Source organism: Pagrus pagrus (genome assembly GCF_965226575.1).
Source record: "Pagrus pagrus genome assembly, chromosome: 5".
Taxonomy (NCBI): Eukaryota; Metazoa; Chordata; class Actinopteri; order Spariformes; family Sparidae; genus Pagrus; species Pagrus pagrus.
Genome location: NC_140189.1, coordinates 29,742,506 through 30,319,221, shown reverse-complemented (window position 1 = coordinate 30,319,221; position 576,716 = coordinate 29,742,506). Strand labels below are relative to the sequence as shown.

Below are 576,716 nucleotides of genomic sequence, written 5' to 3'. Positions count from 1 at the left end.
AATTTACATCATTAATAAAGGGTCTCAATGTACAAGTTGGATGTTTTAGCCTTTAGATACTGGGAAAGTGTTCTTCAGTAATCTCATGAATGCTGGAGTCATACTTAAATTACTCCCTGTTATGTGAGACAAAGAGGTCATGACTGTATCTCCATACACCCATATTTGCCAAACAGGTCTCAGTCATTCTCTAGCGAACTTTGCAATTTTAATAAAGGGTCTCAAAGGTACAAGTTGGGTGTTTTAGCCTTTAGATACCGAGAAAGTGGTCTTCAATAATCTGATGAATGCTGGAGTCATGACTGTATCACCATACACCCATATTGGGCCAAACAGGTCTCAGTCATTCTCTAGCCAACTTTGCATTATTAATAAAGTTTCTCAACGTACAAGTTGGGTGTTTTAGCCTTTAGATACTGAGAAAGTGGTCTTTGCTAATCTCACGAATGCTGGAGTCATACTGAAGTTACTCCCTGTTGTGTGAAACATAGGTCTCATGACTGTACCTCCATACACCTATATTTTGCCAAACAGGTCTCAGTCATTCTCTAGCCAACTTTGCATCATTAATATAGGGTCTCAACGTACAAGTTGGGTGTTTTAGACTTTAGATACCGAGAAAGTGGTCTTCAATAATCTCATGAATGCTGGAGTCATACTAAAGCTACTTCCTGTTGTGTGAAACAAAGATGTCATGACTCTATCTCCATACACCCATATTTGGCCAAACAGGTCTCAGTCATTCTGTAGCCAACTTTGCATTTTTAATAAAGGGTCTCAAAGGTACAAGTTGGATGTCTTAGCCTTTAGATACCGAGAAAGTGGTCTTCAATAATCTCATGAATGCTGGAGTCATACTTCAATTCCTGTTGTATGAGACAAAGGGGTCATGACCGTATCTCCATACACCCATATTTGGCCAAACAGGTCTCAGTCATTCTGTAGCCAACTTTGCATTTTTAATAAAGGGTCTCAAAGGTACAAGTTGGGTGTTTTAGCCTTTAGATACTGAGAAAGTGGTCTTTAATAATCTCATGAATGCTGGAGTCATGACTGTATCTCCATACACCCATATCTGGCCAAACAGGTCTCAGTCATTCTCTAGCCAAATTTACATCATTAATAAAGGGTCTCAATGTACAAGCTGGATGTTTTAGCCTTTAGATACTGGGAAAGTGTTCTTCAGTAATCTCATGAATGCTGGAGTCATACTTAAATTACTCCCTGTTATGTGAGACAAAGAGGTCATGACTGTATCTCCATACACCCATATTTGCCAAACAGGTCTCAGTCATTCTCTAGCCAACTTTGCAATTTTAATAAAGGGTCTCAAAGGTACAAGTTGGGTGTTTTAGCCTTTAGATACCGAGAAAGTGGTCTTCAATAATCTCATGAATGCTGGAGTCATACTTAAGTTATTTCCTGTTGTGTGAAACAAAGCTGTCATGACTGTGTCTCCATACACCCATATTTGGCCAAACAGGTCTCAGTCATTTGTAGCCAACTTTGCATTTTTAAAAAAGGGTCTCAAAGGTACAAGTTGGGTGTTTTAGCCTTTAGATACTGGGAAAGTGGTCTTCAGTAATCTCATGAATGCTGGAATCATACTTAAGTTACTCCCTGTTGTGTGAAACAAAGGTGTCATGACTGTACCTCCATACACCCATCTTTGGCCAAACAGGTCTCAGTCATTCTGTAGCCAACTTTGCATTTTTAATAAAGGGTCTCAAAGGTACAAGTTGGGTGTTTTACCCTTTAGATACCAAGAAAGTCGTCTTCAATAATCTCACTGGACCCTCTTCAGTTTGCCTACTAGCCAAAACTAGGAGTCGAGGATGCCATCATCTGCCTGCTCCACCCTGACTTCTCCAGTGCGTTCAACACCATCGGCCTGCCCTGCTGGGAAGTAAGCTGACGGCGATGCAGGTGGACTCTCCCCTGGTTTCCTGGATTACAGACTGATGGGTCGACCACAATATGTCAGACTGCAGGTGTGTGTGTCTGATACTGTGCTCAGCAGCACTGGGGCACCACAGGGAATTGTTCTTTCCCCGTTTCTGTTAACCCTGTATACCTCGGACTTTCAGTTCCTCTCTGAGACCTGCCAACTGCAGAAGTTTTCGGACGACTCTGCAATCGTTGGCTGTGTCAGTGAGAAGGAGGAGGAGTACAGGGGAGTTACAAATAACTGGACTGGGCCAAGAACACTGAGGCTGTGTACAAGAAGGGCCAGAGTCATCTTTTTTGGGGTTGTATACTGGGGCAGCATGCTGAGGGCAGCAGACAGCAACAGCATCAGCAGGATCATCAGGAAGGCTGGCTCTGTCCTGGGGGTCCAACTGGACTCTTTGCTGGTGGTGTCTGAGAGGAGGATGCTGTGCAAACTGCATAGTATCCCGGACAACAGTACTCACCCTCTCCACCAGGTGCTAACCTCACACAGAAGCACCTTCAGCGACAGACTTATTCCCCCCTCATTCTTTCATTGTATCCATTAAAAGAAAACCTGCAACTGCAATTCACAGGACATGGTCCTTGGGGGGCCTAGATAATGTGTATAAACTTTGATGGATGTAGCCCCAACGATTCGCCTAACAAGCCAATCTAGCACCAACACCTACATATGGTCTAAGGGTGTACAGGTCTAAGGGCCTGGATCTTTCTTGGTTCAACCAGAGAAACTTTTTTTCCTCTCAAGCTAGAAGGCTGAAAATTTTGTCAGTGATTCTGCACTCAAGTTATCTGTTGACAACGTTGGTGTAGAGAGAGAAATGGGGGCTTCCAGTGCTTATTGTCTAGGTGCTGGATGTGATTTTCCCCAGCCTCACCTGCTGCCTCCTGTCTGTCAGGCAGTTTGTGATCCACTCACAGGTGAAGGCTGGAACTGTGAGCTGGGTCAGTTTGCTGCGGACTTTTGGACTTTTGGAATGATGGTGTTGAACGCTGAGCTGAAGTCCACCAACAGGATCCTTGCATAGGTCCCTGGGGAGTCGAGGTGTTGGAGGATGTAGTGCAGTCCCATGTTGACTGCATGCTCCACTGACCTGTTTGCAGTCGGCAAACTGCGGGGGGTCAAACAGGGGTCCTGTGATGTCCTTCAGGAGAGTCAACACCAGTCTCTCAAATGTTTTCATGACTACAGACGTCAGGGCGATGGGTCTGTAGTCATTCAGTCCTGAGATGGAGGGTTTCTTTGGGACCGGGATTATTGTTGAGTGTCTGAAGCAGGAGGGGACTTCACACATCTCCAGTGATCCGTTTGAAGATGGGGGACAGCTGGTCAGCGCAGACTTTCAGACAGGAGGGTGAGACGCAGTCTGGACCTGGGGCCTTCCTGGTCTTCTGTCTCCTGAAGAGCTGGCACACATCCCCTTCACAGATCCTCATTGATGGTGGGGGGTGAGTAGAGCAGGGAGTGCTGATGGTGGGGGGTGAGTGGGGAGGGGTGAGGGTGGAGCAGGGGGTGGTGATGGTTGTCTGGTGTCAGAGCGGGTGAATAGAATAGAATAGAATAGAATAGAATAGAATATCCTTTATTCATCCCACAGTGGGGAAATTCCACTTATTGCAGCAGCAAGATGATAGAAGAATAATAAATATACATGAATAAATAATATCACAGAGTTCCTCCCAGACAGTCATCTCGAAACAGTCCCTCAGAGCCTCTTCAGTCCTCTCAGAACATCTTCTGACTGTGCGGGTCACAGCTGGTTGTCTGTGCACTAAGGGTTTATACATAGGCAGGAGATGAACCAGGCTGTGGTCTGATCTCCCCAGGGGAGGGAGAGGTGATGATGAATATGCCTCCTTGGTGTTGGCATAAAATAAGTCCAGTGTTTTATTGTCTCTGGTGTGGCAGGTGACATACTGGGTAAATTTGGGCAGAGTGGAGGAAGGAAAGGCATGGTTGAAGTCCTCAGAGATGAGGAGGAGGGCCTGTGGGTGCTGTGTCTGCAGCCTGCTCACAGCTGAGTGCAGGACATCACAGGCTGCATCACCATTAGCAGAGGGGGGAATGTACACTGCTACCACCAGAACATGTGAAAATTCCCTGGGCAGATAGTACGGTCTCATGTTAACAGTTCACAGCTCAATGTCCTTACAACACAGCTGCTCTTTGACAGTGATGTGCCCGGGGTTACACCATCTATCGTTAACAATCACAGCCAGCCCCCCTCCTTTCTTCTTACCGCTCTCCCGTGTCCTGTCTGCGCGCCGCAAATTAAATCCCTCCAGAGAAACAGTCGTGTCCAGTGTTAGTGAGTTCAGCCATGTCACCGTAAACACTATGATGCTGCACTCACGATATTCCCTCAGGTGCCGGGTCAGCGCCGTTAACTCATCCATCTTGTTGGGAAGAGATCTCACATTCCCCATAACGATGGTCAGAAGGACAGGTCAGAAGCGACTCTTCCTACGGCATTGAATTCCAGCACGGGTCCCCCGTCTCCTCTTCTTCAACTCACGGGGAACATCGGGTCTATCCTTGGGCAGCACCGCTGTGTTGCATAGGGCTAACAGCTGATCCCGACTGTAAACAATAGGGCCATGGCAGGGCATGGGGCCCTCCGGTCACGGAAAGTGTAAAAAACAAAAAAAAGACCAGAGCAAACACAGCAACTTTGGTATCCAGAAATTAAGATTAGTCGCTAAAAACTGCTAAAAAAAGTGAAAGAAACTCAAATTGAGCAGGAGCTGCTGCAACTGCTGGCACTTAGGGGTGGCACGGTGATGGGTGTGAATGATTTCTCAAACCTGCAGTAGAACTCATTCAGCTCGAAACCTGAACAGGCTGAAAACCTGTTTGTAATGCCTCTTTGCTCCTCTGACCTCCTTTGTCAGTGTGTTTCTGGCCTGGTTGTACAGGACTCTGTCCCCACTTCTGTAGGCCTCCTCCTTGACCTGGCGAAGCTGCTTGAGTTTTGAAGTGAACCAGGGTTTATTGTTTTTGTATGTGCAGAAGGCTTTAGTCTGTACACACGTGTCCTCACAAAAGATAGTGTACGATGTCACAGTGTCAGTGAGTTCATCCAGGTCGGAAGCTGCAGCCTCAAAAACATTCCAATCTATGCAGTCAAAGCAGGCCTGTAGTTCCAGCTTTGCATCGGTGGTCCATCTCCTGACAGTCTTTACTACAATCGTAGCAGATTTTAACTTCTGCCTGTAAGTTGGTAGAAGATGAACCATGCAGTGATCAGAGCGCCCCAAGGCTGCATGGGGGACAGAGCGATAGGCGTTCTTTAATGTTGAATAGCAGTGGTCTAGAGTGTTTGTGTCCCTGGTGGGACACATGCTGTCTATATTTAGGCAGGTCATGGCTGAGGTTTGCTCTGTTGAAATCCAACAGAACGATGAGCAGGGAGTCTGGATGTTTCTGCTCCATGTCCATTATCTGGTCAGCCAGGTGTTATAAAGCGTCACTAACACAGGCCTGAAGTGTCATGCAGACTGACCTCTCGCGGCCTTCAGGAAACCCGTGGCAATGTCTCTCAGCAGGGTTACCTGTAAAGTCCGATCAGTTGTTAATCTGCCTGCTATTTCTTTCCTTTTTCATGGATTCTGTTTAACTGCTGCTATTTCAAGATTATGTGATACAGACACATGTGTAACTCTCCTGCTTACTGTTGTCTTGTATTTTATTCTAGGTATGACCACTTCATTCAGGATCAGAGGAGCCTTGATGACTGCCAGAAAGTCCTGTGTGTGGCAAAGAAAGACATGCTGGGCATTCATGGGAGGCTGCTTGAAATTTTTTTATTTATGTTATTTATGTATATTCACACAAGGACAGTAAGGATGTGGACTCAGGAGGCTGCTGGGGCACTGCAGGACTGCTTTGAGACAATAGACTGGGATGTACTCTGTGAGCCACATGGGGAGGACATCGATGACATGGCGGACTGCATCACATAATACATCAGGTTCTGTGAGCACACCACCACACCAACCGGACTGTTCACTGCTTCCCCAACAACAAGCCATTGGTTACAAGTGACCTGAAAGCACTCCTCAGCAAGAAGAAGAGGGCCTTCAGGTCTGGTGACGGAGAGGAGCTGAGGAGAGTGCAGCATGAACTCAGGGAGATGCTGAGGGGTGTAAAGACAGCTACAGGAGGAAGCTGGAGGCCAAACTCCAGCAGAACAATGTGAGGGATGTGTGGACTGGGATGAAACAGATCACTGGATATAAAGTGAAGGGCAACCAACCATCAGGCTGTCTGGAGAGAGCCCCCCACTCACCCACACTGTTTACACCCCTCCCCCTCTCCTCCCTGCCGCAGGACCTGATGGTATCAGCCCCAGGATCCTGAAGACCTGTGCTAGCCAGCTGTCTCCTGTTCTCCAACATCTCTACAACCTGAGCCTGAGTCTGGAGAGAGTCCCAGTGCTGTGGAAGATGTCCTGCCTTGTTCCTGTCCCTAAAAAGTCAACTCCATCGGACCTCAATGACTACCGACCAGTTGTCCTCACATCTCATGTGATGAAGGTGCTGGAGAGGCTGGTCTTGGCCCACATGAGACCGCGGGTGAAGGAGCTGCGAGACCCTCTACAGTTTGCTTACCAGCCCAATCTGGGAGTTGATGACGCTGTCATCTACCTGCTGCAACGAGCCCATTCGCACCTGGATAGTGGTGGCAGCACTGTGAGAATCACATTCTTTGATGTCTCCAGCGCTTTCAACACTATTCAGCCACTGCTGCTGGGTGAGAAGCTGCGGGTGCTGGGAGTCGACACCTCCATTGTCTCCTGGATTACTGACTACCTGACAGGCAGGCGACAGTTTGTCTGTCTGGGCAGTGTCCTGTCTGATGCGGTGGTCAGTGATGCAGGAGCTCCACAGCGGACTGTGCTGTCCCCTTTCCATTTCACCTTATACACCACAGATTTTCAAGGGAAGGGAAGGGGAGTACAGAGCAGTGGTGGATGACTTTGTAGAGTGGGCTGGACGCAATCACCTGAGGCTGAATGTCAACAAGACCAGAGAGATGGTGATTGACTTCAGGAGGAAGAGGACTACTTCACAGCCACTGTGTGTTCTGGGCGAGGATGTGGTGGAGGTTGAGGACTACAAGTACCTGGGTGTCGTCATGATTCCTGCCACAAGCTATCACAATGTACAATAACTCACATCTGTCTGTCAGAGTCAACTCACAACTCTCTGCTCTGTACATGCGACATCTATTGCACGTCTGTCCGTCCTGGGAGAGGGATCCCTCCTCTGTGGCTCTCCCTGAGGTTTCTTCCGCATTTTTTCCCTGTTAAAAGGGCCTTTTTTGGGGCAAGTTTTTCCTCACTCGAATCGAGGGTCGAAGGACAGAGGGTGTCGTCTCTGTACAGATTGTAAAGCCCTCTGAGGCAAACTGTGATTTGTGAATTTGGGCTATACAAATAAAATTTGATTTGATTTGATTTGATATAGTCCTGTTTTTGCATACCTGCTCACTGCCACATTGTTTTTCCACTCTCACTCTTTTCCTGTTTCTATAGTTTTTATAGTTTATATTCTGTATATTTGATATTTTGTTATATTCTGTATATATTAGGATTTATTTTATATTTTCTTTTCTTTTCTTTTATTCTATTTAAACTACCTGCACTTTTACATTTATACTTCTGCTGCTGTAACAGTTGTGGTTAACTGTTGTGGTTGTGGTTAATGACTCCTCTGTGTGTGACAGTCCAGCCTCAGATTAGGCAAAATCAGTCGTCTTCTTCTTCTGTGTTGTAAACTTTCTCTCTTTTTCTCACCGCAGCGTCCACCCTCTGCTGTGTGAAGTCAAGTGATGATACTGCTCTAAGTGACCATCATCGTCCAGGAGAAGGCAAAACTCATGTGTATTTCAAAATGTCTAACACAGGCTGACAATTACAGTCAGTGTGTGGCTGATGGGTCTGGCATTAGTGCCTTAGTTTGTCATAACAAAGCTGACTCCAGCCCATCACTTAACAGCAACATGGTGGACTCATAATTTATCGGTCATAGGGCCGGATCTACTAAGATCCCAAGTAAGGGGTACTATATTGCGTGCGCAGTCCAACAGATTGCACGTTTGGTTAGCGTGCGTTTTGCGGGTGATCAACTAAGGAGAATTGCGTAAATGACAACAGGTGCAGAAAGCAGTATGCAAATGAGGGTTTTGCGTGTTTTTTGCGTGTCTTAATGGTTTCCGCCGTGGAGAGTTTGAAGGAGCAGGCAGCCCGTAAGCGCAAAATGAATGAAATGAAAAAAATAATATCACTAGAAAAAACGCTATATGGGAGAGTATTTGTGAACAAGTCAATGCGTTGGTAAAACCAGGAGAACAACAGGGAAAGTTAAAAGAAGATGGCAAGACGTAAGGCAGAGAACAAAAGAAAAAATAGCCTTTAATAAAACCTTAGCAAAACTGGGGGCAGCCCACATCTAGTACCAGGGCGGCTGTGGCCCAGGAGGTAGAGCGGCCGTCCACCAACCGGAAGGTCGGTGGTTCGATCCCCGGTCCCTGCAGTCCACATGTCGAAGTATCCTTGTGCCAGATACTGAACCCCAATAGCTATCGGTGTATGAATGCGTGTGACTGGATATGCTGATGAGCAGGTGGCACCTTGTACAGTAGCCTCAGCCACCAGTGTGTGAATGTCTGGGTGAATGTCGACTCGAGTGTAAAGCGCTTTAAGTGGTCGTAAAGACAAGAAAGGTGCTATATAAATTAGTTCATTTACCATTTACATCTGTGCGCACCTACGCAGGAAGATCGTGCTGTATCCTCTTTGGCATGGGCGATCGGGGGGACACTCAGGTCACACCAGGCTGCTGCGTCAGCGATGTGTCTTGTCTTACGATGGTCATAAATGCCGCGGTGAGAGGGGGTGAAGAGGGCACACAGGTAGTGGTGAGGTCCCTCCATCCAAGTGGACCACCAGCGGGCCGGGACGTTCCCACAGCGGAGCAGCAGGGCACTGAACGGATGAAGAGTATGACCGTGCGTAAAAGAAAAAAAGAAAATCCCCACCTAAAGCAGGGGTGTCAATAAGAGGGAAGTAACTGCTGCAGTACGCAGTCACCTCTGTCATTCCAGTAATATTAACGTGAGGAAAAAAGTCATTCTTCTCCTCTCCACAATAACAGCAGCCATTCGTGCGCAATGTGCAACTGCTTAGCACCTTCCTTTCAAACGTACTAAATACAGACGCAGTCACCACCACCTAAATCATCGTCAGGTTTAGTAAATCACATTGCGTGTGCTAAATGAACACATTTGCATTTTCTCCTCCCTGTATTTTGCACACTTTGGTAAAAACGCCCCAAATTGGATATTCATTATGCCAAACGTGCAGAATTGACAGCGCGCACTATTTTGCACATTTGACAGACACAATCCTTAGTGCACCCCGTTAGTTGATCAGCTGGCAACATTTTTTGGGGGGGTGATATCAAGTTTGCACACGTTTTTACACATGCAAACGTTTAGTAGATCCGGTCCATGATGTTTGTGACCTGTGTGAACAAGGACATGTTTGAACACAGTTGTTTGCTAAAATACTGTGAGCAACAAGCGTTTTATTTGATTTTTTAAAATTTGATCATAACCTTCAACACTATCCGGCCTGCCCTGCTGGGGAGTAAGCTGACGTCGATGCAGGTGGACCCTCCCCTGGTTTTCTGGATTACAGGTACGGGTCGACCACAATATGTCAGACTGCAGGTCTGTGTGTCTGATACTGTGTTCAGCAGCACTGGGGCACCACAGGGAACTGTTCTTTCCCCGTTTCTGTTCACCCTGTATACCTCGGACCTCAGTTCCTCTCTGAGACCTGCAACCTGCAGAAGTTTCCGGACGACTCTGCAATCGTTGGCTGTGTCAGTGAGGAGAAGGAGGAGGAGTACAGGGGAGTTGTGGACTCCTTCGTCGAATGGTGTGAGACCAATCATCTGCATCTCAACACCACCAAGACAAAGGAGCTAGTGGTGGATTTCCGCAGGAGGAAATCTGCCCCCACAGCCATCTCCATCAACGGTGTGACTGTGGAGGTTCTCCAGGATTACAAATACCTTGAAGTACAGCTGGACAACAAACTGGACTGGGCCAAGAACACTGAGGCTGTGTACAAGAAGGGCCAGAGCCAACTCTATTTCCTGAGGAGGCTCAGGCCCATCATGCTGAGGATGTTCTACCAGTCGGTGGTAGCCAGTGCCATCTTTTTTGGGCTTGTGTGCTGGGGCAGCAGGCTGAGGGCAGCAGACGCCAACAAGATCAGCAGGATCATCAGGAAGGCTGGCTCCGTCCTGGGGGTCCAACTGGACTCTTTGGTGGTGGTGTCTGAGAGGAGGATGCTGTGCAAACTGCATAGTATCCTGGACAACAGTACTCACCCTCTCCACCAGGTGCTAACCCCACACAGAAGCAACTTCAGCAACAGACTTAGATAGATATGGATATGGGAACTGTCTAATGTGTTTGTTAAAAGTATTGATCCAGCAAATGATAATGACGAGGAATAAGTAGCCATTACGTAACCCTTGTAACAGGATTAATGAGTTCAAATACCTGTAATCATAATAGATAATTAAATTATGCACAGAATGTTTATAGCTGAGAAGATGACGTTTGTGGTATGTATTGTTTGCAATTTGGTTTTGTTTTGTTTTTAACACTTGTACCACAGCAGGTGCCTTTGTTAATGAGGCACAAGTCTACATATTTGATATAATTGTGTGTATACATACAAGTGTATATGTATATATAAGAAAATGTCAATAAATATATTGTTAAAGAAAGATATGTTGGGTCTATACTGCGATGTTGGATATGACCAATATCTCATGTCTCGTCTCATCATGTCTGTATAATCCACTTGTGATAAAGGAATTAATATAGAGTTGTTGGGTTTATACTGCAATATTGGATCTGACCAATATCTCTGTATGGACCCACCAACTCTGTATTAGTCCCTTATAATTTTGTAGTCGTGCTTCTGCTAAAGTGTCATCCTCCTCCCACCGAAGGCTTTTTGTGAAAGTGCTTAAGGGACTTTTGCATGCAAACATTAACACACTTAACATGCTGATAGAATTTAGGGAGTGCTGCCTTTAAAGTCTGCATGATTAAAATCCCCTGCTATGATATTCACGGCATCAGGATACATGCTCTGCTTATTGGTAATGCTTGTAGACCCTGTCTGTGAATGTTCTCATTCATCCAGGTCATAGTTATCTTAAGGAAATTAAATCGAATGCAACTGGACTTGGTTATATGTCTTTGAAGACGTTTCACCTCTCATCCAAGAGGCTTCATCAGTTCATGTTCCCTTGACTAGGCAAGGGAACATGAACTGACTGTAATAGACGCAATGCAACTCCAATGCATTTTAAATGAGTGGATCCTGTGGGCCCAAGATTCATATTGTTAGGGTCTAATAAAGATAAACTGGGTGATACTGAGAGATTGGCCTCCAGAGTCTTGATCAAGTGCCCCCTGGTGCCCAAAAATGCAACTACCATGAATAACTGCATACCTGGATACTGGCACTGCGATATTGGCTTACTGGCAAAATGGGCCCAATACACATGAATGGATGGCAGGCCCAACATAGTAAACGTAGTAAATTCAACTTTTAGGTAAAGCTAGGCAAAAAAGGCCAACTTCTCATGATAAAATCCTAAACACCCTTAGACCATCTGTAGGTGTTGGTGCTGTATTGGTTTGTTAAGTGAATCCTTGGGGCTACATCCACCAAAATGTATACACATTATGTACACCCCCTCCCTCGCGGACCATGTCCTGTCAATTTCAGCTTTCTATGTACCAGGGGGGAAATGCTAGAGGCCTCACGAATCAGCCAGTGCATTTTTAGATTAAGGGAAGAAGTTGCAGCAGCTGTTTTTTTGTTAATGTATGTACTGAGAGTATGGTCTCCAATGACCTTTGACCTTGACTGAAGCCTTCCCAGACCAGTTGCTCTTTTGACCTCATTTGGCCACCAAAGCAGATGGAGACCTGGACCTTGAACGAGGAGATCCCTGAGATGTGTAAAATCATGTTATCCAGGAAGCATGTTAATTGCTACTAATAGACTGGAAGTATCTTTAGAAATAACTTAGGGCCTCCAACTTCTAGAACCTGGTTTGGACATGTGATATAAGTGCTTCCTGACAGGTTCAGCTCATTTGGAGTGTGATGGAATTTTGCATTCTTTGTAGTAACATCTAGAAAATCTTACACTCTTATATAGTTTGATCTTGTACTTTCTGTAGTTAGTCTGTAGCCTGAACTGTGTACTGCTGGAATGCCCAAAAGGATGGTCTGGTCAACTCTGCTGTTACTGTTATGTGCCTAAAACTGTTGAAAAAATTCAAATGGAGTGACCCCTCATGGGCAGATGAAAAGACTGAGAGGGTTCAAACCACCACAGGACTGGCCCACGTGGAGTGCAAAATCACTGACACAACTTTCAGATTTCTAGCTTGAGAGGAAAAAAAAATTCTCTGGTTGGACCAAGAAAGATCCAGGCCCTTAGACTTATACACCCTTAGACCATCTGTAGGTGTTGGTGCTGGATTGTCTTGTTAAGTGAATCCTTGGGGCTACATCCACCAAAGTTTATACACATTATCTCGGCCCACCAAGGACCATGCCCTGTGAATTGCAATTGCAGATTTTTTTTCAATATATACAATGAAAGGATGATCTCCAATGACCTTTGACACTGACTGAGGCCTTCCAAGACCAGTTGCTCTTTTGACCTCATTTGGTCACCAAAGCAGATGGAGGCCTGAAACTTGAACTAGGAGAAATAACTTAGAAATTAAAGCTGCAAGGGATGAACGGGCCCTCGCACCCCTTGCCAGTCGGGGCCTGTGGCGGCCGCCACGCCACATAAATTTCATGATAATCAAACGATGTTCATTTCACGATGCTTACTTCCTGTTGCCAGTAGGTGGCGCATCGACTACGGTCCTTAACTGTCATGCATCTGTCCTCAGGCTGAGACTCTCATCAAACATGGGAAATTTCATGTAAATCAGATGATGTTTGTCACACAAGGTTTACTTTCTCTGGCCAGTAGGGGGCGTAATGACTGTGACTCTTGATTGCCATGTCAATGTGTTTGGGCCGGGTCTCTTATCAACCATGTGAAATTTCATCTAAATCAGATGATGTTTGTCACACAAGGATAACTTTCTCTGGCCAGTAGGGGGCGCAATAACGGTGACTCTTGATTGCCATGTAGATGTGTTTGGGCCGGGTCTCTTATCAACCATGTGAAATTTCATGTAAGTCGGATGATGTTTGTTTCACAAGGCTTACTTCCTGTGGCCAGTAGGTGGCGCAATAACTGTGGAGTTATAGCAACTTGATGTTTTGTGGTGAGACAAATTCGCCACGCCGCCATGGCCAAACCATTTGACTGAGGATAAAACTTTGAGCAACTTTTCATCACAAAGGTCTTTAGATGTTACTAACCAAATATGAAGTTAATCTGATAAAATCTCTAGGAGGAGTTTGTTAAAGTACACCTGGAAATTGCCCTAAAATGGCCACTAAATTCAAAATGGCCGACTTCCTGTTGGATTTACGGTATTGCACCAAGAGGGTTTTTTGTAGATCTCGATTGGATACACATGTGTACCAAATTTCAGAACTGTAGGTGAAAAGTACAGCGAGGGCTGCTTTGTTGAAAAGTTCTAGGGGGCGCTATTGAGCTTTTTTCCCACACCCATATGCATATTGACATATAGATGGATTCAGGGCCGGGCTCTTGTCAAACATGTGAAGTTTGGAGCTGATCGGACAAATTATGTCTGAGTTATGACAACTTCCTGTCTCATGGCGAAGGATCAAAGCACGCCTTGCTGCCACAACCACGCCCTTTGATGAAAACTCACTATATTCACAACATTGCTTCATCAAGGTGCTACGGCTCGTCTGACCGACTTTGAAGAGAATCTGATGAACTGTCTCTGAAAACTGCATCATGGCGTAAAATATGACATTTCCTGTTGCTAGCAGGGGGCGCTGTGACGTTAACTGAATATTGGCATGTAAATGTCTTCAGGGCGGGACTCTAATCATACATATGAAGTTTCGGGCAGATTCGATCATGTACAGCCGAGTTATAACAACTTCCTGTTTCATGGCGAAACATCAAAATTCGCCGCCATGCCACACCACGCCCACACCCCGTGACGAAAACTCAAGGTTTTTAGCAATTTTTGATCTCAAGGGTCTTATGAAGGAACGGACCAAAGTTGAAGTTGATCTGATAAATTCTCTAGGAGGAGTTCATTTAAGTATGACACTTGCAACTTGCCCAAATTCAAAATGGCCGACTTCCTGTTGGGCCCAGGATTCATATTGTTAGAGTCTAATAAAGATGAACTGGGTGATACTGAGAGATTGGCCTCCAGGCGTCCAGAGTCTTGATCAGTGCCCCCTGGTGGCCCAAAATGCAACTACCATGAATCACTGCATACCTGGATACTGGCACTGCGATATTGGCTTACTGGCAAAATGGCCCCAATACACATGAATGGGTGGCAGGCCCAACATTGCAAATGTTGTGAAAAACACCCAACTTTTAGGTAAAGCTAGGCAAAAAAGGCCAACTTCTCATGAGAAGATCCTAACCCTAACCCTAGCCTCAGCCTTAAGCCAGCCTCATGAAACATTGTCCCTCTCACTAAAATATTCGCCAAAAATACAAATTTCACCCGAATCCAATGCGGACTGCTGTGTCTCGTTCAGCCAGTATAGGACCACGTCTGGGAGAAATTTCGAGTCAATCGGTCCAAAGACCTGGAAGCTATTGAAAAAATCGGCCGACGTTTTCATGAAAAAGGCCATTTTTTCTTTAAAATATTCGCCAAAAATACAAATTTCACCCGAATCCAATGGGGACTGCTGTGTCTCGTTCAGCCAGTATAGGACCACGTCTGGGAGAAATTTCGAGTCAATCGGTCCAAAGACCTGGAAGCTATTGAAAAAATCGGCCGACGTTTTCATGAAAAAGGCCATTTTTTCTTTAAAATATTCGCCAAAAATACAAATTTCACCCGAATCCAATGGGGACTGCTGTGTCTCGTTCAGCCAGTATAGGACCACGTCTGGGAGAAATTTCGAGTCAATCGGTCCAAAGACCTGGAAGCTATTGAAAAAATCGGCCGACGTTTTCATGAAAAAGGCAATTTTTTTCTTTAAAATATTCACCAAAAATACAAATTCCACCGGAATCCAACCAAAACCGGCGAGCCTCATTCCACCAGTGAGGAGGACATGCGTGTGCAATTTCGAGTCAATCGGTCAAAAGACGACCGTAACCCTAACCCTAGCCCCATAACCCTAACCCTAGCCCCATAACCCTAACCCTAACCCTAACCCTAGCCTCAGCCTTAAGCCAGCCTCATGAAACATTGTCCCTCTCACTAAAATATTCGCCAAAAATACAAATTTCACCCGAATCCAATGCGGACTGCTGTGTCTCGTTCAGCCAGTATAGGACCACGTCTGGGAGAAATTTCGAGTCAATCGGTCCAAAGACCTGGAAGCTATTGAAAAAATCGGCCGACGTTTTCATGAAAAAGGCCATTTTTTTCTTTAAAATATTCACCAAAAATACAAATTCCACCGGAATCCAACCAAAACCGGCGAGCCTCATTCCACCAGTGAGGAGGACATGCGTGTGCAATTTCGAGTCAATCGGTCAAAAGACGACCGTAACCCTAACCCTAGCCCCATAACCCTAACCCTAGCCCCATAACCCTAACCTGTACCCTAACCCTAGCCTCAGCCTTAAGCCAGCCTCATGAAACATTGTCCCTCTCACTAAAATATTCGCCAAAAATACAAATTTCACCCGAATCCAATGCGGACTGCTGTGTCTCGTTCAGCCAGTATAGGACCACGTCTGGGAGAAATTTCGAGTCAATCGGTCCAAAGACCTGGAAGCTATTGAAAAAATCGGCCGACGTTTTCATGAAAAAGGCCATTTTTTCTTTAAAATATTCGCCAAAAATACAAATTTCACCCGAATCCAATGGGGACTGCTGTGTCTCGTTCAGCCAGTATAGGACCACGTCTGGGAGAAATTTCGAGTCAATCGGTCCAAAGACCTGGAAGCTATTGAAAAAATCGGCCGACGTTTTCATGAAAAAGGCCATTTTTTTCTTTAAAATATTCACCAAAAATACAAATTCCACCGGAATCCAACCAAAACCGGCGAGCCTCATTCCACCAGTGAGGAGGACATGCGTGTGCAATTTCGAGTCAATCGGTCAAAAGACGACCGTAACCCTAACCCTAGCCCCATAACCCTAACCCTAGCCCCATAACCCTAACCCTAACCCTAGCCTCAGCCTTAAGCCAGCCTCATGAAACATTGTCCCTCTCACTAAAATATTCGCCAAAAATACAAATTTCACCCGAATCCAATGCGGACTGCTGTGTCTCGTTCAGCCAGTATAGGACCACGTCTGGGAGAAATTTCGAGTCAATCGGTCCAAAGACCTGGAAGCTATTGAAAAATTCGGCCGACGTTTTCATGAAAAAGGCCATTTTTTTCTTTAAAATATTCACCAAAAATACAAATTCCACCGGAATCCAACCAAAACCGGCGAGCCTCATTCCACCAGTGAGGAGGACATGCGTGTGCAATTTCGAGTCAATCGGTCAAAAGACGACCGTAACCCTAACCCTAGCCCCATAACCCTAACCCTAGCCCCATAACCCTAACCCTAACCCTAGCCTCAGCCTTAAGCCAGCCTCATGAAACATTGTCCCTCTCACTAAAATATTCGCCAAAAATACAAATTTCACCCGAATCCAATGCGGACTGCTGTGTCTCGTTCAGCCAGTATAGGACCACGTCTGGGAGAAATTTCGAGTCAATCGGTCCAAAGACCTGGAAGCTATTGAAAAATTCGGCCGACGTTTTCATGAAAAAGGCCATTTTTTTCTTTAAAATATTCACCAAAAATACAAATTCCACCGGAATCCAACCAAAACCGGCGAGCCTCATTCCACCAGTGAGGAGGACATGCGTGTGCAATTTCGAGTCAATCGGTCAAAAGACGACCGTAACCCTAACCCTAGCCCCATAACCCTAACCCTAGCCCCATAACCCTAACCCTAACCCTAACCCTAGCCTCAGCCTTAAGCCAGCCTCATGAAACATTGTCCCTCTCACTAAAATATTCGCCAAAAATACAAATTTCACCCGAATCCAATGCGGACTGCTGTGTCTCGTTCAGCCAGTATAGGACCACGTCTGGGAGAAATTTCGAGTCAATCGGTCCAAAGACCTGGAAGCTATTGAAAAAATCGGCCGACGTTTTCATGAAAAAGGCCATTTTTTTCTTTAAAATATTCACCAAAAATACAAATTCCACCGGAATCCAACCAAAACCGGCGAGCCTCATTCCACCAGTGAGGAGGACATGCGTGTGCAATTTCGAGTCAATCGGTCAAAAGACGACCGTAACCCTAACCCTAGCCCCATAACCCTAACCCTAGCCCCATAACCCTAACCCTAACCCTAGCCTCAGCCTTAAGCCAGCCTCATGAAACATTGTCCCTCTCACTAAAATATTCGCCAAAAATACAAATTTCACCCGAATCCAATGCGGACTGCTGTGTCTCGTTCAGCCAGTATAGGACCACGTCTGGGAGAAATTTCGAGTCAATCGGTCCAAAGACCTGGAAGCTATTGAAAAATTCGGCCGACGTTTTCATGAAAAAGGCCATTTTTTTCTTTAAAATATTCACCAAAAATACAAATTCCACCGGAATCCAACCAAAACCGGCGAGCCTCATTCCACCAGTGAGGAGGACATGCGTGTGCAATTTCGAGTCAATCGGTCAAAAGACGACCGTAACCCTAACCCTAGCCCCATAACCCTAACCCTAGCCCCATAACCCTAACCCTAACCCTAGCCTCAGCCTTAAGCCAGCCTCATGAAACATTGTCCCTCTCACTAAAATATTCGCCAAAAATACAAATTTCACCCGAATCCAATGCGGACTGCTGTGTCTCGTTCAGCCAGTATAGGACCACGTCTGGGAGAAATTTCGAGTCAATCGGTCCAAAGACCTGGAAGCTATTGAAAAATTCGGCCGACGTTTTCATGAAAAAGGCCATTTTTTTCTTTAAAATATTCACCAAAAATACAAATTCCACCGGAATCCAACCAAAACCGGCGAGCCTCATTCCACCAGTGAGGAGGACATGCGTGTGCAATTTCGAGTCAATCGGTCAAAAGACGACCGTAACCCTAACCCTAGCCCCATAACCCTAACCCTAGCCCCATAACCCTAACCCTAACCCTAACCCTAGCCTCAGCCTTAAGCCAGCCTCATGAAACATTGTCCCTCTCACTAAAATATTCGCCAAAAATACAAATTTCACCCGAATCCAATGCGGACTGCTGTGTCTCGTTCAGCCAGTATAGGACCACGTCTGGGAGAAATTTCGAGTCAATCGGTCCAAAGACCTGGAAGCTATTGAAAAAATCGGCCGACGTTTTCATGAAAAAGGCCATTTTTTTCTTTAAAATATTCACCAAAAATACAAATTCCACCGGAATCCAACCAAAACCGGCGAGCCTCATTCCACCAGTGAGGAGGACATGCGTGTGCAATTTCGAGTCAATCGGTCAAAAGACGACCGTAACCCTAACCCTAGCCCCATAACCCTAACCCTAGCCCCATAACCCTAACCCTAACCCTAACCCTAGCCTCAGCCTTAAGCCAGCCTCATGAAACATTGTCCCTCTCACTAAAATATTCGCCAAAAATACAAATTTCACCCGAATCCAATGCGGACTGCTGTGTCTCGTTCAGCCAGTATAGGACCACGTCTGGGAGAAATTTCGAGTCAATCGGTCCAAAGACCTGGAAGCTATTGAAAAAATCGGCCGACGTTTTCATGAAAAAGGCCATTTTTTTCTTTAAAATATTCACCAAAAATACAAATTCCACCGGAATCCAACCAAAACCGGCGAGCCTCATTCCACCAGTGAGGAGGACATGCGTGTGCAATTTCGAGTCAATCGGTCAAAAGACGACCGTAACCCTAACCCTAGCCCCATAACCCTAACCCTAACCCTTACCCTAGCCTCAGCCTTAAGCCAGCCTCATGAAACATTGTCCCTCTCACTAAAATATTCGCCAAAAATACAAATTTCACCCGAATCCAATGCGGACTGCTGTGTCTCGTTCAGCCAGTATAGGACCACGTCTGGGAGAAATTTCGAGTCAATCGGTCCAAAGACCTGGAAGCTATTGAAAAAATCGGCCGACGTTTTCATGAAAAAGGCCATTTTTTTCTTTAAAATATTCACCAAAAATACAAATTCCACCGGAATCCAACCAAAACCGGCGAGCCTCATTCCACCAGTGAGGAGGACATGAGTGTGCAATTTCGAGTCAATCGGTCAAAAGACGACCGTAACCCTAACCCTAGCCCCATAACCCTAACCCTAGCCCCATAACCCTAACCCTAACCCTAACCCTAGCCTCAGCCTTAAGCCAGCCTCATGAAACATTGTCCCTCTCACTAAAATATTCGCCAAAAATACAAATTTCACCCGAATCCAATGCGGACTGCTGTGTCTCGTTCAGCCAGTATAGGACCACGTCTGGGAGAAATTTCGAGTCAATCGGTCCAAAGACCTGGAAGCTATTGAAAAAATCGGCCGACGTTTTCATGAAAAAGGCCATTTTTTCTTTAAAATATTCGCCAAAAATACAAATTTCACCCGAATCCAATGGGGACTGCTGTGTCTCGTTCAGCCAGTATAGGACCACGTCTGGGAGAAATTTCGAGTCAATCGGTCCAAAGACCTGGAAGCTATTGAAAAAATCGGCCGACGTTTTCATGAAAAAGGCCATTTTTTCTTTAAAATATTCGCCAAAAATACAAATTTCACCCGAATCCAATGGGGACTGCTGTGTCTCGTTCAGCCAGTATAGGACCACGTCTGGGAGAAATTTCGAGTCAATCGGTCCAAAGACCTGGAAGCTATTGAAAAAATCGGCCGACGTTTTCATGAAAAAGGCCATTTTTTCTTTAAAATATTCGCCAAAAATACAAATTTCACCCGAATCCAATGGGGACTGCTGTGTCTCGTTCAGCCAGTATAGGACCACGTCTGGGAGAAATTTCGAGTCAATCGGTCCAAAGACCTGGAAGCTATTGAAAAAATCGGCCGACGTTTTCATGAAAAAGGCCATTTTTTTCTTTAAAATATTCACCAAAAATACAAATTCCACCGGAATCCAACCAAAACCGGCGAGCCTCATTCCACCAGTGAGGAGGACATGCGTGTGCAATTTCGAGTCAATCGGTCACAAGACGACCGTAACCCTAACCCTAGCCCCATAACCCTAACCCTAGCCCCATAACCCTAACCCTAACCCTAACCCTAGCCTCAGCCTTAAGCCAGCCTCATGAAACATTGTCCCTCTCACTAAAATATTCGCCAAAAATACAAATTTCACCGGAATCCAATGCGGACTGCTGTGTCTCGTTCAGCCAGTATAGGACCACGTCTGGGAGAAATTTCGAGTCAATCGGTCCAAAGACCTGGAAGCTATTGAAAAAATCGGCCGACGTTTTCATGAAAAAGGCCATTTTTTCTTTAAAATATTCGCCAAAAATACAAATTTCACCCGAATCCAATGGGGACTGCTGTGTCTCGTTCAGCCAGTATAGGACCACGTCTAGGAGAAATTTCGAGTCAATCGGTCCAAAGACCTGGAAGCTATTGAAAAAATCGGCCGACGTTTTCATGAAAAAGGCCATTTTTTCTTTAAAATATTCGCCAAAAATACAAATTTCACCCGAATCCAATGGGGACTGCTGTGTCTCGTTCAGCCAGTATAGGACCACGTCTGGGAGAAATTTCGAGTCAATCGGTCCAAAGACCTGGAAGCTATTGAAAAAATCGGCCGACGTTTTCATGAAAAAGGCCATTTTTTTCTTTAAAATATTCACCAAAAATACAAATTCCACCGGAATCCAACCAAAACCGGCGAGCCTCATTCCACCAGTATGGAGGACATGCGTGTGCAATTTCGAGTCAATCGGTCAAAAGACGACCGTAACCCTAACCCTAGCCCCATAACCCTAACCCTAGCCCCATAACCCTAACCCTAACCCTAACCCTAGCCTCAGCCTTAAGCCAGCCTCATGAAACATTGTCCCTCTCACTAAAATATTCGCCAAAAATACAAATTTCACCCGAATCCAATGCGGACTGCTGTGTCTCGTTCAGCCAGTATAGGACCACGTCTGGGAGAAATTTCGAGTCAATCGGTCCAAAGACCTGGAAGCTATTGAAAAAATCGGCCGACGTTTTCATGAAAAAGGCCATTTTTTTCTTTAAAATATTCACCAAAAATACAAATTCCACCGGAATCCAACCAAGACCGGCGAGCCTCATTCCACCAGTGAGGAGGACATGCGTGTGCAATTTCGAGTCAATCGGTCAAAAGACGACCGTAACCCTAACCCTAGCCCCATAACCCTAACCCTAGCCCCATAACCCTAACCCTAACCCTAACCCTAGCCTCAGCCTTAAGCCAGCCTCATGAAGCATTGTCCCTCTCACTAAAATATTCGCCAAAAATACAAATTTCACCCGAATCCAATGCGGACTGCTGTGTCTCGTTCAGCCAGTATAGGACCACGTCTGGGAGAAATTTCGAGTCAATCGGTCCAAAGACCTGGAAGCTATTGAAAAAATCGGCCGACGTTTTCATGAAAAAGGCCATTTTTTCTTTGAAATATTCGCCAAAAATACAAATTTCACCCGAATCCAATGGGGACTGCTGTGTCTCGTTCAGCCAGTATAGGACCAGGTCTGGGAGAAATTTCGAGTCAATCGGTCCAAAGACCTGGAAGCTATTGAAAAAATCGGCCGACGTTTTCATGAAAAAGGCCATTTTTTTCTTTAAAATATTCACCAAAAATACAAATTCCACCGGAATCCAACCAAAACCGGCGAGCCTCATTCCACCAGTGAGGAGGACATGCGTGTGCAATTTCGAGTCAATCGGTCAAAAGACGACCGTAACCCTAACCCTAGCCCCATAACCCTAACCCTAGCCCCATAACCCTAACCCTAGCCTCAGCCTTAAGCCAGCCTCATGAAACATTGTCCCTCTCACTAAAATATTCGCCAAAAATACAAATTTCACCCGAATCCAATGCGGACTGCTGTGTCTCGTTCAGCCAGTATAGGACCACGTCTGGGAGAAAATTCGAGTCAATCGGTCCAAAGACCTGGAAGCTATTGAAAAAATCGGCAGACGTTTTCATGAAAAAGGCCATTTTTTTCTTTAAAATATTCACCAAAAATACAAATTCCACCGGAATCCAACCAAAACCGGCGAGCCTCATTCCACCAGTGAGGAGGACATGCGTGTGCAATTTCGAGTCAATCGGTCAAAAGATGACCGTAACCCTAACCCTAGCCCCATAACCCTAACCCTAGCCCCATAACCCTAACCCTAACCCTAACCCTAGCCTCAGCCTTAAGCCAGCCTCATGAAACATTGTCCCTCTCACTAAAATATTCGCCAAAAATACAAATTTCACCCGAATCCAATGGGGACTGCTGTGTCTCGTTCAGCCAGTATAGGACCACGTCTGGGAGAAATTTCGAGTCAATCGGTCCAAAGACCTGGAAGCTATTGAAAAAATCGGCCGACGTTTTCATGAAAAAGGCCATTTTTTCTTTAAATTATTCGCCAAAAATACAAATTTCACCCGAATCCAATGGGGACTGCTGTGTCTCGTTCAGCCAGTATAGGACCACGTCTGGGAGAAATTTCGAGTCAATCGGTCCAAAGACCTGGAAGCTATTGAAAAAATCGGCCGACGTTTTCATGAAAAAGGCCATTTTTTCTTTAAAATATTCGCCAAAAATACAAATTTCACCCGAATCCAATGGGGACTGCTGTGTCTCGTTCAGCCAGTATAGGACCACGTCTGGGAGAAATTTCGAGTCAATCGGTCCAAAGACCTGGAAGCTATTGAAAAAATCGGCCGACGTTTTCATGAAAAAGGCCATTTTTTTCTTTAAAATATTCACCAAAAATACAAATTCCACCGGAATCCAACCAAAACCGGCGAGCCTCATTCCACCAGTGAGGAGGACATGCGTGTGCAATTTCGAGTCAATCGGTCAAAAGACGACCGTAACCCTAACCCTAGCCCCATAACCCTAACCCTAGCCCCATAACCCTAACCCTAACCCTAACCCTAGCCTCAGCCTTAAGCCAGCCTCATGAAACATTGTCCCTCTCACTAAAATATTCGCCAAAAATACAAATTTCACCCGAATCCAATGGGGACTGCTGTGTCTCGTTCAGCCAGTATAGGACCACGTCTGGGAGAAATTTCGAGTCAATCGGTCCAAAGACCTGGAAGCTATTGAAAAAATCGGCCGACGTTTTCATGAAAAAGGCCATTTTTTCTTTAAAATATTCGCCAAAAATACAAATTTCACCCGAATCCAATGGGGACTGCTGTGTCTCGTTCAGCCAGTATAGGACCACGTCTGGGAGAAATTTCGAGTCAATCGGTCCAAAGACCTGGAAGCTATTGAAAAAATCGGCCGACGTTTTCATGAAAAAGGCCATTTTTTTCTTTAAAATATTCACCAAAAATACAAATTCCACCGGAATCCAACCAAAACCGGCGAGCCTCATTCCACCAGTGAGGAGGACATGCGTGTGCAATTTCGAGTCAATCGGTCAAAAGACGACCGTAACCCTAACCCTAGCCCCATAACCCTAACCCTAGCCCCATAACCCTAACCCTAGCCTCAGCCTTAAGCCAGCCTCATGAAACATTGTCCCTCTCACTAAAATATTCGCCAAAAATACAAATTTCACCCGAATCCAATGCGGACTGCTGTGTCTCGTTCAGCCAGTATAGGACCACGTCTGGGAGAAAATTCGAGTCAATCGGTCCAAAGACCTGGAAGCTATTGAAAAAATCGGCAGACGTTTTCATGAAAAAGGCCATTTTTTTCTTTAAAATATTCACCAAAAATACAAATTCCACCGGAATCCAACCAAAACCGGCGAGCCTCATTCCACCAGTGAGGAGGACATGCGTGTGCAATTTCGAGTCAATCGGTCAAAAGATGACCGTAACCCTAACCCTAGCCCCATAACCCTAACCCTAGCCCCATAACCCTAACCCTAACCCTAACCCTAGCCTCAGCCTTAAGCCAGCCTCATGAAACATTGTCCCTCTCACTAAAATATTCGCCAAAAATACAAATTTCACCCGAATCCAATGGGGACTGCTGTGTCTCGTTCAGCCAGTATAGGACCACGTCTGGGAGAAATTTCGAGTCAATCGGTCCAAAGACCTGGAAGCTATTGAAAAAATCGGCCGACGTTTTCATGAAAAAGGCCATTTTTTCTTTAAATTATTCGCCAAAAATACAAATTTCACCCGAATCCAATGGGGACTGCTGTGTCTCGTTCAGCCAGTATAGGACCACGTCTGGGAGAAATTTCGAGTCAATCGGTCCAAAGACCTGGAAGCTATTGAAAAAATCGGCCGACGTTTTCATGAAAAAGGCCATTTTTTCTTTAAAATATTCGCCAAAAATACAAATTTCACCCGAATCCAATGGGGACTGCTGTGTCTCGTTCAGCCAGTATAGGACCACGTCTGGGAGAAATTTCGAGTCAATCGGTCCAAAGACCTGGAAGCTATTGAAAAAATCGGCCGACGTTTTCATGAAAAAGGCCATTTTTTTCTTTAAAATATTCACCAAAAATACAAATTCCACCGGAATCCAACCAAAACCGGCGAGCCTCATTCCACCAGTGAGGAGGACATGCGTGTGCAATTTCGAGTCAATCGGTCAAAAGACGACCGTAACCCTAACCCTAGCCCCATAACCCTAACCCTAGCCCCATAACCCTAACCCTAACCCTAACCCTAGCCTCAGCCTTAAGCCAGCCTCATGAAACATTGTCCCTCTCACTAAAATATTCGCCAAAAATACAAATTTCACCCGAATCCAATGGGGACTGCTGTGTCTCGTTCAGCCAGTATAGGACCACGTCTGGGAGAAATTTCGAGTCAATCGGTCCAAAGACCTGGAAGCTATTGAAAAAATCGGCCGACGTTTTCATGAAAAAGGCCATTTTTTCTTTAAAATATTCGCCAAAAATACAAATTTCACCCGAATCCAATGGGGACTGCTGTGTCTCGTTCAGCCAGTATAGGACCACGTCTGGGAGAAATTTCGAGTCAATCGGTCCAAAGACCTGGAAGCTATTGAAAAAATCGGCCGACGTTTTCATGAAAAAGGCCATTTTTTTCTTTAAAATATTCACCAAAAATACAAATTCCACCGGAATCCAACCAAAACCGGCGAGCCTCATTCCACCAGTGAGGAGGACATGCGTGTGCAATTTCGAGTCAATCGGTCAAAAGACGACCGTAACCCTAACCCTAGCCCCATAACCCTAACCCTAGCCCCATAACCCTAACCCTAACCCTAACCCTAGCCTCAGCCTTAAGCCAGCCTCATGAAACATTGTCCCTCTCACTAAAATATTCGCCAAGAATACAAATTTCACCCGAATCCAATGCGGACTGCTGTGTCTCGTTCAGCCAGTATAGGACCACGTCTGGGAGAAATTTCGAGTCAATCGGTCCAAAGACCTGGAAGCTATTGAAAAAATCGGCCGACGTTTTCATGAAAAAGGCCATTTTTTTCTTTAAAATATTCACGAAAAATACAAATTCCACCGGAATCCAACCAAAACCGGCGAGCCTCATTCCACCAGTGAGGAGGACATGCGTGTGCAATTTCGAGTCAATCGGTCAAAAGATGACCGTAACCCTAACCCTAGCCCCATAACCCTAACCCTAGCCCCATAACCCTAACCCTAACCCTAACCCTAACCCTAGCCTCAGCCTTAAGCCAGCCTCATGAAACATTGTCCCTCTCACTAAAATATTCGCCAAAAATACAAATTTCACCCGAATCCAATGCGGACTGCTGTGTCTCGTTCAGCCAGTATAGGACCACGTCTGGGAGAAATTTCGAGTCAATCGGTCCAAAGACCTGGAAGCTATTGAAAAAATCGGCCGACGTTTTCATGAAAAAGGCCATTTTTTTCTTTAAAATATTCACCAAAAATACAAATTCCACCGGAATCCAACCAAAACCGGCGAGCCTCATTCCACCAGTGAGGAGGACATGCGTGTGCAATTTCGAGTCAATCGGTCAAAAGACGACCGTAACCCTAACCCTAGCCCCATAACCCTAACCCTAGCCCCATAACCCTAACCCTAACCTTAACCCTAGCCTCAGCCTTAAGCCAGCCTCATGAAACACTGTCCCTCTCACTAAAATATTCGCCAAAAATACAAATTTCACCCGAATCCAATGGGGACTGCTGTGTCTCGTTCAGCCAGTATAGGACCACGTCTGGGAGAAATTTCGAGTCAATCGGTCCAAAGACCTGGAAGCTATTGAAAAAATCGGCCGACGTTTTCATGAAAAAGGCCATTTTTTCTTTAAAATATTCGCCAAAAATACAAATTTCACCCGAATCCAATGGGGACTGCTGTGTCTCGTTCAGCCAGTATAGGACCACGTCTGGGAGAAATTTCGAGTCAATCGGTCCAAAGACCTGGAAGCTATTGAAAAAATCGGCCGACGTTTTCATGAAAAAGGCCATTTTTTCTTTAAAATATTCGCCAAAAATACAAATTTCACCCGAATCCAATGGGGACTGCTGTGTCTCGTTCAGCCAGTATAGGACCACGTCTGGGAGAAATTTCGAGTCAATCGGTCCAAAGACCTGGAAGCTATTGAAAAAATCGGCCGACGTTTTCATGAAAAAGGCCATTTTTTTCTTTAAAATATTCACCAAAAATACAAATTCCACCGGAATCCAACCAAAACCGGCGAGCCTCATTCCACCAGTGAGGAGGACATGCGTGTGCAATTTCGAGTCAATCGGTCAAAAGACGACCGTAACCCTAACCCTAGCCCCATAACCCTAACCCTAGCCCCATAACCCTAACCCTAACCCTAACCCTAGCCTCAGCCTTAAGCCAGCCTCATGAAACATTGTCCCTCTCACTAAAATATTCGCCAAAAATACAAATTTCACCCGAATCCAATGGGGACTGCTGTGTCTCGTTCAGCCAGTATAGGACCACGTCTGGGAGAAATTTCGAGTCAATCGGTCCAAAGACCTGGAAGCTATTGAAAAAATCGGCCGACGTTTTCATGAAAAAGGCCATTTTTTCTTTAAAATATTCGCCAAAAATACAAATTTCACCCGAATCCAATGGGGACTGCTGTGTCTCGTTCAGCCAGTATAGGACCACGTCTGGGAGAAATTTCGAGTCAATCGGTCCAAAGACCTGGAAGCTATTGAAAAAATCGGCCGACGTTTTCATGAAAAAGGCCATTTTTTTCTTTAAAATATTCACCAAAAATACAAATTCCACCGGAATCCAACCAAAACCGGCGAGCCTCATTCCACCAGTGAGGAGGACATGCGTGTGCAATTTCGAGTCAATCGGTCAAAAGACGACCGTAACCCTAACCCTAGCCCCATAACCCTAACCCTAGCCCCATAACCCTAACCCTAACCCTAACCCTAGCCTCAGCCTTAAGCCAGCCTCATGAAACATTGTCCCTCTCACTAAAATATTCGCCAAGAATACAAATTTCACCCGAATCCAATGCGGACTGCTGTGTCTCGTTCAGCCAGTATAGGACCACGTCTGGGAGAAATTTCGAGTCAATCGGTCCAAAGACCTGGAAGCTATTGAAAAAATCGGCCGACGTTTTCATGAAAAAGGCCATTTTTTTCTTTAAAATATTCACCAAAAATACAAATTCCACCGGAATCCAACCAAAACCGGCGAGCCTCATTCCACCAGTGAGGAGGACATGCGTGTGCAATTTCGAGTCAATCGGTCAAAAGATGACCGTAACCCTAACCCTAGCCCCATAACCCTAACCCTAGCCCCATAACCCTAACCCTAACCCTAACCCTAACCCTAGCCTCAGCCTTAAGCCAGCCTCATGAAACATTGTCCCTCTCACTAAAATATTCGCCAAAAATACAAATTTCACCCGAATCCAATGCGGACTGCTGTGTCTCGTTCAGCCAGTATAGGACCACGTCTGGGAGAAATTTCGAGTCAATCGGTCCAAAGACCTGGAAGCTATTGAAAAAATCGGCCGACGTTTTCATGAAAAAGGCCATTTTTTTCTTTAAAATATTCACCAAAAATACAAATTCCACCGGAATCCAACCAAAACCGGCGAGCCTCATTCCACCAGTGAGGAGGACATGCGTGTGCAATTTCGAGTCAATCGGTCAAAAGACGACCGTAACCCTAACCCTAGCCCCATAACCCTAACCCTAGCCCCATAACCCTAACCCTAACCTTAACCCTAGCCTCAGCCTTAAGCCAGCCTCATGAAACACTGTCCCTCTCACTAAAATATTCGCCAAAAATACAAATTTCACCCGAATCCAATGGGGACTGCTGTGTCTCGTTCAGCCAGTATAGGACCACGTCTGGGAGAAATTTCGAGTCAATCGGTCCAAAGACCTGGAAGCTATTGAAAAAATCGGCCGACGTTTTCATGAAAAAGGCCATTTTTTCTTTAAAATATTCGCCAAAAATACAAATTTCACCCGAATCCAACCAAAACCGGCGAGCCTCATTCCACCAGTGAGGAGGACATGCGTGTGCAATTTCGAGTCAATCGGTCAAAAGACGACCGTAACCCTAACCCTAGCCCCATAACCCTAACCCTAGCCTTAGCCTTAAGCCAGCCTCATGAAACACTGTCCCTCTCACTAAAATATTCGCCAAAAATACAAATTTCACCCGAATCCAATGGGGACTGCTGTGTCTCGTTCAGCCAGTATAGGACCACGTCTGGGAGAAATTTCGAGTCAATCGGTCCAAAGACCTGGAAGCTATTGAAAAAATCGGCCGACGTTTTCATGAAAAAGGCCATTTTTTCTTTAAAATATTCGCCAAAAATACAAATTTCACCCGAATCCAATGGGGACTGCTGTGTCTCGTTCAGCCAGTATAGGACCACGTCTGGGAGAAATTTCGAGTCAATCGGTCCAAAGACCTGGAAGCTATTGAAAAAATCGGCCGACGTTTTCATGAAAAAGGTCATTTTTTTCTTTAAAATATTCACCAAAAATACAAATTCCACCGGAATCCAACCAAAACCGGCGAGCCTCATTCCAGCAGTGAGGAGGACATGCGTGTGCAATTTCGAGTCAATCGGTCAAAAGACGACCGTAACCCTAACCCTAGCCCCATAACCCTAACCCTAGCCCCATAACCCTAACCCTAACCTTAACCCTAGCCTCAGCCTTAAGCCAGCCTCATGAAACACTGTCCCTCTCACTAAAATATTCGCCAAAAATACAAATTTCACCCGAATCCAATGGGGACTGCTGTGTCTCGTTCAGCCAGTATAGGACCACGTCTGGGAGAAATTTCGAGTCAATCGGTCCAAAGACCTGGAAGCTATTGAAAAAATCGGCCGACGTTTTCATGAAAAAGGCCATTTTTTCTTTAAAATATTCGCCAAAAATACAAATTTCACCCGAATCCAATGGGGACTGCTGTGTCTCGTTCAGCCAGTATAGGACCACGTCTGGGAGAAATTTCGAGTCAATCGGTCCAAAGACCTGGAAGCTATTGAAAAAATCGGCCGACGTTTTCATGAAAAAGGCCATTTTTTCTTTAAAATATTCGCCAAAAATACAAATTTCACCCGAATCCAATGGGGACTGCTGTGTCTCGTTCAGCCAGTATAGGACCACGTCTGGGAGAAATTTCGAGTCAATCGGTCCAAAGACCTGGAAGCTATTGAAAAAATCGGCCGACGTTTTCATGAAAAAGGCCATTTTTTTCTTTAAAATATTCACCAAAAATACAAATTCCACCGGAATCCAACCAAAACCAGCGAGCCTCATTCCACCAGTGAGGAGGACATGCGTGTGCAATTTCGAGTCAATCGGTCAAAAGACGACCGTAACCCTAACCCTAGCCCCATAACCCTAACCCTAGCCCTAACCCTAACCCTAACCTTAACCCTAGCCTCAGCCTTAAGCCAGCCTCATGAAACACTGTCCCTCTCACTAAAATATTCGCCAAAAATACAAATTTCACCCGAATCCAATGGGGACTGCTGTGTCTCGTTCAGCCAGTATAGGACCACGTCTGGGAGAAATTTCGAGTCAATCGGTCCAAAGACCTGGAAGCTATTGAAAAAATCGGCCGACGTTTTCATGAAAAAGGCCATTTTTTCTTTAAAATATTCGCCAAAAATACAAATTTCACCCGAATCCAACCAAAACCGGCGAGCCTCATTCCACCAGTGAGGAGGACATGCGTGTGCAATTTCGAGTCAATCGGTCAAAAGACGACCGTAACCCTAACCCTAGCCCCATAACCCTAACCCTAGCCTCAGCCTTAAGCCAGCCTCATGAAACACTGTCCCTCTCACTAAAATATTCGCCAAAAATACAAATTTCACCCGAATCCAATGGGGACTGCTGTGTCTCGTTCAGCCAGTATAGGACCACGTCTGGGAGAAATTTCGAGTCAATCGGTCCAAAGACCTGGAAGCTATTGAAAAAATCGGCCGACGTTTTCATGAAAAAGGCCATTTTTTCTTTAAAATATTCGCCAAAAATACAAATTTCACCCGAATCCAATGGGGACTGCTGTGTCTCGTTCAGCCAGTATAGGACCACGTCTGGGAGAAATTTCGAGTCAATCGGTCCAAAGACCTGGAAGCTATTGAAAAAATCGGCCGACGTTTTCATGAAAAAGGTCATTTTTTTCTTTAAAATATTCACCAAAAATACAAATTCCACCGGAATCCAACCAAAACCGGCGAGCCTCATTCCAGCAGTGAGGAGGACATGCGTGTGCAATTTCGAGTCAATCGGTCAAAAGACGACCGTAACCCTAACCCTAGCCCCATAACCCTAACCCTAGCCCCATAACCCTAACCCTAACCTTAACCCTAGCCTCAGCCTTAAGCCAGCCTCATGAAACACTGTCCCTCTCACTAAAATATTCGCCAAAAATACAAATTTCACCCGAATCCAATGGGGACTGCTGTGTCTCGTTCAGCCAGTATAGGACCACGTCTGGGAGAAATTTCGAGTCAATCAGTCCAAAGACCTGGAAGCTATTGAAAAAATCGGCCGACGTTTTCATGAAAAAGGCCATTTTTTCTTTAAAATATTCGCCAAAAATACAAATTTCACCCGAATCCAACCAAAACCGGCGAGCCTCATTCCACCAGTGAGGAGGACATGCGTGTGCAATTTCGAGTCAATCGGTCAAAAGACGACCGTAACCCTAACCCTAGCCCCATAACCCTAACCCTAGCCCCATAACCCTAACCCTAGCCTCAGCCTTAAGCCAGCCTCATGAAACACTGTCCCTCTCACTAAAATATTCGCCAAAAATACAAATTTCACCCGAATCCAATGGGGACTGCTGTGTCTCGTTCAGCCAGTATAGGACCACGTCTGGGAGAAATTTCGAGTCAATCGGTCCAAAGACCTGGAAGCTATTGAAAAAATCGGCCGACGTTTTCATGAAAAAGGCCATTTTTTCTTTAAAATATTCGCCAAAAATACAAATTTCACCCGAATCCAATGGGGACTGCTGTGTCTCGTTCAGCCAGTATAGGACCACGTCTGGGAGAAATTTCGAGTCAATCGGTCCAAAGACCTGGAAGCTATTGAAAAAATCGGCCGACGTTTTCATGAAAAAGGCCATTTTTTTCTTTAAAATATTCACCAAAAATACAAATTCCACCGGAATCCAACCAAAACCAGCGAGCCTCATTCCACCAGTGAGGAGGACATGCGTGTGCAATTTCGAGTCAATCGGTCAAAAGACGACCGTAACCCTAACCCTAGCCCCATAACCCTAACCCTAACCCTAACCCTAGCCTCAGCCTTAAGCCAGCCTCATGAAACATTGTCCCTCTCACTAAAATATTCGCCAAAAATACAAATTTCACCCGAATCCAATGGGGACTGCTGTGTCTCGTTCAGCCAGTATAGGACCACGTCTGGGAGAAATTTCGAGTCAATCGGTCCAAAGACCTGGAAGCTATTGAAAAAATCGGCCGACGTTTTCATGAAAAAGGCCATTTTTTCTTTAAAATATTCGCCAAAAATACAAATTTCACCCGAATCCAATGGGGACTGCTGTGTCTCGTTCAGCCAGTATAGGACCACGTCTGGGAGAAATTTCGAGTCAATCGGTCCAAAGACCTGGAAGCTATTGAAAAAATCGGCCGACGTTTTCATGAAAAAGGTCATTTTTTTCTTTAAAATATTCACCAAAAATACAAATTCCACCGGAATCCAACCAAAACCGGCGAGCCTCATTCCAGCAGTGAGGAGGACATGCGTGTGCAATTTCGAGTCAATCGGTCAAAAGACGACCGTAACCCTAACCCTAGCCCCATAACCCTAACCCTAGCCCCATAACCCTAACCCTAACCTTAACCCTAGCCTCAGCCTTAAGCCAGCCTCATGAAACACTGTCCCTCTCACTAAAATATTCGCCAAAAATACAAATTTCACCCGAATCCAATGGGGACTGCTGTGTCTCGTTCAGCCAGTATAGGACCACGTCTGGGAGAAATTTCGAGTCAATCGGTCCAAAGACCTGGAAGCTATTGAAAAAATCGGCCGACGTTTTCATGAAAAAGGCCATTTTTTCTTTAAAATATTCGCCAAAAATACAAATTTCACCCGAATCCAACCAAAACCGGCGAGCCTCATTCCACCAGTGAGGAGGACATGCGTGTGCAATTTCGAGTCAATCGGTCAAAAGACGACCGTAACCCTAACCCTAGCCCCATAACCCTAACCCTAGCCCCATAACCCTAACCCTAGCCTCAGCCTTAAGCCAGCCTCATGAAACACTGTCCCTCTCACTAAAATATTCGCCAAAAATACAAATTTCACCCGAATCCAATGGGGACTGCTGTGTCTCGTTCAGCCAGTATAGGACCACGTCTGGGAGAAATTTCGAGTCAATCGGTCCAAAGACCTGGAAGCTATTGAAAAAATCGGCCGACGTTTTCATGAAAAAGGCCATTTTTTCTTTAAAATATTCGCCAAAAATACAAATTTCACCCGAATCCAATGGGGACTGCTGTGTCTCGTTCAGCCAGTATAGGACCACGTCTGGGAGAAATTTCGAGTCAATCGGTCCAAAGACCTGGAAGCTATTGAAAAAATTGGCCGATGTTTTCATGAAAAAGGCAATTTTTTTCTTTAAAATATTCACCAAAAATACAAATTCCACCAGAATCCAACCAAAACCGGCGAGCCTCATTCCACCAGTTAGGAGGACATGCGTGTGCAATTTCGAGTCAATCGGTCAAAAGACGACCGTAACCCTAACCCTAGCCCCATAACCCTAACCCTAACCCTAACCCTAGCCTCAGCCTTAAGCCAGCCTCATGAAACATTGTCCCTCTCACTAAAATATTCGCCAAAAATACAAATTTCACCCGAATCCAATGGGGACTGCTGTGTCTCGTTCAGCCAGTATAGGACCACGTCTGGGAGAAATTTCGAGTCAATCGGTCCAAAGACCTGGAAGCTATTGAAAAAATCGGCCGACGTTTTCATGAAAAAGGCCATTTTTTCTTTAAAATATTCGCCAAAAATACAAATTTCACCCGAATCCAATGGGGACTGCTGTGTCTCGTTCAGCCAGTATAGGACCACGTCTGGGAGAAATTTCGAGTCAATCGGTCCAAAGACCTGGAAGCTATTGAAAAAATCGGCCGACGTTTTCATGAAAAAGGCCATTTTTTCTTTAAAATATTCGCCAAAAATACAAATTTCACCCGAATCCAATGGGGACTGCTGTGTCTCGTTCAGCCAGTATAGGACCACGTCTGGGAGAAATTTCGAGTCAATCGGTCCAAAGACCTGGAAGCTATTGAAAAAATCGGCCGACGTTTTCATGAAAAAGGCCATTTTTTCTTTAAAATATTCGCCAAAAATACAAATTTCACCCGAATCCAATGGGGACTGCTGTGTCTCGTTCAGCCAGTATAGGACCACGTCTGGGAGAAATTTCGAGTCAATCGGTCCAAAGACCTGGAAGCTATTGAAAAAATCGGCCGACGTTTTCATGAAAAAGGCCATTTTTTTCTTTAAAATATTCACCAAAAATACAAATTCCACCGGAATCCAACCAAAACCGGCGAGCCTCATTCCACCAGTGAGGAGGACATGCGTGTGCAATTTCGAGTCAATCGGTCAAAAGACAACCGTAACCCTAACCCTATCCCCATAACCCTAACCCTAACCCTAACCCTAGCCTCAGCCTTAAGCCAGCCTCATGAAACATTGTCCCTCTCACTAAAATATTCGCCAAAAATACAAATTTCACCGAATCCAATGGGGACTGCTGTGTCTCGTTCAGCCAGTATAGGACCACGTCTGGGAGAAATTTCGAGTCAATCGGTCCAAAGACCTGGAAGCTATTGAAAAAATCGGCCGACGTTTTCATGAAAAAGGCCATTTTTTCTTTAAAATATTCGCCAAAAATACAAATTTCACCCGAATCCAACCAAAACCGGCGAGCCTCATTCCACCAGTGAGGAGGACATGCGTGTGCAATTTCGAGTCAATCGGTCAAAAGACGACCGTAACCCTAACCCTAGCCCCATAACCCTAACCCTAGCCCCATAACCCTAACCCTAGCCTCAGCCTTAAGCCAGCCTCATGAAACACTGTCCCTCTCACTAAAATATTCGCCAAAAATACAAATTTCACCCGAATCCAATGGGGACTGCTGTGTCTCGTTCAGCCAGTATAGGACCACGTCTGGGAGAAATTTCGAGTCAATCGGTCCAAAGACCTGGAAGCTATTGAAAAAATCGGCCGACGTTTTCATGAAAAAGGCCATTTTTTCTTTAAAATATTCGCCAAAAATACAAATTTCACCGGAATCCAATGGGGACTGCTGTGTCTCGTTCAGCCAGTATAGGACCACGTCTGGGAGAAATTTCGAGTCAATCGGTCCAAAGACCTGGAAGCTATTGAAAAAATCGGCCGACGTTTTCATGAAAAAGGTCATTTTTTTCTTTAAAATATTCACCAAAAATACAAATTCCACCGGAATCCAACCAAAACCGGCGAGCCTCATTCCAGCAGTGAGGAGGACATGCGTGTGCAATTTCGAGTCAATCGGTCAAAAGACGACCGTAACCCTAACCCTAGCCCCATAACCCTAACCCTAACCTTAACCCTAGCCTCAGCCTTAAGCCAGCCTCATGAAACACTGTCCCTCTCACTAAAATATTCGCCAAAAATACAAATTTCACCCGAATCCAATGGGGACTGCTGTGTCTCGTTCAGCCAGTATAGGACCACGTCTGGGAGAAATTTCGAGTCAATCGGTCCAAAGACCTGGAAGCTATTGAAAAAATCGGCCGACGTTTTCATGAAAAAGGCCATTTTTTCTTTAAAATATTCGCCAAAAATACAAATTTCACCCGAATCCAATGGGGACTGCTGTGTCTCGTTCAGCCAGTATAGGACCACGTCTGGGAGAAATTTCGAGTCAATCGGTCCAAAGACCTGGAAGCTATTGAAAAAATCGGCCGACGTTTTCATGAAAAAGGCCATTTTTTCTTTAAAATATTCGCCAAAAATACAAATTTCACCCGAATCCAATGGGGACTGCTGTGTCTCGTTCAGCCAGTATAGGACCACGTCTGGGAGAAATTTCGAGTCAATCGGTCCAAAGACCTGGAAGCTATTGAAAAAATCGGCCGACGTTTTCATGAAAAAGGTCATTTTTTTCTTTAAAATATTCACCAAAAATACAAATTCCACCGGAATCCAACCAAAACCGGCGAGCCTCATTCCAGCAGTGAGGAGGACATGCGTGTGCAATTTCGAGTCAATCGGTCAAAAGACGACCGTAACCCTAACCCTAGCCCCATAACCCTAACCCTAGCCCCATAACCCTAACCCTAACCTTAACCCTAGCCTCAGCCTTAAGCCAGCCTCATGAAACACTGTCCCTCTCACTAAAATATTCGCCAAAAATACAAATTTCACCTGAATCCAATGGGGACTGCTGTGTCTCGTTCAGCCAGTATAGGACCACGTCTGGGAGAAATTTCGAGTCAATCGGTCCAAAGACCTGGAAGCTATTGAAAAAATCGGCCGACGTTTTCATGAAAAAGGCCATTTTTTCTTTAAAATATTCGCCAAAAATACAAATTTCACCCGAATCCAACCAAAACCGGCGAGCCTCATTCCACCAGTGAGGAGGACATGCGTGTGCAATTTCGAGTCAATCGGTCAAAAGACGACCGTAACCCTAACCCTAGCCCCATAACCCTAACCCTAGCCCCATAACCCTAACCCTAGCCTCAGCCTTAAGCCAGCCTCATGAAACACTGTCCCTCTCACTAAAATATTCGCCAAAAATACAAATTTCACCCGAATCCAATGGGGACTGCTGTGTCTCGTTCAGCCAGTATAGGACCACGTCTGGGAGAAATTTCGAGTCAATCGGTCCAAAGACCTGGAAGCTATTGAAAAAATCGGCCGACGTTTTCATGAAAAAGGTCATTTTTTTCTTTAAAATATTCACCAAAAATACAAATTCCACCGGAATCCAACCAAAACCGGCGAGCCTCATTCCAGCAGTGAGGAGGACATGCGTGTGCAATTTCGAGTCAATCGGTCAAAAGACGACCGTAACCCTAACCCTAGCCCCATAACCCTAACCCTAGCCCCATAACCCTAACCCTAACCTTAACCCTAGCCTCAGCCTTAAGCCAGCCTCATGAAACACTGTCCCTCTCACTAAAATATTCGCCAAAAATACAAATTTCACCCGAATCCAATGGGGACTGCTGTGTCTCGTTCAGCCAGTATAGGACCACGTCTGGGAGAAATTTCGAGTCAATCGGTCCAAAGACCTGGAAGCTATTGAAAAAATCGGCCGACGTTTTCATGAAAAAGGTCATTTTTTCTTTAAAATATTCGCCAAAAATACAAATTTCACCCGAATCCAACCAAAACCGGCGAGCCTCATTCCACCAGTGAGGAGGACATGCGTGTGCAATTTCGAGTCAATCGGTCAAAAGACGACCGTAACCCTAACCCTAGCCCCATAACCCTAACCCTAGCCTCAGCCTTAAGCCAGCCTCATGAAACACTGTCCCTCTCACTAAAATATTCGCCAAAAATACAAATTTCACCCGAATCCAATGGGGACTGCTGTGTCTCGTTCAGCCAGTATAGGACCACGTCTGGGAGAAATTTCGAGTCAATCGGTCCAAAGACCTGGAAGCTATTGAAAAAATCGGCCGACGTTTTCATGAAAAAGGCCATTTTTTCTTTAAAATATTCGCCAAAAATACAAATTTCACCCGAATCCAATGGGGACTGCTGTGTCTCGTTCAGCCAGTATAGGACCACGTCTGGGAGAAATTTCGAGTCAATCGGTCCAAAGACCTGGAAGCTATTGAAAAAATCGGCCGACGTTTTCATGAAAAAGGTCATTTTTTTCTTTAAAATATTCACCAAAAATACAAATTCCACCGGAATCCAACCAAAACCGGCGAGCCTCATTCCAGCAGTGAGGAGGACATGCGTGTGCAATTTCGAGTCAATCGGTCAAAAGACGACCGTAACCCTAACCCTAGCCCCATAACCCTAACCCTAGCCCCATAACCCTAACCCTAACCTTAACCCTAGCCTCAGCCTTAAGCCAGCCTCATGAAACACTGTCCCTCTCACTAAAATATTCGCCAAAAATACAAATTTCACCCGAATCCAATGGGGACTGCTGTGTCTCGTTCAGCCAGTATAGGACCACGTCTGGGAGAAATTTCGAGTCAATCAGTCCAAAGACCTGGAAGCTATTGAAAAAATCGGCCGACGTTTTCATGAAAAAGGCCATTTTTTCTTTAAAATATTCGCCAAAAATACAAATTTCACCCGAATCCAACCAAAACCGGCGAGCCTCATTCCACCAGTGAGGAGGACATGCGTGTGCAATTTCGAGTCAATCGGTCAAAAGACGACCGTAACCCTAACCCTAGCCCCATAACCCTAACCCTAGCCCCATAACCCTAACCCTAGCCTCAGCCTTAAGCCAGCCTCATGAAACACTGTCCCTCTCACTAAAATATTCGCCAAAAATACAAATTTCACCCGAATCCAATGGGGACTGCTGTGTCTCGTTCAGCCAGTATAGGACCACGTCTGGGAGAAATTTCGAGTCAATCGGTCCAAAGACCTGGAAGCTATTGAAAAAATCGGCCGACGTTTTCATGAAAAAGGCCATTTTTTCTTTAAAATATTCGCCAAAAATACAAATTTCACCCGAATCCAATGGGGACTGCTGTGTCTCGTTCAGCCAGTATAGGACCACGTCTGGGAGAAATTTCGAGTCAATCGGTCCAAAGACCTGGAAGCTATTGAAAAAATCGGCCGACGTTTTCATTAAAAAGGTCATTTTTTTCTTTAAAATATTCACCAAAAATACAAATTCCACCGGAATCCAACCAAAACCGGCGAGCCTCATTCCAGCAGTGAGGAGGACATGCGTGTGCAATTTCGAGTCAATCGGTCAAAAGACGACCGTAACCCTAACCCTAGCCCCATAACCCTAACCCTAGCCCCATAACCCTAACCCTAACCTTAACCCTAGCCTCAGCCTTAAGCCAGCCTCATGAAACACTGTCCCTCTCACTAAAATATTCGCCAAAAATACAAATTTCACCCGAATCCAATGGGGACTGCTGTGTCTCGTTCAGCCAGTATAGGACCACGTCTGGGAGAAATTTCGAGTCAATCGGTCCAAAGACCTGGAAGCTATTGAAAAAATCGGCCGACGTTTTCATGAAAAAGGCCATTTTTTCTTTAAAATATTCGCCAAAAATACAAATTTCACCCGAATCCAACCAAAACCGGCGAGCCTCATTCCACCAGTGAGGAGGACATGCGTGTGCAATTTCGAGTCAATCGGTCAAAAGACGACCGTAACCCTAACCCTAGCCCCATAACCCTAACCCTAGCCCCATAACCCTAACCCTAGCCTCAGCCTTAAGCCAGCCTCATGAAACACTGTCCCTCTCACTAAAATATTCGCCAAAAATACAAATTTCACCCGAATCCAATGGGGACTGCTGTGTCTCGTTCAGCCAGTATAGGACCACGTCTGGGAGAAATTTCGAGTCAATCGGTCCAAAGACCTGGAAGCTATTGAAAAAATCGGCCGACGTTTTCATGAAAAAGGCCATTTTTTCTTTAAAATATTCGCCAAAAATACAAATTTCACCCGAATCCAATGGGGACTGCTGTGTCTCGTTCAGCCAGTATAGGACCACGTCTGGGAGAAATTTCGAGTCAATCGGTCCAAAGACCTGGAAGCTATTGAAAAAATTGGCCGATGTTTTCATGAAAAAGGCAATTTTTTTCTTTAAAATATTCACCAAAAATACAAATTCCACCAGAATCCAACCAAAACCGGCGAGCCTCATTCCACCAGTTAGGAGGACATGCGTGTGCAATTTCGAGTCAATCGGTCAAAAGACGACCGTAACCCTAACCCTAGCCCCATAACCCTAACCCTAACCCTAACCCTAGCCTCAGCCTTAAGCCAGCCTCATGAAACATTGTCCCTCTCACTAAAATATTCGCCAAAAATACAAATTTCACCCGAATCCAATGGGGACTGCTGTGTCTCGTTCAGCCAGTATAGGACCACGTCTGGGAGAAATTTCGAGTCAATCGGTCCAAAGACCTGGAAGCTATTGAAAAAATCGGCCGACGTTTTCATGAAAAAGGCCATTTTTTCTTTAAAATATTCGCCAAAAATACAAATTTCACCCGAATCCAATGGGGACTGCTGTGTCTCGTTCAGCCAGTATAGGACCACGTCTGGGAGAAATTTCGAGTCAATCGGTCCAAAGACCTGGAAGCTATTGAAAAAATCGGCCGACGTTTTCATGAAAAAGGCCATTTTTTCTTTAAAATATTCGCCAAAAATACAAATTTCACCCGAATCCAATGGGGACTGCTGTGTCTCGTTCAGCCAGTATAGGACCACGTCTGGGAGAAATTTCGAGTCAATCGGTCCAAAGACCTGGAAGCTATTGAAAAAATCGGCCGACGTTTTCATGAAAAAGGCCATTTTTTCTTTAAAATATTCGCCAAAAATACAAATTTCACCCGAATCCAATGGGGACTGCTGTGTCTCGTTCAGCCAGTATAGGACCACGTCTGGGAGAAATTTCGAGTCAATCGGTCCAAAGACCTGGAAGCTATTGAAAAAATCGGCCGACGTTTTCATGAAAAAGGCCATTTTTTTCTTTAAAATATTCACCAAAAATACAAATTCCACCGGAATCCAACCAAAACCGGCGAGCCTCATTCCACCAGTGAGGAGGACATGCGTGTGCAATTTCGAGTCAATCGGTCAAAAGACAACCGTAACCCTAACCCTATCCCCATAACCCTAACCCTAACCCTAACCCTAGCCTCAGCCTTAAGCCAGCCTCATGAAACATTGTCCCTCTCACTAAAATATTCGCCAAAAATACAAATTTCACCGAATCCAATGGGGACTGCTGTGTCTCGTTCAGCCAGTATAGGACCACGTCTGGGAGAAATTTCGAGTCAATCGGTCCAAAGACCTGGAAGCTATTGAAAAAATCGGCCGACGTTTTCATGAAAAAGGCCATTTTTTCTTTAAAATATTCGCCAAAAATACAAATTTCACCCGAATCCAACCAAAACCGGCGAGCCTCATTCCACCAGTGAGGAGGACATGCGTGTGCAATTTCGAGTCAATCGGTCAAAAGACGACCGTAACCCTAACCCTAGCCCCATAACCCTAACCCTAGCCCCATAACCCTAACCCTAGCCTCAGCCTTAAGCCAGCCTCATGAAACACTGTCCCTCTCACTAAAATATTCGCCAAAAATACAAATTTCACCCGAATCCAATGGGGACTGCTGTGTCTCGTTCAGCCAGTATAGGACCACGTCTGGGAGAAATTTCGAGTCAATCGGTCCAAAGACCTGGAAGCTATTGAAAAAATCGGCCGACGTTTTCATGAAAAAGGCCATTTTTTCTTTAAAATATTCGCCAAAAATACAAATTTCACCCGAATCCAATGGGGACTGCTGTGTCTCGTTCAGCCAGTATAGGACCACGTCTGGGAGAAATTTCGAGTCAATCGGTCCAAAGACCTGGAAGCTATTGAAAAAATCGGCCGACGTTTTCATGAAAAAGGTCATTTTTTTCTTTAAAATATTCACCAAAAATACAAATTCCACCGGAATCCAACCAAAACCGGCGAGCCTCATTCCAGCAGTGAGGAGGACATGCGTGTGCAATTTCGAGTCAATCGGTCAAAAGACGACCGTAACCCTAACCCTAGCCCCATAACCCTAACCCTAACCTTAACCCTAGCCTCAGCCTTAAGCCAGCCTCATGAAACACTGTCCCTCTCACTAAAATATTCGCCAAAAATACAAATTTCACCCGAATCCAATGGGGACTGCTGTGTCTCGTTCAGCCAGTATAGGACCACGTCTGGGAGAAATTTCGAGTCAATCGGTCCAAAGACCTGGAAGCTATTGAAAAAATCGGCCGACGTTTTCATGAAAAAGGCCATTTTTTCTTTAAAATATTCGCCAAAAATACAAATTTCACCCGAATCCAATGGGGACTGCTGTGTCTCGTTCAGCCAGTATAGGACCACGTCTGGGAGAAATTTCGAGTCAATCGGTCCAAAGACCTGGAAGCTATTGAAAAAATCGGCCGACGTTTTCATGAAAAAGGCCATTTTTTCTTTAAAATATTCGCCAAAAATACAAATTTCACCCGAATCCAATGGGGACTGCTGTGTCTCGTTCAGCCAGTATAGGACCACGTCTGGGAGAAATTTCGAGTCAATCGGTCCAAAGACCTGGAAGCTATTGAAAAAATCGGCCGACGTTTTCATGAAAAAGGTCATTTTTTTCTTTAAAATATTCACCAAAAATACAAATTCCACCGGAATCCAACCAAAACCGGCGAGCCTCATTCCAGCAGTGAGGAGGACATGCGTGTGCAATTTCGAGTCAATCGGTCAAAAGACGACCGTAACCCTAACCCTAGCCCCATAACCCTAACCCTAGCCCCATAACCCTAACCCTAACCTTAACCCTAGCCTCAGCCTTAAGCCAGCCTCATGAAACACTGTCCCTCTCACTAAAATATTCGCCAAAAATACAAATTTCACCCGAATCCAATGGGGACTGCTGTGTCTCGTTCAGCCAGTATAGGACCACGTCTGGGAGAAATTTCGAGTCAATCGGTCCAAAGACCTGGAAGCTATTGAAAAAATCGGCCGACGTTTTCATGAAAAAGGCCATTTTTTCTTTAAAATATTCGCCAAAAATACAAATTTCACCCGAATCCAACCAAAACCGGCGAGCCTCATTCCACCAGTGAGGAGGACATGCGTGTGCAATTTCGAGTCAATCGGTCAAAAGACGACCGTAACCCTAACCCTAGCCCCATAACCCTAACCCTAGCCCCATAACCCTAACCCTAGCCTCAGCCTTAAGCCAGCCTCATGAAACACTGTCCCTCTCACTAAAATATTCGCCAAAAATACAAATTTCACCCGAATCCAACCAAAACCGGCGAGCCTCATTCCACCAGTGAGGAGGACATGCGTGTGCAATTTCGAGTCAATCGGTCAAAAGACGACCGTAACCCTAACCCTAGCCCCATAACCCTAACCCTAGCCCCATAACCCTAACCCTAGCCTCAGCCTTAAGCCAGCCTCATGAAACACTGTCCCTCTCACTAAAATATTCGCCAAAAATACAAATTTCACCCGAATCCAATGGGGACTGCTGTGTCTCGTTCAGCCAGTATAGGACCACGTCTGGGAGAAATTTCGAGTCAATCGGTCCAAAGACCTGGAAGCTATTGAAAAAATCGGCCGACGTTTTCATGAAAAAGGCCATTTTTTCTTTAAAATATTCGCCAAAAATACAAATTTCACCCGAATCCAATGGGGACTGCTGTGTCTCGTTCAGCCAGTATAGGACCACGTCTGGGAGAAATTTCGAGTCAATCGGTCCAAAGACCTGGAAGCTATTGAAAAAATCGGCCGACGTTTTCATGAAAAAGGTCATTTTTTTCTTTAAAATATTCACCAAAAATACAAATTCCACCGGAATCCAACCAAAACCGGCGAGCCTCATTCCAGCAGTGAGGAGGACATGCGTGTGCAATTTCGAGTCAATCGGTCAAAAGACGACCGTAACCCTAACCCTAGCCCCATAACCCTAACCCTAACCTTAACCCTAGCCTCAGCCTTAAGCCAGCCTCATGAAACACTGTCCCTCTCACTAAAATATTCGCCAAAAATACAAATTTCACCCGAATCCAATGGGGACTGCTGTGTCTCGTTCAGCCAGTATAGGACCACGTCTGGGAGAAATTTCGAGTCAATCGGTCCAAAGACCTGGAAGCTATTGAAAAAATCGGCCGACGTTTTCATGAAAAAGGCCATTTTTTCTTTAAAATATTCGCCAAAAATACAAATTTCACCCGAATCCAATGGGGACTGCTGTGTCTCGTTCAGCCAGTATAGGACCACGTCTGGGAGAAATTTCGAGTCAATCGGTCCAAAGACCTGGAAGCTATTGAAAAAATCGGCCGACGTTTTCATGAAAAAGGCCATTTTTTCTTTAAAATATTCGCCAAAAATACAAATTTCACCCGAATCCAATGGGGACTGCTGTGTCTCGTTCAGCCAGTATAGGACCACGTCTGGGAGAAATTTCGAGTCAATCGGTCCAAAGACCTGGAAGCTATTGAAAAAATCGGCCGACGTTTTCATGAAAAAGGTCATTTTTTTCTTTAAAATATTCACCAAAAATACAAATTCCACCGGAATCCAACCAAAACCGGCGAGCCTCATTCCAGCAGTGAGGAGGACATGCGTGTGCAATTTCGAGTCAATCGGTCAAAAGACGACCGTAACCCTAACCCTAGCCCCATAACCCTAACCCTAGCCCCATAACCCTAACCCTAACCTTAACCCTAGCCTCAGCCTTAAGCCAGCCTCATGAAACACTGTCCCTCTCACTAAAATATTCGCCAAAAATACAAATTTCACCCGAATCCAATGGGGACTGCTGTGTCTCGTTCAGCCAGTATAGGACCACGTCTGGGAGAAATTTCGAGTCAATCGGTCCAAAGACCTGGAAGCTATTGAAAAAATCGGCCGACGTTTTCATGAAAAAGGCCATTTTTTCTTTAAAATATTCGCCAAAAATACAAATTTCACCCGAATCCAACCAAAACCGGCGAGCCTCATTCCACCAGTGAGGAGGACATGCGTGTGCAATTTCGAGTCAATCGGTCAAAAGACGACCGTAACCCTAACCCTAGCCCCATAACCCTAACCCTAGCCCCATAACCCTAACCCTAGCCTCAGCCTTAAGCCAGCCTCATGAAACACTGTCCCTCTCACTAAAATATTCGCCAAAAATACAAATTTCACCCGAATCCAATGGGGACTGCTGTGTCTCGTTCAGCCAGTATAGGACCACGTCTGGGAGAAATTTCGAGTCAATCGGTCCAAAGACCTGGAAGCTATTGAAAAAATCGGCCGACGTTTTCATGAAAAAGGTCATTTTTTTCTTTAAAATATTCACCAAAAATACAAATTCCACCGGAATCCAACCAAAACCGGCGAGCCTCATTCCAGCAGTGAGGAGGACATGCGTGTGCAATTTCGAGTCAATCGGTCAAAAGACGACCGTAACCCTAACCCTAGCCCCATAACCCTAACCCTAGCCCCATAACCCTAACCCTAACCTTAACCCTAGCCTCAGCCTTAAGCCAGCCTCATGAAACACTGTCCCTCTCACTAAAATATTCGCCAAAAATACAAATTTCACCCGAATCCAATGGGGACTGCTGTGTCTCGTTCAGCCAGTATAGGACCACGTCTGGGAGAAATTTCGAGTCAATCGGTCCAAAGACCTGGAAGCTATTGAAAAAATCGGCCGACGTTTTCATGAAAAAGGCCATTTTTTCTTTAAAATATTCGCCAAAAATACAAATTTCACCCGAATCCAACCAAAACCGGCGAGCCTCATTCCACCAGTGAGGAGGACATGCGTGTGCAATTTCGAGTCAATCGGTCAAAAGACGACCGTAACCCTAACCCTAGCCCCATAACCCTAACCCTAGCCTCAGCCTTAAGCCAGCCTCATGAAACACTGTCCCTCTCACTAAAATATTCGCCAAAAATACAAATTTCACCCGAATCCAATGGGGACTGCTGTGTCTCGTTCAGCCAGTATAGGACCACGTCTGGGAGAAATTTCGAGTCAATCGGTCCAAAGACCTGGAAGCTATTGAAAAAATCGGCCGACGTTTTCATGAAAAAGGCCATTTTTTCTTTAAAATATTCGCCAAAAATACAAATTTCACCCGAATCCAATGGGGACTGCTGTGTCTCGTTCAGCCAGTATAGGACCACGTCTGGGAGAAATTTCGAGTCAATCGGTCCAAAGACCTGGAAGCTATTGAAAAAATCGGCCGACGTTTTCATGAAAAAGGTCATTTTTTTCTTTAAAATATTCACCAAAAATACAAATTCCACCGGAATCCAACCAAAACCGGCGAGCCTCATTCCAGCAGTGAGGAGGACATGCGTGTGCAATTTCGAGTCAATCGGTCAAAAGACGACCGTAACCCTAACCCTAGCCCCATAACCCTAACCCTAGCCCCATAACCCTAACCCTAACCTTAACCCTAGCCTCAGCCTTAAGCCAGCCTCATGAAACACTGTCCCTCTCACTAAAATATTCGCCAAAAATACAAATTTCACCCGAATCCAATGGGGACTGCTGTGTCTCGTTCAGCCAGTATAGGACCACGTCTGGGAGAAATTTCGAGTCAATCAGTCCAAAGACCTGGAAGCTATTGAAAAAATCGGCCGACGTTTTCATGAAAAAGGCCATTTTTTCTTTAAAATATTCGCCAAAAATACAAATTTCACCCGAATCCAACCAAAACCGGCGAGCCTCATTCCACCAGTGAGGAGGACATGCGTGTGCAATTTCGAGTCAATCGGTCAAAAGACGACCGTAACCCTAACCCTAGCCCCATAACCCTAACCCTAGCCCCATAACCCTAACCCTAGCCTCAGCCTTAAGCCAGCCTCATGAAACACTGTCCCTCTCACTAAAATATTCGCCAAAAATACAAATTTCACCCGAATCCAATGGGGACTGCTGTGTCTCGTTCAGCCAGTATAGGACCACGTCTGGGAGAAATTTCGAGTCAATCGGTCCAAAGACCTGGAAGCTATTGAAAAAATCGGCCGACGTTTTCATGAAAAAGGCCATTTTTTCTTTAAAATATTCGCCAAAAATACAAATTTCACCCGAATCCAATGGGGACTGCTGTGTCTCGTTCAGCCAGTATAGGACCACGTCTGGGAGAAATTTCGAGTCAATCGGTCCAAAGACCTGGAAGCTATTGAAAAAATCGGCCGACGTTTTCATTAAAAAGGTCATTTTTTTCTTTAAAATATTCACCAAAAATACAAATTCCACCGGAATCCAACCAAAACCGGCGAGCCTCATTCCAGCAGTGAGGAGGACATGCGTGTGCAATTTCGAGTCAATCGGTCAAAAGACGACCGTAACCCTAACCCTAGCCCCATAACCCTAACCCTAGCCCCATAACCCTAACCCTAACCTTAACCCTAGCCTCAGCCTTAAGCCAGCCTCATGAAACACTGTCCCTCTCACTAAAATATTCGCCAAAAATACAAATTTCACCCGAATCCAATGGGGACTGCTGTGACTCGTTCAGCCAGTATAGGACCACGTCTGGGAGAAATTTCGAGTCAATCGGTCCAAAGACCTGGAAGCTATTGAAAAAATCGGCCGACGTTTTCATGAAAAAGGCCATTTTTTCTTTAAAATATTCGCCAAAAATACAAATTTCACCCGAATCCAACCAAAACCGGCGAGCCTCATTCCACCAGTGAGGAGGACATGCGTGTGCAATTTCGAGTCAATCGGTCAAAAGACGACCGTAACCCTAACCCTAGCCCCATAACCCTAACCCTAGCCCCATAACCCTAACCCTAGCCTCAGCCTTAAGCCAGCCTCATGAAACACTGTCCCTCTCACTAAAATATTCGCCAAAAATACAAATTTCACCCGAATCCAATGGGGACTGCTGTGTCTCGTTCAGCCAGTATAGGACCACGTCTGGGAGAAATTTCGAGTCAATCGGTCCAAAGACCTGGAAGCTATTGAAAAAATCGGCCGACGTTTTCATGAAAAAGGCCATTTTTTCTTTAAAATATTCGCCAAAAATACAAATTTCACCCGAATCCAATGGGGACTGCTGTGTCTCGTTCAGCCAGTATAGGACCACGTCTGGGAGAAATTTCGAGTCAATCGGTCCAAAGACCTGGAAGCTATTGAAAAAATTGGCCGATGTTTTCATGAAAAAGGCAATTTTTTTCTTTAAAATATTCACCAAAAATACAAATTCCACCAGAATCCAACCAAAACCGGCGAGCCTCATTCCACCAGTTAGGAGGACATGCGTGTGCAATTTCGAGTCAATCGGTCAAAAGACGACCGTAACCCTAACCCTAGCCCCATAACCCTAACCCTAACCCTAACCCTAGCCTCAGCCTTAAGCCAGCCTCATGAAACATTGTCCCTCTCACTAAAATATTCGCCAAAAATACAAATTTCACCCGAATCCAATGGGGACTGCTGTGTCTCGTTCAGCCAGTATAGGACCACGTCTGGGAGAAATTTCGAGTCAATCGGTCCAAAGACCTGGAAGCTATTGAAAAAATCGGCCGACGTTTTCATGAAAAAGGCCATTTTTTCTTTAAAATATTCGCCAAAAATACAAATTTCACCCGAATCCAATGGGGACTGCTGTGTCTCGTTCAGCCAGTATAGGACCACGTCTGGGAGAAATTTCGAGTCAATCGGTCCAAAGACCTGGAAGCTATTGAAAAAATCGGCCGACGTTTTCATGAAAAAGGCCATTTTTTCTTTAAAATATTCGCCAAAAATACAAATTTCACCCGAATCCAATGGGGACTGCTGTGTCTCGTTCAGCCAGTATAGGACCACGTCTGGGAGAAATTTCGAGTCAATCGGTCCAAAGACCTGGAAGCTATTGAAAAAATCGGCCGACGTTTTCATGAAAAAGGCCATTTTTTCTTTAAAATATTCGCCAAAAATACAAATTTCACCCGAATCCAATGGGGACTGCTGTGTCTCGTTCAGCCAGTATAGGACCACGTCTGGGAGAAATTTCGAGTCAATCGGTCCAAAGACCTGGAAGCTATTGAAAAAATCGGCCGACGTTTTCATGAAAAAGGCCATTTTTTTCTTTAAAATATTCACCAAAAATACAAATTCCACCGGAATCCAACCAAAACCGGCGAGCCTCATTCCACCAGTGAGGAGGACATGCGTGTGCAATTTCGAGTCAATCGGTCAAAAGACAACCGTAACCCTAACCCTATCCCCATAACCCTAACCCTAACCCTAACCCTAGCCTCAGCCTTAAGCCAGCCTCATGAAACATTGTCCCTCTCACTAAAATATTCGCCAAAAATACAAATTTCACCGAATCCAATGGGGACTGCTGTGTCTCGTTCAGCCAGTATAGGACCACGTCTGGGAGAAATTTCGAGTCAATCGGTCCAAAGACCTGGAAGCTATTGAAAAAATCGGCCGACGTTTTCATGAAAAAGGCCATTTTTTCTTTAAAATATTCGCCAAAAATACAAATTTCACCCGAATCCAACCAAAACCGGCGAGCCTCATTCCACCAGTGAGGAGGACATGCGTGTGCAATTTCGAGTCAATCGGTCAAAAGACGACCGTAACCCTAACCCTAGCCCCATAACCCTAACCCTAGCCCCATAACCCTAACCCTAGCCTCAGCCTTAAGCCAGCCTCATGAAACACTGTCCCTCTCACTAAAATATTCGCCAAAAATACAAATTTCACCCGAATCCAATGGGGACTGCTGTGTCTCGTTCAGCCAGTATAGGACCACGTCTGGGAGAAATTTCGAGTCAATCGGTCCAAAGACCTGGAAGCTATTGAAAAAATCGGCCGACGTTTTCATGAAAAAGGCCATTTTTTCTTTAAAATATTCGCCAAAAATACAAATTTCACCCGAATCCAATGGGGACTGCTGTGTCTCGTTCAGCCAGTATAGGACCACGTCTGGGAGAAATTTCGAGTCAATCGGTCCAAAGACCTGGAAGCTATTGAAAAAATCGGCCGACGTTTTCATGAAAAAGGTCATTTTTTTCTTTAAAATATTCACCAAAAATACAAATTCCACCGGAATCCAACCAAAACCGGCGAGCCTCATTCCAGCAGTGAGGAGGACATGCGTGTGCAATTTCGAGTCAATCGGTCAAAAGACGACCGTAACCCTAACCCTAGCCCCATAACCCTAACCCTAACCTTAACCCTAGCCTCAGCCTTAAGCCAGCCTCATGAAACACTGTCCCTCTCACTAAAATATTCGCCAAAAATACAAATTTCACCCGAATCCAATGGGGACTGCTGTGTCTCGTTCAGCCAGTATAGGACCACGTCTGGGAGAAATTTCGAGTCAATCGGTCCAAAGACCTGGAAGCTATTGAAAAAATCGGCCGACGTTTTCATGAAAAAGGCCATTTTTTCTTTAAAATATTCGCCAAAAATACAAATTTCACCCGAATCCAATGGGGACTGCTGTGTCTCGTTCAGCCAGTATAGGACCACGTCTGGGAGAAATTTCGAGTCAATCGGTCCAAAGACCTGGAAGCTATTGAAAAAATCGGCCGACGTTTTCATGAAAAAGGCCATTTTTTCTTTAAAATATTCGCCAAAAATACAAATTTCACCCGAATCCAACCAAAACCGGCGAGCCTCATTCCACCAGTGAGGAGGACATGCGTGTGCAATTTCGAGTCAATCGGTCAAAAGACGACCGTAACCCTAACCCTAGCCCCATAACCCTAACCCTAGCCCCATAACCCTAACCCTAGCCTCAGCCTTAAGCCAGCCTCATGAAACACTGTCCCTCTCACTAAAATATTCGCCAAAAATACAAATTTCACCCGAATCCAATGGGGACTGCTGTGTCTCGTTCAGCCAGTATAGGACCACGTCTGGGAGAAATTTCGAGTCAATCGGTCCAAAGACCTGGAAGCTATTGAAAAAATCGGCCGACGTTTTCATGAAAAAGGCCATTTTTTCTTTAAAATATTCGCCAAAAATACAAATTTCACCCGAATCCAATGGGGACTGCTGTGTCTCGTTCAGCCAGTATAGGACCACGTCTGGGAGAAATTTCGAGTCAATCGGTCCAAAGACCTGGAAGCTATTGAAAAAATCGGCCGACGTTTTCATGAAAAAGGCCATTTTTTCTTTAAAATATTCGCCAAAAATACAAATTTCACCCGAATCCAACCAAAACCGGCGAGCCTCATTCCACCAGTGAGGAGGACATGCGTGTGCAATTTCGAGTCAATCGGTCAAAAGACGACCGTAACCCTAACCCTAGCCCCATAACCCTAACCCTAGCCCCATAACCCTAACCCTAGCCTCAGCCTTAAGCCAGCCTCATGAAACACTGTCCCTCTCACTAAAATATTCGCCAAAAATACAAATTTCACCCGAATCCAATGGGGACTGCTGTGTCTCGTTCAGCCAGTATAGGACCACGTCTGGGAGAAATTTCGAGTCAATCGGTCCAAAGACCTGGAAGCTATTGAAAAAATCGGCCGACGTTTTCATGAAAAAGGCCATTTTTTCTTTAAAATATTCGCCAAAAATACAAATTTCACCCGAATCCAATGGGGACTGCTGTGTCTCGTTCAGCCAGTATAGGACCACGTCTGGGAGAAATTTCGAGTCAATCGGTCCAAAGACCTGGAAGCTATTGAAAAAATCGGCCGACGTTTTCATGAAAAAGGTCATTTTTTTCTTTAAAATATTCACCAAAAATACAAATTCCACCGGAATCCAACCAAAACCGGCGAGCCTCATTCCAGCAGTGAGGAGGACATGCGTGTGCAATTTCGAGTCAATCGGTCAAAAGACGACCGTAACCCTAACCCTAGCCCCATAACCCTAACCCTAACCTTAACCCTAGCCTCAGCCTTAAGCCAGCCTCATGAAACACTGTCCCTCTCACTAAAATATTCGCCAAAAATACAAATTTCACCCGAATCCAATGGGGACTGCTGTGTCTCGTTCAGCCAGTATAGGACCACGTCTGGGAGAAATTTCGAGTCAATCGGTCCAAAGACCTGGAAGCTATTGAAAAAATCGGCCGACGTTTTCATGAAAAAGGCCATTTTTTCTTTAAAATATTCGCCAAAAATACAAATTTCACCCGAATCCAATGGGGACTGCTGTGTCTCGTTCAGCCAGTATAGGACCACGTCTGGGAGAAATTTCGAGTCAATCGGTCCAAAGACCTGGAAGCTATTGAAAAAATCGGCCGACGTTTTCATGAAAAAGGCCATTTATTCTTTAAAATATTCGCCAAAAATACAAATTTCACCCGAATCCAATGGGGACTGCTGTGTCTCGTTCAGCCAGTATAGGACCACGTCTGGGAGAAATTTCGAGTCAATCGGTCCAAAGACCTGGAAGCTATTGAAAAAATCGGCCGACGTTTTCATGAAAAAGGTCATTTTTTTCTTTAAAATATTCACCAAAAATACAAATTCCACCGGAATCCAACCAAAACCGGCGAGCCTCATTCCAGCAGTGAGGAGGACATGCGTGTGCAATTTCGAGTCAATCGGTCAAAAGACGACCGTAACCCTAACCCTAGCCCCATAACCCTAACCCTAGCCCCATAACCCTAACCCTAACCTTAACCCTAGCCTCAGCCTTAAGCCAGCCTCATGAAACACTGTCCCTCTCACTAAAATATTCGCCAAAAATACAAATTTCACCCGAATCCAATGGGGACTGCTGTGTCTCGTTCAGCCAGTATAGGACCACGTCTGGGAGAAATTTCGAGTCAATCGGTCCAAAGACCTGGAAGCTATTGAAAAAATCGGCCGACGTTTTCATGAAAAAGGCCATTTTTTCTTTAAAATATTCGCCAAAAATACAAATTTCACCCGAATCCAACCAAAACCGGCGAGCCTCATTCCACCAGTGAGGAGGACATGCGTGTGCAATTTCGAGTCAATCGGTCAAAAGACGACCGTAACCCTAACCCTAGCCCCATAACCCTAACCCTAGCCCCATAACCCTAACCCTAGCCTCAGCCTTAAGCCAGCCTCATGAAACACTGTCCCTCTCACTAAAATATTCGCCAAAAATACAAATTTCACCCGAATCCAATGGGGACTGCTGTGTCTCGTTCAGCCAGTATAGGACCACGTCTGGGAGAAATTTCGAGTCAATCGGTCCAAAGACCTGGAAGCTATTGAAAAAATCGGCCGACGTTTTCATGAAAAAGGCCATTTTTTCTTTAAAATATTCGCCAAAAATACAAATTTCACCCGAATCCAATGGGGACTGCTGTGTCTCGTTCAGCCAGTATAGGACCACGTCTGGGAGAAATTTCGAGTCAATCGGTCCAAAGACCTGGAAGCTATTGAAAAAATCGGCCGACGTTTTCATGAAAAAGGCCATTTTTTCTTTAAAATATTCGCCAAAAATACAAATTTCACCCGAATCCAACCAAAACCGGCGAGCCTCATTCCACCAGTGAGGAGGACATGCGTGTGCAATTTCGAGTCAATCGGTCAAAAGACGACCGTAACCCTAACCCTAGCCCCATAACCCTAACCCTAGCCTTAGCCTTAAGCCAGCCTCATGAAACACTGTCCCTCTCACTAAAATATTCGCCAAAAATACAAATTTCACCCGAATCCAATGGGGACTGCTGTGTCTCGTTCAGCCAGTATAGGACCACGTCTGGGAGAAATTTCGAGTCAATCGGTCCAAAGACCTGGAAGCTATTGAAAAAATCGGCCGACGTTTTCATGAAAAAGGCCATTTTTTCTTTAAAATATTCGCCAAAAATACAAATTTCACCCGAATCCAATGGGGACTGCTGTGTCTCGTTCAGCCAGTATAGGACCACGTCTGGGAGAAATTTCGAGTCAATCGGTCCAAAGACCTGGAAGCTATTGAAAAAATCGGCCGACGTTTTCATGAAAAAGGTCATTTTTTTCTTTAAAATATTCACCAAAAATACAAATTCCACCGGAATCCAACCAAAACCGGCGAGCCTCATTCCAGCAGTGAGGAGGACATGCGTGTGCAATTTCGAGTCAATCGGTCAAAAGACGACCGTAACCCTAACCCTAGCCCCATAACCCTAACCCTAGCCCCATAACCCTAACCCTAACCTTAACCCTAGCCTCAGCCTTAAGCCAGCCTCATGAAACACTGTCCCTCTCACTAAAATATTCGCCAAAAATACAAATTTCACCCGAATCCAATGGGGACTGCTGTGTCTCGTTCAGCCAGTATAGGACCACGTCTGGGAGAAATTTCGAGTCAATCGGTCCAAAGACCTGGAAGCTATTGAAAAAATCGGCCGACGTTTTCATGAAAAAGGCCATTTTTTCTTTAAAATATTCGCCAAAAATACAAATTTCACCCGAATCCAATGGGGACTGCTGTGTCTCGTTCAGCCAGTATAGGACCACGTCTGGGAGAAATTTCGAGTCAATCGGTCCAAAGACCTGGAAGCTATTGAAAAAATCGGCCGACGTTTTCATGAAAAAGGCCATTTTTTCTTTAAAATATTCGCCAAAAATACAAATTTCACCCGAATCCAATGGGGACTGCTGTGTCTCGTTCAGCCAGTATAGGACCACGTCTGGGAGAAATTTCGAGTCAATCGGTCCAAAGACCTGGAAGCTATTGAAAAAATCGGCCGACGTTTTCATGAAAAAGGCCATTTTTTTCTTTAAAATATTCACCAAAAATACAAATTCCACCGGAATCCAACCAAAACCAGCGAGCCTCATTCCACCAGTGAGGAGGACATGCGTGTGCAATTTCGAGTCAATCGGTCAAAAGACGACCGTAACCCTAACCCTAGCCCCATAACCCTAACCCTAGCCCTAACCCTAACCCTAACCTTAACCCTAGCCTCAGCCTTAAGCCAGCCTCATGAAACACTGTCCCTCTCACTAAAATATTCGCCAAAAATACAAATTTCACCCGAATCCAATGGGGACTGCTGTGTCTCGTTCAGCCAGTATAGGACCACGTCTGGGAGAAATTTCGAGTCAATCGGTCCAAAGACCTGGAAGCTATTGAAAAAATCGGCCGACGTTTTCATGAAAAAGGCCATTTTTTCTTTAAAATATTCGCCAAAAATACAAATTTCACCCGAATCCAACCAAAACCGGCGAGCCTCATTCCACCAGTGAGGAGGACATGCGTGTGCAATTTCGAGTCAATCGGTCAAAAGACGACCGTAACCCTAACCCTAGCCCCATAACCCTAACCCTAGCCTCAGCCTTAAGCCAGCCTCATGAAACACTGTCCCTCTCACTAAAATATTCGCCAAAAATACAAATTTCACCCGAATCCAATGGGGACTGCTGTGTCTCGTTCAGCCAGTATAGGACCACGTCTGGGAGAAATTTCGAGTCAATCGGTCCAAAGACCTGGAAGCTATTGAAAAAATCGGCCGACGTTTTCATGAAAAAGGCCATTTTTTCTTTAAAATATTCGCCAAAAATACAAATTTCACCCGAATCCAATGGGGACTGCTGTGTCTCGTTCAGCCAGTATAGGACCACGTCTGGGAGAAATTTCGAGTCAATCGGTCCAAAGACCTGGAAGCTATTGAAAAAATCGGCCGACGTTTTCATGAAAAAGGTCATTTTTTTCTTTAAAATATTCACCAAAAATACAAATTCCACCGGAATCCAACCAAAACCGGCGAGCCTCATTCCAGCAGTGAGGAGGACATGCGTGTGCAATTTCGAGTCAATCGGTCAAAAGACGACCGTAACCCTAACCCTAGCCCCATAAACCTAACCCTAGCCCCATAACCCTAACCCTAACCTTAACCCTAGCCTCAGCCTTAAGCCAGCCTCATGAAACACTGTCCCTCTCACTAAAATATTCGCCAAAAATACAAATTTCACCCGAATCCAATGGGGACTGCTGTGTCTCGTTCAGCCAGTATAGGACCACGTCTGGGAGAAATTTCGAGTCAATCAGTCCAAAGACCTGGAAGCTATTGAAAAAATCGGCCGACGTTTTCATGAAAAAGGCCATTTTTTCTTTAAAATATTCGCCAAAAATACAAATTTCACCCGAATCCAACCAAAACCGGCGAGCCTCATTCCACCAGTGAGGAGGACATGCGTGTGCAATTTCGAGTCAATCGGTCAAAAGACGACCGTAACCCTAACCCTAGCCCCATAACCCTAACCCTAGCCCCATAACCCTAACCCTAGCCTCAGCCTTAAGCCAGCCTCATGAAACACTGTCCCTCTCACTAAAATATTCGCCAAAAATACAAATTTCACCCGAATCCAATGGGGACTGCTGTGTCTCGTTCAGCCAGTATAGGACCACGTCTGGGAGAAATTTCGAGTCAATCGGTCCAAAGACCTGGAAGCTATTGAAAAAATCGGCCGACGTTTTCATGAAAAAGGCCATTTTTTCTTTAAAATATTCGCCAAAAATACAAATTTCACCCGAATCCAATGGGGACTGCTGTGTCTCGTTCAGCCAGTATAGAACCATGTCTGGGAGAAATTTCGAGTCAATCGGTCCAAAGACCTGGAAGCTATTGAAAAAATCGGCCGACGTTTTCATGAAAAAGGCCATTTTTTTCTTTAAAATATTCACCAAAAATACAAATTCCACCGGAATCCAACCAAAACCAGCGAGCCTCATTCCACCAGTGAGGAGGACATGCGTGTGCAATTTCGAGTCAATCGGTCAAAAGACGACCGTAACCCTAACCCTAGCCCCATAACCCTAACCCTAACCCTAACCCTAGCCTCAGCCTTAAGCCAGCCTCATGAAACATTGTCCCTCTCACTAAAATATTCGCCAAAAATACAAATTTCACCCGAATCCAATGGGGACTGCTGTGTCTCGTTCAGCCAGTATAGGACCACGTCTGGGAGAAATTTCGAGTCAATCGGTCCAAAGACCTGGAAGCTATTGAAAAAATCGGCCGACGTTTTCATGAAAAAGGCCATTTTTTCTTTAAAATATTCGCCAAAAATACAAATTTCACCCGAATCCAATGGGGACTGCTGTGTCTCGTTCAGCCAGTATAGGACCACGTCTGGGAGAAATTTCGAGTCAATCGGTCCAAAGACCTGGAAGCTATTGAAAAAATCGGCCGACGTTTTCATGAAAAAGGTCATTTTTTTCTTTAAAATATTCACCAAAAATACAAATTCCACCGGAATCCAACCAAAACCGGCGAGCCTCATTCCAGCAGTGAGGAGGACATGCATGTGCAATTTCGAGTCAATCGGTCAAAAGACGACCGTAACCCTAACCCTAGCCCCATAACCCTAACCCTAGCCCCATAACCCTAACCCTAACCTTAACCCTAGCCTCAGCCTTAAGCCAGCCTCATGAAACACTGTCCCTCTCACTAAAATATTCGCCAAAAATACAAATTTCACCCGAATCCAATGGGGACTGCTGTGTCTCGTTCAGCCAGTATAGGACCACGTCTGGGAGAAATTTCGAGTCAATCGGTCCAAAGACCTGGAAGCTATTGAAAAAATCGGCCGACGTTTTCATGAAAAAGGCCATTTTTTCTTTAAAATATTCGCCAAAAATACAAATTTCACCCGAATCCAACCAAAACCGGCGAGCCTCATTCCACCAGTGAGGAGGACATGCGTGTGCAATTTCGAGTCAATCGGTCAAAAGACGACCGTAACCCTAACCCTAGCCCCATAACCCTAACCCTAGCCTCAGCCTTAAGCCAGCCTCATGAAACACTGTCCCTCTCACTAAAATATTCGCCAAAAATACAAATTTCACCCGAATCCAATGGGGACTGCTGTGTCTCGTTCAGCCAGTATAGGACCACGTCTGGGAGAAATTTCGAGTCAATCGGTCCAAAGACCTGGAAGCTATTGAAAAAATCGGCCGACGTTTTCATGAAAAAGGCCATTTTTTCTTTAAAATATTCGCCAAAAATACAAATTTCACCCGAATCCAATGGGGACTGCTGTGTCTCGTTCAGCCAGTATAGGACCACGTCTGGGAGAAATTTCGAGTCAATCGGTCCAAAGACCTGGAAGCTATTGAAAAAATCGGCCGACGTTTTCATGAAAAAGGTCATTTTTTTCTTTAAAATATTCACCAAAAATACAAATTCCACCGGAATCCAACCAAAACCGGCGAGCCTCATTCCAGCAGTGAGGAGGACATGCGTGTGCAATTTCGAGTCAATCGGTCAAAAGACGACCGTAACCCTAACCCTAGCCCCATAACCCTAACCCTAGCCCCATAACCCTAACCCTAACCTTAACCCTAGCCTCAGCCTTAAGCCAGCCTCATGAAACACTGTCCCTCTCACTAAAATATTCGCCAAAAATACAAATTTCACCCGAATCCAATGGGGACTGCTGTGTCTCGTTCAGCCAGTATAGGACCACGTCTGGGAGAAATTTCGAGTCAATCAGTCCAAAGACCTGGAAGCTATTGAAAAAATCGGCCGACGTTTTCATGAAAAAGGCCATTTTTTCTTTAAAATATTCGCCAAAAATACAAATTTCACCCGAATCCAACCAAAACCGGCGAGCCTCATTCCACCAGTGAGGAGGACATGCGTGTGCAATTTCGAGTCAATCGGTCAAAAGACGACCGTAACCCTAACCCTAGCCCCATAACCCTAACCCTAGCCCCATAACCCTAACCCTAGCCTCAGCCTTAAGCCAGCCTCATGAAACACTGTCCCTCTCACTAAAATATTCGCCAAAAATACAAATTTCACCCGAATCCAATGGGGACTGCTGTGTCTCGTTCAGCCAGTATAGGACCACGTCTGGGAGAAATTTCGAGTCAATCGGTCCAAAGACCTGGAAGCTATTGAAAAAATCGGCCGACGTTTTCATGAAAAAGGCCATTTTTTCTTTAAAATATTCGCCAAAAATACAAATTTCACCCGAATCCAATGGGGACTGCTGTGTCTCGTTCAGCCAGTATAGGACCACGTCTGGGAGAAATTTCGAGTCAATCGGTCCAAAGACCTGGAAGCTATTGAAAAAATCGGCCGACGTTTTCATTAAAAAGGTCATTTTTTTCTTTAAAATATTCACCAAAAATACAAATTCCACCGGAATCCAACCAAAACCGGCGAGCCTCATTCCAGCAGTGAGGAGGACATGCGTGTGCAATTTCGAGTCAATCGGTCAAAAGACGACCGTAACCCTAACCCTAGCCCCATAACCCTAACCCTAGCCCCATAACCCTAACCCTAACCTTAACCCTAGCCTCAGCCTTAAGCCAGCCTCATGAAACACTGTCCCTCTCACTAAAATATTCGCCAAAAATACAAATTTCACCCGAATCCAATGGGGACTGCTGTGTCTCGTTCAGCCAGTATAGGACCACGTCTGGGAGAAATTTCGAGTCAATCGGTCCAAAGACCTGGAAGCTATTGAAAAAATCGGCCGACGTTTTCATGAAAAAGGCCATTTTTTCTTTAAAATATTCGCCAAAAATACAAATTTCACCCGAATCCAACCAAAACCGGCGAGCCTCATTCCACCAGTGAGGAGGACATGCGTGTGCAATTTCGAGTCAATCGGTCAAAAGACGACCGTAACCCTAACCCTAGCCCCATAACCCTAACCCTAGCCCCATAACCCTAACCCTAGCCTCAGCCTTAAGCCAGCCTCATGAAACACTGTCCCTCTCACTAAAATATTCGCCAAAAATACAAATTTCACCCGAATCCAATGGGGACTGCTGTGTCTCGTTCAGCCAGTATAGGACCACGTCTGGGAGAAATTTCGAGTCAATCGGTCCAAAGACCTGGAAGCTATTGAAAAAATCGGCCGACGTTTTCATGAAAAAGGCCATTTTTTCTTTAAAATATTCGCCAAAAATACAAATTTCACCCGAATCCAATGGGGACTGCTGTGTCTCGTTCAGCCAGTATAGGACCACGTCTGGGAGAAATTTCGAGTCAATCGGTCCAAAGACCTGGAAGCTATTGAAAAAATTGGCCGACGTTTTCATGAAAAAGGCAATTTTTTTCTTTAAAATATTCACCAAAAATACAAATTCCACCAGAATCCAACCAAAACCGGCGAGCCTCATTCCACCAGTTAGGAGGACATGCGTGTGCAATTTCGAGTCAATCGGTCAAAAGACGACCGTAACCCTAACCCTAGCCCCATAACCCTAACCCTAACCCTAACCCTAGCCTCAGCCTTAAGCCAGCCTCATGAAACATTGTCCCTCTCACTAAAATATTCGCCAAAAATACAAATTTCACCCGAATCCAATGGGGACTGCTGTGTCTCGTTCAGCCAGTATAGGACCACGTCTGGGAGAAATTTCGAGTCAATCGGTCCAAAGACCTGGAAGCTATTGAAAAAATCGGCCGACGTTTTCATGAAAAAGGCCATTTTTTCTTTAAAATATTCGCCAAAAATACAAATTTCACCCGAATCCAATGGGGACTGCTGTGTCTCGTTCAGCCAGTATAGGACCACGTCTGGGAGAAATTTCGAGTCAATCGGTCCAAAGACCTGGAAGCTATTGAAAAAATCGGCCGACGTTTTCATGAAAAAGGCCATTTTTTCTTTAAAATATTCGCCAAAAATACAAATTTCACCCGAATCCAATGGGGACTGCTGTGTCTCGTTCAGCCAGTATAGGACCACGTCTGGGAGAAATTTCGAGTCAATCGGTCCAAAGACCTGGAAGCTATTGAAAAAATCGGCCGACGTTTTCATGAAAAAGGCCATTTTTTCTTTAAAATATTCGCCAAAAATACAAATTTCACCCGAATCCAATGGGGACTGCTGTGTCTCGTTCAGCCAGTATAGGACCACGTCTGGGAGAAATTTCGAGTCAATCGGTCCAAAGACCTGGAAGCTATTGAAAAAATCGGCCGACGTTTTCATGAAAAAGGCCATTTTTTTCTTTAAAATATTCACCAAAAATACAAATTCCACCGGAATCCAACCAAAACCGGCGAGCCTCATTCCACCAGTGAGGAGGACATGCGTGTGCAATTTCGAGTCAATCGGTCAAAAGACAACCGTAACCCTAACCCTATCCCCATAACCCTAACCCTAACCCTAACCCTAGCCTCAGCCTTAAGCCAGCCTCATGAAACATTGTCCCTCTCACTAAAATATTCGCCAAAAATACAAATTTCACCGAATCCAATGGGGACTGCTGTGTCTCGTTCAGCCAGTATAGGACCACGTCTGGGAGAAATTTCGAGTCAATCGGTCCAAAGACCTGGAAGCTATTGAAAAAATCGGCCGACGTTTTCATGAAAAAGGCCATTTTTTCTTTAAAATATTCGCCAAAAATACAAATTTCACCCGAATCCAACCAAAACCGGCGAGCCTCATTCCACCAGTGAGGAGGACATGCGTGTGCAATTTCGAGTCAATCGGTCAAAAGACGACCGTAACCCTAACCCTAGCCCCATAACCCTAACCCTAGCCCCATAACCCTAACCCTAGCCTCAGCCTTAAGCCAGCCTCATGAAACACTGTCCCTCTCACTAAAATATTCGCCAAAAATACAAATTTCACCCGAATCCAATGGGGACTGCTGTGTCTCGTTCAGCCAGTATAGGACCACGTCTGGGAGAAATTTCGAGTCAATCGGTCCAAAGACCTGGAAGCTATTGAAAAAATCGGCCGACGTTTTCATGAAAAAGGCCATTTTTTCTTTAAAATATTCGCCAAAAATACAAATTTCACCCGAATCCAATGGGGACTGCTGTGTCTCGTTCAGCCAGTATAGGACCACGTCTGGGAGAAATTTCGAGTCAATCGGTCCAAAGACCTGGAAGCTATTGAAAAAATCGGCCGACGTTTTCATGAAAAAGGTCATTTTTTTCTTTAAAATATTCACCAAAAATACAAATTCCACCGGAATCCAACCAAAACCGGCGAGCCTCATTCCAGCAGTGAGGAGGACATGCGTGTGCAATTTCGAGTCAATCGGTCAAAAGACGACCGTAACCCTAACCCTAGCCCCATAACCCTAACCCTAACCTTAACCCTAGCCTCAGCCTTAAGCCAGCCTCATGAAACACTGTCCCTCTCACTAAAATATTCGCCAAAAATACAAATTTCACCCGAATCCAATGGGGACTGCTGTGTCTCGTTCAGCCAGTATAGGACCACGTCTGGGAGAAATTTCGAGTCAATCGGTCCAAAGACCTGGAAGCTATTGAAAAAATCGGCCGACGTTTTCATGAAAAAGGCCATTTTTTCTTTAAAATATTCGCCAAAAATACAAATTTCACCCGAATCCAATGGGGACTGCTGTGTCTCGTTCAGCCAGTATAGGACCACGTCTGGGAGAAATTTCGAGTCAATCGGTCCAAAGACCTGGAAGCTATTGAAAAAATCGGCCGACGTTTTCATGAAAAAGGCCATTTTTTCTTTAAAATATTCGCCAAAAATACAAATTTCACCCGAATCCAATGGGGACTGCTGTGTCTCGTTCAGCCAGTATAGGACCACGTCTGGGAGAAATTTCGAGTCAATCGGTCCAAAGACCTGGAAGCTATTGAAAAAATCGGCCGACGTTTTCATGAAAAAGGTCATTTTTTTCTTTAAAATATTCACCAAAAATACAAATTCCACCGGAATCCAACCAAAACCGGCGAGCCTCATTCCAGCAGTGAGGAGGACATGCGTGTGCAATTTCGAGTCAATCGGTCAAAAGACGACCGTAACCCTAACCCTAGCCCCATAACCCTAACCCTAGCCCCATAACCCTAACCCTAACCTTAACCCTAGCCTCAGCCTTAAGCCAGCCTCATGAAACACTGTCCCTCTCACTAAAATATTCGCCAAAAATACAAATTTCACCCGAATCCAATGGGGACTGCTGTGTCTCGTTCAGCCAGTATAGGACCACGTCTGGGAGAAATTTCGAGTCAATCGGTCCAAAGACCTGGAAGCTATTGAAAAAATCGGCCGACGTTTTCATGAAAAAGGCCATTTTTTCTTTAAAATATTCGCCAAAAATACAAATTTCACCCGAATCCAACCAAAACCGGCGAGCCTCATTCCACCAGTGAGGAGGACATGCGTGTGCAATTTCGAGTCAATCGGTCAAAAGACGACCGTAACCCTAACCCTAGCCCCATAACCCTAACCCTAGCCCCATAACCCTAACCCTAGCCTCAGCCTTAAGCCAGCCTCATGAAACACTGTCCCTCTCACTAAAATATTCGCCAAAAATACAAATTTCACCCGAATCCAATGGGGACTGCTGTGTCTCGTTCAGCCAGTATAGGACCACGTCTGGGAGAAATTTCGAGTCAATCGGTCCAAAGACCTGGAAGCTATTGAAAAAATCGGCCGACGTTTTCATGAAAAAGGCAATTTTTTCTTTAAAATATTCGCCAAAAATACAAATTTCACCCAAATCCAATGGGGACTGCTGTGTCTCGTTCAGCCAGTATAGGACCACGTCTGGGAGAAATTTCGAGTCAATCGGTCCAAAGACCTGGAAGCTATTGAAAAAATCGGCCGACGTTTTCATGAAAAAGGCAATTTTTTTCTTTAAAATATTCACCAAAAATACAAATTCCACCAGAATCCAACCAAAATCGGCGAGCCTCATTCCACCAGTTAGGAGGACATGCGTGTGCAATTTCGAGTCAATCGGTCAAAAGACGACCGTAACCCTAACCCTAGCCCCATAACCCTAACCCTAACCCTAACCCTAGCCTCAGCCTTAAGCCAGCCTCATGAAACATTGTCCCTCTCACTAAAATATTCGCCAAAAATACAAATTTCACCCGAATCCAATGGGGACTGCTGTGTCTCGTTCAGCCAGTATAGGACCACGTCTGGGAGAAATTTCGAGTCAATCGGTCCAAAGACCTGGAAGCTATTGAAAAAATCGGCCGACGTTTTCATGAAAAAGGCCATTTTTTCTTTAAAATATTCGCCAAAAATACAAATTTCACCCGAATCCAATGGGGACTGCTGTGTCTCGTTCAGCCAGTATAGGACCACGTCTGGGAGAAATTTCGAGTCAATCGGTCCAAAGACCTGGAAGCTATTGAAAAAATCGGCCGACGTTTTCATGAAAAAGGCCATTTTTTCTTTAAAATATTCGCCAAAAATACAAATTTCACCCGAATCCAATGGGGACTGCTGTGTCTCGTTCAGCCAGTATAGGACCACGTCTGGGAGAAATTTCGAGTCAATCGGTCCAAAGACCTGGAAGCTATTGAAAAAATCGGCCGACGTTTTCATGAAAAAGGCCATTTTTTCTTTAAAATATTCGCCAAAAATACAAATTTCACCCGAATCCAATGGGGACTGCTGTGTCTCGTTCAGCCAGTATAGGACCACGTCTGGGAGAAATTTCGAGTCAATCGGTCCAAAGACCTGGAAGCTATTGAAAAAATCGGCCGACGTTTTCATGAAAAAGGCCATTTTTTTCTTTAAAATATTCACCAAAAATACAAATTCCACCGGAATCCAACCAAAACCGGCGAGCCTCATTCCACCAGTGAGGAGGACATGCGTGTGCAATTTCGAGTCAATCGGTCAAAAGACGACCGTAACCCTAACCCTAGCCCCATAACCCTAACCCTAACCCTAACCCTAGCCTCAGCCTTAAGCCAGCCTCATGAAACATTGTCCCTCTCACTAAAATATTCGCCAAAAATACAAATTTCACCCGAATCCAATGGGGACTGCTGTGTCTCGTTCAGCCAGTATAGGACCACGTCTGGGAGAAATTTCGAGTCAATCGGTCCAAAGACCTGGAAGCTATTGAAAAAATCGGCCGACGTTTTCATGAAAAAGGCCATTTTTTCTTTAAAATATTCGCCAAAAATACAAATTTCACCCGAATCCAATGGGGACTGCTGTGTCTCGTTCAGCCAGTATAGGACCACGTCTGGGAGAAATTTCGAGTCAATCGGTCCAAAGACCTGGAAGCTATTGAAAAAATCGGCCGACGTTTTCATGAAAAAGGCCATTTTTTCTTTAAAATATTCGCCAAAAATACAAATTTCACCCGAATCCAACCAAAACCGGCGAGCCTCATTCCACCAGTGAGGAGGACATGCGTGTGCAATTTCGAGTCAATCGGTCAAAAGACGACCGTAACCCTAACCCTAGCCCCATAACCCTAACCCTAGCCCCATAACCCTAACCCTAGCCTCAGCCTTAAGCCAGCCTCATGAAACACTGTCCCTCTCACTAAAATATTCGCCAAAAATACAAATTTCACCCGAATCCAATGGGGACTGCTGTGTCTCGTTCAGCCAGTATAGGACCACGTCTGGGAGAAATTTCGAGTCAATCGGTCCAAAGACCTGGAAGCTATTGAAAAAATCGGCCGACGTTTTCATGAAAAAGGCCATTTTTTCTTTAAAATATTCGCCAAAAATACAAATTTCACCCGAATCCAATGGGGACTGCTGTGTCTCGTTCAGCCAGTATAGGACCACGTCTGGGAGAAATTTCGAGTCAATCGGTCCAAAGACCTGGAAGCTATTGAAAAAATCGGCCGACGTTTTCATGAAAAAGGCCATTTTTTCTTTAAAATATTCGCCAAAAATACAAATTTCACCCGAATCCAACCAAAACCGGCGAGCCTCATTCCACCAGTGAGGAGGACATGCGTGTGCAATTTCGAGTCAATCGGTCAAAAGACGACCGTAACCCTAACCCTAGCCCCATAACCCTAACCCTAGCCCCATAACCCTAACCCTAGCCTCAGCCTTAAGCCAGCCTCATGAAACACTGTCCCTCTCACTAAAATATTCGCCAAAAATACAAATTTCACCCGAATCCAATGGGGACTGCTGTGTCTCGTTCAGCCAGTATAGGACCACGTCTGGGAGAAATTTCGAGTCAATCGGTCCAAAGACCTGGAAGCTATTGAAAAAATCGGCCGACGTTTTCATGAAAAAGGCCATTTTTTCTTTAAAATATTCGCCAAAAATACAAATTTCACCCGAATCCAATGGGGACTGCTGTGTCTCGTTCAGCCAGTATAGGACCACGTCTGGGAGAAATTTCGAGTCAATCGGTCCAAAGACCTGGAAGCTATTGAAAAAATCGGCCGACGTTTTCATGAAAAAGGTCATTTTTTTCTTTAAAATATTCACCAAAAATACAAATTCCACCGGAATCCAACCAAAACCGGCGAGCCTCATTCCAGCAGTGAGGAGGACATGCGTGTGCAATTTCGAGTCAATCGGTCAAAAGACGACCGTAACCCTAACCCTAGCCCCATAACCCTAACCCTAACCTTAACCCTAGCCTCAGCCTTAAGCCAGCCTCATGAAACACTGTCCCTCTCACTAAAATATTCGCCAAAAATACAAATTTCACCCGAATCCAATGGGGACTGCTGTGTCTCGTTCAGCCAGTATAGGACCACGTCTGGGAGAAATTTCGAATCAATCGGTCCAAAGACCTGGAAGCTATTGAAAAAATCGGCCGACGTTTTCATGAAAAAGGCCATTTTTTCTTTAAAATATTCGCCAAAAATACAAATTTCACCCGAATCCAATGGGGACTGCTGTGTCTCGTTCAGCCAGTATAGGACCACGTCTGGGAGAAATTTCGAGTCAATCGGTCCAAAGACCTGGAAGCTATTGAAAAAATCGGCCGACGTTTTCATGAAAAAGGCCATTTATTCTTTAAAATATTCGCCAAAAATACAAATTTCACCCGAATCCAATGGGGACTGCTGTGTCTCGTTCAGCCAGTATAGGACCACGTCTGGGAGAAATTTCGAGTCAATCGGTCCAAAGACCTGGAAGCTATTGAAAAAATCGGCCGACGTTTTCATGAAAAAGGTCATTTTTTTCTTTAAAATATTCACCAAAAATACAAATTCCACCGGAATCCAACCAAAACCGGCGAGCCTCATTCCAGCAGTGAGGAGGACATGCGTGTGCAATTTCGAGTCAATCGGTCAAAAGACGACCGTAACCCTAACCCTAGCCCCATAACCCTAACCCTAGCCCCATAACCCTAACCCTAACCTTAACCCTAGCCTCAGCCTTAAGCCAGCCTCATGAAACACTGTCCCTCTCACTAAAATATTCGCCAAAAATACAAATTTCACCCGAATCCAATGGGGACTGCTGTGTCTCGTTCAGCCAGTATAGGACCACGTCTGGGAGAAATTTCGAGTCAATCGGTCCAAAGACCTGGAAGCTATTGAAAAAATCGGCCGACGTTTTCATGAAAAAGGCCATTTTTTCTTTAAAATATTCGCCAAAAATACAAATTTCACCCGAATCCAACCAAAACCGGCGAGCCTCATTCCACCAGTGAGGAGGACATGCGTGTGCAATTTCGAGTCAATCGGTCAAAAGACGACCGTAACCCTAACCCTAGCCCCATAACCCTAACCCTAGCCCCATAACCCTAACCCTAGCCTCAGCCTTAAGCCAGCCTCATGAAACACTGTCCCTCTCACTAAAATATTCGCCAAAAATACAAATTTCACCCGAATCCAATGGGGACTGCTGTGTCTCGTTCAGCCAGTATAGGACCACGTCTGGGAGAAATTTCGAGTCAATCGGTCCAAAGACCTGGAAGCTATTGAAAAAATCGGCCGACGTTTTCATGAAAAAGGCCATTTTTTCTTTAAAATATTCGCCAAAAATACAAATTTCACCCGAATCCAATGGGGACTGCTGTGTCTCGTTCAGCCAGTATAGGACCACGTCTGGGAGAAATTTCGAGTCAATCGGTCCAAAGACCTGGAAGCTATTGAAAAAATCGGCCGACGTTTTCATGAAAAAGGCCATTTTTTTCTTTAAAATATTCACCAAAAATACAAATTCCACCGGAATCCAACCAAAACCGGCGAGCCTCATTCCACCAGTGAGGAGGACATGCGTGTGCAATTTCGAGTCAATCGGTCAAAAGACAACCGTAACCCTAACCCTATCCCCATAACCCTAACCCTAACCCTAACCCTAGCCTCAGCCTTAAGCCAGCCTCATGAAACATTGTCCCTCTCACTAAAATATTCGCCAAAAATACAAATTTCACCGAATCCAATGGGGACTGCTGTGTCTCGTTCAGCCAGTATAGGACCACGTCTGGGAGAAATTTCGAGTCAATCGGTCCAAAGACCTGGAAGCTATTGAAAAAATCGGCCGACGTTTTCATGAAAAAGGCCATTTTTTCTTTAAAATATTCGCCAAAAATACAAATTTCACCCGAATCCAACCAAAACCGGCGAGCCTCATTCCACCAGTGAGGAGGACATGCGTGTGCAATTTCGAGTCAATCGGTCAAAAGACGACCGTAACCCTAACCCTAGCCCCATAACCCTAACCCTAGCCCCATAACCCTAACCCTAGCCTCAGCCTTAAGCCAGCCTCATGAAACACTGTCCCTCTCACTAAAATATTCGCCAAAAATACAAATTTCACCCGAATCCAATGGGGACTGCTGTGTCTCGTTCAGCCAGTATAGGACCACGTCTGGGAGAAATTTCGAGTCAATCGGTCCAAAGACCTGGAAGCTATTGAAAAAATCGGCCGACGTTTTCATGAAAAAGGCCATTTTTTCTTTAAAATATTCGCCAAAAATACAAATTTCACCCGAATCCAATGGGGACTGCTGTGTCTCGTTCAGCCAGTATAGGACCACGTCTGGGAGAAATTTCGAGTCAATCGGTCCAAAGACCTGGAAGCTATTGAAAAAATCGGCCGACGTTTTCATGAAAAAGGTCATTTTTTTCTTTAAAATATTCACCAAAAATACAAATTCCACCGGAATCCAACCAAAACCGGCGAGCCTCATTCCAGCAGTGAGGAGGACATGCGTGTGCAATTTCGAGTCAATCGGTCAAAAGACGACCGTAACCCTAACCCTAGCCCCATAACCCTAACCCTAACCTTAACCCTAGCCTCAGCCTTAAGCCAGCCTCATGAAACACTGTCCCTCTCACTAAAATATTCGCCAAAAATACAAATTTCACCCGAATCCAATGGGGACTGCTGTGTCTCGTTCAGCCAGTATAGGACCACGTCTGGGAGAAATTTCGAGTCAATCGGTCCAAAGACCTGGAAGCTATTGAAAAAATCGGCCGACGTTTTCATGAAAAAGGCCATTTTTTCTTTAAAATATTCGCCAAAAATACAAATTTCACCCGAATCCAATGGGGACTGCTGTGTCTCGTTCAGCCAGTATAGGACCACGTCTGGGAGAAATTTCGAGTCAATCGGTCCAAAGACCTGGAAGCTATTGAAAAAATCGGCCGACGTTTTCATGAAAAAGGCCATTTTTTCTTTAAAATATTCGCCAAAAATACAAATTTCACCCGAATCCAATGGGGACTGCTGTGTCTCGTTCAGCCAGTATAGGACCACGTCTGGGAGAAATTTCGAGTCAATCGGTCCAAAGACCTGGAAGCTATTGAAAAAATCGGCCGACGTTTTCATGAAAAAGGTCATTTTTTTCTTTAAAATATTCACCAAAAATACAAATTCCACCGGAATCCAACCAAAACCGGCGAGCCTCATTCCAGCAGTGAGGAGGACATGCGTGTGCAATTTCGAGTCAATCGGTCAAAAGACGACCGTAACCCTAACCCTAGCCCCATAACCCTAACCCTAGCCCCATAACCCTAACCCTAACCTTAACCCTAGCCTCAGCCTTAAGCCAGCCTCATGAAACACTGTCCCTCTCACTAAAATATTCGCCAAAAATACAAATTTCACCCGAATCCAATGGGGACTGCTGTGTCTCGTTCAGCCAGTATAGGACCACGTCTGGGAGAAATTTCGAGTCAATCGGTCCAAAGACCTGGAAGCTATTGAAAAAATCGGCCGACGTTTTCATGAAAAAGGCCATTTTTTCTTTAAAATATTCGCCAAAAATACAAATTTCACCCGAATCCAACCAAAACCGGCGAGCCTCATTCCACCAGTGAGGAGGACATGCGTGTGCAATTTCGAGTCAATCGGTCAAAAGACGACCGTAACCCTAACCCTAGCCCCATAACCCTAACCCTAGCCCCATAACCCTAACCCTAGCCTCAGCCTTAAGCCAGCCTCATGAAACACTGTCCCTCTCACTAAAATATTCGCCAAAAATACAAATTTCACCCGAATCCAATGGGGACTGCTGTGTCTCGTTCAGCCAGTATAGGACCACGTCTGGGAGAAATTTCGAGTCAATCGGTCCAAAGACCTGGAAGCTATTGAAAAAATCGGCCGACGTTTTCATGAAAAAGGCAATTTTTTCTTTAAAATATTCGCCAAAAATACAAATTTCACCCGAATCCAATGGGGACTGCTGTGTCTCGTTCAGCCAGTATAGGACCACGTCTGGGAGAAATTTCGAGTCAATCGGTCCAAAGACCTGGAAGCTATTGAAAAAATCGGCCGACGTTTTCATGAAAAAGGCAATTTTTTTCTTTAAAATATTCACCAAAAATACAAATTCCACCAGAATCCAACCAAAATCGGCGAGCCTCATTCCACCAGTTAGGAGGACATGCGTGTGCAATTTCGAGTCAATCGGTCAAAAGACGACCGTAACCCTAACCCTAGCCCCATAACCCTAACCCTAACCCTAACCCTAGCCTCAGCCTTAAGCCAGCCTCATGAAACATTGTCCCTCTCACTAAAATATTCGCCAAAAATACAAATTTCACCCGAATCCAATGGGGACTGCTGTGTCTCGTTCAGCCAGTATAGGACCACGTCTGGGAGAAATTTCGAGTCAATCGGTCCAAAGACCTGGAAGCTATTGAAAAAATCGGCCGACGTTTTCATGAAAAAGGCCATTTTTTCTTTAAAATATTCGCCAAAAATACAAATTTCACCCGAATCCAATGGGGACTGCTGTGTCTCGTTCAGCCAGTATAGGACCACGTCTGGGAGAAATTTCGAGTCAATCGGTCCAAAGACCTGGAAGCTATTGAAAAAATCGGCCGACGTTTTCATGAAAAAGGCCATTTTTTCTTTAAAATATTCGCCAAAAATACAAATTTCACCCGAATCCAATGGGGACTGCTGTGTCTCGTTCAGCCAGTATAGGACCACGTCTGGGAGAAATTTCGAGTCAATCGGTCCAAAGACCTGGAAGCTATTGAAAAAATCGGCCGACGTTTTCATGAAAAAGGCCATTTTTTCTTTAAAATATTCGCCAAAAATACAAATTTCACCCGAATCCAATGGGGACTGCTGTGTCTCGTTCAGCCAGTATAGGACCACGTCTGGGAGAAATTTCGAGTCAATCGGTCCAAAGACCTGGAAGCTATTGAAAAAATCGGCCGACGTTTTCATGAAAAAGGCCATTTTTTCTTTAAAATATTCGCCAAAAATACAAATTTCACCCGAATCCAATGGGGACTGCTGTGTCTCGTTCAGCCAGTATAGGACCACGTCTGGGAGAAATTTCGAGTCAATCGGTCCAAAGACCTGGAAGCTATTGAAAAAATCGGCCGACGTTTTCATGAAAAAGGTCATTTTTTTCTTTAAAATATTCACCAAAAATACAAATTCCACCGGAATCCAACCAAAACCGGCGAGCCTCATTCCAGCAGTGAGGAGGACATGCGTGTGCAATTTCGAGTCAATCGGTCAAAAGACGACCGTAACCCTAACCCTAGCCCCATAACCCTAACCCTAGCCCCATAACCCTAACCCTAACCTTAACCCTAGCCTCAGCCTTAAGCCAGCCTCATGAAACACTGTCCCTCTCACTAAAATATTCGCCAAAAATACAAATTTCACCCGAATCCAATGGGGACTGCTGTGTCTCGTTCAGCCAGTATAGGACCACGTCTGGGAGAAATTTCGAGTCAATCGGTCCAAAGACCTGGAAGCTATTGAAAAAATCGGCCGACGTTTTCATGAAAAAGGCCATTTTTTCTTTAAAATATTCGCCAAAAATACAAATTTCACCCGAATCCAACCAAAACCGGCGAGCCTCATTCCACCAGTGAGGAGGACATGCGTGTGCAATTTCGAGTCAATCGGTCAAAAGACGACCGTAACCCTAACCCTAGCCCCATAACCCTAACCCTAGCCCCATAACCCTAACCCTAGCCTCAGCCTTAAGCCAGCCTCATGAAACACTGTCCCTCTCACTAAAATATTCGCCAAAAATACAAATTTCACCCGAATCCAATGGGGACTGCTGTGTCTCGTTCAGCCAGTATAGGACCACGTCTGGGAGAAATTTCGAGTCAATCGGTCCAAAGACCTGGAAGCTATTGAAAAAATCGGCCGACGTTTTCATGAAAAAGGCAATTTTTTCTTTAAAATATTCGCCAAAAATACAAATTTCACCCGAATCCAATGGGGACTGCTGTGTCTCGTTCAGCCAGTATAGGACCACGTCTGGGAGAAATTTCGAGTCAATCGGTCCAAAGACCTGGAAGCTATTGAAAAAATCGGCCGACGTTTTCATGAAAAAGGCAATTTTTTTCTTTAAAATATTCACCAAAAATACAAATTCCACCAGAATCCAACCAAAATCGGCGAGCCTCATTCCACCAGTTAGGAGGACATGCGTGTGCAATTTCGAGTCAATCGGTCAAAAGACGACCGTAACCCTAACCCTAGCCCCATAACCCTAACCCTAACCCTAACCCTAGCCTCAGCCTTAAGCCAGCCTCATGAAACATTGTCCCTCTCACTAAAATATTCGCCAAAAATACAAATTTCACCCGAATCCAATGGGGACTGCTGTGTCTCGTTCAGCCAGTATAGGACCACGTCTGGGAGAAATTTCGAGTCAATCGGTCCAAAGACCTGGAAGCTATTGAAAAAATCGGCCGACGTTTTCATGAAAAAGGCCATTTTTTCTTTAAAATATTCGCCAAAAATACAAATTTCACCCGAATCCAATGGGGACTGCTGTGTCTCGTTCAGCCAGTATAGGACCACGTCTGGGAGAAATTTCGAGTCAATCGGTCCAAAGACCTGGAAGCTATTGAAAAAATCGGCCGACGTTTTCATGAAAAAGGCCATTTTTTCTTTAAAATATTCGCCAAAAATACAAATTTCACCCGAATCCAATGGGGACTGCTGTGTCTCGTTCAGCCAGTATAGGACCACGTCTGGGAGAAATTTCGAGTCAATCGGTCCAAAGACCTGGAAGCTATTGAAAAAATCGGCCGACGTTTTCATGAAAAAGGCCATTTTTTCTTTAAAATATTCGCCAAAAATACAAATTTCACCCGAATCCAATGGGGACTGCTGTGTCTCGTTCAGCCAGTATAGGACCACGTCTGGGAGAAATTTCGAGTCAATCGGTCCAAAGACCTGGAAGCTATTGAAAAAATCGGCCGACGTTTTCATGAAAAAGGCCATTTTTTTCTTTAAAATATTCACCAAAAATACAAATTCCACCGGAATCCAACCAAAACCGGCGAGCCTCATTCCACCAGTGAGGAGGACATGCGTGTGCAATTTCGAGTCAATCGGTCAAAAGACGACCGTAACCCTAACCCTAGCCCCATAACCCTAACCCTAACCCTAACCCTAGCCTCAGCCTTAAGCCAGCCTCATGAAACATTGTCCCTCTCACTAAAATATTCGCCAAAAATACAAATTTCACCCGAATCCAATGGGGACTGCTGTGTCTCGTTCAGCCAGTATAGGACCACGTCTGGGAGAAATTTCGAGTCAATCGGTCCAAAGACCTGGAAGCTATTGAAAAAATCGGCCGACGTTTTCATGAAAAAGGCCATTTTTTCTTTAAAATATTCGCCAAAAATACAAATTTCACCCGAATCCAATGGGGACTGCTGTGTCTCGTTCAGCCAGTATAGGACCACGTCTGGGAGAAATTTCGAGTCAATCGGTCCAAAGACCTGGAAGCTATTGAAAAAATCGGCCGACGTTTTCATGAAAAAGGCCATTTTTTCTTTAAAATATTCGCCAAAAATACAAATTTCACCCGAATCCAACCAAAACCGGCGAGCCTCATTCCACCAGTGAGGAGGACATGCGTGTGCAATTTCGAGTCAATCGGTCAAAAGACGACCGTAACCCTAACCCTAGCCCCATAACCCTAACCCTAGCCCCATAACCCTAACCCTAGCCTCAGCCTTAAGCCAGCCTCATGAAACACTGTCCCTCTCACTAAAATATTCGCCAAAAATACAAATTTCACCCGAATCCAATGGGGACTGCTGTGTCTCGTTCAGCCAGTATAGGACCACGTCTGGGAGAAATTTCGAGTCAATCGGTCCAAAGACCTGGAAGCTATTGAAAAAATCGGCCGACGTTTTCATGAAAAAGGCCATTTTTTCTTTAAAATATTCGCCAAAAATACAAATTTCACCCGAATCCAATGGGGACTGCTGTGTCTCGTTCAGCCAGTATAGGACCACGTCTGGGAGAAATTTCGAGTCAATCGGTCCAAAGACCTGGAAGCTATTGAAAAAATCGGCCGACGTTTTCATGAAAAAGGCCATTTTTTCTTTAAAATATTCGCCAAAAATACAAATTTCACCCGAATCCAACCAAAACCGGCGAGCCTCATTCCACCAGTGAGGAGGACATGCGTGTGCAATTTCGAGTCAATCGGTCAAAAGACGACCGTAACCCTAACCCTAGCCCCATAACCCTAACCCTAGCCCCATAACCCTAACCCTAGCCTCAGCCTTAAGCCAGCCTCATGAAACACTGTCCCTCTCACTAAAATATTCGCCAAAAATACAAATTTCACCCGAATCCAATGGGGACTGCTGTGTCTCGTTCAGCCAGTATAGGACCACGTCTGGGAGAAATTTCGAGTCAATCGGTCCAAAGACCTGGAAGCTATTGAAAAAATCGGCCGACGTTTTCATGAAAAAGGCCATTTTTTCTTTAAAATATTCGCCAAAAATACAAATTTCACCCGAATCCAATGGGGACTGCTGTGTCTCGTTCAGCCAGTATAGGACCACGTCTGGGAGAAATTTCGAGTCAATCGGTCCAAAGACCTGGAAGCTATTGAAAAAATCGGCCGACGTTTTCATGAAAAAGGTCATTTTTTTCTTTAAAATATTCACCAAAAATACAAATTCCACCGGAATCCAACCAAAACCGGCGAGCCTCATTCCAGCAGTGAGGAGGACATGCGTGTGCAATTTCGAGTCAATCGGTCAAAAGACGACCGTAACCCTAACCCTAGCCCCATAACCCTAACCCTAACCTTAACCCTAGCCTCAGCCTTAAGCCAGCCTCATGAAACACTGTCCCTCTCACTAAAATATTCGCCAAAAATACAAATTTCACCCGAATCCAATGGGGACTGCTGTGTCTCGTTCAGCCAGTATAGGACCACGTCTGGGAGAAATTTCGAGTCAATCGGTCCAAAGACCTGGAAGCTATTGAAAAAATCGGCCGACGTTTTCATGAAAAAGGCCATTTTTTCTTTAAAATATTCGCCAAAAATACAAATTTCACCCGAATCCAATGGGGACTGCTGTGTCTCGTTCAGCCAGTATAGGACCACGTCTGGGAGAAATTTCGAGTCAATCGGTCCAAAGACCTGGAAGCTATTGAAAAAATCGGCCGACGTTTTCATGAAAAAGGCCATTTATTCTTTAAAATATTCGCCAAAAATACAAATTTCACCCGAATCCAATGGGGACTGCTGTGTCTCGTTCAGCCAGTATAGGACCACGTCTGGGAGAAATTTCGAGTCAATCGGTCCAAAGACCTGGAAGCTATTGAAAAAATCGGCCGACGTTTTCATGAAAAAGGTCATTTTTTTCTTTAAAATATTCACCAAAAATACAAATTCCACCGGAATCCAACCAAAACCGGCGAGCCTCATTCCAGCAGTGAGGAGGACATGCGTGTGCAATTTCGAGTCAATCGGTCAAAAGACGACCGTAACCCTAACCCTAGCCCCATAACCCTAACCCTAACCTTAACCCTAGCCTCAGCCTTAAGCCAGCCTCATGAAACACTGTCCCTCTCACTAAAATATTCGCCAAAAATACAAATTTCACCCGAATCCAATGGGGACTGCTGTGTCTCGTTCAGCCAGTATAGGACCACGTCTGGGAGAAATTTCGAGTCAATCGGTCCAAAGACCTGGAAGCTATTGAAAAAATCGGCCGACGTTTTCATGAAAAAGGCCATTTTTTCTTTAAAATATTCGCCAAAAATACAAATTTCACCCGAATCCAATGGGGACTGCTGTGTCTCGTTCAGCCAGTATAGGACCACGTCTGGGAGAAATTTCGAGTCAATCGGTCCAAAGACCTGGAAGCTATTGAAAAAATCGGCCGACGTTTTCATGAAAAAGGCCATTTATTCTTTAAAATATTCGCCAAAAATACAAATTTCACCCGAATCCAATGGGGACTGCTGTGTCTCGTTCAGCCAGTATAGGACCACGTCTGGGAGAAATTTCGAGTCAATCGGTCCAAAGACCTGGAAGCTATTGAAAAAATCGGCCGACGTTTTCATGAAAAAGGTCATTTTTTTCTTTAAAATATTCACCAAAAATACAAATTCCACCGGAATCCAACCAAAACCGGCGAGCCTCATTCCAGCAGTGAGGAGGACATGCGTGTGCAATTTCGAGTCAATCGGTCAAAAGACGACCGTAACCCTAACCCTAGCCCCATAACCCTAACCCTAGCCCCATAACCCTAACCCTAACCTTAACCCTAGCCTCAGCCTTAAGCCAGCCTCATGAAACACTGTCCCTCTCACTAAAATATTCGCCAAAAATACAAATTTCACCCGAATCCAATGGGGACTGCTGTGTCTCGTTCAGCCAGTATAGGACCACGTCTGGGAGAAATTTCGAGTCAATCGGTCCAAAGACCTGGAAGCTATTGAAAAAATCGGCCGACGTTTTCATGAAAAAGGCCATTTTTTCTTTAAAATATTCGCCAAAAATACAAATTTCACCCGAATCCAACCAAAACCGGCGAGCCTCATTCCACCAGTGAGGAGGACATGCGTGTGCAATTTCGAGTCAATCGGTCAAAAGACGACCGTAACCCTAACCCTAGCCCCATAACCCTAACCCTAGCCCCATAACCCTAACCCTAGCCTCAGCCTTAAGCCAGCCTCATGAAACACTGTCCCTCTCACTAAAATATTCGCCAAAAATACAAATTTCACCCGAATCCAATGGGGACTGCTGTGTCTCGTTCAGCCAGTATAGGACCACGTCTGGGAGAAATTTCGAGTCAATCGGTCCAAAGACCTGGAAGCTATTGAAAAAATCGGCCGACGTTTTCATGAAAAAGGCCATTTTTTCTTTAAAATATTCGCCAAAAATACAAATTTCACCCGAATCCAATGGGGACTGCTGTGTCTCGTTCAGCCAGTATAGGACCACGTCTGGGAGAAATTTCGAGTCAATCGGTCCAAAGACCTGGAAGCTATTGAAAAAATCGGCCGACGTTTTCATGAAAAAGGTCATTTTTTTCTTTAAAATATTCACCAAAAATACAAATTCCACCGGAATCCAACCAAAACCGGCGAGCCTCATTCCAGCAGTGAGGAGGACATGCGTGTGCAATTTCGAGTCAATCGGTCAAAAGACGACCGTAACCCTAACCCTAGCCCCATAACCCTAACCCTAACCTTAACCCTAGCCTCAGCCTTAAGCCAGCCTCATGAAACACTGTCCCTCTCACTAAAATATTCGCCAAAAATACAAATTTCACCCGAATCCAATGGGGACTGCTGTGTCTCGTTCAGCCAGTATAGGACCACGTCTGGGAGAAATTTCGAGTCAATCGGTCCAAAGACCTGGAAGCTATTGAAAAAATCGGCCGACGTTTTCATGAAAAAGGCCATTTTTTCTTTAAAATATTCGCCAAAAATACAAATTTCACCCGAATCCAATGGGGACTGCTGTGTCTCGTTCAGCCAGTATAGGACCACGTCTGGGAGAAATTTCGAGTCAATCGGTCCAAAGACCTGGAAGCTATTGAAAAAATCGGCCGACGTTTTCATGAAAAAGGCCATTTATTCTTTAAAATATTCGCCAAAAATACAAATTTCACCCGAATCCAATGGGGACTGCTGTGTCTCGTTCAGCCAGTATAGGACCACGTCTGGGAGAAATTTCGAGTCAATCGGTCCAAAGACCTGGAAGCTATTGAAAAAATCGGCCGACGTTTTCATGAAAAAGGTCATTTTTTTCTTTAAAATATTCACCAAAAATACAAATTCCACCGGAATCCAACCAAAACCGGCGAGCCTCATTCCAGCAGTGAGGAGGACATGCGTGTGCAATTTCGAGTCAATCGGTCAAAAGACGACCGTAACCCTAACCCTAGCCCCATAACCCTAACCCTAACCTTAACCCTAGCCTCAGCCTTAAGCCAGCCTCATGAAACACTGTCCCTCTCACTAAAATATTCGCCAAAAATACAAATTTCACCCGAATCCAATGGGGACTGCTGTGTCTCGTTCAGCCAGTATAGGACCACGTCTGGGAGAAATTTCGAGTCAATCGGTCCAAAGACCTGGAAGCTATTGAAAAAATCGGCCGACGTTTTCATGAAAAAGGCCATTTTTTCTTTAAAATATTCGCCAAAAATACAAATTTCACCCGAATCCAATGGGGACTGCTGTGTCTCGTTCAGCCAGTATAGGACCACGTCTGGGAGAAATTTCGAGTCAATCGGTCCAAAGACCTGGAAGCTATTGAAAAAATCGGCCGACGTTTTCATGAAAAAGGCCATTTTTTTCTTTAAAATATTCACCAAAAATACAAATTCCACCGGAATCCAACCAAAACCGGCGAGCCTCATTCCAGCAGTGAGGAGGACATGCGTGTGCAATTTCGAGTCAATCGGTCAAAAGACGACCGTAACCCTAACCCTAGCCCCATAACCCTAACCCTAGCCCCATAACCCTAACCCTAACCTTAACCCTAGCCTCAGCCTTAAGCCAGCCTCATGAAACACTGTCCCTCTCACTAAAATATTCGCCAAAAATACAAATTTCACCCGAATCCAATGGGGACTGCTGTGTCTCGTTCAGCCAGTATAGGACCACGTCTGGGAGAAATTTCGAGTCAATCGGTCCAAAGACCTGGAAGCTATTGAAAAAATCGGCCGACGTTTTCATGAAAAAGGCCATTTTTTCTTTAAAATATTCGCCAAAAATACAAATTTCACCCGAATCCAACCAAAACCGGCGAGCCTCATTCCACCAGTGAGGAGGACATGCGTGTGCAATTTCGAGTCAATCGGTCAAAAGACGACCGTAACCCTAACCCTAGCCCCATAACCCTAACCCTAGCCCCATAACCCTAACCCTAGCCTCAGCCTTAAGCCAGCCTCATGAAACACTGTCCCTCTCACTAAAATATTCGCCAAAAATACAAATTTCACCCGAATCCAATGGGGACTGCTGTGTCTCGTTCAGCCAGTATAGGACCACGTCTGGGAGAAATTTCGAGTCAATCGGTCCAAAGACCTGGAAGCTATTGAAAAAATCGGCCGACGTTTTCATGAAAAAGGCAATTTTTTCTTTAAAATATTCGCCAAAAATACAAATTTCACCCGAATCCAATGGGGACTGCTGTGTCTCGTTCAGCCAGTATAGGACCACGTCTGGGAGAAATTTCGAGTCAATCGGTCCAAAGACCTGGAAGCTATTGAAAAAATCGGCCGACGTTTTCATGAAAAAGGCAATTTTTTTCTTTAAAATATTCACCAAAAATACAAATTCCACCAGAATCCAACCAAAATCGGCGAGCCTCATTCCACCAGTTAGGAGGACATGCGTGTGCAATTTCGAGTCAATCGGTCAAAAGACGACCGTAACCCTAACCCTAGCCCCATAACCCTAACCCTAACCCTAACCCTAGCCTCAGCCTTAAGCCAGCCTCATGAAACATTGTCCCTCTCACTAAAATATTCGCCAAAAATACAAATTTCACCCGAATCCAATGGGGACTGCTGTGTCTCGTTCAGCCAGTATAGGACCACGTCTGGGAGAAATTTCGAGTCAATCGGTCCAAAGACCTGGAAGCTATTGAAAAAATCGGCCGACGTTTTCATGAAAAAGGCCATTTTTTCTTTAAAATATTCGCCAAAAATACAAATTTCACCCGAATCCAATGGGGACTGCTGTGTCTCGTTCAGCCAGTATAGGACCACGTCTGGGAGAAATTTCGAGTCAATCGGTCCAAAGACCTGGAAGCTATTGAAAAAATCGGCCGACGTTTTCATGAAAAAGGCCATTTTTTCTTTAAAATATTCGCCAAAAATACAAATTTCACCCGAATCCAATGGGGACTGCTGTGTCTCGTTCAGCCAGTATAGGACCACGTCTGGGAGAAATTTCGAGTCAATCGGTCCAAAGACCTGGAAGCTATTGAAAAAATCGGCCGACGTTTTCATGAAAAAGGCCATTTTTTCTTTAAAATATTCGCCAAAAATACAAATTTCACCCGAATCCAATGGGGACTGCTGTGTCTCGTTCAGCCAGTATAGGACCACGTCTGGGAGAAATTTCGAGTCAATCGGTCCAAAGACCTGGAAGCTATTGAAAAAATCGGCCGACGTTTTCATGAAAAAGGCCATTTTTTTCTTTAAAATATTCACCAAAAATACAAATTCCACCGGAATCCAACCAAAACCGGCGAGCCTCATTCCACCAGTGAGGAGGACATGCGTGTGCAATTTCGAGTCAATCGGTCAAAAGACGACCGTAACCCTAACCCTAGCCCCATAACCCTAACCCTAACCCTAACCCTAGCCTCAGCCTTAAGCCAGCCTCATGAAACATTGTCCCTCTCACTAAAATATTCGCCAAAAATACAAATTTCACCCGAATCCAATGGGGACTGCTGTGTCTCGTTCAGCCAGTATAGGACCACGTCTGGGAGAAATTTCGAGTCAATCGGTCCAAAGACCTGGAAGCTATTGAAAAAATCGGCCGACGTTTTCATGAAAAAGGCCATTTTTTCTTTAAAATATTCGCCAAAAATACAAATTTCACCCGAATCCAATGGGGACTGCTGTGTCTCGTTCAGCCAGTATAGGACCACGTCTGGGAGAAATTTCGAGTCAATCGGTCCAAAGACCTGGAAGCTATTGAAAAAATCGGCCGACGTTTTCATGAAAAAGGCCATTTTTTCTTTAAAATATTCGCCAAAAATACAAATTTCACCCGAATCCAACCAAAACCGGCGAGCCTCATTCCACCAGTGAGGAGGACATGCGTGTGCAATTTCGAGTCAATCGGTCAAAAGACGACCGTAACCCTAACCCTAGCCCCATAACCCTAACCCTAGCCCCATAACCCTAACCCTAGCCTCAGCCTTAAGCCAGCCTCATGAAACACTGTCCCTCTCACTAAAATATTCGCCAAAAATACAAATTTCACCCGAATCCAATGGGGACTGCTGTGTCTCGTTCAGCCAGTATAGGACCACGTCTGGGAGAAATTTCGAGTCAATCGGTCCAAAGACCTGGAAGCTATTGAAAAAATCGGCCGACGTTTTCATGAAAAAGGCCATTTTTTCTTTAAAATATTCGCCAAAAATACAAATTTCACCCGAATCCAATGGGGACTGCTGTGTCTCGTTCAGCCAGTATAGGACCACGTCTGGGAGAAATTTCGAGTCAATCGGTCCAAAGACCTGGAAGCTATTGAAAAAATCGGCCGACGTTTTCATGAAAAAGGCCATTTTTTCTTTAAAATATTCGCCAAAAATACAAATTTCACCCGAATCCAACCAAAACCGGCGAGCCTCATTCCACCAGTGAGGAGGACATGCGTGTGCAATTTCGAGTCAATCGGTCAAAAGACGACCGTAACCCTAACCCTAGCCCCATAACCCTAACCCTAGCCCCATAACCCTAACCCTAGCCTCAGCCTTAAGCCAGCCTCATGAAACACTGTCCCTCTCACTAAAATATTCGCCAAAAATACAAATTTCACCCGAATCCAATGGGGACTGCTGTGTCTCGTTCAGCCAGTATAGGACCACGTCTGGGAGAAATTTCGAGTCAATCGGTCCAAAGACCTGGAAGCTATTGAAAAAATCGGCCGACGTTTTCATGAAAAAGGCCATTTTTTCTTTAAAATATTCGCCAAAAATACAAATTTCACCCGAATCCAATGGGGACTGCTGTGTCTCGTTCAGCCAGTATAGGACCACGTCTGGGAGAAATTTCGAGTCAATCGGTCCAAAGACCTGGAAGCTATTGAAAAAATCGGCCGACGTTTTCATGAAAAAGGTCATTTTTTTCTTTAAAATATTCACCAAAAATACAAATTCCACCGGAATCCAACCAAAACCGGCGAGCCTCATTCCAGCAGTGAGGAGGACATGCGTGTGCAATTTCGAGTCAATCGGTCAAAAGACGACCGTAACCCTAACCCTAGCCCCATAACCCTAACCCTAACCTTAACCCTAGCCTCAGCCTTAAGCCAGCCTCATGAAACACTGTCCCTCTCACTAAAATATTCGCCAAAAATACAAATTTCACCCGAATCCAATGGGGACTGCTGTGTCTCGTTCAGCCAGTATAGGACCACGTCTGGGAGAAATTTCGAGTCAATCGGTCCAAAGACCTGGAAGCTATTGAAAAAATCGGCCGACGTTTTCATGAAAAAGGCCATTTTTTCTTTAAAATATTCGCCAAAAATACAAATTTCACCCGAATCCAATGGGGACTGCTGTGTCTCGTTCAGCCAGTATAGGACCACGTCTGGGAGAAATTTCGAGTCAATCGGTCCAAAGACCTGGAAGCTATTGAAAAAATCGGCCGACGTTTTCATGAAAAAGGCCATTTTTTCTTTAAAATATTCGCCAAAAATACAAATTTCACCCGAATCCAATGGGGACTGCTGTGTCTCGTTCAGCCAGTATAGGACCACGTCTGGGAGAAATTTCGAGTCAATCGGTCCAAAGACCTGGAAGCTATTGAAAAAATCGGCCGACGTTTTCATGAAAAAGGTCATTTTTTTCTTTAAAATATTCACCAAAAATACAAATTCCACCGGAATCCAACCAAAACCGGCGAGCCTCATTCCAGCAGTGAGGAGGACATGCGTGTGCAATTTCGAGTCAATCGGTCAAAAGACGACCGTAACCCTAACCCTAGCCCCATAACCCTAACCCTAGCCCCATAACCCTAACCCTAACCTTAACCCTAGCCTCAGCCTTAAGCCAGCCTCATGAAACACTGTCCCTCTCACTAAAATATTCGCCAAAAATACAAATTTCACCCGAATCCAATGGGGACTGCTGTGTCTCGTTCAGCCAGTATAGGACCACGTCTGGGAGAAATTTCGAGTCAATCGGTCCAAAGACCTGGAAGCTATTGAAAAAATCGGCCGACGTTTTCATGAAAAAGGCCATTTTTTCTTTAAAATATTCGCCAAAAATACAAATTTCACCCGAATCCAACCAAAACCGGCGAGCCTCATTCCACCAGTGAGGAGGACATGCGTGTGCAATTTCGAGTCAATCGGTCAAAAGACGACCGTAACCCTAACCCTAGCCCCATAACCCTAACCCTAGCCCCATAACCCTAACCCTAGCCTCAGCCTTAAGCCAGCCTCATGAAACACTGTCCCTCTCACTAAAATATTCGCCAAAAATACAAATTTCACCCGAATCCAATGGGGACTGCTGTGTCTCGTTCAGCCAGTATAGGACCACGTCTGGGAGAAATTTCGAGTCAATCGGTCCAAAGACCTGGAAGCTATTGAAAAAATCGGCCGACGTTTTCATGAAAAAGGCAATTTTTTCTTTAAAATATTCGCCAAAAATACAAATTTCACCCGAATCCAATGGGGACTGCTGTGTCTCGTTCAGCCAGTATAGGACCACGTCTGGGAGAAATTTCGAGTCAATCGGTCCAAAGACCTGGAAGCTATTGAAAAAATCGGCCGACGTTTTCATGAAAAAGGCAATTTTTTTCTTTAAAATATTCACCAAAAATACAAATTCCACCAGAATCCAACCAAAATCGGCGAGCCTCATTCCACCAGTTAGGAGGACATGCGTGTGCAATTTCGAGTCAATCGGTCAAAAGACGACCGTAACCCTAACCCTAGCCCCATAACCCTAACCCTAACCCTAACCCTAGCCTCAGCCTTAAGCCAGCCTCATGAAACATTGTCCCTCTCACTAAAATATTCGCCAAAAATACAAATTTCACCCGAATCCAATGGGGACTGCTGTGTCTCGTTCAGCCAGTATAGGACCACGTCTGGGAGAAATTTCGAGTCAATCGGTCCAAAGACCTGGAAGCTATTGAAAAAATCGGCCGACGTTTTCATGAAAAAGGCCATTTTTTCTTTAAAATATTCGCCAAAAATACAAATTTCACCCGAATCCAATGGGGACTGCTGTGTCTCGTTCAGCCAGTATAGGACCACGTCTGGGAGAAATTTCGAGTCAATCGGTCCAAAGACCTGGAAGCTATTGAAAAAATCGGCCGACGTTTTCATGAAAAAGGCCATTTTTTCTTTAAAATATTCGCCAAAAATACAAATTTCACCCGAATCCAATGGGGACTGCTGTGTCTCGTTCAGCCAGTATAGGACCACGTCTGGGAGAAATTTCGAGTCAATCGGTCCAAAGACCTGGAAGCTATTGAAAAAATCGGCCGACGTTTTCATGAAAAAGGCCATTTTTTCTTTAAAATATTCGCCAAAAATACAAATTTCACCCGAATCCAATGGGGACTGCTGTGTCTCGTTCAGCCAGTATAGGACCACGTCTGGGAGAAATTTCGAGTCAATCGGTCCAAAGACCTGGAAGCTATTGAAAAAATCGGCCGACGTTTTCATGAAAAAGGCCATTTTTTTCTTTAAAATATTCACCAAAAATACAAATTCCACCGGAATCCAACCAAAACCGGCGAGCCTCATTCCACCAGTGAGGAGGACATGCGTGTGCAATTTCGAGTCAATCGGTCAAAAGACGACCGTAACCCTAACCCTAGCCCCATAACCCTAACCCTAACCCTAACCCTAGCCTCAGCCTTAAGCCAGCCTCATGAAACATTGTCCCTCTCACTAAAATATTCGCCAAAAATACAAATTTCACCCGAATCCAATGGGGACTGCTGTGTCTCGTTCAGCCAGTATAGGACCACGTCTGGGAGAAATTTCGAGTCAATCGGTCCAAAGACCTGGAAGCTATTGAAAAAATCGGCCGACGTTTTCATGAAAAAGGCCATTTTTTCTTTAAAATATTCGCCAAAAATACAAATTTCACCCGAATCCAATGGGGACTGCTGTGTCTCGTTCAGCCAGTATAGGACCACGTCTGGGAGAAATTTCGAGTCAATCGGTCCAAAGACCTGGAAGCTATTGAAAAAATCGGCCGACGTTTTCATGAAAAAGGTCATTTTTTTCTTTAAAATATTCACCAAAAATACAAATTCCACCGGAATCCAACCAAAACCGGCGAGCCTCATTCCAGCAGTGAGGAGGACATGCGTGTGCAATTTCGAGTCAATCGGTCAAAAGACGACCGTAACCCTAACCCTAGCCCCATAACCCTAACCCTAACCTTAACCCTAGCCTCAGCCTTAAGCCAGCCTCATGAAACACTGTCCCTCTCACTAAAATATTCGCCAAAAATACAAATTTCACCCGAATCCAATGGGGACTGCTGTGTCTCGTTCAGCCAGTATAGGACCACGTCTGGGAGAAATTTCGAGTCAATCGGTCCAAAGACCTGGAAGCTATTGAAAAAATCGGCCGACGTTTTCATGAAAAAGGCCATTTTTTCTTTAAAATATTCGCCAAAAATACAAATTTCACCCGAATCCAATGGGGACTGCTGTGTCTCGTTCAGCCAGTATAGGACCACGTCTGGGAGAAATTTCGAGTCAATCGGTCCAAAGACCTGGAAGCTATTGAAAAAATCGGCCGACGTTTTCATGAAAAAGGCCATTTTTTCTTTAAAATATTCGCCAAAAATACAAATTCCACCGGAATCCAACCAAAACCGGCGAGCCTCATTCCACCAGTGAGGAGGACATGCGTGTGCAATTTCGAGTCAATCGGTCAAAAGACGACCGTAACCCTAACCCTAGCCCCATAACCCTAACCCTAGCCCCATAACCCTAACCCTAGCCTCAGCCTTAAGCCAGCCTCATGAAACACTGTCCCTCTCACTAAAATATTCGCCAAAAATACAAATTTCACCCGAATCCAATGGGGACTGCTGTGTCTCGTTCAGCCAGTATAGGACCACGTCTGGGAGAAATTTCGAGTCAATCGGTCCAAAGACCTGGAAGCTATTGAAAAAATCGGCCGACGTTTTCATGAAAAAGGCCATTTTTTCTTTAAAATATTCGCCAAAAATACAAATTTCACCCGAATCCAATGGGGACTGCTGTGTCTCGTTCAGCCAGTATAGGACCACGTCTGGGAGAAATTTCGAGTCAATCGGTCCAAAGACCTGGAAGCTATTGAAAAAATCGGCCGACGTTTTCATGAAAAAGGTCATTTTTTTCTTTAAAATATTCACCAAAAATACAAATTCCACCGGAATCCAACCAAAACCGGCGAGCCTCATTCCAGCAGTGAGGAGGACATGCGTGTGCAATTTCGAGTCAATCGGTCAAAAGACGACCGTAACCCTAACCCTAGCCCCATAACCCTAACCCTAACCTTAACCCTAGCCTCAGCCTTAAGCCAGCCTCATGAAACACTGTCCCTCTCACTAAAATATTCGCCAAAAATACAAATTTCACCCGAATCCAATGGGGACTGCTGTGTCTCGTTCAGCCAGTATAGGACCACGTCTGGGAGAAATTTCGAGTCAATCGGTCCAAAGACCTGGAAGCTATTGAAAAAATCGGCCGACGTTTTCATGAAAAAGGCCATTTTTTCTTTAAAATATTCGCCAAAAATACAAATTTCACCCGAATCCAACCAAAACCGGCGAGCCTCATTCCACCAGTGAGGAGGACATGCGTGTGCAATTTCGAGTCAATCGGTCAAAAGACGACCGTAACCCTAACCCTAGCCCCATAACCCTAACCCTAGCCCCATAACCCTAACCCTAGCCTCAGCCTTAAGCCAGCCTCATGAAACACTGTCCCTCTCACTAAAATATTCGCCAAAAATACAAATTTCACCCGAATCCAATGGGGACTGCTGTGTCTCGTTCAGCCAGTATAGGACCACGTCTGGGAGAAATTTCGAGTCAATCGGTCCAAAGACCTGGAAGCTATTGAAAAAATCGGCCGACGTTTTCATGAAAAAGGCCATTTTTTCTTTAAAATATTCGCCAAAAATACAAATTTCACCCGAATCCAATGGGGACTGCTGTGTCTCGTTCAGCCAGTATAGGACCACGTCTGGGAGAAATTTCGAGTCAATCGGTCCAAAGACCTGGAAGCTATTGAAAAAATCGGCCGACGTTTTCATGAAAAAGGCAATTTTTTTCTTTAAAATATTCACCAAAAATACAAATTCCACCAGAATCCAACCAAAACCGGCGAGCCTCATTCCACCAGTTAGGAGGACATGCGTGTGCAATTTCGAGTCAATCGGTCAAAAGACGACCGTAACCCTAACCCTAGCCCCATAACCCTAACCCTAACCCTAACCCTAGCCTCAGCCTTAAGCCAGCCTCATGAAACATTGTCCCTCTCACTAAAATATTCGCCAAAAATACAAATTTCACCCGAATCCAATGGGGACTGCTGTGTCTCGTTCAGCCAGTATAGGACCACGTCTGGGAGAAATTTCGAGTCAATCGGTCCAAAGACCTGGAAGCTATTGAAAAAATCGGCCGACGTTTTCATGAAAAAGGCCATTTTTTCTTTAAAATATTCGCCAAAAATACAAATTTCACCCGAATCCAACCAAAACCGGCGAGCCTCATTCCACCAGTGAGGAGGACATGCGTGTGCAATTTCGAGTCAATCGGTCAAAAGACGACCGTAACCCTAACCCTAGCCCCATAACCCTAACCCTAGCCCCATAACCCTAACCCTAGCCTCAGCCTTAAGCCAGCCTCATGAAACACTGTCCCTCTCACTAAAATATTCGCCAAAAATACAAATTTCACCCGAATCCAATGGGGACTGCTGTGTCTCGTTCAGCCAGTATAGGACCACGTCTGGGAGAAATTTCGAGTCAATCGGTCCAAAGACCTGGAAGCTATTGAAAAAATCGGCCGACGTTTTCATGAAAAAGGCCATTTTTTCTTTAAAATATTCGCCAAAAATACAAATTTCACCCGAATCCAATGGGGACTGCTGTGTCTCGTTCAGCCAGTATAGGACCACGTCTGGGAGAAATTTCGAGTCAATCGGTCCAAAGACCTGGAAGCTATTGAAAAAATCGGCCGACGTTTTCATGAAAAAGGTCATTTTTTTCTTTAAAATATTCACCAAAAATACAAATTCCACCGGAATCCAACCAAAACCGGCGAGCCTCATTCCAGCAGTGAGGAGGACATGCGTGTGCAATTTCGAGTCAATCGGTCAAAAGACGACCGTAACCCTAACCCTAGCCCCATAACCCTAACCCTAGCCCCATAACCCTAACCCTAACCTTAACCCTAGCCTCAGCCTTAAGCCAGCCTCATGAAACACTGTCCCTCTCACTAAAATATTCGCCAAAAATACAAATTTCACCCGAATCCAATGGGGACTGCTGTGTCTCGTTCAGCCAGTATAGGACCACGTCTGGGAGAAATTTCGAGTCAATCGGTCCAAAGACCTGGAAGCTATTGAAAAAATCGGCCGACGTTTTCATGAAAAAGGCCATTTTTTCTTTAAAATATTCGCCAAAAATACAAATTTCACCCGAATCCAACCAAAACCGGCGAGCCTCATTCCACCAGTGAGGAGGACATGCGTGTGCAATTTCGAGTCAATCGGTCAAAAGACGACCGTAACCCTAACCCTAGCCCCATAACCCTAACCCTAGCCCCATAACCCTAACCCTTGCCTCAGCCTTAAGCCAGCCTCATGAAACACTGTCCCTCTCACTAAAATATTCGCCAAAAATACAAATTTCACCCGAATCCAATGGGGACTGCTGTGTCTCGTTCAGCCAGTATAGGACCACGTCTGGGAGAAATTTCGAGTCAATCGGTCCAAAGACCTGGAAGCTATTGAAAAAATCGGCCGACGTTTTCATGAAAAAGGCCATTTTTTCTTTAAAATATTCGCCAAAAATACAAATTTCACCCGAATCCAATGGGGACTGCTGTGTCTCGTTCAGCCAGTATAGGACCACGTCTGGGAGAAATTTCGAGTCAATCGGTCCAAAGACCTGGAAGCTATTGAAAAAATCGGCCGACGTTTTCATGAAAAAGGCCATTTTTTTCTTTAAAATATTCACCAAAAATACAAATTCCACCAGAATCCAACCAAAACCGGCGAGCCTCATTCCACCAGTTAGGAGGACATGCGTGTGCAATTTCGAGTCAATCGGTCAAAAGACGACCGTAACCCTAACCCTAGCCCCATAACCCTAACCCTAACCCTAACCCTAGCCTCAGCCTTAAGCCAGCCTCATGAAACATTGTCCCTCTCACTAAAATATTCGCCAAAAATACAAATTTCACCCGAATCCAATGGGGACTGCTGTGTCTCGTTCAGCCAGTATAGGACCACGTCTGGGAGAAATTTCGAGTCAATCGGTCCAAAGACCTGGAAGCTATTGAAAAAATCGGCCGACGTTTTCATGAAAAAGGCCATTTTTTCTTTAAAATATTCGCCAAAAATACAAATTTCACCCGAATCCAATGGGGACTGCTGTGTCTCGTTCAGCCAGTATAGGACCACGTCTGGGAGAAATTTCGAGTCAATCGGTCCAAAGACCTGGAAGCTATTGAAAAAATCGGCCGACGTTTTCATGAAAAAGGCCATTTTTTCTTTAAAATATTCGCCAAAAATACAAATTTCACCCGAATCCAATGGGGACTGCTGTGTCTCGTTCAGCCAGTATAGGACCACGTCTGGGAGAAATTTCGAGTCAATCGGTCCAAAGACCTGAGAGCTATTGAAAAAATCGGCCGACGTTTTCATGAAAAAGGCCATTTTTTCTTTAAAATATTCGCCAAAAATACAAATTTCACCCGAATCCAATGGGGACTGCTGTGTCTCGTTCAGCCAGTATAGGACCACGTCTGGGAGAAATTTCGAGTCAATCGGTCCAAAGACCTGGAAGCTATTGAAAAAATCGGCCGACGTTTTCATGAAAAAGGCCATTTTTTCTTTAAAATATTCACCAAAAATACAAATTCCACCGGAATCCAACCAAAACCGGCGAGCCTCATTCCACCAGTGAGGAGGACATGCGTGTGCAATTTCGAGTCAATCGGTCAAAAGACGACCGTAACCCTAACCCTAGCCCCATAACCCTAACCCTAGCCCCATAACCCTAACCCTTGCCTCAGCCTTAAGCCAGCCTCATGAAACACTGTCCCTCTCACTAAAATATTCGCCAAAAATACAAATTTCACCCGAATCCAATGGGGACTGCTGTGTCTCGTTCAGCCAGTATAGGACCACGTCTGGGAGAAATTTCGAGTCAATCGGTCCAAAGACCTGGAAGCTATTGAAAAAATCGGCCGACGTTTTCATGAAAAAGGCCATTTTTTCTTTAAAATATTCGCCAAAAATACAAATTTCACCCGAATCCAATGGGGACTGCTGTGTCTCGTTCAGCCAGTATAGGACCACGTCTGGGAGAAATTTCGAGTCAATCGGTCCAAAGACCTGGAAGCTATTGAAAAAATCGGCCGACGTTTTCATGAAAAAGGCCATTTTTTTCTTTAAAATATTCACCAAAAATACAAATTCCACCAGAATCCAACCAAAACCGGCGAGCCTCATTCCACCAGTTAGGAGGACATGCGTGTGCAATTTCGAGTCAATCGGTCAAAAGACGACCGTAACCCTAACCCTAGCCCCATAACCCTAACCCTAACCCTAACCCTAGCCTCAGCCTTAAGCCAGCCTCATGAAACATTGTCCCTCTCACTAAAATATTCGCCAAAAATACAAATTTCACCCGAATCCAATGGGGACTGCTGTGTCTCGTTCAGCCAGTATAGGACCACGTCTGGGAGAAATTTCGAGTCAATCGGTCCAAAGACCTGGAAGCTATTGAAAAAATCGGCCGACGTTTTCATGAAAAAGGCCATTTTTTCTTTAAAATATTCGCCAAAAATACAAATTTCACCCGAATCCAATGGGGACTGCTGTGTCTCGTTCAGCCAGTATAGGACCACGTCTGGGAGAAATTTCGAGTCAATCGGTCCAAAGACCTGGAAGCTATTGAAAAAATCGGCCGACGTTTTCATGAAAAAGGCCATTTTTTCTTTAAAATATTCGCCAAAAATACAAATTTCACCCGAATCCAATGGGGACTGCTGTGTCTCGTTCAGCCAGTATAGGACCACGTCTGGGAGAAATTTCGAGTCAATCGGTCCAAAGACCTGAGAGCTATTGAAAAAATCGGCCGACGTTTTCATGAAAAAGGCCATTTTTTCTTTAAAATATTCGCCAAAAATACAAATTTCACCCGAATCCAATGGGGACTGCTGTGTCTCGTTCAGCCAGTATAGGACCACGTCTGGGAGAAATTTCGAGTCAATCGGTCCAAAGACCTGGAAGCTATTGAAAAAATCGGCCGACGTTTTCATGAAAAAGGCCATTTTTTTCTTTAAAATATTCACCAAAAATACAAATTCCACCGGAATCCAACCAAAACCGGCGAGCCTCATTCCACCAGTGAGGAGGACATGCGTGTGCAATTTCGAGTCAATCGGTCAAAAGACGACCGTAACCCTAACCCTAGCCCCATAACCCTAACCCTAACCCTAACCCTAGCCTCAGCCTTAAGCCAGCCTCATGAAACATTGTCCCTCTCACTAAAATATTCGCCAAAAATACAAATTTCACCCGAATCCAATGGGGACTGCTGTGTCTCGTTCAGCCAGTATAGGACCACGTCTGGGAGAAATTTCGAGTCAATCGGTCCAAAGACCTGGAAGCTATTGAAAAAATCGGCCGACGTTTTCATGAAAAAGGCCATTTTTTCTTTAAAATATTCGCCAAAAATACAAATTTCACCCGAATCCAATGGGGACTGCTGTGTCTCGTTCAGCCAGTATAGGACCACGTCTGGGAGAAATTTCGAGTCAATCGGTCCAAAGACCTGGAAGCTATTGAAAAAATCGGCCGACGTTTTCATGAAAAAGGCCATTTTTTCTTTAAAATATTCGCCAAAAATACAAATTTCACCCGAATCCAACCAAAACCGGCGAGCCTCATTCCACCAGTGAGGAGGACATGCGTGTGCAATTTCGAGTCAATCGGTCAAAAGACGACCGTAACCCTAACCCTAGCCCCATAACCCTAACCCTAACCTTAACCCTAGCCTCAGCCTTAAGCCAGCCTCATGAAACACTGTCCCTCTCACTAAAATATTCGCCAAAAATACAAATTTCACCCGAATCCAATGGGGACTGCTGTGTCTCGTTCAGCCAGTATAGGACCACGTCTGGGAGAAATTTCGAGTCAATCGGTCCAAAGACCTGGAAGCTATTGAAAAAATCGGCCGACGTTTTCATGAAAAAGGCCATTTTTTCTTTAAAATATTCGCCAAAAATACAAATTTCACCCGAATCCAACCAAAACCGGCGAGCCTCATTCCACCAGTGAGGAGGACATGCGTGTGCAATTTCGAGTCAATCGGTCAAAAGACGACCGTAACCCTAACCCTAGCCCCATAACCCTAACCCTAGCCCCATAACCCTAACCCTAGCCTCAGCCTTAAGCCAGCCTCATGAAACACTGTCCCTCTCACTAAAATATTCGCCAAAAATACAAATTTCACCCGAATCCAATGGGGACTGCTGTGTCTCGTTCAGCCAGTATAGGACCACGTCTGGGAGAAATTTCGAGTCAATCGGTCCAAAGACCTGGAAGCTATTGAAAAAATCGGCCGACGTTTTCATGAAAAAGGCCATTTTTTCTTTAAAATATTCGCCAAAAATACAAATTTCACCCGAATCCAATGGGGACTGCTGTGTCTCGTTCAGCCAGTATAGGACCACGTCTGGGAGAAATTTCGAGTCAATCGGTCCAAAGACCTGGAAGCTATTGAAAAAATCGGCCGACGTTTTCATGAAAAAGGCCATTTTTTTCTTTAAAATATTCACCAAAAATACAAATTCCACCAGAATCCAACCAAAACCGGCGAGCCTCATTCCACCAGTTAGGAGGACATGCGTGTGCAATTTCGAGTCAATCGGTCAAAAGACGACCGTAACCCTAACCCTAGCCCCATAACCCTAACCCTAACCCTAACCCTAGCCTCAGCCTTAAGCCAGCCTCATGAAACATTGTCCCTCTCACTAAAATATTCGCCAAAAATACAAATTTCACCCGAATCCAATGGGGACTGCTGTGTCTCGTTCAGCCAGTATAGGACCACGTCTGGGAGAAATTTCGAGTCAATCGGTCCAAAGACCTGGAAGCTATTGAAAAAATCGGCCGACGTTTTCATGAAAAAGGCCATTTTTTCTTTAAAATATTCGCCAAAAATACAAATTTCACCCGAATCCAATGGGGACTGCTGTGTCTCGTTCAGCCAGTATAGGACCACGTCTGGGAGAAATTTCGAGTCAATCGGTCCAAAGACCTGGAAGCTATTGAAAAAATCGGCCGACGTTTTCATGAAAAAGGCCATTTTTTCTTTAAAATATTCGCCAAAAATACAAATTTCACCCGAATCCAATGGGGACTGCTGTGTCTCGTTCAGCCAGTATAGGACCACGTCTGGGAGAAATTTCGAGTCAATCGGTCCAAAGACCTGGAAGCTATTGAAAAAATCGGCCGACGTTTTCATGAAAAAGGCCATTTTTTTCTTTAAAATATTCACCAAAAATACAAATTCCACCAGAATCCAACCAAAACCGGCGAGCCTCATTCCACCAGTTAGGAGGACATGCGTGTGCAATTTCGAGTCAATCGGTCAAAAGACGACCGTAACCCTAACCCTAGCCCCATAACCCTAACCCTAACCCTAACCCTAGCCTCAGCCTTAAGCCAGCCTCATGAAACATTGTCCCTCTCACTAAAATATTCGCCAAAAATACAAATTTCACCCGAATCCAATGGGGACTGCTGTGTCTCGTTCAGCCAGTATAGGACCACGTCTGGGAGAAATTTCGAGTCAATCGGTCCAAAGACCTGGAAGCTATTGAAAAAATCGGCCGACGTTTTCATGAAAAAGGCCATTTTTTCTTTAAAATATTCGCCAAAAATACAAATTTCACCCGAATCCAATGGGGACTGCTGTGTCTCGTTCAGCCAGTATAGGACCACGTCTGGGAGAAATTTCGAGTCAATCGGTCCAAAGACCTGGAAGCTATTGAAAAAATCGGCCGACGTTTTCATGAAAAAGGCCATTTTTTCTTTAAAATATTCGCCAAAAATACAAATTTCACCCGAATCCAATGGGGACTGCTGTGTCTCGTTCAGCCAGTATAGGACCACGTCTGGGAGAAATTTCGAGTCAATCGGTCCAAAGACCTGGAAGCTATTGAAAAAATCGGCCGACGTTTTCATGAAAAAGGCCATTTTTTTCTTTAAAATATTCACCAAAAATACAAATTCCACCAGAATCCAACCAAAACCGGCGAGCCTCATTCCACCAGTTAGGAGGACATGCGTGTGCAATTTCGAGTCAATCGGTCAAAAGACGACCGTAACCCTAACCCTAGCCCCATAACCCTAACCCTAACCCTAACCCTAGCCTCAGCCTTAAGCCAGCCTCATGAAACATTGTCCCTCTCACTAAAATATTCGCCAAAAATACAAATTTCACCCGAATCCAATGGGGACTGCTGTGTCTCGTTCAGCCAGTATAGGACCACGTCTGGGAGAAATTTCGAGTCAATCGGTCCAAAGACCTGGAAGCTATTGAAAAAATCGGCCGACGTTTTCATGAAAAAGGCCATTTTTTCTTTAAAATATTCGCCAAAAATACAAATTTCACCCGAATCCAATGGGGACTGCTGTGTCTCGTTCAGCCAGTATAGGACCACGTCTGGGAGAAATTTCGAGTCAATCGGTCCAAAGACCTGGAAGCTATTGAAAAAATCGGCCGACGTTTTCATGAAAAAGGCCATTTTTTCTTTAAAATATTCGCCAAAAATACAAATTTCACCCGAATCCAATGGGGACTGCTGTGTCTCGTTCAGCCAGTATAGGACCACGTCTGGGAGAAATTTCGAGTCAATCGGTCCAAAGACCTGGAAGCTATTGAAAAAATCGGCCGACGTTTTCATGAAAAAGGCCATTTTTTCTTTAAAATATTCGCCAAAAATACAAATTTCACCCGAATCCAATGGGGACTGCTGTGTCTCGTTCAGCCAGTATAGGACCACGTCTGGGAGAAATTTCGAGTCAATCGGTCCAAAGACCTGGAAGCTATTGAAAAAATCGGCCGACGTTTTCATGAAAAAGGCCATTTTTTTCTTTAAAATATTCACCAAAAATACAAATTCCACCGGAATCCAACCAAAACCGGCGAGCCTCATTCCACCAGTGAGGAGGACATGCGTGTGCAATTTCGAGTCAATCGGTCAAAAGACGACCGTAACCCTAACCCTAGCCCCATAACCCTAACCCTAACCCTAACCCTAGCCTCAGCCTTAAGCCAGCCTCATGAAACATTGTCCCTCTCACTAAAATATTCGCCAAAAATACAAATTTCACCCGAATCCAATGGGGACTGCTGTGTCTCGTTCAGCCAGTATAGGACCACGTCTGGGAGAAATTTCGAGTCAATCGGTCCAAAGACCTGGAAGCTATTGAAAAAATCGGCCGACGTTTTCATGAAAAAGGCCATTTTTTCTTTAAAATATTCGCCAAAAATACAAATTTCACCCGAATCCAATGGGGACTGCTGTGTCTCGTTCAGCCAGTATAGGACCACGTCTGGGAGAAATTTCGAGTCAATCGGTCCAAAGACCTGGAAGCTATTGAAAAAATCGGCCGACGTTTTCATGAAAAAGGCCATTTTTTCTTTAAAATATTCGCCAAAAATACAAATTTCACCCGAATCCAACCAAAACCGGCGAGCCTCATTCCACCAGTGAGGAGGACATGCGTGTGCAATTTCGAGTCAATCGGTCAAAAGACGACCGTAACCCTAACCCTAGCCCCATAACCCTAACCCTAGCCCCATAACCCTAACCCTAGCCTCAGCCTTAAGCCAGCCTCATGAAACACTGTCCCTCTCACTAAAATATTCGCCAAAAATACAAATTTCACCCGAATCCAATGGGGACTGCTGTGTCTCGTTCAGCCAGTATAGGACCACGTCTGGGAGAAATTTCGAGTCAATCGGTCCAAAGACCTGGAAGCTATTGAAAAAATCGGCCGACGTTTTCATGAAAAAGGCCATTTTTTCTTTAAAATATTCGCCAAAAATACAAATTTCACCCGAATCCAATGGGGACTGCTGTGTCTCGTTCAGCCAGTATAGGACCACGTCTGGGAGAAATTTCGAGTCAATCGGTCCAAAGACCTGGAAGCTATTGAAAAAATCGGCCGACGTTTTCATGAAAAAGGCCATTTTTTTCTTTAAAATATTCACCAAAAATACAAATTCCACCAGAATCCAACCAAAACCGGCGAGCCTCATTCCACCAGTTAGGAGGACATGCGTGTGCAATTTCGAGTCAATCGGTCAAAAGACGACCGTAACCCTAACCCTAGCCCCATAACCCTAACCCTAACCCTAACCCTAGCCTCAGCCTTAAGCCAGCCTCATGAAACATTGTCCCTCTCACTAAAATATTCGCCAAAAATACAAATTTCACCCGAATCCAATGGGGACTGCTGTGTCTCGTTCAGCCAGTATAGGACCACGTCTGGGAGAAATTTCGAGTCAATCGGTCCAAAGACCTGGAAGCTATTGAAAAAATCGGCCGACGTTTTCATGAAAAAGGCCATTTTTTCTTTAAAATATTCGCCAAAAATACAAATTTCACCCGAATCCAATGGGGACTGCTGTGTCTCGTTCAGCCAGTATAGGACCACGTCTGGGAGAAATTTCGAGTCAATCGGTCCAAAGACCTGGAAGCTATTGAAAAAATCGGCCGACGTTTTCATGAAAAAGGCCATTTTTTTCTTTAAAATATTCACCAAAAATACAAATTCCACCAGAATCCAACCAAAACCGGCGAGCCTCATTCCACCAGTTAGGAGGACATGCGTGTGCAATTTCGAGTCAATCGGTCAAAAGACGACCGTAACCCTAACCCTAGCCCCATAACCCTAACCCTAACCCTAACCCTAGCCTCAGCCTTAAGCCAGCCTCATGAAACATTGTCCCTCTCACTAAAATATTCGCCAAAAATACAAATTTCACCCGAATCCAATGGGGACTGCTGTGTCTCGTTCAGCCAGTATAGGACCACGTCTGGGAGAAATTTCGAGTCAATCGGTCCAAAGACCTGGAAGCTATTGAAAAAATCGGCCGACGTTTTCATGAAAAAGGCCATTTTTTCTTTAAAATATTCGCCAAAAATACAAATTTCACCCGAATCCAATGGGGACTGCTGTGTCTCGTTCAGCCAGTATAGGACCACGTCTGGGAGAAATTTCGAGTCAATCGGTCCAAAGACCTGGAAGCTATTGAAAAAATCGGCCGACGTTTTCATGAAAAAGGCCATTTTTTCTTTAAAATATTCGCCAAAAATACAAATTTCACCCGAATCCAATGGGGACTGCTGTGTCTCGTTCAGCCAGTATAGGACCACGTCTGGGAGAAATTTCGAGTCAATCGGTCCAAAGACCTGGAAGCTATTGAAAAAATCGGCCGACGTTTTCATGAAAAAGGCCATTTTTTTCTTTAAAATATTCACCAAAAATACAAATTCCACCGGAATCCAACCAAAACCGGCGAGCCTCATTCCACCAGTGAGGAGGACATGCATGTGCAATTTCGAGTCAATCGGTCAAAAGACGACCGTAACCCTAACCCTAGCCCCATAACCCTAACCCTAACCCTAACCCTAGCCTCAGCCTTAAGCCAGCCTCATGAAACATTGTCCCTCTCACTAAAATATTCGCCAAAAATACAAATTTCACCCGAATCCAATGGGGACTGCTGTGTCTCGTTCAGCCAGTATAGGACCACGTCTGGGAGAAATTTCGAGTCAATCGGTCCAAAGACCTGGAAGCTATTGAAAAAATCGGCCGACGTTTTCATGAAAAAGGCCATTTTTTCTTTAAAATATTCGCCAAAAATACAAATTTCACCCGAATCCAATGGGGACTGCTGTGTCTCGTTCAGCCAGTATAGGACCATGTCTGGGAGAAATTTCGAGTCAATCGGTCCAAAGACCTGGAAGCTATTGAAAAAATCGGCCGACGTTTTCATGAAAAAGGCCATTTTTTCTTTAAAATATTCGCCAAAAATACAAATTTCACCCGAATCCAATGGGGACTGCTGTGTCTCGTTCAGCCAGTATAGGACCACGTCTGGGAGAAATTTCGAGTCAATCGGTCCAAAGACCTGGAAGCTATTGAAAAAATCGGCCGACGTTTTCATGAAAAAGGCCATTTTTTCTTTAAAATATTCGCCAAAAATACAAATTTCACCCGAATCCAATGGGGACTGCTGTGTCTCGTTCAGCCAGTATAGGACCACGTCTGGGAGAAATTTCGAGTCAATCGGTCCAAAGACCTGGAAGCTATTGAAAAAATCGGCCGACGTTTTCATGAAAAAGGCCATTTTTTTCTTTAAAATATTCACCAAAAATACAAATTCCACCGGAATCCAACCAAAACCGGCGAGCCTCATTCCACCAGTGAGGAGGACATGCGTGTGCAATTTCGAGTCAATCGGTCAAAAGACGACCGTAACCCTAACCCTAGCCCCATAACCCTAACCCTAGCCCCATAACCCTAACCCTAACCCTAACCCTAGCCTCAGCCTTAAGCCAGCCTCATGAAACATTGTCCCTCTCACTAAAATATTCGCCAAAAATACAAATTTCACCCGAATCCAATGGGGACTGCTGTGTCTCGTTCAGCCAGTATAGGACCACGTCTGGGAGAAATTTCGAGTCAATCGGTCCAAAGACCTGGAAGCTATTGAAAAAATCGGCCGACGTTTTCATGAAAAAGGCCATTTTTTCTTTAAAATATTCGCCAAAAATACAAATTTCACCCGAATCCAATGGGGACTGCTGTGTCTCGTTCAGCCAGTATAGGACCATGTCTGGGAGAAATTTCGAGTCAATCGGTCCAAAGACCTGGAAGCTATTGAAAAAATCGGCCGACGTTTTCATGAAAAAGGCCATTTTTTCTTTAAAATATTCGCCAAAAATACAAATTTCACCCGAATCCAATGGGGACTGCTGTGTCTCGTTCAGCCAGTATAGGACCACGTCTGGGAGAAATTTCGAGTCAATCGGTCCAAAGACCTGGAAGCTATTGAAAAAATCGGCCGACGTTTTCATGAAAAAGGCCATTTTTTCTTTAAAATATTCGCCAAAAATACAAATTTCACCCGAATCCAATGGGGACTGCTGTGTCTCGTTCAGCCAGTATAGGACCACGTCTGGGAGAAATTTCGAGTCAATCGGTCCAAAGACCTGGAAGCTATTGAAAAAATCGGCCGACGTTTTCATGAAAAAGGCCATTTTTTTCTTTAAACCCTAACCCTAACCTTAACCCTAGCCTCAGCCTTAAGCCAGCCTCATGAAACACTGTCCCTCTCACTAAAATATTCGCCAAAAATACAAATTTCACCCGAATCCAATGGGGACTGCTGTGTCTCGTTCAGCCAGTATAGGACCACGTCTGGGAGAAATTTCGAGTCAATCGGTCCAAAGACCTGGAAGCTATTGAAAAAATCGGCCGACGTTTTCATGAAAAAGGCCATTTTTTCTTTAAAATATTCGCCAAAAATACAAATTTCACCCGAATCCAACCAAAACCGGCGAGCCTCATTCCACCAGTGAGGAGGACATGCGTGTGCAATTTCGAGTCAATCGGTCAAAAGACGACCGTAACCCTAACCCTAGCCCCATAACCCTAACCCTAGCCCCATAACCCTAACCCTAGCCTCAGCCTTAAGCCAGCCTCATGAAACACTGTCCCTCTCACTAAAATATTCGCCAAAAATACAAATTTCACCCGAATCCAATGGGGACTGCTGTGTCTCGTTCAGCCAGTATAGGACCACGTCTGGGAGAAATTTCGAGTCAATCGGTCCAAAGACCTGGAAGCTATTGAAAAAATCGGCCGACGTTTTCATGAAAAAGGCCATTTTTTCTTTAAAATATTCGCCAAAAATACAAATTTCACCCGAATCCAATGGGGACTGCTGTGTCTCGTTCAGCCAGTATAGGACCACGTCTGGGAGAAATTTCGAGTCAATCGGTCCAAAGACCTGGAAGCTATTGAAAAAATCGGCCGACGTTTTCATGAAAAAGGCCATTTTTTTCTTTAAAATATTCACCAAAAATACAAATTCCACCAGAATCCAACCAAAACCGGCGAGCCTCATTCCACCAGTTAGGAGGACATGCGTGTGCAATTTCGAGTCAATCGGTCAAAAGACGACTGTAACCCTAACCCTAGCCCCATAACCCTAACCCTAACCCTAACCCTAGCCTCAGCCTTAAGCCAGCCTCATGAAACATTGTCCCTCTCACTAAAATATTCGCCAAAAATACAAATTTCACCCGAATCCAATGGGGACTGCTGTGTCTCGTTCAGCCAGTATAGGACCACGTCTGGGAGAAATTTCGAGTCAATCGGTCCAAAGACCTGGAAGCTATTGAAAAAATCGGCCGACGTTTTCATGAAAAAGGCCATTTTTTTCTTTAAAATATTCACCAAAAATACAAATTCCACCAGAATCCAACCAAAACCAGCGAGCCTCATTCCAGCAGTGAGGAGGACATGCGTGTGCAATTTCGAGTCAATCGGTCAAAAGACGACCGTAACCCTAACCCTAGCCCCATAACCCTAACCCTAGCCCCATAACCCTAACCCTAACCTTAACCCTAGCCTCAGCCTTAAGCCAGCCTCATGAAACACTGTCCCTCTCACTAAAATATTCGCCAAAAATACAAATTTCACCCGAATCCAATGGGGACTGCTGTGTCTCGTTCAGCCAGTATAGGACCACGTCTGGGAGAAATTTCGAGTCAATCGGTCCAAAGACCTGGAAGCTATTGAAAAAATCGGCCGACGTTTTCATGAAAAAGGCCATTTTTTTCTTTAAAATATTCACCAAAAATACAAATTCCACCAGAATCCAACCAAAACCGGCGAGCCTCATTCCACCAGTTAGGAGGACATGCGTGTGCAATTTCGAGTCAATCGGTCAAAAGACGACCGTAACCCTAACCCTAGCCCCATAACCCTAACCCTAACCCTAACCCTAGCCTCAGCCTTAAGCCAGCCTCATGAAACATTGTCCCTCTCACTAAAATATTCGCCAAAAATACAAATTTCACCCGAATCCAATGGGGACTGCTGTGTCTCGTTCAGCCAGTATAGGACCACGTCTGGGAGAAATTTCGAGTCAATCGGTCCAAAGACCTGGAAGCTATTGAAAAAATCGGCCGACGTTTTCATGAAAAAGGCCATTTTTTCTTTAAAATATTCGCCAAAAATACAAATTTCACCCGAATCCAATGGGGACTGCTGTGTCTCGTTCAGCCAGTATAGGACCACGTCTGGGAGAAATTTCGAGTCAATCGGTCCAAAGACCTGGAAGCTATTGAAAAAATCGGCCGACGTTTTCATGAAAAAGGCCATTTTTTTCTTTAAAATATTCACCAAAAATACAAATTCCACCAGAATCCAACCAAAACCGGCGAGCCTCATTCCACCAGTTAGGAGGACATGCGTGTGCAATTTCGAGTCAATCGGTCAAAAGACGACCGTAACCCTAACCCTAGCCCCATAACCCTAACCCTAACCCTAGCCTCAGCCTTAAGCCAGCCTCATGAAACATTGTCCCTCTCACTAAAATATTCGCCAAAAATACAAATTTCACCCGAATCCAATGGGGACTGCTGTGTCTCGTTCAGCCAGTATAGGACCACGTCTGGGAGAAATTTCGAGTCAATCGGTCCAAAGACCTGGAAGCTATTGAAAAAATCGGCCGACGTTTTCATGAAAAAGGCCATTTTTTCTTTAAAATATTCGCCAAAAATACAAATTTCACCCGAATCCAATGGGGACTGCTGTGTCTCGTTCAGCCAGTATAGGACCACGTCTGGGAGAAATTTCGAGTCAATCGGTCCAAAGACCTGGAAGCTATTGAAAAAATCGGCCGACGTTTTCATGAAAAAGGCCATTTTTTCTTTAAAATATTCGCCAAAAATACAAATTTCACCCGAATCCAATGGGGACTGCTGTGTCTCGTTCAGCCAGTATAGGACCACGTCTGGGAGAAATTTCGAGTCAATCGGTCCAAAGACCTGGAAGCTATTGAAAAAATCGGCCGACGTTTTCATGAAAAAGGTCATTTTTTTCTTTAAAATATTCACCAAAAATACAAATTCCACCGGAATCCAACCAAAACCGGCGAGCCTCATTCCACCAGTGAGGAGGACATGCGTGTGCAATTTCGAGTCAATCGGTCAAAAGACGACCGTAACCCTAACCCTAGCCCCATAACCATAACCCTAACCCTAACCCTAGCCTCAGCCTTAAGCCAGCCTCATGAAACATTGTCCCTCTCACTAAAATATTCGCCAAAAATACAAATTTCACCCGAATCCAATGCGGACTGCTGTGTCTCGTTCAGCCAGTATAGGACCACGTCTGGGAGAAATTTCGAGTCAATCGGTCCAAAGACCTGGAAGCTATTGAAAAAATCGGCCGACGTTTTCATGAAAAAGGCCATTTTTTCTTTAAAATATTCGCCAAAAATACAAATTTCACCCGAATCCAATGGGGACTGCTGTGTCTCGTTCAGCCAGTATAGGACCACGTCTGGGAGAAATTTCGAGTCAATCGGTCCAAAGACCTGGAAGCTATTGAAAAAATCAGCCGACGTTTTCATGAAAAAGGCAATTTTTTCTTTAAAATATTCACCAAAAATACAAATTTCACCCGAATCCGATGTGGACTGCTGTGTCTTGTTCAGCCAGTATAGGACCACGTCTGGGAGAAATTTCGAGTCAATCGGTCCAAAGACCTGGAAGCTATTGAAAAAATCGGCCGACGTTTTCATGAAAAAGGCCATTTTTTCTTTAAAATATTCGCCAAAAATACAAATTCCACCGGAATCCAACCAAAGCCGGCGAGCCTCATTCCACCAGTGAGGAGGACATGCGTGTGCAATTTCGAGTCAATCGGTCAAAAGACGACCGTAACCCTAACCCTAGCCCCATAACCCTAACCCTAACCCTAACCCTAGCCTCAGCCTTAAGCCAGCCTCATGAAACATTGTCCCTCTCACTAAAATATTCGCCAAAAATACAAATTCCACCCGAATCCAATTGGGACTGCTGTGTCTCGTTCAGCCAGTATAGGACCACATCTGGGAGAAATTTCGAGTCAATCGGTCCAAAGACCTGGAAGCTATTGAAAAAATCGGGCGACGTTTTCATGAAAAATGGCCCCCTTTCACTAAAATATTCACCAAAAATACAAATTCCACCCGAATCCAATGGGGACTGCTATTTTTTCAATAGCTGTAAGCATTCCGCAACAACTTCGGAAGAGAATGAACGTCGCCAATTTTTTCCAGGGTCTCTTGGATGTTCAGGACAAATTTAAACCTGATCTAGTGCAAAATAAGCAATGGGTTAAGTTCCTCAGGTAGGACTTGAGCCGGGAGCTGCTGCAGCAAGGACAAAACCTCTGCATGTGGGACATCCACCCTACCAACTGAGCTAATGGGCTTCTATGGTTTGAGAGTATTTTAAACACAAATCACCATTTCCTCATAGAATATTTTAGACACGTATCACCATTTCCTATGAGAATATCGGGAAATTTTTTCAATAGCTTCCAGGTCTTTTGACCAATTGACTTGAAATCGATCACAAATGTCGTCCTATACTGGTAGAATGAGACCCACCACTTTTTATTGGATTTAAGTGGAATTTCTGTCTTTCATGAATAGTTGAAGGAAAAATCATCACTTTCTATGAAAACATTGGCATGTGATCCATTGTCAATATAAAACACTTATAAAAGTAACTATTTTTGTTACAGTTAATATTAGGCAAGTAAAACCACTTGGGTTTTAGTTTGGAAACTACAATTAGGAAGCTTACCAAAGGGAATTAACAGGGCTGAAGTCACCAGCCTACTTGTCTTTACTCTGCAGTTTAACTAGTTCTGTTGTCTTGGGAAATGTGTCACTTTGTGTGCACCAGTTTTGATAATTATGCTTATTTTGTAAATACAAACAGGCGATACGGGAGTGTGTAATAAACGGCACAGTGCCCGCTAATGTAATCATGTGTGGCTGCATATGGATTCTCTCTTCTTCCCCCGCATTTTTGAAAATATAATGAGGATTTTATACGTTCAGTTACACCTACAGTGTCTTTTCCCCCCCAGGCCTGATGAGACAGTTTGAATTTAAGCAAATTTGGTGAAGTCAAACTGATGAATTAAAGGTTAAATTAAACACAGGCAACCCTGTTTAGCTCCTGGCCTCAGACCTAATTTTACGCCATCTGTCATCACCCCCTAAATCTACAATTTTCCTGTTCCTCTTCACGTTAAACTGTCTATCAAAGGCTAACAAATTTTCAACCCAAGATAGATAAACAAATCACTGAAGAACATTTTTCTGTTTTGTTCCTGTAAACATCTTTAGGGGTTGCACTATTAAAAGCCTGAATGCTGAATTTTGTGGCTCTCTGTGAGCATATAGCGAGGCTTGCACTTTCTTTACAAAGCTGATAAATATAAAATATTGCCCTCGTACCTGAAAGCGCCCGGATTGCTTTGCATGGCTGCACTTTGTATCTCTGCTCATGACTGAAAGGTTGTGTTGCATCGAGTAAGACCAAGAGCAACCCTGCTTATCTACATGGGAGAAAAAGCAGAGAGCAAATTCAAGATTTATGTTCTGGGCCAGTCATAATGCCGTTTGAACCTCTCAGAGAAGTGGAAATGTTGCATCGGGGGTGCTGATGCTGTACAGTTGTGCCAAATGCCGTCAGACGAAGTCTCTACATAGATTTGCCAACATGTGCCAAGACCCGGAGCTTTGCCAGGACATACTGTCACCCAGAACTAATCTAGCACAGACAGGCATGGACAGGCCACAGTTTTCTCTAATTTACTCACATCCAGTGGAAGCCTTATTGCTGATTTTTGTTGCTGAATCACAGTGAATGTAACTAATATTTCAACACCCAGTCAGAGCTGTTTTCCACTGATATTATGTGCATAAATATTATTATAAAGACGCCTGGAAGGGGAGGATGTCATTTCCTCTTAAAACAATATTTAATTTCCATATTTCGAGCTCTTGACCGGGATTCTGCGCAACAGCAAAACATGCCAGGATCCAAATTAAATGAAACAAATATGACACGACTGACGGATTACAAATCTCCTCTGTCCAGGGTGTAACAAAGCATCTCTACTGTAACCATCAGCAAAAACCTGAATCCCCCTCCGTGAGTCTCAGTCTGTCATGTGCTGTAATACCAATGGTTGCCATGTCCATAACCCCGGCCAGAAGGCTCAGCTGGGCTTTGTGTGAGGAAATGGACTGCCGGACCCTGCCAAAAAGCCCCTCAAAGTCATTTCTCCCAACTGTAGTCTTGGGGATTCTTGTTAATCCACCATACCCATCATCTATAAATAAGTGGCACACTTGTGGAGAGGGCAGTTTAGAGAGAGCGGTTCGAGGCTGGACACTTACAAGGCCTATCATTCTTCATTTCCACTCGGCTGAGCAAAGCAAATTGGAGGAGGCCAGCAGGAACAGGTAGGGAGTCAGGAAGACTGTGTGTCAGGTGTTGTTGAAAGAACTTTCCTCTCAATTTCGAAATCCATCACCCTTTATGGCAAATAAAATAACTGTGCTGCAGTGCGAATATGCATTTCAGGAAAGAGTGTTTCTTATTTCAAGTTTTCACCATCTGCTCTGTCCTCACTGTTAATTAATGTATTTTTGGGCCAATTATAAACACTGGAAACTTTATTCAGAGTAACTATTTTTCCCTCTTAACTTTAAGATGCCAGGGGCTGTTTGACTCCCCAGTCAAAGTCGGCACTAAACAGCAATAAACCACAGCTATGAGAGGGGAATGAGTTGTTTGTTTCACGTCACTGCTTTGCCAGATATTTGTTTAATAAATTGCCAAGGGGTAAGGCGATTAAACAACCTAATTCTCATTGTGGCATTAATTGCCAAGTAGCTAATTAAAATGCACGGTGATTGGAGTGTACACTGTCCCGCAGGATGTAATAAAGCTGATATTATAAACACTTGATTGTGAGACTGATAGCGTAATATGCACCATCTCATCTATCAGCATTAATGAGGTCCAGGAAATAAGACTTCCTGTCACCTTTTGTTACTCGCAGTCATCTCTGAAAACCATATCTGCCAGCCTCATTTCCTGTCACTAATAACACATTAAAGGACTAACCTCCTTAAAGCAAGAATGATGGACCGTGTTTAGCAATGTAAAACTGCTTATTAGGCTTTTATTGCTAAGGGGCAATAGAGTTAAACGGGCAGGATTAGCAGACTGATTAAAAATATTATTCGACTAAGTTGAAACAGGGAAATGAGATGAAGCGCTGACGACTGTACTGTCTGTCTGGTGTCGTTTTTTCGCTCAGTTTCTCAGATGTGTATTCGTCATTATCTCATGGGCTATTCTGAACTGGTCTTGCAGGGGCTTTGTTAATTTTTCTGTACTCCGGAGGACATTTTATTGACTTAAAGTTGTGTTGAATAATGCATTAATTAAAAGTTGTACTATACAGCACCCTAAAACTTCCAACTAGAAATTGATTGTTTCAGTTTATGAATCAGATACAGATAAACTACTCGTATTTCAGTTATTTGTCTTTACCCTAAAGGGTCATGAGAGTTGCTCTTTCTCTCTCCAAACATTAAACCAGACACAAATTTCTGCAAAGGTCTGGATTGTATTTTAATCACTGCCACATGTTTTGCATTCGCCAATGATGGCTTAAATATTTTTTTACCGCTGTGAAGCAGCTCTGACCAGCTGGCATAGCTCTCTGCCCCCCTTTGAGCATCGCAGCACTATTAAGTCCGCTGACAGTTGTTTCGTGTCAGTCACATTAGCGAGAGATAATGTCCAATAGCTGTAAAACAGATGTGCTCCGAGTGTTAACTCATCACATATGGCCGAGTTTATTATCCGAGCATGCAGAACGGAGGATGATTTGAATTCAGAAAAGTATATTACTGCTATAAATCCTGAGAGAGAAATGAATAATCAGTAAAAAGCAGTGCAGGATGCTGAAACTGTCTTAACTCAAAACTGATTGTGAGGCATCTGTGTCTATGAGGCGCCACTGATTTTTATTTTTTGTTGTCTGATCATTTATTATTGTGAGTTTTTTTGTTTTGTTGATATTAATGAAAGAGCAGCAGTAGTGAATTCAGTTACAGATGGAGAAAAGAAATAGAATCGCATTCAGTAGAGCGCATACCTCCACCAAAGCCAAACAGTCGCCTTTAATTCAATCAGGCCTGATCTAATATCAAACTCAATACTCTTGTATCACTCTAAATTGCCATCCACCTGCAACTACTTAACCATAAGTTCACTGGATCACCAGGAAAAAAAAACATTATCTCACAATGTTGAAGCAGCTACAGAGACAGATATCTTCCTCAGGGTGGGTGGAGACTAAACCAGAGCTAAAATAAGAGTGAATAGTGGGCTTAGATTCAAAAACATGAACCTAAATAAATCATAATGTTGCTGGGAGTCTGCTGGATGTGAATGTAGTCAATTGCTTGCCAACATGTTCACCATATCAACTTTATAATGTGACAATATGGTAATATATAATAGGAAAAATTGTTGTTTGAGCAATTTTGGTAAATGCTGTATGCTGGAAGTTGAAGTCAAAGAAAACACCTTCCAAAGGGCACAAATATTAAAGTAACAAAATTAAGCTTCATAGAGAAAGATAGTTGATAATAGTAAGTTGATAATGAGTCTCATCCCCAGATCATCAAATACTGACTCCTTGGGTTGGCTTCAGTATTTGACCACCTGAGAATGAGACTCAACAATCAACTATCTTTCTCCAGGATGTTACAACATGTTGCTTTAGATATCTATTTTTAGTACCGAAACATTTTAAAATCATTGCACCGATGTGTTGCTGCCAATCTCTAAATCACCAGAGGGCAGTCTGGCTTTAAACCGCTATTTGACGCAAGCCTTGCAATCTCCCAATCAAGGTTGTGCCCACAGTTGCATTAAACACTGTAGCTGGAGACCTTGTCAAGGTGAGATTTGTAGATAAAAGTGGTTTGTCTGAATTTACCTAATGTGGCCCCTAGAACTGGATCCTGTTCATCAAAGCAAACTTCATCATACAACCATTTTCAGAAGAGGAAGAATGATCACCGTAGAAAGACGGTGTCACACTAGCTTTCTGAAGAAACTTCCTTTATTTACTCTTTTAAAATGTCTCACTGAAACCTACGATCTATAATCCAGATTTTTATAATGATGTCTGGAGACGTTCACCGTGAAACAGATACCACAATCTAGAGCGATTCCTCAAACACCCTCAATATTTAATGAAGGAACACTCACATAACTGGCATGTAAGTGGAGCAGCTCCATACTCTCATCGCTCCTCACATGTGAATTAAAGTGCCTGTGGTCGCTGTTTTTTTCCCCCTACTCGGGAATGCCATGGGTGTCAAGGCAATCGAGCTTAGAGGCATAAAGTCTGCTGCTACCCTCCTGCTGCCAGCCTGCTAGCCCACCACGCTGAAGCACTGATCCAACCTGACACATGGGACTGCACAGTATGTCCTCCAATACCTTTAGGGTCCTTTTTTCCTTTATAGGCCTAATTATCTCTCTTTCACCGGAAAACAACCCAAAGATTTGATTTTTCTTGCCACTGGCTCTGTACACTTTTTTAAAAAGATTTTTATAGCAACCAGCCTTTTTTATACAACTTTGTGAAAACAACCAGCTGCCAGTTTATAATGCACACTTCATGGGTTTAATCCTGGCTCAGTCAGTTTACCTTTAAATTATCACAATTATTACATACTGTAGAGCGTGCAAAACATGGATGTAGTCTCAGTGATGTTCCCCACCGGTTTCTGAAGAACCATAGTGCGGTGGCTCTGGCCATGTAACTCCGGGCTTATCCAAAAATGGGCAAAGAGGTTGAGCTGAACAGGTCAAATGAATCCTGGTTGCTGTTAGCTAGCTCGATAGCTAGTGGCTGGCTGCCACTCAGAGAAACCATGCCATTGATCTTACAATTGAAATTTGGATACAGCATTGGAGAAGGAGCCTGGGCCATTGCTATGAAACCTGCTCAGTGGAGTGAGTATAAAATTACCCTGATCTTCAATGTTGTGGGGCCCATAGAGTGTGCTTGCAGACAGACAAGAGCCAGATAAATACCGGTTTAGAGTCCGGCTAACTTGACTAGGGATAAAATGATTTAATGGTGCGGCTCTTCTGGACTTCATTTACCACTGTACTGCCAGAAAAAAGTGTTTGTGCAGGCTTAAACATGTCTATTTCTGCTGTAAAGTTGGGTATTGTAATACGGCGGTCCATGGGGATTGAATCGCTTTTGTTGCTAGTTTAGTTGCTTTTTTTTACAAATTAAACAAATGATGTGTAACATATTATTTCGTGAGCTTAAGAGGTGCTGGTTTGCAAATCTTGTTGCCTGGAGCCAGGCTAGCTGTCGTTTGCACTAAGCTAAGCTAACTGGCTTCTGGCTGTGATGTAGCTTAATTTTTAGTTAACAGTCATGCGAGTGGTGTGGAACAAACTCAAAGCATGAAGGAAATAAATGTATTTCCTATAGTGCTTTACATGCGTGCTAGATTCTCTCACAAATGGACAAGCTACGATACTAAATGAGAAACTGGGGAAGTCATCTTTAGAGTTTCAGAGATGAATTACCCAGGATTCCTTGACTTCAATAAGAAATGGTTTGGTGCCATGAGAGAATAGAGTCCATCTACTCTGCAGAAGGATATCTGTACTGTAGAAACCTTTGCATGTTAAAAGATCTCCCCTCAGGCTCTCTAGAGTCAAATAGACGTCAAGGCTCATTGTGCACTCATGGTTTAAGCATGTCAGCAGTGACTACATGATCACTTGTGCTCGCTGCTTTAATGACACACCCCATGTTGCACTAATAGCTCGTGTTCCTTGCCCTCCTCCATCCTCGTCCTCAGGGACTTAACAAATGGACCATCCACTGTATTGGAAAAGGGATTTCCCCTTGCGACTAATTCTGCAGATCCATTTTTTCCCGGGTTTTACTACCTTCTGCTTTCTGCCTCATTGGTTGATCCATGGTGGTCAATCTAACAGGAAATGTTTTCATGCTCCTGGCCTATAAACAATATGATGTCGCAAAAAAAAAAGCATTGTGCAGGTTTAAAAATGACTCCTACACCTTGTTGGCTCAGCACCTTCCATTTAAATACACATCAATTTCTCATCTTGCGCTACGTGACAGGAAGCGTTCTCTCATGGTTTACATCTAATTTTCTGTCTGGAAGATCAATAGAGTCGCACACTTGGAGGGAAATAACCCGTGAATTGCTGTGGATACACACCTCTGGCTTTCCAGCAGCAGGAAATGGATTACACATACATACATGATAAAAATATTTATGTGCAACGATGAATGGCTGTAGCTATTGCAGCAGCTGACAGCAGTCAGTGGTCTATAATGACTCCTCTATTGTATATCTGAAATGACTCATTCAGTTTATTTATGGCTTTCGGATGACACTGTAAATAAGTTTGCACACTACACAGTCCTGTGAGTGAATGAACCAGAGATGTGTTTGCATAAAATGTCATTTCTCCCTATTATTGTCTGCCATGCATGCTTCCCAACACTGATGGCCACACACACACACACACATTCATATGTTAACATCTGTACGCACACTTAAGTTGTTATATTTTGTTTTCTGACAGCAGCAGAGTGAGATTAGCAGAGATAGACAGAGCCATAATGATGACCATTTGTGTGCATGCCTCTTCTCAAAATGAAGAATGACTGTGTTCTGTCGTCTCCTTCCTCTCATTACGATACTCCACTCCATTCAATCGACGGCAGGCCATTCTATTTCCAAGTGTCATGTTTAATGAACACACAGCTCATTCATTTACAGCCAGAGAAAGGAGGGAAGAGGGGAGGGGGACTGGGCAGTGGAAGACCGACAGAGAGGATATCAAAAGAAATGAGAGAGCGTAAATGATGGTGGAGGAGAGGAATCAAAGAAAAAGAAATGGAGTTAAAGAAGGGGGAGGAAAATAAGATGCGTTGGGGGTTGGGGGGTTGGAGTGGAGCAGCGAGATCAATGCTGTGTCTCCTCATGAGGGTCCTTAGGCTGGAGTCACTACATTTAAATTGACCCCCCCCCCAACATCCCACTGTTTCTAATACATATGTAAGCATGACAATGAAGACATGGACAGAAGAACATGAGAAATGCATTTGCTGTCATGTACTGCCCATACAGTGATGGGCCGGCAGTCAGACATGCCCATTAAAGATAAAACAGCAAACATACAAACAGACAAGGACTTGAATGCAAACCCAGCAAACGGAACTAGCATATTGTTTGTGTAAGCTGCTGCAAATGTGACACTTTAATTATCAAATTATCCGCTAGTGGTTGGTCTTCAAAAGAATTCACGTCTGAAGGGACGCTGCATTCTGGCCCCTTTGATTCGTCCACACGAGCCATATTTTTCTGAGGACAACAGCAATACTTTCAAGGTAAGGATGTGTATCCCTGAGCTGAAAAGAGCCAAGTCAACAATCCCCTTGGAATGCATTAGAGACTCATCAACGTTAGCCTGCCCTAAAAACATCGGCTCAGCTCTTTCTTTTTGCCCATCCCTCATGGCAAACACATTCTCATTAAATAACTTCCATAACAGAGGTGCAGCTGAAGAACAGGTGATGGCAAATTTTCAGTAGCCTCGAGAGATTTGTGATGCTATGATTAGAAGAAGCCTGCAACTATTGATCCGGCTCAGGTTGGAGAAGAATGATAAATTCATTAGATTCAATTTTTGCACTTAATGAGAAGTAGCTTGAAGCTGTTTGAACATTGAAGTAACGCTGTCATCAGTAAAAATGTTGGCAATGTATGTTTCTGTAAACAATGTTGAAAATGCCTTTATGTTTCTTAAAGTTCAATTTTATGATTAGGCAATGCTGTGCATATGGTCTGGTTAGGTTTAGGCACAAAAAACACTTGTTAGGGTTGGGAAAAGATGACATTTTGGCTTTGATGGTTTACAAATGGTTTACAAATGTTGGAACACCATCTCAAACAGTGGTCTCTGGCTTGGTTACCCAGCTGGCGCCACACCAACATCCAACCTACCTCCTGACATTTAAGTCAGCTCATATCAGACGTGCAACAATCAAGTCACTTTATTCCTAGCCAAAAAACTTCAGTCCTTACCTACAGTATCCAGCCTTTAGAAAAGATAAGGTATTCGTGTTTCGGCTTAGCTGGTTCTGTCACCACAATCACACCTGGAGAATGTCATGAATGACATGGCTGCCAAGTCAGAGATCAACCATGCTGGGTATTTCAATGTTTTTAATGATACTTTGGGACATTTTCCAGTCGAGTTTGTGGGGACCAAAACAGGTATTTTAAGCCAAAATATGATCTTTTCCTACCGCTGTCACAAGAAACATAAAGCTGCAACATATCTGTGGTTTGCACCGACATACACTGTCAACATTTACTCTGGTGATTGGGGTGCTCGCTTAGCTGTAACTCCACCACCATCCCCTCCATCTCCCAACTAAAAAACTCAGCTTATATAAAAGTAACGTGAGCGTGATGTGACACAAATTGTGGAAATGTCAGTATGGGGTGTATGACATGTAAACAATTGAACATATCTGGGATTTGCAGAAACATAAAGTGCCAAAAATGTATTCTGGAGATTGTGTGTAAAACTGATTCCAATAGAAAACTTAATGCAGTACTGTAACCTGACAGCTACCAAAGAAGGAATTTAACTCAAGGCATTCGTGATCTTGAAACATTTCACATCTTCTTTTCAGCCCCATGAAATTGTCCATCCGCTTCGGCCCAGGGGCATGAAAGGGCAAAAAGAGTGAGATAATTTTAACTCACTGAAGGTCGTTGGTTTTGTGGCTGAGGTCATTCACCGAATAGACCCTGTGGTCTTCATTCCCCCTCCCTCTCCCTCTCTCTCTCTCTCTCTCTCTCCCTTCGCCTCTCCTCTTTCTTGTCTTCTCTATCTTTTCATTTCTTTCTTCCTTCATCCACCCCCACCCCTCCCCTTCTCCCGGCTTTTCCTCATACATTACTTCCCTTCAGCTTTTGGATATTTTCATATTTCTCTGGCCAAACCACGATATGGTCAGGGAATCCAGCAGGACATAGTCAAAGAGGTTTTAGAGATAAGATAGCAGAGGCGGGGGGAAAAGAGAGAAAAATCCAAAGATGACCAACCTCCGGATGCACACATGCATGAACACACACACACACACACACACACACACACACACATAAAAAACACACACTTGGCATCTGTCTTTATTACACAACAAGAAATCCTCAGAGCAGAAGACAGGGATATAGAGATAACAAGTTACCTGCACCTCTCCAAACCAGTGGAGCCATTACATTTGTGCCGTGCATCTCTTCTTCATTTATCCCCTTGTCGTCACAAATTTGACCCACGGGCTCAGTGCAACCTTTTTTTTTCTCCCCCACAATACATAGCAAGATACAGAGGTGTGTGACTTCTCTTAAAATTTTCTATTTCGACATGTTTTCTTCAATCAAGGATTTCTGCCTGATAATCCCAAGGGGCCTCGTATTTTTCCAGCTTGCTTATTTGACTTGCATGTTTCTGTGTTTCCTTCTCTGCCAAATGGGATCTCAGCTCAGGCTGCAAAGGCTGACATCTTCTAAGCTTAACTAAATATGGTATTCACCTTGGAGTTCAAATATTACGGTTATTTTGTTTCAGGTTTTTTGACCTCTAGCGGAGCAGAAGACAGACACTGCACATTGTCGCTGCCCAGCAAAAATCAGGCATTACCAAATTTGGGGATTCTGTATTTTACAGATACATAGAAGAAGAAGCAGCTTTATTAATCACATAAAATCATACAATGTCATGAAGCTGGTTCTCTGCATTTAACCCGTCCTGAGGGAGCACTGGACAGCGTACTGTGCCCCGGGGTACCTACTCCAGATTCTAAGCCAGTGCCTCGGTCAAGGGCACCGAATGGAGAATCAACCTAGAGGAAGAAGAAGACAGGTTTAACATACACACAATATGTTTTTGTTGAGCAATGTTGAACACTAAAGTCCACAGGATGGTGGGTTATGTGACAGCTGCCAGTGTCTCGGGAACTCGTGGGTGTCATTGTACGATGCCTGGTGTGAAGCTTTGGATGGCCGAGTGGGGAAATTAAATTGTGTCGAGTAAGCTGCCTTCCAGCAATTTATCAGGAATGCTATGGGAAGGATTAGCCAGTGTGTCTCCAGTGCAGCTAATGGCGGTATAACTAGCTGCTGACTTGTTCACACTGTAATGAATAGGCTCCCTGGTCGCTTGTTGTTCCAAGTCTGTATATTTAGGTCAGTTTTCATTAAGCTGTGGTTCTTTTTTAGAAAGAGAAATGATTTTGATTTTTATCTCTGTTTTGTTTTCTCCCCAAAGCCTCGATTATGCAACTGTTTATGAAAATGGGGCGGCGGGTACTAAAATCAAAAGCAAACTTGTGTGGCTCAGTGTTTGTGAACTTTTGCCTCGAGACAGAAAATTGGGCTAATCTGAGACTTCCCTTTATCCAAAATCAAGTGACTGTGAAAAAAACACCTAAACTTCAGTAGCTCCAGTGGAGTCATTTAGCGGTCAACAGCTCCAAGAAGTGTAACTAGTGTACTTCATAAGTGCAGGATTAAGTTGGGTGAATCATGGCTGGATGTTTTTTTTTTTTAAAAGGAGCTTTGCAGGAGCTGCTTGGGGACCGAATGGAGTCCGGGGGGCATCCTGGCTGTTGAGGACGTTCCTCCACAGTTTTGTGGCCTCGATCCCATTGGGTATTTGTGGGAGCGCTTCTGTGGCATCGTGGGAATCACTTTGGGGCACTGTCTAGGCACGCATGGGTCATTGGGTTTTGCTTGGACCATCCCGGCTCTGGTGTGTGCTGTCATTGAAGTGGGAGGGAGACATGCCGGGTCCTGGGAGATTCTATTTTTCAAAAGGGATCGGCCTCTCACTTGAATTGTTGAGCCGGCGTTTCCAGTGGAGGGGTGGTGTCCTGCATATTTTTAAGGTCACCTGGAGACACTTTTCCAGAGGTTTTTGTGGCGTCAAAACCTGGTATTTTAAAGTAGACCTGCAGACATTTCCAGCTGTTTTTGTGGTGACCAAAACCAACTTCTTTTCATGGGAAGTCAGACCATCTCCATCCGTGACTGTGGCGACCCTACTGTTTGTATTTTATTAATTATAGCGTTTTTAGTTATGTCTACTCATTATCGCACTTCCTCAGTTCCTCAGTACCTGTTTTGTATTGCTTGCGGTGTAGGTGTGTATGTGTGTGCCCTTGTGTAGGAAACTACTGTATGAAAATGTCAGTTGTAAAATAAAAAGTGTTTATGGAAGTTTTGAATTGTGTAGTTGTAGTTGGTACTCGACTTTTTGTATTCTAGAAAATGACTGGGATCATAACACGTACATTATATTGATGTATTCCAGATTTATGATAGCTCTATGAATAAATATGGAGAATTTTAAAAAAAAATCCCTGTGCATTTAACATGTGTAAGCATCCTCTGATTAGAACAAATTACTATTTGATCTGTCGATAGATTTGTTGCCATCTTATATTAATCAATTGCGCTTAAAAGCAAGGCCTCATTAATTCAACTTTTCTCTCTGTGTAACCCTGACTGAGATTACTGATCGATGAATCAGCGGCACAGCTGAGATGATTTTTTATGAGGTTATCCACAATAAAGATGCTACAGTTCTGCGGAAATGTGCCATGAAGATAAGGGAAAGAGACATGTCAAAGAGTGCCTCTCCATCCAGAAGCGAGGCGCATGGGACGTTTTCAGCGAATAAGTAGGGCAGCCCTAATTCTAATTTGACAGCCTCCTCTAATGCTTTTTCTCAGACCCTCAGAAAGAGAGGAAGGAGAAGCCTGTACGAGCAAGAGAGAGACACATGCATGGAGCAGACGACTGAACTGTGGGAATGCACACATGTACATGCATACGCAAAACACATGCATGCATGCATGCATGCAAACAGCCAGGAGCAGTCCAACTGAATGTCTAGGTCATAATTCCTTTTCTCTCACTCACTGCACAGCGTGGGCAAAGACAGCTACAAGACCGACAGTGTGTCAGTCAAACAGGCTCACTACCGGAGGGCTCCCATGTTGCCATAGTGGGATTGTATAAATGTACTACCGTGCTTGAATACTTTGGTCTCTCTTGTGTGTGTGTGTGTGTGTGTGTGTGTGTGTGTGTGTGTGTGTGTGTGTGTGTCTGAGTGAACGAGTCCCTTTTGCAGCCTCTCCACAGGTGTTTCGTAGGCCATCACCATTTTATTTCTCCGCAGACTGATTGAGCAGGCAGGAGGGCAGTAAAATAAGGATTTTCATCAGCTGTTTGTAGCCATGATTTCACAGGTGGAGGGACCCCACTCTCAGCCCTGAATATGTTAACTGCGGGCACAGATGGACGCCACGCAGCTTGGTGTGTGACAGTCAGCGCTGTCATCCTACATCGAAAAGCCCATTTAACAGTTGAGGGAAAACACGGGTGGATTCTCTGCCAGGGATGCAGCATCTACTCATTACACACCACTTACCACATCGGGTTCAAACAGCTCCGCGCATACATCCATATTCTCATCGAACAGCTGATTATTCCATTTTCTAAGACAGCAAAAGTTCCTTCCTGTGCGAGCAATGCAAGACTTTTTCTCTCTCTTTCAAATGTGCTGTTGACCATTTTCTTGTGAAACATCACATCAACTTGACGACAGCAGGCTGTCTCTGGATGACATCGTGAATGAGTCATCACCATCGTGAGGGTCAATGAGAATCTTGTGTTGTAAAGCACAACAGTTTCCAATGCCAAACACGTCAGTTTGTCTTATTTGTTCTTCCAGTTCTTTTTATTCTGTACTTTGTTTATTTTCCCGTCTGTATTCTCCTTTATTGTGGCATCAAAGGTGTTGCTGTGCGTGTATTTCTCTCATGTATGACACTCTAATTATCAACTCCAGGTGTTGTGTTGTCCTCACCAGCCAAGGTTTTGTTGAGCGTTGTGTGGAGGACTTCTTCATGGTTTTATAAAGGAAGTTATTGCAGTTACTGTGTGACTATGCCTCAGTGAGAGTAGCAATACTATAAAAGGCCCTTTAAACTCTTCAGCTTCCACAGCCATCACCTTAAGGCCCTCTCTGACATATGATAATAAAAACAATTTTAAAAAACACAATAATGTGTTTTATTGTGTGCCTTTGAGTGAGATTGTGCTTGTTTCTGGACCAAAAAGGCTCAGTACAGACTTTTACAGGCTTGTCATGCCCCCAAGTGGTAAACAAGGAAAATACAGTTTCTCACAAACAAGCTAAATCAACTGTGCAAGCAGCCTCTCCTCACTGTCATGATTTAAACATATTAATCTTTCCACTGTGGTCATAATTATATTATAGTGATTTTGTGTGAAATTTCATTTCCCTGTAAAGCGATTAATATGAAAAGATGCACGTTTGACAGACTATTTTATTCCTAATTCAAAATAAGTTGTATGAAGCTTTTATATTTCATTATTAAAGTGTGCTGGGACAGCACCAGGACTGTTGGCAGATTCAGTACACACTAACATATATCACAGTAAAGAAAAAGGACCCAAATGCACCAAAAAAGAACCAAAAAGCTTAAATGAAAAGCTGATCCAAAAACAGGCAGGCAGCAGAAACTAAGAAAACAGGCAGAAGGGAAAAACCAAGAACCAAGGACGTACAAAACATGCAAAAAATAACCAAATACAAAGTAACAGCAGTGACAGCAGACTGAGGAAAAAAAACACATGGACTAAATACACAGGAGGCTAATCAGGTACAGGTGAAACTAATAAGGACAACCAGGACAGGAGGTAACACAACATGAAGTATGAGGATGAACCTTACAAAATAAAACAGGAAACAATAAAACTGAATCCCAACACCATTACAATCGAGATGAATGTGTTTTACTGAAATGATCACAGTAAAACAACATCTTGCGTTCATGATGTCGACCAAGTGATATTTGAGATGATGATCCGTCATTCTTTGTTAGTAAGTGACTGTGTAGTGTTCCTCCAAGAGCCCTGATAGAAAACCTGCCATGTTTAGTTAATATTTCAAGTTGTCTGCAATCCATTGAGGCATTTTTCTCCTCCTACACTACCTCCACCTGTAGCCGGTCGTATTATATTCACTACCTTTGATGCTGCACAAGGCCACTGTCGGAGCTTTACACCCCAAACTGTCAGGCAAATCTGGCTTGTACAGGTCGTCTTACAGAGTTTAGCAACCTCCAACCCTGCAGCATCATGGCCATCACTGTATTAGTCTCGCTTCTTCTGCCCCAGAGCTAAAATGACCTTCCAGCTAAAGCCTAGATTCACAGTTATTCTCTGTCATAGCTGCTGTAGCTCAAAAAGTATTTTCCCAGTAAACTCCTCTTTCACCTAAATTTCTCCTCTGCTAGTGAACCTGGGTATTATACTGTTTTAATTGCTGTTTTCAAAGCAACAAAATGTAACATCCTAGAGAGAGATAGTTGATTGTTGAGTCTCATCCTCGGATACTTGACACGGTACTGACACTTTGACCCGAGCTGCCAACCCAAAGCATCAGTATTTGCCTATATATCGTCATCGGAAGTTTTGACTCCCTAATATCGGCATCAATCTGAAAAATTGCATGTAGGTCGGGCTCTTGTTTTGCCATTTTCTTCTCATTGCTTAAGTTTAATCTATCTTATTCTAGTGCAGTAACCTTATTCCCTTTTGTTTCAAGACAGAAGTTTTTACAATAAATGAATAAATAATTAAACATGTTGGCTTCTTTTCGACACAGGCTGCAATATTCTTACTGCACTGTTGATTTTTTTTATATCCTCTTTTGAAAAGGCTTATTTAGGACTCCGTTATGAGATAGTAAGATAATGACTTTATTAAGGACACAGAGGAAGGGTCCACAGCACACTCAAAATATCACACAATATATACAAATACAAATGAATTACAAATATTAACTCAAATATATATTTAGAGTAAAATGACTTATTAAGATGGAAAGTTTTACATCCCATTATTTTTGCTTATGTGCTTGTTGCCCTGTGCTCACTTCAGCTCATAATCTAGTTCATGACATTACAATGACCGAGAAGGCAGCAGGCTAGTTGTGTTTTGATTGGTGCACTCTCTTTTGAGTCACGCAGTTGAGCGGGTCGTGGGTCAGTTCAGCGGGTTAATTAGTCATATTTGTCACACTGTCAGCCCCCTAAGGACTGTGTACCAACTGCCACTGTTTACCTTCTAATGATTTTCCAACTCATTAATCACGAGGCTCAAAATTTTAGTCGAATATGGAGCGGTGAAATGTTACATTAACATCCTCCTCACCTTCTGCTGGCAGTTCGGTAAATGCATTATAGTCATCATAACGACAAGGTTTACAGATCAAGGGCAAAGTAAAGTACGACTTTGAATTTTTTGCACTCTTGCCACTTCTAAGTTCTAACTTTATTTGAATGTGAAACTGCACAAGTTCTTAAGTGCTTTCGGCAAAGTTTTTCCACTTGAATCAGTATTGGGGAAATATTGGAACATGCAAACTTATAACTTAATTAACGATCAGACAGAAATAATGGATGGTTGGACATTTCAAATCTAATCTAATGTCGGCACTGCATTGCAATTACTTTGATTTTATGGAGAACTGGTCATAAGTCAGTGTCCATCCATTTCTTTATTTACCTGCTTATCCTAACCAAGTAGGTAACAGTGATAGTTACATAGAGTGATATACTTATTTATCCATTTAAAGGTGTTATATGTAAGAAAAAGTAAGAATTCAAAAATAGCTCCAAAACTATAGGGGGGCAGCAAAACCACCGACTGCCTCTGACTCTACCTGCTGTTAGCAAGCAGCTCAGGTAGACGTGAAGCTTAGTGGCCCTAGCTGACTGGAGTCTGGCCACACAGCACCCTTGGGTGACTCAACATGGCTCAGTCAACTGGCCACCCAGTGCACACGGCTGGTAAACCAGACTGGGACTGAACACAGCCTCTGAGACCAACAAATGCAGGATTGAAGACAGGGGATACAGTACAGAGGAGGTACGGAGCAGCCGGTGAAAACATCATGTAGAGAGGAAATATTTTTACATCTTACTCAGTGAATTGAGGGTTTATTTCAACCAAACCAGAGGTTATCATTAAAAGATAAACCAAGACCGTTTAGATGAGTTTTATTTTGTTTATGTCGTGTTTTATAATGAGTTCACGGAGTAATTAGGCTCATCTTAGTTTGGTAGAAGAGAAACTTGAAGTCAGATGGTGTATAGTTGTATTTTTCTGTTTAGTAAGGAAAATGGGTGTAAAAATATCTTTCCTCTCACAACATTTTGTAAGTTTCATTTTTCTTTTTTCATCTGCCGGCTGAAACTACAGGGGACTTGCCTGTACAAAGTGGTGTTATTGGACAGACTGGGCTGGGGGCTAGCTGGTTAGCATGCTAACATTAGTAGATTATTTTTGAATGTTTTCTTACAAATTGCTCCCTTAAGAGCTACTCCAGCAGTATGGTAGTGTCATGTTGGAACAGATAAGGAACACACAGCAGACGGATCAAACCAAGAATAACCCCAAATTTAAGCAGTAGGGACACATCCTGACTTTTACTCCCTAGCTCCGAAAACACTACTTTCCCCATAATGCAACTTGATACCATCTTTCATTAGACTCTGTTCGCCCATGTAAATGCCCATGTATTGGAACTCTACACCTGAGATTGTACCTGGCTTTCTGTTATAAATATCAAACTGAGATAATGTATTATTTTTATTTTGTCAGACTTTAGAGTCATCGAGACAATCGTACCACTTTGATGAATAAACTCACCTTCATGTGTATAATCGATGGAGTGCCCATTTAAGGTGGCTTAAAAAAAAATATCCCTTACAATTTGCAGTTTTGGTTTGAAATATCATATTTACAAATTGTATATAAGTCCTCATACTGAACAATGGCAGGGAAGTAGGTTTTGTATTGAAGAGTGAGAGGTGAGACATGACACAGATCTACCACAGGATGGCATTGTGATAAAAGAAATAAGCGTCGCCTCTCCTCCCTCTTGAGTGCTTTTTTGCTGACCTTCAGTGACTCGCTCCTCTAAAGAATGCTGTTTTAAGGGTCCATTTATGCCTAGCCAGTTAAATAGAGCTGTTAGTTTGAAAGAAAATCATCTACAGTAGCAGGCGCAAGTGAATGCCAAACATTGGGTGTCCTTCCTTATGCCTAACAGCAATTTGACAAACTTCCCTCAACAACTCATGTGGCTCAAAAACAAATGCCTCCTTTATGTCGCAGTCGTTTCAAAAGATCAAAAGTTATCAGCTCTGCAAATAACTCCGCCAGAGTTTTCAAGGGTGCGCAGCATTTAACAGCACAAAACCAAAGTTTCTTAATTCTGGTCGACAACGCTGCTGATGTTGTGCTGCCAACGTTTGCATATACTTTACTGAGAACTCTGAGCCAGCGTGTCCAAACGTACAGTAAGCTGGTGGAAAGACGTTTCTAGTGAAGGATGATGATGATGATGCTGCTAGTTTATTTTTTGGGGGGGCATGTTTGTCACAGGCTCAATGCTCATTTAGTCTGTATTTCCTTTATGCTGTCAGTGGTATATAAAAGGGGGTTTATTAGCCTTTGAAAAGAGGAAACAGAAAAATTGAAAGTCACACCGGTGTATTTTTTTTTTATATATATCCAGGGCTTTTTTTCATTGCTTCTCCACGCTGTACATTCATACCTGAGGGCTATCGTTTTTTAGACATCTACTGTATCCTGTAGACTCGTAATCGAACCCCTCTGAAAGTTTAATGCGAAAAACCTTTCATATTTAATCAATAATTAAACTACACAATACTTGTAAATGCCACTGCAGAGCTCGTACTTCTTTTATTGTTAACTTGAAGTATTTTTGATCTAATTCAATTGATGTAATTGTAATATTTAACCTGAAAGTAACATTTAAGTAAAAGAAAATTGCAAAACCCCAAACATTTTCTGTAAAGATCTTTCTTGTTATTGTACATTAGACATAAATTCACCGGCTATTTATGTATTTTTATGGATTATTTGAATATCTGTCAAATAAACAGAAAAATTACAGATTTTTTTTTACAGTGTGTGAAACCACAACTTGTAATTTTTTGAATTTTAGTGATTGAATGGTGTAAACAAAACAGATAAAAAATGTTAATTTGTGAGCTTTAGAGACGCCTCGAGGCAGATTTTGTGGAGTCAGGTCAGTTGTTACCCTCGTTCTCAGTCTTAATGCTCAGATATGGTAGCCGGCTGCTTGCTGTAACCTCATGTTCGCACAGATATGGGAGTGGTAGCGTCTTTTTCATCTAGCTCTCAGCAAGAAAGCAAAATAAGAGTGTTTACAAAAAATTTTAATTATTCCCTCAAGATACAACGGTTGCACCACAAAGCTCTTCATCGGGGGAAAGCTGAGCCTGGTAAATAATGTATTTCGGGGACACGTGCAAAAGAAGTGAGCTATTAAAACATTGAATTAATTGCCGAGGTTATTGTGTTGCAGAAAATGTCATCTTTTTCAGTAAATGGGTTGGTGGGTGAAACCATCAGGAGTGAACTGAAAGGCTAATGGATTCTGTCCCCAACGTGGATGAGTGTCTTCTACAACATCCTCATTCATGCCCTCTGTGTGTGTGTGTGTGTGTGTGTGTGTGTGTGCAGGTTTTCCATTCATTCCTCCAGACTTCTTCAGCGAATTGAACTAGGCAGAATAAATCATAGTGTGATCAAGATGTCATCTTCCTGATAATGAAAACATGATGCCTCATAATAAGTTTTCTGATCAAAGGGAGCTGTCGGGGCTTAATAACTCAGCGCCAAGTGGCCAGAGAGTGTGGGGTGTGGAGACGAACTCAGAAGACAATGGTGCCAGTAATAATCTATTATCTCAGTCAGAGTTTACATAGTACATCTAGAAAAACTTGTGTTTTTTCTATTTCTGAATTTTACATTTTGCTTTATTCATTCAAGTGACATATTCTTGTATATGTTATGAAGTGTATTCATGTTATGATAATATAAGTAGTATATCTAAGTTTTTTTTTAAATATATTTTCTCACAATCTGGGAAACGTTTTTGTTGCAGCAGACAGATCATATTCTTTAATATCCAGTATAATTAGACGCATCTGAGTTGCTTTCTCACTTAAAAACAAACAAAATGCCAAAACTAATTTATCTTTGAGATTTGTGTTTTAAAGGAGCAACAAGGATCCCACTTTTTTTTTTTCTGTTGATTCTGGCGGCCCCTGTGGACAAAAACAGTACAAGCGCCACCACTAAAAGAGGCGCCACTCACAGGAAACCAATTTTTAATTATTTTTTTCTATTATATTAAATAAAAACAGCTGTTTGCAGGCTGCACTTGGCTAGGCAAGATAAATAACTGTAACATGATGATGGTCAGGACAAGGTGACCTTTGTTTTAGTGCTGTGACACCAGACTACAGACTTTTATGACTATATATATATATATATATATATATATATATATATATATGCTGACTATATGAGCATTACAATAGTATCATAAACACATTTATTATTATTTACATTTATAAGCACATGTATATGACAGTTTATAGTACTTAAATAAAACCTTTATGAATTTCTTTTAATTGTTTGTAATATCATAGATGGATTAGATGAATAGAATGGATTTATTAACCTCCAAATGGCCTTTGTTCATGCTTTAGATCAGGTAGCTGCAAAAGGAATAGTGAAATGTTAATAAATGCATATTCACATATGTATTAATTTTAATAAAGCAACAAATAAAAAGCTTAGCAAAGGTTTAGCAATTACATAATAGGTAATTTTGTTAATAAACATGTGTATAATGCTATTAATCATTATAATTGTAATGTTAATAAGCATCTTATAAGGACTTTTAAGGGCCTTCTTACCTATTAACTAACGCTAATTACAAGTACCTTAATATTAACCATTACTGAAGTTCCTTGTAGTATGTTTAACAGTACGCAACATCCTAGCAGATACAGTTGAATTTGACAAACTTCTAATAGGTCAAAAACAGCAAACCCTGCTCTACAGGCTCATCTCCAAAGTCGGCATGAAAAACAACAGCAGGACAATTGTTAATTTTCCACGACAGGAGAGAACCAGAAAGGAAAAAACACCGAACAACACACAGACAGTACATAAGTTCAGACCCTGTTTTTTTACAATCCAGGAAAGTTTTTTTTACAGTGTGTTGTAACTTCTGTAAATCTGTGTTTATAGCTTCACCTCCTTTATCAATTATTCAACAAAGAGGCTGTGTGCAGGTTTCCAATGCGCCCTTGTATTTATAAGCCTCCTCCGAGTAAAAAAAGAGGGCAGGCCTGCTGGGTAACATCAATGTTGAGCCACAGTTTTCCAACCCTGCAATTTATGCTATCCGTTTCATTTGATGCGAGATGACATTCATCATTTCAGGATTGGTGCCTCCGTCACTTTGATTCTGGTATTTAATGATTCATGAGATAGCAAGACAAACCTGGGAGGGTAAAAAAAAACGGGTTCAGTATTTTTGGGAAGTCAGAGCTGTGCTTGTTCTGTAGCCTTCGTGGAGAATAACAATAGCTGCAGTATGACACATTGTATATCGGATACAGTGCAACACTCACTGACTTTGGAGCTTGTGGATGAGTCAGGAAGGCTTTAGATGACTAATTTCTAATACACACTTATGTGCTGTAAGTGGAAAATAAAGGCATGTTGCACCTGTGTTCTGAAATATTGAGAGGTACAAAGGCCTAAGGCAGATTTTACCTGCTTGAGTGAGCCAGTTGCCAGAATACATGTTGGCAATGTACTGCAATAAACACATATGTTGAAATTTGACATTCCTTGATGTTACAACTTTACGTTTCTTTAGGTTCAATTTACAATTTCACTGTGTGACACCGCTGTGCTATTAGTCTGATTAGGATTAGGCACAGAACAAAACACACTTTTGAAAAAATTCATGTTTTGGCTTATCTGGCTCTGTTGCCACAGACTGTAGCTGGAAACGGTCCCTACATCTCATTAAAAATCATCTGACAAAACATCCATTCTGGTTTGTTACCACAAACATGGCTGGAAAATGTCTCGACGGGGGTAAAAATATCCAGTAGATTTGCTCTTACAAATGTTGAAATACTGTCTCAAACAGTGGCAGCTGTCTCTATCAGCTCGTCTATATGACACCGTTGGGTCGGTGTTGTTCCTAGAACATCATAATTAATGTTGTTCCAGTGACCATTATTTCTAATAATGAGAGAAAGTCCACTCTTTGAGCAAGCTGTTTTATCTTTATGGCTGTATGGTGGTTTTTTTGCGTGTCTTTTCACTTTTAATTGGGATTAGGCAACAAAAATACTTAGTTCGGTTTAGCAAACGAGGTTTTGGTTTAAGGGCAGTATGTAAGAATTCAAAGAAGTCGAATTCATACGCTTAACAACTCCAAACATTGCAGCTAACTGCTGCTAACACACAGCTAGCTGCTGTTGCTAGTAAGCTCAGTTAGCATTTAAGGGATCCGTGGTTTGCATAAGTTTACAAAGCCAACATGGCGATTGAGCTGGCTTGAATCTCCTGTTTTCCTCTCTTAACTAAGAAAATAAGGCTGGTGAATGTTCAGATGAAGTGTCCCAGTGGTCGAAACTGAAAATTGGACTAGTTGGCTTTTTGAATTTAATCATGCTCCTCATCCAAATGTTTGTGTCACAGAAATTGGATAATAAACCAGAGGTTCTTTTTTTATTAGATTTTTTTGTTTCTTCCTCCATGGGCTACCTAATATACTGTATGTTTTGGCACTGTAATGAGCTTCCAATTGGCCCATTTGTTTTCACCGCTGCTTTACCTGAACTAAAAAGCTCCCCAGACATGTCGCGTTGTAGTGATGTCCTTCAATTTAAGCCTTAATGAAAGCTTTGTCCCACCGCTGTGAGGCTGTTCCTTGACAACACTTCACATCCCCCGTTCCAAGAAAAGTGCCAAACAAGATGCGCCGGTCTCCTTCGCTTTGAAACGAGCTCCCCTTCTGTGATGAAAAATGCTGCCTGTCTCTTTGCTTATTGCTGTGGCATTTAGGTGGCTCAGTGTGGTGATTTGAAGAGCCTGTAGTGTCAAAGCTATTTCTCCTGCTTGTGGCTTAATGCTTCGACTCAACAAACCTGACCATTGTCATTTCCCCCCATCGGCTTCATGGTGGCCGTGAAGAAAAGCCAAGAAGTGTAGGTAATAACCTTCAAGGAAAGGGCTGTGATTGCACATCCATTTCACACTGAGGACCTCTCCCTTGCTTCCCCAAAGCTGTAAAATGCTATATGGGGTGAGGAGTGAGAGTGGCGGTACGGTGGACACAGTGGTTTTTCAGTGGCGGGAGATAAAAGGGGAAAGGGGATGGTGTGAGTTTGAGTGTGAGGAGGCCCTGATGGCAGCTGCTGGAGCTAGTGTGAGTCATAAAAAGCAAGGTCTTCCACTGCTGAACCCACTACTTTGCACACTCAGGAATGCATTTTAGCTCAGGTATGATAGTGCTGACAGCGGACACAAACAGTCTAATCCTAATGGGTTGCTGGGGGTACTGTGTGCCCCTTAAACAGCACCACTCTCCCTGCTGGGACCACTGACTAGAAGCACAATTCACCAATTTCATTTCCCATTTGCCAAAACCTGCACCAAATGGATGATAACAAATGTTGAGTACCATCCTTGACCTGGCTGTTGAAAAGAATTGGATAAATAGATCGTGTTTGCAGAATAAGAAGATTCAGACTTTCAGGGGAAGCTGCGACCTCACTGGGTGGGTTAGAATTTGAGTCATTTGATTTTGAAAAATACATTTTCCAAGCTCTAATCATGTGTCCTTGTGTTAGTTATCTCTCGGTACATGCCAAATATATGAGTCAATAAGTCATTTTTTCGTGTTTTTATATAAGAATCCAGATTTTTTTTTTCTTTTCCTGTCAATGTTTCAATATTTTTAAAGACTCATTTTCACTCCTTTTTACATAAAGACTGCAAATAGACCATATTCACACAGTGGCCATTTTCCTCTGACATCACGCTCGGGGAAGCTCAAATGTGGTACTGCAGTGTTTCACAATGCAAGTCCTTCAAATGCACGACATCTGACAAATCATTTCACTGCTTCCTGATTGATAAGCAACTGTAAAGACGATGTGTAGTTTCATCGAGAGAGACATCAGCGCATATTCCAAGGTAAAACAACGGGTTTGATAGCCGATTAGCTTCCATTAGACAACGGCTAACGTTAGCATTCAACCACATTCAAGCTAACGTTACTGTTGGGTAGGATACTGTCTGGATGTGGTACAGTTAGGAAAGGTGTAAATGAATTCAGAAATATTGACACGCATCTTGGAGACACTTGTCTGAACCTGGAAGTGAAACACACAAGATGTAAATGGCAATGTTAGCTAAGAAGTTGTTGCCAGATTACCTACGTTTATACGACTGACAACCTGTAACACAGCAGCATTACATAATCCTGGCATTCAAGTTTCCCAACCTGAGCGTGACGTGCGAGGAAAATGGCCGCCATGTGAATAAGGGCTATCGTAACAAACCATTATTGTTGTCAGTGGCCAATAAAGCAGTATCATATTCGGGGGGTGTTTATATCTCCCAAGAATGTGTCCGAGGCTAATTTATTTATATCTCTCTCTCATTTATTCCTGAGATCTTTCTACCTGCATTTGTTTAATTGGTGGTATCAAGCTTCTTCACAATCCATGCTGTGACAAATTACATCTATATTCACTTCTTTGTACTGTTTTTGTGCGATTGTGCAGCAGCTTTAACATTTTCCATCTCAAAGCTCCCCACACAGAGCTGTTGACCTTGCAGAGCAATGCAATTTGATGGTAAATCGCTGTCATTTGGTCTGCCGTGCTTCATGGAGCCATCAATGTTGTTATGTCTTGCCTCCAAGCTCCCACTGATCACCGAATTACAGTGGTGCATGACTAATTGGATGGCTGCAGCCAGAAGCAAAACGAATGCAAGCGGATCCATGTTGCAGCGTTGCAGTTTCCTCTACCTACCCGTTTCCTCTTGTTACGTGCTTTCAGCTTTCATACAAATAAATACTGTACTGAAATGTGTTCGTCGGTATTGCAGAGGGCATTGTGTTGAGATGAATACATGTGCAGTTTTATATGCAGCCCCTAGATGTCACTGTTGGTTAACCACTAATCTGTTGCCATCCAGTGGGGTGTTTGTATGGATCACGCAGACTGTATTTCAGCAGATGGTGCTGATCATCACAGCTCGTATCATATTTATTTTTCTTTGTTGCTCCTTGTAAAATACCACCCTCCAGATAAATAAACATTACAATTGACGGTACATGGTGTCTCAATGCAATTATTCCTAATTAAATAAAATAAGATATGGGTACTTGGCTGACAGTCTGAACCTGCAATTAAGATGCAGCGACTCAGGTGTGTGGTCTTATGTCTCGCCCTTGAGGGAGACTGATATAAGCCGCAAACAGACAGAAGGGTCCGTTCTCCTCAGTTGTACTTCTTCAGATGCCTCTTCACGTATCAGCATAGATTGTTTTGTCTTCATCTTGTACCGAGACAATTAGTCAGTAATTCTGGAAAGCACTTCATCTTAATACGGTATCCCATGGAAATGAGAAAATCATGCTCGGTGGTGTCCACACTCTGTTGGAGATTGTTATCCATGATCCATCCCAGAGTGTTCACTTTCCCCTGCCTGATTAAAGGATCTCAGAGACAGCGATCACTGATAATTGCACATACTGTATCACAGCCCCCTGCCTGTCTGAAATATTCTCTTTTTCTCAATCTCTCTCTTTCTCTCCCTTGATCTCCCAAGTTTAGATTAAAATGCAGCCAACAGCTGATCATAATGAGATGCTATATTGGGTGCCTTGTTGATTACCTCTATAAACACATATCTTACAGTGAGAGAGATAGGGAAGCATTCCTTGCATTATCTCTATTAATAAGTGATGAATATGATAATGTTTTCAGAGTGACTCATACTTTTTCCCTCGTCAGAATTAGCTCTATGAGAATGTCAGGGTCAGAGTACTCTGTAACAGTGCTTTGTTTGCCCGGAAGAACCCTCTGGGACCACAGCATGCTAGCAAAGCCAATCAGCACTGTATAATTGAAATGGAGCAGCAGTAAATGACTGCAGATAGGAGCTGAGCTCCACTCCCACTGTAAGATCAGATAGCCAGGGCAATGGTATCTGCTCAAAACCAACTGGTGTACTACACACAGGCGGTCCCACTGGACCTTGCAGATAGGCCAGCATAGAATTGTACTGTATGTACGCAGGAAGTGTGATGAATGTGGGAGGAAACTGGCAGTGATGATATGAAAAGGGAGGGTTGGAGAGTTGATGGGGCATTATTGAGATTTGTCGGTGTAGTCATGGTTGAGTCTGGTTATTGCTTGTTTGGTCAGTGATGCGATGGGAAGACCATCACTGTGAATAAGTGGTCAGTTAGCTCCTCCAGTCTTGTAAAGCTGCACAATGTTTTGGTGTAGAAAAATGTCCTAATAACATTGGTAGAATGTAACTAAGTACATTTACTCAGGTACTGTACAGTGTTGAGCTATTTCTACTTTGCTTGAGTATTTCTATTTTCTGCTTCTTTACACTTCTTCCCCACCACATCTTGTAACAATATTTCGTACTTTGAGGGCCTACTTTTAAAGTGAAGTGCACGACTGTGACTTGTACCAGAATATTTTTACACTGTGGTATTGTGACTTTTGCTGAACGTTGTCCCTGCTTTGATTTGAATGTTTTCTCTTATTTATTGTAAAGCACTTTGAACTGCCACTGTGTATGAAATTACTGAGGCTGGAGACACAACATCAGACTGCTAAGTGTGTATTTACTAATTCACTCGCGGGGAAAAAACAGGAAATGTTATTCAGTAAAACAGAGGGACGCGCTGTATTTTGACAATATGAGATGTTTAGTAAATATACAAGGAATTACGAGTAAAATCAGATTTCAAAAGGCAAAAATGTTCATGTTTGTCAGTTGTAAATACTGAGATTATTACTGTAGGCTTGGGAATCTCCAACAGGGAGTTCAGATGTGTGTTAGCAGCCTCCATTGTGTTTTTCCTCTGTAAATCTATGCCAGACTAATAGAGCTTCCCACCAGGGAAATCTGCTTGTGTTTCCTGTCCCAGAGCTGCCCTCTTCCTCTCTCAGTCAAAACCCACAGCCTGCTGCTTCTCCGTGCCGGAGAAACAGAGGTGGAGTTCGCTGTAACTCTGTCTGAAGATCCCAAAATAGCCCACGGTATCGTGCCTAATCTGTTGACTTTGACACAACATGGGCAGAGGGTGGCATTCTGCAATTATTTAAACAACACACAGTCACACACTAATAAAGAAATATTTGAAAAGTGAGGAACAAATTAACCAGCTGTTAACCCCTTTGGTATAAAAGTTGTTAAGAAAATATTATTAAAATTGAGTTTTAGGAGGAGAAAAGTTAAGTAGTTTTGATTAGTTTGCCCCCTGCCTCAAATGAAAACCTGCAGCAAGTATTTATTGGCATGTGCACAGTAAAGATGAGTAATGTGAATAGTCTCTGGTGATTAGACCCTAAAATTGAGTCATTGTATTTTAAGGGGATAATGAAGCTCTGCGTGATATTCCCCTCATTGAGTCTAAAGACTGGTGGTGGTGTTGATGGCGGTGACTGGGTGAAGAGACTGGCTGAGATCTGGTTGGATATGAAGAGAAGAGGCCTTCTGCTGAGCTCATACCTGGGAAGCTGGAGGTGAATGGGGTGGAGGAGGGTTGGGACCATTCACACTGTAATGAGAACTGTCAGCAGCATCGAGGAGACCAGATTTAAGTTCGGCAGCAACAATTAGGATTGGGACGATTAAAAAAAATATGAGAGGAGGAACACAATGAGAGCCTTTAAATGACAGCAGCAGCGTAGTCCATCAGGTCAACTGTGACACATCATGTTTTTATTTCTCAAAACAAAATTTCAACTCAACTTTTCTTACTGTGAAGTTATCATAAAAATAATGAATAAAAAAAAAATGTAAGAAGCGACAGTTCAAGTAGCCCCCTCTGGCATTATCTGGTTGGTTAAACTCACCACAGTAAACACCCATAGTCAGCTGATTATGATAGAAGAGGGGGAGAGAAATGTGAATGATGAGCAGCATAAAGATAGTCTTCCTGATTGAACTTAGGCTAAGCTACATTTGCTGGTAACCTTGTAACCCAAAGCTCACTTCCTTATTCCTGAGATGAGCTTATTTCAGCTCCTCTTGTCAACTGTGACCATCAACTAGGATCTTGACATAGCAATTAAAAACACAGCCTCCAACATTTAGTGTACTTACCTCAAAGCCTAATATTTAGGACATCCAGAGTTGAGGACATGACCCGAAAGTCCCAGCTTTCCCTGAAAAGCCTGAAGCAGGAGCAAACTAGCTAAGTTATTTGGCCCTGGCTGAACTTTTTACTGCCTCCCTTGTAGTCTTCCAAAAAACCATGGCTCTCAGACCCAATGCAAGCTGTCCTCAGCCTCATGTGTTGTACTACAATTGACACCCTGTTCGACAGTTGGTAGTTTTCACAACTCTTAAGATCAGACTCTCCCACTCTCTTCCGACGAGGATGTCTGGCGTTGCTGCTCAGCCGCTCAGCATTCTCAACAGGCCGTGGAGAGCTGTGTTCAGGCTGATCAGGCTGGGAATCACGATCTGATATCGACGTGTTAGTGTTGCCTGGAAGATCATAGTTAATGATGCTCCAGGACTATCATTGAAACTGACCAGTCAAGTTTTTGTTATGTCAAAGCTTAGCGACTTGGTGGGGAAAAGACAAAATACACACATGGGAGAAGTTATCCTTTCCAACACATGTTTATTGTTGTGAAAGGGTTTTCGTAATCCTGACCTTTTGCCTAAACCAAACAGGGACAAAAAAACTAAAAAGAAATGGAAAATAATAATTAACGAATGTATCTTACAAGCAGGGTGCAAATCTTCTTCTCCTGAGTGATAGTTCCCTACGTGACCCACTCAGCCATGACAGCTTTCTACAGATATGAACTTTGTTGCTGTTTTGTGAGTAGAAATGGTTTTCCTGGAGAAATATGAATTATTATTTACCCAGAAGAACACCGACACAAGTCACAAAGCTCATCACAACAGCTTGATTGGTTGAACAACATCAACTTAAATGTTATAGGAACAACACGATATCAGAAAGCCCAAGTTGGGAAGCAGTTTGTTGAAAGTGACCGTCTCTTTTTTGTGTTAACAACCAACAGTTTGGCAGCATTCAAATCTACCAGTGAGTCAGAGGAACCAACAGAGCCACTCTTCTCTGTCAGGGCACTCAAGACATTTGCAGAGTTGACAGCTACCTTCTGTGTGACTGACAGCCTCTTAATTTGCCTCGGGAACGGGGTCACAAGAGCAGCACATCCTTGTAGATTTCCTTTTACATACTTCTAGGTACCGAGTGCTTCCTGTGCTTAGGCGCTTGAACTGACACATTATCAGAGGGTGTGCACTGACGGTACCTAGGGCATCGCTGGTCCACAGCACAGTCTGCTTCTGTAGACTTCACGTTGCTGCTCCGCATGCAGTCATAGCAACAGACTTAACAACAGCTTTCACCTCACAGCCTGGTGAGTGTTCCTCATGACTTGGTGGTCAGAAAGTGCTGAAGCAATGCATTTAGTCTCAAACTGACAGCAGGGCTTGACCCTACATCACTTGTAGTCACAGGTGCTGTTGCTCAGGAGGTAGAGCGGGTCGTTTAGCTGGTTCGAATCCCTGGCTGCCCCAGCTGCATGTCAAAGTATCCTTGAGCAAGATACTGAACCAATTGCTCCTGGTGAGAAGTTTTGTTACCGTAATAAATATTACAAATCAAAAAAAAGGTCAACAACCTATTTGCCAGAATTGGTAAAGTAAGTTTCTGCAAAACCAAAAAGTTCCAAGTTTCTTTGGGTTTAATTTTGTATGTTTCTCCCGTCACAACACTGTGCTTATACTCTAGTTGGATTTTGGCACAAAAAACACCTGGTTGGCGTTAAAATATCATGTTTAAAATATCTGTTCGGGTCACCACAAACAAGGCTGGAGATGTCCCGAGCTCTCGTCAAAAACACCAGTGTTTATCACCACAGACAGGGCTGGAGATGTCAAAAATATCCAGTATTTGTTGCCACAAACACGACTGGAAATTGTCCTGAGGCCTCCTTAAAAATATCCACACTTAGAAATGCTGCAATGCAGACTTTTTGTAGAAATGTCAATATGGTAGGTAGACTATGACAATTCGAACATATCTGTGGTTTTCAGAAACAGGACCTACTAACATTTTATCCTGGCAAGTGGGCTGGACAGTGATGAAAAGCCTAAGAAGTCTTTGAAAAGACCCCTTTAGCTTCACAACAGTTGTTTGTTTTTGGCATCATTGCTACTCAGTTGGTACCACTCATGATAATTAAGTGCAGTTTGATCAAAAAACTGATTCCTCCACTCCGTGGTATACCTGATCTCCCTCCAGCCTACAGTGCAGTACATGCTGTTTACTAAAATATCTAAAATGATGCTGGGAGTCAGCTTCGACACCAACTCTGCGAAGGAATTCTGAGTATGTATTTAATATTCCAGGAAGTCAACCTTACCCTCAGAGTCTGGAACAGTATGGCTATATATTATTCAGAAAGGAAGAGGAATATGTTAAGTATCAATCACTGGTAGACTTGAGTAATGCTGGTCCTGGATGGTGCAGGAACTCACCCAATGTGACTTCCACAAGGACTGCTACTCCCAGAAGGGAAGCACTGTGGAGTTGTGTTATTGGCTCAGGTTCAACTTCACCTCCTGAATTTCTTGCCTCTCGATACATAGTATGTATGACATTGTGTTACTGCTCTGAATGTACAGTATATTCTCTGCAGCTTCACACTAATGTTCTCTATTAATTGGACCCCTGCAGGATATGACTATAAGAATATATGCCTGAGTCTACCATTTTGAGGTAGTAATTGAGTGTGATTTAATGTAGTTCCAGCGTGGTCCAGTTTATCAGAAGTTACAAACTTTCTTACCAATTCCTAGCTTCACATTCTCACCACTTTATATATTCTAGTATCGGTTTTGACTGTACACCAGTGTCTTCTACTTGTGGCTGGAGGAGCTTTCGAAGGCTAAGTGCCTTGTTCAGGGGCACATAGCCACCGGGTTTCTAAATGAGGGAAGAGTTGTGTGGAGCGACGGTGTGCATGCCAAGTGCGGACATGCAAATGATGCAGAATAGGAAGAGAAGGACTGATACTAATCGGGCAAAGTTAAAAAATAATGCACACTCTGTCGAATTTGAGTGCTTAATGTAATTGGGTATAAGGAATTAAGTCGATGCTCTGTTTGTTTCTGCACGATCCACTTTGTATATGAAAAATGTAATTTCTCTTGTATTTTGGACCCAGTCACTTTTCAATTGGGTGATGCTCCTAATGTATTGTTGCTGTCATCTCGGGGATTCCAGGTTTCTCTGCAACAATTACATCCCGTCTGAATTAGCATTTTAATTACAAGGCGATTTGGGCAATAGTGCTGAGCATTGAATGATTTCTAATTAAGGAGACTTCAGAAAATTATTCCTGAAATGTATGACTGGAGCTATTTCCGGGAACATAACTTTTCCCTAACAATGACTTTAAATTGGGGGCTTGGTCAGTCCTGTGTAAAATGTCAACCTAAATCACATGCTTAAAAGAAGTACAAGCCCCCTACAGGGACAATAAAAATCACCATGGATACCCCACGGAAAGTGGTGAACAGTTAGCAAATCTGCCTGTTGTTATCTTGATGAAGGTCACAGTCACCTGTAGGGACCGTCAAGTTAGAAATGAGTAATTACCAGTCCTTAAAAAGAAGTATCAAGTGGAAGTGTTGTGAGGTACCGAGCCTTTGTGCTTCTCCCCTGTAAGCAATTACAGCGTAATACCTGTCTTCAACCTTTGAAGGAAACTGTGGAGAACGTCCTGTACTGTATTCATTTGCAGCCTGGCCTAAACAATGGGTCTCTCTCATGGTGGAGCCGATTACGGATGGAGAGTGAAGTTGTTTACTCCATGGTTTGTGCACATTAGTTGCCTTCCACTTATGCCTGTTTAAACTGAACATTCTGACCCCCAAGGAGGAAAAACAAGAGCATCATGTTGTGCTCCTATTTATTCATCTTTTAAAAGTGCAGGTACATGTTGAGTTGTGCATCATTCTTTTCATCCTACTTTTACTTGAATAATACCACTTAGGCTTGCTTTACAAATGGAGCACTGCGAAAGTTGGGGTTGGTAAAGCAAAAGCAAGCTAAAGTTTGAAAGTATCCAACTGAAAAAAAAAACCCACCTGCTCTCTTCAGGCCTCCCTTAAGAGCCACTCCTAAGCGTGCGCTGCCTGACCACACAGAGTGCCCCATCGACCGTATTCACTCTGTGGCCATTTTCCTCTGACATCAGGGTGGGAAGCTCATGCTGGGATAATTTTAAGCTGCTGTGTTTCAGGTTTCAAGTCGTACAAACATTGGGCATCTGACAGCAACTGAATTAATGATGGATAGTGAAAATCTGTCCACATTTTAAGGTAAAGCAACATATTTGATAACCCATTAGCGAACGATAGCATTCAACCACTTCCTAGTCAACATTATCATTTGATTACATCCAGTGTGTTTCACTTCTAGGTTTTAAATAAATGCGTCTAAGATATGTGATGATATTTTAGAATTAATATATGCCCTTTCCTATCGTATCATGTTACACTATGAAACAGCAAAAGAGCTAAAAGAGCAGACTCAGTGGCTGTGTATTTTACTGTGTGCGCAGCATTTCAGCCAGCGCGAGTAGTGTGTCTCATGCGCGTGTCAAGCGAGGCTGCAGCAGTGCCTCACCCAGAGAGTCAGAGCCTATTTTTACTGCAACATCAACAAGGTTCTCAGCAGAAATAGGCCTTAAAACGATCTGTAGACAGCCACAGTGACTGGATTTGAATTGTTTGATTGCTGTCGGGATGTTAAGAGATTTTCTACATAGATAACAAAAAATGCTTGGAGAATAACTTACCAAGCCGGGCTGCTGTGACTAAGGGTTAGAGCCAGCGTCTTGTTATCTGGTTCGATTCCCCTGGTCTGCATATCGAAGTGTCCTTGGGCAAGAAACTGAACGCCAAACTGCTCCTGATGTGCTGGTCGGCACCTTGCATGGCAGCCACCGCCATCAGTGTGTGAATGTATGTATGTATGAATACTGTAAGTCGCTTTGGACAAAAGCGTCTGCTAAATGCCCTAAACTTAAATGTAAATGTAAATGTAAATGTAAGCCTAGACTCAAGGTCTAATAACCCTTAAAGGAGCGCATCAACAATCACAGTGCATTCTAAGATAAAATATGCTGGATCCATGTATGTATGTCGTATACTGGATAAAATGGCTTTTAAATAGAGAAGCACATTTGGAATCTATTTTTATTATTTAGCTACTCAGAATATTGTCGTTTGCTCCATGTTTTTGTCAACTATTGACGCTTTGACCTTGGTAAATATTTACACTGTAAGCTAGGAGCTCTTAATTGTATTTTCAGTTCTTTTGCTCCCTCAGGCCTCCAAGGATCCAACTGAGATTGCCTGAGAGGAATCGTAGAGTTAACAAAGGTATAACAAAACTACAGAAACAGGGCGTAGGCGTTCCTTTTGATTGCGGCACTGTTGGTGTTGGTGCCAGGAATACGAAGAAAATCAACAACTCAGACATCAATGAGCCTCAGGACATGCATAAAATGCTTGATATCAGGATGTTTGCCAAATGTTAAACATCTGGGGAACGTATATTCCTGTATAAAAGTCATAAAATATCTTTTACTAAATGCAAGTCTATAAAACTGAAGCCGCAGGCAAAGACTTGATGAATTCTTGTTTTCGGGCTACGCTTTTGTGCTGCCGACTGGTACGTGCTGAGGAGCCCAGTTTGCATTCAAGTGTCTGTGATATAGATTGATGCCTAAACAACTACTCATAAGTTATCAGTGAAGGCATAAAAGATTAATTCATTAGTTGTGAAGGCACATGGCTACCAGCACAAGAGTCAGTTTGTATGTTATATTTATGAGAAATGTGCAAGTATGGTGTTGAGGTGTGTGTGTGTGTGTGTGTGTGTGTGTCTGTGTCTGTGTGCAAAATGGGAAAGGCAAAGCACCCATGCACTTTTACTGTCTCTCTTCACTGAGACAAATATAGGTGTTCATTGCTTAGTAATTAAAATGTATGCTTCTATAAAACAAAATCACAGGGTTTCATGATTTTCAAATCTTTATAACCCACAAGTAGTGGATTCACTGTTATGTAAACACTCCTCAGATTGCTTGTACACCTGTTCAGAGGTGGGAAGTAATCAAATACAAATACTTTGTTACTCTACTTTTTCAGGTATCTGTATCTCAAAACAGGCTTGTTATTTTACTTTTAATGCATTTGAGAAGATTGCATTTTTTTTTTCCCCTTCAGTTTGTGTCATCGCAGGCCGCCTTCCCAACATCACAAGACTGATTTCAACCTGTCAGTGCACATCACGCACGGCAGACGAGGCAAGATGAAATGACGTCACAAGACGTAACAAACAAACAAAGAGTGTGACTGGAATGTGGAGGAAAGGCGTGTTAGTGTCTCTTATCTGAAGAGCGCCTGCAGCCGTCTGCCTGGATTTTCTTATTTTCTCAGTTTTCAGCTGTGCTCGGGACATTTTACCAACCCAAAATGTTGGTATTTGATGTCCTGAGAATGAGACCCAACACTCAACTATAGAAAGAATGTCCTTCAGAGGGATATTTTTTACTTTTATACTTTATTTCAGAGCCAGTACTTACTTACTTTCTACTTCTATCAGTACTTCTACTTTTACCAGTACTTCTAGTTGAGTAAAGAATGTGTGTACTTTTGCCACCTCTACGTCTGTTTAAGTACACAAACCCATGATTGATCAGTGACAGCAACATTATTGCAGTCTAAAAAGGGAACAGTGGGGGGAAAAAAAGAAATCTAATTCAGGTTTCATTTAATTCTATGATGTTGTTGTTCCCGTCATTATCAATTCCTACAATATGTCCCTAAAGGAATGCTAAAGTAATAATGTTATTTTTCTGACATGAAGATAAACATTTCTTACATTTTCTCTCTGAGTTGTTATCATAATGCAGTGTCAGCTGGACTTAAAGAGCTGAGTAGAGTAAAGGTAGAGGTCTCCATGCCTGATGTCACACCCGGGATAATGGACTCTGCTGCTGCAAACCATGTAAGTGACATGGCAGCACACTCAGAGTTTCTGTTGAACGGTGAGCGGTGACATGCTCCTCTCAGGCGGATCTTTGTGATTATTCTGTTGTCACATGAGTTATGTTTTCAAGAGCCCTTTTCTGCTGCACACTCAGAAGCTCCATGGTAACAGGTAAACCAACATTCAGGGGGAAGATATTGCATACAAATATCTCCCCGCAGACTTCAATGAAAAGACATTTTAATCTGCTTAGTTATCGGGGGAGTTCAAGGAAAATGATTTTGTCCTTGTTTACAAAGAACAAGGTTTACTCGTTTGTCGTTCTACAACACAAGGTTGAACAACAAAATGCTACTCACAAAACATTTTTTAAAATGAATAGATAATAAGCCAGAAAAATAGAACTATTTTTTTTATGGTGGACAGCAGAGGATGAATTGAGAAGTCTCACAGCCTGGGGAAAGAAGCTGCTCTGCAGGCTGGTGGTACGGCACTGGAGCAAACAGGCAAAATCAGGAAATGTTTGGTTTTCACCTATAGAAACTTAACAAGACTCCCGAAACAGCTGAAAGCGAACTTAGATAAAATGGTAAAATACAGCCAATGTCTAAAAGTACAAAGAGGAAGGCATAGGAGAATTTTTCCAAGATTCAGTTAGAAGCTACTACAGCAACATCTTTCTCTCTGGCCCCATGCAGAGATGTATATCTTGCAACTTCAACACATGCTTATTTGAGGGGGAAACAGGGGGTGCAACCAGTTGTCCTGTCCGTGGTTGCAAGACGTTTCCACAGCCTATTAGGAGGCTGGTGGGGTGGGTTGTAGAGGGTCCATCCTGGGTGTGGTTTGGCGCAACGTGACCGGTGGTCTAAAAGTTGACCATGGGGTTGACCAAGGGTGGAGATGTGTGATGACTATAACAGGTTCTCGGTGATGCTGCTAAAAGGTGTGTTGGTTGTTGCCTCCTTTTTTCTAAAATCAACAGCCAGCGCTTCGGTAATGTTGACAATGAGCAGTAGATTTTTTCTTTGCGCACCACGCGTAAGATTGTTGATTTCTTCCCGATATGAATTTTCATCGTTGGTTGTTGGTGTCGTCTACAAACTTCACAACAGAGTTCTCTCCATGTTTGAGGTTGCTGTCAAAGGTGTACAGGGTGAACAGGAGGGGGCTGAGCACACAGCCCTGGGGGCCTCCGGTGTTGAGCACTGGAGAGGAGGAGGAGTGACGGCAAATCCGAGCTGCCTGCAGTCTGCTTCTGTCTTTACAATGTGTTTCTTTGGTTACCTGAAATGAACTTATGAGAGCCACTGCTTGCTATTTTCACTTGCATCCACAATATGTAATTACATGATACAAATGTTTATCCACTGACTTAAGTCTCTTGAATCTCATAAGCAAAGACTGGTGCATATTCTATGTACACAATATGTCTAACTCAGGTTCAGCGGTGGTAAAGAGCCTAACTGGAGTTTGCCCTAAGTTTCTTGTGTGCTCTGCCAGACTAGAGAAGAGTGTGGTGCTGCCTTGTAGTACAGCGGGGGGTCAATGAATAATTTACAATAACTTTCTCTTTCATCTCTCAGGTCTAAACACAGTGCTCTTTGCCTACGACAGCCTTATATCTTTCTCAAGTCTTGCACGACTGTAATAGGAGAGGAATGACTCTGCATAACAAGTGCAAAGCATGCTGGGAGGTTCAATGGGGACCTTTTGGCTCAAGTGCTAAATAGGATGTGAATGGTAGAAATAGGAAAAGGTTCAAATAATTTGCTGGAGTCAAACATCCACAGATACACTGATGCATTTTTCTAGTGCTGCCAGAGTGCACTTTTTTTTAGCACAACAGGGTATGTCATGAATCCAACCATCTTCAACCAACAGCTTTTAAATAAATATGGTGATAGCTTCAGATTTGTCTCGGCAAAATCGAAGGCAATGGTGAGACGCTGCTACCGATGCATCCAACAACAGACTTTGAGAGGGTATTAGCATTACGACCCCATTTTTTACCATGCAGGGTGTACTTTTTCAGGGCCATGGCCTGTCATATCAAAATGGCAAAATGACTCTTGGGAAAATAATGTCCCACATCCAGGGCAGCTGCATGCATGTTATTATAGTGCTGCAAGTGGATGTTGACTGTGTGTGTTAGCTTTCCCAAAACACAGACAATCATCAGGGTCATTACTAGAAAATCGGTGACACTGGATTAACATTGGATTAACGATGGCAACAGAGCAAGATGTCATTTATGAGCTGCAGAATGAGTGTCTGCTTCACTGCTACATGCGTGTTTGTGTTTGTTTGTTGCTTTCTTGACCTGTTAACCAGAGAAAGTGGAAATGATATACAATATAACACAAATAAACACTATTGTTGTGATGATTCTCTTCGATTTATTTATTTAAATACTTTCTATAAATTATTCTGAAATGTACTCATGTGCAGTAGCTTTTCTTTTGCTCTCTGTCTCATGGTCTCATTCCCAAATGCATTGCTTTGCTGCAGTTTCTTGCTAAAAGATCCAACAGGCCCAACCCAGTAGTGGATGCCTTTAGTCCAACATGGACAGATGGAAAGCTGAGTGACCCAATTAAATGTTTGGAGCTGCTTTCAAGCAGCTGGACTCACACACAATATTTCAAACTACAGCACAGAAACTGAAATGGTCAGCATGTTTTGAGAAAGAGATGTGTTTTTGTGGAACTGGATTTTTATTGACCCTTTAAAGTTATTAGGGAGAATCAGTAAAATAAATAAATAAATAAATATTGGTTTACTATTAGAAGTCCTATTTCCTCTTATGTTTCATACTCAGTATTTATAGGTTATTTATTTGACAGTCTAATGGATGAATGTTTTCAAAAAGTAATTGCTGTTCTAATTAACTTACAGAACTTACTGTGTGTACTTACAGCTAACATCTGTTTCGTCATAAACAATCTGTTTAGGTAAGTTGCCAAAAAAAGCATGTTAGTAGCTTGTTGTATGCAATCCTAATGTATTGTTTAAAATCATTATGAAAACCAATAAAGAGTGAACGAAGGTCAGCAATCAATCCTGCAGGAGAACAGACAAAGATAAGACACAAATCATCAATTTACTTCAGCTTTTACTATGTGATTTTGGGGATATAGGCCTAAGTACAATTTATGTGAATATAAGCTTTTACATGTGTTGACAGGAAAATGAATTATTATCACTTGGTATAACCAACAAGATTAAACAAATATCCAAAGTTTATAGTTTTGCATCATATCGACATCTGTTTTGCCTTTAGCCAAACAAGAATAACAACTAAAAAGCCCACTTTTCTTCATAGGAACATTTATCCTGTAAAATCTTTAATTAAACCCGTGAAATTGATTACTATTCCGTCAACAGCCCAATTTAACTTGTTATTTCTCCAATCCAGGTGTACAATAATGAATTTTCTCAGACGCCAGTCATTTCTCATTTGGCATTACAGCTGCAGGTGTGAGTGAGTTGTTGGTTGTACGTGCTTGTGGGTGTTCATTTACATGAGTTGCAAATCAACTTTTGGCACATGTGGCACACGATGACGGTTTTCACAGCTCTTGTTCTGTCTCGGTGTGCTGCCATTTTCTTTTTTTGATGTATTTCTTTTTTCAGGTGGAGCTGTTCTCCCCCCACCCTGCATCTCTCACTTCTTCATCTTACCATGGACAGAAAGTTGCTGTCGAGGTGCTTCCCTTGGCTCCAAGCTGGGGTGATTTCCCACCGCAGAGCAGAGGCCCTGGGCTGACATGTCTGGGATGGTACAGAATAATGCTACAAGCCAACGTGCTGTTAGGTGTTTATGTGTATGTGGCAAAAGGGTCCTCCTCTTCATGTTCTTTGACCCATGGTAGTGGCTCTATGGATGGCAATGTCGGTTGCTGGTCGCTTAGATTCAGGCTAAAGTATTGTATCTCAACAAATGTTTAATGGATTGACACCACATTTTATACAGACATTCATGTTCTCCAGTAAATAAATCTGACCAACTTTGATAAGCACCTGATTTTTGTTTCTGAACAACCACAAGGTTAACATTTTGGGTTTGTAGTGAAATATCTCAACAACTAATGGATGGATTGCCATGAATTTAGGTGCAGATATCCAAAGTGCTGATGCAATGAATCCTATATAATGATTTTGGTGTATTTTTCATTTAGCGCCATCAGCAGGTAAAAATGTATCTTTCTTAAGTTAACAGTTGTCTTTCATTTATACAGTTGAATATTGGTTCATTCACAGCATGGCTTGGCAAACTTTTTTTTTACAGACATCGATAAAGAATCCTAATGACTTCCGTGACCCTCTTTCCTATAACGCCAACCTAAGTTCGATTTTAGTGGTTCAGAAATGTTTCTTTAGTTTCATTTTTCAATTTGATCTTGTGATAACGCTGTGCTCATGCTCTGGCTAGGGTTAGGCACAAAAACACTTGATTAGGGTTAGGAAAAACATGATGTTTTGTCCTGAAATACCTGTTTTGGTCTCCACAAACACTGCCGGAGATGTCCCAAGGTCACAATAAAAACACCCGGTTCATAAACACCCAGTGGTTTCTCACTTACAAATGTTGAAACAGCCTTGAACTGCAGTCCCTGGCTTGACAGCCTTCTTGCCTGCAGTTCCATCCCCTTCCCCTCCACCTCCCGATACGAAAGTCATGTCATAAACATGTACTGTAATGTGAAAGTCATATGGCATGTTTTGTAGAAATGTCAATATAGTTTGTAGCCTATAAAATAAACAAATGTAAATGAGGCAGTGGTTTGCAGGAATGCTGTCAACATTTTATCCCGGTGTCTGGACTGTTTTCATCCATTCATTTGAATTCATCCAGTATTTAGTCTATCAAAGAGCTGACAGTAAGCTCCATAGTCTAATGATGACCAGGGAAATGATACAAAAAAAGGGATCAGTTGTCTCATTTACAGTTAGCTGCTTGTGCATGGGAGTCACATGCCACGAAATCACATGTGAGCAAGAGAGAGGAGACTTATTTATAGGCCAAACAAGTGATGAGTCAGATAAACATTGTGTTTGTTCCCATAACTAACAAATAATATTTTGGTTCGAGTTTAGTTTTTTCTCAATTGGAGAAGTGAGATTTGTAAGAGAGGAAATGTTGCAAGAGCACTTGACTGCAACCAGATCTGAGATTTAGATGTGTTTTCAGTAGTTTGGAGTACTTGATTTATATGGTGGAAGGCAAGCACAAGGGAGGAAAAATTTCTCAATGCAGCCATCACATTCTCTAAAGTGCTATGGTGAAATGGTTCAACATTGATCTGAACACAACAGGAAGGTTAAATGATTACTTTCCTGGCGTCTATGTGGCAACCAGACAGCTGGACACATACTCTATAAGCAGTAAACAGTCCAAGTTAATAACTAATGCACTGGTGCTCAGGATAAATAAGTGTCCCATTGTTGCCGTCTCCATGCAAAATGCACCATACTCCTGGTAAATATCAGATCAATGTCTAGAAGATAAATGTTACAATTCTGTGAAAACAACACTGTGCTCAGTTTAATATTTTGCTGTCACTCTGGCATACAAACTGCTAATCGTATTTGAGTTTCTAAATAGACATTAACATATTCCTCTCCTCCCATCCAGAACTAGTATTATTTGCACCAGATAACTTCTAGTTTCAGAGAACAGGAGCCTGTAAATATGATCCAGGCTTGAAAATCAGTGACCTGAAAGAGTGAGTCAGACTCATTTATCAGAGGACCAGCTTGAGAAGACTGCACCTGCACACTGTGGTCATAAACTTTTTTTTGAGCTCCAGTAACTTCATCCCCAATTTGGGATCCTATTCACTTTCTCTCAGTGTTAACAGAAAAGCTATTCCTTTCAGTAGGGATAAAATACAATAATGATTTACAGAAAATTGTGAAAAATGCCACTATACCAATTTCTCAGAGCCCAATGTGATATCTTAAAATTGCTTGTTTTGTTCAAAAGATATTCAATTTACTTTAAGCCTATTATAAAACAGTGGAAGCAGTATTTCTTTAGAGGCTGGAGCCACAGAAATTTGACATTTACCAATAAAAACAGTGCATCAATTTACACAGTACATCTTCTTTGTGTAATCCATACACCAACTAAAGTTTGTAAACATACATTTTTACCAAGATAGGTGAGTCTCTGCTGGTTGCCCTGCAATAAACAGCAGTGGAATCAATCTTCCCATTGAAACGACCTGTGTGCAGGTTCTAGTGGCATCTAGCAGTGATGTTGCAGATGGCAACAAATTAAATACTCCTCTCCTCACCTCACCTCACCTCACCTCACCTCACCTCACCTCACCTCATTCTCCCTAAATCGAATCACCATGTTGTCATGCTAACAAAAAAAACAGTCCCTCCAAGGGAGACAATTGGCAGTTAATTTGCATTATGGAGATATGTAAAATCAGCAAACTTGTTTATTTCTGTAATTATTTTTAGCTGTAATTGTAACGTTTATAGATATATAGTTGAAGATGATGGTCCGACCTTCTGATTTTTCTGCTGTGCTTATTTCATGTACCGTCTTGCTTTGCAAGTGTCTTTCACATCTACCCAGTCGCAACATATTGAACTAACTGCTAGTGTGGAGTAAACTCAACCTGTTAAATTCTTGAGTCTGCAGCCCAACAACTAAATTTGGTCTCCAACTGTAATGGTCTCCAGCCGAATTAATAAATAAGTGAATAAATGTGTTTCCCAAAAAGGCAGAACTATTCCTTTAATCATTATTTTTCAAAACTTTTGATGATGATATGACCTTGTTTTATTACATGAAACAAGTTCCATAGTTATCCTGGGTCACATGATGACATGACAACCAAGCAAACTCTGCTGATGAAGACCATGAGAGGTGAATGAAAGCTTTGAGTAAAGTGAATGGAGCTTCAGATGATTTTCGTCAAAATTAGGGGTGTCATAATATTCTTCTTAGATTAGATAGACTCTATTTATCCCACAACGGGGAAATTCACTTATATTTAAATATGAACTAAGGCTGCTGTATCAGATCCAAAGTAATACTTTTAATTTATTGGCAAAAGCAAAAAAATAAAAAAAATAAAATAAATTGATACCAATGCCTACCCCTACTCCCTATACTCATATTTTAGTATAATTTATTTGCAAAACAGTAACAAAACAGTAAAGTTGAACAATAGCATTTTTTTCCTTTATAGTCAATATTGCAATAAGATCATTATCGTAAACTTGTTTTGCCACGATAATGGTAAAAATTATATTGTGACAGCCCTAGTCAAACTTCTGTATTAAAGGTACAGTTTAAAATGGTTGGTGATTAATATCAAGTCAATTGACTTATTCATATATCTACTAATTAATCTTTTTATTTATTTTTTTTACAACTTTATTCCCCTAAAATGTCCTTCTTGCATATGCATACCTTTAGCTTTGTGCAAACACACACACACAGACACACACACACACAAACAAACACACACACACACACAGCAGGAATATACTGTATGAGGCATTTAATTATGTAACTAAGTAACTATCCTATATAACAAAAACACCAGCTGTTATTATCACACACAAAGACACAGAAAGCTCGTGTACAGTAACACACACACACACACACACACACACACACACACACACACACACACACACACACACACACACACACACACGCAGGGTGTAGCCTGATGCCACGGATTCCCGCCCTGCCTCCTTCCTATCCTCGGTCAGCCTTTCATAATTCACTCGCAGATCTATTCTTACTACTCACTCAGTCCCATCCGCTCGCTGTGAAATCACTGACCTCCCCGTCACAAGTCTCCTCCCCCTTTACGCCACGCCGACCTTCCGACTGACGGCGAGCTCGACCAATAGCGACTGGAGTCCCCTCTCCCTACGTGTCGCACCGGCCAATCGGAACGCGAGTGGGCGGATTCGCCGTGGGCCTGGCATTCAGGTTTGGTTGCAAAGGTAAGCTCTGGATGGGATTTTTGTGAGTTCTCTTTGACATGTAATTTATTGTTCACGCTGTCATTTATAGTGTGGTGTTTTAAATCATGTGCGCGTGTGTGACTGTGTCTGTTTAAATAAATATGTTCCGCTAGCGAACAGTCGTCCATTTATGCTAGCCTAGCTTAAGTGTACAGCACTGCAAAGTATCCCAAGCAGAGAGAACAACGGTGATTTCCCTCTAGTAGAACAATTGCTCATTAACACTGATGAATTCCTGTATTGTCCGGTAAATAACCGTCATGTCAGCGCACGTTGATAACTGCCAGAGCATCCCAGCTGCCATGAATCTCCTCTTTAGTCGGTTACTACTATGTTATTGCTGAGTTACACGGTTGTAAGTTTGCTTTGTCTGACAAATTCGCCTGTTTTTCCCCAAACACAAAGCAATTGTCTGTACGCGTTTAAACACACTGGTTTTTATTCGTACCGAGCTGTCTAAAGCTGCCTCCGACATGTTTGTTTACATCTGTTTAACCGTTCACGATGTACTGGCTCCACTGACTTGTGTCTGCTCCCCACGTACTAATACTGTCCAAGGAGGGAAACACGTGTTAAGGCAAACATTTGTGCAAGTGAAAGCCCGAGACGTAATGACAGACGAACTAACCGTTGTTTACATGATTATCTTATCGTTTCAGAAAGTCTTTCCCGGCTGTGTGCACTGACAGACAGCTGAGCCGAGGAGACTTCAGGACGGAGAGCATATCCTACCACACCTCTGCCTCAAGTAGCCTCCTCGACTGTGGGATAACACTCGGGAAGTCTTCGGAAGCGCTCAACTTTATTTTTTCGTAACCTATCAAACGGAATGGATTTCGAAAAGACCTAACCTGGATGGTTTGCTGTACAAGTGGTTTTTTTTTTAGTTTAAAAAAAGTCTTAAAAAGTGGAGTTTGGCAACTTTTGAGGAGGTCGCTTAAAGTCTTTCTGGAGGGGAACTAACTCACAGCCACAATGGATCAAGCCAGCGGTGGGGAGGACCCCAATAAACCCTCTAAAAAGAAGTCCAACGAGGATGAGGGTAAAAACAAAAAGCTGGTAGGTATTACAGTTGCATGGAAGTTGTGTGCAATGCACTGTCACATCCTGTGAGCCCACAAGCAGGGGTTAATTTCACTCTCAACCTCAGTCCGACCTAGAAAGTTGAACTACCTGACAGTTGTAGAAAGTTTCACTACCCTACTTTTTACTCTATGTAGCTTAACAATTGCTCTATTAAGCTGATTGCATTGGAGACTTATCCTTTCTAATAGTTTTAGAGTTTTTAAGGAAGTATAATCCTCATGATGGCTAAGTCAAACCAGGACTCCTGTACAGTATAGTGCACAGCATGTTGTGCAGGGTGAGGCTCAAATAGGTATTGATGTGTTGTTATTAGTATTTAATGCAGCCCCTATAGAGAGCTGCTAATAGCCGTTAGAGTTGAGCAAAAGAGATAGTGTTTCACTTAGTGCTTTACCTTGGAAAGCGCTCAGTGCATCATGGGATTTCCACGTCAATGCATTGCCTGAAAGTTCTTTGAAGAGCACTCTTGTTGTGACAGTTGGACCTCAATATGTTTTTTAATACCCACGCAAAAACAAAGTTCAGTTACTGGATGACTCATGGGAAAGCGTGATGTCCGTGTGGTTTGGGGTAGTTTCATGAACCGTGTGAGTGTGTGGGATTGATAAAGCTGATCCTCTGACAGCCTGAGCAGTGTTATCAGCACGATAATTGAAAGGAGGACAGTGTCAATTAGATTGCAACTGAAAACTGCACCAACGTTTATTCCATTTATAGCCTCTCTATTGGCTCGTCCGACTGGAATAGTTTACGTGGAGTGAGGAGTGTGCTTATTGAGAAAGTGGGCAACCCTGAGTCTGCATCATTGGAGCTCTGGTGTCATTAAGCTACTCCTGCATGCCATTCATAGCCTGGAAATGAGATCATTAGATCAGGGGATGTGGTCTGTATGAAGTCTTGATCTGTCACGTCTGACATCTCATGCTGTGTGCTAACGTATTTTTGCAAATGACAACTTTTCTGTAATTGTGCAAACTGTCACTCTTACTCACAAAGGCATCCAAAACCTACAATTAAGGGCCTTATTTGGTAAACTGTAGCCACAGTGCTGTCTTCCCTGTCCTGGCTGGAATGTAAAACTATAAATCTAAACTATATTACTGAGTGCGTTAAGTGCATGTCACTGCTTAAAATTGTCAGCGGCCGTAGAAAGAAGTGGTTGAAAGTAATTTTCCGTGACCAGAGACAAAAAACTTTGGCTGCTGTTGATCAACCTTTTCCGCTTTTCCAAAATTGTCGGCGTGGAAAGCTTGGCTGCCGTTAAACTGCCTGGCTGACGTCACTTCTCAACAGCTGGTAATTGGTTAGCATTAGTGTTGCTTTTTATTGTGCCTTTCACTTAACTGTGATTGTTTGCTCAGTGATGGGATTAATCATAAGTTAAGTTACAGCTACTGCTACCCAAACAAGGAGATAAAAAAAGGCACATTTTAGGCAATACTGCTTCTAAATTTTGTAGAACGTGAGCCAAGTTGGACTGATTGCAGACAGAAACTGACCACTAATTACTTTATCAACACCTCAGTTGTTTACTTAGCTGGTGTTACTTGTTACTCCGGCATGCAGCTGAAACAGTACAGCTGCTGTGTTTCAGTTCAGGGGAAACAAACTTGTAATCACTGGTTGTGTTCCAGCAAAATAAAAGCGAGGGAACGTGTAACCGTAATAACTGCCAGACAGGAAATCCCAAAGTGGACTGAAAATGAAATGCACTCCCAGAACTAGTGGAGGGTGTTGTCTTGAGAAATCCTAACAGCCTGCAACTCTTGAATGTCCTGACTCACAAGTGTGATATTGTTTCCAGGGATGTCTGGATGACGTAAGCGCTGAGCCGATCACTAGTGACAAGACTCTATAAGATCACTGCTTTTTGTTCTGTAAAGTGTACTCTGAGCCAGGCCCGTCCCCTGTTGCTCAATCCTCTAAGTAGAGCAGTCAGATGCAAAGGAAGCCTGAGCTGTTGCAAAAAAAAAAAATCTCATCACAGCTCGACACAGAGTTTGGGAGAGGAAGTCATTTTTCATCCCTGGGTGGAGCCATGACTGGTCCTCTTTTGTTTATCCCTAAGTTTTAGCTTTCACAATATATACTGTAGCTCATAGTTTGTATGCAGACATGTAAATAAGCTGAAATATACAAGCATGGAACTATGCATACTTTAATATTTGGACACTTAAAGATTGACTTACTTTTTACAGTTTTCACCATATATGGGGCCATAGGATTACATTCCTGAAGTGCAGTGTAGTTAGTGTGCATGTGGTCCAGATATAAGGATGGGATAATATCTGTCATGAGCAGGATTAAAGTAGAGGTTCATATTACACTCGGGGCTGCTGAAAAGTAAAGTACTGTTTGGTTGGCTAATCAGCAAAGTCAAATCAGTCTTTAGAGGAGAAACACTGAAAGCTGTGTGTTTGCTTAACAAGTCACTGGGCAGGATTACATCACAGCAACACCATTTGGGCTTTGGGCCTGGACTGTAGATACTCAATGCAGCCAAGGACATTAGAATAACACCACAGTGTTCAGAGATAGAGCTGATTCGAAACTTTCTCCGTTGTGAGTAGCTATACTTTGGGATAATACTTTGTGAAATACAACATCCAGTAAAACAGGCAGATGGAATGAGGTTTTCTCAAAGGAATTCAGGGGAGCCGGTTTGACAGAAAAGGAGAAAAATCACCCCTCTGCATACCAGAGAAAAAGATGACCTCACACAAAACAGCATGTGGGGAAAGTCATACTAATGCATCTGTAGAAACGCTATGTGACTTCGAATCACATACTGCGCTGGAACAAGCTTATTTCAGACCCACAGTCTGAATGTAGAAGCCAGACACGCATTATGCCTCCATATATGAAGCAGTGTTTGATTGCTTTAGAAAAGTGTAGAGGACTTTCAGGTTTTACTTATCTGTTCGCCATGAGAACACACTTTAGTCTATGACATGCAGTCTTGTGACATGCTCCGTTTGGTTGCTGTTAACAAACCCACTGTCCACAGACGTACATGATGTGAGAAGGACTGGTCGTAGAAGTAGCAGTAACGTAACAGAATGAATCATTCTCTGAGCGGAGATTTGTGATGCACCAGTTATTTCCAAGAAAATGTTCCTTGGAAGAGATTTTCATGCTGGAGTACATTATATTTACCAAGGGCTTTAGCTGCACGTCAGCAACTTTGTAAACTTGGATTGCTTTTCAGCAATCAATGGTGCTGTTTAAAGTGATAAATGTTTGATGACCAAACATGTACACCTACGAAGCGGAAGAGGAAATCTCCGTCATCTGCAGTTTGTTTGGTAGGTAATGTGATCCCTCAGTCAGTCAAGGGCCTGACTCATGTTTGTTTATTGCAGGCTGTGGTTGTCTGTGCTTTTGCTTTCTATTATCTATGACAATTGGAACAGGGGTTATCAGTATTTCAAAAGTCAACTGTCAATGTATGAGTCAGAGGGAGAGGGAAGCTGGTCACGTTTCCAACATAACTGAGATCAATGTCAACTCTGTCAACAAACCAAGCTTTGTTGCAAGTACTCTGCAGATGGGTGGAATAGTTGCTCAGCAACCTTAGGTCTAAATGGACATGCTTTTTTGACAAAAGACCTTGGAACTGATATAATATATAGAAATAAATGTTTGCAATATTGTCTCTAAACTAAAATGCACCAGTTCCCACTTCACTTTATGGATGTTATGAAAAGTGGATCCCTCAGGGAGTTTGTTAAGTCCGCTATTAGTTTTTGTCATCCTAAATTATATTTCCATAAACATACTGTTCATATGTTTTTGCAGATAACTGGGATATTTGGAAAAACAGGTATTTTACATATTAGTAAATCAGATGTGGTGAAAAGACTTAAAACGGCAAATACAGTGAGAGTATGTTGGAGCTTAGTCGGCTCTGGTCATTTAAGTCTGAGCATAATATGAAATCAGGGCAGAATTGCTGCTGTCATAAGTAACAAAAAATGTTGTGTGATACAGCAATATGTAATATGTACCTGTGCTGTGCTATGCTAGTGTCCGTCTACTGTTCAGATGATGTTTGTGCTATGATAGCCAGTACAAAACTGTTCAGAGAGGTGCTTCTTACCTGCTTGCTCCAGGTACAAGCCAGGTGCAGCTAATTGTTGTTATTGTTAGCTGTCTTTTTAACTACTGTTTGGAGCTACTGTAGCCACAGTCTGGGAAGGTAATCTTAAAACTGTGTGGAAATACTTTAACTTAGAGGCAAAAAACATGACTAAATGAAGAAATACTAGTATTAGATTTTACACAGCATTCTTGCCCTCCAATAAAGTGCTATATATCAAATCAAATCAATTTATTTACTTAGTCCAAAATTACAATCACATTGCCTCAGCGGGCTTTACATCTGTATGACACCCTCTGTCCTTAGACCCTTGATTTGTTTGAGGAAAAAAAATTAAACAAATTATATAATATAAATATTTGTATATGTCACTATATATGTTGTCTGACCACCTGAAAGGACCTACATTTTTTTCTCTACAAAGAAGTTTGCAAGATTAGTAACTGCTACCAGTTTAACACTGAACAATCCAACTGTTGTCAGCTTTGTGTGTTGTTTTATTTTTGGACCAGCAGTGATTTCTAAGGCGCTAAGCAAATTTGAAGCGAGCTAATGTTACCCTGTCCAGTCGTGCATATCCAAAAACTGAGCACGTCTGGTGTTCACTTCAAAATTATTACCCTCACATCTATGCAGTTGAGTATTGCAACTTCGTAACTAGTGAGCTTGACCCCTTGATAACTTTGAATTAATTTGTTTTCTTTTTCTTTTTTTGCTGTTGGTGAGATTGAGAGCTCTCTGGAATTGTGTTTTGCAAAGAGCCCGCTGAAAAAAAAATTAATAAACACTATCTACAGTTAATGAAATACATTCATACAAGAACTGTCCACAAATTAAGCAATAGGAAAAGCTGGCATAGTATCAACACTGGCACATTGTCAATGTCCATTATTTTCTGTCAGGTGTTATTTGAGAGTGTTTGCAATTTGTAATTAACCCTTATTAATTAAATTGGGACTTGTAATCATGCTCGTTATTTAGTCGGTCATTAAAGTGATTAAGGCTTCAGTAATGAATGGACAGTTCAGCACGACTTGAGCTCTAATATTGTCTCTAATATGAGACCTTGTGCATGGGACCTTAATGGAAAGGCATTACATTGCATTCTGTAGGCTACAGAGATATTGTATATATATACAGATTTTTAGGTAATATAAAGGGATTTACTATTTCTCAGTTAAATCACATCATTTAAACTATTGCAATGTCTCTTATAAAATGTTTTTTTCCAGAATAACACTACTTGGACGAAGGACATTTTAGTGTGGAAATCAAGTATACTGCTAGGCAACGGTTTTTTAACCTTGTTACTTGTTTGTCCAAGTACTGGACCATCGCAACAACCTTCCTGCTGTTGACAATATCACATGGTGAATTATATTAAATGGTCTACTGTGTCACTGCTTTTGGAAGCTGTGACGTTTTAAACATTTGGCACTTTAATACATGAGCCTCTGGGAAGCCTCTGGGATCACGTCAGGTCATGTTAGCATGTGGTTAGTACAAGTTGCCAGCTTGTCACACTAGTTGTTGCGTATTGCGTATCTCCCGCATGGTCAATCACAAGTAGTTGAGATTTACAGTATGTTCTCTTCTTCCATGTGTGACTTTTTTTTTCCACTTTCACATTACGTGTTAATGAGTCTATATGACCTTGATTGTGTTGTGGAGACGTGTGAGAAACGGCAGGAAAGAGACCACATGTGAGTGTTTTAAAGGCATTCAGGAAGTTGAGGAGAGGAAGTTTGGAGAGGGGAAGCGGTGAAGAATGCTTTAGTCACATAGTGGAAGAAACTGACAGACTCACTGCTCTAATGTCACCATCTGACCGTTGACTTAAGAATGGGACAATTATCTGTCTGCCTCAGTTACACATTAAAAAAGCCGGCCTGGGGCTTATCTTGTGCATCAAAGCACTCTAGTTCTCTCCAAACAACAATATGTGAATCAGCTTTGGGTTTAGTCACGGTTGCATGCAGTAGTTTGATGATTCATGCATTGCTGTGGCTGTGTTTTGACTCAGCAACTGTCGAGTCCAATGTAGGCCAAGATGAAGGGCTTTCCCAGCTCTTGTACTTGTATTTTCCTGAAGGATTGTGAGGGGGAGCTTTCTGCTACATTTGCTGAGCAGAGGTGTGTGTCATCGCCTCCACTTTGCTTTAATTTTAATATTCATCAGCGAAAGTTAGGGATCAGATTTTGGCAAGTTGTTTCACCTCTGCATTCACACTGTTTTAATCAGTGACAGTTGCAAGTATGAGACTGAATGTGTCATTTGCTGCGATACACAACATAAGAAACTGTGTCACAGAAGCTTATGCTTAGATGCAAATTGTCCAAAGCAGTACAGGGGGAGATTTAAGCAAGCTATTGGTATATTTGATTTGACTTTTTGAATAAACCTGTTCCTGCAATGTGGGACACTGTGAAAAGAGGTCAGTGCAGGACGACTAGCTGGCTGACAGTGTAGACTTGATGCACTGCCTGATTACCCTGATACATGGGCTTGACACAGAGATATCACGAGTCATCTTTTTTTTCAATCGTAAAAGACTTGTCATTGCTTTCACATACCAGCAATAAGAGAAAAAGACAATGTTTTTTTTTATTGTAGCTTAATTAAGTCATAATAATAACTGTGACATAGAAAGATGGATTCTTATAATATACGAATGACATTTCTCTGTGATGTCATGACGAATTTAAGATCTCTTTATACTGATATTTCAAACCTTTCCTCCTAATCTCTACTTTTTCAATGGCTGCATGTCATGCCCATCCTCAAGGGACCACTACAAGGAATTTGCTTTCAACATAGACAGATAACCTGAGGGCAGCGCTGTGCTAGTCTGCAGTCACATGGTTAGGCTGTCCAGTGCGGAGCCATTCAAATCTTAGCTCGACTGGCTTTTGTGTGCTTCCCCTTTTCAATGGTTGCTGTTTTAGGAAACTGTAAACAGTACCAGCACTCTCCTGAAATAATAAGGCTACCACAGGCTCATGCCCTTTTAAAGGCTCTTCAGCTCTCGTAGAAATCGAGTGCATTCTTTATTGTTTTTTTTTCTTCCTTCTTAAATCAATTACATGGTCTGAACTGTTTTTGGATCTTATTGCAATGAATCACAAAGCCGAGACTATGTGTAACGACTGAGTCAACACTGCATCTGTCAAGACTTAATTTCTTTGTTTAGAGGAATAACTTGACATTCTGTGCTTGATTGAATTGTTCCTAATCTAGTTTGCCAAGAGGACAAGTGTGCCATTATGGTGAATGTGCATAAGAGATTTTTGTGTGCTGGGATAAGAGGATGTGTCTCCTGTTGTTTGTGTGTTAGTTAACAACACTCTATAGCCTGTGTGTTGTTTTAGCACTCAGAATCATTCAGTCATTTCACGAACATGACCCAGAGACTGTACGTGTGAATGCAATTGTACGAATCAGTTGGCCTGTACTTTACCCTGCCAGGTACCTTGTACAAAGTCCATTTGAGTCTGTGTGTGAACTGCAAAAGAGTGGCTGGTTGATGACGCTGCATTGAGTGTAGTTGCTTTATACTCTTTTCTGCTTGCCTGTATACTGCTTTCCATTCTTAGGATTTTATTGCAGATACATCCAAATACATGTACTATTAGTATCAACGCCAAAAAAGTCATCCATGTGACTGGGTCCTCCTCTTCCTCCTGCCACAGTATTTCCAGTAGGTGAGAAAACTAGGGCTGTAACTTTTTACTTCAGTGAAGTTCTTATCAATTTAAATTGACATGCAATTACTTACTTTGCTAACTCTACAGCTCGTCTAACATCACGTTCGTCCCATTATTCCAGCAGTCAAATGTTGCTTTTATAACAGCTGTATTAACTTGTTCCCTATTGCTTCTCAAATGTTTTGGTATTGTTACTGTCCACTCAGGACAGCTCTGCATGCTATTGCCCCTATTTTTCATGGCAAAACAACATAACATTAACGTTAGCTTAATTAATGATAGGTCAATGGGGCCATAGGTCAAGATGACAGTGAAGTAATTAGAGCACCCTCTGCTTGATCAAAAGGCAACAGCAAACTACTGCTATACTACAACAAACAGCCTAATGCGCGTATGGACTGTACATTTCGTACAGGTTATTACAGCTCAAATATAAACTTTTCACCCCACGTTCGAACAAACTTCTCTCCGGTTGTTTGCTAAATGTGTGAAAGTGTGACTGCAGACAATGTCTGGACCTGATTCTCCTGACTCGCCTTTACCCGCTCAGTTTTACTTACATTTGCGTTGACTGCCTTATAGACATGATGTATTGGGATGTGGATATCTCTATTTTAACTGCAGGTAAAAGGGCTCAACGCATAAGTCTCATACATATCTGATTTGTGGCAATCGAGCCTTTTAGGTGCCTGAGGAAAGATTTGGATGTTGCAACATGCAAATAAAAAACAGCATGTTTTGTTAACCAGTGGGGTAATAAGTGGTTCTTTGCTTTGTTAATTGATATTAATATAAATTATAGATAATCAATAATTTATTCACAAGGTATCGGGCAGAGTAGCTCAGTGGTTAGCGAAGAAGATCCTAATTTCAAATACCGGCAAGGGCAGGGCAGAGAATACATTTCCCTACATGGATCAATAAAGAATAACTTACATCCTGAGCATGCAGCAGGCTTACTCAATTATCACCATGTAAGTAAAACTCTTTCAACACTTTCAAATGTGAATCAGAAATAAATAGATCTGTTGTGGATTTTACTTTGCAAAGTTATTCAGACAAGTCGGTGGACGTCCTTCTTAGAACAGGCCCTAGAGCTGTGGAGATGAAAACATCAACCAGAGTTTGAATAAAGATTAGACTCAAGGCTGTCGTGCAAATAAAACCAGATGTTTACTGTCATTTAACGTCCAGGAAGAATTATTTGCATAGTGTGAGAGAAAACACCTGGAGCGGGCATTTGCATTTCTAACTGGCTGCTGAAGTCAGTTTTATTAGTAAAATTTATTCTAAATGGATAAATGCTCTCCAGGTATAGTTTGGATTTATGTCACATGAAATGCCAGGTGTAAATAAGGTCTTAGTGTGTCATTGGGGCTCTTAACCCTCTCTCTCTGCTCTGCTTGAAAAGGGTATCCTCAGTGCAAACATAAAGATTAATTTGATAGATTTTATCAAGGAGGATAAATGTTGCTTTCATTCGTTCATAAATCTTTTGTAGCAGTGTAGGCCATGCAGCGTACTACCTCTCTGAGTTCACAAACACAGCCATTGAGAAGAACTTATAACAAGATTAATTTAGACAAATTGATTTGTTTGGACTATATCTAATTCAGTTACTCGGTTGGTATTTTGTGCTGTCCGATACCACTCCCCTGAAATTGAGCATGATATTGGCAATGCTGTACTTCCTATCTGATTACACAAGGATAAATTATGTAATTTTGATGTTTATGGCTATAGCCAACAAACATTAGTCTCTAATCTAACTACAAGAAAGTGCCCTGGCCTCCAGGGCTGTCAGCTAGAAGTTTGTCTTGCACAGTTGCTTGGTGGAGCTCAGTCGTTCTTCAGTAAAAAAAAACAAAACAGCTTCCTTCTTAACGTTGTACACACAGTATACTGTCGAAGGTTTAATAACACCTGTGTTGTCAAATCTGTAATCTAATGAGGACTCCACAACTTTTATTAGTAAGACCTCTGGTGCACCCTATTGAAATATTTAGGAGCAGCATCCCTTTCTTTTTCCTTCTTAAATTTGTTTCTGCTCTGTGATTTAGTATTAGATACAGACACGTATCAGCTATCACACGTATGTGATCATTTCTCGAGCCATGCTGTGAGTTTTATGAATGACAATTCCCCTCCGTATTATGGTAAGCTGTCTTTTAAATGTATCATCACTTCTTTTTTTTCTCCTGCTGACTCGTAGATGTCTTGTTCTTAAAAGACTTTGGGAGTTTAAGGTGTGTGATCAGTGCATGTGTCTCTTCGTCCTTTTTGCTTTATACTGTTACAATGCTTGAGGGTGCTTTCATGTTTACAAGCTGTGACGAATTGGTTTTCCATGCAACTGTTCAGACAAAAACAGTTGTCTCCCGCGTTGTGCGCTTTATCTCCATGTAATGAACTCCTTCACTTTTGAGTTTTGCTTTAACGATAGGCCAAATTATCTTTAACTGCACTTATACGATACAGCATAAGCTACTACTATGCATCAGAAAGGCCACACTGCGACGTGGTATTGTCAAAATTACAATTCGAATTATCCAGACCGCTGTACAGTGCTGATGTAGGCGTTTCTGAATGTTTGTTTTATTTATAGGTCGTCACGGCTGACTGAGCCTGCAAAGTTCCTGTGTAATCAGTTTCATGTCCACATTGCATATTATGCATCAACACCATGTAATTTCTCTCTGGGACATGAATCAGGATCAGCGTACCTTTTGAATTACAGACTGCATTGTTAATTAACCGACAATATACTTTAAGTTAAACGAAAAAAGTTTGTGAAAAGTCACAAGCTCGTCCATAGCTTCCTTTTTCAGTGAAGAAATCTGGGCTTTTATTTTGCTCGTAGCTCTTTATTCCATTTGTTGTTGTTGGATATAAAGAGCAGTAAACAAGTTAAATACTGCGTCTAAAAGCTCTCTGTCAGTCACAATTCTGATGAGTTAATGATAGTATATTGCCAGATTGTTCTAAGCAGTGTCTGTCAGATGCAGCTTTAGTCCTGAGTCATCAGTATTGAAACAAGCTTTATTTCAATGGATCCAACAGAGAGAGTAAGGGGAGTATGTAGAATTGTAATTAGGGTAGTTGAGTGCGTTGATAAGTGTTACTTTCTGAACAAGCAACAAACAGCTTTGAAGTTTATGAAATAAATTAGCATCTACAAATTTCCCGCTTTGAAAACCTTTGAAAGACTGCCGAGGTACTGATGTGTACTTACCAGTGTATAAAGCTGACTAGAAAAATTGCAAGACTTTCCTGCTATTTTCTCTCCAAGAAACCCAGAAATTAAACTCTCGTCAGCACGAGACTGAGTAGAAGATGACTGAATTTTCGGTTCTGGGCGGACTTATCCTTTAAACCAGTTATGAGTGCCTCTAACACTTACTAGTCTGTAGCTGAAGCGCGCAGTTGACGAAACAGGGACACAAGTTTCATGAAGTTGCCAGGAACTATCGTGAGCACACTGCATTAGAGTCCTCACAGCCAACCATGGCTGGCTCCCAGTAATCCTTTGTTATTATTAGAACTAATTAAAGTAAAACCTCATTTCCTTCTAAAGTCGTTTCACAGAGCCATCGTGGCTACTGATTTTATAGTGATAGTTCCAGTGAGCGAGTTAAAGTGACATCATACAGATGGTCTAGTTAAATTGGTTGGGAATAACAGCTATTAAAAAGCTGTGCAGTGGTAGCCAATTTGAAAACAAAGTTGGTCCTCTGTCCATCTTGGATGAAAATTTATTTCATGTGGCACCTGGTGGAATTTGGTAATAAACCTAAGAGTAATTGGATATGTCTCTTCACGAGTTAGGGTAATGTTAACATTAATTGTAGTTGATATTATTATTTTTTACAAGTTTGTGTGTAAAATATGCATGCTGGTACAGTTTTTGTGTCCCAAAATTGACTCAAGTTGTGGGAAATTGCTTTGTGTTTTCATTTTTAGGGATCTGCGTGGAGTCATAATCATATTTGATTAAGGAGGGACCCAGAGCTAATTTGATTAGGTTATTTAGAGGAATATGCATTTGGTAATAAACATTTATTATGATGAAAAAGTTTACTTTAATAAGCGGGAGAAGCCCAGAGGACATGTGAGCTTAATTGTTAGATGTTAAATTGCGTTGTTGCGTTGTTGCCGAGATAATGGGCAAGGAAAGGCCCTCAAGTCAAGGCAATTAACCAAACAGTGGTTTGATTGTTGTTAAATTGATTAGAAAATGTTTAAGGACTCCATTTGAAAATTAGCTATTGTTTCACGCAGTTTTAGACTGCAAGAGAGTGCTGGGCTTAATGATACATACGCTCTGAGTCAGAAATGGGAAAAGTTGTTGCTCGGGTCAGATTCTTTTTGCTTCTGCTCTACAGATGTTATGACAACTTGTGTAGCTACATTAAAAGGCCACAAATGACGCCGAAACAAATACCTAGACTCCCCAGGCAGAGCTGTCTATGAATAAAGCCAGATGAATATGACATATTTGTCATCTTGACTTGAAATAACAGCTTGAACAGCACATGAAGCCAGATCATAGAGACCGAAACTTTGTTTGTCTGTGGTTCATAGCTTTATATTCCAACTGTTGATCAGTTGTTGCAGAGAAAACTGTGGCAGTTTCAGTGTCTGCTCAGCGTTGCCCACAGCGACAGCTGATGAAGATGCACAGAGGGAGGTGCAGGTTAGAGCCAGTCTGTTTGCTCGCCTCACCATCAGCGGTTTCCTGATTAGACTAGTGGAGAGATCTGCGGCTGGAGGCAAGCTTTATGGCCATCACCACCCCACATCTCCCTACTCATTAGTACTTCACAGCCTAGCGCCACAGCATATGGCAGTGTTGCTACTGCTTCCCATTTGAGGTGTGTTTCAAATGGCTGTCCCTTGCCGAGCCACAAGCCTTTGGCAGTAGACCGTCTCATTGTGTCTGAATGAAGATAAACATCTGTAGTAAAGAGAAGCTCTGTTTTTTAAAAATGTTTTGTATGAGCTGTTTGTAACATTTTGTGAGGATGCAAGAAATCGAAAACTTGTTCAAAGAGATTTTTTTGACTGGAGTTTATTATTACAGTAAGTGGACAGAAAATGATTGGTTGGACCACTGTCACTACAAGATATGCTCTTGAGAACTCTTCAGCTCTTTTGAGAAAAGAAAAAGCCGTACCAGGCTGTGATATATTGCTTTGTGAAAGTGTATTATTTCTGGGATACACAAAACATAAAGCAAGCAGCACTAACTCGCATGCTTTCAATGGGTGTTCAATGTGATCACATCTGTGACTGTGGGATTACAGCTGCTTTATGATACGTCTCATTTTGTGTATTTATTTTGTATGTGTTTTAAAGTGTGTGCGCTTGGGGGTGTTTACTCTTGAACACACACTTACGCTTGAATTAATGACGTATTATTTGGGATCATCAAGTATTGTCACATCCTACACATGTACAGTGTCCAGGATATGCTCATAGCCTCATTGGAAAAAGAAAATAGAGTGAAAATGGGCCCCTGCGAGCTGTAGTTCTAAGAGATACACAGCTATATCCTTTATGTCTTGTGAATTTGTTAATTGGAAACTTAAATTGGATTCTGAGGAAAAATGAGGCAGCATCCAGGTGACACTGTGCATGTGAACTCTCTTCAGATGGGATACATACTGTGCACTTTGCGGTGCTGTCATTTTCTGTTGGATCTTGTTTTTTCACACTGTGCCCTCCCTCCAACAGAACATACACATTAAAACATTGGCTGATGATATGGTAAGGTGCTTGGTTTAATTTTGGTGTGGCTAGTTTTTGTTTAACGTCATCTCATTTTTGTCAGAGCTGCATGGGACTTTTAACTGAAATATGTGGATGGATCAGATGTGCCAAAAGCAAGTTCATTAAAATTACAAAACAAACAGAACATGAAAAACTGAAAATTAGGAAACATCTAGTGTTACTATGCATTGAAACAGTTTTTAATTCTGTGTAGTAACAAAAATGTGAAGCTTTAATCGTCTTACTTGTTGTGGTAGCCCTCCATAATGCTGTGAAAAAAATAAAAGATGATTTTTCATGTGCTATTATTTAGCACCACGAACATCCTACATTTTTCATCATGAACAAATTTTAGCCCATAGCATCTCGACTTTTGTTAGCAGCTCATAGATCATTTAGTATGCAATTATCAGGAGCACTTCCGATTAGATGCCTGGGGCTTTTTTAATACCCTTAGTTAACAAATAGCCTGACTTTGACGCTTACAAGCTCATGCAGTTTTGCATAAATTTTAAGATTTATAATCTACTGTCAGCATGCAACTGCAGCTACCAGGAAGTATCTGTTTTGTTTATTCGCACACAGTGTGTTTGATCCATCCAGTATTATTTCAGCAAACTGACTTAGTGACATCATGTTTGTCTGTTCATTTCATTTGTATATGTTCATCCATCCAGCATGTCCTCTCCATTCCATTTTACTAAATACAACTAACACTGACTAGTTGCATGCAATTAATGGAGTTTTTTTTGCTTTCACACTAAACTTTACTAGACTGCATTCATCAGAATGAAACAAAAAAATCAACCCAACCTCACAGCAAGCATAAGTTGTTATTGTATTCCAAAGCTATTATAATACATGAGCACAAACCAGGTAATCCAAAAGGTATGATGGTAAGTAAAGCCCTGATAAGTGTCTTCTAGTATCGTATAGATTGTGTCTGTATTTGTTTTGAATATGAAACAATGAAAAAGTGAAAATGTATTAAAAAAAACAGCAAAGGGGTTCATGCTTCTCCTAATGTAAGGCTGACAAACCTGAGTTTTGGACCAGATATGAATTCAAATTGTACTAAGTAGTCAAGTATGATTTTAAAAGTAACTAAGTAGATTACATGATGTAATGCATCATTAAAAAATGACTTAATTACAGTAATTTGAGTTGCTGTAGTTAGTTATTTCCACCTCTATAAATTAGATACAGTTTTTTTTTTTGTGTCTAGCCTCACACAAGGTTCTAGAGATAGCTTGTGGCATGTAATGAGCCAATTCATTCTGCTGACCACATTTTACAAACTATCCCAAAATCCCAATAATGGCTTGGCACAGTGATCGCTCCTCTACCACCACCTTGTGGCCAAATATGTACGAAGAATACTTTTATGCTCACCAAAAAGGGAAGCCTCTTGATTTTAACCCATTAGCGAAAAGGATGAAATAGTAGCAAAATTGGTTCCTCTATTTGTCGGAGTTCTAATAATATTGTTTTCTGGTGTTTAATGAGCATCATGGCATCATGGTCTCACCTATGCGACGATAGACGTCTTGTTGTCATGTTTTCAATACAACCAGGCTTAATAACATACTTGCACTAGTCATCTAGTGGCTGTGCACTGCACCCTACAATGCAATGTTGTTTAAAGCTTCACCAGAGTTGGGTGTGATCAGGTGTGGTCACTTGCCACATGTTAGGTGTGGTCAGAAGTGCAACACATTGAACCTTTCAACCAACAGATATCAGTGCAACGATGCTATCCACCCATACAAACATTTTCATTTACTCTTTAATGGCTTGCAAGGATTTGGGCTGATATGAAGCTAAATCAGTAGCTCTTCTTTATTTTATACGCTATTTTGGTTAGCAGGAATGTCAAACGTTTTTACTGTAAATTATGGTGAACAGTGTCCTCTGACAGAAGAAGACAGAACAACTCTTCTCCTTTCTAAAAAAAATCTGCTTTTCTTCCAGGGTAAATCAGCAGTAACTGAAAACAATGAGCTGTATACTTGACCCTGTCTTAACAGAATTGTTGGTAGTGCAATATTTAACATCTCAAACGCTCTGCTTTCTTTCAGCGTGATCGTATAACTAGTTTCAGGAAAACAGGGATGAAGAAGGAGAAGCTCCTCATACAGCACCCAACAGATCCCCTCTCTACGCAGACCGAGCTGCCTGTTCCTCAGCCCCTTTTTGACGACCGCTCCATGAACCTCTCGGAAAAGGAGATCATCGACCTCTTTGAGAAGATGATGGTGAGCTTTGTATTTCTCTTGCATTGTTTCCGTGCATGGGACAACTGTTTTATTGCAGATGCCACAAACTAATAAATAATGAGCCTTCCATTATGAAAACTTCAACTGATTCATAAATCTTTGCGAGGAGGCACATAAGTAGAGAAACAGAGCTGCTGCCGTGAATGTTGGTGGAGAGAAATTTGAAAAGGAAGAAGTTTAGTTTAAAAAGCATTTTTATACCAATATTACTCCCCACAGATCTCTTCTCTTCTTCCGTCCATCCCCATGTCCTTGTTTAACTGCTGATGAGATTTCTTTTCTTAGTAAACACATCTTTGCCAGGCATGGCAAAAGAGATGGTGAAGAAATTACTGCTTATCAAAGCTCTATTTTTCTCTTGTTTGTTTTATGCACATCTTACATTTGTTTGTGTTTTCCTATATAATCTGTCCTGATAAAATTCTCCTATCAAGATGTCATGATTTACGGTTCTCGTGACTAAGCGTGCAAGTTGAATTTTGCCGAAATCGATCACACATACTACACATACATACTCTAAGACCAAGTCACACTAGTGTGCATGTCAACAACTGCAAACAAAGCTCTGGTTTGGTTTGTAGTCACACACAAGCAGCTGTGATTAGAGGTGATCATGGCGATAGTTCAACTGTAAATGTATAGAGATAATGTCAAAAATTCCCCATCAGTGCTTAGTGAGGTGAAGTTTACAATGTGCCAAAAGAAAGACAGAAAGTACATTTTTTTCAGAACATGTACAATGCAATAAAAGTTTAACATAAAAATTGTATGTAACAATAGTAGTGTGTCCTTGACTTAAGATATATGCGGTATTTGTATTGAATATAAATACATTTTGCATTCAGATTCAGAAGCTTTTGTGAAGCAGATCTCCACCTATGTGTTCCCTAGGCCACTGTCAGTAGAACACCAAACTTTGAAATTTACTTCGCACTCATCTGTGAGGTCAAAGCTCTGTCACACTTGTGATTTTCTCCATTGAAATGCATTTTTGGCCTTATGTACTGCAGGATTGAAATCTAACAAAAAGCTTTCAGCCCATCTCTTTGAAGTGGGGAGCTGAATTACTCTAGCTTCATTGCATAGGTTGTGTGTACTATTGTGGATAATGTCTCTGAGCTTGTGTGTGTGTGTGGTACGCTGCCTGCCTTTCCTTTTTCTCATACAATGGTCTTTATTGCCAGGGCCAGAGAAATGCGACCAGTGCTCCTGGTTTTCATCAGGCTACTGCTCAGTGTTTTTTTTTGCCTGGGTGCTCATCCCTGTCACTCAGTTCACCTCTCAATTACTATGTTTGTGCTCACAGCGGCGTGACATTAAACCCAGGCTTCAATTTGCTCAGTGACAGACGACACAGAAGGCATGTTTGCTGCTCTGACATTTGACAGGGCTTGACACTTTTGGTTGGGAAGTGTAATTAAAGTAATGAAATCAAAAAGGAAAGGGTTATTTACTTATGTACTTTTAAAGCCACCACTGTGCGCACACTCCCCTCATAGACTGCAAACTTTTCTGTTTTGATTTAACAAACACATAAAATGACAGTGGTGGGTCTTTTGATGCTCGTAGCTCCTTTTTGCATCCGTCTGTCTTTTTTTTATCCCTCTATTTCTTTTCATGATATACACATACACGTTATTCTCTTTGTCTTTACAGACGTTTTGTTATTGATTGTTTTCATTGTGCTACATGCTACAGCCTTGGATGTCCAGGCCGTTTCAAATGAAAGGATGACCCATGCCATATTATTGAGACCCCCTGCTGTGCATTAATGAGGAGAAAGTGAAAATATTTTTTCTCCGGAAAGTGGTTTACACATTGCACCGTGTATCTCAAAGCCGAAATAGCACATAGCCTATTACCGAGAGGTCATCAAAGGGATCTGCAAAAATATAGGACGAAACACTCAGTTGCTGGGGGAGGAAATCCAAATGAACTTTTTATACATTTTTGAAGCTAACCATTGAGAGCAGAAGTATATTCATAAAACTACAGGGAAAGTAAAAATGCATGAAAAAAAACATTTACTGCTGTTCAAAGGGTGTTGTGTATGTTTATACTCTGTGTCTTCTGTTGTTGGGTTTCCCAAGATGTGCACAGCTGGAATTCAGAGCCCCTCATCAAAATGCACAGCAGTAAATCCACTGATGAAATGTCCGGCATTTGCATGTAGCTAAGTAGGCAGCTGTGGCGCAGTGACTTCAATCCAAGAGGTTCAACCTAGGAACACAGTAGCTCACAAAAAATTGTGTGGACTAATTTAATCAGTTTTTTAGTAAGTTGTGAAGCCCGTCCTTCGGTGAAATCCCCTTTAATCAAGTCTTTATTGTCTGTAAAAGGACCATTAAAGGAGAGCAGAGGTGGGACATCTAGTGAGGTCAGATACATGAACTTGTACACTCCATCCAGACATAAATGCCCCTGATGGTGTGATTTTGTGCCAATAGTGGCAGCATATTGGCACTAAAAGTCATCTGTGCTGATGTGGTCATTAGCAGTCATGGCATTATTACCCAAATGGTGCTTTTACTTTCCCCAAAAGCATGACATCCTCATTTAGGATTGACTGAATTGATTTGATTCCAGTGTCAGTTTGTCACTGTTACCATTCTTTAGAGCGTCTTCTCATTGGTTAGAATAGTATGCACTACTGAGTTTGCTGGTAGAGACAGAGGGCCAGTGAAAGAAGAATGTCACATTGCAGTGCTGCTGTGGCTAGTTTGAGGTTTTATAATGCTTCTCTATGCGCCATTGTCAGGATGAACACTCTCAGTAATAAGCTCCTATGTGATCCCTCAGCAGTTACACTCTGCACCAGGACATTAAAACCAGCCCACAGGAGAGTTACTGTGTGTGCCCTTGCACACACGGCTCAGACTTGAGGGTAGTGGACACCATAATCGATTCGTCGCAGTTGAATCAAAACATTTCACAACATTTTTTTTTACGTCTTCTACTTTTCTTAGATCCACTTTTCCCCACAGCCTGGACTCTCCATATCCATTTCATCCTCAGACATATTTGATGGTAGCCATTAATTGCTCCTCTCTGTGATTTGAAGCCTGTGGCGCTCTGGATCAGACTGTGTTTGCAGCTACATTGTGCCGCAGGATTTTGGAATTTATGTTCGTCTTTAATTTTTTATATACAGGGTGGTCCCTAAGTGGAACGATTGTGACATGTTTTGTTGTTTCGGCTCTGTAGTTAGAACTCATTGGATTTAAAATGAAACAATGGCTATAAACTTAAAACGCTTCATTTGAGTTTTAATGTGAGAATCCTTACTTCTACATTAGATTACCACATAGGAATTGTAGCTATGGGAACACAATTTCTAGGACAAATCAAAAGCTAAAATGAAGTTAACATATTTGATATTTGGTTGCAAAGCCTCAGCTTCCTGAAAATTTAAGATCCACAGACTGAAGCATCTGCCTGGTATCTTCCCTTGCGATGCACTGCCAGGCCTGTAATGCGTCCATTTTCACTTATGGCTTGTTTTCGGGTCTTTAGTGGGTGAAACAGCTGCTCAGTTGGATCGAGGTTGAACCTGACTAGGAGTGTGCTGAGCCAATAGCTATATGAACTGCGTCAAACACCCTTAAAGCTGAAAGTCATCTAATTAACCTCAGTCATTGTTTAATTTAAAATCCAATGTCCTGGAGGACAGGGTTGGAAGAACTGAAAACACTGAGACACTGTCAGTACTGCTCATTGACTGCGCCGTATACGGTGTTGTAGTGGGACGAACAGTGTTCCTAAAACTCATGTCCGTTGTACTTGATTTCTGTTGCGGAGTGACATTATTGTAGTGTACAGGAACACAAGCGGTGAATGATCAGTGTTAGAAAAGCTCTTGCCAGACAAACAGGAGACAATAAGATCAAGAAGGTATTTCTTTGGAACTCCTCTGTCATTGATACAAGCTCAAATCTCATCATTTCAGTTGCACAAGCAGCATAGAGGAAGATATCCTGGGACTCTTTTCATGTAGTCTGTGAGGGCATAATTAATAAAAGAGCATTAATCATTTTGGAGACTAAACGTGGAGGGCTCATTCCTCCAGTTTGCCCCCTGACAAGCGTCCCGCAGGCCCCACCACTCCTACCCCCCCACAACATACCCACCCCACCACATTTTGCCTCGTTTATTGAATGCCAATTAAGCAGATAAATTAGCAGGGTTCAGAGATTAATTAAAAAACCTGCTGCTTTTCTTGGGTGGAGAAAAAAAACTGCCAATTGTAAAACTTTCAGCCCCATTTTTTTCCTCCTCCCTGTTCCACAAAAAAGGATGTTAATGGCTTTTTAGCTCCGAGGGTATTTACTAGAGGAAATGTAGTCGGAGGAATTTAGGTCACGGTGCCCCCGGATGGGATTCCTGCCGATGCTTCACTGACAAATGAGGCAAAACAGTTTGAATCAGATTACTTGTGGTCGGATATTCAAACCATTGTATTACACTGTTCTTATTTAGGAGTGACACGCTTAATTTATTGGGCAGATTTTACATTAAATCGGATGGAGGAGAACCACAGCTAAATTAGATCAGCCATGCAGGACACATGGTTTTTTTCTGCACTTCCCAGCAGAGGGCAGCATGGCTCCACAACTTTCAGTTCACTATCCCTAAAACCCTGAAGAGGATGTTTTTTCTCTCTGTTCATTCTAGCTGTCTCTTTGTGAGAGAGTGCTTCTGATAAACATCCCCCTCCATTCTAATCATCATGTCATTCCCTAGCTTTTAGTGCTCTGTCCGGCCTTCGCTTCATCCCCTGATGTCTCCCACATGAAAGACCTCTTTTGTGATGCAGAATTAAAGTAGCACGAAGATAATACTCCCAATAACACACAGATACTGCCTATCCAGCCTATCTGATGTGATTGAATAGCCTCAATAGAAGCAGCGTGTTGTTTGATTTTGCTCTCTTGTTCAGAGTTGGGTTGTACAGTTTATATTGCTCTGGCCTTGCTACTTTTAGTTTCAAGGACTAATTATTACTGCTGTGATTTCCTTTTGCCATCCCTCGTGACTCTGTCAAAGAAACATAGATGGAAAATGAACGTATTCAACTGTAGGACAGGATCTCATGTAAAATGGTTACGGGGGAAATTAAGGTATAATTGTTGCTTGGTCTGAAATTGTACCTCTTATTAGTGAAGAAAGCATATTCTAAATAAACTGTTTTAAAGTTTTAGGTTGGAAATCACTTGGTTGTTGTTTTACACCATTCCCTTTCTCTCTTTTTTTTTATATATTCCTTTGTCAGGTTCTGCACATTTCATTTTTATGATGTTATTTGATTTTTCTGTCGTACATTTTTTCAATTTTATATTCAAATCTTGATTTCCACAGTAATTGCTTTTTTATTTTTTAATATTACGTGTATTGTTATCCACCAAAACACGTATGTGAAAAACTACTAGGCAATAAAACTGGCTCTGATTCTTCGAATCAACGTTGTGTATCACTGTAAGCATAAAGTCGACAACTCAGGAAATAATCACAATTTTCCTTTCAAGTTTCTGTTCTGTGTCAGTCTCACATAACCTTTCTCCTCTCTGTCTTCATGTATGCAGGAGGACATGAACCTGAACGAGGAACGCAAAGCTCCTCTACGTGGAAAGGACTTAAGCACCAAACGCGAGATGGTGGTTCAGTACATCTCAGCCACTGCCAAATCCGTAAGTGAGAGCGCAAACCTAAGTGCTCTATCTTAATAGACTGAAGAGTATGTACTGAATAATTGTACGAGATGAAGTATCATGACACTCCACACGACTCCAGAATGAGTTTAACCTGATCCTCTTCTTTATGGCTTGCTTTGTCATCCGTTCTTGCACACCCTCACTTCTGTCATCGTCTCTCTCCACTCTTCATGCTTGAGTCACACACCTTTGATTGCAGTTTTGATTCATTTTCTTCATTGTTTTTTTTGTTTTTTTTTCCAATTATGCCTAGCAGGCTATTAGTTATGAATTTAAGCCACTCACTCACTCAATGCTAGGTGGATGGTCAGTGCTTGTCCGGTCATGTTCTTGCATGCAAACTGTTGATTGTCCAGTTGTGTCCTTGCATGGGAGTTTTTAATGCCCAGCGGTGGCGGTGCCTCGCCTCGCCTGAATATTTGGTTATTGAGTTCAACAATATTAGTAGTAAAAAAAAACATAAGCACTAAATACAAAGATGAGGAAAGTCAAACATTTTAAGTTATGTTCAAAATGAGCTATAATATTGTCAGCTGCACCATACACGTTATCTTTGTTCTGAGTGCTTGTCAAAGCAACTGTTAACAACTGCTTGGTCTGTTCATTATAAATAATAGGTTTAGGATTATGTTCCCCTTTCTTGTAGAGTAATCTGGATTTTGATCATCACTCTAATCCAAAGACATCAGTTTTATGACAGTAATCCGTGAATGTAAGATGAATTCTCTGATCCTCTTTTGGAGTAATGGCAAACCTTGTGAGCACAGAGGACCAGAAAAAAAAAAAAGGGACAGATTTCTGCTCCCATTGCTTCTCGAACCTGGTAGCTCTCTCTTGACATCATCATTTATTACCTTCCTCATTGTTATGGTAATTAACTGGCATTATTGATAATGATGATTATCCGAGATGATTGAATTCCTCACAGGGCCCATTATGCTTTGTGAGCACTGATATTTTATTCAAATGAATAACATAATCTGTGTAGTCAAAGGACAGAGGACAAAATGTGATGTCTGTCAGCACCCTGCTATCACATTTAATAGGACTGAAGGAGGAGGATGGGTGGATGTCAGTGCATACACAGATTCATGCAAGTGTGCATACGGTTACAGTAGAACATCTTTACATGCACAGACTCTGTCAAACACTGAAATACACGAGTGACCAAGAAGACAGCTTAGCTTGATCTTAATAGTTAAGGGAACTGAATCACTCCTTCGCAGTAAGAGACTCTATTCACTCAAATAATTACGTAACAATGTGAGAGACAGGAGCTGGGCATTTATGTCAGTGTTTTGCAAGTCTCAAAATATACTTTACTTAAGCAGCAAACTGACACAACCTACACTAAACTGTATAATCCAGGGCTTTAATGGACCATGTTCAGTTGCTTTGGAAATTAGTTATGTTTGTTCATTAGCAGATACATTTACTTCACACCATATCTAACTGAATATATTTTAAAACTGACTTCTCTCTTAAATTAAATGTATTAATTCTGGTAGAGGCTCAGAGAGAAAATGTATTTATTTGAAATCTGAGTAACAATGAAGCATTCCAGCCTTTCCAGCCTGCAGCTTGTGAGTATGTTGTATAAACTGACTTACAGTGATCCTGTGCTCACACTGTACAGATATTTCGCAAATGCATCAGAAGTACAACATTTTTATAAGATTTAGATGCCCAAGTTGAAGAAAGTTTTGTGATTGCAGTCCAGTTTCTCACCCATACTATATGAGCCTACACATGTATGAAAGAAGTTAGGCAGGTACTTTATCTGGGGCTAATGTTGCTTGTGGTTGCTGATGAGCATGCAGTGTGGACTAAATGAGAATATGTTGGTGATTAATGGAGTGGTGGTGCCTTTGCACATGTTGGGGTGTCTTTTTCTTGTTGAGGTGCCTTCATTGTTACTGTGACTCAATCTCTTTCTACCAAAGATGTGTACTGCATTGTGTGGTTACAGTCTTGGGACTTGGGAAGGCCTTTATTCACCGTTCATCTCAATTTCTTGTTTGTTTTTCTTTCTAGATCATATGATAAGGTCCCACTAGAATTGTTGATATTTATCTTATAGGAGCATCCTGTTTTAAACTTATGTTTTATTGCAGCCACTGAATTACAAACAGGACATTTGTCCCCCCTCCCCCCGACCACATAACACTCAAATTTGTGTACTTAAATATGAGTTAGCCCTCTTTCTTTCGAAACCTTCAGTTAATGTAAAGTATGCCGTTAAAATGCTCAGTATTTATTGATGTGGGAGAAGAAATATAAGATTAAAAATATCTCCCAGTATTCTGTGGCTGTTTTTGCAGACCTGCTCAGTTGTGCAACATCTTAATTGCCCATCAAAAAACAAGCTTTCTCTGCAGCAAAAAATGAAAGCGATGAAGCAACTTGAGTTCAATAGCTGGACTTTAAGTGCTTGAGGTTTCCTTCAAAGTATTCAACTTTGTTGTGTGTGTATTATCATTTAGGCAATCTTTCTACATGGCTTTAAATGATTGCTAATAGTAGAAAAGATTATTACTTGTTTACTCATGAAAAATACATACAACTCTTATCCTCCCTGTCTTTTCAAGGGATAATTGTACACTGACCTTGTTCGTTTAAATGTGAACTCTGCTTCAATAGAATCCAGCTCTGCTTTTGCAGGAGTGTGTCTGTGGACATCCTTGACCATCAGCTTTGCATGAACAGTCGCCTTTCCCTCTCACCTCATTTCTTCTTCTTTGTTTTTTTCTATAAAAGTGTGCCAACATCATTATAACTGCCAACATTCCTTTTGCACTAATACAATCACTTATTTCCCAGAGATGGACTTGGATCCTGACAGTGAAATTTTTTTCCCTGTTTCATTTCAAACGTGCTGTGTCTCAGATGCTGGGAGAGTGTGATGGCAGGGTCCTTGAAGGGGGATTGTCCAGTGTTAATTTGGCAGTTTTATTAAAATCTTGGTTTTTTGTTTGATTTGACCGTCAATGTGCCACCTTCTTCTTTTAATGGACCCTGACCGTTGCTCTTATCATCCAGGCCCTTACTGATGAGTGTTTCAATTAGTATTTTCATTCAACAGCTACATTTGGTATTGACCGGAAAATTCAGAGGGCCCAGACACACCCAATCCACATCAAAGAATAAATGGCGATGAAGGATACCGCTCCACGCCGCCTGTGTCTCAGCCAAAAAGCTTTCACTTGAACAAGCTGCAAAGACTGCAGTTGATAGCCTACTAGCTCATATGTTGTGCGTCCGTATTCATCATTCAAAACCGTTATACAAGCCGCTTTTTTTACACCACTCTCGCTAATATAGCCACTTTTAATCGAGAACATGAATGATAAAAAGTTGCAAATGACACCGACAAAGAGGTGGAGGCACGGATCAGAAAGAGATCAGAAAGAAGCGAGATGTCTCACCCCTTTGCAACTTCGGTTATCAACTTAAAAAAACAGAAAGAGCTGCCACTGGCAATGTGAAAGGAGTTAATTGCCGATCATTCGCAGGTTTACCCGCGCTGAAATAACCCTTTCAGTGTAAAAGTGGCAAGAGTGAACTCACGAGCTCCACCGCTGATTCTATATACTCAATCTGCCCAAAAGCCGCTGACAAAGGTGGCAATTATATGGGACACACTGCAACAGACGCTGGGTGTCAGGGCCTATGCGCACATTGACTTGTTCCTATTTATTTATACTGTAGTATGAGCCATGCTCAATATCAGATCTCACTTGGTGGTATGAAATTTTCAGTTGAGGTTGGAAATTAAAGGAGTTTTGCCCTTGTGTTGGTAAGAACAAGGTGTTACATTGGAAAAACAAACTTGTTTGTGCTCGTCCCCCTCGAGCTCCTCCCTGACTACACACTCAAGATAGTGTCTGTGACTTTGGTCAAGCTGCTGTAGAACAAAATTCAAAAATATGTAGTAGGCACCAACATCTGTGGAAAATATCTAAGTTGTGAGTGAAGTCAGTGTGGCTCATTTCAAGGTGTTGAGCCTGCGGTATTCAGATAAAATATCCCCCAGAGCTAGACAGTGACACGCTGCATTCACCGGATAGCGATGTGGATACACAGTGTGATTAGAAAGTCGCATGCGCCTGATCAGGTGGTGGCACGTGTAAAACGGACTTTATGGCTGTCATAAACTCTTGGTAGAGGAATGGAAAGGGGAAATCAAGCATCAAATGGCCACAGACTTGGAGAGTCTGAGAGTGACAATAAAAGAAATGGAAAGGGAGATTAGAGGAGATGAAAGGAGGGGGAGAGAATGGGAGGGAGAGAAGAGAAGGAGGTAAAAGACAAGAGGCTCAGTATGTCCTGTAACTTCCTGCAATCAAAATGCATTTCCTCCAAAGCATGTCGCAGAAAAAGAAGAGCTTAGCGACAATATAGAATACATTTCCCCGGCTGACAGACACCCTCCTACTGTGAAACAAGCCCCATAGTTGCAGTCATAAAAAATACTAGTGCTACCTGCCACTATTGACAGATAACAAGGTTAAACTCCAAGAGTTGTGCCGACTGCATGGGCTCAAGGTAGCTCCGCCACACAAAGTTGACAACTGATGCCCAACGTAAATGGCAGCTGATTGATATCAGCTTAAGGAGACCCTCTGCTGCCTCTTTGTCCACACTCGCCACTGCTCCTTTTCAGGTCTGAATCTTTACTAGTCAGTCTATTACAAGCACAATATGCCACGTCTAAACATGTTGATTCATCCCTTCCACAGTTGTTGATGCCTTGTATTGATAATACCTTTGCCATGTACAACCCAGGTTCCAAAAATGTTGGGGCACTGGATAAAATGTAAATAAAGAGACAATGTGATCATTTGCAAAATAGACTGTGCCTCCCGAAGTGTTCCTTAGCCCATGTAGCAACATCAGTCATGTGTTTCACAGCCAGTCATGATACTGTCGCTTGTTACAAATTAATCATTCCACAACTTCCTCAGTCTTTTGTTGCCCTTACCCAATTTATTTTAAATGTGTTGCTGCCATCTAATTTAGAATAAGCATTTATTTACAAAATCAGTTAATTTACCGAGGTAAAATATTAAATATATTGTCTTTGTACTGTTTTTAGTGTTGTAAAAAGTACTCCAAATATATCCCGATGAAATATGACTTTGGTAAAGGTGTAAGTCACCCATACGACCAGTACTTGAGTTAACCCAAACACAAAAATCTTAAAGTATCTGATTTTAGATGAGCTTAAGTATCAAAAGTAGTTTCTGGTAATACATTTTTTTTGCTTATTTTCGGATTAAGCATTGTTCTGGTTATCAGAATCAGTGTTTTATTCATCCAATTGCAGAAAAAATGTGCTGCTTTGGCTCTGATGCAGCATGTAATCTGCTAAGTAACTTGTAATTGAAGTTAGGCAGCAGTAGTACAATATTTGCCCCTAAAATGTAGTGGAGTGGAAGTAAAAAGTAGCAGGAAATGGATATACTCAACTAAATTAAAGTTTAAATAACTCAAAATTGTTACATTCCAACACTTCAGTATATGTCAAAAAGGATTAGCGAATCCTTCTGTTATATTTTATGTTACACAGTGTACACAGCGTCTCGTCTTTTTTGGAATGGAGGTTGTACATGCTCTGAGACTTCTTTTGTTTTCTTTTTGTTTTCACATTTTCATGTATCTTTCCTCTCAACAATTTGAACAATTGGAAAATGATAAGCTGCCAAACAGACATTATCTTCACTATGTGCCTGTAATGATAAGGTTCTCTTGTTGGCTTTTAAAAAAAATTGTTGTTGTACAGTGTGTGCCATAATTGTGTGAAGGATGTTTGTGATGTCACACAAGTTACGCTAATGCACCAACCTGTAATTGAGACTATTCTCTGGCCTACTAATGATTGTGCTGTTTGTGTCTCTTTGCACATTAACCTTCTCCGCTGATCGCTGCATGCAGATAACTGGGAGCAAAGTTGCGGTAAGTAGCCCATTATTTATTTGGCTTCTAAAACTTGTTCCTTCTGTGTATCTGTCTTCATTCACCCCCTAAACACACACACAGACAGACAGACACACACACACACACACACACACACACACGCACACACACACACACACACACACACACACACACACACACACACACACACACACACACACACACACACACACACATATCTATCTTCTTTTGGAAGAATGTCGTGTAGCACGTTCCAAACTGTGCATGTGAGGTCATTTTTATGGCTTGGATTTTTATTTTTCGGGCTTGATATTGCTAATGGGCTGTAATTTGGAAAGGCTATAAATTGCCAACACAATTCCTGCATGTAAATGGTCCCACTTTCAAATGAGGGATTTTGAAATTATGCAGCCTGGAAATGAACTGGGAGGCCTTTTGTTGGTTTTTTGCTGTTTCTCTTTTGAAACAGATTGCAGCCTAACACCTATTAGCATTTAGATATTGTAATACCAACAAAGAGCGATAGCTTTTGCACAAACACTCATCTGCAATCTAATCTGTTTATCAGAACATGTTGCATCTAAATGGCTTTAACTGTGAGTATGTTTATGAGAGGCAACACATACTGAGAATATGCAGTATATCACTTAATAAAAGCTTTGAGCACACACACATTATTATCTAGAGGAGGGATTCATGGCTATTTATTTGAATTTGCTGTCAAAAACTCTGTGTTTGAAAGAAATTAAGGCACAATACTGTTTTCTTACAAATGCATGTTCTTGTTTTTGTTGTTGATGTCATTTACCTCCTCCCAGTTTACAAGGCCCAGATAGTCTTAGCGACTTTAATTCATGCCATTAATGTGTTGGTTATAGTTTTTACTTTCTCCACATGGTAATATGCCGATTGCTTATTTTCTCTCGTAAGATCCCATAAAGTGGCACCCTGTTGCCTTTTCTGATTTAAAGAATGGGCTCTGTTTTTTTTAGGTGCTTCTGGAGAAAAAAAAAGAAATTCTTTGTTACTGGTTTAGAAAGTGTCAAATTGTCACTTTAAATGGTATTTCATTGCCTTTTGAGAGCTTCGTAAGGATTAAGAGGACTGTAAAGCTTAACAGGAACACAAGCAAAGTAACGCAGGACAGTGTGACCTGGCCTCTGCGCTGCCCGTGCTCTCAGACAAACCTCGCTCTTTGAGGCATTTTACAGAGACATTTTGTATCGATTGCGTTTTCTCCTTCTTTGTCAAACTGCTCTTTTGTGCTTGGTTATTTCAGTGGGAAGAGTGGGTTTTTTGGCTTGGCCTGTATGGAGGTGGATGGAGTAGCTCTCAATCCACACATTGAACACATTGTGTTCAGTAAATGGAATATGACAGATTTACCCCAGCTTGTATTATGGCTGCTCATCCGAGATGTGGAGGCCTACTTTTAAAAGTTCTGCAACCGTGACGCCTCAGACTCTCAAGAAGTTTGTTCAAACTCAAGAGCATACTGAAGCATTTGACCTGACCTTTGTAACCCCTGTGTCAGTCCTGTAGCTGTAGCTTATGGGAAAGGCTAACATACTGAAAGCTATGAGCTGTCATTCTTAAAGAGGAAGAAAACAAGGAGAGCATTTAGCTGGGTTAGCTGATCGTGGACTACAGTTAGCTCCCTGCTTCGCTGGCAGATTCCCATTTTCACGCTGTCAGCGTGCGTCGGTGGGATAGAGCGCTCTCAGATGTGCTTGAAGGAGAGTGTTGGTTAGGATTGTCTATAGGGAACACGCAACTGTAACTCCTCTGTCTCAGGCATGAAATCTCTCTGGCACTTTCCCCTCTCCCAGTAGAGAATGAGGTGGGAATAGAGCACTGTGTGAATTGGCTCTAATCCAGTCTGACCAGCGTGTAAGTGTGCAACACTGCTAAGTCTCATATTTTCTCTCCACCTCCTTAAGCAAGATTGAGGGAAATAGGAGCGGCACACATACCTTGGTAACAACAGCAAGCCCTGCAGGTAGCCTCGTACTGTCCAGACGGACCAGACAGCTCTTCTTTTGCTTTATTCTGCAGGCACCTATCGACCACTGCGACGGCTTTATAGCGTCAGTCTCTGTAAAGATTGGCCTGATTTACGTCACAAGTCAAGGGCCACGTTGTAACAGTCCATCAATGACTCCTGCAGTGTTTCTGTGAAAGTAGACTTCCGTCTCTCTGCGCTACCATTGACAGGCGCTGCAGCTCGGATGGAATGCTGCTGAGACTATGGGAGTGAGAGCGCACATGAGCGAGAAACAGGGAGTGTGCGCGATGTGTTGAAAAGCAGCAATCTCCAGACCACAGGGAGGTAATCAATATCTGTATGACTGGACAGATGACTGTTTATTTCCATGGTAACACGCTGGTTAGCCCTGAGATGTCAGGCGGTGATGGTTAGTGCGGTTGTGTAAACATGTATACATCTCTGTGTATAGTTGTCGGTGTGTGGATTTGACCAAAGAGCCGAAAACACCTCAGACCTGAGAGAAAAGATCAGATAAGGCTGCATTGTCTGTATTGTAGCTTGTCAATAGAAATAGTTTTTTAGTTTTCTGCAGAATTATAAAGTCTTTTCTTTTTAAAGTGGCTTAGGGCATTTTTTAAGCATCAACCTTTTTTCTCGAGTGGATAGTTGTGTGGGTGACAATGCCCCTCAATTTAAAACTGTTGTGTGAAAATGCAGAGTTCAGATTTGAAATGTGGAATGAAAAAAAATCGTTATTAATGAAATAGCATCTAAAATCTAGCATTTGTGTGTCATTGAATATCGTTTAGAATAACCACAAGGCCATTCATTTTTCATTGATTTAATCTGAGAAAAAGTGCTTCTGTGGCGTTAAATTTGACAACATTTCAAATTAAAAGGTGTTTTTGTATGTTTTGCTTTTGACAGGCATTGAACCTTGAAACGTTTTCCCTAATTATCAAGTTGAACATTCAACTTGGTAATTGCCTATGAGTTCTTTCACTTGAATTCAGTTCAGTTCAGTTCAATTCAAGAGGCTCTATTGGCATTACATTTTACATGTGTTGGCAAAGCACAATTACAAAAAATAAGAGAAGGAAATTTAGTGTTAATAATAAAATGATTCAATAGAATGAAATAGATAATGCAATAGATGAATGAAACAAAATAACTACATACATAAATGTGAAATATGGTACAGATATTTCTCTTCTCTACTATCCTTAGTAGTTTGACAGCTGCCAATTATTTCTTGCTCGTCTTTTTTTTAATCAATTTATTGATTAGATTCTGAGCCAAAAATGAGAAATTCCCATCCAAGCATTCTGTGTCAATAAGCAACCTTCTTATTTTGCTTATTTTATCTGACCAGCAGTCAAAAACCCCAAAAGTGGAGCAAGAAGATTCCTCATATCTATTTTCCCAATGAACTAAATGACCTTGATGTGTTTCTCTTGTTTGATTGGTTGATTTCGAATTTAGTCGAGGTGAATCACCTGTGCTCTTGTTCTCTTCTATTTGTGACCACTGAGGATCTACTAAATGTAGGATAACCAGTAAACTAGTAGTTATAGATAAGGCCAGAGGATTGCAAAATATCCAGATGGGAAATGAGGGAGACAGAAAGAGAGAGTTGCATGAATATGAGGACATGCAGACATCTGGCTCCTCTTTAACTCCAATCAAGTGCTCGTTCACTGTGCCAGGAGTGCTTACGAAGGACCTTTTTGAAAAAAAGAAAAAGAAATATGGTGAGCCTGAAAGGAAATCAAGGCGCCCTCCCTCCTTCATGCCCCTCTTTACCTTTTAAAACCACATGCCTCAAAAGACTGTTTTGTTTCAAGCAAGCTATTAAACTGGGTGCTGAGGGTTGAGCAGATTTGATGTGGCACATGTCCTTGGTGCTTTAAAAGAACGGCAATGAAAAATTAATCAATAGCGTGTGCCTCCCATGCCCTGAGCCAGTGTTCACCATAGATTCTATCTTAAATTAAGATCAAGGAAACATGCTCTGGAGGGGACTGTTTGAATAAGATGTTTCTTTGAGTGACTGAAAGCATCTTTTACAGTTCATCTGATGGATATGGAAAGTTGTCCAGAAGTGAGATGAGGAAGGATTTACTACTACCGTATAGCTTATCTGCAAATCTGTTACAGTCGGCTGTCTTTTTAATAGATATCAAATCTATGCTGTTCATTTACACAAATGCGTTAGTTTCTTTAGTGATAATCATCGGGAAAATCTACTTTTCAGTTTCTTCCCTTTATTGAAAGGTTTGAGAGCACCATGTGAAGGGCAGTACCTACAGTACAAGCTCTTGCTGGTAGAAAATGTACCTAATACCAAAGACATGGGCACCTGTATATCAGAACATTGCTGCATTGTGATCTAAAACTCAGCAGACTACCATGACATCTTTTTACCTCTGTCTTATATAGCTTTGCAAACACAGGCTTTTGGTAGAGCTGAAACACCAATGCATGAGGCGATATATGTCAAAAGTTTTTTGGAAGGCTTTCAGCTTTTGAAAGGCTTGCGCTCCTTGACCCAGTCAATTTAGTTCTTTTCCAGAGTCTGCACTCTCAATCTCTGCAAAGAAAGTAAAGTGTAAAAGTGAACTTGTTTTCTTACAGGCAGGACTGTAAAATGTTAAACTTTTAAAGCATGATTCTCCTCAATGGTCACATGACTGTCAACAAAATTGCAGGTGTATTAGTTAAAGAAGGCACATTATCGCTACCCTGTATCATTAGGAGAAGTCTCAAAAATGATGACAGCATATGGCATAATTTTGTAGACATGTCTCATGTCATGTGTGCACAAGGAGCAGCAGTCACAAACAAAAACAGACCTAAACACTATCAAACAAGGGGTGACAAACATACACAGCACTTACAGTTATTACAAACACTGGTAAGACTGGTATTGGACTTTAAAACTCACCCAGCAGTGTTTGTAATAATAATTTGATAGCTTTAATCAACACCTTTAGTCGCTGCCTTAACAATCGATTATCGATTAATCATTAATAATGTGTGAAATACAGTATGTTGGATGTTCTTCCATTCAGTTTTTTTTTTAACCACTGATTTGATCTATTTTTGTTGCAAAAACATAGGAGGCGACATTAGGAGTTAAAGAACAGATAAAGTAAAAATAAAGTTACTTGTATGAGAAACTAAATAACACAAAATAATGACATTTTACTGCCTATACTCAGGCTACTAAATGGCTAAAATGTAATGATATCAGTTTGCATATCATGTCTGACTACTTTTATTTTATTTAAATAATAACAATAATAATTTTCTCATACCAGTCTTTAGGATATAATTGAAAAGCAAGTATCTGTAATCTGTAATTGAAAGATACTTTTTGATACATTTGTGCCTATCTCTGACTGTTAATACATTTTTAATGATTAAATTTTCAAACATTCGATTACTGATTAATCGTTAACATCCCTAATTCTGTAATGTGATGTAATCTGTAAAAAGAACATTATTTTTCTCATACTATCAATTGCTAATAATAATAATAATAATAATAAGCTACCTCTACTGTTGGCCTGTGCAGTGTGTGGACAGTATGCTAATGATAGCCAGTTGTGTGCATTGAAACGCACAACCAAAGCCAGAGGTACTGGTGTGGTGGATGGGACTTTTACCCTTGGGTTGTCCTGTTTGACACCTGTATTTAGTTATTTTGAAGTTACATTAATAGGTTGTATGTTATCAGAGCCGCACTTCATATTATGAAGAGCATCAGTTATACCACAGTTACCAAGAGCTTACCCAGGATGACAACACACACACATTTACAATGTTTGCTTTTCACCCTGACCCTTTTAAATTTTGATTTGTTGACAGTTTTATGTAGGATTATTACACCTTTCTAAATATTCTGTGACCTCGTATTGGATTTGGGAAAGCAATTCGAATAATGTTACTTCACAATTGAATTAGGTTTTGTTGTGCTGGAGCTTCTGCTTTTGTGTCTTGCACACAGCTTAAGATCTCTAATACACACACATGAAATTTAACGCGTGACAAAGTCTACTTTGATGAAGGACAGATATTCTAGTACACTTAGTTAATTAGTTTGTTAATAGTGTAATAGCTTCGGTCGCATTTGTCATGTAATGTTGAACTTTACGGTCTACACACGATTTATCAATTAATGTAGCTAGTTTGTGCTGAATGGCTTGTCTTCAGGCGTTCATGGTTGGATTGACCTTTGCGGGCTGTGGAAGAAGCAAAGGTTTAGCTGTGACAGGGGGTGGGCTGTGTGGGAAGGATTAAGTCAACACCAGCTCCCACTGGGGATGAGAAAAAGAGGTTACTTCTCCATCAGCATTTGTCTTCTTTTTCCTCTTTTTTTTCTGTTTATATCTTTTCACTCTTTTCTTCTCCGCTGCCTTTTATCCTTCCTTCCTTCCTTCCTTCCTTCTCCCTTCAAACATCTCCTGTCTATGCAATGTATGTCTTTTCAAAGGCAGAAACAATCATTTCTCTTCAATCAGAAGGGGAGAGCTGGATCTCGTTATTTTGAAGAGAACATGAAAGGCTGAAGTGGTCACAGTATGCTGATATTGGATTGAACAGTGGCTATGGCAGTGCTTTATAGTCTCTCTGTATTTGTGTTGGTGTGTGGACACGCTTGTATGTCTTGCGCGTGCTGAGTAGCACTGTTTTTGTCCATGCTGCTCTAATAGAGGGATATTGGATTGCGTATTACAGCTCGTATTTAGATATTGCACAGGAGAGATAGAGTATGATACAGTATTTTAGCAAAGGGGAGGGAGGAAAAAATAGAAATCTTAGTTCTGTTGATTGCATATCCGTGAATTTTATGTACTGTATGCACATCAGTGATGGAGCTTGTGAATACTGGCTATGCTCTCAGTTGTACATCTCTCCCCCACAGCTCTGTCACACACTCAACGGCACTGTCGGCATGCTCAGCTCGGCGGGAGGCTCCTGCAGGGCTGCATTAGGCTCCATAAACTTTATAGCATATTTTTACAACCCGCCTCTCTGTATGCATCCACCATCACATCCTATCGCATCTGCTTTAACTGTTCACACAGCTGTGAAATTCCGTGTATCCCCCATGTTTTATGGTCGCCTGCTCCTCCAGTCACTCCCGATTTCTTTATTTGCTCCTTTAGCTTTTTAATATCCTTCTCTACATGTGTGTATATTTAGATTTTTTGTCTGCTTTGGTTGATGAAGTTGTCTCGTTTTTCTAGTTGTGATCATGCAGAATGTTTGTAGTCATGCATTTCTGTTCATAACCTCGCCAGACTCTCTTCTCTTGTGCATTGAACGGTCGTTCCAAAAATGCAGACTTCACACTGGCAGTATGTGCACTTGGATTCCAATGTGGGTACATATGCATCGACCCTGCTGATTTATGGTATCTCTGTTTCACAACTGATACAATGCAAGGACATTTGAGGACACGGAGGGGGAAGAGAGGCAGCTGTTGACAAGGACCTGTGGTTAACATGAGTGGAAACCAAAGTTGTTGTAGCTGTCGGGTTAGGAGAGAGTCACATTGATGGCCTGTTTATAATCCCCCCTACTCTTGCAGTAAGCCCACCAGGCCCTGTGGGAGCGCCCTTACTGCTCAGCCAACTAGTCCACTCAGCACAACAGAGTGCTAACAAGGTAGAGTCTCTGCCTATCAGCCACTGCGCTTTCATAGCGCTGTCATACTTGGACGCACAAGAGTAAAGCCACATAATCGCCTCATCAACAGCCAGGTTCCCCCCCGATTCCCCAGACAGCTCTCTGCTGTAATGATTGGTGACATGATCAAGGCCAGATCACTTGCTGTGTTATTGTCTGGCTTGCAGTTTCTTTTCTAAGGGTGCTCAGGAGAGATGGGCCACAGTTTTAAAATGTCAGCCTTCAAGCTGTATCGCTTTTTAGCTGTTTACCAGTGGCACGTGGCTGATTGGTTGGCCCTTTCGCCATGTGAATGAATGAATGAGTGAATGAATGAATGAATGCCTGGATATGAATAAACTAGCATGTGCTAGATATAAAGGCCCAGGCTGCTATGAATTACTGAATCCTGGTTGGTAAAGCGTAGGTTAGCAATGCCAGAGAATGAGGGTTTTATTCTGACTGAGTTGGCACCACCTCTTCATGCATGCTGGCTAGGATGGTAATAAACTGCCAAACTGGTCGAAGGTTTTCGCAAATTACATGGTCTCTCCTTTCCGTTCTCCTTTTGCTTTCTATTGTGCCCTGCCAAAACTTGTAGCTGTTTATTAAAAGGAAAAGGGTAGTATTGAGTTGGTCCTCGGGGATGTTTCACAACAGCGCTGATGGCATTGGATCTTAGTTTTGCTTGGCTTTGTTTGTTTTCGCTGTGCGCGTATCATTCTCAATGCCATAAACACAGTAGCTGTTCATGCGTGGTCATGGTCTGCCTCTAGTCAGGCAGAGGCGGCAACAGCTGCAGCTCTCCAGCCAGTGTTGTAGTACTGAAGGCCAGCACTTGGTGGCAGTGGGTGCCCATTGAATAGGCCAGTTGGTGCAACGCATAGGGGCTGAAAAGCCACATTGTTGCTATGGAATTGACCTAATGGGTTTCTCTCAGCCCACGTAACACACCGCTATGTGTACCACTAATGCCATTTGTTAGACGTCTGATCTTTAAAGGGGGGAATAACTGTGGAATGGCTCAACAGCATTCAAATTGGTCTGTCTTCTCTGATCAATACCTTCACCCTCCTACTGTAGACGGAGAGGGGAACAAGAAGGATAAAGAACAGATTCATCATTATTATCTTTCCTGTGTACAGATTCTGATTCTCTGACAGAGTGAAGACAGCCAGCCTCTTCTGAGTCCACTCCCTTTTTTTTCTCTCCCCCTTTTAACGCTTCACTTGCACAATCAGGTCCTGTAAGGAAGCACGTCTTACCTGCCCTGCTATCGACAGGACCTGCTGTATTGACCGCTCTTTTATGCAATCATACCTGAATTATTTATTAGACCAGCCCCACACTAATGAACAGCTGCAGTTCCATACCAACAACATATCAGTTATGCTTACAGAACCACTCCATTGATATCACAGTCATTCCCCATGGTTCTCTGTGTATGTCCCTCTTATGTATTATGCCAGCGGACTCACACCATATCCCCTCAGAGATCTGAACATCAAATCGCTCTTCTGAACCCTCCTCTCCTCACGAGCCATATTTGCTTATTGACACGGTGAGCTCTTGACGTGACAGAGGTTCTTGGCCACATGTGCTCAGCTGAAACATGGCCTCTGTTGGGCATGGCTTTCATTTTCAGGCCAGGGTGTCTTCCAGTGTAAATGTCGGTGACAGAGAGTGGCTAAGAGGCATATCTTTGCTCCCCCACACATGCTGCACTCACTATTTCGTCTTCCTCCACCTTGTCATTCGGCTCAGGTGCCCTCACTAACATACCACATCAATTTTTAATGCACAGCCATATGGTGGTCGTGTTTTTCTTCTGGTACTGTACCAAATAAATACGAGTAAAATGAAGCAAAAAAAGTTCATCCCTGCTGATATTTTCACATATGTCCTAAAGGCTTTTGGCTCTATCAATTTGTGGTCAAAATGCATCGAGCACTTCTTGAATGGGGCCAATTACTGGATATTGGCCTGAGGCTGATTTGATGGCAGATGTATAGTGTTCCAAATGGTGATGTCCTTGATGTTTGCCATAGACCCAGCATGTGAGGTGACATCCAATCATGTTGAGATGGCTGACCTGTCTCTTTATGTCCTGAGTGGTCTTGAGAGATGATCTCTTTAATGCTGATTGGGTGGATGTCTTCTTCACACCTGAGATGCTAGCCTTGAATCGTACATAGTCTGCCAGTGGATGTGATAAAAACACAGGACCTTACAATGCAGACCCCTGATGTGTATAATTACACAGTCATTTAATAAGACAAGCAGCAAATTCAGTGTCATGTGTGAGGTGTTTTTCTTCTTTCCTGTCAAGATTTCCCATGTTAGCTTTCAGTTGGCTGTCTCCCTGCTGCCGACGGGTGTTGTTTGCTAGATTGTTTGTGTGTCACCTCGCATGTCTCTGTGTGAGGAGGAGGAATTTGCTACCACAAAAGAATGAAATTGAGAGGGAAAAAAGTTCCTTCCAAGCCCTGTAAGTAGAACAAAAGAACAGAAAAAAAATCTTGATGTTATTATGCCGGCAACATCTTCTGAGCTTCTGATATAAATGAACTAAGGGTTCTAAAATTGTCATTTGAATTATGCCTTTCATCTCCCCATGGTTTTTAGTGAAGCAGTTCAGCCCAAGTCTCTAGTGAATGTTTTTTCTTCCCCTGTTTGCATTTCTGAACAAGCGCCATAACTGTAATGAATTCTATTATTTTAAAACCAATTACTGTTAGTTGGGAGCTTTCTCACCGCTGTTGTCATGCTCTCTGAGGAATAGTGCTGTTGCAGCGTCGACTGCACTCAAACCTGATGGTATTTCTTCCTATTTCCCTAACCACCCATACTAATGTAGTTTTCTGGTGTTACCATACAGCACCTCCCCTATACAGTGTTACTGAACCAGAATTTGAGGAATCAGAACATTGAAGCCATGAGGGTTATGCCAATGTTTGTTGGTTGGTTTGTCAGCAGGATTACGCTAAAACTACTAAATGGATTTCCACGAAACTTGGATGGAGGATGGGTCTCGACCCAGAATAGACCCCATGAACTTTTGGTGTGGACACAGATAAAGGATTAGGGTTTCTCGCTTTGTTTAACATTGAGAGATAGGGCTTCTTAGGGAATACGGCATGGATCTTGATTAAAGATCTAGCAGATTTAAATAAATGTTTTATTTGACATTGGATTTGTCTTGATTAGTATAATTAAAAGGGGCTGTTGGGCCTTGGGTGAGGTATGTGCTCTACTGAGTGCCATTGTAGCTTTGCACATATTTAGTTGAATTATATTTTGTACTATAGGTTGAATGCTCTAAAAGCCAACGCAGTCTTTGAATGTGAAAGAATTCAAAATAAAGCATGCAAAATACAAGGCAAACTATGTTTCCTTGGCCACTGAGGTCAACTTGCAGGGATACAACTAATGATTTACATACTTGTTGTCTTCATGGTCTTTTTAAGAATGTACTAATTATAATGAGCATGGGTGCTAAGTCGGGAAAGTCGGAGGAAGGTTACATTTTAACCATTAGGTTTTTCAAAGTAAGAAGTATGCTTAGATTTCATAATACACCTTGAAAAGTAAATAAAATATACAATGTACAGTACATTGATTGCTGTGGGTATAAAATAACTCTGTGTGTGAGAGTTATGTGTATGTGATGATAAAGACTTTGTGCGTTTGGAAATGTTGTGGTTTAGGTAAGATTTTGCTTTACAAAAAGTGGAAGATATCACACTGTATTTTTATCTAATATTCATAACGGCTTTTTAATCAAAAGCAGTAAGAGTTAGGACTGGGCGATATGACCTTTAAATAATATGGCATTATTTTTAGGCTACATCGTGATACACTACATTCTCAAAATTTTAATGTTGTAGCGTTTCACAATGAGATTGATCACCATCATCAGTAATACTGATTCAATAAATAATTTGGGAAAGGCAAGTGGTACAGCTTGGTAAGGTCAGGAAATTATCCTACTTTATTTTAATGCAGTCTTTAAAACCAGGTAAAGACAACAGTTATGCCATATCACAACATTTGAAAATCTGAGAGGATATATAGAGTCATAACGCACTAACAATATAAGATCGATATATTGCCCGGCCCTGGTAAGAGTGAAATGCAATGTTGTGTCACTAGCTGGTTAACATTAACAACACATTAAATTAGAATATCTCATGAAACAGCTCATCTCAGAAGTCTTTCTTCATTACTTTTAATTATCTGTTGGTTTGTTTAAATGTCATCCTCAAAAAAAAAATATAAAGCAAACAAATTTTAAAAAGTTTCAAGGCTATCATAAAAGAAAGCCACTGTGTTGTGAGTGGGGGGAGACATTGTACATAGAGCCTGCTCTGATTGGAATTTCTAAAAGGTTTTTCATTCTTTCCCCGCTTTCCCTATTATATGTAATTAATGCTTCGTGGTCTAACAATGGAGTGTCATTTAAAATCATGTTAGACCACACAGTGTTCTTTGTTCATAGTAATTATATTTATTCGTGATCACCAAAGACTTGTTCAGACACTACGACGAAGTTTCTCTTTGACACTGCTCTCCATTATTTTCTTTTCTAAGCAGAGGACTAATTGGATCCTGCCTCCATGGTTAGCCAGTGTTTGGAGGTGGACCTTTTTTGTTCGCTTTTTCCACATTTTGTCCTCTAATAGAGCCACTTACATTCACTCGAATCACCTGTGTGCAACTTCAAGGTGCATGCTTGGAAGTTGTGGTGAACTCTAAAGAGCTGCACACTGATTTCTGTACTGAATCAGAATAACTCAGCCTTAATAAGCATATAGCATACACACACGCACGCACGCGCACGCGCGCGCACACACACACACACACACACACACACACACACACACACACACACACACACACACACACACACACACACACACACACACACACACAAACTGAAAGAGAGATGGAAAGAGTAAAAGAGAGAGATTAGACACGTTCACTCATTAAAAGCCAGCCACTCATTCTGCCCTAAAGATTGATTTATAGCTTATTTAATAAGCTGAAAGGTTACCTCAAAACAGATTTTCTCCTTAATTGACCAATTTAGTGCCGCTCGATAAGCATTCATGTCAAGCTGAGATGTTGTGGTATTTCTGTCTGCCTCTCCCTCCCCCTCTCCCTCTCATGCGTTACCACCGATATTACAGTGCCATGATTAGTTATTAGAGGCGGTATTAAATATTCAACATGTTGTATTTTGGATGTTTAACAGGGTGGGGTCCAAAACCTGGGCCCAATAGCTGCAGCATGAGTTAGCATCACTGAATGTTCTCCTAATTAGCTCACTTTGCCCAGCAGCTGTCTGCTATTAGGGTCCTTTGTTCCAGATGTTATCTCATTAGAATGGCATTGATCATCCTAATGACTCTGGGAGAGATTATTGGTCCACATTAGTGTGACCCGCTTGCTCCCTCTCTCCCTGAGGTCAAACCACAATAGCTTCGCCCATCCATATGTTCAGTTGACGGTTTAAGTATGGCGGCCATTTCCTCCAGACATGGTTGGTTGTATGTGGAATGCCAAGCAAATAGGAAGCGGGGCTGTCTCATAAGAGTGCTGCATGCTAGTTGCAAACAGGGTAATTTGTGGACATTAAGCTCATTCTTAGTGTTTGTCAGTGGGCTAATGCTTAGTGTACACAGTTCTCTATCTGTGAATTGGCTCGAGTGTCATTGCGCTAATGGCTGCTTTTTTATAAATGAGTAGACTGGGCTTAAACTACATGTTTTTGTTTGCCTCACATTATGTTCCAGTTTGAGAGAGTAAAGGCTCTAAAGTAAAGGATCAGTTATCTACCAGTTACCTTGTCTGTGAAAGCAAGGCTTTCTGAAGCAAGGATACTTTATTATGAATGGTGTTGTGTGCTTTTATATTCAAACCATCTAATAGAAATACAATTCAGTATTCAGTAAAGATAATATTGAGTGGTCTCATTCATATTATTTTACATCCAAGGCTGTCATTTTGTGAAGGTGTGTGCTTGATTTTTTGGGTTGGTTTGTGTATCCACATGCATGGGCGGATTGGCTGGTTTGTCCTTTTTGTGAAAATGTGGTGCTGATGCTGTGATAGGAAGAGAAAGGGCATATAAGTCCTGATCTCACACTTCGGTCTTGGTTGCTTTGTAGCCTTGTGGACAGACGAGGCTTTGCCAGGGCATCGCTGACAGCTAAGAAGCAAGCAGTTCCCTCCCCTGCCACAACAAGCACAGAGCACAGAAGTACACAGAAATCTGTACATCTCATCTCTTTGTGTCTCCTTTCCGCTGGGCTCGAAGCTGGACATCTCAGAATTCTGTGAAGCAACGGCGCTCTGTCGCCAGGATGAAGTGACTGAGGGGGCTGTGAAAAATTGTGAGGGGACATCTCTTTAATGAAATAAAACTAGGGCTGTTCGGATACCATTTTTTTGGCGCTTCAAACATCAAACAAACAAAACCCTGAAGTATTCCAATACCAAATTGGACGTTGACTATCGTGGAAATGGTAGAAGCTTCAAAGCTTTCTGGCATCAGGTCAGTCCTAGATTTAACCATGCAATAGCCTCAAGAAGACTAAATAACATCAACATAAGGGTGTGTGCTCATGTGGTGCTTTTCTCTGCCATAAAAGCGTTGACAGGGTGCTGTGGAGCACTGGGATGAAGCGCAACCAACGCTGTACACACACAAGCCGTAAGGCTACTGTTTTAAAATCAAAGAAGACATTTATTAATCAGAGCACTCACATAAGAACTTAGCACTAGCAGAGCACTAAATATTGTTTGAATTTATAAACAATTCTCTGTCAAAATCAGCAAGGAGAGGCGCATAGAAACAGCTGTTTGTCTCACTCAGCGCTGTCCATGGCTTGACTCAACAGGACTTGGACACGTAGCCTCTAGGAGGGCACATTGTAATGATCTGATATGATGTCACTACAAAGACTGAGAGAGAGAGTACAAGGACAGGGTGAAGAGGAAGAAAGATGGATAGAGTAAAAGGTTGAAGGTTGAGGGTAGGATGGGATACGGACAGGAAAGGAAAGGAGTATTTGGGCAAAGTAATGGGAAGAGAGTTCAAGACAGGGAGAAGCGAAGTGTCTTATTGAGCTCTCCAGCCTGTCCCTCCCTCTCTCTTGTCAGCAATGTAACTAATCCTGACTTGACCAATTCCCTCAGACTGCCTCTCCTTCCCTGTTAACCCGCCCTGGACACCACAATGTGGCTCTGACGTCAGCTACTTTCCGACACGAGTCTTAAATCTCATTTTTTCCTGCTGCACGAATACCTATTGTATTAACTTGGCACCTCTGTTTTGTACTCAAATGTGTAGTAAAACAATCGTGCTTAATTGCATCCATCTCAGTGGTTTAGTCTCCAGGTTTTCAGGCTCCACGGCCTAATGAAAACGGAGAGGCATCAGTTTAATTATAATGTACTCGCCTCTTATCGAGGAGAGATTGTTTTTATTTGGAGCCCTAATGAATTTCTCATCAGTTTGTTATTAACATTGTGCTATCAGGGGCTCAAGTGGGGAAGCAGCCAATTACATGGCTTTGTTCTCCCTGATGGACAAGTATTTGTGCCTCTGTTGAGGGAGAAATAACTTTTGAAAAAGGCAATGGGAATAAAAAACATACTAGCTACAGTACATCTTCCCTGCGATCTACTGCCAGCCAATTTTCTGCTTCAGGTAAAGTGTAACGTTTATGTGCCATTTCTTGTAAGGTCTTTCTATTTAGGCCGGCTAGGTGTGCTTCTCTTGTAACAACTGGCTCATCAATTGCTCAGAGTTTTTTTTATAGAAAAGATGATGGTTGGCAGATGCGAAAATGGCTTAATCTATAGAAAGAGCATCAGAGCAACACCGCTGATGCTATGGATGGACTCTCTCTAGTCGGCTGTATGTAACATGACATTCGCAGATTCGACCGTTGCTCCTCTCTCCAACCCATTTCAAATTGAGCTATTAAAACATTGGGTGCATTGATTCAGTTTAGCCTCTGGTATAAGTGGAATAAGCCAGAGTGCTGAGTGTTCATGTGGGGACACTCATAATTTGACATTTTTTACCCATGACCCTGGCTGTATATGGCATGGGCTCCGTAACCTAAAACCCATTTGAAAGTAATCTAATGGGATATGAAGGGAACATAATGATGTGTGGGGCCTTGTTATTTGCCTTTGTTCACAAAACACTTCCCTAGTTTATTGCATTTTACGCTTGGAGGGCTTGATCACTAGTATTATGGCTTTGTAAATGGGAGTCAATAAATTACCCTCTGATTAAAGACGATGCCCTCACTTTAGGTGTGAGAGCCATTCGCTATGCATGGTTAGCATGAGTCTTTTTGTGTGTGCTAGTTTAATCACTTTAATTCCTCTTTCATTTCTAGCTCCCCTCACCTCCATAACTCTCTGACTTGTCCCTGACAGTTGAACATGGAGCACAATTTTTTTTTGTTATGCTGAATTCTGGAAAAATTTAGTTGAAGAGTTAAATTAATCTATCAACAAATACTTTACATACTTATAGGCTAAAACAGTCTAGAAAATATGTCTCCCTCTGAGTTGGACATGGCTTGCTGTTGCCTCTCTCCGTTTTATCCCCTTTATTTACTTAATGAAAAGATAATTTGCCTCCACAAAGTAATTTTAAACAAGGAGATGAAAACACCAGTTTAAAAAACATATTTCCATGTGAATTAGAGAAAAGAGGGGAAAAAACTTAACTACAGTGGTTATGTTGTTCTGTGGCTTGAGTTTAAGTAAAAACAACTCTGCCCTGAATTGTTTTGTTTTATATTTTTTAATGTAAATGTGATGTGCTTTGTAATGTAACATAACAGAGTAAAATGTTCCAAACTAGTTCTCAGGCACTAAAGACTGTGGAAGAGTTTTTCTTTCTTTCTTTGACATAATGTGTATTAACTCTTTTTACATGTTGAAATGAACAAGACTTCCCCAGTTAACCCTTTCCAACTTTTATTTTGTTAACACAAACAATTAAAAGATTTTATTTACTCAAGAAAAAAATGCAAAAGTACAGAACACGATTTTTCTTAGCATAGTTATTAAGTCTATGCCTCTTAATTACTGCTGGTCTCTTTATCTCATTCGTAAAATGCAGCTCTTCACTCACAACATGAAGTGGAGTTGTGGGTTAGGAGGATGTGGTAAAAACCAAGACAGATCTGTCCAGGCCTGTTGACAGAAGCTATATGCATAGCAACAAGGGAAAAGAATTGTACTTTGTTTCTGCTGACCCCTTTGCTCGGGGAAAATCTGCTAACCGGTTTGTTTCATGCACCTTCAAAATCTCAGTCACACTTGATTGATACACTGTGGAATAGCCTCGAGCTTCATTTTCACTTGAAAAACCATACAAGTTCCCAAAAGCACAGATGACTCACCGGCCATTATGGGACTGAAGAACCACAAGCTATGCACAAAATAATAATCTGTTTCAACCCCCCCAACCTCGCTGCCACCATTGCCTCATTCTTTATGTTGCATTAATGAATGAGAAAATAAGATATCAAAGCAAAAATAAATTCAATTTCATGTGGCAGGCATCACTTATTGATTATATCTGGGTCTCATTTGGAATATGTTATTAGTCAGTAATGGCTGCATAAAGAGTCTGCTGTTGCTTAATGAAATACATGAGAATAATTATACTTGAATTAAACTTTTGGACTGCACTTGATGATAGAAATTTGAGACCAAGAGGTGTTCTGCACACGTCTCACAATGCTAACTAGCATTTGAGTAATTTTACCAATGATAATTAAAGCAGCAAGGAGCGTTTATTTATTTGTTGATTCTAGCGGCCCCTGTGTACGAAAACGGTATGAGCAGGACCGCCCTGTGTCGAAAGATGTTCTGGTTAGCATGGATTTATTTTGGAAGGGAGTGAAAGAAAAATCCAATGTATTTTTCATACTATTTTTTCTTTTTTTAAACACAGCTCTTTGCAGGATGCATAGCAATAAGGTTATTTATCTATTTGTAGCTATGTAAAATCAAAAACTGTAATATGGGGATGGTGAAACAACGTCAACTTTCTTTCAGTGCTGTGAACCTCCAGACTACAGAGCAGCTACTTTCCTCAGGCTCAGCACTCTGCCATAAAAAAAGGTTTGCATTTAATGACTTATCCAAACTGGATAAGTCTAGATTCGACCCGATGACAGACATTAAGAATAACTATAATAATCATAAAGGAAAAGCCAATCTTCATTCTGATGGTCTCATTTGCATATGTAAGTTATATAAGGCTTCAGTATTAAATTGAGACTGTTGTAATAAGCTGTTAGAAACACCTTATAGTACTTTAACTGAGGGTTTGTCTTGCCACTATATTTATACAGGAAGACGGTTTTGAACTGTGTTTGTGTGCAGTGCAGGTGTACTATCCTTAGTTGAGACTCCTCTGCCAGGTTTAGGTCCTACCCCCTCAGTCTGGATTAATCCCACTGCTGGAGGAGGATGAGTGGAGCGAGTCAGGAGGATAATGAGGGCATAGGGTGGGCCCAGGGGCAGCCAGCAGGGCCCAGGTAGGTGGATCTGCCTGTGGTGCTAAGCTTCTTAACTCACTCCATCCTCACTGGCGTCCTCTAACTGGTATAACATCACACGTCGCCTTCTTGACAATGTGTGTAAAGCAGCACAGGTGCTACGACAGACGTACCTGTAATTCCACTGGCCACATGATAATCAACATCAGAGTCTGAGTGGACCAAAGCTTGAGGGAGTTGTGTGATGATGAAGCATGTTTTATTAAGGTTCATTAAGGGAGATTTGCATGTTACCCAAAACACTCGTGGTAGTCCTGAGTCCACAGAATAATCTGAGCTAATTTGAATTTCATCATAAGCCAACGATGCCTTCAAAAAATAAAGCATACAGTGTCTTCAATAGCAGACTTTTTCAGCACCCAGAGCATTTTTTTCTCATGCACTCCTCTTTCCTTGCCAAGTTCTACCATTCTCTCTGATAGATATGGTTGAGTGTTGTTGTACGGGCCACACCGTTGATGTCATGTCTGCCTACATTGATTTTGTGCTTGTTAATGACAGCAATTACAACAGTGCCTCAGCCTTTTGAATATAATGATCATTCAAAAAATATGATTTGTGATTTGGAAGAATCTTTGGCCCATGATTTAAAATGAATAAAATGCGATATGGGCCTAATCAAGAAACTCTACATGAAAACAGCAATGATGTATGAATGTGATAATGTGCAAACATGCGAGATGACTGCAGCAGAAGAAGCCAACTTTGTAAAGCATGTGCCTATAACATCAAAACTAACGTGTTAAAAGCCATTAAATGACACTCAACTTAATCATTGTTTTACATTATACGATTAGGACCAAAGGCTGCTGTCGCTTGGCTCCTGGCCACAAGTTGACTGGTACTAAATTACGCTGGAAGACTTCTTCATTAATGCATCTGCAGCCAAGAAAAAAAATCGCACCCCCTGACTCATATCAAAGACTTGTCAGACATAATTGATACCTCAGACGTCTGAGTATGCAGTCTCAAACTTTTAGTTAATATGTGGCCTGATTTTTCCAAGTGCAGTGATTTAACTTTCAAGTTTGTCGAGTTATTGGGGGAATTCATTAAGCAGGAGGCAAAGGTACAAGCGGCAGAGTTGTCTCCACGTCGCAGTGCACCATCTTGTGATGTTGTGACAGATGTCACAGGACAGATTGATGCTGCGTATAAATGCTTTTATATGTTACGGCGCAGGTTTGTTGTCATCCGTTGCTATGCTCTCAGCTCAGAAAAAAAGTGTCTCCCAAACGTTGTTTATTTGCTGTCAACATCTTCCACCTAGCATTAGACCTTTGTTAACAGATACAGATTGAGTCTTGCTCGTCAAATTATATGCCAGGCTACACTCCTCCCGACAGACAACCACACCTCTCTGCCCCCTTATCGCTCCCTCTCTTGCCGCCTCAGCCTCTTGCTCTCACTCTGGTGCTTGGCTGGAGATGATTTTTGGACCATGTATGTTTAAGTTGTATGGTAGCGAGGAAGAAAGAAAAAACTGAAAAGGAGCAAGAACGATATTGAGGAGAGGAAGAGAGAAACTGCTTCCAAAAGTGTATCAATATGCATATGTTTGGGCATGTTTGTTTGTGTTACTGTGAGCGCAGTTGTGCTCCAGGTACAGAGTAGATGCCTGTCATTCTTCTGCTCTAGTCCCGCCTCTATAAATAGAAGTCTCTGTGCGCTGCAATTCCTGAGGGGCTTTGTACTCTTCTCCCTTTTTTTTCCCCTGTTCATTTTCATCTCCTGCTTCTCCTCTAGTCCTGCGACACTATTTATCTGTCTTTACATTTATCAAACAGCCATATTAGGATGTAGCATCATTACTAAAGATAAATTTGCTTTGGCGAAGATAACCCACATGTACAGTACACAGAGATGGTTATTGCTGTATGGCATGTCATTTGTCATCCTACTGTTTTATCTTCTTCATTTTATTATTTTATCTTTGGTTTTAATCCATTTAGATTATGGACTTAATCATGATGACCTTATTCTGTATTTTTTTATTTTACATTAGCCAATAGTCATGCAGTATTTACAATCATTAGAGGCAATTAATGATGAATTGGAGATATTTTTACCGGACATAACCCTCTGGTGACTGTCTTTTGTGTAGAAAATGCCTGGACACATTTTTTGATTTTTGCCAGTTTTTATCTTACTCTTTCAGCCAGTATCAAGTATTATATGTCATATTATTCAGGGGAACCCACGCGTTTTTTCTGTTACAGAGTCTACACAAGCTACCGGCTAAACCTCTGTCAAAATGGGCCGACTTTGCTTATTATCAAAAACTAATTCACACACTGTGATTCTACACGCTCACTAAAGTTACATAGCACAGAAACAAAAGATATTGGGGTGGAGTGGCTGAGATGATTTACCATTGACTCTGTTACAAGTCACTGTACCAATTAAAATGATTTTGAAGCTTTCATTTTTGGGTAAAGTATCTGCAGTGATCATGCACGTCCTGAAGTTTAAAAAGCTGCTAACAAGGAAACACACATCTTGGATTATTTATCTGGTATCGACTAATTGATTTGCAGACTAAGAATTTCAGCACTAGCTGAGAGTGGCATAAGATTAACCATCCGGCATGAACATTTCAAGAAGCCAGACAGCAGTGCTTCTTCTTCCTCTCATTCTTCAGATATCCCTGCTTGTTTATCACTTGTATAGGCATGAGTGAGAAGCAGAGAATGGCAGCTTTTTCATGTAAATGTCACTCACAGGCAGACAACATCAGGTCTTAAGGTTCCACACCTCGTCACTGCAGAGTGTGACAGTTTGATAGGTGAAGATTTTTACATTTTGAATTAATTAGAAGCTAACCAAGTCAGACGGAGAAACCGAGGTCTCTTTTTCAAGTGCTGCATGAGGAGTCTGCCACTGTCGAGAGCCTGGCATTGCATATGATGTGCAGATGTTTTGGTTAACAACATCTAAAGTGAGACCCAACTGTCTCAACAATCCCACACTTTTAGCTAATGAAGTGGTATGTTTTACATGAAATACTCTTGATACTTAATTTCCAGAGTTGCCATTTGGCCATTTTACTATAGTGCTTTATTAAAGCCAGAACAAAAATGACATTTTTTGGGATTAATGCGATATTTGTTTGACAAATTATGGGATTGACCTCTAAATTGCTGACGGCGATGTTGACGACAACCAGTCATGTCTGGCAGAAGCAGGTGTTTAATTTGTTGTTTGAGTGTTGTTTTCTGGTTGCAAACAGAGGGAGGATGACAAAGAGAGAGCGAGAAGTGGGAGTTTTGAAAAAATTTGCCTGTTAATCTAACATTTCAGTGATGACAATATGGGAGGAAGAAAAACTTCTGTGACACACAAATAATATTGAAGCAAATTAGAAGATGTACACATGATGTTCACTTTGAGTACTTTACTAGAGCACCTTCAAACAACAACACAATCCAAAAGATCAGCAGCGCAGTAACATTATTCTTTTCATTATTTTTCTTACCTCATTGTTGTGCTCAGTACTTAGTGTATATGACTGAAGCAGCCATCCATATATTTATATAAATATATTGATCTGTATCCAGAAATAATCTTCAAAAAGTTACAAAAAATAAAAGCAAAAAATAAATAAATAAATAGAACAACAAGCAAATTCTTATAAAAGTAATCACTGACCCTTATGTTTGAAATGTTTTATGAATATATCTTCAGAAGTTTTCGTCCTTGTTTAGAAAAGCGAATGTGATTGGAGTTCTGAAATATGTTTACTGGTTTGCGCCAGAAATGTTTTAAGCAGCCCAGCATCAGGTCTCAATTAGCGACAGTGAGTTCAAATTAACTAAACCATGGCTATGCTCAGTAACAACATCAGTATTAAATACCCCGCTAAATTGAAAACATGCGGTGACGCAGAATTTTGTAGCCATGATGGTAATTTGCGGTAGGTTTAGTAAATCAACCCCCAAATCTAAATAATGACATTTGCCAAGTGCTTGCCTTCCAAATAATTACCATCAAGTGGGACGTGACGGCAGGAGGCTCCAAGGGCTGATGGGAGCTCATCAGGGAGGCCAGTCATTTACTCCAATCGACACAAAGACAGTCTGCTCTCCCTCAGGTCCTCCTACCCACACCCTGAGATGCTGACTGTGGGGTATTGCTAATTAACTCAATGAAGATGAGGTTTCTGCCACAGTTGTCTTAAGCAGTGCTCAGGTGTGCCTGCACTCTTATCTGGCTAAATGCCAGTTTGGATTTTTTTCACTTCCCTCATTGTCTTGTAGTTAATAGTGTCTTACTCTTTGGCATGCTGTTTGCCAATTTATGCATTTTTATTACCTCCTTGTTTGCTGAAATACAAATAACCATTTATAAATAGCATATACCATTAGAAAATCTACAACATAACTGACTCAGAGTGTTGAGTAATGCTCTTTCTTGTATTTAGACTCAGCTGCTTTAATACCACTCTGAACTTTGTCTCCGGCATTTCTATGATAATATATTACTTTCTTTATTGCTGCTTATTATTCACTCGAGGGGAACTTGTAGTGAGATTTTTTTCCGTTAAGCTAATTGCATTTGTACAGACTTAAAGTAGCTGTGACTTGACCATGAAGGAGGGAGTCACAGAAGGTAATTACTGAGAGGAGTGCTTTTGTTCTATGAGGAGAAGACAATGGAGACACCATCAATAAGGACAAACTTCCCCCCCATCCTTTCGCCACACACTCTGTAATGAAGACCTTTGCTATTGGCTTAGATGGATGAGGGCAGCTCTGAGAGAGCGAGTGAGCAAGAGGCAGGTAGATGTTTGTTTAGGGCTAGCTCATGGTGGATATATTGGAATCGGAGTGGGTCTGTCGGATAGAAAGGCGCATTAAGACCAGGGTGATTAAGGAACAGAGTTGATGGAAAACGAAGTACTATTGACAAGGCTTTGTCTTCCCCTGGTCTCCCCTGTGCCCACATTGATGCCCCTGTCTAGTCTCCTCCAGGCTAAGCTACCCGACTAGATTCACAAAACTTAAGAGGGATTGATTGTTCTGCAGCAATTTTCTATGCAAGCTCAGGCCAGCAGATTGATTTTGCAGGTTTCAGGAGTGGTGGTCTTATGTTTATATTACTGTTAATCATTAGTCCCCTGGCACTGATGAGTAGGACCATTGCTTGCAATTAATACCCTGTGTGCAAACCAGCAAGTAGTTGATATATTTTCATTTTTGAATACCATTAGTATACCATATCTGCCTGCACACACTCAACATCACCGGTTTTATTTTGCTACACACATTGAAGCAGACCTGCCGCTCCTTCTCAAAGACAAGTGCTCAAACACATCTCCATCCCCTTCCCCGTGCATTTTTTTTCCTGTTTAGCAAACACAAGCAGAACAACTGTTACACGTTCATGTATATACTCATTATGTACTTTATCCAACGCACACACTCAGACACACACAAATGCGCATACACGCACAAACCTTAAAATTCACCCAGAGAGGCTCCTGTGTGGAATACAGAGCCAATGCTCCTGACTTGAAAGCCTCTCCACTGCCTCAGATGTGACATCAGCTCGTTCTGTCTCTTGTTCTCCCCCTCCTTCCCCCTACTCCCTTCCTCTTTCCTATCCTCTTTCATCAGCTGAGCCCATCTTTTGACACTTCAGAAGGTGTTCCTCACATGCCTGTCACCTCTCCCCTCCTCCACCAACGCTTTCTTCCCAGCTCTCTATCGAGAGCATGCGTCTCTGTCTGAAACTTATGTACTTTGTAGAGTTAACGCTTTGGCGTTTGCATCACCTTGAAGTTGGTAAGTGGTACTGAGCGGAGAGACCGATCTTTAGTGTTTAAAGAGAGAAGAGCTCTGAAACATTCTGTGTTAGTGTGGCATGGTGAGCTGGCAAACATAACACTGAAGGAGGGGGGAGGGAGGTAACTGTTTCACCTTTATACCTGCACTTCCTCACAACTTTGAACAACAGACTGTGAAGAAGGCGGAAGGTTAGGGACGTCTGTTTCTCCTTGGTGTAAAAAAACCCCAACCTTTTACTGTGCCCTGCAAGTCTTTCTTTCTCAGTGTATTCCTTTTACGGCCACCTTTATCCATTTATGTATGAAGCCACCACCAAATGTATTTTTTCAGATCTAAAACCATTTGAAAATGTCCTTATACAGATTGTGAGCAAATGATAGAAAGAGTAAAGAGATCTCATCAGGAGATCTGTTGCAAGCGTGTTGCCTTAGCTTTACTTAAATACATTTATTAATAATGTAAGTTTCTGTGCTTGAGCCATAATGTTTTCCCCGCTGAGACAGAGTGTACTGCTATGTAAACACATTGCTGTGTGGGCTGAGCTGTGTCGACTCCCACATGCCTGCTTAGGAACTGCTTGGCTCAGGCTCAGAGGGAGCATGTTACCTACGTTGATATATTGCTGCTGTGCGGTGCTTGGGGATGTGCTTGCATGTGTGTGGGTTTTTCTAACATGATACATACGAGTATGTTTGACATGGAGTCCTATGGAACAAGTGGTATAGAGTGGTTTGTTTGGGTATGTATATGTATATGCATAACTGTATGTGTTGTGGGTTTTAAGACACTGGAGTAGGGTTCTGAGCAGCAAACCTCCTCAGGTTAAGATTTTGTTTAGCTCCTCATGAAATTGTTGCTTTATGACATTTGGCTTCAAGGATGAATAGTTTTGTCCTGCTGTTTTTAAGAGGAGACTCTTCAATTGAAAACATCGTTTTTTCATGCACTGGTCAACTTTGAGAGGTTTTGGGCTATTTTGCTTCTTCTTTCTGACTACTGGAAAGAAAACATTAAGAATACACATCTAGATGTTTATTCTAGTTTAGTTCTGGAAATGTATGGAAATTGACACAACTGCCTATTTAAACATTTAATATCAGAAAACTAAATATAATTGTCTTAATGTAGCCAAGTAAACAACTGGGGGAAGTTTCATGTTACATATTTTGTTAAAATTTGTACCTAGTTGACCATTTCTGTCTAAAATGTATGGAGTTTCTCTACTCTGAGCCAGAATTCTCCACCTCAGTAGCACTAACATATACCAAATGTACCAGTTTTATACCTACCTATGTTCTTAAGGTGATCACAGAGGGGTTTGTTCATATACCATTCCTCAAAACATGGCAAAAATTGATTTTTGACAAAATGGAACAAGAATGTCTGACCTGTCTTTATTCAATGTTCAGTTCTACGTTCTGGAAATTAATAACTTATTTAATTAGACAATGCATCATTTTTTTCACATTTAAACATACAATTTAACAAAATGTGAGCCTTAATGTAAGTTATCAACTAGTTTCATGGTGATATCTCTTCTTGCCCTTTTCACATGTAGTATCTGGTTGGTACATGTTGTAGTGTCTCATGCAACATTAATAGGGACTTTTGGGTTAAATTTGGCTATCAATAATAATAAATGATTATCAGGGATAATTATTAATTATGATAAATAATAAGATCCAATTTACATTAGATCACATTGGGGCACCACCCTTGAAGAAGGGAAAATATAGCCAATTCACCAAATCAGTCTCAGAAAAGATACTAAACTGTCAGTTGTAGGGATGTCCTGATCCTGATCGTGGGATCGGGGCCGATATGGGCATTTTTTCACTGATCGGGATCGGCAATTTTGAACGTGGACCCAAGCCCGATTATTTTTACGTCAGCTGTCATCAACGGAGCGCAATTTATGACAGAATGCAGACGCGCGCGTAACGTTAGTCTGGAGAACCTGTGGATATAATGTCTGCAGTGTGGAAATATTTCAAATTAGAAAGCGAAAGCAGTCCAACAGCGACATGTGACAACTGTAATACGACTGTTTCGCGAGCTGGTAACACAAGAGCTGCATTTAATACTACAAATTTGATACGGCACATAAACAAAAACATGAGTTCACTCAAACAAAACAGGCAAAGGGACCGAAGCAACAAACACTCGCGGATACTTTCAAAAGGAAAGAGAAATATCCTTGAGTCAGCGCCATGGCCAAAAGTATTACAGAGAAGGTCATTGAATTCATCGCTCTGGATAACCAGCCCATCTCTGTGGTAGAGGATCAGGGTTTAGTTACTGACTTTGTTTACTTGGTTGTTTTTGTTAGAAAATAAAAACAAAAAACAAATGAAAACCAATGTTGCAATAGGATATGCAGAATAAGAAAGAGACATATGAAAGTATTTACTTTGTTTCAACAAAATAAAAAAAGCAATTAAGAACAGCTTGGATGCAGGTGATTTTTTTCTTAATGCAGCTGTATTATCTAGGAAAATATTAGTTAGGGCTAAGTATCGGATCGGGACTTGGTATCGGCAGATGCTAAAAATTAAATGACTCGGATCGGGATCTGGGTTAAAAAAAACCTGATCGGGACATCCCTAGTCAGTTGGTATGTAACTTTGATTAATAATTAACTTAATAACTGGAGGTTGGCAATATTCACTCATATACAATATTAAACTGACAACACGAAGGTTCAAAAGTCTTTTATTTAACACAAAGATGAAAACACAAACTAACTAACATGTACTATACAGGTGTGTGTGTGTGTGTGTGTGTGTGTGTGTGTGTGTGTGTGTGTGTGTGTCTGGAAGGACAAAAGCAAAATGGTGGCTAGGGTACCATGCCGCACGGCATGGACAAAGGAAGACTACAAACAAAATGGTTGATCAAAAGCGACTACGAGATGACTGATCGAAGGGTAGGACTAGATGGTGGATCACCACTTGTTTCATTGATAGAAGAGAACAAAGAACAAAGGTGGTGCTCGCATCGTGCTCACTGATATCACATTTGGGTGTGATATGCTACAGGCTGAAGGAGTGTGTGTGTGTGTGTGTGTGTGTGAGTGTGTGTGATGTGATGCCGCATTAGAGAAGATGGTTAGTTCCACGCAAAGACCCTGAGTTTGTGTGAAGCATAATTCAACCAATGTCAAAATTAGCCGTGTAGCAAAGCAAACTACCAATAACCTGACCTGAGATCACGCTAACATCCAAACAGTGAACAAACACATAGCTTGAACACATGTGCATTACATCAACCAGAGTTAAAAGTCCTGTGCTTAGTTGTGTAATGCTATGCTGTGTGCTATCTAGGCCCAGTTCAGCATTACCAGTCTTTGAAGAAAAGGTGCTGGTGGTTCCTTGGCTGATGAGCCAAGCAGGATAAGGTTGCAATTCCAATGTTGAACAATGCTGTTCTTGCAGGTCTGATGAAAGACAGCAGGTGGAGGAAACTGGTCGCTCCTTTCCTTTGCAGGGATAGCAGCTCAGTTCCAACTTGCCTCGTGTTCCTTGGATTGTGGCGTTAGCTTGTAAGCTTTGCGTCACAGCTGCTGGCGCTAACTAAGCTGGAATACTAGCAGGACCTTGCGTCGTTGCTGTGAGGAGAAGGTCCTTGGGCCTGCTGGAAATGCAGCTGGCAATTCTCAGCAGCTGTTAGGCCCAGAAGAATCCAAGAGAAGAAAACTTGAGGGCAGGCAGCCCTGTGGGAGCTGGAGTTTTGACTATCTGGTCAGAGGGGGGTCTCTCAACCTGACCAATAGTAGTAAAAAAGCTGAATTTGCACATAGATGTGAAGACTGACGAATTGTTGGAACTGAGTTTAGTTCAGAGTCCATTTTGAAATCCACAATGAACAACTTCATCTGTCGGTCCCAACAATGTATATTTCACTGCCAGCTTGAATGCTACTTACAATTTTCTTTTGTGTATCTGATATAATAGGACAAAATTAGCAGAATTTGCAATCATACAGCGTCACACTTGTATGTGAACATGTATGCTTTGACAGACCTTTACAATAAAAGAGCACAAGCTTCTCCTTGGGACTATGTCATGGGTAGGGGAATAAAAAGAAAATGTGAGAAAGCCTTGAAAAAGTTGATAATACTCTGTGTTATCAGCTCATTGTAATAACAGATCATGTCAGCAACGAAAGTCCCTCGGAACATTTTCCTCTGCGTTTTACTATCTAGCCCTCACCTAAAGAGACATCAGCAGCTCTAGTGGCCTTTCAGCACCGTTTCCTTCATAGTCAGACTCGATGTAGCAGAAGCAGGGTTCCATTTCCATGGTATTATCCTCTCCCCATGTAAAACCATGGCTCCTATTGAGGCCTAATCCCCAGCATGGGGAGAGAAGGGCAGGCATTTTAGATTTATTAGTTTTTTTCTCACAAAGCTAAAGAAAGCCCTAGGAATGCAGTTCATGCCACGCTGAGATCAGTATGTGCGCAATGCACACAGACAAAATGGGATTTTGGCTGGTCGAGTTAGAGAGCAAGGATAGAGAGAGGGGAAAAAGTAATGCTGCGACTTGAAAAACATTCCATTCTGGAAAGCTTTACTTCATTATCAAGTGAATTTATTATTCCCTGGAGTAATGCTAACATTAAATGAGGCTTTTTTAATATGCTGGTCAGACACGCTGCTTCTGGCCATTTGAGCTTTGGAGGAAATAGACACAGTGGAGTAAGCAAAGCAGCTCAGAATTTGGCTTGGGATTTTCTGCCCGTCTGAATTTAGTTATTCCTCTGAAGAAGACGGAGTGCTGTTTGGTGTTTTTCCGTTTTATGATTATTGTCTGTTGCTTTTTGTTTTGTTCTGTGACCAATGGCCCAGTGCCATCTTTCTCTGGGTTCAATAAACACTTCCTTGAATGACATTATTCTTAGGCATCAAGCCAGACCAGGGCTGGGGAATCACGCTTTTATTAGAAAACATGAATCTTGTCACTGGGATGCCTAAGGAATATTGATGGTGGCTGCAGTTTGGATGGCATTTGCAGATAAAGTGGAGCTTAATATTCAAAATTATCATAGTGGTATCTATGACATTCTTCAAGTAGCGCATAGTCCTTATCGATCGGGTGCTGGTTTCAGAAAACGAAAGAATTAATTAAAGCCACAGATCGATTTTTAAGATAACACATTTTGTGCTGCCTCTCTGATGCCACTTCTACTTGGATATGATGGATGTTAAACGGGTGGTTGTAAGAATATTCGGGGCCTCATGGATGGGTAAGTTAGGACAAAACTTTGGTGCTTTGAAGTTGGCTTATTTTATTTTTTTTACCGTGTCACTTGGCTAAACTCTCTTGTATCATGGAAATTAATTCAATGGAGCCTTTCACAAATTAGATTCAGAGTACTTTGAATAATGCCATTATCTATTACCGCTTATCCTTTGGAGCCGATCCCAGCTGACAGTGGGCGAGAGGCGGGTTGCACCCTGTCAGTTCATCACAGGGCTGACACATAGTGACAAATAACCATTCACGATCAACAAACATTTACTTACAGCCAATTCAGAGTCGCCAATTAACCACATCTGCATGTCTTTGGACTCTTTCTGCAAACCATGTTTACATTTAAATTTTGTGTTTCATACATGTTAACATTTCTACAGTGTGTGTCATTTCACGTTTACATCAAATGCTCGAGACAGCAGTCCAGTGAGAGACCACTGCTTGAGGTGGCATTCTTTTTAGAAACTAAGTCCTTCGTGTTTGTATGTTAAGGCGCTGCGTGCATGCTGCTACATCAGGCCAATAAAACTGTGGTAATCTCTGCCAGCCCAGTCTCATTCCCACCTCGTCAAATATTGACGTGCGTTGCCTCCGCTGCCACGACAGCTCAACTAGCATTTCCTTTTCAGAACAAAAGCCCAAAAATGTTATAACAGCTCTTTAATATTCGATATTTAGAAAACTACAGCAAATGACTGCAAATATTGCAATGTTCGATAATATCTAATATCGGCCCAAGCCTATTTTTAAGTAAGATATTTTCAATCCTTGTAAGAGCCAACAAAACAGGATATTTTTGACGCGACAACTGGACAATTTCCAGCTGTTTTTCTGGCAACAGAAGCGAGGAAGCCAAAATATAATCATTTCCTAACCCTAACCAAGATGTTTTTGTGCCTAGACCTAACCTAAAGAATTGTAAAGTTTTGGCGTGTCCATGGTTTGCAGAAACATACATTGCCAACATTGGGTCTGGCCATTGGGTCGTTGGACAATGGGAGGAAGCCAGAGCACCCAGAGCATACCCATCAGAACATGAGAACATGCATACGCCACACAGAATGGCTCCAGCGCGGCTTGAAATAATCTTTCTTCCTGAAATGAAGCCATATTGTATTCCATCACTTTGTATATCAGACAGGAAAAGAGTGCTCTTGTCGCTCATTGTCAGTTCCTTGATTCTCACCCCTGCAGTTAAACTTGTTATTAAACTATACTCTTCTTGAAACATTTCTTTTTCCCTCTTAATCTGTTATTGATGGGTCTTCGCTGGTCCTTTCATGTGCTATAACTGACAAACTTCGCTTTTGAACACCCTTAATCTCTCTTTGATGAATTAGTTTGTCTTTTCCCTGCACCGTAATATACACATCAAGTTCTCGAACAGAAAACAGTTTCCCCTGCGCCACAATCGAGTCAGTTAAATAGACATCATTTCCCTCTGACAAGTTAATGCTTTGTTTTCCTGTTTATGGGGCGTCATGTGGGCACAATGAGTAAATTATTGTCACTGCTGTCAGAGGTATTAAATTTCCAAAAGTTCTCTGTTAGTAGCATTTGCCTAATTTTGTGAGTGGCTTGGCCTGTCTGTGGGGTCTGATACTGCCAGCTCTTGTTTATGGGACTGCTTTCCCAAATTAGAACAAATTAAGATCCTCATTATTTTATTTGCTGGATGCAGGGTTTTTAATGGTCTTTCAACAAATTAAATAACCTCAGGGCATGGACAGGATTAATTAGATAATAAGAATCACATCTCTTTTCATCTTTTTTTTAAAATAGATTATGTCTTGATGGTTCCAGGGATGAAATGGGCCTTTGTTTTAACTGCGGATCAGAGTGGGAATCGCTGCAGCAGAAGATGTACTAATTATTTACCACGAACCAGGAGAGCTTGGTTTGTATTATGGAACTATTGGGTATTGGCCACCTGGTCGTATCCCTAATTTAAATGAAATGAAATTCAAAGAGATCTAGGTTATAAATTGTTCAACCAAGTGGAGATATTTTAAATAAATTATATGAATATGAGTTTAATAAATGTGTAGGCTTTGTTATACATCATGGAATATTGCAGACAAGCTTATTATAAGGTGAACATGGAAAGATATTCATCATTGGGACTTTGTCTAAAAAGGAACAGTGAAGACATGAAAACACTATTGAAACACTAGAAAATGATAACAAACGAAACGTGACAGTTAACAACAATTAAAGCTCTCCTGCAGTTCGTCAGTGTCTTGTGTAATTGCCTCTTACAGCCACTGTGGCTTGACTTCTTTAGGGCATAGCATCATCAATGAACCTCTCAGTGTGTGGTAGTGGGATGTTATCCAAATCCTGTAGAAGGGCCTGATAAAGTGAAAGGCATTGGCAGTCAGAGGGTCAGATCTCCTGGTAGCTGCTCACTTCTGCTCGTCTCATAAAGCAGGATTACCAAATCAGCTCGATAAAAGCATGCAGTTAAACAGCTCCTCAGTCTGTGTGACATATAAAGGGAGGTTGTACAGTTCTCTTTATTATAAATTAGCATGTTTATCCTTTTATGTTATTTATACCCTGCATTTTTGATAAGCATCCCTTTGGTTGCTAAATAATTTTGACTCTGACATGTCCTGAGAGAGACAAGTGCTCTGTTGTGGACAAACTTTGTAATGGTGACACTGTTTATAAATTACACTGAATTGATTATTTTAGATTTCTTGTTACTGAGCGGCACACATATCAATATGTACACATGAATAATGGCCTATTAAATTTATTTTTTCTTTGTAAAGCACTTTGTAACCTTATTAATGAGATTATTCAGCACAATTAGATCGCTAATTCGATGAGGTCTCAATTTGGGACAGGTCTTGGATGCTGTAAGGCAGTGTATCTCATGTTGTAGACATTACATAACTGGCGAAATCTTCAAGCGAAAAAAAAAACCAAACTGAAATTTACATAAAATTACAGAATTGTTTGTCACTACAGAAAATATCTCACTTGCTCTATTTTTAAAATCTCTAAATTAGGGTGTCATGGGATTGGAAAAATGTTCACCTTGAATGCAAACAGAAAGAGCTGAGTCATCCAGCGATGTGTCCATTGCGCATGCACTCATTACGATGTCGATCCTGAAACGATATATTGTGCAGCCCTACACTAAACAGATTTTTTGTATTTAGCTTATGCCTAGGACATGTTTTCTTTGTTACTATCATCAGATTAAAGCTAAATATCAGAGAATGGTACACAGACTACAATGACCTGCATGGTCACAGAAAAACTGTGTATATTTTCACTAAACAGATTTCTCCCTTGACTGCCGCCAATATTTCTTCCACAAAGCCTGCGCCTTTAGATTGTTAGTGATAAACACTGCTGCAACTTGAAAATGACATTCTTGAAGATTATTATGTTATTTGTAAATCAGAACTTTTTTCAGATTCAGTTGCAATAAAACTTTAAATTGAATCATTTCAGATACAACAACACACACAAGAGTAACCTTTCTATTCACCGCCTCACACTGATGCTACTTTGATCTCTCTGAATAGTTGTCATGCACATGTGTACATCTGTTAGTCACGTCATTGCAGAAAGCCTCACTGAAAGAGGTTTGTTTGACTCAAAGGTTTGACAAACAGAGAAACAATTAAGAAATGAGAAAAAAAGAGTTTGGGGAGAAGTTGGGGTCGTTCATCGGTGGAGTGGTGTGCTCCAGTAAGCAGGGGAATTAAAGTGCTTCATGTGTGCAGCAATACAATTAACAGCAGCCACAGCCAATCCTATTAGGCAAGTGTCAGAGAATTAGTTTGGGGTCAGGTCAGGAGGAAAGGAAAAAGTGCCTGACCTGCATTTATTACACATTTTCACAAAGGTCTAAGCAGACTCAAAATGGCACGTATCCATCACAAGCAGTCGTTAGAGATAAACCCATTACATGTAAGTTATTAAGGCTTGGTAGAAAATTACTGCGCTCTCTCTTTCGTGCTGAGCCATACTGAGTTGTTTCATGAGAGGTGCTGAACACTCCATTGAGGAAAGCTGATTAACAGATACAGTGCTGTTGTGTCTGGTTCAATCACACAATTATGCCGGTTGCCGCTGCTGAAATGTATCTCTGTGGGTCTCTTCATTCCTGTCATTTTCCTTTGCTATACAACAATTCTCTTTCTGTTTATTTTCCCTGCCCTTTCACACAAACTTAATCTGCGTCATCTCAATTTTCTCCTCTCACATCTTTCTTTTTTCTTCTTTTATCTGTCTCATCCCACTCTTGATCTTGTGTCACTCCCCTCATTTCCTGTCCATTGCTTTTGTCTCTCTTGCTTCGAGCAAACTACCGTATACCGCCAAAGGCCCCGTTCATCAACATTTATCTCACTTTCTGATGATGAGATAGCCCCAAGGGGGGGATCACTCGTGGCAGGTAATCAGTAAATCATGCACGGAATCGGTTTCTCATACAAGGAAAGGAGCTTCGGGTTGGCCTTCATGTTTTTTGTCAAGTGTGGTGGCTGATTAGGTACTTGAGGATCTAACTTTAAAAGTTCCTCTGAAAGACAAGTCTGAAACATAGTCAACCCAGACACCAGGATATGATGTTAGCAGTTAACGTTTCTGCAAACTACCATATCACGTTCACATAAAATGCTTATTAGCTGACTTTGACATCAGGAGGTAGAGGTGACGGTGGTGTTAGTATTACAGCCAGCAAGGCTGCCAAATGGCCGACCGCAGTTTGAGTCACACCTGGGGATATTTCCATCTGCCCGTCATAATGTCTGGTGAAAATAATTATTGATAGTCTCATACCCTGGTTGTAAAATACAGATGCTTTTGGTTTGTGATTAACAACAGTCTAGCTGAAATCTTTTCAAGCTCATTAACACAGATAATAGTTGACTGGAATTTCTCCCATGGAGGTAAAGACTGGTGTGGACTGTACCGTATCTAATCAGGAAATATCATCATTAGAAGATGAGGTGGTCAATACAGAATACTTACCAGAAAATAGGGCCTAATACTGTTTGGGTCTGTCCAAAAAAATAGAAAATAACTCACCACAAGAATGGTCTGATCCTGGTACAGGGCAATGAGTAATCTGAACCGTCAGTACTCAGAAGAGTCATTCGCCATTTGCTGTCTGGAGCAAAGGTGTCAACGTGAGGACAACGCCAATTCTGCAAAATTTCACGCTAACAGTTTCTCACCAGTGCACACCTCCATTCATGTGACTGCCTCACGATTTTAATGCGAGCTCGTTTGAACTGAGAAAGCCTCTCAAGTAAGTGGCAAAAGTCTCGTCAATTTTGCCTTTATATTTTTCAGACATCTTACTACCTGAGAGTGGAATGAATGCATGCGTACTGCTAGGTACCGTGTCTAGAAGCACCGTTAAAGGCGCTCTTTGAGTTGAGGATATTGTATGGAGGAAATTAAGTCGACTCTATTTCTTCTTTATATGCTAGTATATTCCCTTTGACTGCCTAATGGAGTGAAGGCATATCAAAAGCCTCATCAAAGCAGTAGACTGAGTGCTGCATTTATGGGGTGTTCAAGCGCTTCAAGAGCTGTGGTTTAGCATGATCTAATGACTGGAATGATGCTCACTCAAAGTCATCGTAGCCTCTCAAGATAGAGAAAACACTTCACATTTGTTGCTGGAATAAAAATGGTTGATTCATGCGGAAGACTGCTTTAGATGAGGGAGAGAGGAGTGCATGTGTAGTGCATGTATGCATGTGTATGCTTGATTAGACTGGGTAAGGTAAACATGAGAGTGAAAGTTTGATAGTTGTGCAGGAGTTGTGAATAAAACCCTTGAGAGCTGCTGCTGATGTGGCCGTAACTCTGACAGGGAGAGGAAGCAGCCTTGCAACTCTTGTTAATGGCCTCTTCACTGTGAGGACTTAGTTATTAATCGCATCACAGTAAAATACCCTCTTTTCCAACCCTCTTCTCCTTTATGTGGCTAGGGATGCAAGGAATACACCTCTGTCAAGTTGTGGGATTGTATAAAAATAAGTATTTCACTGCTGGAAAGATGGTCTTTACATAAAACTGGGTTGTCTATTCAGTAAGACGCAGAAAATTTTAAATTGATGCTATATGACAAAAAAAAAAAAAAAAAAAAAACTAAACAAAGAAAGGGGGCTGTGGTATTCCCTTTTTGCTCAAAAGGTACAAAAACCAGAATGCACTGGGCCTCACCAGACTAATAGACGCGTACTGCTAGCTGGGCAGTGCTTAGTTTTAGCTCGTCCATATTGGAACAGAAAACACTAAGGGTGCCGGCTGGTAACAGATTATGTTACAGCTGAAAAAAGTAAACTAAAATGTGTTTCTGAAAAGGTTTTAGCTTTCATTGGGATGATAGTTTATCAGTTCAATATATATCCCAGATAGCAAAATTGTACCAGACGTGTTCATCTGGCCCACATACCGCGTGGAATGATGGCACTTGGGCGGTCCACTCCTGGTTGCCAGATCTGAGCCACAAACAGGCCAAACCATGGCCACATGTCAGCCAAGAGCGAAGAGTGAACCGAAATAACCAGAACTGGCCCAAGTGTGGGCGATCCAGCACACAAGAATAGAAATGAACGGCGGTACAGATTTAGGTCAGTTCTGGTTTATTTGGATCACTCTTGGCTTACTGGTGTCTAGTGTGGGCCGGATCTGGGCTTCAACAATTTAGTCTTATCTGGGATTGTGCAGCCTTACATATAATGTGTGCAGTGTCGTCTAGTCAGTAGATGCTTTTGCAATCATGTCCCTTATTTACTCAATCTTATATTGAAATCCCAGTAGGATATGAAACCACATTTGTACCTGATATATTTGCCTCCTTCCTTCCTGTTATTGATCAGTCCTTTAAGATAATTAATGTGCATTCTCTCACTTTATCTGTTTTACATATCAATGTTTCACCAAGGGTAATGAAATGATTGCAAAAATGGCGTTATTACTTGTGTTGCCATCTCCTCTAAGGAGCATTTAAATACACAGTAAGCTTTTCCATAGCGGCAGAACGTGTTGCTGTTGAATGAGCTTGTACCGGTGGCTATGCATTGACATGCAATTCGTTTGAGCTGGGAGGAATGCTGCAGGCAAGAGTTAATTTCTTAAAATTAAACTAAGCATATTGGTACAGAGGTTTATGGTAATCTGACCAGTATGTCTCTGAGGCATTACAGAAAATTTCCTGTGCTTCTAGGGGAATATTAAATAGCTGGTTGTTTGTTATTAACTGGATTACTTTGCTGTATGATGGAGGAACAGTGGGTGGATTTGAAGGGGTGGGGGGGCTCTGCTAAAGTTGCTTTAAGTTTTTCCTATCAACCTCACAGAGAGCGTAATGACTATATCAAAGAGCTTTGAGCTGAGCTCTGCACCAACATGTCACAATCTTGACAAATCACCTAGGATACATTTTCCGTTTCTTTTTATTTTTACTTTGTGGTGCTTCTGCTTCATTAGATACCGTACAAAGAGTGACAAATATAGCAAGGAAAAAGAGGATGACATTTGATAAAGGTTGTGAACTACTCTCACAGCCACAGTGGCATACGTGTAATTCACACCCTCATTCGCAGAACATTTTGAATGCAGCAGATTTTCTGAAATCAATTTTTGCTGTAATATATTATCAATAGACGCTGAAGTGGGAACTTAAGATGGTGGGCTTTTTTTTATAGCCACCAGTGTTTCAAAGGTTTAGTATTCTTCTGATGTGCTTATACAGCACATAAAGGCACCATATTAAGTTCGAACTATGTGAAATGGCCATTCTCTAACTTAAAAGTCCACTTGTAACTATCAAGTCTTTAAAAGTGCGACAGTCTTTGCCTGATGCAGTACCTTGGAAAGCGACACATGGCACGTGGCCTAATGACATGGCTTAAGTCTTTGTGCAGGGGCAGCTGAAGATGAGAATTAATGGCGGAGCTCAAATGACGACCTTTATTCCTCCATTATAATTTCTCCCCTGGCAGCACTGTATGAAAGGTGGCTTAGCACAAGGTGAGATACCTTTTAAAAGGTAAGACACTTTTAATGAGCAAAGCAGAGTCACACCCATACTTGTTCTCTTTCTCTGTTGTTCTATAGGTCCTACAAAACAAATACATAGCTTTGTATTTAAATTTCAGCATGTAATCGAGGTTTGTGTCATAGAATGTTTGTATGCGGTGTAACAAAGGTTAGGGAGCCAGGGTGTGGTGCGTTTTTGATACAGTGGGAATAACCCCAGATGCATATGGATACCTTTTTTCATGTATTTTGAACTCACATAGGATTAATGTCAGACAGACAAAGCCTTTTTTACTGTGGGCTGATGTTGCATTTAGCATTGGCTATATTTGTTATATAAAAATTTAATAAAAAAAATTTCACTGTGCGAACGCTAAAGATCGCTTTCCTGAAAACGCAGTCAGTCACAATTGGCTGCAATTTGAGAAGAGAAGAGAATCTCTTGTGTTACCAAATTGACAATACAATGTAAATAGAATTGTTTAAAAAAAGGTCTTGCATTTGACTGACAAGTATTTATGTGCAATGGTGGAGCAATGTCGACTCACCGTCTTTGTCGTATCCATGACTTTCCCAGGTTTTTTTTGTTGTAGCTGATGAGGAACCAGAACTACTGCCGAACAACACATTTGAAGTACATAGGCGGGTATTCTAGCTCTGACTTTTCGGCACAAATCCATTAACGGTTACAGCCTCAGCCCCAATGGTGGCTGATTCAACTGTATTAAAATCTCAGAGGTTCTTGGTTACCGACAGTGGCGCACTACTGCAGCAGTTTGTTGCAGAGACTATAAACTGAAAAAAAACAAAATGGTTTATTTAAATGCTACATCTGTAAATAGAGCATCTCTAGGAAGCCAACCTTGTTTCTTTCTTTACTGACCACCCAGAGTAGTCTCCTGAGCATTGAAATATTCATCATCTTTTCTTCACAGATCCTCTGCTTTTTTAGTGTTAAAAGGCCTGTAAATAGCACATCCACTTTGTCTCATTCACCCTTTCTCCTGCAAAGTGAAGCGAGGCAGATGCCCGGAAAAGATACAAAGTGTTTGTCCATAAGAGTGATTAACACAAACAAGTTGACATGCAAGCATCAGACAAGACACAAGCTGTTTCATTTGTCCATCGGCATGCATGCATGTGTGTTTCATTTTGCAGGACAACTTGTGAGATTTAAAGTGTTTCATTTTTTTGTGCAGACCTTCACCAGAATTCTTCACTTGTAGGAGTTATGGCTTTGTGTGTCCTGGCTGACACAGATTGAGGGATAGGGCTGGAAATGAATAAATAATAGATAAAGAAACAAAGTTGTTTTTCCCTTCAACCCTTGTTCAGAGGAGCCGTGAGTCGCACAAATACATTGGCTTGTCAGCCTGGTATCAGAGAGAGAGGGAGCAGGAAGGTGCGAGAAGTTTTTGGCAACTTTCATGTGCAAGTGATGCACTGTTTTATCAGGAAGTAAGTGTGTGGATACACCTTGTTATCAGGCTGGGGTTGTAGAAGCCATGTTGACTCTTTTGTCTTCCTGTTCCCCCTCCTACCTCAGGCTACGTTAAAACGAAGGCCTTAATTGATTCAATGGTTGTTCACTCCCACATGCATGAACAGATGCAGCATCGAGCCGACGCTCAGAGACGGGTGGGGGGTGGGGGTATACAGTAAGAAAAAGAAGAAGTCGACAGAAGGGGCACCAATTTAAAGTGTTCCCAAGTGATACTTTGGTTACTTAGGGATAGAAACTGTGTGGGTGATTTGATCTTGTATGCCATGAAAGGTTGCTGGGGAAAAGCAGTGCGGGCCATGTAGCCAGGTCGAGATTTATTCCCATTCAGAGGACCATTATTGTTGACCTTGCCTTGCCTGGGAAAGCCAGAGTAAACAGAGGCCTAATAAATCAACTTTAACAAGCCCGGTAGTCCTGGCTGGTGGAGCAGCCATGCAGCTCCGACACGCAGGGCTGGATTAATCCACACTGCCTGCTCTCCACAGAGGATACCTGTAGAGTCTGATTTGGCTGATAGTTTGTATGCAGACACACAGGGACGTTTAATTGCTCCACTGAATGCATCTCCCAAGCCAATATGTTTGCATTCACACTCAGGGCTGTGTTTGTGCGAGAGATACAGAGCAGTCAAAAGAGAGGATGCATAATCGCACTCTTGTGCAGGATTTCCAGACTACACTAGAAATTTCATTACATGCTTACCTGGTGTTCCAGTGCAGGCAATATTTGTTGAGCAGATTGACTTGGCTGCCTGTTTGATTCCTCGTCAATTTCATATCCCCTCCACGTCAAGGGAGATCATCAATGATTCATACTTTACACGGCAGCTCCCTGCAATGTAAATGCATTCATAAAAATCCTAATATCCTTATGTTATGGCTGAATGATAAAACTGTTAACCAGTCACTGTTGTGTTTTTGTCTGGAGCCTCAGATGATTGTTTGATTAGAGCATTTTCTTTTTGCTTTAGCATATGACACATAAAATTTACAGTAATTAAATCGCAACATGGTGTTTCAGTAAAGCCCCCCCAAACACAGACACACTTCTACACACACATTTCCATGCCACCCCTTTCTCCAACCGCAACCTCCCTCACCCCAGGTCTCCTGTTCTTCGCCTCAGGGGTGTAAATGTGAGTGGGTGCTGAATAGCAATTTTTGAGTGCAGCTTTTGGGCTGGGTTATGAGTGGATGTATGCAGAATTGGCACTGTCAGTCAGTCAATAAATCAGTCTGGTTAGCTGACAGGTGGTCGAGAGAGGATCCCTGCTACCATGTATAAAGATGTTCAGAGCTTTAAGACAGCATATTCTTTAAAATGATGCTGACATAAATGAGTTAACGTATGTACATGTGACAGGCTTACTTACATCAATGCTTTAGTGTGGAGAGTTGCTTGCTGTTTTTATACGTTGGGTAAAATTGCACATATAAGTACACTTATTTGACAGTATACGCGCGTGGGTGTGGGTGTCTGTGTGTAGGCAAGTAAATGCAGGAGAGTTATTCTTCCAGTGTCATATTTTTGGCATGGTTGTGTTGTGTCCCAGGCTGCTGCACAGTTGGTGAATATCAATGCAGTGTGGCGTAGTGACGGGGACTGGAGCTGACATGTTGTCACACTGTGATGAAAAGCACTCTGAGATGATGTGGCGGGAGTGTTCCTCCTGTCCGCAGAGAGATGGCAAGCTGGCTGTGGCATTTGTGTATCCGTTTGTGCTTCCGTGCTTGCGCGAAGGGTATGTGTGTGTGCGGACTTGTTGGTTATTCTCCGGGTGCACTTGCGATTGTGTACGCCTTTTGCCTGCCGTTGGAACCCGGATCGCTTTACACGCAGAGGATGTGATTTTGCTTCTGTTATGTTGCCGACTAGCTGAGCTGCAAACCAGCCAAGATGGGGACCATCATGGTTATTGAGTCAATGTCGCCAAGTTAAACAATAACCTGACATTTCTTATGTGGCTGCAAAGGTTTTCAACTGTTATTGGTTACATGAAAGGTGATGTGATATACTATCTCTGGAATTGACTCTTTCTTTAAAGAGTTTGGTCTCCACACTCCATTCTGCAGGATCCAGGTGGAATTTTGACTCCAACTTCGAGGTATTGGTAAAACAGATATGTCTCAGAGTGGTAATGAGTATCTATCTGGACATCTGGAATAAAAGCCCTTTTACATAAAATTCTGTATTTCCATTTCATTCACAGCGCTTTGACGTACAGTGGCACGTTTGCATGTTGTGTGCACCCAGAAATGCCACTGTGCATCAGATGAAACATTTTCAAAGGATCCCTCTCTATCCCTCGCCAGTGTTCCTAGATCTCACAAACACTCCATCACATCTCAATGAACTTGGTGTACAATCCTGCCTCTACAGCCCTAGGGAGCTGACATGTGAAGGGAAAAGAGTCACTTTTCCCTGGCTGCAGCTGCAGCGCTGCCAGGTCTCTGCAAACTCTAGAGGGGCCTGTTCAGGCCTCTTGTATCCTGTTTTGGGCAAAGGTTCAGCTCTCACTTGGGCTCAGGCCTGTTAAAAGCTTTGCTTAATGCATATGCCTTTGTCTCAGAGGACCTTCATAGATAGATAAGAGACGGGTCCAACCTGGTCACCGCCTGAACTCTGTCAGTTTAATTATTGAACAGGAGAGCATGAAGAACACGAGTGTGCAAAAGGGCCTGCGCGGCACTAAATCAGTGACTTTTGTCTTTAACTCAAAACGCTCCAACAAACACACGCGCACACACACACACACACACACACACGGATACATATCACTCACAGTTATGTTTCCCTCTGGGGTACTCATGTATAGGTAAATTCATGTAAGATTGAAAGGGCAGCCACTCTGAAGGTACCTGATAAAAAAGAACGAAGCAGAGGAATCTTATTCACTCATATACACCTACATATGTTATTGAAGAAGCCAAGCACCAAGAGAAGAGTTAGTCTCGATGCTTGTGTTGTGAGATTTATATTACGTGCAAACTTGAGGAATGCAGAGGTATGAGACAAGAGATGCTCTGTGGGATCCACCTTATTTAATCTCCCGGTGTATTTCTCTTTGCTATGGTGTTAAGTGCTTGTGCTTTAGTGTTTGGAAGAAAATTGGTTCCGTAACGTTGTGGTAGTGAATAAGATTGAGTTTTTGGAGTACTTTTCTTTGTTGATTTTCTGTCTGCTGGTCTGTGTGTATGTATGTATGTGTGGTGTTTATATGCTTGTATTTTTACTTGTTTATGTGGAGGCATGAGTGGCCCTCCATGACTGCCTGTCCTCCAGTGTTGGCAGCGTGTTACTGAATATGCAACACCATCAATCAGGGAGTTTTCTGCTGTCTCCTCCGTCCTAATTGCACCCCTAACCCTGTCTCTCTTCACTTGCAGCCTTTGGTTGCAGCGTAGCATTTCATTTCCACAGAGGAGTCCTTTTTGATACAATAGTCTCATTGAAGTACTCCTCTCCAGATGTTCTCTCCATAGATAAATCTGCTATTCAGATCTCTATAATTGATTGTAATATGCAGAATTAATGCCTAGGGTTATAAAGAGAATTCTTGGAAACGTTTTTTCACTTTCCTTTTGAAATTCAAAACAAGAAAGCGCCACAATGCACTTTTTTCTCCTGCCCAGGCTCAGCATACAAGTGCAGTGCAGCGGTGCCTATTTGCATATTCTCTAGCTGGTTCTGTGCAAAACAACTTGGGTATTGTTACAGACGTAATTAGGAAGATGATCAAACAGGCTTTTTTTTTGCGACGTTCACTCCCTCACCCTCTCTCATGCCGTTTGGAGGAACGCTGGTACCGTCGCCGGATTTCCAGCGCGAGTTAAAAATTTTATTGCGAAGAGTGGCTGCTAATGACGTTTTTCATGCACAGCAGTGTCGAATGCGTGTGATGAATTTGGGAGTGTGTGCTGTTGTCAAGTTCAGAAAGAGACAGAGTCACACCGACAGACGAGACAGACAGAGAGAAAGAGCGAGAGAGACAGACCGATAGAGTGACACAGAGCGAGGGTGAGTTGTGAGCTCATTTGGAATTCCAGTGTGTTGGTAATAATAAGGGAACCTCGGCAGCCCTTGTTGAATTATAGATCACACCGGCATGATTGGATGAGGTTAGGCCATTGTAACACCAACTTAATAATTTACAGATTGTATTACTACAGTAATAATTGCATGAGGAAGGTAAGCATTTTTCCAGTCCACCCACATATACTGTATGACAGAACAAGAGCTATGTATATTATTGCATGTTTAAAACTCTTACGAAGACAAATCTTGACAAAATTGTCCATTTCAACGATTCTGTCTGCTTTAAAGATAAAATATGTAACATTTCTGAATTTAAAATGTCTAAAAATGACTAGACCTTTGTTGTATATTTTAGTTGTGTACTTGCATTGTCCAAATGTTTCCAACAATTTTCAAACCAATAGATATCCACAAGTTCAGTCAAGGTAACGCTGTGTTTTATTTAGTTGCTTGTAGCAAAACTTTCAGGAAAACATCAGATTATATGTCAAAGAGTGAGGATGAAAGTCAGCGAACGTGACTAAACATAATGTGAATTAAACTTTAAAAAACTGGTCTGTCAGTGAACATTTCTGCCTCAGTCACATCAGATAGATTGTCATTAGCAATGGTGGTTGTTTAAAGGTGCAATATGTCAGGATTTTAGTTGAAAACATTCAGAAAATAACTACAATTATCAACAGCATGTGAAGAAATAACAGTTATGATGTCTATGTATTGTGTTGCAGAGATATTGCTGAAGTTAGCATGCTAACCAGCTAGCCCCCGACCGTTACCAGTCCAAAGCTCCTGCTCCTGCAATGTAAACAACGCATCCCCATTTATCTGAGCTCTCAGTCTGGACAGCGAGATGCACGGCTAACTAACTAGCTAATGGTAGCTACAGTTAACAGCACTCAGTGGTTGTTCTGGTGATATGCTGCCCCCTATTAGTGTTGAGTATGAATTCGACAGGATGGCAATTCTTACATATTGCACCTATTTGTTTGGTTTTGATTCAGGGACACCTCGCGTCAGAAATACATACTGTGCGTTCAAAGCTGCAGATATCTACAGTTTTTTCAGCTCTTTCAAGTGATATGTTTTTAACTGAAAGCCACTGTATTTTGAGGTTGCTGTAGCTCAGCAGATGAGATAAGGTTGGCTCGGTTCTGTAATGATTTCCAGCAGGAAATGGAGTGTCACAGTATGGACTGAGAGTGCACCTCTCTGCCCCCAAATTTCTTGCCAAGCCAAGTCCTCATTTTCAACCTTGTGTAGAGAACGGGCATCGGGTCACTCATTGTCAGCGTCAGCCTCAATGTCAACCTACTTGCTTCATCAGTTCAGCTCACTTGCTGGCAGCTGTGTCTGCACAGACATGTGCACATACGCACTCACACACACATATAATCATTAGCTCATATCTGCTTCTTGTTCATATTATTTCCACATTTGTCTTCATCTTTTTCCTTTTTTTTTTTTTTTTACTTCTCCGTGAGTCTGACTGGATACGTAACTTTCTGACACATTGCCCGTGTATGCATGCCACATGTCACTGTGACTTCACACGGCCATGCTTCAGTCCATTCTGTCATCAGTGCCTGTGTTTATAGAGAAAGGATGTCCCAGCTTTCAGTCTGCCTGATGTGTGGAGGCACTGTCTTTCCGGAGAAAAACGTGGCGAGGAGCAGACTTCATGATGATAGCGTAGGAAATGAGAATATATAGTGTTAGAGGACACAGGGATTGGTAGTGATAGGACCATGGAACAACCTCATTAACTTCACCCCCTGTTGTTGGCAGTAGGTGAAAATCAAGTCAGGCAGGCACACATATCTCCTAGTTGGCCACTTTTTTCCCCCTCGACAGACTGCCTTTTCTTTTGCCTTAATAAAAGTTGACAGACAGTTAAGTATCCTCACTGCACATGTGTGTGTGTGCATGCAAGCCTGCCTCCATGTGCTGACATGATTTGCCTGTAGATTGCAGAGGCAGGACTTTCTCAGGAGATGGTGAAGTTACAGATAAGGTGGGATGAATGTCTCTGGAAGACTTTAGAATAATAGATAGGCCTGTCATGAGCAACTACCTTTTGTTGGACAATATATTGCCACAGACATAGTTGCAAAAATAAATGAGATTAATGATATTATTACTTTTATGCCACTGACATAATGATAATATAATACCATAATAATGCAAGTACACCCATTCAAAGAGCAGTTTTTTTTATTCTTAATATTCAGACTTTGGAATAAGGATGCAAGAACATATTAAACCATTCTACATAAATAGAAATACGCTTATGGGCTGTGCATTCATATAGCATCAGAAAAGAAATGGGCTTTGTGCTATCCAGTTATCTACTGTATGTCAAGTGTACATCTATAGCCTAAATTTGGGGACTTCTTTTTAAAAAACCGTAGATGTCAGATAATGCAGATGATTATATCTTAAAAACGTTACAGTAACTACCTGAAGTTTTTTGAAGAGTGTAACTTGTTTTCTTCTTTTTGTTGTAGAAGTTTCATATTTTCCTGTTGTTTTTGAAATTGTAGTAGTAGCTGTATTATAGTGAATAGCAAAAATAATGGAAAAGCAATTCCAAGTCAAAACAAGACGACATGTTGGGATTTAAACTGTGAGAATCTCTAAACACCTCTGGATATGATACGATTAGAAAACAATTACTGATGCATCAAAATATTTGATTTCCACATGTTTTGATTTTTTCTCACTGTTTGACCACTTTATACTTTTAAAACATGCAACAGTGTATTGGTAATGGTCCATTATTAAAATAAACAGATGGATTTACTTACCAAAACTGGGAGAGGGAGCCAAGATGGCGTCCATGTAACACGTCTGTTGTGACATCTCCTAGAAAAATCCAACTACAAACTAGGGATTTATAGTTGCTACAATCCCAAAGTTTGACTTTTATGCACTTCTCAGTAGCGCAAACCTATGATTATGATTACCAGACTGTCAAAAAGCCTCATTTGACTGGCTAACAATAGCCTAGCTTAGAATGTAAACACAAAGCATGTTTGACACCAGTTTCACCATCTATGCCTGGTCTTACATATTTGTTACAGGTGATCATAATGCAGAGAATCGGGTTTTACATTTTCGATTGTTTCCTTTATTGCATCCAGACCAGACATAATCTTTCAAGAAAGAATCTCGTTGCGTCTCAGAATCATTTACCCCCCCGCCCCTTTTGGAAGCGGCCATGTGGGTGTTAAATAATTTGTAAATGACAACGTTTTTATTATTGTCTTGTTTTTCGCTAAAGTGCTCGAACCTAAATTACCTCTGTTGACATGAAAAACAGTTTTCATGACATAAATTCCTTCCATAAAACAGATATTTGTAACAGCGTAAAAAGTGGGATTTATGTTTCCTTGATTTGACCTTTTGTCAACAGACTCTTGTGCAATTCTTTGTTTTTGTGAAGTCTGCAGTTAGAGCCGACAACACGACTCTAGGCTACAGTTTTTTAATGTCTCCATTTATGTTCATCAATGAAGAAGAAATGAAAACAATAGGCTTTTTAAAGCAACTTATTTCCTAGGCCCAGTGGTTATACAGCCTATTTGTGACTGTCTGTTTCATTAGGTTTTAAGGACGTAAAGCCAGTAACAAAATAATGAGTGCTCCTTTTGCAGATGACTACAAATAAGAAAAGAAAATCCAAAATAATGTAATTGCTATGAAAGAAAGCCGTAATTGGCCAGTCAGGTTTAGAGGAACTAATGGAGGGCAACTGAGGCAAAATTAAGCAGATGCTGTTTTTCCAGATTGTTCTTTTCTTTCTTTGTGGAAAAGAGGGAATAATCAGTGAGTGTGCTTTGTTACTGTGAACACACACGCGATTGCAGTGAACATTTGTATCTCAGTTAAAGTAAAATACATTTATTTCACTTGGAAGTATGCTCATTGTGACATTGTTACTGCCACCATCAATAACCTTTATTATGTTAAGGTTTTAAGAAGTGATTTCACACTCTGTTGCTGCGCTCCATTGTCAGAGTTAACCATCTTTGTCAAACCAACAACACGTGTAGCTTTTGTTCTATTAAAAGTAAAGAACACATTTATGTGATGATTAAAACTAATGTAATTACTTTATAGTGGTCAACTCATTGTGTGGTCATCTTGACAGCAGAAAGTTATGTTTGAGCAAAGCTGTGACATAAATTTGCAATGAGGTTTTATCTGTACTGGAAATTATCATTTAAATCTGTGCAATCTGCTACCTCGTCATCCCTCTCTGATGGGGGGCTGTGAACCATTTTCTTTCAGCCTTGCAGAGGAACCTCCTCTGCCCCACGACTCTTTTAATTGGGACGCCACGGTTGAAATTGGAGTGGCTGGGACCCACAGGGACTCCTATTTCTATCTTACCCCGCACACTTTCAACTTGCAAGTTAACGAACACGCCAGACCGTTATGTTTAGACACACAGCATGACTCAAGCACCACATATCTCTCGTTTAACACCTTCACCTCTATTTTCCTTAAAATAACCCACGCAGCCTACCTGGCAGCATTTTAAAATGTGGATATATTGAAGTCCAAGTACAGCGGGTTTGACGTTTGGTGCTCATATTAAATGGTACTTGTGCTGCTATGCTGTGTCAATGTGCTATTGCGCATATTTGCACCTCTGAATAATATCCTGCTGCTGCTCCCGCTTTCTGAAAGTGGACTATGCGCTCAGAAAGGTATATTGAGTTTGCTGGGAGGTTTAAAATTAAAAATTAGAGGAACCCCGGAGGTTGCATATTGCATATTCTGTTGGCACGAAAAAGGTACAAAAAAATGTGTTTCTTTTTTTATTTTATTTTAATTTCTTTTGCAACAGTTTTTTTTTCCAGATACAGAATTTAGTTTGGATCATACGTCTGGTGTCATCAGTCTGCTCTCTAATAAGAAATAAAACAAGGCCTTCTCTCACTTTTATGCCCATTCAATTGTGCTCTGTCCTGCTTTCATAGCAATAATTCTGTCTTCTGTTCTGTCTCTTCCTGTCTCTGTTACTTACACACACACACACACACTTACACACACAAGAGAATGCCAATTATACAGTCTCATTGAACATTTGCCAATTTTCCTCTGCCTTTACTCATTTTACGTTTCACCCCATCTTTTTAATCATCACACTGTTGAGGATCGCAGAGTTATAACTTTCTTTCTCTGCAGGACAGAATATCATTTCTTCTTAGATGTGTGTGGGGGTGGTGGTTCTGTGCTACTGGTCTCAGCATCTCAGCAGCACCTTTAAAGCTTCGTCGGTCCCTGAGAGCGCTCAGAAAAAGAGAAGATGTTGGCAAGCTCAGGCATCCTGCCAGCTTGTCCATCTTTCTCTACATGGGCTGCTGCTGCTTGGGGTCACTGTTCAGGTCAGGTTTAGAATCTGTCAGCAGGACTAGTTTTCTTTTCACTGTTGGGTGCGCACACACATACACAGACTGTGGAGAATATAACAAACACCCAACAGTATAAGAATATCTACAGCTATTAAGGCGCAGGGCCACATTATTTCTTCAGATAAGTTTTTCTTGAAGTGCTGACATTCAGGTCCAGTTTCAGTTTTTTAACGGAATTAAATACGATTCTCTTCTTTCTTCTTTCAGTGGTGATAGACCACTCAATGATGTGTTAACCGAAACCCTCCATTTACTGATTTTTCTTATCATTTGGTGGACTATGTAGAGTGCTAGAATTTATGTTGGTATTCATGAGTTCACCCTTGAATCTGGGGGGCAGTATCCTCTTAATGCGAGTATTATGAAGAAACAGTTTTCATCTCAAAGAAGTCTCACAATTCTGTTAAAAACATGCAGAACAATCAGTGGCCGTGATGTTTCCCGAACACAATCGCCAGAATAAATATTGGCAATGTACGTTTTTGCAAACCACAACATCTCATCAAAAATAGCTTTTTTTTTGTCACTGCAAACATGGCTAAAAATTGTCCTGGAGTCTCCAGAAAAATATCCAATGGTTTCATATTTACAAATGTTGGAACGCAGTCTTGAACTGCGGTCACCGGCTTTGCAGCCTCCTCGCCGACCTGTAACTTCACCATCATCCCCTCCGCCTCCCGATATGACCGTCAGGTCATTAACATGTATTGTGAGTGTGATATGACACGTGCTGTAGAAATGTCAAATGTACAAATGTAAACATATTAGAGGTTTGCAGAAACGCTACCACCATTTTATTCTTGCGACTGGGCTTCGTTTCCCTTGGTGGCTGCCTTCAGCATTATACTGTAGTAGTGCTTAATCATTTTGGTGATTAACTGACGTTTTGACAATTATTTAAACCTTAACAGTAATTTATGAAGACATGATACAACATTAAAAGTTGTGTATCTTTGTGTTTCCGATCATTTGAAACTGCAAGGGCTCTTCGCAGTTTTAATTGGCATTAATTGGATGACTGCTGTTAATGGATCATTTGGCTCAAAATATACTTGGAAAGCAGCTTGCCTAATATTTCTCTAAAAGCATACCTGTTCACAAGTAGAAATATGGTGAGAGATAACTTGGTTCCTTTTTTCCACTTTCTATTTATTTTTGGCTTTACAATGAAACTGTTTCAAAGGTGTTTATTTATTGTATTTATTTATTGTATGGTTAATCCTGAGTCTGTTTTTGTACGAGCTGTCTCGTGTGGTTGCAGCTTACAATTTCTTTTAAGACAGATATTCTTGCCACATCTTTGCATGTGTGTATGACTGATGTGTGTGAGCCTGCGGTTCAGGTAATGACTTTCTTGCCTCATGTTGCTTCAATAAAGAACATATTAAAGTTGTCATTATCAGACCTTCTGAAGCTGGAGACATATAATAGTAATTGACATTCATTGCCATGATTTGCCGGTGTAGTTGTGCTTTAGTCCTCTAAATGTTAATATCCCTTTTGATGCTGTATATATTTTGTCCATCCATTGTACATATATGTGTGTGATGTACACTTGCGCACCTGCATGCACCCAGACAAAATGATCATTTTCAGCTTTTCTGCTCCGGCTAAACTCCCTCAGAATTGTAATGCTCGGTGAGGCTCCGGGTTCTTCTTTCTCCCTCGTCACTACTTTCTCCCCCACTTCCCCATACCTCAGAGGCGCGTTTCTGACATGAGATGGAGCCGCGGCTTCCCTCCGCTCTCCCTTTGATAGAGGTGTGGGGTCTAATGAAAGTGAAGCGATGGGGACTGGGAAGAAGCTGAGGGACTGTGTAAACCGCGGGGGTCTGGGCCTGGAATTGGATAGTTAGAAGGTTGCCACAGTGCATTAGTGCAGAGGACATGGAGTGGGAATGTCGGGAATGGCTTTTTTCACCAGTGATTGGGTCCCCTGTCACAAAGCCTGCTGGTTTAAATGATGCCTGATTAATTGAATGAGCCACACACTCCGCATTGATGACAATGATAAGGGCTCCGTACAAAACACAGAGACACTTGTATAATTTTCACTACAATTGCAGCATGAATCTTTTCAAGACAGTTTAGATTATCCAGTGTAACCACAGTGCAATTGTTTCATAGGTTCCCAATTCTGAGCTCAGTAATTGCACTCATAGTAAAGGAATAGTAGAAAAACTCCCACATGTGGTTGTGTTTTTCAGAGACCGTGGGTTGTGTTACTCTGCAGGTCAATCAAGACCTCTTACCTCGCTTTATATGCTTGACATATCGGTATGATGAAACAGGATGTCAACACAGTAGGCAAGCCTCGAGCACTACAGTAGACTGCAGTACATCTGAGAGATTAACCAGGTATTCAGATGTATTAGAAACTATTTCAAAGGATTATAATGTTTCAGCCTCACCTAAAGTGTGACATCAAATACAGTTTCTTCACTTAGGGAGGGTAAGCGGATTTAGGCTCTCTCTTCTTTCAATTTGTCTTGAATGCTGTTGAAAAGGCCCAGGACGGACTGGCGTCAAGATGTGCAGAAAGGATCGATCCCGCCTCCTTAGAAGCCGACAAACGCAGGGCCCCACGCCTTTATGCCGATGCATTAGAAGATTAAAAGTAATGTCTGGATGTGGCAGTGGCTTCCTAATTGATCCTAACCCTCCTCCTCCCACACACAATCTCGACTCCCCTCTCTACCATCAGATGAGGTGCTGCACTGTATCGATCCCTGACGCCAATTTCTTGATTGCAAATTCTGATGTGAAGAATCCGGCCTAATGCCATAATCATACACTTGTGATTATGGGGGAGTCTCTTCTAATCAAAGATCCAGGCTGCCGTGCCAGAAGGCAGCGCAGGGAAGCAATCAGTAAGTGATCGTTAAAGGAGACACTCCGAAAATATCCAGCAACCTTCGGAGTCTTGCTTTCTGCTGCTGCTTGGGTTCTAGCAAAATGCATGACCTTAGCTGTGATTACTGCAAACTAGGTGGATGAAAAGCCAGAACTGTTTAGTGTCAGTTGGAGTGAATCTACAGTAATTGCTATTTACATGTCAAATCACAGACGTTATCGTAGGATCCTGAAATGACTAGATCAAGGAAGTTGTAGCTCATTTACGATACTGTGAAACCCACTTCACAGTCAGAATACACAACTTTGTACACAGTCAGAACTATTTGAGATAAACAGTTCACCTTATTTTGGAGGTTCAGAGACCTATAGGCTAATTGATGACACTGGCTTGTACTTATTTATAAAGATGAGCTGATTTCACTGGGCAGCATTGACATATCCGGGCATCTACTTTAATAGCGTATCAAAAGTTCAGCCGAGGTCACTGGTAAAAGCTGACAGGGTGAAATATGTTGTTTCCCCCATTGACATCAGCTGCTGCCCCAAGTAGCTAATTAGCTTAGTAAAGTGGTTGTGTGCAGTGGGAGGTTGAACATGGATGCTTCCTCCAGAGCTCACTTTTTAATAAGCTGATTCTTCTTTTTAACAGAACGGAGAGACCCCTCGCATCCAGCTGACCTCTGTACTTAACATGTGTTAAAAGCCAGGGCAGTGGACTAGAAAGCCAGGCTTTGAAAAAAGGGAGGGACGGTGAGAGGAAGGGAGGAAGTGTCTGAGTGTGTGAGGGAGAGAGAGAGAGAGAAAAAAGAAATTAAAAGATCCTCCTTGGATACACTACACCCCCTTAAATGATGATGTTTTGCACCCCACCGCCCTGAAAAACTATTTTCCTTGTACAGTTTGCACCAACCGAGAAAATCAAGATGCAGCTCCACACCGTGCCAGGCGAGATTTTTCACCTTTTAAATGCAATCTTCAGGCACTTATTGTTCCTTGCCTCACTCCTCTCTGCAGTATGTCAGTGCGGTAAATAATGCTAATAATTTCAGGATGTTCACCTTGACAGGAAACTGGCTGTTTTCTTTCAACAGCTCATTCAAAGGCTCATGTGGTGCATTGTTTTTTGATGTGCAGCAATGAGGTACTTCGACTGCTAGTGTTTAACCTATGGGGAATAGAGCTTGATGTAGCTCCCATCTTCACAGAGATGGAAATGAAATCGGTGTGGATGTGCACATACCTTTCAATGGTATTGATAGGTTAGCTTTCCTGTTTGTTGATAGTTTCAGTGCTGCTTGTGTTTTTCATGTAGTTCTGCGGGAAATTGAGCTATTCCTCCAGTAGTGCAAGCTGAAAGACATAATGTGATCTGAAAGAGTCATATTGAGCAGTCAGGTATCAAGCCAGCCCTGATTTAAGTTGCCAAATGATTGAATGAATGAGTTTTATGTCACTTGATTTGGTCCTTGACATTTGACTGTGCTATTATTGAAACCATCATAACCACAATAGAGCCTACGTCAATTTCCATTCAGTCGTTTAGAATTGATTATGATGAAGGATATCATCATTTTTCAGGGATTTTTATTATGTTTGGAAGGCGCTAACATTTACATCAGAATGTGAAAAATGCTCTAAATGAGCTGTACTTGAGACACAGATTGCCAAAGGAAAAATATTTTTCAATTCAACAACATAAATATGTACAATATAACTACAATGAAAACATATTTCCCCTTTGATAATGTGCCTGTCTGCTCTGATAGCTCATTTTAAATAATGGTTTTCAGCAAGTAGTCAAAAAGCAGCACGAAGATCATCAATTGGGTAGAAATGTGTCCTTTGGAAAGCAATACAAGCAGCAGGCATCGCAGTAAATGCTGTTGATGAATGACTGTTAATAATCAAAAATAAACTGAAAGCAATCATACGCCAAATGTTTGTTTTTTTTCTTATTTGGAAAATGATTGTACATCAACATTTAAATCCCCACCGCACTGTCCTTGTTTCATATAATCATTCCTCTCCCGTCTCCCAGCCTGATGTTCTCTCAGCCTGCCTGCAGAGGGTAGTCACTGACTGCATTAAGAACCACACACCTAAACCCTCATTTCATATACACTCAAGCTTACATATTTACGCATGTATACAGGTGCACAGGCAAGCCTGCACACACACCGTAACACAGAAACTGCCTCTGTCATTACACCGTATTATGGACTCAATCTAAGCAGTACATCTGTATCTGATTAGGCGTAAAGGAAGGTGAGGGAGGAAAGGAAATTGCCAGATGTGTACGGCTTTTTTTTTTTTAAAAAAAACAGATAAACCCCAGTCCCAAACAGGTGGAGCTGGTGCAGCCCTGTGCCAGGTTGCAACAAACCATACACTTACCAGGGTTGCCTAGATGAAACGAATGGGATTTTATGTAAACTGCTTGTCAGCTGAGATACACACTGATCCTTTTTTCCACGGGGCTGGGGGGTTTTGGGAGTTGCTACAGTATGGTGTGTTGTTTGTGTGTGCTTGTCGGTGTATGTGCTCTATGTCTGTGTATTAATGTCTATTTATTTGGTCTCCTGAGCCAGTATGGGAGAAGACAGGTATAAATACATACCTTTACACACGCTTGTCATAGGAGCACTCTCATACTCTGTTGAATATGATGTGGAAGCTTTAATAATGGATGTGAGCAGCAGCTGGAAAGGTGGAAAGGCATTGATTTATGCCCACAGGTTTCCTGGGATTTTTATAGGATTGGCTAAATGTCATTACACTGCAGGTGGGGAGGTGATGAACTGTAATAAACTTTGATGTGGATGGGTGTGTGTCTCCTGTCATTGGCTCATAAACCGGAACACTGTGACAAGTCTCAAAAGATCTACTACCCTCCTACCACCTGTCAACTTTTCAAACGCATACAGTACACACAGTAATCTGAATGTGTGCAAGTTCAAACACATACAAATGCATTCACACACGTGCACACACACACACACACACACACACACACATGAAAACAAGAGGAAGTGTAGGGAAATAATACACCCACCTGACTGGCTGTTTTCCCTTCATGACATAGTGTGTGTGAACAGTATAGTCTGCCTATATAGTAAATAGTGGTGAGTAAAAGCAGGAATCTACTACATCCTTTCACATGTCAGGAAGTATTGATTTCCCAGTGTCCATGAATTTGTTCAGACATACAGTACAGCTGAGCAACAGATTGATTCCTCTTATTAATGTGCAGACATTTGAAGGATTAATTTGAACTCTATACTGTTGAAATCAATTGCTTAAAAAATGAGATTTCAAGTGGTGTCAGGGTTTCAGCCTTGATATAACAATTTAACATGAAACCCAGATTCTTCTAATAACGATTGGCACCATCAATGAGCTACTCTTACCTTTAAAAAGAAGTAGCAGCAGTGGTTGAATTAATGTAATGAGGCACCAAAATGTTTTTGTTGTCATTATATATTCATTTTAAAGAGATGAGTGCTACAGTGGAAAGGCAGTTTTTTTTATTCATGTGCTGTAATGTGTTTTATGGTGTGAAAGGACTAGCTGTTGAAGTATCTGTTGATGAATTAAGTGTCTCCCAATTGCCAGGATGTTTGCATTTTTCCGCCAATAGTAAATTAATTGTTGATTTATCCTCGTCCTAAATATGGTTTGAGAGTGCTAAGAGACACTACACAAATTAAATCATAAGAAACAGAGATTATTAGGATATAGAACACCAGGGTTTTTTCAAGATGTTTTTTTTGGTTGATTGATTGATTGATATGTTTATTGTGTCATTCACTAAATAGTGCCCAGCCCGTATGGGCTTACAAGACACTAACAATAACAACACAAAGATGGCCACATTACATCCCATAATATACAGTACCACAAATTCGAATCGAGTGCATTTCAGGCATACAAATCAATGAAAGAAAATATGTTATTGTGTTGGATACAGTAATAATAATAATACAAATTGTATTCATAATAATAATAATAATAATAATAAAAACCTTATATATAAAGCACTTTTCTAAATAAGTTTACAAATTGCTTTACAGGAAAGTAAAAGAACTAAAAAAACAGCAGATTAAAACAACATGGATGATGGAAGGTAGGAGCTGCGGTATGATTGATGGGTTAATCACAGTATCTGTAATAATAGTGGATGTAACTGAAAGGTCCTTTAAATTTAATTTGTGTGATAAAATGATAATTGACGTTGTGTTAATTAGGACTGGTTATTAGTTCTCGATACTTTTTAAGGTATCGACCAAAATAACCCAGTACCAAGTCATATCAAAACTTGGTACTGGGTTATTGGTACTAAGGTGAAACAATACCTGCGCTCAAACATGTTTGTACCCAGATTTATGAAAAAATTACCTTTTATGGTTCTTCAGTTTAATGCAACGTGTGATTGGTGCACTACCGCAGCAGCTTCAACCCATTCAGTCAAGCACGGTGGATTTGATGGAGCTGATTAATTTAAACACTTACAAAATGTATTAGTGTAAAAATCATTTGAATGGGGAGGAGTGGTGGTGGCATTTCACAAAACTGAATGCTGCCGTTCAAAGGTATCGAATGAATTAAGGGTAACGGTGTTGCTACTGCTTTCATAATTTTTTTAAACGGTACCCATGGCTAGTGTTTTTAAATGACATCTGTGTCTCAGTGATGTCTGAATGAAAGGCTTTTTCAACCACCTGATAAGGCATTATTGTTTTTTGTGTGTGTATCAATATGGTATATTTTCTGAATACCTTGGCTTGAGTTATATGTTACTTAATGGAATCTGAATTGTAGCTTCATTGACTTTACTGTTAAAATAAGTTTTTGTCTTTTGCCACTCAGCTGGCTTAAACCCCCCCCGTTTTTTTTTGCCCGGCATTAAACAAATGCATCTTTATGTCATCCGGTATTAAACAGCCATTAATTCCACCCCCTACCCCTCTGATCTCAAACGAGCAAATCTGTCCTTGTTTCCTATCAACAAACAACTGCAGTGGGTGCACCTTGAAGGTCAAATCTTCTCTAATTAATTGGCCTGGATGTTTCTGATAGTGTGTTGTCCAGGGTAGGGATCTTGCAAAGTGCGACATTAATATTCACACACTTGTTTATCTGCCATTGTATTGTTTTTCTTCCTCTGGTTGTTATTGTCATCACATTCAAATAGAGCCAAAGCTGGAACACCTCATCGGATGGTTGTCAATTACTTCATTGTTTCAGTGTGGCTGTCTCCATTAAGGAGTCCAGGTGCATTCGCAGGGTGCCACTTGGGAAGCAGCATTCACTTCACTCATGCCGACACTGAGCCCTCTGACTAGGGGGAATAGAGTAAAGCTCCCTCAGATCCTGGGGATTCATGGGAAGTCTTCATTAAAAATGCCAAATGTTGTCGATACCAAGCACAAAGAGCAGAGAGAGGATGGCAGGGTCCTTGAATTTTGATTGAGGTATGCACTCGATGATTAATTACTTAAGCTTTTCAAATCATCTCGCATGTTGGATAATGATAGCTTTTCAGTGAAAGCACACATCGACATAACCGCTCCCACAATTCTTAGAGACGCTTAAAGAAGTTCACACCCCGCTGCTCATGTGCATTTGTCGTATTTTACCAAACAGGGCCAATTGTGTGCATTTACAATGCGATAAACCTCATTATGTCTGCCCACTAACCAGTTGCGCATTATCTGAAATGGTTTATGGGGCTTATACAGGCCAATTTACCACAGCGCTTGGTTCCATTGTTAGTCCATGAATGTGATGCTTGTCTTAGCCTGACTGAGCTAATGTTACTCCTGCTCAGAATGAGGATGCACTCTTCCTTCAGAGTCTTTGTATTGAGGTGATTAAACCCCAGGGATTTTGCGTCCACGGCGGGACATTATTGCTGTCACTGGTGCATAGCAAGTTGAATGCACCTTTTTGCATGGTAATCATCCAAGTCTTGCACTCGTGTTACAAGGAGAAAATACTCGACTGAGGAACTTGAAAATTAAAGGCGAAGCTACAGCGAGGCAGTTGGTTAAAGCAACCAGCCTATCTATATTTCTTTGGGTTGTGTTATGAAAGGATTAAACACAATCAATATGAAGTGTTGCATAAGGTAGAATTAAATATGGATAAGGCAGTGAAATTAGACACAGCTCAGAGGTTAGAACAGCTGCTTCGAGCCCTTGTTTCTGCTTGTGCATGTTGAGTGGTGACAAATTGATTCTATTGGTTTTATGGCAGACGTGTTCAGAGTGGGGTCAAACAGAAATGTATTCTGTGAGGTTTAGCCAAAAGAACAACCTGGAATATTAAAGCTGCATAGTCATCTACTGATCATGATATCCACAACAAATTGTAGTACCGATGTTTTCCTACTGATGTGGAATTAGATTTGATAATCTAGTGTCCCGATTCACATCTGCACTGACAGCTGAGCCTATACTCTTGTTTATCTCTGTGCTCTGTTCCCACTGCTACCACCATCCCTCCAAACAAAAATTCCATTATTGTGACAACTCTCTGAGGTGTTTGTAGATGCAGTGACAGGCGAGTCATACTCACTCACCGCATTTCTCTTGAAACCTAATCTCCAGCATGGCCTTGCTCACCCACTGATAGTCAGATAGTGGTGGGAAAGGCTGCTGATACACTCGCTGTCACCAGCTCCACTTGGAATATGTCTCCTCTCATTAGTATTGACTCTGTGCTTTGGTTTTATAGTATCTCGCAAGTGACCCGTGAAAGATGAAGCTAAGGCAGGGCCATGATGCTCAGTAGCCCCTGATTGCGTCAGGAACACGTCTGTCATCACTATACCAGCTAATGCTAGCTCTAAGTGGTGTTGCTCCACATAAAGCCATGTGTATAGGCAGAAGGACTCAGGGGCTATTTAATATTTGTGGTTATTGATCGCGGCCCCCGTAATGTAATTTCACCATCCTTTTTCCTCTTAGCAAATATTGGGGTTAAAAGGAGACCGTCACCCATCGTAAATCCTCTTCCTTTTCCCATCTGTTTCCTCTTCATGGCTCTCTCACTCTCTCTGTTTCTTTCTCTCTCTCTCTGTCTCCCATTGCCCATTGGGCATGGGCCCGGAGCAGTAAAGTCCTCTGGCTGATGGAATTTTATGGTTGGCATCTTGGCAGACTCCTTCATTTCACTTTTTTCCTTGTCAGTCTTCAGGCAGCCCAGAAAACTGTCTGTATGGAAAAATCATTAAATCCTGTCCCTGTCACCAGGCAAATTTAGATAACTAATTTTCAGATCAAATTATAAATCTTTTAACTTGGCTGGCCGGGGTGGCTGGCTGTCTGGCAGAGAGCAGCCTACTGAGCAGAAGTTTGAGCAATCTTAGCCTACTCATCAGTCTCTTGGAGGAGGCATATCAGTCTGCGGCGGCTGGCAAGGGCAGTGGAACCAGACAGAGTTACGGTCAGTTAAACCAAATGGAATGAGATGAAACGCTGAGTGATTCTGGGGCAAGTAATATGTTCATGTTCTATTACACACTAGCATGATTCTCAGTCAGATACCAGTAGCTCGTGCTGCTCATCTGGACTGTTTTGTCGAAAGAGTTGCAAGTATGTGTGTTGCGAGACACATCACTGGAAAAAAATGCACGTCTACCTCGGTCAACTCATATGCAGCTAAATCAGACACCTCAGATAGAATTTGATAAATGGTGCTGCATTTCAGTATTTCAGCAGATCATGATCGTGTGTGGTAGAAGACTACTGTTGTACCGATTGTAATTTATGTATTTTACATTTGAAGCTTGTTTCAAGGATTTTTAATGAGCTTTGAATGTCTTTTGTCATATTTTATGACATCATCCTATAAAGTATCCTCAAATAAATTGTCAACTGGAATAAAAAGATTCATGGGATTGAATGAGTTAGTCTTTTTTTTTTCTATTAAATCAACTTTCTATAATAAATTAAACTGAACCAAACTGGTGATTTCTTCGACATCGTTCAACAGCTGTTGGAGCACTGAGCGTCAAGCCAATGCAGATACATAATAAGAGCTTCCTTTTTTATTTTTCAAACTACTAGAGGCCGACTGATACTTTTGGGGCTGATACTGATATAGGGAAGTAAGAAATTCCGATATCGATATATCAACTGATATTGACACATTTTCTTGCAATAATCTCCTAAATCTGTTTTTCAAACAAACAGGCAGGACATTTAACAGTCTAACAATAAACTTTGTCATGTGAAATGACACAGTTGCCCTGAAATAATAAACTAACTTGGAATTTAATAATTATCTCAAGCATCTTTATCTGCATTAAAACATAGCTTTTTAATATTGCCGCATTTTGTGCAACAAATATGCTGATATCAATATATTATGATAAACCAATATACAGGTCGGACTCTAGTAACAACTTAAATTATTTAACTGCAATAGTGTGAGAGCCAAAATAGATTTTTTTTTTTATTATGGTTATACTGGTGCAAGACGGTCCCGCTATTACAGGCTAAACACCAACAAATATGAATCGTCGCTGAATACATATTATTAGATAAAAAAGCATGTTGTGAACTTTGGAAATGATTGCATCTAATTTTTTTGTTATTGGAAACGTCCATCACACGTGTCAGACACAATCATATGTAGCCATCCCTGGAATCTTGTTCTAAGAAATAGTATAATAAGAAGAATATCAGAGTAGTATAATCTTTATCTAAAACTGTGCGTACATGTAAACAAGCAGGTGTGTGTTTAGGTGTCTGCGTTTGTACGTCTGTGCCATGCTAAAAAGCATTCACCTGTAATCTTCCCTCGTCGTGTGTGCTTTTATTACATTAGGGATAAGCTGTTGTGTATTCTGATCGAGCTCGCTCTGATGCCATCATCTTGAGACAGAATCTGTATTGGAGAAATTACCATTTCACTAAAACTGTAGATGCTACACAATTACTCACACTGGTGATGATTCACCTCATCACACCCCCAACCTCACCCTCTTTACTCCCCCCCCCACCGTGCTTTGTTGTCTGGTTTCCTTATGTGACATACGGTTTGTAGTAATAGAAATCATTCAAGCATGTTTTTTTCCTTCATGATGCTGCGTGGTGGTACTGCCATGGGAAGCTCTTCAAATGAACTTCCTCTGGAGCAGCAGTGGGTTTATCCATGAGAAAACACACATCACGCACGCACATGTGCGCACAATCACACTGAATGCACACATGTACGGGAGGAATTTCTGCCTGCCTCCGCTTTGAAGCAGCCATGCCAGAGCTGCCTGTGTGTTACTAAATCCCATTCTCAAAGAGCATTTTACCCCCCACGTCTGAGAGGCCCTTGGCATTGGCAGGGAACGCACACACACAAAGGCACATACACAAACACAATCTACATGCCTGATGCAATGTTCAGTCACTTGAGCAAACAGACACATTTGGGTACATGAAACAGCATTGCAGTGTGTCGTCTCTTATTAGTGAAACCGTACTTTAACACTTGTGCAGTTCCTCTTCATGGGTTGTTTACTATATAGAACAGGAGGGAAGGTTTTACTTTTGGATTGTTGCACTGCTGAACTATTGTTTGTGTATTGCCTCATTTTGATTTTTTTCCCCCCTTTTCCTCTTGCTCTTCGAAGAACTATATATGACAGCATGAGCTCTCACACTGAAGGCCCATCTGAACCTGTGGTTTTGAGACAGAGAGAGATGAGGATCAGAGAGACAGGGGTATGGGTGGATAGATGGAGGGATGAAGGAAGGCAGTGGCCCCATGAGGCACCTGGAGCTGTGGTTTTACTGAGAAATATGGTGTGTGTGCATCTGAAATCCTGCCGGCTAGCCTTTGGCATAGTCTGCTGTGTTTGTTATGTACAGACCCTGTGTGAAAAATCACCTTAGCCCACTGAAAGAAGCCCAATCTTTTGGGCCAGTGCTTGTCAACATAGCTTTTTGAACCCATTACTTCCATTCCATGAGAAGAGTGCAAACTGAAGTTGTACGTTGCGATGGCAATTGGAAATTTTGTGCGTGAGATATTTTGAAGGATGATATGCATACCCCATGAGTTTTGGCACGCATTTCATCTTTCCTGATCTCAATGTATGAACTATGTGTCTAAGCTGTCTACATTCCTTGCTTCACACATTCCACCTCATTTCCATGTCTTCAAGGCAATGCAGAAATCCCATGGCAGCGAACCTTTAGGCTTTCAGATATTTTCAATAGCTGCCCCCCACCCCCCTTCCAGTATCACACTTACCCCTGTTGGTAGAGTGGAATTTGAATAAACTAAGAGAAAGCAGCCTCTACGTGCCCTGAACACACTTTGGGCGGCATCTTCCACAACAGATCCACAGTGAGAGTACAGAGATGGAGCGAAGACATAGAAGAAGAGATGTCATTACCAAGCCATACCCCAGGGTTTAGCAGTTCACTGCAGAGGTTAACTGGTCTGGCTGCTCGGTGCCAGTTGGCATGGCTACCATTTCCCAGGGTATTCTTTTGGCCAACTCTTGGTATTCTCACTAGATTTCCTGCAATTGTCATTCAAAAGGTGGCCAACGGAGGCACCCCACTGTGCTGAATCGAGTGGTGAAGAAGCTCCGCATGCGTCCATCTGTTGATGTCTACTCTCAAGAGACTGTGATATCCTTATTTCCTTCTTTAAACATGAAAGATCACTTGAAGCAAAAGGATGGTTGTGAAAAAACAAGGGACTCTGTCGGAGGAAAAAGGTCTAGAAATAATATTACATTCTTACAGCAATAATAATAAAACTCCCCATCTCTCTTTTATGACTCTCCAATAAGTGAGTTGTTTCTGCATCTCAGTACTGAATAGAGAATAAGGAGGGAAGGCAGCACACAAAGCAGGCAGGCAGGGGCCCTGGTCTTTGATGAATGTCTCTATCTCCAGGCATTAGGTGTTCTATTTTTCATAGCAGGCCCTTCGGCCATGCTGGAGAGTGCTTGGGCCTCACATGCGCATTCGTGCAAGGCGCCACAATCCTCAGAGATGGTGACTAATCCAGGCCTACTGTCTGGGGGCGAGAGTGGCCGCTACCAGCACAGCCGAAAGGTCACACCTGTCAGAGGTGAGGAAAAAAAGAGGCCAGAAAAGGAAGCCAGCGCTGTAGTGACCTCTGTTTGAAAAGGTACAGCTTCATAGTGTCTCAGATAGTTTAGCTGACAGACAGATGTGAAGCGAACACATTTACACATAAGGATGTGCCTTATCCTTATCTCCCATTCCAGAGATACTCACTGCTTATATCCTCATATGACATGTTGCACAGGAACTTAAGTATTTAATACACCCAAAGTCGCATATTGTGTTCCCTTTATTGCTGATTTTTTGTGTGTTCGAGGGCACAACTGTTTTATTGTTAATTTTAATATTGATATAGTTTGGGGACATTGTCTTTGCAATATCTCTTTAATTAATCTTTTGCTAATGGACTTCTGCATAGTTCACTTATTAATAATCTTCTTTTACTCAGTGCAATCTAAATTGTCCCCTGTGCCAAAGCACCTGAAGAGCTGTAATTGTTCTGTTCTTATTAATCTTAATATTTGTGTTGGTTTGGTAATCTTTGAATAACTTTTCCCAGAACACTGATGTGTTACTGTCTGTCTCTAGCTTCATATCTCTGTGGGCGACCGTCTCATTGACTATCCATTTATCTTTCATGTAAATGTATGTCTGGTCTGTGGTGTGAACTTAATATCTTCTCAGCCAGATAAAGAAATACATGTTCTCTTCGTCTCATTAAAGCTGCAGAGGCCAGCGTTGCTTCTCCCTGTAATGCTGCACTGTTGACATTGTACCAATGTTTCTGGTGCATTGGAGGCACCACTGCACCTCAACATCAGCTAGGCAGCATGCCATGGCTGGGGCATCGGCCTCAATTCAACAGGCAAATTAATCTTGCTTTGTTGGAGTAGTCAAGCCCAACCTGGGAGAGAGTTCGTTTAGCCGTTGCTCTGCTGATGCAAGTGCTTTCTCCCAAGTTTGGAGCCTTCATTTACGGGCAGTTAAAGATCTCTCCATCTGTTATTAGGCAGGGCCTGGACACAGACGCTTTGATGAATAGGTATTTCTACCGCTATTGAATGGGCCGCAGCCTCTCGATGGAGACAAAGTAATAGTGTGGATATTAGAAGAAAGTGTTTTTGTTTCCTGAGACCTCAATGTGAATGCATCCAATAATGCCTGATTACAAGGGGAGCCCCTTTAGGTTTGAGACAAACACATAACGGCCAAAATCACATTGCCTCTGCATTGCTCTCACTTTCTCTCTAAATCTATTTTGATATTTTTTCTATTTACATGCACACAAACACATAAAAAGACACAAACGTGCACATACATACACATGCTTCCACCTCCTTCTCACACACACACACACACACACACACACACACACACACACACACACACACACACACACACACACACACACACACTGTGGTATTCTTTCAGTACAGATCACCTCTCTCACCCTTATCTGTTAGCTGTGCTGTCTCTGTGATGAGAAGATAATCTCTCAGTATGGGTTTTTCATGGGAAGATATTTCATAGATCATGTTTTTCTTCTGATGGGGTAGCACCAGACAATTTGAAATCCTATTTATCTAGCTAACAGGGAAGAGGAGAGGAAATGTATCTGTGGTTATTAGAGATGAGACGACCCCAATACAGACATGAGAAGGAGATCAAAGCTGACCGCCCTGGAAATAATAACTAAATCCAATGTACCCGGCCCACTGCTTTGAGGTTCAGGAAATGCAGAGCCTTTTCTTGTGATTTTGTGCATGTGTGCATTTGTGTATGTGTAGCAGTTCTTGTGTGCTCATTCATGTGTGTTTACCTGGTCAGAGCTCAGTCTACTCCCATTTACAATCCTGTCCAAGTTGAGGGTCAGCACTGTAAACACAAACATGAACACAGATACCAACACACACGCATACCAGCCATTGTGCTTCTGGCAAGGCCCATCACTATTCTCCCAGTACTGCCATTGTCGTAAATCATGCTTGTCCCCTCCATCAGAATGTGCCCACAGAACCTGTGTAGGGATTGGACATCATTAACGTCCCTGCCAAATCACGTTTACCTGAGCCCAGTTTTTGTCCTGCCTGTTTTTTCCTCTTTATTATTTATTGCACATTCTTGGCAGTTTGTTCTCAGGTTAGAAAGGATGACCAAGGAATGATGGGCGGTGGGTCTTGTGTGTTGTACTGATATGATTGCTTACTATTTCAGGAGCAGAGGTTAAGTAAGGAGGGTTAAAGATTTTATCAGCTCTGTTGGCCTGCCTACTTAAGCTGTGGGGCAGTGGAGTGAAATTTGCATGCATGTATTCAGAGAATGAGCAGGGCACCAGACTAACTTTTTTCACCACCAAAAAAAACATTTTAAATGTCACACTATCAGGGAAAAACAGGATGTGTCCCCCACGATAGTGAGTTTACTGCATCCTTTTGGATTTTAACCAGTCATATCGCAGTGAGTAAGCCTGTCATCGCTAGTGACTATACTAACATCATGAGAAGACACACTCCTTTGTAGCCAGCGCGCAATTATATTTTTGGACCTACATACAAAGATCCCTTTCATCTCAGAGGTGTCTTTGGGAAGATCTCTGTTCATCGCAAACACATTTTCTATAATTCTATAATAAAAAACATGCACATTAGGTTGATGCTCCAGTCAGTGCCCTTGACCAAGGCACTGGTTAAGGTCTGGAATTGGTCCCTGGGTGCGTATGCTGCCCTCTGCTCCCTCGGGATGGGTTAAATGCAGAGTACCGGTTTCACCATGTTGTACATTGTATTTTGTAACATAAATAAAGATTCTTCTTCTTCTTATGCCTGTAGTATACTGTCCTCTGATTCTGCATCCACAAGGTCAGTAAGACAAGAAGTGACAGAGAAGGTTTGAGGTCTGTACCTGCACTTATAGAATGAGGGTTGAAGTGCATAACCTTTGCTATATTTCACACAGGTTCCCTTCTTTAATAGGCCATATATGCTCCCTCTGTGGCACCAATAAAACAACAAGACTTTGACCTTTAGTCATGCAAGGGTTTGGTTCACCATGCTAGCATCCTTCCAGCAAAACCTGATTGACCTCACAAGCAGCCCAACAAAAGGACAACAACAAGAAAAATGAAGTCACTAACAGGAGAGAAACAAGGCTGGAACCAATCTACAATGTTTTCGGTTAATCATATGAGCCACATGCCTTAATCATAGCTGTTTGAGTGACCCTAGGAGAGGGGTCTTCAACGTTTTTCAGGCCAACTTCCATAAAATTACAATTTTTGAAAAAATAAAAATTTCCAAATATTATCAAACAATCAGTTTGTGTCCCTCCAGCAGAAACTCCTCTAGGGGTCACAAACCCTCGTTAAAGACCCAGGCGCTAGAACATAGCTTTTTGTCACAATAATATGGTGCATGAAAAGTCAGCAGTTCATATACACTGTATGCACTTATACTCCTATAAGATGTTGATCTTGTGGAGGGCCTTAAAGAATCTAGGACGAGAGTGACTATACTTACCGAGCAGGTGAAGCAGGCCAGTAGACTCCTCTTGATGTTTTCAGATTCAGATGAGGGCCAGACATAGCTGTGAACTATGGCGAAGATGGCAGAGACAGAACAGAAACTTGGCTTTATCATCCTGAAGGCTGACAGCAGCATGCTCTATGCAGACATTCAAGGCAGAGAGTGACCTGCCACCATCGTGACGTGTCTTCAGTAGGTGCAGCATTGCATCGTGGGAAGACAAAGCCAATTTTTAACCACCCATACTTATCTTCGTTCTCTTTTTGTTGCTTAAATAAAGATAGCGAGTTATAAGGCCATTTTCAAGAGTTGCTGAGCCTGTTACGATTTGACGAATTAGTAAATGGGAATTTTAGTTATCTGTGGTGTTCCGCAGAGGTAAGCAGGCAATCCTAAAGAGCCTAACGGAGGACCGCGTCTGTAAGAAATAATACTATACCCCCCAACACCTAAAACAAAACCACTAACTGGACCGCAGAGAGACCATATGTAAAATTAACTGAATGTGCGTGTCATGCATGCACACCCTGTGTGTGTGTGTATAAACCATTCAGAAATATCTAAAGCATGTGAGGTAACAAACCCCTGTGTAATATCTCTTGCTCTAATCACTCTCAATCCCTTCATAGCGTTCTATTAGCTCTCAGGCTTAGTCGTGCATCCACAAAATGGCTAGACAAACTTACACCCACTTCTCCCGCTGGTTGAGGTTTCTACTCGTGATCTGCTGCCTCACGTTGTGTCTACACACATAATCTCTGGCAACTTTTTAAGTCAACAAAAGGTAATTGAAGTGTTGTTTATTCTAGGTACTGGGGTTGTTATTCAGCTGAGTCGCGAGGGAAAAAAAAGGAGAAAAGCAGAATATCAGACTAACCTGGACCTTTTGCCCCCATCGCGTGTTTGTGCTATGTATGATTTATCAAGGTTAGTCCCTTATGGAGAGGGTCAGCGAAGAAGGACCGAGGAGCATAAAACAGGACATACATTAGAAACCAGCATCAGTGCTCTTGCTCATTTATTTATTGTTTCAACAATGTCTTCAAACCTTTTTTTTTGCAACTTTTAGTAAGTAGTTGCAGCTCTTGGCTTCATACCCAAGCTCCCAGAGCTGGAAACAAGAGCACAGAGTTCATTAGGCCTTCACAATACAATCAATGCAGCAGAGACCGCAGTGAAAACCTAAATGAGATCCTGTGTGACTTTACCTGCTTAACAGCTCACTTGATAACCCCCTCCACCACGATACCGGGGAGTTCATGATGGGGAAATGAGTGCCAAGATGGCTCGACATGCCTTTCAAGTTTCCTTCTGTCATTATTTGTCTCTTTGATATAACTACGGAAATTATGAGTACTTTCTCACCTCATCTACATATAAAATACTTCATGTCTTTGTGCTTTCGGGGAACTTTTGGGACCATATTGAGCCACCCGCTGACCTTGAATTGATTGGTGAGTGGTTGGAGTGTAGTGCATTATCTTGAAAGCAGTGTGGGTGAGTCTGTGCAAGGGCTTATTTTTAGGTTGAGTCAGTGGAGGAGAAAAAAAATCCATAAGTCTCCTTAATGATCTTATTGTCGGAACTCCAACTCACAAAAAACCTGTCCATCAGCCGACCGTCAGTCTGTTGCAGAGTTTTCTTGTTTATCACATCGAAACATATTTTCTTACACGCTATGTGTTTACAGTAAATCGTAGTCATTCTCGTATTCCACTGCTGCATATAAACCTTTGACTTAAGCCGTCTTTCTGCGGGTAGTGTGCACTCAATTTTACTCACTCTACTTTTCTCACTCTCTTCTACCTGACTTTCAGCGAGCTGGCTGACATCTGCTCCTATCTTTATAGAGGTGTCATTGAAATTCAGTGCAGACATGAGTCCTGCAAAGCACAAGGAGAACTGCTTAGAAGAATATTCTGCACCACGCACAAACTTGTTCAAACGCAAGCACACAGGCTGGCACATACAAACCATATTAATATATATGTGCATGTACACACACACACACACACACACACACACACACACACACACACACATGCACACACACAGACACAGAGACACTAAAAGACTTACAGCATTCTATCTTTGTGGCATCAATGGCCTTTAATTAAATACACCAAAATGCCTCATGTTATTAAAACAAGAGTAATAAAGTTAATTAAGATTCCAGTCCAAGTGTGACACCCACAGTGTGTATGACTGTGTATGTACTGTATCTTTGTGCTTTAGGGCGTGTGTTACTTGCATTGGGATGCGAAAACAGTGTTTTTGCTGTCTGTCCAAGTTGCTACAGCTCTGTGAGAATCAATAGGGCAAGGCCAAAGCTATGACCCAAGCGGCTAGAGACATTAAGGTTCCACGGCCTAAATTCTTCCCTCGTAAAGCAGCAGCAGAAGTTGGAGCTCCAGAACCTATTCTTTAGTTAGTATAACATTGAGAAAGTTTGCCTTATAACTTGTCGCATACTAACTGTGAATAGCTGCCCACTACTCCTACAACTATTATGTTACAGTGTTAGGCCTCATCTACTGACCCCAATTTTCTACAATCTACACAAAGCAAAACAATCTAGTTGGTTCTCTTTCATATTTATAACACATTGAAGCTACACATGACTCATACTTCAGTACTTGCATGCTCACAATGTGTTGCAAAGTCTATGTGCAACACTTTATTATAGACCAAAATAGGTGATTGACAAAAGCCCATTGAAATTAAAGCCAGTTGCGTGACTCTTCTCCAGTACATGATGCCTTGGTCAATGAATGAAGCATCAAAACCAAAGTTTGGTTTTGATAATATCAATGTAGCATGATCTTGAACGCTAATGGCAACCATCCAGTACATATTCTTATTTATTCATTGAATGAAGCACAAATGAAGCATGGTCTACTGGAGAAGAGTCTTGCAAAGTATTACTTTTACATACCATCATGATTAATAGGTGAATGTCCGGAGTATGAATATTTCTGGCCACTGTTAAACAGTGAACCTTGTTAACATGAGTGTTGGCTATGCATAGGTGATTAAATCATTCGGAAAATTAATGTGAAAACTTTGGTTTTACATGTTTTTATTTTTTCTTTTCTTCTTTTGTTTTTTGTTTTTTTTTCGATGCCAGCGACCTACACAATACATAATGATGACGTAAGTGTCAACACACCATTAATGGTTCCCCTCCCTACTGTGCCATTGTGCTCTCATTTATATGAGTCAAATTGGGCATTTTCATGTTTTCTGTCCTCGTAACGACCCAATAACAACTGTTGAATTACCATTCTTTTATCATAGGAACAGCTGTATTTGCAAATGGGTGGGCCATTAGGAGCTTATTTCTGAATCACAGACTAAAATGTGCATGCTGTTCTTATTCCTCACACACTGTTCTACAAAAAAAACCCTCACTCTACATTTTAAGTTGAACGGTTTCAGAGAATATTTTTGTTTTGTTTGCAGGACAAAAACTCGCTGAGTTTTAAAAGTGGTTTGGCGAAATTTCTATTTTGTACCACCAACAGGACTGCATACCCTAGAGGGTTGACTTGAGGGAAAATTTTAAGTGATAGGTTCCTGCAGGAATAATTACCTGTGTCAAGAAGTCCTCTCTGTTCTACTTTGTGTGCTGCTCAACTGTATTTATTCTAAATGGAGCTCTTTGGTCTGCCATGTTCACTTGCCATGCCTTTTGTGGCTCCCTCTCTCTCTCCTGTCCCTATATCTGGCTGTTTTGCTTGATTATCAGAAACTTGTTTATCGTTAATAGATTGACTTGTGTTTTTCTTTGCTTCTGGATGGTGTCCTTGTCTTTTTGACCTAACAAAACCATCTTAAAAAGACAGTTCACCCCCAAATCAAAAATACATATTTTTCCTCTTACCTGCTTTCTCTTGAATATGCTGAAACTAGATGGCACTTGGCTTGTGGTGCTCAAAGCAACACATACATACATTCGAAAAACTCAACCATAATGCCTCTTCCCAGAAATTATGACCCGGTTACTCAAGATAATCAACAGACCTTGTTGTCATGGACAACGAGGCTAGCTTGGCAAGCTAATTAAGCTAGCTGAGGTTACAGCTCAGCTGAGAAGTACAGAATTAATGTTCACTTCCTGCACTGCAACAAGCGAAAGCCTCTCATCCGTTAGTAGATACACATCTCCTCCGCAGTGATGCCATGTAGTCCTCCTCAGTTTGAAAGGGTTCCTATGGTTCAGTTTGCTGCACTTTATTTGTGAAGACATTTGGAGTTTCAGTTTGACTCAGCCAGGAAGCAGACTTTGGTTTTGATTTCCCCCTCACTTCATTGATGGTGACTACCTGGGTTTTGTGATGAAAACAGCTCTCCATGACGTGAATATTCTATTGTTGTGAGCATCTTTCAGCTGCTACCTAAAACACTGATGATGTTATATTGCAGTTCAACTTTCAGTGTGATTACAGCCAAGAGAGATGCTGACGATGCCGGTTGGCCTGCCCTCCCCTTGTCCACATCGGGGGCGCAGCCAGTAGGGCGGACATGTATAGTGTGTGTGCTATGTGTGGTTGCTTTCCTCAAAGCCTGAACCGTCTGGCATGGGTCAGGCTAAAGTTAAAAGTGTGAAAGGGAAAGGACGAGGTGAGCCGTTTCAAAGAGGTTGTTGTTAGTCTGGTAAGGGTCAAGGTGGAAGTATCACAAACACGTTAACCTTGAACTGACTTTGGCTTTGGCAGGGTTTAAGGTTCCAACAAAAGTGCTGCAGGGTGAAGAGAATCAATTTCCGTTCTTATTTTCACCACAAGCAGTTTCCATACAACACAAAGCAGTTAGTAATTTGTTTGCTGAAGGATTGTAATGATCACATTGAATGTTTTTGTCATTTGAAGATTGTCTCTTGCACCATGAAAAACACACAATTCGTCAGGACATTCTTATTTGTTGTGCAGTCTCAGACAAAAAAAAAAATCAAATGCCTTTTATTAAGCTGTCCGGATGCAGTTATTGCTGATGGGGCTGAAGGAAGGCATTTTAGCTCTTTGTACATTATTTTTGATTGAATCGGTTGATGTCTAAAGTCATGCAAGGCTCCTTCTGTAAGCGCAGATGCATCCTTTATTCATCACTGCATGACAAGTAAATTCTAGATGACAAATGGGGGGGGGGGGCTTGTTCCTTTCTGTTTTGTTTGAAAGTTTAAAACCCATTTAAAAGAACATGGCCTTTCTTTAATAAAAAAACATATCCCTGTATAAATTCCAGTTCTGAATAAATAAATCTCATATCTATTCAACCCATGCTTGAGCTGCCCCATATCATTTTTTTATACCTGACCTTTCAGTGTATTTATGTATACACACACACACACACACACACACACACACACACACACACACGCACACACACACACACAGATACTCATACACTCACCGGACATGAATGTAGAAGCTGCATACTTCTGCTTGTAATTAAATTAACAATAAACCAAATCCAACCCACATTTTGGGCATAAAAAGGGAATGGAATCGTTTAATATCCTCAGGTTTGTGGTTGTTCTTCCTTCAGACCTTGGGGATCAAGACACACACATACATATACACACACACACACACACACACCATGATGCCTTGGCCACTGCCCAGTGTGTCTTACAAAGTAAACCCCGCAGTGTTATTTTCAAGCTGTTTCCAGCCTAATAGCTCATTGTTTGTTTTTTCGTGTTTTCTTCTCAGCCTGCCTCTCTGTTGTGGTCGTTGTCTTGTGTCTGGGCACAAGATGTAATGCCACACGCCCCGATTATTGAGAGAATGTTGTAGGCCTAATTGTGTCTGTGTTATCAGCAAGTTGTAGTTGTGCAGGCATGTGAGAGTACATCTGACTCTAGATTTTGTTTTCTGACCACGACAGGCGGAAGATAGAGGGAGAAAATAAATACAGAAAGAAGAAAAAGCCCCCAGAGCGTCCAGATACACGCACACTTTTTTATAGCTGTCACCCAGGGTTTAAAAACACCTCAGTATGGACAGAGTGAGAGACAGCGACGGACAGATAGGAAAAAGACTGGGAAAAAAAGGAGGAGTAAAGAGACTGAAATGGACAGAAAGGGGTGAAATGCTTGGCCACATGGTCTGGTGGGAAATCCCCCACTGAGCTGGGAGCCCTGCGCCCTGGTGGCTAGATGAAATGTCTTATCTGCCGGCGGCAGGACTCTGTCCTTTAAGTAGGGCTAGGGAAAACTCATTGTCCAGCCAACCAGCATCTCAACTGATCCGTGTTCCCTTTGACCTTTAGCACTGCTGCCACCGACACATGCCAAACTCTAGATTGTGTTAAATGTGAGATTGCTCATTTATACAGCATCTCTGACGTGCGTGCATGTGTGTTTGTTGCGTGCAAACCCTTATTTCCTCGCGCAGGTTTGTTGTTGTTCATAGGTCATGTGTGCATCATAAGGGAAAAGGCTGAGACGTGTGACATTTGGATCTACCTGTCTGGAGACTGTCTTTTACTCATTCTCGTGGTATCTTTCCCCTCAACGAATCTACCAACCTTTAATGAGCAGGAAATTAAGTTGTAACGTGGCTATCATACAGCATGATATGCACTAATTGCTCAGATTGTATCTGTATTATTTTCACAAAGAACAGTAGGGTGCTCGAGTAATTTTCATTAATTACACACAAAGAAGGAATAATTAGATTTTTCATTACTCCATAACTTTTTGTCTATGATGTTTTTGGGAGTGTGGGGTGGGGGCTGGGGTGTGTGTTTGGATTCATTACCTCCCAAGAACCGTTTTGAAGACATTATTTGAGAGTGTTAAGATTATTTTTCCCATAAGAATCGCCTTGCAAGACCTCCGTTATGTTCTGTTACAAATAAATCAGGTGTTGAGGATGTTTTCTTGCATGTCACCTTGAATTATCATGAAAGGATGCAGGAGTACAAAACCATTTTTATTCAGAGCGGTAAAACAAGCAGTGTTTTAACGTCACTCTTTTTTTTTCAGTATCAGGAAAACTGTATGTCAAATGACGTTGTAGGGTTTGTTTCTTTCTGTTCACATTTCAATTTCGACCTGCGGTGATTAATCGATTAATCAAGAGAAAGATAATTGCCAACTATTTTGATTATTGATTAATTTTTTTGAGTAATTTTTGAAGAAAAAATGTGAAACGTGTTTTCCAGCTTCTTACATGTGAGGATTTGAAGAGAATAAAAGGAAGAGTCTTTGGGTTTTGGAGTGTTGGTTAGACAAAAGAAGTGATATAAAGATGTCACACTGGGCTCTGGGAAATTGTGACGACCATTTTTAACATCTGAAAAAAATCATCTGATTAATTAATAATGCATATAATTGTAAGTTTCAGCCCAAGTTCTATTAAAAGTTTTAGTTGTCACATTCTGCTTATCCTACCAATAATGCCTCGAATACCCAGAATGAGCTTGTGCAAATATCATGCTGTGCTGCAATGAGTCACGCTATTCAAATGAATACACTGCTATCATGATTTGCACACATTTACTTTGGATGACTTTCATACTGACCATCTAAAAACTGTAGCATGCTAATCTCAAGTACACTAACTTTCTGCTTCTGTTCTGGCATCCCTCCCCAATTACACCTCTTCATCGCATAAAAATGCAAGAGATAAGAGAGTTTAGTAGATTTTGTTATATGAGGGAAAAGAGGGCAAGAGCAAGGCAGACTGGATGGAAGAAGCAGTAGCAGTCAGCTATCTCCCAGCTCTAGCTTCCAGGCCAGACACGTAGCCGCCATGTGGTTTTCCAGTAAGCTGACAAAGAAGCTGAATAATGTATCTATCAGTCTGCCTGAGTGTGTCGAGCGCTGGGCACTGAGTAAGCTGCCAGCTTGTTATAGGCTCATTACAGGTGAAGATGACATGTGGAGGTGCAGCCGCCGTGGCATTGTCTCCCTGCCCTGCCCTCGATAGGAGGCACAGTACTCTGTCACTCCCCCATGGCATGGAAAAAGGGAGACAGAGGTGATAGAGGAGGAGGGAATGAGCCTCAATGCTCCCCTAACCCCCCAAAATGAAATTGACAGACTCGCTGAAGTAATTGCTCCCAGCACTATTTTCTTTGGCAGGAAATACTGTTATCGACAAATAGGGGATTCAATAAGCGGCAGGAGATGAGGCTCTAGGCTGTGGTCAAAAGGCTGTGTCCGTCCTCTACTTTTGAGGTTGCAGTGTCTCCTGATGCTCTATCTCTCCGCCCTGCACTTTCTCCATCGTCTTTCTCTCTTGTATCTAACCTCTACTTTTTCATCTCCCTCACGCTCCCTGTGCTTCTTCGCGTCTTACTACCTCATCACGCGTTAGCCACGCAACATCTCCCTCCCTTCATCCCTCCATCTTCCCTTGCTCCCTTTCTCTGGGGCCTCTTTTCGACCATTTTCTTCTGTTGACCAGTTTTGAGAGCCTGAAGGGGAAAACTCCATCAGCCAGTAGCCGGCAGGTATTGCTCCCTCCCTCCCTCTAATCCTCTGATTGTTTCCCTGCTGCCAGTGCAGTGGTGTAATGTTGATATTATCCCAAAGGATTCCATTGATTTGGGCTAGGGTCATGAAAAAGCAGTTTATGGTCAGTGTCTTTGGTTTCCAGAGGTCAGGGCACGCAGTGAAACCAGAGCTCTAGCTTTTCTGGACATAGTGGTATGCCTGCTGGGAACTACTTAGAGGTAAGGAGATAAATAAAAAGTGTTCCCTCTCAATACCCTTTGTATTATTGAGGAAGCAATGTTCTGGAAACGCAGTTGCCTAATCAGCCATATCCAAAAATGGATTCACACAGATGTAAGAAGCACATTTAAATTTGAAACTGTGAGGGCTTTTTTTCCAATACTCTCATCCCTGTTTAGGTCTGATGTCTTTTTCCAAAGTGACTGTATTTACTGTTGAATGTGAAAGTTTTATCAGTGTTTTCAAAGTTTCAGTTAATTAATGTTTTTACTCATGCTTACAAGTTGTCCTTGACAAAGCCGCTGAGCACATTTCATTAAGCCCCAACACCTCCGACGTCAAGCCTTGGCCAGACGGCAGCTGATTGGTCTTCAGACTTGCATGAAACCCTCCACTGTGGCTTTAATACATCTCACATGCCATTATCTTTCAAGCTTTATTCAGCACAGTGCTGACATATAGCCTCTCCACTGTCTACCTAACTCGGATGTTTTAGCATTTGTTATTCATATAAACTGATCCACTGCAGAGACAGCGCTGTGTTTTGAAAACCGTAGCCTTCTCTCCAGCAGAAAGAGTTGGTGATTTGACTGCTGTGGCGAGTGCAACAATCAAGAATGATATTTTCAGGGGACAGGCAGAATATTACACTGTCCCCAAACAGTGCTCAGACTGAGAAAACACCAATTATTTAACCTTTTTCCTCCTACCTTTTGGAGGACCAGAAACACTTACACATACTTATTCTTCCTGCATTCCTAGCGTGATCAGATTGGACATATGCGATGCACTTTCCCAGTCAGCTGTTTAGGGTTCACGGTTCAATATTAATTGAATTGTCATTCCTCAACACAGGGCTGTACAATAAAATGCAGGTTGTAGTCTCTTTATGCGACACAGAAAAAAAAAGTTTTTGTTATGGTGGAGTGTTAAGGATTAAAGATTTTCACAGCCTGAGGAAAGAAGCTGCTTCGTAGCCTGATGGTGCGGTAGTGGATACTTCTGTATCTCTTGCCAGATTGGCTGGGGTGGGTGTTGTCTTTTGGTATCCTTTGGGCTCTGTGCAGACACCTCGATTCACGGATGCCACTAATGCTTGGTAGATTAGCGTAGCAGTAATGTTACGGACAGTTTTAATCACCCGCTGCAGAGCCTTCCTGTCCCGGCCCGTACACAACCATGCCAGTTTGTGACGTATCCAGTCAGAATGCTTTCTACTGCTGTTGCCAGAAATGGCAGAATGAAATGTTTCTGGTCTCAGGTCTTTGGTAGGTCCCTATCCAGGGAGTATCAAAAGGTATGATTGTGCAGCATCCTTATGTTCCAGATACAGTTCAGGTTCAAGTTCAGTGTCTAGACTAGGACTCCGTGAAATCCTTTGCACAACATACTGTTTTCATATTGACAGTGGGTAGGTTAGCCTCTAATTATGTCTGACATTTGTTCACCAGTTGTTAGGTTTCTAATCTTTACTTTTTCCTTTGAAGAAACTCTTATAGGGTAGTTTTTGTTGAGCAGCCCAGTACAATTGGCCAACCTGGTGGTTGAGAGCCACTGATTTTGATACAGTATGTCATAATGTGCATGTCATGTTGTTGGTATAATATTAAACATATTACTTTACAGGATAAATCCTATGTAGTGGTTGGCAATAGCAAAGCCTCTTTCAGTGACATTAGCAAGTCTTTCCTATAAATGGGAATGCAATTTCTTGAGTGGCTGTATGAGAGACATCATAGTAGCTTTTATTCCCTTCAATTGTAAAACCCTACTGTAATGACAAAGTTGAGCTATGGACAAGAACCATATAGTGTAGCTACATGGTTAGTATCATTGTTATATATCATATATCTTGATCAACAGAACATTGTTTTTAGTGTTAGCCCAAGTCAGACTAAAAGGCAAATTTTCATCTCTTGTCACCAGCCAGATATTAAAAAGTCACCCTTAAAATAGCTTTAGCTGACTCCAGACCCGAAACAATAATTTCATCATGCATGGATTAGCTGATTATCACATCATGACATTAATTCTGAATATTTTCATATATCTTTTTTAGGCATCTGTATGAGTAAGACTTGGTTAAACATGCTCTATTTGAGAGCCCTATTCATTGAGACAACGGAAGATTAAAAAAATGCTAATTACTTGGGCTGTATGTACAGTTAACAAAGTAGATTATGGCTTCACGATTTAAAATTTACAGAAAGAAATTGTGCATTCTGCAGACACAGGATAACACACACACACACACACACTACATAGAGTACATTTTTCAAAAGAGAGTCAAACTGAATCACATGAAGTTTTCTTAAAATGCTGATTTCAAGAGTCTGTTTAAGAAAATAAGCACCGCCGCTCAGGGATTAAAAACTCATTGATTTTTTTTTAAAGTACTTAAACAAGCAGGGAAATGTAATTGTTATGGTTGTAGCTACTATAAAGACAGCTCTACATCACTGTCTCAGTTGAACCTTGCCAACTCAAAGACCCGACATTTCACCACGGGACTTTAAGTACCTGGAGCGTCTGTTTTTCTCCTCGTTGCTGTCTAATTGAGCGTATATCTGTTTTTTTGTCATTTCCATTACTTTTTAGTCCCGTCTTTCACAGTCGATAACAAAAAAACCCCATAAAAATTCAGTTTGACAGAAATGTGCAACAAAGAGTCCTCTGGTAGGTAATAGGTGAGAAATCTAGATAGTAATAAGACAGATTCGCCCCTCTCCCCATGGTCTAATAACTACCTTCAGTCAGATAAAAGCTAAGCCAGTCACTCCTCCACGTTCATCCAGCATTGCTTGAAAAAAAGATGAATAAGTGTTCGTATAGATCAAGCTGAGAAAGACAGCAAAGCACAGAAAATGTTTTTTTTATTACAAAGTCAAACTATAGTTTGGAAAACAAGACAATTATGTGAAAGTACACTTTCAGATTGAATTCGCCTTGAGATTTTAGTGCTGGCGCCATAATAGCAGAAGAGATGAGACTGTTTAAAGTAATGACAGAGAATGATGTTAATAAAAAAAAGGGTTCATCCTAGCATAAAAAAATTAATAGTTTAATTCAATCTTGCTTGTTGAATGACAAAGGTAGATACTTGTTTACATGTTTTTATTGTTACACACACACACACAAAGATAATAAGACAAGGTACTAATATGCATGTGCTCACATTTCCACTTTGAATAGTGAAAAGAAAACAAAAAACAGTTTTGATACTGCTTCACACTGGAAAAGGCACCAATTCTGCTTGGTTTTTGCATCAATCTCCTCTGCAGGTTACCAAACATGATTTTACACCAGCCTTTATCAAATAAATACTTCTTGTCATTATGGAGACAATCAAACTATGAACTCAGTTTACACTTAAAGCGAAGACTTATTGGTAGCTTGCTGTTCATAAACTGCTGCTGTTCTGCAAAAAAAAAAAAAAAAAAGGGTCTCTTTCATGTTGACTGTGCATTGTGGGAGAGCAGCAGGCCTCTCTTTTCTCCAGATAAATGAGCTAGCTTATTACTTTCCAAACTGCCTATTAGCACAGCTCACTTAGTGGGGAACCAGCAGTCCAGGGATGAACACAGTAAAGATGATGTCGTCTAGCAGGCTGGTTCAGGCATATGTGATAATGTGTCTGCAGTGTGTTTTGCAATTTTGTTTTGTTTGGTACCTTGACTCAACCCCCACCCGAAATGTGTAGCTCATTTTCACAACAGAACCTGAAAATGACTAATTTAACAAAAACTTGATCTTTTAGCCTGGAGATAAAGAGATAACATAATTGATTCAATCAATCGGTAACTTTTTGAAATCAAGCTGTAGCTCAATGTAATGTTCAATGCTGCCTTCACTGTGTGTTGGGAGAGCGAGTGTGTAAATGTGCGTTTTCCTGCTGTGGCGTAAGTGTGTGTATTGCTGCCAATAGGTAGTCTCATTGTGTAAGCATCACTGTAGCAACACGTCCCTGGAGTCCTCTGTGGAGATTATACACAAGAATCCATTTACTTCAAACAGGAGGGGCTGCAGATAGCAAGTAGAGGCGATGTTCGACTCTCAGTGAGCGCAGTCTGTCATTAGAGTATTGGCTGATTGAGAAGAAGAGAAATTGGCATACACATAGCTATACACTCACTCATCCTTTTTTCAAAACTGTAGACGTGTTTATAAGCTTTTATCAATATCACCTTTGTGAGAATCCAAATTTAAGTCCAAACAACTTTTCAACAACTTCACCGACTGAGATCTGAAGACTCTCACTCTGCAGTATAATGTCATCTTCATGGTATTGTTGAGTCTGTTCTTACCGATCTGATTCAACGTGACAGAAAATGAAGGTTTATTGTGTATTTTTTTTTTTTTTTTTTGCCTTTGATTTTTCTTTACCCTTTCTACAGTATGCATTTAGGAGGCTGTATAATGTAAATAATACACTGGTGTTATTTCAGTGTTTATAGGTGCTGAGGCCATAGTGTATGATCGTAATCTAATAACTGTCCTGTTGATATTTTGTTTTCAGGGTGGACTAAGAAACAGCAAGCATGAGTGTACACTTTCATCCCAGGAATACGTCCATGAGCTGCGTTCTGGCATCACAGAAGAAAAGCTGCTCAACTGTCTGGAGTCCCTCAGAGTTTCTCTCACTAGCAACCCTGTCAGGTTAGTAACTCAAGCTTTTCTCTCACACTGTAAAACTGGGACTTGTACTGGGAGTTTTAACACAAAGAGGTCTCATTTCTTTATACAAAACTGTAAAAAGACTATAAAGTGTCGTGGTGCTGAACCTGTCCCACAATAATTAGGATAAAACATCACTCCACAAAGTTATGGACATTGCTGTCTAGAGGAAACTACTAGCACACACAACAGATTTGCACAGCCTGAACTATTGTGGTATAAATATTTTTAATATTTGCCAGTTAAGCTTGATACAGTTTTATCAGTCTTCTGAAAAAAAGAAGAAGGTGGGATTAACAAATTCTGTCAAAAAAACCGGGAGTGGGAAGAACCAGAATTTTTTTCTTTCATGCTGGTTATACTTTCCAACTAATATACTGAAATGTACATTTGCTAATTAGACAAATGCTTTTCACTTCTGACCTTCATCTGGAGTTCACTTGTCATCGGAATCACGTGGCTGCAAACGACCTATTGCATTGCTGACAGGTGTTTCTATCATTTTGTCCAGCTCATTTATATCAGAAACACCTCTCTGTTTAATGTGATACAGCCCAACAGCAACTTAAACAGTTTAAACAAAAATTGAAAACAACCTTCATAAAGGTAGTATTTATCGCAGGGCTGTGTGGGTGTACCTAATAAACTGACAACTAAGTAGGCACGCCCCTGAAATGTCTTAATGATGAACAAAAATGTATTTTTACTCTTGACAATTCAGACAGTTTACTCCGTTGTCTATTTATGTACACTTTGAAGAGAGAAAATATGGCTTATCCAATATGTTATCGGCTTTCAGTAGAGCAGGGGGGTGTCTTCTGTTAAACATCTGTTTCTAATTAGATGTATGCAGAGGAATCTCATTGGACCTGTTCCATGTGGATTGATCTGCTAGGTTAGACAAGAAACATCAACTTTTAAACAAGCATAGTGAATGGTGCAGCTGACCAAACGAGCACAAGCTTACAGTCACCGGGAGTCATTCCAGACCACTCTGTCCATTACACTCTAATAGATAGGTCTAGTTTTCCCACATCAGAAAGCCAGCCATTCTGAGACCTTAATAAGAATGTGGCTCTTTGTCATGTGCCTGCCTCTAAGCTACCAAACTAAAAAATAGCCAGTGCTTGCACTTCTTCTCTTTATTCTGTTAAAAACCTACATAAAACTGTTGTCAGATGTTATTTGATTTTTTTGTGGTTCTCAACTCTGTCCTGTTGAGCCTCGATTGGTTCCTTAGTCATTCATTACAAGGCCTCACTGATTTTGTGAGCCTTGTCTCTGCTTGTTACCCAAATTCTCTACCTTCTCTCCTGTAAATGGGATCTTCAATTTTAATTTGGTCCCACTAGTACAACGGAACTCTTAGTGACAGCGGATCCTTTAAATTATTTACCAGCCTACTGTTGAGGAGATGTTTCTTAATGTGAATCAATGAATGGTGCATATTAGATGGTCATCGGATAAGTGGAATAGTTTTTTATGTTCACCTTGGATACAGAGAAAGGACCGCCAGCATGGCCCCAAAGGTGCTTTTATTTAATCTGTGCGCTACTACTACCATTACTGCTCTATCCTGCCTTAACCAAGGTAAGAGAGACAAAGAGTTGTATGCTTAACCCTGCACATTCACTCCACCAACAGATAGTCACCACACCCATTCACATATGGAAATTACAGTGGATATTTTTATTGATAGTCACCCTCTTCTTCCAGTAAACTTGGGAGAGGAATTAAACCAACCAAGGGGATCAACCTGAGAGTGGTTTTACTCAATTTGCGAAGTTTACAAAGAGTCAAAAGAGTGAAGCCAACGCAGAAGCGCCTTAAACTGGCATTATTTATAGTGGCCAGCAGGGGGCAACTCCACTGGTTGCAAAAACAAGACTGATTGTTTGTAAGCTTATGAGAAAATGTCTCTACTTTGTAAAAACTTGGTAAATGGTTTCTTAATGATAATATTATTATATAAATATATATATATTTATTATCTTAATCATGAGTTACAAGTCCTACAATACAGCATGACAACTTGCTGCCACACAGTGTCCTCATGCCCTCAGCTACCCCTTTTCGACAAAGGCAGTTCAGGTATTTCCGAGCCAGTGCCTACTCTTGAAGCAAGTTTCCCGGGTGGCACCAACACTTTGCTGGTCTCGAACAACATCAATACGTGATTTGACAGTGGGTTCTGACTTGGTTTTACATAAAGTATGTTATGTACTGTAATGAATAGCAAAGTAAGTATCCCTCGGATGATTGCAGCGCTGTAAGGTCTCAGTCTCTGTGGGGAGTCAAGTCAGCCTCTCCATACAGAAAGGCCGACTGGTGCCTGGGGGATGTAAATAAGGCTAGGCTTGGTCTATGGGTGTTTTCAAATAGCTGAGCCTTTGACCAGGATGCAAAGGAGCTTTATGGAGGAATTATCTCCAACTGATGACCAGGTCCATCCAGGGAGAAAGCCAACTTTGGGTGTGTGTGCTCAGGGGGACAGTGCGAGTGAAACACAGGTTCCCCTTGCTCGTCTTTACGCCTGTCAGTATTTCTGTCTTGGGAAAGGGACTGATTGTTTTCTTGAAGCATGGATAAGGTTACTCATAATTAATACAGTATGAATGCACCTAATTGTCATGGATCACAACACACAGGAAATCCACATTTGGTTTGCTACTCTTCTGACTCCACTATGTTAATGTAACCTTTGTACGGTATGTTATCGTATACTGAAAATAACCATGAAGTAGAGGACAGAACAGTGCATTTATGCTTGTTTTAATTTACATTTTTTTCGAATAATGATAAGGTGGCCAGCTTTTACAAATGGATAATTTGTGGATATGCTACCATTTATTTTATTTTCCTAGTTATACCTCATAGTGTCTAACACTGAAGCATTTCTCATTATAGAGACAGACTCCCATTCCAACATAAATGCCGGAGTATAGCCGAGAGCTGATTACTTTCTAGTTTTCTCACAGCTGAAAAGGCTAGACAAACTTTGTTTAAGACTGTCTTGCCTGTGTTCAAACGATCTGGTGGTAAAGAGCAGAATTTTAATGTTGGGGTCTGGATTTATCAACCATTTTAGTGTTGGAAGAATCTGTTCTCAATCGAACGGAAATCTCAGAGGAATGCGTATCTGTTGTTCCTCAACTCTTACATGGCTTTGAAGTAAAATAAAAATATCATTATTTAATATGACTTCTTGATCTAGAGAATTAAAATATTGTATAAAATCCGCCAACATGTGATGGTTGAGGACTGCAGGAGAGCTGTAAAGCTTGTCGGCAAGATACAAATACTAAGACAGATGTTATGACAGAAGATAAATGTTATTATTCTTGAAGGATTAACACTTCTAAAAACGTAAACTCATCTGTCTTCTCATGGAGGTTATATCAAGGGCAAGAAAATGTTCATGATTGTTTTCATTAAAGAAAACTAAGACAGGCAGACAAAGAAGCGATTTACAGATTTACAGAGTTTTTTAGTTTGACAGATACAAATAGCTCCGTGCATTGTCCCTGGCAGGAAAAGTTCAAATATTTTTAAGTTGATTCTTGTGCAAAAATCTACTTAGTCATGAGCTAATTATACAATCGGTGTTTCAAATGAGGATCAGTTAAAGCACAGCAATGTGTGGCAAGTAGGCCATTTGATCACACACAAATTGTACTCAATAGCTTACATGATTAATACAGCTATCTAACTCTTGTTTGCCATATGCCCTCTTGTATGTAGTCCAACCTCTCTGTCTATAGGCACCTCTGACTCAAGAAACATGCGTCACTCTTTATAATAGCTAAATATAGCCCTTAATACACTGAAGCAATTATTATATCCATTATAGAGGAATACATTTTGTGGTCTGTGCTGAAAAACATTTTGACATTCACGTCATGATTTCAATGGAAACCAGTGCTTTGTGTTGTGAAACGTTAAACTTAATTCTATACGATGAAATGAAAGTCTCCCCATCAAAGTGTTGTTGTTCTTCACAGTGAGTGCTTACCATTGCTTTTTGTTTTTCCTCTGATGTTTGGGCAGCCTGCTAATTTGCTCCCAGAGGCCTGTGTTTGTCTAATAGTTTAATTGGCTAGGCTGTGCACCTGTTTGGCAGCACAGGTGGCCACAGGGCCATTGTGCTGAGGGCCTTATCTCCCAGGCAGTTCCACACAGGTGTGTGGCATGCAGCCTTTGCAGATCCACCCACAGATGGCATCGCCTGGAGCATCCGCTGCTTCCACTATCTTCTCCTCAGCTGCCATGTTTTCCACTTCTCTTTCTGTCAAAAATTTCCCCAGCCAATTATTTATCCCCTACTTCATTCTCTCCCTTTTAATTTTTTCATTTGGATACTCTCTTCTTAATTTAGAAGTGTCAGATTGACTAGCCACTTTTCATTAATTTCTTAATCCACTGACGTGAGTAAGATGCCAACTTACAGAAAATTACAACCCTCTTATTTTTCCATTTAGTGGGAGAGAAATCCTGCTGTGTCTCAGTCCGGCATTCTTATTCACTGTCATTTCTCAGTTTATTTCCTCTCTGTCTCGCACATGTGAAAACTGTGATTAGATCCATGAAAAAAATATATCAAGGAATTAAATCTCTCAATAGGCAACACACATTTTATTTTTTTATTTTCTGTCATGTACTTTTAAATTTTGTCTTTACAAGATCTGGCATACCCCCCCATTTACACTTAGTTTGATCATTTCAGTCAGATTCATTTCAGCTCTGCAGCAGTAAGGTTAAAGCTCGCTTCCTCTGATCTAACTCAGCTGCTGCTCTATCAATTGACTTTCTAATATAAAAATAGGAGAGCGGTTTTAGTGGTTTTGGGCAGCAGAGCACACATCCATGTCCCCAGCTTCGGAGTTCCCTATGTTCAGCCTTCAGCATTACACTATGACTCTGTCAAATCCCGACAGTGACTTCCATATTAGATCTGCAAGCTCTCAGATCCCTAAGACATATTTAAGCAAAATTGAACTGGGCTCCTAACTTTTCATTATGTGAAATCTTCACGGTACAAGTCAGACATTTTCTCGGGGGCATTTTCTTGTGGGGGTCTTTTTTTTTTGTGGAGGCGGGAGACATTTGCTGACACCAGAGTTTCTCTCTGTGTCTTGGTACTCAAGGTGTGGGTTGTTGTGATGATCTTGCTGCTCCGCCACACAGGGTGTCTCTGAGTCTGAATCAGTCTCACCAGCTTTTCTCAGTTGAATGCTTCGAGCTGAGCAGCAAAGGGTTGCATGGAACACTAGTAATGGGCTTTTTACGAGCTTTGAAGTTACTATGCCCGCTAACAGAAAGCTGCTCGTCCCATTGACTGTCTGTCCTAATGCCCAGCTTGATAAAGCATTGAAGAAAACACACTGAGAAACACTGGAATTTCTGCCAAGCACGGTGGTGGTTCCCATTGTATAATGATGGAGCAAAAACCTTCAAAGAACTCAAAATCCTTCATCTCATGATCTGTGAGTCTAATAGTCAAAAGAACTCTTAGGTGGTCTATAAATAATAGTTCTGGTCATATAACTACAGTCTAATCCTACTCTCTTTTATTTAAATTGTGAAATGCCTAGTTAAAGGTGAAAAGGTATTACTGAACTTGATTGCCATTACATTTTATATGTACTCAAAGAATTAAAACCAAGACAAAAAGGTGCCAAAAAGCCACTCCCTTGGCACAAATATTCTTTTATTAGCAGCACTAACTGATCTTCATATATGCTCAACTCTACCCTCCGCTGGCCTCCTTAGTCCTCTGTGTGCACAGCAGCCAATAACAGCAGCACAAAGGAGCTTGTCCATCTGTCCAGCTGTTAGAACAAATGTGAGAATCTAAACGTCTCACAGGCTGTATACAGTATACACCCCTGACAGCTTCGGCCAGAAATCTTGTCTGGCACAGGCGTAAAGTGTGAGTAGTGGCAATGAGCTAATACTGCACTGATGAATGGTACTCGTGTGAGGATTTAGGTACAGTAGACATCAATGGGCTGGCTCTGTCCAACACAGATTCTTCACAGAGATGAATAACCGTTTCAACTCTGTCATTTTTGATGTGGAAATAGCTCCCTATCTCGGTGAATCATCCATAATTGATCCTCTTGATTCACTTTGTTACCCTGGACAGTGCTTTTGTAAGCTCAATCAGACTCCTTGTCAATTTGGAAATTTTAAATATAGCCTTAAAAAAACCCAGATGTCCTACGTGGAGTTCGAGGGGGACAGGCTACCTCAGGACACATGACAGTCTGACGCCTTTGAAATTTCTGGATCAAGCACCATCTCTTCCCAGCCCATCACTTTGTAGAGTAATGGAAAAATAGCAATTTGATTTTTTTTTGCCACCATGGCGATCAAGATTTAACATCTTCCAGGAAGGAATGAGGAAGGAAGGAAGGAGGAGAGACACAAGATATCCAACAATCTAACCTGTCAGGGCTCTAAAATACAACCCCAGAGAAGTAAAGTGAAGGTGGAAGCTTTCCAGTGGGGTAATTTTCTTTCCACTACGCTGGTGGAATCTACTCTCCTGACTCCCAGTGTTATTACAAACCAAGTTCACCCTCCAGGCCTCAGACTGGTTTGCTCTGTCACTTGTCAAGGAGAAATAAGACAGGAACGATTTGGAAATTACATGACCATGTTGCAGAAGTCTGAAGGCAACGATTTTCCTGCTCCTGAGTTTTTTTAAAGCAACAGAAGTAATTCTCACTCATTAGTGAATCCACAATTTTTGTTGTCAGGATGGTGCAATCAGTCTTGTTTTATAGCATCCAAAGAGTTTTATTTGACTGTTAAATTTGGCACAAATGTTACGACACTGTCTTCAACAGACGTGACCGGCAGTTAGAAATGAGCAAGTTAACTACTTTTTACCCTTGCGGCTGACTTCAACGTCGACGTTCGTCCTATTCTTCCTCAGAGGCAGTGAAAACGATTTTGAAGACATAAATGTCCTCAGTGTCTGGGTATATTTTAAGAGTGATGCCTATTTCATTTTATGACACCATCTGTTAACCTCCAAGATACCCATATCGGCTACAGCCCCAAAGTGATACATACATAATTCAGAAATATCTGTTTCTGAATTTTTGAAGGACAAATTTTGGGGCGACTGTGGCTCTGGAGGTAGAGGGGGCCGTCCACTAATCAGAAGGTCGTTGGTTTGATCCTCAGCTACTCCAGTCTGCTTGAAGTGTCTTTGGGCAAGAAAAGAATCCCAAATGGCTGTTTGTGTGAATGGGTGATTGCGACATGTGTTATAAAGTGCTTTGAGTAATTGGCAGACTAAAACAACTATATATAAATGCTGTCCAATTACCATGGTGCCTCTGGACACAATACAGTATGCTGCATTTCTGGGTGTTAACATGCATTCAAACAGTACAGCTTGACAAAATTGCTAAAATATATGCATTATATATTTTTTTCTCTTACGTGGAGCATTTCCCAGAATCCCACATGACTTGAGCCCATATCTGAGCCGGAAATCTGTCCCATCTGGTCCAAACTGACAGAGTGACACATTTTTGTTCCCAGTTTTGAGCTAAGGAATAAAAGCATTTATCAACTTTCCCAACCTTCTGAAGACGTCTCGTCTGCTCCAGGATCTGGGAAAGCTGCAAAGCTGTCCGAATGTTTTAGTAGTTCTCAGCAGATATCAAATGATAACACAAACTTATGCACACATTCTGGGAGACGTACACTGACACTCTGCAAGGGGTTTTATACATCTACTGTATAAGGTGACAGCGACTTGAACTAAATGGCAACTTTATGGCTTTGAAAATAGAATCCGTTCCTTCAAAGAAGTGCTTGCCACTGCATTTCCTTCTCCTCCCTGAAAGATGAAACTCATCTCTGCAGAAGCCTGAGGAATGTGCAGATACATCACATCAAACGTGATGATCCTCACTGTGATCTTCCACACGACACATACAGATTCACAGTGTACTGAACAGTTACATTAATTGGTCTAATCAACCTGCAATCCACCGGTAGTACTGCTGGTTTCTGTATACCTTCACCCAGCAGCAGTGAGGGTTGTTACATAGGAATCCTTGGTGGCGTTCAGGGGATAATTAGAAATTTCCAGAGTGTTTTGCTCTCCGCGGGGGGTCATTTCAAAGTGACTAGGGAGCATGGTGTGCTGTCAGCCGGCTGCACTTCCTCGCTGATTCAGTTCTGATAGAGACCTGCACTCCCCAGTGTCTCACACGTACAGATTACTGCCTCCATTGAGTTTTGCTTTGCATCACTGTGCATACAGACACACAAGGAGACACACATAAGCACCTTCAGTTCCACCAGGAAATGTCGAACATTTATGTCGTAGGCTCTTTCTTAGAACCACGATTTGGAATCAAGCTGAGAATCAAATGCCATTAGAAGTTCAAAGTGCTCCTTTTGAGCACTGCACCGCTTTTGTTCCTATGCTTGCTTTTCTATGCCAGCAATCACATTCTTGTAGTGCTGACACCAGGAATATTGTCCGCAGACTGTGGTACTGGCTTTAGTACCGATATCCCATTTCATTTTTGTTTTTATTTGAACATTTCCTTTGCAGTGGCTCAGTTCATTTCTACATTACATGTATATTATTATGAAATATCAGCTGAAGAGAACACATTTCCTGAAATAGTTTATCAGTAAAGTAAAAGGCAAATTAGTTCCATGCTGCAATGCATTATATTTATGAACTGTGCCAACCAGAGAGCTGAGATAATATCTGGAGAGCTAAGTGGAGTGACTGAGCTCCTGTCATTTGGATGAAAAGAGTGCATGTTACCTGGAGTTACATGCAACAGACATGAGCCTCCCCTTGTTCCCTTTGAGGGACAGCACAGGTCACTGACTTTGGTTCTGGGTGTGTGTAAATGCTGGATGCACAGTGTGTCTGTTATACTTGGTGCGTTTTAAGCATTTTCTTGGGAACCTTGGTTCTACCATATCCATCAACTACTTCTGAAATATTCAAGTATCAGAAATATCCATACATATAGATTTTTTATAGAATCTATGCTAATTAAGGGTCAAGTGTTAAGTGACATATTAAGTGTCCCCAATTTTGTATCTGTCTTGTTGTAAATCATGTCAAATGCAGTTTTCATTATATCTAATTTATGGTAAACAAACTGTTTTCAAATCAAATAAATCGAAGACACATCAGAAAAAGGAACAAAACTGCCCTTAATTGCTTCTTTTGGAATTACTCATTTTTGAGATGTGATGAACAGAAAATGTACAGTTAATATTTATATCTATTATCTGCCATCTGATATGCCCCGTGCTTTATAGTTATTTCAGCCGGCTATTAAATTGATCAGAGTATAATGTAGCTCCATGTTTGGCATGGTAAATCACAGGGCAGACACTGCTGGTGCTCGGTTTCAAGCTATAATGTTCAGAGCTATTTGTTGCACGGAGCTTTGGGCCTCGACTGGAATACTGCAGCACTGAATAGGTGAGTAGTCCCACAGAGGGACAGTTGTATGGCCTTGCCTGTAATACAATATGAAAGATATTGCACTTGCACAGAAGCTTTCAATAACAAAGCTCCCCACCTAGCCATGATGGAATAATAAAACTCGTCTATAGACTGAAATCAAAGCGCGTACAAGCCATCTGAACACGAGACCAGCAATCAGTCAAACAGAAAGGTTGAGAGAGTGTCTGCCTCTCACTTTTTCTCGTCGCTGTTGAGTCACTTACTGTGGCTGGTGATGCGCAGTAATCTTTTCATCATGTACCAACATTTCCCCTGCCAAGTATTTGCAGAACGTGACGCACACTCTACACGTTGTTTTCCACACCCTTTGCTTTGAATTTCTGTCCTCGCATTTAACAATGCACAGTTCTACTGTACATACAGTGCGCTGTAACTACTTCTATTCCCCTTATGCATGACACTGCCTGGACTGGTACTAGGGGTTACCACTCAGTCCACTCAATCATGTATGTATGTGGCAGAGCGAGTAAAAAGAAAAATGTTATGTGACTGTGTAGTTAGTATAGCAACTGAAGTGCTGCTGCAGCTTATTTTGTTCATGAGAAGAAAAACCTTGGAGTGCAGTTTGAAGTGAGCTGTGCCTGAATTAAGGGCCGAGGAGGTGATTGAGTTTTTAAAGGTTCGCTTCTGTTTACCTTGAAAATACTGTACACATAAAAAAACAGGGTAATATAAAGTGCACACTTGCCAATATACATGCACATCTTCTCTTATGGTGGCACTGTCGCCTCACAGCAATATTGCCTTGGCCATCAGGGGCGTTTCTGTGCGGACTTAGTATGTTCTCCAGCCTTTCTCCCTCTTTGTCTATGCGTATGTATGTGTTTGCATTGTGATAGGCTGGTGACCTGTCCAAGGTGTACCCTGCCTCTCACAAAATGCATGATGGGATAGGCTCGAGTCCCCTGTGACCCTGAAAAGGATAAGCAGTGTAGATATTGGATGGATGGATGAATATTTGCTCATGCATAACTACATTTGTTATGTCAGCGCATGTCAGAAAGTCAATAACGCCTTTTGGTCTTCTGGGGATCAAATGTCATTTCACAAAAAAGACGGATTGGCATCTCACTGCTCGGCATCTTGACTTTGTTATATTAAAGACACGTCCACAACATAATGGACTTTCGATGAGGCCAAAATATTATTCAGTGAGCATACATCTTGCTCGTGAACATGTTGATTATATCTAAACACTTGTTTTATGGCTTAACTGTGAGGCTTTCAATGCATACATTTTATAGCCGTTAGCATGACTACAACATAATTGCATCATGCCATTAGAAATAACACAAAATATAAAGAAATTGCTTCCCTAAGACCGACCATGAATTTTTCATTTTGCCTGCGGGATTTACATGACTGCAGAAAGTAACACAATTTGGTGGCACTTAACTAGAGGATTATAGCCATCAATATTAGATGAACAAGTTCTCCCACAAGTTAATGAAATCTTTGGATGTATGCCCACATTAGGAGAAGAGACTGATAAGAAACAGATCCGATCTCTTGTTTCTTTATCGTTGAATTGCTACATTGGCCCCCGAGGAACAAGTCTGTTATATTTGCCCAAACATGAGCTGTAGCCACCTTTATAATGCAGGTTTTGCTGCCCTACTTCCTGAGCAACAAGGGTTATCTGATTAGGATACCCCTTGGTAATACTGTAAGCTTGTAACCTTTATTGATGCCAATACTTACCCAGTTAAGATTGGTTGTAACATTACTGCACGTAGGAGTCATTGTGGTTGTGTTGTTGGTATTGTTTTTTTGTGTTGATAGTTGTAATAGTATGCTGTCCACTGAGGCACGAGTCTCTCCAAAGAACAGAGACAAGGGACTTCATAGCCTCAGGACAAGCACTGTAGAAGTACCATCGCTCATTTTCTTTGTGGTAACTTTGGGGACATTTAGAAGGCAAGCTGCAGAGGACCTGAGGGTATACGTGAGGGGACAGAAAATGATAGACAGTCTGGGATGTAGGGAGGAGTCAAAACATTTAGTGCCTTCAAAACCTTGAGGACGACCGCATTATGTTGCAAACTGCAGCAAGACATACATTTTTGATGAAAAATATTCTGCACAGACAATCCCAATCTGTCTATTCAGTTTCAGTCCAACAATAATAGAGAGAAGGTAAACACGGAGCAGGCATTCGACTTTTCCCACCAACATCTGTTGCACAATATTCTAATTTACCTTCTGTTTTAATGAGTGCAACTTCGCTGTTCAAGGTGTTTATTAGTTAAGCTCTCTTGAGTTGTTTTGTGAATAGTTCCTGTACCTGTGATATTTCCCTACAGGAGTGAATGTGTTTTGTTCTGAATTCATCTTCTTCGAGTTTTTTGCTCTCTCTTCATGTGATGTTTGATAAAGCTTTTGGATGTCAGAATATACCAGTGTAGGGCTGTAACGAAGTGTTGTTCACTACTACTCAGTGTAGAGTTGTCTGGATTAATGTTAACAATACTGGGTTTAGAGTAAAACATTCTGATATTCGCCGATGTACACAAATGTGGTTATCCAAAGATATGTAACAGAGGCGGGATATTTAACAGTTAAACGAAAGTATTTACTGTTTAAAATGACATTAGTGCAGTGAAACAATAAACTTCCTTTGGAATTTAATAATAATAAATTACCCCTGTGTGTGTATGTACAGTATAAAAGCTCATTTCCAAACATACCAGATGTTCAGTTCCTCTTATTTTCCTGCAGAGCCTCCCTTCTGCTCTGTTCGGGTCACTGTGAAAATAATCCTGAAAACATACCTATCTTTGTTTATTTTATTAATTGATGTTATCATTAAGTTTAATGGACATGATTTCTACCTACTGTGATACAATAATAATACATGAGTTTTTGGGGTTTTGGACTGTTGCTTGGACAAAAGAAAAGATAAAAGCAATTTGAAGATGCCACTTTAGGCTTAACACCTTAACGATTAATCGCTTAATCATGACAATAATCAACATATTTATCAATAATCAAAATGTGTGTCAGTTGCAGCCCCACCCCACTAAATACTCAGTGGAGGCAAAGAAAAAGAACTAAACAAGAGTGAGCATTTAGTCGTAATTAGTACATTTATAGATCAGGAGATATTTGTGCAAATGCAATCACTTTAACAAAAATGATTAGAGGTTTAATTAAAGCATAAATACACACTTTCAAAGGTAGAGTGAAACATTTCATCTACAAATATTATACATTTCCACCTTCTTTGCTGTGGTAACCTGATTACTTGCACAGCATGACATGATAATTATGTGGAGCCTCCACTTGTTCTTATTGCAGAGGACAAAGCATTTTTCTTTCTCCGGTGTTGTTCTCGCACACACCTTGGTGCACACAGCATTCCCAAAATCTCATATTGCAGTTGCACTGTGTAATAAACCAAATTTTTCTTCACAAATATTGGTTCCATTTCCAGCTCTCTGAAGACTGACATTTACCATCATTACTAAGGGGCATAAACAAAGACTGTGGATTTACTGAATAGTGCTCGCTCAGTCATGTCGCCTCCTCTCCCTCTTTGTTGTCCCAGTCTCTAATTTACTTCTACCACCTCTGTATCACAAATACATCTAACTGCATTGTTATTCTGCAGTAAACTGAGCCACTTTGTTCTTTCTTCTTTAATGGCCTTAGAAAATGTGCAAAGCACATGCTGGAAGGAACCGCAAGGTTCATTGTCAACAGACATTTATAAATGTGCGACATTACGATGTTTTGTTTTTTATTAAGAAAACAGATCATCATTATACACAACACTAAATATCAATAACTTATAAATTGGTTTTGCTTGTCTGCTAATGAAATTTGAGTGATGGTAGGTGGGGGGAGTTGTAGCGTGTACTAATTTCGTCACGGATCACATAAATACCTCACCTCAACTTTGCCACTTGCCTCCGGCTAATGCATCTCGTCCCTAATTGAGGGTCTCTTCCAACTCACTGAGTCAATACAAATGACTTTAATACTCAAACCATTATTATTTCAAATCATTGTCAAAAAGGCGGGATAAATCATTGACTTATGCCCCGTTAATGTCAGAAAATTGCTCCATGCATTTTGCGTTATTGACAGTTAGCGCCCTGAAAACAAGTGACACTAATGACATAATCTGGCTGTGACCACACGGTCCCTCCCACCCTCCTCTTGCCTCTCTCTCTTCCTCGAGCTTAGACAAACGGGCTCATCTGTACTGGATCATTTGCCGTCTCCTGATACGCTGCGGTTTATAGCCAATTATCTCTCGCGATCCATTATCGATTACAGTGTTATCTTTCTTGCATTGCTTAATCTTTTGGCACAGGAACATAGCAGCTCACTGGGGGGCCTCGATACAAACTGCTTAGCGATGGGAACACTAGTTAAGATGGATGGCTGTTCATTTGCTTGTAGATGGGTACAGTTTAAATTCAAACTCATTCCAACTGTATTCAGTAGTGGGGAGGGAAGGGTGGTTTTTGATTTGCAGCGCTCCCTGTTAGGAATTAAAAACTACAACAGTCAATTTATCCAAGTGAGTGTTAAACTCTTGATATTAGTCTGAATGACTGATTTCCTCTGAGCTTAATACAATATTGTTTGTGTTTGCCTCCTTCTGTGAATCAACATGGCTCACAATAAACCAGCAGGGCAATAATAAATCTGACTGAATATTGGGTGACTGATTTTTTTGTTTGTCTGCTCTCTCTCCTTTCTAGTTGGGTTAATAACTTCGGTCATGAGGGTCTCGGCCTTCTCCTGGATGCTTTGGAGAAGCTCCTGGACAAGAAGCAGTGAGTGATCTCCCACATGACATCCCACCATTGTATATTTTTTTTAATCATACCAGGTTCTGTTAATGTAATCACAATGCCCTTTTCGATGTTTTTGCTTTTCAGGCAGGAGAATATTGACAAACGGAACCAGCATAAACTCATCCAGTGCTTGAAAGCTTTCATGAACAACAAGGTTTGTAGTAGCGAACGATGACACTCAACTTATCGATTATATAATGAACTCCACATCAAAGGAAGCCAGGAACGGCCGTGCTTGCAATTATTTTGCTTTAATGGCGTTATTTCAGATCACAAGCATGATTCTGTTACGTTGAGCAAACTAGATAATCGACTTGTTATCACGAGAGAAACAAAAGAAATGATTATTATTAGTTATTAGTTATAATGTTATTATCAAAAGATCAGGAGTGCAGCATGCATAGCCACTCATTTGAGCTGGAAATGTCAGCTCAGAACACATTGACTGTAGTTCAATCTCACTTATTACTTATTTATTTATGTTCTTTATTATGACATTGACCCACGAATGTTAATAGTTTCTTGACAAGAGTTATTTTGGTTGTAACCTTCTGGACAGTAACACATCTGCTTTAAGTTGACAAATGTGTGTAAGCCATGATCATATCTATTATATAAGGAATATCATCAAAGTTAATTTCACAAACCCTTCCCCATGGAGCAGTGTGTGTGTGTCATGGTCCACTTTTAAGAAGTTGTTCTCTCGTGGGAAATTATCTTTAGAAATCAACCTTTTGTTTTTTTTTGAGATAACAAGATAAATGAACCCTTTTTGATCTTTGTTATCTCAAGAATACAGAATAAGTAACTAGTGAACTCAAGGTAATGGCATTAGCACAGCGATTTCAGCTTTCGTATGTATTTCAATATACGTACCATAGATTTATATAGTTGAACTAGACGCAAAGACAGCGCCTATTCGATCAAATGGGAATTGCTCAACTGAATATGAGACTTTACATTGTGATGATGTCAGGATTTTTAACAGACCTTTAAACAGCTTAACAGATGTCTTCAGTAATGCTGGTCTAGAGAGAATATGGTTATTTGGGCCACAGAGGAATTTTTTGCTGCAATACTGCAAGTGGCCACCGGGCAAAATTGGAAGCAAGGCTGACCACCGCTTCTTATCTAGGTTGTGTTAAAATCTATGATACGTACAAGACGATTGCTTAGTAATCCTGAATGACCTTACGTGATTCAAAAAAAGCTAGCGCCCTGAAGATGTTATTATGTTAGAATTCACTTGTAGAAGGATAAAGTTAATGTCTAGTATTCTGTATCAATCACTAAGGAGCACAAACAAGGAAAGAGGCCTCTCTTTGTACACTTAAACGTATCTAATAATAGCTCAGGTGGCCAGAATACCAAACCTGATTTGGATGTGGACGCTTGACAAGCACAGGATAATGAGACAGTAAAGTGAAGCTAATTTTACCATCTCAAGCCCACAGTCTCGGATCTTTTAATTATCCTTTTTGGGATGGTCTGGCTCATTTCTCAAAAGTGGCACACATTTCAAGGATAGATGGACTATTGATATTCCTTCTCTTAGACTTATTCCCCACACGTGGTCATCTCTGCCCATTCCTTCAGTTGTGGGAGACTAAAAGGTACAGGAGACTATAAGTATTTGTCCCTGTAGTCCTGTCCTGAATTGAATTAATTCATCATCCTCTCCATTTTTTTTCCCATGGCCTCGTTGTCCCTCCTTAAAAGAAAATTAGGGCTAACTAGAATTTACGTACATTAGCGCTTCTTTGTGTAATTCATTTTTTACCTGAAGTGAAAGTTCGTCCGTGAATGCAAATGCTCCCATTATTTATACCCAATGGGCCTTTTTCTCCTCCTTACCTCATCCCTGTCATGGCTCACAGTATGGACTGCAAAGGATCCTGGGAGATGAGCGGAGCCTGTTGCTGTTGGCACGAGCCATCGACCCCAAACAGACCGGCATGATGACAGAGATCGTCAAGATTCTCTCTGCTTTCTGTATTATTGGAGAGGAAAACATGTAAGTTGTCTAATTGTCTAAACACATTTGTCAACACACCTTCTCCTGTCATTCATACCGTTATCATGTGAGTTACAGTACGTATACAGACATACCGCCAGTAAGTAACAGATTTTGTCACAGTTGAAGGGACAGTTCAACCTAAAATCAGAAGTACATGTTTTTCCTCTATCCATTTAGATTGTTTTGGTGTGAGTTGCTGAGAGTTCAAACATAAAACTGCTCACAACAAGGTCTGTGGATTATCTTCCTAACAGGGTCATGACATCACGAAAGAGACATTGTTGTTTGATTTTCAAATGTATTTCTTTGAAGCTTTGAGCACTGCAAGCAGGGTGCGAGAAGGCAGAAATATCTATAGCCGATACCTCTAAATAGTCAGTAGCTCACACAAAAAACCACAAGGATAAATAGCACTACAGGTAAAAGGAAATATATTAATTTTGCTTTGAGGTGAACTGTCCCTTTAAAGGGTCTCTTCACGAAAATTGAGAGCTTCAGTTGTATTTGCAAGGGTTTTGAAATATTTCAGAAATATTTTAAAACCTTTGCATATTAAACTAAAACTACATGCATTCTTCTTTCCCCTCTTACCTAAGTGTAGGGAGCACGCTTCCCTAACCTCCATTCAAAGTAATAAGTAAGTTTTCCGCATTCAGAGTTGTGCGAGGGACATATTTCCCAATCTTCCTCAGTAAATCAGAGCTGATATGGAAACAGCACAACACCATTTCAAAATCCTGAGTGACGGAAAAAAAAAATAATGATGAGAGAGATACGGTCCATCTCCACTGTGTTTACATGCTCTGTAATGTTTCTGAAACAGCAAGAGGGAAGGAGACGGCTGCTTCTTGTAAACACTGGGATATCACTATTTTTTTAGAATCTTCTCCCACCGGGTGGCATGTCCTCAGACAGAGATTTGACTGCATGCATGTTTACCCCCTGTGAAACATACACTGCATTTACAGATGACCTCAGACGGTATATAGAAATCTTTTGGGGTCGCGTGGTCAGATGATGCAGTTCAGTCTCTTTAATGTGTTGAACTACTCAGTGTAGTTTGCCATGGACACACAACCTAGCTGACAGCTTATAAATTGGATTTAGGGGAGCGTTTTTTATTGTTTCCCACAGGGCCAGACTAGAATAACAATGGCACTTCAAAGTCAGTCTGTATGCAGTGGTGGAAACAAACAAACCCACAAATTCTGTTGGAGAGGCTGAGTTCAGCAGTGTGTCTCATATCTCTGACCATCTAAATGGGCCTTTATGCTTGTAGCTCTCTGACTCTACACAGTGTCTAGCGGCAAGTGTTGATGATAGGTGTTGATTTGCAAAATGTGTTTGAATCCTAAAATTAGCATTGATTTAATCCAATTTATTTTTCATTTTCATTTTTTAAAATGTTTTACTTATATTCATTAAAAAAAAAAAAGCTTTCTATAGAGCTGTAAAGATTAGTAGTTTAATCGATGAGTCTATCAAAAGACAATAAATAGCCAACTATAAGCCAAAGCATATCAGCAGAGTTACCGCTAACTGCTGCTAACTGTAGATGCAGTTAGCTAGTTAGCTTTGTCAGCTGTGCAGCTAGCGGTCTGGATTGGGAGCTCACAGTGGTATTGTAAAAAAGGATATGATATGATATATCTGATATAATGTCTCTTATTTCTTCACATTCTGTTGATAATTTTAGTTACTAACTTACGTTTGGACTCAGGGAAATTGTGATGAGCATTTTTCACATTTAAAAAAAAAATCTTTTACATATAATCGATTGAAAGATTAATCGATTAATCATGAAAATGATTGGAATAAAAATCAGTAATAAAAATAATTGTTAGTTGCAGCCCTTTATTTCTATTACAGAACTAACCGTGTCAATTATTGTACCAAACATTGCAATGTGATTTGCAATACTTAGAGCACTGTAGGGCCTGTTAGCAATTTTAATTAAGAGCATAAATCATTGCTAATTCATGTTGTGATGCTGTGCATAATTGCATGAGGTGTTTTCCCCTTAATTTGGGTCAAACACGTTAACAAAGCCAACACTACAACCGGTGGCAGAACCTGCCGCAGCCTCTAATGTTGGCACAGATGGAAATGAATTACTTAAAGTGCTAAATTACAGTTTTCGCAAGGTTAAACAGTGGGCAAGATTTCCCAAACTTTAAGTACTTTTTTGGGAATTCAAAATACAGACAACCAATCACAATCGGTTTGACTTAAAGGTTGTTTTTTTTTAAATCTAGTATTGCTCAGTCAGCTCAATTCAATTTAATCATGACTTTTGCAAATAGATGCAGTTGAATCTGTACATAATCAATACGGTGCTTCACTCATATGAATGTTGTCTATTACAGTCACCACTCGAACACTCAGACAGACTTCTGCTGCTTGCACCCAAACACACACAGCTATATTTAACATCATACGCCGAGTATAGATAATAAAAAATCTTGTTCCCTCTCTCTCAGTCTGTGTCTGTCTCTCCATCCTCAAAGTATTCCAGAGTAGATTGAAGTAAACATGGAAATCTCTGCCATGATCATAGGCCTGCATTAAAATATACGTATCCTGTAGAAATGACAGCCAAAGGAGCTGAGGCGTCACTTTCTCTCGCTCAGAAACTTCTCTGCCAGCCAATGTTGTGACGCTGGCTCATGTTCAACACCCACTTCAGCTGACAGCGTCAAAAGGCAACACGACAAGTTAAGCAGATCTATCTCGCCTGTTTTGAAGCGCCGTCTGAACTGGCTTTAAAGCTACTCAGTATGCAGCTCCCCATGCCTGTCTGCGACTCTGTAACCCCTATCACAGAGCATGGCCGTTCCATTTATCTCTGTTTCAGGCTTACTCGACACATATAGTCCTATTGGTCAGACACATGATCTCCTTGCTTACAAACCAACTGTGCATGCATTTTGCCACCCTACAAGGTTTTTGGGTTCATACAAGGTAATAAAAATGGCAAATGGAAGCCTATGTGGCACGTGTACATACGTGCTCGGATGTGCATAAATTGACCGATCCCTACAGTTGACATTACGTGTGACTATTTATTTCTTGATTTAATTATTTGAGCAGCGATTGAGGACTTGTGTATCAGGCTGAGAGCTCTTTTGTATCCACCAGGTTGAGGACAGGGGAGGTAATCTGTTCAGTTTTTCAATTGATGAAGGCACAATAGAAAATGTGGCCTCGCAGTGACAGTGAGACCAACTGTTAGCAATTATTATGTACTCATCTTGTAAAAAACAGATATAATTTACATAGGTGCTCAGACTACATTAATTTACTTTTGTTGCAGTCCTGTGTGTGTTTGTGAGTTCAGCAACACTGAATTTCTCTTTTCATTCACCCAAGCACTATTTAGCTCAGCAGCCTTGAGCCCTTATAAGTACTCTAATTTTCTTACCTTCTCAATAAGTGTATTTGCACATTAGTCTGGCAGTCCCTGTAATAATTTGCACCCTTTCTCACCCAGCCAAATACACTCTGCCTCAATTGCTTTGACTACAGAACACATTTGCAGTAAAACCTTGTTTTTGTCTCCCATCACCTTAGTAACAAGCACAATCAAGTCAAAATTGGATACTGCTGCAATAATAGGCCAGATTGCATACAAAGAGATGGAAAGCGGTAGCATTTGTCAGGGTCGCCAAAGACTGGCCGAGCAAATGTCCACACCGGCACACAAGGGAAGATAAGATACATGGTGTTTGAGCTGAAAATTGTGAGTAAATGTCCTGTCAGTGAGGTGATAAAAGTGTTTGTTGACTTTTGTGTTGTGCCCTGCTCCCTGTCGTCTGTTTTCTTCCAGCCTGGATAAGATTCTAGCTGCCATGACAATTGCTGCAGAGAGGAACAATAAAGAGAGATTTGCTTCAATTGTTGAAGGACTGGAGAACCACGAAGCCCAGCAGCTCCAGGTTTGGAATCACACACTGAAAAGCTTTATTAACATCACTGGTTAATATTCATCCTGTATTCATCGCTGCTAGATTACTTCTTATGAAGTACAAAAGTGACTTTTATGGTTTATAGCCAAAACAGTCACCTCTGCATCACTGCTCTGAATACTCTATTATTCTATGATACAGTACGTTTCAGGGTGGCTTGATTAGTCATACACACAATGACTCACACTACCCAAACTTGAAAAAAAGAAGCAAAAAACCTATTAACAAAAGCAGTATTTCTGCCATGTACAGTGGACAGAAAAGCTGACGCAGCCACACAAATTCTGTTTTTTCACAAAGACCACTTGCGGTGCCAGGTGTGACTGAAATTGGCAGTTGTGTCACTCTGAGGCCTATTGTTCTTCAGCCTCAGCTGTCTTCATACATGTGTTTTTCTGTGCTTCTTCCTCCTGTCTTTGGTTCACTTGTCAACCCCACTGCACCTCTTGCACATGATGGGATGTGATCGCCGGTCTATTGAAATGCACCCGGAGCTCCGTCGCCACTGCTTTAATCAAAAACACCTGCCTCTACTGAACCACCCAATTCTTTTCTGTGAACACCAGGAAAATGATAATAAAATAGCAGAGAGGTTAACTTCGTGCAAGCTTTTAGTCTTCCTTCACTCTTCCTCACATTTTCTGCTCCTCTCACTGCCTGGCTCGTTTTTCTCACATTTTACAAATACCTCCGCTCTTTTTTTTTTTTCCCCAGCTGCTGTCAAGTTGCGTCTCAGAGGACTCGTGAAAGGGCAACTAAAGCGCCGTACCTCTCTTAATTTTCACTACTATTCTTCAGCAGCAGGGAAAACTATATAACAGCCATAAACACACAGCTTAAGACATGTTTTTGTGAAACCAAAAGCAGGGAATTAGTTAAGGAATTACCCGTTTTAACTGCAGGGATTGTGAAGTCATGAAGGAAAAGTCATGAAGGAAACTGATGAGGCGGGTGCTGGAAGCGAAAGTAGATATTCTTTTATTAGGAGGCTGTTGTTTTTCCTTTAAATTTTGCCATTAATGAAATGAAGCTCTGCTAATTGTGAAGTAAATTAAAATGCTTTGCTGATGCAGGGGGTTCGAGGAAATTAATAGACTTTTTATCCAAAACCGGTGATGGGCTCTAGAAGTAGACTTTGCTAATGTGATTAAAATGTGTTTTGCTGTAGTTGAGGCTACACTTGTCTCTTGCGCATGAGAGAAACTCCGCATTTCAACTTTAAAACCACCCCAGCAGTGCCACTTTTAATTAAGATGTTTGGTACCACCCTATGGTGCCACTGCAGCTCTCTAAACCTAACACTGATAACGCCCGCCGTCCCCAACACAGCCGCTTCCCACTCCACAAAACATGACTGAGGTATGTTTGAGGTGCTTGATGTAAGTATCAATCTGTATGCGGGAGAAGAGAAAGAATTTTTCATGAGCTCTGTGGCTTTCTTCACTCACATAAATTCTGTGAAGATTTTGTGGAGGTTCTTTTATGTGTCTGGCCTCTGGTGGATACAGTAAAATGTCATGTTTCGATGCGCAGATCTTGCTTCGAGGCCCTCAAGCTTTTTTTAACACGGAAAAGTCTACCATGTTTCTGGTGCCTTGCGCCAGTGTCTCAGACTCAATGGCGGTGCATCCTTTACTGCAGAAAGCTTGTGTTTTTCCCATGGGAATATACAGCACAGTATCTTATTTCTGTATTGCATACCAACATGCATCCTCCCCATCACCTAGCTAACAAACATGTTTGTTGTGCTGCTGCAACAACTTTATGTGTAAACTTTTGATAATCCGGTCAAAAGGAAAATATTAGCGCCTTATAACCATGCACACTTGATCAGTTTCTCTGATGGATGGATTAATATATACTTTCCGTGTGGGGATAACATTATAACAACACTGTAAGAACTTTTACTAATCACCGAGACTCATGTATAAGTTTGGCGTAAATCTCATCGAAGAAGTATCACTTACAACAGTGAAATACCTTCTTTTATTATTGGTTTTTCTGTTGTTGTCAAGACCATTTTCACCTCATCTGATCACTTTATTCAGCATCCTTGCCAATAGTAAGGTTGGTATCTCGTATCTGAATGGTTTCAACAAGATTGGAGAAATACTTTTATACTCTCTTTTTTTACGGACAGATCTGTATTTGTTGTGTTAAAATAAAAATAATAAAAAAACAGAATAATAAAACCTACCCAGGAAACTGCAAAGAATCAGCATGGGTGGCTCTTATTAATAAGACATCCAAGCCAACAGACCAGGGTCAAGGTTTCAGAAGACAATGTTTCACGCCGTCCATGGGAATCCTTCAGCCTGCTATCGATCGTCTGTCCAAGGAAAACCGTCTTATCCATTGCTTGCTCCCCTGGAACACCTTACTCCTCATTATAATTCATCAGCGATTTCCTCTTAACCCCCTCCTCCAGCCAACACACGCTCAGAAACACAAGCACACACTCTTCGAGGCTTTTTCTTTACCAATAAATCCATTAATAATGCACATCTGGTCAATAGACACACCAGACCTGCACTTTCTACCGTCTCTCTGCTGGGCCTCTCACTCTCTGTACCTTTCTCCCCTCATCCTAGCAATCTCTTTTCTGTAGTTTTGGTTTGGTTGAAATATTTGGAGCAAATAAGCACTCCTAGACAAAACATTTAGACATTTAGACAAAACTTAAAATCATAAAAACGTAATCTTGTTGTGTGTTGAGAGAGATATAGCTGTTTTGTCTGATTTCTCATTTGTTTTTCTCCCTTTCTTTGTCTGTCTACTCCACAGGTCGCTTGCATGCAGCTGATCAACGCCCTGGTCACCTCCCCCGATGACCTGGACTTCCGGATACATCTACGCAACGAGTTCTTAAGATGTGGCCTCAAGAAGATCCTACCTGTGAGTTATCAAACTTTCAGACAGCACATGATACTGACACGGAAAGATACTTTTTTTCCTGTGTCAACCAATCAATTGTTTTCAAAGCCTGGCGCCTCCATTACCCACGATGCAACTGAGCCACTGAGTGACATCACTGGAGGCAATTTATTGGATTACATGCAGCTTCTTCTGGAGTCGCAAAAATGTTTTTATACTGTTTGCACATAAGAGGCAGTACTCTCCACGACCTGTTAACACACTTTCATGTTTATAATTGGTGAAGTCACCCTTTAAACAATCAGGAAGTCAAAACAAATCATGTAAAGTTGAATCCTCTTCAGAAGAGTTGATATAGTTAATGACTTCACATCACAATGGCTGGACTGGTCACACATGGCACAAATGACATGCATTAGGATAGGTTTCATTATAATTAACTTAAGTTTTAGAGGTCTGGCTAGTAATAGCAGTCATAGTAGCATGTGTCAAGTGTGATGCAGTGCTCGCCCCTCATCGCGCAGGTCGTCCTGGCATCATTATCAGCAGGCCTACACATCTTCACATGAGGCGAAGCCAAATGAGCTCCAAGTCATCACTCAAGCTCTCATTTGTAGCGAGAGGGGTGAACGTGTCACAGAGCCAGTTGTTAATAAGTCATCCCAGCTGCTCCTGTTGATTATTACTGTCATTACTTTAATTATCTTCAATTCTGCCCCCCGATATGAAAGAGTCTCTGTGTACAGTCATTTATGAATGCCACGTTCACCGCTTTTTAATGCCGACATTCAAACTGACACTCTTTCATCTAATTATGAGTTATGCTCAGGAGCCGGCGTGGCTGTTGGCAAAGAAAAAGTGAACTCCGCTGAAAAAGAAAGCCCAATTTGTTTTGTTCTCATAGTCCTTGACACATGTATTTGGCCCTCCTCTTCGTCTCCCCCCCTCCCCGACTTTTTCTTTTTTTTTTTGGTGGCTTTGTGCACCTCCCTCCGAACCAGTGTTGCTTAAGACAGATGGTGTGCCCAAAAAACAGTGCAGGGTGATTGATACCTGCAGAAATTGGGTTACATTTGGCCCTGTCTCAGTCTGTAAACTCGGCTGCCGGTGATTCATAGAGAAGTGGTAAAGAGCACTGCCGTAGCCCCTCGTGGCTGGAACAGGTGTGCAGGAATAGGAACTGTCTGGAATACCTATTGAGAGAGTTCAGGGTGTCTCAGTTCCCAGTTTTCTGTACATCTGGAACAGGGAAACTAATATTCTAGTAGTACAGTGTTTTTTACAAAGGCCTGATTAACAGTGATATATAAAACATTTGACAAGATTCTCAATTCCAAATACTAGAGTAATAAATTGTTGCAAGAAGTATCTTAAGTTATTCTTGTCAGTTAGCACCGTTAATGATAGTGATCACTACAGCAAGATGACCTTTTGTATAACTTCATATTTTCTAGGAGCTAAAAGAGACAGAGGAGCTAGACATCCAGCTGAAGGTGTTCAATGAGAACAAGGAGGAGGACTCCATCGAGCTCTCCCATCGCCTGGACGACATCCGTGCCGAGATGGAATATCCTTTTGTCATCCCTTTGTGTGAATATACAGATGAATAGGCCCTGCAGAGCTAGCAGTGAGGAGATGAGGGTATATTGTGGGTTTGGTCAAGCTTTACAGGGTAAAGCCCCTCATCGTTTGATTCATCAGAGAAAGCCAGAGCCAGAGCACAATATCCAGCTCCATCTCTGACCAGGTATACTAGGTAAATAAGCCTTTCATCTTAACCTGCCGCCTCTCTCACTCTTCTTTTATTTACTCTTCTCCTCCTCTCAGCTCCTCTTCACTTTTTGTCCTTTGTCTGCGAGTACTGGGTTAAGTAGGACTGTTGTAAGACTGAAGAGGAGGATATCAAACAGACATATGCTTGCCTCTTCTCAGCATTTACAATGCACAGTAGACAATTAAACATTTTTATGTAGAGTCGTATTATATTGTATATTGTAGTCCAGGTTTCTTCTGTTTAAGTATCATCACTCCTTGTCTTAGAAATGTGAATTCCCTCCTCCAGCTCTCTGCCAATGTCCATTTAACTCCAAACGTGCAGAGTACAAGTTGATAAGGTGAGCAGTAATTTAGTCCAGAGTTGGAAACTTCTTCAAGCATCCCAGAAGAGAACCTTTTAATAATTCACAAATCGTCTCTCAGGCTATGTATGAATGGCTGACATTGCGAGCAGGCAAACCAGACGCTGACATTGTTATGCAGATGTTCATTCCCACAACCTTTTTCTTCCTCCAAATCCCACAGTTCTAGTGCTGGCACAAAGTGCGCCTGTGAGTGACAGTTTCTGTTGACACATGTAGGTGAGTGGAGGAGGTTGTGTGTGTGTGTGAGGGAATGTGTGTGTGTGGAGAGAAGATGGAGGGGGAAAAAAAGGAAAAGTGCACCTGGATTAATGATGTGCTTGAGCAGGTTCACAAATGAGAAGGCCCAATGTTTGTTTCCAAGGACAATGTGCTATTGATCCGCGAGCTCTGAGCATGATCCGAATGCCTGGGCTACCCTTTGTCCCTTTGGCTGCATATAGCATACGCACACACACACATGCACACATGCTCAGGTAGTACTACCTACTACTACCTGAGCATTGCATATGTGTCTTGTTTCTCCCAGCAGTTTCATGAATATTAACCTGAAGAGGCTCGTCTCCTCTGTGTCCGGCCCAGGTCCAGGTGCCGAGGAGGTGACTCCAGGCCACTAATAAATATTAATGAGCTGTGGAATGGTGATTGATTGACCCCACCACTGACTGGGCTACGTCACACTTGACTGCCACTCATGTTTATTCATTATTTGGAGAGGGAGTGTAAAGAGAGAGAGACAGAGAGCGAGAATGAGGGCGTAGAGGGGGGTGTCATCCAATGGATTGGCATTCTACATTAGGTTTATGTCTGCAGCTTAGTGATAGATGGAGCTAGTTGGATACTTTCCCAGTCTGAGCTCCTTCTCATGTCCTCTCAAATGCTGCTGTGGTGAGGCTATAATTGAATCTCTCAGGATTGGTAATTCTCCCAGGCTTCATACTCGGTTAATACAAGGGAGGGAAATGATACTGTAGAGAAGCCCGTATTCCCATCCCTCTCTCTCTCTCTGTCTCTCTCTAAAAATTTGATACGGGATAGGAGTTTAATTACAGACATTGTTGAAATTAATAGGAAAAGTGTCAAACAGTATTTAAAAGAATTGATCTCCTCCAATTGCAGCGGCTGCAGATTGTTTTGTGTGGATGATAGTATGGGAAATGGAGAATGCAGTCAAGGGCTGTTTTTTTTTTCACGGAGGGAATAAATGATCTGAATTATTGATAGTCTCTTACAGAGTCATCCTTCATTAGCTGTTGATGAAACCTGACAGATTATATTAGGAAACAAATAAAGCATTGACAGAATCTCCAGATTAGCCTCTGAAAACGTGTCAATTGGACCCCTCTAATCTCCCATGAGTTTCGGATGCATAACATCAGTAAATCCGTCAAATTAGCCATTATGACATGTTAGTTTGTTAGTAATATCTCTGTTGATGTGTTTATTCATAATTTGTCTTAAATTTTGGCTAAATCCTCAGGCTCAGTCACCCAAGAAAAATCATGAAAAAAGAAATCTGTGTTTGCATGTGCATTTAACTGAGATTTTCTGTTCTGAAAGCAGAAGGGGTGGGGAATCACAACATATGCTGCCACACTGTTGAAAATGTCACTTCACGGTTTTGCAGTCAGTATGTTGCGCTAAGTAAATATTTTAGCACATGTCAAGATCCACACTTCATGTTATGATGACAATCAGGTTTTCGTCTCTGCGAGCTTAACGGGGCACTGTCTCCTTAGTTGTCTTTTTTTCTGCACGTGTGCACATATCTGAGAGGCTTATTTCACTTTTTCAAACAGGATGAGTCTCCGTGGGGAAATCCTCCTTTTCTCAAGCAAACAAATTAAATAGGCTCCAAATCATTCATTTTCCTGGCTTCTGTGCTTCTTTGAGCTACACTTTTAGGAAGCTATTAGAAGTTTGAGACACACAAATTTAATTATTTCTACATTAACCCTTTACTGCAAAACCTCCTCCCTGCTCCTCTTCACTTTTTTGTCCTTTGTCTGTGAGAACTGGGTTGAGCTGGACCCAGTGGTTTACATTTGTGCTTGTTTGGAAGAAATTAATCACCAACAGTCTTCTTTTAAACAAATACTGATCAATACATATATGTAGTATATGATATTTCAGCCCAGAAGAATACAGAGAAAGACAGTCTGATTTAACATCTGTTTTAGATGTCAAAGCCATCACGACTTCCTCCTGAGGAAAGCAAACATAAGACACTTAATCAATACCCTTTGCAGATTTAATAACATGAATTTTCACTCCTGAGTACATGTCAGTTTCAATCTGAGTGCTGGATTTCAGCCATATTTCTGCACTGAGAATGATCGGCTCCCCATCGTTCTTTTCCTCAAACATTCAAACCAGCGAGTTTTTCATGTAATTAATTTCCACTATTCTGAACGGTTTGGAGTGACAGGTAAACCAGAGGGAGCATTCTTTTAATGCCAATCCCTCTCCTCAAGTTAGCTGTTTACACTGTTGTAGCTCCCCCGAGAGAGAATGGATAAGAGGAATCACATCTCCGTTTGCTTTTGCACAATGATGCCTGTCTGAAAATGTGAAGGGAGGGACTGGGGAAAATAAGGAATGTATTTATAAAGAAAACAAGGACTAATGGAATTTTAAATGTTTACAAGAAGCTGAATACACCTGGATAATGAACACAAATTTAACCTTTACTGTTAATTTTAGGGCAAAATAACTGGGAAACCTAAAAACTACCATCGTGAAGTTGTTTTTCCTTAATGTTGCTCCTGTACTGATATGAATGAGGTGTACCATCTCCTGTCCAATATGGTGAAAGACACCGGCTCAGAGGCGTACTTCCTGTCGATTCTTCAGCACCTATTGCTCATCAGGAATGATTATTACATCAGGTAAGTTCTGTCTGATTTTTGTATACAACTTGCTTTTTATTGACTCATGACCTCATAATGCCCTACTGTAGTCTGATTAATTTTGTTTTTGTTTTAACAGTAGATACAAATCATCTCTTAAATCACTCAGAACTTATTTTGTTCATAACTTACTGAAGGTATTTATTTCCTCTGTGGGTCTGTTTGTTTGGCTTGAACAAACATATCTTCGAAAACTAAAACCCAGGTTGAAAAGTTATCCTCCCAGAATGTGACACCTATTGATTTTTGAAAGTCAAACTTTCTTCATATAACTGTAACTTTCATGCCTTTGAAAGCAAAAGTCTTACAGCCTCTGTTATACCCAAATTCAACTTCATCTTGCCCTCAGAAACACAGAACATGCACACTCTTACAAACTTAAACATAAAACACACAGAACATAATACAAATAACAACATGCAAAGGAGTATGCAAGCCCAGAAGGGTGTGGCCAGCTCCAAATATGTCACCCATGGCTCAAAATAATGAAGATGGCGGCGACCTTAAGCTAGAGTTAAAGATAAGTAGAAAGCTTTAAAGACTATCACTGCACTGCATCTTGTCTCAAAAGCTTGTTGCACTTTTGACCACGCCCATTTTAGCGTTGTGCAGTCGTGCAGTTTGAGGTGCTGCACTGCAACGGCTGTGAAAAGAGCAGAAGTCTAAGTGCACTCAATCTTTTCTTGTAACACCCCCTTTGTCTCCAAACACTGGGAGTGACAACACAAAAATGGTTAGAGTCGGGATAATATTCTGTATTTTGGATTTATTAAGTACTTTTAAACTGTTAGCTCTCTACTTTGCCTTTGCAGAGCAAATATGTCAGTCACTGGGCAGGAAGGCCGCCAATCCTCTGAATGGAGTGACACTGATGAATTCACTGCTGTGTCAGACCTTTTTGCAGAAATAAGACTTAAAAAAAAGAAAGTTGAAAGACGGAGGGAGGATGAGAGGAGGAAGATGAATTTACCATAGACAAGTTGCTGTTCCCTTGGAGTTATGAATAATGCATTCCTCATCTATTCGTAGGAAGTGAGAAATAGAATTCACATTAACAGGCTAGTACAGCCACGTCCACCTCAGCCCCAGTGTCCATGTTCCTCTCTGTAAGCCAGCAATAAGAAGGGATCAGTACCAGTGCTCTATAAAAAACTGATGGTCTTTTTAAAGATATGTTTTTGAGATATATTTTCCCCCTCCAACCTCCATCAGAAATGCAAGGACAAACCCACACACGTGCATACACAAACATTAGCAAGAGAAATTCATTCTGACTGAGGCTTTTTTCCCCATACATCACAGCTGTGTGACATAGGATGTTGGAAGATGCAGTACTGTTGTACATGCAGCTATTTCCAATAAAGGCCATCCATCTTTTTTCAGTCTTTGCCCTTAAAGTTACAGCTTTTTCATGTAGGAGTCGAAATTGGCTGTAAAAGTCAAGTATATATTTAATATATCGTTAACTGGACAAAAAGAGACAAGTCAGAGAGTGTGTTTTAGCAATGCATGGCTCGAGTCAACACGTCTTCACACCTAAATAACAGAACAGGTCATTTGCCAATGACCAGTCGTCCAGACAAACCAGGCCATCCTCTCCCAAAAGGGAAATTACCTAATGTTTAGGTTAGTCATTTTACGTACCTGAGGTAAGTTACTTGAGGTAAGTTTGTTATGTGAGTTAACTAACAATTGTAAATTAAGTCAATGGTTCTCCTGGTGCTGTTACTGCCCTAAAAGCCCTTAAAAATGTGCCTGTTACAATAGAAATGCTTCGTCAAAATGCAATAATTCTTTACAATTTATCAGGTATAAGTCCGGGTCTGGTTAGAATTGCATCTGGGTCTGGACACAGACAGCAGTCTGCCATTTAGTGATCTCAGGGGGGGATGGAGAAGGATGGCAGGTTAACAAGGGTGACACATTTTGGTAATTTTGTTGCCTTCTCCCCTCTCAAAACGCCTACTGGTCGGCTGACTTCCTGCTTTGCTCCTGTCATAACTACCACGGCTACCATCGCTGCTAATTAGAGGTTGCAGCCTAACAGAAATGAGTCTTAATAAGCTGCTTGCACAGACGACCTGTATAGCAGTGTTTTTGGGTGAGGACAGTCTGCTTGGGTTAAAATCATTACACACTGGCAGTCTTAGGTGTGTTGTATAAATAAGGGACAGACTTTGGCTTTGTGATCAAAGGACTACATGTGTGCTCATAATATTCTATCTAAAGTAAAGGATTAAGATATTTTTATCATTGTGCATATTGGAATTGGTAGCACCCTTGGTACCTTGATGTGTGAGTCAAATGATAAGTTACATTAAATGATAATTAAGTAAATAATATAATTAGTATTCTAATAACTCTAAGAGGGTCTGCAGTGGGCAAACTGTTGAAGCGTTCTGTCTACTGTCATTCCTCCTAACACAACATTAGTTGTTGCTCTCCCCTCCGGGGCTTGGTTTATTTTTGATAATTAATCTCTCACTGCAAGCCTAATGAATGGGAGCACATCAAACCCACCCAGTAAATATAGAGCAGATCTGCTCTTTTGGAGCCTGGTGATATGGGGATTACACTGGTTATGTGGAGCAGAGCTGGATCAAGTGGCTGGGGCTGTGCAGAACTGCAAGCTATCATTGGAAGAAATGAAGGTGCCAAAGTAAAAGAAGAGGTGGGGAATGATGCAGGGGACATATGCTAGCTTCTGGAGCCCAGCCCTGCCCACTGTGGAGGGGCCTGACAGTTCTGGGTCACTCTCTCCGTCTCTAGTTATCTCCACCCAGCCCATATCTGCTTGGTGGTGGCGGAGGATGGAGGACGAAGGGAAAATAGGGCGGCTTATTGAGATAATAATGTGGTGTACATTGGTGACAGTTGTAAGCCGAGTGCCACAGTGCTTAAGCCATGCAGGGCGATGTGCGAGCTTTCACTAGCTCGTTCCAATCATGAGTGGGCGAATCCGCCAGCTCAAGCTTAATGTATGGCATTTCATGCTTTCAAAACAGTGCACCTAAATGCTGATTTATTCTTATTTGCTTTGGCTCAGAATTTTGTGTTCTTTCATATTTCTGTTCATAACATGATATGGCCTGTCCACCCACAAGGTACCAACAGAACACAGCCACATCCAACAGTTAGAGTTAAAGCCTTGGAAATGAACTTCATTACGCTTTAAATAATAATATCTTTAAATAGCAAGTTCTTCCTTTTTATATCAACACATTCTCAGATTTAGGTTTTTTTTTGTTTTTTTTTAGTATTGCACAAAAATTAACCCACCTGACAGCAGACACTTTGTTCACAGCTCTGCCTGCTCGCATCAGTTACTACATCTTAGATACATTAGCGCTCCCTCTCCTTCAGGCTTTCATGCAGAGCCGTCTGACGGGCAGGCTTTGATCAGACTTTGAGGTCCTTATCTGCATCAAAGTTGTCATAAAAATCTTCTCTGAATCTCTGAATTTCAATTATGATGATATCAATCTATTGGACAAGTTCAAGAAGCTAAAAGGGCATTTAACTACAGCATATTCGCTATACAGGAATTTGCAAAGATACAATGTTTTCTGAAATAGGAACAGCATTTCTGCAATTTAAAGGAACATCAGTTGCCACTGGAAGCACATTTGAACTGTTGTACTGTTAGTATATACAGTATACAGTATATCTACTCTGTTTGCACTAGAAAACTGTTGATGAAAGATGAATAGATGAAGGGAGTTGATGTGATTATTGAATCAGAGGGCTGTCCTTGTCTCAGCTGCTGATACTACATTCCTTCTCTTAGTATTGTATTCATTCCACTCCACCCCTACTCTAGATTTCATAGCGCTCTACCTGAATCCTCCAGATGTTCATTTAAATGGTGACAATTAATTGGTCACACCCACATGCACTTTTGCCTGGAGTTGCACCTGTGATTGTTCTTTTACATTTTGTTTAAGGGCATTATTTGTGAGCATCATTAAGGGTCTATTACCTCAGTTCAAATCTCAATTTCCAATTTACAACAAATGGAACCGGGGTCTTTGGAGGATTTTATTTATTTATTTTTTTCTGTTGCGAAATTTAAACATCAACTTCTGCTTTTGTCAAGCTTAGAAAATAATTATATCTCAGTTTGGGAGCTCAGCTTCAGCTGGCATTGTATTTGCTAAATGTCAGTTGCAATTAAAGTTGATAATGTTACTGAGAAAAGGTCACACACCAACCTGTGTGGCGGAATGCGACTCTCAGGCTGATTCAGACACCGTGCTCGACAACACCGAGGACTCAGTCACACTCCTAACTGGCTGACATGTTTTCTCGGTCATTGTGCTTTCAATTACACACATTACAGTGATTAGATTTACATTTCAGTTTTTATGGTTGCTCTAATTGGCAAAGATGATTGCAAATTAGGCAAGAGGGCAAGCGCAGCCTTGGTTACCGTCTGTCACCTTGAAATGGACGGACTGACTTGGGTTCTGTGTGCCCATTAATCTGTTAATTTCATGATCGGGGTGAAGCAAGTGATCAAATTTAATAGGGTGCCTATTTTCTCCAGCAGCACCCTTTTTGACATGGCATTTTGTGACCTCCAGCTTGGATAAGGGAATAATTTGTGGTTAATTAGCCTTGTAGAGTTTGTGTCACTCATATCTTGCTGTGGCTTGTCTAATTGTTCTGTTTTATGTTTTCTGACCCCTCAGGCCTCAGTATTACAAGGTGATAGAAGAATGCGTGTCTCAGGTGGTCCTGCATCGCAATGGGATGGACCCCGACTTTGGCTACAGCAAAAGATTGGACGTGGACTTCACTCATCTGATTGGTACTTTTTGAGTCGCTTCGTATTTACTCACTCATTAATTTAACAGGTGTTGGCAAAACTTTAAAATGTCTAATACCGGTCTTTAAGACCCATATGCAATGAAATCATCCTGAAAATCAGTTCCTCTTTCTCTGTAAATCATGTGCTGCAGGAGGTATATCACTGATGTTGCTAAAAATGCTTTGATACCTCCCAGTCATTCTGATTATCCTTCCAGGTTCTTCTGACAAACAGCTGCCGTGGCTTGACATGTAAGATAGGGTCATCTAATTATTGACAAATAATGGATATATCTGGCAAAATTAATTCAGCCAATTCATCATTTTAAACGTCTCTTTCTGCAGTTTGAGTGTTTTTTCAGCCATGTTCCTGGAAACATAAAAAACAAACAAACATCCATTTGCGCTGCATTGCTAATGGAGAATCTTTCTCAAACTGCGAAAATAAATAAATAACACTACTTTGTCTCTCTCTGTTGTGTCAGTAACAGTTCTGTGACTTGTCAACAAAGGGTCATTAAAAGTTTCTAAACCTATCCCCACAGGACTGCTGTAGTATTAAATAAGTTTTCTCACTAACTTTACTGTGACTTAATCAAAAAAAACATCCAAAAAAAAAAATAAATAAAAAAAAAGCCACCAATGATGTGTTTTGTTAAGTTCACATAAAAGACATGTGGAATGAGATGGCACAACCGCATGTTGTTTTTCCTGTTTTTTTTTTTTTTTCTCTTTTTTCACATTCACATTAGGGTGTTGTTTCCAAATAAGAAATATTATTTCTCAGAGGAAAACAATGTGTTGCGTTATGTGTGATCTCACAATAATTTACACTGAAAACTTGCTTATACATTGTCCTCCGAATGATTTATCTAGCGGAATTATTAAACATGGGGTTTTTAATTACACTCGAATAAAACTGAGCTGAAATGCACAAACATTTTGAAACTTTAATTGAAAGAAAATGAAGTAGAATTGGTAATTAAAAAAAATAAAAAATACAAAGACACAGATTTAGTTCTGTACTTTAAGCTTTGACTGATTTTTCTGTTGTTTAAGTCAGATACCTTTAGCAATAGATAACAATTTACAGTTTTTAGGTAATTATTCATTTTTCAGTGAAAGGAGAGTAAAAACAAGAGAAAGCAAAAATGATGAGCGCATCTACATGAGCCAAGAGTTGCACAGTATGACGGACTTCACTGTATGTGAGGCAGTATTTCAGCATATCATCTGTGTCCCTTCTCTTATTTTCCCCTCATCCCCGCGGTCAACACAGCAGTTGCATCATTAACCAAAGCTGCTCATTTAAGATTTCTTCTCGTTTTTTCGAAACATTTTCCCTGACAAGTTTCTTACATTAATTTAATTATTTGTATAGTTTTGTTTTCAAACATCCTTTCAAAGTGCGCACCGTGCAGTTTTGGAAAAGAAATTCAGAAACTCAGAATGGTAATATTGACTATTAATAAGGCAGTAATACAAACTCAGAAATATTTATTTTTCCCATAACTGAATAAACAAGCTGTTCTCGGTGGATAAGAAGGTCCCCAGAACACTGTTTGAAGCAAGAAAGGTGGCAGGGTCCTGCAAATATAAACAAAGTAAAACAGTATGAAAGTGTGGTGGTGTTTAAGGTCAGTTTGTATATTTGGTTTATTCAGTCATGAAAGTTTGTTTATTTAGTTTGTTTAAGCGTGGAAATCAAAATGTCTTCCCAAAAACTACATAGTGCACCCTGTAATGGAAAGGAAACATATGTAGTTCACAAAATAAATTAAGTATTCCATTTATTAATACATAGAATGATTCTTTAAATCAGGTGTGCCCTAAACTATTTCCCTCGTAGGGCTAAAACTGTCCTTCACGAAGACATTCACAGCCCAGAATCATCAAACAATGTAATGTAACAAGTCATCCATGGACTTGTATAGCAAGCCGAGAGAGGAGAAGGTCTAATGTTACATGTCATGTTACAATCCGCTCACAAATGGCCAATAAAAAAGTGATTATTACATGTCAAGACCATCTTAAGTTGTAAGCATCTCCTGAGCCTGAACAGATTGTTTAAGAAATGTTGCTAATCACATGCACTCTAATATACAACAATAAAACAGCCAGACTTGCTTTTTGAAGTATCTCATGACTGTGACTGTCTTGTCTTGCAGATCAGTGTGTGGATAAAGCCAAAGTTGAAGAGACAGAGCAGAAGGCTGCAGAGTACTCCAAAAAGGTGAGGCATTAATCACTCCGGCAGGGCCCGTCGGTTGGCCGGCTCCCATCAGGAAAGTTTTTTCTTCCCCCGAGCTCCCAGGCAAGCTATTGATTTTCCATGCCCTGATCAATACCTGGCTGTGACGCTACATGATCCGTATCAGCATTACAAGAATCGATGCCGATGTTCTGATGTATACTTATTTGTGCACAGAGCTGGGGCAGACTTAAGTTATATGAAGGCTATTTTAACACAGTTCTGCATTTTAAGCCGGCCCTTTGAGGGTCTCTCTTTATCTTACATTTCATTTTAATTAAATTGATTAGTTATTTGCTTAATTTTCCGGTTGTATATTAATTTATTTGAGAGATCTAAAATTACTGCCAATTTAAAACCTTACCTCCAGCGTATTACGTATAATATTTAAATGTATCTCAAGGAGCCTGACTACCACTGTCTGAGGACACCAAGGGGGTCCTGGATATGTTTTCTCCTTAAGAGTCCTGCCCCACCAGCCCGCCATGCACCCTGCTGGGCCGGTGATATCATTGTAGCGACATGGCTTGGTTTCTGCAAAGGTTAGATCTATCAACATACATGAAAGCCAGGCCTGAAACGAAGACAAAGGACATCGGGGCTCTAGGGCCACGAGAGCTATGAATAGAAATCGGCCACAGAGTGTAAGACAGCGTGTTTTGGTGTCTGCTGATGTGCCCTGTGGCCACTCTCTGGAGACACCGTGCCGCTCACCAACCTGTGTGTGTGTTTGTTTATACAAGTGTTTGTTAGGTGCACATAGACATACTCCTGTCTCTTCTCTTGCAGTTTGATGAGGAGTTCAGTGCACGGCAGGAGGCCCAGGCCGAGTCTCAAAAGAAGGAAGAGAGAATCAAAGAGCTGGAGGGGAAGATCCAGGCCCTGGAGTCCCAGGTAAATCCATGAAGACAAATCCCACTACTCTGCAAAATAGTGTTACGTTCCCCCAGAGAACTTTTATATCATATGTTTTCCAAAAAAGTATGAGGAAGATGGTATTGGAAAAACATGTCCAGCAGCCCTTTAATCAGTTTTTTAAAGTAAAAAACATCTCATGCAGAATAAAAAGTCTTTGCCTTAAGATCATAGCATTGAGAAGTAATGGCACCCACTAGAAAAAGGGCTGATTTGGTCAGATGGATACCTTTCCACCCCACTTACAGATGTGCTGCTGCTGTAAGTGGGAGTTCTCATCGATGCAAGAACGTTTGATTTAATAAAGGGTCAATCTCCTTCTTAAGTTGTAGGTCTTTTTATGGGAGAATTGCTCTATTGAAGCTTTCCCTATGTAATTCTATCATCACAGAGATGGATTGCATTTCTTTTCCAGGCCTGCACATCATTTCTTTCCAGGCAAAACTGTCCATTTTGAGCAGAGAAAATGACTGCTATTTCCCCCTTAACCCAATTTCAAACACTTTAGTACTGTCTTGGGAGTAAAGGGCAGTTTGCCTTCCTGCTTAGGGAATTTAATATAGACCTGGATTGAAAGATGGTATAGCTGCATTTACATCAAAGATTGCTTTTTCTTTCAAACATTCATCTCTGGTTGCTTGGAGCATGTTGGCACTCCCAGTCTGTTAAACTGCACCTGCATTTGTGGTCCAAGCATTGCTGGGAGTTTTCTCAGATACTTCAGTCCTCTAGCTATCATTCTTAAGTCCAGAACAAATGCTGCTTTTCAGCGCAAGCTTTGGCTGTTGTCCTGGACAAAGCCACACAAAGTTTTTTAATCCTTAAAACTTAACTTGTGTGTAGGTCTCACTCCCGCACTTCATTGTTCTGTATCACCACTTGTTACCCGCTTTTCTTCCACTGTCCGCCTAGTTTAATGACACCATCAGAAGCTGAAACTCATCTCATCCCGTTTGCACTTTTCCGCCCTTGCAGTCTCCTTCCGCCTCCTGTCAGAAATGAATGCATCAGGCTGCATTACCTCAGCTTGCCCTCCTTCCCTTGTCTTTAGCTTTTTATGTTGTATTTCCAACTGTTTTCTTCCCTATAACACACCTCCCTCCCACCCTCCCCTGGCAGGTCTCTGTCTTTTGAAGAATGACTGGCTGTGTGCATTAACAGGTAGTGTGGAGCAGAGGCGCCCCTGAGAGTCAAGCTCTCTCTTCCTCTGTTTGTCTGAATGCTCCTTCAGAGTGCAGTTACTGCTGGAGAGCAGCACACCAACATGCATTAACATCAGCAGGGAAACGTGTAATTTGTTTGGGGCATAGTTGCATGAATGTGGCCATCAGGACTTCAGCATATCCCCAATGCATCCTGACAGGACATATAGTAAATACAGTACATTAAGTACATGCACAATAGGGCTACGCTTACTGTCGAGCATGAATAAACTTAACTAGGAATGTGTTTAAGCTTTAGTTAATTTTCAGTGGCCTTGAATAATTTTTAATTTTAATTAAGAGTTGATATTTGGGCTCTCAGCGCTCAAGTTTTTAAAGAAATCTTAAAGTATGCAAAAAGCAATTCAGAGTTATCTCCTTTTTCTTATTTTTAAGCAGGTATTCACATTGACCATTCAATTGGTACCCCAAGCAAATGAACAAAACAACAGAGTCATCCTCTCAGTCGATTGTGATTCTTGCTACTTGAGGGCGACTCGGCTGAAAGAGTGTGTTTTGCAACCTAATCCACATTTGACACAGCACTGTAGAAAGCCATTAACTGTGAGAGCGCAGAACCTTTAAATCATTGTGAGGACACACATTCAGTTTGTCCATCAAAGCTGCTGTGCGCTATCGCCGCTGTCTTGCAGAATATGAATGGAGTGGGAGCTAACCCTAAACCTTTCATCTCCGAGACAGAATTCCTGTCAGATATCAAAACACGTGCACGCCCAAGTTGCCTCTCTTCACCTTGTTTGTGAACCGACATGTCTAATGAGAGTCTTTTCGCTGGGGAACTTTGGCATTGTAACAAGCAGCCTGTTTGATGTGTCTGTTTGATAATCCCACCAATTGAGTTGAGTGGAGGTTCTGCCTGTAAACATCGACAAAAGGACACAGAAATCACAACAAGTGGAAATCATCCACCCTTCCCCAAACCTTTGCTTGCACCCATTCAGGGTAAAAACGGAAGCTTTTCACTGAATCGGCTCTGAATGTGATGAATAATGTAGCAGTGTAGCAGTGGTACATTGGAGCACTCTGCGCCATCCCATTAATAGGTTTTAACAACTTAGCGGTCTTGTAGCTGACCCAGCTTGGCCCCCGAGAGGAGCTGGAGGTGTAGTGGACCACTTTCTCTCTCTTTTACTGCCAGGCTGCCTTCCGCCCTGGCTGATTACAGAATTTGACACAACTGATAATGACTCCGAAACTCACAATTTCGTCATTCTTATAATGTGCTCCTGCTGTCGTGAGATAGAGCTGATTCAATTGTCAAGCCTAAAAAATGCACTGGTAAATTCACTGTCATCTTCTACATGTATCCTTACATTAATAGCTCAACAGAAAATGGTGGTCAAAAGAGCCGGAAGCAAAGCATTCTGACACATACCTTCTAAAATTCACTCTGGCTTGTTGTCAAAACTGAGAGCCTCTAACTTTTAATCCCTAAGGATGAAAGATCGAATATAACTTCGCTCTGCTTTAAATATTGCACTTTACTACCATTTTCTAAAATTCCTGCGAAATGAAAGTTCTTTTTTAAGTCACCCCATTAAAAAGTTTCCATCTTCCTTTCCATTATCCACATTAAATATTTAGTTCTCTAAAGTCCATAGTAAGATGTGTTCTGTAGGAATGACTCCGGAAAAATATTACGTTTCAGTTGCTGTGGAATATGTTACCATCCTCCTTCTTTTGGTAAGGTCGCACAGAGTGAATATCAAAGCAAAATGGGTACATTTTTAAAAACAAAGACTGCAGAGTGAAATCAATGCCCATCACATCTAAGAGTGTTAAGTTGAAATGTATTTTGCAACGCCATAACTGAAAGAAAAAAAAAATAGAAATGGAAATGGAAGAAGGGTTTTGAAGGTGTACCAACTGTCAGAGATGCTGCGCTTTGTTCCTTTCATGCTGCAGTCAATGCCTTGCTCTGATGTTCTTTTGAAGATAGATTACATCTTGTTTTAGGTGTAGAAGTACAGTACACTCTGCCTTTTGCACATCAAATAGCTCATTCAGACAAAATGGGAATATAACACTGTACTACCATTGCCATTAACTGTGTAAGGGACATCCTCTTTCCCCTGCTCGCCTCTTTTTCCAGCTCTTTTGTGTTTGGTGTGAGTATTGTACCTGTTCTTGTGCACTAGTGTTCTTCTTCTTCTCTGTCTATCTAACACACCCCCATTTGTGCCTCTCTGTTGCCCTTTGTGTCTGTTGTGGATTCCTGTGGTGTGTGCGTGCGTGTGTGTGTGTGTGTTGTATCTGCACAGTTAACTATTGAAAAAGACAAGCTCAAAGAGGCTCAGAGACTCATCAGGGAATCTGAAGCCAAGGTGGGTGTCCTCTCTGCATGCACGGCCCTCGACATAATCTCACATTTAATTACCTGAGAATCGGAGTTGTGTATTAACGGGACTGGATTGTGGTTCTTCAAATTATTGGTTGGAATGAATTATGAAACTGATCATGGACTGATCTCTGCATGCTTCCCCCCACTCCATATTATTCAATTGTAAAGCTATGTTTTGAATTATCTCTAAATTTAAGTTAAGTTTGACGTGAACTGACATGTAATGCCTCTTCATTTGCACGAACAAATCTCAAACTAAAAATGTTCATGTATTTAGTAGAAATTTACTATTTAATATTGCATCTGGTGGAATGTATTGTACAACCCGCCAGAATACATGTTGGCAATGTACGTTTCTGCAAACCGTGTATATGTAGAAACATGACATTTCTTTAGGTTAAACTAACATTTTAATGTTGTGTCAGTGCTGTGGTTATGATCTTGTAAGGTTTAGGCACACACACACACACACACACACACACACACACACACACACACACACACAAAAAAACTGGTTAGGGTTAGAAAAAGATCATGTTTCGGCTTAAAATGTTTGTTTTCATCAGCACAAAAATGGCTAAAGATGTTCAGAGATCTGGTGAAAAACACCCGGTTGCCACAAGCACACAGTCTTTAACCGTGGTGTCTGGCTTGGCACGATTCTTGGCTGCATTTACAGGAACGATCTAGTAACAGAGAGCGTCTCTCTCTCTCTCTCTGTCTGCAGTACATATGTGATTGGCCGTAGACAGGAGGGAAAGAGCGAGGGCAGATTGTCCACTACTTAACTGATCGTGGGTAGCGTCGTTCTCTCGGACAGATAAAAAAATATATATATAAGTATAAACACTAACTGCCAACATTTTATCCTGGCGACTGGTTTCGTCTCTTGAAATTACTAATCAACTAAAGTAGATACCGTGGTTCAAAAAGACAATCATTTAAGACCTTTATTCCATTAAGCTTGTTAACAGTTGGAAGCTATGTTCAACTCTATAGTGGTTTTTAACTACACACATTTCCTGCTTGTTTAATGCAATTTTCATAAGTAAACACACAGTGATTGAATTCCTCCATCAGAGATGAGATTGGGGCATAGATTTAATCACATTGCATTCAGAGTTAATTACCTGCCATGCTGACCTCCCCGTCGAGTCCAGAAGACTATGAATCCAAATTGGATAGGTTAGATTTCATATTAGCCCCATCTTTTAGTTTGGACAGGACTCCAGATGGGTTCTGCAATAGTAACATCAGGTGAAAAAAGATTCAAGGGGACCTGGTGAGAAACGTGATCTTAAAACATGCTGGATGATAATATACATTTTAGAAATTAAGGCATACCATGAGAAAATAATTAAGAAGGGTCCTTTGCTGTAAAATGTACAATATCTGTTCTTTCTGTTTGTCTGTATAGATAGATATGTTTTCATATACGGTACATACACATATGCAAAACATACCCACTTATACCAAGAAATCTAAATGCAGAACATTACATCTGATGTTGTCCCATATGATTTTATTATGAAATAGCCATTATCATTTCATTCAAAATGCACAATCTACATTTTAAGGATCTCTTTTTTTAGATATTTGTTTTGGTATCTAAGGAAGAAGAAGAAGCCAGTGGCTGTGGTATTGGATCCCAAGGGTTCTGTGAAAAACTGGGCCTATTATTGGGCTTGTTATTATTGGGGGTATCAGAGAGTGAGGTAGAGAGAGAGATGAAGACTCGGAGGGCCCTTCAGTATGGAAACAACTGCGCTCTAATTTAGCAGCTAATTTGCTTCCATTCTCTCATATTAATCTTAAAAGAGGAAACGGGCCACAGAGGGCTTCGAGATTGACAGACATGTAATCATTGGAAGTGAGTTTCCACTAAAGGGCTCTGGGCGATCCGTGTAAGAAGCTCCTCGCAGAACACCTTTTTAATTTTGGCCCTAATAAACAATCTGCCAATGCCATTATGTAATGAAACACAACGTAATGTCTTTAAATATGAAGCCAATCACAGTCACGGACACAATCAAGTGACTGAAGGAAAAAAAAAAGGGCATAGTGTGGAATTGGTTTTGGAAATGAGAAGTGCAAGTGAAAATGCTTTTTGGTAAGAGCCGACGTCTAATCAGCTTCAAAGATCAAACCCCCGTCTCGGCTTGGGTGTCTGTAATTGTTGTATTTGCATACGTTTTTTCTCTCTTGAACATTTTTCTATTGGCGTTATCACTGACTATCACAGACTACCTGTGTATGTGGTATATGTTATAGTGCAGAGATGTCAAAGGACTGAAAGAGGAGTTTGTCTTATCAGTCTCAGGTCTAATTACAACCCTGTCTACTGTGTAATAGCCTGCCATTGTGAGGGCTCGTGACAACAGTTGATGGGAAAGAAACATTCTTATCTTTTGTATATTAAAACAGTAGTCGATCACAGGTTTACTCCAACATTTTGCATAGTATTTACATACATATCCATGTGGATTAATATTCCAGAGGCAAGAGGCCGACCTTGCCAATTCACAGCTCTCCATATGAAGCAGCATTTTGTTACAGTCTTGTTCTAAAATCAACATCATTGGTCTAAGTATGACTTCTACCTCCAATGGCAATGTATAAACCAACTGCAACGAACATTTTCGGATAAATTTCACATGATGTGAACGTGAGTTGCAGAAGTCATGGTCTCATATATAATGTACACAAATGTTATGTCAAGTCCCATTACTTGGACATATCCTAGAATTGCTTTAGGGAGCCATTGCTTTTTACAAACAGCACCAGTTTCCTTGTTTATGAAAATATATTTTTTTTATTTTTGCCTCAGTCGATTCTGAAACAGGCATGATAAGAAATATATGAGGGTGAAGACAATTTTACACATGTACAGTATATCCCAGCTACTACTACTCCTGTCACTGCTATAAGTTACAGTAAATATAGAAAAAAACATGAATCACTGTTGATTGATTGAAGCGTAGTAGCTCAACTTTAAAAATTCATGTTTCTCTGAATAAATACATTATGTCTTGATGTGGAAAGTGTAAAACTGTCACTAAACACAATTCTGTGCATTACTGATGCAGCTCAGTACATGCATGCATGTTTTCTTCTACTGGCAGCTCTACAAGGACTTTCTATTAAAAGATACTGTGTAAAATTACAAAATAATTAATGAAATGAGACAACACAGCAATGATTAATATGAATAATATCTGATCAAATGATTATGATATAAAGATTTTGGTGCCCAGTGTAGCTCTTCAGATATGTATAGAGTAAGAAGAAGAAAATGTTGCATCTCACTTTTCCTTCTTGAAGGATCTACGGTCAACTTTTCAAACTTTTCCACAAAAAGTGTTGGTAAACTTGTGATCATGATCTATTTGGATCGCAAAGTCATGAAAATAGCGGAGGACATCACCTCCTCATGTTGTCTGAACTTGCAAGCAACTCTCAAGATGGTCCATGAAACGATGAAGCGAGCTGGTTGACTGTTATTGACATACACACCCAACTTTCTGCCCTCAGTCAAAGCTCATCGCGAGTCAATAAGATCTTGTTGTGCAGGGAGTAAAACAGATTTGATCGACAGACCTTCTCCTCTCTAACAGCGAAAAAACCCCAAAATGAAACCAAACAAACAAACAAACAATACAAATTAAGATAACATGATTTGGGAAATACAACAAATATGAAAAATCTACAATAAACAGAAACACTAATCAATCATTAGACAACAATACAATAAAAACAAGTCTTGAAGAGTCTTGGTTGATGTGAGGCATCATTAATATGGCTACCCTCTACTTACAGATTGCAGCGGGTCCAACTGCGCCCGGAGCACCACCTCCACCACCCTTACCAGGTGGTGCAGCAGCTCCCCCTCCTCCTCCACCACCTCCTCCCCCACCTCCACCTGGTGGCTGTCCTCCCCCTCCTCCCCCTCCCCCTCCCCTCCCTGGCCACGCTGGCATCCCACCGCCACCTCCACCACCTCCGCCCCCAGGTGGAGGACCTCCACCTCCCCCGCCACCCCCTGGTTGTGGGCCCCCACCTCCTCCACCTTTCTTCGGGGGCCCAGGTGGGCCTCCGCCACCTCCTGCATTGCCTGTCATCAAGCTGCCTTATGGACTGGAGCCTAAGAAAGTCTACAAGCCAGACACTGTGATGAAGAGGGTCAACTGGACCAAGGTATGGTAGCCTGAGCTTTTATTCACTCTAACACGACATATAGTCTCATGTTCACTAAACATAGTGGTGATTGCAGACTGTAATGGAGATATTATTGCACGCTAGAATATTATTAAATCTTTTTACCATCATGCAAACATTTAGCTTTGGATTTGAAGGATTTCTGATGACACCGTACACAAAAAGAGGACGCAGAGTTGAAGTTTCTTATCAAAAAAGGCTCTATTCAAACACACTCTAAATTTAGTCAAGCAACAATGGAGTCACTGACACTATTCCGCACTCAGCAACCATTTCAAATGATTTAACAGTGAACAATTTTCATTGCTTGAATGTCCTTGGATTTGCTCATTCTTTGCATAATTGAATGAAGACTGGGTTGTGTACTATTCCATCACATTTGAGTGCAGTTTCAATAGGTTGTTTTTGTGCATGTGGGCTCTATTTTACCATAGCTAATTCACCCATTGCCTCGGGAGCTCTTAGCATTAATTTGTGGTTCTTTGCCAATGCTTGTATGACCTTGCGTTTTTAGTCTTCAATTACTGACAGCCAATCAAACATCAGACAATTTCTTTTGACACCATTTTGGTGTTGCACATTATATTTAATGGTTTTGATGAGATGAAGCTATGGAGTAAAAACAAATATTTCAATATGCTGTGGGCTGTTATATAGGTACCTGTTCATGTTTTCAGCATGTTTATGCATTTTGAGCTTTCTAGGTTGTCGTTTCTAGGTTTCTCAGGAACACCTCGAGATAATTTCATTACCTCAGGCACAAATGTCACTTGGACTCAAGGATGAAGCGATTAGGACTTGCTTGTCAGCGTTCCAAATCACTGTGACCTCACAAAATATGTTTTAAGCCATAACTCAATAATTCATATGCTAATTATGATAACATAATGAAGTGATGTCATTTTATATCCAAAGGTTAAAGGTCAGCTTCACTGTGACATCATAAAAAAAGCACTTTTCTGGCCATCATTCAGTGCTATGACTCAGGAACCGACCTAGATCTTCTCAGCTGCGGGTTGAAGATGTGTGTGAAGCACCAAATTTTCAGCAACATCCATATTTAAAGCATTGTAGTCCACCACTGCTCATTTGTTATACTGATACTGAGCTCCAGGGGATTGTCATTGCACAATGTAATGAAGCTCTCTATCAGTCCTCTATGCTCCTCTGTAAAAATAGTCTCAAAGTGAAGTAGGCATGTTTCTCACTGGATATTATTCGTTGGAATCACATCTTTCAAAAAATCAATTTCCCGCCAAAGAAAACAAAACAAAAACAACGATACCTCTTACTGAATTCTTTGAAAGTGTTCACTACATACGTATACTATATCAATCTGGACAGACATACAATAGAATATGGTCATTGTAGTTTTTAAAGTAACAAAATGGGGATAATTTGGTATCATTATTTATATGACAAAAGGCCACTGAATGACCCACATAAATTAGAGAAAGAAATGTGGAAATGCACGACAGCGTTGACGCTTGCATTGTAAGCAGCATGTTACATATACAGTACCACCTCAAGGACTCTTTGAAATGCCACATATGCAAATGTTTCACTCTGTGTGGGAGTTTCCTGGGCAGTAAGAAATGTTATTAATATTGTGATCCAGCAGTAAGGAACATATTTGTTTGTGCCTTAATATTGATAATATTATTAGTTATTTTCTTGTGAATTATCTATGTGGTTGTACATGTGGGATTTGTGTGCATGCAGTCACATGCAAGTGCCCATTGTCTGCAAAGTGTGCAGAAACAGGTTCATGTGCAGGAGCATTAACCTTGCCACCACAGGAAGTGTAGTTTGATGATGCAAATGAAATTCATAACAACCTGAGGAAAAGACCTCTGTCCCTTGTGTTGATTAGGTGGGACAAGAGTCCTTTGTTTTTTCCATGTGCAGCAGATGGAAGCATGAAAGGACCAGGATCAACTATGATTTGGTTGTATAAAGAAAGAAAGGGGAAGAAAAGATACTTACATTCTCTCTGTCCAATACCCCACACATGTCTGACAGATTTGATGGGAGAAAAAATGACTATTACATAATTGTGGACACATATGGTAAGCAGTTATTGTTAGACAATGGGGTTTCACAAGGGAGGGTGCTGTATACATGACATTACTTTAACTAGGTTGACATATTGAGGGGCAGCTTTAAAATGAATAGAACTAGACACTTTTAGTCAAGCAACAGATGTGGTGGCAGTGCATTTTTAGTCAACAAAGCACTCGTATGGAAGTAAATCAGCTCAGGGCTTCACGGGGAAATTCCAACTTTGTTTAAGTGCTGAATGCATTTTAAATCAGCTCGGGCTATTTCCCCCCTGCATGTGCTTCTAAATTTGTGTGTCAGTGATTGCCAGAGAAAATTATTAGTGAAGATTAAGTATGGGACCGTCCAACTGCCAAAACAAACAAACAAACAGCACACACACAGACACACAAACTTGCATATTATATATGCATCCCCCCATGAAAAAAAAATGCGTTTATTAAGCATACCCGTAACTATATGGGGATGGCAGAACAAAAAGCAGCATGGATGCAATGGGATGAAGGAAATAACTGCAAGCAAGCTCGACTTTAGCGCATTAGTTCAAATGACAGACGACATCTTTATTCTGAATGCCAGGCTGAATGTTAAGTGAAGAAAATGTGAAGGAATTGGAATTGCCCTAAAAAATCACCGAAACATTTCAGCTATATATTCAGCCTATTGGCGGTCCTTAGTGTGTTTGTCCTTTGTCGCTTGCTGCTCTTGAAATATTTTTGAGGTGACTGTAGACTACTTTGCTGATGTGTTTTATCAGAAGTACCTCCCAAGTTCTTGACTTGGCCCTGGAGCCACCCAGCGCTAGAAGAGTCTAGAGTCGTTTCTTTGTTCAGCTGCAAGATGTTTTGTGACATCAGATTGATTTCCTTCAGGCAGCTGAGCAGTGAATCTAAAGTGTCATCAGCGTAGCTTTGATAGCTGAGAAGAACGTAAAGATGAGGCATTATAGCGCTCAGGTGAGATCGAGACTGGACTGGTATTTGTCATACTTACAAAATAGCTATGCAAGTGGTGATAAACATTTTTTTCAGTTATTTTACCATGAATGCTAAGGTTTGAGAATGGTCAGGAGCTACGGTCTAAATTGCCCTTTTTTAAAAGGGACGTGAGTGCCAGTCTGTAGAGAGCTGTTTACTATGATGAGCAAACATCTGCTAAATGACTGAAAACATATTTTAAAAAGGTTGCAGGGAATGGATCGAGGGAGAGGCGGATGATCTAATTTGTCTCATAACATCAGCACGCTCACTGTATCACACTATGCAGGGATGTTTAAATGTGGCTCCATGCAGAGGTGGACTTAGATCAAAGTCAGAATGCATTTTAAACTGGCTTTTGATGATACTTACTCTGATACTGGAAATGTATCATTACAGAATTTGGGAAAAATGTCAGTTGGTTTTAGAAAATAGCTTTGTCTAAGAAGCTGTAGGGAAATCAATCAGTTAGTTGATGATTGAAAGAAATTAATTTTGGATTGTTATTTTTGTTATTAATACAATTTGAGGGGAAAAGTTTTCGGGCAAGTTTCTGTTTTAATTCAGGAGCAGATTCTTGTACTGAAGCTGTCTCCTTCAATCAAGAGTTAAGTTCTTCTCCATCTCCTCGTAACTTTATGAGCAATTCTTAATTGCAGTGATTTTCTCCATGAAGCTTGAATTTGGCAAGAAAGTGTTTTGGTTCTCAGTTAAAAACAGCAAAATGATAATCACAGTTAGCGTTACAGGATGATGATGAGGCTGGCGGCGTAGAACAAAATTGGTTGATGATTTCGTTAGTGGAGCCGTAGTTGTTGTCACTGATGTGCTGTTCTGCTTGATTCATCATGTTGAAAATAAAAGGGAGTTCCTAACATGAGCTTTAGCTTTATATGCTGCATTATCTTTTAAAATTATTTTCATTTTATTATTATTGTTATTAGTAGTAGCAGTAGTAGTTGAATTTTCTGCTACATCACAATTTGCCGTTTCACCACTTTCTCTGAATAAGGCTTCCTAGGACATGAAATAGGCCGCTTCGCTTTCTAGGACTGAGTGGATCGTACGAGAGAAAATAAGAGCACAGCGGCACTTTGTTATCTCCACTCAACACCAACACTAGCTCATGTTGAACGTTTCATAAGCCTCCCATTAAAGCACCTATTGTGACCATTATAGGTCTGTGCAACAGTGCTACACTTATCCCTGTTTCTATATGGCCTTGGGAAAGATTGCCCAGCATCGGCTGGAACTCTCTGTCTGTATTGCATAAGTGTTTCACTTAAACCTCTTTCTGAATGTAATTACTGTGGTTTTGAGGAGGTAAATGGCAGCAGTGCAATAGGCTAACTGCCAGTCCAGGCCCTCGGTTAAAAAAAGCCACAACAGTGTCACACGGAGAGCTCTCACCATAGCACTTACATGTAACACAATGTACAGCAGACATAGAGTAGTGTCACATTATTGGCCTGTAATATTTGCAACATAGGGGCTTGTTGTCTGAACCCTCCTACTCTTTGTCGTCTACTGAGAAGGGGTAAAAGAGTAGGGGTGAATAAGCGTCCCTGTGGTCTGCTGTCACCTCAGTGTGTGTGGGCGCTTTGCTGTTTCAAGTCTGGGAAGAAGGGGTGCATAAGCAGGGTTGCTGAGTGAATTGAAATTCACATATTTCATTCATCTCAAGAGAGGTCAACAAGAGCTTGAAAGTCAGGGTCTATCCACGCATCATCATTTAAAGTGGTCAGATTTATGTGATTCCATCATCGCTTTGAATTCTTTGGTCTTTTGTGGTTGTTGTTCGCTACTCGAACGCTACAAGGGCATGTGTGTGTCCACGTACAGAACAAAACACACACACAAACCGCATCTCCAGTGAGAAGAACTTTTTGAGTGGCAGGTTGGTGGAATGGCGGTCTCTGATTGTGGTGATAATGGAATCCTTGTGTCATTGCAGATAGTGCCTCAGGAAATGGCAGAGAATTGCTTCTGGATCAAAGTCAAAGAAGAGAAGTTTGAGAATCCTGACCTATTTGCTCAGCTCTCCCTCTGCTTCTCGTCGCAGAGCAAAGGTAAGTAGGCGTCATCTCTCTTCACCCCCTCCTTAATTAATCTACACACACAAGCTTCATTTAGCCTCTCCGGCAATAGATGCCAAGCCACTTTCATCTTGTGACACTTAAAGAAACCATTTTTTCTCATTGAAATGTTAATTATCTTAAAACCAAGCACTTTCTTTCCCCACTGCATTTGAACCCCATCTATGTATGCTCTCAAGTCAGATCTCTGTGCCAATTAGGGATACCAAGGCTTGCTGCAGTGTTTGTGTCTTTGAGAGAGCTCGAAATGCGATGGTGGCTGCTCATTGTATTTGTTGTTTTTTACGCATTGAGTAGTTTCAGATCAGTGTTTTTTGTGTGTGTGCCTGGGTGTGCACCAACTTGAACTTGTACACATATGTGAGAACCGAGAGCAGATATGCTTGGTTTGCTTCTTGCCTTTTCCAGTCCAGTAGACCAGTCCTCCATCAGGGAAAGATGGGAGGCTTTTGTGAAGGAAGCTCTGGGAGTATTCTTGTCCTGGCCAGTTTGTTTCTCAGATACACAACCAGGCTACCTAACTTGCTGATGAATAACACAAGCAGTACAGAGCAAGTTTTGGTTTTTCACAGAAGAGGGAGTGTGAAGGCACTTGATGTATTCCTCCCATGACAATTTGAGTGCTTTTCCACTTCTTTGACAGTGTGTGTGTCTATGTGAGTGCTACACCCCTCTTATTCAAGTAGCAGTGGGAGGGGAGAAGTCAGAGACCTGTCAAGTGCAGAACAGTCAAATCTTAGCTGTGTCAGGGTGTGTGGACATAACTATACAGAGTCCTCCAACTTTTCCCATACATGATATACCCACCGTCTGTTTGGACACCAGTCAGCCCCCAAGCAGTCTCGCTACATCTTTCTCACCGCCTTCGGGTCTACAAACTAGGTTGATCTCTTTTTTTGCTCTGTGAAATAAATAGCAATTTTGCCTCAGCTGCCGCAAGGTGATTTGCCAGCATAATACAGATAGAGGGAGAATGCGGGCAGGAAAGAAGAGTTGTTGCAAGGATTAATGAAGTGTCAGGGACAGGCCTTTTGTCTTTCACCAGAGGATATCTGTCGGTCACTATCATTTTTGTCACATGCTCGATGGCATTTCTGAAGTAATTTAGAGTCAGACCTCTTTCAAACCTATTTAATGATACTAATTTTCTTTTGTCGTTATAAGTTGTTAGAGAGGGAAATATTATTCTATACATATAATTGCAATTCAGCATTTAAAATCAGCAAGATGTTTGCAAAGCACTGCTACTATAAAGTGTTTTTACCTTCACCTGTGTCTGTTTGTTGGTCGGTTGGTTTGTCAGCAGAATAACAGAAAAGCTATGGAACAGATTTCCACAAAACTTGGACAGAGGATGGGTGTTGGCCCAGAATAGACCCCATTAACTTTTGGTTACAGATTCAAGAAGCACTGCAAAAAAAAAAAAAGAAAAAGAAAAAAACAATGAATACAAAGTGTTTTTGTTTATAATAAGTCAACAAAATCTGCCATTGGAACAAGTAAAGTTCATGTCCCTATATCTCAGTAAAATGTTGCTTTCTAGGTGATTGTTAACATTGCGAGAGGGAGGCGTTTTTACACATTTTTGTTAGTTCCTCAAAGAATAATTTATGGATCTTGACGACAAAGATCAAGCATATTTAGGTAGCTGGTATCTATGAGTGTGCACCATTTAATCTGGATCCCAGATCTGGTGAGGTTAAATTATGGTCAGGCAGTTATGTATGGTTTAACATTTAGAGTGATGCACGGCTATCGAGTTTTATATTCGACTAGGCTTGTTTTTTTGAACGTTAAAGGATGTTAACACTTCCCAGTAGAAACCAAAATACAAGTATGAAGCTTCAACTAAGCATAATATGGGGCCTTTAAAGTGAAATACAACTTAACATTGGGAGTTCCACAGACACATGGTTTTAATTCAGCTTTAAATGTCCTTTTAAATTCTTTATTAAATTCACTTTCTCACCCACTGGGCTTTCAAAAAAAAGAGCTCTATAGATAGTCCACATTCCTGCTGGCAGGGTAGGAATTCATGATCCAGCATTTCCCCTGGGAGTTACCTTTGCTGGATCCCTATCAATTACCCCTGCAGCGACTCCACTGAATCAGCTCTTTTTCCCTCTATTGTTGAAACAGAACATGATTTGCTCATGAATGAAAAATGCTGTTTAATGTTTGATATCTACCCACCCCCCCTCGTCAGTGATGTTGAAAGTCAATGAGAAGGGCTTTGATGTAGATGGTTTTGCATGAAAAAAAAAGGTGCTAGATGGTATCTTCCTAAAATGAGATAGTTGTTCATTTGTTTTTTTGCTTTCCTCCGTTTCATGATTCATGTAGTATAGTCTTTTCAAACGCAAACGCCATCTGAGGGGTTTGTAACAATAAGTGTGCTTGAACATTAAACGTTTTGTCAAAATGATCCCCCGCCTCATATCCGCTTTTGAATCTGACCCATATGGGTAGCGAGTCTCCCTCCATCTCAAGTCTAGTTGTTTAACTGGTGTTGGTGTTGTTTAAAGCTGTGTTCGAGCTTCAGGTGGAGAGACTTGCAAGATTAATTCCTGAGGTCTTGTACTCTCATTGTAACCTCTCAGTGTAACCACGGACCATAAATCCTGTGTGCTGATTTGACAAACAAGTCACTGGTGAAAACTGACTTCATTTGTCTGGGATATTGCCGCCGTTTTCTTGTAGTGCGCGCACACGCACACACACACACAAACATACGCACTTGTTGGTTTTTTTCTGTGCTTCTTTGTGGTACCTCCATCTTCACCACATCTTAGACGTGGATATTTATAAGTAGAGCACACTTTGGGGGACTAGTGTATCGTGAAAGATGAGGCAAGCAGGTGTAAATGCCTTCCCTGCAGAGCTGCCCTCAGAAAATGGTGCAAAAAGGCTTCTGTTAACTTCGCGTTCCTTGGGATTCTTGCTTGTTACTTGCATTGTTGAAGAACAACACTTAGGCAGTAAAAGAAAAAAAAAAAGAATCACTTTAACAGCCCCCAATTTTCAGATGCTTATTGCGCTCAGAGGCCTCTAAAACAACTGAGAATGCAGGACTGTCATCTCCCCCGCTGCTTTTATGAGTCTCACTGTTTAATGAGTTTCTCCAAGAAAAGGAAATGATAATCAAGAGGGATTTCAAGCTCGGCTTCAATCTTCTAAAAGTGGCTTTTCAGTTTTTTCTTTGTCATTTATTATAAGATGGTTCTTTGGCCTGATTGAAAATTCAACACATAAGTCAGTTATTAGGTACCCTGAAGGCCAGAGACATGTCACTGATTAAGTCATTCTGGCAACATCAAATTGTATCTGACTTCAGGATGGCACAGGAGACCACATGTTTTAAAAAAGGAACCAATTTTACCAGGCTATTTAAATCACAAATCAAAGACACTGGAAATGTCCTTTATAACCTTTTATTGTGTTAGTTCAACAATGTTCATTGCATTGGATAAACATCAAAGGAGCAAAATACAGTTTTGATTTACAAGGTAATTGTTTAACCTTTGTTTTCACAGTTGTAAAATAAACAAAAATGTAAAATGTATTGTATACATTTTGGATATAATTCATATTTAAGCAGTGGTGGGAAGAGTGCTAAGAAATCTGTACTCTAGTACGATTACAGTGACATTACTTAAATATTACTCAATTACAAGTAAAACTCGTGGTTTAAAATAATACTTAAGTAAAAGTACAAACTACTCAGAGTATTAGTTACTTTTTTAACCATTGGTGTTTAAACATTTCCAATAGCAGGCCTTTCTGTCAACGGGGTTTCTGTTTCTCTAAATCTTCAGTTTGAATTGTGTCTTTGGTCCGTATGTCAGCGTTTTCACTGACCCGTTTGGGATCAGATGCTGATGATGGTTCAGATAATTATTCAAATTGTACTCATTACTCAATTATGATTTTAAAAGTAACTGAGTATATAACATGGTGTATTGCATACTCAGAAAATATTAATAAAAACTTGTTTGTATAAAAATGTATTTATATATATTCAATTAGACATTAACAGACAGGAATGACGGCCATACCTATGAAAATAAAGCCAAGTTTATAATAAAGAAATAACAAATCAAAACAAAAAAATCTAACTGAATTACCCTTTAATTTATTGGTCTTGCCACCGAAGAAGAAGCTAGCAAAAGTAATTAAATTGGATTGCTTTTAAATTGGATTTATTTTGCTCAAAATCTGAAACACATTGTTGCTTTTCACCCAGCAGAAAATACTGCTGTTTTTCTTGACATATAGCCATTATCAACTGGTAGTTAGATTTCTGGTTCATTTAAACAATTTTCCCATTAAGAGTATTTCGCTGATATAGCAATAAAGTCACAGTTATTCATCCTTCTAATTTAAGCTAATGAGTTATTGAAACCCTATTGTAAAAATGACAATGAGGCTTTTTAGCTTCATTTAAAGAGCAGCGCAGCGATTTATCTATTTCAGCTGCTTAGCACAGTTCTCTAGCTTTTATACCGTGAGCATTAATCAACTGTGCAATTTTAATGTTTTTTTTTATACAACACGCAGCCTCTTGACCTAGTGTGGAAAAATGTAACACTTTCTCCTGTAAGATGAAAATATGTTACAGCTGCACCTCAGTCACTGATGTCAAGGCAGGTATTTCACCTTTGGCACCAGCGAGTGCTTTGTAATCGGAAAATTGTTAGCGCCCACGCACAGAGCTGAGCAATCTGTTATCAGCAACACACATCTCTATTTGCGCTCACTAACCTCTCCGGTTTTTCACATCTTTTCAACTTGTGTACGAGACATTAAATGTGCCCCGAAGATCAACCCACGTCACACAGTTATTTTATTTCCCATTAAAAATAGTTTTCCCCCCTTGCTTTCTTTCTCGTCCTTTCCCCCCTTTTCTGCCTCCGCTCAGCTGTATCGGCTTTTTCCCTCTTTCTTTAGCCTCTTCTCCATTGACTTGGCTCCCTTTTTTTGTTCTTTTACCCTCATCTCCCCTCAGTTCGCTTTATCAATCAGTGGGTTGTGCCTTTGTACGGCTCTTTGGGATCAAATCAGATTCACTTCGGGATTGAATGTGTGTAGCCATGGCCTGCTGCATTTGAAAGGCAATTCATTCAGCTGGAACTTTGCAGTTCAATTTGAAACAAGATTGATGTTGGCAAACTTCACACCCCCTTTCTTCTAAAATGTTTCCTCCATTGCACACACCAATTGCTGACGGACAAAGGGCATATGCCACTTTGTAATGGTGATGTCTGGGCTTTTCAGTAGTAACAACAAAACAAAAGAGGAGAGGTTACTCCACAACAACTGAAATCTCTGTGTATACTGTACTGTATATTTCAATATACAAAAACTTTGGCAATATTCTGTAAATATCAAACTGCTACTTTTGATGAATAAGGTAAATCCATATGGGTTACAGTCATTTTGTAAATAGGATATATCCAGATTTGTGTTAAAATTACACACAATATGTAATTTTTGCTCCTCGACCTCCCTCAGTCCAAACAATAAAAACAAAAGACATAGTTTGACTTTGTGAGGTAGCGAGCGATCATGGGAGTTGTTGAATTTAGTCACGTTCCCTGACTTTTATCCTCACTCTCTGATGTATCGTCTGATGTTTCATAAATAAAATGTAATGAATATATTTATTTATATTTATACAACTCTACAAATTAAATAGCAAAGATCAAATTATTTTTGGATATTTTATTGTGAAAATGCTGCATATTATACAGTATCTTTGGGTAGGCGAGTAAATTAATACATATTATGATTTGATACTCAATGACACTCTGCAGAGAGGGAGAGAACTAATGAAGACGTACTGTATGTGCATCGTAAAGGAGGAATTAGAGGCTGTAGTCCACCCCCCCGAACGGGGTCATTCAGACTATCTTTCCCAGCATGCCTCTGTGTTAATGATGCCGAGGAAGCTAATGAGCACGCTCAGCCAAGTGATTGTGGTGAATAAGGCTGAGAGGGACCAAACCAACAAAGCACGTTTTGAAAGAAAAAATAAATATTGGTGGAGAGAAAGAAAGATTTATTTTATCTTTTCACATGTTTTGTTGACTTTTCGTTCGTTTTATTTTATTTGGTTATAACACCATGATATTCTGTAAAAAAACAACAACAAACAAACAAAAAAAACCCCCATCATACTTGTGTTTTACCTGTAAAGGTCAGCCCTGAAAATGTTACTTGGTTAAAACCTTGCTACAAGTAATGGTTGCAGTCTTCCATCCCTTCATGTCCTTGCATTTGATCAAATCCCTCAGGAGTTCTCCTCACTCTGTCACCCATTTTCCTTTAGCTCGGTCCCTACATCTCCACCCCACACACACAGTCTTCCCACTGAGCCAGTGTAGTGTGCACACCAGCGGATTCTCAATCCCTGCTACAAAGCCCCAGCAGCAGGGCGGTAATGACCCTGCCACAACGGCAGTAATGATGGAATCAGTGGGGGGTTTAGCTGGCTCCCTGACTCTCCCTAATAAGTCCCCTAATAACTCTGTTAACATCAGGGCTGACCCGGCCACCAGATCAAACACACTCACGCATGGTTGGCCACCTCACATGACACTCGGTAACCTCTCAGTCAGGCAAGAAAACTGTTGCTGACCGGCACACTGTGTACACGGGGCCCTAGAGTGCATGTTCAATGCGAGTCTATGGACGTGAGTTTTGGCCCGCAGAACACAGTAACAACTGTGGCAACAATAAATGTCACTCAAAATATTTTAATCCTGTTAAGCTGTATTCATTCACTAACAATACGTCTTGTTGATAGAAACCTCTGGAAAGCTTGTTGTTCTTGAAAAAAATACATCCCAAGACTACTATTGGAGCTCTGCCTTCTCAGATAGTCACAATGTAATAAAGGCTTTTGTCTAATGAGTTTAAGCTCAACTCAAGACACTGCAGCCCGCTGTGGAATAGTCTGCCTTGTAATAATAGCCTGTGTACAATGATAAGCTTTGATATGCTCTATGTCAAAGTGTTGGGAAGTCAGGCTTGATGGTTTGCCATGGTCCCCTGGAGAACAAGGCTGTTTATTAGTGATTCTGTTAATTGAGAGGAGGGAGCATCCGCCAAGGCAGCTTCCTCTGCATCTTTATCCCGGGCTTTTTCTTCTCCTGACATTGCTCCCTTTCTTTTCTCTTATCTCGCGGTTCTCCACTTGCTCCCGAAATCATCTCTTTGGACATGACGGTGTCCATCTGGCGTCGGGGGCCAGCCGAGTAAAAAAATACACCCACTCACTTTCTCAGGCTCATTGTTGAGCAGCTGCAGTCTCCCGCAAACACGATCGCAATTGGCATTTCACCACATAGTCATTTTGTAAACTGTCATCATTGTCTGTGAGCGTTGAAATGCTTCCCTTTGAATTGTTTGGATGACCCAGGACCTTTCCTCACACCAGTAAAGCATGCATTCTGGATTAAATGTCCATTATTAGTTGTAGCTAACCAAAGAGGAAATTATCCCATTTTGAAAGAGAAAGGTTTCAAATGGTACCATTTTCCTCATTTTAGATGGAAGGCCATTAATTGCTGGCACAGGCAGGAGACATTTGTCTCAATAAAACACAAAACAGCCTGATGTTCATTTCTCTCTGTTTGGGGCAGCCAGCCCACTGCGAATATCTCAGGGTCAGCCCTTTTCCTTGCTCATCCCTGCACATTTTTAATATATCACATATGAATGGAAATTAGGCCCTTAAATATTAATGACAAGTAATTGGTTTATTGTAGGAGACTATATTATGTGCGTGTGCATCTGTGTCTGCGAGAGGGAGAGCGAGCGAGTGAGCGAGCGAGGGAGATTTCCTCTCATTCCTGCTTCATATTGCCTTGCTGTGATGTCCCACTGATTTTAATCTTCTCTTCTCAGATGAGAGCCATTCTGAGTATCACAGTGCACTTTAACTTTAGCCCTCTGAATATTAGCTTTCTTTGATACCTGCCGCTTACAGCCTCCCAAGTCTACACCCTGCTAACTTTTATGTGTCTTCAGGTACTCTGTAATGTACCTGTAAATCTATCTCTTCAAAAATAAATATTCCTGATGCATCTAAATATTTGATTTCTTTTTCTCTTCACTTACTCCCTTGGATAATCAGAGCTAACACATGTGGGATATGTCATCTGTAATCTAGCTCTCTACTGGCCCCATAAGGTATTTGTGTAATTTTATGTTGTAATTAGAGCCGCAACGATTTGTTGATTAGTTGATTAGTTAATCAATCAGATGATTGCAAGACAATTTGTAGCCAACTGTTTTGATGATCTGTTAATCCTTTCAGTAATTTGCAAAGATGTCGAACATTTGATGTTCAGTTTCTTAAATTAAAGGAATTGCTGCTTTTTGATGATAGTAAGAGTCTTTGGGTTTTGGACTGTTGGTTGGAAAAAGAAGCGATTTGGAAATGTTACTTTGAGCATTTTTTTTACATTTTATAGACTGAATGATTATTGGATTAATTGTGAAAATAATCTGAACATTAATAAGTAATGAAACTGAACAAGCTTACTTTGCCAAGAAGATGCCTGTGCAATAGTAACAAACTAAAAGTACGATTCTTTTAGTTTGTTACTATTGCACAGGCATCTCCTTGGCAAAGTAAGTTTGTTCTGTCATGAACTGTTCTGTCAACAATACTTAGACAGCCCATATACCTGGGTCCAAGTGTGCACACATACCGACTACAGATGAGGCTGGAACAAGGACACTAAGACAAAAAAAACAAAAGTCTGTAAAGTGACTATATTCAAACAAAAACACACTGAGCGCCCGAGAAAAGGTTGATGTCTCCGAGATTCATCCTCAATTTATCAGTTAAAAACATGATTTCTTTTGATGGTTAAATGCTACACTTCCATTTATTTTGGGGTCTTGCGCATTGAGATCTCGATTTAAAGTCAACCCTTGGAGTATCTTGACTGTGTTCCCTAGCCCATTTCCATTACATGGCATTTACCAAAATGACTGTTTTTGTTATATCATGCATTATAACAACGATCCTCCACCCACCAGCCCAGAAGTTATTAACCTGCATCGGTCTTAATATATTCAAACGTGATATTGAGTTTTTAAAACACGATGTGTTCAGTTTGTGAGTGTGCCCTCCAGTAGTAAGAATTCGGTGTGCCTGCCTAATTGAGTGATCGGATGCTTATTAACACTGGGACTTGCGTTTAAAAAGAGGACAGTGTCAGCACTGTCACTGGAGCCTTTCACATGGAAAAGCCCCAGTGGAGCTTCATTAACTCACCCCCATGATCCCAGACAGCAGAATATGGAGTGCATATCTAATCCAGCTCAGAAGTATGAGTACAAGAGCGGCAGATTTTATTGGGAATACTTGATGTGTGATGGTTCAGTGTTTTTCTGTGTGGATGTACTGCTGCACTGGTTTGCAGTGAAAGGTTCTGTGAAAGTTGTTGCTTTTTAAGTTTTCAAAGAGTAACTCTTTATAGAAAATGTCCACAGCTGTCTACAGTTATCACAAGAAATTGAAATCTTCACAAGAAATTGAAATCTTCTATCTGTCTCTGTTTTGCTCTGATTTATTTATACATTTCTATAGTGGCAGCCTTTGTACAGTGATTCAGTGACACTCAACTTTCTCTTAGCAACTTAAACAGCTTTGTTTTCACTCTTCTCGCCAGGTATTAATTTCAGGGGCGGATAGCTTTTGTTCTACTTAAGTTTTTTTTTTTTATTCTCTGATAGGCCTGTAGACACAGTTTGTTTTTCAAGCTGTTTAAACTCAACCACCCGCTGTATTTCATAATCTCCTCTTAAATGAGATCGAACACAAACTCTGTCGGCCACGCAGTTAACAGAATTCATCAGCCGTAATTGCAAATGTTTTACTAGTATCTCAATTTTGCACTTGTTGTCTAACTCCGACATCTTCCAAATGTGCTGTTGGATCCGGCTCCATGTCGACTCGTGATTTCCATACAGATCAAAAAAAGTGCACACAAGTCCCGTTTCTCCGCTGGCTAACACAATGCCTGCCGCTGCAGAGTAGCCCGCTGAGTTTGTTACATGGCATTAAGTTTAATTTGTCTTTGAGCCTCTTTGGTGGAATTGGTTTGCGACTACTAGTGGGCCAGGGGGTGACACTCCACAGCCAATCTGGCTGGAAAGGGACAGCAAGGAGACGGAGGAGCGCTGGGGGGGAAAGAGAGCGGCCGTGATGTCATGCAGGATGGGTAAACAATCAGAGTTGTGCGTGTTCAAGATGGTGCCTCCTTGAATATAAACAATCATGACTTCTAACGCCACAGCGAGGTAAATTACTGCACAGACAGAAAAGGTTGAGATGAAGGGAAGGGAGAGTAAGGTAGACAGAGCAGCCTGATTACAGATTGTGATCCACAGTGAACCGAAAGAGGGGAAAAAACAAAACAAAAACACAACAACCAAAAACAGACACTTAAGGGAAATTGCTCAAGCTGGGACCACCAGAACTTATACTTATTGATTTTTTGACTGTTTTAGTCTGATTATGTAGATATCGATTTTTCATTTGTTGCTTTTTTTGCATAATTGGTTTGGAAATAAAACATTAGTAAAATGCAAATTAAACATATGAACTTCAGTATGCTAACACAGCTATCTTCATGTATTATTGGTTGTCCTGAATATTTCAGTTATATTATATAATTTCTATCTGCAAACAAGCAACATGAGGCAGGTCTTTTTCTGTTTTTGTTGAGGTCCCACATTTACGTCAGTCCCATTTCAGCCATTTTAATGTCATTAACAGCAGCAATGACTAATCAAGTAAGTGATTATTTGTCAATCATGAATTAAATCACCAAATATTTAATTTGTATTTTATTTAATAACAGTTGAATAATCAGTTTGAGTATTTTTTTTAACATGAAGAAACAGTCACAATTCTCTGATTCTAGCTTCTATAATGCAAATGATCTGTTTTATTTGCTCCTCTATGGCATTAAACTGAATCCCTTTGGGTTGTGGACAAAAAACAAGACATTGAGGACGTCATGTTTGGCTTTGGGAATCACTGATGGACATTTTCACCATTTTCTGGCATTTTATAGACCAAAAAACTAATTGATCAATTAAGAAAATAGCAGACAGATGAATCCATAATGAAATTGATCTGTAGTTGCAGCCCTAAACAGCAGTTTACAGATTGTGGGGAGTAAATAATGAATAGGGGATGTTTTTAAAAAACAAAAGTAATGTAAATACAGAAACTCAAATCACCTTAATGGATCACACAATGAGAAAGAAAGGATGCAGTCCAGTAATGCACAAGAAAATGAATGTTGAGTTATACCCAGTGTGTTTCCTCTGGCCTTGAGCAGACTGAGCACCATCTCTCCATGGCAAGCCCATAAACTGTCCATTGCACTTTCCCTTCAGGATACACATCAGCAAAGTTAGCCTTTACTTTTTACCTTTTATTTATTTCCCCTTCCTTGTGCTTGCCTCCCCATCCTTCCACCCTGTTCCTTTATGTACTCTTCACCGCCTTTACCTCTTTGTCATCTCCCTTGAACTTCAAGTCAGAATCTTCTCCTTTTTTCTTCTTATCCACAACATACATACTTTTCACCTGTCTGTATTTCATTGTCTGTATCAATGTTGGTCTCTTTCTGTTTGTCGTCTGAGCGTCAGATTATGAATCGACTGTTCCTTTGAAGAGAAAAATAAATTATAGTTTGTCCTTACCTTTAGATTCACTGTCCTGATTTCTTTCTTTAACAAGAAAGCAAAAAAAAAAAAAAAAAACTTTTTTTAAAAGCTTCTGATAATGAATACATTAATCTGACAGGCATGTATGGTTATTTTTGGACAGCTTTGTTTTTATTTCCCATATGTGATACCTCCTTTTGTCTGTCTACTTGAAGCCTCCGCTGATGAAGATGAATAGTGAAATGATCATTTACAATTTGACGTGTTTAATCGAGAGAACAAGGCATACAGGTGCTGCTCTCAGCAGGTAAAATTATAGATAAATCACATGGCTGTGTTTTTTTAATTGTAGCTGTTCCAATGCCTTGAGGGGGAGGACTTTCTCTGAACTGGAGGATTTGCAGATTGTTTCCTTCTTTGTTCTCTGCCTCTGACCATGTTTTATTAAACACACAGTATACTGTTGAACGACTGCAGAAAAAAAGAAATCTAAAGCTGTACTGTGATAAATGTGCAGAGGATGGAAAAAGTCTGCTGTAAGTGTGAATGATCATTTTAATGTTGTTTTTGGCTTGTTTTTTTGCCTTTGGTTCGATCTTTTACCACGTAAACAAACGGAAAATTCACAAACTCTGAGGGTGCCAGGGCCTGTTCAGACTCAGCCATGTTAAGCTCTAGGTCTTTCAGCGGTGTTGCACTCTTGCGTACTCTTATTGCACTTTTGCTTCACCCACACAAGCAAGTAAATGGGAACTGCATCAGTAACACTTCAGGACAGGTCCAGGCTCATGGGAATTTTGCATGTGTTTTTACTGTATATATAAGCACACTGAATCTGTCCGTAACACTAAACCAAATCATGCACATTTCCCCCCAAAACATTCACTCAGCTGACATTAAAATCCTTAGTGTGCAGGCAGACCACTGAACAATGCACTCCAGCTGGTATCATCTCCACATTCTGCCTTGACCTTTGCCCCCAGTTACTCATCGCTAGATGAGGTCTGACGGATGTCAAGTCCATGTCTTAATGTTTCGCTGCATGGGAAGTACAGGTCCAGCTGTGGTTGGCGATTGTTAAGTAGGGGAGGCAGGTGATGTTTTTAAAGACTAGACAGATTACTTTGGCCGCATGAATTTGCATTAAGGTGTTTCTGCTCTACTGGCCTTTCTTCTCACCTTTCTAACTCTCTTCCAATCCATCTCTGGCTGAGGTAAAACAGCTTATTAACCTTTCTGAGGCCACAGGCGTCCCCGGGATGGAAAGACACCGCAGACGTACTGTGTAAGACAAATTAACCTTAGAGGATTGATACGCCTTGATTTTTAATTTTAATCACACTAAGCAGTGAAACGCATTGGATATTTTATGTCTGATGCGGATGTGAAGAACATATTACACTTCTTCATACAGTTCAGCCATACGGAAATAGAGACTTCCGCTGGCAGAACAGCAGTGTGAATGTTTCCTAGCGTGTGGGTGTGCTGTCACTCTACACTTTTGTATGGATTACATTGTAATCATGATTTGCATCCTTATTATTTTCTTAATCGTATTCAAGAAACCAAATTAATCTGACTGTTAAAGATGTCTGTGTCTCTGTTATCAGTAATTATTTTTACGCCGTATACACACCTGTCCTGTATTTCCTGCAAGCGATGCCCCGTCTTACTAGCCACTCCACTTTTGTGTTTAATGAAAACATTACAATAATACACTGACTACGCACTTTTACATGCATTCAACCCCATTTCCATTCCGGTTGGTGCATACGGCCAGGTATTTCATTTTGGAGGTAAATCAGTTTCCTCTCCCGATTGATCTGGGCGAATTTCTTCCAAGGAAATGCTTTGCATCTTTCATAGATTTACTACAGACTTATCCATAATTGACTATCTATAATCGGTTGTGCGAAACCTCCCTGCGATGCAATTAGAGGTCCCACAGTGAGGTGAAAGCTAGTGAAAGACAGGTGGATAAAGGTCACCTTGTAGCCCATTACTCTGCCCCTGACATAAGTGGTCCACCCTGCAGGAGGGCACTTCCAGGGCAAAAAACAAGCAGCCATACAATATTCTCATTTAATGCTCCCCAAAATAGAAAACAAATAGCAGTATTTGTATTTTTTTTTTGTTTTTAGTTTTTGTTAATGTGTCCTTTACTCTTCCTAGTTTTAATGGATGCAGTAAATAGCAGACTGTAATGAGCACTGATAAGAGGCAGACAAGAGGGCCAGTGAAAATACTCTGGGGTTAATTGCTCGTGTTGTCACGGTTTCAGTTTGCCTTACTCTATTGGCATTAGCCAAAGCTAGCTCAGTGGTGGAAGCAAAAGCCTGTGCCAGGATGTGATGAGCTAGCAGTGTAGTGGATGACTAAGCAGGGCATGCCGGCCACTCGAGCTCATGATTCCCTCTCTACATCTGAGGCTGGGTCTGTTCATTAAAGGTGTGGGAGACGGTTCGACCTTAGGCGAGTCTCAGATGACCCCACTCTCTGTAAATGCTTCATTAGCTTTGATTTCCCCATTCTGGACTGCCTCACTTCATCTACGCTCCTAGTCGCTCCACCTAAGTTGTGTACATAGTTTGTTTGTGTTTGTGTATGTGCTGGTGCGTGCACGTATTTGTATGTGTGTTAATGAGGGCTCCTGGTGGTGTGTAATTAACACAACAGCAAATGTCCCCAAAGGGTAAGATTAACGTTGAACACATTAGACACAATGGAGCCCGGGAGAGACTTTTTTTTTGTTGTTTTTTTTTGTTTGGCAATTAAATGTTTTGTGTGTGTGTCTGTGTCTGTGTAAGTCAGACCATAACTCATGTTGGCATAACTGTATTGCTGCTACTTCTGTGTCTCAGACACACACACACACACACACACACACACATGAACACACGCTCGCACAAAGCCAGCAGTCCCTCTGGATTTGCAGGCTCCTCACATGCAGGCTGGCAGGATTCTGTCTGCCTTTCTTTCCCGACCGCCTCCTCCACACAACCTGGTCCAACAAAGATAAACACATGCTGGGTAGATTATTAGAGAAGTACCAAGGGCTCCACAGCAGAGCAGCCAGTGCACCATTGTGCTCCGAACGTGGTGGTACCTTGTAGAATCCGATGCAGGCAACCCCCAGGGTGTTCCGATACATACTTAGACACAGGTGGGCGCTGATACCAGCATGAGAGCTACAACAGACTCCAATGACATTTCATTGTCATAAGAAACTCGTGCCACATTGTTTTTCACTAATGGCATTGCTGGTGGTGTAGATGCTCTTGGAATGGAAATTTGACAGTTTACAGGTATATATGATACAGATAAGGGGTGCAGTATTCACACTTTTTTTAATTTTTATCTTGTGCTGACAAAACACACCTTGTACTGCTGAGGGATGTCTGTGAAGTAGAGTAACTGGTTTTGTATTTCAGACTGAAAACTGAATTGACAGAGGTCATGCTGAGTGTGTGAATGGCCTTCACTGACTGAGGTGCTTTTGGACCAAAGAGCTTCTACAGCAGGTCTCAGCCAAATTTCCAAAAGACACAAATATGCTTTTATACATCTACCTGTGAGTCTGTTGCCAGAGTAACAATTTATTACCAGAATATTTTTTTTATATTTCAACCCATGCTTGTCTGTGTAACTCACTCTCATAATGGTCGGTGCTGCAAGTTTGCTTTGCAGTAGCAGGAAACAGTTGGATTATTGGTGAGTGATAACCTTGTTGAGTTTACACCGTGCTGTGTGACACTGACACTGTTTGACGCTGTGTTTTACTGTTGTTCCTGAGTGACACAGTGCTTCTGGGAGAGAGGGAGGATTTAGGTTAAAGGATATACAACTGCTTGTCATAAAACATTATTTTATTTCATCTTCTATCTTCTATTCATCTGATATGATATCATTTACAGGATTTCCTGTCTTTTGCTAATTATTTCTCGCTAAATGTAAGTTATGATACTACTACTCACTGCTTTTTGAATTAAATTGTATGTATATGCTCTGGCAAAATGTGTTTGGATTCCAACATCACGCCAATAAAGCTTTATTGAATGGAGTAGAGAGGGAGAAGATGTGAGAGCAAGAGGGAGGGTGTGTGAAAAAGTGAGCACAGGAGAAGCAAGAAAAAAATATATACAGGGTGAGAAGACAGACGTAGACAGTGCACACACGAAAGAGATGTTTTAAGAAGTAGTATTATTTGAGATGAAGGGAGTGATAGAGGGAGAAGGATGTGATAAGTACACCAGTGGAGGCTGTTATTGCTGCTAAGGAAAATGATAACGTTTCTCAGCAGAGGATTTGTGCATACAGCACCACACTTCCACCGACTTTATTGGATCAGGAGTAAGCTGTGAGATTTCTAAATTATCTTCCTTCGCTGGCAACAAGACATTACTCTCTTATTACTTTGGTATTTTGTTGCTTTCGCAGAAATGTGTCGGGGGGAAACAGTTGGATGTTCAAATTAGCCGGAGGTTAATTGACAGTGGTGACACCTTACGGGTTCAGAAGCAAGTGTAAGGACACACGTGTACTCTCGACAGTTGTGTTCCACACGTAGGGACACAAACACACACTTGGAAGTGCATACACCGGCCTCAGCAGGCTGCTTGCGCTAATATTGTTGTTCTGTCTCTTGTAATTAAGAAAAACACGGTGTCAAACCAACAATCAACATTGGTTCAGGGGTGTCAGAATTTTCCTCCACTGAATGTGGCTTGATGTCAGTGTCCTCTGGCAGAGAGAAAATAAGCGCCAATTAATGTGACACAGTCTCACCAGGAAATATGAATAGCTCTTTTGCCAGCAGTACCAACAATTCAAGGTCTCTAAAGCAGGTAATCGCTGATCAGAGATGCCAGGTCAAGGGTATATTGCTGCCTTCCAACAATTTTCACTGAACAAGCTGCCAAACCTGGAGGAGCGATATTCCTGCTCTATAGTGCTACAACAAGTCAGCACAGACAAACTGTCACCTGCAACATGTGAACTTGTCATTTCGCTGCTCTTTGGGGGAAAAAAGTACGAAAACAACATCACTGTAAACATGCAGAGAAAGGTGTTAATTTAGCCCAGTAGGAGAGGTGATAAGGTGTGTGCAAATTTCCATCTAAATGATGGCAAACACCTATCACATGTATCACATACCAAGTTGTTTTTCATTTTGCATTTTCTGGAAAACAACCAAGTATTAATGCCGATAATGTATGATAACACCCCTACAAAAAGCCAGTTTTTACCTAGGAGAAGCTAGCAGATGTTTGGTTGACTTTATTTGACTGATTGCTGCTGCTTTTTCTCCCAAAATTGGAATTGATGGATTTTCTGTCAACCACAAATTTAATTGACTGATCAATCTTTTAAAACTAATTGATATGGACACATTGAGTTTATGACATAATTATAACACTATAATTTTTTATTTTTTATTTTTTTCTGAAATGACTTGCAGAAAGTGGAGTTTTGCTCATTGAGATGCAACATAGATATACAGCAATAAACTTGAAGCCATGCAGTTTCTCATTGGCACTGACCGATGCTTAAGCTTTTTTTTTTTTTTTTTGGGTAAGCATTTAAACAGCCAGTAAATACCAAGTAATAATCAAATTAAGCTTAAAGGTGAACTATGTAGTTTTGGGGAGGGAATTTTAATCAGAGGAGAAAGATCTTCATTGATTTTCTACGCCTAAACAAACTAAATAAGCAAACTCTTAGTTTTCATGACTGAATAAACAAACTGACCTTTAAGGACAACACAGTTTCTTACTGTTTGACTTTGTTTATATTTGGCGGACCCTGCCACCTTTCTAGCTTCAAACAGTGTTCTGGGGACCTTATTGTCCTCTGAGAACAGCTTGTTTATTCAGTAATGAGCCAAGGAAATATTTCTCAGTTTGCATTATTACCTCATTAATATTGTGAATGTTTAAATTCACAGTGTTTGAATTTCTTCTCCAAAACTACATAGTGCCCCTTTAACAATTCTTTCACCTGTTCTGTACCAAAACCTAATTTTCTCTCTAATAGGTAATCTGCTTTGTTATTGACTTGTTCTGAGAAACACTCAAATGTTGTCTCTAAGTGTACATGAAACATAAATCAGATGATGTTAAACTGAAGGAAAAAATAACTTGCTGTTAGTTCATAAGAAAATGGGGATCCCAACAATTTTGGTTGTATTGCAATCTGTGACTCCGGTGATGAGATGCCTCATCATTTCATTTCTTTGTTCAAGTAAACTTTAAGTGAAGCATGCTAATCATGTGCATGTCATATTCTTTGTTTTGCTTGTAAGAGTGATTTATTCACATATGTTACCTGCCATCATTCCACATGAGGTGCAGCTATCAGAGAGTTTTTCTGCCATTAGGGGGCACTGTGATACAGGCCAATAACTGCAGCCTCTCTGAGGTCTGAATCTGTTGGTAGCACAGGGAAGCACACAGCCTCTCACAGCCTCATTGGGGTATTGGAAATCATAGACATACCTAATATAAGCCAATACAACATATCCACCATCAAAATTTCATCAGATCACACAGTGAGGGGTTTCTGTTGTGACAGGGACCGATCTGGATGTTTGAACTGCGCCGACCCAGAATCGATGTGAACTCATTTTGTGAAGGAATGAATGAAAGTATTAACTTTCACATGTTTCATTTCTCAGAGGAGTAAGTGTATTTCAATGCTGCGGTCAATGTGTTTTTTTTTTCCGGTAATGGTTTGTGTCAAAACCAGTTGAACCTTTTCCTTAAGGAGCTTGCGTCCTCAGGACAGCGAGTGTAGTGTCGGATGTCATTGAGAAGATTGAATGTGTTTGGCAAGGAAATGTTCACTGCTTTGCTTTATGTGTGGAGACAGCTTAGAGGAACAGTTGAAGGGGAGGCCAAACTCTTCCTCAAAAAAAGAACTGCTTGTGTCTTGAAACGTTGAAATGTTGATGTGATATACTGTCTATAGAGGTAGGTAAAGAAAACCACTGTATATCATCAGTTTAAGATTTCGTAAGATATATTCTTCTGGAAAAGAACATTTTGTTGCACATTACTTAGCTTTTTGTAGGTGTTGGTGTAATATGTAGCTAACCTGATTGATTTTCAGAGGTGATTTCTATTTTTTCTTTATCCTTTTTATGGATGTCTCATGGATGTGGAGCTTTGGCACATTGGTAGCTATCATACAAACTTTGGGAACTGAACCATGCATCCGTTGTCTGTGTTCAACTATATTGACTATAGAGCCCATGGTATGTGAACCCTCATGGAAAGATAGTCCTTGAATATTTCATAACAAGCCAAGTGAAAATATATTCATAGCACCAGGTGCATTAACAATTGATACCATCGAAAACAATTCAACAGGGGCCATGCCTTGTTAATATCAGTGTCTTTTAAGTAATCTTCAATCACCTTTTTTCAATCACTATTGGAATCTGAAATAACAGAGCATTGGTTCTATATTTCTCTACAGCTGATCCTATGCCCTTCTTGTGATAATCAAAGCCAGGGTATTGGCACTTATTATTATTTTATGTGTATTGTGAATCATAAATGTTAATTTTCGATTCATACTACACATTTAGCCTGCCCTTTGCCCTGGTCCTTGCAGTTCAGCAGGCATGCAACAAGTCCACATACATCTACCATCTACACATATAATTGCCCTCATTCATCACACACACACCGATCTTATAATAACTGCATAATTATTTTACAGTGTTGCTATTTATCAGCGTCACTTGTCGTCTTAGCGCAATCAATTAAACTTAATGTCTCATAGGTCGGAGACATATGGAGACAATATTCACACGTCAACAAGTTGAGTGGTGTTCGGCGGTATTTATTCATTTGTTTAGATTATATAATGCTAATAATAATGAGAATGAAGATGACGATGTACAGCCAGATAGAGCTGCAAGTAAGAATTCTTCTTTCATTATCAATTAATCTGCTGATCACCTTTACAATTAATAATTATCATAATTAGTCTTTAAAATAAAAACAAGTGAAAAATGCTCATCACAGCTTGTGAGGTCTTCCAATTCTTTTGTCCAACCAACAGTCTGAAACCCAGACTCCTTATTGACTATCATAAATGCCAATACAATTAAATAAATCCATAACAATCCCTACATTTCAAGAGCTGAAGAAAATTCTGACATTTTTGCTTGTAAAATTACTGAAACAAATATTTGATTTCTGAGACAGCTGGAAATTAATTTAGTTTCAATCGGCCAATCGATTAATGGACTCATTTTTGCAGCTCTACAGTCCAATTTGAGTGCATGTGTGCTTACTTGTACATGGAAAAACAATGGGATTCTACGAGTAATGCATTTGCATCGTCTGTGATGAATCATGCATCCATTTCTCAGAGGATTCTACAGAAGATCACAAGTCTGTCTCCGACACTGGTCAACTGCATCTTGGTTGACTGTGCAAGGCTTTTACTACCCCTCATGATCTGTTTCCCCCGCTCTGCCTTTCCTTCGTCAGCCATCATTGCCTATCCAGGGAAGTACAGACGACACAAAAGTGTATTTTTTCCTTGTTTATCGTCTCTTTTCTCCTCTTTGTTTCCTTCTCAAAATCCTGAAGGCCAGATTTTCAGTGCTCTTCGCACACTATTTCTGATGTGTTCTTTGTCGAGACACATGCGTTTTATTTATCAAACACGCACACCAGCCAGGAAGCGCAGGGTGCCTGCTATCTGAGACACCTTTCTTGTGATCAGTGAAGTGCACCTTTCCAGTCTTTGCATATGCATTTGAGAGGAGCACAGACGACGGGTGGGGATACGATGACTGTGGGCGCCTTCCACACAATTTGCTGAAGTTCACAGAATTAATTTTAGGTGGGAACTTGTCTACATCTAAAGATCAGCTGTGGAGGTACATCAAAGGGAGACTGAGGAAGAGAAAATGTAACTAACCTTTATCATTTAGTAATTGATGACTGGAGTTTATATGGGATCTACCACGAGGCTATTTGAGGATAATACCAATATTTGGAGTCTAAAAACAAACTTTTTGTTGATAAAAAAACATGCTAAACTCCACTATATCTTTATATAACAATAAGCTGTTTAATGATGTTTAAAATATCATTTATTTAACCTTCAGCACACAGTATATTCATGTTTTTTTATAACTAGTACATGTAAATAATCTCCTCTACTGGAGCTCTAAACTACAAGGAAAGTAATTGTTGTCTCATTTTCCAAAAACCATGTCTCTTCTAACCTGTTAGCAGGGTTCAGTACCCCGGGGAAAGACGAACTCCAAAGGTGTGGATCATTTTACAATATGGTTACTAAGGCTTCTGGTGGGATTTCCAATTAAGATGCAATCTGTTATCTGTTCAGACGACTAATAAGCACAACAAAGCCATGGAGGGGACCCCCTGGAATTCATATCAGACCACTTGAAATAACCATCAAGCCCTCCTATCTGATGCACTGCCAATACCTGCTCACTTTCCCAATTAAAACCCCAGGCAGGTTGTTCTCCTGTTAATAAGGAATGTATTAGGGCTACTGTCATTGTGACATATAATGGGTCCACGCCAGCTAACTGTGTGGGCTGAGAGCATTTCATGTTGTTCCCGGGCTTCCTTTTTTTTTTATATCTGAAATCAATGCGTGTGTGCCTTCATACACGCGTGCACAAACACAACTGCATGCTATGAGAGGGTAGTGTGGGTCAGCGCTGATGTGTTCTTCTGTGATAATTAGGACTCTGCTGCGCCCAATCAGACGCACCGACCGCCAGTGAAAGCACAGCATTGATAACCTTCATTTCTTAATAAAGCCAATTACAACATGAAAAGGAGAGGAAAAAAAGAGTGAAACAAAGACGAAAATAAGTTGCAAAGGGAAAAGGACAAGGACTCGCTACATTGCATTTTTGGGCCTTGTCACTGAATGTGACTAAAGCCTTCAAACACATAGTTGGAACTGAATATTTCTCATGCTGTTGCTTTGATTTGGTCTAAGAGTGTGTGTTTGTGTGTGTGTGTGTGTATGTGTGTGTGTGTGTGTTGGGGTGAGTAAAAGCAACTCAGTTTTCCAGCAATAACTATCATCTTTTTTAAAAACGTACAATGTTCAATTTTTGTGGAAGCTATGTCAAAGAGGTGTTGATTAACCTCGTTACATTTGATTTTTTGAGGCTGAAAAATGTTGTTTTTGTACCTGATGGCATTACGCTGAGAAACGTCTGGCGTATCAAATAAAGCAGCGCAATTTGAAACAAATGAATATTATATCTTTAGTGTGATGTGAGATTATATATCATCTTAGATTTTGGTTATGGCATAAGTGCTGTCTTTTACTCGTTTTAAAGGCTTCATCACAGTAGGGCGATGTAATTGTTAAGCTGTTCTAATACTTGTCCAGTTGCCAGGATGTAATGTTAACAGTTTCTGCAAACCACAGTTACGTCAAAGGTTTACTTTGTACCAAACATGGCATAACATGTTCACATCATATGCTTATTAGCTACCTGTCGCAACAGGAGGTGGAGGGAAAGTCGTTATTACGAGCCAACAAGGCTGCCAAATGGCCCACAGCAGATTGAATCACACCACTGAATATTTTCAGTGAAATCTGGAGACATTTCCAGCCGTTTTGGTGGCACCAAAACCGAGTGTTTTTTAAGGAGTTCTGTGGACATTTTCAGTGTTTTTCTGTGGCGACCAAAACCAGCTTTTTTTTCACGGGAAGTCAGATATGTCCACCCTTGAGCGTGGCGACCAAAACAGGTACTTTATGCCAAACCATGATTTTTCCCTAACCCTAACCAAGTGGTATTTGTGCCTTAACCTAAACAGGGCATAAGCACAGTGTTGTGACAAAAAGAAAAATGCAACCTATACAAACAGAAAGTTGCAACATAAAGAAACGTTCATTTTGAACTTACTGTACCTGTGGTTTTTGTAGAAACATACTTACATACAAACATTTATTCTGCCGATTGGGTATCAAAAATGTCATTGTGTCAGTGTTTTGTTAAAGTACCAATATTCATCCCTACATGATGATGTTGAGTGATTTGATATTTTATTCCCTTTGTCCGTTCCTAGCATTTATGAAGTGCTTTTGAGGAGATTTTAAATGATCAAGATATATATTGTGTATCACAATATAAGTTAAAAATATCACAATATTGTGTTATGGCCATATCGCCCCACCTTAAAGATCTAGCTTTGTTCATACAGCCACTATAGAGGTCCAGGCTTAACAAGAAACATTCATATGGGTCATAATAAGCAGATTTTTCTGACGAGGGCCGGCTGTAAAAAATGACATCACCCAGGTGTCGTTTTTATTGAATCAGTACCCTCTGCCTTTGCAGTCGTGGTTGCCTGTGTGTGTTCTCGGCCATGAGTGTAGCATATGTGTGGATTTCTCCTTCACCAGGGGAACTTGCTGGCTTGGCAGGGGAAGATATGAGAATTTCTAGCTCCGTTGAAGGTTGATAGCCCCCCACACACACATCCCCACAGAGATTAAGCTCCACAAGCAATACTCTCCTCGGGGCAAATGACGGTGGGTGGAAAATATGTCTCTTCTTCTGCGTGATACAGACCCATCATGGACAAAGACACAACCACTCATTAGCGTCCACACGCACTTGATTGTGTACGCACGTATACAGGCACATGCTGAGACAGGCAGGAGTCTGGGTCTAGATTATTTTGTTTCGATGAGGAGTGAGAGAGGCTAAAGTAGATGCTGTAGTTTAATTAGGCTCCGCAAGCGCCCACTGAGAATTGCTCCTGAATTTGACACTGTTTTTCAAATGTCACCAGCGAGTGCTTTACTTAGAATGAAATGCGAGTCATTATTCAGATCGTGTCACATTCATGCTGTTTTATTTTTCCTGTCTTTGGTTTCTTTGGATAGGCATTGTAATTAGTGATGGCTACAGTATGATGTTATTTCAGAAATTGTTCAGAATGACCTGTCAGCTGAACAATTTCCAAATACACAGTAAGCAAATGTGTGTAAATGAAAACAAAATGGCTGATAGCGACTGATTGACAACCAAAGTGATATCCGGAGCAATTTGTCATTAATTTTGTACTTGTATCACGCCGCTGCCAGTCTGTAGGCATTTTGAATAGCAGCTGTGCACTCTGACAACATAACACTCTGATACAAGTAGAGTGCATAAGAGCCATGTTGTCAGACTTTGTCAAAATAAATTGCGAATTGTTTTATTCTTATGTTTTAAAGCAAAATATATTTAGCCATATCAACTTGTCAGTGGCTGTGTGTGTTTTTGTACCTATTTTCTCCACAACACCTTTTAACAAAGATATCAACACGGATCCCACTGGCCATTAGCCTTGGACCCATTAAGGCAGGGCAGATATTAATTTCCGTCAGACCATAAAACTAAAATAAAATCTCCTACTGACCAAGATCAAATGATACCTAAGTGGGGAATTTCCTCTGGTCATGCTGTTTCCTTTTTTTAAAAAAAAGCCCATTCTTTTTAGACACCAACATGAAGCCTCTTCTTTGGCTGAGCTCTTTGACTGTCCTCAAGCTAAATGACACCAGCTTGTTTTTTATTGGTACAAAAGGTATTCCACCAAAGGCCTGTTACTCTCTCTGTGAGCAATTGTGTGTTTTCATGCTCTTCCTACGTCTTCAATTGAGTCACTGTTTGAATTCCCTGGTGCCCTGTGAGTCTGGACACTCACATCAGTTGGGCAGCACTTTGCCTGCGCCTTCAGCCCTCATCTCTGAACACAGAAGTCTCCACTGTGATCAGCAGAGTCCACCTAGGATAATTTATCAACTTTTATGGTGCTCTCTACCAGATGTAATCCTCTAGCAGTGCTGCAAATGGTTCGGTTTTACAAGGTGGGACCCTCCCACTGTGCGAGCAAAGGAAACATCCAGTGTATAAAACTCATATATCGTGTGTACCTCTGATATAGACTCCTTCCAGCCATTACAAGTCAAATGCTTTTCGATGAAATTGTTTGACTGTTGGGAAGTATTTTTGAAGCACCGTCTTTTTGCTGAATCATTAAAATGATATTATATCTACTTCTTAACTATTCAGTTGAACATCTGACCTTTTTATTCAATATAAAAAGGGCCTCTTTTCTGAATATTTTTTCCCTTTCACACACAGATGTTGTAATACACAGTTCCTCTTTACCATGATTATAAAGTGAAAGTGCTTCTTGATTGGCCATTTACATTTTGCAGCCGTTGTGTTTACGAGAATGATCTGTTCTGTTCTGTTGTCGAAAATAACTGACAGATCTTTTAGGCTCTAAGCAGTGGTAAACTATCTTTTATACAATTTTTATTTGTTTTGGCAGTCGACCACAGTGTTGATAAAATAAAAGAAAAAAAAAAGAAACGCTACCTTCTCCCCCGTTAATAAACTCTTTTTGTGGAATTTTAATGTACATAAACGGAAGAAGAACAATGTTGTGAGGGCTTTAGCTATTCGATTATATATTCTTTTTGTTGTTATTTGTAATGGAAAATGGCAAAGGTTTGTCAGAGTGGCCTTGTAACTGCTGGTGAGGCGCACAGTTTTTTGTCCTTGTGACTCGGCCTCAGCACTGGCAGCTATGCGACACTGTCATGACCTATACTCAGTCAGAGGTTTGTGTGTTGTGGTGTTATTGTGAGTAGACAGGGATAGAGGCATTTATTTATTTTTTTGCCACAGTGTGTTTGTACAGTGGGTTGCCGATGTCATTACAGTATGGCATACCTGTTTGAATATGTGTTGTGGTCTTTTGTGAAAACCGGTTGGTGTTTTTTAGATTTTCATAGTGAGGACATTTGTGAAAGTTGATGCATCTCCTCGAATTTAGGGTTATGGCTTTTAGAGGTATTGTATGGTTATGAATAAGGCTGCAATGGTTAGTCGAATAATCAGGCAGTTGAAACAAAGTAATTGTCAGCTATTATGATCATTTGTTGTAGGCTTGGGTGATCACAATATTGTCCCGCCCAAATTTCATGATACACTGTATTTTTCGTTGTTGGGGTGGGGGGGTCAGATTTTCCTTACAATATATAATTATAGTGTTTTATTTTATCGTATTTGTATTGTATTTGATTAGTAGTATGAATAAATCAGGGACTGGCAAGTTGATATGCTGTTCATCTCTATACTCCTACCTTTGCAGCAATGCATGCAACGGTTTTAAATAACAAAATAATATTAAGTAGCAAGTTTTAAATTAGATTTATAGTAAGTGTGATATAATATATGAAGTGCAGCTAGTCTGTCACTCCCTTCCCTCAAAACTCAAAAGGCCAGCCAGGTGAGAAATGACACTGCAGTTCCTCTCAGGAGAATAATCACCTAATTTATTGATACTTTCATTCTTCAAGCAAAAATGTCAAAAATCTTCTGATTCTAGCTTCTTGAATGTAAGAATGTAATGCTCTTCTCTGCCATATGTGATACTAAATTAAGTCTCTTTGGGTTTTGGACTGTAACAAGCAATTTGAAGATGTCTTTGTAGGCTCTGAGGGATTGTTTTTTAAAATTGTATTTTACATTTTTTTGACTATTTATAGACTGGATCATTAATAGATTTATCATGAAAACAATTGGCAGGTAATCAATAATATAAAATAACCATTAATGTAGCTTTTTCAATGAATCTGGTAGATTGAGGTTATGGTTAAGGGAATAGAGAGTTAATGTTGTCAGTGGAAGAAGCCTCGTGAGGATTGAGCTACAGTGTTTTCTATGTGTGTGTGTGTGTGTGTGTGTGGGTATGCGTGCAATGTGTATGTGCAGTTTGTGTCCTCTGTAGTTTGTGTGTGCTGGTCCACAGTCTATCCAGGCTTTGTAGTGATGGCCACCGTGGAAGGTATAGCAGAGCCCTATGGGCATTCCCCATCCATTTGGATTGTTTTCATTGCACCTCCATGGCAGAGCACAGGACTTTGTTGAAATTTTAATGGATCTTTGACCTAGATTTGGTTTGAGTGTGTGCGTGCGCGTGTGTGAATGTGCGTCTGATGTGTGTCAGTCTTACCACTGCCAGCTGAAGAAACACATCGATGGGGGAAGGGGGAGCTAAGCAGAAATGTAGTGCTAGCAAGACTTTCTGTCACTGCATGAGGCTGTATTCACTCCTAAAGGAAATAATGAAGACACAGAAAGAAACCCTGCTGATGAACATGCATGTGGTTGCACTTTCAAATTTCAGCGTGGAGCTGTGTATAATAATTTGCCCTCATTTATGCATTTATGAAAGAATCACCCGTGGGGTTCTGGGGTGTACTGCAAAAGCTGCTTTGTCTGAAGACGCAATGGGCTGAAAAGTCAGACAGACAGAAACAGAAAAATGGAGGACTCATCACTGACAATCATGTCATGGCTTAGTGTATGCACTGACAGGGTAAAAACTGAATTATAGCTTTCTTCGTTTCAATTTGGCAGCTTGGTGTTCTGCCCCAGCCACTTTGTTTTGTTGCTAGTAGAGCAAAGACACCTCTTAAGCAAAGTGAAGCCTCTTCCGGGAATAAAGGAATGAATGGCCCACTCTAGTGTAATCATCTTCCAATGACATAAAAAATGAAAGTCTGCCATCAAGCCTTTTTTCAGTATGGTTTGGAAAAGTAAAATTGAGGCCATCAAGCATCAATTGAAGCTTTTTGATAACAACCTCCAGCTCTTACCTGACAGATTTAGACCACTCTATAAGATGAAAAGAAACAGATATGTTAATTAAATGATGACTACCTTTAAGACTTCCATTCACTAAAGCAAACCACATGTTGATAACTGATGATTATTCAATACGCAAGTCTAAAACTTCCTAAAGACTTTTTGTATAGGATTCAACTCAGTCCTTGCACTTCTTTGAACAGTATCTGTGCTTCATAGGTAATCAAATGTGTGCCCTAGTTTTATATTTTGAGTCCAAGTGGAAGTCCCTTCCTTGTATCATCACACACCATGTCAAAGGTCAGAATCCCTCTGTAACAAACAAACCCACCAGTTAATTAGTGAAGTTGCCTGCCAGATACGCCGTTGCATGGTGGATGCGGACCCTTGACTGGAACTAGGAGTAAAATTAAGCCAGGAATGGGGTGGTAGAAGAGGATTCCTCATTGGGTGATTAAAAGTAACCTTTAGCGCTATGGAGAAGCTGTTAGCCATGCCCTTTCTTTCCCTGCAAATGCCATCTTAGAACTCTGGTCTAATGATGTTACAATAGTTTCAAGGCAATTACACTGCTTCCAAATTGATCCCAAAGCATTGGACTTGTGAGTGGGAGAAATAAAGAGGGAGCGAGAAAGAGAAAGAGGGAGAGTGCCAAGGTGTTGCCAATCCAGCAACAAGGTAGACAAGCAAAGAAGCAAGTGGCCTGAATGATTTAGAGCCATTAGTCATCCAGATTGATAGTCAGGAGCTCATTTTTTTTTAAGCCAGGCTGAACAATACAAGGGACCATGCACTATTACTATTTCTTCAATACAATTTATTTTCTCATGCTAGCAACAGTGGGATGGCTCAGTCATGCTAGCAGGCAAGCTGAAAGCAGCACCGCCCTCCTCTGCCCTCCCTATTAGTGTGGACAGGGCATATTCTGTGGCTGCCTCCGGGTACTGCAGCAACAGGGAATGCTGCAACCAGTGTGATACTTGTTTTGCCATTGCCCTAGTCTTTGTAACCAAGGGAATTATTTGAGGCGCTGCCAATCATTTCACAAGAGCCTGTGTGGGAGGAAAAACGTATACTTACAGACTTCAACTGAGAAGGAAAAACACATACTGTATATGGCATTGAGTAGATATCCTTTTAGAATGATTATGATAGAGTGGAGGAGAGTAAAGCTTTAATGTCTCTTAGGGGCAATGTGGCTTGCAGACAGCAGTCAATAGTAAATACAATTCATACAAATGATAGAACTGGTGTACATCAAAAATAGGCTTTGTTAAATATCACACTCTTTCTCTATCTCAGTCATGGTCACTTTTTCATTTAACACCTTCCTACCCTCTCACATTTAATCAGGGTGCTGTAAGAATAGTATCCCACCAACAAAAAGAAAAATCTAAACCATGTTACCTGCAGATTTCTGGAGGCAATGTTGAGAGAATGTAGGATGCAGAGGTTACTGCTGCAAGCCATTTGGTCCCCGTATCAGCTTTGGCAACCCATTGTTAGGGTACATTAATTGCTGTGAGTCCACGCATGAAACAGCATGATTTCATGCATGTAATACCTCTTGAATTATCAGTATTGTACAAGAATGAACAACATCTCATGCATACCTAAAGCACAATACATAAATTAGTTCAAGAAGTGAAGGATTTCCATCATCGTAGTCCCTGAGTTATTAAGCATGTTCATGTTTTCTTTATAGTCGTCTGCAATTAAAGTGACTAACTAATAACTGTCCCTTCACTGCACAGAGCACATGCACGCAGTTGAATTGCAAATATTGTAATCATCATTAACAAAGAATTAGCTTTTCATGACTTCATCAAGTTCAACTCAAGTGGTGGATCGCCCCTTCTTTAAGACTGATGTATAATGTGTTATTAATGATGAGTTAATTAAGAAAAGACATCAATTAAACATTCGTGCTGTAGCTGGCAAAACAGTCCTGTCAGCACAAGTTCATTAAATAAAGTTAATTTTAAATACAAACATTGCACATCAAACACTAGGTGGCTGAAGATCAGCATACTTGAGGGATAAACAATGAAACAAAGAGATTTTACATGTTAGGAACATAATAGCTATTACAAGAAATAGTACTTAGAGGGTGATGTTGACACAGTAAATGACATTCATTATTTGTTGGACAGGGGATGCTTTCATAATTACAATGATTGTACCCCCTTGTATACACTTTTGTAGTTCAGTTATCTGTTTTCTTTCTTCAACCAGTTGAGAGAAGAGTGTTATGGTACAAGCACTTCCTGGACTCAAATTAGGTTTGTTGATGTGCTCTTTGGATAGGGATAAATGTAGACTTACAAATCAAGGAAACTCCAACACACTCTTTTTAACCATTACAATGCCTTTATTGTCACGGCATGATCATTTTAGACCTTAAAAAACAAACTCTGACGTGTTCAAGCCTTTGTCAGGGAGTCAAACAGTTCTCAAGGAACAAAGGTTATCTTTATAGTGGTTATCCTACCTGTTGGAATCTTTCACCTGAACCTGAACCTTTGTTCCTTGAGCTGTTTGCTCCCTGATGAAGGCTTGATGCCAAAATGTGCCAGTTTGTTTTTAAGGTCTAACGTGAATAGCTTTCAAGAGAGTGCCTTGAGTTTTCTTGTGTTTTTTTAATTAAGGGAAGATTTTATTTTGAAAATAGAAAAGATTAGCCTTGGAACCAGACGAGTCTGTGAGCTTATGTTTCATTTGCTCTGGCAGATGCGTCTGGTCCCCCTCCTGTTCAGGCAGATTTCCTTCCGTCCTGGTTTGTGATTGGCCAATCACAACCATTTATCTAATATGGGGCAGATTTGATACGTTGACTTTTTATAAAGTCTGTGGTTTGATATGACTGTGAGTCAATAGGGTTTGCGCACGAGTAGCTACAAGACCTGATTTAAAAGTTTCCTCTGACTTTCATAAAACACGGGGGCCTGCTGCACTGTCTGTGTTTCAGTTTAAAGAGTGACCATGTTAACTGGTGACTTTTGGCCAATGTGTCCATGGTTACCATTGATTGGAATCTACTGTAGCTTGCTAGTAGCTGTCGTGTTGCGATTCCCTCTGTTAGTAGTAAACTACGATTCAGTGGGAGCTAACAAGCTTACATTTCATCTGTGCTTTGAGCTGTGCATGTATCTGCTGTCATATCAACTAACTCACCACTACGTCATATGTGATTATTTTCTTTAGACTTCATCAGTAGATATGGGGCACAGACCATACCGGTGCTGTTTAATGTTTTCAAGTTGGAATTGTCTCATTCACAACGTTTCTGTGTGCATTCAGTTGTATTCACTGAAATGCTTTTTGTGTGTTCTTGAGATCTAAAAAGCTTACTTTCTATTTGTATTTGACTTCAAAAACGTCCTGTTTTGAAAAATAATGTGCTTTAACTGTAACTGTAACTGTGCTACCTTAGACTTTGTGTTGATGGTTTGTACTTCGTTGTTCAAGGTTGATTTAAGTCACAAAAAAATAATATTAATGAATTTGTGAACAAATCAGCAGAAAACCTTTAAAAGATAAAGAAAGTCTTTTCAATGATGAGGAAAAAAATATCTATAAAGAATGTTTTCATACGTACTTCAGTCCTGATGTTACAAAAGGTAATATCCTTGCAGCTAGTGAAGGACCCAAGCCTAACTATTACATATATATTACACCATGTTTGAAGACAGCTATTTCATCTGCCGATTTACATCTTTTATTAATTTGTGTTAAAGCAGGTTCTGTGCAAATTCAAGATTTTAATGCGGCTGAAGTTGATGACAATGCAGTGTGTTTAGAGCTCATGAAGTAGGGCAATATAGCAGACAGAAATAAAAGGACAAACGGGCCAAAAATTCGTGTGAAATTCACTCTAGGAGACAGCAGGCTTTATAGTGAACTGCCTGTGTTCTCTTCTCTCACCTTAGGGAGTCCTAAGGCTCATAATCACAGTCCAGCATGAGTAGGCAGATGGCCTGCAGTTATGCTGTGACCTCACCAAATCTGCCAATGTATCAACCGTGTATGTTTTCTGTGGAAAAACCCTGAAAAAGTTTCTTGGATGCAGCGGTCTTGGATCAGTTCTCACTTCAAGTCTAAAGTTGGGGCTTAAGTGTCAAGGAAAGTAATTTCCCTTTTTCACATCTTCCTCAAATCTCTCAGTCTGTCTTACAAGTGAAGTTTGAAAGTGGAGAAGATGGAGAGCAGGTGTACGGCGATTGGGATCAGTGTAGCAGAAAGCTATGGGATTCAAGGGACCTGGCCTGACAGTTACAGTATGCTCCTCTCCTCCCGACTACCTGCCAGGCCCCAGCTGAGGCCATCTGTTTGGGTGACGCTGCATGCCCAGATATACAGTATGTTTGATGGATTATATGGCTGTTGGGGGGGAAACTGCTTTTCCTTACAAAATAAATGGAGCAATGATACACATGGCACAGCAGTTACATTTAAGTTTTTGTCAAGTGGATCCAGATTGACAATTCCATATAATAATCTGATAGACTGTATAATATATATAATAATATATATACATAAAAAAAAAAATATTATTTCTAAAACTTCAGATTGTTTAACAGTCAATGAAGGGAGGTTGTATTAAAGCAGGGAGACCGTGTGCATTGCTGCCACAATTGTGTCATTTTGATTTAGATTTCTACATTTTTAATTACTTTTTCATTTTATATTGACAATAGTCAAAAAGTTTTCTGCTTCAACCCATCATGTAATGGATTTAGAAAAATTAAACTATTGACACTGGTTCCCTATAAACCTCACTGTGCCACCGACATGTGGTCACCCAGGCAACAGGAAAGTTAACTGGCGATCCATTTCTATTATAAACTAAACACATTACATGTTGCCATAATTACTTTTCCGCCGATGTTTAACTCTCAGTTGTGTGAAGAAAGATGCGAATGAACAACTTTTGGTAAGAGTTAACTTGATAGAAAAAAAAATGGACTATAAAAAACAGCATTGTCTGATTGTTAACTGACTGACTAACTTGCTGTCACGTGTTTTTATGGAAACTCTTGGTTGCTGTTTATAAAGATCTTGTGCACTCTGCATTTCCCATGAAATCGGCCTTTCCCATGAAAAAAAACCACTGTGGTTCCAAACAAATATCCCATATGGATTGAGTTTTATTTGGCTATGATTCATCATGCTTGGATTAACCCTGATCGATGTCCAGGGGATGGGCCTGGGCCAATTGTGATGACTAAGCCTTCAAGCACAATCAACAATATTATACACATGCTTTTGTTGGTGCAAAGTTGAATCCACACATTGTGACCAAAATGTGTCACCACTAAAACAGGCAACACGGTGATGAGGCTGTTTCCTTTTGATTTGAACTTCTTTCACAGCTGTCATTACCGTCCAATTTAATGAGTCACATGCTTGATCACCCTTGAAGACTCGGTTCTCTTCCAGCCAAACAGATGTAAGAACTTGCACCGAGTAATTACAGTTGTGTACAACTGCAAGCAACGTGTAAGCCAGTCATCAACTTTCTATTTGCTTTTCACTTTAGTAACCCGCAGTGTGCTCAGGATGGCCATCTGAACTTAAGTTTTAGATACGCTGTTCACTGCCCCCTATTGCCTGGTACTGTTCAACAATGTCATGTAATTGGTTGTGGGTTGCACATTTTGCTTTATTTCTACAGTATGTTTACTTCTTGTTTTGAGGAACTTGAAAGTCATGTCTGCTCCCACTGTCACTTGCAAGCTCCATCTGGTGTGGATGCCATTAAATGAGCAGACCTAGTGTCGCAGTGAGGATATTGGTGTTTGCTCACAGAGCTGCAGTCAACAGCAGTCTGAGAACATGCCAAAGTTGATTTTGTTGGGGAAAAAACTTTTGTCTTTATTTTCCGTATATGAATTTAAGGGAATTTTATAGCAATTTCAAGCTGTTTTAAGTACCTTGGATACATATCTTATATTTAAATGTGCCCATAATTGGCAAATAAAATTATTCATCTGCTCGATTCATTCAGGTTGTTTGAATGGTAGAGTAGAATTTATATGAGGAACTTCAATTTCAGCATCTGCGACTGATTGTACAGATCAAATCGATGATATTCAGATTTTTTTTCACATATGTTCTTCTGCTTATATGATGTATATTCATAATTACCAAGGCATGCAATTAAGTGTGTTTCCATGTATTGAAGCAACATATGTGTTATATGGAATCCATTATAAGGAGGGAGGGCAGAGTATTATCCTTTAAAGAACTGTTGTCATATATCGAAAATAGCGCTGCGTATTTTGCTCTGTCAGCACAGATGTGCTGTGTTTACAGAGCTACTGTAAATATGCCTTTAAATTTGGGCCAACACGTTTATAAAATGCTGGGAACTCATTTGTTTGCAATTCACACATGAAAGAAAATGCCCAATTTGCAAGATCGCTCGAGCTGATGTGAAACTCAATTACTGGACCCCACTTCATGCTTGCTTGATCAATCAAAGGCAACTTCCCCAGACCCCAGATGTACTGTAGTGTGTATAGACCTGCAGGCATGCCAACACATGTGTGTTCATGTACATACAGTACAGTACAAACATAGACACGCATTTAAATAGAACACCACAACGCATCCCCACCATTTTCATTTGACATCAAAAGGACGTTGTTGATCAAACCCTATATTCGAAATCGACATTTGCATATATTCAGTGTGCTTTGATGAGTAGTGTTCCTCTGTAACAGACAGAACATAGTTCTTAGTTGCTTTCTGCCTTTGAATAGTTCTCTGCCATTATCTCTTCCCTTTTGGTCTGTATAGCTTTTTATTTGGCAGGGAGTGTTGTCTTAGCTCAGCCTTGTGACACAGAAGGAGCTTCTGGGGGCCTCTGAACTCAAAGGAGAGATTCCTTGCCTTCATCTGGTGGTTGTGGGTGGGAGGGTGGGTCTCGGCCGTTTCAGAGCCTCCCAGCGCATTATATGCCCCAGATAGCTGCATTCTTATCCCCACTCCCTATCTAACCTCCCACGTACACACTCATAGCCTGGGCTCACAGCCACCTTTTCCCACTTTTTTTTTCACCATGTCCTCCCAGTTTAATCATCTGGGAAAATATTTATTCATGGGCTATCGTCATTGCTTCCCTTGGATGTGTTGAAGAAGTTGTCTTTTTATTTGAGCTGTCAGTTAAAGTCTTCTACCTTCAAGGTGAACCATACGGTCTGAAGGGGAAATTCCTTGCTAGAGCTGGAGTTTATAAACCGAAATACATTCAGTGCCCTACCTAAGTACTGGGATAGTGGAATGTTTTTCATTGTCTTGGCTCGACTCCAGCATACTGGATTTCAAATGAAACCAAGACTATGAGGTTTAAGTGCTCACTTTCAGCTTTAGGGTGTTTGGGGTTGGTGCACAATGTAGGTCTCATACTCTTGTTGAACCCTCAGGGCTTGTTTATAGAGTGCTACCACGTTCATGAGGTGTTAAAGTACAGTAAAAATAAGTGCATTAACCCATAAGTCATTGTTACATTTCAAATCCAATGTGATCGAATACACCTACCCCGATACCATAATCATGTATTCTCAATTTTCACAAGGATATCGGATTTTTCAAAAGATTTAGATAATGTACAGCATATGATATACTTCTGAGTATGTGCTCACTGTGTGTCTTATCTGTCTCTATACTCAAGAAATTATTAAATCTAATCCAAAAGTATTACTAGAATCCAATTTTCACATGATGTTGTTTGTTCAGATATCTAAAGGTAGCTTGACTTCAGGTTCAAACACACATACACTTCTTGTACAGAAGAAGTCTAAAAATGTAATGCTAATCCTCTGCAGAGGTCTTGTAGCAAAGAACGTGACTGCGGCTCAGTGTAGGCTCACAATTCTGTAAAACTTTGTTTTGTTTTACCTGTTACTGTTAATAAGGGACTTTTCGGGATGCAAGGCCATATTTTTGGTGGATAAAGTCAAAGACCGTACCTTGAGCCTTTTAAGTTGTTCGTCAGTTGAAATTGGTTTGGTTACATCAGTTTATTCGTTTATATTTCACTGTACAAGCTCTTGAATCATGGGCCATGTTGATTTTTGTGTCCCTTCCTGTTAAACGACTAAAACATAATGATAAAGGACACATGCGATAATGACTTGTATGTATGAGCCAGTAACACCAGTTTTACTGATTGTGACTTCATATTCATTCTAAAACAAAAAGGCTGTTTTGTCACAATTTTAGTGGAAAGGGCAATTTTTGCATTTCATAAACACAGAAAAGAAATAGAACTATAATAGACTATAATGAGATTTTTGCTGAAGTCCAAACAATCATTCTCTCTTATGACTGAAGAATCTGATGTGTTGGCCAGGGCATCTCTTTAGCACCACAGTGATCCATTTATAATGTTATGCTGTGACACGTTTTACCTTTACCAAAAAATTTCCAGCTCTTCTTTTTCTGATATTGCACATGGCTGTGTTGCGATTTTGGATAATGCACAAGTAAATTTTTCAGCCTTACTTTGTTGCTCCATGTGTGAATTTGTATTCACTTTGTTTTGCTGTTTTCATCAAGTATAGCTTACTTCCGAGTGCCTTGGCATCTAAATGGTTACAGCCCGTGCCACATAGATGTTTGCAATTGTCATCGGTCCAGTTCCAGCTAGTGACCTTTGTTACTTTGTCATAACCCACCCCTCTGCCTGCTTCTCCCATCAGTATCCCAAAAAGTAAAAATAGTGATTAAATCTTATATATATATATATATATATATATATATATATATATATGGCTAACGTTATAGTTGTTGTAAAAACGGTCATATTTTTTAGAATTCCTTTTATCACCTTGCTCTATGGTTGTCTTCACTGCTGCTGGTTTTCTCTCCAGCCGGGTAGATAATTGCATTCTCCCTGCAGACCAGATGGAAATGTGTCCCTGGGTTGATACTCAGTCAAAAGTCCATCGAAACCATCAAACGTCTTTTTTTTCTCCGAATCATCTTTGTAGTATTTAATGTTTTTTTTTTCCCCCCTCCAAAGAAGCACAGTTCCTACAACTGGGACAAAAGTTGTGGATTTCACCGCCTTATGCTGTTTTTAATCCCATGAATAAGTATGCCTAGAGCAGCACTGTCACATTCATAGAGCAGCATTTTAAAGAGATCTGCCCCAGTGTGCTCTGTGATCAGCACTGCATTGTGCATATCCGACATGTCCTTAAAGTGCTCCGAGCGCTGCGATCTGACTTATTTTCTTGAGTGACTTCTCCCCCATCAAAATCGTCTTACCCTAGTAACATGCTTAGTGTTGCTTGCCCACAGAAATAGCATCCGAAACAAGGTCGCTACCAAATGCTTAAGTCTTTTAGAGGCTTGAAATGACATTCTCATTTTCAAAGTCAATCCACTGTCATGTAGCAGACTTGCCGCAAGAAACGCAGAATGCCTGTACCATAAACACAATTTATCGATTTAAAGGCAGTTTGGTTAAGCTCTTGATGGTAGTGCTCGTAAACAATTTTGATACTCATCTTAGAGAGGCCTTAAATCTTCCATGTATCAAGCCATTTCTGTATGTCACTGCAAGGATGGATGGAACTGACACACATTGGTTCTGCTGGAGGTCATACACAAGTAAGCACAGTATAACCACTTCTCTTTCAGTGAGTACAGAAAATACTTTACACAAAGCCTGATCAACATCTGTAACTTTTTGGAGAAATTGGGGGTTACATCCTTAAAGTATACTCACTGCCTAGTGCAGGGTCACACACTATTAACAATGAAGAGCAAACACATGCCGCTGCAGGGGTGGGTTTGCAGTAAGTTTAAAACTTTTTGATCTTGAGCTACAGACGTTTCAGTGAAGCACTCATGTACATCTCCAGATAGCTCCAATTTATCAAACCTCACCGGAACATGTCAGACTTCATTCAGTTTAGCAGCACAATGAAAACTCATCATTTACCAATCAATAAATGTGCACGGCTGAAGTCAGATGTAGGGGTGATGAAATATGAATTATGATTTTGCTGAGACCTTCTTTTTTTGCAGGCATCCATCATTGTCAACAAAATGAGTCCAGCAAATATTCAATTAAGACCTCAGGGCTCCATTCCTCATTCATTATTCCGGGGTTAATTTGCAACTGTAGATTTGTCTTTTGTCACTTTGAGGCGAAGAAAGGATGGCTAAGAAATTACTCTCAGTCTTCCTGCAGTCAACGGTAGGGGTCCTTCATGGTGCTTTTAGCTAGTACTTGTGAAATTGAGTTCCTGTGAGGCTACTTCATGTTCACATGATTTTCTCCAGGTGTTCTACACTTTCATCACACGTTCCAAATAGTGCTGCTCTCAAGCATAAAAGTTGTGTGGAATTATAAAGACCTTAAAAAAAAAAACAGAAGGCGCACAAAATCTTTTACCTGCCTAATTATAGTTTAAAGAGTAATCACACAAATAACATTTTCAACAACATTAAGTTGAAAATGATGTCCTTTAAAGCAATATATCTGTTTAAATACAGATTCTGTTGATGCATGCCAGACTGAAACACAAGCAACACATTGGTAATTTAAATCCTAAATGGAAGCCCATACCAGAGCCTCGAGCTTTGTCAGCTGGAGGTTGTTGCTCACCATCTGAGACTGGTTTTAGTAGAGCATAGTGACTTGTCAGTGATGCTTCATAGCCTTTAAAAGCTAATGTCTACTGTTCTCAGCTCCTTGTGGCCCTAAAATGGAAACATAAAAAATCTAATTAAAAAAGTTGAAAGTTATTTAGTAAGTAATTTATTCTTTGCCTTTGTACTTATTTTACATTTCATATACCAATGTGATGGTGAGGTCAATGAAATTGACTTTTCTAGTTAGTTCTTCATTTAGTTGTTGCCACTCTAGTTACTTAGTTTTTATAGTATGTGTGAATATAATTCCAACAAATATTTAAAGGTTATGTTTCTATGATGATGAAGACACCCTGCAGCACTTACATAAGTAGTGACTGAATTACCCTGCTGAACTTAAGAAAACTAAAAACTAAAGTGATTATACGAGATGAACCTTAAACTGGCGGCTTTGTTTTTCAGTTGTCTTTCAGGGCCTCCAACTGTCAATTGTTTGAATTTTGTAACAGTAGTATTGAAATGAGGGATACACGTGCTTTTTATCACCAGATGGACATTTTCGTCATTAGGCTTGCGTGTGTGTGTGTGTGCCTGTGTGTGTGTGTGTGTTTGCGTGTGTGTGTGTGTGTGCTCGTTTGAAATCAGACCTCGTACTTTTTTGACTCTGAATTTAACATTAAGCACACCTGCCTATTTACACAAACATTCAACTTTTCTAAACAGCACATTTTGTGGTTGCATATAAGCATATAGCAAAAGTAAGAGCACCTTGATTTGCCATTTCTGATGTGCGGGACAAAATGTATTAGGTTGTAATTCATATGCCAACTGCACATTTCTAAGTTTCTTTCCTTTTTAACCAAAGGCTTTTTTTCATGTTGATTCCAGTAAGTTTCCAGGTGTTCCAGCAGAAGCAGTAGCTGTGGCAGCAATAGCTTTTTTTGACCAAGTCTGCAATTTCTTACCCACGGTGCCATCTCACATAGAAAAACTCTTGACTGCAGAATTTTTTGCCTTGCCTTAGGCTACCACGCTGGCCGGTCCAGCTCATTGATTGCCTTTTCATTGAGGGGGCGGGGGTGTGTGGTGAGGAAGAGGTGAATGTCGCGCTGAGTGGCAAGTGGTAGGGGAGCAGTGGGAGAGCCATTGGCTGACAGGATGAAAGTTAAACACTGGCCCACGGTCTTGTCTCACAGCTGAAGTCAGCTTGTTGCCTTGGGGCAGGGGCCCAGTTTATTGACCAAGCTGGTAGCCCTCACCTGCCCAATCCCTGCCTGCTGCACATGGATTTTCCTTGGGCCCTGCCAAGTCTTAAGAGATGTCCATGTTATTGATTTAAATGTTCACCCTTGTAGCCAGCGTGCAGCTATTCTTCTTTTCAAATCCACCATGTAGTGTTCAGCTGTGGCTTTAAGGTTTCTTGAAGCTGAAGTTGCCAGTTTCTAGTATCTCTCCTCTTATCCAAAGCCAGAGGGACCACCAGTCCCAGCGATCCTTTTCCTGTGGTTAGTCATACTGACATTAATCCCTGTCCAGTGAGGAGGAAAGGTCACCCCTAATTGAGCTTCTAACTGCAGATACGTTAACAACTCTCACGGGCCATCTGGTGATGTTAAAATAGACTGTGTATATGTCATTCACATATTGTGAAATCATCATCTTCTCCACTGCTGGTGTGTGGGTATAATTACCACTAATGGTTAGATTCACCCGTTACTCTGGGCTCCTACCAAAGGTTCATGAACCCACAGCTGGACCAAAGTTAATAAGAGCATTCTTGGTCACGGTGTTGCTAAAGGCTTCCAGTTGTCAATACATGTTAATACATGGATCACAAGAGGAAGATCGACATGTCAAGGATGCTTAAATGCCTGTCCATTCATCCATCCATGCATGCATGCATCCTTCCATCCAGGCACCCATCCATGCATCCATGGATGGTAGACTCTATACTCTAATCTCGCACTGAAAACCTAACTTGCTGGTCTTATGACTTTTGCGATAAAATGCTCAAAAAAAGATGCCAGTTAATGAGTTTGGGTTAGAACCCATAACATTTTTGCATAACATTGATTTCCGGTTGAAACCAGAATGGCACTCATGGAGTGCATGCCTCCGCTATAGCTTTAATTCAATCTCATCCATTGTCAAATAAATATATATTTAAATCTGCTAGATCTGGATTTTTTATCTAGATCCACATCAAATTGCACTTACTCATAGATACCAGTGACCTACATACGCCCTTTTCATCAAGATGCTTGCATTATTCCCTGAGCAATTGATAAAAAAGTTGAAAAATGCCCTATCTGCTGTAGCAATGTTAAGGAAAAAACAAATCTTGGATCTGTCTCTATATCCGGATCTGCACCAAAAGGTAATTGGGTCTATTCTGGGCCTCGATCCCAATTTTGTGGAAATCCGTTTAGTAGTTTTTGTGTAATTCGGCTGACAAAGCAACCAACCGACTGGTCGACCAACCAACCAACCTACCAACCAACCAAAAGGAAACAAATGAAAACATAACCTCCTTGGTGAAGATATTCCTGCCCCATTCTAGTTTAACCTGCTATCAGTTACCAAACCAAAGAATTGCTCTTTTAGATACATACACAGATTTATAGAAGCCTCTTCCAAAACCTTAATTGAAAGATTAAAGATGGTTCAGCAGCACAATGTACTAAGGAGTTTCACTGTCGACTAACGATTCACAATAATGTTTTAAGTCATCATGTACGCATACAAACTATTTCCTGTTTTCTACTGAAATACAATATTGTATACCTGTCTAGTGGAGATTTTCATCAAAGTCTAGAGTCCTTATTTATTACCTCTGGACAGACAGTGATGGAACAACAGTCTGGTCCTGTTGATGAATCTGCATTGTCATCTTATTAATACCCTCACATGGCCAGGGCGGCTGCCATGGATTTTCCATCTAAATGGATTAAGCTTTCATTTCTTAAGCCTAACCGCCAAAAAAGAGAGGTTAGGAACGGAGAAAACATGAGATAAAGGGCTTTGCCTACACACAATCACTCACTTACTTCTCAGCCCCCTTAAGATTGACCCCCACCTTATGTGGGGCCTCCTATAAACAGATCAGCTTGTTTTGAGTAAGGCCCATGCATATATATGAGGGCTTAGTGTCCTTTGTGTATTTCTTATGTGTAATATATATTTCATTTTTAGGGTAATTGATACAAGCCATGAAAATGAAAAAAAAAAAAAAAAAGCTTTTAAAAGCCTTTAACTGACACTTGTATATATAATTTATTTTTTACAAAGGCGACATTGATAGGCAAGTGAAAGTAGAAACAGTTTTGAATATATACACTTTATATTTTCAGTATGATTTATTTCTACTTGGATTGTGTGACCTGACTATAACCTGTGCAAGTTGTCCATCGTATGTTTACGCAGTCGATTGGGCTACAGACTGAACAAAAAGTACTCCTCTACATTCATCACAGTAAAAGTGTGGCTGAGACTGAAGTGTGGCCGGCCATGCGTCTGGCACGCTGCAGGTGGGGAATAGCATACGCACGAACCACACACACACACACACTACATTCACACAAGAGGTTTTCGGCTTGACCTCTACAATGTCACATGTTGCCAAGATGCATCTTGGCGATTGTCCTGCACTGAAGGGATTTGTGGGGAGAAGAAGAGGGATGGGAATGGGGGATACAGATAGGTTGGCGGAGTCAGCCCTGGATTTATGTGTCTGTTACGGAGCCATTTATGAGGAGACAGTTGCCCCTTTTCTTCAGGGGGGGAGTCGCTTGTTTGCCACAGAAGCTGCTGTGCAAATATTAGCTGTCCCGCTGCACCTGCTGCCATTGTGGGACTCCCCCCCCCCTTCTTCTTGGTTTCCCACCCTGTATCGCTATACACTTCATTTGTCAAACACACAAAGGAAGACAGACACACAATAGAGGAACATTTTAGCATTGCCATGGCTCTGTGTTGGTGTCCTGACACAGGGTAAACAGTGATACGACCTCCCATCCCCCAGGGATTGTGCTGCTCTCCTTTAATCCGGAGTAGCGAGCACCATAGCGAAGGACTGGTCAGTCACAGGCCACAGTGTTCACAAGGAGCTGACCACTGCTGGCCAACCCTGCCAACCTCATCTACACGTGTAGTTATAGTTCATGGTAGACAACAGTGTTAGAGTCGGAGGGCGTGAGATGGCACTATGTATTTATGTCGATGGACATACTAATCTCATTGTCCGCTTATCCAAATATTTTTGTGTTCACCCTCTATCAAATCCTCTTGATTCCCCCCTATCTCACAAATATGTATTTTCCATTGTTGCATAAATTATGCTGGCAACACATTCTCCACTACTTTCAATAATTTTTTTTTCATGATAGCCTAATTCACTTTTGATACAAACTAAATCCCTTACAAGTTAATTAATATGGAAATAAAATATTATTCTGACTTAAAAAGTGCTTTAGCCAACTCCAGAAATTGAGACACTTGGTCACCTTTTGTTTAGTCTTTATCATGTTGTTCATTTGTGTATTCTACAAATATAATTAATTTCACTAATTTGTTTTACTTGGCCACCTTGGAGAATCAAACAACATTCATTTTTTTCTAGCTTAAATTGATCAAACAGAAACAGATTTATTTTTAATTGTAACTGTTCAGGTGGTTCCATTGAGGATGGAAATAAGTCTGACAAACCTTGCCAACAAAATGTTCTAATTAATGATTGCTGAAATTTAGTGATGTCATACATGTCTACGGATATTAAACCAGCATTACAATCAGGCAAATAAATCATGGATATACACTAAACTTCAGAAACAATTAGTGTTTTGAACAATAATACATATGTTAGTATAAGAACTGTAAATTATTTATAGATAAAGAAGCAATAGGCTTTGTAGTTTGAAGGTGATGGGATTGTGGTCAACCTTGAAAACTTCTGTTCTTTGAAATGCCTGTTTCTTATCAGACTTCCCTCATTTATTATGTACTTGCATGGCATTTTTTTTGAAGAATCGGAGGACCAGTAACATTGAGAGTGAAACAGCCCAGGTCAGTTTGAACCGATTGAGCAATGTTGCTCCATTTCTACGTTCTTGCCAGTGGAGCTGAAGAATAACAATGGCGTAACATTCCTGAATGCTGTTCAGCAAGTGTGTCTTAAAATATGTTATGCAATCAACATGCAACACAAAGTGTTTATAGCCCTCTCTGTTCCCTTCAGTCTCACTATATGAGGCTGCCCCCAGCATGCCCTCTCTTCTTTTAACTTATTGCTTTCTGCTTGTGTATGTGTGCACACTTGCACACACAAACACCCATATCTTCACAACCACACACAGAGGGGGGTCCCTGGAGTTGGCCACAATTACTGTGTGTATCGTTGCTTACTCATTATGTCTGACAGGCCACACAACTTCTGCTTCCCTGCTGTCTCCTGTGCATTGCCTCCTACATCAACGCCCCCTGTAAAGACACACACGGAGGGGGGGGGGGGGCAGTGTCCACTCATGCAGGGCTTCAGAAAACCTTCACAGGGTGTCAATTTGCCTTTTGCTCCCCTCACTCACAATGCTAAAGCCTTTTTTGAATCTCAGAGTGTTTCATGCAGAACATGTAGTTTTTGTTTTTCAGGTATACAAAGAATTCACCGGAAAGTCTGCCTCCCCTTTACTGTAAACATCAAGTCGGGCAGGCAGCATATTTTTTATATGTAAAAATAGTAAAGACAAATTCAAATATATTTTCAATGTAGGATTTGTATATAAATAGCAACATGAGTTTTATTTTTGTGGTTCCTTTCGATCGGTAAAAAAGTTGTAAACAAGACTTGCTGTTAGCGTTTTATCTAAACAATTTATTTGAGTTAATATATAAAACTAGTTGTCAATATCTATCATAATATGCAAATTATATCCTGGTTGACCTACTTCTCTTACCGTTGTTGCAACGGATGTTTTGGCCATTTTCGCTGAATGCATCTGCAAAATATATATATTGCCAACAAATGTTTTGATCTCTGTGTTAAATTGGCATTTGTTTACAGCATGTGCGATCATTTGGCTGACCCTGTTTCTTCTCTTAATGGCCTCTTTTTGTAGCATGGGTAGATAACAAGACCATAACAATGGGTTAAAAGGTCATCAGTGCCGTGTACAGACAGATGTTCCTTTGATGATCATTGTGGAAGGATGAGCCCAATCTACATTTGTAAAATAATCATCATCCTTCTAATGACGCAGCTCTCAACATCTTACCAACACATGACACAAACACAGCTCTCCAAGCCTGACTGTGTAAGTGGACCAAAAAAAATGTTTTTTGGGGAGGACTGGATCTAATGTATTTAAAGGGGCACTATGTAGTTTTGGAGAATAAATTCAAACTCAGAATTTTAATATTTATAGTATTTATAGTATAAGGTTTAAATACAAACTCAGAAATATTTATTTTTTCCATAACTGAATAAACAAGCTGTTCTCAGGAAAATAAGGTCGCCAGAACACTGTTTAAAGCTAGAAAGGTGGTGGGGTCTGCCACATATAAACAAAGTAAAACAGGATGAAATTGTGTTGTCCTTCAATGTCAGTTTGTTTATATAGGCATACATAAATTAGTCAATGAAGATCTTTTTCTTCTGATTAAAATTCCTTCCACAAAACTACGTAGTGCACCTTTAAGTACACCACATTCTCCACCACTTTGGCCTTTGTACCTCGATGAACACAAAGAGGGATAACTTTTGAATTTTTTTTCATCATTACAGTGGAAACAATAGTCAGCGGATATTTTAGGCCGCTAAATATCACTTTTAAACCGCTGCTGCAGTCAGCCGTCTGATCATTTTGGATTACAAGTGCAGTATTGCTGCCGCTTGCAACATATTGCCTGAAGCTAACCCCAACACGCTTTTGTCAAACAAGGGGAAAATGCAAACAGGGAGGCAAGACTCCAATTAATTGGTCATAGATATGCAGCTACATGAAACCATTAATGGGGAGCAAATAGCTTAACTTTGTTTCTAATGTAATATAAACTTTAATTAATAAAGTGTGTGATGAAGTGGAGACTTATCAAACAAGCCCTGTGTCCATTAAAGGCCCTAAACCCTCACAAGGCAGGTTTATTAAACCCAGTATCAAAACGTGTTTACGAGCCCCATGGAGAGAAAACAGGGAGAAATGCCGAGACATGAAGAAAAAGAAATGAGTTTGTGTAATTAGTGAAAATTAAGAGCTTTTAATCCAGGAGGAGGGATGGTAGGAAGGGAAGTCGGGAGGGTGAGGGAGTTAAGAGGGAAGTATTGGCATGGTGAGATGGGTGGGTGGGACTGTGGAGCTAGTGCTTAGCTTACTTTTGTTTGCCCCTGAAGAAATGAGCAAGGACCCAAAAGCACACACCTAATAAAGATACTCATAATAAAAATATGGTTATTTTTGTAAGGGGCTTTGAAAGCACAGCCTTCTTCACCTACAGGACCTCTTTGTTTCACAAAAAAGAATCATGTAGTCACATTTTTGCACCCGTGGATGCAGAATCAGTTTAATTATATAATTATAAGTGATTTGAGCAGCGATTTAGTGAACTAGATTTTGCTTGGTTTTTTTGTTTTTGTTTTTTTTTGTTCTATTCTGTGCTAAAAAATAATAAACTTTACGGAGAACTATGAATTTCCTATATATTTATTTAATGCCTATCGCCTATCATGTGTCTATTCCACTCATTCCCGCCTTTATCTCAGCAGAAGGTTTCTCAGACTCTGTATTATCAACAGAAATGTTATTTCCAGTTCCATCTAAGGGTGGCATTTCTTTGCCCCATTTCATGACACACATCGAGACAACTTCCACTGACAGTTTCTGCTTCACTAGCCCTGACCTTCTAAAATGAATCCAGATGTTTTAAGTGATGGACAGAAGAAGTGGAGATGAGGGGGGGCAGTCATGTTTTGGAGACAGGGTGATAGTGTTGCATTTGATGGAAAAGTTCAATCATCCTCCCTCTGCAGGATTTGCGCTGCTACGGAGCAGAGATATAAAACGGACCCCACTGCATTCGTTCAGCTGGGTCGGCGTTACATACATGAGTTAAATGGGCTCTTCGGGTTCATAGCCCTGCCAGTCAATGAGGCAAAACAATCGTCCGATGAATTCAGACCATTCACAGTTTAGATGTAGGACAGCAGTTTTCACACGTAAGTGGAAAAAAAGTTAAGTAATTTCCGAACATCGTCTCAGGTAAGGACCCCCTACTGTTTACAGCAGAGGCATGAGCCATTTTAGTGTGCTTTTCGTAGTGCCGGGAGCCCGGCAAAATTGTTCATCCCTGTGAGCTCACTTAACCTCACTCTCCCGTGGAGTCTTTCCGGCTCAAAACTGCTCTTAATAGATGTTATAAGTTCTTCTGGCCATGCCTTTGTCTTCGCACAGGATTTATAACTCTCATTTAATAGCGGATTTTTCATCATCAGCTGAATGTATAATCACTTTACTTTGATAAAATGGAACATTCTAGAAAGAAACTGCTTACATGCACTACTTGCTTTTGTGTAACATAACAACCAAAAAAAAAAAGATATCCACACACTCGTTTTATTTGTGTTTCAGTCGGGCATAAAGCAACAGAGGGATAGTAAACACAGAGTTGACTGCTGACAATTATTTCATCCAGCATCTGAGAAGCAAAGCCAGCGCATACTCCTGTTGAATTCGTGCCCAGGCTTCTAAGTGCAAAGCGTTTTGATTGTCATGTTACGATTGTCCTGCCCTTCAAGTAACCGGAAGCCAGATCAGAATGTTTGTTTTGAATGAGGATTCACAAGAGAGAGAAAAAGATTAATCAACACAGTGAGGCATGTGCGTGTTTGTGTATTTGTGAGTAAGCAATATGACTTTTTTTCCCCCAATATTTGGTGGAATAACGATGAAAATCCAGCTGCATGTGTTTTTCTGGAGATCAGTGGTTCCGCTGGGCTGACTTGCCAGAAAGATATGCAGAACAGAACATTTCTGTCTAATCTGTTCAACTCAGAAAACAGAATCTCTCAGTTAAAAATGCCTGATTTATTCTACTGTTGTCTAAAATACATTTTGAGACAATAAAAACTAAAGTTCATGTCCAGAAGTCAGTTTAATGTGATGTATTGCGATTGGTTGAATAATGCATTTTGAATTGTTTCACTTTGGCCTTCCTTCTGAAGGACCAGCATTTACAATTGGTAAGTTTTTGCTCAGTGACTAGAACTACTATGCATAAATTAAAGTGGATATTACACCAAAATAAAGTTGGCTTCATTAAAGAGCAAATTAATGACAATTGTCAAGGCTGGTGCTGTGGTGAGCTGGGGCCATGCTACAAGCTACAGGGTCTGTCATGACTCTAGGCTGACTTTGTAAGTGACAGGGATGGGGGTACATGTAATGTATCCACTACCTTCCACCATGTGCTTTGTTCTCCCGGGAAATAAAGTCAGTGTGGGCTTCCACTGCTGCTTTTAAATCTGTGGACTCCCATAAGGCTGAAACCCATGAATGGCCACTGGGAATACAGTGTGAGCTTCCAGCTCTGATAAGAAGACAGCTACCTACAACAGAGGAAGAGGATGGACAGAGAAGATGGGGTTAGGAGACAGCGTGAAGCGGAGGAAGTGTAAGGTAACGCCATGCAGGGGATTATTTGACGATGGAAAGGGAAGAGGAATAAGTGCATGCTTTGTTTTGGATAGTTGAGGAGCTGATTAAAATAAGGATAGCATGTGTTAATAGCATAAACACGACCATAAACCAGACTTTCTTTTTTTAATATGTTCACACTTGCATACACAGGCAAACAGTTTAAACCTGAGGGGATACGGAGACCACTCATCCTCCATCTGATGAAATTGGTATGCAGAAAAGGTGCTCTGTCCTTCAGTGGTGGCCTACTTTGAAAGTAAAATAGCAACTATTGGAAAAATAGAATGCCAATACGGTACTTAATATGCGTGCATATCAGGCTAGTGCAATGCTGTGGAGGCACACCTGAGAGGAATATGAAACTTCGGGCCAGGTGCTTGGTTCCCCGAGAGAGTGGGGACCGCAGGGTTTGGAGAACAGAGGGAGTGTTTGAAGTCCTGGAGGACGGCGCTGATTGTGGGTGGTATTGGAAGTCATAAGCCTCAAAAACACATGCTGCCACCTGGTTGTCTGAAATAGGCTTCCACGCAATTATCTGGGTCCTGAAGTGCATCTGCAGCTTGGAGGTATTGCAGATTTATTTTCTTGGCGTGTGTTTCTTGTTAACAGTCCTCGTTTGAAGATCTTGTGAAAGAGCATGGACTCATGCATTTCTTAGATTGAACAGGTAGTGGAATTGGTACGTTTCACTGAACCCATCTGGAAACGAAGGCTCTCATATATTTATACTTATATTTTATTTCCATTCCTTTTTTGATATATTTGCAATTTAGGAGGCACTACATCCTGCATATTTCACAGTTAATGCCAAATGAAATAATAATGCAATTAATAGTAGTAATAATAATCATAATAATAATAATAATAAGAGAACGAAGAAGAAACAAAAGGGCTGCACAGTATGGAAAAACAAATATCGGACAGTTATTTTGATTAGACTATGATTCACAATTAGCGGAAATGATCGTTTTTGCGTCACATTTTTAATTTTCACTGAAAAAATATACTTAAATAAATTATTCCATTAATTAATGCAAAAAAAAAAAAAAGATACAGAGTGCTTTCATAGTGGAACCATAGTTGAAAGATTTCACAACTGCAATGAGGCAAATTAAATTAGACAATTAAAATAATACAAAAATGCATTTCAATTAGGTGTCCAATGATAAGATAAAAACACTCATAATAACAATACAATTATTTGAGACACGTTCTTTGTTCGAGCATTAATACTAAGCTGTTTCGTGAACTGGAATTGTTATCTTATGTTTATTTTTTTTAAGTTTGTAAGGCACAATTTCGACAATTGATATGCATATAATACTGAACATGTGATATATTTGTCAAGTATATAAAGATCAACTATTCTGATTCTGAGGATTTTAGCCTTCCGTCTCACATTTTTAATACCTTTTTTAAAAACGTGATTTGGTCAGATTGTTCCTCTTAATTGTTCGTTTCACTGCTGTTTGTCCGTTGCTTTAGCCTTTGACAAACACAGTGGAGGGGTGGTCAACACTGTTTCTTTGTTCATCTCGCAGGTGACCCGACCCCACCATACTCAACTGCTGTTACAGATAACAGCTCCTGGGTTGAAAAAAACAAGGCAACAGGGAAGCTGTCTATCAAAATGAAAAAAAAAAGCCAGTGCACATATGTAGTTTTCTGCACATGCATGTGAATCCATCAAATAATTTACATACAAACAAATAAATACATAGACAATCCTGCATTACATTAGTTATGAAAAGCCGACAGGAGACTACTGTATATCCCTTTCAAGATGATCCTTTCCCCTTTCCTCCACCTCCTCCAGTGGAAGGCTTATCCTGTGCTGTAGGATCTGTGAACCTCCGCTTCTCTCCAGTCCCAGCACTGCTGCCTGGATCAGTGTAACTTGAGGGGAAGATATGGTTGGAAGGAGAAGAGGGAGGAAGGAACAAAAAATGAAATCGTGGTGCACTTTCTTTTCACATGATGGTGGATCAGTGGCATTTTCCAGTTCTAAAGGCGTTTATCCTTTTGTCCGTTTGACTTCAGAAATGTCTCTCTGAAGTCGGTCCTGTTTTTCAACGTTGACTTTTAAATACAGAAAAGGCAGAGAGCGCACGGAATGGATGTAAAACCATCCATACAACCCCGACACTGTGAAGTACTTGTTAGTGTATGTTTTGCTACAGTATGTGTTGATTTGCATCGACACATTTCTCAGGTGGAGCCCATCAGTTCAGAGGCTGGTGCTTAAGAGAATGGCAGCAATAACCATTTGGAGCACCAAATTGCTTAAGTGATGTACTTATATGTCAAAGCACCACAAACTCAGCTTTTTAGAGTCGTAATGGCTGTTTTTTTCGCTGTTGTGGTTCACAAGAGTGGTATCCTAAAAGCATATCAAATGTAGAAAGATCGTTTGTTTGTTTCACACTGAAGAGTACAGTAGAGGACTGTACAGTGCAGCATGTAGAATTTCCTGGCAGCTCTCCCATGTTAGACAGTGATGTGCTCGTGTGGGGAAGTCTGATATTGTGCTCACACATGCTCACAACAAATCTTTTTTGCAGCGTACTGAATGCTGCATCTGCTATGCCGTGTACAGTATAAGCAAGCATTTAAAAAACGCACCGTGGAATAAACAGATTGTGCGTATTATCGTCTGCATGCACATATTTTCCCCACATTTCTTGCATTTTAACCCAATTCTGTCTTCTTGGCAGCTGGAGATGTGCCATTATGAATTTGTTTTTTTCTCCTCTACGATATGTCTTGGCAGGATTCAGCAATTTTTTTCTTTAACATGTGTGCACTTAGCTTTATATGTCAGAGGCAAATCGGAACATCCATAAAATTCACTTGACAGCTGACACTTGGCCAGAGATAAACATCTGGTGCTACCACAACCTGCGTTTATCTGTCGTTTATGGCTATTAAGGGTGAAATGACAGTTTGGAGGGGAACACTGAGAATTCCCATTGATTTTTTTCTTTTTCGTCTTTGTGTACTCCATTTGTGGCTGTTTTTTGTGTTGTTTTTCTGCATTCATGTGTACATTCTTATGTGGACTGCACATATACAGAATGTGTATATAGGTTGTTTCAATTCATCAGAGAGGGGATTGTAACAGCGAGTGAAAAATTCTGAGGGCTCATGTCAAGATCAAGGCTTGTGAGAGAGAGAGAGAGAGAGAGAGAGAGAGGAGTAGGCTGACATAAGTAAATAAATAAGCGAGAACACACGTTCCAGGTTCCAGGCATCATCTTTTGCCATTGGACATGTATTTGCCCCCATGCAGTTTTCCTTCATGTGGCGGCACCTACTGAAACTCTTAGAGTGGCAGAAGCCTCTGTACTTGCTTTTCATCAGCACACCACAGCAACTTCTGTACAGTACATGTTTCACGCCATGACTCTACACAATTATTATGAAGCATCAGTGGAAGCTGTACTAACTTTCTGGACATCGTTAGGCTCAAGTATCATCCTACATTTCATCATAATACTATTGCCATCTTTGATCATCTGTCAAATCATACGTTGTTTGTCCATACGCTGCGACGTGAGTACGTTTAGGGGACTGTAACTCTTAATTTGATCGATGTGTTCTTTCAAACGATATCTCAGAGGAGGGATACATGACTTTCTGTGTATTCCCTTGTGTTTAATTTTAATATCTTCATGATCACAGCCTTGCTATACAAGAAAGTGGATGTCATAATGTTATAGCACCTTTCTTTTTCCCATTGCACCAAAAGGGTAGCTGTGTAACATGGGGACTTAAAAGATTATTTCAATAAAACTCTTTCGCTACAGCTCGCTAATATTCTCTACTTTGCCGTCTGTCTTAATGGTTTGCCAACCCTATTGCCAGAATAAATGTTGGCAATGTATGTGTCTGCAAGCCATGAATATGTTAAAACTTCACATTTCTTTATGTAGCAACTTTGTCTTTCTTTAGGTTCAATTTTCAATTTTATGTTGTGACAACACTGGGCTTATGCCAACATTTCATTCTGGCACCTGGCCTGTGTTTGCTGTTAAAAAGAAATGGGACCAAAAAAAAAAAAAAAGGATTCTGGGCAACTCACAAAAAAAAAAAAGCCAATTTGTTTTTGGTGTAATTGAGGTGGCCAGCTGTAATGCCATTATTACTGGCAATAGTGTATTGTAGGTTTAGGGTAGTAACAACTAAAAAGTCTGGGTCAGCAGTATGAGCTTTTATTGGAGCCATCCACTTGCTCACAGGCTACACTTTACAAGGAAAACTTCACTAAGTGACTGACTCAGTGCCTCAGCGTCCTTTTTACTGCCAACAGGTTAATGCAGTATCCCATCCAAGTCACCCAGACAGCAGGGTAGCAGCAGGACTCATAAACACATCATAATCAGCCCACTAAGAGGTGGCTTGCACTTAAATGGTTTGTGCCCCAAACATCATGGATACCCCTAATTCCACTGTAGCACAAGTCAAGAATCCAATTACAGTCCTGCCACTGGAGTCATGAGTGCCAGAGACAAAAGGCTGCTTTACATACATGGTTCTGACCTCCTGCTTTCTCCTACAGCACAAAAGCAAGTCTATCATTATCACTCATTAAGCTTCAATAACCTGTTTTTATTCTCCCTGACTAAACAAAGGATAATTAATCAAGATTTGGAACCCGCAGTGTACAGCATGTAGCTGCACTATAGTATTCCAAATTCAAAATAATTGCAGGTTAGCTGCTTTTCATGTCATAAAAAAAAATATAATGAGGGGAGACATGTTAAATGCACATGAGAGGTGCACCTTTACAACTCATGCTCTCCATCATCAAGGTCCCTTTTTTTTTATTTATTTTTTTTTATTTGCCAGGCTCTTTCTCACCCCCTCTCTCTCTTTGCTTTACTGTCCCTGACCACAGGGATATTACGCCCACGTACGGCACATCAGTACTCAACACCTGCCATTTTAATCAGGCGAGACACGTGAATGCAGTATAGACAATGTTTATTACAGCAGATGATATGTGATAATACAGTCTTGACAGAAAGTCATTGGCACTTAGACAAGATAAATCCACCCATGGAGTCCAAACACCGCTGGTGGTGATGGTGGCTGATGACTCCGCTGAGACAGATAGGCTGATGGAGTGATGGAAGCTGGTGTACCTGCCACACCTTGGTGGTGATCGAGGGTGGAGGGGTCGTGTGAAACAGCAGCATGAGTTAACTATTTAAAAAGATAATGACAACAGGGAATTATGAGTGAATAACAGGATGGTATGAGAAACATGTATTGGTGTATAAAATCTGTACCGCACGTTCAGTGTAACAATTTTCTTCTATTAAAGCAAAACACCATTTTTAACATTGACTCAATATAATAATTGTTGGGCGGTTATTACTCTAAACTTAATTTATTTAGCACTTTTGCCTGTGAAACTGCTCGCTGCAACTCAAAATGTTAACATAGTGGCTGACTGTAGCTGGAGGGCATCACGCCATTATGGTCACAATGCGGCTTTTGCAGTGGGTACAGTATCTATAGAATAGTCCAAAAGCAGCCATTATGCATATATACAGTATACATAAAGGGCGACATAGATTAAAAGAAAGACAGAGAGAGAGATAGAGATGCTCCTTGTAAACATCGAGGCAGGTGAGCAGCTCAACAGCGACTGTGATTTTTGGATTTAAATGCAGTTCACGACCGAGTGCCTCTCTTTACGCACATATTCTCCCTGCCTCGCTTTTAACTCTATCCCCAGGTGTCGCACGGTGCATCTTTAATCAGGGCATGTCTGCCTTGTCACCTCCGTGTCACCAGAACATGCATCTCGGCGGTTGTGTGAAGAATAGTCATCAGGAGGTGACATGATGGAAGCTGTTACAGCCTCAATCACATTGTGGGACAAATCCCCGCTTTTTATTTCATGTATGAGTGTTGATGTGTAGTTGCATGTGTGTGGATAGGCAGTGCATGCATTTTAGTGGCATACATAGCACTGGCTGTCTTTTATGTGAGTGGGGACTTCAAATTTACTGTAAATAGCTGTCCCTGTGTTGATTGCCAAGGATAAACCTATTGCTGCTAACAAGCGTGGAGTCAAGCTGCCAGAATGAGAACAAGTCATTTCCCCCTCCTCTTGTCCTCATCTCTCAGCAAACCTTGACATTTTCCAGCACAGAAATGTGAAGTATTTCTTAAGTCCTTTCACGCCTCAGTTGACAAATTGGATCAACCTATCGGTTAACCTTCACAAGAAGAAGAGATAATACTTGAGCACATTTTCTTAAAAATAAAACATAAACATGTTCGTCTTTTTCTTGTTTGACAACCTTTCATGCCCTACTGTCCTTAACTGCTAGCTTAGACACACCTGCACGTCTGATTTTTCAAAGAAGCAATGGTGGCTACAAAGAGTAGAAAGCATAACCTTTTTTTTTATTTTTTTTTATTAACCTTTATTTATACAGGTAAGATCTCATTGAGACCCAAGGTCTCATTTACAAGAGAGACCTGTTCTGGGTAAGCACCTTCATAATATAAATGATTCTTAATGTCTTTACTTATCATTTCCTCAGCAGGTATGAGCCACTACGGGCTCATCAGTCAGTTAGTCATACAGTCAGACCATTCAGGAGTTATACAGGAGTTTTTATAATAAGTATAATCATAACCACAAGGCCTAAACAATAACACAAGCTTATACAGTGAAGAACAAAGTGAACAAACAATAATGATATTTAATGTCCAGAGACAGAATACAAATCAAAACAAACCAAATTTTGCTTATTTAGCATCCCGTTTTCATCCTGAAGGAGTGAAAAAAAAACAATACAACAAAGAGGAACTGGGCTACCCATGAAAGGGAGAAAAAGGGAGATGGGATAACTTGGTTTTATAAAAGATAGAGAGAGGGCAAATTATTCTCTGTCAGCTGACAAATGTACAAAACGAAACCCTGCCGAATACTCTCCAAAGTAGGACAGTCACTGCACAGACAAAACCCAAGCAGTTTCTCTGCAGCAGACAGTATGGATGACATTCAGAGCGTGTTTACTCCTATTTTAACCATGTGTTGAAGGGGAAAACAAAAGATATTGAAATGAAAGAAAAAAGCACAATTGGTCATTGTCATAAGGCTCGTTTGCAGAACAATACCATCTCTTCACTGGAGAGATTTGTTGTTTTCTTTTTTTTTTTTTTTAAAGGAAAAAAAAGCCAGCCTTACTTAAAAGACAAACAACACAACAAAAGTAACAACAAAACAAGCGCCTGTGGTTAAAAGGCTTGTTTCACGGCCTGTAAAACCATATTCTGTATTACATACACTCAATGCAACATGTGATTTTTTTAATGTATTAGTTGTGCAGAGACTTTTTTGACGGAGCCTGCCTGCTGATTCCTGTTGCTTCCAGTCTTTCATCCCTAAACTAGTTCAAACATGTCCTGGACTGATCTATCTCTGGTAACACAGGGGTGAAGATGATATCAATACTCTCATGTAACTCCCAGCAGGAGAGAACACAACAACATTTCATAATATCTCCTTTAACGGTGTCCAGAAGTACAGGTGCGCACCATGAAATCTCCACTGTTTCTGCCTCTTTCAGTATACTCCGGAGTACCTCACTGGGCTTGGTCCTATCTAGCATGGTGGTGGGAGAGGTAATAGAGACCACTGGGGCATCAGTAATCCTGTCAGCTGTCCAAGGAACAGCCTTAGCCTCAAATCTCTGTTCTTCATCCCCTCGTAGTCACACGGGCCGGGCTTCAGCGTTGTCTACTGAATGCTTAAGGTTGGATGCCATGGTGGGGTCTTAACAGACGCCAGGGGCAGCCGTTTGGACCATCAGCCTAGTGCCTTCCCACCAGCGCTCAAGCGCATTGGGTCACAGCGAACAGCCTTGGCACCACCAGAGAATGGTTTCCTAGAACTGATTGGCTGTCAGGCTCAATCCATTCACTGCCCCCAGGAGCATGTCTCCATGACCAATTTAAGAGGCAGAGTCAGAGCCTTCCCACACTCCCTGCCTCTGAGAGAAAGAACAACAGTCATGTGTAGATGTGGGCAGATTAAATATATACTTGTTAAAAGGCAGTACAAAGCCTCAGGTCATTGACAATGCTCAGAGTTATTGATTTGAGGAGTTTTTTATTTTTTTTATTTGCTCAGCATTGTAATGTTTTCTCTTTTAAGTTGCAGTCCATTTTGGAATCAAAACCAAGTTGTGACCTGAGAGTTACCGCTGCCTTTTTGCTCCCCCCTTCATGGATATATAAATCCTTAGAGTATCAGATAAATGCAAAATATTTACAAAAAGTCTTCGAGTGGATACTTCGAGTTTGATCTAGACATCGAGCAGATTTCCCCAGCACTGCATTCTCAAGATTTATATTTATTTTTAATCTTAAAAAAACACTCTTAATGACAGCCACACACTAAAAGTTAAACAAATTATGTTTAATCATAATATTACTGCTCTGATTCTCCAGTCTTGATCGAAACTGACTTTATCCATCACAAATCATTTGCAGGAGTCCCTCTCCTCTCCTCTTGGAATGGAAACAGGGAACGGGGTCACTGAGGGAGATCTGTGTTGTCTCAATTAGAAGAGGAGGCGTTTTTCTCACTGGGCCCTGCTCCAGGCCCAGCTGTGTACCTTCCACCGTGGGCTGAGCCTCTCCCTGCATACTGAAAACATTACTGGCCACAGGTCGGAGTGTCACTCCGCGGGACTCCTGCTCCCATAACCCACACCTTTTATTTTGAGATCTTGAATAACCAGAACCAGATGGTTTTAGGACGGGAGGACAGAGAGAAAAACTAGTTATGCCTGGTTGAACGGGTGGAAACATATATTTTGGAAGTGTGTTTCGACACGCATGAGTGTGCACGCACTCACGCACACTATCCACAGTTTCCATCATCATTATCGTTATCAGCCGCTTCCCCCACTCCCTGTTATCATTAGGTTTGATGATGATTGCATGGTTGATAGCTCCACCTCCCCAAACTGCAGCTCCACTGTAATGGTTCACCTTGAGCTGAGGACTATTTCTAAAAAAACAGCTTCAACATTCTTGCTATGTCAAGGTTAAAGCCTGGGAAAGGGAACAAAGACTCATCCACACATAACTTGAATTTTGTGCTCCTGCCCAAGAGAGACACTTAATCATTTGACAAGCATGCTTTTATTTATTATAGAAAAAAAAAATAGAAAATGTATATCCACTCAGATACCAAGTATTCTTATGAGGCTCTTGTTGTCACCACTGCATATGTCGCATTTATACCGACACTTGTATTCTGGTGTAGTATAGACAATCAATGCAGGTTTGCCAAGCTGAAAGTAAAGAGAATGATTTCATCTCTCTGAGTCAAAGGGAGAAGGATTGCCTTTTTGCGAGTGGGAGCATGTTTCTGAGATCCAAGAAGCAGGAGGAGTGGATAGAGAGGTGTGTATCCACACAGCAAATTGGCTTCGGGGTTGAGAAAGAGACCTCTGTTTAGCCTTCGTCAATGGGAGAAATTGGTCACAGCTGGATTTCACTGGTCAATTGCTACGTTCAGATCTTGAGCCTGCTCTCTATTTTTGAAGGTCTCACTCATTATTCCAGCTATGACTGGGCCAGGCACTTTTTTGCCCTCCCACAAGCCTCTATCTTGCCAGTAGACATTCAGCATTACCCATTACTATGTTTTGCCCCAGATACCTTGATATTTTCTTGTACTTATCACCTCATACTCCCCCATCGCATCTGTTTTGTTTCTCTGTGTTTGTGGGTGCATGTGTATGCATGGTGTGTATGTGGAAACACATATTAACTAGTTGCCTATTAGCATGCATACATGCAGTATATTAGCTCTTATAAGCCATTGATTCTGCAATATTCTACAACAGAGGGTTTTCCCTCAGACAAGTGTGTGTTGCAAAACTGATTCCTCTGAGCAGGCCACTTGGGAGAAAGGCGTTTTTTAAAAGTCACTCTCTGTTCATTTCCCAGTAATTTGTAGCTTCTAACTGTATGTCTGTGGTTTGTTTAGTTTCTCTCCTGCGTCCATGTTTGTACTGTCAGACGTCTGCTGTAGTTTACTGTTACATTGTGTTGCTTTCAGGTGTTTCAGATGTCTAGTTAAGTTACTGCTAAAACTAAATAACGGAGAACATTTATTGTGAGGAATTTATTGGAAACTAGCTGAATTAGCTGAGCTTTGTTAGCGGCTATGCTTCGATAGTACAGAGTGGATAAGGAGTGTTTACAGCCGCACCTTTAACTATCAAGACAAGCACATCATCAGTTAAATGCACACCGTCAAGTAGGTAGCCCTGTTGTGATGGAAGTGCAAAACCCAAACCGAGTCAAGCCGAGCCAGCACATACAGTATGTATGGAAGAACCCCGTATCTCTGCATCTATATATACACTTTATTTTTGTGAAAATTGGTATTTCTGTAGATCTGTGGCACGGCCAGCGACTCTTCCTCAGAATCCATCTCCTTTAGACAAGCTGGCAGCTCTCCAGCAGCTCAATCTTCAGTGTGAGTCCCTGAGATGGAGGACAGGGCACATGTTTGCAGGCAGATTGCACATTTGAGAGAATAAATTGCCTCGTAGAGGACCAGACACTACATTGTCTGTTCCACTCTGTGTTCCTTTGCCTTAACTGTAAATATGTTTGTTGAAGACCTGTCATCTGCAGTTTCTTTTATTTCTTTTCAAGGCCTGCTCATTTTACTGTATGATGCCTGGTGGTAAGACTCAGCCGGATGGTCTGTGTCCGGAAGTGAACATGTGGTAGTGTTTAGCTTCGTAATGCCCTGGGTTTTATGGACGTCTTGAGGGAGATATCACATGGAAGGCAACCAGGAGAGTGATTCTGGGCCAGTAAACAGACTCGATGTCCAAGTGTTGGAGAACTCTTGTTATCACAGAGCTTCCCAAGGGTATACCTCAGTCCAAGGCCCACAGAGAAGGCTTAGCATGGATGCCAAGTCATCTCTAATAAGCCAAATCTGTTCTCGCTCAGACATTCATGTATTTTTTCAATGGAACCTCTATCAATTTGGTGACTCCTTTTGGCATGAAGCAAGCTTTAACACCCCCTCAGTTAATGGAATGTGTAACAGATATACTCACCAGAGACTTCTCTGTTGGCTCCAGTGAATCCTTCATGTGTTTTATTAAAACATGATTTTGAAACACTTCCTTCTTGACATGCTTCTCAAAGCTCCTCACCCCTGTAAGTAAATATATTCCAACAAATCAGTGTGAAATACGAACTATATATATATAATTTATTGGTACATTTATGTTCTTAAACTGGCATGGTCAATATCAAGTCAAAAGCGTTTGACCCTATTATATCCCTGAGAAGACCATTTGGCCCGAGAAGTATAGCACTACATAATACAGTGGGTTCAGAGAACAAAGAGCTGTTCATATTTCAACAGATTTTCTCCTGCCTTTAGACTGAGTTTTTTTCAGGATAAAAACACACTCCTATCATCCTTTCATCCAAACATCAATTAATACATGACTTTGCTGCAGATATTAGCAATAACATATCTCTGTGATGTCACCATTGTACACAATGGCCACAAGGAAAACAACAAGCTGCCAAGAAAACCCATCGCAAATGGCTCTTTACTTAGAAATTGCTTGAGAGCTTTGATTAACAAATATAAATCTGTGCAAGAGGAATGGCATTGTTGTCAGAGCATTACACATTAGCCTCTGGGCAACTAGAAAAACACGTTTAAATGTTGGCAAGGAATTTGATCAGCTGCTACAGACAGACACTGTTGGACAGGTTAAGCCTTCTTGGCAGAAAAAAAAAAAACATAGATGGACGCACATTCCCAAAGTTACAAAAACTAGTTTAACTCGACCAAACTACGATGCCAAGTTGAGGATGGGCATTTTAGTTACTACCTGACAACATTTGTGTTTTGAAAACATTTCTAAAACTTCCTTTATTGCTGTGGACAACCATCTGGTTGAAATATGCTACCAATAGTCTACACACCTGGTACTCCTACTAGTGTGTCAGCTTAGATGTAATGCAATCCCTCCAGGGCCTATCAGTCCACATGCAGTGCTCGGAGGAAACATGTGACATGTGGCATAATTGAGTCAGACAGCAAATGCTGTAGCAGGAATCAGCCAACTGATGTCACTACTCAGTGCCCAGCGGGGGGACTGTGAACTGTATAGGATGGTATCATAAAGAAATGTGGCTGTGCCACAGGTTATTAAAGGCACTGTTTTTCTGTTTAATTTGAGATAGCATGGGGCTGTGGGAGTAAGGCCCTGACGAATAGGCCGAGAGCACCCCGCTGAGAGTGTAAGGTACCCTAGGTGAGACATTGAAGTGGCGTTAGAGAAAAGAATGGAGACTTAGGAGAACAGTTCAGTACGAAATGCAGCCAAATTCCCCCCCTCTCACTTTAATTTGCCCTCTGTCTGCGGGCTATTCTCTAAGGGAGATCATTGTTTCCTCATGTTTTATTTTTGCTGGTTCTCCAGTTTCTTTGTTCAAGGCTGCACATGAGGAAATCCAGCATGATTTCTCGGGCTTCAATGGTTACTAACTCAGTGTATGTATGTGAGTCGGGATATTGTAGCAGTAATGTTGTGCTCATTGGATTTTTTTATGAAGTGGTTAATATTCATTTTGTCTGTCTTATTTGGTGGGTTTGGAGAATTGTGATAAAAAAATAGCTGACACAGAAATGTGAAAAAAAACATGTATTTTCAAGTCTTGAAAAATCAAAAGGCTTAGACTGAGCCTAACTGGGGAAATTGGATTCATATTTTTTTCATTTGAAAACAGACACATGCATTGACATTACAATAAGCAGCTGAGGACCTGTGTTGAGTTCATTTTTTCCACTTGTTTCACCCTCCTGAGTTGCCAAATAAACCTCTGCAGTTATCTTGAAAAGGTAAAGGCCAGTGTAACTGAACCTTGACTTAGTGTTTGTCAAGTCAAAACAGATGTATTGAAATTCGTCAGCTATAGTAGAGCAGTACTCACAAAATGTTGCCCCCACCCGATAATTAATTTATTGGAAAAGTCATAAATGCTTATAAAGAGTTAGTCCTGTCAAAGATTGAAGAAAAACTATTAAAGTAAGAACAGCACTGATGGCTTTTCTTGATGGAAAATATGTTTTCTCTTCTCTGGACTGGCTTTTTTTAAATGTGCCTGTTTCCGAGTACAACTTCCCGGATGGGTCTTTGTAACAACCCACCTTGAAAATCGTCTCATCATGTGAACTTTATCGTTGGCATGAATGAAAGGGTTGTGTCCTGTTGAAATACCTTTGCGTCAGATACATTTTCCGGATGTCCTTTACGTTTATCCATTTGTAACATCTAAAGTCCTACCTCTCAGCATGTTACCTCTGTACACAAAAAAGAAAAGTTCAAACCACTGAAGTGGCTGAAGGCTGAAGTGCATCTGTGTGCTCCACTGAGTATGAAGGTGATGCAGCCTATTGTGCCCATTAGACGTAAAGTTAGAGTGCATAGTCTTGTTAGCCTCTGTGGAACATCCTCTGATGTTGACAGAAAATCAAACCATAATACTCTACGTGGCATTGGCACTTGCTTAGATCCTTTTTAGCACTATTTAATATAGTAAACAACTACATCCCCAATGTCATGTGTTGACAGCGAGCACTGGAGTTAGGCAGGTGCCTTCAGCATTCCTTCTTCTGGCTGCCCAGGAGATGTTCCCTCTTTGATAGTTTCTTCAAATATGCAAGCCATCGCTGAGGGAGCAGATTGTTTGTTCTAGATTTCCTGGGAGACTCCCACCTTGGGCTTAAACAGAGGAGTTGTGATGATTAGCAACAGAGTGTGCTGCCTCTCCCAGAAGCCATCGAGAGAAAAGGGAAGGGTCTAAGGAATCTTGCTGCTTTCTCATTGTGAAAAATACTCATTCACCCCTCCACAGTAATGTAACTCCAGTTTAAAATATTGACCTTTTGTTCAGTGCATGGACACCTAGTGCTTGCCGTTATTGAAGTGTAAGTGAAGAGTAATACATGCTGACATGTGGCGTTTCCCCAGAGAGACTCCATAATGTCTCCATTATGAAAACAAAGGTCTTGTCATTTTTGGACCAATTTGGCTTTTGTGTTCAGTCATGTAACAGAGACTTAATGCCATTTTCTGGGATTGTGGGGGGTAACACAATTATCTCCCTGGCTCCAGCAAGTTGACAGACAGGGCCTGAGGGAAGAAGCTGTGCTTATCAACCATCTCCCCACTGTCACAGTGACAGAAATGTTGGCACACGCAAACAAATGAAGGGCGGGAAGTCATCCGCAGGACTGTGCTCTGATGCCACAGCTCGTGATATTGCACATTATGTAGTTCCAGCGTAATGTTAAAGGGGGCTGTCATCAATCAAATCAGCCTTTCAAAAAGCTAGCGTTACACCACATGTGCAGCACATGTTTTCTGAAAGCAAGGCTGGATACAGAGACATTTTATCCAGATAAGCTTTATTGTTACCATTTAGTTTATTTTAGCAAGGAGGTGTATAGGAACAATTATGGTTCATTAACACCTTGTTTAAGACAAATGATGGCTGTCCCTTTTACACAGTGATACATTATATCAGGTGTATTATTTCAAGTTATTGTACTGAACTTAGGACACATCATTAAATTGGACAGTTAAGTAGCCTACCAAGTATTTCTGCAGTGGGAGCTCAAATAGTTAGTTTGTTTTTTGCCTTTTAATAAGAGAAAAGTTTCTGGTATGGAAACTATCTTTCTTAATTGGATTATGCCATCTGTTGCCGTCTTACCCATCTGAGTCTGTCAGCTTATGTGTTAATATGCATAAATGTACTTGCATTTTAATGTATGTAAATTATTTATTTCATTTTGTTGTTGGAAAGGATGACAATATATCTTTGAAAATCATTGAATTCTTGTTTTCATACAGTGTTGATTACAGTCAGTGCCACATTGTGATGAAATAGAATGCTGTGCAGTTTTGTTACATTCCATATTGTCTTTAAAATGTCAACATAGTTATTCTGAACATATTGTTTGTTTCTTTTTGTTCCTGCAGTAAGAAAAGACGTAAAAGATGAGACTGACGACAGAATGCAACAGTTCAAGAAAAAGGCGAAAGAGCTTCGCATCTTGGATTCCAAAACAGCGCAGAATCTTTGTAAGTATATACAGTTTTATTTGTATGGTATTTTATTGGCATTATCCTCGTGTTGAACACCATTAGTTCACATAGTAATGTATTATTTTTAACCATGACCTTATTTTCCATGAGATCCCAGGTTTTTTCACATCCCACGAACAGCTTAACAAAGCTGTTTGTGGGAAACAAACAGTAGAAAGCCCTCAACAGTGATAGTGTTTTACTGTACCGGGCCTTTGGGGAAATGTTTTCTTGGCAGTTGTTTAGCGGTCACCACAAGTGCATATAGATTGCATCCAAGCTCCCCTTCTATAACCATGTGTAAAGTAAATTCCTATCAGAACCGAGTGCTGAAGCTACATGTAGGTGTTTTGAATCCCCATGAGCATAGCTGGACTAAATGTTCAGATGATGGTAGTGTGGACAATTTTCCTCGCCCTCCAAGCTTTCTTCTTTTTTTGGTTGGGGAGCCTTCAGGTTAGATTTAAATGATCTCCAAAACCTCTGCCTTAGAATTTCACTAACAGCTCGACCCCCTTCTCTCTTCCATATGAACCTCCTTGATCTCGAATCCATCAAATGCGTGTATGAATTTGTTACACATAAACTGAGTGACTGCTGGCTGTCTCATGCTGCTTGGTGGGTAGAGCAATTTCTTTTTTTTTTTGTTCCTTTTTTTACCCTAAATCTTTGGGATTTCATCTGTACCCTTGATATCCCTTTCCTCAGAGATACAATGTACAGTAGACGACAACATCTCATGAAATATACATGTCAAATGCTAAGATTACATGTCACCCTCCTTCCAAGCCCTACTCCAAGCTCTTTGTTTATCCATGTTTCTCTTACATTTCTTCCTTAAGGAACATGTAGGAAGGGGGTATGCAATGACATACTGTAGACTGGGTTGAGTATGTTTTTAGGTTGCTTAATTCTTGTAAGCTCTGGATGAGAATGTCAAAATAAACTGAAGGATGCATGTACATCACAGTTACATTAACAATCCCAGCCAGTTATCTTCCTGTGTGCTGGTGATCTCTTGCTCTGGTGCATTTCGGCTTCGTACCCTTACATCCTCAATGAACAGAGAACAGATGAATGAGTTCATCACGCAAAATTATCGAGGTCTGATGTCACGAAGGGGCATGTGGCAAGAACATAAGGATGACAGATAGAAGCGTCTGGTGTGTCTCTTCGTATGTGTGCGTGTGTGCCCGCATTTGAGTATGTGCCAGTGTGGGCATGTCGTTACACTTGTTTATGGGCTGTGACAATGTTGATGGGTGTCACCGCCATCTTTGATTTCAGCCCCAGCAGATGGGCTTTGAATTTGCAGGAAGCAGAGATAAGTGTAGAAAATCTCACCTCCAGAATGGCAATTGGTGGGAGGCACGGTCCTACACAGCTACACGGCTCCCACGAGTTGCCTTGACACGTGCACTCCAGCATCATAGATCACATTCACTGCCTGCTGCAGAACCCTCTAAGCTCCCTTTTCAATTTTGATGTGTGTTAGTATTGAAGGTTCAGTGACTGGGATGGGTAGTGAGACAACATGAATGATTGTGATGTCAGTGCCACTTTATATATTTTAGTATAGCAATTATGCATACCACTGTACCGTCTGATAAATTGTGTCTACCTATTTTTTCGTCTTGTCTGTCTGTCGATCTAAAAAAAAAAAAAATAAAAAACGACTTGCAGCTTGTACAATAAACTGCAGGTGAGTGTTTGACTAGTGGCTAAGCCCTGAATAAAGAGAATTACAGTTGTTGAAATGATATAAGATAAAAGCAGACGAAGACTACTTTTTGCTGTGAATAAAAAGAAAACTATCAAGTTGCGATTGAAGGGGAACCTGAGGTGCAAGTAGACAATCAAATGAAACAAACTAAAATGATAAATTATAAAATGCAGCACTTTTAACCTGAGAGACAGGGACATAAATCGGACTAATCGAACATTTTTTTTTTCAATTGCACAATTAAATTAGAGTGCCCTGTTGTATTTAAGACATTGACAATCATAAAAGAGAAAAAATGCATTGAATTCATCAACAATCAGCATTCAGTTATAGCACTGCTACGACAGGAGCTGAAGCCAGATTGGACATTTTCATTGTTTCACACTGTATTGTTCAGGCAAGAGGCATTTTTCTTTTCTGCAATCTTTAATAATCAATCATTTTGACACACTGTAGGCTTTAAATGTTTGACAACTTCATATAAAGGGAACTTCATAAGAAGCTCAACCGACATTCTGGCCTGTGACAGAAAACTTCCAGAAGTTTTAAGATGTTTAAAGCTGAAAAAGTATGAGCGAGTACAAACCAAGAATAAAAGTAAAACAAATGTAAAAATGAACACAACGCAAATACTTTTTTTTATGCTAGTGTGTTTTTAATTTTTTTGTTAAAATGTGGTTATTGAAGAATGTAATGTATTGCATATTGAATAAGTTTGTTTAGTAACAGTTTATAATAACTATTGTTATTAAATGTAAATTTATAGACAATTAAACTTCATTTAATAGTCATTTCACTGTTGACAAACAATAAAATGCTTTATAAACCATTTATTAAGCAATTATTTATTGTTAAGTTACCGCTGATGTTTACAATACTTTATACATGGTTAATAAATACTGTGTGGTTCATCTTTAAACACTATTTGGATGGCCATCGTAAAGATGCTACTGATGTTTATAAACTGTTAATGACTTAGTACATGTTTAATACAAGATTTCATTGTTTGTCAAAGTTAAATAATTATTAACTACAGTTTAATTAACCATAAATGTGCCATTTATTAATACAGTGTGTTGTCTTCTGTTCAAGTGCGATAGTAGGATGCTTTTTAAAATCTCACACTCTTGGCTACTTAATCATAAGCATAATAAATTACCAAGGTGGCCTACTGCGACTCATGTAAACTCTTGTTGTGTTATTTTAAACAGTTTTTATAACAAATGCAGTAGGTAACCCACTCATTCTCAACTTGGCAAACATGTAGCAGAGTCGCTACATGTGGAGAACCCCACTGTGCCTCACAGCTTGTGTGCACAGTATCAACTGTTCAAAAAGTTAAATGTCTTTTTTCACCACAATCTAAATAAAGAAAAGATTGAAGAGATACACCGCAGCACTTCATATGTTTATATTACGAAGGCCATTTGAATTTGTTTGCGGTGACTATTGATCACTTGTGCTCAGACAGCCCTGCACCTCCAGCAGCTGAAGCCACACATACTGTATAGATCAGTGCACCTGAGCAACATTTAAGAACTGATCTTGGCAGTCTGATGTGCCGGTACAGTTTTTTTTTCTTGCCACAGTGTGCTCCAGAATTACACTGTGTTACATTAACACACCTCCACCTGCACCACTTTGCTCATTTTGGCACACTTAGCTTATTATCCAGCCAGGAAACAACCAAACAGGTGCATGTTGACCGCACCCATTATTAACACAGAGCATACAGCTAGGTAAAAAACATCTGCTAGTGGCAGCAAGAGTTGTATCACTCTTTACATGTATTTTGTACCTTATTTGTATCTGCTTCAGCTTTTCAATGTACAGTATATCCCAGGATAACTTATGACAGCCAACCCTAAGATAATTTTGTATCTCGCTCTGTTTCGTCAAGGATGATATACATTGGACATATAAAAGAGATTTTATAGGATTAGACAACAAACGAGGATGTCATGTTGATAACAATGCACCCCGATCAGAAAAAAATGTCATGCTAATGAGGAAAACATTACATAAGTATCGATTAACGATGGAATATAGTCTAGATAGAAAAACTTTCTCTTCAGTTCTGCAGTTTCTGAGTCACCAGGATCCTGACACAGTGAAGCAAGAAGGGTCAGTGCAAAGAAGAAAAAAAAAAAAAGGTTACAGTCATGATTTGTCCAGACTAAGTAGTAAGAAAATAATAGTCTGAGTAATAAATAGCAGTAGACTGTAAAAGAAAGGAAACAAGGATGCACTACCTCTCCGTTTGTTGCACATCAAATACAGACATCAGGTCCCTCTGCTGCAGCGGTATAGCAGCTGTTGAGCAACTCTCCTCCAACTCATTACCAAACCTCCACCTGTGACTTCCACCTGGATACACCATCAGCTCCAATTTCCACTGTGGGCACCCCACCTGGAGAGTGAAACACCCACTAGGATGTCCCCTGAGGCGTATTCAGTGTTCTTCTTTGTATCCACCCAAACAAAACCGTGGAGCTTTCCCAGATTTCAACATAACTATCTGCTACAAGAAAAACTATCAATTAATAATAATAATAATAATAATAATAATAATAGTATTACTTTTGCACTTTTCTCTGTTACTGGTAAATCTTGATGATTTCCTACCCAATTATTGTCAGGGTGACTCAAACTATCCTGTTGAGGGGCAGCAAGTGTATTAGTTTTGCGAAGTGTCGAGTTAGGTCTGTGGTCATTTTGTCTGAGGAGCGATGAGTGCTGAAATGTCTCTTTGAACCCCGCGGTCTAATAAAAAAAGGGGGAGGAAATGACTCTTTTCTCTCTCCATCACAACAGCAATTTTCCTGGGCTCGTTCCGCCTGCCTTATGAAGAGATCCGGGACATTGTGCTGGAGGTAGACGAGGAAAGACTGAGCGAATCACTCATCCAGGTAAGACTGATGTTCAGCTTGGTGTGTTAGTTCTTTCACTCACACACACACATGCACTTATTTTTACCCTTTGAAGAATGTGCTCAGTACAGTGTGTGCGTGTGAGAGAGAGACCTTCTCTACACGTTCACGTGAAAAAATAATTTTTATATTTCAGCGTCTGGTGGCTAGCTTGGCGACCCCATTTTAAACCTGGAATGGTCTGTTTTTGGCACAAATCAGAATCCTCATTCTCATGTGGACCACAGAGACCCCCCATTCATCTTCCAATAATGGATGATGAAGGACAAGGCTTGGCAAAGTCTCTCCAACTCCACCCTCCTTTCCTCTTCCCTTTGTCTTAAACAATAATTGATGAGCTTCCTAAAGGCTACTTGTTTTTGCTGCTATTTTATTTGTGTTTTTTTTCTGTCTCAGAAAGCATTAATTGAAAGCTGGGCGGGTGCAACTGAGGTGAAGATGCATGGCTGGGCAGCGTGAGCCTCAATTGCACTAATATTTCTTGCACTGTCCTTGTGTGCAGCACTAAAACAGTCCTGTTGTTTTTTTGTCTCTGTTTTATTTCAGAAGTAGGAGGGGTAAACCCCAGGAGTGAAAAACAAATAGAAGATGTCATTTCAGTATAATCTTGGCAGTGATACACTGTGTTGTGTGCAAGATTCGTATTTATTTTTTCCAACCAGTGGTGGGCATCATTCAAGTGCAGCTTTCAAGCTGAAAGCAACTACAAGGAACTTTTATTTTGTGTTGATTTTGAAGGCACCAGTGGACAAAAGCAGCAAGAGCACTACCCCCTCATGCCATAAAGGTCTTGATCTGTCTAGCACGTACATTTGTTTTGAAAGCGAGTGAAAGTAAGATGCAACTTATTGTAAATACTTGTTTCTTTTTTTTAAACACAGCTATTTACAGGATGAATAAACAGGATGTAATATATCATCACATAAATGTTACGCTATGAGCCAGCTGTAATCCTATACCATCTTAAATTCATGTTTTCATATAAAACCACATCTCGCAATGTATTTCATAAACAAAATGCACAAATAACATACCTGCCCAGGAGGAGCAGGGCCAATCCAGAATAGGTTTTGGATCCTTTCAAATCCTGCAATTCTCTCAATCTGCTGAATCACTGATAAAGGTTTACTTGTGTTTACGTCTCTCCCCGTCACCCTCTTAGGTCTAAGCTGGGCTAGCTTAGCTCTTGTCACGGCTGTCTTTCCCAGCCTATTACTTCTCGGGACTATTTAACCCCTGATTCTGCCCCAATAACACCAATAACCACAAAATATAATGTCAATTGGTTTGCCACACTGTAGGCTTGATTCCTTCTAACTGGCTAACGTCACTGTGAAACTATGCATGGGAAAATGTAAGTTAGGCTCTTCCAGTCTAAATGCCATAAATCATTGAATCTGTATTCACCAGGAAGTCGACCCAGTGTCAGGCATTAAGACGACTATAGAATCAGCCGACATCTTGCTTACGGTCCTGGGTGCTTTTGTAGATCATATAGAAGCATCAGTATTAAATTGAGGCTGCTTCATAACCAGTTAAAAGTTCCTTATGGTATGTTTAAGTCCAGAAGTCTTTCCTGCCTTGGGAAAAAATACATTACCTTTCTACTGATTTATTGTATGTCCTTTCCCTCTTGGCTTATCAACAGACACTTGCGCAGGAGCTAGTCTGCTTCTTCCCCACTGCTTGGATCCCAGACGCTAGTAAAAGGTGGCGAGGCAATATATATTTAGATGGGGCCTATCTAGAGTGCCACCCTGCAGGACCATTATTTTGAGCTCTGATAACCTTTAATTGGCTGGCAATCCTGCAGAAAGTACAGAGTGTACGTCATAAGATGGCAGATCCCCCTCCGCTTTGTGAAGGAGAAAGGAAGTTAAGGTGTTGACCTTTTCCAACCTGCTACCTTTCTGTAGCTGCCAGCAGGGCAGCTGTGTCCCCAACACCTCCCCACCAGGGCCTGATAACACACAGCACCAGGCAAATGGTTGAACTGCTTGTTATAGTCTGGTAGAGTTCCAGGGAAAATAACCACTATGTCCACCACATCAACGAACAACCATTACACTGACCTTGACAAGCTACCAACACCAATTTGGTTTCCATTCATACCGTGGTGATTTACCACAGGGATTGACCGTTGTATGACCAGGACTCTGATCTACATCATATTTTAATGGAGAAAATATTATGTGGTTTACCCTCTGATGCTCTTTGGCCGCTCTGCTGGGCACTCTGCTGTCGATCTATGGTGGTTTCCTGATGGATAGATAGCTGTGCTCTGCTTTGCCAAAGTAATTGCTAACTGTTGGTAACTGTTATATTAGCTGCCATTAGTTCAGTTAGCTGTGCAGTTAGCAGTCCTATTAGCTGACTCTGCCCGCTGGGCCTCATAGCCATCTCAACCAGGTGGTCCAAAACTCCTCTGCTAGAAACACAGACACTCCCCTGGTGCTCTGAGCTCCGAGTCCGAGCAGAGTCAGCTCAATAGAATCACTAGCTGCACGGCTAAGTGAGGTAACTAGGTAACGGCAGCTATAATTAACAGCAGTTAGCAGTTACTTTTACAACAAGAAAAGGTGACTATCCATCTGGAAATGTGTCACACACGTGATAGTTGGTTTCTTGACAGTAATCAGTGCCTCATCAAATTTAGTGCCTTATATCGCCATCGCCCTTGATAGCTGATCAAAGAAGGTGGGCTTTTAGGGAAGGTGGCCTTAAATAAGGATTTCTTTTAACTGTGAATAGTGCAAAAGTACTCTCAGAGGAAAAATGCAGACCTAGATGCAGAACGAGCATAACAGGCCCCCTTTAAAACAAATGCGTGTGAATCTATGATGTCAGGGATGTGACGTGGTAAAGTGACAAATGTGTAGGTTTTGTTTCCACATACAAGCACCTCTTTGTGGGTGTTTCCGTTGTCTCACTCGGCACTTCCCTTTCCCCTTTATAACAAATGTGCAGCAAGACAAAGAGGCTGGAGAAAAAAAAAAGGAGGCTCAACGAGGCTCATGAGAGCAAGTGTGTGAGTCAGCATAAGCATCTGGGAGCTGAGCTAATGTCACAAAATCCAGAGGGAGGCGAGAGGACCAACTGAGTTAACTTATCTGCGCAGACGGAGCCCACATCTGGCAAGTGTGTCACTGCTGGTTAGATAACGATGCAAAAGACAGAGTAAAGCCTGGACTGGACAATTAGGACAACTCTCGAGGAAAAATATTTATTCACTGACAATGTGCCATGTCACTATCATATTTCTTTCCTTGTGTGTAGTATTTTACCCCCCATATTAGTATTTTATTAGAGAAAGAAATACCCATTTGCATTGCCAGTCAGCATCATTTCTTTAGTATAGTTCTAATCATCAGAAGAAGACATAAATAAGGCGTAAATATGAAGGCTTCTCAGAAACGTTTGGGTGGCAATGTACGGCGTACTCCCATCTTTTGAATTTGCTCATAATCAGGTAATAACATTGATTTATGCCTCATCCTGATGTCAGCATCCGTGTCAGGTTAAGTACTTTAAATCTGTCTGGGAGTCACAGAAGCAACACCTTGTTGATATACACAGCATTTTTTAAATTCTATTTATCAGTTTATTTGACACGGATAATGCATGTAGGAATTGTTACATCTTATTAAAATGCAACCGATGCAATGTATGTAGGACTACTAGCCATGACTAATTTGCAGTCCTTGTCCCTGGTTAGGTTTTTGAGGAATAAAATGCATGATACAACCCTCTAAAAAAAGACATAGAAACTAACAATAAAACAGTCATAGACAAGCAGCCACTAAAGATTTAATTAATTTAAGTAAACAAAAACAGGATTTAATTGGAAGTTGTTTAATGTAAGGCCCTTAAATACTTCATGTTGAATTTTGTCTGTGATTAGTTTGAACCCGTAGACAGAATATGTACTGTACCATTATGCTAATTGTTGTGTAGTGTTAAAAAATTTTCATGTTATGCTGGGATAAGGAGGTCTTGCCAAATTGAAAATATGCCCGCCAGTCTGTATTACTGAATTTGCTCTCACTTTATTATGAGGATGATTCCTTTCCTTTCTGTGCGATTATTCTGCCTCTTTCTCAACAATATCAGTCGAGGAACTAGTTTCTTTGTTCATTATTCTTTCATTCCTTGAAATCTTTCAAAGGAACTGATCTATAATCAGACTTTTCATGCCACACAGTTACTAGGATGGCATTTGCTTCTCAAGAAGAAAAACTGAAAACTCAGCTCTTGTGTTTGACGGACAGAGCAGTTTGCGCTTTGGTTTTCACAACAGCATAAACAAATTCTTGTTTTATGAATATACACAATATCGTGAGTCACCATTTGGTAAGAAAAGCAAAACTAACACACGGCTCTTTTTTTATTTGTTTGAAAGCTGTATACTTAGCAGATCTTCCCTGTGAAATAAGAGTTAGACGATCATAGAACAAAACCATGCAGAACCGAGCTCACAAATTAAACAAGGAAGCGAGTGACACATGCCCAAGAAACACAGCAAGAGCTATACAGAAGCACTGGAGGGGAGCAAAGAGACTCCCTGCTGGGTGACACAGTCCTGAGTGTGGGCTCCATCTGCACAGTGCTCATCTACACTCATTATGCTGATTAATCACTCTACACCACCCACTTTCAGCCACATGCCAATCACCATTTATCCACATGGACAACTGCACACATACAGAGTAGGACGATGTGTTTGTATGGCTTGGGCAATGATAAAGGAAATGCAAAGCGACCATCTTGCTAATGCTTAAATGAGTGGGTGATTGCATCTAAAATGAAAGTAAATATTGTATATTATAGAGTGGAAATAGTGAAGGAAAGAAAAGGAAGTATGAAATGAATGTATTTGAATAAAGAGTATATGGAAGATGAAACCTTTAATGCCTGTGATGCTTTTCTAGCTGTTAGTTGCTTTTCACAGTTTTGATAGCTTGGTGCCACCTGTTGTTTTTGCGATTAATAATTAAAACATGTAAAATAGGCTTTGCTGAGCAATAATAGCTTGTAAGTGGAACATGGCAAATTTGATGTTGATGAAGATGAAGAAGTAGTTTCTGATTGAAGACACATTTTCATGGTTTGAGTTTATAGTTTGGTTATTTCCTGTATTATTTTGTAGGTTCGTTCATGTTTTACTTTCCACTTCCTGCCTTTGTCTGTTTTCATGCCCTTTCTCCTGCTCACCTATGTGCCATTAGTTAGTCATTCCTGTGTATTTAACCCTGTGTTTTTCCGCTCTCTTTTTGTTGCTTGCCTTTTTGTTACTTGCATTTTGGATTATGGAACCTCAGGTTGGTTCTCACAGCTCTCTTTTTTTGTTTTTCAACCAGCCTGCTCACTTTTTTCTGTTTTTCACTAAGCATTTTTATCAATTTAACAAATTGTTAGGCTTCAATTCACACTTCAACCTTGAGAAAAGTGATATACTATACTGTACCTGGCACTTCCACAAAGCTCCCTTGTATTCATGAGCTCTGATAAACAATGACTCAATTTTAACCGGTCTTGTAGCACTTGATACAAGGAGAAAATAAAACACTACAAAGACCAGCTCAATTTAAAATCGCGCCTGGGCATTATTTTGCAAAGGAGAGTGACAAGCAGGCGGGCGATTGATAAATGGAAGGAATAGTGAAAATAGAAGGAATCAAGGAAGCAAGAGGTGTTCATAATGCATCTAAAACTCTGTAACTCAATCTTATTATCTTCTTTCTCCGTCGACATGTCTAATGTAATGATTTGTCAGCAGAATGTGGCAGTGCGTTGGCCTTGAAGTACCCCTACAATGTGTCACCGTGGCAGAGTGGATAGATAGGAGTTGATTGGCTCTCCTTATTCTGCATTAGGGCCCATCAACGCCTCAGAGATGATGTACACATCCCTGAATGCTGGCAGACAGTTCGGGCCCTCACCATTCATCCAGACTTCATATGAATCCTTGCAATTCCACACTTATTTTCATCTCTGTATCCCCAGCATACAAACATACGTACAGTACATGCAAATGGAACGGCGGTGTCAGTTATCCCATCTGTCTTCTAGTCCCTGCACAATTCTGTCATTTATCATCCAACCTCTAAATGTGTCTAATGTCCATGCACATGTGCAAACACACACACACACACACACACACACACACACACACACACACACACGTTTGCATACAATCTCTCTCCCTTCATCTCATTTGTCTGCAATATTCATAGTGCTGGTGGACAGAGGGCACTTTTGTATATCAGGTCAGTTTCATCAAATTCAAAAAGACATCAGAGCCAACCCACTATCATACCTTGTATAACAATGAGATGAAGAGGACAATGAAAGACAATAATGAACGTCGGCTCAGTGAAAACAGATTGAGCCCAGAACAGCTTGGCAAAGGTCTGCTTTTAAAGGGCTGACAGCTTGTCAAAGAAAGCCATTACTATTGTTGGCTGGCAACAGAAGCAGCAAGGGAAGGTTCTGGAGACCTTGTTTGCGAGTGAAACAGTCAGGCACGTGCACTCTGGTCTGCAAGGTCCTGGTCGCTTCGTGTTTGGCACCATAGGATGTCTAGCCTAGCACCTTTGCAAAGAACATATTCTAGCTCTCACGCATTGTTCACATCATGACGTGGCTATGCCCATGACCTTGCAGTTGTTGACTTATGTTGGCTCTCCTTCGGTGTTTTAATGTCACCAAAAGTCCCTCACAGCCTCGTTACCCCAAGGAAAAGGCTTAACTGGCGTAATTATTGTAGTTGGTCCCATGCCCTTACAGTTCCTGCCAATGGAACACAATCAGGACAAACAATGGTCAGATTATTAATATACACTTGTAAACTTGCATAGTTTATGGTGTAATCAACTGATACACATTAAGGGGGTTGCTCATAATATATATATAATACATAACTGGTAAGGTTAGTACGATGTAATAGGCTGAAAGCATAATTGTAATGAAATGTACTCATTACCATATTGCTTGTATTTTTTTGTCATTGCAGTGTCATTCATTTTATATGATTTCTAAAGGCGGCCCACGGCAATTTGTTTTTTGTTATGTAGAGCAACGTTCATGTTTTGTATTTGTCAGTGCGTCACATTCAGTTCAGCTGCACATTATTGTAAAAACATAGTTTACTGTAAGTGCACAGAATGATGATTAAAGATTAGCAAAAGCAACAGAAGCACTAAATTATTGTCAATAGGAACATATGGCAGAAGTAATGTCCATTATGTGAAATATTTTGTCAATGTATTATCATTTAACATAATTGTGCTCAGAGTGAATTGTTTTCACTATTTGGTTAGGAGATTTGTCATAATAAATGACTCAGTTCTGTAACTGTGATACCTAAGACCTTGGTTCAACAACAGTAGCTCATTTTATTGAGAAATCCTTTTCAAGGGGCTAAAAACTGATGTTAAGCTTACTCTCCGTATATAGAAAAGCACTTCATTGTGGCAGTAGTCCCTGGAAAATTGTTAAATAAGTTTAAGTGGCTGACAATGTTGTTATTGTTGTATTACACATGCTTTGCAATCTCCGGGAGGAACTGTGTCCAAATGCATCGTTAGGAAGATTTCTTACTTACAGTCGGAGGGATTAAGTGGTATTGGTTTCCAGGAATTTAGATTAATGCTCAGCAAGTGTAGTCTCCAAGCTCTCCAAGCGTCTTCTTTAGTCTCACCACTTTATTCTTATTTTTATTGGACAGCATTTCTGCCGGACTACCTTGTGTTCCCTTGTTGCTTAATTGGCACATCTTGGGGAATTGTTCTTTGTGATTACAGTTTATAAAATTCTTAAATTTCCTACAATACGTGCATTCCCTCTTCTAATGGCCCCCCGAGGCAAATATTAGCTTTTTAAGGTCTAATCAGCTTTTCTACCTCCATCAAGCAGGCCTTGGTTCCTCATGCAGTAGTTTAGCCGTTGCAGAGTCCCTGTGATGTCCAATTATGGCCCATTTCTAATTTAACCATGTCACATCAGAGCTCATCACTGCGTTGACCTCAGTGGATCAGAGCTAATGTGTGAACACAGAGGGCTGTATTTAGTGTTGGAAACTTCAGCTTTGCACTGAAGTTTAGAACTTACATAAAAATATACGCAGTACAGTTCCTCACATTCAGACATCTGCTGCACCGGTACATAACTTGGTATAAAATTACCCACATCCAGTCCATGCCTTCGGGCTTGTCAGGATTTTCTTTGTTAAGCTTTTTGGGAGCAAGGTTTTCCACTTCACCTAACCTACTATATCTATTTAAAGTGTGTGACTGGAAGACTGTGATGTGTGTAGATGCAGGAACATTTAAACTACTTATGTATATCGTATTGTAACTCAGTTTTTGAGAGTCATTGTAACTAAAGCTTGCACTGTTATGCTGTGAATGTGTTTCACAAAATCAAATCATATGTTTGAAATATATACAGTAACGAGCAAACGAAGAGGGACGGAGGAGAGAAGTAAATTGGCATTAACATGAAGAGACGCATAGACTCTAACAAACAGAACAGTTTTGTAGGCTGGTGGTTGGTGCAGAGCATCATTTCCCCACCTCTACCCCAAACATGCCATGTGATCTAGCTGCTTGAAATGAGGGAGTCATCACTAAATGTTTAAACACACCCAGTTTTTTGGTGTGTGTGGTAAGCTAACTCTCGTCAGCGGATGATATGGCCCTTGGGGCTTGTTTTGTGGAATATCAGAGTGGCTTCTTAAAGTTTAATGTCTGCCAATGTATTTTATATTACTCCATCTCCTTTTCAAAAGGAAATGCTAATGACTATAACACTGCACCGCCGCTATTCATTTGTAATTAGTATCGCCCTATGTTGTGTGCAAATGCACTGGTAAGAATATCAAAGTAGTGTCCAGCATCTCTCGTATTTAAACTCAGCATGTCTTAATGAGCTAATGTGTGCTCATCATTTCCGAGCGCTCATTGGGTGACATATCAGGGCTTTTAAGTAAACAGTGGGAAGTATTTGTATTCATTTTATGATTTAGGATGAGCAAGAGAGTGTTACACACATTAAAAGCAATTTTTAGACATCCTGATTCAGCATGAAAATGGGTCAAAATCAGAACGATACAGGTATAATGCTGCAAAAGTAATGCAGTTAAATAGGAATTACTGTCACAGCATTTTGCACATTTGTATAGTGATTTTATACCATATGTAAGGACTCATTGCATTTAGGTGTCACACCAACACTTGTGTTAACATATTAAATGTGCAATATGTAAGAGTCTGCCATCTGTCAAATTCATATTGATGCAAATAGGGGCAGCGTATCACCAGAGTGACTGATTACTGCTGCTAACTGTACAGCAGCTGCCCTTAGCTCATTAGCTCAGATAGCAGTGCAGTTAGTAGTTCGGACTGGATAGGGCTGGACGGGGACAGGGCTAGCTGGTTAGCATACTAACTTCAGTAGATATCTCTGCAACACAACATCAACATTTAAACTTACTTTTTCACATTTGGTTGAAAATTGTAGCACATGTTTCGTCGCTAACTAAAACTCTTACATACTGTATTGCTCCTTTAATCTTCCTGACCCTTGAGTTTCTTATTTGCAAGTGAAGTGGTAGTATCTTTGAAAAAAGAGAGTGGCTCGCCTGTATGTTCTATTACACTTACATCTTTTAGTTTCTATCTGAACACTGGCACTTATTTAAGCAACAACTACCGAGTTCTTGTTTCCTACGGCCACAATATCATGACTTACTTATTTTTTCAAGTGTTTTTTCCTCCCTCCAAAATTAATTATTGCGGACATGTTGTTGTGTATGTCTACCTTCCCTGCCTGGGAATTGAAATGCACTGTTGTAGTATGCACACTAATATAAATTGCTTTCCTTTCGGGTCATTTGACTGTGTTTTATTTAATATCAGTTCATACTATGAAGTGATGACACTTGACAACATCGGGGAGCTATTTTTATTTACTATTACTTAAAGTCAACACAAATACCTAATGGCTATAGCACATGAACATCGTACCCTATGCATAAACTTTTTTATATTTGCCCAATTGACTGTAACTTATGTTAAAGAAGCACCTTCAGGAAATGCATACATGGATATTCTCTCCAATTATTTTTTATATATGTATTTAAAATAATAATAATAATAATGTTCTTACCTTTTAAACTGTAGCAATTCATATAACATGTCGCATGAAATCCTTATACACACCAACTTGGCTGTCTCGCTGTAAACACCAGCGTTGTCAGCTTTCGGCTTTGCACTACTCCTCTTCACCTCGCCATGGCAACAACCTTTCCGCCAGGTCTCACAGGAGTCTTTCGCACTAGCCTTGCTTGTTATTATTGTTTATCTCTCTTGTCAATCACCCAGATCACCGCGATGCTCATCCATATGCATGGCCTCATCATTACACGTGGTAGCCCATTGGCTGCAGGGTCTGGCAGTGCCCATGCCAGCCTTTGTTCTCCGCTGTAACAACAGGTGATTGTAGCAGCCTGGCACATTGTTGGGGCATCATTTGCATGGTGTAAAAGTGCACATGTGGGGCAAGGCGATAAGTATGGCTGTGCATTGGGCCTGTTGGATTAGAGCTTAAGCAGTAGAAACGGGGTCCCCCTTGGGCTTAATTGTGGTGTATTTTGGCACACTGCACACAACTCTCTTCTGCATCAAATGCTAATTTAACAATGAAATGTGAAATACATTATGCTGATTTGGTGGGGCTGAAAAATAAGACAGGAAAGGAGGAGAAGTATTGAATAAACAAAGTAAAGGCAGGGGAAAGAGAGGCAAGGTTTGGCTTAGTGCAATATCAAATGTGCTTCAGAAATTGATGGCCAGGACCCAGGGTACTACATGTACTTTTCACTGATCATCACCGCGCTGCTGATCTCTTACCACAGGGTACAGGCCAGGTACTCTGTCCTCAGGTTGAATATTGATTAAAAGCACACACATTCACACACGCGCACTTAAAGTTCCAGCACAATACAGCACAACAGTTACATTTTGATTAGGTGGAGTCCATGCAGCTTCTCCTCAGGCACACTGGGTGCTGTATTTTCTTAACCGAGTAAAAATTAGTTTTCTGTTTTCACTCTCCAATTCAGTGTCTTTGTTTCGGTGACAGATGGCACATCACTCAGAGAACGCTGTCAGACAGCAGACTCCACAAACAAATTAATTTCTATTACTGTTTTGCATGCTAGCTTTCTTCTCGTTTGATTGACAGTCTCATCATATACCAACACTGTATTAGGGTGACTGTATGGGACATTGCGAGAGAAGAATATTCACAAATGAGAGATAATTTCAGTGCGGTGCAGTAAAGTTCACCCCCCTTTTTTTCTCCACATTGACGAGCTTGTTTTTTATAGCAAAAGTTCTGCATGCAGATTGTCCTCACGCATTAGGTAAAACACTTTTACTGAAGTTGATATCATGAAATAAACCTGTATTCATATTTAAAAGCATTTTCTCCTTTCAGTTAATATATAAACATTAGATTAATCTAAGTCCTGAGGGCTCACAGTAGATGCAGGTGGGTGTGGAATAAGCTTTCAGAAACATTTTGTTTATCTCCTGCTGTCTCTGTTTTGTTTTTTGTTTTTTTATTTGCTTGTTTCTTTTTCTGTCTCCGTTCCTCGTCTCTGTTCTTGTCTCGTTCATTACCGAAATTCTATCTCTCTGTTCATCTCCTTTCTTTTTCGTAATGCAAACCCCCCCATTTGCATGGTTAATTCCCCTCTTAATCCTGCTTCACACCTTTCATGGTGAATGTAAGTGCTCAGGTGTGCACGTTTAAGAAATTCCTCCATATTTCCCTCTAAAAGACAGATTTAATGTCACAGTAAGTCTGTCAGGTTTCCCAGCCCCAACCCTCAAATTAATCCCTCCCCTCTGTATCTCTCTCTCTCAACCTTTCTTCCTCCCTCTCACTGCATTTGTGTCTTTCTCTCAGACTGCATTTCTCATTTAGTTTAATGCGATTTCAGAATCTGTCACACTCAGTTTGTTGCCTGTCAGCCTGTCACTGTAGCTTTGCTCATGGTGAGATTTGAGGTGTTTGTGTGGTTTGGCAGGGTGTAGATTGTGTAAGACTAGGACAGCCTGTGTGACTGATGTTCATTGTTTAACATATTTACCTCTGAGACAAGATTCACTGTTTGTTGTTGTCGTTTGTTCTTTGTTTTCTCTCGTAAGTTCTCCTCTAATTATTGAGGTTAAATGGTGAAAACATGATTATATTAGTGAACAATTTATAAGATGAAGCATTTTGTGTACCTGTAAATGCTTCACATATTATTTCAAATATAAAACAATGTGTGTGTTTTGTTTCCGTGAAATTAAAAATACTCAGAAAGAAACATTTGGAAGCTGCTGCACTCCGTTCTACCGAGCATTATCTGTCAAAAAAGTCCCCGTTCTGGTAAACAAAAACACAACTTGATAGTCTTTGTTCCACATATTCAGTTTCCAGTTCTGTGGTAGTAACCTTTTGTTTGAGATGGATGCTGTCTACACCCACAAACTATTGTGCGGAATTACTTTTTTTTTTCTCTCTCTCTTTCTCTCTTTTGACTCTTAAGCTTAGTTTGAAAAAAAAAAGAAAACAGAAGAAGCAACTTCTGAAATTTCACACAATATGTTTTTTGGAACTGTCAGGCGTTGGTTTGAGAAGTAAGGCTCGGAGAACATTGAGAAGTCTTCTCGTCTGTCTATTATCTTGTTATTGATTCAAACTGAAGTCTTCAGTGATTTGCCATGAGTCAGGTAGGGTAGCCCGCTGAGGTGTCACAGCAGGTAGACGGCAGTCCTGTGTTGCTCTTCATCACAAAGCATGGGCAAAATACCACATGTTTGTCTGTCTCCCAAAATTGAGGAGAAAATCAATTAAAAGGAGAAAATCACATCTGTCAAGCACGTGGCAGACGCTGCCCCTCTTCTGTCTTTGTTGTAGACCTCCCAAAGACGTAGTGGAGAGGAACGCAGTTTACTCAGATCGTCTTTGAGACATCAGGTGATTCTCCCTCGTTTCTCCTTTATTTAACCCAGCTTAATAAAGACTTTATTGCTCTGAGAAAAGCCTTATCGATTGACGTGTCTCAGATTACATCTTAAGGTTTCTTGGTTTTCTTTATCATTTTGACATTACTGCGGGGAATATGCTTCTCTGTGATCTAAGTGTATTTCACTAGGTAGGGGTCATGAAGTAGGTGCGGTAGAGGTTGCAACTCAGTAAAGGAAGGAAGAGAGACTCAATATAATGTTTACACATATACAGTATTTAGTACACACCTTTGCTGACATTCATTGTATTGTGAAGAAGCTTTTTTGGGCATTTTTTTACTTTACACCACATCAGCACCTGCTGATTTAACCAGCATGCAGTGCTGTAAACCGTGTGGTTAAGTTCACGCCTAATACATGCCTAATACCCTCCTTTTAAACTGTATTAACTTGGCATGGGTTCCCGGCTGCTGCTAAACTGTGAACCTTGATTTACTGGGAGCTAGTTGACAGCAGCAGAGATCAAAGTATGGAAGTGAAAGCCCTACAGATACTGTCATCCTCTACAAATGTTTAGTGAACCGTAACGTGTATCTCATTACTTTTACACTCTCCTTTACCCTGGCAACTGCTTCCAGTCCTCAAGCACAGACCTTTCACAGCTTGGGTAGCAGGAGTGGAAGTATTTCACCAATATTTAGTTATTTTTCTGTACTGGACATGTAAAAAACACGTACAGTTCTAAGTTAATGTGCGGGAGATGCACTGGTAATGATGTCGTCCTTGTGTTGACCTGCAAATTTAAATCTATAATAGATTGATTGCGTATTGTGTGCAATGATACAGTATCTTAATCTGTTTCCGAACAGGATAACAACCAAAGCCAATTATCTGCACATTATTGTCATGGTGATTCTTTAGATTGAGATTTAACACATTTTGACAGGCGTGCATTCACGTAAATTGTGATAGCGCATGTGTTATTGGACTACCGCTGCCCCTTACAGTGATTAATTGATTCTGATTCGTCAAACTGAGTGCATGGTTGATGGACAACTGAAATGCATATTGAATGATCGCATCCATAATTTACTGATGGCAGTTTTTTGGGAGCCACATGATGATATGGAAACAAATATAGACTGTTAAACCTGCAAGAGTCAGCAAAGGAATGATGCATCTAGAAATTAGGACCATAACTGTTGTTTGAAAGTTGAAATACACAGACCTTGTTGGCGTTTCTGAAGAAAAAGGAAAAAAATATATATCCTTTTACCTGCAGTCAACAGGTTTATATTGACACATAAAGTCATTAAACATAATTTGTGTACCTTTTTGGTAAAACTAAAAACTGTGTTCATGTTGCTTGTTACTTGTATCAGTCAAGCCAGTCCATAAAGGAAAATAATAACATTTCCCAAAAAACAAAACAAAAGCATGGCAGCAGGGTGGTAAGGCAGCGTAATTTTCTACAAATTTACAGTAAACATTTACACCAATGATTGAATATATCCACTTTGATAACACATTCCACCTAAAATGTGTCTTGATTTTTGACAAGGCGATACTAAGCATGATTTATGAGGTTTTAACCTGAATAACCACATTTTTCTGCCCCTGATTTGTTGGTGGATTGCTGTACTCTGGCAAGTGTGCTGATATGTAGTGCCTTCATCTTCACCCAAGGCGGTAAATGAATGTGTAGTGTTGCTAGCATTCTTCCAGTAATCTCTCCTAGACTGCTGTGTGTGTCTGGTGGCCTGTGGTGAGGAGTCTGGCCCAGCGTCATCACCCAGTCTCCCACATTGCCACACATATGGTGCTGCCTTTGTGTCAATTGTGCTCTATGGGGTTTCTAATAATTAACAAGATGACAGACAAATGCAATGACAAGTACAAGGTGGATTTGATTTTCTATTACACATTCTTCTGTGTTTTTCAGACATGTTTGATCGGAGTGTTAATGGTAATGATTTCACCTCGTTCAAAACATTAAATCTACTCCGGATGTAATTACAAACGTCTCCAAATCCAATGAATGGTTTAAGTTATGTCGGTCTGTACGTTTTTATATGCCTCGATGAGTTTCTGCATGCTTATTGCAGATGACTGACAAGTATTAAGAGTACAACTTCACTGTAGAAGGAAACATTAAATATTAAAAAATACTCTCCCAAGGACACTTAATTTCTATGCTCTGCCAGACTATCCTCAGCTCAAACGGAAGGGCACCTTAGGAGACTTAATGTATGTACACTTTATTGTTTGTCTATGCCCAGGAAGCAGTGAAACCAGCCTAAATAATCAGATTCACCACTGTATTCAGAATCAATGACACATTGTCAAGGAGACCTTCATTAATAATCCAGCTACGGATGTCTATTACTGTGTACATATCACTCTGACTAGGATCTATATATATTTGACAGAAACCCACCGAATAGGATTATTTACTACATAAAAAGCTGCTTATTATCAAGTTTTCAGGAACAGACTTTTGCATTTCAGTCAGAAGTTAAAACGAGACTAAAACCTGCATTTATCAACAAAAATAATACAAAGCCTCACATTTGGGAGAATAATATTTTGCCTTTTCTCTGTATAAAAAGTAATGAGATATAAGAAAAAGCTTCAGCAAGAGTTCCTTTATTTAAGGGCACTAGAGAGCAATATTAGCTTTGTATATATTATAATACACCACGCAGTATATTCATTGTTCTGGACCAAAAGAGGACAAAAAGGAGATCCATGTGCGCAGTCATCATTTAACTATATACGATATAAATCCACCCTTACAAATCCAATTACACAAATATGTTTTTTATATTTATATCATCAACAATCCTTTCTGCCTCTGCTGATATGATCAAAAGCCTTCATTATCATGGCACCATTGCTTGCCAGGGACCCTAATTGGAGCTTGCAAAAGCAAGCAACATTTGATATAATGGCTCCCTCCCAAACAGGAATGCCAGGCCTGCATTATGACTTTCTTTTTATATTGCTGAATTCCCTGAGGGAAGGACAAAGATGTCATCATTAGTGGGCAGAAGACTTTGGCCATAGCTGCTGAGGTCTATGGAGTGGTCAGCCAGGCTCGTGACCCAGTAGCAGTGTCTACTCTGTGTTTTCTCTGTCGAGGTTCCCATCTGGTCACGTGACCCTGAGCCAGGCTGCTCCCGCTGAATACATTTGGGGAGCTAATGAGAAAGGAAGCTTTGTGAAGACCTGGAAAAGGGCACCTCTTCCTCTTCTTCTCCTCTGAGAAAAAGGGGGAAAAGTCGGCGTGGTCAATTTTATTAACTTGGCTGACCTTCACACAAACAATTAACATTTACAGAAAACACAGCCCCTCCCATTATCTTTCTCATCTCCATCTTAATCTTCAACCTCACCAACAGCAGCCGTTTTTTTACTTCTTAACAAAGGGAAATTTAACAGACAAGTAGCAAATTAGTGGCAAACACGCTGCATGTATTTTTAAGACAATTGCAAGGTGATGCGGATTATGCAGTAGAAGGTCGGTTATCTAAAGGTGCTTCGATAATTGGCTAAGGGCCACCAGTGTCACAGTAAAAAGCCAACTGTGAGCAGTGATTATGTGACCTTATCTACTCATCCTCCTACCAGACTGTCGGCAAACCTCTGTGCGAATCCAGGTCTAATGAAGAAAAGTGTATGGAATAGAAAATGTCTTGTTTGATAGTGTCAGAACCTGCAGGACGTTTCCCATATAATTTGTATTCTTTCACAGATTGACAAACTGTACACAAGCATACCTTTTCTTCCATGGCTCTATAAAAGTGCATCAGAGGTTGCATACTAGTATGATGCTCGTACACTGATATAAACAAACTCCATTTACAAATGTTAGCTAACCAGGTATGTTGATGAGCAACGCACTCAGCAGCCTTGCCTGTATGGACTCTTTTCTCCCACTACTGTGTATTGTACCCTGTCATCCTTGTCTGCGACGTGATTTTTATCCTGACATGCACAGAAAATGAGATTTGCATTAACAGTAGCTCTTTGTGTGTTTGTGTGTTTTGGGTGTGCTCTCCCATTTGTAGAACCTGATAAAGAACCTGCCAGAGCAGAAAGAGCTGAGTGCGCTAGCGGAACTAAAGGGTGAATATGAAGAGCTAGTGGAGTCGGAGCAGTTTGGCATTGTGGTGAGTATAATTTCCTGGTGACTACTGGATCGGCCCAAGAGAACACACAGTATGCACATTCATACTCCCAGCCTGCTACTGTCAAACACTTGCAAGCATGCACAGTTGAGAAATTCAATTTTTATTCATTACTCACTCTTTCTGTCCCTGTATAGCTCACACAGACTCTCACAAATACACTGCGCTTTTGCACTTTGTCTGCCTTCCTCCAGCAATACTTCATACACATTTTTTTGCAGCGGGTCTGATGGATTTGCACAGCAGTTTGGCAAGAGACCGGGAAATAAAAAAAAATAAAAAAAGTATAAATATAGACTGAATTAAAGAAGTTGGTGTAGCCTCTGGGTCTCAAAAGTGAAGCCAATATGGAAGTGACTTTAACCCGTATCCGTTTGAATAGCCAGCAACTCCACTGGTTCCAAAAAGATGTCAGATTGTATGTAAAGCTTATGATAAAACCCTACTTCTCACTTGATTTATGACCTCACTGAACAGTTTTCTAATGAGTTTGTGGTCCCAATCGTTAGCTTCAAGTCTTCTTCAATCGAGCATGGTGTTCATTTTGTGAGTCATGGGCCCATTTAGAATAATTAGACGCTAAAGCAGGGCATGATTTAGGGCGTGGCTAAGTCAGTGCCACGGCAACCTGTCAGTTAGGATAGCAATGTGTATTCATGGCAATGTGTACATGTAACTAGCCATGAACATGTGTTGGGGTGTTTATTATTACCTCTTCAAACCCTATCACAGTGTGTTTTCAGTTCATGAAAGGTTCCTGATCTAAAAAGTCGACTATTCTTTTTTCTGGCAAGTGTATTTTGCTTTAAGCCTCTTTTTCTTGCGCCAAAATTGTCGTAATTCATTTCAAAGTTAACGTGAATTACACATTCATCTTTTAGCCATGCTGCCATGGCCTCACCTGCTAGAAGGTAGAGCTGGTGGTCGCTGGTTGCTTCCCTGGCTCCCTCGGCCGCATGTCGAAGTATCCTTGACCAAGATACTGAACCCCAAATTGCTTTTGAATAGCAGATCGGCACCTTACATGGCAGCCTCTGCCATCAGTCGATGAATGTGAGGAGTTTTGTAAAGCACTTTGAGTGGTCAGTAGACTGGAAAAGGGCTATAGAAATAAAGTCCGTTTACCATTTACCATTGGTAACCCTCCTTAGCTCCACCCTGTCGTCAAATAAGGCTCCAACATGCCACGATGGCGACAACCACAATGTCAAACCTGAGGCTTCAGAATGGTAGTCTACAAAACACTGGGTGACATCATGGTGGCTACTTCCACTTCTTTTAAACATGTGTATAACTTTGAGGCAGCTGCAGTAATGTTTAATTAAAACATCTATCAAAGGGCATATTTAACAAAAACGTCACAATTTGATAACCCAACTTTAAAATGATAGGAGCTATGATTATAAAAAAAGAAATCACTTTTGACTCGAGCAAAGAAAAGTTCAGTTATTTTTGATGAGGATTCAGCAACAAGAATCCAGCGAATGCCATATTTTTGACATCAACTGTCAATGTTGTCTCATGACAAAATCATGGCCTAAGGCTATGAATCCTGTCTGAAATAAAGTTCTTTGAAAAGCATGCGGCTGTAGTCAGCCAACTTGGTGATGCATCCCAAACCTCTAATCCTACTGACAATGATTAGCAAAAGTTCTATCTCTTCCAGAAATTGGATAAATAATGCTTTTGTTTTGGAGTATAGCCCTTAGAAAGAAAATATAAATTTTTTAGTCATCAATGAATTTGGTATGCACAAAACAAATATGTAATGATAAACAAATAATTAGAGCTGCAATCATGTGGTTAAACACTTAAAGCTGGATCTTCATTTTTGACCTTATCTAATGATGTAATTGACATAATTAAGGTTTTAAGACATATTGAAGAAGAACTCTTGTGTTACAGTCATAACATCTGTTTTTTATCCAGTGACCTGTTTTCTGCACATGATCCAAGGCCGATCTTGAGACACCTTGACCTACTGTTTCTTCACTGTCATTCACCTACAGTAGTATTCATTTACTGTAAATCAGTTGTAGAAAGAGGAAGTACATCATCACACTGTTCTGACCTTTCCACTTAGTTAAAGCTGTAATTACTTTTTAATTAACTGCTCTTGCCATCCATTTACCAAGTGAATACCAAGCACTTTCGTCAACTGTAAAAGGAAGTGCTATCTTTAAACTTGACTTTACAACACGATCATAGAGGTACAGTACGCAGTTTTACAGAAGAGATGTTCAATTAGACCCAAGGGTTGCAAATGTGCTCCATCTCCCTTGCTATTCTCTTTATTCGTTGAAGGCTTTTTTTTGCCTATGTCTTTTAGGAGATGTAATGAAGCAGGGGGTGGCAGTTTCCCTCGTGATCTCACCAATTTTGTGATCACATACCTCCCCACTGATGAAGTAGCTCCTCAATGCAGAGCTATTTAGTTCCCCTGGGAAATAAGCCATGTTCAAGCTTCTCTCTGCCAGAGCTGTCACCTGCGTGCTCGCTCTCATTGTGATTTCTCCTTATTGTATACAAATCAATTCAAGTGAAGAAGCGGGGAGGGGGATTTGTGTGTGTCTGTATGCATATGTGTGTGCGCAAGGAATTGAGGTGGGTGGGAATATTGGTGCAGGGAGGGTGGAGGGGTGGAGGCGTGTAGTTTGACGGACAACTTGCCCATACACATGAATAATTTTGAGCAGTAATGAAACATTATGGGCTGGATCTGAAGGTTGCCTTCAAGCACCGGATTATGCAGCAATCTGTAGAATTTGTCTGTGCTTGCTGCTTTGCCACATATCTTACAGCCAAAACCCTATTTGTTTTAATTTCCTCCCATTTTCATAGCTATTTCTCCTCTCATTTTCGTCTGGCTTCAGCGATTCCACTCCCAAGCCCACAAGTATTGATTGAGGCTGTTATATTATTTATGACAAATCTGTTTAATGGGGGATTCCTTTGTCCATATGAAAGTCAGGAGGGATGCAGGAAAGAGGGTAGTCATATTTGCTAAAGAGGGTAGTTGATTTTCAGTTCATTAAAAGTAGTCGGAGCAGTAATTACACTGGGGATTCAGCATGCCCATGGTGGCAAGGTGGGGTAACTTAATAGGGATCCTTCTCTTGCATTATGAAAAGCTCTTGTAGGAGCTCACATAATAAAACATAATACAATAAAACACATACTGAGATTGTGAGGAGCGGCATGATTAAGAACCTCGATAGTCACATTTACAAAGCTTTTTTGTGCCTTTATGCAAATTAGCTGCAACTTGCTTGTAAACAAGTGTTGCTCTTTAGTTAATACACAAGTTCCTAATGCCGGATTACAAACTGAATACTTTGCATATTGTAAGCGTGGTGGCATACACAACTTTTTAACTGCATTTCAAATAGTGTCAGTTTTGCATGGGGAAACTGTGCACCTCTTAAAATGAATGCAAGTGTGTTGTCTTTTAAACAAAATAAGAAAAACATAAGTTATTGTCTTTTCTGGTTAGTGCAAAAAAAGCCAGCAAGCTTACGTGATCTTCACAGATATATATGTAGTGAAAGTAAGTGCACCAAGAAGAACACAAAAAAATAAATAAACAATACAGTGTAACTGATTGCTACAAGGTCTTGGCTATTTGTTTATATGCAATAAAATGTCTTTCACTTTTTGTTTTTTTCTCAACTTGTATCCTTAGATGAGTTCAGTCAAACTTCTACGACCACGTCTCAACGGCATTCTGTTCAAGCTGACGTTTGAAGAGCAGGTGAACAACATCCGGCCAGACATCATGAATGTGACATTTGCCTGCGAGGAGGTAAAGAAGAGCGAAGGCTTCAGCAGACTCCTGGAATTGGTGCTGCTGGTCGGCAATTACATGAACGCCGGCTCAAGGAACGCCCAGACGTTCGGTTTCAACGTCAATTTCCTCTGCAAGGTAACAACGCAGCGGAGCGCAGAACACAGATGAACAGGGTGTCGTGAAACTGGCTGAAACATAAAATCAAAAGAAGTCATGAACAAAAAAAATGGGGATTCAGAAAGTGCTGATTTAAATTTAGACAGTAGACAACTGAGTCGTATTTTGAAATAGCCGTTTTAATTTATACAAATGACATTCATTCCAAAGCAATGTTCCACCTGATGCAAACGCATGGCAGATAACTTCATTAGTTGATAGAGAAAAGGATGGAGAGGTTATTTGTTACATGAGTTTTCCTGCCTCACCTTGACAGTAGAATACATATGTCATCATCCATTAACCATCTTTAGATCTCAATTAAATATACAACATACATACATATTTTAATGAATCTGCGTCGATATTCTCTGATGTTTATGCATCACAATTTAATCGATAGTCACTGAGATGCAATCTTTTGAAAATATACATTGAGATGCAGGCGTATCACTCCCAGTGAGACCTGTCCTGCCTTCACTAAATGTTGCTCTCAGATAATAGATACATGCTCATAACGTTCTGCTGTATGAGAAAATGGTGGTTGAACAGATGTGAACAGATGTCATGGCAAGTCCTTCATTCCATGCAGACCTCAAAGGACCTCAAAGGAAGACTGCAGGTCTTCTAAAAATCTGCAGAGCCTAATCAGCAATCAAATGAAACATGTTTCAATACAACAAATAACAGAACCGCGATGAGGCGTGGAGCGCGGGGGAACTTGAGCCAGAAAAGAGGCAGCATCTGTGTCCACTGCCAGGTAAAATCACAGCATGCGAAGATGTGAAAGAGAGGACTGGCAGACGTGCACACACAGCTATACTGAGCACAGCCAAGCTCTTGAAGCAGACTGGTTCGACTGCACACACATACAGACACACAGGCTCTCTCTCTCTCTCTCTCTCTCTCTCTCTCTCAAACATGAGGTTTTCCTACATTGTGTTGTTAGAGGAAGAGGCCTTAAGCTGAGGTGGTGACTGTCAGACCCACTGTAGACAGAGCTGTGGGGTTAGTCATGTCAAAAACGAAAGAGCAAATTGGCTCTAAAAGTAGAAAATGGTGAGTGTTTCAAAAACTAAGCCTTTAAAACTGGTGTCAGAGTTGACCAGAGCATGATTTTCTGCAATATTACTTAAGTGTTTAGTCTACATGTACTTGACCACATTTTCTCATCAGTAAATTCATCTTTAATTTCACATTCATTTATTATTCCTCTAATTCCACATTAAATTTATTTTTCCTTTTTCTGGGCAATATTGTTTTGACAAATATAGTACAGAAATAACTTGAGAATAGTATTATCGATCAATGTGATTGCTCTTAAACCTCCACTGAAATTGTTTTTAGAAAAAATATGTCTTTTCTTTAGTTTTTTCTCCTTACCTTACATTACATTTTAGCTGTAAATTGTTTTCACTCATTTAGTGTGCAACAGTTGCCGTTGTAACGTTTACTTTGGTAGGTCAATCTTGAAAATAAGAGCTTTCAATCCCAGTGAGGGAATAAAAAACCCTAAAACACCAGAAAGGGAGGGCCCTTTTCTGAATCATGGCCACAACACTTTAAAGAAATGTTCAACTTTATTTCATGCCAACTGGTTACAGGATAAAGATCCATCAAAAACATTAACAGCTCGTAAATCACCAGCATGTGATCAAATTATGATTTTGCCGAGAGCCAAAATTTCACTTTGTTGTCTGGCCCCTTTAAAGTAGCTTTGGCATTATGTGTAGCTGTGTAACAGTTTTTAATGGCTTATCTATCTGATGATAAAACTGATGAAAAAAAAAAAATATTGGGCAGCCTTCAGAGTGCCTAGAGAGGTGCTGAAACAGGGGCAAATTTCTCCTCCCAATGTGCCTAAGTTTGGCAGTCAAACCGTGGGGATAAACAACCAAAATAAGTTTCAGAATCCATCTATTAGGCAGCATGTGTGAGATTCTATGACACTCTTGGTTTTGGTGTCATTATTCTCAAACTCTCCGCTGTGCTCTAGCAGTGCTACAACTGTTAGGTTAGGTAGACAAAGACAAATCCATTCTAAACGATCGTGTTTTAAAAAATTTGGATTTTTGGGGACATGGGATTTTTCCATAAGTTCGGATGCCAAAAGCCACCGCCCTACACGCATATTTGAAGCCAGCAATCTTGCAGGTGTGAAAAAGAGCTTTAGCACGGTGAATCCAGTGTGCCTTCTGTATTCCTGCAAGCTCACTGAATGAGTGTGGAGTGTCAGTGTAGAGTCTGGTAATGCCTCAGGGGGCTGATTGGACCATTATAGATGGACAAGGAAAAAAGTCTGCTTTCTCACTTTAGTCAATCAAGTAAATGGACCCCTGGGTGGCAGGTCTAGGGTACCTAATGGGCTCATCAGGGAGGAGGGAGTTTGATGATGGGAATGAGCAGCAAGGGGAGAGCATAGGCTGACCCACCTACAGCCCACCGCCACAGCCCCTTGTCCTGCCAAGGACACGCAAATCTCCTGGGAGGCAGCTTGGTCACACATATCCAGCAAACTGAGCATTCACTCTGGTTTTTGCAAGGGCAACAGTAAAGTGTTGAATTCATGTCACTAACCTTCGATGCGAAAAGCATGTGTGTAAACGACATGACGGGAAAGTTTTAGATTTTTTAAAAAATACCCGCATTGTAATAACTGAAAACTAAAAATAAGCAAGATGATGAAGAATGTAGAAGAGACTGTTACCATATTGGAACATATTGAGTAAGTGGATAAAACCATCTGCTGTATTACTCAAAAACAAAGAAATATTATTCCTCCTGGGTCTTGTCCCTGCCTTACTGGGGGAAAACACTTTCAGAGGCTCTGCTTAATAATTAAACACTGCATGGCAATGATTTGTGTCCAATTTAGGTTGAACAGAACAGGGTATCTATTAGGCACTTGACTTGTTTAACAGGGAGTCATCTACCTAACGTTAGTGTGACCTTGTGTCCTGCTTTCAAAATACAACATTTCCCTCAGCTTAAAAGATGGTTTTATTATACAATGTATTCAATGTTCTTTGTCTTCATGGAACATATTCTCAGCAGTGGACTTGTGTGCTTTTCTATGCATTTACTTTGTATGTTTCCTGCTTCTTATAAGCAATATGAAATGCAATCTGAAGAGTTAAATTGATTTATCAAGAGCAGACGATCCTTCTTTGTTTGCATGCAGCCATATTCCCATTGCCACTTCTTCTTTTATTAGTTAATTGTTGTGTTATTTATTTATTTTCAATCTAGACATTCAAGTGGAAGCATGTTTGTTTGTAATGCACCTCGCCTCTGTGAATGCTAAATGTATTGGAATGTGTAGCACTAACTACTGAGGGATTTATAATAATACTACCTCAAGGCGATTTACGTTATGAAAGATTGAGTGATATCACAATTCAGCATATGCTTTCAGCTGCACGGTAATGAAGCAGCAATTCTTCCATCTACTTCAAATGAACAAATGTGTTTGAAGAAGTAGCATTTATACACGCTCCATCCAGTTGCACCATTAAAACATAATCGGATAAGACAAATCGTAAGTGACTAATGTAAAACTATGGCAGCTATAAAAAAATAGGTAGTGTTAAATAAAAGATTTAATGTTAAACTCCAGGTAGTCTAAGCTCCTCAATGAGAGCATTACAAAGCTTAGGAGCTCTGGCAGTTAAAGGCTTTTTTTTTTCTTTTCCAGTTTTGACTTTGAGCACAAACTTTAAAATGGCCAGGACAAGGGATGGACTGTGATTAAAAATGACCCCAGACTTTGACGCAGACCGGCTCACTACAGTCGGTGCAGAGATACGCCACAGCCCCTGGCACAGTTCTCACGATACCTGAAAGCCGCTTTGACTGAAATTCCTGATGTAAAAATAGTGTGAAAATAACATCAGCGCCTTGGGCTTTATGTAGGATTCCCCCTGCCCTTACAGAGGCCCTCAGCAGAATGCGTTACCACTACCAACAACAGCCCTTTTTATCTCAATATACTCTGTTTAAACGATACAGTAAATTTGCGTGCGAGATATAAACTAGTCTCCTTGGAAATTATCTATTATGAAACATTAATGTTTAATAACCATCTCTAGTGTCTCAGTTACACATATGTGCATTAAATATATCATAACATGGCATTATAATGTTTGCTATCCTTGTGTTTGTTTCTTATTTCTCTGTCCAGCCTGGTCTTACTCCCAAGGCAGCATGAGCCTATACTTCTCAGTATGAATCTGTAAATGACACCCAAGGGTCATTTGTGGAAGCACCCATCTAGTGCAGAAGTATAAACAGCAAGCAAAGTCTGTGCCAGGAGGTGGTCAGATGGGTCATAGCAAGGACTTTCCCCCAGGCGACTGGGGTTCTAGTCCCATGTGTGACCAAGTGTTAAGATGCATTTGTTCTTAAGTTATCTTACACAAATCACGTACCATAGTTAAGTTAAGTAACGTGACGTAAAGTAGTCATTTAAACCTGAAGCATGATCTTTTCCTAAACCTAGCCAATTAGTTTTGGTGCTTTAACCTAACCAAACCGTGACCATTTCACATATTTAATAATAGCAGTCAAAAAGTCACGATACAACAACATACAACTACTGTATGTGCGATGACAATAAAGGCAGTGAGGAGTCAGGAGTGAGAGCGTGACTCAGACTGCTGTCATCTTTATGATATATGTTTTCATTTAGTGTGTTATGTAGGTTCTCGTGCACGTGAAAGGTCTTGAAACTTTAAAGCCCAACAGGAGCTCCTCTCTCCCACACAAAACACTCCTGCCCAAGTGACTGAATGACATCACACTTCGTCAACAGGTCACACATTTGCATAACGTATGCCTAATGGCTAGTTTGGCATGTAAGAATTGATTTAGCAATGTTTGTTCTGTTGACATTAGCGCTGCTGGCTGAGGCATGTGTGAGCTGACCAATCAGGGAAGACTGGGTATTAGGGAGGGAGGCCTTAAAGATACAGGAGCTAAAACAGAGCATTTCAGACAGAGGGGGAATACAATGCTGCAGCAGTGGACAGAAATATGAGAAAACTGATGATTTTTTGAGCGCTAAAGCATGTAAACTATGTCTATTAATAGCCCAAAATAAGATTATGAACCTTAAAAGGAGCATGATATGTGTGTTATAAGACTCACAGTTAAGGAATAATGGCCCAATTGTTTTGACTGTCTTTACAACCATCTTAAAAGCTTGAAACTCCGTGTAGAATGTTTTGAACCTAAGGCTCCGTAATACAAAATATCCATATTTTTTAAAAGGAGCATATTAGTTTGAAATGTTTTTGATAGATGTTTTTTGTCCCTACACATCCGAAAGATGTTCTCTGTGGGAAGATGACACACTTCTCTGCAGTTAACAGTAAACTACTGATGGGTAGACATCAGTGAATGCTTCCAGTAATATAAAGTACAGGGTAAAAAGGAGAGAAAATAACTGCTCAAATTACGCAGTACAGTGTTTGCGTGGGTCACATGATGTCTTTAAAGCTCAATTTTCACCACATTTTTTTTTTGTTTTATTGTCAACTTTAAAATAAACCTAAAAGGCTCCCCAGACTTTCTTTAGAATTAAAATTGAAAAAGCACAAATTATTTAATTAGAGTTGTACATATTAAAATATTAAAATTGTAATATAAAAAGTTTGAGTAAAGCACTTGGAGTGGCATGTTTATGAATTAGTGAGTATGCATGCTTTGTGAACCGTGTGGTCCAGTTCATTATTTCAGCGATATTCACCTCACAGTGCTAATATGCTTCCAATTTCATCTAAAATTTCAATTGCTCCCTTATTACCTGAATCCACGTGACTTCTCCACTTACACCCACTGCACTCAATAAAACTCCACAGTATGCCCATTCTCTTGCCCTGTATCGGCACTGGAATGGCTCAGGTTAAATATACTACACTAAATCATCAACGCATCACATCAGTGAGGCTTTGGACATGCTACTACAATCTAGAGCTAAACACTGCACCACTGTTCCACATTATTCCAAATTATTGTTTCAGTAAATCTCCTGTTTGTTAACACTCACAAATCCCTAAATGATTTTTTTTTACCTCTCCCAGTTTACCCTCTCTTTATTACACGTTACTAATATTAGTTAGCAGATGAAATCAGCATACAGCAGATGCACTTTTTTTTCCGTTTGGTAATGACAGTTTGGGGTATAACAATAAACAAATTAAAATTTAAAATCCATGAAATTAAATTGTGATTACCCAACGTGAGCAAGTGATTGATCCTCATCTAATGAAAGTGTGTGTGTGTGTGTGTGTGTGTGTGTGTGTGTGTGTGCGTGTGTTGGTGTGTCTCTGACTGCCTGTTATTGTTTCAATTCACAATTTCTTGAATGCGTGTGTGTCTGTGTGTAAGAGGGAGAGAGAGAGGAAGTACACACATGTGCTTGCATGTGCACATGTGCGAGCATGTCCAACTGCCGGCTGTTTACAGTGCGGATATTATCGGTATGAGTACACAGAGGTGGGTTGTGCTAATTAGTTTTCCCAGCATGCCGTTCGAACAGCATGGCAATCACGGTGGGGAATGAATATGGAACAAGTTCCCTATGCACTGATGTGGAGACGACTCTGGCTTCTGTGTACGAACACAGACACACACACTCAGATACACTTGGCAAACACAGTACAGTACTTTTATTCAAACTTTCCTGCCTCACTGTTTTATTCTCGTGGGTGTGGTATTATTTTGTGTGTGTGTGTGTGTGTGTGTAACTATATGTGTGTATGTGTTTTTTTTCCGTGGAAGTATGTTATGCATTAGTATTTTATCTCCTGCTCATGTACTGTACTGTCCAGGCTCGCATTTGATGGAGCTTCACTGAACAGTTAGATATTACCTATTACATTCAGTACCTTATAACCTAGACGCAGAGGGATTTGGTTGTGCGTTGAACATAGGTAAGGCGGATTAACCCATTAAATATTTGTGTACTTTGTACTGTTCATATTTAAATGAAAAACTAATTCAAGTCACTAAAACATCAGCGCATAATTTCAAATAATTTTGGGGCATTTTTGTGCCTTTATTTTGACAGTCGGTGTAGATGTAGACAGGAAACAGGTGGGACATACAATGGTATATGCACCTTGGCCACCTCATCCATTAAGCTGTGTGGTACATTTGAAAAGTGAATGATTGATGAAAAGTGTGGATTGATCAATTATTTTCTGTTTTACTAAATATTTTGTTGTTTGTTTCTTGGTTTTCTTTTCAGCTCCGTGACACGAAGTCCATCGGTCAGAATACAACGCTTCTTCACTTCCTGGCTGAAAAGTGTGAAGATAATCACAAAGTCATTTTGAAGTTCCCAGATGAACTGGAGCATGTGGAGAGTGCCAGCAGAGGTATGTCTGTATCTCTTGAGAGTATCTGAAATATAGCACACACATGTAGTTTATAAAAAATTAACTTTCATTGGTGTTTTAATATAAACTACTCGAAGATATTGTAAATGCATTATGATTTCTAACCTCCACTATATTCATTAATTTATTTTCACCACATTCTCACCCTTCACTTCTCTGTTCCATCCCTTGACAACAGCCAGCACTGTCTTTGTGACAGGAATAGAGTTGTTTGTCTGACCACACTGTCATTCAGCCTGTCAATAAACTAATTCCACTCTTAATTCTATTCTCAAGCATTTGGTGGAATCCCTGGAGGCTTATTTACTTTGTTAGTCTCGTAATTGGTTATTTAATCTAATTCAACTAATTATGCACTTGACTGAGACTGCCAGCCATTGTGTAAGTGGACTGAATAGTCTTTGTGTACTGTGTATATTTAGATGTCTACATGCACACATTTTTAAATTATATCAACTTTGTCATTTCATGGAAAAGAAGGAAATGCCAGTTAATTGACTGAGACCACTAAATAAATGTCTCCTCCACAAAACCCCCAGGAACTATTTAAGGGAGTGAGGATGCAGACAGCGGTTTATTCTAGGCACAACATTGCTTCTCTTGTTTGATTGATGATCACATACAATTAAGCAGGATTTTCAGTCGGATACTGTAACAATGAAGCAGCGTCCTGTTTATATTATGAGACATTAATTGAGACTGCTTGGCTTAATTAGACGAAGGGTTACAAGTTTTAAATAAGCAAATGATCTTATTTTTGAAAAAACAAAACAAAACGAAAAAACTTTAACTTTTTTCAATTCTTCTTAATTTGTGTACCATTAAGAAATGATTCTCTTTTTTTTTCTTCTTTTTTTTATGTTTTATCACATATGTTTCCCTGTCATTTTAGCATGTTGGAGCTAAATCTAAATCTCTGCCTCTAAAAATAAATTTGATTCGATTTGCTTTGAGGCTCAAAAGAACCTAGTGATCAAAGGCTGTCCTCTGGCCGGTGTCTTTGGAAAGCTTTTATTGCCTGTAGAACAATAGACACGGCTGAATTGTTTCCCACTATCTCCAGATCCCTTTCAAGAGCTTTTGGTCTCCCTTTATGTAAACTGGCAAAAGAAAATTGCTGCCTTTTCTAATTAAAAACAAACATATCATATACAAAACATAAAGCAGAACAGAGCGCTAAAGAAAATCACCATGTTGTTGGGCCTTCCTGATTTAGGAAATCTCATGTGAACAAACCTGTGTAAAGCCTGTCGCCCAGGCATGTGATTTCTGATTGTTGATTGCCAGAGGCTGAGGAGTTGACATAAAGAGACACTGACAGCAATGTGGGGGATTCAAATGCAATCAAATGGCCATCTACAATGTTTGGAAGTTGCACAATTAATGTCATCGATAAGTGCAATCAGGCCTGGATAATTTCCCCTGGAAATCATAATTTCGCTTGCCTTGATTGGCTGCTTCAGACCTTCACTCCACCAGTGCACAATTTTGGAAGAAATTGGATTGCTACCTTGCGTCTGCTTTTTATTCACCAATTTTAGCACCTTTTAAAATTGTGGATGTTTTTGTATAGCAGAGCTATACATTTTTAAATGAAGGATGATTGAGGGGTATTGTTAACTGCATCATTGATTATTTCATTGTTTTGTTAACAGAAGCTTTTTCTAGCACTTGTGAATTAATGAAGATGTCTATTAGCACCTTACTTTGCATGTGTTGATATCACATGCATCACTAGAAAGTTTATCTCCTGTAATATAATAATAGTTCTCACTTGACTAGAATACTTTCTTACTCTACTCTTTCTTACCCGACAGCAGATGATTGTATATCGTATTATGTCAGAAATCAGTATGCTAGCCTGGGAGAGTAAGAATGGAAGCAAGAGGTTAACTTTAACTAAGGTCAGCACATAGAGATCTTCCCCTGGGAGACTCTTCCTCTCTCCTAGGATTCAGACATTATCAAAGCCTACCTGTATCAAGGTCAGTTTTGATTAAAATTCACTTGATTATGTAAGGAGGCAGGGGCAGCAAGCTGCTGATGTTCCAGATAGGAACTGGACAAAGGGAAGGCCCATGCTATTACAGTAATATTAGTAAAAAAAACATGTTTTGTTAGTCATTTTTTTCAAAATCTTACACTAATACTAATACTAATACAAATTAAAAAACTAAAAACTAAAAATAACCGTAAACGGAATATTTTCTTTTACACTTTAGCAATTAAACTGCTGATTTGCTGATTTGAGGTTATGCCTTTTTCTTCAAATTGTTATTTAGCACAGAGACGGCGACATTTTATGAACGATCATGAATTAACTCTAGGTGCTAATTAACTTTATGTCTGATCAGTGTTATTTTACTCTGTGCAATTATGGGCTCAAAAGTCTTCCATTTTTGATAAAGTTTTTGTGACACAGGAGCCTTCAGCACCCACATTTTCTTTCCGTGCTAAGCTTGGAAATGCTTGAAAGGATCTTTGAAATACAGCTTGCCAGCAGCAGTAAGGTCATGAAATCACAAAATAAAAAGGAGTATTTGTTTAGTTGCTGTGAACTCTACTTCTCTAAGATAATTTGCCTGCAATCAACCAGTCCTTTGTTGCAGTGTTAGTGGAGGCGTTTCAGGTTTTCTGCTTAAAAATATAACAAAAGACAAACAAACAAATGAAATCCTGGATGTATTGTACTGTAATACTGCTGTATTGTAAGTTGCTATGGACAGTGTCTGAGTGTCTGTCTTGAATGTAAAATAATGTTATGCAATGCAATAAGCCCCTGCTGCACTTCACTTTACTTTCTTTGATCGGGTCTTCTTGGCAGTGACTCTTCCTCCCCACCTCCATAACCTCCAGCAAGCAGGTTATTATTTATTTCTTGTTTGTCAGTTTAATTATTTGTTTGATAGCAGCACATATTTAAAAAAATAAATAAAAATAGTTTGACAATGGGCTAGGGATCAAGTGATTATTTTTTGGTGCATTGACAAAGCATTTTATTTTCTCTGATGACTTCTGCACTGCAGTACCTTTGATCATGGCTTCAGTGCAAATGTATCATTGTGTCATTACGTGTATTTGGATGCAAATCTAGATCCACGAGCAGATTTAAAACTTTGAATGTACGTCCATTATTAAAACAAACTACAGTGCATTTACAGTACATATACAGTAGATAACTACCCACCCTTTATATTGTTTCTGAGCACTTTCTCTCTTAATATCAGGGTTTTTATCCTTCAAGTGAACACAAATCTGAAAAACAAAACCCATATATATATATATATATATATATATATATATATATATATAAAGTGCATTTCCTTGCTAGCTATGTCCCTGTTCCTGTAGACATATATGTCTTGAGGCATGAGTAAATTCCAGTGCTTACCTTAATTCATAGAGCACCTTTATGAAACCAAATCAATTAAAATAAGATTAAACATACTTGTGTCTGGATAAATAAGATTATGTTTTGATTTCAGAATTAGCTGTGCTCTGTTCATCCAGTGATACTCTCCAGAAAGAAAAGCAAACCCATAAATGGTTGGCCTGCCTTTCCCTTAGGTCAGTGAAAGTGAAGAAATCGCTGCTCTATTTTATACTTTCGAAAGCATTGATTGAAGAATGCTGGTAAAATTGTTACAACCTGAAGAGCAGGCAAGGACAAGATCTTGACAGTATTTTTCACCTACATAAGTACAGTAGTACTTTTCTACTGACAGTCAAGAGCTGCTAAAGAGACACCGCTGCCATTCAGCAACTCAAAATCTTTTCTGAAAGTGGTACAGTTTGTGGAGAGATGTATCACTTATCGCTCATTGAATTACATGTGTTGTCACAGTAAGATCTTTATCCTTGATGCTGGGTACTCAAGTTTAGTCATGGCACCATTGTGGCTAATTTCTAACCTTTAAAAAATTCCAGATCAATATTTATGTTTTTGAAAACAGCCAAGTAGTATTAACATATAATATAATTGATTCTGATTCTACTTGTACTGTTGCACCTCGAGCTGTTGTAAATTGTGAATTTCCACCGTTGTGGGATAAATAAAGACAATCTTAATTTTAATAATATAGTGCTGAATCAGTTGGGTTGTTGGTAATCTCACACTGTCAGTCTGTATGTTATTTGAGAACCGTTCATCCGATCAACTTCACACTTGTTGCTGGGGACTCAAGGAACTGCAGTATATCAAATTTGGAGCAATTTGGACAAGCTAAATGAACAGTAAACACCGCTATGTGCATTAATGGGGGCGTCATTTCAACGCTTTGCCCTCATGACTCTGCACACTTACGTTGGGCTCTGTCTCGTGTGATCTCATGGGGAAGTAGACATAAACAAAATCGAGGTAAGCGTGGTGCGGTAACTAGCTGTGGTAATGCGTTACAATGAGAAGAAACAAAAGCTTAAACAAAAGGTTAAACTTGTCTGGATGAGTGGAGGGGATGCGGTCAACACAGGTTTTCTATTCTTGAGAGTGAACTGGAGGTGAGATTTTAAGTTTCTGTCAACAGTAGTCTGTTGGTTACATTAGCCTCAAATGCTAGAATGTTTACTGTTTCATGGTAGTACTGTTAGCGGCTCCAGGATCCCTTTCTCATTGGTTGTTGAGATCCGGCTCAGAAAATACCGATATAATCATCCAGATTTTAGATCGTAAATATCAACAATGTTGAGCGGCCCTGATGAGTCTGTTAGTAGCTCAGGAGGCTTACAGTAAGACTGGATCTGTAAACCCCTCATAATCTGTGCCAAACAGCATGTTTTGAACAGGCGCCGCATTAGTTAGTTAGAAAGTAGCAGGTGAAAGTTTGAAACAGCATATTTCCAAATGTTTGTAGTAATCTCTTGGTTGCATAAAAGCTTTGACTTCATTTTTGACAGCCGATGTAGATGCAAACATTTATTCCTGTGCATTATTCATTTATACATGATATAGACTGGCATCTTTGGAAGACATCAGAGTTGTTCATTACGGAATTAAATCCGTTGCCCTCCCCTACCAAGAGACCAGTTCTGCTTTTGTTATTGGCTTTGTATCCAAACTACCACCATATTTCATTGTGAGCTTCATCTCTGTCTGAGCAGAGAATTGGTAGCCTCTCCTGCCACCATGTCATCATGGATCTCTACTGATAAATCACTCTGGGGGATGAAGGATTTGAAGGAAGTCTGGATAGCTCAAAGGGGCTCAGGCCTCCTCATTGAAAATGCTTTTTTTTTTCTCAGCTCTTTCTCCCCAAAAAATGACCAGTCACATCCAGCAGCACAGACACAACTGCCCACTGGAGTTGGATATAGATATAGATATAGATGTAAATCCTTCATCTGCTTTCATTGATTGTTGACTGTTGAACTGAATGTTCACAATCCTGATCCATGATGTTATTCAGTAATATACTATTTGTATGTATCCTTAAATGGGCTCAGGAGTAAACATTGCTGCTGGAACTTTTGTACCAATCTGGTTTGAGATTTACAGCTAATTTCTCTACACTATGATGGATCAATAATATTGTCTTTGACACAATATACTGTATATATCACATACTAATTGCTTCTCTTCTCTCTTATTTGCTGTGTCAGTTAACAAATGAGAAGCAGTTGGTTTATAAAAACTTTTCCGATATTGTTTTTTTTTTTTTCTCATTGAGCAAAGGCTTTGATAAATAAAGGACTTTCCTTCAGTTTAACGCTTAAACTCTCTTTTAGAGAGTCTTGCGCCAGACAAACTTCTATTCTAATACCTGTCCAATCCTGTACTTTGTACTCATTTGTATTGTTTTGGCATTGTCCTTGCTAAGAAATTGAAACATTACACGAGGGTTTTCTTTGAATTTTTACCTCTGCCAAGGATGTTAAGTTGTCACCCTTGTCTGTTGGTTGGTTGGTTGGTTGGCTTCTCAAAAGGATTACACAAAAGCTACAGAACAGATTTCCTCAAACCTTGGACGGAGGATGGGTCCCGGCCCCAAACAAACCCCGTTCATTTTTGGTCAATTCCAAATAACGGGATGAATCCAGGAAAAAACATCGCAAGAGAGGGGCGTTTTTCAACATTTTATTTTATTTCTTAGGGAACAATGCATGGGAATTGATTAAAACAAAATCTGTGGTTTTTACTTGGCTGGTATCTATGAGGAGCTGGGAGCTGTTGTGCCTTGACGTAGGTATGGGCTATTCAAGTTTAGTAGTTGAGTACTTGTTCTTCTAGAATGACACATCACTGAATAAGAGACTGATGAGCATGCACTGTATTGTATACTGAATATGCATTCATTCGTAATTATACCATTGGATATTGAGACTAATCATTTGAAATGCAGTCATACAGTCCACTATTTTTATACCCCTGACCTCATCTTAATAGCAGCGCCAAAGCCTTGAGAGAAGTGTCATTGGCCAATTTCCCTTGTTAAATCCCCCCCCACCCCTTTCTCAAGAGATGAATATGTGGGGTCTGACAATGGGAACTAAGTCTGTGTGGTGATTCCACTCAATCAGTGGCGCACTGACAATCTGTCTTGACAATCCGGGAAAAGAGGAAATATGACACAAATGTTCTCATAAATCTATTTAGTATAAGGCATAGCCAAGGGCAAAGTACTTTGGAGCCTGTGAGAGAGAAAATGGAGAATGAGGGGAGAAAAAAAAAAAAGATGAACTCTGAGGATATTAATACCGCTGTGAATATATCTATTATCCACATTCATTTCAAGGCACTGCAGCATAATAAAGCAGTGCCCATTTCCCATTTAAACTCCTAGCAGTACTTGGCTCTGTATTACGTAGACAAAATGCCTTTCTGGATGGGGTGTAACACAGAGGGGATCATTTGTCTTTCGGTTTCAATGGAGTTGCAGGGAATCATGGGGTTGAGAAGTTATTCCCTTATGCCAGACCGGGGAAGGTATCTTACTAAAGTTGGCTTGAGAAGTTGAGGGAAAGAATGGACATAAATCAAGCCAAACACATCAGTACTACTGCAATGGATGCACAAATGTTTGTTATTTGCAGAAGAGATGTGTTCATCTTTAAAACAATCTCAAGATTTATATGTGAAGCTGACACTTGATCATTCATTCATTTCACAGCTGATGTGTGTTGACGCACATTTGAAAGTTTTTGAAGTTTGAGGAACACTTTGAAAGTGCCTTACTAGCAGCAAAAATGGTTATTCCATTGAAACAATAGTTATTTCTTGTTTAATTTTGTTTTCTTTATCAGTTTAAAATGTGTAGGGACATCACATACATATGTAATTAGACAAGCAAAGGATAGTAATTCATATAATGCTAGAAATTATTTCCATATCCATGCTTAAATTGATATTAAAGCAACCATGTTCAAACTGCTCTTAAATTTAAATAACAGTCCCTCACTTCTTACGATAAATAAAAGCAGTGCTGCCTGATTTTTCCTCTTTCCTTCTTTTTCCCATGTGCCATGTTTTCCCATAGTTCCCCCTAAATGCTGGTCACATATGAAAATGCAGCATATTCAGTCACTATTCTGGTCAAATAGACAAACACATTCATTGAGGCTGTATTTCCACTGCTATTTTTCAATAGGTTTCTCATCAACGAAATGTGCTCATGCAAAAATGTAGTCTCTATGGCAACATAGAGCTATACAGACCTATGTTGTGAAAGGACACAGAGAGCAGATCAACTGGAAGCGTAACTGTTCCCAGAAAGGTGTAATTATAACTTTTAAGCTAATCTAATTGTGGACTGTGTTGATTGCAATGAAATGATGTCCACTTTCGGATATTGTAGTTTTTCATAGACTAAGGGGGTCATGTACTGGTCACAGGATTGTCGGTCCGAACCCAACCCCTTGCTGTCCTTGGGAAAGACACAACCGCGGGTTGCTCCCCTGCCACTGGGGATGCACAAGCCCTTGAATTCCTAATTGCCAGTCCCAAGGCCGAGTAAATGGAGAGGGTTGACTATGTCAAATCAAATATGACGATCATTAGAAAAAAAAATCCATCCATATCCATGCTGGGTTTGGCGAGGCCAGTGAGGCATTAACATCTTCTTATTTACATAAATTGCCATGCATGAAATGACAAAGTAGCCTTCAAAGATCATCATTTAGTGTATTTCTGTGTACACAAAAAGGTTAATTTACCTGGTTCTGTCGCTTAATAAGTTGCCAGGTATTTCTTCCTTGTGAGTAACAACAGTAATAATCGGATGTAGTGAGAAAGTGAGTCGTGATATCACCTGCATCCCCTGATCTCCAGCACTGTCTCTGTTTTAGCTCCCTGAATTAGCAGCTTTCATTATGGCTGTCATATGCAGCCACTTGAAAAATTGGGAGTGTCACAACGATGACTACCAATAACACCAACAACAGACCATTTCAACCTTTGGAAAAAAGAAATCTATTTCACACTCAGTGAAGTTTCTCTTCTTAGATTTGTAGTCGAACTTTTCCATTCTCCCTTAGATGTAATTGAATGACAATCTGATTTAGGTGCATATTATTATTCTCTATGGGAATTCCATTTGCCATTTAATCGTGAGAGTTAATAGGGTGTGGTATAAGGCTCATGGATGTGCAGTATTTCAAGTTAAGTGCAATTTATAAAGTAGGAAATTGAATCTAGGTAAACCTAAAGACAGATTTCTAAATTGGGATGTGCAGTTTCCGTCTATTGTTGCACATGTAAAGTGGCCTGAAGATCATGCCATTGTAATTCTCCTGGCAGCTGAGAAGCTAGTCATGCCTATGGGAATCATGAGCAAGACAAAACCCTTCTCCAGAGTTCACATAACTTCAGAACTTGGCGGAGATTCGCTCACCAGCAGTACATTGACCCAGATCGCACATCTAAGACAACAGTTGGAGTGGCTTTGTCTCTGTATGTACTTGAGAGGCCCAGCCAAAGCCTGGGTTTAAACTCCTTTGAAAATCTGTGGAGAGACCTGAAGATTGCAGCTCACTGATGCTTCCCAGCCAGTCTGACTGAGATTAAGAGCATCTGTAAGGAAGAGGAAGAGAAAAAGCACAAATCCATGATGACTTGAAACTACAGACACTAGTTTTAAATCTCCCACAACACCGAAGAAACAAAAAACATCCTTAAGTTAGATGCAACACAGATTAAACACATTAGTCAGAACATTGCAGGATCGTACTGTACAGCATCACTTTTTGTTTTAGCAAACATTATAGGTGTGATTGATCTGATAATTTTATATCAGGAATGATCGTCAGGTCATCCGCAATCTACTTTTCAAGTGAATAGTCAAGATCAAGGCGTGCACCGTCCTCTTACTTCTGTTTCCAAGCGTCACATAACCTCACTGACTAACAGATCGGCACTACATGAACAAAACAATAGAGTGATGAAACCAACCAGATGGCTATGCTGATTGGAGGAATTACTGCACATGACTGTTTCTTGGGTGATGGATTGTGCACAAAGCAACACGGGTTAGAGCTAACAACCTGGCGGATGAGGAGCTTGTGCCAAAAAAGACCTATCTATGTTCTACAGAGCATTTCAAAAGATAGATCGTGGATCATGTTTGCGATCATATAGATTGTAATATTATTATAGGGTCCAGATCACCCGCTCCTATTCACTCTTTTCACTTTTTTACAATCCACACCGACCTGACTGCTATTCCAAAGTTTTAAACTCTAACTTTCAAAAGTTTAAGTTGTGAAATCCTGCTAGTTCTCACAGACAATACACTTGTGTCTAAAATTTTGATTGATGTCAGAAAAGAAAAAAAATCCAGTGAATGGGATATGTCTTAACATCTGAACACTGCTTTGCCAATGATTTGGCATGTTTGTTGTAGAATCTACTGAAGTGGGGATAGATGTTCTGGGTTTCTAGCTGTCACACGGTTGGTCCAATCACAAAAGTTTGAAGTGCTGTTAATGATCGTGGGTTTGTTTACGTTTTAGTGGCCTGCTTGTGCTAGGTCGGCACCTTCCCATCTATCATTTGGTGTGTTTCAGTGCCTAAGCACCAAGCAAACTCCTCGGAAGCTTTTCGTGTTTGAGAACTCATCATTTATACATCAAAGGAATTTGGCAAAGGGTGCTTGTATTATTGAAGGCATAGCCTTCAGTAATGCACAAATAATGACAGTCTTTGGAGTCCTGAGACCCAGATTTTCAGTTGATTTGACTGGACATTATGTGCACTGCTGCACTTGCAGATTTACATGATAAGAGTTTTTTTTTTTACAACAAGCCAAGAATAATTCCATTATTTTGCAGGTTTTAATAATCACCCTCACACCAAGACATCATTTTAAGGAAGGGAAAGGGAAGACAAAACTCTGGTGGCCGACACATTTTAAGTTTCTCAAAGCCTGCTGGATCAGAAGTACTGAATTACTCACATCTTTATATTAAAAATGTTTTGTATATCCACCAGTATAAAACATCATGTACAATGTAATGCTGTCACTGTGCCTAGAAATGGAAACTATTTTCTCACTGGTTGTTCAAGGTATACTCATCCCTGGACCCTGAAAGTGATAGAGCAGGATCAGCGAGGCCAGCAGTTTAAATGGACAGTCTGTCATGAAGAATATTAGGAACAGGAAACAGACCTGTCTAGCTCCACCAGCTCAGGATGAGTGATGAGCTCTGGAGAGTTTTCCTTTTTCTTTTTTTTTCTTTTTTCTTCTTTACTCACTTCATGGTGGATGAGTAGTTCATTGAGAGACCAAAACAACTATTCCCTCTCTCTCTATCTCGCTCTCTTTCTTCTTTTCTTTTTTTTCTTTTCGTCCACCTGTCTTTCCTTCCACCTCTGATTTCTTACATCACCACTTTGGCCAGCCAGTATGAGTGTAGACAGAGATAGACACATGCAGGGAGGCCAGCAGCCCTGCTTAGCATCAGGCTCCAGTCCGTGACAGCAGATTTCAATGAGAACTGACAATGGGACCAGGAATGAGAATAATGCTGTTTGCCAGCCTAGAAATTCAGCCTGTCACAGTAGACCATTTCCCATGCTGGGAGTGTTCCATGAGCTGAGGTGAACAAGGAAGCTCCATTTCAAATGCAACTCTGTTTTTCTGCACTGACTCATAACTACAACCAACCCACCCCTGTAGATTGAAATAATTGCTTTATTTTCAGAATTTATCAATAGCTTATTGAGAAACTGGCCTCTTTAACGTCCGTAACCTGAATTTAAAGTATTTCACATGTACTCAGATCTGTTTAATGACATACAGTGAATGAACTGAGGACCCAGGGGAAGCTATTCCCAAAGGGAGCAAGGGTATCTAGCCAGTGTGCATCAGCAGTGGTGGGAATGTCACCTAATGAACTAGTGGCACATGGGGGTGAGGAATTGTTTACTTTTAAAGTCGTTGCCATTTACTGGTCCAGTCTTCTTCTAAAATGCACATCACAATGTGAGCATTGTAACATCCAGGGTTTGGTAACTGTCAAAAAGGAGGTTTTTTTGCTCACTTTAAGAATGGCTCAGGGACCACATTCTTTTCAGGGCAGTGTTTTTCTTTGTCACTGAGCTTTGAGAAAAGGATGAAGTTGTTATCAGTTGATAACAATTCTGTAGCATTTTTTTTTTCCAACATTGTACCGTTTTACCCCGTTCACAATACATGCCTTTTTTTTTTTTTACAAGTTATAACCTGGATTATTTCTCAGTTTGTTGATTTAAATCATATATGCTGGGAGCATACTATAGAACTCAACCATTTTTACATTTTCTTCACCCACAAACTAGCAACTACCAAGAGTGTCGATTGCTGACAAATCACTGATACCACATGATACCAAGAGTGTTATAGTCTTGACTCACAGATCCCGTTAAACCAACTGTCAGAATTCTTACACAGACATAAATAAAATAATAATTTTGGACCCAACGGAGTTTTTGAAATGATTAATTCACACGTATAATAAAGTTTTTAAGGAAAATAAATACTAGATGTATGCTCTGTAGATGTATTATTTTGGAAAAAGGTTTAAATGTCGGAGTGCCCTCATTCATGGAGGATGTCAGCTTGGATTCACAACAGTTACAATGGATTCCAATGGCACACCAGATTCATTGCATTCAAACTTCTCAGAGCACTCGTGCAACATAATCCATTTCTCTGCCCTTGATCAGCATTTGAAGCATAAATTGCTCAATGCACCACTTTCAGCAGAGCTTCAGACCTATGACGAGGCGATAGGACAACACAGAAATAGCGCAAGTAGCTATGTTGTGGCAAAAAAACTATGAGTGCTTTTTCTGATAACCACCTGCCTCATGCTGCATTCACAGGAAACAGGTGGTACTTGAATACATCGTTACAGTCATGTCTATCTTTTTCACAGATATGGAAATGATGTGTTGATAGACATTTACATTTTCATTACGATAACAATGCAACTCTGTGTTTATTGATTTATTTATGAGTTGAGCGATGATGTTATTCTGAATATTCGTACCACATCCAAGGCTCGAATATGCCTGCTGCCGGTGTAACCCTGTGGCTGTTTGCATGAAACTATCAACATTTTTGGAAAAAACTCCTCCTGTAACAAAGTCAGACAGATGGTACTGTACTCTTCAGTGTCTCATATCTCCAGTGATCATACCAGCACACAATCCCAATGTTTGACATTCCCATTCACTTAGGACATTCTCACAATGCTCGATTTACAGTATGCATTGTGCATTGATAAAGCTTGTGACATGAGGTCAGATAAAATGCCTTTGACCTGTCATAACAATTGTTGAGCAACAAAGCTAGTGTGTTCTTGAACTGTGGCAGTCACCGACAGGACATTTTACCAAACATTAGGGGACTTTTAAGATGTTTTCACAGGCAGTGGTTGATAGCACGTCTGTCAGGCGATTCTGATAAGTAAGATAATGATGAGGATTGTTGTACAAATGAGCAGGAAATTGAGGTTTCTCTGAGGTGATCCCTGCACCCTCCAGATAAGGCCCTGTTGAGGCGTTACAATAACAAGTGCAGGGATTTTTTAATATTGACTGACTTGGAGGGCATAATCTGCAGTACAAAATGCCCAACCCTTTTCAGGATTTATGTTGTGTTTTTGTTGCGTGATGGCTTAGTGGTGAGATCTATATTAAAAAAGACGATGCTTGCCAAATAGGTATCATACTGTACCATCATCATTAATTTTTAGCATCAACCCAAAGTCCTCCTCCTTCCAAGTTGTCCTAGACCACTTGTATTAATGCTTTTCAAATCCAACAGTTGTGGGATGTGAAATTTAATTTTATCATCCAGGGACTTTTTGTTTATGAGCTAATTAAAATTTCATGGAAGTGACCAAAGACTTAAAACAGAGAACTAGCCAGCATTTTGTTTTTCTTTTTCATTTTTAAATTTCTCTTCTCAGTTATGATCCCAATGTGTTATGATAAAACGTATTATCCAAATGTCCAAATGTAATCCTGAAAAGAATTAGATTTTTATAAAACAAATCTTGCAAAACAGGCACAACACAGCAAAGCAACACCAAAAAAAATATTCATCAACTCTAATCAAGCAAAAACGTGCAGGGAAATAAGATGTCTAGAAGTTCACCCAAACATGAATTATTTTACAAATGAGAGTTTGGGTAAAGACTGGTAAAGATCTAGGCTGCAGCCCAAGCATTGACTATGTAGGAGGAAAGTAAAATATTTAAATCACCTCAGATGTTGAGTGATCCTTTCCACTGCCTTGAAAGTGAAGACTTAACGCTCTTGTCTCAGCATCATGTAGGCAGAGAGGTGCTTTAAGTGTCTCTCAAAGATTAGGCATGGTATGGCTATGTGTTGGTGTTGCTTTACATTTGGGTGTTATCCTCTTATGATATTATTCTCTCAAGAGCGAGGCCTCCTGCACAACTAATTGCTAGCAATAGAAGCACAAAAAAAATGGCGAAGTTTGAAGTTTTCTGTCGGATATTATTAGAGAAATGCTCTCCAAACCTACACAGACTTTTGTCATGGTTGCATGTGTTTCAAAATTTTAATTATGCTGTGCCTTTTTTTCCCCATATTGATCAGCAGAAAGGGAGTTAAGAATTCTTATCTATTGTGTCAATCATAGCTCTGTTCATCCACCTTGCTCTATGCACACAAATCACACCATGCCACGGAGGAAAATACACTTCATCCCAGACATGCTATTTACCCAGAAAGGCAACAGATCATTTACTGACTAGGTGGTCATTGTGGTACAGTGCCTCTGTTTTTCTCTCCTCTCCTTCCCACACACAGCCTCTGCCTCTATTGACCACTGTTTGAGAAAAACGTGTCTGTGTTTCAAATGCTGTCATAAGATTCTGGCCAGCTTTCGCCAGCCCCTGCACATCAGTAGGGGTGGGAATTGATTTTGGATACCAAATTGGGTCATTTTTATCATGGGCTGTCATCAATATATAATTTAAAAGCATGGCCTGAGGCGAGCATTGCAGGGCTGTTCATTGGAGTTTTACTAGGCCCAGGGGAGTAGGCTCCCCTGTGCCCCTTTCAGTTATTGCATGCGACTATGTGTGAAGATTCCACCATCAGTCGTGATTTATACCCCCCAGAGGAGCAAAGACATAGCAGTACACAGGCATTCACTGCTGGTATTGCAACATTTATACGGCACTTGAAGGTTTCTGCAGGGTCTGCCAAGACCATGCTTATCTATATCCGCCATGATGATCATATTCCAGGTTTTTCTTCTCAACATGCAACACTTGTTGTCTGCTTTTTCACACCATCCGATTCAATTATGCACTGAAGTATTTTAAAATAATCAAAGCCATATGGTTGTGAACTCTTCTTTAGACAACTGTAGCAACTGTAGTATCATACCCCTCGCAAGTGTTTACAGTGATGTGGCTCTGCGTCTGGGGGAGGTTTAGTGAGATCCACCTGTTTTTCTGATCTAGTCGTGTTTTGTATTATAGGCTGAAAACAGGTGTGTTTAGTATACACTAGCAAAAACACAACTTTTCATCAGAAACTGCTTCCTTTGTGTAGAGCGGACCATATTGTGTTTGTTTGCCTCTATGGTGTAAATCAGACTGATCTCCTCTTCTGTTGTCCTCAGGCTTTTTTGTAATGAGTTTAATTCAGCAGCTAGCCCTTTATTTCCAAAATAAATCTAACAGGTCCTGACTATGACCTTTCTCTTACATGTTGATGATTTGCATTTTCCACCTTCTTTTTTCTCAGCCTCTGTGATATGGAGTCACACTGTGTGATCCATATTCAAATATTATTTAAATCAGTTGCACCGCATTTGCATGTGAAATTGAGGATTTGAAGCCAGGTCGCCTGCATACTGATCAGAGGGACAACCTTCATTGGAGTGAGGGTTGATATTGCAAATAAATGGGACGGGGTATTAATAATTGTCATGAAAGGAGTGTTCTATATTGCGCACCGCCATAAAAGTGTTTTCCCTCACATGTAATGAATCTGATATCGTTCTCAACCCCTTTTGCTTTCAGCTCAGGAAATGATTAATACTCTCTTCAAGTAGAGAGACCCTGCTATGGTGTCCCTTCATAGGACAAAACTACCCACAAGATGGCGGCTTGTCCACACACCAAAAAACCTTTCATATTTGTGGCCAGAAATAAAATAGGAAAAACAAAATAAAAAAATACGCACACAGATATCTGACAGAGGATTATGGCATATGCACTCATGTGAATTAGAAATTGCCCATTTACTCAGAGAGAGATAAATGTTGCTAAAAACCCACTGTTGAAGTTAATGTGCCACATGTCTATTTTTTTTTTTTAAACGAAACAATTTTAGCCAAATAGCACATGTTGATAATTGTCAACACAGAATGACATTAGTTAGTTGGTGTTAATTGAGTTTCTTAGTTGAGTTTTCTGGGAAGCCTCTAATATTACTTTTTAGTGAAACTTGTGTACCAATCATCTCCAATGTGAACAGCACTAAAACACGCATTTGCTTATTTTTTATTTTTTTAATGAAGGGAGATATAGAGGAACACGTGAACAACTTCGAATGTATCCGTTTGTCATCCAGATTTAACTAATAAATGTGCGCCTTTATTTTGATGTTTCATGAAGTTTGTTCAAGATAATTGCAGGGACCAAAATAACTGAGCAAATGAACACATTCATTACATTTCAGATTAATTAAGTTGCTCTTTATTTTAAGAGTGTTGCTGGGGTTTGGATCTCTTCAGACTTTTTCCCTTGGAAGCAGCCGAATTAATGCGAGAAATACCCACGGTACCCAATGTTGGGAAGTAACTACTTTTTTTTACGATATTTCAACAAACAGTAAGTTTAAGCTTCTTGTTAACAATTACTTCCTTATGAATGCATCGTTACTTCAAAGTCTACATAGTACATACTGTAGGGGAACAACAGGTGACTGCTCCTTTTTGTTCTTACTGAAATTGTTAAGTATATGAGTCAAAGGCTAAATTAGAAATTCATCTTAAAGCCATCTCAACATGCTGCCGTTCATTTGCCTTCATCCATATTTCGATTTATTTTTGTATTTCAGAGTTTATCATAATTTTGTTGTGACCATGATTTTGCCAAGAAAAACATGTGTGCCAGTTTGATGGTCAACCACAATTCAGGTGCCTCGGTGTCTCTAGTTTTCCTCTCCTTTACCTTGACATGGCATACCAGCTGAGACCTGCTCCTTACAGAAAGGTCTGTTTTTATTCTGCCGACTGAAGCAGAGGTAAGGCGGGACAGAATCGATTGTTGCTGGCCAAATTGAACCTGTGTCGAGCTGCAGGCAGCCACGAGATAAAGCCTCTGACGCTGTCTGCTGTGTTTATCATCAGGTGGCCTTTTCTGTGTGTGCTATGCTGGGATTTTGATGTGTTAAGTCATAATAGGGGAGCCACCATTCTTTGGAGGGGCTGCCAATAAAATCGCAGACAGAGGGGATTATGTTTCATGTCAGCCCATTATTGTTTTCGGTACAATTTTTTTTTTTTTTTTTTTTTTTCACCTGGAGAGGCCTTTGCCTTGATTTAGCTGCTTTCTATCCTGTTTTGCCTTGGTCCATTGTTTTGTTTAGATTCAGGAGGCAAAGTTTTCAATGTGATGCTCTTTAAACAGCTTACATTGTATTTTACTGTGGGCTTGTACTTCTACCAGTAGTTTTCCCCAGTCATTTTGCCAACCATGGCTTGTCTTGTAGTTGTAAGACCCAGATCAATAGATGGTGTTATTTCCATTATAGACTATTTCCCTCCTCTCAGAAGCCTTTGCGGAATATGTATTGAAAATTGCAATTGTGTTGTCTTTCTCTGAAACTGAAGAAAAAAAACAAAAAAAAACAAATCATCCACATCCTCAACAACGTGTTTGGCTCTTTGGACTCGGTGAAGCAATTTGACGTCACAAGTGCAACAAAAGCACTCTGTACTTTTTTTTCCCCTTTTCCTTCTCCTCTGTGTTTATCGACACACTGTACCGTCACCCACTGTATCTGAATGTGTTAGTTATAGTTGACTTGTGCCAGAGTGTGTTCTGGCGCTCGGAGTCAGTTATCATCTCAGACTTCCCGAGACAGTCATTCTGTTAGCTAGTTGTTAGCTGGATTTATAGTTAAACCTACTGATTAACAAGTACACAAATATTAATCATTTTTTATGACTGCAGTGTAAACTGAGACAGCTGTCAATATAATGTTAGACCAGTTCACTCCAATATAAAGACATGTTCTGCACCCATATTGAGTCAGTTACATACACCAATTTTATCACATGAAATAGATTGGCCTGATTCATAGGGCAGTATTGAAGACAGCAGCAAACTACTTGTATTGCCAATGACTGTGTCCTCTGCCAAGTCTTCCCTCTCCACCAACAGTGCGTGAGTGTGCTCCTGCGAGTGTAAGACCTTGGCAGAGGATGCTCATACAGTGTGTTTGGTCTGTCTTGGACTCGAATACGCCCCGACAGAGAAGCCTCTATCAGCCTGTGTGACCCTGAATCTCTGTTCCAGGATAGCCTGTCTTAGCAAGAGTTCATGTTGTGTGCTACCACGTACCCATTGGAGTGTGCTATCTTCGTTGCACAAGTCTTTATCTGGGATGACCAGCTAAATACTGCCCACCTGTTCCCAGAGAAGGTGGGCAATAGCCTCGTAGCTAATCAGGCAGGCCATTAGCAGGAAATGACAATGACTCCAGTAATTTTATGGGCACATTTAAAGCTTTCTTCTTAGAGGAAGGCAATGATAATCCCCTCTTTCCGCCCTTGGGGTATGTTCCCAAGCTGACTTAATCAAGTGCAGAAAAGAATCATATAGTACCAGTGCTTCTCAAGCATGCAGCATGGAGCTCAAGGATGTGTTTAGATGCTAGCTACCGCTTGCTGTATTGTACCGACATACCCAAAGCTGAACCTCCCCTTGTCCTTTTAAAATCTTTAGAGGAGAATATTCACTTATTGGAGCCACTACTTGCAGTTACAAGCCGTATGTAGCCGTGGATATGAAGCTGGATGGATGTTTTCATCCGTTCCCACTCATGCCCCTGGTTGTCTGTCAGGTTTTATAGCTTTCGCCTGCCCCACTTTACCATGAAATGCTGACCACCTGCAGTCAACGATGGAGGAAAAAAGCCACATGCAGTTATATTGGACTGCAACTAAGAGAGCTCTGAAGACGTAACAACTGTGCAATTGACCCTTCTGTCCATATTTTCCTCAGTAAATGAAAAGTCTTCAATGATAATGTTCCACACTCAGAGGCTTCAGCTTTGCCCCCTATTGTTGGCAGAGATGCACCCTTTTTTTGTCCTTACTGTCCTGAGCAGAGACTCTTACAATCATCATTCTATAAAGTCCACATAGGTGTCCTAATACGCTTGTACAGTATGGCTAATAAAAGAGTGTTATCTAGCACTATCCTTGTGTCTAGTGAGGAAAGGTTTTCATAGAGAAATAGGCCTACATTGAATGACCTGCTGATCCAATGGCTACCTAAACAATAAGAAGGAAGAAGATATTTGACTACAAAGAATGGCTTAATTCATCCTCTCAGAGATCCTCAATCCTCAGTACTGTACTGCATCTAATACCAACATTTCAAATCAGATAATATTGAGAAACACTATTGTAAATGAGGTGTAAAACCAGGAAGTCTTTAAGTTAGCCCCCAGAAAACAACTGTCTCTCCATTGACTGAAACTATTTTGTTATAATGATTTACCCCCTGGACATGTTTTCCAAACACATTCCTGGTACTTTGAAGGTTAACATTTCATTTTCTTGGTGACCTATATTTATGGAGTAGTACAGTGCTTTCAGGGCACTGGCAGGCAAAGCCTAAAGCTGTTGGTTATTACAATGGGCTGATTGGCTGCAAGCTACAAACCCCCCTAAGTAATGGCTAAATGGGAGCACACAATGAAGCTGCTTCGGGCTACAAGATAACAGCACAAACACCCCCAGTACTGTAAGTCTTTTGCAGTTCTACTTTCCTAATGTTTTTTGGCAGCTCTACGGCACTTAGCACCTGAAACAGTCAAATCCTTACTGACCACAGGCTTTGGAAGCCTCCCCTCTGTCCACGTGGTGCTGAGGTTGTTGATATGTTCCATGTTTTTGTTCTATTAATGGAGTGATCTGGCAGTTTTTGGTAGCAAAAAAAAAAAAAAAAAAAAGTCCAAAACCTTTTAGGACTTAGTTTTGAGGTGTGGGGTAGACGGACAGCTATCTTTTTTTTTTCTTTGATGTGTATTTTAGTTTCCAGGAGCCCGATGTCTTTGGGTGAGAGAGCTTCCGTTGACGTTTTCTCATAAACAGCGTGATTGGATGTAGATACAGTAGCTGAACCCTCATTTCGTGTAATGGCAGTCAACTTGACTGTTGTGGTTGTGTTTGCTATGGTGCATAAAGACTGCTAAAGTAATAGGTCCGAAAACTCGGAAACTAGTTAGCATTTTTGCACTCCCGGTTCCCTTATTTCAAAGCCATTGGGTTTTTTTAATGGGTTTTTGGTAAAATGCCTGTAATAAGTTCCGTGGTCACAACAGATTGAAGATATTTACATGTTTTGTTCACGTTATTAAATGTCCCACAATTATATTATACAGTGCTTACATGTCTTAAAAATGGCAGTTGCTAACAAGTAGCTAAATGAGACTACAGAAGTCGTCAGGGACATGACGACATCATGCCGAACACGGGACTCATCTAGTCACTAGTCCATCTTTACAAGGAAAGTTTAGTGGCAAATTATTATAACTCTAACTTTACATGCTGTAGATTTATCAATTTATAGAAAATGTGTATAATAATTGATACTTAAAGGTGGTGACGTTTAAGTCATGCGACGCAGTGTACTCCATTTATAACCTAACATTAGCTTTTTACATGTAGATATTTCAAATATGCTTCGAAGATCACAAAAATGATGTTCATTTGTGAAATCCAAGATGCACTCTAATGACTTTGCTGCTTGACACAGTCACTGTGTTGATTGAATGTAGTTGAGTATAACTTACAATACAATTAGTTTGAGCTTTTGTCAGTAGTCCCACATATGTGAAGTATTATCTTGAACAGTGTACTAAACTATATCTTACAACACACAACATACAACGTTTGTTCTCCAGTCGCACACATTGCACCAATTGGGAAACATTTACACTTGATAAATAATTGATTGTTAAGAAGTGTTTAATGTCACTTAATCCTATATCAATGTATCGTTTGTCTTATGTCCTAAACTGGATACATCTAAAATTGAGTTGTGAGATTCTTCTTAACTTGAAATTTCTCATATGATATTGCCACCCTGTGTGTCAGCGCTTGTCATTACTAAGCCCTTCTGTTGGCCTAGGGAAGATGTAGACTGCCATGTGTCCTCTCCAGTTCACATGGAGTCACCAGCTGCTTCTTTTCACTTCTCAGTGAGATGTGGTAAATGGACTGCGCTATTCTACTTCTAAGGACAAAGTGCAATTGCCTCTCATTCACCCGTTCACAAACCGATGGTGGCAGATCATGTGTTTGGGGTTCAGTGTCTTGCTCAAGGACACTTTGACATGTGGATAGGGGGAACCTTGGATCAAACCCTGCTTAGCCTCTGATACTGGACGAGATCCAGCATTCTCAGAGCGGTACGGGCCTAAGCATGTGAGGGCGTAATAATCCCACCCACCTCACCGGCCACCTCATCCTTGGTGGCAGGGCTATTTCTCTTGCCACCTGGGCGCACACAGCAACTGTATTTTAGGACAAAGATGTGAAATTAAAATTTAATATCCTTTTTTCTATTTCAATCCGTGTTTGTATGTGTATCACAGCTTTTTCTCTGCCAAAGTGCCTTTCAGCATGATTTTTTTTTTCATACATTGATTAATGCGAGAGCCTGATTGTCTCAAACTCTCCCAGTAAAAGCCGATCAATTCCTCTGATTTTCACCCATCTGTGTTTCTATATGTTTTGTGACATGCCACATACATCACAGTCCTGGCTTGCTCCTTGCTCCAATGCTGTATCAAGCTACTCTGTATGGGGGGGATGAGTAAAAACAAGAAAATCAGCGAGTTAATTCATCTCCCAGCTCGAAAGTCTCATTACACTACTGATGAGTCTAAGGATTGCCTGAGGTGGAAAGAGGTTGTGTTTATGGCTCGGCAATCGTGCGTACCGAGTCCCCTTGTCTCATGTGGATGGAAAACAAAAGACATGCCGACACTCCAGCCAAATTAATACTGAACACATCCTTGTTTAAATACTTCATGATTGTACACTTATTTAAACATATGTTTCTAAAGAGATGTGCTGTCCTATGAAGTCTTTATATGGTGGCTGCTAAATGAAGACAGATATGGTTGGTGGGAGAATTGATCTGACCTTTCTCGCTGCGTAAGGAATATGAATCTCTGCTCATCTAATATATTAGTGTGCCATAGGGACACAGGCAATCCTAATTTAGGCAGATACATGTAGGTCACAGCAGAGCTACAAGCAGAAGTGGAACAAATGTATGTAATCTATATGCATGCTCTGTAGCAGTTTTAGAAACTATCTAGGCATCTGTTTGTTCAACTAGTTGAATCACTGTGCATGTTTGTTTGTTTTTTCAAAAGTAAATTTAAAGAAAAAGGACTTGAAGGGGCTCTGTGTAACAGTTTGTAGCAATTTACATACATTGGTCACTTTTTTATTGGCAATTTGTGAGCGGATTGTAACATGATGCAAACATTTGTTGTTAAATGCTGCTGGTCTGTGGATTTCTTTGTAAAGTTCTCGAGTCTGATTTTCCCGACAGTCCAAAGGATGTGACACGACACAGAATTACCACACAGCCCTTTTAAACACACAATATAGAGCAACTAGGGGCCTCTGAATCAAACAAAATACATGGATTGATGGATTGAGTCAGTGTCTTCATTGTTAAACATCCAACATTACTGGTGAAAATCTATCTGATGTGATCTATTAGAATTTTATTCTCGTTTGCCGACTTCTTTCCTCAATCTGACGTTTCTTCGGAAGTTATAGGTGCAGGACCAACCAAATAAAAGGCACCATCACTTTGAATATAATTAGGATTTCTCTAGGTTTGAGCATTGTTGGAAACATTTAGGAAAATGTAGAGTTGAGTCACAGGTTGACTTGTGTTGATTGGTGTGGGGGTTGCTGGATCGTGACAGAAATCTGAAGAGTTTGACGAAGAAAAAAATCACATTACCCAACACATATTTTGGTTGCAGGTGTTGCAGGTTCACACAGCTGCTGTTAAAAGGTTGATTCCCAGAAATGCACCTCAACATTTAGAAATTACAGACCATGCTGTATAACACTGACAAATTCCCAGTGGAAAATAAGTAATGAATGAGCGGAATAATTCACGTATCAGTTGGTATTTAAAAGAGAAAATATTCAGTATACGTTTTCTCTCAGTCGCAAAAGAAGGTCATTATTATTACAGAGTCAGTGTGCATATTATCCAATACTCGTGTCTCTAAATGCACATGTATGAGTTGCTAAGGCTATGGTGATGGTTGTAATATGCATTTGCTGCATTCATATTTGGGTTTGTGCCTTCAACTCAATAATTCAAAATGCATTCTTCCTGCCACTGCCAAATACCTTTTACCCAGTTTCCCATCTTCCAGTCAATGAGCTTATTTAATGCCTTTATTTACCTTCCCATCCCCTGCTCCGCTTCTGTTGTTAGAGAACCACCATAACCAGTCATCTGCGCTAGAAGATAAAACCAATATGCTGAGGGGATGTGACCTACCATCTGACAGATGCCTCTTCAGTATGACTGCTCAGCTTAAAGCCAATCAAAAGAGCCTGGCTGTCTTTTCTCCTTCAGTGAATACATAATTTCCATCTAAATCTCATCAATAATCAGGGATGGCGATGGCAGCAATTGGCATGATTGCCAGAGTTCACAGAGCAATGCTTGAAAAATGTAAAGGATTGCTGTCTCGAAGGATGGATGGTGTAAATCAAACACGGAGAGATTAAGGGCCCACATTCCTCATCGGTAGTGTGGTCTTTTGGGACTATTGAGGTGAGGTGTACTGTCAGCAATATAGACTGGAATGTTCCTTTAAGTGTAAGCCAAGACCAAACCTGTATTAAAAAAGAGAAAAACATAGTTAGTGCCAACTCTGTGAAATCCCCTTTGTGGTGTTTAAAATATTGGCAGAGCAGTTATTTTGCTTTCAGTATTGAAGCCGCATTGTCTGTTGAAAATAAGGCATACATTGAAAGGGATGGGTTTTAACAATTTTTGGAAACAAGTTTATTCACTTTTTGTGAAGAGTTGAAGATGAAAAGATCTCGATCGATATCACTCACATATCCGTCTGTTCAATGTGGAGCTGGAGCCAGGAGATGGTTAGTTTAAAGACTGGAAATGGTGAGAAACAGACTAGCTGTCTAAAGTTAGAAAAAGAGTAATGGGTTATGTTTTTCGTTTGTTTGGTTTGTTCTTTTCATTCATAAAAAGTAAGTTTTCAGAGGTGCTAGTTGGCTTTTTCTTTTATTTGTAATGATCTGTTTATTTCTTTATGTTACTCTGGACAGAGCCAGGTTGCCATTTTCCCTGTTTCTAGCTGTCATGCTAAGCCAGGCTAATGGTCTTCTGGCTCCAGTATTATATTGGAACGACATACAGTATGTGAGGTATCAGTCTTCTCATCTAAAACTCAAAGTCTATAAACACATTTCCCAAATGTTGAACTATTTCCTTTAGCTTCAGAATAAAATCTGCCGCAGTTCAAAATCAACATCAGAACATAAAACACTGATACAGACCTACAGTGACAAAACCGTATTTAGCAAACATATGGATTACCCCAGATAACCCCAGAATCCCAGTAATCCATGACAAACTCTTGCTGTTTCCTGGACGAAAGCGAGAATATGTTTGTACTGTGTATGAAGGCTTTTATGAGAATCATATGCAGTGATTGGGGGAGCAAATATCTCTACATTGCTTCATCAACAAAAGTAAGAGAGCGAGGCAAGCACAGTCCTTGAGTCATCACCCGCCCTCACACTCCTCTAATGAGTCATGCACCACCACACATGTGCAGACGGTTAAGCATTAAAAATCTAATTTCTGAAATATGCTCAGCAGTCCAAGCGATAATTTGAACAGACCCATATTTTGCTAAATAAAATAGCTCCTCATTATACATTTATAAATATGTCTATGGGAGTTCAATGACATTTACCTCTCAGCTTTAAGGTAGAACTAATTCTAATATATGCATGTTTACCTTGCCAGAAATTATATTTGACACATTACATGCTGACAACATTCTGGCAAATGATAATCATGTAGTTTTTAATATTACATTTAAATATGCACATTGTAATCTAGATTGTATTACTTTAATTAGAAAGCAGTTTCAGTCGGTTTATTTCTTTACATCAGACCACCATATTGCATTCATAATTTATGTAAGCATTCTCACCGCTTATTTCCATCATTTCAAGAAAGACATCTCCAAAAAACAAAACAAAACACCCCATTGTTCATTTACTGTAGCTGAGGTATATTTCAATTTCTTTCTGTCAAGTTGTGGGAAAGCATTTGTGTTCAGGCACTGTATAGAAGGAGTCAAACTCATCTGTCTCACTGAGAAAAAAAGATGTTTAAAATTAACTTCAGTAGGATTTGTGCACATATGGCCATAAAAAGAGCTTCCTCTTGTCTGGCAACAGTACCTCTCACAGAGGGAGCTCTTGAGCTACAAATGGGAGCATAACAGAAACCCAAATGACGGGAGGGGAAACAGAGAGAGTCTAAGGAAAGAAGAGAACAAAGAGTTACTAAGATACAGGATGAGGGCGAGACAGGAAAAACTAGCATGATGTTTTTGAAGGGAATGTGTTAGAGAGCAAAAAAAAAAAAAAAAAGGTGAGACTAACAGTCAAGGAATGAACGTTATCACACTTCGTCCCAGACAGGTGACCTTGATGTTTCTGATGAAGCGCACCATCAGTTGTAAGCATTTCTTTTTTCCTCAGAATTGAAATCCATGTCAAATAATGCTGCCTTTGAAACATAAAGTTACTAAAGGTTAAAATAGCGGTAATCGGGGCCGTATTACAGGAACAAGTATATCTGTAACCTTAAAGAGTTTAGTGAGCTGAATCTTCTATCTTATTTTGTAGACATCATAAATTATCGTATCATTATTTTGTATTATTTTTACAGCACTGCTTGTTGTTCAACTTTATAATTATTTTCTTAATAAACCTTTTTTAGTTCATAGAGATATGTGCTCGATGAATCATGTTCAACACTGTACATGTATACAAATCTTCTCTACTAACAAGGCAAGGATATTTGATAAGCCTGCAGATAGATGAATAATAATCAATGAAAAAAAAATATGTGCAGTTTCTGCTATTTTGAATGTTAAATGACTCTAAGATAAAAAAACAAAACAAAACATATGCTCGAGCAGTGGCTTTAGTGTCTGGTATTCTTTGTACGAACGCTGTGGTCAACTTCACGTCAGTTTTGATGGATTGAGGGGGGCGAGTTTTCATGGTGAAAAAAAGGCGTCAAAAAGGCTGCAGTCCTCTTCTCATCAACCTTGTTTTCCAGCTGGCAGTTGTGGCAACATCAGACAGAGAAAATTAGCCTCAAGCTGGTAAACTTAGTAGAGCATCTAACAAACTGAAAGGCCAAAACTGAGCTAAAAGGATCACATTTGACTTGCAATCATCAGGTGGCCACAAACACCACTTCAAATGAATGCTAATGTTGGTCTGTGTCTGCTAGAGGCACAAATTGATAATTGCTCGCCACTGAGTTTGCCTCAGCAACTGTATAAGGTAATAATCTGTCAGATGCTGTGATTACAGCTCATTCGGATGTCTCGAGTGGCAAAACAAATCTGTTAATGCGGTCTCAGACTGCATTTTACCAAGGTTAACCTCGTCTCATATGTCTCAATAAACTTTGAATACATCACATTTAGATACTATTGAATTTAGGCAATAGCGCAACGTGTAAATCTCAAGTGTGTCTTAAAAACAAGGAGTGAGGCATTATTATGAATCATGAATTGTAATCATGTGGACATGACACATCTTCTATTGCTCCTGCAAAGATCCAATCAACACCGCACTTTACACAACCATGTTTTAGCTGCTTGCCTCATAGTTATGTATATGAATTCACCATATGGTTTTGTTTTTATTTGTTTTTAAAAAAATAACCTTTCATTTGACGTTGGACATCAAGATATATATTACAACCCTGATTCCACAAAAGTTGGTATGTTGTGTAAAACATAATTGAACAGAATGTGATAACCTGCCAATCCTTCTTGGCATATACTCTAGTGAAAACAGCACAAATACAATTTTTTTAATGTTTCACCTCATCAACTTATTTTTTTTAATCAAATATATGACTATTCTGAATTTGGTAACAACAGCTTGTTTCAAACAAGTTGGGACAGGGGCAACAAAAGACTGGGAAAGTTGTGGAATGCTCCAGAAATACCTGTTTGGAACATTCACAGGTAAACAAGTTTATTGATAACAGATGATAGTATCATGATTGGGTATGAAAGGGGCATCCTCCAAAGGCTCGGTCATTCACGAGCAAGGATGGGTCAAGGTTCACCGCTTAGTGAAACACATGGTTGTATAAAGGGCATTACTACATGGGCTCAGGATTGCACTCTGTTTTTATGTACGTCTTGTGCCAGCATGACTTTGTGGTCTCTCTTTGTTTTATTTGAGTTTCTCTTGTGCCAGCCAGGTTTCTCGTCTGGCATTTAAGATCAGTCAGTCAAGTTTTGTTCCATTTGTCAAACCTCACAAGGATGCACACCAAAAAATGTACAACCGACACACTGAATGACAACTCAACCCAACAAGAACAATGCAAACATAAAAGTGTTACACAGCGTCCCCAATTTTTTTTTAGGAATCTGGATTCTACACAGCATGTGTAACCCTCTCGCACATGGCTATTAGACTATTATACTATTATTGTTTTCATTATTACAGAATTTAGAAAGGGATTGAAACACAGATGAAGGTGACAGCATGACAAAGATGTTTAGACCTAAACCTTAAATTTCAGAGCAATTACACTTATATACATATCTCAGATGAGATTCCAAAGTGTGTCAGATTAAATTGGTCATGTTGTGAGGCAGAATTGCTCTGTGCTCAGGTATCTGTGTTTGTGTGAGTGTGTGTGTTTGCCCTTGGGCTTGCTTACACCTTTATAATGGCCGCTTGCAGCTACTGCATATTAATTGATGTTGTTATACTTAATCTAAAATATTTAAAAGTCAGGATTTTGTATTTGGATTATTTCTCTTGAGCACATACAGAGTAATATTGTTACATCCACATTCTTTATACTTTCCATTTCTTGGTAGTGCATTTTTCAGAACCCAGGCAAGTCAATAAGTCAAGTAAGGTTTTGGGTCTCTCCGATCTAGAAATGTCAAGTGAAGTGTGTCCCTCGGAGGTGTCAGGTGAAATAGCCTCGGCTATGCGATAAGGTGCAACTTTGAAGTTGTGAATGAGGTTAGAGGCATGAGTCAACCTCTGCAGGCTATTATGACCGCCACACCCCCATCACTGAGCATCTCTCCTGTCTATTGCACACACACACAAGTCATGTTCTTTCCCTCCCCCAGAATCTCCTCGTTCCTGTGAATGCACTGCTTCAGAGTATTTAATACCACAAGTCTGTTGCTTACCCATATCATTTTGTTTGCATTTATTTATTCAGTCAATGTGGATGACTGCAAGACAGTGGTCATTAATTGATCATTAATTAAATGCAGTTGTATCAGTCATTTAGTTGTATTAGTCATTAGCAAACAGCAATTAATTGGTTGTTGTACTAGCAAATGTGGCTTTCATAAAGATATCAGATAGTATGCATCTCTTAATTTATCTGGTTTGGGAAGAGAGCTGAGGTTTTTATTCAAACACATCCTCCAGCTCCAACTGCTTCACTCGACAGCTCACTCATTTCAACGAGCCAGCAAGCACTGACAATAATATCGCGTGAACATGCATCAAAACAGACAACACTCACTTGGCACCTCGGGCTACGGTCACTCATACTGTATCCCATCGGTATCTTTCATGTGCAGAGTGCCTTGCCTTTTTAAAGAAAAAATAGGCTCCACAACCACCCACCGACACCTAACTCTTACCTTTCTCTTGTTTGTGTGACACCAGAAACGTATCATAACAACATCACAGAAAAATATGTCTTGGCAAGGAGAAATGACCATCTTCAAGTAAGTGCATGACGAGCGTTTAGGTGGTTGATTGTCAGGAGAGAGGAGGTAAACCATTGTGCCCCTGTGAGTTCCTTATTCTTTTTATTGCAGAGGGCACAGACTCACATATAGCACCAGCACATCACCCTGACTGATTTCCTCAGCACTTCCTGGGGGATTGACATCACCTCAGGTCAATGTCTAAACTTTCCCATGCATCAAAATATATTGTAATTGACTCCATTTGTAATTCCTCCAGAGATCTGGCACTGGGCTGGAGCTCTGATGGCTGCCGAAAGCAATAAAGTCTCACAGACATGACCCCCATTGTAAACAAGGGCTTCCTTCCAGAGTGTGAGTTACAGTAAAGTGCGGTTTTTCGGTGTCTGGCTTTACTTCTCGCTCTTTGGCTGCAGCCCATACTTCCCTTCAAATGTTGTAATTTCAAAATCGTGTTATTATTAGTTCCTGTGGCATGTTTTATTCTTCTTGGGTTAATGCCCATGCGCTCCACTCCTTTCCATTAGATTTTGCAGTTTTAGAATATAGGATAACCCACTATAATATGATTTTTTTGATGAGTTTTTTTTTTTATATATATATATAAAAAGATACCTGTGTTGGCTGGGAAGGAGGTAAAATAAATACTGCATTACACTGCGAGCTGTAGCTGTAATAATGAATGTTACAGCAATTAATATAATAGCACCGCTGATGTGCTGTTAGTAATGCACTTATTCTGTTGTGGTATAAAATAACGTAACATATGGGACTTCATCAGTTCTCACTTAAGTTTCCTATCATTAGATTAAATATGATAATCCCCCCCAAATATTAATTGCGTCTTGATTTATTGAAAAAGCTGTAGTCTGTGATCATAGCTGCAGTGGGCATTTGCAGATTAACCATTACATATTTTAACCCTATGGTTTTGCTCCTGGGGAGGGGCATCAGCTCTAATCAGAACCCCAAATCCTTCATTATGATAACAGTTCTTTTACATGGAGGGTTTCAGGAAAATGCAAATTAAAAGAGGAAATAGAGCAAAAGTAACAAGGATTTACCCTTTTATGTGCACACAATTAGTGCAACATTGATGGGAAATTGCATTTGTGATTGTTTGTGTGTGCAGTGTGGATTTGTGTCCACTGAGTAAAATTAATGACATCGTCTACCACCAACATTGTCTCTATTTTCTGGTATGATGTAACAATATAATTCTTCCATATGTGTGTAATTATTTATAGGGGAACATTAGTAGTGCATTTAATTATTTACAAATAGATAAGTGACTCGAATATATATATTTTTTTCCCCCTAATAAAGCGCTGCACGAAAACAACAAAAAAACAAGCTGATAAAATGCACCATAATGTTTACAATTAATCCTGCGCCACAAGGTTTACTCCGTCTCCTTTGTTTATGATGTCCATTAAATTTCCTCATTTGCCACTTTCTCCTGCCTGCTGTTTTTAACATCTCATGATGCAAGGTAATCAGAAAGAACCATGCCACTGCTTTGTCACAGCAACAATATTACTTTCACTCCTGCAACCGGAGCCGCTTTGATTCCTGCTGAAAGGGGAACACATAGAGTTGTGTTTATCCTTTTGTCTCATTCCTCTGCTGTACTCCAGTCTGCCTCCCTCTTCATTTCCTATTCACTTTCAGGTGCCACCAACAGCTTAATGAAAAAAGACAAAGCACATGTCTTTGGGGGGGGAAAAAATGTAATTCAGAGTCATTTTAAAAGGGTAAGGGGTATTTGAAATAAATGATTTTTACAAAACGTTCTTACACAGACGTACGATTCATCACTGTCTTGGTATCATCCCTGCTGATCAATAACCAGTTTTAGCCTGATGTGATGAATATGCCCCTTGGCAGACATTATGTGTGGCTGGTCATGTGTGGAGACCCCTCAAGGTCGTCCCGTCTTTACACACGATGTTGTATATGCAAAGAGGCTGTAAGAGGAGGTCTGAGGAAAAGATAACAAGCTATGGTAAGATTACTTCTTCAAGGCTCTTAAAGGTTTTAACATCTATAATCTCTAAAGCTTGAAAGAGTTTTTATAAATGATTGAAGTGCTGATGTTATCATGGCCACACACCCCTCAGACAAACAGACCTAATTTATCTGTAGACAAACACTTTATCGAAGAAAGAAACAGACTTATTTAGATAAAAATGGTATGTCCATTTATTCTTGTTGGAATTTCTAGTCAAGCTACTTATGTGGCAATTTCCATTGGTTTATCAGTCAGTTTGTTGGTCCACCACTTTGGTCCAGGCTGAAAGATCTCAACAACTATTGCTGAATTTTGCAAAGACTCTAATAGTAGTACAGACTTTTCATATTTTCTCATTTTAAAGTCACCAGATTGCTGCACTGTTCACATTACACAGCTTTCTGTCTTGTAATCAGGAATGGTGGACGACCAGCAACAGGGTGTAAGACATTACGTGATCTTTTGCTATGAGGAATACATGATGAGTCTGTCTCGTCTCCAAACTGCATTTTGTCAAGAAAACACGTCAGACGTGATACTCTCCACAGGAAGGGATTGTTTCATCCAAAATGTTACCTAAACGACCGAATTGGTCGATTGCCAGTGACTCAAAACAACATGACTCTTTGCTTAGCACCGACAGCCGCAACAGACCTTTGCCGTTCACTCGCAGTTTGATTAAGTTTAGGCACTAAAACTACTTTAGAAAAACATTGTGGTTTGGCTTTAAAAAACTACGTTACTTATGTAACATCAGTTCCATAACATGTGATGCAACTTAACACTGTTCCTAAGTTAAAATAACTTTCTGTTGACTTTTGGTGTCACACTGGACATGGACAGTGGTCTCCTAAGTGAAAGTCCCGTGCTTGTTTTCGGCCCAACCACCCCTCCCTGCCCTCCTGGTGTATGGTCAAATGGGCCATCCAAACTGTTGCTGATTTGCAGCGAAAAGAGACGGAAGACAAAGTTGATGTCTGGCTTCTGCTCCAGCGCACTTTTGCTTCTCCTTCTCGACTCCTTCCCTTCCCTACCCCTTGTCCTGTAGCTTGTTGCATGGCTCCCTGACCAATCCCAAACATGACCAGGTATTGAGCATGATTGACATCTTTTTTTGGATTCTCATTCTTATCTTTAGGTGTTTCCACATACCAAATGAGTGCTGATTTGTGGTGAAAGAAAAAGTACAATCCTGTTGTGTGAGCTCAGCATTAGTTTGATTTGGCATCAATTTCCAGCAATTAATCAGGATCCTAATAATCCAACCAACCAACTTTCTCACCCACGCTCCTCCCCTTATCTTAAAAGCTCAATTTGTGGAAAACAACATTTTCATTTAGTTACACAATGTTAAAACTATTAGGATATTTTCCAAAAAAAACCAAACTGAAACACGTGTAAATGTTTATACATCTTTTGACCTTCTCTGTTTATGCACCTCTTCTGCATGTCTGTTTGTCCTTCTCTCCTCCTCATCTCCCATCCTACACACCCGCAAACATACACTAAATTGACTAAGGTGATGAATGCATTTATGAACGACCTTCTCCTTTAGTTTTATGTTGCATTTGTCTTTGTTTTCACAAGTGTTTACATTATTTAAAACTTGATCTTTTATTCCACGTTGGCAGCAACGTTAAAAATAAATCTCAATTTCCTTTGTAACCTTTGGCGGCGTCGCAAGAGCACTGGATGAAAGATTGGTATTATTTGTCTATAAATCAAAATGAAAATTGCCCCCTTCCACAAATGACTGCATATAAAGTTGACATCTTCACATTATAGCAGTTGATTTGGTGTCGTGAGCCGCACAGTATTTTTCCTTGGCAGTTTATTTGAAGGAAACGGGGGCAAAGCTTAATGAAATACTTTTTGTCTGTCTTCTGTTCATAGCTGTGAGTAATGCGTCAGGGGGACAGTATTACAGCGCTCATATCAACAACTGAAGGATGTTGACCACAGCTGTTTTTTTTTTTATTCACACAAGTTTACTTCATGCCACTGTTTTTTTTATCGTTTATTTTGCTGTACAAGAACGTAGCCATCTAAAGCATGCAAGAAGACAACTGAAAAGAAATGCTCTGTTACCTGAGAAGAAACTGTGTGCATGTGCTGGCTTAGAAACCTGGAGAGAGAGATATTTTTTTCTGTGTCATTGAAAGACACAAGGCCTTGCTGACAGCAGTCATTAGAATAATTTTACATGTTTCAGAAATCCATTTCGGTCTGTAAAGGCAGAATATACAACCCCCTCTATCCCCTCTGTTTCTCCTCTGATCCACTTGAAATGTGTACTCAGAAGATACCACTGTTGCCGTGTTTTGTACCCCGCAAAATAGCAGCTTTTTTCCTTTTTTTTGTGGTAATTTTACTAATGATATCCCAGAAGAGTCCGTGCTAGATTCAGTAGACACTAGATTATTAGAGCAAAGAAGGGATAGACATAAAAAAAAGCATAAACATATCCATACCATTAATATATATATATATATATATATATATATATATATATATATATAAAAGATTGCTTTCTATGATAGGCAAAACATTAGTACACTTGTGCTACATTTTTGTGTGCCAGCTTTTCTCAACGATAAGTAATTCCCATGTAAAGAACAGTCTGTATTGTAGTCCCATGGCTTCACTCTGATCCTGTAAATGGCTCCCTTGAAACACCATCGCAGTTCGCTTGAGCCACACTTTCTTGGCTACCATGGTTACTATGATCAGTGTTACAGCCAAATTATTACTCAGTACTATCGCCCGTGCCACAAGCAGCTCTCAAAATCCACAATGGATGACGAAGACCTTCCCGTTGCTCAACACATGCATGCGATTGTAATGTTTTTCGTCCCTTGCATCCGTCTGTCCCACCTACCGCGCTGTTCATTTTCTTTTTTTCACCATTAGTAAGGCTGAGATCATAGTGACAAGAGCGTGTGTGTGTGTCTCAGAGGCCCCATCAGTGGAGAAACAGGGTATGTGATAGTGTGGTTTTCTCACTGTCACCCCCGGGAGTCAGTTCTGTGAGAATGTAAGAGGAGGGATTGTGAAACTCCCAGTCACTGGATCCGTCCAGCCAGTCAGCTAGCTGCAAAGTCTAATAATTACACTGACCTCAGCCTCAGTCTTATTGTATTGCTCCTGGACTAGATAGTTTGTGTGTGTCTGCGTTTGTTTGTGCTTTCCAATGGAGGCGCACTTCAGATTAGTATCAAGGTTGAAGGTTGCGTTGGTGTGCTCGGAGTGCATGCGATCCACAGTCTTGCCATCCAGTCTTATTGTCAGAAAATGAGAAAAAAGAATCCAGAGAGAATTCAAGCTATGGAATTAATGTAAAGCACGACAAGGTTGACCCTTGTTTTACTAAGGCCGCATCTCTTGACAGCTTGTCCATTACCCTCTCCTCACTACCTCAGCTCTTCAGATAGTAGGTAGATTCAGATAGTCTGGTGAATGGACTAACCTTGCAGATGTGACGGTAGCAGGGGTAAAATTATAAATGTTGACGAGATCTGTCCTTTTCGGTGTCTCATTTTGCCATCAGTCTCTGTCTCTCTGAAGCATGTCAAACTGACTAGCTGCAAAATCGGGCCAGTTGCTGTGCATGCATGCTTATTGTTTTGTATCTTCATTTTTGCAAAGGGAGTTTTAAGTATGATTGCCATCTGTTTGCTTATCTGTTTATGTTGAGCCAACACTTTGAAACTCAAGGCTGACACATTAACGCTCTTGAGAAGAAGGCTCTTTTTTTTTTTTTTTTGTCTTTCACAAACCTGTGACCCTTCCATTGAAACAGACCCAACCTTCAAGTTTTCAATGAATGTTTTTCCTGTGTGTCGTAGTGGTTTTTTTTTTTATTATTTACATTTTCAGTTTTGTTCCTGAAAGACCAAGGCCTTTAGTTGTGAAAGATGAGAATGAAAGAATGATGATGATGAAAAGCCATTTAAATTGAAATTAAACTGTTAGAGAAGGTTTTTGCTTAATGCAGTCAATATTGCAATGGAATAACAAAGCATGTGAAACTGTGTATGTGAAATGTATGGCTGCAATTCAAATACTCATACTATGAAGGTTTATCGTGAAAGAGGTCACGGAGCAGGTTTTAAAGACCGACTTTCCGCATAAAACTTTTAATTTCATGTTGTTGTTTTTTTCTTTCATCTTTGAGACCAGTTACGTATATGTGCGTGTCCAAGATTGTCTGTGTGTGTGTCAATAAAACTAAACCCTGAACAGCAACCTAAACATGGTACCATCCATCCATGCTCCTGTCCCGTCTGATCCCCTAAGACGCTGCTTTCTGTTTGAAGTCTCCACTTGAAAGGCCTGATCTGAATACTGTGGATTCCACAGCAACTCTGCAAACAGTGATTACAGACTGATTAATGAGCCACACACACACTGTGCACACACAGTTACACACGCTTGCTTTCTAGGCCACACACAAATGGATTATGCAGGAGTCAGTATGTCACAACATACAGTCCAACTCAGTCGTAGCTAATTTTTATTGTAAACCTTCACGAAGTTCACAGGCAGCTGTGTTGTTTCCATCATGTCCCATTTCCAGAAACCTGTCATCGAGCCTGTTATGAGTCTTAATTGAAATTAATTTATGTTTTTTGTTTCATTTTTTTCGACAGTGTCTGCTGAGATCTTAAAAAGCAGTTTGACCACCATGGAACGTCACATCGTGAGGCTTGAGAACGACATCGAGAACTTCCCCAAGATGGATGACCAACAAGATAAGTTTGTGGAAAAGATGTCGATATCCTTTTTGTTGTGTGCTTTCGTGCACATAAATTTGCTCCTCAAAAGGCGTGTGTACTCTTAGGATATCGCATCTACTATTTTGTCGACAGAAGTGTGAGCTGTTTGTGTTCTGCCTGGCAGAGGTAAGCAGTTTAAGTCACTTGGTGTGATAGGTGGCACCCAAGGGAACTTGGGGAATGGATCTGGCTGCCTTGCTGTGAGATGTTGATCGGATCTCCCTCTTCACTCCTCCCTGGGTCCCGAGAGTGAAATCACGCCTGTGGCTATTTTTACTGCGCTCTGCCACCGCTGCCGGTCCCCTGGGGGACTCTAATAGGGGCTCTAGCCCCTCACACCAACTTATCGCATATCCCTGATTTCATCTCTTGACCGGCCACGAGCCTCTCCACACAACCATCCGTGCACTATCTTCTCTCATGGCACCTCTCCTCTTTCGATAACAGAGTGTTTCACTTAAACCCAAGCATCTCTGCTCCCAAATTGAATTAGCCATGTCTCTGCACTTCCTTGAATGCCCTGTCTGAGAGGAAAGGTCCTCACTGTATAGGTTTGATCAATGGTGGAAATCACTCAATACCTTGAGGCTAGGGTGCCTTTCATGGAAGGAAAAAAAAACAGTACAACAGTAAAGCAGTCAGCAGCGTCTTCTTTGTTTGTCCCCAGCATTATTAAGAAAAGAAAGGATTACTCAAGAGTAATTGAACGAGTGAGGAGGTGTTTGCATATGCTGGACGCTCACACGTAAGACAGCATTTAACCTGATTTTTGTTTTCTTTTGTCTGAGATTTATTAAGGCTGACTTTGCACATTGGGTGGTATAAGAGTAATAGCCTCCTAACACATTAACAATCCGCTCCCAGTCAAAGAAGGGCACTTAAACTTGTGTAATTAAAAAAACTGAAGCAGAGACCTCCCAGGCGGCGGCGGCGGCGGCGGCGGCATCGGCGGCTCGGAGGCAGAGCAGGCAGGCAAGAAAGCTACTCTGCCCCCCGATGTCAGTATCGATTCCCAGGTTCCTTCGGGAACTAGAGGCTTGAGTGAGAGGAAATGGAGAAGTGTAGATATACTGCAGCATGGCTCTCCCTCACTGTCTGGAGTTCCTCCCCAGAGTGTGGCAGTGAGAAGGCTGGCTGGCCATGACCCGAAACACCCCACTTCCTCCTCTCTGCCCATTCTCCTCATCCCACCTGATCGAGTTTTGGTGCCGGGAAGGAGGCGTGGGAGGATTTAATGAGATCTATTTTTGTTCTTGCCGTATTTAAAGTTGCCATCAGTAAGAAAAGCTCAAGCATATATATATTTCATTCTCCATCTGTGTTGTGTTCCATTTTGGGGTGTTTTCAGAATGCTTAGTGATTAAGTAATTTCCTTTCACTTCATTTTACAAGTGGCAGAATTGCTATTAGTTGTACACAATTAATCATCAATTTTCACTGTTCTATTTTTTGGAGGCACAGGAAGTCAAGTGATGAAAAGTGGGTGCTCTGTTGTTCTCTCAGTCAGCTGTCAGGAGTATTTTACTTCCTCTGTGCAGATTTTTGTATTTGGTGTAGTCTATTTTGTCCCATGTAGTAGAAAACATGTTTTCTCCTTCCGAGTTGTTTTTTGTCTTGATGTTCACGCTGCATTATAACAGGACAGATATGTTTGCAATCACGTTTTGCTCACTGCCTTTAGAATCGCTGTGGGTATCCTTGTTATATCCGGACATTTTTGTATCCGTGTACACGTGTCTCAATTTAACCCACTTTTCTGAAGTCTGTCACCCAGGACAACAGTGTCTCTCTAAAGATATTAGATCTTGTTTTTCGTGCAAGAGAGCACAGGCTGTGCTTCATTTGCTGAGGTTTTTGGTAGCTTTAGTAGCTTAGGTAAGAATCTAATCTGTGTTGCACAGCTAAGTGTTGAAACAATGACAGTGTGAAATACAGTGCTATATTCTGGGTTGACATTTCCTTTGGTACACATAAGATAGCAGAGTCAAGGCAAACATACCTTTTTAAACTTTTCCCTGGGATGAAAAAAAAAAAAAAGGATGTTGGTTCCTTGAAGCGTGACAGATGGAAGAACAACAACAGCTAAAAGTCATGCATTTGATGCTCGAGCAACCCTGAAAAAGTTAAGTGAAGCTCTGTTGTCTTGACTGTTGGGCACTGTGATGAATGAGTCAGTCTGCGTTTTTGTGTGTGTGTGTGTGTGTGTGTGTGTGTGTGTGTGTGTGTGTGTGTGTGTGCGTGCGTGCGTGCGTGCGTGCGTGCGTGCGTGCATGCTTGTATGTGTGTTTCTCAGAGAGGGAGAGAGAGAGACTAATTTACAGTGCTATTAGGTGAGTACATGTGCCTCTGTTTCACTGTGACTCTCGTCAGCTTTTTACTGAGATTAATTTTAGGTGGCCGTGGTCACTGCGAGGTATTTTAAATGCAATGTGTGGCCCAAAGCAGCGTAGTTTTAATTAAACATTCAACAATGAATTAGGTTTGTTTTTTTTTCGTTTCAACATTCATGATTAGTGCTCCTTATTTGTTTAGGCTTCAGAAAAATCAGGTTTTACCCATTAACAAAAGTCTGATAAATCTCTGGCACGTGTCGTCTGCTGTGCTTACTTTTCAGAGGAAATCATTCAATGCAATAATAAAAGAAATACATGCCAAGAGCCAGTGGTAGCAGAAAGAGAAGGAAGAATGAAGGAAGGAGAGAAGAAAAGAAAAGAAAGAAAGAAAGAAAGAAAGAAAGAAAGAAAAGGAGAGCTTAGTGGAAGCACTTCATTTGGCTTTATTGATACATTTTTCTCTTTCCATTACTGTAATGTATGCAAATGACTGAATGGGGTGTTTGTTCAGCAGTTTAGTGATCTCTATCTGTCAGAAGTAATGGGTGCCCACAAAGGCTGTAGAGTTGAGGCACAAGCCCCCAGAGAGCCCTATTTCACCAGAGAGGCTATGGCTACCACACGCACACTCACCATCACACGCACACACACACACACACATCTGCAGTTCCTGCTGGATATGATAGAGTAGAGCTGGGGGCTTAGAGCGGAACTCTGCATACTGGAATATTAATGGTAGTGAGGTGGCTCGATGGGAATGATGAGAGATCGGACTGAACCTTGATGGGTGCCTGGACGTGTCCAATACGTCTCCCCTCACTGTATTTAATGCCTTAACCCAACCCACTGGTATTTAGCTTAACCTCTTATTTCCCAGAAGGCCAGAGTCATAGCCCATCATTCTCTTCCATCTTCACACACTGAGTGACAAGGAGCTGCCTTCTGGGGCCAGTTTCATTAATATATATAAGACTGCGCTAACATATATCGCCAGTCTTAATTTCTTTCTCTCAGAATACTCCAATTCAAATAGAACAGTCTCACAAAAGTAATACCTAGCTTCAAGGTTAGCCACCCTATACCTCTAAAAGGAGGCCTTTTATGCTTTTTCTGTTTTTTTCCTTTCCGTTATATACTGTAGGTTCTTGTGCATGTACTGTAAAAGGTCTTGAAAGTTAACAAGCCCAAAGCCGCGCCAGTGGGAGCTCCTCTCTGCTCCACTGCTCCTGAAGTGTAATAGTAGGAGTGGTCCCGCCTTTAACTCTGTGTCTTCTTGACATCACTACGTCACCATGTCACACATTTGCATAATTCATGGTTACATTTAGGGCAGAAGCGGAGCTAACTAGAAGATGAAAACACGACAGAGCCAATCGGAGACGTGGGGAGTGGTGCCAGCTCAGGCATGCGCGAGCTGACCAATCAGAGCAGACTGGGTATTGGGCCTCTCATACAGAGGGGGAAGACAGTGCTGCTGTACTGGATAGTATGAGAAAACCAAAAGCATATAAACCTATTCTAGTAGTAAGCCAAAATAAAATAATGAAACTGAACATAATAGTTGTTTTCTTGTTGAAAGTTTTCTTCAATTTTACAATTTAATTATACCATCTATATTTTCACTACCGTTTATTTTTTTTTGCAAATAATTCAGCGTGTGCTTTTGTTACACAGGCATTGAGATCCCCAGTAAAATGTCCTTGCAGCTCTTGAATTCTTCCACAAGGCTAAGCGAATTGAGCCGAGTGGCTCGCTCCATGTATTTAGCCTAATTTACCCAGAATTCCTCGTTGGTGTCCTTCCTTTAAGATCCTCAAGGACTGGCTTGCATTGTCCAGCTGAGGAGCTCATATAGCAAGATACATGGCTTTGTTGTATTATTATTCCCAATTCTTTGAGGCACTTCAGATTTGTAGTCATCATAATGACATGTCCCTTGACAGTTTCCTGCCAATGATGAATAGCAGCTGTTCAAGCAGCCACACAGACCTACGGTAGTTATTGATACCTGTTGGCGAATAGGAAGCTTCAAGTCCTGGGATCCTGCAAAGCCCACACAGTTTGCCAGCCTCTCACACCAACTAAGTCCGCCCACACAGGGTCAGCGCAGACACACTTTTTCCTGGCCCCAGGGCTAGCCTGTAATAGCACCTTTGTGGTATAAAAATCGACAGATGCATTTATACAGGTACCACCTTTTTGTTGTTCACAGAGACTTCAGCCTGATTTACTTCACACTTCAAAGGAAGAGGTTCTCTACAATGTGTTTATGGATGGCCTTTGTCAAACGGCAACAGTTGGAGACTCTGTTAGCTTCAGGGTTGGTTTGTGTACAGATGTACAGCGGCTTCCTCTATCGGCACCAGGCACTTAAGGTTAAATAAACGGTTGTTAGCGAAACAATTGTTCTATTTAGCAGGCTGCCGAGTTTAGGCCACGGAAACACCCCCTGTTAAAAGCTTGTTTTGTCTGGAGAGGCACAGTCGTTGTTTGGAGCAGTTATCCCACTTTAGTGCACCTTTATGTGTTTGAATGAGAAGTAAGTCAGATTATTTACAGAATCATCATGTTTATTTCTACGCGTTCGTATATAAGAAAACTAGGTTAAAAGATGCTGGTGGCACTTTCAGCAGCTTCTTACAATTTTTAAAGCAAAAAATTACACAAACAACCACCTCCCTTGCCACACACACACACACATAAGCTCCCTCTCTTAATCACCACCTTCCTCCACACCCTCCCACCCCCCCAACCCCAACCAGAGTGTTTTCCTACGCTAATGAAATTCACTGTAAACTGTGTGGCCAATTAACTGAAGCACAGATAAACCGTGGAGCCTTTTAATTATCCAAAATTCAGGGGAAACCGGTGTAAATAAGTAGAGGTGCTTAAACACTCCCTTTGCCTGAATTCTGTTTCGCTCCCCTCGACGTGAATGTCCAGACTCGGATAAAACAGCAGAAAATTGCAATCACTGGAGCAAATAGTCATCTTTCATGTTGCATTTCGCATGTCAAAGGAGATATTAGGATTTCAATTAACACATTTTAATAGGTATGTGTGTAAAAAAAAAACAAAAAAAAACATGCTTGCTAAAATTAAAAATTGTTATTCCAATTATGATTACAGCAAAGAAAAGGCACAAAATGTAAATGAAAAAAGGTTGTGGTGATTATGTCGCTGTCTTACTGAGCAAGCGTTTATTTTTTTTTCATTTTTGTTATTTACTCAATGCTGTCTCATTACCTTTGACAACAGATATAAAATGCAGCACATTTATATAGAGTTTTTAATTACCTTAAGTAAGGCATGAACTGGCATTGTCACAGAGAGAGTCAATTAAACAGTACAAACACTATGAAAAACATTTGTATTTATAGCTGTTGTGTAACCCACTGTACCTACAGTATATCTTGCAGTACTATTCTCATACCACTCTGCCAAGACAGTACAGCACCCGCCCTTTTCCAATGCAGTTTACAAAATGTACTTTTTTTATTACTGTAATGTCAGTTGTGATATTTTCCCAGTAAATCCACTTTATAAAATATATGAGGACAGTCCCCCATTGCAATCAAGTGAATTGATTTCTTAGTCTTATCAGAAAAAAAACTATAGTATGATAATGTAAGACTTGACCTGGTTTATTGTTCTTTCTGGTCTATCTATCTATCTATCTATCTATCTATCTATCTATATATATATGAATGCGTACTGGTTATGCAGGTTATGCAGTTTAGTGTCCGGTTAGATACTAAACTACATTTTGTTATGCTAGTACTAAAGTCAATGCAAATTAAATCAAATTGATTCTAATGTAAGGCAGGAAAAGCTAAGCAAGCCATCACGTTTAAGAAGGTGCAACCATCTAATGATTGTCACTTTTGTTTGATACATGACTTTAACGTACAATATGTAACTTCTGCTGCCAGGAGGATCGCTATCAAACATAAGATATGTGTGCAGAAACTGAAACTGAAATCCGTTTTTGGGTGTTTACGTACTGTGACTGGCTAAACACACCGCCTGCATTTTAAAGTTTTATTCAACTTAAATTTAGTCTTGCTCACCGACTTCTCTATCACAGAAGTAGCACCGGCGACCTATTGAAACACACCATTAAATTGAGTATAGTTGTGAATTTCTCTGGGTTTGAACATTGTTGGAAGTCTAAAACTCACCAGATTATATAACATAATTAGCAGACAATCAAATAACTGATTAATAATTAAAACTTGTCATTGTGTAAAATACATCCACACAATACCAATCAAGTGAGAACGAAGTTAACAGTGTCTCAGAACAAACATTACTGATTTGTATAGATTTGAAAATTCGGCTCTTAAACCTTGTGACGCTTGAAGGCGAGGAGATGAAAATATTTACTGAAATGCAGTTTCAGAACATAATACCTCCACATTTGATATATTCAAACTACAAGTGTGCACACAGATGTTTGAATTTTGCTCTGACAGCTCTGCCTCATGAGACACACGTCAGCCATAAATTCAACTGTGATGAAGCCCAAAAAAAATCAAGTGATAGGTTTTACAATATACACCAAAAAATATGTCACTGTGTTCACTGCCAGACAGAAGACCATTTCGATGCCCTCTGGTCATATGAGTGAATTCCCTAGTAGTTTGCCAATCAGTACCTTGTTAGGCTGTGACACTCGGCCTGACGTGGCAGCTCTATTAACCAGTAGAGTAAGCTTGCTGACAGGCTTCGTGGACTGTAGCTCCCGGGAGCAGGAGGGGGACGTGGCATCGGGGTGCACCCATGATGTAAGCTGGATCTACCCCTTTGCTCCTGTCATATTCCACTGATAAAGCCTCCATACAGTCCTGAAGGGTGTCCTATGGGATCTATTGTGTTGTCCTGTTGGGTTTCAGGGTTTGCTTCCCTGCTGGCTTAATGCTTCCTTATACACCTACTGTAAACATTGTTATGCTTGTTGTGAATGGTTTATATACAGTGTTTAGGGTTAAATGTTAATGGGCAGTACACTGTATGTGAACAAGGTGAAGAGCCAGGGTTTGGCGTAGTGACAAGAAAATATATTTTTTTTGGTAATCTGTTTTATCTTCATGTCTTCATGTGTTGCTCAGCTGCTGCAAACCTTCGCCCCTATTGGCTGGGGTCTCCGGTGATTATTTCTGCTCTACAGAAAGTCGGGCTAAGGACCCAGTGGCAGCAGCACCAATCTGCACCTCATTACTTCCCCAAAAGGCCTGAGCTTAGTGCAGGGTAATAGACAGAGGCCCAGCCGCCCTCATTTGTCATGGGCTCCTGGGTTTGATGCAAAGCCCCCCTTGAGCACTTGTTGCTGAGCTCTAATCCTGCAGTAGACACCAGCCACGCTTCTCTGCTTAGCCATCCCCACTCTCCACCGTCATGGCTCATGATTTCACTTTCATTTGATGTTTTAATGAAATCCCTGAGACTCAGTTGAATGGCAGGCCCATTGTTGGCAAATTATTCTATCAAACGCAAGTGGAAGGGAAACGTGACTGGAGTTATTTGTCTAGTAAATATGAGCCACAGAGGGTTTACGGTGTTTTTCAGCATGTGATTCCACAATAGAAGATGAGTTCAGTGACACAGGTTGACACACAGGAAAATGTATGGAGACAAAGTAGCACAAAGATGGCCTCTTACAGTATCCATTCACGGAATTTCAGTATTAACAAATAATAATAATACAGCTACTTAAGCAAAAGCTAATCGTAAAATGAGCTGAGTGAAATGTACTTAATGCTAGTAGATAACGTACAGAGAAGATATTATACAATGGCTGACATTTATTACTGTGCAGAGCAGTATATTACCAAGTATCACCCTTTATCGTGCCTCATTGCAAAAAGTATGAGGCAGTGCCCGAAAAAGCTGGGAAAAGGTCCTCGATGAAAAGGCCTGAGTGTCATTAGCTGAAGTTGCTGTGTGTGCTAGTTGAAAGCCTCTCTAAAATGTAAATCAAACTAATGCCCAAACACTTCCTCTCCTTTCTCCACAGTAATGTTATTCCTTTGTTGCCGATGCTGTCGAGGGAATGCAGCGTTGTTCTGCTGTTTGCTATTGGGCTCGCCGTTGATTTCTAACTGCGCTCCGTGGTGGCTATCCGTCCTCTCCCCTGACAGGACCAAGGGATCATTGTGTCTGCATGACTGCAGGCCATCTCTCCTGCCGCATGCTCATATACGTGGCCCCACAAGCGATTAGCCAAACTTATTGACTGCAATTGCACGCTTTGGAGCAATTAGGCGCTTCATTATGCAAATAAAGTGCACTAATTGCTTCACATTTGCTAATTGATTATAAGATACGGTATATGGTCGACATTAGGGTTGACTCCTTCAAAAAGATTTGGCCTTCAACAGTTTAAGCCATGCACTTTGAGAATAAATTAACGACGGCAAATAGCACAGTGCGCCATTTACCCAGTATGTCACTGTGCGCTCGGCTCTGCAAATTCGAGACACAATAGAAAAGTCGGAGGAGAAAGAGATCTCTAATTAAAATGAATCTGTGACAGTCAGAAACACTAACAGTTACAAACGGCAATCTGATGGTAGTCAACAGGGGATTCTCCATTAATTGGCAAAATGAGGCTCATCAATCACACAGAGGGGGAATGCTGCACAGACAGTATCCTGTCAGAGTCACCCACTGTGGGGGGAGCAGCATGACGTGTGTCTCAGGGACAGAGTCATGTAGAGAGGGAACAGTTTCTTCTCTCGCTCTCTCTCTCTGCCTCTGTCTCCCTCTCCCCCGACTCTGTTTCCCACCACATGTGGCTCTCAGTAGACATCTCTCCAACTCAATCTGACAGGCTTTGTTTTTCCTTGTCGCATTTCAAATGGGGATTGGCTGGCATTCTCTGCCAGTCAAGGCCGAGACAGAATTGTCAAAACACACTGTTGAATTTCGGCTTTTGGAGGATATTCTGTGCTGATGACATGTGCTGAGAGGCTTGTAACTCCATACTCCCTTCTCTCCATTCAAGCACTCACGAAAAATACTGGTACCGCTGATCTTCTATTCAGAGGACCTTGATCCTTTTATTGGATTCAAAATAACTTTTTTTCTCCAATACTGACAACCAGCACTGAAGTCTTAATTGGAAGGGACTTTTGTCAGGTTCTCTATGATATGAAAGAGTCAAAAATCAGCATGGTATGGAAGTAATGTATGAACTTAGTATGAACCTAACAACGATCATAAGATCCTGCATTTTTTCATGGTGAGCAATGTTCTCCCATGATTGAGCAAGCCAAACAAATGCCAGGGCACATGACATAACACCTCTTCCTACAGGTCAATAAATATACCCAGGAAGTAATTGACTGTTTTGTCAATTGAACCAATCAATAGACTGCTCCTAGGCTCCATGTAACTCGCTTGGTTAGGAGCAATCACAGGCAAAGCGAGAGCTGAAATAGTTAATGATCTATATTGCATGTCTGCTTCGTCTGTGCATCTAATTTGTTACCTCATGTATCTATATGGTTCAGACGACCATAACTGACCTGTCACATAGAGTATAATGTTACCTGATATGTGCACACACACCCCACATTCGCACATGCATTGTTTGTGTTGTACGTTGATCATTACCTCTTTCCAAGTGCATCAAACCGGTAATATGTCAGGCGTGTCACGGCAAATGGGGTATTCAGAACTATCTTTATAGCCTTCACCGGCAGGGCTAATATACTGCGAGTCAAAACAACAGTCATGCCTGTGTGGGTTTTTATTGACAATTAACCTCCAATTAGCAGCGTGGATGGATAGGGTGACCTCTAGAAGTGCTAGTGGTTGTGTTGACGATGGCTTCTCCATGAACATGATTACATGAGATGAGCCAGTTTGCCGTGAAAAGGGACCTCGGGCTGCTGCACCAATGTTTATATTAACAGACAGAGTGAGGCGTTTACCACAATGATGTTAGCTGTAATAGAAGTGAACATGAAAATAAATCATTTTCAAGTTTCAGAAAAAAAAACCTGTTTTTCACCCTCCTTTTTTTTATTTTTCTCACTGTCACACACACGCAGACACACACGTACAGACTGTATAGTATTAGTGGGTCTAAGTCCGGTCCTTTAACAGCAACCAGGATGTGTGAGAGACATCTGCACCTGAGCCAGCAGCTGACCTTGAATTGACTTTCTGTGATGAAGACTTATGGTTGATCCCTGGGCTTTTTGCCTTGATGCCTTGCAGCTTCCCATCCTAACTTAAGAACATGGGCAAGAACCATGGAGACCATATATCTCTTTCTCTGTTGCTCTCCTTTATTTTTTGTTCTTTATTATTTTTGTGTGCCCCGACTTTCAAGGCTACCTGTGCCGGTTGTGAGAACATACAGTCGGTCGAAAAATGAATGAAAAAGTAAATAAATACATAAATTAAAGAAAAGGTTAGAATTGCAATATGATGTTGTCATTTTAAACATAGCTAACATTACTAAAGATTGACTAAAGGTGGAAAGACCATGCCTTTTAGGCACATTTTTTAAAATTTTCTTAGACCATCACTTAAATCCCATTAGAGGACATGTACATAAAGCTAAAATACCACCACACTTTACATAGATATGCTTTGGAAATTATTTTGGTGCAGTTTTGCAAGTCGAACTGCAATTTATTTTCTGCATATACACTGTTAGGTGACTTTCTGTTAGAGCATATCTGAGGCTTGGATGAGCAGGTTGATTCATCATTAAATCATATCTACATATATTTCAATAATAGGTGGAAACTACAAGCTTGCGTACATAAGTAGAGATGTCAAACTTTTGTGAAGCATTCTGATAGGAAGCATTCAGCTAATGATAATGACCTGATAATACATTTGAACTCTACAATAAGGAAATGATCTGATTAAGCTTCAGCTCCAATTTGCACCTCTGGCGAGATTTGTCTTTATGGCGACAGCCGCTGAGGCTGATGGGTAATATAGTATTTAGAGCCAGCTCACCAAACAATTATATGCTAATTTACAGTTGGTGAAAAATGCATTTGGATGCAGCTCCTCCCACTTCACACCTCTACACCAGAACTGCTGTGTGATAATGAGATTGTTTGTCAAAATGTGTTTTTCGTATTGTTTTTCTATTTTTGATTTTTCAAACACATACACACCCTCTTCCTTGCAAGCCCACAGTGCAGAGATGTTTCAACAAACTAACAATGGTGCTAACTGTAATGCACATTCAAGCACATTTCTGTCCAACCGTGTCCTGCTGTTAAAAGTCGCAGAGGCACAGGTGTGAAAACACACATCCAGAGGTGTAGGTAGGAACAATTGTTAACTGGAGGGACACATTGGCTTGGTGCTGCCACAGCCCGGTGGTGACGAGGTGTTGTTGCACAGCAACATGGTGTGGTCGCCATCATCAAAAAAACACAACCTGTTGGAGATGCACATGTTTGTAAAAATGGAGTCAAATAAGATCTCCAGCACAGAGGAGCAGATCATGGCACCAATCGAAAATGAAGAATAACTTGAGCAATCTGAATGACTGACTGCAGTTTGTATGCGCTCTGTGGGCTGAATGTGCTCTTGGGGCATGTTTGTGATGGATAGTACAGCAGGGGTTATGGTGCCTCAGGCTTGTTTGATCCAGTGGTCATATTCTTAAACCTTTGTGAGCAAGGTCACGATGCTCCATCTGAAATGTAATTCTATTTGCATTTGCTCCATTGCCCTACTCCTACAGTTTCTATGTACAAATCTGATTTTAAAAGACTGGTTAAAATGAAATATGTGAAAAATGTGACTCTGACTCTTTTTACACTGAATTTCTTCAGTGCTTAAAGTGACAGTTTTTAAAGGGTGACAATGTAGGTGTTTTGTCCCTGTACCTTGTGGCTCCTCTTTAATTCAGTTGCAAACAGAGATAGACTTGGAAAACACTTGTAATTGAATCAGGGAAAGTGACAACATGTTTCGCTATTATCACCCCCTGTACGTTTCAATTATTTAAAGCGTGTTCATTTATGCACACAGGAAGAAAGCCAACAGTTCTACAACGATGCTTTCAAAGTTGCATCTTATTATAATTACATCATGCACAAACTCATGATGCTGCGCTCCGCTCGAAAAAAGCCTGTAATCGACCACTTGAACCTTCGAACTACTTGATCAACCCTCATCATCACTCTCTAACCTTTTAGTATAATTGTTTTATTTTCCTTTTCTTTCCGGCTGGCACAAAAAACAGCATGGTTCAGTCTCAATGCATTTGTTGCCATCAACACATTTTTTTTTAGCCTTTGAATCCAATCTTCTGTTGCTTAAACAAGTCTGAAGCACACGGCTGCAATTCGAGCTCCCGTGGCAGCGCACAAGCACACGTGCTCAGAAATTCGGAAAGTGCACAATTTGTGGTCCAAAAAAACAGTAATGGATTCCACCATCCAACATTTTCCAAGGAAGATTTGAGAGCGCCATTAAAAATAATTTTAATTCTCAGTCTAATTTTAGCCTCGCCACAGCTTGGATTGCCATGGTTACAAATGAAGCTTCCGCGCTTTGTAACATTCAGGTCAACCCCAGTTTAAGCCCCCCCAGCAATATAACCATCATGAATATTAATTACTGGACTGTTTGTTGCTCTTTGTAAAAGTCTTATTTTCTTTTTTATTTATTCAAAATGACCCTCACTCTACACTACTCAGTGTAAGTAGCTTAAAGTGGAATCATGCAGATTGAAATTCAGCAATTAGCTGTTTTTCTATGTATGTTTTTTGGTTGTTTTTTTTTTTGTACTTTTTAAAAATTTGTTTTGATAAAAAAAAACAATAGGGCATTGTGAACATGGTTGCCTATGTACGATTAAATGGTTCCTTTGGTTCAGAGTGAAAGAGATCTTGCGACTGTCTCACTTTATATTTGGCAAGTGTGTATTTCCTTAAATGTTCATCACAACTGTAAAGTAATATTTGTCATCAGGCATATAGATATCAGCCAGGAAGTTAGTCGAGGGGGTTACGCAGAGTTTGTGCTATCAGGGAGTGACAGTCATTGTGTTTGTGTGTGGCTGTGCGAGAGGGTGGGGGGGTGTAAGAATGTGTATACATGAGATAGCTGCGAGGCAGTGCAGAATGATAGCCCGTGAATGAGGCGTTTTCCATTGAAGTGATTAAAATGATTGAGGACAGTGGCGAACTCATTCATCTCTGAGCAAGGTGATGAGGGACATTCTGTATGTGTGAGTGTCGGGAGAGAAAAGTGCCTCGGTGCATTCACGTATATGTGAGAGCTATGTGTGTGTGTGTCTGTGTGTGTGTGTGTTTATGTGTCACAGATGTAGAACAAGTTGTGAAATGGGACTGGCGTGGAGGCGGCCAGAGAGATGTGGAGCGATGCCCACAGGAGGGCCATGTCTTTTCACTGTACATCTGAACAGACAGCCAACTATTTATCATCACCCTGCCGCTGCCTACATTCTACATTTTAATTTGACCTTCATCAGAACAAAGTAAAGAAAAACAAAAAAAATCCTCATTGCCAACCTCGGCTCTTGTTGTTTTGTTTTGTCATTTCATTTTTATGTCTGTATTTGTTTATTCTAAAATGGTAGCACAGAAAACAGGGGTAGCAGTAGTTGAATGGGAATTCCTTGAGGTTTCAGTGGATGTGATTAAGCTGGACTCTAATCAGTTTGTCTCCTCTGTTCAGCAGATTCTCTTTAATTACCTCAGTGAGGGGAGCGAGTGGGTGGTGCAGGTTGTCTTGCGCACGTGCCATATGTTTTTTTATTTTATTTTTTATGTTGCAGTAGGTGATAGGTAGTAGGTGGAGTGGTTATTCTTGATTAACATTCCTGTTCTATCTCTACTTACCACAAAGGTTAAACCACACCCTGTACTTTAAACTTGAGTAGAGTTAGCCTCAATGTCCTTGTTGGCTACACATAACCGCTCTCGGAGCCCATTAAGTGTGTGTCTAAACCCACTTAGCATTGGCAGTCTTGTGAAAGTGTTGATTTGAGGTCTATGGGTTCATGTTTCCCTCCTCTTTCTCTCCCTTTCACTCTCCCTCTGCCTCTCCCATCAACTGCTCTAATCTCCTGAATGCCATCCACACTCACCGTTCATCCCCAGCCTTCAGGATTGGTTTCACACAGTGATCCCCTCACTGACCAGACAGACGACTCAACAATTAACCTCCGAGGCTGACCTGAAATATCTCAAACCTTCTCCCTTCAGCATCCTTATTGGTCTCTAATAGATTTCTAACAGGTAGAAAAAAAAAGTGGATTGAATTTCACCCGTCCAACCCTTAGGCTCCGTGCAGGAAAAATGTTCAGTTTGTTGTCTTTTTTAAAAAAATGTTTTATTCCGTGCTAAATACCACAGTCGTGACTATGGCACAGGGTGCTGTCTGAGCTGAATGTGTAATCATAGGGCCAGGCTGGTGATACATAGTGCCAGTGTGTTAATGATGGCATTAGACTTTGTGGCATTCTTCACAGAATTATTCCACCAATTGCTTCTCCATTTCCATCCTGTTAAAGCCCTCCATTTTGGAAATAGTGCTAATAGCCAAAAAGCACTCTGCTGGAGCCAGTTTGACTGAAACTGTATTCCCCATGAAGAAGATTAGTCCCTGTGTTATTTAATGTCACTTTAGCCATTATTGCAGGATTTGCAGGCGATGCAGCGTCTGTTTCCTACCTTTCTGGTCATCATCCCACACAGGGCTAGTGATGTGTCCTACTGTGCTGTGGACACAGGTTGTCAATCCACTGATTCACATCTCTCTGTTCTTTTCACTGAAGATAAGTGATCTATTTTTTATTTTTTTTCATACTTTGTGTATGTGCTTTCTGCTTTTGTGTGCGCTTATGTGCATACGGTCATTGTGTTGGTAGTTAAAGGGAATGCATGTGCGGATCAGATTGTAACCAGTAAGGTAATGATTCATAAGGCAGCCAGTAGGATTTATCCACTAATAGATCTCCTGGGAGATAACCTAATCCCCCAACAATATCTCCTTATCATATTACAGGTGAACTATATACAGAATGGGCTTCTCTATCCACAAATGAATACTAAGCCCTATACTTACCTTTAAGCTTATTAGATTTGATCTGAAACAGAGCAGTATCAAGTATTCTCCCCGATGCAAGGCTGATCAGAGATAATAATCCTGTCTGAGATTAGTTTTAATTTCACAGTCTACCAATTGCCGTGACTTTATGTAAAACAATGTATGTTTTTCCAACGCTCTAGCATTTCAAAACATTCATGAAACAACTCAAATAGAGTTCATCACAATCACAGAAGCAGTTTCCGTACTGGAGATTTACCACATACTCTAGGACAGTAAATACACTGTGTAATCTGTTCATTGAGTGCTTTTGTCATCCACAGAGATCACACGACGGAGCTTGTCAGTGGCAAATGAAAGTTAGACTTCTTTTCAAGGTGCGGATTGGAGATTAGTCGTAAGGCTCATCTCCATCTTTCTGTCCGCTTTCACAGAGATGATACGATTTGCAAAAAGATGAGGAACCCCCCGTTTTCTCTCTCTCTCTCCCTCACCCATCTATTACTTCCTTGTCCTCACTCTCTCATGTTACCCATCCCCTTTCTTCTCTTTATCCCTTTCTCTCGGATTGACTAAGCTCCAAAGTGGGTTGCTAACTCTTTTCAGGATTCCAAGAGGAAGAGATTATATAAATGAGTAGATATTCTGAACAGAGCCCAGAGTGGCTTTGTGTCGCCACACAGACTCTTGGGGCAGCCACTTGATTTTTCGTAGGGCTGCTCAATTACAGCAAAACTCTCAATCACCATTGTTTTGATTATTATTATTACAACTGTCCCTTTAACAGTGGGTTTCCTTGAAGTAGAAATATAATTCAGCTAAAGAGATATGAAATATGTGATGGGTCTTATAATGTGTTTTTTGAGGGGGTTTGTAAAATGTGAAGTAGAATTGATGAAATACGACTCTCTCATCCTTTTTGGCTCCTCCAAACATCATTTACCGTAACTGCAGGGATAGACGTTCACAACATCCAAGCAGTGGCTGTCTTAGTGATTAACTGTGCTACTTGTTGACACAAATAGGAAAATAAGATATTTCAGTTGAAAATTCAAGACAATTAAAATTTTTACAAAATAATGCATTGCTAAATTACAAGCCTTAGGCAGATGTTGCATCATTACGTATTCTAGGTGCTGTATCGTAGGCAACTGGACTTGTTTCAGTTTCTTGAAGACGTTTCACCTCTCATCCAGGAGGCTTCTTCAGTTCTAACTAACCAGAGGGGAATCGGCTGGCTTTTAAACTCTGTGTGGGAGTGTCCTCACAGAGTCATTAAGGACACGTGTGGGCTCTGAGTTTCAGAGTCGTTAGGGCCGTTGGTCAAACCGGCCTTCATGTGGGTTTCTAAGGCTAGGTGAGCCCAGGTGTGAATGGTTTGGGTAGAGAACTCAGTACAGCATTGTAGGTGGGTGATGCGTTATGTCTGGGCTCACCTAGCCTTAGAAACCCACATAAAGGCCGGTTTGACCAACGACCCACAAGTGGCCCTAACGACTCTGTAAGAACACACCCACACAGAGTTTAAATCCCTGTGACTCCTCTTCAGTTACTTACAACTGAAGAAGCCTCTTGGATGAGAGGTGAAACAAGACCAGATGCCTACGATACAGCACTTAGATTTACCATGACCTGGATGTACTGTACAATCTGTACATCAGACTCATGCAATGATTATAATGTATTTTACTCAACCTCTTACAAACAGTTATACAATGAGAAATCTCCATCCAAAGCTTTTATCACCCTCCTGTATGATATGTGTTATGGCCTAAATTCCCTTTGTTGTCTTGACGCGGCTACCGTCTCATCTAAACGCCGGTTTCACTAATTGGCCCTGAGTAGAGGGAGGGACCAAACCCTCCTCTGCTGTTCTGTGCTCATCTGGAGTTCATTTATTTAAGTCTGTACGTGTTACTCAATAGTGTTCAAAAATCACTAGCCAATAGGGGAAGGGAGACATCACGGTCAATTAGGCGCTTAATGAGAGATCACAGATGGATTAACGTATTTTCTCTCAGATTGACTTTTTTTCAGTCTATTATAATGGCATATTGTAGTAGAGACACATGATATCCCTCAAAGCTTTAGGAGATGAAATGCAAACCACATCTGTTGTCTAATGAAACACAATTCATTTGGAGAGTAAAAAAATCAAGTTTTCATTTATAAACTATTTATATGATAGCATTCAGTGCTGCAAGATTAAAAATGTAATTCATTTTGAAGGAGTGGTGAAACTTCTCTGTGTCAGTGGCTGTGGTACATTAGAAACAATGGTTGGCCAAGGAATCTGGACCCTAGAAGGGCATCCAAAATGAATCTGAGCAATCGCAATATGCTGACGTCTGGCTGTGGAAATGAGCGTATTTGTACCAAAACAATCTGAGAAGCGCAACTTACTCTTTAGATGATGCTCACTGCTCATATGCATGACTAGTCAAGTAGACTTCTTAGGGGTCACAAGCCAAAAACGGTTGGGAACCACCAGGTTAGAGAGGAAGACTTGAATTACAAAAGTACTCATGCAAGAAACCCTGTGTGTTACTATCTCTGTACCTTGTTCGACACAGTCAGCAGGGGAATCTACGTGGTTCTACCTGCAAAGTCTCTTCAGCTGCATGGGATTACAATGCATAAACAGGTGCTGTGCTTTCAGCCATGTTTATTTACAGAGCACACTACCAGTTCCTATCCGTCTCACTTGTAATAGTCTTTAATTTAGGACATTGAATCTAGGTTTCCTTTGAAATGCAGCTTTGGAATCGTGCCAGCGTCATCTCGTGCTTAATTCCCTGTTTCACGTTCTCAGATAATGACAGGATTTTGTATTGACTGTCGAAACTGCTCTTATTTCAGCTCTTGTTTCATTACACGGAGTCGGCGTGCGTTCGATAGGTCGCTACACAAGTTTGATTCATGATTGTTCCCCCACTGCTTGTTATTAGTGCAGCATCAAAGCTAGACTTGGTAAACACATTTGCATTTTAATGACTGATATAGATTGTTCTCCTGCTCAATACCACCATCAACACACAGCCCACCCCCTGCCCACGTAGACAGAAGGTGGGCTGTGTTTAGTGTAGTTTAAACACCCAACACGCATTGTGACTCACATGCAGTACTGCAAGTGACAGTAAATGCATGATCATACAAGGATGCTTTTATTTTGAAGAGTAGCATCAACTCTGCGAGTTTTCAGGTGATAGCAGGCCAAGAATATGAAAGTCTGGGTATGGTAATTAAGAAAATAACTGGGTTAATGTGTCCACATTGTGGAATGATGCAGTCACTGTTAATGAAGAGTGGTTGAAAATGATATCTCACGGCACAAATGGATGTCATCATGACAGCAATCAGCCAATGACAAGAGAGTGTGTGAGGAGGAAGATCATTCTTGTTTCCCCAACTCACGTTTTCTTCCTGTGCCACCTGCAGAGGATGATGCTACCCATTAAGTAGAGTTTGCCTCTGCGGGCATGTAATCTGATGCAAATTAGAGCATCAGACTGCCAAATGAGTGCAGTGATGGTGCTATGGAGCGGTTGTCACAGGTAACACAGCCAACATACCTGTAATGCCGAGGTTTGCGCGTGTGTTACGCCGATACCTCGCCCGATGACGATTCGGTGAAACTGATGAGTCCCCACATTGATTTTAGTGTCTCTGAGTGCCAATTTCCAAGAAACACCCCACACTGCAGCAACGAACGGATGTCGTGTTTGCAAAGGAGGTGTTCGGGCCTCTGTGTTTGGCGTTTCCACCAACACCACTATCACTGTTAACTGTTTGCAAGAGCCTCTCCAAATATGTGCTCAGAGAACAGTCTATGAAAGCTTCTTCCTCGAGGTGCAAGACAAAAAGACAAATAAGTAAGTTAAATGTCTGTTTACTCTGTCCCTGTCTACCCTGCTTTCTCACACTCTTTTTGTCCATGTTGTGATGACATTTATGTCTTGCAGTATTTTTTGAAGGAGAACAATTTATGTATCAGAGCAGAGATAATGTGAGCAAATGTTTTCTGCAGCGGTTCATTCACTGTTAAGATCCTGTTCTTTGATGTGTACAAAGCCTCCAAAACCTTTTTTTTCCTATGTCACCCATCGACAGCCAAACCAGCCAATAACAATGATTTTCACCGATGCGCTATGTTTCCATAGAGAAAGAAACATATAATTGGCTGAAGAAAGTGAAGTTTAAATGCAGGGGTTCTTGTTTCAATAAAAGAATTGCCTCTTTTTTTTATACATTACTGACAGAACTGTTGTCACTTCACAATAGTAGACAGGCTGGAGGCTCTAATTTATCTGTTTCACTGTGTTTTCCTTCCCACACTAGAAGGGGAAGGAGGCTGTAACAGGGCCCAGCTCCACAGGGGAGAGTTGTGTTTAGTGGTGGCATTGATTTTATAAAAGGTTGCGCAGTGGGGAGGCTAGGTAGGCCTGTCAACCCTCACTCTCACCAAAGAGCGTCACTCCGTCAAGCTAATTGTGCCCCCTCTGTAATCCCAAAACCCAAAGACAGACACAGTATGCAAACATATGTCCACATATTCTCACTTTTAAATGCATGGCTATCATCCTTTCACATGAAAAAAGCCAATTTTCAAATTAACAAATTGTTGTTAGTGGCTCACAAACAGTCTGCTGCTTTCTGTGGAACGTTCTTTTGGTAACACTTTACGTATTTTAGGGCACACATTAACTATTAACTACTTACTTATTAGCATGCATATTAGCAGCATATTGGCTCTGTATTAGTCATTATAAAGCATGTGTTAATGACTTATTCTGTGTGACCATATTCTACTACTTTTAGGCTATTAAAGGCCATATCAAAAACATTTTTATGTCAACAAATAAGCAACGTTAGCTACAATTAGGAACGTAAACGTTAGCTAGCTGGCATTATCAATGTAAATGTTAGCTAGTGTTAGCAAAGGGGGCGAGATGATTCGAACAACAGCGGTGTTGTGGCATGAATGCAATGGAAGAGGGGAGGTGGAATGCCACATTTGGTGACTGAATGATATCAGTAAGACCTTTAACTAAGAATTTTCCCTCAATAATATTACAAATGCATTATAATAATAATAAAGTTTATTTATCTAGCACCATTAAAAGCAGAGTTTACAAAATGCTTCGACAATCAAGCAAAAGCAGGAAACTCAGGGAGACAAAAATACCAAATAAACACTCAACAGTCAAGCCAAACACAAGAAAGTCTATTGTTAGCTGAGTTAAAACAAGAAGGCAGAACACAAAATGTAAGAACACAAAAAGTCAAAATGAGTTATTACAAGTAAAATGAATAAAAGTGATAAAACAGGCAAAATCACAGAAAAAGAAGAGAGGGAGAAGAAAGAAAAAATAAATAAATAAATAAAATAAAAATTAAAAAAGATAATACATTTAAATAAGTAAATGCAAAATAAATGTGTTTGTTTGCTCGTTAGTTACGATAAAGACCTCACTTTAGAATGAGGAACATTAATTATTGGACACTATTAACAGTTTTGTGTTGTGCTACATGAGACTATACTGGCATACCATGCAAAGCATTTTAAGATTGCAATTCCTGTAAAAGCTTCCTTACTTACTGTCAGTTGGCAGTTATTAGGAGGTTATTAGGGAAAGCTCTTAATTAATGACCTTGTCGTTATATAATATGGTCATGCAGAACAAGTTGTTAATCATGAAAGTGCTGTATAATGATCGTCAACAGCCAGTATGCTAGAAATATGTGTGTCAATAAGCAACTTGTTAATGATTCATGTGTGTTCCCTGATAGAAAGGGTTGTAGTTGTTCAGTTGCATGCAGTTTTCTCCTCAAAGCAGCACTCAACACGAACAGCGTTTTGCAAGTAGATACACACGGTTGAGGTAAGAGTTAAGGACGACAGAATGACAGATTTGCATACTTTGTTTGACAGCTACTTCTGTGCAGTTCTCAGCTCTCTGCTGGTCAGTGCCAGGAGGACTGAGAAAGTAATGGGCTACAGAGAGCAGAAATAAGATATGAGAGGGTCAGAGAGATGAAGACAATAAGGGAGAGGAGAAACTCGGCAAGTGAGGAGATGAACTGACAATGAATGTACTTTTATTTTCACAGGTTGGAGGACACGCACACACATAGCTAGAGGCAGTTCATCAAGTGCCTGTCAGTTCTCTCTCCCTCCGTCTTCTTCTGTTGTAAGAGGGAATCTTGTCAGGGTCAGGTGTGGAGATAACCTAACTCGGGCTAAAAACATCCACCACCGCTCCACTGAACTTAGTACCAAAACTACAGAACTTTTAGTTACTGCTCCCAGTTTTAGCTTAGTTGCACTGTCAGATCTATTTGTTGAAAAAAAGTATCAATGCAGTTTACAACGCTTTCCCAAGGTGATGATTTCGAGTGTCATTCTTGCCTCCTGTGGCTGTTTATATGCATGCGTGTGTGTGCATAAACACGTCTGGCAAACACATGGAAGACAGCTGCTACACACATCCATTATCCCACAAACAAATGGATTGTAAGTGCCAGTTTTCTGTCACTCATTAGGCGCTAATCATTGGCAAATCCACTTGCCTTCTAGCGAGTACATCTTACTGTATCCCCCTGTCAATTTCTCTTTTTTCCCCCTCTCATGACACCCAGCTTCTTTTTTTTTTTTTTTTTTTGACTGGCGAGTCACACAAAGCTCCCCCGTCCCCCCGCTGAGCCACATGACAAAAAAACTCTTGGGGAGATCATTTTATCTTACTCTTGATTGCCACATAATTATCAGTTAATTATTTAGAGCCTTAAATTAATTTGCTAAAAATAGTCTCTGTGCCTCTGTGTTGCCAATGGAGACGGCTCCATTATTCCTGCCTCCCCAGTCTGCATCTCTCCTTCTCTAGCTGACTTTGACAGCTACTACTGCCACTCATGTCTGACTGTAATCTAATAAAGTAGGACATTGTCCTTTTGTATTTAAAGCAACCCAATTTAGGTCTAATGCTTCAACACTGATTGTTTGGATTCCTCTGCGTTGTGTTTGCCATGCCTTTCTCTGCCAGTTGTGAGCTGGCTGCAATCGACAACGTGTCAGTCACAGAGCGCCACAGTCCAACTACAGTAAACTGAACTTATGATTACACAGAGAAGGGTTGAGCGAGAATTCAGCTGAAATGAGTATCCAGTGCAAATAATGTACTTTTTATATGATGAGTATGATCAGAGTAAAATGTGTTAATATTCGAACTCTTGATGAAGAATCCTCATTGGGTAGCTGCCTGAAGTTTATTTATTCAAGTTTATAAAAAAACGATTCCACACATGGCTCTCTTAGCCTTTTGATCAAGCATTAATCTGAAGTTTAATTCTGAGGCGGTTCTGCAAATAGTTTTCTAATAAATAATAGATATAGCAACTTTTGATCAAACCATATCAGTGTCAGGCCTAAAATAAGAACTTTCAGTTATCGCTACCCACTTCCAGTTAAAGTCCAGCCCGATTATACAGATTGAACTGCAGATAGTTTACTCGGCTGAACAAGTATACTTTTTTTTACAACCCCGTTTCCAAAAAGGTCAGGACGTTTTGTAAATACAGACAGACTGCAATCATTTGCGAACAAACTGTGTTTGTGAACCCCGCTCTATACTTGCCTGTGATCGACTGAGCCAATCAAGGATGCTCCTTTCATACCCAACCATGATGCCATCAACTGTCACCAATGAACCTGTTTACCTGTGGAGTGTTCCCCAGTCTTTTGAAACACGTTGCTGTCAGCAAATTCAGAATAAGCATATATTTACAACAATCATTGAAGTTAATGATGTGAAACGTATATCCCATTATTTTTCTTTATCTATGTGTTGCACAGCACACACAGTCCAAACTGTTTTAGACTTGGCGTTGTATAAGTTCAGATATATGAGGCAAACTTTGTTTAGTAGCATCCACTCTCCTCTGTCCGCAAGTGGTTTTGTCCAGCAATAACTTTACCTGTGCTTTACAACACTCTTTAGTGGATAGCATCTTCTTTTTACTTCTAACTCCACTCTTTGGACACTTCATTAGGCTGAAAGTGTTCTGAACAAAGAAATGTGCTGTAAGTGGTCTTATAATGGGATTCATTGGCTTAAAGAATCGAAATTTACCCCCTCTTTTTTTTTTTCCCTTACCTCGCTCAAGCACATACACATATACACACGCGCGCGTGTGCGCTTACACACACAAACACACACACATTGAACCAGGGGCCAAACAGGCTGACCTGCTGAATGGGTTTGTGCTGTGGTAATGATAAGGCTATTGAATGGAGCTGTACTCTGTCACGCTAGCTGCTGGGCCAGTGGTCTTACTGAAGGAATCGGATCAATATAGTCTCTCTCTCCCTCTTTCTCTCTCTTTCTCTCTGCGTCTCTGTGTCTGTCTCTTTTCCAACCCATCTTTTATCAATCCCGCCGCCATTCTTTCTTCATCTCAACCTTTTAGCACTGTAGCGCAATTACTTTAATCATCATAAATCCAATGTAAATCTTCACTGCTCCTGTTTAGTGTGGAGCTCTCAATATCAGTAAATGTGAGCTGCTGCCCTAAACGCATTTTCCTTTAATGCAAAGGTTGATTATCATAATTTTAAAAAAATAAGTGAAATAATTGAGACATTGATTTTCATTTCATTTGAGCGTTTTTTTTTATGATTTGTGCGTTAACGTCTACGCTAGATGTCGGATTACTTTCTTTCTCACACGTCTCACGTCTCCAATTGATTTGAATAAATCAGTCTTTGTTGAGGATGGTGGAAAAAATATTCTCCATATCCAGCAGCTAACCCTCGCCCTCATGCCCGTATTAGAACAAGGCCTGATTTTATTGTTGTCGAGTTATTTACAGTATATCAATGTAATTTACATAATAATCAAGAAAAACAAGTAAAGTCTGCACACTGTTCACTGAGCAGCGCAGAAGACTGAAACAGTCCAGCATGAAGGTTTGAGATTCCACTGGCGTTTGAAACATCCCCCAGCAGTCTGGAGGCGCACATCAAAGGCAGCCCAACATGATGTCCATTTGCAAAACCGCACTGACTGTCTTGATTACCAGCCTGTTCAGAAGGCATGCGTTAAGTGGCCACCTAAGAGCTCCCATTTCCAGCTTTATGCACGGTGATCACACGAAGAAGATGTAATCTGGACATGGTGTGCACAAAACCTGGGTCAAATAGCACTTAAATAATTCCCAGACATTCGTTGAAAGCTGCTTGGAGTGGCAGATTGTAACGAAAATGTTTACCGCATTACGATAATTCAGGCATTTGTCATTTGTCAGTCACGGAGACGTGTTTTGTGGTAATCTGTTTCTCTAGGCATTCATTGGCATCGTTTTATTTGAAAGCAAACCAAGAGACAAATGAAAAACTGTAGTTGTAAGCCTTATTTTAGGATTTTATGTGTAATGTTTCTGCTTTACTGCATTTTAATGACTAGTGGATATAAGAAAGAATAGCTCCATATAAGTGAGTGACTGGAGACACAGGTGCTCCAGAGATTTATGCCAGGCTAGTGCCATGTTTTTGTTTGTTTTATATTTTGGAGGGCATTTAATGCTCATCCTGCCCTAAACACCATAAACTCAATCCAGTCTGAACTGACAACTGATAAAAACTCAAATATATTTAGAGAAGCAACAGATAGACAATGTCCTGATTGATGATTAACACAAAATCTGCACACAATGTTCAACAATTTCCACGTTAACATCTCAACAGGAAGTGGACATAGAAAGAAAGAAGAAAAGAAATGCATAAAAGACTTTTGACTGTGGCATCTCTATATAAATATGGTCATAATACACCTACAGTATTTATGATCTGGTAGGGAAACAGGATGGGCAATGAGTGTGCATGTCTGTGTGAGAGTGAGTTTGCAAACCCCTTGTTAGAGGCAGATAAGGACAGTTAAAACAAAGAGACAGGGAGACAGAAACACAGCACGAAACAGAAAGTGTGGACCAGCAATTGTGATTCATCACTGTCACCATTGCATAGAACAACACAGACATGGCATGTGCGAGGAAACAAGTCTATACTGTGCGTCCCACACAGTCTTTGTACTCCCTTAGCAGCAAAGCCAGACAAAGTCTTTTAAAATGATCATACTGCAAAGACATATCTAACTTTCCTCCACTATAGGAGCATTGTGTGTTTGTATTTTAATATATTATCTAGGAATAAGACAAGCCAGGTCAGAAAAGTAGGGCAATGTAAATGAGACACGATGCAGCATCAACAGCAGGAATTGTAGTCTGGTATTATAGCTGGCTGTGTTGATAAAGCTATATTGTATATTATAGGGAGACATGATATGGATTTTTTTTTAGCCAATATATAGCTGACAATTATACTCCTTTTTTTATCTTTAAAAGAAGTTCCTAGCCTGTATTTTATGTACGCCTGAGGATACGAAAGGCTAAGATGTCCTGAGAAAAGATGGAGGTTTTGTTATTCCACGGATATAATAAGATTTGTTGTGTTAAAAGTCATAGACATGTTCCCTCCTCTCTTCTGCAACATATATTGTATATTACAATCGAGTTGTCTTTCTCGAAAAGTTAAAGGTACGTCCGCAGCCACACTCCCGTTGGCGTGGCTCTGAGCTTTTTAACTTTCAAGACCTTTTTACATGCACAAGAACCTATATAACACACTGAAATAAAGGAAAAGGCATAAAAGGTGCATAAATGGTGTCCTTTAAGCACGCACGATAAATAGCCAATAGTATACATTTCCCTAAGTTGGTGCCGATAATTTATTGGTCCAATATATACGTGTATCATGCAACCTTTGTATGTTCTCTCAGTATTCAAAGGTGTGCAGTTAAAGCATCTAAACGAGACTAAATACATCAATTGAAAGCATGTTTGATTGTGAGGGGAAAATATTACATTTATTTTCCTACCAGATTCAATCAGCTCTATTTGTGCTGATGGAGAGGGAGGTAGTGGTTGGATTCATTCAAGACCAAATCAATGAATGTTCAGCACTGGGTTACACTGGCATCAAAGATTAATTCTTAAAGATTTTCTGAATAATAAACCTCAAAACACGTACATATCTACACTCTACAGTGTATAAAACAACCATCCAATTAGATTCTCATTGAATGTTAAGCTGTTTAATATTGTTTACAAGCTTGCACCTGTCTGTGAAATGACAGGCGTGAGTTCCTGCCTGTGTTTTTGCACATACTTGTCTCTTCAAGGGGCATCTCGCGAGCCATTGTGACGCTGAGGTAGGGATTGATGTTTTTACCGATTAGATCAGCGTCAAGGGAAGCAAAAGACTTGACCTTTCACAGTTTGACAAGTATGAACATTGTAAACACAGTGGATTTGCATTGTCATGTTTCCACTCTGTGAAAATTACACAGAGAAGCACGGGCCTCGGGCATCGATGTGACATGAGATTGCTTTGGATGAGGATGAAGGGATGACAGCAACCATAAAAGGTTATCAAAGATGAAAAAAAAAAAAGATGCGTGTGTGCATGTGTGTGTGTTTGTCAGTAATCATATTGGGGCCATGTTGTCTTCACATACACTCACTCACCAGCACCATTATAGTGGACACCAAATTATTTTTTTTCCTGCACTCTCTCCCCTTTTTTAATAGCCTATCCATGATTCAACAGGTCATTCCCTTGGACCTAATCTCCTCATATCTAATTTATATGGTCTCCTTTCTTTTATCAGATGTAGCCATTACACCCTTCAGTCCCGCCCCTCATCGGGTTGTTCCAACACCAGCTGGGCGCTGTAGTGAAGAGCTTTGAATGCTTAAGCAGAAGCAACCTTCCTCTCTACACGTATAAATATTTCAGGGACAGACAGGCAGAATAAATTGACAGTAAAATTGACATCAAATCTGGCTTTTAATTTCAAGAGAAAAAGGATGTAGGAGCTGTCGGGGAGATGATGGAGAGGAGTGTTGGGGGAGGAAAGGTTATGACCCCCATGTCAAGTGGTAATATAATTCACCGAGCCTACGATGTGTGAAAAATACAGCCCTCACAGTTATTAAATATATATGTAAATGCTATCTGTGTGTTTCATTCAGACTGCTGCACACTATTTATATAGTAAATATGTATGTGTATATATACACAAATAAAGATAAAGATAAAATGAACATATGAAAAGTCGTAAAGATTCTGACTGCAAAGTGACTTAAGGAAGAGTCTGTTGTTAGTTTTTAGTCAGATGCTGAGAACATTGAAGGTGAAGAGGTGAAGGCAGAGTCTGATCACTGCAGCAGCACACTGAAGTATTACATTAATTACATTTTGTGAAGGGGAGGGAGATGGCATCGAATAATCACCACCCTGTTGGCACCTTCTGTAATCCAACAGAGAGACAGAGAGAGGCGAGGGGAAAAGAGACGCCGTGTGTGTGTGTGTGTGTGTGTGTGTGTGTGCGTGTGTGCAGTGACAAAGACGGATCAACGGGATAGAGTTTTGCGATGGCACACCGTTGATTTTCATCCAAGGTGTTTGTTTTGATTACTTTGGACAAAGTCCAGCAATTTTCAGAGAGCATTGTTTCACCGAGGCATTCAGTTTGGTAGAGATTTAATTATTTTCACCATGTGAAATGAACCTGACTTGAATGTTTTATTCTTGTGCACAACAAACAGGCTCCCATTTCACATGAGCTGAGATTTTGAGAGCCTAAAAACGCATTCTCTCTTGTTCTCTTAAGTATTAAGTCATTTTTTTATATCCAGGGAAATGTTTAATCAGTTAGAAAATTAAGGTTGGCTGTATTGTTCAAAGACATTTGACAACTATTGCTTCTGTAAGGGAAGATCCTGCAGTTTCTCTCATCGAGCAACGGCTGCCGCAGGACTCTGGACACAAAACAATGTTGGCCAGTCTGGTGGTCAGTCAGTCTGTCCACCACTTTCATCCAGAGTGAAATATCTCAACAAATATTGGATGGATGGCAATGAAAGCCATTCGTGTTTTCCCCCAAATATGGTTCAAACATTCATGGTTCCAAGATGGTCTATGGTCTAAGACTTCCTGAAATGAGGTTGACAATTTTGGATTGGAGTGAAATGTTCTGAGAACTATTGGATGATTGACTTTGGTGATATTCTGCTTTTTTAAATCTAATTTACAAAAAATCAACCTGTTAACATTTCCATTGTGAGAATGTTAGCTTGCTAACATGATTATTTGGCTACACGTTTGTTAGCACTGTTAACATGCTGTAGGTGGTAGACTTTTGTTTCCCATAGATTGATAGCGTAACTGTGTGTGTGTGTGTGGTCATTTCTGATTTCACCACTGTAACTCCTTATTTTAGTGTTTACTCAGAAACTGCTCCTGTTTGCTTGACTTGCTTTCCCTTTAGTTCACTTTCCACCTCTGGTCTTTTTATTGCATGTTCTCTCACACAGATAAAAAATGAATAAGAACAAAAACGGGTTGTCAAATATACTTTGGCGGCCATTAATACACCGGGCGGCCTGCTGAATTAAAGTCTATGTGTGGAAAAATCTATGCCATGTGTCCGAGAGAGTCAGAGGAGAAAGAGGGTTCACAGCTCCAAAAATAGAAAGTCAATATGTGGTCCCAATGTAGTTTTTCTGCATTAAAATGTTTAAAAATTTAGCACGCTAACAGAAGCTCGGTGTGGCAGCATTTCTTGCAGAATGCAACAATGTCCAATGTAAACGTTTATGATGCCACTCTTCAGTTTTGTTGTAGTGCTAGCTAGGGCTGCATGATATCGTCAAAAAGTGATATTGCCATTATTTTGACATGCAATTGTGATGTAATTCATGATTATTATGGATTATTACATTTCACATTTTTTGAAAAACTAGGAAAATCATGATGATGTGGCATTTCTCCTGGTCTCTGCCAAACAAAAATGTTTTATTACATCTGGAGAACAAGCTTTAAGACCGAGCACCCTTCTGCCATGTCTGAGGATGACTTGCAGCCAAAGATCATGTTGCTGCTAGCAGAGAGGGTGAAAGTGTAATACGATGCAACGTGCTGCCAATCAATGTGTTCGAGGGCGAGGGATTCAAAGAGCTACGTCGTTCAGTACCTCAAGCCCATGTACAAAATGACATCGAGAGACACTGTAGCTAAACACATGGAAAAGCACTTTGAGCTTAAAGTCAAGGACAGACACGTTTTTACTCAGGTAACTGAGTTATTATAACTTCTCTGTAAATGAAATCAAAGCATTTCATTCAGCACACTCAGATATGTGTCAGTGATTTAAAACTTTACACATACAGTACTGCCTCTTTTAAAATGTTGGCAACACCTCCCTTCTTCCAGCCCTCCATCTCTCCACCGTACCCTCCCTCACACACTCCCCCCTCCCTCTCTCCATCCACCCCAGCACGAGGTCACATCCCAATTTCCCAGAACTGGCTGCTCTGCTAATTCCCTCTGAGAGCCCGGGTGTCTGTGCCATGGCCCAAACTCAGGACGCTGTCAGCCTCTTTCCTGCTCGCCCTGCAGACCTACCTCTGCTCGTATCACTACACACAACAGAACAGTCCTGTCCTCCTCACTTAGGAACGTGGCTTACTGTGTGGAGAAGAATACCATAGTGTTGGCCAACAGCGAAAAAGATCACTGTAAACATAACAACACAGTTTTAATGAAGCCTTGCATTTCTCTCACTTATTCTCCTTTTACATTCTTTCTGTATAGTGTTGAGAAAAGTGATGCTAGCAAAAAACTTTTTCAATAAAAAAATAACTTTTTAAATAAAAGAAGCAGGCAGCCAACACAAAGAATTTTAGATTTTAATATAAAAAAGTCAAATAAGAGCTGTTGGATTCATACATACATAGATTTGAGTTGCTAGAATTACTTTGTACATCTAATATTCTGTGTTCTCTCACGCTCACTCGGTGCCCCTGCCACTACACTCCATTCCTTCATCCCTCTCTCATCCCGCTCTCGCTCTCAACATGATGGGTTGTGTCCAGTCAGTGGGCAGCTTTGGTGTAATTTGGCCCACAGGGGCTGTTGGCAGGAGGTGTGGGGATAAAGGGAGCAGGGATGGTGGGGTTTGGAGAAAAGCAGGCTTAGTGTGGGGCCTTGGATGGAGGGGCCAGCATGCACGGGAAAAAGCATTAAATAAACATTAATGCAACTAGGTTACAGGAGATTTATTAAGGAGGCTTTTTGGGCCCCCACTGTAGGGTTTTATGCAGCACTTTAATAACTCTCTCATGCACACAGGTAAACAAACCAGGTAATTTATTGCCATCCTCATAGGTGGCCATTGTGAAGACTGTTTTAACTTTGTATTGGCTTGTAAATGGATTTTGTCTTTCCTCTTTCTCTGGGTTTTTATTGTGGAGTTGAATGGAGTCTGGCTCCAAAAAAGCTTCTTCTTCTTCTTCTCCTTTTTTTTTTTTATTTTGTACATCTAGGGTAAGTCTGACTTGGATATGATTTTGATGTCACTTCGTGGTGTTAAAAATGAGCGCCCTTAATCGCAGCTTACTGATGTTAAATGTACCCTCTCTGGCACGTCAAACACGCAGATAAAAAGTGACTGATTAAACACAGTAATGAGGACACTGTGGCAGGACAAAGAACTAATTCTAGATTTTTACAAGGACAGGCTGGGTTTTGGCAACAACAGGAGATTTGAGAGAGAGAGAATTATAAAAACATGAACTGGCAGAGTGCTGCCATTGACATCACATTTCACATCTGACATTGTCTTTGTAAATCGGCACTGTCAGATATGACGCTGTCAGAAACTGGAGTTGTGTGAGCCAAGCCTTAGTGTGATATGTTCAGGGAGCTAAAATTGTTTATCCGAGAGTTGTGACAGCTTCAGTTATTGAGTGTGTTTACATGCCCTCTAGTATCCTGATGATGATCGTGTTTTTTTGAGTATTCTGTTTATGTTTGGCACTTGTAAACGTCATATCCTGGTTTCAGAAATATGGATAAGGCCTCATCCCAGTTTTGAAACAACTGGATATGCCACCTGGAGTACTTCAGTGGAAACCAGGATACTGTGGGATGTATAAATGTGTGTTTGTGAGCGCACAGAGCAGTGGTTGGAGGGTGAGAGATCAAGACACACCTGCGGCTAGATGATCAGAAACCCAGTTACTGTAACGATCATGTATACAGCGGTATGATTAAACACCTTCTTTCATGTCCCAAGTAAACACCATAAACAAAAATTATCAAAGATTGGATAACTCTTAAAAAAAACAGGACACTAATGTCCACGTAAACACACTCATTGAAATCTAACTATAAAGCAGGAATCTTTGTCGGTCTGTATGTATCTTGGGAACCATTTGTCCGATCTACTTCACATTTGGCCCACTGGTGCAACTTTGGTACCCAACACATTGAATGTTAATAAATGCTGAATATACAGCAAACACCGCTCTGTGCAGGAGTGGTGACGTGGCTTCAGCGCTCTGACTTCGTGGTTCTGCAGACTAAAGCGCTCTCACGTGATCTCGTGGGGAAGCAGACGTAAACAAAATGGAGATTAGCGTGGTGCATCAACTTGCTGTAGTACCGTGTTGCAGTGAGAAAAGACAAAAGCAGAAGATTAAATAAGTCTGGATGAGTGGGGTGACATGGTCAACACAGGTTTTCTATTTTTCAGTGAGAACTGGAGATTTTACGTGTCTGTCAACAGTAGTATGCTCGCTAACGTTAGCCTCAAGGGCTACAATGTTTGCCGTTGCTTGGCAGCACCATCAGCTACTCTGGGATGCTTCTCTCATTGGTTGTTGGGGTCCAGCACAGAAAGTACCGATATAATGATCCAGATTTTTAACTGTAAATATCAAACATGTTTGATATGAGCAGATCAGGAGGCTTAAGACTGGATCTATAAACTCCTCACATTACCAGATAATGTAACAGCATGTTTTGAACAGCTGCAGCACTAGTACTTTTAAAAAAAAAAGTCATTTCTATGCAGAAATTAAAGAAAGACAAGGCACAGAACTATAAAATGCTTGTATTTGCAAAATTAAGTGTTCTAATCTGATCATTAGCATAAAATCCAGTAAGCACTCCACAGATATCTTTGGTAGCATCCGCGCTTGCAACGTTAAGCCCTGAAGCCTTGGTGCAATTGTCTTTCTCTGCGTTGGTGAGGTTCAGTGCACAGGAAGTGCAGGCGGTAGCACATCTCCGAGGACAGCTAGAGGAGGAGAGCAGAGACTGACAAACAGAGCCGGGGCGACCAAAGGCTGCACGATGCTTTACCTTGAGACCCATCGCCTCTGCTCCCTGCTCTGCTTCAAGCCCAAGCGACGTGAATAACAGACACGGCTCAGACAGCAGACTTGTGAAAGTTCACTCTGAGTAGGAGAGAAAGAAACGGGAGTTCTTGTTTGAGTGAGAGAATTTAATGGAGAGAATATCAAGGGGAAATGTAGAAAGAGAATTATAAAGGGAATGTGTTGAAAGAAAGAGACAGTGGTGAACAGGAAGAAAGGAGAAAGAAATAGAAAAAAAACGGATTTATCTTGGAGAAGGAGAGACAATAAAGGCTACAATAACTGTAAGAAAGGAAGGGAAAGAAAAGAATAACGGACAGTCTGACAGAGAGACAAAAAATGGGTGTGTGAGTGTGTGCTCACGTACTATATATATATATGTGTGTGTGTGTGTGTGTGTGGGTTTGGGTGTGTTTTTCCTGTTCATTCTGTGTCTGTGTGTGTGTTTGATGAAGGCTCTACCGTACCGGTTGTGTTGCTGCAGGATAATGTGTGTCAGGCTCCATCAATATGACATGTCTTTGATGTGGAAATACAAGGAGCAAAAGCCCAGCCAGCCTCAGTCCAGTCCCCAGCGGGACACATCTACCACTGTGCATGTGCATACATGTGTATTTGAGTGTGTGTGACTGAGAGAGAGAGAGAGAGAGAGAAGGGTAGAAATAGAAATACAGAGAGCCACAAGCCACAACAAGCACCAAAAGTAACCACTGCCTCAATGTTTTTTAACTACCCTTCTACAAGGGAGGCAACAGTTGTGGCCTGAACATTTCCTGCACTAAAGGCGCTGTGGACTCCGCTGCAAAGTGGAATCAATATTGTACCTAAATGCTGATAATGAGTAGAAAAATAACACGTCTTTTGCTGCTAGATTGACGCGTTAATATTTGGCTTGCTTTTTTTGGCATGAACCTGTTGCTGATCCTTGTTCGCATTGTTCGGTTCAGCATTATGAATATGAATGCTTTTCATGATTTCACAATTATCTCTTTATACTTTGGAGTCAGTTTTCCATTTTGACCAATTAGGCATTGTTGCGAGGGTGCATTTCAAATGAAGCTCAGTCTAGCACTCAAAACTGGCTGCGATTGTGTTTTTTTGGGTGAAGCACTGAAGTTCTGTTTCACTAATAAATGACACTGCACCATATGGCGCTGTTCATGGCAGATTGGTCCCCAGAAAGGAATTTATCTGTACAGGGATCATTGTGAGACTTTGAGATTTTGAGACACAAATACAGTACAACTCTGTCTGGAGTTTGGACGTTTGAAAAGATATCTTTCTTTGGCTAACTTTTACTTTTACATCCATCCGTCGGCCCCCCGAGTTTTCACACACAAGTGGAGTGAGGGGGAGGTGGACAAAAGAAGAGATAAAGGCAGTCTGACAGAAGCAAGGGGGGATAAATCAGGTCCAGGCAGAGGAGGAGATAGAGACAGGGAGGAGGAAAGACAGAAAGATGAGTCCATCCATCGAGCCCTCGTGTGTGGGCTTGCTGCTAACCTGGACTGCGCCATTGCTGCTGTGTTTCGGTAAACACTAGCTTCCAGGGAGGCAATCCGACCAGCCTACCCTTTCAGCGCTTTCATTCCCCCTCAGCGACATGAAAAGGCCTTCCACACACATACACTGCGTATGTACAGAAAGAGCGCAAATACATCATGCACATACAGTCACATGTGAATGTTTTATTTATATACACACGGAACAACAATGTGAGTTAATAACTTGCACAGGGACACAGAGAAATCCCTGGACCTCAACACAGATGTCTAACAAGATGACAGAACAAACACACAGTACACAAATGGCACTGTAGAAGAACAGTGCCTTTCACATGATAGCGGCGGATCGCTCACAAAGAAAATCTTGATTGAACTGTTGAGCCCCGACAGTCGCAGGCCACATGCTGCACCGCCAGCCTGTGTATGTTGCCAAGGCGACTGCTTATGAGCGCTAATTGTTTATAACTGTACCGATGACGCAGAGAGCAATAAGCTGCAGCCTTAGCAGTTAAGCAAAACATGTAAAAGCAAAGTACAATATGGATCAGACTTCTCTGTGTCGCAGCAGCAATTTATGTATTATCAGTTAAAATGGAGAATACGTCAGAATAAGATGCACAGATCAGACGTAATTCATTTGAAAAATGAATGTGTGTTCATCCTGATTTAAGGTTATTATTGTTACTGAACAGCCATTCAGAATTACACACATGGAACCACAGACACTGAAATAATAAATTGCATTTACACACAAGTAAAACTGTGCTCGTGTCCAAAACACAGATATTAGATCAGATATTACGATTGATGGAAACAGCAAAATCTGAAAAGACTTCCTCAGTTTTGCTCACTTGATGTGTTTTTTGCCTTTATGCACTTAATTGCTGATGGATAGTAAATGGCCAAGGCGAGAAGTTTTGATTCTTATTCTTCATTTTCGCTGGGGATTATTGTTGGTTGGCAAACAACTGATTTTGTTCTTTTTTTATTCGCTACTTCTATTTTCTTCTACTCTGTTTATCCCAGCCATGCATAACAAACCTGTACTGCCAACTTCTGATAAAACTACGCTTTGCATAGCCTAGTTTATTCACTCCACAGCAGTTGATGGCATTTTCTGTGTATTTCTTTTTGGGGAGATTTCAAAAGTTCACTTCCAGTTTGCTAGACAATAAGATGGAAAAATATTTTTAAACTCATAGAGGAAAACTATGTTTCAGTACAATTTGGTTTTATGTTCTTGCTCTGTCCATCTGTTACCAGGGATGAAAGTAACTAATTACATCCACTCAGATTACTGTAATTAAGTCATGTTTTTGTGTACTTGTAATTTTACTCTTACTTAAGAATGTAAAAAACGATAACTGTACTGAGTACAATTTTAATTAATATCTAAACCTTCCTATCCGATCACAAATGGGCCAATGAAAACCTTGACATACGGACAAAAATACAAAACTCTGCAGCAGGCCCAGTGGAGAGGTGACCATGACTACTGAGTAATTTAAACTGAAGATCTGGAGGAACAGAAACCCCTCTGAGTGAACGCCTGCTGTTGACAATGCATCTAACACCAACTGTTAAAAACTAGCTGATACTCTGAGTAGAGTTTGAGAAGAATATGTTGTACTTTTGCTTAAGTATTATTTGAATACTAGTAGTTTTGTGTAATATTGAGTCATATTTCAGTTATGTCCTGCAGCTGTATACTCTAGTGCAGCTTTTCAGGACTCTTTCCATCGCTCTCTGTCAAATCTGTTATGATTACATTGTGCTCACCAAAGTAACTGGTAAATTTTGGAAACATTTACAGCATTCTTAACAAACATGAACGACCAGACAGTCAGACACGTTTAAAGCAAACCCATGGGTTTGACAGAACTCCTTTGTGGGAGAGAATAAGGGTGAATGGCAACAAAGACACAAGGTTTTCCTGTGCAATAAGGAATTATTAGTGAAACAATTACAGGTGTGTTCCCTTTGTTTTTTTTCCTAAGATAAAGTGGTAGCTAATCCGGCCAAAGCTTCAGCTTGTTTTTAATCTTTCTGATCCTCTGGCTGCTCAAGTTTGTTGCTCTGTTGAACATAATTTTAGCTAGTCGGCACGTCTCCGGATCGCAGAAATTGCTTTTATTACAGTGTTGTCATAACCAATAGAACTGATGGCCAGTGCTATTGAAATAAAACCAAAGTTGTTTTAATGTAATTCCACATTATAGTGATTATCTTTGAGCCATTCCAGATATTACAGCTATAAAAACTACAGCCTCTAAAAAAGGATGATCAAAATGATTGAAGACACTGCAGGTGGACACCAGTGCTGATGCACTGAAACTAGTGACGGTGGAGTTTATACTGTAGGATTTTTTTTTTCTCGTCTTTGTCTGCAGGCATGCATACACATGTATACAAGTTGTACGTGTGAATACGTGTGTCCTGTGTGAAATCGTATCCTCTTCATCCCACCCAGTGCATGTGAGTCTTGGAGTGTCCAAGCACAGTCTCCATGAGGTCAGTGGCTGCTGTGATAATGCTTAACTGATGCCGGCTGTCAATAGCCATTCACCAGGAGAAAAGTGCTCCGCCTGTTCAGTAAATTACACAGTGCGACGTGAGCTGTGAGGTTCAAAACAACCTGACCCCACTGTTGTTGGGAGAAACAATAGAACAATGACTGCAATCAGCTTTTCCAGCAACCATCTGTGTCATGCTGCTGACTACAAAACACCTTTCCATTACTCCAGGGCTGCAGCTATTAGCTCACCGTGCCATTGACTCCAAAGTGAGTTGGAGAGGTTATTGTAATGGCACATTATATTGGCTCTGACCCTTCTTCATCCAGTGTTTTGTTTTGCTGACCTTGACAGAGGTGGGCTTTTTGAATGCTATAAAGCTACTGAAGTGATCATTTCTCACAATGCCTTGTTTTTTTCACAGTTGAACATATTTGTGAGGGGTCATAATAGTGCTGATTACAGTAGCTTCTAAATATGTTTTGTCCATCCATGTGTGATACATGTTTTTCTCCATTTTCCCTTAACTCTTTCCTTCTCACGGCTTCTGCAAGCATGCCCGGGAGCAGTACGAAAAACTGTCCACGATGCACAAGAACATGCAAAAGCTCTACGAGAGCATCGGCAGCTATTTCTCCTTTGACCCCCAAGTAGTCAGCGTGGAGGATTTCTTCGGAGAACTGGCCAACTTCCGCATCCTCTTCATGGTGAGTATAGAGTTTATGCTTTGTGTGCATGTACATGAAGAGTCTTGTCTTTACTGTTTCTTCAAAGTAGACACATATACACACACACACACACATACACACACAGGGACTGACAGAAGCCACCACCCACACATGCACACACACACACACACACACTCTTCTGCACACACTTTCACTTGCTCACACACATCGGGTGTTCAAAGACACCCAATGTGTAACGAACAAGAACAGAAGTTATGTGTTGAACATGTGCGCATTCTCACCAAACTTTCAGTGCGTCCTGCTTGATGGCGAAAACGCGTCCAAACATTATAGTGTAATAATCACAGGTTTTTATTAAACCCTCCTTGTAAAAATGCCCTCAGCTTTCAAACTCCACACCTCGAGTTCTTAACTCTGGCTGTCTGTGAAAAAAAAAAATGTGGCCCATGATGAGTCAACCCTGAAAATGTTGCTTTGACACTATCGGGGTTATTTTCATTACACAGTTAGGTTAGACACATTTGATTCAGCCATTCAGCTGCTAGTTTCAGTTCTGGGGGTGATTTCACTTCCCACATCATAAAAATGCCAGAAAGTTTTTGGTTTGTTAGAGTGCACCATTTTTCCTGGCCACTTATTTTGGTCTTTGTATTCCCTTGGTTGGCCCTGACATGCTTTCAATCTTTCTTTAAAGTTCTTGCACTGTTCCTCTGCAAGAATGTAACCGTGCTCACCCGCTGTGTGATTTCCTTCCGTATGTCATCTTTTAGTAGGTCATAATGCCACTGTGTCTGCCAGAGATGTTTCTTTCATTATCGCCGACACAACCTCCTTTTTTTTGTCAGCGAACGTTTCACTTTTTTCAATGCCATCTTGGTCTTAGTAACACTAAGTCCCCCTATTTATAATGTATGGATGGTATATTAACACGTTATAAACAGATTACAAAGTGTTTCCCTCTTCTTCTGGGTAAAAATGGTGTTCTAGAAGAGGTTTCTTTGGCAACGTTATTCAAAATGTTTTGGGTCCAGTCAACATGCTGGATCTGGCACGTGCTTTAAATCTCAAAAGATATCATATGCAAATATATTCACAACATTTCCCAAATGAGACACTTTGTTTTTTAAAGCACATCCTGTGAATGCAGTAGTACATAAATGTGTTCATTATAATATAGATTTTATGGATAGGAAACTCACAAGGCATCTTTTCCACCTGGTGCTGAGGGCTCAGTCTATATAATGACGTCACTGGAAATACACAGCATTCGTGATTATTGTTTTGATTTTACTTGCCAGGAAAACTTATATCTAATAGTTACTATCTAGAGTTTCAGAACACTCAGCACTACAGCGGGGGGCAATCTTAAACACGAACACACTTTAGGTCAAAGCAGCTGCAGCAACTGCAGTCAAGAACAGCACAAGGAGAGGCAGAGAAATTCCCCAGACTCCTTTAGAAAATCACTCAATTTTGTGAGCTGATGAGTTAGGAGAAACTTTATCAACTTTGTGAAACGCTGTCTCTGACAAATTCTTAACAAGAAATTCTTCTTCTTGTGAATTTGGCGTAAGTTTGTATTAAGTTCCTTTTTTCTTTGTGTAAAAAAAAACATTGCGTCCGTTTTTGCATTTAGAGCAGGGAAGTGAGATCTGATCATGAGTAGTCACTCTCTCTCTCTGCTGCGAGTCTGCATCACACCCCTGGTTGCTGCATCCATGCCTACATACAGTATACTGTATGATGTAAATCCTAATGGGAGACAAAAATGAGTCATGGCATTTACCTGAGTACACAGCGTGCTTAAATCTGAAGAACGTAACTTATCTTTTTAAGACAAGATACTTGTGAACTTTTCCCTCTTTCCTAAGTACTGACTGGGGGCTGTGCGAAAAAGCCAAAGTTATAAAACAGATTAGAATATATTATATTAGAATATATTATTTGAAAGTAGAAATGCTGAGAATAGGGGAATGTATAATGTCAGTGTCTTACTGATAAAAGAGGCTTGGGCAAGCTTCTTAACCTGTTAAACAGAGTTTCATTAGCCTGCAGCTGCTTGTGTGTATGCGTGTGCATGCAATGTCACCACAGGGCATTGCAGATCTTACTGGATTTTGTTGCCGTTAATGAGTCTAGAGAGGAGGTTAAGATTTTAAGACTTAATGAAATAGCATTTTACTTTCCACCTGAGAGTTTGAGATAATTTTGTGCGTGTCTGGAAAAAAAAGTTTGTGTAGAATGTGTAATGTTTCCTTCAACTAAGATTAGAATTAAAGTGCATGTTCTCTTGACAAAAAGGAAGCTAAACTCTCTATTCCGTATATTGACCCTCACATTCTAATATATTACACGTTTGATCCGAATTCTTACCATCGAAGAAGAAAGAGCATACACAAGTGAGAAGAGCAAAATTAAAAATTCCTTCTGCCTCATGCTGGTGTTATGATTGCAGTGATAGCAGTAAATAAAGCACACAGGTCAAAGCAGATGAGTCGTTGAGGAGCTGAAATTAATGGCAATGAAAACATCATGCCAGAATAAAGCAAGCGTTTATAAAAAAAAACATGTCAAGAGTCTTTGCTTTTTCCACCTTCTGCAGTTGAGCCATCTTTCCTGCCCCATCCGCCAAAAAATCCCGGTGTCAGGATGATGACAGGGTGTCCAGAAGGCATGCTCTCAGTCTTCACAATCCATTAATGTGAATGACAAAGTCTCCTTGTCTGAATCCTTCTCCCCTCTTTACTCTGATCCCCATCTGAAACCAACTTTTCATTCCCGCTGATCAAAGTGCACCAGCACACAACGCAACACTCCCTCAAGGATTCCAGAGTTGCATATCTCTAAAAGAGGCATCCACCCAAGAAAATAAATTATTCTCTCAAGCAAATAGCTGCGTATGAATATTTTATTACTGATTTAAACTTTCCTGCTATGGATAAGGGGGAGGGAAGTGAGTGGGATAAAGTGTTGTGGTGTGGTTGAAATTGGGGGGGGGGCTGGTTATAAGTTAATGTATTCATATAAAAACAATCCTTTAATCACCACATTCTTCAGATATTATTTATAGTTTTTGGCTCTTCGGTTTGCTGACAGAAAGGCTAATCCCATCTGCTTGCAGAGCACAAGGAATCAATGCTTGTTTCTACTTGAATGTTGTTTTTATTTTCTTACCCTGTGAAAACAACTGAGCTGGCTCCTTCGCAGCTTCCTCCTCAGCTTTTTCTTGTCAGTGAAGGATTTTTTTTTTGGGGAGATGTCTGCTAGTTATTTATCTTTGACGAAGTCGACCCACATTAACCATCACTGATTTGTTCCAAATGGCAAATCTAGTAAACACTATGACGCTTTGGCAGCTAATAATTTAAAAGAAGAGCCCTGAATTTAACTTTTTGATATGCGCAGTGTGCCTCAGACTTTTTATTTCAATATTGTGACATTGAGTTGTTTGTCTCAGACAAAACATCTTCGCTAACTTCCTTCTGTTGCATCGGCCTTTGTAATGCATTCACAGCACAAAGCATCTGCAGTATTAAAGAATTCCATTGCAATACAGTCACCCTAAATTGCTTTTACTAAAAAGCAAGGGCTTAATGCACCCGACCGACATGAGGCATTTGAGTAAACGCATTGACAGACAGTCCTCACAGAACTGAATGTAACTGATAAGAGAATCCATTAACTCTATTTTCCTTCTGTTTCATTCTCTTTCTCTCCCTCACTCCCATCCCATTCTCTTTTTTTTTCTTTCCCATGGCCAATGAAATATTATTTGATTTCAGCACATGGAGTCAGTATTCGAAGAGTCCAACAATTTGTTAATTTAATGCTGCTGCCATATTCTGAAATAGAGTATGAGTGAAATGCAATCGCAGGGTCTGTATGTGTAATCCTGACCAGGAGCATGGGGGATGAGGATTTTTTTTTTCCATTAATGAGTTATCAAAGCGCAGCAGATGGGCTGGGATGAGCTAACAGTCTTCCTTGTTAATTGAGTGACTTTCTAATAAGACCAAAAGACCCAGACCGGGTTCGCAAAGTAGCAAGATAGAGCATCTTTGAGATTAAAACGATGATTTGGTGTGTGTGAGTCTGTTTGTGTGTGTACGTGTGGGCGCATCCGTCCACTTCTGAGCCCATTTGATATTTCTAAAGCTTGCTAATTCCTTCACAATATGACAATAATTATCATAATCACGCTGATAATGTTGAAGACGAGGCCCCCCGACAGCGCCACCCCACCCTCCCGCTGAATCACTGTTTCTCCCTGCATTTTTTTTTTTTTTTTACTTACTCCAGGTTGAGATTGCACCACATTTTGGAGGTCGCCTATCAATGTGGGAATACATCTATACCACAGAGCAGAAGTCTCACAATCTGTAACCTATAACTTCTTGAAGCCATTTCCCCTCGCATCCTGGCACACAGCGTAACAGATGGCTAATAAACACATTTGCTGCTTAAAGCCCAGGCGCTGTAGTGTTTGTAAAATTCAAATGAGATGTAGAAGTGACACTCTGTGTGAGATCACTGGTGCAACTGAGCAGTTGGAAATACTCACTGCTCCCTCATTGGACTGGCAAACTTGTATGCATGGGAGGGGAGCCATGCTGGGGGAGATGTATTGTGTTGTGCAGGGTCAAGGAAGAACAGCAAACACATTTCATGAATTATTGAAAGAACAGACCTGGAAAGGGAAAAATGCTGTCTGGCCCTTGTTGGTAGATTGGACCTGTGGGTTGCACAGCATTCACTTTTCCAGCCAGTAATAGATAGAGGCCTACTTATAATCTCCATCTTAGACACACGAGTGTGACATACTCTGACTACATCTCATGGCCTCTACGAGCCTGAAAACAAGGATGGGGCCTGTCACTAGTGTTGTTGACAAGCACGGCATTAAGGTGCTATTATGAGAAAACACACATATGTTTTGCCTTTTTGAGACTCTAAATTGAAAATTTGCATATCTCCCTTAGCAATATGTGCACAGTACCTGCACCACATTTTCCCACTTTACACCAGAGGGATTCAGTGCACAGAGCCAGTCATAAACATGGCCTCCTGACTGCGCGCTTTCAATGTATTATTTAAGGTTTTGTAGGTAGAGTCAAGGCCACGAAGGACGGTCTATCATGGGAGATAATCATAGGGGAAAAAAATCTTTTGACCTTTGGGTTGGTTTGAAGTGTTGCTCCACTTCTGATGTGAGTCTTTCTTGTTGTTTTTCCTCCTTTTTTCTAAAGCTCTGTGACTGAGTCTAATCTTTAATTATTTTATTGCAGATATATTTTTTAATTGGATTATTTTGTTTGCAAACAACATCCTCCCCTTTGTGCCTTACTGCATTAAAGTAATTGGTCGCAATTAGTTAAAAATATTTTTTTTGGGTTCTTCACAACTTTTTGAAAACATCGTCCTCATTAACCAGGAATTATTAATAATAGAAATACCTGTTACCACCCGACTATAGTCACGTACTAAACACACATAAAACAAGTGTTATTCACTGGAGAAGGCCATGAGATGTGGCTAAAACCACCAGGAAACCTGTAAATTATGACTTTGTTGATGAATCAAAGACATCACTTCGGCTCGATTTAAGTACCCCTGTCAGTAGGATTCAATGTGTATTAAACATTTATACAGTGTTTGCCTCAGTTAGAAGATCAAAGCTACTGTTGATTGTATTCATTTGAATGATTTATTATGCAGTGGATAAAACCATTGTGAGCCAAACATCAGGAGGTCACAATCTTTTGAGAATCAATAACGCGCTATTAAGTGTCTACAATCAGCACGAGTGCTCACATTGCATTTTATGTATATTATTGAAGTTACATAGCTGTATTTGCAATGATATATTGGGGGAGGGGGTATTTTTTTCCCTGGGATTTCCACCTGTGGTTGAGTGTGGTGGCCAAAAATAACTTCTTTACGCGGTCAACTGTTCATATTCTTAATATCATACTTTGATCTTGAGTAAATAAGAGTACTCAAGAGACAAAATGAGAGGCATGGATTTTTTCTAAAAATGTAGCTGAGACAGTTGAGAGAAACCAGATCTTTTGTCTATTTTTCCGCTGAGATTTAAATCGGCTTTTTCTGCACTGAATATTTTTTTTTAAAACACCCCCCACGAGGATTGTTTATCTCTTCTATGTCCTCCTACAATATACAGTGTTGGCAAGAAAATGAGACCTGATACAATCGGTTGTTGCCAAAGGCAAAATAGGGGCCGTCAAAGAGAACGGTACAGGCAATGGGAAAAATGGGAGATCTGTGAAACATATTTGTTGCTATGGTAATTAGTGGTGCTGTGTGATTAGAGCAACATAATTACGTTGCATAATCATGTTTACAGTCAGAATTAGTTGTTTGTTTAAAATAAGTTTTGCCGGCAGGATTTTATTTGTAATCTGCATAATTTATCTTCTGACTCATGCTGTAGATGTTGAGAAATGCGGTGGTATTGCTTCCAAAATGAATTGAGTCCTGTCAGTGGATGAGGACAGAAATCAATTTGATTCGTGCTGCCAGAGCTGCCCGTCACTTAAACTAAATACGCTAGTTAACTGTTTCTTTACTGCATCTGAGCACAGCTCTCATCCACTCTAATTCAAAACAGCAGCAAAGTGCACACAGTCAATAGCCCTTATAGAGTGTAGCTGTATCGTTTACACAACCTTGATGTGGTGATAAAATGTAGGTTGATTTTAGAGTGTTCATCGACTTCTAGCTGCTGATGAAGCAAAACATCTCTTCCTACATTTTCATAAGACAAAAACTTCTCCATTACCTCCTTCTCTCTCTCTCTCTCTCTCTCTCTCTCTCTCTCTCTCTCTCTCTCTCTCTCTCTCACTCGCTCGCTCTGTCTCGTTGCCCTTGTCATCCAACAAGGAGACAGTGACAATAAGGGCTCGTGTCCTTGGACATGGAGCAAAGCTCTACTATTGACTGGCATGATGAGCTGCTCTTTCCTTGTTCCTTCCCCACAATCCCTGTAATCCCTCTGTCTTAGCTGCCAACACGGCACACACATCAGGACCACAGGGGCATTAGATGGTGGGGCTACTGTCGCCACTTATTATATCAGTGCACAGACAGGGCCATGCCTTCACTTACTACCACACACACACATATGCATACATAAAAGGGGGAACACCACAGATGAGCAGAAGCGCAACGAATGCCCATGGACTCCAGCGTAGGCACACGGGCTCATGTGCATGTATACACATACGGTATGACCTCTCGCACACTAACACCTATGATGGGTCCTGTCAAGGGCTGCGCCACAGGCCTGGGATGAGAGAACATTTTGTTGTCTCCAAAGGTCACACGGTTGCATCTTACTCTCTGCTGGCACAAGAACAAACTGACACATTTGTAAAGGCTGAATCTCCACCGTTGATTATCTCTCTTTCTCTGACTCCTTCCTGACATTTCAGCCGGTCACGAAGAGGGAGGAGGATGATATCTCTTTTTACCTCCTCAGAGACTGACAATATAAGGGAGACATAGCATGAAAAAAAAAGAGTAGCCGCTGTCTGCCACAGGAAATATACTGACATGGTACATATGTGTGCTGATCATCTCACCTTTTATATATATTTAAATGTATAAAGTGCCATGTTGATGTATTATTGACAACGAATCAACTGTGCATTATTGAAAATATGTGAGACAGTGCAGAAGCCTTAAAAAGCCCATACACATGATGTATTGTTTATTCCAGCAGCTTATCTCTAACTATCAAACCCTTCTCTGAATAAGAATTTGCTGATGGCATGCTGCTGCTTCTGAACACTATACAGTAGTGCAGGCAGTAAAAGAGTGGTGGTGGCAGGAGCTACATTCTGATTTTATCTGTGTGTGTCTATGTGTGTCTGTGTGTGTGTGTGTGTGTGTGTGTGTGTGTGTTTGTGTGCGCGCGTGCCTCATCAGGAAGCAGTGAAGGAGAACCACAAGAAGAGGGAGATGGAGGAGAAGATCAAGAGAGCCAAGCTGGCGAAGGAGAAAGCAGAGCGCGAGAAGCAGGAGCGCCAGCAGAAGAAGAAGCAGCTGATTGACATGAACAAAGGTATGCCACTTCTCCCCGCGCCACCACAGAGACAGAGACGCGGAGGCAGGTGGGGAGTTGGGAGGAGGAGAACAGGAGGGTGGAGAGGGGGTTTCAGGGAATTGTGTTTCACACAGATTTGAACTCTGAAGGAAAGAGGATAATGTGTAGGAGTGGGGGGAGTCATCTTTTTGTTTTTTTTGTTCGGCTGTGAAGGAATCTTATACTTACTCCCATAGCCGATGCACTGCTACCAAACAACAGGCAGATTATGCTACTTTTAGCTTGTTTTTTTTTTATTCTGCGGTATATTTTGCTCACATAGACAGAAACATTCTCTCCTGTAGTAACATGCACATATATTTCCTAACAGGTAACACATTCAAAGGTTGTGTTTTATGCTCATTTTCAGGTTCATACTTCTGGGTGTCTACCAGTTAATGTTTACATGCTTTAATGATCAAAAAGCATGGCATTTTTGTCATACTGTCCATTCCTGCAGCTCTTTTCCTCCATTCATCCTCTGTCTGAACTCGGGATCGACCAGTGTCTTTTTTTCAGAGCCGATACAGATACCGATTATTGATAATCAAGAAGAACGATAACCGATACTGGAACTGATATACATTTGCAGTTAAAGTAAAAAATCTGGGGGCATAAAACCAATCAGATAAAGCTATAGCAATTAGACCTGCTTTATAGTCAAAAATAGAAATGGAAATCTGACTTTCCACAACATGGGACCTTTAAAGTAATAAATATCTATGTTATAATTTGGCAGTGGAACCAGTTATTGAACAATATTAATCAGTAAACACAAATACTTTGTTTGCGCCCCCATAGACTCAACAGTGGCACAAAAAATAGGTCACATGTGATAGGTAGCTGAGGTTGACTTATGAAGGAGGCTGAAAGTTGCTCTGTAGGTTCCAGCTCTAACACGACCCTGCTGTTGTTATTCGTTTATCACTGATCATGTGCAAGCAATGCGACAGAAAATGATTATTCCGCCAGTCTGAGACTGTTTACAGGCAGCCTGCTATATTTATTGTCGTGAATCATTGAAATCACTCTATTGTCCCCCAGCGATGCCAGTAAACCGTGTATTGATTAGTGTGAGTTGCAGTTGTTCAGACATGAAAAATTAGAGCGACAGAGCTGTATTCCTGCATCTAGTTATGCCAATGACATTGTGAAGGAATTTCAAGGCTGAAGGGGCTTTTGCGAGCAGTCAGTGCGGTCTTTTGTCCATTTTTCTGACAAACAGACTGGGATTTCCACAATTCACCAGCTTCTAAATGTCAGCGCCAGCCAAGGACCTCTCTGTAGCTCAGCCACGTTGGGAAATGTGACAAGACAGTCTTCAGTATGCCACGAGCTCTCCAAGATAATTGATGCATGCTTCATTTTTTTTTTTTTTCCTGAGAAGTGACCTCTTTGAAAGCTTCACTTTTAATAATCCAACATGGCTGAGCTGAAGGAGGCTGCCTACCCCGTTCTCTCACTCTGGCTAACCAGATGGAGAAGGGTTGAGAAGTAGGTATGATATTAAATATTTCTGCCGGAGCAGATTTTGATCTTGGTTTCTGAATGCCATAATATGACTCGCATAAATAAAACATGAGGATGACATGGGCAACGTCGCCTGCAGCCTTGGAGATAGTGAGGATTGTCCTGCACACCAACACCTAGCTCATTGGGCTGTCGCGATCACACTGACCTTGGCAGTTATGAAATACACACTTTTAAATTCAAACAGTGTGGAAGCCAGGCTGCTTTTTCGCCTGTCAAGGTTCTTACCTGCATTGACTACACATTTTCATTAAACCTTGAATAGCTCCTTTTTGTGTACTAACTTTTCTCCATGTGAAATGAAATCAGAGAAAGGACAATCAAACACGGAGCTCTTTAAATGGATCCCGTGAATGGGAACGAATCTGAGCCAGGAGCAGGTTGGAGGTTACAGCAGCCTCGCTGTTCCACTCTTGTGTTCTCTCACAGTTTCTCTTTAAGCCGTTTGGTTGGAACACACATAGCAGGATATTCAGTGTTTTCTTGTTGCACATCTTTCTCTTTCTCTGCCTCTTCTCCTCTCCAGTTTGACAGCCTTGGCTTGAGAGTCTTGGCTTCCATTCTGCTCTAAAATTCTATGTGTGCTTCAGATATTTTCGAGGAGTTAGTTATTTGAGGAGACTTTGCGCATCAATTTTTCATGTCAAGCATCTACCGTGTTCTCCGTGAAGGTTGATGAAAATAAGGTAGTGTACCACGCAAATTCGTCTTACCATTAATTAATCATGTCCAAAACAGTTTTCACATTAATTTAGGTTTTTGAAGGTTAGAGGCTAATTGGGGCACTGCAATAGATTTGATTTGCCTCTTCTTGTCCTCATTATTTTAATCATAATCATAGATAGATAGATAGATAGATAGATAGATAGATAGATAGATAGACAGAACTGTTGACTTAAATATTGTACATTTAGCTTTAGAAATCCATTAGCATGAACAGATGGGGTAAACATATGGCCATTGTATTATGAGAATTAATATACAGGTCAATAATTTATGTTTTATGGATTTACTGATTTACTCATTATCTTGCTTAAAAGACCATTTGATGGATCATACTATTGTGTTTAATGCAATTTCAAGAGGCTATTTTTGAGAAAGGATAGATTTTATGTCATTCCACAAATTGCGACCTAATCCTCTTCGCTTGCAAATGATTAACAATGAAATGCATATTTAATGAGAGTTTAATTCATTTAGCTTTTGCCAGGATGGCACCAGGGTGGGTGGGGGGATGGGGAGACAGAAAAATGCTTTTAGGAAACTGGTGTGAGAGAGAGCGCGAGAGAGAGAAATGATTTTTCTCCCATTTCCCAGTTGATAAAACTTGAGATTTAACTGAAAGTGCACTGGCGTGTGGACTTCTTCAACAAGCATGATTGATAGATGAGACAAGTGCAGAGCTAAACGTGTTTTCCGTGTGAAGTATTAGAAATCCTAATGTAGGAAATTGCTTATAAAATCATTACCCGGTCACCCCATTTGTTTTAATTTGCTCTAAGTGGATTTCCATATTCTCTTGAACTGACCAGATGTTCAACATTTACTAAATCACTTTACTTCCCTGGAAATAACTGTTGAACACTGTAGAATAAACCCAAACTAATGCCTCCGTCTAAAGCAGAGGAAGATGGCTCATCACAGCGGGATGTTTTTTATTGCTGCGTATGAAACAATGTCATGAGCAGCATGCCGAGTGTGTCAAGAGCAGGGGCACTGTAGAGCATCTGGACTTTGTTTCTCTAAGGCATTTGTGAAGAGTAGTGGGCCCCTCTGGCCGCCTACTCGGCTGGCATCACCGGGGTCAGTGCCCCTGTCTGGGGAAAGTGTCTGCACCCACATGTCAACCGAGTACCCCAGTCATATCCACTAAGCTTTGAACACAGCCGGAAAGCGCACATGCCGCTTTGAGCACAATGCAGCTTGGCATAAGGCACATAGGAATAAACAAACAACCAGGAAAAATAAAAGTTATTTGAACATTTTATTTAGTCCAGGCATTTCTCCCAGGTACCACAGAGAAATTGTGAAGAATTTTGAGTTTAACATTTTTCCAGTCAACTTTTCTCCAGCCTACTTTATATGGTGCTGCTTTCAGTATGTGAAAAAGAAGTAGTAGCTTATGTAACAGCCTCCTTCGCTGATGAACCCCTGAAAAACATTTTGATCGCCAACCTGAGGAATATCAAGTTCAGAAGCATATTGGTTGTAGCCGGAGTTTTACAGCACCTTTTTATGGCTGTACCAACTGTTACTTGACTACACACATTAAATGCGATCCAACTGGACTCATTAAGCATTAGATTAAATAATTTTCTAAACTAATCTAAGGTCCCAAAAATAAAATTATCTGAGTGGAAAACAAACTTTCTGTATTATCACTTATTAAGATAGTCCTAGACCATATTACTTCAACCGTAAAAACAAATGCAGAGGCTCCACAGATGCTGTTTTTATGATTGAGTTTTACCTGCAAAGTGATCATTTTTTACTATATGAATTAGACCCATGCGCTGTGTTGCTCTGTGGGAATATCATAGTGGAGAAATAGGTTTTATCAAGGTGTGTTAATAAAAACACACATTATTATCACCTTGAATGGAGCCGTCGTTGCTCTCTGAAAGTTGCATCCACCTCATACTCATTATATCTAAAAACGACATTAGCGCCCAGTAGAAAAAACGAGGTCTTATTATGGTAAACCTGCTTTCAGTATATATATTGTTCATTGGAAATTAAACCTTAAACGGTGTTTCCATATCCACTTCACACATTGTGTGCCCTCCTTTCCTCTCCAAACGCATATTTTTGTGCTGGTGATAGTCGTCTAGGCATATTTCCCTTTCAGCAAGGCCTGCTAGAATGAGGTCTCCGTGTCTCTGTGATTCTCTGCAGAGAGCAGTTGGCATGTTGACAATGATGGGCCTGCAGCTTCTATTTATGCATCCTTCTTGTCAACCTTTCACACTTTGACGATGAACTAGTGCATGTTTACATAAATAAAAGTGGGGCCTCTCAAAAAAAAAAACACATTCAATTGACTAAACTCAAGCAAAGTAGTTAGGATTTTAGTGCTTTCAGATCTTTTTTTGTACATGTCAGTATTTTCTATATGCCTAATCCTTACTCTGATATAGAGTGACTTCTAAATATCGACATAAGATGAACCACATCTACTCAAATTAAGATTCATTCTTCAAGACTGACATTATTATTGATTATATAAAGCTAGCATGTCCTGCTCTGGCATAAATATTAAATACAATATGTGTCTAGAGTATGATTTCTCTCTGTGCATTTTCCTAAAAGTTTTTTTTTTTCTTCTTTTGTTTACTAAAGCACATTGTCCAAATTCAAGCATCTATTAGTGTGGCATGCTAAACTAAATTGACATATTTCTATGCAGCTGGCTGACTGGTTGTGGCTGGCAGAGTCCTGTCAGGAATGACAGAGGCAGAGATGTGGATTGATGGCTTTGTGTGACACTGACAGCTGCCGGTAGGCCAGTGCATACCTGCGTCGCAGCCATGCCAGCTAGGTGATCATAGACAAGCGCTGACAGGCGGCGGCGGGGCGGACAGGTTAGCTCTCTAAGTTTGCATAGTGTCTGCACAGCACAGTCGACATGGCAAACAATATTACCAGGGGAGATAGCTTGTAGAGGCGTGAAGGTCAGAAACCAGAGTAGATAAAAGAAATGTTTCTCAGAGAGATTCTCACTATTCCTCAGCTTAGATTGGGAAATGAAGGTGGTATTAGGGAGCTATAGGATATAACGGACAAGGACAGACCTTTCCAGAATGTAATGATGATATATGGTGCAATACCTCTGAATCTGCTGCCTGTTTATTCCCTGAAGTGTCATTTCTTTGTCACGCCACTGATGGCTGCCATGTCTGGTGATATATTTGTAGTTTCTGATGAGTTATAAAAATGAAGGATCTTTCGCTACATCTGCATATGGATGTCAGAGCAGCGTGATGCCAAACTCAAAGCAAATTGCTTTTTTTCCTTCGCCCTTGCCTCTGAGCTGTGTCGATTCGGATTGCAGGAAGTGCATCGCATGCTCTGAAACTCCTGAGGTATGGATTGGTGGATACCATCATTACCTTGAAAGACAGGAACAAGGGCACCGGGATTATCTGCTGTCATACATCCATTCTAATAAATAACAGCATATTAGATTGTGCTGTATCTCCAGTCGAAATCGGAATCTGCCTTAAGGTGATGATGACACACCGAATATGGCTGACTGCGTCAGCTCAGGCCCATATGAGCAGGCAGCATGAATAGAAACCTGTAGAGAAAGAGAATTATTCATAAACAAATGACAGGCGAGGATTAAATGTATGTGATAGGCTGCAAAATGACATTTTGTAATTGAAGGTGATACAATAAAATACTCCAATACTCACGCTAACAGATTATAACGTTTCCGATGCATTTCCATAAATAAATGTCAGCAGGAGGAAAATGAGCCTGGCTTCATAGGAGGCCTCTTAATATTCTATGATAAATACCATAGTTCATTAGCAATTAAAGGCAACACCAGGGAATATTCCCGTATTTTTTGTCTGTCTGCCTTATGAATTAAATTGTCAAGTTGAATATGTATTGTTACTTTATTTTGTGGCACCTCTTTTGTAGGAAGAGAAAGACAAAGAACACTTATTATAGAGGGCACCTTGAAGCTTTTAATCACTTTTATCTTTACCTTAATTCCTCTAAGGTCACAATCAGGGAAGTGAGACATGCATCAGATATCTGTCTTTCCTGTTTCCTCTCTCTTGTTCCCTCTGTGTCCCGCTCTTTCTGTGTGTGTCTCTCTCACACACACACAAACACTCGCTACACTCACCCCTCCATGTTCTTTTCTCCCTCCCAGTGCTTTCGTTAATGTTCTTCTTCTCCTTGGTGAAATCAGCTCAGGCTCAGTTGAATCTCATTAATTTGTGGGTGGTTCAAGTGTCTGATCATTTTCCCCTCCCAGATCTGGACCTCACTAGTCACTTTACAGTCAATCAAACCTAATTACCCTCACTACAAAGACCATCAAATCCCATTGTCAAATCCATTTAGCTTCCCCAGACAACACTGCCTTTCACTGATGCAAACAGCCCATGTGTGGTTTGGTTCAGATGTTATCTTGATCTGGATTCCAAAACTCGGTATCCGCTATCCAAATGGGCCATCCGTGTAAAATGGATAGTCTACACTGCCCTGGATGGATGAAACCCAAAATATTTACAGCATCTCAGTGTAATTGCACATGCCAAAGCCTCTTTGACGTCCCTTTTCGTTTAACCTGATTCATTCAAGTGGCCGAGGAATGAACTGTCTTATACTGTATGCACGGCAAACAAAAGCAAGCATGATCAGAGCCTGCGTAGTTGGCATGGCACTAATAGATCGGGGCTGTTCTTCTGCATGTGCCAGAACAGCACGGTAAAGGAGGTGTTAGCTTGTTAAACGTGTTGGAGGTTTGAGGTTCCTCCGAACTGCAATAAAATTGGCTGTTTCCTGCACCTCCTCATCTAACCAGCTCAGGCTGACTGCATCCTCTTTGACGCTTCCTACCCTGCAATATTTAAAACCAATCTGCTGCTAGAAAAAGCAAAATTGTCCTTGAAGTAGATGAGTCACAAGCAGTCTGCCACCATCCTCGAGGATTAATGCTGTAAGGGGCAGCCTTTCACCAGAGTTACAGCTTATTGTTGCCAAACGGTAACTGCCATTAGCTAGTTAGCTTAGTTAGCCTTGCACCTAGCGGTCCTATTAGTTGAGCCTGCCCGGAGTTGGAGCTTGGAGCACCATGGAAGTGTTGGCGAATGCTGGCAGGGAGCGACACTGGAATGGACACAAGAACCAAAGCGAGCAGGCAACAGAACCAGCTTCAGTAGCCACATACCCAAGCTGAAATTACAGGACCGGGGATGACTATCACCTCTTAAGGCACAAAGCACTATTAAGAGACGGGATGGGTCAGAGCTACCTGTTTTGCATGCCACCTTCAGTAAATATCTCTGCAACACAACACACAGTAAAAAAAAAAGAAAATAAGATAGTCAAAATATATCTTATTATTTTGACTTTTTATCTCAAAATGATCACTTACCATGGGATTTTTTTTACTTCTTTTTTTCTTTTTGATTGGTGGAAAAAGACTTCCATATAGACGTTTTTGATATAATGTCAAAACTGTTCTTTACTCACATTGTGTTTATGATTTAAGTTAACATACAATTCTTACATATTGCACTTTTAAAAACATTTCAATGTGAATTAGCAACTGAAATGGTTCAGATTCCATTAAAGCCTCTTATGTTTGATTTGGAAATGTCTGACTTTAGCGACTCTCTGTGGTAGTATTAAAAAACGATGCTAAGGTAGACAGCAGTGCACACTGATGCACCTCTCCCTTCTGAGGATCCAGCCTGAGCAAACTAGAATTGAAGTGAAAATCATCATCAAAGACTGCACCAATTTTCACAGGGATTATTTTGTCTTTCTTATTTTTTTTTTTTTTTTTTTTACAAATGGCAACAGAAGCATTTGAAAGATGCTATAAATGCCTCAAAAATTGCTCATTGTAGCTTTTTTTTATAGTAGCAGATCTCACAACTGCTCTGATTTCATCAAGAGCAGATCAGAAAACACTGACACTGGATTAAATGAGGTTAAAAAACGAGACAGGGAGAGAGAAACACATGATTGAACCTCAACACCAAACCAGAACACATTAAACAGGTGCTACAATACCACTCAAAGTTGAACCATTATTGAGCCTTATAAAATATCTAGTTTCTATCTAGTAGGCCACACATTGGATCAGTTCGACAGCTCGGTAACAAGCAGACGGCGTCAGCTGCTGTGAGGTCACGAGTGGAAGTGCCCGTGGAATTTAGCTGTACCTTGGCACTATGCAATGGTGGTCTTCCTCTCTGCGATGAGGACCGGCTTCTGTGGCCCTGCTGGCACCCTGACACGTTGACCCCATGTGGCTCAGAGAAAGTGTGTCAACTTAACATCTGTCAGTGCTGGGTTTGAGCCCTCCCTTGTGTGTTGGTGGTGTTACTGGGCAAACTAGCCAGAAGCAGTGGATAGATGGTGAGAGCAATATGGTAACCGGGGGGGCCCGCAGGCAATAGAAGTAAATTACAGCAGAGGAAGCGGAGTGTGGTGACTGCTACGTTACAAGCACAACCCGCCCCCCGCCCCCCCCTTACCCCTTCCCATCTCCCAACCTCCCCTCCCTACTGTTTCTCACTTGGGGCCTGGCAGCATCCATCCAGATGGAGGGTTTATTTTTGTTTTTGTTTGTTTACTTATTCATGCATCCAGCTATTCGGGGCATCGCAGGGGCTTTCGTTCCACCACAGAATGCAAATCGCCACGGCGGCTAATCCACTTTCATCTCTCCCTTGTCGACATCCAACTTCTTTCCACGTTTCCCCCAGTCTCTTGCAGTCAGGACATCTCTCTTTCTTTCAGGGTAGGGGATCAGGCCCGCAGTGACCAGGGCAGCACTAGCTCCTACACTTGTCTCGTCTTCATGCATGTCAGACACAATACACCTCCAACCTCCCACCTCCCAACCCACCTTCCCCCATCCTCAAGACATTCTGCCCCCTCACCACATTTTCCCTTCCTCCCTGACCCTGGCGCCACGCAGGGGCTCGTAGCAAGAGGAAAGTAGTATCTAAACTGCCATTCCCCCTGGAATGGAGGGTTGCGGGAGCATTTCATAATTGGGTTAGGAAGGACATGAGTGGGTTTGCTCCATCAAGTTGCTACAGTAAAACAATCCAGTTTAATCAGCAGGCAAATCTGTCTTTTTTATGAGCCATCTTAGCCTTCCGTTCCCCTTCTTCCTCCTCTCTTTTTCCACCGACTAGTAAACACGCACACACACACACACACACACACACACACACACACACACACACCTACAAATTAAAGACCGGAGCCTGTCTGAAAAGTTTCTTGGGTCATCGTGTCAAAGCTTTTGTCAGGGTTGGGTGGTTGGGCTGCAGGGAGATGGAGAAAGAGGAGAAAGAGTGAAAAACAAAGGGAAGACATCTAACAGGTGCATGACTGCTGTCCTTCGGGCACTTGTGTTCTCTGTGCTCTCTGTGGCAGTAATGGTCTCTGTCTGCCCGGGTCTGAGGAGCTGCTGGGACTGCAGGTAAAGGGGGGCCGAACGGGGGGGGGTGGACTCCACTCAAAGCCAGACAGTAAGAGAGTAGACAGCAGAGCGCTAAGAGGAGGGGGGTGGGGTTGTTGAGAAATGCAGGTGCTTGTGTATGTCTAGGTGGCTGAGCCTGAATTCAGATGTGAAAGTAGCACAAAACCAGGTGCATGGCAGCGAAAGTAGAGAGTAGATGAGATTAAAAGAAAGTGCGGTTGTTGCTTCTCCACCTGGCCATAAAGCAGCACCCGCCCCTCCCTCCACCGAGGCCTTTGTTTCACGGCTAATGGTCCAGGTTAATTGCACAGGTGACTCTCTGTGGGGGAACAGATGGGCTCAAATGTGTTCAAAAACAATCCGCAGCAAGCAAAAAAAAAAACAAACCAGGAGCGACTTGTTCCTCTCCTCTTTCTTCTTCCTTTTCTTTCTCATCTTCTCTCCTGGAGTCAGTTAGGGTGACTCGGGTGAGGTTAAACTCTCACTGTGTTTCACTGCACGCAGTGATTTCAATTCATCAAGCACACGGCCTGTAAGCTCTCATTAGATCTCATTACAGTGCAAATTAGACTCAGGGACTGGCTACTGGAAGGATAGTGGATAGTAGTGGGTGCTAGACATCTCTCCCGTGCCCGATGTTCCTCATGTCGAACGCTTTAATTCGGTTAGGGAGGAGAGTGCTGTGCTTTTATAACTTCAGAGGATATGTAGCTGTGATTTATTAAAATATGTGACTATGATAAATGTCATTATTGTGTTCGCTTACGCTGTTATTTATCTTTTCAATTAACATGCCACTGTTGCTACCAGTTTCACTTGTAGCATATAGGATGTCATAATTTGCCATTATACTAGAGGCCCGCACATGCCAGACAGAAGCTTTTTAAAATTCGAAGAATTATTTGTCCCTCTTTTCCCCAATGAATCACGAAGGCTGCATGTGAGCCATCAGAAATTGAGTTCTCAATCGACCCACTCTGTTTTTTTCCCCAGCACAACATGCAGGAGATGACAGATAGCAAATTGAATTTATGAACAGGCTTTGTTGGCACTGCTGCATAATTATAGGAATGCCATGCCTTTGGTGTTTAAAAAGAGAGTCCCAGCATTGCGTTCGGATACATGCGAGGTTTTCTGCTCGGATGATTGAGTGAAAAGCTTTGTCATGCTTTGGAGGCAACAGCTGTGCTTTTACTTTGCAGTTATATACATATTTTGAGTGTCGGAGATGACTGATTTTAATTGGCAGGATTAAACAAATTAGATGTCATTTTTTGCATAATGCAAGCTTAATTGTTTGATTCTTAATTGGTCTTTAGAATAAGGAATAAGAGTTTGTATTGGTGCTTCCATGACGCATTGGTTTTCTGAAACACTTGGCTGGATTCCTGCGTGTCCTCTAGCTGATCTTGCCATGAGCAGCCATGAGTATAGGTCATCCTGCTGACATTAGTTGGAGTACGCTCTCTGTCTGCCTTCCTTTAACTATCTATCCTCGCTGTCTTGGTCTGTCAAGCTTACACTCACTTGTCAGCCAAGAAATCTTCCCTGTAAATTTAGATTAGTTTGGTGGAGCTCTTGCAAATATCCAACATGCATTCGTATCTCTGAAAAATGTGCAGGCAGGTTTTTCCGTGTATGTGAGGGTCTGCGTGCCTGCGCTTGCATACTGCAGTGTATGTTTTAGAAATAATTAAATGTCACAGGGCTCAGGCCGTCAAGTAGCCAGGAAGGTGTTTTACGACCTCGTGTCTCGCCTCGCTCCGCTGGTCCCTCTCAATAACCCACTCCACCACACGCACTGCTGCACCCACAGAAACCCTCTTCACTTTTTCTCCCTAGCTGCCTTCTGTGCTCTCTCTCTTCTCTTACTCCTTATGTTCTGCCACCTCCCTCATTCCTTGCTTCACATCTTCCTCCCCCAGTAGTGACACTTTTAGTACCTGTGCTTATTCCTTTCCCTCACTTTCCTCCGCTGCAACTGTTGATACTCGAGTTTGTGCTCTGCTACTTGTATTTTTGAATAGCACATTCCAGCTGCTTTCTTTTACTTTTACTCTCAGTACTTCTTTTATTCCTTTACTTTTTTAGGGGGGAAACTAATCTGGTGTGTGAAGTTCTTTATGCCAGTCCTGCTGAGAGCACATTGTTCTTGTTACCCACCTCTAATTAGAAGATGTGATAGTGCTGCTTGTAAATATATTGCAGACTGAGCCAATCCCCAGGGCTCACTGTTACATTTGGCACAGCCTCTGGGTGCAGGTACCACCTGATACTCAGGTAAAGGCGGGGAAGTAAGGCAGGAGGGATCAAAGGGAGAGATATGGAACAGGTACACCATTGCTCTCTAGGAGGTAGAGTTTCACAGAGCTTTATTTCCGCACTTAAAGGTTTAACTGTTTAAGAAAGTACCTAAAAGTGCAAAAGCCAAAACCATGTTCCACACCTCCACACGCTTTAATAAGATCATTAAAGGACCCCGGGGCTGTCTTTTGAGGTGGCCACCAAGGTGTTTCATCACTGGAAGGGTTTGTCAATGTCTTGGGTCTTAGCCCATCTTAACCCATTTAGAAAGCAATTTCCTGTGAGCGGAGGGGATCTTTCCTCTTGAGAAAGATCTTTGGGCATAAAAGGTTAGCTTTTCTGTAATTCCCCAGCATGCAATCTACCACTGCTGCTAATGAGAGGCGGATGAATATTTGCCCTAGGTTTAACAGCTCAAAATAAGACAAGAGTGAATTGCGGGAACGTGGCAGAAATGTCTGCTAAAGTGGGCAATGTTATTATAAGTAATGAAGAAAGTTTGCTCTGAGGATTACTGGAATAAGTGTAGTCAAATAGTATTCAGTTTTCTTTTTTCCCACTAAAGGCTTACCTTGTCTTTGCAGTTTTGTCGAATATATTCACATATAAACACTCATATATGTTAATAAGTTCATCGTCTGAAGGCTCATTTGTGCTCATTTCTTGCTGAGGGTAAGGCCTGCTCAGGTTTAAGCCGTGGCCCAATAGGACGTAGTTAATTGAGCGCTGTGGGGTGACTGGGGAGTATGTTTCCCATTTTAGTCATTTTGGTTCTTTGTGTCTGCAGTCCTCCCCCTGAACCCAAGTCAGACTACAGCTCCCAAGTCCTGGCCATTACAAATGATGAATTGTGCTACAGTTAAGCTAGAAGTAGGACAAATTGATCAAAGTGTCAGGTGCCCCCTGTGATGTCTAGGTCTCCATGAAGAAGGCAGTGAAGAAGGAGCTGTCAAAAAGTTTCTTGTGCCAAGGTGGTTGTAGATAAATGTTTACCTGCCACTTAACACTTTCTACCTTCTGTCAGACTCACAATGTGTCCTTGCTAGCCTACATACGAAGAAGGAGTAGCTAAAGATCTTGGGAGTTGATACAGTTATAGCAGCTGCAAGTTGTTCACCATATTGTTCTTCAGGTCCACTGCAGACAAAACCCATGCCCCCCCTTTTAAACCAATGAGCTTGCTATCTGAGGTGTAGTGCTGCAATTTGAGATAAGCACTACTTGGCTCGCCTTTGGTTTTGTTCTGATAAAGCTGGTCTAATTAAGCTTGATTTAATCGGGATTGCTTTTAAGCACAGCATACAGCCAGAACAGATACTTTGATTTCAAAGTAGCCCTTGGGAAGGACTTGAGGAAGAAAGAGAAGGAATGAGATAGAGAACAAAATTAGTGTGAGTACGAGTGAAGAGTTGCTTTTTTAATAATTTGCATAAGACATGTTTCTATTCTTGGTCTTCTTTTACTTGCATGAATGATTGCAGGTCGGGTGGTTTGTTGCTGGAGGAGAGGGGAAAAACATGTGCGGCCCTGACTTTCTCTGGTAATGGCGGAATACGTGCCATTTCCTCAAATTAATTGTGTAGCATTCGGTGTCACCGTGTTTTGTTCATAAATTCAATTTGCTCGACTGTCGTGTCTCTTTGAGATCGCGCAAGAACAAAAGATTGATCACCCCAGTGTTGGGAAAAGTGCTGCGTGATGAAAGTAGCAGTTGTCTCCGCTTATTTTTTGAATGTTTCCCTTCAGCTCTAGCTGTAAGCACAGTAGAGAAAACAAGATGCCTGGACCCAGATGGTAAACATTGGTGGAAGAGCTAGTTCACTCATGTACGCAAAAGAATTGATGGCCAAGTTTCCAGCTCTACAATAAGTCACTCTAATGATCCTATTTTAAAATAATGTCTGTTCTGGACCGGAATGATAAAAAGGGTGCCCCTCTGACTCATTAGTATTGGGGCGTAAAGATAGATGACCCAGATGTAGGATCTAAGCTTATTTTTGAACCCCCGTTTCCATTGAGCTGTAAGCTGCATGTGCACAGTGTGGGCACAACTTGTCACGCTGTTGGCCTCGTAGCACTTTAAGTGTCTCCTACCTGTCTCCTCAGCCATGCCGACTGCCTCTAGTTCTCTAGTTTCATGGATCCACACGACAGCCAGAACGGTGGGCAGGGGGAATGTTTTTCGAAGGCCGGTCCTGGTGTCATTGACTGAACAATGATAGAGCGCCCGGGTATTGAGCGGCTCCACACTAAATCTTTGTAAAGAGCACTTAGCTCCCCTGCGTTAGCCACAGAAAGAATATCTGTCAATGACCATCAGTGGATGCTTTCATCCTGAGGCTCCTCTGCCTGTATTAGTTGCTAAGCTCTAAGTGTATTTTTCCTCCTCGCAGCTGTTTAGTGGAACAAAACAGACAGGCCTGAGTGACAGGCCTCTGTCTCTACACTGATGTAAAAGACTTGTTTATATCTCAATCAGAATCACGACCCTTTTCGCTGTGATGTAAGGTGATTGTTCATGCACCTGTAGATGGAGGGCATGCATTGTTTCCTCACCCAAATGCCGAGAGTCAGACCTTGAAGCGAAATGTACAAGTGTGTGTGTCGTTTGTGTGTACTTATCAAACTCATGCACGTGTAACGATCTGATGATCAATTGATCAGTCGAATTATTTTGATAAAGAATTAATCATTCCTCCAGTTTTCAAGCAAAAATGTTTAACCTTACCTGACTTTGGGTTCTGGGAAGTTGTGATGGCCACAATTTTTTTGACATTTTATTCCTGAACAATTAATCGATTCATCGTGAAAATCGTCAGATTAATCGAGAATGGAAATGATCGTTAGTTGCAGCCTGACATGTGTTATTGTGTTCCTCATCCTGCCATGTTATGTATTGTCCTGTAAACATGCCTGTATGATGTGTTTTCTTACAGAGGGTGATGAGACCGGTGTGATGGATAGCCTCATGGAAGCTCTACAGTCCGGAGCAGCCTTCCGTGATCGGCGAAAACGGACACCGCGCAATGGTAATGCAGCAACATAGACTTTATGTTCCCCTTTATCATTTTTGTTGTTTCTGTCTTTCCTTTCTGTATCTTGCCACTTTCTCTTGTCAATCACACAGAAGTAGCTTTGCTCTCTTGTTTGTGTTTCATTAGTGTGTACTCCTGTTGTTGTGACCTTTTGACTCGACACATTTCAAGGATTCATGACTGATACACACATAAAACATGAAAAACATACAGAAACATATGCATATACAGACCAGGTGTCTTAGAAAACAAGCAGACGTGTGGCTTAGCGCAGGTCATTAGCGATTTATTGTCCCTTAGCCATTCATGAAGCACTTATTATAATGTAGCCATGCTGGCTGCGGTTGGACTGAGGCTGATTTAATGTAATCCCGGTGTTAAAACATTCTGTTCTGCCATGATGAATGGCCGGTGCCCAGGGGAGTACCACCTAGTGGGGGTGCCAGGGTCAATTGATATGCAAGTCAGAGTTCTGCAGAAGAGCCACAGGTGCTGCCATCTCCACACTGGCAATCATGGTAGAAAAAAATAGAAGGGGAAAAAAATCACACCAAAGCTTGATTGGATGATTCTGCAAAGCAAGCGGTAAAACGCACAGGCACACGCTATTAAGACTGAGGAGATAAATGAATGTCTTAACCATATTTTTAGATTGTTGTTGAGCAATGAGATCTTGTGGAGTTTTAGTAATTAACTTTGAATATCAGCAAAAAGTTTGTTTACTCTTACTCCTGCCTACACACGAACTTGCTTTAATTCCATTATTAAGTGTTTAGGTTAAATATTAATAAAACTATTTTAGTAGAGGGTAGTTGAGAAATTTTGGTAGTATCACAAGTCATGTCCATGGCAACTCTGCCTGTATCACACCCATTCTTACACTCAGTAGAACAAAAATTAAAGCAATTTTAACCGCTAAATTGCTGTTATTGTGGGCAGTACAGTGCAAGTAAGTACACAAAATTGTATTTTGATGTTCTTAATTAATATATACATGATGATGATAAGATTAGTTGATATACTGTATGTGATGACTGTTTTGATAGTTTGTTTTGACTGAAAGTAAAACAAAAAACATACACGCACAAATACTTTATTCTTGTTGCAACACCTATAAAGCTGCTCATTAACAGACATAACCACCTCCAATCTTCACCTGCACCTTGTTCATTCTATATTTCTGTGTTTTGGGTTTAATGTGAGGTTTTTCCATACTCTGGGAGTGGTTCATTCCTGCCAAATATCTGAGACCTCTGATGCCTTTTTCTCTTTTCCTTTGTCTCCACCCATCCCTTGTTTTCTTTTCTCTTTTTTATTTTCTTCCTTTATTGTTTTACCACCAACATTGTTACAGGTGATCAAAGTCCTTCCAGTCCAGGCTCTCGGTGGCCAGGTGCTAACTATGGTAACAGAACTCTAGGTGTGTGCATTTAACTATCTTTTTAACCCAGACCCAGCACCACCCTGCCCTCCTACTGCACTTGCGCTGGCTGCATAACTCACACGACCTTCTTGTCAGAGCACTCAAACTGAGCTGGTCTACAACATGCAGAGCAGAGTCCTGCGCTGAGTAATTGCATTTGACTTCGCAGAGAATGAAATGTCAAAGGTATAATATGTAAGATTTACTGTACAGAAAGTAAAAAAAACTAAAAATCTACCATGAAAGACAGATGATGAATTTTAATCAAAACAAAGACAAATCTTCTCAATAACATAGCTCCTCACTCGGAAAAGCAACTGCAGTTTATAGATAAATCAACGCTAATTTTGCAAAATGTGTAATTGGACTTGTTGAAACGATCCGTAGAAAATCATGATTTTTACAATAATGTCGTGAATGAAATTAAAATACAGAGAAGATTGCTGTTTCATGAGAACTTAGATTTTGCAATGTTCTATGAACTGACTAATTACTGATGTGCACTAACAAGGCTTAAACAAACAACCAGGTTCTGATTTTCACAAGTAGATCTTGTAATTCATAGTGCTGTCTTCTTTATTGAAGTATATTTAAAGCACAATACAAATTGAAAGCAAGATGCCTTTTTTAAATCATGGGGGTTTAGCATAAAGTAGCCTTAAAATAGTTTCTCTGAAAAAACGCGTTATAAAGCAACTGTGCTTTCTATAAATGGTCATAAGGACGTAAAGTCAGAGACAATATGATGTGCTGCATTTCTTAGAATAACAGCAAGTGAAACTAATTCACAAAGAACTATGTGAAGACGAGTAGATGTCAACACCAGTGAAGGTCACACCAAAGTGTTTCAATTGTATGTGTCTGGAGTCTGTATTAACAAAAGCCTGCTTACAGAAAAAATACATTAATGGATGAGAACTTACAGCATATTTCATCACTTAGAATTGATTCTTTCGGCCATGTTAAGACATGCTGCCGTAGAGAAAAAAAAACTATGGATTTGAGAGACTGTAATGGACATTAATGCGTGTACTGCTGACTGACAGGATGTAAATCTTACATTGAATACCTTTAATATCCAATACAGTAAGATACACCAGTATTTAAGTAGCCCTCGTGTTGGACAGTAATAATAATACAATCCCAATAGCGATCACGCTACATTAAGGTTTTTGATTCACTCAGTGTTATTTCTGTCATGTAGAGCAGCTCCAGTTATCATCCGATCGTCGTGCTCTTCCTTTTAGTTAATGCTGTCACAGCATGATGTCACTTCCTGTTTTGTGGCGATGTTGTGGAGGTGTTCTGCTGGAGGAGTCTGTAGACCTTCATGCTTTGGCTTCTCACAGTGGTTTTGTGTATCACCTTCCTTTTTCCCTATATGCTTCTAAGTGTCAACTTGATGTGCACCAGCACCACAGATGTCTCTTTCCCTTATATGTAATGCGTAAGCGTACTTTGAGGCACCTCTGGCTGAAAATCAACTGCCTGTGACTCTGGACTGATTGGTCCTCTGTGTGTCTCCTACACTATTACATGTTTAATCTGTTTTTGTTGCATGTCCAAGTACCTTACATCATGCTGTTGTGTTCATAGATGAGAGTTTGTCAAGAGTGTGATGCTAAAACATTTTTTCCACCTGTAAGTCTTGTCTACCTCAGAAGTAGCGGTCAGATATTTTTGTCTGTTATGTAACTCTGAGAAATAAGAAAGTGTGCTTGTGAATATTTCTTAGTATATAATCAACAGAAAGCTCTTAAAGTATTTTAAAGTAAGCCAAGAGCAGGCCTTGGCAAGCTGACACCTGGCTATGAAAACTGTCTTTAAAGATGTGGAATGTTACCTTGTTGGTGGGAAGAAGCTGTTGCTGAGAACTTGAGGTGTGAAAGTACTGGTTAAAAATAGTTTGGCTCACCTCTAAGCACAAAAACAGCTCTGCAACCAAAGTCCTCGACAGGAGTTGGACAGCTTTTCCACAGCTGTCCAGAGTGGGCATACAGAGTGACGATCGCTGGGTAGGAGTGACACTCATCTATCTCCAAATTAGCATTGCTTTGTTCCATATTTCAATGAATTTGAGGGATAAGAAATGCTCTGACTCACTGTGCTTTTGTGGCAAACAACAGTCTGAAGTGGCAGAACACCATAGTTGTGCAGGGGGAGGAACAATTAGGTGGATTGATGCCTGAACTGTATGCCTGAGAATGCAAGATTCGAACACTCAAGGATGTGTTGTTCATTTTCCAATGGTGGTCACTGAGGTAGTCAAAAAGCAACACAGTGGTAAGGCACAACTTTTTCAAGTTTGTACCTTCTCTTTTATTCCATCTGTTGTTTTCTGAATGGAGGGGGCGACTGAGAAGTGGAGAATGTTGAACTCATTTCATCCCTTCTGTTTGCCTCCTGTTGGCTTCATCGGGCTGTGACCTTTAGTGTGAACTTGGTGGCTTGCAGCCAAATGTGAAAACATGGGATGAGAGTCAGCAACTCTCACACATTTTGGGCACACAGAGCCTGAAGGTAAAGCTCCCACTTCACCGGTCGAAGGTCCAATCCTCACCTATGGTCGCGAACTCTTGAGAGTGTCTGAAAAACAGATCATTGGTAGGAAGAGCGAGTTGCCCTTGCTTACTGGGTTCCTCCTGAGGGAAACAGCCCTCAGTGGAAACACAGGTCTTTTGTGTTAAGTCAGTTGTGGTGGTCTGGGCATCGTATCAGGATGCTTCCTGATCACCTTCATGTATTCTTGGCATGTCCAAGTGGCAGGAGATCCAGATGAAGAACATGGTGGTGGGTTCTGCCTGGAACATGTGGCAAACTAAAAGGTTGTCTCTGTTTCCTTACTTGCTGCCTGTGCCTGGGGTCCAATGCAACCTGGACCCTGCTAAGAACCACTGAAAATGGTTTGCCAGCCTCGCACTACATGAGGTGTCATGGGATCATTGTAAAACTAAATACTGTTTGTCTCTGGTTATGAAAATGCTTGATATTTAATCAAATATGCTGTAGATCTCTGACCTACTTCTGTATTCTTGTGATATTGCGTTGGTCTTATGATGGCTGTCTCTCCTGCATGGCATTGTGCATCAGACCTTTCTCAGCATACTTTTTTCCTCGTGGGTACCGCTGCTATTCTACCAGAATGTATTATGCACTGACAACTCTGTGTTTGTTGATATGGAACCCGGACTGTGGTTTGATAAACAGCTGCATGGATTCTCCACTCAGAGGTGATGAGAGGGGAAAATCCTTTTGACATGCTGGCTCCAAGGATTTTTTTCCAAATGGAATCTGGAAATGAGTTCAGCTGCTATAGAGCATAGGGGGAATGTGCCTCATCTCATGGAAGAGGGCAAACAGAAATCTTTACGCACAGTCTGAAGGAGAATTTTTAAAAGTACTCCCTGTACGAAGAAACAATTGCATTCCCGGTGACGGACGATTTGGGAAGCATTCCAGTCGCTGAAAGCTGTGTTTGGGTTGTTATTTCTTTGCGCATGGTGGTAACTATCAACATTTCAAGCAGTGTTTAAAGACTGATGGTGTAATTCTGGGTCAGTATAGCAGCGTTAATGTTAACGTACTGTTGCTGTGTACATGTTTGCTTTCTCTCTGACTCGGGGACTGACAGCATTTCAGTCTCCGAATTTACTGCGAGAGAACGTTCTCTGAGCAGTTGTATCAGACAGTGTGCCAAATCTATTCATTCCTGCTTGTCATGTCTGTTGTAATCTCATGCTTTAAAGCTTGATTAACCTCCTGTCATCCTCAAACGAGCAGCGTGTACCAGAGAGAGTCTCTCAGAGTCACACAGGAATCTTCACTTGCGTCAAAGGAGTTCATTTAAACCCAGCATGTAGTTTTTTTTGTCGTCCCTCAGTCTACACTACACTCCAGCAGACTACCTCAAGTGTCAGGCTGAACACAATTCTAGGCGCCGCCAGTCACAATTACACCCAATTCCAGAAGCATTTCCTATTTCCTTGTCTCCACTTTGTGTAAGATGGAAAACCTAACCCGGGAGGCCATACTCATGTGTTATGCAATTACGGCAGCCAGTCCTAATTCAACACAGAGAAAGTGGATGAATTGATGGAGACCAGAAAAGCCACATTTCTGTAGTGAGGTTCAGTCTCACTACAGGAAGATAATATATGAAGTATTTTGTGGCGTTGAATCTCGTTGATTTAAAAATTTACATTCCACTTTTTTTTTGTTATGATCGTCACAAACTGTACTTCAAAATGTACTTTTTACTTGAATAAGGATAAAAGCAAGGTTTGAGTCGGCCCTACTCCTTTTCCATCTCCTATTCCCTCACTGGTGAGGCAGTTACCTGGGTATCTGGCAGGAGATTGGTGGGTAGAGAGCTGGAGCCTCTCATACATCCTGGCTCATTGATTTTCGGTCAGGGATGAAAGCCACAGACTCAGTAGGTCTTTCATACTGGGGGGCATCCCAAAAGACACATCAATCAGATTTCAAAGAGAACCAAGCCAATCTTATTTATTTACTGCCTTTTCAAAGTCATTACAATCCCAAACCAGGGCCTCTCTCCTTTCCTCTCTCTACCCCACTCCCCGACTTCACCTTCACAGGTCAGTCCATCAAAAGTTCCATCCTGTGTTCTCTGTAGTAAGCCTCTTAAGGACTTATTTGACATTGAACAGGGAGGGATCATCTCATGCCCATTAAAAAATACAGATGCAGTGATATAATGCTTGTCAGGGTTAAGGAATTTCAGCCCAACTATCTTATCCCCCGAAGCTTAGCAGTTAATTCAGTTGGTCAGGGCAGAGAGTGGGCCCCCTGTATGTTTAATGAAGATTAAATTACCTATTTTCTCTCATGAAATTTTAAAGGTAGAAAGGAGATGAATCGGCAAGGAGGCGAATGAAAAGACCAAAGGGGAGTGTCTTTAAGGAGGAGATGCTGGCAGTGATTAAGAATGTCCTCTTCTTCTCCTATATCCCCCGACCTAAATTATCCTTTTAATACTTATTACTTCTTTGTTTGTCATTCACATCAGCCTGATGTAGACAACCACAATATGTTCAGCCAGACATCTATTTTGTCATCTTCCCCATGATCTGCAGGGAAAGTCAGCCATTTGTTTCTTAAATTACATCACAGGAAGTGATAGTGATCGTAATTCCCTTAGCAATTAATTTGCTCACACATGTGTTGTACCCATCGCTTTATCTCTCTCTGGTTGTCTCTCAACCTCTATCGGTTGTTCTCCTGCACTGTTTCACACACACACATGCAAGCTTGTGTCACATATCAGATAGGGACTGTTGCTGTAGGGTGTCTCCGAGTTGAGGGCAAAAGCCATTTGCCTCCACAAGCTCCTGGCCTCCACTTCAGTTGATAGATGTTATTCATTGGGGCGGCCCTAGAGGCGATCCTACAGGAAGTGGATCTAACATGATTTGGGGACGAAGAGACCCAGAGGGTGCCGGTGCCTCTTGCTATAGCTCGGATGGCTTAGTAGATGTGAGATATCAATAGAGTAGATGAGAGCAGAGCTCTGTAGAGACGTGCTGCTTGAAATCTATCACCTGCTTCCCATAGATAAGGATATTTATCAACAGCCAAAAGGAAAGGCAGATGGGAAGGAACTGAGGCATGGACAGCCACTCCATTTAAGATTTGACATCATAGGGCATAGACAAAGCCTTTGTCCCTCCCATTGACCCATAGAGCCTTTCTCTGGACCTGATCATTTTTCATCCACAGCAGAAACCCATCATGGAAATATAGATGAAGATTTTATGTACCATTTGAGTACCCTTGGCGCATAACTGATTCGTTGCTTGACTCTGCCAAGAGAGGACGTAAAGTAAGTGAGGTGTGACATGGAGCCATTTTGAGAGGATAAATCAAATCTTAATAAAAGGCAGTCTCTCCGAGTGGACACCAGGGGTCTCTCGCCCCTGCCCCTGCTGTTAAGTACCCCCTAAACCGGTCGCTGTTTAAATTATACTGAAGTTATCTACTTGAGTACAGGGTATCGACAGGGGACTGTCTGCGTGCCCTTTTGATGCAATTATGCCCTTTTACAACTCCCTGTCTGATAAAACTAGCTCCCAATGGTGATGCTTACTTTCTCTTTCCTTTTCTTTTTTTCTTTTTTTTGAAATAAAGTCAATGACCTAGTGCTATAATGGACCCAGAGCTCTCAACACCTATGTCCAATATTGTCTCACTTTATTGGCACAGGGCCTCATTGATGTAAAAAGAACTCAGCCCTCCCGCCTAGTGGACCATTAACGAATAACTGCACAGCAAAAACGTCTACTAACTTATCATATTCAATAATATCCTAGAGCGTTTGCAGTGGGCTGCTTTCTCTTTCTTGCTCACTCTCCAAACAATATTGGCTTTCAAGTATGTGGGCAGTTATGAAAGGTCACCCTAAGTGTAAATTGTCAATACTGGATCAATCTTGGAGGGCAAATAAGCTTTGGAGGCCCCATAATGGAAGGTTTCATCTTATTTTTACCCAGGGCACATCCTCACAATAAGATTGATATCGTTCATTGTTTGATGAATTCCTAATAGACCTATAAACTTGCAGAGCTTAAAGCCAAAGGAATGCCTGTGGAAGCCAAATAAAGGAGAGGCAGTCGGACCATCCCACTATCTGAAAAATTGCCCTCATATAATTCCAATGGAATCTCGCCCAAGCCATCATGCTTAGTGTTGAAGGATGGGCAACTTGTGTCGGTTGAATTAAACCTTATTTATCGCTCATTAGGCATACAGCGGGGCCAACTGATGATCAGCTAGAGAACAAATAATGTGCTGTGGAATAGGATGCCATCCTGTATGGTTATGTGTTCCACTGACAATAAGAGGCAGTGCTCGAATCAAATGCTTCTTCCTCTGCTGTCACACTCATGCCTTTATTTCTAACCTGCTTAATACGATGTGGCTATTACTAAAGTTTAATATATAATGTCCAGGCTGTTGTTTGCATTTGTGGTGTCAGCCACCATCTACAATCTGTCAGCCACAATGAGGTGAAATTAATATTTTACTTTCCCATTAGGTGGCCTTGATGTTGGTAATAGAGAGGTAAAGGAAAGGAAAGGCAGACTGGGCGATGAGTGATAAAAGCAATACCCAGTAATGCAGATAAAGTGAGAATGTGTCAAAGAAGGTTAAATGTTACATTCAATAGGAAATGTGAATAAAGGTAATGCAAGGATATTACAACATAAGGGTATTAAAGAAATCACAATGAACGTGATGCTCTGAGCTTGAACTGACTGACTGGATCTTGCGACATTGCTTACCTTGCTTGCATTGCTTTCCTGACTTTTATCACACCTAACTTAGAAGTGTTACATGGTGAAATCAACATGTTTTCCGAAGGTGTTAATTAAGACATAATTTCCTTTTCTGAAGTGCAAGAAAGTTCCATCTATGTAGTTATTTGAGTATGCTGATGTTGAGATTATGTGAAGATCGACAAAGAACAAAAGCATTTTTCGGTAAGAATGAATAATGCAAAATTAGTTAACAGTGCAACTGCAATGTATGTTACAGCAAGTGGAAGTAACACCGGTATCAACACCTACCATTATACATGTTATTTAAAACACTGAGAAAGATCCGCAAGTACTTTTTTTAAAATTTTATTTTTACTCAGTATGGCACGTTTTTCCTCACTCGAATCGAGGGTCTAATGACAGAGGATGTCGTTCACTGCACAGATTGAAAAGCCCACTGAGGCAATGTGATTGTGCTTTTGGGCTAAATAAATAAAATTTGCTTTGTATTTGTTAGTCTTGACTTGAAGTCTGCGTTTCTTAAATTAGAACACAAAATGTACAAATAAATGCGTATGTGAAAGCAGGAAATTGCAGAGCAAAACAGACGTGATTGGTTGCAAGACAAAGCCAGGTTACTCCCTTTAATCACTTAGCTTTAATGACTTTTATACCACAATCTGGGTGAATACTAAATTCTGATTGGCTGGAGGGTGTCCATAATAAGTAATGGACTGCTCAATAAAAGGTGCGTAAACCCTATGTTTCATTTAATAAAGCTGACTTTATGTGCGTTTACTTCGCACTACAGCCTGTCCACTGTCCCTCTGAATGCACTGTATCGAGCAATCCTTCTATATCCAATTTGTTATTCAACAAACAACTTCAGGCTGCAGTTGTTTGTTCGTACACTTTTTTTAATGTATTGATTTAGGGACAGTGACATAGCTGGTTAGCTAGCAAGTTTTGTTGTTTAACATGCTGAGAAGTTATATTCACTGTTTGTCGACCGTAAGCAATGTTATTGACATGAGCTCTTGCTAGCATAACGTTAGCTTTCTGGCTAGCAGCTGAGAGCCAAAGGGTTAAATGAGCTGAGCGTCTTCAAGCCTGAATGATGTGGAAATCAAAAGTAACAAAATCAAGCTAAAAGGTTAATTATTTCTGACACTATGTTAGAAGACTGCACACCCTTCAATTAACACTAAGAAAAACATTTTTTCACAAATTTGATAGCAGCAGTTAACCTCACACACCCTTAGGTGGATGTGCACACTTTGACAGCCCAGGTGTTTTGTTTTCCTAGTGTGAATATCCGCTGTTAACCATCTTTTTGACTGTCTGAACAACAATAAGCAAAAGCTAAATAGAAGGCATGTATTGCTTTCAGGCACTGACTTACACGCTCATCTTTCGGGTTCGGAAGAAATCGGTAGTTTTCTTCCTGATGGTCACTGTTGCAATCTGTGAAAATGTGCGGTGAGTCCAGATTTTCAAGACAATCCCAATACATGTTCACAGATAAATGCAATGTCATTTGACTCATAACAGAGAAAATTATGTTTAGTACGTTTGTCAGATTATTTGTAAGAGAGGGAGACGGATGACAAGTTGACATAATCAAGGATTGAAAAAAAATGGAAGTTGTGCGCACATACATTGTGGTGAAAAAGAGGCGCATGCGGGACTGGGTGAAGGTAGAAGACAGAGGCATGGGATTCAGTGAAATGGAACATGTGGGCGTATTATGCAGTGATTGACAGATGTATTAATAGTGATAGCGATAAAGAGTTAAAGAGGGCAGACAGACTGAGGGTTAAACGAAGGTAAAAAGCAGAATACCTCTCCACACACACACATACTGGGCGTGCAATCAGCAAGAATGCTCCCTACACTCAGGCACTCCCCCTCCAGTCAAGCATGATTGTGCTTGACATGGTTCCATCGCTAATGCTGACTGATGCCCATTTGCTAGGCTCTTCACATTTATTTATTTATCTGTTTATTTGCGTCAAGTTTATTTATTGATGGGCCTCAAGGATACGATGGCAAATCTCCATTTGCCCACATAGGGGAGTAAGATGCGAAAGGCTATAAGGGTGTGCAACATTTACACGTGAACGAACAAAAGACGGAGGGAGGACAGAGTTCACCTTTTTTTTTTAGATTCCAGCAGTTGAAATAGCTATTCCTCTCTGGTAATGGAAAAGTGATATGGCCCATTTAGTTACTTAGCACTAATCCCAATGGTTTAGCCGCTTCTCTATTTTTTCTTCCCTTTTATCTCTTTGTCTTTTCTTCATTCGTTCTTTTGACTTCTATTTGGTTAGAGCCTGATGGAAGGATTTGAGTGGGGTCAAATTACTCCCTTGCCTGTATGAGTTTTCCCAGCTTCAGCTACACTCTCTGCCACATTAAGTGCATGCAGCGCGTTGCCGTTGTAGTTGACCACCAAATACCCACGAGGGTTTTAAATGCATGCTCTATTTAATGCCGTGTGTTCACATAACCTCCTGTTCTGGCGTAAATCGATGTTTTAACTTTTTAGGATGTGGTCTTCTGTTTTGTTATGGCTTTACAGTTGTTCTTCTCTTGTTGTAGCTGTTAGTAAGACGTCCCCTTGCTTGTGATTGTTACATAGGATGATGCAATTAGAGCGTAATGAGTGTAAGTGTAATTGTTGTTTATTTTCACAATGACATATTTGCTGTTGTAAGCTACAGAGGGAACAGCGATGCTTAATTACCCACAAGTGTACAATTTGAGATCATTAGCTTTAGAAGCCAATATCTCTGGCCAGAGGTCTGCCAGAGGACCGCTGGTCCACTCTTGTGATGTGGTGGTATAAGGAATGCCAAGTTGAAAACTGCTGAAGGGTAATTTTTTTTTTTTAACGTCCAAAATCTTAAGTTTCCTGTCCACACTGTCTTCATCATTACATTTTTGGAAATCGGTTGACTCAGTCTAAGATTTTGATTAACTTTTCAGTGGTAAGTCTTAGGTTTGCTCCGGCAAAATATACATGGAGATTTATCAGCTTATCTAAAAGTTATAATGGCAAAAAAAAAGTGGGTTAAAGGGAACTAAAAAGAGCTGGATTTTCTTTAAAGCGTGGATCAGTTGTCTGATTTCAGACATTTGTCACTCTTGGGAAGACTTAGTAGGTGAGGATAAGAGGGACGGGGAATCTGACAATCATTGTATCCCTCTGTTTGGGCTGAAGAGGAAAGAAATCAGTCGCAACCCTACACATTCTTGCCCGAAATAGTGTATGGAGCTCGCAAAGCTCTGTCTTCAGCAGGAGCTGATTGGCATCTGTGCTCTTATGGAGACAGGGCTCCCACCCAACTGCATCTGTGTGTTTATTTGAATTCATCCAAAACAGTTAAACTCTTCTCTGCTGAGAAGGAGGGGAGGGGAGAAATAAACAAGAAGGGAACACAACAGCTTGGTATTATTCATGAATTCCATAAACGACAATGTTACTCCCCTTAGAGATGACTAATATGTCAAGTTTAAAAATAGACGGTGTGCCACGGTTCAGACCCTGTGCCTCCAGTGGATGAGTATTACGCAGATAGATGGTAAAGTGTTGAGATTTGTGATTTGATGATGCATATTTATGTCTGACTCAACTGTATGCTTATTTGTGGGTATATGTGTAAACGATGTGAAATGTATATGTGTTTCTATGCGTGCAGTTGTACTGTATGTAAACCAACATGGGTTTCCATGTAACCTTAAGTTAAATGCGGCAGGATGAGGGTCTGGGAAGTAGCCGAACAGTATGGGGGTCATGCATTAGTGGAAAGCCAGTGGAGGTTGCTGAGTTTGTAACATCCTCACCCTGCAGGCATTGCCAGCTAAGTAAAGGATGAGGCTGCACACTGCATTACCTCAACTATTATTTTTTTTCCCCTTCTACTCTAGATGAGTTTCTTCCAGTAGCTCAGGTCACTGTTGCCCCGGGGCGGATTATGGCAGATGGGAGCTGTGATGTTTCTTAAGATTTCCGACAAGTGAGGATGAGAGTGTGTGTCTGGGTGTGTGTCCATACGTTTGATCTTTTTTTGTGTGGGTGTGTGTTTGTGTGAGTGTGTGTGTGTGTGTATGTTGTTTTTTGTGCGATTTTGTTTGCCGCCTATTTGTGGGAATGTTAACTGAAGCTTAGCGTTCCTTGGCAGGCCAGCGGTTGACCTGATTTCTGTGTCACAGCGTGACTCACTCAGGTTAGCTTTTTAAGGAGACAGTGAGGTCAGCGTGAATACTAAAGCCACAGACATGTCGCCTAAATCTTATTCCATCCAGACACGGACTCCAGCTGCGGCATGGCTGAATATGCACGCACAGTCACATGTACAGCATACATGCATATTAATTTTCTGTGTCGGCTATGTATAGCATTCCAGCACTGTAAATATTCAGCCACAATACAATGATTAGTGAGAGAGCATGTAAAATCATTTATGATCTGCATTATTAAAGTCTCCTACATGGTAGGGCTCTTTCTTCGCTCCTCCTGATATCACCATTAATATGTTTACGGCGGTGGCAACAGTCTGCCTGAGAAATTGATTTTTCTTTTGCCAATTGTAAAACTTTTATGACAGTCAATATGGCTGAAGAAGCAGCCCCTCCATTATTTTACTGGATCTGCTGCTAGCTGAATAGATGGTTCCTGCTTATAAACCTTGAATAATTGAACAGGGAAATCAGTCAATGAGAGCGGGAGAGGCACAAGGTCTTGATGGCTTGATGGCCAAGATGACAGCTTGTGAAAGAAAAAGACAGCAGACTGATTAGCCGATGTGTCATGTTGCTTCATCGCTGTCTGTATACTATGCTCTCTCATCTCTTTTTCGCCCTCTTCCTCTCACCCATCCCCTTCTTAGTCTATTACTCTCCTCACTTCCTCCTTTTCTTCCCTCCGCTCTGCCTCTTTCCTCTTGTGTTACTCGAATTTCTTCCTTATCAACCTCACTTTGCCCTATTCCTCACTTTCCCCCCTCTTCAACCTAATGCCCTGTTTTCTTTTAATGCTTTATTTTTACTCACATCCTGTCTCCATCCATCCCAATGACCCTGTGTCACTCCAGGCAGAATTATTACTCTTGGATGGAACATCCGCTCAGTGGCGCCGTACTCTGCTCTCTCCGCATTATCCATTTATGGAGTATCCCCTTTTGTGGTGAGCCATCTTCCTATAGTCCAGTAATGATAGGAGTCTTGGCGACCCTGTGCATTTGCACTGTAATATAAGACATTCTCATTAGCCCAAGGATTGTGCGCTCTCTCATGTCCATTACATTAATTGCTACACATCAGTGCCTGCCATGCCCGTCAGTGTTTGGTTACATCGCTGGCATCCTCTGCCCTGCATCACCTTACTGGCCCAGAATTGCTTTGCCCAGAAAGGTGAGAAAGGTAATTGAAAAACGTTATGCAGAGAATTCGAGAAGATGTTTTTAGTCAAAAAATCTCAAGGAGATAATCTTACCAGTTTGTTTGTGTTTTGTTACATGAGTGGATGCCAATGAAAAAAAAAAAATGTTTTCAGATCAAATAAATTGAAGCCAAGTGCCCTTCCACCCCCGCACCATCCCTCTGTTGTCAGTCATCTCTTCTCATAATAGGGAAGCAGGCCGCTACCATAATTGCTTTGATGGTCCAGCCTGAACAAATCACTTCTGGGCATAAAGAGAAGCCTTGGAGATGGCAGCCAGAGAGAAAAGGTGCGAATGAATTAAAGCACTTTGCGTTCCTCTGGGGCATGTGGCCCAGATTTTTCTTCAGAAAAAAAAAATAAAATAAGGAGAGGAAGGAGTGTGGGGGTGGGGTGTGCCTCTCTCCCTTCAAGAATAAATGGCAGTAGAAGCAATAATACACATCCAGCCTCCATTATGCCAAAATGGAGAGCTTTTTCAGGGACGACACAATGGCACTGACATAGTTAACTGGCAGGTGGAGAAAGGAGGATTTCACTGGAAATAATCTGATTTTGAACGGGGCTCCCATCTATGGGAGAACCTCTGGTCAAGCCTTTTGTGGAGGAACAAAAGTTTGGGCCTTTGGAAGCAAAGCTTTGAATGTTTCAGTAGAGCTTGGTGAATGGGCCACGTGAATGGCCCCCAGTGCCGCAGACTGCAACAGGCCGACGTCAGACACGGGCTTGTGTAGCACCACTCGGTTTCTTTGGACCTGACAATGTCAGAGTCAGACCCCTTTTTTTTTTCTTCCTCTTCTTTATCTGTTTTAACCTTGAACCAAACAGAAAAGCTTTACTTAATAATCTCATTCGTCACTTCTACTGTTGGAATTGTATTCACGGTGATACTGCCAATCACAGTCATCTGCAGATAGCCTTTGAATGAAGCAGCATGATCTTAGGATATCATGTCACAACTATCCAGCTGTACTAATCTCTCTGTATAAAGAAACTGCAGTCTTATACATCCTGACTCATGGTTTGATCTGTAGAAAGGCAGAGGTGACAGAGGGTTGGAGATACAGCTGATACGGCCGGAAAGACAGATATTGAGTGAGCTTAGTGTAACATCACTGCTCATATCTCAAAAAGCTGTGTAACGTTATTCTGAAATTGCATTTCGCTGTCAAACTGAAGTCTGGTGGCAGTTAGACAAAAACTTTTAGTTTGCCGTGAATAACTGACGTGCACACGATTCCGATATGTTCATTATTCTTTTCTCAAGCAGACGGGGTGGCTGAGGGGAATCTGCTGTTTTCAGAAAAAGTTCAATTATGACTACAAGCTGCAGAGGTTGAGTTGTCATGACTATGACACAAAAGCAGTGGGTCCATTTTGACTAATCCTCCTACAATTTCACAAAACCTTCAGGGGTCACAAGCCCCCAAATCAAGGCTCCATGGGTGTCTGGAACATCACTCTTTCCCAATGGCCTTGTCTTTTTTTCCCATGCAGGCGAAGGCACGCCCCCTTGTTAGTTCCACCCTGATCCATTTGCTTCTCTCAGTCACCCCACCAGCCCAGCCTGCATCCTCCAATTCCTCGCTATCAAAACCAAATCTTTGACCCCCTTTCTGGCGGGTGTGGCTTTTGTTTGTGGTTGACAGCCGATTCAATCCATCAGAGCTCCAGGTGCAGTTCTGTTGCAAAGGAATCATTTGTCCACATAAACGCAGACGGTTGATCGCATCAGACACTTATAACTTTGGATATGTGAAAAAGGACGAACATTAAACCTGTCAAATATTTGCATGTCATCTGCTAAAAGGGACATTTAAAAACAAAAATAATGAAAGTGGTGTATTTTTCCCCCCAAAAGGAAACATTTTGACAGAAGTCAACTTCAATGCCTTCTTCTCTCCTTTCATGGATTTCTTTTATGTCTGTCTTGATGATCACCCTCCACATCACCCTATAAGGATGAGCGGTGGTTATAATTACTTTTCATATAATCATTTTGCTGCTTTATTGTCGACAAGAGCGCAGTTTTCCTTGTCAACTTGAGTTAAGCACATTCATCTTATGCACTCATTTGAAGAGTGTTCTTTAACAGAAATGAGGTTGAATACATCCGCACGCAACAAAGACCAACCATTATCAGTGCCGACTAGCTAATTAAGGAGTCTCTCTGACTTGTTACTTGCCAAGGAGTGTGCAGTGGGTCCATAGCCATGTATCCGACCATGTGTTTCAGGGAAATGTCTAAGGCATTACATCTGCCCTCCCTCCATCCATAATTAACCTCCCCCCATTCATAATTCAGATGTGTTCTTCACACGTCTTCTGGTGATATGACATTATTTTGCGGTGGCTAAACAGACACCGCGGCGCCCCTGGTGCATGGGCATGTGTGTGTCTGCGTGACACACTTTTGACTGTCAAGGCTCCACCCCAGCCACAAGTGCAAGTTGGAAGCTGCTGCAACTTCGTTTCTGTTATTTTACAATTCAAGAGTGAGAATACCGGTTTATCCTTTAAGTAGAATATTTACATTTTTTAGTTTTCAGATGTCGCATTGAAAGGATGCACACCATGCTATCAATTATTTTCCTCAGTGATAACATTCACATTTCTAGCTACTTAATTCAATTATATATTTAAACGGTTAGGCATGTGTTCTAAAGAAAATTAATGTGTGTATTAATATGTATAGCAAGACCTCATAACGTGGTTTTCATAGCGTATTATGGGTAATATGTTTGCCTTTTCAAGGGCAGAAGTGTAGGACGGAGAGCCACGGAGTGAAAAAAAAAGGAAAAGGTTGTGATAGAGAAAAGGAAGAAAAGAAATGCATGATGGCATCAGGAAGGACGCAGAAATGTCACGAGAGAGAGAGAAGAGCGGAGACTTAGAAAGAGAGGAATGGGGAGAAGGGGAGTGGGCATCCCACTGCCAAAGCAGCACTCAATATTGTGTCCAGTCCTGAAGGATGTGACATATTTCTCCAGTCTTTGTTGGCTGTTTTAATCAGCTTACATATGTCCTGGATGAAAATTGAATTTGTCTGGAAGAGAGGAAGATACTATTGGCTCTACTACTGACTCTTGATTGTGTGTGTGTCTGTGACAGTGCACTTGCTCGCAAATGTCTGTCTGTGTGTATGTGAGCGTGCGTGCGTGCGAGCATTGTCCGCACCAGAGCCAACCAATTCATAACAGCAATGGATTGTGTTTCTCCCATATATCATTGTCAATGCAGCTCACCTCTGCAGTGCCAGCTTATTTAATGGCCAAGACCTAAACTCAGAGTGCACAAAAGACCCCCACTTCCCTTTTCTGCCCATTTGCCCTTTGGCATTTGGAAGTGTAATTGTGTTGGTTACACCTGTGAAACAGATGTGTGTGTCTTTGTTTATTTTCTTCTGTGTAAATGGAGGTTTTTCTGGAATTTTTTTTTTTTTTTAAAAGAAGTTTATGTCAGTTTACACACTGAAGCCACCTGTGATTACGTAAGACATATCTCACCATATGCTACTTGACTGTGCCGTTGAGACAGCTGGGGATTGCACCCAACTTCATGCTGACTTTAAGACGACTATCATATATGAAGGCACACTCCATTAATGCGTCCGTCTACTCGGGGTTTGAACAGTCTGTCTGGCACAGCTAGACTTTCCTCTGAGGAGTTCATCCCTCAACAGATCGCAGCTTTATGGATAGCATCTTTTTTCTTTTTTATTATTTTGAGCCAGTGCAATCTTTTTCTGCAGCCATGATTGATCACAAATATCACACAGTATGTTCCTGACTTGCAGCAGAGATTTTAAATAGGAAAGTGTTGCGCCTTTGAACTGCAGAGTGTACTGGGGTGAGTCAAGCATTCTGTGAAAAGCAAGGCCAAGATTATTCACTGTTTCCTATGATGCACTCTTGCCCTGTCTTTTGTTCATTGAAGTAGGGCATGTCAAGGAAATAAAAGGGGCAGCTGAAGATACAGCATGGATACAGACATCCTGCGGGAAAACTTCCCGATTCGGTTGTAAAGAAATACAAGAAACACTTTTATAAAAGAATTTTTTAATATTCTTTAGCATTCAATTACCCAGATACAGCGGACGCAGTGTTGCCCGTACTGCGGGTTCCTACTGCTTCCAATTCAACACAACCTCCAGAGTAGGTCACAGTTGCTCACAAATAACTAAATACAGTACCTGCTCTTTTTAGGTCACTTCATTTGCATGGGGGGTGGTGATTTGGGTGGGGGGGGGAGGTTATAAGGCATTCTTGATTCAGATGCAAATGGGACAGTTATCAGCAGCCAGGACCTGATGAATAATGGGATGTACAAAACGCACGGCCCTGCATAAGGAAATGAAAGAGCGCCTCTTTTCTGCCCCACTGATTTCATTATAGACACTATTATTGGCTTAGAATGGCAACATCTATTATCTAGAGTCAGAATGTGACCATTTTTTTTTCTCCTTTCTTTTTTTTTTTTTCTGATGCGGACAGTCTTTTACTACTGTCAAACCTCATCAAATATTGCTGCCCCAGATAGGGCAACAGGCACAATGTGCAGAGTGGGAGCCTTCAGGCAGTGGTCAGATATAGGAACTGTTAATGTGTCTTTAGCCTTGAGATGGAGCTCTGCGCTGATGACTGGAACTAGCAGTCTTTAGCAAGACCAGTAGCTGTACATACACTTTTAATTGTCTTCAGTTTCTGGTTATTATGCAGGGGTTATATGAAGGATATTTTGGTTTGTCTCATTGGTCACTGGAAGTAGATTGTACCACTTAAGGGTGCAATAATTAAGAATTTGTCACCTGTCCAATTTACATGTATACTTAAAATAACTATAGGGGGCAGAATAACGGCTAAGGGCTGCTAACTGTAGCTGCTATTACCTATGTAGCTCAGTTAGTCGTGCAGCTCGTGGTTCAGACTGTTAACTCGGAGCACCAGGCGAGCGTTGGTGTTTAAACCACTAGCAAGGGAGCTTTGGACTGGGACGGACTGGGGCTAGCCTGTTAGCATGCTAACTTCAGTAGATATCTCTGCAACACAATATATCATCACAATGTCAAAGCTGTTTCACATTCTGTTGATAATTTTAGTTAATTTTTTGAATGTTTTTTTAACTAAATTTCATATTGCACTTTAAAGATATGTGATAATTCCACATTAAAATGTCTAGAAAATAGTTGACCTTTGTTATATATTCTTTTGAATCATGTACTGCACTATCCCAAATGTTTCAGACAATGTTTGAACCCAGAGAAATACGTCATTTTAGACAAATGACATTTTTAGTCAATGAATTGCTGTTATGCACCTTGTATGGTAAAAATATAGTAATATACTGAAACTGGACCACAAATATTGAGCCTGGCCAGACAGTTTCCTGTAGACAATACCTTTAGAGTAAATAAATGTTTTTAAGCTGCCTTGTTGATAGAGGACATTTCATTCTTTTAGACAGCTGAACAGCAATGACAAGACACAACATGACATTAAATGCATTGCTCAATAAATATATCCTGTCTGAAGCGCAGTGCTGTACCTGCCAAACTGAATTGCCCCCTGAATTGCCTGTAATATGGGGACGTAAAAAAAAGTGAAAAGTAGATCATTTGGAGTGGAGGATCTAAGAATAGAAGAGAGCCTGTGGCAGAGGGCAGAGGGAACAAGAAGGCAGACGGATTGGCTGTGAATAAGACTCACTGACAATGTGATAATACTTTAACTAACCTCCTGGGATGTGTAATGTGTTTCTTTACATTAGCTAATGTTACCCTGTGACATTCTCGCTGAATTCTCAAACATCTTCACCGCGTCCTCATTTTAGAGTGAATAAACACAAATCAGGTGTGGCTGTTCGCTGAATGCCAAGGTGTGTGTTTCAGTTGCACTTTAAGCTGCGTGTCACATCACAGAGGTTATTAATAAGCACTGAGATTCATATGTGTTCGTACCGCCTATTTCTTGCTATGAGAGAATATTTTCCTATGATATACAAAACGATATAAGCGAAGTAGTTTCTTCCTGGTCTTCAGAGGAGTGTTACCCACATGTCTTCGAACATTCATTCGCAGGGCCTAAAAGGGAGGCTCTACAAATTCACATTCTGCTGCACACTTTGAAGATGCTCCCAATCTGTACGCTCCCAATCAGTATGCTGGTACTATATAAAAACCAAATTTATAATTTGCGTGTTGGTCTGAGGATTTCTAAGTAACAGACAAAAGGTAGACCTTGGACGGTCTTTCCTTCCCATATCCCAAGAGACTACCCCAGAAGCATATGATTACAATACACCTCCAGTGTAATCCCTAAATTACCCAGCGCGATCGCTATCTGTCTTGCAAAAATTGAGTAAGCTGGCAAGGTGGCAGAGGAACAAAGTGGATAACAATATCTTTGCCAGCCGCGGCATAGGACAGACACTTTTATCGGAGGGCCCCTGCATGTTGTGAAGTTAAGCAAATTGGTTCTGCTTTCACTGAAGCACAGTGTAGTTTAGGTACCTTATAAAAGGGTTTACGACGCCTCTTGCCAGCCGAGTAGAAACATTCTTTTCTTCACAAAAATATCTGGCTTTGGTTAGATTATGTCTGTTTCTATTCCTGTGCTTGGTGTGTTGGGGCTCAATTCGCCAGGCCCTTCACCTCTCAGAGCTTAGCCTTAATCTGCATTTAACGGAGGCCCGGAAAAAGACAGGAGTGATTATCACGACGTTATGTGCTCAGAAGCCTTTATTTAATAATTTGTTTTAATGTCTCTGACTCTGTTCAATATGTCATCAGGATGACAGAGTCAGAGGTTAGCTTTTTTTTTTTTTTTACTTAAGAGGATAAACAAATAATCTGTGAGGATAGGGAGACAACGGCTACATTTAGCATCTCGAGAATTCCCCATTTAATTGTGTTTTATTCCTGTTCTTTATAGTCAAAATGCCGGCAGATTTGGTTGGCTTTGTAGGACAACAGCTTGATGTAAATGGGTTATAATTCAGTGTGAAAAAAAAAGCTGTTAACAGGATCATCACAGGGGAGACACAAAGGGCTTCAATTAACTGATCACCTTTTGTAATTTCATACAAACAGATGATGCATCAGTGCATGAAGCATTTTCTTGTTTCTTCTTTATTTGCTCAAAAAAAAAATGTCTAGCTTTTAGCAGATTAATTGCATTTCCTTGAAGTAGCCTTGTTCTCCTCACTTCCTCTTTCGTTTGCTTGTCACATTCGAGAAACCTTCAGGCACCTTCTCCTCAGCACACACACATACAGACACACACACCATCCCCTCCTCCTCCTCCTCCTCCTCCTCTGGTCCTGTATGCAGTCCAAGTGATTGGATGAATAAGTTGTGCCATCCCATATGGTGGGCTGTCCTGCTGGATCTGATCACAGGAGTGAATGAAGGAGCCCATGAGTCACCACCGGTTTGTTCTGCCGCACTTGTCACGCTCTGCTGTCGCAGACTTCCCTCTCTCCCTCCGTCCATCCTGCCAGCCAACAGACGCCATGCCTTTTAAACTCTCTCGCCCTGTCGTTCACTGTCTCCCTCCCTCATGCACATCATAACTGCAATCTCTCGCATGCTCCCCCCCCCCCCTTGTGCTCGCCCTCCTTTCTCTTCTTCTGCCTCTCTCTCCCTCTCTCTCCTTCCCTTTCTTTCCCGTCTCTCAACCTCCCCCGGATGAGGTGAAGTCCGTGCCCTGTTCCCTGACAGCCTAAACGTCAGCGCGTTCCCCAAGCTCTGCACTTCCTTCACAGTCAGTGCCAACATCATTGTCATTTATAAACATTTTATGCCAGCTCTGTAGGGTAATGGCTAATTTCTCCCACCACACGGCTCTTCATTAAAAGTTTATTTTCTGTCAAAATGTATCCCAATCAAATTAGCTGCAGCTACTTGGACAACTTTGGTTGTACCTCGGCATGTGTCTAACTTGCTCACTCTGATGCATCCATGGTTTTATTTTTAATCAGTGCAGATGTTCGTGTATTTGCTTGAAAAGAGCTAGTTTGATTCAAGTCAACATTATCTGGTTGAATAAGCGATAAAGCGCTCAGAGATGTCTTGATTTAAGAAGGTAATAGACGAGATTGAGGTGATGATTTTCAGGACATGTATTGAAATTTCCTCCAACAACTCCATTATTTCCCAGGATTAGGACACCTCACAGGTCATTACTGTGACTAATGTTATACCACTGACACTCTTCAAAGACCATGAAAGAGTAGGCTGTATTTAATTAACTGAAGACAAAATAAAAAAATCAAAAAGAGACATTTATTTAAGAACATGCCGGTCTTGGTAATATCAGACATTTATTAAGCTAATGCTTTAATCAGAAGTGACTTGCATTGAACCATGAAGATTCAACCCCAAAACTCATAGACAGATTTATCAAATAAGCACAAAGGCTTAAAGTGCTATCAGCCCACAAAGACTCAAAGGAATATGCCGTTGACAAGGACAAGTTTGATAAGTTAGAAAGGTGATTTAGACATGCTCAAGTGCAGCTTTACACACAAAATTGCGCCTATGCACACAAACAAAATTTGAATCCCAGACGGAAATGATTGATGGCAGGTGGATAAACGTGGGGCAGCCTGGTGAGTTTCATCAGTATGAGTATAGGGTGTTTGTGATGTCAGCTACAGGAGGCCAGCGCTCAAACTACCTACATGCTACTTGTGTGGTTCAATATTGGGGGAAATCGATGCATATCCAGCTCATCGCTCCGCGCATGTAAAAGCAGCTCCCTCATCTAGACTTCCATTCAACACTGTTTCCCAATAACATTTCAAAGCCCTTTCGTGTGTGGAGATTTCTTCTCTTCCTTGATGCCTTCCACCCTCCCTCCCTCTTCTCCATAACACTCTCTAGTTTTCTTGCTTTTATTTATGTTCCTTTCTTCTTGAGTATTATTTTTCTGAAAAGGAAAATCAATACGCTCCCTTTTTCAGCCGTGAGAAACAGCTGAGAAAGTAAATACTTACGATAAGTCTACAGTGGTCTTTTCTGTTCAGTTTCCAAGTTGTTGTTTTTTTTTCATCTGAGTTAGTGAAAGTGTGCGTGCGCTCATGCTTTTTTTTTTTTCTCTAATTATCTACTTTTGTCACGTCACCACAAATAAACCACTGGGTGCCGGAGTGGCTGATATCAGGAGCATATCATGGGCATGGAATGACTGCACCGGAGATTGTGTTAGCGGTGTCTAAATTACTGCTCTCTGAGGTACTGGCTGCTTTACCATCATTAGCACGGCCATTACATAGATTGGTGAAGGAAGGGTGCTGAGGCTCTGGCAGGAGACCAGCTGAGTGTTCCTCAGGCTGGCAGGGTCATTCAGGAAGTGTAGTCTCACACAAACACACACACACACACACACACACACACACACACACACCCCCCTCCCACTATTTCTCCGGTGAGACCTGGCTGCAGCCTCCAGAAAAGCTGGAGATTAGGTGTGTGTGTTTGTGTCTGTGCACTTTTCCTGTAATTGTGAGGACCAGATATCCTCATGATGATTGAAAGAGTAGAGAAGTATGAGGATATTTGGCCATAACTTCTGCCAAGTTACTGTGGGAGGCTATGAGCTATGATAATTTTAGGTGGCAGGATTGTTTATGAAAGATTTGACTGCAAAATACAGTTGGTCCTCACAGACATGGAACAATATGTGTGTGTGTGTGTGTGTGTGTGTGTGTGTGTGTGTGTGTGTGTGTGTCTGTGCGTGCGTGTGTGTGTGAGGAAGAGAAGGGGAAGGAGGGCAGTGAGGGGAGGTCGGAGTTATTAGTCCAAAATTTTGCCTAGGGCGCCAAATGCCAGGCCCGGAGGCAGTGAGCAATCATTCCAGTAAGACTGCTGCCACTTCTATCAAGTAACTCAACCTTTCATGAAAGAGACCCACTCTTCCTGTCGTCTTCTGTTACACAACCATACACTCAGCGGTAATGTGACCTCTGCCTATAACATTACTTAGTTAAAGGGAAGGTAAAGGAAGTGTTAATTGAGGCCGTGTTCCATCCAGAGCACTTGGATGACATTTCACTTGAGCTGGGCCGAGTTATGAGTGATCACTTCGAGCGTTTGTGTGCGTAAGTGACGGAGCGAGGGAGATAAAATAAGGCACGGCTCTGTATTTAGTCGATTACAGGGTGGATATGGGAGTGAGCCAGCGCAAATCCATGCAAAGCTGCATCAAGAACAAGGTTGGAGTGGAGAGGGTTCACCTTGCCAATAACATGACATTTTCCACCAGCAATAATGCAGGCTTAATTCGGCTCTGAAGAGCATCTGGTGCAAATTGGACATAGTTGCTCTTTAGCATCGTTCTATGAAGGATAGGCCCTCTATTTTTACCCTCTCCAGTGTGATAATGGTGTCGAGTCTGTTGGCATGATGGATCTGTATTTACATGACATTAACAGAATGTGGATTTACGTTAAAAGTATGCGACGAGAATTTCCAGGAAAGGAGACCTGAGCGCGTGTTTGTGCACACGTGTACATATGTACATGCACCTGACTCTGTTGTTTGTGACCATGCATGTGTGTGCGCACCTGCGTGTGCGTGCATGTGGTACCTGGGTGTGTGTCGTCGGGGGCCACTGAGGAGGAGCATGTTAACCAGAGAAGCAGCCGGTCCACCAGATGTTCCAATTCCCACTAGGCTTGTCACAAGTGGACCTTTACTTCTCTCCCTGCAGTACACACACACACACACACACACACACACACACACAGGATTTCTTCAGCAGACTATACATAGTACATGCCCAGCAACACAGAAGGGAAGGCTATTTTATGCTGTTGCCACTGTAGATTTGCATACAATGAGGCTCTTGTTCAAAGGGTGCTACAGTGAAGAACATGTAAACCCACCTGCCCTGAACGATAAGCCTTTTTTTCTTCTCACCAACAGTATTTTTGATGGTGTCCTTTGCAAATCGAAAGCGTTTCTTCACAGCGCTCGAGTGTGTATTGTAAATGTGTTTGATTGAGTATTCTCAAAGCCAAAAGCATTCTTCACATTCTCATATTATGTGAGGAATGCGGCGTATTTTCAGTGAGAAACTTTCTCTTATGAAGCTGTGCACACAGAGTAGCACTTCTGACAATCAATGCCAATCCCCCTAGTGCTATTTCTCAATGCCACTAGTTTATTTGCTCCAATGCTATTGGCATAGTAGACTCATTCTCATCTTCATATACTATGGTTGGGTGCCTTTCATGGTGCCATGATCCTAGGTAGAGGATGTGGCCATTTGGAAATGTCACGAGAAAGGTCGAGACCATCATTGCGGCCCAGTTCAACAGGCTGATTTATGAGGTTCGGGCAAATGAAATATAGTAAGGGGCTAGTGGAACAAGCAGGCCCCTATAGGCACCCCAAAGGTCACCCAACTTAATTTCAATTAGGCCTAGGGGAGGCCAGGAAAATATGTCGCTGGTGGAAAGAGTGCTGAGGAAATGGATTTACTTGTAATGACATTGTGTTTATGGGGATTAAGATAAGGCTAATCAGTTGACGAAGGTGGCTACGCCAGTACAGTATTGATTGAAGAGTTTAGAAAAGAGACGCCAAAGAAAACAATCATTCCACTGAATTCAACACAGCAGCACAAGTGACGTTGTTTATTATTTACGGAGGAGGAAAAGTGCAAGTCTCAGTGCTTCCTCCACTCCCTATCAATCACTCTGAATTGTGCCTGCACTGAATCCCATCAATTACTGCTTTCTGTTTGACACATGCAACGCCAGTTCTGATTAGCCGACAATTCTCGGGAAATAGCAGCATTGTAAAGAACAAACGGCTTGACATTTTAAATATTTAAGTCAAAGTTTACCACCAAACCCAAATCCCTTCAACCCACCTCCCCATCACTGCATTTATGTCACAGCAGCACCCCCACAAAACGTTGCAAAATGAGTCACAAATTGCCAGCAAATGATTTCCTGCTCAGGGAGAATAACAGGGTCCCCACTCTGCCTTTGATTCAGGCTCTTTTTTCATCCCCTCTTTGTTTACCCATGCTGTCTAGCTGCCGCTCTTCTGGAATCCCTATTGATAGCTGTCTGACAGGGGGGCTAAGTAGCCCAGAGGGGGTAGTGCGGTGTGCAGTTTGTGGTTGCACACAGTATGAATGTGTTAGAATCTATGTTGTTTTATCTTAATGGCTGATTTCTGTCTCGTGTGCGCCGCCACGTTTTCGCCTGAATCAGCGTTGTGCCCTCGTATATGCCGGAAAGTTACCAGGTGTGTGCGTAGATCTGTCTGTCTAGGTTTGGTGCACGTCTGTTTGTGTGTAGGCATGCGTTTGTGTGTCTTGTGAGGGTGATGTGGCATGGAGGTCACTTCTGTCAGATCCAACATCCAGGCCCATGCTGTGATGTGAAGGGCACTGTCAAGAGACAACCACAAGGCAGCACAGGTACAGCTGCCCCCAGTGCTCTTTTTCCCTCTGTGGCACGCACACACAAGCGCATCGGCGGGTACACAAAGACGAACACACCCGGCCTTCCTGTAAACTGACACACAGCGGTGGGAAAGCCCCCCTAGGGTGAAAAGCCCCAGGATTGTACAGTCTCTTCAAAACAAATGCTACCGCCTACTTGTTGACTGTCTGTTGCTGGTGAGTAGCTACGTGATGCTTCATGTAACTGGGAAGATGGGAGCTTTGACACATTTGTGGCTTAACTGGGAGGATAGCAGCTCATACAGATCATGTTTAGAGCCACATGCTGAACTTTTGATGAGGAAAGGTTAGAAAAACAGCAGCAACCTGTGGGTGGTTGAGACGGAAATGCAAAGATATACGTATACTGCAAGTTTGAACGGATGACCTCTTTAGAATCCAGTTGTTTGTCAGACTTGAGAAGCTGCCAAAAAAAGATGTTGATAATGTAAAAAGAAACAAAAAGCCTGGAAAATAAAAATTGTTTTTCTTTACGTCTGTGAGTGGAATAACAGATTATGAGGTCTAAGAGCTTCTCTTACATAGAATAAAAGGCTCTGATGTTGAGAATAGAACAGACAGTTTTTTTATATGTAGATGTACTAGAATCCAAACTTCCTTGAAGATAAAAAAGACGAATCTCTTTCAACTGGCAGTAGACGTTTTTTGTTTTAATGTATCAATAAATGCTGATGGCACAATGTAATGGCCATGGGGCTATAATGACGCCATCGGTGTATAGATTGATTCCCTATAAACTTTGCTTTCACTGTGCAGTTTTGTCTGCCAACGGGCACAAAGATGAAGGCTGACAGACGATACAGTCAGGCTGGCAGCCTGGCACCATCTCCATTATAGACTAAATGAATGAATAAACTCACATTGTGTCCTGTGTCGTTTGTAGTTGCTCCTCTGAGGAAGATTGAAACGATCCTGTTTCATCTTTGTGAAAGAGGCACCAACAAAAATACGGCTTGAAAATGCTAGGGTGGGTGGGAATGAGGGGGTTGTCTGTTTCCGCTTTAAGTAAAAAAAAAAAAAAACAACAACAAACTCTGTACTTTGCAATCATGCATTAATTCAGGAGTTAATTATATAGTCAGAGTTCAATCAGCTTGTTTAAGTGTGTCAGAAGGAAGCATTAGCAAAGCTGTGGAGGACCAATTCAGAGGAAACGATAGAGGAAGAGTGATCAGTATAAGCAGCAACATCCGAATATATATAATGCATGCTCGTGTCCTTGGGGACGTGCTGGCGTTGGTTTATGGAATGGGATGTGTGTGGTATATGTGGGAATGAGTCTTCTGCTGTTCCAATACAGATACCAGTATCAGAAAACACCTCCAATACAGCCTAAAATGCTGTGTCGGTCTTCGTCGCCAATGTCCAGAAATGGCAAGCAACCTGTGTAACTTCAAGCAAATATCAAAAAACTAAAAGAAAGTTCCATTGTATTCATTATCTGTATTTAGTTGTTGAAGTTATACAAAAGGTCAAACCTGAGCCGGGCCATATAGAAACAATAGTCGTCATATCACATCCATACAGGTTTAGTAGCATACAGCTGTTAAAAAAAAAGGATAATCACGATAAAAAAATATATGGGTTTTTTTTTAACACACTGGTATTGGATCAGTACTCGTTGGAAGTTCAGGTTATCAGATTTGTTTCGGGGAGGAAAGAATCTGAACATCTCTACTTCTGCACATAAAAACCACAGAAAGCTGGACCTGGACTGAGAAATGCAGCTAGTGTAGGTTTAAGGGCAGAAGAATGACTGAGTAGGTGTGTGTCTTTCTGCCTGCTGCGGTGTGTGTCGACAAATCTATCTCTCTCTCCGCATTTCCGTCACTCTCTGTCTGTGGCTGTTCTCAGGCTGTACCCCTCCAGTGTACACTATGTCCACACTGCGGGAGCGCAGCTCTGAAACTTTAATGCTAATTGATCCCAGTGAAGAAGTGTGGACACAGGTGTGTTGCCGCAGGCCCTGGCTCTGACATGGATGCCAAGGGATTCTGGGTAACCGTGGGGCTTATAGGGCCAGAGCAGAAAGTGCCACAAACCAGGGCACAGGTGACCTAGTTCTATTCTAATCAGCACAGGTTTGATGTGCACAGTGTAGGTGTGTGTGTTTGTGTGTGTGTGTGTGTGCACCAGTCAGAGGCAAAGGTATAATGGGCCTTTTCAGCCAGCTAGTACCAGACAGTAAAAGGCCCCTGGAAATAAATCTGAAACTAAAAGTTAATTCAGTGCATTTATGTCCGTGTTTAAACTTCACCTTGAGAACGATAAAGATTAGGAATATTAGACCAGTAGAAACAAAAGCAACTGAAACAACAACACGATGGGTCCTCTTGCCAAAATGTTCCTTTTAAAGCTCCCGTGGTGGAAAAGGACCACGAGATAAGATATGAGAGAGCTCACAGTGTAATGCTCCTGTGTGTGCGTGCGCACGTTTCAGTCATGTACTATATGTGTGTTAGTTCTTCAACAAGTATGGTTATGGTGAGCCTTTGAGCCCCAGGAAAACCCACATCTAAATCAGACTCAAGCTGCTGTGTAACTCCCAGATTTTCGCTCTAAGTTTGCAGTCTTGATTGTGTTGGTGCGGGTGGGCGGGTTGCTTGTGTCTGTGAGCATGTGCGTTGGTCTGGATGGAAAAGAGACTTAGCGCTGCCAAGACGCAGGTGTGCGGATTAGGTGTGATCCCTTCTCATATTCTCAGTGGTATATCTTATTTGATGGCTTTCCTGCCATGTAAATCTTATCAAAAACTAGCTAACAATAGCACCACGTTGACAGACGCCCAAGCATCTGGCGAGCCAACGCTCTGAATGTTCAAACTGCTGTGAACAACCTGTCTTCAGAAAGAGAGAAAAGAACTAGTAAGGAAACTCGGGGGGGGTTTGTGTGTGCTTGCAGGTAGGTATTTGTGTTTTTTGTGTGTTCGTTCGTGAAAGAGATGAGAGAGAAAGAAAGAGGGAGGGAGAGGGGGGAGGAAAGCGCATGTTGATAGCCTCATAAATCATGAAACAGATAGTGCTGTATCTTAACCAGTGTTGAGCCAGGTGATGGCATGATGATGATCTGAATGCGCCTCTGCGTCTCCTGTTTCAGCTACCTCCATTGCTCGCTCACTCTGCTCAAAGATAGAGAAAGATAGGAAGAAGGAGAGAGGGAGAGAAATAACTTTGGCCGGTACAGGGCCCCATTAAATTGTGATGAGTGGCCTCGGTGAGGGGCTCTGTGTACAGCACTTTATTCAGGAACGATCACTTATTTATAGGTGTTGGAATTGTGTTGTTTGCTTGTTTTATTGAAAACCTTGTGGGTAAAGTGGCGGCAGGCCGCCTGGCATGTGAGCGCCACGTCTCTGGAGGGCATCCCTGCAGAAAAATCTTCCTCCTTGATGAATAAGTGAAGGGGACAGATGCATTTTTCATTCACACAGAATCCATTGTCGCTTGAGATGTCTGGTCGGTGGGTGTGTGTAGTCAACCTGCAGGCGGTTAAAAAAAAAACGTCTCAGACACCGGCACACATGCACAAACGCAGAATGTATATTCACAAAATCACACATGCATGCAAGAACACAACCACATGCGCCGTTGAAGTTGTGGCTACCATGGAGCTCTGATAGACTGACTGTCAGATGGTGTTAAGAAAGACAGATTAATTAGTGTTTACTCTACCACGAGGCTCCAAGTGAGGTTATCAGTCAAGGCACAGACACATCTACCACCTGTTTAGAGAGGTGAATTGAATGAAATTGTCTTTCTCTTTAAGTTTTTTTCACCTTTCAGAGTCTGAAATTAATTTCCTGTGAGGAGGACAATAACATACAAAAAAGAGGATTATAATGGTTTTCAGTAAACGGTGAATTTCAAAAGATGTTTGCACTGATTTGATTTAAAAGTTACAAAAGTGTTTATTTCTGCTGCTATTGTAGACTTTATGTCTATATGTTCTGGTCCACCACCTCCACTTTAAGTCTTGTACGCCAGAACTCACGTTGACAGTCGCACAGGCGAGGCACAAGCAAAAACATGAAGGTAGCAAAGTGTAGCCCATCACAGGAAGGGTTGTGGTGTTTTGTGTACATGAGGGAGCATCTCTCAGTATGAATGATTTATATTAAAAGAGAAAGTGAAAAGTCTTTCTGGAAGCACACCCACCCTGTACCCCACACACCCCTCCCCCATGCGAACAGAGGGGCGCATCTTCAGATGGCCAAATGGGTCTGATGGTGATGGCGTGGAGGAAAGAGCGAGGCTGCTCGCTTGCGAAGCCTTCTGTGATCTCTACCACCACTCTCAATGCGCGCTGGGACACATCAAAAAGGGAATTAATAAATAACACACAACACCATGTTTTATTAACTTGGGTAAGCATCAGTGGTGAAGGGTCCTAGAGATTCCTGAGATTCAACGGCAGCTTGGATTGTTGCTGGAAGTCTTGTAGCAGCCGTCTAACAAGTTGCAGATGTTTTTTTAATGTTTTTTTTTTTTTGAGGAAGTCCTTACTGAGCTTGGTCATCAGAGACAAAAAAGTAAACTGCAGTCTAAACTGTATTTCTGACTTCTACATCTGAACCACTTCGACTTGTAAATAGATTACATAATGATCACTGTGTGTATTACAGCATGTTTGTGAGAATCAGATGAAGGAATGGTTATTTATTAATGCAGTGTGCACAACTTAAACTCCCAGCTGTACTATTGTATCTGTCAGCTTTTCTTACGTACTGTATATATGTACAGTTTGCATTTACACATTAATTCATTCTGTGATTTGAAAACTCAGTCGTCACCACCTACCATGAATATGCACGGTGCCAGATGATTATTTTACTGTTATTAAAACAGAAGGAAAGCGACTACTTACATTATTAATTAATCTGTTTTGTTTTTCATTTAAGCTATAGTAAGCGTTTTCATCATTTTAGCTGACTTCCTGTCCGCACCTGCACGACTCCTCCGTTTTTTTTTCGAGGCAGTTCTCTTTGCCTCTTTCTTATCTCTGGTTTGCTAGTATAAACCAGGAGTGTTGAACTGGTAGTTTACCGCCATTGTAGGTAAACAGGAGGATCATGATCTGTGTTATTCACAAGCAGACAGGACCACCTCTTTATGGAGTTCTCTGTCCTGATTGGATAGCGTAAGCAGGGATATCAGAACATGTCTTTTCTCTTTCACTGCATGAACAGGGTGAGGAAAGACATGGGTTACTGACCAAGCGCTCTATAACAGTGACTACTGTTGGAATATAGATGTATTTGACACTTATATAATAAGAAAATATATATTTTCCTACAGCAGCTTAAACTGTTGAATTTTTGGTCTATATAAATATCTATGCAATTTCATTGAGTTCCAAACTTGCATCTTATTATTGCATTTTTTCAGAGAAACACTCCAAAAATAGTCCAAATATTCAATTTGCAATTGTCAAACAGTGAGCAGCTGCAAATCTGCAAATTCGTGAAGCTGGAGCAATCACATGTTTAGCAAATGACTCAAATGAGTTGATTGTCAAAATTGTCTGTCGATCGACTCGTCAATTTATGCACTAATTGTTTCAGCACTACAGTGCAGTGTTATAGTAAGAAAAGAGTTATGGACAGCACTCCTCTTCGTTGTTTGCTCAGATTGACAAACATACTGTGAATTCTTATAAAAAGAATCACCTCTAGGTGCTGATCTTCTTTACCAACTCTGTGGTTTTGACAGAAATCCAACACTATTCCTAGAGATGCTACTTTAGCTATATTTTTGTTTACAGCGAGGGAGTTGCACTGCTTCCTTAACATGGCACAAACAGATGTTTGTTTCGGTAACCCCCTTCTTGGAGTGAATGCAGGATGTTTTTATAGCCCGGCTTGTTTTATAAGTATTAATACTGTCTGCAAGATGCTGAGATTCAGCTTGTCAGGTATTATCTCCACATCGCAAATGGATTAGCGTATATGTGTGCGTTTGTGTGACTGTAAGTGCGCATGTGTTGATGTATGTTTGCACATGTGCTGCCAAACTTATTTGTGTTTCTGAGTGTGTGTCTGAGCTTTATGCACCTGCGAGCGTGTGTTTGTGTGTCATCTCGAGCGCACTGTGAAGGTGTCATTGTGGAGCCTAGGCCCTGTAAGCTGTCAGACTGTGAGAGATGCTGCACCTCTAAAGGGCATGCTTTCTGGGCCTTTCCTGTCTATTATAAGCCCTGCAACACTCATCAAGGCTGTTGCAGTGCACCCCCATGTCCCTCAAGCAGCCACGGAGAAAAGCCACCTTTCTAACTAGGAGAGCCCTTGCCTCTAAAACTCACATACCCTTGTCTTCCCATTTTGACATGATAAACGCAAGCAGCAGTAATGAGGCGTCGGGTTGTCAGGGCATCCATTTTGTTTTTCTCAAATCTGAGCAGACGCTAAGAATCCTACCCTCTCTCCATCTTGAGACACCCAGTCCATATTCTCTCCGAGCTCCAGCTCCATGCCAGTGTCAGGGGTTAACGCCTCGTGGCATCCTTGCATCATCTTGTTATTCGCGCTCTTTAATTCAGACTCCAAGCCGATCTTAAATCCTGCGGCGGGAAGGAACGGACGTGTAAGAGATGATTCATAACACACAGGCTTTTTTGATAACACTCAGGAGTGCTAGAACTGAAGGTGGTGCTAGCACTGCAGCTAAGAGCGACTGCACTGACGCTAGCCAAAGATTGAGACGTGTCGCTATCTCGCCATCTGTAACAGTCACGCCTGGCGTCGTCAGAAACAGATCGCCTTGATACCAGCCACATCAAATCTCCAGTTTGCCAAGCAAATAGAATAAAACAATCTATCGATCTTGCCCCACCTCCCCGTGTATCAACACAATCCATCTGTGTTTATCAGGCTATCTGGCTTCCTATCTTTTGTTGTCTGCAGGCAGGCATTCTTTTCTTTTCTTCCTTTTATTCTCTTCCTTCCTCCACCCACATTTGTTTGGTGATCCATCAGCCTATTTACCTTATCATGCTGCCAAACCATCCATTTACGCTCCCATCTGTCTGTCAAACTATATCTTAGCTTCCATTTGTCTAACTATCTCTCTGTTTACTCGTTCACCTGTCAATCATGTGGCTTGCCTTGGCTGCCGCAGGTACCAGCGCTCATCTGGCTGATACTGTCTCTGACCCCGTTGGCTAAGATTATTGGATAATGTAATTAGATTCCTATCACTTCATCTAAAGTTTTTTACATTGTATTAACCGCAGCACTATGTAGTTATAGTAATACAGTTATGTGTGATGACATGAGCCTATATATATTGACGGGGGTTAAGATATCTTTATAATAGAAGGGTGACCTAGTCTGATATACAGTATGGAGTGTTGTTTGCTAGTTAAGATGTAAAATATTCAAGTTTGGACTGTGTTCTGCACACAACATGTGATCTAGATAGCTCCCTGCACAGAATCCAAAAGGAAGCAGGTCACCGCTTTGGCTCGGTCCAGTTCAGATCCGGCCTCAGTGGAGCAAGCCAGGCACTGATGTCCATGTAGTCAGGGGGTCTGGCCTCCCACAGAGGCCCAATCAGTCTTATAGGGTCAGTGACTGGCCCCCCTAGGCAGCAGAGTGCCTTGGCCTGATGGATTACTCTCTCTCCTGGCGCAGGCTTGTGAAACAAGGGCCTCGGCTACAGGCCCCATCTGTGCTCTCCATGGCTTCTGCATGCCTTGTGGTCATAGTCTCAGGCTGCTGGTGGAGCCCCAAATCAAAAACTTCAGTCTTGTGTGTATATTCTGACACCGCACATAGCCCTCGAACAGGGCTTTCTAAGTAATGATCTTATCAAGTTATCATACATATCTTATGACCTATCAGTATGTGTAACTGGACTATTTCTACTGAGCCCAATACAGCCTGTTGTTAGGGACCATTTTATTTGTATTGTTTTGTATTTATGTTTTATTTAGGATAATTTGTTTCGGAGTTAGCACCTACCTCTGACAGGTTGTTACAGACCTGGGATTTATATCTGTGACAGTGCTGTTGTATTCAGAAGCTATAGGGGGCACCAAATTGCACAAAAAGCCAACATCTACATAATGATGCTTTAAACGTTAAGTGCTCTTTGAAAGGCTTTTGTATGCCATTATACTATCGTTATATTATTGACCTAAGATAGTATTAAATAACAATATTATCATTTATTGCAATAATATGTCATTACACCATTGCAGGCCGACCCTCCACATATGAAGTGTACTTGAGTTAATTCTAGCAATTATTAGTCAATAACAAGAAAATTATGCTGCTATTTTGATAACCAGTTAGTAGTTGAAGTTCAGGCATTTTCCAGGTTGTCAAATGTGAAACATTTGTTGCTTTTCTTTCTCTCATGATTTTTATTTTTCCTGTTGATCACACAAAACTGGCGATGTACAGATTCATTATGAAGTTTAAATGTAGTGGAAATGCTCCAGATGCTGTGCTGTACATAATGTACTGCACATCCTAACACCCCTAGACTTCTAAGCTACACTGTGTGCTACAGAGCTGTGCCAGAGTAAGGAGATAATATCAAAGTAAAGTAAACTCAAACTGCAGGCAAACAGGTGGGCGACGCTTAGCAGTTTTGGGAGTTTACTCTCGAGGATATTTGTTTTCTTTTATGGTTATACTTAGGTTGAAGCCTGCCTCCTGAAACTTGACTGCTGTGAGGACAATCATGAATGGGAGTTTTGCCTCAGGCACTGATCGATCGCAAAATTGTTTTCATATAACTGTTCATTTGGGCTGTGTGTGCCTCTGCTGCATCCCAGAATGCAGAGAGGCATTGTTCTGTGACTGAGGAATCAAGTCCAGCGGAGATATTTTAAGGAGATTTCTGAACCTGAGGGGCCCAATGAGCGAGCGGTGCTAACAGTAATGTGTCGGGCTTGTTGTTTTCAATCAAAAAAGTAACATGTGTTAGCCAAGCTTCAGAAAGAGCAAGGGGTTTTTTTAGATTACCACATAGAGCTTTAAGTGCATCTAGGACACCTCCGGTCTACGCACAGAAACAAGGCAAAAACTTTTCTTCTCTCCTGCTGTTTTGTCCCTGGTAGAAACCTGTCAAAGCTTACCTACTGAGGAGATAAACTGCAACTTTTCATCCCTCCTAAGAGAAGCATTTCCATATGAAACTCTGCAGTGATTTCCTCCTCTCCTGAAACATATTTTGTGCCAAGCAGTCAGGAGGCGTTGCTCTCAGGCCGAGCTCCTTTCAGCGCAGTTGTTGAGCGGTAGTGAATGTGCGCACATTATGTGCCGGGTGTATGTGGAAGCATGATGGAGGAATAGGCTGCATTTATGCACAGTATGTCTGGCAATAAAAGCACTACCAGGAGAGATGGGAGGGAAAAAAAATTGGTAATCACGGCTGTAGCAAGAAAAAAGGTCTAACGCTTTTTTTTGAATGACGGTGCACAGCCCACTTTTTTGTCAAAGGGAGTTTGGAAAGTAAATGGAATCCGGTGATAGGGAGTCATGAGAGGCCGTTGGGGGAAAGAATGGCTGTATTCACTATCAGGGTCAGTCACCAGCACTGCCGAGCATGCACATCACAGTACCCACTGAGATAGAGTGGTGATAGAAGCACGGAAAGATTAACCACATCCCCGCGCTGTCAGAACTGATTGCATGTGTTATGACCACCGTGTTCTCTGCGAACCTCTCCTCGTTACCGTTTATCTCAACAGACTGTCAGTGAAACTCACTTTGCCTCCGAACACTGTACACAAACTGTCAAGCAGGAACGTCAACTTGTATACACGCGGGCCTAATCTGAACACTACGAGATTCAGTGTCCATTTCAAGTTAAAATTTAGCTGCTAGTGTTTAGATTGCTTTCCGTGCTTCCTGGGTGTTTAGAAATCACAAGTGGTGGGCTTGTTGTAGTAAACATTGGAGGTAATGTCTGTAATAAGAGGGGATTAAAATTGGAAAAGTAGGAGAGGGCAAGAGAAGGAAATTGAAAAAGAGAAATAGGCGAGACAGAAAGAAGGACAGTGTGTATTAGTGTGTGAGTGGGAGAATTTCAGTATCTTGCCTCAGCATGTTTATCCTGGCCTGTCTGAGGCATTTCCCTCTCTCATGCCAGTCTGATCGCCTCTGCTCTGGCATGCTGAGAAAACACACCAAAACACTTCAAGCACCGGATTGCAGCCCCCTCGCTCTCAGATCCCCTGACAGTTGTACACTCCCCTCATTTAGGTGTTACTTCTTTAGGAAAAAAAAAAAAAAAAAAAGCACTGCCTACAGGTAATACACAATGTTGTGTTTTGACTCTGAGGATCACAGATGTGTCCTCTATCAGTCATGTACAGTGGAGTGATTGAAAGTAACATGTTTACTACCCAGGGAGTTTTTGAAAGTCATTCTAGGACGTACAGTATGGGTAATCAATAGATGAAAATGTTGGTGAGGCAGAATGAGAGGAACTGAATATATCAATATGGTTAGATTATATTAGATTAAATATATGCTTTAAAGAAAAGAAAGTGGTATTCAATGATGGAGTGAACTAATCTGCCCATATTTTAAATGTCAAGTCAAAATCACCGCTTAATATTAATAATAATGCATGTTATTTCAAAGCACTCAAGGTCACCGTACATAGCAACAACGATACAGCAAAAAAGAAAATCAGAAAACATTTTAGTGCAATTGTGAAAGGTAGGCTTAAGTGTTTTTTCCACACGTGTTGCTCTATAGCTCACCTATACGTCAGTATCAGGCCTAATAGTGGCAAAAAAAGCCATTCTGTGGGTCATTTTAATTTAATCTAATTTAACATTTAAGTTTTAACTTCCGGGAAAATCATTACAAATGTTGATGATGCATCCTGCTCCCAGGGGTGTACAGTATATTAATTGTTTGTGCAAAAAAAACTTTTGTTATTTTATGACACTGGCCATGGATGTATGAAAAGAGGAACGCCACCATAGCAGAGTAAAGCTCAGGACCGGACCTCACTGGTTACTGTACAAAAGCATAACTTTTGTACAAAAACCCATTTTTATAACTTTATTCAGTGATTCAGGTGAAACTGGGTCATGTTTTATGGAGAAAACATTTGCTGGTTTCCAGTCTGCTGGCCTCGGGCTGTACTGCCTTGAGCTACTCTGGTCTGATAACTTGACTTGCTGCAAAAGTAACTGCTAACAAATGTTCTGATAACCAATTGCTTCTTAATGCACACCTCCTGACGGGGGTTGTAAGCGACCTCCAAGAACGATGATGGAGGCTAGTTACTGTCCTGAGGTGATTTATGGAGTTTCCAGGTCGACGCATACTGATAGCTTTGTTGTTAAAGTGAGCGCTAACTGCCGCTAAATGTAACGTTAGTTGTCGTAAGCTACCGTTAGCTCGGTTACAAAAATTGTAATGTAGGTCTGCACAATGTTAACAACTTTTTTTCCCTTTTGTGAGTGAAAAGACATTCCCATATTGTGTTAACATATTTCAAACAGATGAAGATTAGATTCAAGTTTCCAAATTTGCCAAAAAGGTTCTTTTTGGTGTTCTTGGAGAAAATCTACCTTTCTCCTTAGTTTTTTTGTCACCTGAAGGAAGATGACATTTGTTAACTGTGAAAGAGGTAAGCTGCGTCTTCTTGCATCAGGAAAAACAATTGGATGCAGCATATAACAAAATCAGAGTAAACATTTGTTCAAATCAATCCATGCTCCTGTTTTTTTTTTTTTTGGTTTTTCTTGAAAAATTAGATTTTCTGAAAGACACCAAACAATAAGCCAAGCATGTAGAGTGCAGTAGCTGAAAGAAAACATGTTTTGCCTGTAGCCCCTTTAATCTTCTACCGTGCCTTAGTGTGTATACTATTCAGCTAGTGGTTATAAATCAATGACTGACTTGTAGCATCAGATAAAAAAGGGTCACTGACGCTCTTTTCTTCTCTGACCCACCATCCCATCGCCCTTCCCCCGTTCTTGTCTCCAATTCTCCACAACTGAACTCATCCTTTCTTCCCTTGCACAATTTTTCCCCCTCCCCTGCTCTACGTTTGGGGTGATTACTCTTACCGGTGAACGAGGGGCTGTGTTTGCCGCGACTGTAGTTTTGCGATACCCGGCCCATAACTTTCAGGAGGAAGAAATAGCTTCTCTCCCTCTGCATCCCATTTATACACCATATCTTGTTCCTGTGTAGGGAGTTCCATTACTCTGTAGCTTGGAGGCTGGCAGAGGGGAAACGGGGGGAAAGGAGGTGGAGGAGATGAAAAGAGGCGATAGAAGGTTGCGGCGGTTGCTGTTGATGCAGACACTCTCCCCCTTCGACATAGAAGCAAACACAAAGTGTGGATGTGCAGCGAGCAGAGATCTAATCACCTTTATTATGTTTTATCTCATCAAAATATGAAGTGCGGAGCGACGCGGCGCGAGAATTAGACAAAGGCAGTGACATGTCAGAGAAATCTATGCTCACTTGTTTAGCAGAAAAGACACACAGTAAAGCTTCACAGTAGCTGCAGCTCCATTCCTGCCTTATGATGCATCCTGTTTCTGGAGCTATTTACACACATGATCAGTGATTATGTGAACCTGACCTTGTTATCGTGGCCTTGATGAATATGCCCACCTCGTTTAGATGTAGGCCTCGAGTCTGATTCTACCCAGACGATCTTCAACTAACGTAGCATAATCCCTCGAAAGGCTTCCTGTTTATACTGGCCACCGAGAGGTAATTCCTCAAAGTATCCCATGCTTAAAGCGTTTGATAGATGACTGGCAGCTTTTTTCCTTTTTTTTGCGGATCACAGGGCCTCATCATGATGTAATTCCACGTAATTAGCCGAAGATGACAGTAACACAAAAGTCATTATGATATTTAATCTCTTTTGGGGGAAATCCACTGGGGAAAGTGCGGCTCTATCGTCTATCATAACGCAAAGCGACATCTCACTGGAGGCCCTCCAAACAAGTCAGGAGAAGGTTGGAGTTTACTGCGCCGGCTTAAGGCCTCTGCTTTAGCTGTTTAGTAATCTTGGCGTCCTCCCCTCCTCCTATTACCCTTGTCTTATTCAGAGCCTCTCCCTTGTGGCAGGGATCATCATGATATACACGCAAGGATACGCTTGTGTGTGTTAGAAACAGAGGGGGTGTGTGTGCGCGCAATTTCCTCAAAGCAGTGCACTGTGCCGTTTCCCTGTGCCCCGCTTGAACACTTAAGCAACAATGTATTTCCTCCTGTGTGTGTGTGTGAAGGAGATAATGTGTGAATTTGTGCATGTGTGTGCGTGTCGGCGACTTCCCCCTCCATCTGCGCACCCTCATTGAAATCCTCGGTGCATTTAGTAACAATTTTAGAGAAACGTTGCCAGCCAGCATTTAATTAAGTTCTGGTATGCCAACATCTCCCTGCTGTAACATGGAGTACCTGCTCTTCTTTTGTCAATTTCTTCTCCTGTTCTCGTGCTCCTCTGTGTCGCGCCTACTGTATCTTGGAAAGATGCCGCCTCTGGGAGAAGCAGGTAAAGAAGCCATCAAAACCAATGCAAGTAGAAAGAGTCGCAATCAGTGTTCCAAAAACCCGTAGAGTTTGTCTTTTGTGTGGATCTCTCCTCCTATCCCCCCAGTCGCACTTTGTTTCCCTCTCTTGTCTGTATGTGTGTGTATTTATGTGTGCTTGAAGAATTCAATTCAGTAGAGGCTAGTAGTAATGTTTCTCTCCCAGTAGAAATGGCTGCTGTTTGTTCAATTGTTGTGATAGATTGATGTGGGGTGGGAAAGGATGGGCTTTTATGCACCTGAAGATAGGAACAGAAAAGTCTTTATGAGAAGCCAATAGCTCTCCGCTCAAGGATCCTCTGATGGGAGATGCATTTTGCTGGAAATTTCTCTCCTTTTTTCTTTTTTTTTGCAAAGTCTTTGACGAAAGCTTTCCCATGCAATCAGGCAGCTGGGGCAAGATGCAATTACACCCAAAAGGGCACTGTTTTTTCCTTGTTATTCCGTAAAAAGCAGCCTCCTGTTTGGCATTGTTCCTGCAGGGATTCACACAAATGATCTGCATTGTTTTCAGTTTACACGACTTCCAAAATGGCTGCCTCTTCAAATAACAAAGCCAACAAGTGTGTGCTCTTGTTAAGTGCACAGTGCTCGTGTTAGAGTCAATACACCTGTACTTTGAATCAATACCAATGTCAACTATAAGTACGTGTGTTGTGAAGAGAGCTGATAGAAGGGCGGAGGCTGGAGACCTGTTAGGTAGGAACACAACAGACCAATTGATACAAACCACAGACACTGCCCAGTGCATATCCAACATAACTTTTCACACCCACACTACGTCCACGCAACATGTTCTCAATCCCAAATTGACAAAGTCACATCTTGGTCAGTGACCTTAAACTTCAAACTCTGAACCTTGACCTACCCCTTGATTTCAGTTCTGCACGTGAAGTGCTCCGTGGTCAAGTCAAGTATTACGTAATATTCAACGACAGGTTAGACATTCAAAATAAAGTCTACACGGTCAAGTTTTCAATAAAAGACAATACACGTGTGGTTAGACTTTCAAAATAAAGGCCCTGTGGTCAAGTGTTCAATAATATGTAATATGCAGCAGCTGTTTAGATTTTCAAAATAAAGGCACTGTGGTCAAGCGTTAAATAATATGTAATGTGCAGTGACCAGTTAGACTTTCAAAATAAAGGTTCAGTAGTTTGCAATAATAGGCAATACACAGCGTCAGGTTAGACTTTCATATTTCACATTTATTAATTTTTTTTACTTTTGGACTGTTATTAGCAATTTTGTTAAGGTTTAGGCTCCAAAACTACTTGGTTAGGTTTAGGAAAATATCATACTCAGGGTTAAAATAACTACATTTAGTCTCTAAATGAAAGTAACTACACTCAGGTAACATAAGTGACCTAAGTTATGTCACTTACTTTGGATGATTTGTTTAAATTATAAACAAATCATTCATTTGGCTCTTGGTCAGAAACAGGACATGATCTCTGGTTTCTAAGGGTTAAGTCCTGTGAATGACCCACTTGACTACTGCACTAGAGGGGCGCTTCAAGAAGTGACGCTAGAAAGGAAACTACAGCATCAAACTTAGAAGCGTAGGGCCAGTGACCTGGAGTGAGCCTGGACTGGTCCATGCAACCGAAGAAGTAATAGAAGAATAATTAAAAATATGCTGTAAACAGTGTGAGTTGTGACAGAAAGATACAGTTTATCGTCACGTAATAAATATGTTCTTATCGCACAGCCCTGGTTCCATTAAACATGAGAAACAGTTTTTAAAGGTTGGTTTAATGGTGGTTATTCTGTATATAATGTGTATATTGTGACTGAATTTTATATGTTGTTGTGCTTGACTGGAAGAAATAGTGCAGTCCTCCTTCAGTCCCCCGGTAGTTGTGATTTTTATAGGTCTGTTTGTGGATTGCTCCCATTTGTCTTTTATGATTTAACTTGTTTTCCAATTTATGTATTTTTCTTTTTTTGTTTCGTCTTCCCTTTGATCCTTTCCCGCTGTCTTTTTCCCATCCTATTTACAGTAATAGATGTAGCCCAAGATGACCCCACATTAGAGACAAAGCGCCTCTATTCTCCCAGCTCGGTTTTTAATGCTCCTCTGATAGACTGAGGGGTAAAGGGGGCTGCTTGCCCAGAAATGAGGTCGCAGCAATTGGGCTTGCAAATGACTGACAAGGACGGATTTTGTATGAGCTGCTTTTTTTGTTCGCATTCTGTCCTCGTTTTTATGTACTATTGATGTTAGTTTGAAAGGAGGGAGGTTGTGTAAGTCCTGTTTACAGACTGAAGCACCTGTGGACTTAGAAATGAGTGCATGGATAAGTGGCGATGATGTTTCTGGACACGCTGCCCGAACATGTTAGCTTTAAGGATCACCTAATGTATATGGATGTATGTTAAACTGAAAGAAGAAGAGGATGCAGAGCCTTTCTTCCTGTCTCCATTCCCTCCTTGCCTCGTTCTCCATATCTCCTCCTGTGCACCATCTGCATTGTGCTTTGTATCCAATCTGAAGGAGTGCTCTCTGTTCTCCACTGTGAAGCTGGGAGTCTCTGTGTGTGTGTGTGTGTGTGTGTGTGTGTGTGTGTGTGTGTGTGTGTGTGTGTGTGTGTGTGTGTCACATTTTTGTGTATGTGTTCCTAGCCATCACAGTCACTCTCAGCTCATTACCTGACATGATGGATGGAGAGAGTGCCATTAAACAACGCCCAGCCCGGGACGCCTGGCACCCTACAGCTGGCACTGAGTAATGGGCATAGTGGTGGCGGCACGCTTGGAAACACCGGGGAGTCCTGTGTGGGTGTGCCTGCAGTCATCTCCATGGCTATGCTTCCTGGTTCTGTCCAGCCTCCACCTGCCACCTGGCTGCCCGGTGGATGCCATGGGCATTTCTGGGCAGACATGGTTGGATAGCATGGGAGGCAGTGTTTGTATGACTCTGTCATGGAACTGGCAACTGAGAAAAACTCAAAGTGATACTGGCTCTGCTTTCTGACATCAAACTCTGCAGTAAAACACTGAGTGCCACCAATCGCCAGGTGTATGAGCCACTTTAAACTTCTGATTGACCTTTATCTGCATTTACATTAGAACGTTTTAATAAAAGTTTGGTGTCCTGACAGCTCGTCGCTCACAGAACCTTCCTGAACGACTGTATAACACAAACAAGTGTTCTTTGCCTCTCTGTGATCTGTATATAATGTCCATGTGGTCTTATTAATCTCCTGCCTCCCCTTGTTTTTCCTGTTTGTGTGTGTGCCCGCATGTGTGCATTTACTTTGTCTCCTGCGCATAGTATGCTGCATCTGATGTGAGAATAGTCGAGGGGCTCTCGAGTGGAAGCCTGGATCAGAAGCTGAATGGAGTTACTATGACACCAGACACAAGCACCTCAACTCCAGCAGCTTCTTCTGTTTCTCCGTCCTCCCCTGCTGCTCGACTCTCAATCAGCCTGGATTTGCTTCATGTTGTTTCTTCTCCCCTCTCTCCTTCTCTTTTCTCTGCCTCACTTAGTTTCTCTATACAGCCTTTCATTTAGTTGAGCTCTGGCGTGCCAGTATGGATCAATGTAACAACACATTTTTCTTGTTCTTTCTCAGTCTCACTCTCGGTTTCTGCTCCTTTGTCGTCTCTTTTCATCTGAACAGACAACCGCCGTGCAGTCCTGGAAAGGTCTCGTTCGCGCCACAACGCAAATCACCAACCTCGATGATCAGCCGCGCCTACCACAAGACGCTAGATAAGTGCCAAAGAGGCCTGCGAGGTGGAGACCAGGAGGACAACTGACGGAGGGGTGGACCACCCCTAACACACATGAAAGATTACTCACACACACACGCACACGCACGCACACACACACACAGCATCACGTTAGGAACAAAAAAGCCTAAAGAATCCAGAAACAGAACAGAACACCATACACAGACATTTCATTTTCAAATTGTTCGTCCGACGCCTTACATATTTATTCAATACTTCCTCATCACTCTAAATGTTCATGTCCTGTCTAGATGGGTCATAAAAAGCAAAAAAAAAAAAAAAAAAATCACACGTTTAAGGCTGCTGCAGTTTGAAATGAAATGTTTTCCTGATTTGATTCGAAGCCGTCTACTAATCAGAATACCAGAGTTCACACGCAGGTTTGATTTTGACATGAAACAGCATGCAGTGTGTTGAAAATAGACATTCTGCCAAGATGAACTGTACCATAGTGAACGCTCACGCCCTGGCAAACACACAATACACAGTACATTCAACAAAGGGGAAGCAGGCCAGTTTCAGGTGACAACACCCACGCGGGCGAGCCTACAACCTGCTGAGCAGCAAACTCTTAACGAAAGAGGGAGCGGCTGCTTAAATAATGTTTGGCTTTTTTCCCTCCTTCAGTCAACATCAAGAGTCCACATGGATCATTTTAATTTCATTTCATATCCCACAAAAGCCACAAGAGCTGGGCCCTGTCTGCACCGATATTTCAAAGCATGTGACTCATGGATCTTGAAACTGTAATCTCCGTTTTGACAAGATGCTTTTTTATTTTTCGGTTGTGTAATATCTAACCAATGCCTCGGGGGTGCTGATCTCTGTCCCAAGGTCGCTTCTGCTGTTAACATGAGAGACTGACACATTTCTAAATGCATATAACTGCCTAGAGGAGCCAACATGACCCGCTGACCTTTCCTGCGGTCACACAGGTTTTCAGTGGGGGAGGCTCGATTATACAAGAGGTATTAGAAAGTTTTTAATATTAATCTGTTTCGGTGTTCGTGTTTTGTTCTATATGAAGGCCCCTAAAAGAAAGTCGAGAAATCACATCTGTTTGGAGACAGGCGAAAAGTTCACTTCATATTCCCACAGCGGGTTTTCAGTTGATTTTTTCAAATAAATAAATAAATTTTTAAAAATGGTCTGCAGGATAACCGAGACATTCAGTGTTACCGGAGCACATTTTGTTCATTTTTTCCAACAGACGTGTAATAAATATAAACAGGGCTAAGCAGCTTAAAAATTCACAGCTGAGATTCCAGTGGTTACATTTATATTGTAGAACAAAATGTGAAATGTTTTTAGGCTCATATGAACCACAGGAGATATTTTATTCATTCATTTAAAAAATATAAAAATAAAAAAAACCCTTTGGGAGAGAAACAATCTACGGAGGGAATCAAACACTAAAACCTATTAAAAGACCCTGTTTCCTGGTGGGATCTGCCTAAATACTTAACATCTTTTTCCAATGACATCGCTCACTTAATGAAGCTTTCAGCATCCAAACAAACACCTGATCGCTTGGTGTTCCTGTACAAAATAGTTGAAACTCTGCTGTTAGCTTCGCTCCTCCCGTTGGGTCCCACTGTCACACAGCTTCTTCACGTGAACAATTTATTCATATATTCATGCCTGGGGCAGCCCTGTCCCCTCACTGCCCCTAAACTGTAAGCAGATGCCAGACTAAAAAACAACAGTTGAACCCACAAAGAGAAGTGGGCACGGCCAGAATAATCGACTACGGGGCACAGAAGACAAGATGATGCTTGTCTTAGCAAGTGAGTCTCGGCACGCCCTCCAATTCCCCAGCACTAATGTCGTAAGTGACTCTTTTACAAAAACACGAGTTACCTTCGTAATACCATAACTCTGCTTCAGGCTTTGTGTGTCTGTGTGTTTGTGTTTTGGGCGAGTGTGTGCTTGTGTGTGTGTGCACCATGCCAGCTCAGTAATCGGAACAGGAACCCGGGCAAAATAGGATTCCGTGTGCTCGACTCCTGGGCTGAATAGATGGAGATTTTTCATTTAAACAATCTGCCAGTGCAGCTTGTGATGTGTCTGTTTCATGATGCCTCCTCTCCCAGCTTGCATGCTTCTGAAAAATGCAATTTTACACATCATCTCGGCTCAAGGTGCATCCACAATGCTCCGAGAAGTCTGAATATTTAAGAAGACAATAATTCTCCTCTGAATATAAGGTTCGAGCAGTCGCACAGAGAATGCATAGAGAACGAGGTTTCCGCATAAGGGATTCTGCATCGATAGGAGTTTTAAGGATCTGTTGTATACAGCAGAGAGAGATGTGCCATCAAAGGCAGTGATTTCCTCTTTCTAATCGCGACTTACCCTTTTGTCCTGAACGCCACCACGTCTGTACAGTTCAGAGTACTTAACAGGACCCTTTTAAAATATAAGTTCTCTATCAACGCCAGTGTCTGCTGTGGCATTCGGTGTTTGTTCACCCGCCGATTGGATACTGTACACGCCAAAACAACCAGTGGTTTGTCGATGATAATCCCAATGTTTATTTTCTTCATGACTAATTTGACTTATTTAATCGATACTTTATTTTTTTTTTTTCACATGTGCCAACAGAACACACAGTTCTCACCATACAATGACAGAAAATTCCTGTTTTTTTTATTTTTGTTTTGTATATCAAAGGGAGTGCAGGTCTCTTTTTGTCAAAGTATAGAAAAGATTGTACAGACGTAATAACTTCTTTTGTAATTTTAGCCATTGTTTAATAAATATGACCAACTGTCATTCAAAGTAGGGGATTTTGATGTGATTACAAAATGATAGTCATGTGGTATTTCTTCTCTAAAACACTCAAACATCTTTTGTAAGATGTCATTTATTTGAAGTTAAACAAAAAAAAAACAACAAAAAAACTTTTGTCATGATGCCATCGTAGAACGTGATAAGCTAAGAGCTACGGTGTTAGCCATTGTAGAAGTTCCAGATCATGCATCTTTCCGGCAACACTGATCCGTCACGGTTTTGAGGGTTTTGTGAAGTTATTTCCTGCCTTATTTTGTAGTTCTCTCCTCGTGCGTCATGTTTTGCTTTTCATCTGTGTTTCATTTGTCTGTTCTGTTTCCCCACGTCAGCCCTGTGGCTCCTGTGTTCCTCCCCTGTGCTTGTATTTTATTTAGTTTTTGTATTTTTTGTTCTTTGTTTCCCAGCTGTGCCCCTGCCTGCCCCTTTTGTTTTTGTTGCTTGGACTTTGTATTTTGGTATTTTGGATTTAATTTTTTTTATCATTATTATTTGGACATCAGCCCACTAGTGCTCGCTTTTTGTTTTCACCTGCCTGCCATTGCGTGTCTTACGTTTGGGTCCCTTTTAACCCCGACAGTACGAACTGACCAATATGAACCCTATGAATAATATGAATCTCTGTTGGAGGAGTTCAAGGAGTACTGCTACACTTTCTGAGGGTTTGCACTCATCCATCAAAGGCTCTTTGGAGTTAGAGCGCAGGTGTTTTGTTTTTTAATGGAAAAAAGGCGGGAAGAAGTGAAAAGCAAAACGTGACACGTGAGGAGAGAACTACAAAATAAGACAGGAACTAACTAAACCAAAATCTCAAACCATGACATGATCACCTTGGACACTATGAATAGAAAAAGTGCACCATAAAACTTTAAATGGCTGAAAACGTGAAAGTTCAAATATTTTTCTTAATACAAACAGCTACAGCGACGACAACTTCCAATTTTAAGGGAAACTTCTACAATGACAACATTCCTCATCATCCCTGTAAAGTGATTGTCGTATTTCTCCCTCATTCCATCTCTTAGGATAATCAGACTGATGTGTTTTTATAGGAAATAGCCGGAGAGTCTCAGGTCGAAGAGCCTGAACTGCTCCATCATTTTAGTGTGAAAAAACAGGCCTGTGTGTGCTCGGGCCGATCATCCCATTTTGTCTTTTAGCTTGTGACTAACAAACCCGAACCTATGATATGACTTGTGCTCATGGTAATTGTAAGAATGAGGAGGCAGGGGTATGAAGGATTTATCAGAAACTGTAAAGGTGCCATTACGGTGGCGATCGGTGGCAAGTGCTTGAATTAAAAAAAAAAAAGAAAAAGTTTGTAACTCACACTCACTGACTGTGCACTTTACCTCACACGATCTACTGCTCAGGCGGAGAAAAGAGTTGTTTGAAATGTTTGATTACGACATTGCCACTAACAGAGTGAACTATTTGCAAAGTATTTCTCTCGGTAAACAGTTCCAGCTGCCACATATCCACTTCTTTCCTGCTTCGTTAGCGCTTACTATTGATTTCTAGGAGACCAATTGCTGCTGAATCAACAAACGGCGCTCATAACTGTTGACAAACCCTGTCCGACCATGATGTGTAAGCTGCCATATCCCTGCCTACCTTTCCTTGTTGTCATTGAGTATGTTTTATTGTCTTAAGAAACATTTATATTTGTAACATTTTAAGTTTATTTGTATCTTTAAGAACATGAAAAAAACAAAATGGTTATGCACACTGTCCTTCCATAGACTATGTAATGGAATATGATACTAAATAATAACCACTTTGTTATATAAACTGATTTCTGAAAGATACCATTTGTCTTTTTGTCCTTTTTTTATTCACACGTCAAAAGTATTGAAACATTTCCATATCAAACTTTCTTCCTAAGGTCTTTTTCACCTTTTGTTTTTTCTACACTCGCGTCTAAAATTACATCCTCAGTGTACTTTGTGGCAGGGCAGAAGATACCTGCCCCACGCTGACTTATGGACAGGGATTACAGAGAGCTCTAGGTGTTAGCACATGATGAATGGGACAGCTCCTACCTATAAAAGCAACATATTTGGACCTTGGTGTCCCCACTGCTTTATCTTCTGCGGTGTCAAAGGCAAAGTGATAATGCTGTCATGTCCAACGGCAGCTTAGGGAAATTACAACAGAGTTAGAGCATACATATACAGAAAAATTGCCCTTTTTAATCATTTTTTCAGACCTTAAAATCTCCCCTGTGACTGCACATTTTGGAGGACAAGGTAAGAAGAGATCCAATAATTTTGTTGTGATTTGATCGTGAAGGATTTAATACGATAACCAGGGAAACATTTTCCATGGGTTTCATCTGGTGTCAAAAAAACAATTGTGCCTGATTCTATTACAGGCAATCTGAGTTTAAAATTAATAATAAATGTGAGACCGTATTTTATTTTAGTGAAGCGAACGTGGGAAAACTAAACTGTGCGTTCATGTGTGTGCGTGTGAGCACTTATCGACTCTCCTCTCTCCACACTCGTGTGTTCCTCCCCGTCTGGCTGTCTCAGTCCCAGGAGTGAGTGTCAAATGGCATTGCAGAGCTGTTCCTGTCCTAGCCCCTTAGCATTAAAGCTCCCCTCCCAAACGTGCTCACATCCGACTGCGTGTTCTTCCTGCATGTGCCATGTCCCGCTTCCCCGCTGCAGCGTGACATCATAAAATAAAGGTTGACGTGGGGAAGTAAACCCGTGGCCCTCGGTGTGTGTGTGTGCACAAACACGCACGGAAAACACACAAAGCTCTCCTCCGCGAAAAATCTTGGGACTGATCTTCTCTGAGTCTCTCCTCCTCCCAGTGTGCAGCCAGACAGATGGAGATTCATCTCTCAACAAGCTGTGATCTGTGTTTAGAGATGTGTGCTGCAGAACACAAGTCTAATTAGGTTTATTGTTGATCTTGGGAGGTTAATTTGTACTTGGCTGCAAGTAAACATGCTGAAAGAGGCCAACCTAGCTCCTTACAAGGCAGCAGCATTGCAGCTAAAAAGAAAAAAGGCGGCTTTTTTTTATCTTCTTGACTTTCCAGGTGATTCAGAAAGATTACACTCCCCCCACGCTATATTTGTCTGGTCTGGTTTAATTGCGCTTTGTACCGAGGGTGAGAGATCCGTCTTGGTTGGGATGGTAGAGCTAGGACTGAGATACGGACAGTGTGTTTGTCTAATGAGCTGAGGGTACAGTGTGTGTACGTGGCAGGTATTATTTATTTATTTCTTCCTCCCTTTTTCTTTATGTTTACGACCTCCAGGTAAGTAGCCTTGTCAGAGTCTGAGAAATGAGCGAGGCCCTCACAAGTTCTCTTTCCACTCCCCACCCTCTTTCTTCACGCTGCACACACACAGTGGTGTTTCTAATGCGCCTGGCGACAGAGCAGTTGTCAGCGGGAGTACAACATAATTATGTTTCATTTTGCATTTCCACCTACTTGAGAGTACGCAAACATGGAGATGAGACAAAGCAGTAACGATTCCCTCCTTACCTGAGCTAATTCTGTCGGAGGAGAAATCTCATTCGCTCTTATTCTTTTGATAAATGCACGTACGTGTTTGTTAGGGAGGAGTGTGTGCGTCTCGATAAATGTGTCGGTGAAGGGAGTTTCTCGTCTAATGTTCTGCAGGTGTTTGTGCCACAAACAGCCCAGTGTTGCCTGTGTTTAAGTGTGTCAAGCAGTCTGACCACCTGGTGCAGGGGTCCTCAAACTTACTACACGAATAACAAAAAAGGCATTTGATCAATTAGTTTCCACCACATCTGTCACATCTCATGTCTTTAATAAGTAATTATGAAAATGCAGTAAAAACAACTTGGAAATGATCGGAGAAAGACTACTGAGGGACCTGTTGTACAAAAATATGGCTGAGCTTGCTGCTACAAATTTGATGCGATTTATGTTTTTATTAGACTTTTTGTAGAAATAAATGGAATATTGTCAATATTTTAGTGTCAAATGAATGAAAGTGCTGTAACAAGAAAGTCATAACAGATGTAGCTGTTTTTGAAAAGAAAAGAAAAAAAAATTAAATCGAAACTTTCCCACAAAAACAACCTTTGTTGCCATTCAGGTATTGATTTCTGAGTTAACTGCGTGTACCTGAATGCACCATGAGTGTCAAACTTAGACACAGACAGAGAGCAGAGGAGAGAAGCATAGATAAATGCATGAACAAATGAATGATTCATTTTAATTCAGTTGCAGACATTAAAAGAAAACGTTCTACATATGAAACATAATGAATGTAATTCAGTATAAATGTAGAAAAGCCATGAGTAGCCTATCCTTTGGCTGTGAGTCAAGTGCTGATCATGCTCTTTGTTTAGTTGCGGCCCTTATATCTGAGATCCAGGGACATGAAGATGCACGATCAGACTCCCTTTGGCAAAAGGATACTGGACTATCTTGCAAACTGCAAGTCTTCCAGCTTTCTCCAAGACAGCGTAATGCTAATAATTGAAGACGGTGTTTCTGATATCACTTTGTTGGTGTTGTTCCTGGAACATCATATTTAATGATAGCTTTAATGCTAAAAGTTAAAGTCCAAAATCCAAGTAACAAAAGGGCACACAACAAAAAACTGGCAACACAAAGGCAGGCAAAGGAATATACCAGAGTAGAACAAAAACTAAAGACAAACCAGAAAACCACAGGGAACAAATCAGGAGCACAGGGAACACTTGAGGACTGGGGAACAGGCACAGATGAGGGGTGGACGAAAACTGACGAACCAACAAAGAGTGAGGGAAAGACACAGACTAAAATACAATTTAAACTACCGAGGGAGTGAAGTGCAGCTGGAGAGACAGTGGGAACAGGGCAGTGCTAACTAGACAGATGTGAGACAGGTGTGGGGGGGAATCAGCCTGGGGAGGAGCACAGGAACACAGGAGGGAAACAGAACACTGGGAACACAGGTGAGCAGGAAGTAGAAAGTAAGAGGATACATGAGAGGATATAACTACAAATTAAAACAGGGAAATAACTTCAACTTGACTTTAAATAACCAAAAACCAACAGGATGACAGTCACTAGGTCGATTAGTTTGTGTCGTTTGAGCAATACTTAATTTGGAAATGAAAAAAAACATATCTTAGAGGAGGAGAACCATCAGATGTTAAATGTAAACTCATTTTGCACTGTTTGACTAACTTGATTAGTTGTCTCAGCACTAATCCATGCATCTCCACTCCTCTTTGCCCAGAATCAGTGTCATCTGACCAAGACACATTGGTTTTACTCCTCTCTTGTGTACTGACTTACTCAGGCATCCTCCCCGGACATTCAAACCAATGATCTGCACTCTCTATCATGTTTTTCTCCCTCTACCCTGGAGTCACTGGAAGTCACTTGTCACCGTGTTCGTCCACTCTGCCCTGCTGGACTGTAACTTCTTACAAATCAATACATTTTTTTTTCACTACATGAAATTTTAAAATGACCCAGACGGCAGATGTGTCTTCTTTGTCACTATACTTGAAAATGATGGCTAGTCACACTTTGTCCAATAATGTTATTTGACACTGACTGATGGTGGTATTAACCTAACTCGGGAAATTGAATAGTGACAGATTTCTGCAAGGGTCTGTGCTTCGGTATTGGTCAAATTAAAATACTGCGTGCTTACTATTGATCACTGGTACTACTGCATTCAATACTGCCTCACCCCCTCACACTTCCAGGAGACATCGCTCCCAGCAGGGAGAGGGTCAGCTCAGAGGAGACTTCAACCTGTCAGAAAAAATTCACATCTAGCCCCTCATGCCTCCCTTCACCATCCAACCCCTCGGTCTCCCACGTCTCCTGTGCTCCCTCCCTGACACCCATCACTCCTCTTTTCCTCTGCTACCCTCCTCCTCTTGCCATTTGATTCAGATCACTGAGTTAGCCTCCGTCTCCTTTGTCTGAGGCTCCATTTTGCCTGGCAGATGGACAGGAGGAGATGGACTCACATCGAGGGGAGTGTATGTGTGTGTGTGTTTATGAGATGGTAGGAGAGAAAGAAAGGGGAAGGGGAAAAAAAGGAGGAGAGAGGCTGAAACTTTTCTGGGAGGTAAAATGTCAAACAGCAATGAAGTGAGGAGACTTTTATCTGTCAAACCTGCGTGAGGTCCTGCCGTTCAGACTACTGAGTGACAAGACTGCAGCTAAAAGAGAGCTGAGATGCGAAAGTGAGGGCGACAGAATGAGTTTACCTCTCATTCACTTAGCTTGTCATACAGTATCCGCCTTATCTGTATATGCCCTATTTTACCTCAGCCAATGTGTGATATCAAAGGAAGCTTTTTTTGGTCCATTTTTTAACTATTTTTTCAAATTCAAAAAATTAATCATCTGGGACGAGTATGAGGCCAATAAACATCTACTTCAAAAGTAGTTAACATTAGAAAGATTAGTAATCAAATGTGTTGGCTTTTCTGGTTGCATGATCTTTTCAAGTCTTACAATATGGCCAAAAAGTGGTTACAAATGGCTGACTCACTGTATACTCACTGACATGCCCTACATTACTCTACTACTAAGCTCATGCTCTTAGCCCGTGGCAATGCCTCCACACACATCGCAGATGCAGGCCTAAGAATAGAGGAGGGATTGATGGATGTAGAAAGAGAGGAAGGGAGCTTGGTAATTGGGTAAGTGCCCTTCTGGATGTGGAAGCCTGAATAAAAAGTATTTTTTTCATAAAAAGCCCTCTTAGGATCATTTCACTCAAAAGTACATAAAAGCTCTTTCAAAGTTTCTCTGTGTTCTTTGCCCTCAGCTGAAATAGTCCCTGCGGAGAATGCAGAAACACACAAACACTCACGCACTCTCTCCTGAAAGACGAGGATAAAAGGGTTGACCCCGCCAATACAAACTTACATGCAAGCACACAAATACACACACACACACACACAAACACACACAAAAACAGAAACACTCATAAAAAATAGAGGGCATTCCATTCAGGCCTCCGAACAGATTTCTTTTCTCCAGCGCTGCGTTTTAACTCAAGATTATTAATAATGCTCTAGTTGAAACATAGCAAGTCATTTTGCACTGAAAGGTTTTACAGTGTGCCAGCAAGGAGGGAAAAAACAAAAAAAAGTCGACTTTTCATCTTCGTCGCCTCGCCCCAGCAGCAAATAATGACCGGCGAGCTTCTGGAATGGCCATCAGAGATAAAGGCGAGAGGGAAACGCATGATTTCACTCAGGAGAGACTTTTGTCACTCAGCTGTGGAGGAGTGCGAGGAGAGAGCGGGGATGAACAGGAGCTGCTGTAACCTGGAGACGAACCCGTACGACATGATGTTAAACACAACGGTGCAGTGTCAGCGTTGAGCTAGCTTAACAAGCTGACAGACAGGAGTTCAGAAGTGAATTGCTCTACCGTTTCTTGTAAGGATGCAGGTAATGACTGTGTTCATATAAATGAATCTACTGATTTTTTTTAATTAATCATTTAACACCATATCCAGATAACATAAACCCACAGATGTGGGGCATCAGGAAATAGAAATGGACGTTGTGTGTGACAATGCCAACCATGCTGTGCATCATTGTGCCACGTGCACACAAAGCATGTTTTAGATGTTAGAATTTTTATTGCCTTCCACGACGTCTTTCAAACGTTGACCAATAGGAGCACAGAGAGAGCGCGCTCCCCAGGACAGCTGTAAACATGACAAAAGAAGAATGATGTCGGTGCTGCTGCGTGGGACTGTGAAACAAACCAAAAGGTCACCATCGTTTTTTCTTTCTTTTTTTAGGCTTTGCTGAACGAGATTGTTTTGTTCAGCCGTACTCCACGGCAGAATCACGCTGGGAACGTAGTTCGCTATGGCAATTTTTGTGTGGACCGACCTCGTTTCTCCCCTACATATACATAAAGAAATATTAGCTGAGGAGATCTTCAAGCGACTACAAACACTGTCACTACATGAGCTAGCACTAGCAACATCGCCTGCTGAGGGGTTGCCACGTCACTCGGCAGCGGCCTCCTCTTCCTGCTCCTGCGCTCCACTGGAATCCGCCTGCTGCTCATCTGGCCAGACTCCTTCCTCCTCCTCCTCCTCCTCTTTATTTGGTTATATTTTTATAATTAACTACGTTATCACAAGGAATTTTGCGTGGCGCTGGCGTCGGTACATTTTTTTGGGGGTGATACATTTGTGCCAAAAATACCTTGCAGCATCAGGGAACGGTCACACAGAGCCTGTCCTCAACATAGAGGTTGCAAACGAAAGCAGCTTATTCAGACACATATTTACATTATGGTTACGTTTTGGCAGCAGCTTCTAGTGGCCGTAGTAACCATTACAGCTGAAAAGGTGGAAGAAGAGTAGTAATTTAAAGGGTGAAAAGTCAGAGTTTCGTGCAAACCAAAGCTGATGTTAAGTGGCATTTTACTTGATATCAATCAATTGATCGATCAATTATTACAGACAATTACAGCCGTGGTGTAACCCTCATGTTCATGCGTTCCTCCGGATGTAACACACCAAGTTAGTTTCTCTGATGAGCATTCATGTCTCGGTTGACACGCTCACTCATGTACCGAGTGACAAATATATGAGTCATGTACACACTTCTTCTGACCCCCACTGTGACCAAATATGCGCACAGCACGTCAGCACTCAGGTAACACTGCCAACACGCCCCACACTGAGACAATGTATGACAACATATCTTCCCCTCTCGCCCTCGTCCTCTGTGCCCATCCTGGTCCCGGCTTACCGTGGTGGCACGCTCCCTGCATGCGTCCCATCACCTGCCAGTGCCCGCATCACAACGCTGGGAGTGTCAGTGTCACCGCATTGTGCTTTGTGTTCAAACTCTCTATGATGTGTCCTTCTAGGGAGTGGAGGGAGTAACACAAGGTGACTGTTGATATTAGGATGTAGCATTTGCTACGCTGGCGCGCCTCCCTCATTGGTATTTCATGTAGAGCGCCGTCGCATTCGTCACGTTTCATAAACTTCCTTATTATTCACTGGCGGGGAGTAATTTTGTTCTGCCGCTCGCAGTTGTGAAAGTGAGATAGCGGGAGAGAGGGAGGGATGACACTCTGAAATCCTTCTAATAATCATCTCCCTCTCCCTCATACATGAACTTGTTTATCAGAAGAGCAGGTGGTTGAGTGCCACTCACATCTCTCCGCAGCCCAAACACAGGTTCACCTTCGCGACTCCTAGGGGTGATCATCTGTGAATCCCCAGTTCGTCCATCCGGGGTCTGGGGATAATCAGCTGGCTTTCTGGAGCTTAGGCAAACAGAGCTGTCAGAGGAGTGACACATGCAGTCACGCCTAAGGGAAACGTGGACATGCCGAGGAGAGTAATTCATCAGTGGGTTCACGAACCAAGCAGTATCCCTTAGGTCCCATTGTTGCTCCGGAAGACACAAGGAGCCGAGGATTTGCTCCCACCGATGCTTATGGCACCGATGAATTGCTTAAGTGCACACCATATGCAGCAGGCAGCTCTCCACGCACACGTCCTTGTATATCTTTGTTTAGTTGCCGAACGTGCCCATAAAGACCAGCATAGCAGTGAGGATTTTACGCCAAGCAGGTGGCCATGTTGTACTCGGCCAGAAAGCATAAAAAACAGGCTGCCCCCGGCAGCTGCCTGGCCGTAAAACACATTTATACCATGATGTCCGTGGCCATCCCTAAAGTGTGCTTCAGGCTACGGGGCCAAAAAAGTGGAACCTGGTATATCAGATAAACTCGAGGCAACTCCAGAGTAAAAAAAAATAACAAACTTTGACCTTTGTAACAGATGAGTTATTTGCCTGTTCTTGCTGAAGCTGTGAAAGTTCACTGCATATACCCTCTGTACAGTAAAGATAGTCTACAGTAGGAAAAAGTAGTCTTCAAACTTTCTGTGTGGCTTTTTCTCCCACCCCCCCTCCACTTTCACAGGGTTTCTTTGTTCCTGGACCCCGGGCCTCCTCCCTTTCTTACTCTGTTCTAGAGTAAAGTGCCAGTGAAGTTGTCCCTAAGGCGGCGGACGCGCTGGAGCATTAAGTGTGCCACAAGGTAGACTGGCGTATTAATGGAGTCCGGTTAGAGCGGCTGACCTGTGAAGCAGTACGGTCAGCTGCTAGGTGAGCATGCCGCCGCTGTAAATCCCAAACAGGCGTCCCCTGTCTCTCTCTCTTTCTCTTCTCCGTCACGCCTATCAGCCACCACTTCCCCTCCATGCAGCAGCACCCGCACCGCCGCTAACAGAATGTCAAGTCAAGCTTTGTTACCGAGGCCTGACAGAGTGGTCAATAGGCTTTGGATGTTCCGGGTTAAGGCTGTAATTGCCGCTGTTTTCACCTTCCTCTCAGCCCGTAATGACAAATAATGAATAATTTCAGTTTTAAGGATTACATTCATGTTCCCAGGCGGAGACAAGATGCTGCTGCGGGAGATTTATGACCAACATGAAAGCTGGTGACTAATGGTACACCCCGCTGGGATGCTATGATCTCGCCATACCTTGAGTCTGTGGCCCTGTGAGGTTTTTTAACCCTTAAACAGCCGGTATATGTGTTGAGTTAAGATTCTTAAGGCTCAAGAAATAAACTTTGAAATTAAACTCCATTAATTAATGTACTGTAAATTAAACTGGTCACGGCTAATAAAAAAGTCCTTCTGTATTTTTTGCATGGTTAGTATAGATGCAACATGTAAAGTACTTTGCTTGAGTAAAGGTACACGTGCTTGTATTTCCATTTTAACTCCACTGTCTCTTAGCTTAGGGATGAAAATAACGACAATTTTAATTGTTGATTCATCTGTCGATTATTTTCTCGATTAGTTGTTTATTTCTTTGGTCTCTACGATGTCAGAAAGTGGTGAAAAAGGCCAATCAGTGTTTCCCAAGGCCAGAGATGACAGCCTCAGATGTTTTTTTTCTTCTCCAAAGCCCAAAGATATTCAGTTTGCTGTCATTGAGGAGCAAAGGAACACGGAAATATTCACTTTTAAGAAGCTGGAATCAGCGAATTTGTACTTTTTTTCCCCTGAACATCAATCGATTATCAAAATAGCTGGTGATTAATTAAACAGTAGACAATCTATTAATCAGTTAATTGTTGTGACATTTTCAGATTGTCATACCTGTCCTTTCCCAGTCGAGGATGCTGCATGTAATCTGATAAAGTCCATTAATCGATTAATCACTCGAAAGAAAATTAGCTACCAACTACTTCGATATTGATCGACTGGCTGGACACATCTGATTCCAGTTTCTTTACTCTTCTATGGCAGTAAACAGAATACATTTGAGGACGTCATCTTTGGCTTTGGGAGACAATGATGGAGGCTTTTTTCACCATTTTCTGACATTTTGTAGACAAAATAACTACTCGATTAACTGTGAAAATCCATAGATGATCGATCAGTGAACATAATTGTTGGTTAAAGCAGTAAGACAACTGTAGTGGAGGAAAAAGAACAAGTAGTGGAGTTGAAGTTAAGATTAATTGTGTCAGTCGTTTTTAAAGACAACATATCTTTATTATAGTAAATGAAGAGTCTGTTGGTTGATTTGAGGCCTCACCTCGTGGTGTAGGGAACTGTGGTGAGCATTTTTCATAATATATTGTGACACTTTAGACTAAACAATTAATCATCAAAATAATCAGATGATTGATCGATATTGAACATAATCATTAATTGCAGCCCAGATGTGGGTCTCTTCAGTCAGCAGAGGCGAAATGATCACACAGAATATGGGTGTAAATACGTCTTTGTAGTTCTGTCACGATGTCTTCTTGACAGACAGTCTCAGGTCACCTCTATGCATGTTATGTATCAGTCCCTGTGCCCATGTCTAAACCCACCTTGCAGAATTTGCTTTCAATAATGTATAAAAGAGGGCACAGACTTTGCATGTATTGTCGGTGCGAGGACATGATCCCTGACATCTGGAGCCCGCACGGGGCTCACACTGAATGATAATGGCCTCTCCCCCTTTTGATAAATTATTAAATTCAAATTGTTTTGCAAACAAAACATATTTGTTAACACAATGAAATCTGGGGTGAAAGCTGGAGCTTTATCAATATTTAATTTTCACTGTAGACAACAATATAGCCTTTGGCCAGTTTCTGGTACATAATTAATGAAAGGGCAACAGAACTAACAATACATATAAACCAACCCCTGCTGTCATATCGCTACAGGTTTTAACACTGCAAACAAGCGTCGCTGCTTTGATTCGGTACTCGAGCATTTACGTCTGACGCATGCTGATGAGGTGAGATTTCCCCCCCGAAAAAAACATACACTTTAAAAATGACAGAAATGTGGAAAGATTTATTAGCGCTCCACTGAGGCATTAATATTCATGGCCTCGTTGTCATCATTCATTCTAAACCATCTATTGTTCTATTGTTGATCTCATGATAATCGCTCCATATTTAGGCTTTTTGATTGATTGGATATCAATGTCAGACTGCAGTTATGGAGATATGCCTGTGATTGGGCTGATTAATATTTGATTTCCTGTTGAAAGGTTGCCCCCCATCACCACCACCACCACCACCACCACCACCTCCTCCCCTGCTCTCTTTTCCTCTCTTTCCTTCTGTCTGTGGCATCGAAGTGAGAGGATGGGGAGCCGGCACATTGAATATCAAGTGGCTGATTGGGGCTGTCACAGAGGACCCCAGTGGAGCCTGGTTGCCAGATGTGCTTGTCCATTGGTGTCAACAGCAGGATTTGTCTCTCGGGTTTGCAAGGGTTTGTCGGGGCGGACAGACGGCGTGGAGGAGGTTGCCGAGCAGAGTGCTGTCCCCTCACTAGAGCCTGCCACTCATGCTGTCTTTTTCTCTATTCATCACTGTCAGTAGACTGCTGATGCCGGTGTCTGATGACTATACCTATCCTATGATGGCATCTCTCATGCCACATGTTCCACCTGAAATAAATCTCTTATAACACACGCCTTTGACTGACGTTTTTCAACAAGTTATTGTGTAATGATACGGCAAACATTGGCTCAGTTTGCCACGGAGAGCATGGTTCGTCCCTTATGTGCATATCCCAGAGGAGCACTCGGGTCGATAAACGCATATAGCTCAGGAATTAAAGGAAGGACGTTTTTTGTGCTATTGATTGTGTTTGTTGCAGAATGCTATTCAAATGTGGCGCAGTGTGAGAGACATACATAATAAGATATAGTACTAAGAGGGGTGAAGGTGGAAGCCTTGAGCTTTTTTTTTTTCTCTCCTCTTTTCTTTGTCCTATAACTCTGCTTTACCTGTGGGTAATGAATAGAAGCTGCTCTGTTATGAAGTGAGGAGGAGCAGTTTGCTGCTGCATTTGAGGGGCACCTTCCTACATTTGGTTGTGTGTTTCAGACCTTGGAGAGCTCATTTAAACCCTACTTTATTGTTTCCAGCAGCACCACCTCAGCGCTCCTGAGTGCTGCTTGTTGCTATGGAGGACACAAGAAAGTGACGTGGCCGTGCAGTCAGGATACAGAGAGGGAATATGTGTGTGCGGTAAGTGTGTGTGTTTATGTATACGTTTTGCGAAGGTGTGTTAAGTGTTTGCACTATGTGTTAAATCATCCCTGCACCAAGGTTTTTGCATTGTGCGTGTGTGTGTTTGTGTGTGTTTTGAGGCAGCCAGCAGAGCGATGGGAGGGGGGAACATCTGCACACAGTGGCACAGGCCTTCTGCCTTTACACACGGCTCCTGCCGAGCAACGCTTCACGGCCTAGCAGGCTGTGACCTCCCAGAGGCTCCAGGGGAGCTCTTCCTCTTAAAAGCCAGCTGTGCCTCATACTTTATGCCCGCCAAATATTCCACAGTCCAGCTGTTCACCTGAGAAGCATGGAGCACAGACCTCTCACTTCCTCCATTTTATATTTTTGGAGAGGCATTGTGCAGGTTTAAGAGAGCATGGAGTGCGGCACCTGTGATACCTTTGTTGTTGCTGCCAAAGCAACAAAGTTGGCCTCCCAATCTGCGTTCAAAGCTTCAGAGTAGGTTTTTCAGAAACATGTAATATTATATTGAACGCCTCTCACCCCGCTCATTTCTTTTGAAACAGGTACAAGTTGTAGAATATTTTCTTATTTCCCATGGGCTCTTACTCTTTTAGCAGTGCATGACCTCAGTCTAATACTTGAATGATTAATCACTCTCGCTATGTTCTTTAAAAAAGCCTTTCCACATTCTTGATGTGATGGATGTGGTTGTGCGTGTCTTGGAGAGAGTTGGCGAGAACAATGTGGTGTTAAAGCAAGTCAGGTACTGTAACACCTTAGATCTACTTCAGAGGCGGATTTGAGGATGTACTTGGAGCAATCTCATTTAGCATCTGATAACAAAATGAAGCTCAAGAATAGCAGAAGTGTCGTTTACCGAAGGTCTTCTTGTTATTGTAGAGATCATCTTCACTGAATCATCTTATTCGTGTCCTTCAGTTAAATTTGCGCCAGTGTCTGACTCCAGTGGATAACAACAACAATAATTATAATGCTGTATATTTTCTTTATAAGTGCCTCTCAACTCACCCAAGGACACTTTACAAACTCAGGAAGGATGATACAGACGTGATCGGAAAGAAAGGGTTCATACTAAGGTAAAGAAATCACAACTATTCTTAATTTTGGGTGGTTATAAATTAATGACATTATTACAAATGCTGTTTTTCTATTTCTGCCAATGAAGCCCCCTGAATCCCACACACTGAACCTTTAAAGTAAGCAACAGAGGCGAACTGGCTCAGACCCTGAGGGAGAGCATTCAATTCATGATCGACGTTTGTTTTGCAGCCACATGAGGATTGCATGATATGGTCATTTGTGGACATGTGTCGGCGTCTCGTAAATAATCCATCAAGGCTTTTAATGATGCCAATCATTCTTATTATGTGAATCAATGTGATGAATAAGACATATTTGCAGTCAAAAAATATTTGAAATGCAGTGTTGACTGACAGCTTTATATTGATGTGGAGGTTTTTGCGTGGGTGTTGGGCTGATTTTTAAAAAAATAATTGTACGGGCCGTATGACTTGAAATGAATAAAGCATCTGGCTCCCTGTTGTGCGTAAGTGAAGGAGATAACATAAAAATTAATTCCACAGGGAGATATCCGCCTATAAAACAATGACACACACTGATGTTGGCACATCAAGGGCTGACATGAGTCCTCTTAAAGTTCCCATGAGGTCAAAAGGTTTTTGCGTTTATATGTTTTTGTCACATATGTCTCGCTCCCTGTCTGACCCATACACCAGTATCAGGCCCAACAGTGGCAAAAAAAAAATTGTGGGTATTTTTGATGGTATTTTAGAGTTTGCAACTTCCTGGAAAATCATTAAAAACGTTGATGATTCAGCACTCAGGAACATGAACACTTTATTTATTTTGTGATGCTGCCATGGAACATGTGCTGCTCTGGACCGGACTCCACAGATTACTGTACAAGAAGACAGCGCTGTAACTCTGTTCAGTGATTTGGGTAAAACTGGGTCATGTTATATGTAGAAAATATCCTTAAACTGTTTCCTGCTGCCCTGCATGCTCTGGATGGACACTGTAGCTTTACTTGTTGCTAAAGTAACTGCTAACAAATGTGCTAATAACCAGTAGCTTCTCATCCAAGACCAACGATGGAGGGCAGTCACAGTGCCGAGGTGATTTATGGAGTTTCCTGGTAAACAGAATACTGACAGCTTTGCCTTGGTTGGGGGGTCGGGTGGGGCGTAACGTACAGTACGCCCCACGCTATTGGCTACTGCCTGTTTTTGCAGGAAGCACGTAACTGTGCTGAAGCAAATAGCACTCCATTAGCCGTTTCATGGGGACTTTAAATGCATTATAATGTCTATACACAACTATACCTTTGTTATGTTGTTGATTTGTGTGCTTAAACTATCCAAAATGTTTCCAACAATGTTCAAAGTCTGAGAAATCCATACTTTATTCAAGGTAATGGTGCTTTTCAGTCGGTCAACTGATACATCAAAGAATGATAGAAGTCAGTGAACACGACTAAACTTGAAGGTAATATTGATAAAATTCATATTCAGAAAAATCTTTTTTTTTTTTTAATGATAAATCTATAGAGCTTGTAGAAAGGCGCAGAATAAAATGATCACTTTTCCCTAAAAACATTATTATAATTGTGAGTCAATAATTAAAAAAAAAAGTTTTGTTACTGTAAGTCGCTTTGGACAAAAGCATCTGCTAAATGCCCTAAATGTAAATGTAGGACATTTGTGTAAGAAAAGTTCCTGGTTTTGAAAGCAGAACCATTTGTGCTGAATATTTTCTGACTAACATCAAGGAGCAGAGTATTGCCAGTATATGAATATACTGTACAGGAGGGAAACACTTTACATGCAGCTGTAGAATCTCAACACTTGAAGAGCCTGTGTCGAGTGTCTCCTTCAAAATTGCCTATGGGGCACTAAGCACTGTATGTCAGTCATGAACAGAGTCAGGACTGCGGGACATGGTGAAAAATTTGTTATAACAAGCTGCTGCTGGCTCTGTCTGTGAAGTGAAGCGAATAAGAAGTGAGGGATAAGCAAATGTACATGCCCGATACATGTCTGCCACAGAGCAATTACTGGCCCAATGGGCGAAATGGGCGACGAGCTTCGAGACTAGCAGCGTAGGGTGTGCAGTCTACTGTACTTATGGATCTGCTGCAAACAACTGAGCAACAAAAGGTGTATTCAAGCCTGTAGATTCAGAGCTCACCTGTTGTGTGTCTGCAAATCAAGCAGAAAAGTGACATTGAATAAGCTGCTAAATACACAGTATGGGTGAAGAAATAAACTGACCTTGAAAAAGGAAAATACGGCCTTGGTGCAACCTAGAAAATATACATGTACAGTACAGCATGATGAACCAAGGAACATATAGAAAAACATGCACACAGTATCTGCCCTTTCTCCAGGCCTACTATGTCGTCCTTTGGTCTTTTTAAGACTTCTTATTACTTACTCTGATTAGCTAATTAGGATGGAACAATGTGCTCAAATGCTCAATCAGAAATTAAGCAGTGTAATGAAGCAAGACTGAGGTTAGTAAGACGGTGAGGTTAGCAGTCAGCTCGAGTGTGACGCCTCACTTTCATCTCAGGGCGAGGGGACAACGAAAGAGTAGACGAGAAAGAAAAACCCTCGCAGTTATCCAGTTATCCGTGAGATGGGAAGTTAAGAGCTCCAACCTCACGGTGATTGATGACTTACATGGCAATGATATATAGGGCGCCCCCATCCCTGTCCTATAATTTATGAGCAAGCTCGTTTAATTTGTCTGTGGCTTAATTTGGTCCGTATATATATGACGTATGAACGTGTTCAGCACTTGATGGCATATACTGTCTAGCAGCGGTGGCTGACTGAGACTAACATGTCCTTTGGCATAGACACCTTCGCCGTCATCCGTCCAATCTACATGACCTGACAATTAAGCTAATAAGTGAAAATGGCACCTTCCCAATGCAATTTTAATGAGCACCATGTTGAGTGGAGGATTCTGTGCATGAGGAATCGTTAATGGGGGCTGCTTCTGATCCCCCAGCTAAGGGAAATGGAAAATGCTCTTGAACTACAAGCCCATCATAATTGGTCCGTGGTCTAACTGTGGTCCTTCAATGTCAGTCAAAGTGCTGTTTTGAATTTGTAACGTCTACATACTTTTACAGGTTCATCGCCAATATAACCATCATTGAGGAACAAATACTTTGGGCGCTTGTCCTTCCTGAACTCTGTCACCGAACATGCAATGCAAGTGTCCCAAGGTCCATCCACTTATGGACCATGATCCAAATAATTTCAGTGAAAGTGCCCTCCTGGATGTCCCTATGGTACATAAAACACAATAAACAGAATAAATACCCTTCCAGTTTACTATAAATGTATCACAACTTTCTGCATGCTGGTGCCCCACCACATACAGCTGGTGCCCCCTTTTTTTGGCCCTCAGACATCATGAGTCCACCACTGGTGCCATCTCATATCGCACGTATATAATTTGTAACGTGATTAAAATGTTTGTCTCATCTGGATATCAAAGCTGCTGTAAGCGTTGTTGTCGTCTTAGCTCACTTCCTGTTTGTTTTGAGGTTAGCAGTCACCTCCCTCCTCACCACACTTGCACGACTCCTTTCTTTTTTTCCGAGGCAGCTCTCTGTAGTATAAGCCATCACTGGGAGCACTGGATTGGGGAGCTCTCCCTGTTCTGCCATTGCCAGTGTAGGTACCAGAACAGGAGCATCCTGCTGTCTGCATGTTCATGAGCAGTGTTGGGTTCCTAAAAGTAACTCATTACGTTACTGCCTTATCTATCTTATCTGTATTTACTCTTTGCGGCCTACAATCAGTAACTCTGCAGCCTAATAATTGACTCAGGCTCTTTATTTTGCTCACAATCTGGGCAGAGTCATACAGTTCTAGGAACAGCTGTTTCAATGAAAACAATACAACACGGGCTCTTATACAGGCGCTTTATAATGAACCCATAAACATAAACTTTATCAATGTTAAAACAGCCATTACTGAATGAAAGAACTAAACACATCCATATAACAGCTCATATAACAAGCTGTATGGTTGTTTTCGAGGCTGTAATTTGTGGTGCTGTTGAACTGTATTGCATTCTACCGAGAGGACTCATATCGTCACATATTACAAAAATAAACCTGCGATATTACAGTATTTCAAGGTAATACGAGCCCCCTCGATCTGTGAGCATCTCTACTTGATGATACAAGAGGTGTGTTTTCCTCAACAGCCTTAATCTCCCTGCCACAGTAAGCTGGGGGCTTTGCGTTGTTGCCACACTTGGAAGTTTGCGAGGCTGCCATTGTATGTAAAGGCTCACTAATAGACCCCAGTGGGGCGTCATTCCTATTCCACTCATGATGAAGACATTCTCTCTCTCTCTCCCTCTCTCACTTTTTTTTTGCATCTCTCTCTCTCTCCCTCTCTCTCAGACTTGATATTTTTCTCTTGGCGATTCTCTGCTCTGCCTGTGGGCCTGTGAAATGTCTCTGTCTGAGGAGAAGGCCCCCTCGTCCCTCTGGAAGCCATTAGAGAACCTTTATGAATATGTGCTGAAAGGGCGCTTTTTTTCAGGGGTGGGGACTCAGTGGGTGGTTAGTTGAGGGGGATTTATGTGCAATGTTATCATTTGCCTTAGACGCTCTTGTGAACCACCTACGAAATGTCGGTTTCTGTTTGTCTTTTTTGAGCACCGGTCTTTTTTCAGTGCCACTCCTGTTCCCTTTTTTCGAGGTGCTGGTGGTGCTGAGTGACACTTGTGTTCAAGTGTAGTGCATCTGTGGATGTTTTTCACTGTACTGTACAAGCATTGGCTGATAATATTGTTAAAAATGGCTGTCCTTCACAGGTAATGGCTTTTCCTTTTCAGACTTTTTCAGACATCTTCCTTTCTTATCTACTTTGCGAGTGACTTTTTTCATTTGGAGATGGTAGTACTGAAAGTGTAACTTGGGGCACAAACAGAGAGAGTGCATTGTGTTGGTAAGTGCAGCTCAAAATAAGTGCATTTTTGAAAAAGGGAAAGATGCAACAGGGCTCAATTTTCACTGCTTTTATGCATTCTGTCCCCATGAAATAAATATCACACATGTTAAGAGCTTGTTCGTAAAATTGAACCATGGTTAAATATTCAAGATGCTCTCCAAGAGATAGTAGCCAGGATGTACTAAGTGCACCACTTTACTTGTGGTATCTAGTTTTAAATCTGATTGGTTTGACTCTGTACGCCTGTGGCTGTTTGTGTCTTTATATGTATAGTGTGGCTTTTTAGCAAGATCAGCCTACGGCGCGATTTCCCTCCCCACCTTGTTGATCTGTGCTCCGTGGTAACAAGATCTCATCCTCAACACTTGTGAATGCAGGCTTTTAAAATGAAGAGAGAATGAGAGAGGAGGGTGGTGGTGGTGGTGGCGCTTGCCCTCTGCTTCTTTAGCTCATTAATTGTGGAGAGGGCAACTGTTTTGAGTCCTACCTGATGGTTTGGGCTGCAGGCCTGCCCGGGTCAGAAGAGAGCTCCAGCGCTCATGAATCATGCTGCCGGGAATAGGAGCCAAGCTGAGCTTCGCGTGAGGGGGGGTAAGCATTTCCACAAAGGCCTCTTTTGCAGCGCAGAGGTGCTTTGGAGGTCCTGCAGGCTCAAACAATCAATCAGAGACCATTCTATCATAATTACACCCAGGGAGTCATGGTGCTGCGCTGTCCACACCTTGCAGCACGTACACGTTCTCCTACATCCCTCCCTCCACCTCTTTTGTGAAGTGGTTAGTCTGATGCTCCTTTCCACTCCCTCGAGCACATCCATTATCGTCTTTTCTCCTCTTCTGTATTTTTCCAGTTCTTCCCATTATTCCTGGTCATCCATTGCCCTCTGATTTGATCTCACGGGGGCAGTATTCTGTTGTTGCAGGGTGCAGGCGACGCACAGAAACACATGCATACACTCATATGCACCACACCGTGTTGGTGACTGGAGGTGGAGTGACGGCGTCTGTGGGGGAGAAAGAGGTATGTAGGGCACAGTGTGTGGATAAAGTAATGATTTCTCCTTCACACCTCCCTTGCTAATTAGTGAGGGCTGCCTGCTGCCTTGAAGGGGGCGGTGTCTAGGGAGCCCTGCTATTTGTCTTGAAGAATTACCGACAAGGAATTCACGTCACTCCTTAATCCCACGGATACTGGATGGAATTCAGCGTTTACCCGACTGCAGCCACCTGTCAATTTGATTTAATGATCATAATGATCATTTTTTTTAGCCCCCACTCCTCTCTGCAGCCACGCAACAGGGATGTGGTATAAGCTGCAGCCCACTTCACCTTCCCCTCCGAGTCTCTCTGGCGCACACTATTCGTGTGTCTCCATGCCGCAGCATCCTCCAAACAGATGCGTCCACCATATTCCCCCATCATTTCGTATTTGTACCCTCAGCGTCTCTCCACTCTCGCTCACAACTGTTGTTTCCCCGCCCCATACATTTGGAGAGCTGTCAGCACAGTGGTGACATCACTTAGCCCTGTGTCAAACTGCGAGACGGATAGCAACAGTGTGTAAATATGACATACATTTCACACGAAAGGAAGCTTTTAAATTTATGGCCCTTTTTTTTTTTTTTTTTTTTAGTTTTATCATTTTGTTGAAGTAACTTGCTGGGAAGAAAAAAACATGTAGAAGAGCTCTGGGATGGAGAGATACTTTAGATTTGTAGTGTGTTGCAGCTGGAGCGAGGACAAAAAGGCGAGGTGGGTGTGTAGCATCTTAAAGATATATGTGATAGGTATTTGTGTGGGAATCCCATTAACATTATTTAGCCTGAGGTGGATCTCATCTCCATAGCAGCTGCATCTGACAAGCCTGCCATGGCTGGAGAAAGAAGCCAATCATTAATGTCAGCCAGAAGAAAAAAGAAGTATTATGTTTCCCTGGAAGTAGCACTCAGTAATGATGTCCATTTCCCTGCATTCTGTACTTTCCCCTACTGGGCTGATAAGATGAAACTTTAATGGTCTCGCTGGGTATATTGTTCTCATGTATTCCCAGATAGTAATGTGACACAGCAAAGAAAAATGTAATTCAGACAAGACTGGGGTGAGTAGGGGTTCGACAGAAATACAAAAGTGCAGCAATGTCTGAATGTGGATTTGTAGAAAGTATGAAAAACAATGTACAGTGTGAAAGAATACTTGACCTCCTGAAGTCATGAAGTTCATACAGTGTTCGCTTTTTTTTTTTGTAACCTTTTTTTAGCCTTTTGGATTCACAGACTGGATGCGTTGAAGTATCCTGGTCTCAATGAGGACATAGACTTCACATGTTTTCTGTCATCAGTCCAGGCTTCCCCCTTACATCACATTGTTTCAGGGTATTATATATGATGTATATGCGTGTCTGTTTTGCATGTTGTGAGCATGCAAACCTTTTGTGTCATCTCATCTCTTGTTGTTTCGTGGCTTCATTATCTTGAATCCGTCTTTGTCATTATCTGGGTTATGTGACTGCCTTTCTCTTGACTGTGGACACTATATGATTGGTGTTTGTTCGGAGGCTTCCTTCCTCATTCCTTGATATTTTCTTTTTTGTAGAGCCTGGACTTCTTTGGAATCGCCCTTTTGCCAAGAGCACCTGACACAAGTTTTCTCTACATTGTGTTAAATAGAGCAACCAGTCATTTTCTATACCTGTTTGGCAGTCGTGATTTTACAGTAACCCTATCTTATTTATTTAAAAAAACCTTCTATCTAGAAATTTAATTCAAAAGTATTTTAAAATATGCCTTTAAGACATTAACCATGTTGCTTGTGACTCAGTGTTGTGCTCCTCTTTTTGTTTCTTTCTGTAGTTACATCACAGTGAGTAAATAATGTATTTTGCTGTGTTTACACACTCAGTAAGAAGTTTACAACCGCTGTTGATAAAACCAATTCACTCTGATTCAACCATGAATAAATCCCGGCTTTGTGAAAGTTGTAATGTTGTTGAAACTGTTTTAGAGAGAGTTAATAAAACTTCACGGCCATTTACGAGGCTGCATCTTGTGGTGCTGGTAATTACTAATTATGTAAGATTCTAGTAGGCAGCGTTTAATAGTTTGTCTACCTCATTTAAATCAGTAAAGGTACACTCCACACCACTCAGCAGGACAATTCATCAGTGTGAGAATGAAAACACTCGAAGATGAATTAAAACCTTTTGAAAAACAGTTCCATGAAAGACCTTCACGAAGGATGCAGAGTTTAAGTACTCGACCAAATTAGTTTTAACTAGATGTTGCTAATAAATGCAACCGAGTGTATCTTGTTAAAGGTCCAATTCGTAAGAAAGTGGATTTTTGAGTTTCATTCCCAACTCTTCAATTACTGATACTTTGGAATTGTGGGTCGAGTCAGGCCGCCATCCCAAAGCATCGGTACGACAGCAACGACGGGAGATGCTGTGACTGCCTGAGAAAGAAGTGGAGCACAGCAGCTTTGTCAGCTTTGCATCGGGTCGCCTTCGACAAACTAGCAACATAAGTCCTTCTCTTATTCGTATTCGTATCTTATTCAAAGCACACGTTTGTTTTATTTCAGCTTGGATTCAAATGTCCTGTGTGTAGGATTTATTGTCAGAAATGGACTCTAATATTCAAAATTAAGTTTCCATTAGTGTGTAATCGACACTGTAGCTGTCCCATGATGTAGTACTTGCTATCTTTTTTTTGTTTTAGCTGAGTCTCAAGGTCCCTGCCTGCAGAGCGTAGAGACCGGCTCCTTATTATTAAGTGAAAGCAGCTTGGCCAATCAGACTGTGAGGACGCCCTGTTGTGAAGGCTTAAGAGAGGTGGGGAATGGCACCCAGGTCAGCCTGATTCGTATTCTGATTCAGTCCGTGACACACTGCTAGACCTCGTCCAAACAGTCAGACACTCTGGTCTGCTTAGGCCCTGTTGAGATTTCTTTGCTGCCCCTGTTCTTTCTAGTCGAGGGATTCTGAGCAGTCTGCAGCCTCGTTGAGTCATCAGCAAAGGTCACCGTTCAACTAGGTTACCTGCATCAGGGCCATTTGTGCAAGAGTTTTGCTTGCCTTTCAATAGCCCGGCGCCTGCAGGTTTTCTTTTGTGTTACGTCATGTGAATGAATCCCTTGATATCCAAGCCCCACTGTACACCTCATTTCATCGGGGACTGAAGAGGTGCTAAAAGAAGTGTATTTCAGTTTCATTATCCCCTAAAGAGGCATTGTTTCGTTTCCCCCGAAGATATTTTATTTTTACTATTATCCAAGTATGGTAGTGACCGTCCGTATTCCCCATAGATGTGTATATTTTCTGTTTATCTCTTTTTGTGGCTTGGGGCTGGTTTGCAGGCATTTTCCTGCCAGTACCAACACGAAAATAAGATGTGTTGTGTGTCTGTTACCCTTTTAGAATGAGCCTTTTATATCTGCACATGGAGCAGGTCCTCTTCCACGGAGCCGCCATGTTGCACAGCTATGTTTCTACAGTAGCAGTCCAGAACAGACAAACCAAACACTGGCTGTAGAGAGGGCCTCCTACGGGGGCCCTAAAAGTCACAGCACAACATTTCGGAAAAAAACTCACAACATTTCAGAATATGGAAAAGACAACACTTCTCCTTTTTATGTGACAACATTTTAGAAATCAGTGACATTTCAAAAAACTCAACTTTACAGAAAACAACAATATTTCAGAGACACAACACTTTAGAAAACATACACAGCATTTTAGATTATGGAAAAGGTCGGACAACTCTTCTGTTTTTGTGGTTGGACATACAGTAACTCAAGGTCCCTGGAGACCTTTCAATATAATTTTTGTTATCTTTTGTATACTACTGTCAGCAGTCCTGAGTCCTAATTCATTCAAGCATGCTTTAAGGAACTCACGACAAAGGGACAGTTCAGGTTTTTTGAAGTGGGATGGTATAAGGGACTTATCCAGAGTCCATAGTTTCTGAAATGTTGTGTTTTGTGAAATGTCACTTTCTGAAATGTATGTCATTGACTGCAAACTATCCTGACTTGTTAATGCGGTCAGATACAGAAGTTCTGCAACGCCTTTCTCCCAGTTGCAAAAAGTTTCCCTCTCTGTTTGTGTAACTCACACTTACGTAAGGGCCACGCTGTGCCAAGATAACGGAGCAAATTTCCACACAGGGCGTGTTGCATATACCGCTCCCCCCCCCCCCCCCCGTAATGCAGCACTGAGGCAACAGTGTATAAATGCCCCTGTGCCAGTGCCACATAAAATGGATGACACAGGCCTGGGCTAAGAGGCTTTGCCAAAGCTGTGGCTTACCAGTCTCACAGGTGTTAATGTGCACTCTGTCTACCACCCGCACTGAGAAGATTGGGCATCACGCTCACTTTCTACAGCCCATCGTCTGGCACAAAAGTTACCACCTCCAGCCCATCCTACTTTTTTCTAAAAATGTGTTTTCCTTTTTTAGGTTACGTGAGAGACATACGCATCTCAATGACAGACGTTGCATTAGCGGCTGGTGGCAATCATCTCTGCGCCACGCTGAGTGAGTCTGACGGGTTAGTCTGGTGCTATGCAATGAGTGAGCAGAGCAATTCATTGCATTTTGTTTTTTTTTCGTTTGTTTTTGTCTGACTATGAAAAAATGGAAAAGGAGAGGAGGGCAGAGATTTATTCCTGTGCCCATGGTAACAGTACAATGAATAATTCCTTTGAGATCATGTCTAAAAAAAATAAAAAGCAGCAAAGGACCAAGGGGACTTATGGGCACTCTGAGTATCTGATTGAGGGTTTGCAAGGAATCCAAACATGGACTATAATCTTCAATTTTCTCTGACCATATAAACATCTCCTTCACACAGAGTGGAGCTGAACCCTGGGGAAAGCCTGTGATTATTAGTATTTCTCTTAATAAACTGCGAAATTAGTTAACCAAACAATTGCACAGCTTTGACTGTGTCTTCTTCAGGTACCGCCATCATCTCCTTTCAATCGCTCGCTCTCTCTCTACCAGAGTGTAAATTGCTTGTGGGCTTTTTCTTCATTCTGAGAAGATGCTTGTAAACACAATTCACAATGTTAGCATCCTCTGGGCCGTAGCTTGTCTTGTGTGCATAATGTAGGTTTTGAAGGAAAGTGAAAAGCCCTGGTCTAGCGTAGAAGCAACGGGTGATAAAAGGCTTTCTCTCTTTTTTTTTCTTTTGGTATGACACAGCAACCAAAGATAGAGCTTTTCATTTTAATTCAAAAATGATCCTCTTTTCTGTCGGAGCTCGCGCTGTTACAGAGAAAAAACACGCTTTCCTTCTCCTGAAAACGTGGACCGAGGGACTTGCATCACACTTACATCATACCAAGCGATGAACAGACTGTCCAGTGTTGTATAATTTATTTTTATTAATTGCACTACTGTGGGAAAACAAAACCGAGAAGAGGCAGTAATTTTCATGTCATGGTCTATCCACCATTAATTATCTTATTAGCACTTTGAGATAGATTATGTAAATGTCATGGCAATTACCAATCTAAAATAAAACAAGATTAAATTGACTTTAATGAAATGGAATTCATATATTCACTTCTTGTGCCGAGGCCGCATGTGAACCCGCTCTTCTGTTTCCGCCTTTACCAACACAGTACATTTCAGTACACGTTAGGATGCTTATTTAAATTCTGCTAAGTCTCTCAGTGCTGCCTATGGATAGTGAGCTTTAAGTGGGGAAGAGTGAAATCCCTCCTGTGTCTTAGTGGAGTTGTGGGCCTGAGCAGACTGGATTTCAGCTCAATAGAAGCTGTAATTAGTCGTAATTTACGGGGCAACTCCTCCCCAGCGACCCCGCTGTGCAGAATCCCCTGGCCACTTGGAAAGATCATGTTTTCTTGCACAGTGCACGGCACTCAAATGAACCACAACACCGCCATAATGGCTTGCTCCCCACTGATTTGCCCACCTTGTGTAAGGTAGCTGAAAGTCACTTCCTGTGATGCTCAGTGGAGCGTACACGCTGCTATTTCCATCTATTAAGATGTGAAGGAGCAAAGGGTGCCCGAAAGCCACCGCGAACACATCAATGACAAAAGCGATGGGAAACGCCTGGTAAAGTTGGTGGTGATGTGAAGACGTTGCCGCTTGATGTGTTTGGCTGCAGCTGACAATGTGTTTTTAGATCTAATGATGCATTTGCATGTAATTCTCTGTGCTTGTTATTGTTCTGAAATCAGTCCAGATGCAATTTGAGCGCATCAATTTAGAGTCCAATGTTACTCAAGCAACTAATGGACTCTCAGGCAAAATGAAAATTGCTTCCTAATGATCTGACTAAGCTTGATGGGTGAATCTAAATTGATTAGTGTGCTAACATGAATGTAATATGGAATTAGCCTTTTGAGAAGTGTGATCATATTTTTCTGGTACTTGCTGACCCTATTACATTTTAGCATTTTAGTGTCTTACTAATAGCTCTTGCTCTGTACTGTATGCACTCCAGACCTCTTTTCTTTCCACCCCTCCTCCTCTCATTCTGTTGATTAGAAAATATATTGATGCTTTCATAAACACATGTTGTCATGGCTGTAATGAAGTAAAAGTGTTATGAATAGAACATTTAGAAGGCACATGAGTGTTTCTGTGGCTAATGTAGCTTAGGAAGCCATTCTCTCGCTGCTTGGTCTTCAGGATTTAAAAGCAACAATAGGGTTTTTTTTTAATGTAGCACACTTAACTGAATTCACAAGTTCAAGGGAATCGACGATCATAATGGGAACATAAAATGAAAAGACGACAGTGGGTTGTTTGCTTCGTATTAGAATATTTGAAAATGATTTACGTGACACTTTTCACTGCAATTTCATTATGTTGCTTAATAAAGCTCGGTAATGACTTTAATCTTCCGTATTTGGTTTGGATATATAAAACCACTGAATAAGTACAGAAAAATTATTATTATTATCATTGAAAGCCTACTTCCATTATTTGAGGGTTTTGTATTTTTGGCTTTCTTTTTTTTAGTTATTCAATTACGTTAATAAATTGCGTGGAGCTTTCAAAGGGGTTTTATTTTGGTTGTTTGTTTTTATTGCACTCTCGTGGATGAATCTGGATAGGCTCTCTCAAAAATACGGTCTCTGTCGCAAGTTAACCGACTAAAACTGGGTTGAAGCTTTTATGTTATTGTCATTTTGCTAGGGGTATTTTATTGTATTGGCTCAAGGACAAGGTAGTTCTCGAGGGTCTAAGTAAGGTTACAAACAAGAATACCATGAATTACCTTTCAAGCACATGACTTTGGCAGCTGTATAAAGAACTCAAGAGAATCTGAAAACTTACCAAGGGCATGTATGTGGGTTGTGGCCTGCAGAGCAACATAAAAGTTTATTTCAAGCAGCCATTGGGCTTCAGTTCTATCTATCAGTTCAGTATGATATTAAATGAAACATATTGTGCTTTTTGTTAAATGGACTTGCATTTCTATAGCGCTTTTCTAGTCTATTGACCGCTGAAAGCGCTTTACAACTCTTGTCACATTCACACACTGATGGCAGAGGCTGCCATGCAACGCTGCCACCTGCTCATCAGGAGCAACTTGGGGTTGTTCAGTATCTTGCTCAAGGACACTTTGACGCGCAGCTGGGGGGAGCTGGGATTTGAACCAGCGACCTTCCAATCTATCTCCTGAGCTACAGCCACCCATTTTTATTTTCCTTCCTTCGGTGTGTTATATAGGTTCCTGTGCATGTAAAAGATCTTGACAGCTCCACAGTAGTCCCGCCTTTTCATTCTGTGATTTCTTGACATCACCGTGTCACACATGTGCATATCTATGCCTATATTCACAGTGGAAGTGAAGCTAACATGAAGCTAACTTGAAGCTGAAAACCTGACGGAGCTGACTGGAGGCACAGTGAGCGGTGCTGGCTCAGGCGTGTGTGAGCTGACCAATCAGAGCAGACTACATATTTGAACCTGAAAATGAGCTAAATAAACCTGCAGAGATGTGACCTCACTTAAGCTAGGTCGTCTATCACAGTGAGTGTTTTAATCCATGATCACTCTGTGGTCGGAAGAGACTGCTCTGAAAACTCCCTCGTTGCTGCATTCATGGACACTCTGAAAGATATCTGACAGTGATGTGAATATTTGTACTTAATGAAACTAAAACATAGTTTTCTAATAGTTGTTTTTTTTTTTTCTCACTACAAGTATTGTGCCTTCACCTGGCCTGCAAAAACTATGTTCCATAAGGTTTTTATTTTGATAAGGTACGCAAAGCTTCAAACATCACCGATTTATCCTCTCATGGTAAATAAGGCGAATGTATGAAGAATTGTATTGGTAAAACAAAACATCAGCACAAGAACACGTCTCAGAATTTGGCTTTTTTAAAATCAGCTTTTCGTCAGAGAGCAGACAATCAGTGATGGGAGACAAGTGTCATGTATGCCTGGATTTTCCATTTAGGAGAAGTTAAAGTTTTGAGCAAAGAAGATAAGTTTAGTATAAGCGCCAACTTGGAAGCGTGGGAATTTGTAATTTTGTACAAGATTGGGGTAAAAGAGGGCAATGTCAGAAGTATTTTTCAATTTCCTCATGGAAACTCATGAACCATCATCATGATTTGCTCTCTCACTTAATCAAAAAATAGCTGTAACTGCTGCCAACTCTATCATATACAATAGAGTTCAGTTATTTAAGAAATATTTACATGTTTCAATATTATACAAATTTTTGATATCGTAAATATCTTCCATCTGACCTTTAAACAACCCCAGGATCCCCCTGCTGGACTCCTGTCTCCTCCAACTCAGCCCTTCTGCTGATGATCCTGTCCAGATGGTTTGTCCCTCGTTGTCACCAGAAAGGAAAGGACATGAAGGAGGTAGGGAGTGTGTGAGTAAAGCCAAGAAAAGCACAACACGGACCACCACAATGAGTTTGACCTAAATGTTACATGAGGGCCTCCTTCTTGGTATGAAGGACTGAGGGACACTTGAATGCTGGCATGAGCTGGCAGCTGGAGCAGAGCACGACAAGCGCCCATCACCCCACCTCGCATCCTCCTTCCCCTTCGCCTGCTCATCCTCCGCTCCGCTCTCGACCCTTTACAGCAGCTCACCTCGCTGAGGATGAATAATGAATGTGACTAGACACATGGGTCAGAGGTGACGTGTCTGTGAGGGAGCAAATTCCTCCTTGATTAGTACATAAAAAGCCAGGCCCATCTGCCTCTTCTCCGGGATTTGACAGAGGTCTGGGCAGGAATGCCAGGAGCCAAGGGACGGCGGGGCAGAGACGAAGCCTGGGTGTCAGTGGGGGGGCGTGAGGGGTGGAAGTCCTCTGCATCAAGCAAGGAGAGACCCACAGCAGGGGGACTCACTTTATCATCACCTCACATCACGCAGACTCTGCAGCATTGTAATGTGCAAAGCTTGATCTTGCCTTTAGGCATGTTAGTCTTAGTGCAGTGTATACAAATCAGGCTATCAAGCTTTAAATGGCAAGAACGGCAATATAACTGTTTTGTATGAACTCATAAAACTTGAAAGTAATGGGAATTGTTTGAGGCTATCAATGCACAGGAATACATCTCTTTTTATAATCTACTCATTAATATTTGAACACAGATGTATAATATTTCCATTCTTCAAGGATGGATTTATAAAATATTTTCTCCCCTATTCACTTTCACATAAGTTTCACATGCTGTCCTGAGTACAAGCGTAGAAGTTTCTTTCACTCAGCCAGCAGCTCTTGACCCGTTCGGTTTATAACAGGCCAAAAACCAGAGCGTGCACTGCTTGTGTAGAGTTTGCTAAATTACTCACACAAGGGTCTTTTAGAAAGTTCAAGGCCATGTACAACACCACCAAGAAGCATTTGAAGCTCCTGACCTCCCATGGGAGGCATCATTGATCTTATTAGTCTTTATAGAAGGATTAACAATGTGAGCTCCTCTGTAGAGCTGTCCACTCATTTACGCCGACGGTTTAGGGCGCTGGGAGGTAAATTACCATACTGCATCCCATAGTAACAATGCAATATATACATGCCCTAAACGAGGCCAGAGATAAGCAAACATGTGGAGAGAGGAAAACACGGCGCAGGTTCACCTCGTGTGGAGGGAAGGAACATACCCTTCGGCAGTGGTTATAATTAATATGCTAAATTGAATTGCAATAATCGACTAGGGGACTAGCCTTGTGCTCTAGAGGTAGGATGATTAAAATGTTAGGCTTCAGTGAAGGGGTGATTGGGACCCTGGTGAATTAAGGATTGGATTTGATGGGAGACAATGCACCTTCTATTTTTCATTAATTAGCCTCAGATCCATAAAACCCATGAAAGACTTCAATTGTGTATTACTCCAGCCTCTCAATTACATCCATTCATTAGCTCTGAATGGCCTCCACCAAAGCATTATAGCACATGCATATGAGAATAAAAGAGTGAATGAAAGATTGAGTAGACTACCCTAATGCCACTGGGTCCCATTATTATACGGGAGGGAGTTTATGAAAAATGTTAGGATCCTTCGTCAAATGTCAAAAGGATGAATGTGCCATGGCCAACATCCAAAACAATACGCATTTGTGTGGGATGTCAAGTCATAATAAGTTTCTATTTAAAGCCTACGCCGTCCACATCTACACAGCCATTGTGCGCCTGCAGACATCAGTCAGTATCAGCGTTCAAAGCTGCAGGGCCACCAATGTCTTTCTCAGCTCAATCGCCAGAATAAATGCTAGCTAAGAATGTGTCTGCAAAACCCCAGATAAGTAAAAGCTTTACATTTCTTTATGTTTTTAGGTTCAATTTTCTATTTTTCTCTTGTCCCAATGCTGTGCTTAGGCTCTGATATGGGTTAGGCACAAAAACCACTTGGTTATGGTTGGGAATGCATCATGGCTTTGCTTAAAATACCTGGTTTGGTCACCACAGTTATGGCTGGAGATGGCCTGACTTCCTCTCAAAAATGTCCACTTTTGGTCAACACAAACACGGTGTCTCGACGTCTCCTTGCAAGCACCTGGTTTTGTCGCCACAACAGCCGTTTCCATGGATCTTTAAATGAGTGGCTTCTCTGAGCACATTCAAAGCAGCCTTTTTTACACCATGTAATCATCTAAGACCAAATGGAGTGTAATTTCCTGCAAAGGTTTAGACAAAGACTTCATCATAGTTTTAGATGAAGATATCCTTTTATAATTATAAGCCTGTGAAAACAAGTTTTTATCGCAACCACACAAGTGGATATTCGGAAATCAGTAGGATGCTCCTGAGATTTCAAACACTGTTCAGTGTTTCAGTGTTTGCAGTGTTCACTGCATATGCAAGGAGCTTTTAAATGAATAAAAAGACTGAGTGCACCGAGTCCTGTTGTAGCTGTCTGTGGATGCAACTCTCTATTGGCATCCAACAATCTGTGATTAAAATCTCCTTTGACATTTCTTTGTTGCTGTGTCTTTGCATTGCTCCAACTCAAGAATGGTTTTGTTTTTCCCCCACAGCTCAAAGAAAAAAAAGCCAAGCCTGAGGATTTACCACATTTTGTTTTGATGCGTACATTTCCTTAAGAAGATTACAAAAAAAAAAAAAAAAGCAAGTGTTGTCATATATCCTGTTTTGCAGCTAGTCTCCCTCTCTGTGCATCTCACTCGGTGTGCTGTGTGGCAGTGTGCGACTGCCTGTGGGTGCATATATACACAGAGATAGGGAGAGGTGTAGTGACAGCATGAGAGAGGTGCACGGTTGTGTAATGAAACCCATAATTACAGGGTGAGAGACGGGTATTGTTCGTGCGATTGACAAGTCCCTTTCAGTCACAAGTGCAGTTTTCTGTCAAAGGCCTGTTTTTCTGTCTTTTATTTTTTCCTCCCAGAAGGCCACGCACCTTCTGCCGCTGCATGAGAACACAAAGGCATCACTCTCCTGGATAGGGAGTGTGCTCAGAGATAATGCATGATTTGCATTTAATTCTTGGATATGACAGTCTTCCTTATAGTACAGCGCAGCCCTAGGCCTAATTTACATTGTGTCCTTATCAGGTGCCATAATGCTTTGTTAAGGGACAAACATTGGGAGAGTATGACATTTATCTGCATGATATGGCAGTGATATGGTTAGCCAGTGTACACGTGTATGACAATAAAAACAGGCTGCTGATGTGTTGGATATTGTAGTAACGGCGCACCTGTGTACACCTTGTTTGAATGCAGCCAGTGCCTGTGTGGATGTTTTTCCTCTTCATGTTTACATCTGTGCAGACTGAGTTATAAAAGTGAAGAGCTACTTCCTCCTTCCCCTGAAAAGACGAAACTGCGTTCTAAATGTCAGACCTATTTCCTCATTCTTTCTTTTTAAAAAAAAAATCGTTCTCAAGAACTGCATGTAAGGCGTCATTCATGTAATGATGTCTTCGAGTATCTGCTTTCACACCTGCTTCCTCACACACTCCTCACCTCCTTCCAATATTTGTAAAAGGAAAAAAATCTTGTACTGCGAGCGCAATATTGTTCAAACCTGCTTCTGGTCCTTCAGCACAGCCCCTCCTGACGGTGTAAGCAATTTTATCGAACATGCTTTTCTCTTTTTTTCCTCCTCTGACTAGTCTTCCAGAACAAAGTTCCAGACGGAAGCATCTAGACTGTCACATATCAGGTCAGTGCATCGGGGTGTGTGATTCCTCAGATATTACACATTTTTTAATTCCTCCTTACATGCCACTGGAGAATGGTGGGAGCAATGGCTGCCCATAATTGAGCCATATTGTTGCTGAGCTGAGGATTCTTATGGGAGACGGGCGGACGATGGAGGAAAACACAAGTCTGACCCTGGAGACAGACAGGCGCAATCTGCTGTACATACCCTCAAGCTCATACCCTCCGTTCTCCCCATATCAATGAACTGCCTCATTCTCCCAGCTTCCTGCAGTCGCTACTTGCTCTTCTCTGCCTGATTGTGGTACACACAGACGTTATTAACCCGTTGCAGGTGTCAGGTCTGGGCTGGTATCATCCTCCCTGATGAGTGATTAAACACATATGGAGCGTATCGGCATTCCCGATGAGACCCCGGCAGCCAGCCCTGGGATATGTGCTCATACTCGATTGCCGGGGCTCACCTGCCACCTGCACCTTTTTAAAAATTAATTTGTCACATATCCGAGGCCAGGAAACCGCCCGGCTGTGTGCCACCGCCATTCGAGCTCAATGGTTTGAACACTATCAGGAGGGACGTGTCAAAAATGGCACAATATGGATCACATGTGATATATGTAGCTGTGTTGTTGTGACAAGAAGAAAATCCCTGAAGCAATGATGTGTTTTTATAACTTTGCAGGTGTTACCTTCCTGATTTCTCCTTCACACCAGAGACGTGTTAACCATGTTTCCTTCGTATGACATTCCCATTTGTTATGTCCTCCTGTCAACAGAGTGCTATAGTAAATTAACTCCCTCGGGACCTGGACTTTGTTCTTCCTTGCATTCACTTTTTCTCCTGCACTAGAGTTAAAGCACAGTTATGTCCGAGGTCAGAAGAGAAATGGGTCACCTATTAGTACTGAAACTCTGCGCAGGAGTTAGATGGAGGAGAGTTTGGTGGTGGCGAAAGCTTTGGTGCAACAAGAATTCCCACAGGAATCACAATTTGCAGGCAGCATTCCCTGGCCCTTCACAGTTTAATAACCTAATAGATTACCTGCCGCACTTTCCAAGGACATTAAACTAAGTCCTCCTCGGGATCGATGGGAAAGGGCTTTTTGGATATCAACGCTCAATACTGCACACTTCATTTCCCACACCGCAGAGGCCCCCACATTTAATTATACCTGCTGAAAATGGTTTTAATTCCAACTTTGTACAGTTGCGTAAAGTAGCTGTCAATGAGAGGAGACAGAAACACATCACTGTAAAGACAAAACGTCTTTTCCCCCAAATCAGGAGCTGAGAAATACAAGAGAGGATTAGAAAACTCAGTAACACAATCCGAGCTGACATTTAAAACCTATATTAGGTAAATGGCTCAAACATTTCTTTATAGGCGATGTATTTCATTAGAAACCGACTGGCTTAAGTAGAGAATGTGAGAAATGGGCACTTATATTTCAGACAGGTGGCAGGTAGGGAGGAGTTATGGGTGGCCACTTGCTTTGTCAAAGGCAAAAAGGTCTTTGGAAGGTCTTTTTCAAGTGTGACACTCATTGCTGCAGACTATTTACTCACGCCTGTGCTTTTATTTATCGCGCGGTTCCACACCATGAATTATCTAATGTCTTATGGACTGTAAATTTCCCTAATGCAGTTCTGCGCCCTTCCTCTACACTTACCTACAAACATACATGCGTGTGCACACAAGCACACACCACAATCATAATACCCCTGAAGTCACCCTTTGTAGGACTACTCCCTCAGCTTTATTGAGTATTGAGGCGACAAAGTGCCCA

General features: G+C 41.3%; 1 protein-coding gene across 8 annotated transcripts; it reads left to right on the top strand.

Moving 5' to 3' along the window:
- The first annotated feature begins 146,085 nt into the window (after positions 1-146,085).
- On the top strand, positions 146,086-543,580 carry diaph2 (diaphanous-related formin 2). Of its 8 annotated transcripts, XM_084353750.1 has the most exons (31): positions 146,089-146,195; positions 146,876-147,275; positions 160,840-160,872; positions 162,954-163,130; positions 168,731-168,835; positions 174,794-174,814; positions 253,704-253,843; positions 268,100-268,174; positions 268,280-268,349; positions 270,073-270,209; positions 274,039-274,147; positions 276,962-277,072; positions 278,506-278,618; positions 281,961-282,077; positions 286,790-286,908; positions 289,076-289,140; positions 289,948-290,052; positions 293,558-293,620; positions 297,454-297,831; positions 302,845-302,959; positions 365,725-365,826; positions 370,367-370,461; positions 387,575-387,676; positions 391,377-391,616; positions 398,887-399,016; positions 434,433-434,557; positions 471,791-471,955; positions 479,885-480,020; positions 494,997-495,089; positions 496,450-496,515; positions 538,871-543,580. In XM_084353750.1, the coding sequence occupies exons 2-31, from the start codon at positions 147,192-147,194 to the stop codon at positions 538,933-538,935; spliced, it is 3,456 nt and encodes a 1,151-aa protein (XP_084209876.1). In that variant the 5' UTR covers positions 146,089-146,195; positions 146,876-147,191; the 3' UTR covers positions 538,936-543,580. The 8 variants fall into 8 exon arrangements, with proteins under 8 accessions (XP_084209883.1, XP_084209882.1, XP_084209876.1 ...); XM_084353751.1 differs by lacking the exon at positions 174,794-174,814; XM_084353752.1 differs by lacking the exon at positions 160,840-160,872 and having other exon boundaries at positions 146,090-146,195.
- The last annotated feature ends 33,136 nt before the right edge of the window (positions 543,581-576,716 follow it).

Coding starts and splice junctions, on each gene's coding strand:
- diaph2 (XM_084353750.1), top strand. CDS start 147,192: ATGGATCAAGCCAGCGGTGGGGAGGACCCCAATAAACCCTCTAAAAAG. Junction 268,175..268,279: donor AAGCTCCTGGACAAGAAGCA/GTGAGTGATCTC, acceptor TTTGCTTTTCAG/GCAGGAGAATATTGACAAAC. Junction 277,073..278,505: donor GCCTCAAGAAGATCCTACCT/GTGAGTTATCAA, acceptor CATATTTTCTAG/GAGCTAAAAGAGACAGAGGA.